This window comes from Mirounga angustirostris, unplaced genomic scaffold (assembly GCF_029215605.1).
Source record: "Mirounga angustirostris isolate CCGP_5_RB_7025 unplaced genomic scaffold, mMirAng1.0.hap1 SCAF_14, whole genome shotgun sequence".
Lineage (NCBI taxonomy): Eukaryota > Metazoa > Chordata > Mammalia > Carnivora > Phocidae > Mirounga > Mirounga angustirostris.
The window spans coordinates 71,154,648-71,669,955 of record NW_026991722.1 but is presented as its reverse complement, the minus strand read 5'-3'; the positions used below and the strand labels follow the sequence as shown (position 1 = coordinate 71,669,955).

Below are 515,308 nucleotides of genomic sequence, written 5' to 3'. Positions count from 1 at the left end.
TCCTTTTCTTGTATTGCTTAGAACACCCTGTGTGAATTGTGTAAAATCATTTGAATGTTACCCCCACATGCGCATATATATATATATATATATATAATTTATTTTTGCATGGAGGAGCCCTCGGAGGCTTGGAAATAGTCCATTCATTCATTTGGATAGGCCTGCAGTTCTCAAAGTGTGGTCTGAGTTCCTCTAGTTACATAAAATACTATTAATAATTAGTCATTTGCATTTTCCACTCTCATTCGGTCACAAGCGTGCAATGGGGTTTTCCAGAGGCTACCAGATAGGGTATTGCAACTGATGAATGGCGACACAGGGATGAGGAGCCAGCAGTCTTTGATTAAGTTAGACATTTGAGATTAGCAGACATGTAGAACAATGCTACTCTTCTCACTGATTTTTTCCCCCAAAGTATAGATATTTTTCATACAATTAGGTTGTTTATGGTAGCGTGCTATGGGTTTATCATTGTTATTTTAATTTTTTAGAATAGGGGAGGGGCAGAGGGAGAGGGAGAGAGAGAATCTCAAGCCAACACCTTGGGCTCGCTCACACCACCCTGACATCATGACCTGAGCTGACACCAAGAATCAGACGCTCAACCGACTGAGCCAGCCAGGCACCCCTATCCTTGTTATTTTTAAATGAAGATATGTATTTTTGGTTTCTCACTTTTTATTTTTAATATCGTAAAATTATTTCTAACTTTACTGTTAATCCTAATTGATAGACATAACCCATGGAAACAAAAGCTTTTGGGATCCTCAGGAAGTTAAAGAATGTAAAAAGCTCTTTGCCTTACTCTCTTTGGGCTTCTATAACAAAAGTACCACAGACTGGGTGACTTAAACAACATTCATTTCTCACAGTTCTGGAGGCTGGGAAGTCCAAGGTCAAGGAGTCAGAGAGTCGGTGCCTGGTGAGGTCCGTTTCCTGGCTCATAGATGACAGTCCTCTCTCCCTGTGTCCTCATGTGGCGGAAGGGGTGAGGGGGTTCTCTGGGGTCTCCTTTATGAGGGCACTAATCCTACTCATGAGGCTCCACCCTCATGACTTCATCACCTCCCAAAGACCCCACCTCCTCATACTATCACACTGGGGGGTAAGGGTTAGGGGCTAGGGTTCTACATATGAATGGGGTGGGGTGACACAGTCTACAGCAGTCCTGAACCACGAAGTTTGAGGCTCACTGGCAAAGGCAAGCAATCACATAGTACACACTTCAGAGGTACAAAAGTGTGTTAAGTGAACCCTGAATCTCCCTCCTGCCTGGACTGCCCACCACCTTTCTGCCTCTAAGGCGACCCCTGTCACCAGTTTCTTATGACTCCTGCTGGGGATATCCAGTGACGACGCAAGCATATATGTATATACCAGTCTTTAACACTAATTATAGCATATTATCTACACTTTTCTGGAACCCGGTATTTTTGCACATACATCTCAGCCAGCGGTCACATTCTTTGTCTAGTATCCCATTTTGTGGCAATGCCATAATTTATTTAGCCATTTCCTTATTGATCAACAGCTGTACTTCCTAAGGTGATTTATTTATGCTAAGCTCCCATGTGTTTCTATGACTTTCATGCAAGTTGTTGTATTTGGTGCAAATCTGATGCTATATAACTTTATTATATAATATAACATATAACAGTATTATAACACAATATAACATTATTATATAATAACACAACATAACATTATTATATATTATTAAATATTTTCGTTTTTTTTTTTCGAAGATTTTATTTATTCACTTGAGACACAGAGAGAGAGAGAGAGAAAGAGAGCATGAGCAGGGAGAGAGGCAGAGGGAGAGGGAGAGGCAGGCTCCCTGCTGGGCCAGGAGCCTGATGTGGAGCTCGATCCCAGAACCCTGGGATCATGATCTGAGCTGAAGGCAGACGCTTAACCGACTGAGCCACCCAGGCACCCCAACATTATTATATATTATTATATAAGACAACATCACATTATTTTGTAACACAATATATTATTATACACGACACAGCATAACTTATAACAATGTAACATTATTATCCAATGTAACAGAATAAACACAATATGACATTAAGAGTTCAGTTTTAGGGGCGCCTGAGTGGCTCAGTTGTTAAGCGTCTGCCTTTGGCTCAGGTCATGATCCCGGTGTCCTGGGATCGAGCCCCGCATCGGGCTCCCTGCTCAGCGGGAAGCCTGCGTCTCTCTCTGCCTCTCCCACTCCCCCTGCTTGTGTTCCCTCTCTCTCTGTCTCTCTGTCAAAAAAATAAATAAAATCTTTAAAACAAAAAAAAGAGTTCAGTTTTACCTCTAGTTTTCTCGGAACTAGGCTGTTAATTTCATTCCATCTTTCCATTAGTGTAGAAAATTTGAAACCAACCTATTGGTGATTGAATGAAAATGTGCATTTACATCATTAGTCTAATGGATAAGCTTTTTTTTTTTTTTTTAAACACCTCCTTTGTCCTGTCTACTTCAGTTGTGACACAGGGAGGGTAGGCATTATAAATCAGAGTGAAATAAGGATGACTGGTAGTATTTCATCCCATGCCTCTCAAGGAGGGCCAGTTTCCTCCGGGCCCTGGGATTTGGGCTATCCTTCAGTAAGATTTTGTGTGCTCTGCGGCAAAGGTGTGTGAGCCCATTCACCCTGAGCCAGCTATGACATCCATGCTTACAGTCGCTAAAAACAATGCCAACTACTTCCAATCCCTGCTGAATTATGTTTTTGGTTTTTTTTTTTAAAGACTTTATTTATTTGACAGAGAGAGAGACAGTGAGAGAGGGAACACAAGCAGGGGGAGTGGGAGAGGGAGAAGCAGGCTTACCGCTGAGCAGGGAGCCCGATGTGGGACTCGATCCCAGGACCCTGGGATCATGAGCTGAGCCGAAGGCACGCGCCTAAAGACTGAGCCCACCCAGGCGCCCCTGAATTATGTTTTTTCATTCTTAAGTCCACACTTGACTTCAATATTAGAAGGCTGCTGTGAACTGGAAATTGATTGAATCACAAAACATACTCATTGGGAAAATGTACATGACAGGGCATGAAATTGAATACTAACAAAATTAGCAAAGGAAACATCTACAAAGAGGTTATCTCATACAAGAATGTGTGATTCACATCCACTTGTCAGCTGGAGTGAAAGGTATAGATAGCTTAAGGGTAGGATGACACAATCACACCTACATTAAGCCTAGATAAGAGTCAGGAAAGCTCCTCCCATCCACGTTGACATGGTATTTTCTTTCTTTTTTTTTTTTTTAAGATTTTATTTATTCATTTGAGACACAGAGATACAGAGAGAGAGAGAGAGAGAGAGAGCATGAGCAGGGAGAGAGGCAGAGGGAGAGGGAGAAGCAGGCTCCCCGCTGAGCCAGGAGCCCGATGTGGGGCTCGATTCCAGGACCCTGGGATCATGACCTGAGCTGAAGGCAGACGCTTAACCATCTGAGCCACCCAGGCGCCCCTGACATGGTATTTTCATCGGCAGTGCTAAGAAAATGCATGCAATTTACGCTGCATTATGACAATAAATTCTGGCCTCTCTTTACATTTATTTTTCTGTGTCAAAGTTTTTCTCCGAGTGTTTTAGTTCAATGACTGCAGGTTCCCGTGGATGGGCTTGGTGAGAAAATAATACCGTCGTTAAAAAAGAGTTGGGGGTGCCTGGGTGGCTCAGTTGGTTAAGCGACTGCCTTTGGCTCAGGTCATGATCCTGGAGTCCCGGGATCGAGTCCCGCATCGGGCTCCCTGCTTGGCGGGGAGTCTGCTTCGCCCTCTCCCACTCCCCGTTTGTGTTCCCTCTCTCTCTGTGTCTTTCTCTGTCAAATAAATAAATAAATAAAATCTTAAAAAAAAAAAAAGAGTTGGTTTTGGGGCTGCCTGGCTGGCTCAGTCAGTGGAGCCTGGGACTCTTGATCTCACGGTTGTAAATTCAAGCCCCACCTTGGGTGTAGAGATTATTTAAAAATAAAATCTTACAAAAATTTTTTTAAAAAAGCTGTTTTTGACAGCTGAGAGTTCATATATGGACTGTGCCTATTCTTCTATCTAGAGTTTTATGTTTAGAAAACACCTAAAAGAACAGAAGGCTGACAACAGCCACAAAGGGGGCTACCCTCCCAGAGCCCGAAGCCGCAAGGTTCGATTATCTTTTCATTTCTATAGTTATCTGATTGGAGCGTCCCATTCATCTCCCACCCTGGTTTAGTGTTTTCAGTCATAGTTAGATATTTTTTATATTTATTTCACTTGGCTCTGGCTCCCACCTTCGCAAAGGATTCAAGTTTGACTTTCATAACTTAGAGATTATGGCGTCCATCAAAAAAGCACGGCCTTACTGAATGCAAACATTTAAAATAAGCATCGAGAGGGCAAGCCAGGCTTCAGAATTTGAGTTATCGGAGGACTCCGTATCGCTTCCTCCCGGCGGGACTCGATGCGGTTCCCGGCGGGACTCGATGCGGTTCCCGTCGATGCCCCCCGTGCACCGAGCCTCGCAGTCGGGCAGCCCAGCATACACATCAGAACACAGACAGGAAAGAAGAGCCATGTCCCAGCCGCTTCGCGGGCCAGCGGAGCTCGAGGCGGTGAGGCGGTGGGGCCAAGGTGGCTGACTACTCGAGGACCCGCGGAAGACAAGCTGCTGGGAGCCACCCGCCCCGCCCCGGGCCTGGCGGGGTTGTCAAGGTGACAGCGGTCGGCCTTCACGGTCGAGGGGTGACCCCGCCCTCCTGCCCAGCCCCGATTGGGCACGCCTTTTTCCGGTTCCCCTTTTGGATTGGCTGAGAGGCGCGGCTCACGCACCGGAGCGTCTTGCGATTGGTTGGTGCTCAGTCCACCCCGCCGCCGCGCGGCCGCCTGGGCTGATGTGAGGCCAGCTCTCAGCCAGCCAATCAGAGTGCGCGCCGAATGTGGTGCGGCCGGGTGGCTCGGATCCTTCCGCCGGGCTGGCAGGCGTGAGCGCCCGGAGGCGGCGCGAGCGTCCGGGGGTTCCCGGGAGGGGTGAGCCGTAGGAGCCAGGGGCGCGCCAAGTCGGGGAGGAGCGAGCAGCTCCCCGCAGCCTTGTCCGCAAGGGGCTTTCCCCGCTTCCCAGGACCCCTCCCGCAGATACACATTCTGGCGTGGCATCCTAAAGAATACATTAAAAAAAAATCAGGGCACCTGGGTGGCTCGGTTGGTTGGGCGACTGCCTTCGGCTCAGGTCATGGTCCTGGAGTCCCGGGATCGAGTCCCGCATCGGGCTCCCTGCTGCTTCTCCCTCTGACCCTCCCCCCTCTCATGCTCTATCTCATTCTCTCTCTCAAATAAATAAAATCTTAAAAAAAAAAAAATCAAAAACCACCAAGAGGAATCAAGAATAGAAGTAAATAAAAGGCTTACATTGCCCAAAATGTACGAAAGAAGTGCGCAAAATAGGCTTGATGACACAGATGAGAGAGACTCCGAATCCTCGGGTTCTTTGGTGTTTCCATGAGTATGCACGGAGCTGCTGGTGCCTCCGGGAAGCAGGTGGCAGGCACCAGGTGCTGTCTGGGAGCTTGCAGGAGCCCCGAGGACGTCATTCGGATGGTGATGAGTGCTCCCCGTGAAAACAGGCTCAGAGCAGGCAGAGTCTGGGCGCTGCTTTGAACTGTACCCCAGGCAATGAGACAGGCTGGCCGGGGCCGTCGGGGAGGGGGAGGTTTCCCAACAAGGAGCAGCCTTCGGCAGGTCTTGTACTACGTGCACGCGAGATGGTATAAAGAGGGAAAGCGAACTGTGTGTGTGTGTGTGTGAGAAAATAAGACTTATTTGCATCTTAAAAGTTTATTTATTTAAGTAGTATCTACGTCCAACATGGAGCTCCGACGCAGGACCCTGAGATTAATAAGAGTCACAGGCTACCTACAGAGCCAGGTGTACCAAGACTTCTTTGCATTTTTTTTTTTTTAAAGATTTACTGATTTGAGAGGGAGAGAGAGCACATAAGCAGGGGAAGGGGCAGCGGAAGAAAGAATCCTCAAGCGGACTCCCTGCTGAGCAAAGAGCCCCATGTGGGACTTGATCCCAAGACCCTGAGATCATGACCTGAGCCAAAACTAAGAGTCTCACTCTTAACCCACCGAGCCATGCAGGGGCCCTGTAGACTTCTTTGCATCTTATTACACCACCCAGCCCCTTCCTTCACCATACGTGCCAGCTGAATCCACTAGGGACTTGGTATTTTTCATGATCCTTTTCTCTGGAAGCCTGGCTTCTCTACTGAGAACTTTACACTTACATAAGAGGAGAAAGAAGCCAAATCAAGCCAGAGGGTGGGCAGTCACCTCATCTGGTCACCTTTCCTTGCCCTGTTAAAAACAAGCCTGAGGGGAAACCATGGCAAGGTAGGATGGCTTGTGTGGCTATCTACATCTCTTTAGCATTAAATGAGGCCTCTGCTGGTGGGAATGTCTGTTTCACCATTAGTACTAGGCTAATAAGGTTTAGCACTGTCTAGAACCCTGTTCATAGTATATCACCGGGTTGTGCGTGATGTTCAGTAGCTCCGTGTCACACAGAAGACAGTAAGAAACTCAGTGGGGAGTCTGCTTCCCCCCCCCTCCGCTCATGCTCTCTCACTTGCTCTCTCTCAAATAAATAAATAAAATCTTAAAAAAAAAAAAAGATTAGGGACACCTGGGTGGCTCAGGTCCTGGGATCAAGTCCCACGTTGGGCTCCTTGCTCAGGGGGAGCCTGCTTCTCCCTCTGCCTGTCGCTCCCCCTGCTTGTGCTCTCTCTCTCTCTCTGACAAATAAATAAAATATTTTAAAAATATGTAAAAAAGTAAACTAATAATCAGGATGATTTAGACTTGCACTGTGAAAGGAGCAAAATGAAATGATGTGCAGAGTTCCTGCAGAGGGTGGGAGGATTGCTTACATAGTTATTGGCTGGCTGGGGAAGGCCTGTTTGAGGGGGTGGCATTTGAACTTGTGACAGATGTCTGTCCCAGGTGATCCCAGCAGAAGTGGTCCAGGGCTTCAAAAACCAATTTGCCAAAAAATCAATTCATTGCATTTGCAGAATTGAGCAGATTTACCAATTTACCAGAAAACGATGTTTTATGACATAAGAGTCTTGAATTAGATTCAGAGAATAAGAATTTAATCTTCTGATTTTTTTCTTGAATATTGAATAGAAAATGTGCCTCATGAATATATTTTTATTCAGTCTCTTCAGGAACATCCTGCTGGAGGACCTTGAGTGTTCATTTCGAGTATTCTCATCTCATTATGAAATGAGATGATGAGCTGGTGAGCTCGGGTGTGTGTGGGGAGGGGGCACACTGTGCTTGCCTTGTACGTTCTTGTAGCCCCTGACCCATTCTGGGTCAAAAACAATTGGTGAATGATCGAGATCCTTGTCCAGACTGAGCCCATGGAAATCTTCCTTTCCAGTCTTAAGGACAGAGAAGGGTTGAAGTGGGAGGCTCTGAGCATGGACCAACATTTGGAAGTACCTGCAGAAACCATGATCCTTCATTTATTGATTCTACAGATCTTTACAGAGCATCCCCTGGGTGACAGGCCCATGGTGCCAGGCTCATGGATTCTAAGGGGGAGCCGGATCATGCACAGGTAAACAAAGAGAGTCTTAAAGTAAACTCTACCCCCAACATGGGGCTCATACTCACAACCCCGAGATCAAGAGTCACATGCTGTACTGACTGAGCCAGCCAGGTTGCCCCCCACCCCCAAAGATCATAAGTTTTAACACTGCAAAGAATAATGGAGTCATTCCTCTTATAAAAAAATGGGGACATGACAGACGAGACTACAGTGTCTGGTCCTCCCTTCCCAGAAGTAACCACTGTTTGCAGCTTAGTGAATATTTGTATTAGTTTCCTTGGGGTTGCTGTAACAAATTACTACAAACGTGGTAGCTGACAACAACAGAAGTTCATTCTGTCGCAGCTCTGGAAGGCGTGGACAGGGCTGGCTCTGAAGTCTCTAGGGCAGATTTCTTCCTTGCCTCGTCCAGCGTCTGGTGGCTGATGGCACTCCTTGGCTCGTGGCTGCGTCCCTCCACTCCCTGTCTCCGTGGTCACAAGACCTCTTCACTTGTGTCTCCTCTGTGTGTCTCTTACGAGGACACTTGCCATTAGATTTAGGGGCTATGTGGGTAATCTAGAATAATCTTATCTCAAGATCCTTGCCTTAATTACATCTGCAAAGATGCTTTTTCCAAATAAGATCGTATTTCCAGGTTCCAGGTGGACATATCTTTTGGAGAGGCCATCACTCAACCCCCCTACAATATCTTTCCTACACATATATTAGTATGTGGAGAATATATATTATATATGCCAAAGAAGAAAATACATATTTTTATTTTATTATATTTTTTAAAATATTTAATTTATTTATTTGATGAGAGAGAGACACAGCGAGAAAGGGAACACAAGCAGGGGGAGTGGGAGAGGGAGAAGCAGGCTTCCCGCTGAGCAGGGAGCCCAACGCAGGGCTCGATCCCAGGACCCTGGGATCATGACCTGAGCCAAAGGCAGACGCTTAACGACTGAGCCACCCAGGCACCCCGAAAATATATTTTTAAACACAAATGGTATTTTACATGTATTTTTCTACAGTTATAGATCTTGTTCTGCAACTTGCTTCCTCCTGAACGATCTCTTTGAGAACTATGCTCTTTGTAGGGCAATCTGACTGTTTTTAACTGATGTGCACAGTATTGCAAGGTCTGGAATGTACTGCACTTTACTAGCCTTTCTCCTATTGACAAATGTGAAGTTTGTGTACAATTTTTCAGTCCAGGCTTGGTGAAGTAAGACAGTCATTGATGTCACCAGATTTTTAATTATTTACTTTTTTCCTCTTTCTTTTCTTTTTTTTTTTTAAGTAGGCTCCATGCCCAGTGTGGAGCTAACCATGGGGCTTGAACTTATGACCATGAGATCAAGACCTGAGCTGAGCTCAAGAGTCAGATGTTCAGGGCGCCTGGGTGGCTCAGTTGGTTAAGCGACTGCCTTCAGCTCAGGTCATGATCCCAGGGTCCTGGGATCAAGTCCCACATCGGGCTCCCGGCTCAGCAGGAAGCCTGCTTCTCCCTCTCCCACTCCCCCTGCTTGTGTTCCTGCTCTCGCTGTCTCTGTCTCTGTCAAAATAAATAAAATCTTTAAAAAAAAAAAAAAAGAGTCAGATGTTCAACTGGCGGAACCACTCAGGGGTCCCTTATTTATTTACTTTTAACTGTGAAAAGTATGAAGCCTACAAAAAGACTGGATATAGTATGTGTGTTCATTTTAAAGACTAATAAACGTGCACTGTGTTCATATGATCCAGTTTAATAGGGCGTGACCAGTATCTTGGAAGCCCCTCCCTAAATTCATTCCCTTTTCCTAGAAGAACCCTGTGCCCTGAATGTTGATACACATTTCTTTGCATTTCTTTGTTTCTCTAACATGTATGTATTCCTAAACCAGATGTTTTTGGGTTTTGCCTGCTTTTTCCCTTTCTGTACAAGTCTGTATGCTTCTGAGGCTTTTTTGCTCAACATTATGTTTTTGAGGTTCATTGTGCTGGCCCATCTATAGAGTGTCCCTTTTGGCGGCTGCATAGTATTCATTGGATGACTATCCCACCACCTATGTATCCCTCTTCTTGGGTTGTGACCACGTTTCCCCCTCTGCTTTCTTTTTTTCTTTTTTTTTTTTTAAAGATTTTATTTATTTATTTGAGAGAGAATGAGATAGAGAGAGCATGAGAGGGGGGAGGTCAGAGGGAGAAGCAGACCCCCCGCTGAGCAGGGAGCCCGATGCGGGACTCGATCCCGGGACTCCAGGATCATGACCTGAGCCGAAGGCAGTCGCCTAACCAACTGAGCCACCCAGGCGCCCCCCCCCTCTGCTTTCTTCTGTGGTTGGAGAGGAGGTGGGGAGGTTGAACTTTGGGCCATCCCTTTAGGCACATCTGGCCCTTGGTAGTTGGCATCCCCTGGATTTCCACAGCCCTGTGCATGGACAGGGAGGGTTGAGGCAACCACACCACAGAGGCTAGAAAAAGAAATCCTCCAACCACCCTTTTGCCTGATGAACCCAGGGAACGTGGCTGAGGCTTTGGGCTCACCCTTCTTCTGGACCAGCCTGAGAGAGCCCCCTGTGTCAGCAACCACAGGAAATGGAAATATGGCAGTGTCTTGCCCCTTCTGGTCTTTTCTCCACCAAGTCCTAAGCATTACTCCTTTGGTTATGACTTGGGGAAAGTCAATTCTACACTAGAAGTTCTTCTCATCTCATCTGGACCCCAAGCATTGCTATCTACTATCTAATCCCGCACTATATCCTTTTGGCCTACTTTCCAAAATATCTCTATGTATAGATAGATATTTAAAGATGTATCTCTATCTAAGCTTATATTCATATACAGGTACATGGATCTCTCTCTTTCTCTCTCCCCTTCTCAATATCTCCCTCCTTTCCAACCCAGTCAAGCCCCATGATACCCTATGTGAACCTCTGCAATATCTCCCTCCATCCTACTCCAAATTCAACCCCACTCACTCTATTACTGCTAGAATAATGCTTTCAAAATATATGTCACATCACTCCCCTACTGAAAGCTTTCCAAATGGCTTCTAATCACACTTTAAATAAAATCCACAGTCCTTACTCTGTGGCCTCCCAAGGTCCTGGATAGCCACTTCCATTTGACTGTGCCAAGCATAACTCAGGGCCTTTGCACTTACTATGTCCTCTCTCTGGAAGGTTCCTCCCAAAGATCAGCACTGGGTTGGATTCTTCACTTTTTTTTTTAGGTGGAGAATCTTCAGACTAGGGATAGCGAGATCCCTAGTTTGGGGATCCGACACACCCTAGTTGTTACTGATGCCTGCCTATCTTCGGATCAGGTGTTCTAGGCCATCCCACGTCAGTGATGAAGGTGCTAAAGTGAACACAAGCCCCTCCAGGGGAGAGTGCAAGTGGGATGACGTTTGGTGATTGTTTCAGTTAGAATGCATTGGGCAGCAAGTTATGCCAATCGGACTCCCTGCGGCTTAAACCACGATGACAGTTACTATTTACTCAGCCAGAAGTCCATGGCTCGTCGCAGGCTTGCTCTGCAGCTCTGCGAGAGGATTCGGCTCTTCCTCCTTGTCTGCTTCGCCACCGTCTGTGTAAAGGCTTTTCTGCGCCGTGCTCCTCCGGGTCGCCAAACACCCATCACAGGCCCCTGCAAGAGGACCTCGTCCCTCCCAGGGGAAACTCAGCGCCAGGCGCCCCCCCCCATACACGCCCCTTCGAGTTCGTTGGCCGGCATTTGGTCACGTGCCGACACACGAGCCAATTGGGCAAAGGAGAAGAAGGAGCGCTGTGATTGGCTTAGACCAGTGGGCACATTGATCCCTGGGGGACAATTTCCAAGGGCCACGTGGATGCACAGCTGCTTTTACACAATTAATTGACAGATAGTCAACGTCATACTTACAGGTGCTTCCGATTGCCGGAGAAAGCATCTATGTTCTCAGTCCTCCTTCACCCACTTGCCAGTCACAGAGGCTTACTATGAACTCATCCCAGTTCCTGCCGTTGTGTCTTGCCCTGGGGTATAACCGGTAACTCCGCTCCCAAACCTCCTTGGATGAGTAAATGCCATTCTTTCACGTCTGGCTTAGACGTGTCTCCTAAGGGTGAAGTTTGGTCTGGGTGGAAATGCGCTGATTTTAGAATAACCAAAGAAGTGAAATTTACCAACACCGATTCACTTTTTACTTTTAGATATTTTTCCCAGTTCTTCTAAATGTCTCAAGATACTTTGAAGAACATCCACGAATACATTTTTAAATGCAATTTCTTTCAGATTTGGTCTCCTTAATCAATAAGATAGATACACATGTATGGTAGTCAGTTATGTCAGAGTGTATTCATTCCAATGAGAGCAGATCCTCATTTTATTTCATTTTAAAACCCTCAGTTTATTTTTTAAATGATTTTATTTATTTGAGAAAGAGTGAGCAAGTAAGGGAGAGAGAGAGCACGAGCAGGGGTAGGAGCAGAGGGAAAGGGACAAGCAAATTCCCCACTGAGCAGGGAATCCGAGTCGGGGCTCGATCCCAGGAGGCTGGGGTCATTTTGGGAGCCAAAGGTAGTCGCTTAACTGACTGAGCCAGCCAGGCGTCCCTAAAACCCTCAGTTTAAAAAAGATGTCCATTTAAGCCTATGATGAAACTTTCGAATGTCAATTTAAGTCAGGATACAATCCCTTGGCTTGGGCACAATCCTCTCAGGAGAGACTCCAAAGTTGGATTTTGTGGCATTCCTAGTAGGTGGGTAGCTCTGAGTCAGCGTGACTTCCCAGCTACATCTTAGCATCATGGCATTTGTTTCTATGTGTACAAAGAAATATCATGCTTTGGGAAGAGAGGAGAAAAATGAGATTCATATTGTCAAAATCATGTGGACTTTCAGATAACCCTGACTCGTACCCCAGCTATGGTGTCACTCCTTTTCCAGACCTTGAGTTTGGGCGTTTTTGGAAAACTCTTCGCTACTTCCAAATACTCATGCTTTTTCCTCTTGAAGCTGCTTTCAACATATTCCAGAGGACCCAATATGTTTTCATCATTTCCTATATTGGTTAATGGTCACTTTATAATAGCAAGAGCTCTGAAAGATGGAAAACCTAACTTAATGCACACCAGGGTGGGAGAAATAAAAAGGAATGTAGGTGAGCTTATACGTGAGGGAGCAACAGGGTGGATTCCAAAGAAATGACTGGGAGGGCAGCCCTCTGATGAAGTGTGAGTGCATCTGGCCTGGCAAATTTCTGTATTCTGTTAAAAGTTTTGAATAGGAGGGGGAGGCACAGATCAGGAGTGTGGTATATTAATAGTACCAATCTAGGGGCTCTCAGTGCCTCAGTCAGTTATATCTCCAACTCTTGATTTCAGCTCAGATCATGATCTCTGGGTCATGGAGCCTGCTTAAGATTCTCTCCCTCTGGGGCTCCTGGGTGGCTCAGTCAGTTGAGTGTCTGCCTACGGCTCAGGTCATGATCTCGGGGTCCTGGGATCAAGTCCCGAGTTGGGCTCTCTGCTCGGTGGACAGTCTGCTTCTCCCTCTCCCTCTGTGCTCTCTCCCTCTTGCTCTCACGCTCTCTCTCAAGTAAATAAATAAAATCTTAAAAAAAAAAGATTCTCTCCCTCTTCATCTGTGCCCCGCTCTCATGCACACACTCTTCCTCTCTCTCTGTCTCTGTCTCTCTCTCAAAAAAAAGTACCAATCTAGATCCTTAAATAAAAAATAAGCAACAGGTACAAAGGGAAAAGGGGAATTGCAGAGACACAAGGAAGGTTGCACATAGACAGCCAGTTTAAGGTTCTTGGTCAGGAAGGGCCCTTCCAGCAATGTTCCCATTTTATTTATTTATTTACTTATTTATTTTTAAGATTTACTTATTTGATAGAGAGAGAGAGAGAGAGAGAACACAAGCAGGGGGAGCGGCAGGCAGAGGGAGGAGAAGCCGACTTCCCACTGAGCAGGGAGCCCGATGTGGGGCTCGATCCCAGGACCCTGGGATCGTGACCTGAGCCGAAGGCAGAAGCTTCACCAACTGAGCCACCCAGGCGCCCCAGTGTTCCCATTTTAAATGGGAAGAACTTTCTTGAATTTCTTTCTCTTTCCCCTCTCTGATATTGTAAAGAAGGATATGGGGCAGCAAGATGAGGCCTGAAAAGGTATTTCCAAAGGTGTGTGTGTGGAAGTGTTGAAGGAGTGATGACCAAGTACCCATTATTTTGGCTATCGCTTACCTCTCCCTTGGGTTCCCCTACAGATGCTGTGCCTGGTTGGGTGGGCCAGGCTGAAGGGATTAAGAATGAATCAAGTGGCCATCAGGCGTATAAACCCAGTCCTCTGCCCGCTTCATGAGAATCAGCCAATCCCTTCGTCAAACTGATTTGCATGGCCCTGGAAGGTGAGGTCTATGCTTTATATAGCAGAACCCCTTTGCCTAGCCCACGGAGGCACACACTAGGCATTTCTGAATGAATGACTCTTTCTTGAGCTTCTACTATGGATCAGGCTTTGGGAACCCTGGTGAACCGGTGAAACAAGGATTTTGCTCCTGTGGAATTTGCATTCCAGTGTCAAAGGAAAAAAAACATGAATCCTTCAAAGATGAATCTCCTTTCAGGTCAAGATGAACTCATGCCTTCACAAAGGTGGTAACTCAAACACAGAGCCAGATGAGATGCTGGCCCTAGGACTTGGAGGTCAGGAAGGGAAGCCAGGTATTCTGGAAGTCATGTTTAAATAGCAAGCATCCTGTTTTAAATTAGAACCTATGTTTATTCGTGGTGATTGAGAGATGGAAGCTGTTTCTGATTTAGTGATGGGGTTGCTTCATAAAACTCCAACACTGCAAAAAAAAAAAAAAGAAAAATGTGCCTGGGAGAAGCTGACTGGGTTATTGTGAGAATAAGTTACAAGGAATATGAGAAGGTCCTTAGCACAGTGCCCCCCACGTACAGTAGGAGTGCAATAAATTAACCTTCAAAATATACCCCAAGTCTCATTTTTCTATTTCCACATCTGCCACCTGGTCCAGCCACCATCATCTCTCTCTCTCTTTTTAAAAGATTTTATTTATTTGACAGAGAGAAAGAGAGCACGAGTAGGGGGAGTGGGAGAGGGAGAAGCAGACTCCCTGCCAAGCAGGAAGCCCCATGTGGGACTCGATTCCAGGACCCTGAGACCATGACCCCAGCCGAAGGCAGACGCCCAACCAGCTGAGCCACCCAGGCGCCCCACCATCATCTCTTTCAACATCATCCTAACTGGTCTCCCTGCTTATATACCTGCTCCCTGAAATCTATTCTCAATTCAGCAGCCAGAGGAATTCCTATTACAGCTACAGTCAGAACATGACCCTATTGTGCTCAAAACCTTCAGCGGTCTCATCTTGCCCATCGTAAAAGCCGGTCTTCATGGTCTCAGGAGCCACTGGTGCGGCCACTCTTCCTTCATTGACTTTATCTTCTACCCCAGGTCTCTCAAGTCAAAGAAAAAGGCTGGACCCTTTACTAGTTCTCTAACCACACCCAACACTCCTGCTCAGGGCCTTAGCACCTGCTGTCATCTCTGCCTGGAAACTTTGCCCCAGATACTGCAGAGCTCATTACTCCTGTCACCTGCTTCAAGTTGATGGTAGACGTCACCTTTTCAATGGAATCTTCCCTGACGACTCTATTTAAATAGGAACATTCCTCCTTCCGTCTTTTCTATCCTTCCCTGCTTTCTTCCCATAGTACTTAATACTTTTTATTATATGAATAACAGTATACGTATTATCTATACGACACTCACTGGTAATACTACATATTTTACCGCACGCATTATACTGTGTGTGACGTATATACGACATCTTCTTCACCCCTTATCCCCTGTTGACACAGGGCAGGAACTTTGCTTCGTTCACTGCTGTATCCACAAAGCCCTGCACCTTGCCCGGTACCCAGCAGGCGCTCCGTCAATAATCCGCAGGAAGAACAAATCAATAGCGAATGAATGAGCACGGGAACGACCCAGCGTCTCCCCGCTTCCCGTGCTGCTTTAACCCCTTGACGCCCCAGGTGAGGATGGGGAGCTCGGGCGCAACGCGCCTGCGCAGCTCCGCCCACCGCCCGCGGGTTCGAGTCCCGGCCGCAGCAGGGCGCGGCGGCGAGCACTCCTTTGCGAGGCTCGGCGGCAAGCACTCCTTTGCGAGGCCCGGCGGCAAGCACTCCTTTGCGAGGCCCGGCACCGGCGGAGGGTTACACGCGGAGGGGCGGGGCCTGGGAGGGGCGGGGCCGGGCGGGGGCGGGGCCGGGCGGGGTTCCCGCAGACGGCGCCCGCGCCGGCGCTCAGTCGCGCTGCCTGCCACGGGTCCGCGCCGCTGGCCCGCCGCCCCGGGACCCTGCCGCCCCGCCGGCCGCCCCCCGCCCGGCCCCGGCCCCGGTCCCGGTCCCAGCGCAGCCCCCGCCGCCCCCCGCCGCAGCCATGTCCAAGCAGCCGCGGGCCGGCCGGGAGGAGATCCTGGAGTGCCAGGTGATGTGGGAGCCTGACAGCAAGAAGAACACGCAGATGGACCGCTTCCGGGCGGCGGTGGGCGCCGCCTGCGGCCTGGCGCTGGGTGAGTGCGGGCACGCGGCCCAGGGGCTCCGCGGCCACCACCGCTCCCCCCGCGCCCCGGGCCGTGGCCTCCAGAAGCCTGGCTCCCCCTCCTGGGGACCGGGGCGCCCCCTTCTCCGGGGCGTTGCTGTCAGGGCCCCTCCTGGTTGTTGGAATAATCCCCTGATTCTCAGTTTCCCCGTTCCGGGGCTTGGAGGAGCCCCTGGAAGTGGGGTCCCCCTCCCCAGGGAGTGGGGCACCCTCTGACGGTGGGGTTTTGCCCCCCTGTCTGTGCAGGACTCCTCCTGACTGTAGCATCTATGTCCCTGGGAGGGGTCTTCGGCCGCCCCCACTCGCCCCCACTCGTTCCCCGGCCTTGGAACCTCTGGGGACTGAGATCCCTTGCTAGTCTTCCTACTTGTGAGGTGAGGTGCTCCTGGGGTCTTGCACTCTGGCCTGGGGGGGCTTCCTCCCAGACATAGGGTCTTTCTGACTTGTAGCTCTTCTCCTATGTTTGTGGGGGTTCCTTGCCAGCCAGTAGTCCCTTGTGTTGTCCCCTCCTAGTCCCCTCATCCTGAGCTTACTAAAGGGCCGCCATGGAATTCAGGCACCTAGGAGAAAGACAGTCAGGTAGAGCCTTTGGGATCGGGGCGAGACTCCTTCCCCTCCTGTTTACACTCCCAGCCCGCTGCAGAACCTAGCCACGGGCCCTCCCTCCAGCCACCACCCTGGCTCTCAGAAACAGCCCGGCCTGGCTGCATGTGGGCTGGGCAGACGAGGCCCTTTTTCTGAGTGAGAAGCACCTGCACGTGCTTCCCTCCGGCTCTGGCTGGCTTGTCCGACTTCCTGCAGGACGTTCCCCACCTTCAGGGGTTTTCAGCTCCTCACGGCCACTTTCCTCCCCTTCGTGGCCCTCGGCTGGCTTCGGGGACTCCTGTGTTCCTGTGGGTGGCATCACCGTTCTCAGTCATCCTCACAGAAGTGGAGACTGGGTCGTCTGCCCTGCATAGGGGAGTCCTCAGCAACACTGCCTTCCTTTTTAATCCCCCCTTTTCGTGGGGGCCCTTGTTCCCTCTACCCCGAACACTGGCTAGTTTTCTGCTTCCTGCTTTTCCTTCCTCCTCCCTTCGGTACACCCTGCTTGCTTTGCTGGAGCACAGGTCTGACTTTGTCACTCCTTGGCTCAGAGGCTCACAATGGCCCCTTGTTGACGTGAAATTGCAGACAGTGCCACCTGGCAGCTTCCAAGCCCTCCACCGTAGGATGGGTGTCGTAGCTTCCACGGAGCCCCTTCCCTTGGCAAACCCAGCTCTCTCGCTCTCCCTCCCTCCTGCTCACTAGACAGGGAGCACCTTGGAGACAGATGTGGCTTATTACTCGGGGGCCCTCCAGGTAGTAGTGGGTAAATTAATGTGTGTCTGGTTGGGGGAGAACAGACCTGATTCCTTCTCCCCCAAGAAGAGCCAGGAGTGGAACATTCGTCTGTGTTACCTCCCCTCGATTCTGTCTCTTTCCCCTGCCAGCATTGTATAATATTCTTCTCCTGTGCTTAACTAGCCTTGGCACTTTAGGAAGTGAATGCACATGAGGTGTGAGGTGGGCGAGACACATCTGACCTGACTACCTGGATTTCGAACTGGCTCCACCACTTCTGTGTGATCAGGAGGAAGTCACCAGATCTTCTCCAGTCTCACTTTCACTGGCTGTAAAAATGGGCATGATGAGAGGACCTGTCAGTAGGTGGTGTGAGGGTGGCAGGAGGCCCTCAGGCCCAGCGGTCACCTGCACCTGGCTGGTCCGTGGGTTGCTGTGTAAACACTACTGAGCACTCCCTGTCGGCCTGCTCGGGGCTGGTGGGCTGGGGGTCCAGGCCCAGACTGGACCTGAAGACTTGGCTCAGGCGGCTCACACACTGGGAGACTGCATAGGGAAAGCAAGATTTCCAACTTACTTTGAAAACCCAAAGGTCTGTGATGCTGGGTCTGTGTCACCGTCTGGTGGCAGTAAGCTGGACTGAGCAGGGTTCTCCTCTTGGTCTGGGGGTGCTTTAGAGCTTGATGTTTGTCTCTCTTTTTTTTTTTTTGAAGATTTTATTTATTTATTTGACAGAGAGAGACACAGCGAGAGACGGAGCACAAGCAGGGGGAGTGGGAGAGGGAGAAGCAAGCTCCCCGCTGAGCAGGGAGCCCGATGCGGGGCTCGATCCCAGGACCCTGGGATCATGACCTGAGCCGAAGGTAGACGCTTAACAGCTGAGCCACCCAGGTGCCCCTTGGTGTTTGTCCTTTACTCCTCTTCCACTCCTGATGGTTGAGCCAGCCTGTGGCTTCCCTCCCTTCCCGAGGCTGGGCCCTGGAGGTTTGGGGCTTTAAGAGCCAACTCACATGCTGCCTTGTTTTTGGTCATTGTCTTTGAATGTTTTCTCCTTTTGTCTGCTCTCCAAATGCATGTAATTTGGACTTTCATTCTGCCTCGCCTTTCCATTAATTTGTGAGTATTCAGTCGCTTCAAGACTGCACCCTTGAACTTGTACCCCCCACCCCCCGGGGTCTTGTGTGTAGTTGGTATGCAGTCTTGAGCAATGCTGTTGCCCGCATGTATAGAGAGAGAGAGCAAGGTACAGACCTTCACGGGTCGCTTCAGTGGTGTTCTGGTCCCGAGGATGGACGGTTGGGGGGCATTCTCCCGCCTGGCCACCTGGCCATGAGCCCGAACCCCCAGACCGAGGTTGGCCGTTCAGGAGCTGCCCGACCTGGGTGGGCTTATTCTCTTTCCTGCTACCAGGGCCGTTGGTTGGTTTATTGTCACTGCTTCTAGCGGAGCTCACCTGAGGACTCCCCGCAAGCCCACGTCGGCCTGGGGGCCCTCAGGACGTGGACCCCCTATGGAGCAGCCCACAGCTGCAGCCCAGCATATGTGCCTGTGGTGGGAGGCCTCTTCCGCAAGACCCCAGGGCGCACGCTGCACGCACCAGCGCCCCCCTTGATTGGGGAGGGACACCCGCTTCGAAGTACCTGCTGGTTTGGTGGCCTGTGCCCAAGCTACAACTCAGTTCAGTGTTAGAGCAGCTGGGACAGCGTTTGCCCACAAATGGAAGGCTTGCTCCCTGTTCTCAAATAGCTCAAGTGCAGCTGGAGGAGAAAGCTCGTGCCGGCCAGCAGTGCGGCGAGCGAGTCGGGCCAGGCGCCAGCGCTCGGGCAGCCTGCTGTCGCCTCCCGGGCGCTCCAGGGCCTGCTGGCTCTGGCAGACAGGATCTTGAGCTGAGACTTGGAGGTGTAGGCTGGTCAAAAATCTCGTAGGTGGAGAGGAAGAAGGGGGTGAAGGGAAAGCAAGACTTGCACATTCAGATGCCTACGGGGACCCAGCAGGGGATGGGGATAATACCAGTCAACTTAGTGGGTGCTTTACACACGCATCCGCCGACTCCATCCTCCGTAACCCGGCCAGGTAGGTGCTTTCACCCCCAGGTGGGAAAATGGAAGCTCAGTCCTGGTTGGGATGTCGCAGCTGTGAGTAGCCCACCTGTAGTCTGTTCCCGGAATCGTTAGTCTGTGCCGCGGTGTGTGGCCTTGGGCATGTGGGTGAGGGTGGGGCGCGGCTGTCACCCAGCTCTGTAGCTGCTTGTCACTACATGGTGGGATGGTGCCTTAGTGATCCGGGAGAGCAAGGCGGGGGCTGCGCTGTTGGGAGCTGGCCACAGAAGTCACCCTTGGTCACTTCCATACTATCCTGTGGGTGACACCGATGAGTCCTGCTCAGTGTGGGGAGGGGACAGCACGGGGAGGTAAGGGTGGAGGTGAGAAACAGGAGCCGGCCACAGCTGTTCTCTTGTCTCAGGAGAAGGCAGCGACACTGAATTTCATTTGAAACCTGACTTTAGTATGTTGACAGCTAGTTCCGGTTCTTCACGAGCAGCGTGCAGACTGAACCACACAGGCCTGTGGCGGGTCATCCGGACTTTGGGGTGCTGCCTGTGAGTGGGGCCAGGAGTGTGTGAGCAGGAGCCGGAAGGGCGTGTCTGAAGAGGGGTCCCCGATGACTTGGCTGGGTCGTCGGTGGTGAAGTCTCTGCACCGAGTCCTTCCATTTCTCTGCTGTCCTCTATGGTCTTTGTGATGTTGGGTTGCTGTCGAGACCGCTCGGTCCCCAGATTGGCAGGCGGGTGGCATCTTCCTCCCTCGCGGATGCTGCTGGTGACTCACTCTTGATGGGCTTTTGCAGTCTTCAGTGGAGGTGCGGGTGTGGAGCCTCTGGTCCATCTATCGTGTGAGCCTGAGGGAGTTTTTGGTGCTGGAACTCTTTGCCCTTTGTGAGGATCAAGGTGATGAAAAACAAACAAAAGCCTGGGAGAGAATGGAGCGTGGGCCTGTTTGCCTAGTGTGGGCAGGGCGGAGGCTCCCTCTCCCGCCCCGCTTCTGGACCCAGAGTCCTGCTCATTAACACTTCCGCATACTTGCACAGCCTGTCTCCAGGCCCTCGCCCACCCCGTCCTGTCTGCTGGCCCGCTGTGGGTCGTGCTTCTGCAAGGTGACCAGCAGGGTTCTAGTGGCTGACACGCCAGGTACTTTCTCTCTGCCAAGCACTGTTCTTGGTGCTTCGTGTGTTTTGACTCTTCCAGTCCTGACAGTGACCCTGTGACAAGTACCATTCTCTTCTTTCATGGAGGAGAAACTGAGGTCCAGAGATGACTGATTACTCATTTGAGCTCACATGGAAAGTGGCAGGATCTGAACCTGGATTGTCGCGCTCCGGAGCCTGTGTCTTTAAGCAACACGCTCTCCTGCTCCTCGGGGTCATTGTTGTTACCCCACCTTGCAGATGACAATGCCCAGGCTCAGAGGTTGGAGCAGCTTGCCCACCATCATTGTGTAGTAAGTGGCGGAGCCGAGATTCTAATGCAGGGCGTCCAGCCCAGCCCTGGGGCGCAGTGTTACCTCTCCACGGTCATGGGCACATCCATGCCCTCCTCCAGTCAATTTCCAGGTGACACAGAGGGAAACTGAGTCCCCGAGGGGCAGACTGGCCTACCTGAGGTTCCCAAGCATGGTCTCTAGAGTCAGGGTTGGCCCCAACCTTCCAGATGCCCGGTCCCTGGTGTTTTTCCCTGCATGCTTGGTTGACCTGCTCTATGGCCCCTGGCTTGAGTAGGTGGGTGGGGCTGGAGGGCGGTTCTCCTGGGGCTTGGAGGAGGTGGCCTGAAGCCCCCGTTCCCTGATCACTGTGCAACCTCTGTCCTGCCTCTCCCCATTTCATCCTGGTGATCCTTCTCCATCCCTGCTGCAGACCCACTCACTCCGGCTCTCTTCAGCTGGGCTGTCCTGACCCTGCCCTTCCTGCCAGGGCCAGCCCCCTCCTCCTGCAGCATGCTCCTGCTCTCAGAGATCTCTCCCTTCCTCTGTGTACTCCCTCCCTGCCCCCCGGACTGGGAACAGGGAGGACCATTAAGTCTTTAGCTGACTGATGGCAGTGAGAGAATTCAGCCCAGCATCATGTTAGGCCATTTTTTTTCTGTTCCTGACACCCTGCTGGTCATCTTCCTGTTGTTACCACATCCTTAGAGCACCAGCATATGAATGGAGAGCCTACCGAAAATATGTGGCGATTAAAAAGGCCCAGTGAGGGGCAGGGACGTTCCCCAGGTCTCAGGATTGGAATCAGGTGGGAAGAAGAGCGAGTTTCCATTTGTGTAAAAACCCCATTTGTGTAAAAGCCGGAGAGAGGGATGTATTTACTCATGCATAAAATCTGGAAGGACACACAAATCTCTTTAATTGGTTACTTCTAGGTAAGAAAAGTTAGATGATTGTGGGGCAAGATGGAAGGGACTTTTCCTGAATGACCTTCTACACTTCTGTTATCTTGAATCTTATTGCTTATTCAAAAATCAAAATAAATACCTGTTCCTCCCTCCCCCAAACATTGTTACTGGCACAAGAAGTCATCAGTAAGCTCCTAGTTTTGCATTTCTGTGTTTTCAAATCTATTGGATATGGCTTTCCTGTTTGTATGGTATAATAATAGCAAGCTTAATGGAGTTCTGATTTGGTCCAAGGCCCTGTTCTGGCATCTGTCTCATGCATGTGCTTATGCTCATTTAAATCCTCCCAATAGCCCTGCCAAGAGGGGGTGCTACTAACCATCTCCATTTCACAGATGGGGAAGCCGAGACACAGTCTGCTCAAGTAACCTCCACAAGGTCGCACAGCTAGTAACTGGCCAGGCCAGGATTTGCAGCCAGGCCTTTGGCTCCAGAGTCCATGTTCTTAGGCATGCTGGTTAGGGTATGGAACCACTGCCCAGCAGTGGTGGGTTTGCTCTGGGGGGTAAGAATTGGGATACCCCACCTGCCCCAGACCATGTCTTGTCAGACACCTTCAAACCGCTCAGACATAACTGTAATTCCTTACGTGTGTCCATGTTCTTATTGGACTGCCGAGACTTTCTTTCTAAGATTGGTTTGAGCCATGTGCCATTTTATTTTGTTTTTAGAAAATTATGATGACTTATACCACTGGTCAGTTGAATCATATCCAGACTTCTGGGCGGAGTTCTGGAAATTCAGTGGAATTGTCTTCTCACGCATGTATGATGAGGTAAGTAGGGATTTTACTTGTGCTTTACCTTTTTATGGTTATGTTCCAAAATAAAGTGTTCGTTTTTGGGAATACTGAATCATATTTTCTTTTGATGCCTCGCATCAGTGGGAAAAAGTCATTGTTCTAGAGAGTTGGCAGAAAATTGTGTTGAGGTCACAGACTCCATGGAGACCAGGCAACCTCTGGACTCTGTGATGTGTGGATCTCGGGCCCTGTCCTGGGAACTTGGGCAATTCTACATGCAGGGCATAGTTGTTTTATTTTTATTTTATCTTAAAAAAATTTTTAATTGTGGTAAAAGACACATAACACAATTTACCATCTTTTTTTTGTTTTTTCACAATTTACCATCTTAACCGTTTTAAAGTGTCCAGTTCCATGGTGTTATTAAATACATTCACGTTATTGTTGTTTTTTAAACTGTCAGTAGTTTTTTTTTTTTAAGATTTTTTTTATTTATTTATTTGAGACAGAGAGAATGAGAGAGAGAGAGCACATGAGAGGGGGGAGGGTCAGAGGCAGAAGCAGGCTCCCTGCCGAGCAGGGAGCCCGATGCGGGACTCGATCCAGGGACTCCAGGATCATGACCTGAGCCGAAGGCAGTCGCTTAACCAACTGAGCCACCCAGGCGCCCTAAACTGTCAGTAGTTTTATTATTTTTTAAACCTGGAGTTCAGGGAATGTTCCGACTCCTCATGCTGTCAGTCAATCTGGGGAAAGTGGGTCTTGTTACTCAAAGTATAACTTAATTGTGTTTTTGTGTGACTGTGGGGTGAACTGTTCTGAGAGGCTCGCCTGTGTATATGCACTTGGGGAAGGATATCAAGGTTCCAGCCCGTGGAGGAAGGAGGCTAGGGGCCCGGCTCCGGCCCTGGGGGGTTGTGGTGGGAGGGGCGGGTGGGTCCTGGAGCTCCGTCTCGCAGATTTCAGCGTGTGTGGTCAGAGCCTGCGGCATTGGGCAGGGGCCACACCTGTCTTACTTACTTTCTGGAACCTGCACCTCTCATAGAGTAGGTGCTTCGTGCAGGTTTGCTGAAAGAGTTCATTTGTGGGGATGCTGTTTTCCTTTGGCATTCATTTCCTTTTTCTTTTCTTTTCTTTTTTTTTTTTTTTAAACCTCATAGGGGAATAATTAGCCATGAAACCGTATATATTTAAAGTGCCCAACATGATGATCTGATATACAGACACACTGTGGGATTAACACACCCATTGCCTCACTTTCCCTGTGGTGAGAACGCTGAAGATCTCCTCCCAGCAACTTGCACATGTGAGATCCTGTCTGATGAACTATAGCACACTGATCTCTTTTCAGTTCCAAGCCCGGAGGCCCATCCAGTGCTCAGTCTATGAAACGATCTAATGAGGCTTTGGGCCAGTGAGTTAGCGGGCTTCCCGGGAAGCAGAGTCACTTGTATTTATTCCTGGTGTAGATCTCATCTGGGTGCGTGTCTTGGTTTGCTGTCGTTCTCCGTAGGTTGTGGACACATCGAAAGGAATCGCAGATGTCCCTGAGTGGTTCAAAGGCAGTCGTCTAAACTACGCGGAAAACCTCCTGCGGCACAAAGAGAATGACCGAGTTGCCCTGTACGCTGCAAGTGAGTCCTCATGGCCCCGGGAGATTTCCCTCTCTCCGCGTCCTGCGCCAGGCTCACGAAGGGCCACGGGGCTGGAGAGGCTCTAAACATCCAGATTGCCATGTGTGTTTTCAAACACTGTTCTGGCACTTTTTTTATTGTAAAAAGTGCGTAACATTAAATGTACCGTCTGGACCATTTTTAAGCGTACAGTTCGGTAGCGTTAGGTGCCTTTCCGTTGCTGTGCATTAGCTCTGCAGAACGGTTCCATCCTCCTCCTGTTTCGGCATGGTGTCCTCAGAGTCCATCCATGTAGTCGTGTGTGATAGGATTTCCTGCCTTTTTGAGGCTGCATGATATTCCCTTGTTCGGATACCCCCCATCGTGTGTGTCTTTTCATCTGTCACGGGGCACCTGGGTCACGTTCACCTCCTGGCTGTTGTGAATAGGCTATGACAAACATGGGTGTGCACATAGCTCCTTGAGGTCCAGCTTTGGATCCTTTTGGATAGATACCCAGAGGTGGATCGTATGGCGAATCTATGTTTAATTTCCCGAGGACCCTCCTCCACACTGTTTTCTGTAACAGCTGCCCTTGGCACCTTTCCGACATCATTAAGACCTCTGTTGACTTTTTCTTATTGCTGGGAAAGGGAGGGGACATTCATGTGATCATGTTTTATGGGAGAAATTGAAACACCAAATATGAAGTAACCAGCTCAGAGTCACCTGGACAGTCAGTGAGGGAACTGCAGCTAGAATCTCTGCCCGTTGACTTCTCCTTTAAAAAAAAAGTTCAAAGAATTTTCTAATTTATGTATTAAGCAGGCTCCGGAAGAGTTGGCATAAAATATTTGAAATAAACGAGGAGTTTTCTTAGTAAGGAGACACTGTGGTTGGCCTCCTAATTAATTAGGTTTTTGGTAAGCCTGAAGTTTTGTAAAAAAGTAACATTGGATTTATATTGTATAGGTTAAGGTTTGAGGTGTTTCACGGTGGATTTTCCAGGTGACTATGTTTTTCTCCTTTGAGTAATAAAGCTTTACTTACTCATTTTAGACACAGCATGTGCTACTATGTTGTGAGGAAATGGGCATCCGCAGGGGAGACTGAACTTCACTGGACCTTTGGTGTTCATGACTCACGGCTTCCAGTTTTGGGATGGTGACAGAATCTAATGCTGTCGAGCTGTCCACGTGTGTGGGATGGTCTGCTCCCTCTTTTGCAAAGGGAGCCCAGGTAGCTGTGCCCCCTGCCGTCACCTGCCCAATTCTTGTCTCTTGCCACCTGCTCTAGTCCTTGCAACCCTCGTCTACGTGACAAGTTACTATTTGTGGTCAGAAGTGGTATTACAAGTCAGATAATTATGCTTGTCCAGGTAGTGCCTGAAATAGGGGTAGATGAGGTCTGGTAGCTGTGTGACCTTGGGTGAGCCCCTTAACCTCTCTGGGTCTGTTTCTACCTCTGTCTAATGGAGAGGAGGAGAGTACCTATTCAGGAATATTGTAGAGCTTAAATGAGCGAATATGTATACACGTGTATACAACAGTTTCCGCCACAGGGGAAATGTGCATAGCTCTCAGTTGAGATTATACCTCTGAAATCCCTGTGTGGCTTTTAAATCCTGGCTGTCCAGTTCCTGTCGTGGCTTCCTAGAGTGCATCTTGCAGGGATGGAGCCCAGGCTCACGTATATTTTTAAAACCCATGGTTGCTTCTGATGCACATTGTTGGTTAAGAACCACAGAGTCTTGTCTTTATGTAGTGTTTGGGCTGTTCGGTATTATTCTGCTCCCTTCCTTGGTTCTTAGCCTGGATGCAGTTTGGGCTGAGCACGTAAGTAAGTAGCCTTGGGGATGGGGACACTACACGAGTCCTGTGTCTCTCCCTTGCTCTTTAAGGAGGTATTTGCATATCCATCCGTCCATTCATTCACTCATTCTCAGATCTGTCTCAAATGTCTCCTCAGTGCAAAGTGTTGGGAACATGGTGTTGAACAGGACGGCTAACATTGTAGTGGGATGAACGATAAATAAGAAAAAACATACAGATGGTCCCCAACTTAGGACTGTTTGACTTTACGATTTTTTTTTTTTTAAGATTTTATTTATTCATTTGAGACAGAGATACAGACAGAGAGAGCATGAGCAGGGAGAGAGGCAGAGGGAGAGGGAGAAGCAGGCTCCTTGCTCAGCCAGGAGCCCGATATGGGGCTCGATCCCAGGACCCTGGGATCATGACCTGAGCCAAAGACAGACGCTTAACCATCTGAGCCACCCAGGAGCCCCTGCCTTTATGATGGTTTAACGCATTCAGTAGAAACCATACTTGGAATTTTGAATCTGGATCTTGTCACGGGCTCACGATCTGCAGTCCCATCCTGTCCCGTGATGCTGGGCAGCGGCCGCCGCTCCCCGTCAGCCACACGATCACGAGGGTCACAGACGCCACGTGCATCGTCTGTCACTGTCAGTGCTGTAGTCAGTGAATTAAATGAGACAGTCGACACTTCCTTATAAAACAGGCTTTGTGGTAGGTGATTTTGCCCAGCGAGAGGCTCACGTCGGTGCTCTGAGCACGTTGAAGGTGGGCCGGGCTGAGCTGCGGTGGCCGCTAGGAGAGGTGTGTGAAATGCAGGCACACTTTGAGCTGGAGCCAGTGGGCTAAGCCTTAGCTTTGTAAAATGAATGGAGGAGCACATTTGCCTGGGATTCCTTACGCCCTTGAAGTCTAATAGGAGTTGGCTTACAGGGTTTCAGTAGTGAGCCGGTGTGTGACGTGGGCATGCCCGCTACGTGACCCTGGTCACAGCAGCTCCCGGCAGGGAACCGGCTGGAGGTGCTCGGCGGCCGCCGCCTCCGGGAGGCATAGAGCGGCGGGAGCTGGGAGAGTGGGCCTCCTTCAAGTGGGATTTCAGCCACGAGAGTCATCCACGCCCTTACACGGTGCATGTCAGTGGTTCTTCGCGTCTTCACAGGGTTGTCAACCACCACCTCTGTCTAGTTCCTGCTGTCTCTGCCACCTCAAAGGGAAACCCCTCTGCAGACCCGGCACCCATCGGTGTCTGTCGTCTCCTTGGGTTTGCCCATGCTGGACGTTTCCTAGAGATGGAATCCCGTGGGGCGCTTGGTGTCTGGCCTCTTGCTTGGCCTCGTGCTTTCAAGGCCCCTCCACGCTGTGGCAACTGTCAGTGCTTCCTTCCTTTTATGTCCCAGTCACGTTCCGGTGTGTGGATCCAGCACGTTCTCTCTGCCCACGAGAGGCCCTTCAAGGGCTGTCCCGCCCCAGGCACTGGGGTCCCTTGGTGAGCACCGCTCCGCGCCTTTATGACCTGAGGGGCGGGAATGCTGGGTCTGTCTTTGATCGTTTTTCCTGCTCCCGTCAGATGTCTCTGCACTTTTACCTCAGGCACCGCACCAGGTCCCAGTTTCTTCCTCGGGAAAGTGGGAAAGGTCAGATGTGAATCTTCTGACAAATAAAACGAGACAAACCCGAAAATCGGTAATGCTAGTGGGAAAACAGACCAGTCTTGTGGGTGGCCGTACGCTCATGCTCTCGCTCTCCCCCTCACATGTATATTGGCTGCACCCAGACCCTCTTTTCCTAAGTCCAGCTGTGTCCTGAGCATGGGTTAGGGAGGGAAGGTGGTCATTTTGGGTGTGTGGTGGCTGTTTCACACTTGTCCCTGTGCACCCTCCCTGCCCAGCCCCGCCGTTCCTTCCCTTCAAGTAGGAGAACCCCTTCTTTTAATGAGCTCCCCTTGTATTTGCAGTGGAAATAAGTGCCCTCAAGCGAGGGATCAAATTTAGTTTACAAATAAGGTACCTTCTTCTTCTTTTTTTAATTTGATTTATTTATTTGATAGAGCGGGACCGAGAGAGAGTGCACAAGCAGGGGGAGCGGCAGGTGGAGGGAGAACCGGGGACCCGATGTGGGGCTCGATCCCAGGACCCTGGGATCATGACTTGAGCCGAAGGCAGACAGTTAACCGACTGAGCCACCCAGGTGCCCCACAAATAGGGTACCTTCTTAGCAGGGTCCTAGATCGGCTGGTTATTGGCTTGGGGACTTGAAGGTCACTCACTGTGTTTTGCTTTCTGTGTGTTTTCCTGATTCGTTCCCACTCTCCTAGCTGAGTGCAGGTGCTCGTGGAGTTCTGCTCTGTGCTCGCTCAGGCATTCTCGGCAGACCCCATCCCTCCTCCATATGATCCCCGGTGAGGCCACGAGGTGCCGCCAAAGGAAAGCGTTCACTGGTGCCTTCATGCTCCAGCGAGCAGAGCAGAAGCAGTATGCGTTAGCCCATCAGTGTGGGAGTTCCAAGAACAGCTGCCTGCATAGCACATTCTGTCTTTGACCAGTGGTTTCAGGTTGCTGGGTATTTTTACAGGATAGGAAATCACGTGGGGAGTGGAAATATGGGAGACGTAATTACGAGGCTACTCAGTAAGGAGAGAAAAGAACCAGGGGTAGGCATACATAACTTTAAGGAAATGGGAAAAACCAGATTTACACCAAAGAGAAATCAGGATGTTTGGAGAAGTGATGCTTCATGTTACAGAATCGAACAGCAGTTAGTAGTCAGGAATAAAATATTTGCATCAAAGACAACAGTCAGAGGAGTAATGTCTTTCCAGTAGAAAGTACGTTCAATAATTTTCCCACACCCATGCAACATTGAGTCTTGGTCGTATTCATTTTCTTTCTTTCTTTTCTTTTTTTTTTTTAAGATTTTATTTATTTTGGAGAGAGAGTATGCAAGCAGGGGGAGGGGGAAAGGGAGAGGGAGAGGCTTAAAATAGTAAACTCTTAGTGTCTCACAGTTTCTGCGGGTTGCATGTTCAGAAATGGCTTAGCTGGGCGGTTCTGGCTTGGGAGCCCCTCATGAAGTTGCAATGAGGATGTTGGCAGGGGCTGCATCATTTGAAGGATTGACCGAGGTGGGCAGTTCCACATCCAAAATGGTACACTCCCATGGAATCCTCAGTTTCTCACCACGTGGCAGCTAGATCCCCCAGAGTGAGCTAGGTGGAAGCTGCCGTGTCTTCTATGACCAAGCATCAGAAGTCACCTGTCTCCAGTGTCATGTTGGTTACCTGGCTTGGGCCCCATCAGTGTGTGCAGACCCACCTGAGAACATGAGCACCAAAGACGGGGTTCGCTGGGGTCGTTGTGGAGGCCAGCTGGCACACCGTCCTGTTCCCTTATTGCCATCTGGTAGGTGGAAATTCGTGTCTCGCTCTTGTCACGTATGTTTCTTCCGATAGGGGGGCTGATCGTTCTAATGTCTTGGGCTGATTTCCACATACACGCCCTTCCCTGGGAAGTTGAGTAAACCCAGGTCTGGGTGATGTTTCTGGGCATCCGTTTCCAACCTGCGTTTAAACCGTGTGAGTTTTCCTCCTTGTCTGTGACTGAGAACCTTTCTTTTAGGGATGTCTCTACCGCCGGTCCCTTTTCTCTTCCCAGGGGAAGGCAAAGAGGAAATTGTGAAGGTGACGTTTGAAGAGCTGCGGCAGCAAGTAGCTTTGTTTGCAGCCGCGATGAGGAAAATGGGCGTGAAACAAGGAGACCGGGTGGTCGGTAAGTGTTTTTGGTTCTGGTTGTGGCTTGCGGGGAGACTGAGGCAGAGTGACCGGCTTGGAAGGTCGAGGCCACTTTTGGACAAGATGGCAGATTACATGCAGCCTCGAAGGACTTCAGCGATCCGCGCTCGGTGGAGGCTAGATGCACAAGGAAGGTCATGGCGCAGGGAGAGGGCAGGGGAGTCCGGGCAGTAGGGACAGCCTGTCAAAGGCCCCGAGGCTCATGGGCGCGGGGCACCTGCAGGGGTGACAGGAGCGTGGTGGGCTGGGTGTGCCTTGCAGGCGGTGGGGTTGGCAGGGTTGACTATCCTTCCGGAAGGAACCAGGGTTGGAATCCTCAGACCTGAAAGGGAGGCCTGGCTCCTTCTCCCTCCCCGAGTCCCCGCCTTCCTTTGTTCTCTCCTAATCGGGTGGTGAGTCATGATTTCCCACCTAGAGCAATTCAGGTTCTTTTTTACAGTTTTCTTCTCACTTTGACTTTTGGAGAAGGTTTAAAGGCCTGTATGTGGACCTGGTCTCCACCACAAGGCACTGTAGTGAATTGAGATGTGGGTGGGTGTGTCCCCAGGGGCAAGCAGCGGGAGATAAGAAGACTTAACGTCCCTGCCCCTGCAGGCCGGGCGGGGTGCAGGCCGGTGGTGGTCGGGGTGCTAGCCCGCCTCCCCCGCCCCCATGGTGGTAGGACCAGGGCCACGGCGCAGGGGTGGCAGTGTGAGAAGCCGCTGCTGGGCCTCTCCCCGGGGAGCTCACAGCAAGTGGGCCTTCAGCGTGTGTTTGCAAGGAGGGTGGCCTTATCATGTGTAAACCGAGGGAAGGGCTGTACCCGTGTCTTGCTGATGGCAGCTGGGCCCCGAGTCCCTGCTCGCATGTTAGTTGACTAGCACCAGGTAGTAGGCGTGCACCAAGTTGCCTCCTGTCTTAGCCCTCGATGGGGCCTTCCCCTGGTTGCTCGCTGCAGGGAGGTTCCAGCGAGCCCACGGAAAACCCACCACCACTCTCTCCCCGCGTCCTGCTTTTGTTCTTTTCTTGTCCTTAGAGACCAACTGAAATCTTGGGATTATTTGTGTGCATGCTTGCGTCTGTCTGTCTGTCCTCCCATACTAGAGGACCAGGCTTGGTCTTCTGTTCACTGCCGTGTCTCCGTCCCCAGGGAGGCGGGCGCACGGTGGGTGTATGATGAACACGGAGTGAGCGAATGTGGGTGCGGGGCCTGTGGTCACAGCAGGCATTGCGTGGTCAAAGCCTCAATATCTGGGGTTCTTCTTCCAATTTAATCTACCCTTTCGAGGTCTAGAAAAGGATTTCAGAAGGTCCTTTTTCCAATTTTCACTTAAAAAAAGATCTCTCTTTGAAGCAAACGTTTTCTGAGAGAAGGAGAAATGGAGAACCGGGTGTGTCGGGGAACATGGCCGAGAGGCCTCCGGGGACACCCGACTCTGCAGAGTCAGGCTGGTACCCGGTGACCCGCCCCCTCGTGAGTGTCGCAGCGTGGACACTAACTTGACCTGTCCATAGTTCCAGGCCCCGGGGGCTGTGTTTCCCTAAGAGGGCGTGAGGGAGTGACTCCCTGGGAGAGGCTTGAGGGGCTCCTGAGACTGAGTTGGGGCTGCTCGTGAGGGGTTCTCTTGTCTGTGATGTGCTCATCTCTTGGCCCTCTGTCAGTCTCCACCAAGTCTGGCTGTGCAGCCTCCCGGGAGTGGGCCCTGTCCTGCCCTGGGGACATCACAGTTTACACAGCAAGCTCAGCAGGCCCCCGTGGGCCTGCCTGTGGCAGATGCTGGACGCAGCCCTGCCCTCGGGGATGCTCCTGGCCCAGCAGGGAGATACAGCGAAGCCAAGGGAACGGGAGTCCTGACTGCTATGGTCACGTAGGCCCCTGAGAACAGAGGGGAGGGAAGCAAGGGGGGAGCCGTGCTCAGGGCCCTGGGTGCCGTGACTGCGGGGCTTCTGTGGTCACTGGGGGGTCGTGATGGGGGGGCACTGGGCCATGGCCCCCCCGCTCCCTGATGACTTGTGCCTGCTCCTTTCCTCTGGAACATTTAGGATGATCTGTTTAATAGACCACAGTCTCTCTGGCCACAAAGATTCTCTGCCTCTGTTGTCATAAAAGCCCAGCCTCCTGCCAGATGGAGGGTCTACACTTCTTCTCCTCCCCTTACAGTCTCGTGACTGTCCTGCTTTCCCCTATTGCCTCTCCTTCCTTCACCATCTATCCACCTGTCTGTCTGTCTTTCCTTCTATCCATCCATCCATCCAGCTGCCAGCCAGCCAGCTCTCTAATATGAAGGCCTTGATATGCAGGGCATGGTAAAAGGCACTTGGTAAAGCAAAGAACAAGACAGGCAAAGTCCCTGCCCTCATGTGAGAACCAGATATAAAATTGCCAGTTATGACTATTAGATGTAGATGATTATTAAGGTTAATTTGGTGAGGGAGAAATAGAGTGTGCTTTGTGGGGACCAGCCAGGGAACCCGAGTTTATCGGGTGACCTTGGAGAAGGCGTCTCTGAGAAAGTCTCATTTGCATTAAGAGCTGAGTGATGTTTGCAGAGTCAGGAAGGCCGGTATGCATGAAAGAGTGGTTAGGCAGAGCAGACAGCCTGTGCAAAGGCCCCGGGGCAGAAGGAGCTTAGAACAACTGGAGAACTGAAAGAAGGTTGTCACTGAGCTCAGAGTGGGAGGTGGAGTGGAGGGAGAGGAGGCTGGGCCGGATCCTGCAAGGGCTGTGGGGATCACTCTGGTTAGGTTGGGTTGGAGGGGGTTACATGGATAGGCTGGCGGTAAGTGGTGGGGCCTTGTGAGTGCGAGATGTCCAGGCCCTGGGGTGAGGTGGGGCTGGCCATGCTCCTCGGACCGGCCAGAGGCAGCCCTTTTCCCCACTCCTGCCCTGGCTCTCAGAAGTACCTTTTGGAGGTCCACCGCGTCCAACATACCCTGAACCCAGGCCTTTCTCCCGGTGCCCAATTACAGGTTATTTACCCAACGGTGTGCACGCCGTGGAGGCCATGCTGGCTGCCGCGAGCATCGGCGCCATCTGGAGCTCCACATCCCCAGACTTCGGTGTGAATGTGAGTTGGGGTCCCCACCGAGTGCCCTGGGGGTGCGGCCACTGCGGCAGAAACCTTCCCGTGTGATTTCCGCAGGGGAGGGCTCTGTCCACCTGACGTCTTGGGTAGGGGCGCGGGTGGCCATGCCGCAGGACTGGCGGGGCTGGAAGGCGACAATGTCACCGTGGCCTCCCATCTCATGGCCGGTGACATTGGAATGATGGGAGAGAAGGAGCCAGAAGGGGCGGAGTCTTGTTTTTCAATCTAAAAACGAATGAGTCTTCCTTCTTTCTTATATTACTAACGTCCCGTCTGTGTGTACGGACTGCGTTAGCGTGTGTTCTGTGTGACAGATGGCTCTTGGAGATCTAGCTGGAGGAGCCTGGTCATCTGTCCGTGGATCCGTGACCATGGAAGATTTTCTGTAGACAGTCGTCTGGGTTTGCTCACCGAGGTTCCCCCGAGGCCTCCCTACCATTTTTGATCTCTTACTTTGGATCTGTGTTCTCTGTGGGGTAGGAGGGTGGGCCTCCTTCTCTCTGTGAACCCCGTAGGGACCCAGGACCTGGGGTGCATCCAGCCCCTGGGGTGACCCAGGCAGAGGCAGGCAGCTCATGCTCAACCCCACCGTGGAGGATGAAGCATCAGCAGAACAGGACTTACCCGGGGCCCCAGGGACCTTTCCTGGTTGCAGAGCCTTGGGGACGGGGGGCTCTCAGGAGCCACGAGGACAGACCCCAGTTAGAGGAGCTGGAGGGCATCCATGACCATCATCCACTCTTTCTGGCATCGGACTGCTCCGCTCTCGTCACGGCCTCTGCTCCGGGCACTGGACCACGTAGCTCAGTGGCTGAAGGTTGGCCTGGACTTGCCGATGATGCGCCCCTGGGCCAGCTGTTTATCCTCACATGCGAAACAGGGGCCGTGGGGAGAGAGAGGGTCGTGAAACGGGCGTAGGAGGCTCAGGCCCGGGATTGGCACACCTCGGCTGCAGGTTCGGCCACTGGCAATGTTGGAGCTCAGCACTCCACGGTCGGTGTGTGTCTTGGCTACAGGGTGGGTTTCTGGGTATGAGCTTGAAGCTCACGTCTGCCTTGGGGCTTGCTGTTCTGGTGAAGGCGGTCCAGGTACGTCACATTTCCCCCACGGCGTGTGAAGGAGGAACAGACGCGCTTCTCTGGCCCAGGGGCCTGGAGAAGTAAGTGAGCGGCTGAGGCTGGGGTGAGGACCTAGCTCTGCTGAGTGCAGGGAGGGGTGGCCACCCCAGACCTCACCGCTTGGCGTGGTTTTCCTCCTGGGGCTTACCAGTGCCTGAGCCTGCTCGCCCCGTTGAGGACCACCCTAGGTCAGCAAGGACTGACCTGAGACCAGAACTCTCCGTGTGGCCTCTCCAGTGCCCCAGGCCGTCCGCGAGCCTGTGTGAGCTGCTTGGGGCCAGCGGCATCCTCATGGGAGGGTCCCTGAAGGCCGGGGCCAGTCCCTGGGCACTGTTCCCTTGGATCCCGCCCTTGAGCTGGGTTGCTCAAGCAGGGCTGGGAAGGCAGTGCGGCGTGGTGGTTCCTGCCCGGGTTCGGGTCTGGCTTTGCTGCTTCTGGCCGAGTCCTCAGTACACACTGGGGAGCTGGTGAGGACTGCAGAATTATTGCTAGTGTGGGGTCGGGGGCAGCACCGGACGCCCCCACCCAGGTCGGTACGTGTTAGCCGTTATCCAGGAGCTGGGTGTTGTTGAGTGACATCGGGGATTTTGAGCCCATTGGGAAGATGTCAGGAGAGCTGTGTGTGGCCCAGGGGGGCAGGCGCGGCCTTCTGGGGCTGGAGCGAAGCCCCTGCCTGAAGACCTCCCTGAGAGCAGAGCTCCTGATGGTCCCGGTGGCACATCGTACCTCCGGGTGCGGGGCGGGGTGTGGGGGGCGCGGGACACAGGCAAGCGTCCAGCCACCTCCCGGCTGTTCTCTCCCGGATCATCATCCTCTCCAGGCTGCTCTGCTGGTGCCCGTGGGCGCTGGATGGCAGCCTGGCTTCGCTCTCTCCGCAGCCTTCAGCACGCCCTGGTCTGGGGAAGGCCAGAGTCTCGGGGGAGAGCGCTCCCTGCGGTCAGAAAACGACAGGCCAGCCGCCTTCCCACTCAGGTGCTTCCCTCCGCCCCGAGTTCCGGGAAGCTTTCCAGAAAGCTGTCATCTGCATCCTGCCTCCGGTGGGCGCAGCTGGGCGTGTGTGCGATCCGGGCTGCCGTGCGCCCCGCCTTCCACCTCTTCCGCTTGTCCTCATTCTCAGCTTGGAGCCCGACACAGTTGGGCGTGGGGGTGTCGCCAGGCGGGGAGAGTGCTGTTTTCTGGGTCCCCAACCTTCCAGCCTCCCCCAGACCTCCAGGTCCTGCGTTTTTTTTTTGGCATTTTGGTTTTTTTCTTTGTTTCACTGTTTTCATTTGAGTCCGGTGGCTCCTCCACAGATGTGCGGGGGGTCCAGCCCCTGACATCCACGCATCCGAGCGCCGCGCCTGCACCCTCACGGCGTTTCCAGGTCTCCGTGCGCACAGAACGGGGCAGCTGTCCCCGCCCGGCTGGCCGGATGCACCAGCCCGGGTGTGCTGTGTCTCTGCCCGATAAAGGCCGCTGCGGCGCGGGCGGCTCTCCTGGACCTGCTCGGAGCTTCACCTGTGCTTCCCCAGCCAGGTGGGCGTCCACCTGGGGCCTCCGAGTCCGTCCACAGCCCGGCCCAGACCTCTGATTCGGAAGCACTGTGGTCTTTGCCGTGTGCGGGCTGTGCCGCCCGAGCCCCAGGCCCCTGGCGGGCCGGGTCCTTTCATCCGAAGTTTGTTGCCACCTGGCGTGGGGAGAGCAGGAGAGGCGCTCGGTGTCACCACGACATCTCTGCTCCCTTCCAGGGCTCCCCCAGGCCCGCTCTGTGCAGCCCCTCCCGGATCCCGAGCCTTGCCCCTGGCGCCCTCTGCCTGCAGACAGCCTCGTTCCCTGGGTTGCTCCGGCCTGAGCTTCCCTCTTCCTCCTCCTGCTTCCGTCTGCCTGGGATCCAGCCCTGTTCTCTGCGGCTGCCCTTTGGTTTCCTGGCCCACGGGCGGGTCTTCCCTAGTGGAGGCGGCCCCACGGTTAAGAGCCCCGGGCTGCAGGCCCAGCTGTGTCACTGGCTAGTTGGGAAGGCTGGGCGACTGACTGGAGCTGGTGCTGCCTCCTCGAGGGGGTTGAGCCGCCCCGGGGGTGTGCAGGCCAAATGTGTGAGTGCCCGTAGCAAGTCGGAGTGGTGCCTGGCACACAGCACTCCGTACGTGGTAAGGGATTTTTAATGGCAAAAAGTTTCTTCCCAGATAAATCAGCAACTCTCAGCCCTTCTTAGAATCCTGAGCTTTAAGAAGACTATCTATTTTGCTATAAAAAGCAAAGTTTGTACATCACCACAGTGCCTTTTATCCACCTAATGGTTTTCCTGGTGAGCCTCAGGAATTTTCTGCGTAGCTCTTCCCCTTGCGCGCACGGACGAGTTGCCCAGGTCTTTACACCTCTCCCTCTGGTTCCCACCTCCCTGCGGTGTTGAAGACTGGGATTTTCTTGGGAAATCATGGCTTCACTGCTTGTGCTCTTGGAGTAACCCGGGTGTTGGTCGTGAACTGCTGGCCTTGGACCGATGCACAAGGGAACGGAAGGGCCGTTCTGGGTGGTGTTTTCCCAGGCACTGTGTTTGTGGATGAAGAGGGCTCTACCCTGGTCTGAACTTGGGGGAGACCTGGCTTTTCCCTGTCACCCCTGGGAGAACACTCAAGCTGTGGGGAGCGTGTCGTGAGGCTACACCTGTCAGTTCCAGAAACAAGGGGTTACCTGCATGGGAGGCATGCCTTCTTGCAGAGAGAGAGGTGTGCTTGGCAGGATGGCGGGTTCCACGTGTGGTATAAACAGACACGTGGCTGTGGTGAGCCTGCCTTTTGTATTTATTTATTTATGAAAAAGATTTATTTATTTATTTTAGAGAGAAAACGTGTATGGGTGTGAGCCGGAGGAGGTGCAGAGAGAGAGAGAGAGAGAGAGAATCCCAAGCAGACTCCTGGCTGAGCGTGGAGCCTGACATGGGGGTTGATCGATCCCATGACCCGTAAGATCATGACCTGAGCTGAAATCACAAGTCGGATGCTCAACCACCTGAGCCACGCAGGCGCCCTGAGTTTGCCTTTTAAATGGAGCTTATTTGTTAGTATACACGTTGATAGGGTTGTGCATTTCATTGGCAAAAAGTACCATTTGGAGGACTCACGTACCTCTTTAATCGAGAATTAGAAGAGAACCAGAATGTGGAAGTGCTTTGCAGTGCGAGTTGCCGTTTTGGAAGGTGAGTCCTGTACGCTAGGGGACCCGTGTTCGAGGCTCTTTCTGCAAAGTGGGGGATCTTTCTGGAAGTGCCGCTACTCGCCCCACGATTTCCCTGTCTTACAAACTTGCGCTTTGCTATTTCAGTGTATGTGCATATGTTCTTTTGGTATTTATGTTGAGGCTTTCCTTGAAGTGACGGTCACGTCTCGGGCGCAAGTTGTGGTTCGCTGGGCTTTCTTCGTTGGCCGCGGCTGACGGGGACACAGGGATGAGGCCATGCCCCAGTTCGAGCTGCTCCTCTCCCTGCTGAAGGTGTTTGCCTTTTGTGTGACTGATGGCGAGCACCCTTTCCTTCCACTTGCAGGGTGTTCTGGACCGCTTTTCTCAAATCCAGCCGAAGCTCATCTTCTCCGTGGAGGCCGTCCTGTATAATGGCAAAGAGTATAGCCACATGGACAAGCTGCAGCAGGTGGTGAAAGGTGTGTGGCTGTCCCGGGTCTGAGCCAGCAGGGCAGGGCGCGGTGCGCAGGAGCCCCCAGCGCCCCGTGTGCCCATCCCTTGGTTGCATTACCCTTTGTAAGAAATTGCACGACTAAATGTCTTGGCCTGCAAACCTGTGCTCCTCCGCTCCCTTCAGGACTTCCAGACTTGAAAAAGGTGGTGCTGATTCCTTACATTGCCTCGAAAGAGAAGATAGACATTTCCAAGATTCCAAATAGGTAAGCCAGCCACACGCTGATCGCTGGTTCTGGGCAGAACCCACAGGAAGTCCCAGTGGGTGGTCGACTCTGTGGATCCTCTCACTGGGGGCCGTAGCATCTTAGAGGTGCGGGAGGTTTTGGTTAAAAACCACAGTTTGTAGATGGGCACCCGAGGCCCCAGAGTGCATCCCTCGAGACCACACAGCCACTTAGCGGTGGAATGGAGAGAGCCCCAGGAGTGCTCTGTCTCTCTGCCTTTGAAGCATCAGGTCAAGCCCAGCTCCCTGATGAAGTGGAAATTACCACGTGCACGTGTGTGCGTGTGTGTGCATGTATGTGCGCATGTAAACACACACATGTATATATATTTCCCTTGTAGAACCTTTTCTTTGTCCTTATTGCTCATTGTATCTTCCTCTGTTTTTCTGACATCAAGTACCAAATAGTATTGTGAGCAGTTTGTTTTCGAATAGGAATTGCGGAAGTGGGTTATGGTTTGGTCACAGCTGAGTTTGTCTCCAAATTCTTGGAGTTCTGCTCTTTTCTCCTTCCTTGAAACCATTGTGGGGGAGGGTTCCAAGGTCAGGTGTGTTTGCTCCCTTTCGCTCTGTGGGGAGGACAGGAAGGAGTTTGCAGGGGTCCCTTCACTGGGGCGGACAACTGACACGTGGCTTGGTGTTTTGTGTAGGTTGCTTCTAGGGGTGCTGAGGAGTTTCAGTTGTGTGGGAGGGATGAGATGCACTTGCCGGGAGGGTGAGCCATGGCCACTGGGCCAGGCAGACACAGCTGGGCTCCTTGGGGCATGGGCTCCGATTCCAGAGGCCACAGGGTGCTGTCAGCACAGGAATTCTTCCCTGGGGGCTGTGGTCTCAAGCCAGGCTGTGCAGGTTCAGATGTCAGCTCTGTGACCCCGTGTGAGGGATTCACCTGTGTGTGCTTGGGGTTCCCTGTCTGTAAAATGGGGATGATCACAGCGCTTTCTTCCAGGTGGGCTATGAGCATTCTGTAAGTGAATGCTGGGCCAAGTGCACTTAGTGTAGCCCCCAGCAGTCCCGTCTGCCATGATGAGTGGGGGACAGCCGCAGGCTGCGGTGGGCTCTGTCCCACAGAGCATCTGGGTCAGGATATGCAGGCCTGGCGCTTGGGTCGTCCCTGAGACTGTGGGAGCCCTGCCAACCTTGATGAATGACAGCCAGATGACGAGCCCTGGTCCCAGTTCCCACTGCGCACACAGCTCCCCTGCCTTTCTCTTGGGGGCCGTAACGCACGGAGGCCGGGAGGAAGACCAGACGGGCTCGCTGGCCCCACAGTGGCCCGGCTTTTATCCTTCTGAATGTGCTCATCAGCAATTTATATGAACCGAGAGCATCCTGTGGAATCACGTTAGCCACTTCATTTAGCTTGATACAATGCAAAAAGCTGCCGCCATCCCAGTCTGGGAATTAGACCTCCTCTGCGCTTCGTCTTTGATTGCTGGATGCTATAGATAAACTAAGAACAAGAACGCGCCCAGGCTTGGAGACCTGGGGTGGGGGGTGGGGGTGCACCCTTTGGGATTTTCATTTTTAGAAGAGCAATGAAAGTAATTGCTATTTACTGTGATTTATAGACCGTTTGGAAGAAAAGGTTTTTCTCTGTGTGAAGTATCTGATTAGATTGGGCAGTTTGTGTAAATGGGAATCGAAGGGGAGGTGGAGGTGGAATGGGGCTTCCATTGGCTGGAAAGTTCCACAGTGAATGACTTTCCTGACCCTCTGGAGCAGAAGGCTTTGTTTGTTTACTGCTCAGAGTTGAATTGTTCTGGATGCATGCCCTTTTTAAACCTCTGCGCCTCCCCCATGAGACATCCTCGTCCTTAAGGATGCTTTCCCATGCAAGATAGCGCAGTTCTTCCCTTTTGTGTGTATGCACTTGTGTTTCAGAGTAATTATCCTCTCCCAAGATGGCTTTGTGGCTTCAGCTGCCCTATTTCTGCTCAGAAAACAAATCTGTTCGTGTTCCTCCTTTGCTGGTTTTTGGCCACATGCACTGACGCTTTATGTCAGTTTTGGGGGCAGATTTCTTAGGTGGTAGTCAGTGGCAGGACTTAATTTTGTTTCTGGACAGAAATTTGTACCTAGCTGTTGTCTTCCTCGTGGTAGCATGTGATGCATTTGCCTAGAAGTGTCTCTGTCATAGAAGCTAGTCTTCAGATCTCGGCCCCACCTTCTCGCTCCGACCTTCCTTGGAGAAGAAGCTCAGGAATCTGGTACCTCCCTTCCCTCCCTGCTCCTCACAGGGTGCAGCACTGCGTTCACAACCTCCTACCCCTGAGTTGCGTACAAACGGGATGTGTTAGTTGTAAGTGATCCTTCTGCACGGTGCTTGTTAAAGCATTCCAGAGATTCTCAGAAGAGACAGCCCTTGGCCCTGTCAGCATGCTAATAAAGCAACTCAGAATCTTCGGTCATTCAGTTCTTTTCCCTTCAATTAGCGTGAATTTGAATTCATAAATATTTGACTTTCCTGCTCCCTCACGGAAAGCTTCCAAACAAGGTTAGTGTTCCCTGGAAATCCTACAAGGTAGCAGTAGAAGGCAGCGAGAGGCCACGTCTAGCCCAGGAAGCCTCGGCAGATGCAGCCCAGCATTCTGGAATGTTCACTGTCTGTCTCTGTGTTTTGCCCCCAGCGTGTTTCTGGATGACTTTCTTGCAACCAGGAAAGGCGAGCAGGCCCCACAGCTGGAGTTCGAGCAGCTGTCCTTCAGCCATCCCCTCTTCATCATGTTTTCGTCAGGCACGACCGGGGCGCCCAAGTGCATGGTGCATTCCGCTGGGGTACGTCTCTTCAGCCTCTGTCTGCTCCCGTGGGGACTCCCAGCTGGTGAAAACAGCCATCTGAGTCTGCCCCCCAAACCCCCGCCCCAGCCAGACCGCACCCCCTCCCCAGAGACTCCGTCATGTAGCCTCTCTTCGGGGGGGTGGGGTGGGTAGCGTGGAGGCCTGAGACTGAGCGCGGGCACTCGGAGCTGCTGTTCCAGGAGCTGCGTCACCACTGCGATGGGTGCAGGGGCCCCGAAGTGCCTCCCAGGCAGGGCATGCCCTGGGTGAGCCCCCGACTCCCACAGTGCGGCCCGGACCCTGTAGGTGCCTGTGAAGGCGGTGGGTGGGCCCCGCCGGCATTGCACAAAGAAGAGAGGAGAGCCGGGAGAACAGCAACCGTGAGCACATGGAGGGTTCGGAGAGGTGCTGGTGTTGTGATGCGTCGTGTTAGAAGGGCGTGCGCGGAGGTGCTCGGACGGAGCTGCCTGGGGGCCGTGGCCGAACCCCGGGAAAGCTCACCAGGCTGCAGTCGTGGGCTCGCGCTGCCGTTGCCGAGCACCACGGGCTGGTGGCTTCACCGAGAGCCATGTGCTCTCACGGCTCCCGGGCTGGGATGGGGGTCGGGGGTTCCACTGGGGCCTCTCTCCTTGGCTTGCAGACGGCTGCCTTCTCCCTGTACCCTCACGCAGTCTTCCCTCAGCGCGCGTCCCTGGGCTCCCGCGTTTTGCCCAAATTCCCTCTTCTTGTGAGGACATCAGTCAGATTGGATTAGGACCCGCCCTCGTGGGCTCTCTGACCTCATCACCTCTTTAAACGTAGCCACATTCTGAGGCCCTGGGCCTCGGCCTCAGCATACGACTTCGGGGACCCCCAGTTCGGCCACGCACTCCTCGTTTCCCTGTATCTCATTACAAGTCCCGCTTCACTGGGGCACCTGAAACGATGCTTCGCTACTAAGCGTGAGGTCTTACCCGTGTCGATTAGTGGCGCTAACCTTTTATGCTTGAAGCGCCTGCGAGCCTGTGGGAAAGCTGCGGGACAGCCCGGTGGGCTTCGGCAGCCTTGGCGCTCTCAGCATCCGTTCCCGAGCTTTCCGAGAAGCCTCTTCTGCGCGGCCTCCGTCCCCGTGTGGACACACGCGCGCACACACACACACATTCTTTTGCTTCTCGCTGACCCCCCGAGAGTGGGTTGCAGGGTGCGGCCCTTCATCCTGAATACTTGAGCGCGCGTCTCCCGGGAACAAGCACGCTCCCTCACAGACCCCTCGTACGGTCGTCGAGTTCGGGAAGATGGGCGTCAACGTGATACCGTGACATGACATGTGGCCCCCGTCCGGGTGCTTCCGCTCCCCCCACGACCTCCCACGCAGCAGCCTGCTTCCCCCCCGCCCCGCCCGGGGTCCGTGCTCCAGAGCAGCTCCTCGGCCTGCCCCCCTCGGACGACAGTGGCATTTTGGGAGTGTGGCTGCCGGTCTTGCAGAATGGCTCCCTGACGCGTTGGATGCGTCCTGCTGCTTAGATCCGGGTGACACCTTCTGGAAGCAATAACGGGTTTTTCTCCGTATGTCTGGTCAGGAGGCAGCCGACGCCCTTTGCTTCGTACTTGTCATCTAACCAGGTCAATCTTCAGAGATACCATTCCTGGGTGCACTTGGTAGTTTTCTACGACCGTGACCCCTCCTGGCCTCCTCATGTCATCCTGGCCTTGATGGGAAAGCTGCCTTCTGACTCGGGCACAGTCCCCGCCTGGCGCTCCGACGTCTCCTGGGCCGGTCCCCTTGCTCCGTGGCCCCCGTGCCCGAGGCGCTCCTTCCGGGTGCCCTGGGCTTCTTGCCTGGCCAGCTCTGCAGCTCTCTCCAGACCCGCTTTCCCACTTCTCCCTCAGTTGGCTTAGCCTGGAGGGAGGAGAAAAACCCACAGGCTCTTGGTCAAACCTTGTCTGCCTTCTCTCCTCCCCCTGCTCAGAAGAAGGGGGTTGTCCGAGAGGAGAAAGCTCCTGTTCCCAAACAGCTTTCTAGCTATTGCTTCATAAGATGGTAGCATTTGAAAATCAAATATGGAATTTCTCTTATTCTAGTTCATTTAGCTTTTACAGATGTTTCCTATGCCTAGAAGCAGTCTGAATCCCTCCCATAAAAAGGGGACATTTACATTTGAATCATTTTAAAGCCTTATACAGCTTTTCACAGAGCGTTTCCATCAGAATGGGGAAAGGACTTAGCGGGGCTCCATTATTACCTGGATTTGGATTCCCCGAAGGTCTGATTGCAGGTTATATACACCAGGAGTCTGTGGGCGACTTCTCAGGAAGCCACAGGGCAGGAGGGAGGGGACGCTTTATTTCTGCAAGTAACACTGGCCAAACCGAGTTGCCTTTTTGTAGGAGTGAGTTGACCTTGTTCAAACCATCCTGTTTTATTAAATCACGTCAGGTGCGTTGAGAGTGTAAGACGTCATTTGCTATGGTTGCTGGAATCACATTTTCCCTGGAGAGGGGAGCTCTAGTCTGCCTGGTCACAGGCCCGTTAACAAGCTATAGAGAGGAGCGTTTTTAGAAACCTTGTAGACAGGGGTGGGGTATGTGTGGCAAAACAACAGACATTTTAGGAAAAAACTGAAATGTCTAACTGCACTTTTATTTTTAGTGCTTCTTGCATAGTGAATGTCACTTTTTTAGGCAAGGAACATAAAAATGTATTAGATATAATGTGGCTTGCTCATAAAATCATCATGCCTGGTATATTTAGAGTATGGACAAGTCAGGAAAAATCATACTTATTCTGTCTTCCCTGGGCTCTTGCATCTCTAGAGAAGTGACTAAGCATCTTGTCTGTTCTGTTCAAGAGTTCCCTCAACAGGAACCTTGGCCACAGCGAGGGATCGGAGGGCCGTCCCCCTGCTTTACTGGGGGTGCTGTTCCTGGTTTGCAGGCTTGTGTTTTCCGAGTTGACAAGAGATCTCAGAAAGCAGCTTCCCTCTTCTTTCTATGAAATTAAATTCCTCTTTTGCTTGAGATGCACAAAGTCATGTTGCTCATACTTCCTTCCCCTTAGACTCAGCCATAAATACTTAAAAATTAAGAGCAAAACTGCTGTGAATTAAGGTTCATTCAGAGAGATTCTTGGGAGAGAAGCAAAGCCAGGCTTGTTTTTGTGCCGCCTCCGAGGAGGGGGAGGAGGCACCAGCGAACAGATGTAGGGTTATGAATAGGCCCGGCTCAAAGCAGACCGCGCTGATGAAGAAACAGGTCTAAACTAAATGACGCTTTTAAGTAAGAACACGGGAGGGGGATTTGCCGTGGGCTCCTGTTGTTAGGGAGCCCCTGGCCCTGGCAGTGGATTTGGCATGTGAACGTTTCATGCTCGCTGAAAGAGTTCCTGAAGCGATTGTTGGCCCCAAGCGGGTTCCCCCACCCCCGCCCGGTTCCGAGGGAGAGTGCTGGGTCGTGCAACTTTGCACCGAAGCTTGCGACCCCCTCGGTGGGGGGCTGTTCCCGACCCCCATGATGCACGCTCCATAAAGCCACCAGAGACCTGGCGTCTGCAGGTGGTCTTGGGGACCCTCAGAAAGGTCCTGGCCCCCCCCCCCCGAAGCTTCTGTGCTGGGGTCTGCCCGGCCCCCGAGCGGCTCTGGTCCCTCCTGCTGCTCGTGGGTCTGGCGACGGCCTTTGTTCTGGACGTGCTCTGGAGTAGGAGACTTTGTTGGGTAGGGTTGTTTCCACTGAGCTTTGAAAGGATCCTCTCTGCCTGCGGGCTTGTTTTTATTTCTCCTGGGTACGAAGAGGATCGGTTGTAAAGGCTGCTTGTGATACATGGGTCCTCGCTTCAGACCCGATAGTCCCGAAACAACGGGGGCCCGTTGCCACCAGCCAGGTGCTCCCATCTGTGGAGCAGACTGAAGTATGGTGGCTGGCCTCTGCAGGGGCCCCCGAAGGGCAGTGCCCCATGTAGCCTCGGGATCATGTATGAGATCCACGCACAGATGGGTGCACCGAGGCCGAGGGACGCTAAGTGGCTGGCGCAGGGCCCCTTGCTCTGCCCTCCGCATGGTGCTCGGAGGTGGGGTGCTCCCCCTCTGCCCTGTGAGCCGCAGACAGACAGGACAAGTTCGGCAGGAGGGGTGTGGGCGGTGGGGTATTACAGAGCTGAAAATAAAACACGAGGGAGCTCTCGGGGCACGGATAAAGAGCTCCAAGGTACGTTACGTGGAAAGAGCAAAGTGCAGGGCAATGTGTGCAGATAAAAAAGTCAGTGTAAATGAATACACGTTGATGGGCCAGGAGTATACCTGGAAACACGCAGGACGTGATGCTCGGCTGCTGGAGAAGGGGGCGGGGGGGGCTTGTCGTGCTGTCCGCTCTGGAGCATCGGGCCATGCGTGGACACTTGCCGTTAAATGTTGAGGTCAAGAGAGAGTAGACGGTGCGTGGGGGCTGGGGTCTGAGTGGGTGTTTGGGCTGAAGGCACGGTGTCGTGTGCGAGGCTCGAAGTGCGCTGCGGAGGCGTGGCGGCTGCGTCCCCCGAGTGCTTCCGGGTCCGCGTGCTGTCGTGCTGTGCTCCCGTCCCTCTGCCCCTGGCCGTGCCTTTGCCTCCCCACGCCTCTGTGCCTGGGGCTGGGGTCCCACGGTGCTCCTGACCTGAGGCAGCTGAGCTCGCAGCTGCTCGGTGACTCTCGGGTCAGGTCGCAGGGTGCCGCGGGAGTCCCGCTCATCCAAGCGAGCGCGCTCAGAAGTCTGCTTCCTCCGGGAAAGGGAAGGCAGGCCGGCTTCTCCCCCGGGGCTTTGCGTCTGGGCCATGCGTGCTCACACTGCTGTCCCGCCTCTCCCCAGGGCACCCTCATCCAGCACCTGAAGGAGCACGTTCTTCACGGCAACATGGGCAGCGGAGACGTCCTGCTGTACTACACCACGGTAGGCGGGCTCCGAGGGCGCCAGGAACCAGGAACCGGGCTGTGTATCGGGGCGGGTGCCCTCCGGTCCGCTGCGCCCCTCCCGTCACTGGCTTTGGTCCCTTCAGGGCCAGTGTGATTGGTCACGGGTTTTGTGACGGGGGCATTCTCTTGCGTGAGCCGGGTGGGCCCACCGGGAGCACACGGGTCCTGGTACGAAGGCGGCGGGAGGGCCAGCGTCAGAGAGGAGCCGGGGCGAGGGAAGCAGAGTTCAGAGTGAGGTGGGGTCACGAGCCAGCGGGCGGGCGTGGCTTCTTGAAGCTGGAGAAGGCAAGGGAAGAGATTCCTCCCGAGAGCTTCCCGAAGGCGCACAGTCCTGCTGACACCTTCACTTTGGACTTCTGGCCTCCAGAACTCTCACATAATGCATTTGTGGTGTTTTAGGCCACTCAGTTTGTGGCAGTTTGTTGGGGTGGAAGTAGGAAAGGTATACAGGTGGTTCTCCCAAGTACTGTGACAGCAGGGGGTCCAGGTGTGGAGGCGGGTTGGGCCTGAGACTGTGCTGGGGACCGGAGCTGCTCCCCATTGCAGGACCAGCCCCGGAGGCCCCGTGTCCCTGCCGTGGGCGTGGGCCTGTGGCTCCGGCTGCCCCCACGCCAAGCCCATGCGTGCGCTGGCTGGTGCTGCCCTCACAGGAGGAGTTGTGGTGGTTGTGTTTTTAAAGACTTAGTTTATTTCTTTTAGAGAGAGAGCGCACGCAAGAGCATGTGAACAGGGGCAGGGTCAGAGGGAGAGGGACAGAGCCCGATGTGGGGCTCGATCCTGCAACCCTGAGATCAGGACCTGAGCTGAAATCAAGAGTCGGGTACTAAACCAGCTGAGCCACCCGGGGCCCCACTCACAGAAGGAGTTCTGTTCTGGCCCGAATCCTTGCCGGTGCACCCGGTGGCCGAGCCCGGGTACCCAGCTGGTCTGCCTGGCCACCTCGCTTCTCACTGGGCTGTTTCACTAGAATCCTGGAAAGGCTGCTGCATTCGCTGAGCAAGGACGGGGGCCCAGGGAAGGCAGATAGCACAGTGGAATACAATGTCCTCCGGGTCAGACGCCACGGGGACGTGGGACGGATGGGACCCTGCCTCCAGCACATTCTCCTGGCTTAGTGTGGGATATGCATCATTAGACCAGAGCCTGCTTCAAGCAGTTGGAGACACTCCTGTCCTTGTTGAACTCTGTAAGATGAACACTTAGGACGAGTTAAAGGAAGTAGTGTTTTATTCCAAAAGAGGAAAACTTGAAGTTGGCTTTTTCCAACTGCAAATATCAAAAGGTTTCAGAGTGATTTAGCTCCGTTTTCTGGATGACAATTCTGTGCTGAGTTTTTAAGGAAACCGAATGTGTTCCCAGCCCGTGAGGTTGATGGCCAGGGCCCTGGCTGTGTCCCTGGGGACAGAGCCCGGGATTCCACGCACTCACTCAGGGAGCACCCCGAATGTGTGGCCACGCGCAGGCTGCCTCGTCACTCGGCATGTCCAGCTGAAAATCAAGGGCTTGGGCCCAGTGATTGGGGTTCCCCTCTGCTGCAGGGATTTATCCCCGACCCTCCTCCCCCCTCCCCCCACACAGGTCAGTGGTGCTGGGCACTGCCAGGCTCTGGGCCCTTTTCACGCAGAAAGCCCAGCAGTGTGATGGAGCGTCTTTTGAGTTGCAGGGAGACCCTGGCAGGTGCAACGATGTTCAACTCAGCTGCCTCCCTGGGACTCACGGTTTAAGATGCCAGGGTTTTACATCGAGGGCAAGAACATAATGAGAAGAACGCAGATCTGGAGCGGTTTTCCCAAAGGCATTTCATTTTTCCTGAAGCATCCTGCTTGGGAGGGATGGGCAGGTGGCTTTTTCTGTGGAGCATGCTGGCGCCCCCATCCTTGGGTGACAGCAGCTGCAGGGGTCCCCGCGGCCCGAGCCAGGCCTGCGCCGTGTCCCTAACTGATGGACTTTAACCGCTTTCTCGGACAGTGAGTTGTCCGGGTCACTGTGTTGCTTGGGCTGCCCAGCGCTGGTTTCTTTTGTTAGGAATAATTCCTCTGAAAGAAACTCACCTAGGGATATTAAAACTTGAGATTTTTGGGTGACCCCAGCACTGGTGTCGCTGAGGGGAAGGACAGGTGGCTTTTCAGGGGCCCACTGGGTTCTTGAGCCCGTCACCCAGGCCGTCGGTGACTGCTTGCTGAGGCTCTGTGCTGGTTGTCTCTTACGTGCCCTCGTCTGGGGGTTCTTAGCCAGGCTGTACTGGTGGGCTGCTTGGGGTGCCTCGTGGGGTGCCCGGCCCCCCTGAGGGACCTGCACAAGGGCATGGGCAGGGCATCCTCCTGGCCCTCCGTGCCTCCCGGGAGGACATTCCTGCTGCCTGCTGGAGCTTTCCTCCAGCTCCCTGGCTCCTTGGTTCCCTTGCTGTGTTGGTTTAGCTCTGCAACCGCCCACAGTTGCCCCTGCATGGATGGGAACACCATTGCCAGTGGGTTTGTGAGCACCTTTTTGCCTTAAAATTTTTCCTAACAAAAAAAAAGGCCTTCTTTGCATACGAAAAACATTCACCCGCTGAGACATCAGGGTCCTCCTGGGCCGGGGGCAGCCGCGTTGGTCGTGCTCACACACGCGTGTGCGTGTTCCCGTGGCACATGTGGACGCCTGCCCGGGTCTCTGGGTTTGTGCACAGCCACGCTTTCCTGCGTGGGGACAGGGTTCTGCTGCACCCCATCTGCTGGCTTGTTTTACACGTAAGCTCAGAGACTGGTCCACGTCCGCACAGGCCTCGTTCCCGTGAACGGCGGCGGTGGGCTGACTCCTGAAGGCTTGCCACGTGCTGTTCTAAATGTCTGATGCGGCTTCACGGATTCGTGTGCGGTGTTCCACAGTAGATGTGCGTGGTGGACTTCTGTGTTGGTGGACGTCTCCTTGCTTTCCATCTCCCAGCAAGGCTGCAGTAAACCTCCTTTGGCCCATCTTAGCGTGCACGTGTGCATGGATCTGTACGGGAAACTTGGCGTGGAGTTGCTGGGGTGAAGCGTCGTGCATCGGAGATGGGCAGTTCTTGCCAACTGTTGGCTCAGTTTCAGGAGGTTTTCTAGGGACGTGAGAAGCTGAGTGACAGAGGCAGGGGCACTTGGCCCAGCGTTCTGTTGACACTGTGTTCCTTCTGTCTGTTCCAGGTCGGCTGGATGATGTGGAACTGGATGGTGTCCGCTCTTGCCACGGGGGCGGCCGTGGTCTTGTACGACGGCTCCCCCCTGGTGCCCACGCCCAGCGTGCTCTGGGACCTGATTGACAGGATAGGGTAGGTGCCCGAGACACATGCTCAGCCACAGAGCCGCCCTGCTGTCCACTGCGCTAGCACTGGAGTCTTCTTGGGAGCGCTTGGCCCCCCAGAAGGCGAGGGAGGGCAAGGGAGGTTGAAGTTGCCGAGGAGGGCGGGAAGGGGCAGGCAGTCCTGACAGGGACTGACCAAGGAGAAGGGGGCCACCCCCAGGGGCCAGGAGTGAGTCTGGAACATCAGGGTACAGGAGAGGGAATGGGATCTTGGGTCTCTAACTCTGGAGCCTTAGAACTGCTGGAAAAGCCCAGGAGAAAGGGAGACAGGGCCAGCGAGGGTTCTGTCTCATGCAGGGCTCCTCCAGCTCCAGGGTGGACTGGGGTGTAAAACAGGCTGCCTGGGGGACAGTGTGGATACGTCCGTGGAGGGCAGGTGCAGAGCCCAGCACTGGGGCATTCACAGGGTCTGGGCGTCCCACCGCCAGCCTTCTGAGCCTCATGGTGAGAGGACAGTCCTGCTTTTGTCAGCTGTCCCTGGAGTGTCCTTGGACCATCACAAGGTTGCTCCAGAATGCTCCTGTAGATGCTGCATGGGGGTGTCTGCCTCCATGCCGTCCTGCTAATGGCTCGCTTCTTGGGTGGGACGAGCTGGGATCCCGAGGAGCAGAGGCCGAGTGTGGGGAAGGATGCTGGGCCCTCCCTCTCCCAGTTCCCCTCCTCATGGTCACTGGTGGAAAGTGTCAGGAGACCGTTCTGTGAGTGCTTTCTTTGCTGATGAATTAATCATAACCGGTGGAAGCGTCCTCCCCCTTGCGGCCCGTGCTCACTGTCGGCTTAATGATCGCGGTTCCGGGGGTGAGAATATAGAAGCAGCAGAGCTCCGGGGGCCTCTGACACGTGCTCATTACTCTAAGTTTGAGTCTGTTCATGGTGGGGAAGCAGAGGAACCAGTAATGTTTATAAATCCTTGGCCATTAATATTTCAAATATAACTTTGCCTGGCCTGGGTAATATTTAAATCCTGACATTTGGCTCACAATATTGGCGAGGAAGGTTATTTCCTAATGAGACTGTTTGCAGCGAAAGGTTAATTGAATCCCTGGGAACGGAGATGACTTTAAGAGCTTTACCCTTAATACCTGTGAGCTAGGCTCCAGGTGGGGACACTTTCTGGTGTGTGTGTGCACGCATGTGTGTGTAACAGGAAGACAGAAAATACGCATTATTGGGGCTCAGTGCTAACGAATTTGAAGGATTAAGGGCCCCAGGAAAGCCAGCTCAGTGTGTGTGTGAGTGTGTGTGAACGAGTGTGTGCGTGCACGCATGTCTGAGCATCCATGGGTATGTGGTCTGGGCCGACGTGGTAGGCACATCCTGAGCATCTGCCTTCCATCAGCCCCGGACGCTGCTGGAGACATGGTCTTGGCCCTCCACAGGGCCCCTCTGGGCCGGCCGCGAGCTTCCCTGCCCGGGTCATGGAGGCTGGCGCAGCTCTGCGGCCAGGCAGGAGCTGGGGGGGGGGGTGCTTGGGAGGACTGCAGGCCTCAAACACCTGCTCCAGCTGCCAACGGCCATTGAAGGAGGGGGTGCAGGTCAGGTGTGGCGGGAGACCTGCATCTGACCTTTACCTGTGCCCGCCTGCTGAAAATGAAAACTGGTCACATAAAATCCTACCTGTGTGTGGCGAGAGGAGCGGCTGTCCCGAGCCGGCCGACAGCAGGGTCCTTGCAGGCCGTTTCAGGGTCTCTGGGTTTTTAAATAACGTTGACTAATGTAGGAAGGAAATCTTTGCCGAAAGACGTGTCGGCTCAGAGACTTACGAACATGTCTGATAACAGAGCATTTATTTTGTAGACACAAACAAGGTTCTTCTAAAAGATGAATTTTCTTTGTCATTGGGGTGTATTTCTGGGCTCTGGGAGTCTGGTTCGAGGAATATTTGGGTTAGAGTTGGGGCCAGAACTCTGGGGTCTTTTGTCCAGGCTTTGTGTGTACCTGGGCCAGCATCAAAGCCACCTGAATTCCCACGTGTCGCCCGTCCCTGGGTAGAAGAGGCCTAGGTGGCGCGTGGTGGGGCCTGACGGACTCATCTGGCAGAGTGGGCTTGCTGGACAGCCGTCTGCAGGGTCATGTCCGCATCCTGCACATCTCTGGGTGTTTGCTCTGCACCAGGTGCCCTGCTGGGCCCTGGGGTATGCACAGCAGTGGTGGAGGCAAGTGGGTCCCTGTCCTCGTGGGGCTGCACCCAAATGGGGGAAGGAGAGAGAAAAAGTGCTGTTGGTGCCCTGAGGTCAGGGATGCTCCCCGGAGGCAAGGCCGCCTTGCCGCCGGGGTCTGAACCTCAGGCCTGGGGAGGGGACGCGAAACATGTTCCAGGCAGAGTGCCCGGCCCTAAGGTGGGACTGGGATAGGTGTGTGCGGGGAGACCCTGTGCTGTGAATGTGAAGGGTGGATGTGGGGCCGCCTAGGGGATGGGGGCAGGAGGCTGGTCCCTCCGGGACTCTCAGGCAGGTGTGCACGGTGGGTGCTTTTCTGCATGAAACGCGACACCACTGGAACGTTTGAAGAAACACAACCCGGTGTTTTTAAAGGCTAAGCGTTGCTCCTGAGTGGAGAATGAATGGGGGGGGGGGGGGGGCGGGGCAAGGGCAGGCGCAGGGAAACTGATGGGTCTTTGGCGGATGGAGTCCCCCAGGCACAGGGTGGGTGGCCTCGGAAGCGCTGTCTGTGAGCTGCCCTCGGGGCGCTGGGGCCAACACCTGTCCAGCCGGGAAGCTGCCTCATGCTTTGTGCAGGGACCCAGCAGTATTCCCTAACAATATGCAGTGCTGAGCACCCACACAAAGCTCCCATGCTTCGTGAGCTGAGTGTGTTTTTACACATCTCCTGCAAGCCCTGGAGATGGATGGGAAGACCTTCCCGTTCTTCAGACAAGCAGGCCTGTGACCCCGGCCCAGCACCTGCTCAGGGTCTCTGTGCATTGCCAAGGTCAGGGTTCACAGGGATATGGAAAGAACCACAGAGAGCCATTGATTTTGGGGATGCGCAGAACAAGGAATGTTGTTTTGGTGTGGTTGGTGGTTGGAGATCTTGGTGCCGGTGGCTGGGGGCGGTCACTGCTCCACCACCAGAGGCTGAAAGCATGCCTTATCTTCTGTGAAAATGTAGCTATTCCTGAAAGGGTGACACCTTAGTCCTTGGAGGTGACCTTGAATTTGTGAACCAGACGGGCTGAGTTAATGCAGTAAACACGGGGGACGTGGGAGGTGCCTGAGGTCTCAGTGGGGAGCTTACTGGTGGCAGGGTGGTGGTAGTGAAGCGAAGAGGGGGGCCGGGAGAGGCTAGCAGCCTCGAGGGGCCCTGCCCGCCCAGCCGCCCCAGTGTCAGATGGCACGTGGCTGTCTCCCTAGAGGGAGACACCACCCAGGGGCTAGGGGATGAGGTTTTTGCTGCCCAGGGGGATGCAGAGGGACCTGGATTTTGCAGCCTCCTTTGGGCCCGAAAGAGAAGGCATTATTTTGTTAGGAAGATGGTCTGCAGGTCAAGGGCTGCCTGGCTGCAAGAACAGCTGGGAGGTAAATGGAACGATAAATCGCGCTCTCCCCCAGAAATACAGTGATTTACGCTCCGCATGGTGTCGTTCTCCGAGTGCGGACGTGGGGGAAAGGACCGTAGACTCTAAACGTTTGAAACGAGAAGAGCTGCGATTTTGTAAGTCATTTAAGAATGGGGGTGGGTCCTGAATGCCCAGGATGGGCCCTGCTCCCACAGAGGGTCCTGCCGCCCTCTCCACCTCGGTGGAAGGGGCTCGCGTGAGGCTGGAACTTGAGGGGTCTCGGTTTTCTGGCCTCCTTTGGCAAAAGGGCAAAAAGGGCAAATACCCTACAGTTGGGAAGATTGTGGGCTGATGTGCGAGTCATTGTCTCTCACACGGAGCCACGTGTTCAGGGGGGCCAGGGCTCCGTGCGTGTTGGAGTTGGGGTGCAGACCTGTCCCTGCTGAACCCCGCAGTCCACACAGGTGTTTGCTGAACACTGGGTATTAATTCAGCCCAGAAAAATGATGTGTCTGGGATTTTGCAAACTTGCCAGAAACGAGTCACTAATTTTAGAAAGCTCTGGAGCGTGGAATGTGCAGGAGCCTTGAGAGTTTCTGTTTTCTTTCCCTCCTGTGCCCTTAGCATCACCATCCTTGGAACAGGTGCCAAGTGGCTGGCCGTCCTTGAAGAGAAAAACATGAAGCCAGGTCAGTACGCCCCTCAGGACGCTTGGCCTACGCCCCGTCTTGCCAGCCAAGGAATCCAGAGGCGCTCTCTTACCTGGTCTCCTGCATGCAAGCCAGAACAGAGGTGTCGGATTTAGTTTTAATCTTTCTGTGATTCTTCGCCCTAGTGGAAACCCACAGTCTCCAGACACTTCATACGATCCTGTCCACCGGCTCCCCTCTGAAAGTCCAAAGCTATGACTACGTCTACAGGTGCATCAAGAGCAGTGTCCTCCTGGGCTCCATCTCAGGTAGGGCTTGCACCGTGGAGAGGGGGTCCGGGAGGAAGCAGGGGAAGTGGGGCACGGCCAGGCTGGCCCCCCCGAAGTGTGCACAGCCTCTGACCCGCCAGGTCCACTGTCTTGAATTCGTCCCAGGTAAACATCAGGACGCACATCTCTGCACGGTTGGCTCTTCTCGTTCATGATAGTTAAGTTCTAGAAAGTCGCTGAGTTAGTGACCGCTGAACCATCGCTCCTGGGGGAGGTACACACACACACACACAAACACACACGTATCTCATCTTACATTCTGGAAACAACCTCATATTATAATCTTATATTCTGAAAACAACCTTTTCTGGTAGATTCTGTTCTCTTCACCTTACAGAAGAGAAAACAAGGTTCAGAAGTGTTAACTGACTTGCTGGAGCAGACCCCCCAACAGGGTGCAGTGCGGCCGGCCCCCGGGCCAGAGCTTCTTGCGCCCCCTGCCCCTCCCCTCGCTGTCCCCCGGTCTTCTCTCAGCGAGAGCTGAAACCAGAGCACGGCACTGTCTTGTTGCCCCGCAGCTGGGGACGTGCGTGGGGGGCATCTCGAGATTTCCACCACTCGGCTCATGCTCTCAGATGACCTTGAAAGCACCCCGAGTGTTGATCCTGAGGTCATACATTTTAGCGAGTAGGAGAATTTGCAAATACAGAATCTGTAAATAATAAGGATTGGCCAGGGATGAGAACAATTGTTGCAAAATCGTTTACGTTCGTTAAAAGCTGGAAATTACCTATATGCCTGGTAGAAGGGGATTCATTGACTAATTTTTGGTTCATCCTTAATTTTTGCGGCTGTTAGGAGGGATACGATGAAAATTCTTATTTAGATGGAAACATATTTATTGATACCGAAAGAGAGTTGTGATACGTTGAGTGAGAGAAGCAGATTGCAGACTACAAGTGTGGTCATTTTTGTAGATCGAGAAAAGGAATATGTGGGGGGGGGGTATACACCCGTGTGTGTGTATATGGGCATTGGGATTTCAAGTGACGTTTTTTTTCTCTTCACTTTTTTCCCCAACATGAAGTTGTATGAAGACAATTTGTGCATGTTGCAAATATTCAGAATCCAAAAAGGAGATAGAGTGGTGTCCACCCCACCGCCCAGCCCGTCCTCCTTCCCCAAGGAAGCCTGTGGTTGTTTCCTGCCGGAGGCATCTGTACGTAGGTGGGGGAGCGTGTGTCGGTGGGGTGAGACCCGTTTAACTTAGGGTTCACGCTGTTCCATGTTTCCCCTTAACAGAGTGACTTGGAGTTAATTCTGTCGTAGCTCATCAGAATCTTTAGATGACTTTATTTTTCTGAAAACACGTCTTTAAAAGATGCCATGTGATGTACTTGAAGCCCGAGCCTGCCCTGCCAGCCCTCCGCCTTCCAGCTGGACCCGTGGCCCGAGGCTGGGGGTCTCAAGCTGTTTTGGCGGGCAGGGAGGGCTGGGGTCCCGCCAGCATCTGAGAGTGGCCTTGGGACATCCCCTTTCCTTCTGAGCCTCAGTTTGCCTGCCTTAAAAGGGATGGATTGTACCATGTGGCCTCCAGGGGCCTTTCCATATGAACGCTGCCCGTCGAGTGGGCGGTCGTGCCGGGGCTCTGGCCATTTATTTAGCAGGGTCATGGGCCTCGTGACAGGTGACATCTATCAATGTTTGCTGCCTGTGTATCACTCTGTGGAATGCTGTGGATCCTGGAAACATGATAGCTCTCCTGTCCTGACACAAAACACTCTTCAAGATACTCCGGGGGGAAAAGCAGGAATAGGGTGGATGAGGTGCTCTGTGTGCATGAGAAGTTGTCTGTGGAGAGGGTCTCCAGCTAGGTGGCAGGGAGGCTCACATCCACTCCTCACCCTCCCAGAGTTCTGGGTCTTGTCTCAAGCGAGAGCCAGACGCATTACCTGTCCAGAATGCTGGTTTGCAGAAGCTTCGGGAAGTAGTCTGAGTGGTACCGCTGGCTGATCCGGTGCTGTCGGACCCTCAGCCCTGGGCTGGTGCTGTGCGCGTCCCACCGTCTTCCGGAGAGCATCCTAAGCCTCGGGGGGCAGCGCTCACACCTCCCCGGGGCCTGGAGCGCTGGTCAGTCCTTGCCAGCCAGTGAGATAAGCGTGGTTCTCATTTTCATGGGGCACACCTGCCATGGCCCGAGGTGTCAGGAGAAGGCAGAGGGGACATCGCACTTCCAGCCTCCGTCCGAGGGAAGAAGTACAATCAGCTTAGAGTCGAGGCCAGGATGAAAGCCTGCTGGTTGCTGGAAGCATCCAGACGTCTTACGTGGCTCTTGAGCGCCCTCCGCCCTGGGTCGTGCGCGCTGGGCACGGTGAAGGAGGGACTGCTGCTTCAGTTACGGGGGCATATTCCCCGGCACACAGACACACACGCGCGCACGCACACGTACGCAGAGGAGTTGCTGGGGTCAGGAAGCTGGCTCTGTGTGCGCCTCCCGCTCACGTCCCCCTCGGGGTCCCTTCCCGCCCCGAGTGCCCAAGCGAGGGGACAGTCGTCGGCAGCAGTGGGTCTAGCTTTGGGGGCTCCTGTCGTTCCTCCCGGTGCCTCTCCGGATCTGATTCCCTTTCGAGCTCCTTCCCGGCATTGGCGTGCTTCCTACCTGAGACCCAGCCTGCACGGAGCCCAGGGGTGCGGCTCGTCTGGCCACAGCAGAGGGCCTCTGTGTGACCCGTCTGCCCAGGCAGTTCCTGTGGGGTAGAGCTTATGGGCGAAGCTTCCATTTTCTGTGAGCCCGAGTCTCGAATTTCATTGTGACCACGAGAGGTCATTTATTTTGTCTCTCATCCAGCAGGAAGACTCAGTCAAAAAATAAAGCACCCAGACATGGGCGGTTTGCTGCAATTCCTAAATCACCTTCCCCATTTCTCCCTGAAAAGAAGCGCTAACCATCTGTGGATTTTTCAGTCTTCACCTGGAGAAAGAGTAGTGATACCTGTGTTTTGGGGTCTTCCTCCTTTGGTGTTCACAGTAAAAAACCAGGCTGTTTGTCTGTCTTCTGAATTTTGGATCTCCTGTTCCTTTGTTTGCAGGTGGCACTGACATCATCTCCTGCTTCATGGGCCAGAATTTTTCTATTCCTGTGTATAAAGGGGAGATTCAGGCCCGGAACCTGGGCATGGCCGTGGAAGCGTGGAACGAGGAAGGTGATGGCTTCACTAACCATCTTTCTTTCTGTGTCTGGGCGTGGCTGGTAGCTCGGAAGCACTCAGATGTGTAACTGCCCCGAGAGAGACGGCCCAGCTCACTTCTAGCCACCCACCGGGCTCCTGTCCCCAGCCCCCTTGGGCCTGCCCGCCTCAGCAGTCAGTGTCGGGTGGGAGCACAGTGGAGAGCTGTGTTCAGGAACTGCAGGGGGGCCGTTGTTCTCCCGGCATCCAAACCCCAGAGACACTGCTCAGGCAGCCCGCTGCCCTGCTGGTCTGACACCTTGACCCGGACCCAGTGAGGGAGCCGGAGGTTGGCCCCTCTGACAGTCTCAGGGCGAGCTTTTGCTCTGTAGCCTCTTAGTGACTATTGGTAAATCAGCAAAGCCTGTTGGTATCTCCAGCACCTAACAGGGCCTGGCCTGGCGTGTGGTGTGTGCACTGTACAAATTTGCCCTGCAGCCACTGTTATTTTAACCGGGCAGAGTGAATGGGGAGTTTGTGTGAGGAAGAGGGAGAGACGTCAGCCCTGGTGGTTCCACCAGGTCAGGGGCTGGAAGCCTGGATAGCACAGGAAGGATCTCTCCTTCCAGTTCACCGAAAATGTTGCCAGAGACCTTTCTGAAAATCAGTTCTTACTTTCAGAAGAGGACTTTTCCCTGGTGCTCACAAAAGTTCTCGGCCCCATATATCTGTTTTCTTCCCCACCGCCTGAACCATTTCTCTTGGTCTCCGTCACTGCTACATTCTGTGGCCTGGTCGGGGGGAGATGCTCCTGGCAGAGAGAAACCAACGGCCGTCTCTTCAGCTTCCAGATGTCTGTCTGTCCTCTATCTCGGGGGTTCTGTGGGGTGGGATGAGCTGGGCCAGGTGAAGGAAATGTGGAAACTCTGGAGCCTCCCGGGACGCACGGTGGGATGGTGACTTCTCAGTGCGAGTCCTGCGGTGCTGTGCTGTGGAAGGTGCTGGATAAACGGGCCCACTCACTGGGAGGGATGCTGTGCTGCCCTCTCTCCTCGGCCTCCCTGGCCTGTGCCGTGCCCGGGGCTGGAGACCGGGCGCCCTTTGGAGCAAGTGGGACTCGGTGCAACTCCCTTAGCCTGCAAGTCGGGAGTAGTGAGTGAAGGTGAAGATAGGCAGGGACGCGGTGGTGCAGGAATTCCACCCCTGGGAGAAGTACTTGCCCATACGAGCAAGGGGAGGCGTGCACGTGTGTTCCTGACAGCACGTGTACAGTAGGGAACAGAGTTGGGAACAGTAGAGCTTCCCCTTCAGGAGGAGTAGATGGCCACAGTCGCACGTGAAGAATTATAAGCAGTGAAAACAGATGAGCCGGAGCGCAGTGCGTAGCTGCTGAGCGAATCACCCCGACCCCACGCTGGGAGAGCAAGGCAGGGTGCTGGACGCACGCAGCGCGATGCCGTCTGCGCAGTTTGGAAACACGCGGGATGACTGTGTTGTTCAGAGACGCGTGTCGATGGAGTGAGCGTATTAATAATACACGTGTGGGAAAAATAAATTCCCTTTGGAGGAGGGGTTTGGGAAGTCGGGCGGGAAGGCCACCGGGGGCCAGTCCCGAGTCGGGTGTGTGGGCGGCGGAGAGCGTGAGCCTGCGCCGCGGTGTGTGGTTGCTGTGTGTGCTCGCGCTAGCTTTTCGTTCTTCCCGGACCAGGAAAGGCAGTCTGGGGAGAGAGCGGCGAGCTGGTATGCACCAAGCCGGTCCCCTGCCAGCCCACGGGCTTCTGGAACGATGAGAACGGGAGCAAGTACAGGACGGCCTATTTCTCCAGATTCCCAGGTAGGCCGGTCGGTCGGTCGGGGATGCAGACAGGGCTGCCCGGACTCCGCCGGGGCCGGGCCTTCGGGGTCTGGTCCTGGACACCCCCCTCCCGCCCCGCTCACAGCTCCTTCCGCCAGCGGGGCGAGAATGGATGTCTCGGGTCAGTATCTTGCCACATTCAGCTTGACGCCATCGTGTGAAACTGGAGTCTGCATTAGTTTCTTCCTTTTTTGAAAGATTTTATTTATTTTTTCGAGAGAGAAAGAGAGCGCACGAGTGGGGGTGGGGAGGGGCAGAGGGAGAGGGAGAAGGAGAGAGAACCTCCAGCACACTCCCTGCTGAGTGTGCAGCCCAATGCCGGAGATCTCAGGACCCTGAGAACACGACCTGAGCAAAACCAAGAGTCAGACGCTCGACCGGCTGAGCCACCCGGGCCCCCGTGGGGCGGTTTATGCTTAACTAGCCTCTGTGCGCAGAGCCCCCGGGCCCCAGGTGCGGCGGTTTGCCCGCGGGAGGGCTGCGGGCCGCACACCCTCCCCGGATTGTGCCTGCCAGTTCAGAGAGAAACGGCGTGTTCAGGAGGAATCCGGCTTGGGACTCTTCCTCTCTGCCCCGCGCGCACCCTCACCCCGTCCTCGCGGGAGCATTGGAGGAGGAGTGCCTCGGCGGTGGGGTGATTTACAACCCGCCTGTCACTCTCACACGGACTGACATGCTCGCGTTTCATCTTCCGAGTGGCGCCTTGCCCCAGAGCAGGGAAGGGTTTTATTTAAAGCTCTGACTCCCGTCTCCCTCTTACCTTCGTTCGTCAGCAAGCTCGAGCTGGTGCAGCCCTACCAGTCACAGTGTAGCAAGCCCTCTGTCCCAGAGCGGTTTTTGCCAGGTGCTTGCTTGCTTCGGTCTCTAGAAAGGTAATTTGATTTTGTGTTGACCGCATGTGGAGGATCAGTGAAGGGCAGGTGGCCGTCGGGGGCAGAATTTGCCGTGGACCCCTCCCGTTTCTCCGCCTGGCTTTGCACGCTTGCACGTCCCACGTAAAAACCACCAAATCTGGCATCGCGCCCCCACGTGGGCGTCGGAGGGGGACCCCAGATGTGGCTTGGTCTCCACTGGGTACCTGCTCACTTAAGCCCCACCTGGGATCCTGCCAGCATGCAGCTGCCCAGACGGCGTGAGGCGGGATAGTGGGAGCTTAGAGAGAGAGAGGAGTGTTCCTCAGATGACCCTGAAGGACAGGGCTGGGGCCCCTGTCTTAGGAAGAGAGTAGAACCTCAGCTGGAGGATTCATCTAAGAAATCCATCTCTTGTCTTCTGCAGTACTGCTCACTGGTCTTTGGAAACTGTCTTTCCTATAACTTGTTATGTATACAGGTTAACATGATAAATGTCTCAGGATTGATTTCAGAGTCTTTCTTTTTTTTGAACTTCTGGTATTCTCTCTTGGAGAAAACAAATATTTTGTGACCTGTTATATTTCCAATTTTCCTTGGCTGCCAGGAAGCTCAGAGTTGAAATCATTGCTTGGTTGTAGCAGTCCTCTACCCCCAGGGCAGGGTTTCTAATTCTCTTTAAAGAATCTCATCCTGTAGTCGGTTTTATAAGTAGTTTCCTCAGATACTTTCTGGGAGTAGGGGGAGATATATGAGCCAGTACAGAAAGAGGAAAGCAGTTAAGATAATGGGACTCTGAAGCTGTTGGTCGTGGATGGGAGGAACACGGGTAGAACCTGACTGTCCATGCCCCAGCACTGGGACATTCTGACACTGTACTGGAATTGGTGATTAAAGGAAACAGCTGGAGGCCAAGGCTGTCGTTTCTGTAGCAGGAAGCAAACTCACAGACATCGACATCATTAGGCCAGGTGAAAATGTAAGCAGGCAGGGATATCCAAGAAATCAGTAAGCGAAAAGAAGAAGTTCAACACAGAGGGAACAGTATCTCTTTTGTGTCAACTTTTAAAAGGAAATGTGTGTGTGTAAGTCTGTGAATAAATGCACAACAAAGGGTTATCTGAGTGGGGGAATTATGAGCTGTCTTGCTTTTCTTTATATGTTATCACTTTTAAAAACCTAGTAAAAATTTAAAGAGAAATTAGAAGCAGACTGAAGAAAGATTTAGACCATTCTGATTCTACAAAGCAATGATTTCAGCTCTGAGTTTCCTGGCAGCCAAGGCAAAAAGGGAAATAAAATGGGTCCAGGTAAGTGCAAGACACAGTCCGCTCGGGAGGCCAGGCCAGCCCACCAACTGTCAAGACTTTGAGCTTGATGGCATGGAGACAACCAAAGTTCCCCTCAGCCCACACCAGCAGAAGAGTTCAAAGCGGGAGGAGGCCCCCAGTTGTAACTGCCGGAGTCCTAGGTCCTACCATAAGAGAAGCATGTGCAGTTTATTCACAATGGCGCATCTACAGACGTGGAAAGCCATGCCATCGTTCTCTCATGCACAAAAACACATGCTCACCGTAGACGATTTCCTCCAGGAGGAAAGCCAGAGCAAGGCTGGGTCTCCCCCGTCGCGCTGGCATGCTGTCGCTGAAAGGGGGTGGAGGGAGTCGGTGTGGTGAGCACGGCTGGAACCATTGGCTGGGGGCACGGAAGCCTGCAGGGAAGCTGCATTTCTCTGCGGCGACCACCTGGCAGCAGAGCCACCCGCCCCGTGTGAATTCTTCCTCCCGACTCTGGATCGTATGAGGTGGAGGTGCTTCATTCACAAATGACAGTTCCTTCAGGATGCATTTGCGTCTTCCGTTTTGTCTCCATTTCCAGGGCCTTGCATTCATGGTCAAACTCCTGGGAGAGCCGGCTCTGCACAACCCAGACTGTGTGGGGGGCGGGCGCCTGGGCCCTGGATGGGAAAGGACTGGGGGGCGGGCGGGCGGGGCGCGCCCTGCGGCCGTGTCTGCAGCCCTGTCTCCCCCCGATGGCATCTGTAAGCCCGGTGTTCGGAGTAGCCGTCAGATGCGCTTCTGCAGAAACTTGGCGTGTTGCTTGCAGTCCTAGGAATGATCTTTTCCCCGTTTGTGTACATGAGTCTTTCTCAAGTCCCAGCAGGAGGAAGGGGTTTCTGTCTTTGGCGTGGGGAGGAGGGGAGAAGGACCTGGAGGCGCACAGCCCTCTTTTGCACCAGAAGAAATGAGCTCAGGAGGCCCTTTGTTCCCAAATGGCCTCCCAGGGACCACACTGCCTGCAGATGGACAGATGGCCTGGCCTTCATCTGGGCAGGAGCCTCAGTCACTGCTCGTGCAGTCTTGCCACAACAGTGAATGGGCAAGGGGATAAAGGCAATATGTGGTCACGGGTGGCGTCTCCTGGGCAGGTGCAAGCGGACGGGGTTTGCACCTCCAGCCAGGAAGTGTCTCCAGGGTTGCAGGGGAGGAGGTGCTCTCAGATGCCCTTTCTGGGCCGCAGGGACTCAGGGCTCATTTCAGGAGGCCAGGCTGCCCCTGGGGAAATGACTTCCAGGTGGCCGAGAGCCGGGGGGATGTGCTCTCAGTCATTCACACCCCTTTGGCCTCCGTTCATGCGGCTGATCAAGGGTCGCTGCCTTTGGCGGCAGGAGGAAGCTTCTGGCTGGTTTAATTGTTCCCTTGGCAATTCCCTTGAGGCGTGACGTCTCTTTCCTGTTCCGTGGGGGTGGAGGATGTGGCCAAGGCTGGGGCTTTGATCCCTGGGGATATTAGCTTTGCTGTATGCCAAGACGAGGGCCTCCCCGGGAATGTCGCCAGCCCAGGCCCCGGCTGCACACCGGGCCACACGGGGATGGTGCAGGTGATTCGTTTCAGGGTCACCTCTGATCCCTGCCCCCCCCCCCCCCCCCCCGCCCATTCCCCTGCCTTCCTTGTCCCCTGGGTTTTACCAGCCAGTTAGCTCTGTGCACGTGGCTTGTGCCTTAGCTCGGGCCTCCGTCAGTAGCCTCCCACTGGTCGTGCTCCTCCTATTATCCCACTCCAAGAGGGGCCCAGCCCCACCAGACCAGCCCCCTCCGCTGTCCCAGACCACCCTGTCTTCCTAAAGCGTGCCTTGTGGCTACCCTTCACTCAGAGGGCCTGCTCCCAAATCTCCCGTTGACCTTCCCTGGCCGCCCCTCGCACCCTCCCTGCTGGGGCTGGTCCCAACCCCGTGAATTCGTGAGGCCCTTGTTGGCGCCTGAAGGAGTGGTGTTCTCTTGCGTGCTGGTGCGTGTCAGAACTGGGCGCACAGGGGCCCCTGCTAGACGCTATGCTCCGGGGGCAGGAATGGTCTGGTCCACTTCTACCCCTGGGCCCCAGCCCCATTCCATACCTGTTTCTGTGCCCCAGCCGTGTCTGTTGACGAGCATCCTGTTGCTGTCCGGCCTGCCATGAGCGTCTGTCCAGGCAGCTGGTCAGGACCCCTTCTCCTCGGGGTGACTGAGCACCTCTGCCTCCCTGCAGGTGTCTGGGCGCATGGCGACTACTGCAGAATCAACCCCAAGACTGGGGGCATCATCATGCTGGGCCGGAGGTGAGGGTCTTTAGAGGGCTTCTCTTCCCTGGAGCCCCCTTTCCCGAGGCATCCAGGCAGGGGCAGGAGGCATCCCGCATGAGCTCCCCGAAGGCCAGTCTGGGCCTGACCACGTTTCTGTGCCCAGAGTGGGGTGGCAGGCTGTGGCAAAGGTGTGTCCGTCCACGGTAGCAACGGCCCTTCCAGAACTGGGAGCGTGTGGGTGTTGGGTGCACAGCATGTCTGTACAGGTGGGAAGGGGCAGGGGGGTGACAGGTGTTTCCACACAGAGGGGACTGCCTTGTTGTCTGGCTTGGAGTTAGAGAGAGAAGGTGACCGGCGGGCATAAGGAGCAGGGGAGGGAGCCTTCGTGACTGGGCCCAGCGTTGCTGTGTGGGAAGGGGGTAACTGCCCCCGCCCCCTGGGTGACGTGCCTCACTCAGGAGCCGCTGTGTGTCCGTGACCTTGTCTCTTTCCAGCGACGGCACGCTCAACCCCAACGGAGTGCGATTCGGCAGTTCGGAAATCTATAACATTGGTACGTATTTTCCCTTTCTCCTCGAATTATTCTCAAGTCATCCAGGAAGGAAGGAGGGTGTGTCCTAGAGGGAGCCCCAGAGCCTGCTTTCCAAAGAGCCCGCCTTTTGGCATAACTCTGGCCCATTTGCCTCAGAGGCTGTGAGAGCATGTCCTTTCTGGAATGTACCTCATCCACATTGCTTGTAGCCGTAAAGCCTCAGAGGCCCATCCCTGTTCCATTACATTTTATCTTCACAGTGAGCAACCTTGGGTTGCTTAATTGTGTCTCGTCCTTTTGGGTGAAAAAGAAGCACAGAGAGGTTGTGTGATTGCTGGAGGTCACACAGCACCACTTGGGACGCCACATACAGACAGTGGGCCTCACAGCTGCACAGTAGAGTCATCTGTGGACCTTTAAAATGCCCCACCCAGGCCCCAAAGTCAGCCTCCCTAGGAGGTGGCTTCCTACAGATGTCATGTCAAGGTTGTTTTTGTAGCCAGGATGGAGAAGTCCTGATCCATCTGCCTCCAGCCTTTGTTCCTCCCACCAGTGGAGTCCCCACCACTGGTACTTGCTGCCTTTTTATTTTTAAATTAATTTATAATTAAGCAAGTAAGGCCTGTGTTTGGCTTCTTACAAACATGTCCACCATTGCAGCTCAAGCTAAAGCTCCGACCTTTGCCAGTGATGGGCATTCTTCTGCTTGTTTGCCCTGAGGGGCTCTTCCCAGGAGGGTGGAGGAGAGGCGGCGGTCCCCATCAGGCTCGGGTGGCCGGCCTCCCCCTCCCTCCTCACTGGCCATGGTGGGTGGGTGCGAGACTGTGGCCCCTTCCTGTCTCTGCAGTGGAGGCCTTCGAGGAGGTGATGGACAGCCTCTGTGTCCCCCAGTACAACAAGGACGGGGAGGAGAGGGTGCTCCTCTTCCTGAAGATGGCTTCCGGCCACACCTTCGGGCCTGAACTGGTGAAGAGCATCCGCAGCGCCATCCGTGTCGGCTTGTCTGCTCGGCATGTGCCCAGCCTCATCCTGGAGACCAAGGGCATCCCGGTAGGTCGGCCGCCGGGCTCGGGCTCCTGTCCCCGGGCAGTGGCAACCAGAGCATCCTCATCCCCCGCCGAGAGCCCCCACACGCAGAGACTCCTCTAGAAGCTTGTTCTGCTTTATATATAGTTTGTTTGCGTTCCTGGCAACCCCATCTTTTTTCCCCCCAACATCTCTTTTTTTTTGTTAACCCTTCCTGAATTCCGTGTAAAGTAACTTCTGCTAAATACCTGTGTTCGGAGGCTAGGCAGTCCCAGCCCTGCGCATCCAAAGGGCTTTTCCCCGGTGTGGTTTTAGTGTGTTCTTAAAATTATTAATGAGAAAAATAATTTTAACTTTTTAAAGAGCCGCTGGGGTGCTGTTGCTCTTGCCTTTTAAAAGTTTTGCCTGTGGAAAGAAGAGTTGAATCTATTTAGAGGCATGTCTCCAGAAAGCTGCTCCCCCTTCTACTTTGTTTAGGTTCTGAGTGGGGGAGGAGGGGCGCCCAGATTGGATCTCAGCTTTAACTTGGACTGCTCACAAGGCGAATGTCAGCTGGGAAGAGGCTGCCGTGTGCACGCGGTGTGCACAGACCAGCCAGGCTGTACGGAAGTCTGCAGAACAGCGATTCTCTGACGGGGACACGGCGCCGAGCCTGCTGACTGGGCCCCACGGGAGCACAGCTCTGATGGTGCCCCGAGCAGGGCCTGTCCACCCGCTTCTTTTAAATTTTGGTTATGCACAGGAAGTGTCTCAAGCTTGGGAGTTCTCTCTGTCTCGGTTGCTGACTCCTGGTGACTCTGGGGACCGTGGCTCTCGCAGGGAGGGAAGGCACTTCTTGAGTCCGTGATACTTACTGCCTTCTGATGAGGGCCTAAGGTTTCCTTCAGTGAACCAGTTCTGTCTGCTTCTGGAACATTCTGGAGCACGAGAGTTTGATTTTCCCCTTGGCTTTCTTTTGTTGAAACAGGACGTGTGTCCTTTGCTGCTGGAAGGGTTATTCCCCAACTGTGCGTGCTCATGAGATTAGTGGCACGGTTTATCCGAGAGATACGGGAAATGGTGGCCCGTCTTTCTGTCCTCAGCGTGGCGCTCGGGTTGCTGTCAGCCCCTGCTCTCCGCAGGTGCTGTCTCCGCTGTCTGGTTGGGTTGGGAAGTCACTCCAGGGTTCCCTGAGATTTTTCAAGGCCCTTGTGTTTTCAGATCCTCCTGATCTGAACTAATGGATTTGGGGTGGCCCCGTGTGTCGTGCGCTGGGGAGGGGGTGGCCCGGCCAAGGAGACTTGGGGCACTTGGGGAATTGCGAGGCCGACAGGCCCCAGGCAGCCACGACTGCCCTGACCCCCGCACATCTTTGTCCCTGCTCACGGTTGAGACGCCTGGCCCATCCCAGCGGGAGGCAGCATGAGGCGCATGCCCCAGGGAGGCCCAAGCAGCGGCCGGTGGGCGTGGGGGTCTCTGCCTCCCCACCACCCTCCCCACCAGAGGAAGCAGTAGCAGGATTTCTTCTGAAACACGGTCTTCTTTCTTCAGCTGATGGAAGATATAAATTATTAGCTCCCCTGAGCCGTTCTTGGAGCTTTTCTGTAAAGCTTACAAGCCCATACAGCGCGTGAGACTCTTGCATTTTGGGGCGAGAGGGGCCAACACCCAAGTGACAGGCAGTCCCTTGGAAGCTAGCGCTTAGATCCTTAATTAGTTCACACTTTGCCTGAGTTTTTCAAATGAATGAATTTTAATTACATCTCAGGTTAAAAAAAAAAAAAATAGTGCCCAAGGAGGAGAGATCAGGGCACCGCCGTTTTACTGAAGGGCTCTGTCCTCGAGTCCCCTGGCCCCCGGACATCCGGCACTGCCTCCAGAAGCATGGGGATCAAAGGCGGAACATGCAGGCCACAGATTTTAGGGGGAGCTTTGAACGTTTGGAAGGAGTCTGGCTGTGAGGAAAGTAATACCCCATCCCGACCCGACGAACGGTTCTGAGGGAAGATTAGGGGGAAGCTTGGTGAGGCTCGTGGACGAGGCTCGCTGGCCAGTTGATGGTGACGAGGTGGCGGGAAGCCAGCCTGCTGCTGACATGATGCTGATGGCCCGATTTTATGATACAGAGAAGGGTAATGAAGTCACTGTAACTGACGAAATAGAAACACAGCCTGACAGTGAGGCACTTGCCAGAGCTGTCAGGGTCTGAGCCCCTGGACTCCTGTCCTCCCGGCAGGGAGAGGCGCTGGGCCCCCCTTCATGCTCGAGGAGGCCAACTGGGCTTTGGGAATCAGCCCACAGTCCCCCAGATGCGGTGGCCCAAGTGCCACGTGCTCACCGGGTGGAAGGCCCCCTCCCCGGCGCACCTGCGTGGCGGGCTCCAGGCCGAGGTCATTCGGTCCGCGGTTTGGTCCTTCGGTCCGTGCTTTGTATGTTCGGTCCGCGGGTCTGTGGTTTGCATGTTTGGTCCATGGTTTGGTCATTTGGTCCACAGTTTGGTCGTTTGGTCTGTGGTTTGGTCATTCGGTCTGCAGTTTGCACTGTCGGTCCGCGGTTTGCATGTTCGGTCCACGGGTTTGCGGTTTGGACGTTCCGTCCATGGTTTGCATGTTCGGTCTGCGGTTTGCACATTCGGTCTGCGGTTTGGTCGTTCGGTACACGGTTTGCACGTTCCGTCTGCGGTTTGGTCCGTTGGTCCGTGGTTTGGTCGTTCGGTAGACGGTTTGCACGTTCCGTCTGCGGTTTGGTCGTTCGGTCCGCAGTTTGCAGTTCAGTCCACGGTTTGGTCGTTCGGTAGACGGTTTGCATGTTCCGTCTGCGGTTTGCACGTTCGGTCTGCGGTTTGGTCCTTCAGTCCGCGGTTTGGTCCTTCAGTCTGCGGTTTGCATGTCCGTCTGCGGTTTGCACGTTCGGTCCTCGGTTTGGTCCTTGGGTCCGCGGTTTGGTCCTTCGGTCTGCGGTTTGCACGTGCGTGGACCCGGGAGCTGAGGGCTCTCTTCCCCTTGAGGTTCAGCCGCTGTGTTTCTTTTGTCCGCCCCCTCCCCGGCAGTACACCCTCAACGGCAAGAAAGTGGAGGTGGCTGTGAAGCAGATCATCGCTGGAAAAGGCGTGGAGCACCGGGGGGCCTTCTCGAACCCCGAGACCCTGGATTTGTACCGGGACATCCCAGAGCTGCAGGACTTCTGAGTCGCACCGGCTCGGCCAGCACCCTGCCAGTCGCATCTGTGCTGTGACTTCCGTGGGCTCAGGATGTTACTTTGGGAAGGCAAGTGTCCACAGGCTTGGAGAAACGTCGTGTCTGTCCCGCACTTGCGTCTGGTGGCTTCCCCACGTCGTCCCGGGCCACGTCCTGACCTTCAGAGGCCGAGAGGGAGCGTTTGGTTGTGTGTGTGGCGAGGCGTGGAGAGTGTGCGTCTTTGCACAAGTGTTCTTGCACGCGCTGCGAGGAGCCGGGGTCACCCGGGCGTGGACGGTTGTGGCCGATGGCCACGGTCACGGCCACGCTTTCCGCACGGGCTGGCGCTCTGGCGGCGGCGGTGCCCCTCTGAGGAGTGAGCTTGCCTTCAGCCTTGGGCCTGTAGTCCCCTTTGCTCTCTTCAGGTGTAAATCTGTGTCTCCCTTTTCCGTGGGTCTCCTGGCTCTGGCTGTCGTCCCTCAGGGCCTGGCCGTCCGCTGTGGCACGTGGACTGGTCCCCGGCGGCCGACCACTCCTGCGGGTCTGGTGCAGCCACGTGTCGTGCCCACCAGACCACGCTGCCTGGCGAGCAGAAGCTCCCGCTTGACAACTCGTGGGTTTCGTGCTTTAACAGGGTCTCCTTATTTCATGGACTTCAAATGGTTTAAAAATGTTGTCACATTCGCTATCCGGTGCGTGTGGGTGCTTGAAAACTGGATGTCCGCCCTGCGGGGTGGAGTTGCTCTCGGGGAAGCGGCCGGCCGCCCGGGCAGCGGTCACGGGTCCTCCTGCGTCGGGGCTGCCTGGCCTCAGGGGACACGGCCTCGCTGCTCCTCCCCCCGCCGGGGGCTCTTGGAACCTCGTGTGGAAGCTGTGTTCTCAGCAGCTGTAAATCGAGTCACGGGTTAGATCACCGGGCAGTTCGTATGTACTCTCAGTTCAGCACGTTAACGAATTCCTGTAATCCTCATGTTCGTTTTGTATTTTTAAAAACTGAGCACAATGAAGACCTTTTTCGAATCCCTTTTCTTCTGGATTATAAAAATACAGGGGGAAAGCACTATGAGGAATTTATGCAATAAACGTCTATATATATACATTTATGTGCACACACCTGCGTGTGTGACGTGCTGGCGTTTTCTCTGGAGGGGTGACTGGATCCGTGTCCGAAGCTGCTTGTGCTGAGGGGCCAGCCGGGGGCTGCGCCCTGGGGGGATGTTTGGCCATGCGGGTGGGACATTCCTGGGCCCCGGGTGACCGAGTGGCCAGTGGGGACTTTTCACCATGAAGCCAGCTTCCCGGAGGACAGGCTCGTCCTTACCCTGGGCTCCCCATGGTTCCAAGCAGCCAGGTACCCGGACCACAACCCCTGTCATCGCAAGAACCGTGTGTCGCTGGGATGGCGTCACAGAATCCAGGCTCGGCCTGGTGGGGGCTACTTTCTCTCCTGTCTCGGAAAGGCGGAGGCAGGCGCATACCCGGGGCCTGGGTCGTGACTGTGGGATGAGCAGTGCCCATCTGCGCTCCGCCATTCCCCGTCTGCGGCCGCCCTGCCTCTCACCTTCCATTGTGTTCCCGGCAGGAAAGAGCAGGAAGTGCCAAGAGGGCTGGGTCAGGGGCAGAAGGCCCCCTCTCTCCGGTCTATCCCTTTTCATCAGCGGAACAGTGGCTTTTCTGGAAACCCCACCCCGTGGGCCTCTGCTAGTACCTATGTGACCCGACATGGGCCACAGGGCCACCTCTAGCAGCAAGGGTGTTTGGACGTTTGAGCGTTTTTATTTTATTTTGTTTTATTTTTTTAAAGATTTTATTCATGAGAGACAGGGAGAGAGAGAGAGAGGCAGAGGCAGAGGGAGAAGCAGGCTCCCCACGGAGCAGGGAGCCCGACGCGGGGCTCGATCCCAGGGCCCCGGGATCATGACCTGAGCTGAAAGCAGACGCTTAACCATCTGAGCCACCCAGGCGCCCTGTCTGAGCGTTTTTAAACAGGACCTGTCACCTTTTTCTCATTTGTTTCTCGTTGCCGCTGTAACAAATTACCACAAACTTAGTGGCTTAAAACACAAATTTGTTGCCGTTCTGGAGGTCAGAAGCCTGATGCAGATCTCCCTGAGCTAAAGTCAGGGTGCGGGCCGGCTGCGTTCCTCCTGGAGGCTCCAGGGGAGAGTCTCTTCCTTGCCTTTTCCAGCTTCCGGAGGTGCCCTCATCCGTGACTGCTGGCTCATCCCTCCATCCTCAGAGCCTGCAGTGCCTCCTGCCCCCCACTTCCACACATAAGACCTCTATGATCACGATGGCCCCACTCCAGGAATCCAGGATCATTCTGCTATTTTAACACCTATTGATTCGCAGGCTCACTTTCATGTGCTGCCTTAAATCTCTTGGCCACAGAACCTAACGTCTTCCTGGGGCGTGTTTGGGGGCCTCCCTCTGCCTCCCTCACTTTGCAAACACGGTCGGGTCCTGCTGCTGAGAAAGACGGGAGAGTGGTCCTCAGGAGCTGTGAGCCCTGTGCTGGAAGAGCTGGGCGGTCAGGACCCCTGGCTGTCGACTGACCCTGGGCTGAGCTCGTCTCCCCCCGTGGGACCGGCCTGCCGGCCTCCCTCCTGGGACTCGGGCCTGACTCCGCGGGAGGCTTGGAGCCCCTGTCACACCGACTTGCCAGAGGCGTTGTTCAGGCTTCACTGCCATGCCCTTTCAGTTCCAGGCAGACCCCCAGGCTGGCCAAGCCCACACATCTGTATTAATAAGCTGCGTGGGACAACTTCATTAACGAGAGCCAGATGATCTGAACAACAGCCCTCGAACGCCCGTGGTGCGGGCTCTCCCGTGATGTGCCTTGGCTCGAGTATTGCCCTGAAAGCACCTGCTGGTCAGCTGCCATCCCTTTGCGATGCCTGCTTTTACCCCCCAGTCTCCTTCCCATCCCCCTGTTTCCCCACCACGCCTGAGTCCCCAGCCTCGCCAGGAGCACGGGGACCTGCAGTGCCGCCCTGCAGGGGGCTGCCGGGCCTCTGAGCAGCTGTCCTCTGGGTCCGTCTTCCCACCTCCAGGAACTTTCTCGGGGGTGCGGGGGACCGCGCCCACCCCCAGCTCCTCGCATGTGCAGGCAATCCTAGGGACCCTGGAGCACTGTGTCTGGGTCACTTGGTCCTTGACACTCAACTCTGCGCCCTCCCTTTGTGCCATGCTTCTCTGCACTGGCTTCAGAACGACCCCTCTTGCTGTGGGCACCTGCTGGCCCCCTCCCTGCATTCCGAGCCCCGGAGGACCCCAGACCTGCTCCCTCATCTGGATCCCCAGCCCCTAGCAAGCCCCTAGCAAATGGCCTGAGCCCCCTGAGGCTCGGGAAGGGTGTCTCCTTGACCTTTTAACCCACTGTCACTGTGGATGTTTGTGGACAGGAGAGACCCTCCCGTTGGGCTTCAGGTGCCCAGGGCAAGGGCTTGTGGGGAATGAGCTCCCTTTGAGGGCCCAGCCACGTCCCCAACTCTGGACTCCGGCCTTCAAAGGGAAAGCCGCACACAGATTTACGGGGTAGGTGCTTGTCATTGGGGTACAGACTCAGCTACTATCATGAGTCCCCCCAGCCTGGCTCAAACGGAAGCCTCAAACGGGGGCGTGCGTGCGTGTGTGCGTAGGAAGGCGATGCTTCCTTGTGTTTGTGTGGCTGCATTTTGAAGGTAAATTGTAAAGTTTATGAGGCAAACTTGTTGGCTTTTATAACATTTTGGCCGTGTGTGTATATGCGTTGTGTGTGAACATGGGCACGTGTGTGCGCGTTGACATTACACACTTGTCCAAACCCAGAAGAACAGGGCAGTGGACACGTCAGGTGTCTGTGTTTTTGGTCAGGGTGAGGGACGCGAGCCCGGCGCCCACGCCCACGCAGCACATGCGGGCCGGCCGGGAGACCTCCCCGTCTCACATTGCCTTGCCCGACTGTAGCTGCTCACGCCTTGGCCCTCAGCCTGGGCCCCGAGCAGCTTCCAGTTTGGGGACACCTTTCTGTGTCCAAGTCAGGCGGCTTTTCCTGGGTATCTGCAGGGCTGGGGACCGGGCACTAACTTACTCTTTCAGCAACGTACCCTGTTTGTCACTGGGGCCAGTGGTCACCGAAGCGTGGTGAACCCCTTGTGCCGTGGAGTGAGCACATCGGGCAAGAAGACAGGCGATCAGCAAGGAAAGGAGAGAAGGTCCGACCAGACACCATGGTTGAGGCCTCTCCAAGGAGACGGCGCTGAGGCCTGGCCTCCGAGGGAAGATGCACCGCGAGAAGGTGGGAGGTGAGCCCGTGGGCAGAGGAGAGCGAGCCAGAGCCGTGGTCCCAAGAAGGGAATGGACTGACCCAGAGGAACAAAGGAGAGAAGAGTACATTGGATTTTGAGAAAGGGTACAGAGCCGAGTGGGGGAGGGGCCGCGGTGCAGAATGTGGAGTGAGGACTGTGTTCCGAGGGCCACCAGGAAGCCACGAGGATTTTGAGTCCAGCAGTGACGTCTGTGGATGCACATTTAGAGGGTGGTGGGGCAGAGGATAGGGCTGGATTGGGAGCTGGGTGGTAAGACGTTCCAGCTTTCTCCTGTCTCCTCGTCCTCTCTCCTCTCACCGTGGCCCCAGCACCCCTTGTGCCCAGAACTCGAGAACCGCTGTGGTTCATCAAGCACATCGGTGTTGAACACACAGCCGGGGCCGGCAGGAACCTGTCGGATTTGGCCAGAAGCCTGAACTGGCTTTGACGAGCTGCGGTTCTTTCTCTCCGGGCCACGCTGCCTTTGCCGTCAGTTCTAAAAGCCTGCTGCCATTTCGTCCCCGTGTCTTCAAGACTGTCATAAGCAAATAAGTACAGGCCTATTAAGATTATGTTTAAGCTTCATTACAAGCCAAGTGCTGGCTCGGCTGTTGCGGTTGATCATGTCGGAGCGCACCCTTGACCATCCCAGCAGTAAGTGGATGGTCTCGTAATTTCATTAGATGCCTTCCAGGGGAGAAGCAGTTGTTCATTAACTCATGTTGGGCGGGATTGGTCTGCAAACCTCTTCATGTTGCTTGGGATGCCCTCCCTCTTCTTCCTGCTCCTGCCTTCTTTCCCTGCCTCAAATGGCTAAGTCATAAGTCAGGGTGGGTTTTAGGGGAGTGAAAAGGTGTGGTTGTCGAGGAGCCGCACATGGCTTGGCCCTAGTTTTAATGTTCCGGGCTCTGAGTTTATCATTCTTGCATTCCTGCTTACCATTCACTTGCTTATGGCGAGGTCCAGTTCTTTGTGGGGCCCACTTCCTTTTTTCAATCACGACTCAGGATTTTGTTGGCTACAAGGAACAGAAACCCCATCCCAAACTGGCTCAAGCAAATAGAAGGATATTATCGGTACATAGGTTTGAAGACTCCAGTGCCAGGATTAGCTTCAGGTGTGGCTGGATCCAGGGGCTCTAATGGCATCAGGGTTCCCTGTCTCCATGTATCAGCTTCACCTTCCTCTGTGTTGACTGCATTCTCAGATGGCTTCTCCTCTCACTCTGCCAACCTGGGTACCTCCCGCTCCAGGATTGTGTCCTCTCAGTGCTGAGAGGGGAGAAGGATTTTCCTCCTGGGGGTTCCATCCCGAGTTCTGGTGTTGAAGGTCTTTGGACCGTTTGGGTCACGTGACCCCTGCCGGAAACCCAGCCATACTCAGTTACAGGGACTGGGATGGGGGTCCTGGAGCAGCATGGGGCTTTCCTTTCAGGAGTAGGGGGCAGCCAGACCCTCTGTTTCTTCTCATCTTTTCACAGGTGCTGGCCCTTTTCCCCTTACCCCCCTTGCTCCTCCTTTCTCTAGGAGAGAGCCTGTCTAACCTCCTCTGTCTCTCTCTGCTCCCCCTTCCCTCCCCAGAATGACAGGTTGCCTGGAAAACAAGCCGGGGCCTGGTGCCTATGAGAATGGATTTCCAGATTAAGAAAATTGGGTGGGGGGAGGGGGAGAGAAAGTGCTCTGTTCTTCTATAACACAAACTCTGGAAAGTAAAGCTGTGAAATCTTATGTCCGGCTTTCAAAAATCTGCGAGACTCTGGATTAATGTTTAGCTGTCCCCCATCCCCTCATCTGAGCCCCCCCACAGGGCCAGGACTGGCTGGTTGGAGGGGCTGTGTGGGCAGGAGGTCTCAGCCCTCCTAGGGGGACACTGCTCCTGCTCCCCCCTTGCCCTTCATTCCCTCTCTCCTCCCTCTTTCTCCATCTCCCCTCCTTCCCCCTCCACTCCTCACCCACTCCTCACCATCAGCCCGTCAGAGATGGGTTCACATCCTTTCTCCCTGGCAAGCCTGTCCTGCTGTACCAATCTGGACTGACTTGTCCCCCTTTGCGGAAGACACATCCTACAGTGTGGTCCCATACTTCCCTCCCTTAGCACCATACTTTTGCGTTACCTTCTCCTCTTGAATGGGGATGGGACCTGTGACCAGCAGAAGATGGCGAAGGTGAAGAGATTTTGCAGATGCAATTAAGGTCCCTAATCGGTCAACTTTGCATTAATCAAAAGGAAGACTATCTTGGTGGGTCTGACCTAATCAGGTGAGTCTTTATAAAAGGCTCTGGGCCTTCCCTGATGTCAGAGACTCCAAGTAGCAGAGACTTCTGGCTTTGAAGAAGCAAGCTACCATGACTTCTACAGCCACAAAGAAATGAATTCTGCCATAAATCTGGGGAAGCTTGGAAGGGGATCCTTCCCGAGTTGGGCCTCCAGATGAGAATGCAGCCTGACCTTCACCCTGAGCTGAGAATGAGCTGAGCCATGCCTGGACTCCTGGTCTACAGAAACCATGAGGTAATACATGAGTGTTGCTTTAAGCTATTATGTTTGTGATAATTCATTATGCAGCAATAGAAAGGGATTATACCTTCTCAATTGTCCAGGCCTCAGCAAATGGGATCACACCCCATAGCACCTTTCTGTGTATGAGTCCTGTCTCCTTGGCCCCACTCGGGTCCTTGAGGATGGGAATCTTCCTCCTTACCTTTTCCCTGTCTCCACCCCTTGGTCCCAACCATAGGTAAGGCTTCATTTCAGTTGAGACTGGCACTGTGACAGGAAGCCATCTCTTATCAATGGCTTCAGGCTCAGCAGGATCCAGGGGCTGGGACAATGGGATCATGACTCAGTATCTCTCATGGAATCTCTAAGCCACTGGAGTGTAGCGGTTAAGATCATAGACTCAGGAATTGGGTTGCCAGATAAAATCTAGGATGTTCAGGGGGTGCCTGGCTGGCTCAGTAGAGCATGCAACTCTTGATCTTTGGGTCATGAGTTTGAGCCCCATGTTGGGTACGGAGCCTACTTAAAATAAAAAAAATAAAATTAAAAGAACATAGGATGTTCAGTTAAATTTGAATTTCAGACAAACGGTGAATAGATCTTTAGTATAAATATATCCCAAATATAACATGGGACATATTTACACCAAAAAATAATCATTGTTTATCTGAAATTCAAACTTAGCTGTCCTATAGTTTTGCTACATCTGGCAACCCTACTCTATATCCAAGGGCTTGGATCTGGAGTATGGTTCCACTTCTGTGTGACCACAGGGAAGTTACTTAACCTCTCTGAGCCTCATTCTCCTCAGCGGGGGTGTGGAAAGAGCTGATGCTGAACTTCAAGCTTAGGGTGCTGCATCCTCCTCTGCGTCACTAGCTCTGCGTGGGGCGGTGACCCCCGGATGAAGCAGGGTGGCCTGAGTGTGTGGGAGGAGAGAGAACCGAAGCTTTGCCTGGGTCTTTGCCTGGAAGAGTTCCCAAACAGAATTCTGAAGAAGAAACTTTTTGCTGGTTCCGAATGTTCACATGTAATGAACACAAGTGAGTCTTCTGGGCACAGACCCCAAATACAAGAATTGGGTTTTGAGGATCAGCCAGATTTCAACCGAAACAGGCCACCCTTTGAGGAGAAGCAACTCATCTGGGATAAATCTCTTTCAAAATTGTGGTTTTCTGGGAGCGAGCATTTCCTCTAGGAGGAGAAGTGCCTGAGGGTTGTGGCAGGTAAAGAAAAGTGGTAGAACATTCTTTGACACTGCTCCTGGCGGGGAGGGGTGTGTCTGGATTCCCTGTCTCCTTGCGTCTGAGTGGGCTGGTGACTGGCTTGATCCTTAGTGTGGGACAGGTGCTGCTCAGTGGTTTATATGCTTGGCCAGGAAAGCCATGGATCTCGACCACGTTCTTTTGGGGCTTGCTCACTCTGGGGAAGCCCACCCCTGTGTAAGAAGTCTGGGCATATACGCAAAGAAAATGAAAACAGGATCTCAAAGGGATACCTGCACTCCTGTGCTCACTGCAGCATTGTTCACAGTTGCCAAGATAGGGAAGCGACTTTCGTGTCCATCAGTGGATGCATGGATAAAGATGTTCTACATATGTCTGTATATGTATGGGGGGGGGTCCTGCCATTTGTGACAATGTGGATGGACCTCGAAGGCATTATGCTAAGTGAGGTAAGTCAGAGAAAGACCGATACCACATGCTCTCACTTATACGTGGCATCTAAAAACGTGGACGTCTTAGAACCAGTGAGCAGAATGGTGGTTACCGGGGCCCGGGGGGTGGGGGAATTGGGGAGATACTGTTTTAGGGTACGGACTTGCACCTAGAAGAGGAATAGGTTCTGGAGACCTAAGACATAGCATAGTGAGTCAAGTCAGCAATACTGTATTAGATCCTTCAAAGTGGCTACAGACTAGATCTTAAATGTGCTCACTATAGAAAAGAAATGGTAATTACCTGATGTGATAGAGAAGGTGGTGATGATCACATTGCAATATATAAGTGTATCAAATCAACACGTTGTACATCTTAAATGTACCCAGTGTTCTATGTAAATTGTATCTGAATTAAAAATCTGAAGATTTCGAGGTCACCAAGCTGGAGAAGTCACATGGGGGCGCTCTGGCCCAGAGTTCCAGCCGTCCCTGCCTGGGCCCCAGGCACTGGAGTGGAGCCGTCTCTGACCCTCCATACCCGTCCTCTGTCAGCTGAATATCGCTGAGTGACCTCAGCTGACACCACATGGAACAGAAGAATTACCCAGTTGAGCTCTGCCTGAATTTCTAACCATGGAAGCCTTGAAATACAATAAAATTATTTTTGTTCTGCGCTACTAAGTTTGGGGTGGTTCTGTGGCAGTAGCCATCAGAACAGGGCTCCTTTACAGCGGGGCCAAACTCGTGGTGTAAGTACTAGAAGAAGGGCGGGCGCAGCCCTGGGAAAGCTGGGGATGCGGGAGCCTGCTTTGTGTCAAGGTGACAGCTGTTATTAGGAAGCTGGCTCTGAAACTGACACTCTGGGGTCAAGTCCTGGCTTGGCCAGCCGGGTCACAGTGGGTGTGTCTCTCCACCACCCAGGGCCTCAGCTTTCCCATCTGTAGAATGGGGTTTCTGTGAACTGCGGATTTGACAATAAGGAGCAGACGTCTCAAGCCAGTGGTTCAAACCTAGCCTGCAAATGTATCTTACTTGACTCTCATGGTTTTATTATTTGGATCCAGTTTAGCAGTTGGGAGATTTCGCAGCTTCTCTTGCAATCACTTGGTCATAACAGCTCACATAGTCTGACACCATTCTCAGGCTTGGCATGCGCGATTCCTCTGACCTCTTGGGTCCTCATGGACGCCACCCCCACCCCCCCCGGCCCCGGCTCTGCCAGAAGTGATCCAGGGAGCAAGGAAGCCGCCTCAGTGTGGACCACAGCAGGAGATGACCATGACAAAATGTTCCCTCCACCCCCTGCTGTGGCAAGACACACCCCCCTTGCCCCCTGATTTAAGCATGGCCCCCTTGGGGAGAGAGGGGGAGCCCCACATGGGATCTTTAGTATGTCCTGTCCCTAGGAGACCGGGGTTCATGGGAGAAGTTCATCTTCGTTATGGAAAAATAAAGTCCATTTCTGCCAACTCGAGCACGTGGGCTGAGCCCTGGCAGAAGCTGCCCGTTGAGCAAACCCTCCCCGGGCGCCCAGGCTGATCAAAGCCCTTGAATCAGCAACTGATTTAATCCTCACAACTCCCCCACAAAGCAGACACTTTAATGATCCCTGTTTCCACAGAATGGTGACTGAGGTGTAGAGGTTAACTCGCCTGGGGTCCTACAGCTAACAAGGGGTGGGATAGAATTGGGGTTAAGGCCCCAGGCAGTCTGGCCGCAGCCCCCCTATGCAGTCCGCAATGCTGCCGGTCGCCTCTTTCCCCACAGTATCTCCTGGCAGAGCCGGGATGGTATCCTCCATGGCACAGACAGGGGTCCCCATGTGGGAGGGGAGCTCCGGGGTGGCCTGGGGCTGGAGTCCTCTGCCTGCAGACAATCAGTGCTTAAGGACCACCCCTGGGAACCAGACACCGAAAAAGCGTTGGTGGGGGGGGGAGGCTGCCCAGCCAGCCTAGGCTGGAAGGGGCTGAGGCAGGTCACCCTGGGGTCCCTGCAGTTTGCGTAATGACTGCCCGGGTCCCCTCTGCGCGCTGACAGCTGAGCCAGGTGCTAGCTACCCATGGGTCAGCCTGGGCTGTCCTTGTAGCTGAGGGCGGTGGCTCCCCCAGGGGGTCTGTTGCACCCTTGTTCTCCAATGCGCAGGCTGAGGACCACAGGCCTCGGGGGCTGGAGCCATTCGTCTGGGCCGCAGGCTGGCTGGGGCTCATAGCTGACATCGCGTGGCACCGACCACACGCCAGGCACTGTTCCAGGGGCACGGGCCTGACTGTCTGCAGGCCTAGCACACAGATGCTGTCATTACCCCCACTTTGCAGATGGGGAACGAGGCACCGGGTTCAAGGCCCTCGCCCAAGTTCGCCAGAGATGGGCCGGCTCTAGATGCTGGCCTTCACCTTCTTGACCCTTTCGGGAAGAGCTCCCAAAAGAACAGAGAGAATCCCCCTTTCGATAAGCCTCATTTTGGGGGGTCATTTTGGGAGGGTTGTTCTCGAATGTCTTGGTTGATTAAAAAAAAAAAATCATCCCCCAGGGAAAAAGATCAATTGCGAGGTATGGTTTCCAAGTCACTTTGGTGCTGTTACAAACCCTCTCATATGTTGGAGCCTCTAATTAGATTCGGAGGGGAATGAATTCATGTGTCATGAAATTTTAAAAGACAACGTTCCATGAATGGAATTTCCCATTATTCTAGCTTGATTGAAATTGCGGGTTTTTAAGAGGATGCTATTTATACTCTTAAAACAATGGAGCTTTCAAAAGGATTCAGTTCCTAGGTCTTCATATGTGATTTCTAGGGAAATGGAAATTTTGAAATTTTCATAATGAATTTGTTTTTGTGGCTTTCCTCCTTTTCTTTCTTTCTTTCTTTTTTTTTTTTTTTTTTGAATAACCTGAATTGGCAGTGTCTCTCTCCCCCTGATGGGAACCTCAGGTTCTTGCCAAAGTATGTATCACATAATTGCTTTCATGTTCAGGCCCGGCAAGAGCATGTTGTAAACGGCTGGGACGCAGATGTGACAATTCTATTAGCCTGCGTTTTTGCATGGTTGACCTTGCAAATTGAATTCGGGGAGGTCAGCCCTTCTGCCTGGCTGCTAGATTTCACGTTCACAGTTTGGGGAGAGGCCTGGGAGGTGCAGGCTGAGATTTCTGTGCTTGGGCATGGACAGCCAGGCAGCCGCTCCGACTCGTCCCACATCCCCCCCCCTTGTGTCCTGGGGTCTTCCTCACCTCCCCAAATGGAAGGCGGCAGCCTGTGATCGATGGGTCCTGCTCGCCATACGTAGCATTATTAGCCACTCTGTCAAGGTGATGTCATTTCTAATATTGCATCTTCAGACCTGAGGTTTATTTTTAGGTTGGGAGTCAGCAGCCTTTCTAGAGAGAGAACCACAAAAAGTTGAGGGCGTGGTGGTGCCTGGGTGGCTCAGTTGGTTGAGTAAGCATGTGCCTTCGGCTCAGGTCGTGATCCCAGGGTCCTGGGATCGAGCCCCACATGGAGCTCCTTGCTCAGCAGGGAGCCTGCCTCTCCCTCTGTCTGCCGCTCCCCCTGCTTGTGTGCGTGCGTGCGTGCTCTCTCTCTGCGACAAATAAATAAATAAAATCTTAAAAAAGAAAAAAAAAGTCAAGGGCACCGTTCCTGACCCTGTGGTGGCTGGGGAGCTTTTCAACAATAACTGTGCCAAGAAGATGCCTTCTGGGGCGCAGGATTGTTCTACATTTTGATCCACCTGGTGGTTACTTGAGCTTATATATGTGTACCAAAAATTGAGCTTTGGTGAGGCTGTGGGCAGATCCAGCCTTTTGCATTGCTGGTGGGAATATGAAATGGTGCAGCCACTGCAGAAATAGTTTGGCAAGGGGCGCCTGGGGGGCTCAGTTGGTTAAGCATCTGCCTTCAGCTCAGGTCATGATGTCAGGGTCCTGGGATCGAGCCCCACGTCGGGCTCCCTGCTCAGCGGGGAGTCTGCTTCTCCCTCTGCCCTCCTCCCTGCTTGTGCTCTCTCAAATAAATAAATAAAATCTTAAAAAAGAAATAGTTCGGCAGTTCCTCAAAAAGTTAAGCGTAGGGTTACCGTCTGACCCCGCAACTCCAATCCTAGGCATATTCCCCCAAAGACTTGAACTCAGGGACTTAAACAGACGTTTGCACACCAGTGTTCCCAGCAGCACTATTCACAACAGCCAGAAGATGGAGACAGCCTGAGTGTCCATCGACACATGACTGCAGAAATAAGATGTGGCCCATCCACACAAGGGAATATTACTCAGCCAGAAAAGGGAATGAAGTTATGACACAGACACACGCTGAAAACATGCTTAGTGAGAGAGGCCAGACCCAAGACATTGTGTGACCTCTATGAGACAGCTTGAGTAGGCAAACTCAGAGACACAAAGTAGAATAGAGGTTATCTGGCGGTTGGGGCAGGGAGAGGGGCATGGGGACTTAGTATTCAGTGGGATGATGGAGAGTTCTGGAGGTGGATGGTGGCCATGGCTGCAGAGCCATGTGGAGGTGCCATGGAATGGAGCACTTATAAATGGTTAAAATGGTAAATTTTGTGTTATGTGTATTTTACCACAATAAACCATCATTGAGATGTACACTTACGATTTGTGTGCTGGCGGGGTGTGGGGGGGGGGGAGGTTGCCTGGGTGGCTCACTTGGTTGAGCATCCAACTCTTGTTTTGGCTCGGGTCGTGATCCCAGGGTCGTGGGGTCAAGTCCTGAGTTGGGCTCCGTTTCCACCACAGAGTCTGCTTGTCCCTCTCCCTCTGCCCCTCCCTCCTCGTGTGCACGCTCTCTCTCTTTCTCAAATAAGTAAATAAATGAATAAAATCTTAAAAAAAAAAGATTAGTGCACAGGGGTGTGTATATGCTGTAAACACTGATTCCCAGGCCCTACTCCTAGAGATTCTGATTTAATGGTTTGTAGAGAAGCCAGAGCATCGATATTCTAAAGAAAACCTAACCATGAGGAATCTGTGATCTGGTTGTAGGTGCAGAGAGGCTCTGGCTTCCCGAGGTAAGGCCTGGGTGGGTAGCAAGCACTCGGAGAGCTGGGAACGCTTTGGCAGCAAGCAACGGAATGCGCAGACAGAAAGGATTTATTTACCGAGTACAGGCATTTTGTGAACTCACGTGAGCACTTTTGTTTCTTGGCTGCCTCCTCGTGGTCACAAAGTGGCTGCCATAGCTTCGGGATCCCATGCTCACACATCTGTGTCAGTGGCAGGACACGGTGGTGCGGGGCGGCCTGGGCAGCAAGAAGTGTCCTTGTGGCCCCCTCTGTGGGGAATGTTTTCCCTGAAAGATCCCCAGCAGACTTTCCCTCTGGTTCATCGAGCAGGGCTGTTTCTCACTGCCGCCCTGAGCTACAAAGGATGCTGGGGAGCAGACACTAGAATTCTCCCCCCACTACCCCCTTATTTCTTGTGACATAATTTCACACTGGAATAAAAGTTGCAAGCGTAGCACAAAAAATACCCAATATCCTTGACTCAAATTTCCTGAATGTTGACATCTGCTTTATGCTTTCCTTTTTCTTGTCCCCTTACATATGTACGCACACACGTACCTATATTCCTTCCGAATTGTTGGAGTTCGTTGCAGACATAATGTCCCTTTATCCCTAAATACTCCATTGTGTATTCCCGAAAAACAAAGGCATTCTCTTACATAACTACAGCACGATGGTTGAAATCAGGGAATTAACATAGAAACAATGCTATTACCCAATCTAACGACCTTTTTCAGATTTCATCAATATTCCCAATAATGTCCTTCAGAGCAGAACAAAAGCCCCAGTCACACACTGCTCTCGGTAGTCTTGTCTCCTAAGCCTGTGTTAATCAGAAGCATTGCCCGAAACTTCCATTGCCTTCCATGACACTGATCTTTTTTTTTTTTTAAAGATTTATTTATTTATTTGAGATAGAGAGAGCAGGGCAGAGGGGCAGAGGGAGAGGGAGAGAGAGAATCTCAAGCAGACTCCCTGCTGAGCGCAGAGCCCATTGCAGGCCTCGATCTCACGACCCCGAGATCATGACCTGAGCCAAAATCAAGAGTCAGATGCTCAACCTACTGCACCAGCTACTGCACCACCCAGGCACCTGACCCTGATCTTTGGAGGAGGACAGGCCAACGACTGCAGTACTGAGTCACCTGATGCTTCCTTCTGTTTGGATTCGGTTGTGAGCTTTGGCAGGACCACATGGAGGTGATGCTCCATGAAGCATCGTCTCTGGGGCCACATGCTGTCGGTTGGTCCCATTTCTGGCTAGGTCAGCTTTGATCGCGCGTGCGGCTGGATCTGCCAGGCTTCTCTACTATGAAATTACTGTCTCAGCATTGGATTTTCTACCTCGAGAGTGGGAATGGGGGTCAGGGTGGCCAGCCCACGAGATGACTATGGTCTTGCATGTCTGAGTTTGTGAACCACCCCCCTGCAGTCATTGCTAATCTTGAGTTGGGGAGGAAGGAGGTCCTCAGGAAGAAGCAGATTCCATTCTCTCTTTTTAGCTACACTTTCTAAGCATCTATTGTGTGCTGGTCTCCTGGGCAAGGCCCCACAGAATACACAGTAGTAGATGACATTGCCTACCCTCATTGACCTTTCTGCCCAAGGGGAAGGAAGAAACTAGTATTTCTTGCACACCTACTATCTGCCACACCTTGGGTCAGGCAGTCACATCCACTGTCTCACTGAAATTAGCATCTTAGGTCTACGAGGCTGGTGCTCAGTAATGATCTGGGGCGGGCGGGGGGCTTGATTCATTTTGAACCAGAGAAACCATTCATAGCTTCTCCCATGTCTGTATCTGCCTCACCTCACTTGAGTTTAGTTTTTTAAAAGAATCTGAAATATTTTCCGTATCAAGTGTTTCAAGGACCTAATTATGAACTTCATTATAATTGTTCGTTAGTTATATTTTGTTCAATTACTTTAACAAGTTGCCGAATGGAACACAAAGCTGGCAGTTAGCATTATATGATTGTAATGAGACACTCAAATTGGGTTATAGAGCGTCGTCTTTGCTTGCATGTTTTTCCCTCAGAAGAAGACAAACTGAAGGTGGCGTCTGGCCGTCTGTCTGCCCACCAGCTCCGTCCAAGCTGTCACGGGTGGGAGCAACCTTTTCCTTCGTACAAAGGTCAAATTTAGAAAAATGGAAATGTTTAGGTATGGTACTAAAAGTATTCCGGGTGACGATTATTATGTTGTTATTGATGGTGATTATTATATTATAGATGATGAGTATTCTATGACTCATTATATGGCAGTCACTGTTTTAGGCATATTGATACTCAACAATTCATTTAATCTTCCTGTCAGGTCCCCGAGATGAGTGCTATCATTTCCCCATTTTACAGATGAAGATATCAAGGTGCAAAGACTGAGTGGGCTGCCCAAGGTCACGGTGGAGCTGGCCTCACACCCACACCCGGGTGGGCCGGCTCCAGGGTCCTACTCTTGACCACTCCTTTTTATTGATTATTGAGTCTCACAGAAAATCATGTATTTTTTAAAAATGTCAATTACCCACTTTACCCAATAGGAGACCACCCATGAGAAAAAAAATGACATTGAATTTTAGCCACTTAATTATTAACATCTGAACATACTTCAGAGGTAGGAATGTGAATGCTACCTTCTAAAATTTGTCCTAGGACCAGATCACCCTCTGTCTCCCGTCGCTGTCCTTGACCCAGGGGCTGTGGTTGAGGGCACAGACCATGCTGACCATGTGAAGATGTTTCAACAGGATTCCAGTAACTAAAAACAATATTCACTTGTCAGACTTCAAGGAGCTGGCTTAACGAAGAATGTTAGATTCTTGGCGAGCGAGAGAAAACACTGAACACATCTGGCTTTAGAAGAGGGGAGATCTCTTGGTTAATATGACTGAGAAGTCTGGGTGTGGATTTCAAGCATGGCTGCATCCAGGGCCTCGGACCGTGTCTTCAGTGCATCCCCTCCATCCCACCAAGGGCACTGCTGCCCTCTGCATGTGAGTCACGGTCCTCGCCGCGTGGCAAGAGACCACCGCAACTCCAGGTGCCCCACCCTGGGGCTGTTGCTGGGCCTCCCTTTGGCGCAGTATCTACTGCTCCCCCTGCAGCAAGGGACGCATCAGCTGGCAGCCTGCAGGGCCTGCCTGTGCCTCTGAGTGCACCCGCCGGGGACGGGGAAGGTGGCGGGCCAGGGCGCAGTCACCTCTAATCAGAGCCTGTGCAGGTACTTTGTACGATCAGGTTCATGTGGGGGTCTTGAAGCTTCTGCCCAGTTCTGCCTCCTCCTCCTGTACCTTCCGCAGGGGTCACCCCAATCAATCTCTTGCTCTCCTAACTCCCTGTCTGCACCTGCTTCCCCCAACTGCCTACTGTGCACCCTGCGTTCCTCCTCATAGAGGAGGAACACCCAGCTTGTCCCACCGTGGCTCAGTCTTCTGGGACTCAGTGTCCACCTCTAGGAAATGGGCATATGGCAAATGGATCCCATTCTGTCTTTCTCTCTCTCTCTGTCTCTCTCTTCCTCTTAGCTGATCTCCGCTCACAACTCTCTCAACAGCATCCATCTGGGCTCCATGCTGTTAGCAAGAGCCTCGTCCAGATGGCCGGATGGGTCTGAGTTGATGGCTTGGTGTGCTAATGACACAGAGTTAATTCTTAATAATGATGAAAGGCAGTAAAACCCGCATCTGGATCAGATTGAGATACCCGAGCAGACCACACACTCTCTGCTGCGGTCCTGGCCACTGTCACCAGGACAAGTGCGATTATTCCAGAACTGGGATTGATCTGCAGCCTTGGCCCCCTCCTGGTAAATTTGGAGTTTGGAAAGCCAGGGTTATCTGAATCCGAGTTTGGAAAGCCAGCGTTATCTGAATCCGAGTTTGGAAAGCCAGGGTTATCTGAATCCGAGTTTGGAAAGCCAGGGTTATCTGAATCTGAGTTTGGGAAGCCAGCGTTATCTGAATGCGAGTTTGGAAAGCCAGGGTTATCTGAATCCGAGTTTGGAAAGCCAGGGTTATCTGAATCCGAGTTTGGAAAGCCAGGGTTATCTGAATCCGAGTTTGGGAAGCCAGCGTTATCTGAATCCGAGTTTGGGAAGCCAGGGTTATCTGAATCCGAGTTTGGGAAGCCAGCGTTATCTGAATCCGAGTTTGGAAAGCCAGCGTTATCTGAATCCGAGTTTGGAAAGCCAGCGTTATCTGAATCCGAGTTTGGAAAGCCAGCGTTATCTGAATCCGAGTTTGGGAAGCCAGCGTTATCTGAATCCGAGTTTGGGAAGCCAGCGTTATCTGAATCCGAGTTTGGGAAGCCAGCGTTATCTGAATCCGAGTTTGGGAAGCCAGCGTTATCTGAATCCAGCACCCGTGAGTTGCAAAGATCAGAATCCCTCTCAAAGATCAAGTCACAAGGGAGCGGGTTTATTGTAAGCACAGCGGCCAGAGAGCGTGGTTCACAAACGCACGTGGCATCTGTCAGGATCCCTGGGTGCGCACATGGCAGATCGAGTCAGTTGCTTCAGGCTGAAAGGACTTTAATGAAATGATACCAGGGGGGCTCGCAGTGCTGTTGAGAAGCTGCAAAAACATGCTCCCACCCTGGGGCACCTGGGTGGCTTGGTCGATTGAGTGTCTGCCTTCAGCCTGGGTCATGGTGCCAGGGTCCTGGGATTGAGTCCACATCAGGCTATTGCTCAGTGAGGAGTCTGCTTCTCCCTCTGCCCCTCCTCCCTGTGGTTTCCTGAAATCTCACTCAACCTTGGGGTACACCTCCCTGCTCCCCAGGACTGCTACTTCGAAATGAAATCTGAATGCCTTTACACAGACTTTACCACAGTCGGCACCGCTCCCTCCTGCCCTGCCCTTGTCCTGTTTTGTCCATTTATGTTGCTTAGCTCCGTTCCCGTGGACATCTGCATTTATGATCCCAGAACCAAGAGCCGGGGGTTTGGGAAGACAAAGCATGACACTTAAAGGCTTTTGTATCTACTTTCATGGACGTTCTCTTCTACCCTGAATGAAACAGCACCAGGGTCTATCATCTGCTAGATGGGGCGGGAAGGATAAAATGAGTACACGGTACCATCCGGCCACCTATGGCCACAGGGGCCTCTCCTGGGGCCAAATGCAGGACATCTAGTGGGAACTGGGCGGTCACTTCCTTCTCCTCGCAGGTAATTCCTTGGGCATGAGCACTGCTGCACTTTTTCTGTTGTGAAATGAGGTGCCACGCTCCACGGCAGTGGGCTTCCCATCTATTTCATTCCCAGGGACACTGGGACGCTTTGTCTCTGTCAAAGGTCCTTGCAGACCAGGGCATTCTGAGCACGGGTATGTCCCGTTGCCCTTTGTGCTGGATGGGCTCCCGCTGCCCCAGCGTTCTGCTCTGGGGTCCTGCACATTTTTAAGACAGGGCCGCTGGGTTCTGGGTTTGTAAATGAATTACAACAGTTGTCTCTTAATCGAAAGCCATAAAATAGAGGTTTACAGTGAAGTTTGGTTTTTCTTTTTGGTTGTTGTTTTTGTTTTAGGCATCCTATTTTCTATCATGGGTTCTTGTCTTTCCGTGTGTCGGACTAGGAATTTGGAAGTCCAGATCTTAGTTCCGAGTTTGAGCCGTCGCCACACAGCTGTGTGAGGCTTGGAGAGTCGCTTGACCTCTCTGAGTCTCAGATGTTTCATCTGACAAATAGGGAAACTGAGGTCTGCCCATCCAAACGCTCAGGGGGGTTGAGATGATGAGATGAGATCATGGTCATGAAATTGCTTTGAGAACGGACAAAACTTTGTTCAGTTTTGTGGAGCTGTCTGTAACCATTATAGCTGGCATATTGGTAGGAAATGATTTTTGCTTGCAGGTAACAGGAAACTTCACTACTGTGGCTTGATAAGCATTTACTCTTCTTATATATATTCCAGAAGTGGTTATCTTTGGGTGATGATAAAGCTGCTTAATGAAGTAAGGGCCAACAATCTCTGTGATTCTCTTGGCCTTCCCTCCATGGTCACAAGACGGCTGCTGCAACTCCAGCCATCACAGCGACATTTAAGGCAGGAGGAAGGTCTAGGGCCCGATCGCCTCCCCTCTTCCATTTCCCGTAGGCAAAGGCACTCCCAGACTATCTCCTGACCTCTTCCATTTTCATCTCACTAGACAGAAGTAGGTCTTCCAAAGGGTCTGGGGAAAGGAGTATTTAGCTTCCTCTTACACAGTGAGGAGGGAAGGGAGGACGAAGCTGGGAAAGGGTGTTGGTTAGATCGCTAACAGCGTTTGGAATCGCTAGCAAGTTCTGAATGGCACAAACAGAAATTGTTCTGTCACGGGGAAAACAACCACTGCAGGATTTTGATTTCCACCCTTGTGATTGCTGCTCCTATTTATCTGAGCCCTTTCCTGGGGCCTGGCTACATTTGAATAGCTAACATTTTCCTTTGGAGGTGGAATTATATTAAAAATCAGATGCTCGTCATTATGCAAATGGCTGTCTCGTTACAGCTTAGGATTTTCGTCTTTTTCTGAATTATTCCTTTTTCACTGCTTTTTCTGTCCTCCTCTCTTGGAAGAAATAAAAACAGCCACTGACTGATCAGAGGAAGTTTCCAATCATTCCGTCAGCGGATGTTTACGGAGAGTCTCCCATGTCCCGGGAGCTGTTTCAGGCTCCGGGAGACAGCAGTGAAAGGCACAGTGTCTGCCCTACTGGAGCTTACGTTCCGGTGGGGGGAGAGAGGCTGCAAGTAAATGAATAGGTGAGATCATTTATGTGAGTGATACATGTGAAGGAGAGACTAAAACATGGTGGGTAAATAGACGTGCAGGTGGGGAGGGCTTCTTTAGGTGGGGTGGCCGTGGGGTGGTGAGGAGGTGATACTGCAGGAGAAACTGGAGAGATGAGGAGGAGCCATAGCACGTGCAAAGGCCCTGAGGTGGGGACAAGCCTGGTGTGTTTGGGGAAGAGGAGGGCGTGTGGGGACCACACCAGGAGAGAGGAAGAGAGCAGGAGGAGATGAGGGTGGAGAGGGCAGGCCAATCCCACAGGGCTTTGGAGTGGCCGTTGGGCTAAAACTTCTGGGAGAAGTGGGCCATCGAAACTTAGCCCGGGGTCCTGGTTCCAGGGCCCCATCTTTCAGGGATGCTGCCATCTGATATTATGTTGGTCGTTTGTTTACTTGCTCACTGTCTATTTCCCTAATTTGAATATAAGCCCCATTCGGGAGGAACCTTATCTGTCCTGCCCATGGCTAGGTCTCCAGCACCTAACAGGGACCAGCACAGAGTAGGTACTCAAAAATATTGAATGAGTGTCCCTTAGTTTTCTATTGCTGCATTATAAATCACCCCAAACTGAACAGCTTCAAACAACGCCCACTTACTCGCTCACAGCTGTGCAGGTCAGGAGCCAGGCACAGTATGGCTGGGTTCTCCGCTCCAGGTCCTGCGGGCTGGGTTCTCATCTGGACCTTGGATCCTCTTCCAAGCTTGAGCGGTCGTGGAGGAGTTCAGTTCAGTGGCGGCAGGACCGAGTGAGATTTGCGTTCCTGGCTGACTGGTACCTGGGGGCTGCTCTTCGCACCCACGGCCCTTCTCGGCAGCCCTGTCCAGGTTCATAGCCAGCTGTGGAGAATCTCTCTTGCTTCAACTAGCTGACTCTGGGAAGAGCCCTGTTCTTTCAAGGGGTCACTTATTATAATCTTCCTTTCTTAAAGTCAGGTGTACCATATAACATAACCTGCCCAGGAATAAAATCCACCATCTTCACAGTCCTGGGATTGTACAGGGTGGGACTCGTAGGCCATCTGAGAATTCTGCCTGCCAAACGATGCGGGACTGAATTGGCTCTCACCTCCATCTCTCCTTCCTCCTCCCACAGAAGCCACTTCCCTGTCCCTGCCGGCCCAGCACAACTGCTTGCTGGAAGCTGCAGGCTTTGCTTTCTGGTTGCTGGAAGCTATTGTCTTCTGGCCATGGAGTTTGCAAAGTTCCCAGTCTGGGCTGTGGGCCTCCATTTATGCCTTTTTTGCCTTTGGTACTATCCAACCCCAGGGCCTTTGCACTTCCTGTTCTTGCTGCATCACCTGTGTGGTTCATTTCCTCACCCTTTCAACTGTTTCCTCAAATGACACCTTTTCAGGGGAGCCTTTTCTGACTCTTTTTTCTTCCACTCTAAAAATACTTTCTTGTTGGGGGGGAGGGCACCTGGGTGGCTCAGTTGGTTAAGCATCTGCCTTCGGCTCAGGTCGTGATCCCAGGGTCCTGGGATCGAGTCCCACATCGGGCTCCCTGCTCGGCGGGAAGCCTGTTTCTCCCTCTCCCTCTGTTGCTCCCCCTGCTTGTGTTCCCTCTCTTTCTGTCAAATAAATAAATAAAATCTTTAAAAAAAAATAAAAATACTTTCTTAGGGCACCTGGCTGGCTCAGTCAGTAGAGCATGCGACTCTTGATCTCAGGGTTGTGAGCTTGAGCCCCATGTTGGGGGTATAGTTTCCTTAAAAAAATAATTAAAAAAACAAAAATAATAGATTTTAAGAAATAAAAATACTTTTGTTTTACTTTTCTCCTTCGCACTGATTTTCTTCTGACCTGCTGTATGTTTTGCCTGTTTCTTTGGTTTATGGTCTTCCCACACTAGAATATCAGCTTTTCATGAGCAGGGAATTTGGTGTGATTCTCTGTCACATCCCCAGCACCTAGAGATATTTATTGAGCCCCTGGCACATACTAGGGGTTCAGTAAACATCTGTGCGAAGAATGAATGAGGGTTAAGGAGGGCAGTTTTAACTTTTTAAAATCTGTTTTTTCCTTTTTTTTTTTTTTTTTGGAAAAACCTGAGCAGGCGCAAGTGTTCCTTCCCCAGGCAGCCTTGTTATATAATCAGGACCTTCGTTCTGGAAGGAGCCGTCAGCACTGTTTCAAGCAGTTATACTTGGTGTTTACAACCTCTCCTTTTAGCTGCATGCGCTCTCCGGAAGAGCCCTGGAAATCGGGCCTCACTTCCATGGTGGGAGAGGGCTCCTGGCACAGCGCAGGGAGGCCCAGGGGCCGGTGGGGCCCTTGTGGGTGGCCAAGCAGGTCAGGGTCAGCCCACGGCTGGTGTCATGCTCTGAGCATCCACGTCTCAGGGTGGAAGGCGAGCTTTGTTCTGTAAATCACAGAGATAGTTGAAGCAGAGGGTGGGAGCAGAAAGAGATGGATGAGGGTTCAAATCTGGGCTCTGCCACTTGCTAGCTGTGTGTCCTTGAGTGTCCCCCAGTGTCCCAATGGCTCTTGGGCATTCAGGCAACGCAGCATCTCAGACAGTCCTCGTGTTTCTGAACCCGCAGCAGACATCAGCAAGGCGGCCCACCCAAACGGTGTCTTGGCGGGAGCTCTCCCGCCCTGCCTGGGGACCAACCCCATGACAAGGGAAGGCCACTGGTCCCAGCCACCCGCCCAGGCCTCAGATCCCAAGGAGTCACGTGTGCGAAGCCTCCTTCCACGGCCGGTTTCTTGGAGGTCTACAGGTCCAGCCTGGTTTGTTGTATTTATTCATTCTTATTATATACTCCCTGTTTTAGGCAATTAATAAAAGAGTCCCACTTCAGGTTAGCTCATTATACATTATGAATTTGTAAATGTCAAGATGATCGCAATGAAATTTTCGGTGGCGTGGTTTTAAGGAGGCGAGACCCAGGGGGGCCTTAACGGCTGCATTTAATCAACTGAGTGGCACCCCTGCCCCAGAGCAGGTGCTGGGCTGCCTGGGGGCCGCCGCCAAGCTCAGCACTTTGGCATCGTTAACACACATGAACTTTCATGGCAGGGATCCGAGAGCTTTCGGCGGTCCCCACTTTCCCAGACAATCAGTTTCTGTCTGTGAGGCCCTCTGATCGGTCCTACCCGCCCGGGTTTTACCCCGCTCTGTCCCAGTCCAGCCCTGGTGGGAGAAGCTGAGCAGTTCTCAGTAGCTAAGAACGGTATGGCCAAGAGGCAGGAGCCCATCCAACAGCAACGTCTCGGGGCGGACGTGACCGACATGGTGCTTTGTCCCTTTGGGAGGCAGCTCTGCGGCATCAGGAATGGCTTTCTGAGGAGGCAGAGGAAGAGCACTGTGGGGGCTCAGAGACGGCTCCTCTAGCTTCAAGCCCCAACTCTGCCACTTGTAGGCGACTTAAAGCAAATGGATTAAACCCCTGAGCCTCAGTTTCCTTATTTGTAAAATGGGGGTGAAAGCCCCCTTCTGATTTTACTGGGATGGTTAAATGGCTCGTCACACCGCAAGGTCTTAATAAACAGTAAGAGAAAGATGCTCACGCTCAGTCAGTCGATCAGATGTTAAGGGGCACCGGAGCCGAGCACCCGAGCTAATGCTGAAGTGCCTTCTCCTCTAAGGGAGGGAAGCACACCGGCAGCACCGAGACATGCGGAGAGTTCATCCAAGACGCTCTGATTTGCGCTTCTCCCTGGGACCACCACTTCTATGTTGAACTAAGCACTGCTACCTTATTTAGAGTTGTCGACGGTGAAAAAAGTTGGGGTACCCCAGCTCTAGGGTCCAAAGTGCAGGACTCGCTCAATGCAAACCTGCTTAAGGAAATGTGACTGCAAGGCGCCTGGGTGGCTCAGTCGGTTAAGCGTCTGCCTTTGGCTCAGGTCATGATCCGGGGTCCTGGGATCGAGCCCCACATCGGGCTCCCTGCTCAGCAGGGAGCCTGCTTCTCCCTCTCCCTCTGTCCTTCCCCCACCACTGCCCGCCCCGCATGTGCGCACTCTCTCTCTCTCAAATAAATAAAATCTTAAAAAAAAAGGAAATGTGACTGCGTAGAAAAAAAAATTTTTTTTAATATTCTTAAAGCCGTAAGCATCATCTCTATCTTCTGCCTGCTGAATGAAATATAAGGGCAAGGAGGGAGGTCCCTCGGCGATGCAGCAGAGTTCTTCCTGGGTCTGTTCTTTGCATTGAACCTGCTTGCGTGGACATCTGCCTGTGGACTCCCCACGTGCCCACCCTCTGGAACTGGACCCTGCTCTCAGGCTGTGTGGTTTGCGCAGGGCTGATGCCTCTCCCAGCTCCGGGGTTGGGCATGGGACTCCAGCCCGGCCAATTAGCATATCCCATCCCCTGGCACAGTGATTAGTTCAGGGATAGGCACATGACCTCAGTGTAGCCAATGATATTTCTTTTCTGCCATTCTTCTGCTGACAGGGAATCCTGAGGACATTGGGTTCCTGGAACCAGCCAAGCCTGAAGCCATGCACACTTTGATTATGTGAACCAATCAATCCCTTCTGCTTTGGCTTTTATCATTATAAAATATAACAGTGTTTTGAGCCCGGTGGTTCTAGACAAGAAGAAATCTCTTGGCCCTTTTTAGCTAAATGCTGTGATTTAACAAGCCCATCAAGTCCAACTTGGGTCCTCCAAGAGAAGAGTGTGGAGGACCACACCCACCGGGCACTGGTCTCATCTGTCCATCAACATTCCCATAATCTCACCCCATCCTGTCGTGTGTTGAATCATTTCCTGTCCCTCCTCTGGAACTCTGGGGCTTTGCAAATGTGGAGAAGCTAACGCACGTTAATCCTGGTGTGGTCCGAAATGCTCTCTAATTTCCCTGCAGGAAGCTCCTCTAAGCAGACTAAAGAATAAATATAATTTGTGAGAGAAATAAAAAATATTTAAACTTGTACACAGGCATGTGCTCCGAAGAAAGAGCTATGCAGACAGGGAAAAGCCCACCCACTTCCCGACAATGGCTCGATATCATCCCTCACCCCCATATTTTACCAGAGGATAGTGGATTGAACAATTATAATAAGTGATGATAAAATTGTAACTAGCGATGATTTCATTGAATTTCTAAATTTCATTGTAACCATCTCCTTGATATTTACAAATTCATAATGTATAATGAACTAACCTAAATGGGAAATCTTTTATTAATTGGATAGACAGAGAGTGTATATTAAAAATGCAAACCAGCACCTCTATGCACTCATGGGAATTTGAATTGGTACAACTTTTCCTCCGAGAGGCACTTGGTGTGAAAATCCCGGAACTGTACCTGCTTTCACTTGACAGTCTGTTCTTTAGGGACATACCCTGAAGGACAGATCATGCCCATGTATGAAGGTGCAGCTGGAACTCACAACCCAGAGATCAAGACTTCACATGCTCTACAGACTGAGGCCGCCCGGTGCCCCATGGGAGCCCATTTTTAATAAATTATATATAGAGTATACCTAGAGGAAGGAATGGAAAAAACATGAATATATTAGAGGTGGTTATCTCTGAGGGGTGGGGCTTATGCCTTTTCAATACTTGTTTCTTTCGTGCCAGGAATGCATATTTTGAAAAAAAAAAAAAAACCCTCACAAAGTCAGTATACAGGAAATAAAATTTTTTATACTTTCTACCATTTTACTTGAGGTCTTTTGTTGAGTGGTAAATACATATCACAGTCCACTGGGGTCTTTTCCTGTACATACATTTATCAGGCTGCTTTTGGCTACAAGTAGTGAATAGCCAAGTAGTTTGTTTAATTCAGTTTATCATCTCAGCAAACAAAGTCTGGACTGGAGGCTGATACCGTGGCTCAAGGATGTTGTCAGGAGCTCTCTGTCTTTCTGTTCTGCCATCTGTAGTGGGCAGGGGTACTGTGGTGCCTCAAGGTCAAAAGAGGCTGCCACAGCCCTCCTATCACACCCTCACTCTATAAGACGGCAAGAGGGAAGGGGTGGAGGGTAAGAAGGGCCCTTTGCCTCTGTCACCTGATCCAGGAAGGCATCGTCCCACAACTACACTTTACATCTCATTGGTCAGCACTGGGTCACAGGCCTCCTCTGGGTCCCTGGCAGGAGGGAATGTGATTGGCTGAGACCCCTAGGACTCCTCCCCCTGCCTTCAGGGCTCCGCCTATGCCACTCAAACCAATCGGGAGCCTATCCTATGGGGGAGGAGTTAAGGCTGCCTCCGAGTTTCTGGGGGTCTTAGGCTGTGCTGAGGCAGTCGTAGGTGGGAGAGCCCCAACCCCTCCATCCTGGGGACTCACAGACCCCGGGGTCAGACTGCCTGGGTCACCTCTGATCCTGCAGCTCCTCGTGGGGTGACAGTGTGGCCACAGGCACATCGCTTAACCTTCCCCGGGGTCAGTTCCCTCAACCATACAATGAACAGATGGTTGTGAGGATCCAATGAATTAAAGTGTGTCAGCCCCAAACCACTGAAAGCAGGTGTTGTGACAAAAATCTGTACCCACCTGTTCATGGCAGCACTACTCACAACGGCCAAAAGGTGCCAACAATCCTAATGTCCAGTAGCAGACGAGTGGAGACACAAATGTGTCCCATCCGCGCGACGGAATATCCTTCAGCTGCAAAGAAGCAATGAGGCGCTGATCCATGCTTCAACAATCGTTGCACTTTGCAAACATGCTGAGGGCAGGAAGCCAGACACAGAAGACCCCATTTATATGAGACGGCCAGCAAAGGCAAATCCCTAGAGGCTGAGAGTAGTTTGGGGGTTGTCAGAGGCTGAGGGGACGGGGGAATGGGAGCAGCTGGGCACAAGGTGTCGCTTTGGGGTGATGGAAAAGTTCTGGAATTGGATATGGGTGATGGGTGCACAGCATCATGAATGTACTCAATGCCACTGAATTGTACACTTTAAAGTGGTTAAAACGGTAATTTTGTGTTATGTGTAATGTACAAAAATAAAAAACCAAACCATGGAAAGCCCTTAGAGAGGTGCCTGCCTGGCATGTGTTAAATGCTATGTCATTACTCCTTCCTAGTGTTTGTTCTGCCCCAGAGCGGTTAAAACTTGTTCCAAAATCCCCCGCAGGAGGCTTTGTCGTCCCCACCCCCACCCCCACGTTGGGGCCAATGCGGGGCCTCCAGGGCTCATTCTACTGCTCCCAGGTCCTGCTGGGAAGCTATGGGAGGCTGGGGGAGGGGAGGGGCACGAGGGTGGGGGTGGGGGTGGGGGCAGGGCAGGGTGCTTTCTGCTTAACCATAACTGGAAGCCGTTCTTCCCCGGGTCTCCCCACCCACTGGGACTCTACCCGAAAGTAGACTCAAGCCCCTTCTGTTCTCAGTTTTCACGGGCTTCCTGCCACCTTCCAAGGGCTCGGCTCTTAATCGAGTGTCCTTTTTCAGTCACTGATTTCACCACTGTTTCTTGGACGTCCCCCTTAGCGCCCAGCACTGCTCCCGTTACGAGCTGTTTGCTGAACAAGACAGGGGCTGATCTCCCCGGGGGGGAGACCGGCAGTGATGAAGTTTCTCTCCCCGTACGCGTGAGGCCAGGGAGTCATAACTGCTATGCAGAAAATAAAAGAGAGAAATGGGAGGGAGAGAGAGAGAGGGACACGGGGTACTTGCAGTCCGGGGTCCCCAGAAACGGGCCTTCCTTCCATCAATTGTCTGTATATCCAGATGTCGCAGTTCTGTCCCTCTTGATTTCCTATCCAAGTGAGCTCAGCTGCTATTTTGAGAGGCTCTCCTCACCCACCATTCCCGGGGTGGTGGAAACGGGAGTCGACTCCGTTCGCTGGAAAGAATGCCCGCTACCATTTCAGCGAAACAGGAATGTTTGCATCGGGAAAGGACAGTCCGTCTTGGCAAAGAACATCTTAACTGGCGGGTCACGATGGGGGTCGCCGCACGTGTGTTGGAAACGTTGGCGGTGCACAGGATACAGGGGTCTTCCAAAGCTGGGGCGGGTTCGGCGGGGGTGGGGAAATCTCTCTGCCCGGTGCCCCCCTTACCCCCTGCCCTGTGCGCACGGTCTTCCTTCCGCGGCTCAGGCCGGACCCGCAGTGCCAGCCATAGCCACGAGATGGCAGTGTCGCTCTACGCCTGTGGCCGGGCGGGCGCGTGGGCTGAGCAGAGCCTCGCTGGGGGCGGGGAAGGGCTCGAGACGGGCCGCGCGGGGGCACCTGCCTGGCGGGTTGGGGGTGCGGCGCCTGGGGGAGCAGAGGGCCTCTGCTTGGATCTGCCTCACTTACCCCATCTGTACACGGGGAGAGTTTGGGCTGTGTAATTCTTATGATCCTACCCCAGGCTATGAGGCCAGTAGGCTGGGGGTGAGATTCTGGGTTTGCTGGGTGGGGGGATGGGGTACGCTTGAGAGGAGGGCTCTGCCTAGCTTCGTGGGGTGTGTGTGTGTGTGGGGGGGCGTCCTCCTAGGTCATAGCTGCCAGCCCCTCCCACCTTCTCTGACCCCTTGGGGATCCAGGAAGGCCTTTCTCCTGCTCAGAATAACGCTGGAAATACCCCCATTATCATCTAAACTCAGGGGCCTGGTTTAATACGCAGGAGTCCTCCCCCAACGGCAGGACCCGCGGGGGCAGGGCTGGAGTTCTCATCTCACATAATGAGCTGAGAGGGGTTCAGGGGCTTGTCCAGAGTCACACAGCGGCGTGGAAAAGCCACCCTCAAAAATGAGCCGGGAAGGGTGTGCCCAGAGAGGGAACACACAAGGGCAGAGTGCAGAGGTGGGAACCGTGAGCCTGAGGAACAGCTAGGACCAGGGTGGGGAGGTGGCGGGTATTTGAGTGCGCTGAGCCAGGGGGAGTGCTGAGGTAGGCAGATGCTGTGCCTATATCCCCAGCCCTGCCCTGGAGAAGCCAGGGGGCTCTGCAGTGTGTGTGTGTGTGTGTGTGTGTGTGTGTGTGTGTGTGGTCCCTTAGGAGGGTAGTCCCTTGGGGGAGGTTGTCTGCCATCACTCCTGACACTGTAAACCCTTGGCTCAGGGACTCACCAGAACTATTCACCCCTTCCCCATGCACCTCCGCCAGAAAATGCCTTGTTATCTTTCGTCACAGACCCCCAGCCCTCACAGACCTGCTGTCTGGTCAAACACGTGGGGCACATTGGCTGGAACCCCCCCAGGTCCTCCTGCTAGGAGCTCCCTGGAGATTAGCTGTGTATGCATTTCCAATTGTGAGACAGAGAATTCCTGGAGGGCAGGCACCTGCATTCCATTCATTTTTTTCTCCCCATCCACCCCCCCCCCCCTTTACAGGCCCTGCACCGAGTAGGTGCTCAGTTCAGCAAACCCTTATGAATGCATGAGTGGGAAAGAGTGGGGAAAGCAGACAGGCTGGGAGGATCCCAGGAAATGCTGACAGCATCTGGGGGGGCATCCTCCTCCCAGCGAGGGGAACAGTCACAGAGAGCAGACAGATGGGTCCTTCACAAGGCCCCCCCCTCCCCACACTTAAGGAGACCACCCGTTGTCCATCCTGATATTTGGTTCTGCAGGCATGGATCACAGGCCTTGCCAGAGAGCCCTAAGTGGGCTTGGCCAGTGCATGGGTTCTTTGAAAAGGAAGCCTATTAGTTGCGATGGGAAAATCCCTTTCTGTCTTGCAATTAACCTGGCCTAGAGACTCGCCACCTGCCCCTAGCTCTTTCTTTCTTCTTTTATCTAAGAAGAGCTGAGCGCTGCTTCTGCTAATGAGCTTGTCTGTTCTAATGAAGCAGGTGCCCTGTCCCCCGCCATCCCCCCCTCACCAGCTGGGAGGGGGGAGGATTGTTCTTCTGATGTGAGCTCTGGGCCCACAGAGGGAGATCAGATACATGATAATAATGACCATAATGATGAGAATGATAATGTCCACGGTGGATCCCTTTAAATGAGCTCTTACTTCATAGGTCAGGGGCTTTATATGCCTTATGTGGGACACCAGGTGGACGCTGCAATGGCTTCCATTTCTCAGATGGGGAAACTGAGGCTGGGGAGCATATATGACTTGGCCCAGGTGGCATAACTCAAGAGTGGCAGGGCCAGGTTCTCAGCCAAGACTTTGAGATTCTGCCTCCCTCCACGCTGCCTTATTGACGTTTCCAAAGAGTTTGCCCCACTTTTTAATGGAAAACCTAGACACTGGAGCCCGTGGCCGGTACATGGGAGCTGGGACAGAGCAAGGACACCCACCTCAGGGTCCCACCTCCCACCCACCCCTCCTCCAGTTGCGGGGGGCAAGTTTCAAGGCATCTGAGGACTGCTGCAGGAGCCCCCACGTGCGCCCAGCATGATTCATTCATTGCGCTGCGCCCCCGTTGCTCCGCCCCGGGTTGGGATGAGGGGAGGCGGGGGAGGGGGTGGATAATAGGGGCTGTGACCCCCCAATGAGGGCCTGTCCCCAGGCTGGAAGAATCCCACCATCCAGTCCCGGTCCCGGCCTCCACTACACCCTGGAGCGGTCGCCCTGGGAGCTCGTCCCTCGTCTCGCGCCCCCTCCGCCTCCAGGGCGTCCTCTTGCTCGGGCAAACAAGGGCCCCCGAGGGGCTCGGCCTCACACCTGGAGAGACACCCCAAGCCGCCTTCGATTTCTTTCAGGACCCCTGACCGCGCCCAGCCAGCGCACCCGTCCTGGTCCCGGTGCTTGGTGGAAACTCCTCAGGTAGCCCCCGACTCCCCGAGGCCACCCCTGCCCTCCCCTCCCCCACAGCACCCCCAAGCCGTGCCAAATTTATCCCAGGACCTCTCGTCTGCGCTCAGCCTTGCAATCCCTGTCCCCTGCGGACACCCCCCCTCCCCAGGCGTCGCTGCCCCATTCCAAGGACCTTCCCCCAGCTCCCCGACCCTGCGACCTTGGGAACTCCCGCCACTTGGCCCGGATACACCCCGATCTGCGTGCTTTTGGCCGGCGGGTGCCCGCTCCGGCGGCCCTGCGCGCGCCCACGCCCCAGACCACCCCCGCGGGTCTCCCCAGGCCTGCGCGGCGCGGCGCCCTCCCCCAGGGACGCCGGGGAGTGGCACGGCCCGCCGCCTATGGCAGGGCGGCCGCCCCGGGCCCGTCTCCGCGCGGGCCCGCCCCCTCCCGGCCCCGCCCTCCCGCCGCCGCCCCGCCCTCCCCCCGGCGCTCGCCGCTCGCTCACTCTCTCGCGGGCTGAGGGGCGGCCGGCAGCTGGCGCGGCAGAGGCGGCGGCGGCGGCGCCACGGCGATGGGACGGGCGCTGGGGCGCAGGAGCCGCGGCGGCGGCGGCGGCGGCGGCGGCGGCGGGGCCCGCGCAACTCGGGCCAAGTGCGGGGCGGCCGGCGCGGGCGCGGGGCGCTGAGCCCCCGCGGCCCCCAGCTCCCCGGCCGCGCACGGCCGAGCCCCGGAGCGCGCGCAGGGGCGAGCGGAGGAAGCGCCGCCAGCGTCTGGGGAAGAGCGGCGCCCCGCGGGCGGGCCATGCCCGGCGCCCGAGCGTAGCCCCCCGGGGCTGTCCCCGGGAGCCGCGGGCCGGGCCGGGCGCGCGACAGGAGCAGCCCCGCGCCGCGCCCACCGCGCGCCGAGGACCATGCCGGCCCCGGGCCGGGCGCCGCCGCTCGGGCTCCTGCTGGCGCTGACTGCGCTCCGGTGCCCAGGTAACGCGTCCCCGGACCCCATCCCCGGCCCCGGCCGCCGCGCACAAAGTTGGCTCCCGCGCGGGCGGCCACCTCCTTCGCAAGTCCCCGGCAGCTCGCATCTGCCGGACCCAGACGGATCTGGGGAGACCCCGGGAAGCCAGGGGTCCCCGGCGCGAGAGCCCGCCGGCCTTCCTCCCCAGAGCCCAGCTCCCCTGCGGATCCCTTCAGGGCGCGCGGGGGCCGCGGACCGGAGGCGCTCAGCCTCTCGGGGCGGGAGGGGGCGCGCCTCCAGGAATCTAGCCCCCTCCCCGCCCCGCCTGGTCCTGGGTCCCGCGGGGTTTTGCTGCGACGGGGCGCCGGTGGACCCCTTCGCCCGGTTTCCTGATGCCCGCGGATGACGCACGGCCGTGCGTTCCCAGGACACCTGCGGGGCCCCAGGCTTGAGGTCGTCTCGGTCGGCGCAGTCTGTCTGGCTTGTCCGCAGCCTCTCCCCGCGCCTCGCCGCACCCTCCTGCTTTTACACCCCCCCCCCGCCTCCCCGAACATGTCCCCTCCCGAAGTGGCCTCCCCTTAGCCAAGGCGCAGCCTGCTGCTCGCTTTCTGGAGACGCGTGCTGCCCCAGCGCCTTGACCCCAAGGCGGCCAGGCAGCCCCGTGCGCGCAGGGCCGCCTGGAACGTGGTGATGCCCAGAGCCATTGCCTGGGTACCATGGAGCCGGGCTTCCTGTTGGCACCGACGCGGCTGTCGCCAAAACCTAGTGAGTGGGAAAGGCAAAATAGTCCTGTATTTTCTCTCCCTGCTGGAGTTTGAAAAGCCTCTACCACCTTGGCGTGGCTACATGTTGGTTCTAGAGGAAGCCTATCTTAAAATGCCAATCCCTCTCCTCCCCTCCCCCCACCCCACACAGTGGAGACGATCCTAAAGGCTCAGATGAACCCGGAACAGTCACGAGCAACATCCGTGTGCATTTGGAGAGCTCAGTTCTCCAAACATTTTAAAATCAGGACCCATGATGTGGGAGCAGATAGCTTTCGCTTTAGAAAAATTCTCATTTCCTTAACAAACAAACGGCACAGATACCCAGGCTGCCGTAGAAAAATACAACTTTAACTTTTCAGCTGTAACTGCTTTAGGGAGGTTGCATTTAGGAACGAGCCTTGTATGCCAACTTAATGTGTGATGTATTTGCATGGAAAAAGTAAATATTGTCTTACTTTGAGATGCCCTTAAGTGACCCAAAATATTTCACAAAACCTTCCACTCGGAGAGAACCTTCTGTCAGAGATATCCATTGGCGTTCAGCTTTGGCTTAATGTGTGGATGAATCTTCAGTTTGCTTGGCTCCTAAGCAGTATCTGTTCTGCTCTCAGCTTTCTTCTGTGGTGCATAAGGAGGGTCAAGGCTGTTTCTTCCTAGCTGAAGCCCTGGGACCTGTTCCCAAAAGTGCAGTCCCTTGGACTTGAAAATTGCAGTTTTGTCTCTATTTTGTTTCTCCACGGGGGTCAGCCTTTGCCTGGATGTGCTCAGGCGAATATTGGAAATCTCTCGGAGAGGCTGCCTGCCTAGTGCTTGTAAGAGAAGATGGGAGAACCCCCACCCCCCCCCCAGCAACGGAAGAGCTTGTGCCTGGCTCTGGGAGGCCAGGTCCTGGCAGGGAAGGTGTGTCACCCCTGAAACCTGCTGCTGGCCCAGCTCCTGGCCGAGCTGCCCTGCTACTTTCCCCCAGAGTCTCAGCTGGGCAGCTCTCTTGGCAAGTGCCGCTAGGACAGAGCCCTCGGTGCCGTCGTCAGGCTCTTGTGAGCACATGTAAGTCTTTCACCGGTCCCTGGGTAAAGAGAGACAGTTTGATAACTCTATATTTAGCACCAGTTAGGAGAGCTAGGAAGAAAAAAAACAAGGCTGAAATTCTTCAAAGATACTTAGCTGCCTACTGTTGGTGGAAAGGTTCAGAGGAATTAGCTAGAGCTTCCTTCAGAGCTGGTTGGATTTTCTGGGTAATTTCTGGCATGATTTACCGACCATGTTTGGCTGAGGCTCTGGGAGAGGGGCTGGAAGGGTTCGAGGGAAGGAAGGACACCCTCTCCCCCATCACACAGGGACTGTCTGCTCTGTGGGCCCCCCCCCCCCCCCCCCCCCGCCGCGTGGGTAGCTGCCATGGTAAAGAGTGTGGTGGGCGTACTTCTTTCAGCCTTGCAAGCGCTTAAACATATGGAACTGTACTTGGTAAGAGTCAGCACAAATCCTCCAGCTTAGCGACTAGGGGGCCCCCATTATTCAAGCCACTTTTGTGCATGCTAGGGCTTTGCAAATTAGCGGCGCTGTTACAGCCCCTGCTGGGGGAAATGGACTCGCCGTGCTTCATTGACCCATTGTGTTCAGGGTCTAGAAAATTGGGGTGGGTGGAGAGCCCCCGACAGAGGGGCCTTGTGAGTGGCAGAGCCTGCTAGTGGGGGGGCGGGTGGCTTTGGCTTCAAAGCAGAGACACTCTTCACCCTGCCAGGCACCTTGGCATGGCCTGTGGTATATTTCTTTCTCATTACAATAGCGATTTGGGAGGGGGGCTTGCTTGTATATGGTGCTGCTCTTCGGAGAGGTGGTGGGGGGTAATATGCAAATGCTGTCACCTCCCCTGAGTGATTTAATGGCAGTACAGTGGAGGTTCCCAGAGTAAATCATTTCGGTTCCCCCCACCGGATGCAGGGAACTTGGGAGGTGTGGGGCTTCTGCATGAGCTGCGGTGCTCGGAGCCAACAATGAGCATGGTGGCTGCCATGATCCAAGAGAGCAAAAGAAACCCCTCGCTTGTTGGTGTGAAGTGCAGGAGGGTGGTCTCTGGGCCGGCAAAGCCCTTCTAGGGGCCTTGTTCCCTGGTGAGCCCCCCAGTTGTACGCGGCTGGGTGGCTCCTTTCTTCTCTCCTGGGTCTCATACTGAATGGGCACAGAGAAGGTACACTTCCCTTTGTAGCTATGTGTTGAGCAAGGGCGTGCTGCCCATCGCCATGGGGAGATGGGGGCGCCCTGGCACTGGAGACAGCATCGTGGGGCGAGAGTGGTACCAGCCGCTGGCTCTTGGAGTAAATGAGTGGTCTTGCAGAGCAAGGAGGCATCTTAGAGCCTCTCTCCCCCGCCCCCCCCCAACAGCCCCCTTTGCAGATGGGAGAAAAGGGACGCAGGCATGGGGAGTGACTTGCTCAGGGTCACACAGTGAATCGGCGTCAGAGCAAGGCTCATGGCTTACACAATTTCTCCTTTTAAAAAATTCTCCACCCAGGCGTTCCTCACTGTACACAGGGGAGTCTTTCTGGTAAAGGAGCTCTACTGTATGGTCCTCGAGGGGACTGTGGCTCTATTCACGGAGCCCAAGGTCATGAGAAAGACAGCTGCTTGGTGAGGTCAGAGTGGCAAGTGTCCGCTCACCAAGGCAGCAGGTCCTCACAGCGGAGCTGCTGGGGACGGGGCCACGGAGCCAAGAGCTGCCGAAGGGGCTCACTGCGTTCCAGGCCCCATCCCAGGCCTTGCCTTGTCTGGACACCATGGAAGCCTCGCCCCAGGGGCAGGCGGACACTCTCACTACTCACGGTTTATAGGTGAGGATATTGAGATCCAGAGATGCTAAGTAACTTGCCTGAGGTCCCACAGTGTCAGGATCCTGGTCCAGGTGCCGATCACCAACCCCCCACCCACCCCCGCCCCACCTCACTCAGCCAGACTCCCCTGCGCGGCCTCACACATCGTGGTGTGGACGGGCTTCTGGATTCCAAGGTGCGGGGTGATGATCGCATCCCTTCCACGGGCCCGCCTTTGCTGGGGGCCTGCGCTTCTTCGCTGTAACAAATACATCTGTTAATGTGAACTGAGGTTTGGAACCATAGAAATCAAACAGATGGGGGTCAACTCTGCAGGCAACTGGGAGTCCTTCAGATTGGGTGCCCTTGAGGGATCAGGTGGTTATGTTAAAGGCCGAGACCTTGGCAGACGGAATAATCCCCCTCCTTTCTATTTGGTCTCCTGTCCCTGGTTCTTCCATTTCAGTGGGCCTCAGAGTCGGAACAACTCAGTGACTAACCCCAATCTACTGCTGACTCTGTGTTCTGAGCCCTTCACAGAGTTTGCTTCATGAGTCCTATACAACCCCATGGGGGTAAGGACTGGTATTCACCCCATTTTACAGATGGGGAAGCTGAGACCCACACAGATGCCATGGCTTATGCAAGGTCACACAGACACAGAGGGAAGGGGGATGCATGTGAACCCACGGTGAGCTTGGCTCGGAGTCTGTGTTCTTTTATTTATTTATTTATTTATTTATTTGACAGAGAGACACAGCGAGAGAGGGAACACAAGCAGGGGGAGTGGGAGAGGGAGAAGCAGGCTCCCCGCAGAGCAGGGAGCCCGATGTGGGGCTCGATCCCAGGATCCTGGGATCATGACCTGAGCCGAAGGCAGACGCTTAACGACTGAGCCACCCAGGCGCCCCGGAGTCTGTGTTCTTAACCTCTGCCTTCTCTGTGAGCATGGACACCGAGTTTTGTGGGCAGTTGACTGGATTTTGAGACTAATTTGGGCTCAGGGGATTCAGGGATGTGTCTTAAGTTGAAGGCAGAGTTGGTTCTTTTTTGAGAAAATCATTTTGGGGGATTTTGGCTGCTCTAGAGTCAGCCCCCTCAGTCAGGAGCCCTGGAGTGCATCGGCAGGGAGGGCTTGGCGTTTGGAGAATTGAGCCTGCGTGGAAGTCCAGTGGGGGAGGGTTGCCCTTGGGCCATGTCTGGCCCCGCAGACTTCTCTCGTTGGTCACGGGCATTTAAAAAGTGGGAGGCTGGGCGCCTGGGTGGCTTGGTCGTTAAGCGTCTGCCTTCGGCTCAGGTCACGGTCCCAGGGTCCTGGGATCGAGCCCCGCATCGGGCTCCCTGCTCGGCAGGAAGCCTGCTTCTCCCTCTCCCACTCCCCCTGCTTGTGTTCCTGCTCTCGCTGTATCTCTCTCTGTCAAATAAATAAATAAAATCTTTAAAAAATAAAAAAATAAAAAAAATAAAAAGTGGGAGCTGTCGGTATCACAGTCCAGGTTGCTGGCTACTCTTGAGAAATCAGGAGATCTTGTCTAACCCTTGACTGCTCTGAGACTCAGTTTCTGCATCTGTAAAATGGGCCCTGTCTTAGTCCACGCAGGCTGCTGTAACAATATACCACAGGCTGGGTGGCTTGTGAACATCAGACCCCTGTTTCTCACGGTCTGGAAACTGGGAAGTCCAGGATCACGGCGCCAGCATGGCCACGTTCTGGTGAGAGCCCACTCCTGGCTCACAGATGCTGTCTTTCTCTGTGTCCTCCCGTGGGGGGAGGGAGGCTCTCTGGGGTCTCTTCTACAAGGGCAGTAATCCCACCCATGACCTCATCACCTTCCAAAGGTCCCACTTCCTGGTAGCATCACATTGGGGGTTAGGTTTCAACATATGAACTTTGGAGGGGCACAAACGCTCAGCCGACAGCAGGCCCTGAACGTACCCCTTGCGGATCTGGTCACAAAGTTGGGCGATACCAAGGGAGTGAGGGGGCTGTCTGCATGGCCTGCGGTTTCTCAGGAAGGAGGACAGGCAAGAAGGGAAGGCCGGGTGGGCTCCTTGCTGAAACGGTCAGAGCTGTGAAGTGAAGGTTAAGGGTGGCTTCTCACTTTGGATTGCCCTGGATTCTTGGGTGACTGCCCAGGGAGAGGTTAGGGGCTCAGTTGTATCCCCAGTGGGGATACTAAGGCTCAGAGGGGCGCAGGGACCCAATCAAGGCAACACTGACTGTGAGTGGCAGGGTGGGGTGTCATCCCCAAAGTGCCCGACTCCTGTCTTTCCTGTCTCTAAGGTACCTTCTTGGCCTGGAGTTTTCCCTCAGTTTCCCTGCCCTCCGGCTTAGGCCACTGTGACCCTGGGGCTTGCATTCTAGGACAGGTTCATGTGATGGAGAGAGAGAGAGAGAGAGAGACAAGGAGCCAACAAATTCACAAACAGGAAAGTCCTCAGCAGTAATTTGTGCTCCTTATATTCAACCCAAGGCAATGTGATGGGGGAGTGACTGGGTAATCCAGGAAGACTTCCTGGAGGAGGTGGTGTTCGCTCTTAATCTGAGACCTGCATGATCAGAAGGAGCCAACCTGGAGAAGGGTGTTCCAGGCAGAAGGAGTGTGAATACTTGCAAGGTACCCTGCACAGTGCCTGGCACGTAGCGAGTGCCAAGAGCTCCCTGCTCCCTCCCTCCCTCCCTCCCTCCCTCCCTCCCTCCCTCCTTCCTTCATTCATCAGACAGATATTAATCAGCTCTGAGCACTGTGGGGGCATAGTATGGAACAAAGGAGACACATCCCGCCATTCTGAGGAGCTGGCATTCTGGTGGAGCAAGACAATAATAAAACAACGGACAGACAGATACATAATGTCAGGCGGTGATAGGTGCCATGGGGAGAGCCAAAGCATGGTCACCCTTTGTTACTTTATTCTCCATCCGGGTGCTTGTTTTGCTACTTGCCACTCAGTGCAGGATGGACCCCTGATGCCCACTGTCTGTCGAGGGAAGGGGAGAAAGAAGCCTAGGTTCTTCGAGTTGAATTCCGACGTCTCCCCCTGCTTGAACCACCTGGGTCCACAGTCAGGGTGTTCCGAACTCCCTTCCCTGACACCTGACTCCTTAACTGGTCAATACCCTCTCCTTACACTTCAGTCCCAAAATAGTTACATAAAAAATCAATAGAGTCCAATTTGATTTGCTGTATTTTATTACTGAGGGTGATGGGAGTGTCTGGAATCGCCTGGTTGCTTCTGAGCCTGGTTGTTTTGCAGTGTTAACCTAAATTAACCCATTGGGGGACCTAACTCATCATGGCTGGGCTTTGGTGCCCAGAATTCAGTGCCCAGGAAGGGTGACTCAGTAAATAACGCATCTGTAATGTCTGCTTTGTGCTCGGAATGCCTCCCACCAGGGCTCTTAATGCATTGGAGCAAATGGCCACGTAAAAATCGTGCTGGGGTTGCAACCAGCGCTTCCGGGGCTGACTCCGTGCGCCTGCTGGAGGGTCCTGTCTTTCCTTCCAGACCTCCGGAGTGGCAGGCTGCCTCTGCCTGGTCTCCCGGCCCTCGGAATCCGTGGCTCCCTTTGTTTGCCTGTGCTCTTCATGTTATGTCCCGTCGACGTATTTATATCCTTGGCTTGGTATTTTTCCCTTCTGCAGTTGGGCCATCTGCTGCTGCAGGTGGCTGGCACTCCTGGGTGCGCTGAGGGGGCCAGACTCCTGGGGATGGGGGGCACCTGGGCAGAGGGATGGGGGCTCTGCAGACGATGAGGCTGCAGGGGGTGGCCAGGTGGGAGGGGACCCTGTTCTCCCCGAGTCTGCGCCAAGCAGAAATACTGGGCAGGGGCAGTGGAAGGGGAGGGACATGGTGTGGATGGAAAATGTCACTTCACCAAAAAAGTTTCCGAGGGTGGCAGTGAATCGGGACATTTCCAGGCCCGTGGAAGCCCCTGGCTGCCTTTGGGCAGTATCTGGCCCGGAGACATGTCTCGTTAGTTGCCAGCATTTAAAAAGTGGACCATGTCAGTATCCAGGATCCCGGCTTCTCTCAAGAAACTGGGAGACCTGGGACACTGCTCTAGCTCCATGACCTCTCTGAGACTCTGTTTCCCCGACTGTAAAATGGGTCTTGAACTCCCCTCCTGCTTCCTTCCTCCTTGTCTGCCTTTGCTTTGAACATATTTTTATTGTGCTCCTGTGCTGTGATGGGCCCTGTTCTCGGGGCTGGTAAAACAGCAAGGACAAGACAGCCAAAGGCCCCTGTCCTCGTGAGGTCAGCATTAAGGTGGAGACAGACAGATACGGACTAAATGAATAACTAAAATGCAGTTTATTGAGGGGTAGTAGGTGCTACAGAGAAGCACAGAGAAGGGCCCCAGAGAGGGAGCGCTGGGGAAGGAAGTTTTGCAATTTTATTTTATTATTAAAAAAAATTTTTTTTATTACATAAACACTATACCCAATGTAGGGCTCAAACTCACAACCCCAAGATCAAGAGTTGCATGCTCCACTGACTGAACCAGCCAGGCACGCCTGCAATTTTAAATAGCAGCATCTGGAAAGGTGACATCTGAGCGAAGACCTAAAGAAGTGAGGGAGTGAGCTGTCTGGTGGCTGGCTTGGGGAAAAGTGTTCCAAGCAGAGGGAACAGCTGTGCAAAGGCCCTGAGGTGGGAAGGTGCTTGGCAGGTTCAAGGACAGAAAGGAGGCCAGTGCGACTGAGTTTGAGTGAGGGAGGGAGAGCAGTAGATGAGGGGACAGGGTCAGGTCTGGTAAGGACCGTGGCTTTTCCTCTGAGCGAGGTGGGAGGGCAATGCTCTGACTCCCAGGAGCAGAAGCAGGGAGAGCCGAGAAGGGCTACTGCACTAGTCCAGGCTTGGATCACAGTGGTGGCTGTCAGGAGGGGTGCCTGGGTGGCTCAGTTGGTTAAGCGACTGCCTTCGGCTCAGGTCATGATCTCAGGGTCCTGGGATCGAGCCCCGCATCAGGGTCCCTGCTCGGCGGGAAGCCTGCTTCTCCCTCTCCCACTCCCCCTGCTTGTGTTCCCTCTCTCGCTGTCTCTCTCTCTGTCAAATAAATAAATAAATCTTAAAAAAAAAAAAAAGGAGGTCACAAGTGGGATTTGGGTGCATTTGGAAGGTTGCTGCACAGGACCGGCTGACTGATAGATTCGTTCAGTAAATATTTACTGGGTGCCAATGCCATGCCTATCACTGTACTTGGAATCGGGGCCAAATCAATATTTGTTAGCGATGAAATTATAAACAGAATGTACATCTGTGAGTTGGGCTTTTGCCTTCCGTAAGTTCTTCCCCCAGCAGCCCCAATGAGAAGGTTGGGGTGGATGAGCCTGTGTTTCTGCATCTCTGGAATGGACCTGGTAACACATCCTTAGGGAGAATATAGTTAAAGGGATCCAAGGATGACCCTCGATGCAAATTGCTTATTAGCACAGTGTAAGTGCTCAGGAAATGGTGGCAGTTGTTAATAACGTTGTTAGGACCGTTAGGAAGCCAGGACTCTGTTACCCTCTTTGCCCCTGGAAGCACAGTGAGTGGAGGTTGAATTTGAACCATGATCTATCAGACTCTGGTGTTCATTGTTCCTGCTGGAACCAGTAATATTAAAAGAAAAAAAGTTGCTGTGCTCATGATGTGATTATTCTGGGACAGTTGATTGCTCTTTGCCAGGATAAGTGTACTCGCTTTATCTAGTAGATGTGTAGGTGAAATGTTGTGTGTCAATCAAATCCTATCTTCTCCATCAACTTCCACAACATTTTGGAGATGTGTAAGTTTCATCCAAACCTGGGCTGGCTTTGGCTCTTGACATGCTGCTTATTAGTTTCTGCGTCCCTTAAACCGGCATCCCCAAACTATGGCCCATGGACTGAATCTGGCTCTCTACCTGTGTTTGTAAATAAAGTTTTATTTCAACACAGCAGCATCCATCTGTTTACATAATCTCTGTGGCTGCTTTCTCCCAACAATGGGAAGTGAGTCATGTCAGAGATGATCTTGCCTGCAAATCCTGAATAAACTACCTAACTACCTAGTGCTTTTAAAGAACAAAGCTTGCCTTAAAGGAAAGTCAAACAAGGAATGCTCTGTAAATGAGTGTTTCTAGCACACATTTGTGGCCAAGAACAAGTATCCCTTTTTAACGTCAAAAAAATTGTCCGGCGCATCTGAATGAGAAGAATTGTGGGTTTGGTATCTCTTGGTTGAAAAAAAAAACCATATTGATTGAAAGTTGCCATCAATTCAATAATGCTTTTGAACGAGTAGGTTTTGGTAATTACAGTAGCATTTATGTAACATTTTAAAAATAGTAGCACATGTGTGTGTGAGATATTTTTACTCTGTAGGCAAAGCTGGTTGGCTTACAGCTCAGAAGACCCCTTGTAGGGATGCTGCCAGAGATAACTAGTATTAAAGGAGCCCACTGGTTGGTTATTTTATACTTGGCATGACTCCGATCAATGGATCTCTTTTATGGCCTTGTGTTTTTTCTTTTTGGGTTGTTTTAAAGATGAACATAGCCTTCTCTATGTTTACTTGTGACACCCAGGTCCGTGATACTTTAAGTTTTCAATGCTAAGATTTCAAGTTCACTTATGGAGATGATGTGCCAAATGCAAAGTGCATATCGCTATATTAATGTGGATTCTTACCATTGCAAGGGACAAAATTGGGAATTTACTGGACTCTGGAGCTAGGAAGTTCAAGGAAGAAACAGCTTCAGGCATGGCTAGATCCAGGGGCTTAACACTCCTAATGGGTGCTTCTGTTCTCTCACTTTGTCTCTTGGTTCTCTTCTCCTCTGTGTTCATTTAATTCTCAGACAGGCTTTCTCCACCTCACGGCAAATCTGGCCACAGTCAGCTCTGGGCTTTGTGCCAAAATCACTCGTCTCTTTTCTAATTATAACAGTGAGAACCCCTGGACTAACCTGGGTGCTGTACTGACCCCTCAACCAGGGACTGGGACTGTGGATGGGATCCCGTATGTGATCAGCCATACTTAAGTCAGAAGCTCATCTCTGGAGTTGGAATTGGAAGCACATTGCCGGAAAGAGACGGGAGATGATTTCCCGGAGGAAAACCTTGGTGCTTACACCAGAAGGAAGACAAAGTTGCTGCAACAGCTTACCAAGTGAGGTGGGGAGAACCCTCCAGGCACGGAGGGCCCTCACTTGTGGGCAGAAGCCTCTGGTGCCCCTTCTCCAAGGAGCCGGAAGACACCCCATCCCATCCTGTGCGCGTTCTTGGCTGCTTCTGAAACCGTGACCTCTGAAGCCCCAGTTTGGGGATTTCACACATATTTTGGTTGCTTTGATTGAAAGCATGGAATATCTGGGATGCAATCTGCTAATATCTATGAAAAGAGAACCTGGTCTTTTTACCCAGCAATCCTACTTCCGGGAAACCTATTTTTTTTTAGAAGCAAAAGCACCACTATACAAGGGTGTCTGTTCAGGGATATTTACAGCAGCATCTTCTATAGTGGTGACAAAGACACGACTGTCCATCCGTGAAGCAGTTCTTAGCTAAGTGGTGGTATTTCCATGTGGACTATCACGTAACTGTTAAAAAGAGCGGCTTGGAGCTATATCCATTCTCCTGAAACAGGATTTATTGTCAAGTGTCTGCACCCCCATATTGAGAGGAGTTGTATGGTAACTGACACCGTACAATGCCATTTTAACAAAAACAATGAACCAAAAGTCCCCTCTGCGTATAAAGTAGCCAATATTTATATAGTGCTTGCTGTATGCCAGTCACAATTGTAAGTACTTTACGTGGTCATCACATCTAATACTTACAACAAGCCTAGGTGGGTGGGTATTATTATATCCCTTTTAAAGAAGGGGAAATTAGAGTTACACGACTTCAGTGAAGGAATGAAGGGGGGTGATGTGGTGGGTGGTGGGAAAGAAGGGGCAGGAATGGGAGGACATCTGGAATGTTTGAGACATTTTAGCCACAATAATGCTGAGTTTTATGAAGAGAGCCCTGCTCTTTCCCTTAGGGTTCCTGGGTCCCTGTTGGGGCTGCTGAGCATGCCTCTGTGGGGATCCTCCAAATTTGCTGCTGTGTTTTGCTGGTGCAGGGGGCTATGGTGCACGGAACTCAGGCGAGCCAGGGGGATGCTGCTTCGTGGTTCCCTGGGGGAAAGGAAGACTGGGTGTGTGGTGTGATGGGCATATCTGGTGAGATTGGTTTCATCAGTAACACAGACTTAAAATGGCGGTGGCTTAAAAAGTAGGAGATTGTTTCTCTTCCAAGTCAGATTCTGGAGCTGTGTAATTCAGGATTTTAGATTAACTCTGTTCCATGAATTTCAGATGGGCCCTTGCTCCCTTCTACCATTTCAAGGTTGTGGTCTTTGTCCTCATGGTCCAAGATGGCAGCTGTGGGTACAGCAATTTCATCTTCATTCCAGACACCAAAATGGGGGTGCAGACAAAGATAGGGTAGAGGATGTGCATCAGTTGTCTTTTATGGGAGAGTCCTGGTGGCCCCATGATGCTTTTACATATATACTTATATCCCATTGGCTGTGACTAAGTCACATGGTCACATCTAGCTGCAAGAGAATCTGGGAAGTGTTTTGTTTTTAGAGAGAGAACGAGAGAGCGAGTGAGTGGGGTGGAGGATGGAGGGAGAGGGAAAGAGAGAATCATAATCGGGTTCCACACCCAGCATGGCGCTCGATCTCACGACCCTGAGATCATGACCTGAGCTGACATTAAGAGTTGGATGCTTAACCGACTGAGCCACCTGGGGCGCCCCCATGGGATGTCTTCATTTTAGATTGCTACAAATCAAGAGTTCTGTTACTGCGGAAGAAGGACAGAATGGAGGCCAGGGGAATAATTAGTACTTGGTGATGCATACCTTAGCAGGGTAACATAGTGTTTGGAGAGAAGGCATGAACCATCAGACCTTTTATTATCGTGTGTGTGTGTGTGTGTGTGTGTGTGATTTTATTCTGCCTCCTAAGGTGGGGCCTGGGGGACATAAGTTTTTATGGGTGCTGAGAGGAAAATGAAAGCAGTCTGGTGAATGATTAACACCATCTTGGGCAAAGATATAAATATGGCTTAAAGAAACATTATAGATAAACCCAAAGTCCCTTTTGAACAATTTCATATCCTTCCCAGAGGTAACCATTTATATCAGTTTGCTGTGTATTTTTCCCTGTAGGAAATACATATATGCTACAACATAGTTTTAGGTTTGTTTTTGGGTACATATACATCTTGTCTCTTCCCCAGTATCCATGTGCATATAGAACTATCTTACTTTTTTGAGTTGCTGCATGGTAGTCCATGGTATGGAAATATCAAAGTGTATTTAGTGGTTTCCCACTACCTCATAAGAAGGGGATTCCCCAAACATAGAAAAGGGGGTTAGAAAGAAGGGGTTCACCCACCAGGAACACTGTGTAGAGATCAGCACACAACCAGGATCCGCAGACATTTGAAATAAGCAGGGGTGGGACCGAGGAAGGAGGAAGAGCTGACACCTGAGGAAGCAGACTTAACCAGAGCAACGGGGACAATGGGGGTCTGGGTCTTAGAGACCTGCCGGGGCTTCCCGAGGTTCTAGTCCTAGTGATTCCCACTGGGTGGACCCCCAAAGGACTTGGAATGCCAGCCCATCTACTCCTTGCATTTCTCCAGATTCTGGGAGCTTCAGTCTTAAAAAAGGGACATCTTCCAGTTCCCCAGTCTCTACCTCTTCAGCCCTTAATGCAAACTCACTTGTTTGTAATGGAAAAGGCTCTTCAGAAAGCACCATGGATTTATGGTGAAATTTTTATTTCCTTATGATATCTTTTTCTCCTTCCACCCACCACCCCCTACGCCCAGCCCGGTTTAAGTGTTTTTCTCTTAAATTTATGGACTGAGCTGTTAAGAGGGTCTGCATATTTCAGGAGGAAAGGTATCGGGGGAGGAGGTGTCAGCCTTGCTGTTCACACCAGCTTCCCTTACACAAGCTCTGAAGTGGCCTCATCTTCTTACTGGAACAATTTGCCTGTCAGCTCAGATCATTTTGTGAAGGTGACTGTGTTCTGCTTCTCTCTCACCATAGCACAGAGACAACATGAGGGAGGAAGGTGTTGCAGTGCTTTTCCCCATATTTCCCACACTTCAAGGGTTCCTTGCTCCTCTCGTTCCACCTCTTCCTTTGTGAAAGTTTTTAATACATGTTTGAGTGAGGGAATGGACCAGCATCACATCGCTCACCGCTGAGTTATGTACTGTTTGCTGCTTCCCCAATTGCTTTATTCTTGTGAACTGTTTCAAGTGCATCACTAAAATTTAGGGCACGAACTCAGGCAGGCAGACTGACTGCCTGGGTTTGAATCCCAGCTCTGCCACTTGCTAGCTCTGTGACTTTGGGCTGGTTACTTAGCCTCTCTGTGCTATAGCATTCTCCTCTGTGACATGGGGAGAGTAGGAGCTCCTACTCCTTGGGCTGCTGTGAAGTTTAAGGGAGATGGGGCATAAAAATTCAACACATGCTTGACTTTGCATGAGTCCTTAATAAATGTTAGCACTGCTTTAATTCTCTTCTCCATTCACTGAATTTTTTTTAAAGATTTATTCATCTATTTTAGAGAGAGAGAGAGAGAGAGAACGTGAGTGGGGAGAGGGCAGAGGGAGAGCCGGAGAGAATCTCAAGTAGACTCCCCACTGAGCGTGGAGCTGGACGCGGGGCTCAAGGCTAGGACTCTGAGATCACGACCTGAGCTGAAACCAGGAGTCAGATGCTCAACCCACTGAGCCCCTCAGGCGCCCCACCCCCCAAATGTTTAATTGAACACATACTATGTGCCCTGGTGCTCATTTTTCTGGTTTTGCTCGTTTCTGCTCCCACATTACTTCATACCCAGATCCTGTCACATGATAGGATCACTTTCTTTTATTAATTCATGTTTTAAAGTGAAGACATAATTGACAGACAATATTAGACTGGTTTCAGGTGTACAGACCAGTGATTCATTATATATGTTATGAAATGATCACCATGATAATTGTAGTCACTGCATGTTACCATACAAAGTTTTTACACTATTATTGACTGTATTTTCTATGCTGTATACTGTATCCCTGTGTCTTATTTATTTTATAACTAGAAGATTGTACCTTGTGATCCCCTTCACCTATTTTGACCACTCCCCTCTCCCCTCCCCCTTTGGCAACCATCAGTCCATTCTCTGTATCTGTGAGTCTGTTTCTGTTTTGTTTTGCCTGTTTGTTTTCCTTTTTTAGATTCCACATATAAGTGAAATCCTATGGTATTTGTCTTTCTCTGTCTGACTTATTTCACTTAGCATCATACCCTTTAGCTCCATCCATGCTGTTGCAAGTGGCAGGATTTCATTCTTTTTTATGGTTGAGTAATATTCAGTACACACACACACACACACACCATGTCCTCTTTATTCATCTATTGATGGACTCTTAGGTTGCATCCACATCTTGGCTATTGTAAATAATGCTACAAAGAACATAGGGGTGCATATGTCTTTTCCAATTAGTGTTTTTGTTTTCTTTGGATAAATACCCAGAAGTGGGATTGTTGGATCATATGGTAACTCTATTTTTAATTTTTAAAGGAATCTTTATAAAGGATTCCTTTATAAGGAATCCTTTTCCATAGTGACTGCACCGATTTACATTCCCAACAATGGGGCACAGGGCTTTTCTTTTCTCCACATCCTCGCCAACATTTATTATTTCTTGTCTTTTTGATAGTAGCCATTCTGACAGATGTGAGGTGATATCTCATTGTGGTTTTGATTTGCATTTCTTTGATGATGAGTGATGTTGAGCATCTTTTCATGTACCTGTTGGCAATCTGGATGTCTTCTTTAGAAGAATGTTCAGATCCTCTGCCCATTTTTTAAATTGGATTGTTTGTTTTTCTGATAATTGAGTTGTAGGAGTTCTTTATATATTTTATTTATATTTAAAAATGTTTTATTTATTCATTTGAGAGAGAGAGCACGAGCGAGGGGGAAGGGTGGAGGGAGAGGGAGAAGCAGACTCCCTACTGAGAAGGAAGCCTGACGTGAGACCCAACCCCAGGACCCTGGGACCATGACCTGAACCGAAGGCTGACACTCAACCAACTGAGCCACCCAGCTGCCCTATATTTTTGGATGTTAACCCCTTATTGGATATATCATTTGCAAATATCTTTTCCCATTCAATAGATTGTCTTTTCATTTCATTGATGGTTTCCTTTGCTGTGCAGGGGCTTTTTATGTTGGTTTAGGCTCAGTAGTTTATATTTGCTTTTGTTATCCTTGCCTGATGAGACAGATCTAAAAAATTATTGCTGAGACCAATATCAAAGAGCTTGTTGCCTATGTTTTCTTCTAGGATTTTTATGGTTTCAGGTCATACCTTTAAGTCTTTAATCCATTTTGAATTTACTTTTGTATATGGTGTAAGGAAGCAGTCCAGTTTCATTCATATGCACATGGCTGTTCAGTTTTCATGGTGCCATTTGTTGAAGAGACTGTCTTTTCCCCATTGTACATTCTTGCCTCTTTTGTTGTAGATTAATTGACCAATAGGTGTGGGTTTGTTTCTGGGCTCTCTGTTCTACCCCATTGATCTCTGTGTCCGTTTATATGCAAGTACCATACTGTTTTGATTACTGTAGTTTGAAGTATAGCTTGAACTCTGGGAACATGATACCCCCGGCTTTGTTCTCATTTCTCAAGATTGCTTTGGCTATTTAGGGTCTTTTGAGGTTCTGTACAAATTTTAGGGTTATGTGAAAAATGGTAGTGGTATTCTGATAGAGATTGCATCGAATCTGTGGATTGCTTTGGGTAGTATGGACATTTTGATCCTATTAATTCTTCTAAATCCATGAGCACAGTATATCTTCCCATTTATTTGTATTGTCTTCAACTTCTTTCATCAGTGTCTTATAGTTTTCAGAGCACAGGTCTTTCTTTGGTTAAACTTATTCCTTGATATTTTATTCTTTTTGATACAATTGTAAATGGAGTTTTCTTAATTTCTCTTTCTGATAGTTCATTTCTAGTGTATAGAAGTGCAACAGATTTCTGTATACTAATTTTGTATCTTGCAACTTTACTGAATTCACTTATTCTAATAGTTTTTTTGGTGGAGCCTTTAGTTTTTTCTATATATATAGTATTCATGTTTTCTGCAAATAGTGACAGTTTTACTTCTTCCTTTCCAATTTGGGTCCCTTTTATTTCTTTTTCTTGCCCAATTGCTGTGCCTAATACTGTGGACTTCTAATACTATGTTGAAAAGAAAGTGGCTGGAGTGGGCATTCTTGTCTTGTTCCTGATTTTAGAGGAAAAATTTTCAGCTTTTCACTGTTGAGTATGATATTAGTTGTGGGTTTGTCATATATGGCCTCTATTATGTTGAGGTATGTATGTTCCCTCCCTACTGACTTTGCTGAGAGTTTTTATCATAAATGAATGTTGAATCTTGTCAATTGCCTTTTCTGCACCTATTGAGATGATCATATGATTTTTGTCCTTTGTTTTGTTAATGCAGTGTGTTATGTTGATTGATTTGCAGATGTTAAGCCATCCTTGCATCTGTGGAATATGTCCCAACTGATTAGGGTATATGATCTTTTTAATGTATTGTTGAATTTGGTTTGCTAGTATTTTGTTGAGGACTTTTGCATCTATGTTCATTGGGAATAGTGACCTGTAATTAATTAGTTAATTAATCGTCCTTCCTTCCTTCCTTTTTTTCTGTCTGTCGGTCTTTTCTGGTTTTGTATCAGGGTAATGCTGACCTTGTAGAAAGAATTTGGAAGTGTTCTTTCCTCTTCAATTTTTTTGGAATAATTTGAGAAGGATAGGTATTAACTGTTCTTTAAATGTTTGGTAGACTAAAAAAACAAAACAAACACGAAGCAGAAACAGACCCATAAATACAGAGAACAAACTGATGGTTGCTGGGGGAATGGGCCGCATGGGTGAAGGGAAGTAGGAGACACAGGCTCCCAGTTGTGGAATGAATAAGTCACAGGGGTGAAAGGTACAGCATAGGGGACATAGTCAATGGTATTGTAATAGCATTGTATGGTGACAGATAGTTACACTTGTGAGCATAGTATAATGTACAGACTTGTTGAATCTTTATGTTGTACATCTGAAATTAATGTAACATTGTGTGTTAACTATACTTCAACAAAAATAAATAAGTAAATAAGTAAATCAATAAATATTTGGTAGAATTTACCTGTGAAGATATCTGGTTCTGGACTTCTGTTTGTCGGGAATTTTATTTTATTTATTAGTTTTTTTAGAGAGAGAGAGAGAGAGTAGGGGGAGGGGCAGAGGGAGAGAGAGACTCTTAAGCAGGCTCCATGCCCAGCATGGAGCCCCATGCAGGGCTCGATCTCACGACCCTGAGATCACGACCCTGAGATCACGACTTGAGCCAAAATCAAGAGTCGGATGCTTAACTGACTGAGCCACCCAGGTGCCCCATTTTTTTTTTTGAGTCTATTTTAATTACTGATTCAATTTCATTCTATTCTAATCAGTCTATTCATATTTTCCATTCCTTCATGATTCAGTCTACAAAGATTGTATGTTTCTAGGAATTTATCCCTTTCTTCTAGGTTGTCCAATTTGTTAGAACACCCTGATTTTCATTCAGGAGACCACAACTTCCCTGCTTTGAGGCCATGTGTTTGGGTGGGTACTGCCAATTTTCTCCTCCTCCTCCATGGGCTGGCTCATGACTTGCTGACCAGTCAGCATCTCAGCAAGGCCTCAAGGATTGGATCACGGTCGGGCATATGACCTAAGCTGGGCCAATGAGGGCCAGCCCTGGGATATTTGTTGCAAGCACCGGGGAGGAGGCCCTTCTTTTCTGTTGCAGTTGCTAAGCTGGTAGGATGTGAGCCTGGAGGTATCCATTAGTATTGCTGTGTAACAAATCACCATAAACTAATGGCTCAAAACAACACACGTTTATTATTGATGAGGACGTTGAGCATGGGTTCTCTTCTGCTTCCAGATCTCTCTCAAAGCTGCAGGCAAAGTGTTAGCCAGGGCTGGGGTCTCATTTGAAAGCTTATCTGGGGAGGGATCTGCTCCTATGTTCACATGGTTGGTGGCAGGTTTCAGGTTTTGTGGGCTCTTGGGCCAAGGGCCAAAGTCTTGTGGAGGCTTCTCAGATTCCCTCAGTTCTTTGCCTTGTGGCCCTCTCTCCATATGGCATTTGGCTTCATCAAAGCCACTATGTGACCGTCTCTTGCAACCTAATCAGGGAAGTGATCTTCCTTCCACACTGAGGTATTCTGTCAGTCAGAAGGAATTTACTCAAGGGGAGAGGACTGTGCAAAGCTGTGAATGCCATCAGGTGGGGAATATTGCAGGCATCTTAGAAGCTGCCTACTGTTCCGGACCCTTCCACCCTGTGGTGGAAGATGAAACCAAGGGATACAGTGGGAAGCTTTTCTGGTGACCGTATTGGAGTACCCAGCAGGAACTACTTCTAATTTTTTTTAAATTTTATTTTCAATATTTAAAAATTTAAAATTTAAAAATTTTATTGTCATGCCCAATGTGGGTTTGATCTCATGACCCCAAGATTGAGTGTGGCATGCTATCCCAACTGAGCCAGCCAGAGCCCCTAGAAGTAGCTGTTTCTGATATGAGCTTGATGTTGAACTTCCCCAGGACCTGACCCAATATACTTTGTTATCTTAAACTACTTTGAGTTGGGTTTCTGTCGCTTGCAACCAGGAGAGTCCTGACAAAGTCTTGTGGAGGCTTCTCAGCTTCCCTCCTCTGGCAGTGACTGCTTCTCCTTGGCTAGCCTTTGGCATTCTGTGTGCTTGACTAAAATCTAGAAAATCTGCTCATACCTCATCTCCCCCTCCAGACTGAGCTCATCGAGGACAGGGTTGTATGGATATTATTTTATCCCCCTTCCTTGCTTTACTTGCAGGGCCTCGAATGCTATCAGACACAGGAGAAGCCATCTGCCAGTAATTACTGGTGTGAGACGCTCTTCCTTGCCCCTCCCCTCCCCTCCCCTCCCCACTGCCAATCAAAAATGTTTCAAAAGTGATCTCAATCTCCTGCACCTGGCTCGGGGTTGGAACGCTGAATGTCAAAGACGAAAACGTCGTTGATGCCACCCTCCAGAGGCAGCAACAACTGCACACACACACTGTGGCAAAAGTGTGGATTTCACCACATTGGGTGGGTCACCCTAACAGAACGACAAGTCACAAGCAACGGACCTGAGCAGAGGTGGTGCTGGCTGATGCCCTCAACATTCTAGATTTTAATCCAGTACTTCTATGACAGCCCTGCCCTTTGCAAGCATTTGCTGATACCAACATATTTATTTTTAGTGATAGGATTTTATAATTTTTTCTAGGCTTAGTAGAGTTTTGTTGTATATCCAGAACATATGTTAAAAAAAAAAAAGAAGTTTTCTCATGAAGCCCCTTTAAGATGCTTTTCGTTCATGCATTCAGTCCATTGCAATGACCTAGCCTCCAAAGCCACTCGGGGTCACTTTCCACTGCATTTTATTCATTAGATGTCAGCCCGTAATCAAGGGAAAGGGAATTTGATGCCCCCTATTGATCAGAGAAGAATTTGCAGACATGTTTTGAAAGTGTTTAAAAGACCTCTGACCTAGGATGGGGAGAGGTGGGGTGGGAGGGAGGAGCTTAACTCCTGGATTCATCAGGAGGGCTGTGAGCAGTGGGATGGAGGGTGGCCAGACCCCAGCTGGGGAATGGTGGTCCAGTGGACCTGGTTTACTTTCCCTTTAGTTTTTTTCCAAATGTAATAAGGTCTTTCTGGTCTTCCTCAGCGGCACCAGTTGCCCCAGGCCCTTTTCTGGTGCCTGGCCTTGGGGGCCTGTGATTGATTGATTGATTGATTGATTGATTTTTTAAAGATTTATTTATTTGACAGAGAGAGACAGCGAGAGAGGGAACACAAGCAGGGGGAGAGGGAACACAAGCAGGGGGAGTGGGAGAGGGAGAAGCAGGCTTCCCGCCGAGCAGGGAGCCCGATGCGGGGCTCGATCCCAGGACCCTGGGATCATGACCTGAGCCGAACGCAGACGCTTAATGACTGAGCCACCCAGGCGCCCCAGGGGGGTCTGTGATTTAAACGTGGACTCTCACAGTCTCTGGCCTGATTCCTGGACAGCAGGTTTGTTGTGGGGTCCTTCTGGCATCTGATCTTGGTGGTGCCTTTGGTACCCAGATATTCCTTCCCTGCAGCCCCCTGCCTCCCTGTCCCTCTTCATTCTTTTGCTCCTTTACTCCCCTTAAAAGGGGTCATTGCAAGTAGTTAGCATTCCAGGACCGTGGCAGTGGCTGCTTTCATGGATGTGAGAGACTTGAATTAGAATATTAATTTCACCTGGGGCTTGGGCACATTGTTTCTGTGCTGAGCTCATATTTAAAAGTGGGAAAATGTAATTGGCTCCTTCCTCCTGTGTCTCTTCTGGAGGCTCCTGGGGGAGCGAGTGGGAAGTTTTAGAGTTTCTGTGACCTGCTTGCTTTGCGGGGTCGTGCGAACCCCTGTCATTTACGCACGTGCGGAAGGAAACTTGGCCACCTGCAACCAGCATCTCATGGCCACCTCCTGCCCTGGGGCCAGCACAGTGCTGTAATAATTTTTGAGCCCGTATTCAAGAGATAGAAGATTTAGTATGAAAATTTGGATGTTCGGCTTGTCCTTGAAGAGCAGGAGGGCTGGTAGCACGGGGCCACCTTCCCAGATAGGGACAACTGGCTGCAGTGCCACGATCTCCAGTTCATTCATAAGCTGTTTAGTGAGCACCCACTATGCGCCAGGCACTGTTCCAGGAACGGGGGATAGAGCCCCTGCCGTCAAGGAGCTTGCATTCCATCTAGAATGCGTCGCTTGTGTAGGTTGCCTGTCTAGCCCTCCAGACCAGCACTGTTCGATAGAACTTCCTCTGATGATGGGGATGTTACCTGTGTGCGCTGTCCAGGATGGTAGCCGCTAGCCACGTGCTACTGTTGAGCACCTGAAATGTGGCCAGTGAAAGGAACTGAATTTATGATTCCGGTTCATTATCATTCACATATATTTAAATTTAAGTTTCATCAGCCCCACACGTGGCTACTAGCTAAGGTATTGCCCAGTGGGGCTCTAGATACTTGAATTTGCATCTCCCACTTGTCAGCTAGCCCAGTGCCTTCATTTAACAGCTGGGGAAACCGAGGTATGTAAATGGTGCAGAGGCAGGATTAGAACTCGGATCTCCTTGATGGCTCGCCTGGGATGTCCAGTGTAACCAATATCAGTTAAGTAGCGAATGGGCCGAAGTGATGTTAGATGTAGCCGGAGTCGTGGACAGGGCTCAGGTTATGCAGGGCCTTGCAGGCTAAGGGAAGGAATTTGGATTAAAACAATTTATTGAGGTGAGATTCACGTACAAATTAGCCATTTTAAAGTGTGCAATTCAGTGGCATTTAGTACATTCACGGTGTTGTACAACCATCACCTCTATCTAGTTCCAGAACGTTTTCATCCTCCCAAAGGAGACCCCATACCCTTTATGCGGCCACTCCCAATTCCTCCCTTCCCCAGCCCCTGGCCACCACTGATTTACTTTCTGCCTATGGGTTTGCCCCTTCAGGACATTTCCTATCAATGGAATCAGACACTGTGTGGTTTTTTGTGTCTGGCTTCTTTCACAGAGCATCATGTTTTTGAGGTTCATCCAGGTTGTAGCAGGTGTCCATGCTTCCTTCCTGTTCATGGCTGAATCGTGGTCTACTGCATGCATAAGGATAATTTGGATCTTATGTAAGAGCAGTGGGGAGCCATGCAGGGTCATTGGCAGGGGCAGTTTCTTTCTGAGCATTGCTGGAAGGAAGGCCCTCTTCTGCAGCCCCATGGTAAAAAGGGTTTCCTCCCCTGGGTTCCACAGAGCTGGTTTTCAGCTTTGTGTGGGGGTCCAGGGCGCAGGGCTGTCCCACCTGCCATCCCAGGTCCTTCCATACCCCTTCATGCCATAACCATGAGCACCCTCCCTGGACCCCCTCTGAGCGAATTCGGCCTTTGGGGGGTCCCCTTCTGCGTGCCTCCTGACACTCGGGTGTCCACCGAGGTGTGGGTCAGCAGTTTACGTGAGGCAAAGAACATTTGGAAATTGATTTGATTTGGAAAGGGAGCCTCCACACTGAAGAGGAGGGCTTGTGCTCCCTTACTTGAGCACAGAGGCAGGTCAGAGCCTGGGGGATTTAGGAGAGGAAATAAGGAAATAAAGAAATAAGCCTGAATAGGCACAAGGGGCATCTATCTCTGGCTCAGCACTGGGCTGGCTAACCCAGGGCGGCACCCATCTCTCAGCAGGGCACAGGCTCGGGGACTGAGTGTCCCTGGGGGTGGCCCCGGGGCCAGCTGGGCTCTTTTGCTCTACTCTGGCGAGGCAGAAGAGTAGCCTGGTCACTGGGACGCTGCTGACCCAGGGCGTAGGGGGCCGTCCTGTTTCTGTCCCTTTGTCACCTCATGCTGTGGGCGGCCCTGGGGAGGGGCATTTACTCAGTTTGCTGGGCTCCGCCCCGGGGTCCAACAGCAGGGCCGGGAGCAGGGATCACCGGCTCCTCTGAAGCCCCTCTTCTCCTGGCCCGCTCCTCCTGGCCACCACCGTGTGGACACGCCTGAGAGCGTGAAGACACTCGTCCCTTGTTTCTCAAGCCCTGTTGGTCATTGGCCTGAACCATTTGGCAGAGCTGAGTCTCAGTGACTCAGACAGACCTCTTTCTTGTGTGGCAGCTCTTCTTTGTTCCAAGAGTTTTCTCTTTTATACTATGGAATACAAAGGCTATTGATTTTATTTAAAAAAATATAATGATGCAAGTTGTACATATATATTCTCTCCTGGTAGAAAACTAAAACGTTCCCCAATACTGAGTTCTCCTCTCCTTCCCCGGAGGTAACTACTCTGAGAATTGTGTGTCTTTCCAGACTTTTTTTTCTGTGAATCTCCTCTGTACCTGCTCAGTTGTTTGAACATCATTTTTTCATTCAACACATACTAATTTATTAAGTATTTTCTCTCCATGTCAGGCACTGTTCTGGATTCTGGGGACATACGAACGAAGGAGGTAGGCAAAAATCTTGGCTCTCTTGTGGGTAGAGATTCTAGTGGCGGAAATGATTGCTATAAAGAAAAATTATGCAGGGAGGGTGTTGGGAAATCCTGGATTGGGGGGACTTCCCTTTGTACAGAGGGTGTTTGTGGTTAGAGGAGAGCTGGTTGAGAAGACAGTGTGGAGCAGAGATCCCAACAACATCAAGGAGCAAATCTCTAGGCTTTCTCTGGGGGAAAGGATGCTGTGGGGGCAGCAAGTGCAAAGGCCCTGGGGTGGGAGCTGCCAGGTGTGTTAATGGAACTACAAAGAGGCCAGTGTGGCCTGAGGGTCCCTAGGGCAGAGGAGATCAGATTGGTGATGAAGCTGGATCACAAAGGGCTCAGTGGGTCAATGCAGTGCTTTTGACTTTTATCCTGAGTAGAGTGGGGACCCCCTGGGGGGGTTGAGCAGTGAGTGGTCTGGACCAATTCCCATTTTAAAAGCTTCACTTCCCTGTGGTGTAGAAGAGAGATCAATGCCTGGTGGGGTAGGGTTGGGGGGGTCACGGTAGAGACCGGAGAGCAGGCCATGGCGATGCTGGCGGCTTGGACCTGGGGTGGCGGTGGAGGTGGGGAGAAGGGAGGGGTCAGAGTCTGGGCCTGAGGTCTTAGAAGAGCTGACTTGCACCACCTCTTGTGGGGTGGTCCAAGGGCAGAGGAGGTGCAGGGGCATGTTTGATTTGCGAAGCTTGCTTTAAGTGGAGGTCTCAGGCGCCTAGCTGGATGTATGGGGCTCTGTTGGGAATTTCAAATGCCCCCTGCTCCAAATATTTGTCCCCCAACCAGCTGTCCACTGTGTTGTCTTCCTGTGCCCTTCCCTTCCCCAAAGACAGCCTCAAACTCTGCAGACTTCCCTGAGCATAGCACTTCCTGCAACCCCACCTGCTCCCTGCAGACCCGTTTCCTCTCGTCTGGGTTTCTGAGCTGTTTCCAGGGCACAGAATATTGGTCCAGGAGCCTGGAGGCTGAGTCCTGCTGGAAGAACTCTGAGGAACAAGATGGGAAACCAGGGCATCCAAAACACAGGAGGGCCCCCAACCGCCTTTCGCCCTCCCTTTGAACTGGCCCTCACGGTTCACCTTCTGAGCGCTCAGCCTGGCTTCCTCTGTCACCAAATATAACAAATGGCTTCTAGCTGGCAGGGATGAGTGAGAGGTGCCCTCTCTCTCCTGTGCCGGCCACCCTGACCCTTTATTTAACCATCTACTCTGGGTATCTGAGCAGGCTGGGCTCCCCTGCAAAGTGAACCCTGGGGGTGGGGGCACCATGATGAAAACGCGGCTGCTTCATTCACGAATGGTCTGTAACGAAGCCACAAAGGAGCCTGCAAATCACTTGCTTGTTGCAACGGGAAACAAATGGATTTGGTGTCATCTCTCTTTTCTCTTGGGGTGGGGGGGAGAGTCCCCGCCCCTAAGCAGTTCTTCCTCCACTATTTTTCTTAAAATTGAGGTGAAATTCACATAACATAAAATTAACCATGTTTAAAGCATACATACAATTCCATGTTTTTTTGTTTTGTACATTCACAATGTTGCGCAAGCACAGCTTCTGTCTAGTTCCAGAACATTTTCATCACCCCGAAAGGGAGACCCCAGAGCTGTTAGCAGTCACTCCCCATTACTGCCCCCCCGCCCCGCCAGCCTCTGGTGACCACTAATCTATGCTCTGTCTCTATGGATTTACCTATTCCAGACATTTCATATAAAGAGAATCCTACACTGTGTAACCTGTTGTGTTTGGCTTCTCTCACTGATACAAGGTTTGCAAGGCTCATCTACATTGTAGCAGGTGTCCCCGCTTCCTTTTCATGGCGGGGAATCACAGTCCAGCCAATGGTAGACCAGTTCATTTATCTATTCATCTGTTGACAGACAACTGGGTCCTTTCCACCTTTAGGCTGTTGTGAATAGTGCCGCCGTGAACGTTCTCGCCTGCAAGTATTTGAGCACCTGATTTCAATTCTTCTGGGTCTGCCTGGGGACCGTTTAAAAGCTCTCAGGTCTGGTTCTCAGTGGCTAGGATTGGGTCATGTGACAATCCCTGACCCAACTACGGTGACTCTGGCTGGCCCAGTCTGGGTCCTGTTCCTTCTCCTGGAATGAGGGAGGGGGTAGAATCAGTCCACTCGGACAGAGTGTGGAGGGGAGTCCTGCAAAGGAAAACAGCGCCACGGTCACCAGAGGAAGGTGTGATTGCTGGTCGGGCCACAACCACAGCTGCCCAGGCTAGCAGTCAGGCTTGAAAGAGCTAAAGAGAGCCGACTGTGTTTCAGAGAGGAGTGTGGGATATTTCTCCGTTGCCCTCCCCCCAGATCCATTCTTCAGCCTTTCTGGTCCTCACAGGCTGCATCCATCACCTGCACCGGTTTGCCCTTCAACTCCTGTCAGATGTGGCCAATGGGAGACCAGGCTGCAGATCCAAGAGCCGGGGGGAGACAGGCTGGAGGTGTCCCTTCCCTGCTCCCCTTGCTCTGTCACCACCTTTCTGCCCGGGGCTTCATCTCCTCCTGTTGCAGTGAGGAAGCTCGCCTCCCAGATGGTGCTGCCACTGGGCTCCAGACGCGGTGTTCTCCCCTCCGGAGGCCCAGCTTCCCATTCTCGCCTGTGTCTCAGGGCCTCTCTGGCCCTGCCCTTCCCCCCAGTCCTACACTGGGAATGCTCTTTCTGCCCGGTCTCTTATGGACATGAGGAGACGTTGGCCACTGTGTTAGTCTAGTTCCCCTGCAACTAGTTAGCACAAACATGGTGGCTTAGAGCAAGATGGATTTCTTATCTGACCATTCTGGAAGTCTGAAGTTCAAATTGGGTCTTGCTGGGATAATGTCAAGGTGTGGGCCGTACTGCGTTCCTTTTGGAGGATCTAGGGGAGCTCCCCCTGCTTCCTCATCTCTTCTGTCTCCACTGGACACCTGCATTCCCTGGCTTGTGGCTCTTTCCTCCACCTTCAGGGCCAGCTGCAGAGCGTGCTCTGTCTTTTCTGACTTCAGCTTCATCCTTACATTTCTACTCTCTGAATGACCTCCTGCCTGCCTCTTAGAAGGACCCTTGTGATCACATTGGGCCACCGGATAGCCGGGAGAATATGCCCATCTCAGGATCCTGAACTTAATCTCAGCTGCAAGTCCCTTTTGCCATATAAGGGTCACACTCCCAGGTTCCAGGGATTAGGGCGTGGACATCTTTGTGGGAGGTCTTCATCCTGCACGCCACGGCCCCTTCGTCCACAGGTGGGTGGTTGAAGCAACAGACATTTAGTACTGGAGGCTGGAAGTCAGAGATCAAGATTTATCAGGACACTAGTCCTGCTGGATTGGGCCCCACCGTCGGGCCCCATCTCACCTCTCACCCGCATAAAGGCACTGTCACCAAATACAGCAACACGGGGGCTTGGGTTTCCGCATTTGGATTGTGGGGACACAAAACTCAGCTCTTAATACCCTTCCCTCTGGTTCTTTCTCTGGCCCTCAGTCTTGACGGGCTCTTTGTGTCTTTGCCAAGAAAACAAGAGCTGAGATCCTTTTCCATCCTGCAGCGCCCCTGAAATTACTCTCTTACCGTGGCCGGATTCTCTCTGCTCTGTGAGTGTGGGCAAATTGACGGGATGTTAAAGGATGTTCTAGAAGAGGTCACCGATTACAGGCCTTTCTTTGATTAGTTCCCGAGAGAAGGAGTCGGTGATTCCTTTTCTGGGCTGGAAAGGAGGCTGCACAGATGTGTGGTCAGGAGGGGCCGGGCTGGGCCACCCCCTAGGCCGCGAGCTGGCGGGGGGCATCGCCTGCCTCCCCTGTCGAGCCCACGGCTGCCGTGGGTGTTGTGGCCACCGGCTGGGATTCCTGCGATTCACAAGCTGCAGTCATGGGTCCCCTGAGCCGCTAGGCCATGCAGATGCCTTCCCTGTCCACTCGGGTTTGTAATTAAAACATGACTTGCCACGCTGATTAGATTGAGCGGTTAAGTTCATCTGGAAGAGTTTTTCATCCTCATTGTGTAATTAGCAACATATGATGCTTGTATTAGCACAATTAAAAGTTATGGTGATTAATATGGGTATCAAAGCAGAACCATAAGTCAACAGATTCTGGGCACTCACAGTTCGCGGGCTGGAAGGCAGAGTGCCAACCATGGCCCGGCCGGCCTGGCTGGGTGGCGTAGGACTTACATGCAGTCTGGTGGGGCCGCAGGCAGTGAATGGAGCCCAGGTTGGGGGTACCAGCCCTTACCTCCCAGATGGTTCTGAGCTTCAGTGCTTGGGATATATTTTGCACATCGAGAATCTCTTTTCCCCACAGACTCTCCATCCTCCTCCCTTAATTCCAAAATGCACTGAAGGTCATTATCTATTAAAATTAATACCATCCAGGCATGCCTGGGTCGCTCAGGTGGTTAGGCGTGACTCCTGATTTCGGCTCAGGTCATGATCTCAGGGTCATGAGATTGAGCCCTGCATTGGGCTTCTTGCTCAGCAGAGTCTGCTGGAGATTCTCTCTCTCCCTCCCCCCTCTGCCTTCCCCCTCCACTCGAGCTCATGTGTTCCCTCTGTCTCTAAAGAAAAAAAAAAAATTAACAGTGTTCATACCTTTGCCCCAGGATCCCATGCTGAGATATTTATCAATTAGTTATATTTCCACACATGCAAAATGTGCCAATTGTTCTAATAGTGATGGCAGCGATTATTCGTTGTAGGAGAATTTTTGGAAAGGGCCTAAAATGATTACATAAATTATAATATATCCAAGCAAGGAACTATTTTGCAGCGGTTAAAAAAAGAAGCAGATCCATGTATAGCGATAAAACCCTAAGGTGTGCTGGTAGGTGGATAAAGAGAAGGGGAACAGTGGGTGTGTGGACAAAATTAAAAAACCCACATATATCTGTTTGCAAATGTGTGGAGTAGCTGGTCAGGGCTTCCTGGGAGACCAGTAGCTCCTCTTGGCCAGTGAAAGTGTTGGCTGGGGGACAGGAGGGGAGGTACCCGTTTGTACCTTTCCAGTTTTGTGCCATGTGCATTTATTATTCATTTAAGTAGTTTAATTTAAAAATATTTTAAAAGAAAAAAAAAGGCAACCCCCCAACCCACCCCCCCTCCCCCACATCGTGAGAAAAAAAGGGCCTGGCATACAAAGTATTGTGCAAGTGATCCTTGTGACTGAGAGCTTTTAGAGTGATTTTCCTTTGCTGTGGTGATGTAGCATTTTGTATCTGGCTTCTAGATTTCTAGTGCAGAAATGAAATCTGAAAATCTCAAGCACCCACGCCGTGGCATTCTAGGCTGGGAGAGAGGCAGCTCTCACCCTGTGTTCCTCCTCTTTGTTGGCTGTGACCCGGATTTGGGCAGAGACCAAGACTGTGATTACAGAAGGGTCATCATCAGCTTTTCCCAGCAAGCCCCTCCAGCTGGGCCACCGAGGACCCCGTGATGAAGCTTGATGGCCCCATATGTTCCCTAATCTTCAAGAGGGACATGCTTAGGATGGGTAGGACAGGAGGAATCCTAATTCTGGTGGAGCTTTTTTTTTTTTTTTAATTAGAATCAGTCAACATTTCCACTTCTAGGTTTATACCCAAGAGAACTGCAAACAGGAGCTTAAACAGAGCCCTGTCTGTAATGTTTATAGCCGCACTATTCAGAGTGGCCAAAGGTGGAAACAATCCCAGTGTCTACAAGTGATGGATGGATAAACAAATTGTGGTCTCTCCATTCAAAGCCATATTACTGAGCCATAAAAAGAATGCAGTACAGACACGTGCTACACCATGGATGAGCCTCAGAAGCATGATGCTGAGCGAAAGAAGCCAGACACAAAAGGCCACATTCTGTAGGAGCTTACTTACATGAAATGTCCAGAACAGGAGAAAATCTATATATATAGAAAGAGGGAGAATGCAGTCTGGTGGTCGCCAGGGCCTGGGGGGAGAAATGGGGGAAGTGACAGCTCATGGGTATGGGGTTTACTTTCGGGCTGATGAAAATGTCCTGGTGATCACACGACACGTGAAGGTACTAAATACCACTGAATTGTTCACTTTAAAATGGTTAATTTTATGTTATGTGGGTTTCATCTCAATTACAAAGCATTAAAACCATCTGTAGCGAGAGGTCACGACCCTCTAGATTATTCATTCATTGTTCAAGAGATCGATATTTGGAATGTTGTGATAAACTGAACTTTTTTTTTTTTTAAATACATAGCCTGAATGGTGAGGTTTTTTTTTTTTTTTAAAGATTTTATTTATTTATTTGGCAGAAAGAGACACAGCAAGAGAGGGAACACAAGTAGGGGGAGTGGGAGAGGGAGAAGCAGGCTTCCCGCGGAGCAGGGAGCCCGACGCGGGGCTCGATCCCAGGACCCTGGGATCATGACCTGAGCCGAAGGCAGACGTTTAACGACTGAGCCACCCAGGCGCCCCTGAACGGTGAGGTTTCCAGCAGCGTCCCAGGGACAGGTGACAGAGATGTGGAAATGCATTATCAGAGTTTGGACAAATATTCTGGATGGCGTCGACAGCACATTATGTTCTTTGCTCTCTGTCATATTATATAGAGGTGCTTGCCTCTTGTGTAGCCCTCTAGCGTTTCTTTATGCACATCCAAATAACTACTAATATATGTTTTTCTTTTCTTTTCTTTTAGGGAAAGCAGTATACTTTATGTATTATGCACTGCTCTGTGTCATGCTTAGCATTGCATCTTGGCAAATGGAGGCTTCTTTTTCATCAAGGTTTAGGAAGGGGGCTCCTTCCTTCCTCAAACCACCTCTTAAGACCGGAGGCCGTTTCTTGCCCTAACCCCAAATCTGTGTGAGCACCAGGGGTGACCCAGCCTCACTGCCTGGAGGTTCAGAAGGAAGTCTATGGGATTCTGTTCACCACAAACCTTTAGCATGCATACAAGATGATGATGTTTGATGGAGGCCCAGCCCTGCTTTCACAAGGGCAGATCAAATCCCTGTGCATTCAGTACTGATTTGGTCTGGGCGTCCTGCCAGTCTTGGAGGAGGCCAAGATGGTGATGCAGGCTCTTCTCTCCTGGCACCTCTAAGAGGTCCGGGAGACAAAGCTGCCCGGGCTTGTTTTCTGACAGTGGGTAGGGGCACCATTGGGCTCCTGGCTTGGATGTTTTCTTGGTTGAGCAATCAGCAGGTTCTGGAGGCTGCAGTGGCCTCCCAATGGGTCTTCAGGCCTTTTTCCTTGTCCTCGTGTCTGTTTTTCAGGATGTAGTAGCTAGAGTGAACCTGTTAAAATGTTAAATCAGCTCTCCTCCCTCCTCAGCTCCAGGCCCTCCCATGGCTCCCAGCTCACTCAGCGTAAAAATCCAAAGTCCCGAGCATGGCCCACAAGGCCTCCTTCCCCTTACTTGCTCTTCACCAGTTACTGGCCTCCTTCCCGTCCCTCAGAGGCCAAGCACACACCTACCCCAGGGGCTTTGCATGTGCTGTTCCATATGCCTGGAATGCTTTTCCTGATGTTTGTATGTCTCACTTCCTCGAAGCAACATGATTCTTGTCATCTGTCCTCACATCAGAGGGCATTTCTGGCCATCCTGCCTATCATAGCACCCAATACCCTTTCTCCCTTTCCGTTTTGTTTTTCCGCATTGCATTCATGGCCACCTCACGTAGGCTATAATTATCCATTTACTTGTGTTTTGCACTAGAATATCAGCATCATGAGAGCAGTAATCTCCTTTGTCTGATTCATGGATGTGTCCCCAGGACCTGGAACAGTGCCTGGCACATAGTAAGTGCTCACTAAATGCTAGTTGGATGAATGTTTAATGAGCATTTAGTCTGTTCTGTACTTGGCACACGGGGATTCAGAGAGAATAAGATATGCCCGCTTCTCTTCAAAAAGCGGAGAGATGAATGAGATCATTTTGTCCATCAGGTTTTGTAGGCACAGTGTTTAGGGCTCATGAGTATATCTGGGATTAAACCTCAATAAAGCTAGGAAAAAAATCTTGCAAAGTAGTTACAATAATCAAGTATGTATTTAAATCTTATCTTTGGTAGACATGTTACTTTGTAATCTACCCTCATTCATTTTAATGAATCAGTGGGCATCAAGGTTGTTTCTCACTTTTTGCTATTCTGTACACAGAGCTGGAAATAAGTGCTTGGAAATAAATTAGAAATAAGAGGGAAAAAAAAGTTTGAGATCTGAAAAAGTTATTAGGTCCCAAATACCGAAAGAAAATGGTAATCCCCAAACTACTATTCAGACAACCACAAAATAAAATATAATGTTGGCCAGCCAACCTCAGTTTGCTTTAACTCTTATAAAATAATTTTATGTCATGTGAGTTATAGGAGCATTTCAATATGTTCAGTACAGTGGAAGCCTATAAAAGGAAGAATGCCAGGGACCTGGGAAGGTCCTAAAACTGCCGTGGAGATAACTGGCCTGCCTGAAACAAGGCAACTCAGCAAAAGGGGGAACAGTAGAAATTCATAGAAGGGAGAGCCATGGGCAGTTGTGGGCAGGCTTCCTGGAGGAGGTGAGACTTAATTTGGGCCTTGAAGGTCTGGTAGAATGTGGAAAACTTGTGGGAGGGGAGATTGGAAGGAGGACTGGGTTTCCTGACTATGGTACCTGGGGCGATCCAATGAGGTTGGGAAAATGGCGCCCTTCTGGAGCACTCTTTGAGTCCAAGGGCTGTGGCTCAGGCTTACAGGACAATGTAGTCTATTGAGGTGAGTGAAACTGTCTTGATGTGGACCCCAATAACATCTTCCCTCTGAACAAGCTGCATAAGAAGAATTGGATTGCTGCCAAGGCCTAACGCTATTATTCTATAACTAGGCATCTGCTATTTCAGGAGGAGGGGGAGAAAACCACCCCACACACCCTTTAGCGGGGTGGGGGTGAAGGGAGCAATGGGTGTTTGTGATTCCAAGGGGGCAATATGTTTCTCTGCCCCATTTGGCTAAATATTAGGTTGAGCTGCTTGTTTTGTTTTTGCTTATTTATCCTGCTTTCCTCCATTGTGGACTCAAGCAGTGTACACAAATAAGATTAAAACAACTGGGGAAAAGGAAACTAGGGGGGCAGCTGGAGAGTTAGTGTCATGGTGGGGTGGGTCTCTATGAGAAACATACACCGAGAGATTGACTGTAAATTTGACTCAGGAATCTTGGCAGCCAGAGCAACTAAGGAAGGCGTCACAGGAACCAGACTTCCCATAAATAGGGACCCAGGACAGCAATCTGGGGATTCCTCAACATGAGAATATTCCTTATCGGAATTACTGCCTGATGTGGCATCTGGGGCATCAAAACTGTCATAACATCAAGTACTTTCCAATGACCCGACCATCTATAAATTTGGTTCCCACCCAACATCCTTGTACGACAGGGTTTCCCAGTCTTGGCAGTGCTGATGTTTTGAGTTGGATGCCTCTTTTTTGTGGGGGTCCATTCTGTGCATTATAGCACGTTCGCAGCATCCCTGGACGCTGTCCTCTAGAGGCCAGTAGTCGCCCCCCCCAACAAGTTGTGACAACTAAAAATGGCTCCAGACATTGACCAATGTTTCATGGGGGGCAAAATTATCCACATTTGAGAACTGCAGGGAAAGGTCACGTTTACCCCCATCCATCCCATTTTATTGATGTTTTCAAAGGATCGGGCAGGAACTGTAGATTCAATAAATTATAATGAACTGTAAATTCAGTGCAGATCATAAAGTGAAATTGCGAGTCTTGCAAGAAATGTAGGATTTCAGGAAGTCGATGAAAGTGATGTTGGCAAACCGCCCGACCCACCACAAAACCATTGACCAATGAGGGACTCTCAAGGGTTAGAGCAGTCAGCACTTGAGGAAAAGGAAATCGACCAAACTGCTAATTTAATAGATGCCTCAAAATAGAATGATTTGAATATCAAAGGATTAAGAGATGACCTTGGGGAAATCAATGATGCCCTGATATATTTTAGCAAAAACGTGCATCTTTATGGTTATGTTACCGAAGTCAAATGCTAAGGAAAGGACATTGCTTCCTGCTCAACAATTTTGTTGGATGAATTACATGATTACTCTCCAGATTTTATTCATTTTATTCATGCTTTAGTCTAAAGATTGGTGTATAGTTGCAGTTATAATTTGCATTTTGTGAACTATAAGAAAGTCTTAGTTGCAAAATTTCTATTTCACTTTTCTAGATAAAGTCCTAGTCATGCCTTCTTTTTTTTTTTTTTTTTTTCGGTGTTAAAATTCACAAGCTCACCATTTAAGTCATTTGAAAGTATACAGTTCAGTGGCATTTAGTATATTTACATTGTTGTGCAACCTCACCTCTGTCTAGTTCCAAAACATTTTCATCACCCCAAAATAAAGCCATACCCATGAACATTCCCCTTCCCTCCAGCCCCTATCAAACACTAATCTACTTTCTGTCCATAGATTTGCCTGTTCTGTATTTCATACAGATGAGATCATACACTCTGTAAGCTTTTGTGACTCGCTTCTTTCACTCAGCATGTTTGCAAGGTTCATCCAAGTTGTAACATGGTTCAGAACTTCATTCCTTTTTATGGCTGAGTAATACTCCATCATATGGATGGACCATATTTTGTTTACCCATTCATCCATTGACAGACCTTTGGGTTGTTTCTACTTTTCAGCTGTCGTGATTAATGTTGCTGTGAACATTTGTGCACAAATTTTTGTTTGAACACCTGTTTTCATTTCTCTTGGGTGTATACCCAGATGTGGGATTGCTGGGTCATATGGCAATTCTATGTTAATTATGTTCTAGGTTAATTGTATCTTTCTTATAATGTGGTGAGTCTACGTCTTTGCACTAAGTGGGTCCACTTTAAGTAGACTTTTCAGGGTGCCAACACTTCTCTGGTATTTAGGGCCTTAGGAAATAGCTGCCTATTTCCTTTCCTCCACCACTGAGTTATATGTCAGACTGTCTTATCAGAGGCAGGACCCTTTGGCTTCCTGAGGGACTGAAGACTTCCCTCCTCCTCCCCTGCAGCCAGACCTCGTCCCTGTCTGTATTGGGGCAGCACTGGAGAACATACTTCCTTCCTCCCAGGGATGCTTCTGAGGTGAGGCCAGGGCAAAGACCAACCGCATCTCTGATGGGTTTCTTTTAGAAAGGCTCTTAAATCTTTCCTGGCTTTTTCTGGCCACTTAAATTTTTTTTTTTCTTAAATTGAAAGCAGGCACATGGTATAAATATGCCAAAAGTATAAAAGAGGTATTTATCAAAAAGTAGGTTCTTTGGGACTCCTGGGTGGCTCAGTCGTTAGGCGTCTGCCTTCGGCTCAGGTCATGATCCCAGTTGGGATCAAGCCCCCGCATTGGGCTCCCTGCTCTGCGGGGAGCCTGCTTCTCCCTCTTCCACTCCCCCTGCTTGTGTTCCCTCTCTTGCTGTGTCTCTCTCTGTCAAAAAATAAATAAAAAAATCTTTAAAAAAAAAAGTAGGTTCTTCATCCTTGACCCCTAGTTTCCCAATGCCTTCTGGCTGTGCTATGCCTTTTTAATATTTTGGATTTCTTTTTTTTTTTTAAGGTTTTATTTATTTATTTGATAGATCGAGCAAGCGAGAGAGAGAGAGAGAACATGCACACAAGCAGGGGGAGTAGCAGAAGGAGAGGGAGAAGCAGACTCCCCAAATGGGGCTTGAATCCAGGACCCTGAGATCATGACCTGAGCCAAAGGCAGATGCTTAACCCACAGAGCCACCCAGGTACCCCGATATTTTGGATTTCTATCATGTTTCTGGGAAGAACTTATTCTATCAGGGCGGGCGTAGTCCGGTAGAACTTGATCTCTTTCCCATGCAAGGGTTCAGTCAGGGTGTGAAGCAAGCCCTCCACGTGGTGATTCAGGGACCCAGGATTATTCATTCCTGAGGCTCATTTACCCCCACCCCAGTCTCTGCCACAGGGAAGAGCGAGCACTTGGGCATCATGTGGGAGTGTTTAATGGGCCACGTGTGGCAGGAGCTCACCTCTCTTCTACTAGCATTCCGCTGGTTGGAATTCAGTCATGTGTCCACACCTAGTTGCAAGGGAGGCTGGGACGTGTACTTCGGCTGTGGGCTCAGCACAAAGGGCAAATGGATTAGGGAACAGGTAGCTTATCTATAGCAAAATTATACTAGCAATATGCACTTCTTTCTCAGGGAATGCCTGCAAATATGGGGTTCCCCTGGTTTTACACCAAACTCAAAGTTAGTACAGCCAATTCTCCATCTCAGGGGAGAAAACAGGGTCTAGGTTTTCCAGTGCATTCTTCTGCTCTTAGCTTGCTATCAGTCCAAAAGTCCCATTTTACCCTGTGATGGACATTTGTGCTGGTTCTAGTCTTTGCCTTATAGGAAAAAAATGTAGTGGTGAGAGTCCTGGTATGTACATCTTTGTGTGCAATTTCAAATATTCCTATTTGGGTTTCATTTTAATGCAGCAGGATCAACTCTCCACACATTCGGTAGTGTGCTCCTAAGGGCGAAGGGTGTCAAAGTTGCCTATGACCACGGAGTCCCAGAGTTGTGTCAGACCAAATAATGGACCCAGCCCTGGGAGTTAGTACCCTGGCGTCCAGACCCAGCTCCGCCTTAGACCAGCTGCTTAACCTCTTCAAGTTTAATGGGATTGATGATAATATGAGTTGACATTTCTTGAGTACCTGCTGTGCCCAGCACTGCTCTAAGCTCTTTCTACACATCGAAACATTTACACACACAGCCACCTCCTGAGGGAGGGACTGTTGTCCTTGCTATTTTGCAGATGGGAAAGCAGACACAGAAAACATCAGCAAATTGCCCAAGATTATGTTGTTAGTAAAAGTGTTCTCTATCTGTTGGGGTGATTGGGAGGGTCCAGTAAGAAGGCTGCATGGGCGCAGTAGAAAGAACCACGCTTCAGAATTAGGTCTGCCCTTCCTTGAGTCTCAGCTTTCTCCTCTGTAGAATGGGGGTAAGGTCTGCCTAGTAGGGTTTATAGGATTGGTCATTTATTTATTTATTTAGCCAGCCCTACACTCCATTTAGCACCGGGGGGTGATGGAGAATCATTCCAGCATGGTCCCGGCTCTCCTGGAGCTCATGGTCTGCAGGATTAGAGTGAATGCATGTTTGATGCGTGACTGTGCCCAGTGCTTTGTAGGCCTTTGGGGACTGGCAGTTATAATAATGGATAATCACATGCATGCATCATAAACTATTAAGTGCTGTACCAGCGTTAGGTAGAAAGGATACTGAAAATCCTACTGTCTCTTAGAGGGTGTTTGCTGGGGCAGTTGATGAGAAACGAATGGGGAGACCCAGGTGAGCTACATTTGTGAAGGGCTGACTTCATGTCAGGTATGAAAGCGCTTTACATATATTAACTCATTTAATCCTCACAAGTCCTCACGAGGAAGGACTATCATGATTCCCGTTTTACAGAAAAAGAAACTAAGGCACAGAAAGGTTGAGTAACTCAGTCAAGGCCACACAACTCCTGAGGGGCAGAGCTGGGATTCAGACCCAGGCGGTCTTGCTCTGGAGCTTGTGGTTTTAACCACTTTGCTCAGTGGGGCTCCTGTGATGGGTCCTGAGTACTGGGGTAGGGTCAGAGGTGCCTGCCAGGCTGCAAAAGGCAAACTCCTTCCAGGCCAGTGCAAGTGCTGTTGCTGGTGCTGCAGGGACCCATCTGGGGTGGGTTCTTCTTGATCCCATGGTGCCTTATCACAGGATCATGCAGAGTCTGCAGCTTGGACACTAAGGCAGATTTGGCAAGTGTGGAAGGCACTTTCATCCCCTGCGGGCACCCCTTGCCATTCCTGTGGGGCCCACCGTCCCCCTGCTGACAACTGGGCCATTTGGAAGCACTGTCCTTGCGTGTAGGGCTGAACAAAAGTGCCAGGAACTAATGAATTCCGGGAGTCCTTGAATTCTCCTTGGGGTGGGATACCTCCCAGTGTTTTCTCCACTGGCTCCCACGGCTGCCGGCAGATGGAACCGGGTGGCCCCCAGCGCTGTGTGCCTCCGCCCTGCTCTCCTTGATAACACAGCCTCTGTGGACTCCTTCCCTGTCTCCTGGCGCCACACCCTGCCTGATGTGTCCTGGGGTCACCTCCCAGATCGATCACCTGCACTCGAATTCTTGTCTCCTATCTGCTTCTGGGGGTCCCCAAATGAAGACAGCAAGAGTAGCTGGGGTGTGCCACCTCATCATCTTGAACTAGTGGCAGCAGAGGCCCAGCTCTGCCTGCTTGTGGTTTGCGAGCCTCAGGATGGGGACTGTGAAGCTTCGTTGCGGTTGGACTGGCCAGACTTGGCACGGCTGTGTCCCGGGCCTGCCGCCTTCATTAGCACCTCGGGGGCTCCTGGGACCAGAACACAGGTGTGCGAACAACTGCAGATGGTCGGCGGCTGAGGAGGGATTTGGCTTTGGATCTTGATTCATGGAGAGCTGGGGAGGTGGGCACCTCCGGGGCGGGAGGGCAGCGGCAACCCTCTGGGCCGTTGACCCCGAAGAGGTCACGATGCCCTCCCGACCTCAGCATTTCGGACATCTCCTGGGTCCCCCGCTGGAACTCACGGGGGAATGGGGCTCAGATGCTTTTAGCAACAGGGCTGTGGTCCGGGCTGAACCTTTTCGAGCTCGGAAGGACCCCTCCCGCGGTCGGAAATCTCCGGTGGGTACGTGGTGCGCGGAGGGAGGGACAGAGCGAATAGTCCCTGCAGCAGCCACGTGGCTTCCTTGCTAGGGAAGCCTTCGTTCCGGAGGGGAGGGGCCCAGCTCCAGCAGTGAGCCCTGATGGGTCGCCGCCGGTGTCAATCAGCTCCCTCTTCGCCAGTGATTAGTTTAGACGTGGCCATGTGACCAGGGTCTAGCCAATGAGGTGGAAGAGGGTTTCTTCGGCCCGCTGTCTCTTTGAGGAGGAGGGAATGTGGCGGAGGGGGTCCTTCTGCTCGGCCTTCTCCGCTGCCTGCGACGCAGTCGCGTGGGGACTCGCTGACGGGTGGTGCGGCGGCGCGGGGAGGGCCCGCCGGCTTGCGGAGGAGGTGGAGCGGAAGGCGGGCGCGCCGCCGGGGCCCCGATGGCGCGAACGTGCTTCCCAGGCGGCCCTGCCGCCGCCCACCCTTCGGCCTCTGCCTCCAGTGAAGGACACGCGTCCCGACGGCTCGAGCCGCTTGCAGGTGGGCTCCTGTTGCTCCAGCCAGACGCCTCCTGTCGGATGAGGTCACCGATTCCGGAAAGTCTGCCCGAGGAATTCCTTAACAGGTTAGCTCTTGAACCGGGACCTGCTTGTGGATTCTGAGGACCTTTCCCCAAATTAGACCTTCCTCCACATTTTTGCTCCTGTGACGTGTGAGTGCGCCGAGTCCTGACCGGGAAGGGTCCTTGATGTCACTTGGTTCATCCCTCTTCAGGTCCCTGCTTCCTGGGAGACAGTATTGAGATGTGTATTAGTCAGGAATCCTGTGGTTGCCATCCAGAGAAACCCAGTTCGAACCAGCTAAGTAAATTGTCTGTCTGTCTGTCTATGAATCACAAGAATTTATTGGCTCTGCAATGGGAAAATGAAGGCACGGATTTTCTGGTCGGGCAGCTTCAGGTATAGCTGCATCCAGGGGCTCAGACGGCAGCTTAGGGAATTCCCTCCCTGGCTGCTCCAGGCTTTCCTGTCCACTGTTGACGATGTCCCTGGGCAGGATTTCCCCATGAGTGTCAGAGAAGCTGCTGGTGCTCCCCCGTCCTCCCAGCTCTGCAATTCTAGGGGAAAGAACTGCTTTTTCTCAATAAGTTCATCATTTTCCCCCGAATTTCATCTAAGGGGCCCAGCAGGTGCCCATCCTGGAACCAGTCACTGCTTGGTTGGGCTGGGTCACCGGTGCTAGGTGTCATCTTTCGCCATGAACCCCATGGGCTAGGAGTGGGGCAAGGAAGGCTCCCACAGGAAAGCCCGGAGAGATGAGCAGAAGGAGGACTGGAGCCCGGGGAGGCAAAAACAACAGATGTCTCCTACACAGTCTAAGGTATTTTGGGAGGAGAGGAGACACTGCAGATTTCTTCAAGTTTCTTTTTTAAATTGTTAGTTGTAGAACCTTTTGTTAAAAAAAAAACACCTTACCTGAGAGGCTAACCTGTGAAGAAGAAGGAAGTGCTGCTTCTCAGGTAGCAGCTTTGGGGAGTGGGTGCCGTGAGCTCGCCTCTGTTTGGAACATGCTTCTTAAAGGGTGGTCCCTGGCCCTGCAGCTTCGGCAGCTGGAGACCTGTTAGAGGTGCAGATTCTCGGGCCCCCACCCCAGACCTGGGTGACCAGAAACTCTGCAGGTGGGGCCCAGGAATCTGTGTGTTAACAAGCCTTCCAGGTGAAGCTGAGCACGCCCAAGTTTGACAGCGATGCAGTAGAGGTTGTTTCCTGCTTGAAGGGTGGAAACCTCTTTTGGTTTAGTTGTTGGTTCGTGGCCTGTGCACATGGTTTTCCTTCTCTCGTCCTTTGGTGAGTGTGTCAGTGTCCTGGGGCCGCCACAGCAAATTACTACAAACCCGGTGTCTTTACAACTGGTGTTCCTTGGCTTGTTGAGACGTCACTCCCATCTCTCCCTCTGTAGTCACATGGCTCTCTCCCCGTGTGTGTCCCCATGTGTCCTCTCCTCTTCTCATGAGGCCACCAGTCATTGGACTCAGGGCCCACGCTCATCCAGGGTGACCTCATCTTCACTTACTGCGTCTGCAAAGACCCTATATCCACACAAGGTCACATTCTGAGGTTCCAGGTAAACATGAATTCTGTGTGTGTGTTGGGGGGTGGGGGCAGAGACACTGTTCATCTTACTCCATGGATAAACCTCAGGGATTCCAGAAATGTGGATTTCAGACCCTATCAATTCCTGAGAGTTGAATAAACAGCCTTCCTTTAGGTCCGTGCTGGAAAACTTGGGCACATTTTTCTCAATAAAAACAATATAAATAACCTTGTGCATTTACATTGCCCTTGTCCCAGTGGTTTTTGGAATGTATTTTTTAGTGGTGGAACTCTTTTATTCCTGCAAGAAATATTGTCCAGGAACATAGGCTATAAAGCACAGCTATTCCGGCTGGAACCAGGTTAGCAGTCCTGCCCACTCCTTGCCGGACATATTTTAAAAATTTTAGGATTCCAGAGAACAGAGTTTGAAAGCAATTGCTTATACATTGTTTCCCTTAAAAAAAGAAAAAAGACTTACAACTCTTGTACCAAGCCCTGTTAATACTTAAAAAAAACCCCACATGTGCTTGGTAAAAATAGTTCAAATAGTACATACAGTTACAAAATGAACTCCCCCAACAAAAATTCAGTCTTTCACTCTAAAGATACCACCTATTTATCATTCCAGAAACATCTTATTCCATATGTGTGTTCTTTTTAACTATGTGAAGGAAGGCATGGTGCACACACTCTTTTGCACTTTGATTTTTTTTATTAAGATTTTATTTATTAGAGAATGTGAGAGAGAGAGCACGAGCAGGGGGAAGGGCAGAGGGAGAGGGAGAAGCAGGTTCCCCGCTGAGCAGGGAGCCCTATTCGGGGCTTGATCCCAGCACCCTGAGATCATGACCCGAGCCGAAGGCAGATGCTTAACCAACTGAGCCACCCAGGCGCTCCTGCTGTTGATTAAAAAAAAAAAACAAATTAGTTCATATTCTAGAGCTCTTCCCACAGATGCATGTGTAGATCTGCCCCATTGTTTGTAATGGCTATGTAATATTCCACGGCCTGCTTATAATTTACTAAAAAAAAAAAATCTTCCTGTTAATGGGTAATTATGTTTCCATTTTGTTTTCCATTATAAACAATGCCAGTGTGAACATCTTTGCCTTTCTCATGCATTATCATCTCCACAGTCCCCTGGCTAGATCCTGTCTTAATTCTTTCTGGAGCTTTAGGTTGTTTCCCTCTTGAAGGGGATGGAAATTTGAAAGTGAGGTGGTAGCCTCAGGTTATAGGCACTTGATTTTTAAAATTTCCTCTTCCAAGAATTTCTTCTCAAAAAATCAACTTGCTTCTTAAACTGTCTAACCTACCTTTTTTTCTAAATGATGCCTGCAGCAGACAACCCCTGGTCATGGAATTTTCCTGATGAATTCCCAGCCAATAAACATCTCCTGATTAGTTGAGTGATAAATTGGCTTTAGGAGAAAGTTTTAGGCACAAATATAGAATTGACACCTGCTTGCCAAGACAGACAGGAGTGTGCTGTAAATATTGGGACAGGGTTAAATGTGCAAAGTCACATTATGCATTTTTTCCCCCTCTCATAAATATATAAATAGCTTCTGTGTTGTTCCTAAGGACCTGAGCTTGACTTCTTTGGGCAATTAATTAATTGAGATGTTCTGTGAAATTGTTTTGTTCTTTTCTATTTTTAGATCTGGCAAAAGTACTATTATGGACTCCTCTAGTTAATGAGCAGATCTTTCTGATGAAAGTTACTTTAGTAGAAGAAGTCCTAGCCTGGAGAAGTTGGGAAATTTTTTTTTCTTTTGAGTCTCAACTTCCTCATCTATCAAATGGATCAGAAAGTCTGTAAGACTTGTCCAATTCCAAAGCTCTTTGAGGGTCATAACAGCTTGTATATGTCTAGTATCACTGACTTTAGGTGGTTTTTGTCTTAGCTGGCTCAGTGTGTTCATCTTGGGAAAGGAGACTTACCCAGGCCAAGCATGGGATTCTTACCTAACCCAAGTGTCCGGTAAAATTGGTTACTTGGCCCTCAGGAGTCATCCAGGATTAAGTCTGGCTATATAGAACAGAGAAAACAAACAAAACGGGGTTAAACAAGATAGAAGTTAATTTTCATCTCACCACTGGTGTGGTGACCCCATGTATCAGAAACACAGCCTCCTCTACTCTCCGCTTTGCCTTCCTCAGCTTGTGACTTCCGTCCTTTTGGTCACCCTGTGGTCCAGGTGGCTCCTGAGCTCTACCTGTCACCTGTATCTTCAGGCAGCGGTGAGGGGAAGCAGTTTCAACTCTTTTTGAGCAGTCTTCTCGGAATTCCCACACTGAGCTGATGAAGTTTCATATTACGGACCCTCCTCATGGAGGCGAGCTCGTATCTCCAGGTCAGGGAACCCATCTTATACAATGGTTTCCCTACAGAATTCGGCGCAGTGCTGGCCAATAGGAGCCATTTAGTAAGCACTTATGATTTGATAATTGAATTATTTGCTAATGTTATAGCGGCTAGGAATTTCTTTTACTGGTATTATTACAGAAGTAGGTAGAAGGGTCTTCTTGCTCACTGGAGACCAAAGGATCTTTGTAGTCAGGGATGGGGACACTTTCCCTGAGAATCCCTTAGCACAGGTTCTGGCCCATAGTCAGTCCTTTGTAAAAACTGATTGGATTAGATTCTGTTTGGGATGAATGATTGTGACCAGGGACAATGCTGGGCCACCTGTGAAGTGGGTGACCTGTCTTGTGTGCCCTCTTGGACCTCAGCCTTTTGGTACCTCCATTCCATTCCTTCTCCTGATCACATGATTCTTTTTTTTTTTTTTTTAAAGATTTTATTTATTTATTTGACAGAGAGAGACACAGCGAGAGAGGGAACACAAGCAGGGGGAGTGGGAGAGGGAGAAGCAGGCTCCCCGCAGAGCAGGGAGCCCGATGCGGGACTCGATCCCAGGACCCTGGGATCATGACCTGAGCTGAAGGCGGTCGCTTAACCAACTGAGCCACCCAGGCGCCCTGATCACATGATTCTTGTTGCTCCAGTTCAACTATCCCATTCTATGTCTTCACTCCAGAGGACCAACACACTGTATTCCCTGGTGCTAGCTCACCAACCCGATTACCTCCTCCATGTGGACGGGAGAAGATATGCCTCTCCCCGCCCTCCAAGCCAGTAGCTTCAGCTTCACCAGCAAACCTATTAGAAATGCAAATTCTTGGGCCCCACCTGCTGAATCAGGAGCTCTGGGCCTGGGACCCAGTGATCAGTGCTCTAAGAAGCCCTTCAGGTGATTCTAGGGCTCCCTCAGGTGTGAGAACTGGATTGCTTCTAGGTCCAGCTTCCACTCTGGGAGCCTGGCTGTGGGAAGTGAGCACCGATGAGCTGTTTAGGACACCCAGTTAGAGTTGAGGGGTTTGGTCAGCAGGCTGGTTTCAACCGATGCTGATCCATGCTCCCCTACCCTGTGTACTCCAGGGCAAGAATTTCTATTGTTCTGTAACATTTGTGATTTGGTGACATTTCTTCCCTTTTGGCTCAGAGCTGAGATTATTTTCATCTTTCTCATTAAACATGTAGATGTATATGATTTGGGTCTTGACTTCTCTGCTGATTCTGGACATTGGGGAGGGACCTTTGTGACCTAGGCCTGTGGTTCTCAAGCTTTGTTGTGTAACAACATCTCGTAGGTGCTTGTTAAATGCAGATTCTGGGGTTCCAAGCATTCTGATTTGGAGAGTTAGGCCAGGGCCCCAGAATCTGTATTTTCAACAAGCAGAGGTGGTTCTGATGCCATGGTTTGGCAGCCAACAGTCAGAGGAACACCTATCCAGGTGATGTCCTTGGTGTTTAGATGGGATCATACAGATCCCTGCAGTGTTCAGGAGAGGGTTCCACAGGTTGCCTGATGCCAGGATATGCCCCAAAGCGGCCCTCCAGACAGACTTCTTCGCTCTGTGGGAGAGAAGGTTCCTCTCCCAGTATTAATGTTACGTATTACTATTATTCCTGCTGCTTTATCATGGGGTGCGGGCAGTTATGGATGGACATATCCTAATTCTGAGCCCCCAAGCTCCAGGGAGGCTGCAGCCGTTTGTCCCCGGCAGCAATAGTGAGTGGCAGCTGGTGGTGCCCCTGGGAGTGGGTACATCGGGTCTGTCACCTGCGCAATAAGGAGTTTGCAGGAAGTTCAACTCAGGGCAGGTGGCACCCAGAGAGAGCCTGGCTAACGCTCACCCTGGGTTCTGCCCAAGTCTGAGGCCTGCCTGCCAGTGCCACGAGGCTCTCAAATGGCCCGTTCGCCCTGTTTCTCTGATGCCAGCCTCACCCAGACCGCCGCCACCTCTGGCCTGGAAGGTTCCTGTACATCCTAGGTCCTGTCCCTGCCTCCCTGCCTCCCTCTTCGACCCAGTGCATTGTCCACCAGCGAGCCAGCAGGGTCCCCCCCTGAGATCCACAGAACATAAGCTGGTAAGCTGAACAGTTCAGTGGCATTTGATTCATGCAGTGTTGTACCACCAGCAGCTCTGTTGAGTTCCAGCCATTCTCATGGCCCCAAAAGGAAACCCCACACCTATTAGCTGTCACTCCCTGTTCCCTCCCCTGAACTTCTGGCAGCCACTGATCTGTTCTCTGTCTCTGTGGATTCGCCTCTTCTGGATGTCTCATATAAGGAGACCTACAAAGAAGTGACCCTTGGTTTCTGGCTTCTTTAAGGTGATGTGTTTTGAGGTTCGTGTTATAGCACGTGTTAGCACTTCATTCTTCCTTTTGGATGAATGATACTCCATGGTGTGGACGGGGCACTTTCTGTTTATCCACCTGTGCATGCACGTCTAGGCCAGCGGAACATCTGAAAGAGTAGCTGGGTCACGTCTCTCCCCTGCTCATGATGCTACCGCAGTGCTCTTCCTCCATCGTCCTGGGCTCTCCCCGAGAAGCCCTGCCCAGCTGGGCCCCGTCTAACACCCAGCACCACCTCGTGCCGGCCCCCGGCTCCCTCCCTGTCCACATCTGTTCTTTCTGTTCTTTGAAAAGCTGAGATCTCAGCCCTCGGGGCCTTCTGATAGGCTGTTCCCTTTTCCATCACCTTTTCATGGCTGCCTGGGTTTGGGTCTCCCCAAAGCAGACTCGAGATGAAGATTTGGGTGCAGGTGGGTCACAGGCAGTGGGGGGACCGGGCAAGGGGGAGAAGCACGGCAATCACAGGCATGTCAGCAAGCAGGTCCTTGGGTCCCACTAGCCCTGAGTGACTGGGTGGATCACCCCTCCCCACAATCCTCCCAGGTGCCAAGAAGCCAGGGTCTCTATCACCACCTGTTGACCCCCTTCTTGGTGGCACTGACTCGCGGCACTGCCAGAGAGAGCTTCGGGCAGAGAGAGAGGTCGGTGTTCTGGGTGTCAGTGTCCAGGAGCCACACTCCAGTGCTGCAGGTGGCCTCCAGGGACACGCGGAGGATGTGGCTTTGCTTTGATGTCCGCACTTCACACAGGCTTTCTCGGACCACCCAGACGTTCTCTCTCTGCGGACCCCGTTCATCCCCTTTATAGGCATGATCTCAGCTCGTTAGTGTATTTAGAGTTGACTTCAACTCCTGGACAGCGAACTTCACGGCTGCGGCGCCCACCGTTAGCTGGTGGTGCTTAGCCAGCATCATGTGCACCACGGATGCGCAGGGGGGAGATCCGCCGTGCCACCTGCCCGCTGCACCCCTCCCTCAGCTCTCCAGCGGGGCTGTGGCTCTAGGAGCAGGTGCCGATGCCCCAAAGGCCCTGTCTTTTTTTTTTTTTTTTTAAAGATTTTATTTATTATTTGAGAAAGAGAATGAGAGAGAGAAAGCACATGAGCGGGGGGAGGGTCAGAGGGAGAAGCAGATTCCCCGCTGAGCAGGGAGCCCGATGCGGGACTTGATCCCGGGACTCCAGGATCATGACCTGAGCTGAAGGCAGTCGCTTAACCGACTGAGCCACCCAGGCGCCCCTCCAAGGGCCCTGTCTTCAGCGCTGTTCACCTGAGAGTGGTACCAAAGGCTGGGATGAAAAGAACATAGAGCAACTGCTCGTATTTAGTTTTCAAAACCAGACTTGATTGTATTTGGATTTTGTTCTTCTTCTTTTTTGTCCTAAAGGGGCTAGCTTCTAAGAGTGAAGACGCTGGGGAATTTCTGGGAGGTTATTACATGTTTTCTCTCACGTGGCCGCCTCTGTTTGTCAAAACAATCTCAAATTCAAGCTTTGCTTTCTCTGCTTCATGCAATTTGGTTTTCTCTCCCTGTTCCTTCTCCTTCAAGCTTCGGGCTGTACTGCTGAAGTTAATTCTCAGGAGCATTAGGTGTTGATTTTGTATTTGTTCATTTATTACAGTGCATTCAAACAGGTATTTTTATGTGTGGTGGTTCTGTTTTCTGGGCTTGATTTTTGAGAAAGATTTTGTTTGGAAAACTCTGAAAGCCGGAGGGAAAGGATGAGGAGAGATGATTGAGCTGGTGAAGGGAGGTGCAGGGTTGGGCTCACATGGGAGTTCTACAGACCAGTATTGATTGGTTTCCTCTCAAAACTCTGGCTACTTGAATTTAAAAGTGCTGAGAGTAATTAGAAAGAAGGGAACCAGGAAGCTGATACGGGAAAGGGGAAGCCAAGCAGATGGCAGACCTGAAGGAGATGCATGAATTCCTTTGTTAAGAAAATATCCGTAGAATCCCACACAGTCCCGGGTGTCCGATTCGGCACTGGGAATGGAAGATGAAAGGTGCAGACCCTCATTCCTGGGAAACTTACATTCTCCACAGGGAGGCTGAGTTTCAGCCCAGTGTGGTATTATGATAGCCCATGCCCAGAGAGAGCATGGGAGGGCAGAATCGAGATGCCTGGCATGGGAAGGTCAGGGAGGGCTTTCTGGAGGAGGTGACAAATGGACACTTCAGTTTAATCCATTTGCGGGAGAGAGAGAGGAAGCTGAAGTGAATTCGCAGGTTTAGAAACTGGAAGGGAAGAGGAGTGTGAGATTTCTAAGGGTTAACGATGTAACCAGGTGAGGGGGTTACCCTCGGACCACCCAGATGTTCTCTCTCTGCGGACCCCGTTCATCCCCTTTATAGGCATGATCTCAGCTCATTAGTGTATTTATTTATTTATTTATTTATTTATTTATTTATTTATTTATTTAAAGATTTTATTTATTTTTATTTATTTGACAGAGAGAGAGAGAGAGAATGAGCACAAGCAGGGAGAGTGGCAGGCAGAGGCAGAGGGAGAAGGAGGCTCCCCACAGAGAAGGGGGATCCCGATGTGGGACTCGAGCCCAGGACTCCGGGATCATGACCTGAGCCGAAGGCAGACGCTTAACCAACTGAGCCACCCAGGCGCCCTCATTAGTGTATTTAGAGTTGAGTTCAACTCCTGGACAGCGAACTTCACGGCTGCGGCGCCCACCGTTAGCTGGTGGTGCTTAGCCAGCATCATGTGCACCACGGATGCGCAGGGGGGAGATCCGTGGCACCAACTGCCTGCTGCGCCCCTCCCTCAGCTCTCCCCCCTCCCTCAGATTTCTGATTTGCTCTGGCCTGTGTCTCCAAGGATAGAGCTAAGGCTCTCTGGCCTTAGGGGTTAGACTGTAGTCATAGTCAGGATTCCCTTGGTCATAGGAAATAGAAACTGAAGTCAAACTGCTTCAAGAAAAAAAATCTTTCCTTTTGTGTGTATGTAAAGGAAAAGTTCAGAGTTTTGGCTTCAGGCATGGTTGGATCCAGGAACTCAGGGCATTCCATTGGAGCTTTTTGTTTTAGTCTCTTGGCTCTGCTTTTCTCTTTGTTCTTCTCACGGTGGCTGGCTGGTTGTCAGTAGTTTGAGCTTGCATCCCTGCCTTTCCACAGGCCGAACAGAACAGCATACCTCTTCCTCAGTGGTGCCAAAGCCCCCAAATTGAGAGTGAGTTTGGAGAGAGATGGAAGGTAGAGGTGAGGCCTGGCCACCCTTGTGCCATTTCTCCAGGCAAGTGCCGTTGCGGAGGTGCTTGGCTTTCCTGGGGCCGAGTCAGCAGATGTCCCGGTGCCTGCTCGTGGCTTTGAGCGGTTGGAGAGGCAGGCCTTGGAGTACCAGCTCTGATGGGGTGGACTGAAGGAGGCATGGTGCCTCAGGGGCAGCGTAGAGATCGTGACTTTTTCTGGATGGCCGTGGCTTTCGTAAGTGCTGGCTTCCAGATGGTGGCAGCCGTGGCGTGATTCTGGAGTGAGCAGCCGTGGTGGCAACGTCCCAGTCCAGCTGGTCGCTTCCTGATCGCACAGGAGACAACCACTCCTTTGTGCCCCGGGTCTGCCATGTGACTTGGAGGTTCCTTTCTGAAATATTAACCTCTAGAGCTCGTTTCTTCAACCTCCCCACTGATCCATAAGGCCTTTGCTTCCCCTTGAGAGTCCCTGTCTGCGTCAGCTAACTGGAGTGGATTCTGTTCTCGGCAAGAAAACCCTGACCAACATGTCTCCGGACTGGGGCTGAGGGAGTGGACTCCAAGCTGGTTTTGGGATAAGTCGCTGTCTTTTCCACGGTGTCAGTGGTAGAACAAGCTTCACAGAAGTGCTGCTCTGATTAGTGGCATGTTTCCCACCTGCCTGCTTCCTTTGACAGAACCTGGTATTAGAGCTGATGTCCTATCAGGGCTCCTGGTGCATTGCAAGTAAGGCTTCATCTGTGGACAGGTGGAAACCCCACATGAATGGAACTTCTGGTCTTGGATGGTCTAGAGTTAGAGGGTAGACAGGAGTCCTTGATACCCTAGCATTGACCTTTTGGGTCCAGTATACTATTTTATTTTTAAATTTTATTTATTTATTTTTAAAATGTCTTTTTTTAAAATTTACTTTTTGTCCTTCTTCCCTCCCTCCCTTCCTTCCTCCCTTTCTCTCTCTCTCTACGCCTAACATGGGGCTTGAACTCATGACCTCAAGATCAAGAGTCACACGCTCTACCGACTGAGCCAGCCAGGCATCCTCAGTAGACTATTTTAAAAAGAACATGCACCTCACTTTTATAAAGACGTGTTCCCAGGAAATTGAATGCAGATCTTTTAGTTCAGATGCCACATCCTGGACTGCCCATCCCTCTCCCAGACTGAATTTCATTTCCATATGACAGTCTCCCTCCCCCCCCCCCCCCCCCCCCGCTTTGTATTCATGCGCTCATTGCAGTTTGTAATCAGGGATCGCATAGTGTCATTACTTGGTCTGCCACTCCCACTGGGCTGGAAGGTCTGAATTGCCAGGACCTTGATGTTGACTTGATACAGAGTCTGTGCTTCCTACACATTTGCTGAATGAGTGATCACATGAGCTCACGGTGGTTATACACCTCGCCAGAGTCCCAGCAGAAGGCAAGTGGTGGTGGGCTGGGATGAGGAGGCACTTCCTTTAAAGCAGGGAGTCTTGACCCATTTTGTGCCATGGGCCCCTTCGGTAGTTAGGCAACGCAGTCCCAGGGAAATCTCTTTAAATGCACACAGTAAAATAGATAGGAACACAAAGGTAACCACTTTTATTGAAATCCAGATCTCGAAATACAAGGAAGAAGAAATTTGGTATCTGGCACTTTGCTTCTCTCACATGTTAAATAAGGAAATACAGTTGTGGATGGAGCAAGTGCTGTGCTTCTGAAGTAGGGGAGATGTAAAGGATGCTTGGGCTCACGGTAACATGATAGCGAAATCCCTGTGATCCTCCCGGGGGCAGGACCTCAGGTCCCGCTAATGCACGTGGGGTTTGTTGCCCAGGTCGTCCTGGACGGCAGCCCTGTCTTTCACTTGGGGCTTCACATGGTGTGAGGCTTCTCTGTCCATGTTCACGGCCCTGAGTTCCATCCGTTCACTGGCCCTGCGCTCCCTGTTTGCAGGAAAGTTGTCTGGAGTTGCCTGATGTGACAGGTGATGGGTGAGTTCCCCTCCCTCTCACTCTCTTTTCGGGGGGCTGTTCCCGGGGCTGCTGGGGAGGCCCAGGTGTGTGTGTGCCTGCCCCTCCCCCAACCAGAGCAGCTCCGCCTTGATCTGTGTGATAAATTGGCGGGGGTTCCTAAGATTTAATACGATGGAAGGATTTTGCTGCTAAACAAAGTGGTTAAAAGTCACTGCTGTGGACCCGGTCAGTACACCCAGGTGTTACACCCATTTCCTGAGTGAGCTTGCTCTTCTGGGTGTCAGCATTCCTACCTGTCGACCTGGGCAGTGGATGGTCTCTGTCCTGGGTTGTCCCCCCAGAATTCATGTCCACCAGGAACCTGTGAACGTGACTTTATTTGGACACATGGTCTTGGCAGATGTGATTGGTTAAGGACTCAGGATGAGGCCATTGCGGAGTAGGGTGGCCATGAATCCCGTGACAAGTGTCCTTATAAGGGTGAGATTTGGACACAGAGACACACGGATGGAAGAAGATGTGGAGACTCAGGGGAGGCCGTGTGAGGACAGAGGCAGAGATTGGAGAGATGCCTACAAGCCCAGGAACCCTGTGCTGGCCACCCTGGGAAGCTTGAGGAGGCCAGACTCCTCCCCTGGAGTCTCCCGAGGGGGCCCGCCCCGCCCTCACCTTGATTTCTGCTCTGACTCAGGAGAGGATGCATTTCTGTTTGGAGTCACCCTGTTTGTGGAAATTTACTGTGGCCGCCCCAGGAGACTAACGTAGGCTCCAAGCCCTTCTGGCATCCGTGTGGATGAACCGAGTTTGATGACTGAGGGGTGCGTGTTTTTTTAAAGCTGCTGTACTTGGGCATATCTGTGGCCTCTCAGTCTCCTTCCTGAAGATGAGACTGAACCAGAAGGCGGACATGAGGAGCATCAGAAGTCAACAAGCTCCAGTGTGAAGTTCTATTTTAACAGGTAGCAGGTCCTCAATATTTGTTGTCCGAGAATATAGTCGCAACAGATGTTTGTTGAGATGCCGTTAGATGCCAAGTCCAGTGCTGGACCACTGTATCAGAATTCCTGCTTTTGAGCCTCATAACAACCCCATCAAGTTGGTTCTATTATTATCGCCACTCGGCTCTTCAGGAGAGGCCCAGAGAGGTTGAGTAATTTGCCCCAATCCACACAGCCAATAAATGGCAGAACTTGGCCTAGTTAGGTCAGCTGCGGAACCTAGCTCGGTTTTGGGGGAGATGTAAATTCTGAGGCCACACTGGAGCTGGGATCTTCCATCTTCCTTCCCCTCTCTGCCGTCACTTTGAGGAAGAACTCCGAGCACGTGAGGGTATTTGTCTGGGGCATCTGCCCAGGACAGCGGAGGCCTCAGGGGGGTCTCCAGCGGGCTTCTTGGTCCTTCAGCATTTCCTGGTAGCTGCCACCCAGAGGCACTTGTCCTCTGTTCCCTGTCCCGGAGGCCTTTCCCATGCTTGACCCTGTCGACCTGCTTTTTAAAAAAAAAAATTGTGGTAAAATAAACATAACACAGACTTCACCATTAGTGACGCTACATTCACTGTTGTGTGATCACCACCACTGGCTCGTTCCAGAATCTCTCATCACCCCAAAAGCCATGAAGCACTCACTCCTCATTCCCCCCGACCCAGCCTCTTGGCAGCCGCTCATCTGCTTGCTGCCTCTGTGGACTGCCTCTTCTGGGCTCTTCCTGCAGGTGGAACGGTACAGCATCGGTCCCTTCTCTCACCGGGCATCATGTTTTCCAGGTGTATGAGTACTTCTTTCCTCTTTGCGGCCGGGTCCTGTTCCCTTGTACTGATGGGCCACATCCTTGATGCATTCATGTGTTGATGGGCGTGCGGCTTGTTTCCGCCTTTTGGCTCCAGTGAGTAAGGCCGCTGTGAACGCGCGCACTCGTCTTTGAATACTTGTTCCAGTTCTGGGTGCGGAATTGCTGGGTCGTGTGGGAACTGCGGGCCGAACTTTCGAGGAGCCCCAGCCTGCCTCTGAGACCAGGACAGCTGGGGGCTGAGATGGCTGTGGTCTCCAGGAGGTGGTAGTGCAGGTCTTCAAAGCGCTGGCCTGCCCCCCCCCCCCAAAACAGAGGTCAGTTCATTCAGGTGTGCGGCGAGACCCGCAGGAAGAACCCATTCCCAGCTGCAGGCACTGCAGGATGGCTCTAAAATGCAGATTCCTGTCCTGGAAGTGAGTGCTGGGTGCAGTTCCTTAACCACTGAAGGAGGCACTTGGGAGTCCAACTGAGACTCGCTCCTAATGCCTGGGTGTCTCCCTCAGTTTCCCCATTTGTGCTGTGAGTGGATTGAGCTAGATCAGCGTTGCCCAGATATCAGCACCAGCTGTCTCTGCCAGTTTTTCATGTAAATATATTTACTTACAACAACAACTCTTTTTTTTTTTTTTTTAAGATTTTTTATTTATTTATTTGACAGAGAGAGACACAGTGAGAGAGGGAACACAAGCAGGGGGAGTGGGAGAGGGAGAAGCAGGCTCCCCGCAGAGCAGGGAGCCCGATGCGGGACTCGATCCCAGGACCCCGGGATCATGACCTGAGCCGAAGGCAGTCGCTTAACCAACTGAGCCACCCAGGCGCCCAACAACAACTCTTTGCCACCAGCACTGATGGAAAACCAGTCTCCCTTGAAATAATTCAGAGGCAGCGACTACACTATTTTTATTGGCTTCCTTTTGTTTCATTGGTTTTCATTTTTCCTCTCATTTTGTTGATTTATTTTCAGAGTCCTATTATGAAAGAACAGTGTTGAAAACTGAGGCCCTGGAGAGTGGGTGCAAACTCTTCCTTATTCCCAGGAGCCCTGTCCCTCCCCATCTGGGCCATGGTGCGGTCGTGGGGGTGGAAGGCTTGCCACCCTCACCTCCCACAGGCCTGCCAGGGAAAGACCCCCTGGAGGAACCCCTGGCCCTTCCTTCCCCCTCACAGGTCGATCCTGGTCACAGAAGGCCGTGGTAAGGCCAGCTGGGGTCCACTGGGGCTCTGACCTGGAAGGCAAGACCTTGCTGCCTGAGGCCAGTCTCTGGAGCCCAGATGGGGGCCTTACCTGGGAGCTGGTGCAGGTCTATGTGACCAGACTTGGAGGGGTGCAACTGTCCCACAGCATGAAGGACCCATGTCTGGCATGTCTGTGATGTTCTTGATGAGTTCAAGTGCCCTGGCTTCCTGATTACCCAGAACGTGCGGGGGACGTGACACTGGGGACAGTTGGGCATTGTGCCCCAGACCAGCTCAGCCCCGGCTTGTTCCACATCATGTCCTTGTAGATGTGTACACCCATCCCGTTGCCCTGCTCCCCAGCTGCACCTCGAGCTCTAGGCTCTGAAGTGGGGTCACCGGCTCCCAGTCCAGGCCTGCCTCGGGGTGCCTGAGTCGACTCACCCAGACATCTCTGCAGCCCGACGCAGGTCGGGGTAACCATGAGAACAGCGATCAAGGTGATACACAATGGGGTGCATGTGTGCCTCTCCAACGAAGCAGGGCATGCATCGCCATTCCACTGACCACAAGCGAGGGTATTGACCGATTGAGGACCCCAGTCCTAATGATGACCAGCGGCATCTCTCCTGTGATCTTTGTGGCTTTCAGCTTAGCGTCCAGTGATAGCTCAGTATCGATTGGAAATTGCCCTGTGCTGAATGGAATGTCAGTCCCATTGGATCACGAAATCTGTGTTGCTGTCAGTATGAGCTTGGGCAGCACCCCGCCCCCCGCCGCCTTCCCCACACAGGGAGTGGGAGCAGTTCGGAGTTAGGGAGTAAGTTGTTCTGTGTAGACAATGCATAGGATTATGGATATGATTAGGGCTCATTAGAGTCACGAGGAAGTCAGCTTCCTGGGCGGCATCTCGAGCCCTGTTTATTAACATGCCACCCCAACTCAGATGCCGTGTTTCAAAACAGCACGCCAGTGTTATGATTGCGATTACTGTTATTGTTTGCGTGGCAGCATTTGGAAGCCCTTATTAAGTGATTCCCATTTGCTTCGGCGTGACTGCACAATATTGGGGACCTAGGGACACATTCAGTGTCTCTAACACACACAGTGTCATATAGAGCGGAAGCCCCAGCTTCCATTCCTCTGTACAAATACTGGTTTTTCCATTTTGGACCCTTTTGTGATATGTTGAAGTGCTTTGATTCTTAAACCAGAGCCGGCTTTCAGGCGAGCTTCATCTCGCCCTTTGTTCGTGGAGAGAAGTGATGGATTTTGCAGTCTGGAGGAATCCATCATTTTGGCTCCATCTGCTTGTTAGGCATCTCCAGTGTCTCTGACGTGGCACTGTTTGGGGTTTTAGCATTTCATCACATCTCCTGCCGGGAGAGCCTGGGTGGATGGCAGGAGGAAGGGGGCAGGATTTTCCACTTGTTTAAAGTTATTACTATCTTGGGCTTGGGATGCTTATTTTTAGGAGACATTAAATCAAGAGAAAGGAATCTGAGAGTGACCCTCCCCTTACGCAGGGATGTTCCTTTTGTGTGCTGTTTGATTGCTCCCAGTGATGAGGCACTCACTACTTAAAAAGGTAACCCATCCCATCAAAGCTCAGATCTGATTGTTGTTTTCTTCTTTCTTTGTGTCCATGATCACCCACCCCTCTGAGCTTTTGGAATTGTTCAGAACAAGTATGCTTACCTATTTGACAAACAAATATCACATCACATCTTCGGGCTAAACATTCTCTGTTTCTTCTGCTTTTAGTTTGATGACGATTTGCCTGGGGCAGTTTCTTTCTTTCCTTTTTTTTTTTTTTTTAAAGATTTTATTTATTTATTTATTTGAGAGAGAGAGAGAGCAGGAGCAGATGGGAGGGGCAGAGGGAGAGGGAGAAGCAGACTCCTGCTGAGCAGGGAGCCCAATGTGGGGCTCGATCCCAGGACCCTGGGATCATGACCTGAGCCAAAGGCAGACGCTTAACCGACTAAGCCACCCAGGCTACCCAACCTGGGTCCTTTTCATACAAAAGTCTCTAACTAGTCCAGACCCTTTTCTTCTGGGGGTTCCTTGTGGATCCTGCCTATGCACAGAACGTGGGATGTGAGCTGGTCATCTGTGCCTCAGCCAGTCCCCTCTTGTCTGCGCTCTGTTAGTAGACATTCCTTTAAGATTTTGCCACAGGGTTGGGTCCCAGCATTGATATGCATGCCCCCTCCCCAGCTATCCTTTTTGGTTCAGGGTCTGCTGGCCTACCTAGCCCCCGAGAGGCATGTGACCAGTCAGAGATAACATGCTGGCCAATCAGGGCACAGCCTCCCTCTGGCCAGTCAGAGCATAGCATCTTCCCCTGCTGCTGCCCTGGGCTTTGCGATGGGCCTGGCCTGTTGGTCCTCATCTCGCAACGTTTGCTGGGATGATGCAGGCCTGTGGTTCCCCACTTCCAGAGGGCATGAAGTAGCACCCTCCCCCCCTTGCCTTCTCATTTCCTTCAACCAAGAAACTTCCTTTTCCTCGTAAGCCATCTTGAGTTGGTTTTCTGAGATTTGCACCTAAGAAACGTCCTGAGACACTTTGTGCCTCAGGGCACATCCTCCAGCGTTACTTTGGATTTGCACATAGATTCTGTGCAGCCAAGATGCGCAGCGGAAAACTTTAAATAAATTCCCAACCAGCATGATTTTTATTCCCAGAAGCACATCTTGCAGATGGTGGCCAGGAAAGGATCTGGAAAGAGAGTTAACTGCACCCACAGGCATGTTGATACCCACTGCTAGTTTAGGGATGGTTCTTCAGTGCTGGGGTCCCTGATCTTATCTTCCTTCAGAGGGAAAATTAGGAGATGGGAGAGACACATCCAAGTAAACAGAGCCCACAGACACCTGAAGCATCTTTATGAGTGTAAACCAGATTAATTCAATCTAACCTTATTTAAATATCTTAAAGTTCAAAACAGGTTTATCTCAGAGGAGAAAAAGAGAATACTCTTTGGAGATTTGTGTTATTGTAATATTTTAGGTAGGTTACCAGGGGGCATCAATTATTACATTGCCATTGGTCTTTTACTGTACTAACTTTATTACCTTTATCTGGATTTATATAGTGTTTGATAGAGTTTATATCACTAGATGCATAAAAAACATTTGAATGTGTTCTTCACTTTGTATCTGAGTGCTCCCCATGGAAGGGCTAATAAATTATAAAGCAGTCTATCACTTCCGCTTAAAGGTATAAACCCAGTTGATTCAGGCTGCTTTATTTATGCTCTGGACTGCTGTTTTTTTGTGGGAAGGAGTGTCGTTGTGGGGAGGGGGCAGAGGTGGGGGAACATCTGCCCAGAAGCTGTTATAGTGAATCGTAGGCTTGTACCACCATTCATCTCTGCCTCTGCCCACTCCTGCTTCCCCTTCCTTCCTTCCATAGCCTGTCAAGGGTGAGTGCCAACGTCCTGCGCTCCCACCTCCATTTCTGTCTCCTTCCCGGGGAACCTGGCCTGGGTCACTTCCCTCTTATTAACTGCTTGCCTGACCCCTAGACCAGTAGCCACTGGTTTAGGGCAAAGGTGCGGTCTGTGTGCTGCTGAGTCCCTTATGAGCTGTGTGGCTTGAGGGTGGGCTCGAGGGAGGGGGTCCATAGCCCCTTGGGGCTTGTTTTCCGGTTTCCCTTTCCCATCCGCAGACCCCAGGATCTGAAAGCGTCTCACAGGTGACGGCTGCGAGGCTTCCCTTAGCTCAGTGGTTCTCCTGCTGGGGGTGCATCAGAGTTACCTGGATGGGGGGCTTGTTAAAACATCTGCTAGGGACCCAGCCTAGAGCTTCTGCCTCAGTAGGTCTGGGGTGGACCTGAGAGTCTGCATTTCTGGCAAGTTCCCAGATGCTGCTGCTGCTGGTTTGGGGACCATCCTTGGAGAAGCACTGAGTTAAACAGAAGGAAAGTCCACACAAGGGCAGGCGTGGTTAGACCTTTCTATGAAACATATTGTTGAGGAACTGTCCAGAATGCTTATCTACTGAATGTGATTAGGTTGGCATGGGACACAGAATGCTCTCCCACCAGCCAGAGGCCACTAGAGGCTGATTTTGCTAGATGATGATGAAGGGGAGGAGGAGGTAATAGTTCCTGTGTCTCTCAGACGTGCGTTTACAAATGTAACTGTCCCCGACATTCTGAAGCAGTTTGACAGCTGTCTTCAAGCCTTGGATGGCTGACTGGATTCGGGGTCTGTGAGACCCTTTCACATCCTGTGGTCTGAAAACGGGAAGAGGTAGGGCAGGTAACATGATCCCCATGTCACAGTTAGAAAAACAGACCAGGGAGGTTGTGTATGACCTCCCAACCCTGGGCCACACAGCTCACAGGGAACGCAGTGGCAGCTAGAGCTCGCCTTTGCCCTAAACCAGTGGTTACCAGTCTGGGGGCCAGGCAGGTGGTGAGTAAGAGGGAGATGTCTTAGCTCGGGGTGCTACTCGAGAATGCCGTCCGCTGGGTGGCTCCAGCAACAAACACGTATTTCTCACCATTCTGGAGGCTGCACGCTCCAGATCAGGGCTCCAGCACGACCAGTTTCTTGGGGAAGGCTCTTTTTCTGGCTGGCACATGGCGCCTTCTCATTGTGTCCTCATAGGATGGAGAGCAGAGAGAGGAAGCCAGCTCTTACATGGATGCTAATCCCATTCGTGAGGGCTCCACCCCATGGTATAATCACCTCCCAAAGGCCCCACTGCCTGATATACTATCACCCTGGGGGTTAGGATGTCAGCATATGAATTTGGGGGACAGATAAACATTCAGTTTGTGAAAACGAGGTGTTGAGGTTGGGTTTCTAGGAAGAAGACTCTGAGGCAGTGCTTAGAGTACAGGATGTCTGGGTTGGGAGTATCTCCCATTGGGCCGAGATGGCTGGGCCTTCATACCCGCAGCCCCAGCAGTCATTGGCCGGGGGTCACCCTGCTAGTGGGCATGACCTTGGGCTCTGCTGCCTAAGGTTGTGTGTGAACCCCACACTCACAGCAGCTGGGGCAACAAGGCCCATCGGAGTGGGGGGATCTGGGTGGTGCATCTCCATGCCTGCCACAGGAGGGGGATCTGGGTGGTAAACCCCCATGTGAGCAGTATAGACGAGGTCTCTGATGAGCAGTCTTGGTATTTCAGAAGCCTGTAGGAAGCTGGCTCATTTGCTTGCAGTAACTCCCCACTGCATAAGGAAAATGTCGAGTCCTTTTGCTTGAGGTGAAAATAGTTAACCTTGAAGTTCTATCCTGTGCTTATCAGACTTTCTCTGGTGCCTCTGATGGCCTGGTCTTGGGCCCTGGTGATCTCCCACCCTCGTCCTGTCCCCTTCCCCTCTCCTGTCCCCGAGTCTGGGGAACGTGTGCAGTCTCCAGGAGGGAAGCTTTGCTCTTGCTCATTACCTATTCCTTCAAATCTTCTGTCTAAACACTGGAGTACTTAGCGCGCCCCAAGAGGCTCAGGCTTTTGAAACTCAAAAGCCGAGCATCCATTCTTTTTTTCAGCTGTCTCTGGGTCCCTCCTTCCCCGAGGCGGTGAACACAGAAGGCCCAGAGGACTGGATGGGAGAGGAGCTGAGAGCAAGGGGGACACACTGGGCCCAGTGAGCACAAATTTACATTTCAAAAACACCATCTCATCTTTTCCTAAGAATGTAGGTGTTGGGTGTGGTGTGGTAACGTGATTGGTGGGGACCTGGGAAGAGGAGACAGGAACAGGACTCAAAAGGAATACATTGAGTATGCTCACAGGCCCCAGAGAGGGGCTCACCACATCCCTTGTGGGGCCATAGGAGAAGCTCCAGGGTGCTCAGGAAGCAGACAGGAGCAAGAAGAAAGACTAGGCCAAGCCTTTAGTAGGTTTCCATGGGAAAGGTAAGATGGCAGAGTAAACCACTTGGCACTGGCTAGTTGGAAGGATTCCTGGGGGCCTCTAGTAGCCTGGCACCTGGTCCTGGGCTTATTTAGGGCAGGGGCAGTATTCCCTGGGTGTGTGGGAGGCAGATGAGGAGGTGGTTGGGGTTATAGACCTGATATTGGTTGGTTTGGGTGTGAAAGGGGTGTTCCTGGGCGGGTTGTGATTCTCTTTAGGAGTCAGCTGGCCCTGGGAAGGGCAGCCTGTCCCTGGGTCTGTAGGACTCCCAAATCCAGAGCATGGACTATATAGAAAACAAGAAACTGTAGTTAATATCAGTGGCCCTGTCATGAGTAGATGCCAAGTAGACAAATACAGTGGTTACCGAGAAAGCACAGTTAAACACATGTGCACTCAGGATCCTGCAGGGCCCTGCCCCGAGGTCTGCTGGGAGAGCGGCCATGGCTGTCCTCACCCTTTACTTCCTGGAAATCTGGGTCTCCATCCATTCCCCTACGAAGACCACAACTTGCCAATAACTCCCAAGGTGAACTTCAGCATTTCCTACTTGAATGCCTCCATCTCCTTATTTGATTTTGTAGCAACATTGAATGAGATTTCACTGTCTGCAAAGAAGAGATCATTCCCAACACCTGCTAATTTAATCCTAAGTGCAGTAGCAATGCTCAGGAGTGAGTGGGGCCCCCTCTGATTTCTGTAATTCCACACTGCGGGTTTCAACCAATTTCAGGAGGGCATAGCCCGGCGGGGCCGTTTCAGGATTCAGTGACCCAGAGGTGGGACTTGCTGTTTCATATGTGGTGCATCTGGCTCAGAAAGTGAAACTAGTTTTGGAAATATCAAAAAGTAGCTTTCCTTTGGGCAGAATCAGGCTAGTTTTAAAATTCAGCATTAAATACTGTGAAAAAGCATTTTAGAAAAGAAGAGCTGGTTGGAAATGTGTTTTGTGATTTGAGATTTTTCATCAGGGATGGGCCTTAAGATGCCGTTGTACCCAGGTCCCTTGCTGGAAGCAGTTATTTGAGCCTTTAAACCGGGGAGTGCAAACAGAGATACCTGCAGGGCTTAGGGAATAAAAGTTTACTGGAGGGAAACAGGCTGTGTGCAAGAAATTTGCTGTACCCTGCTTATCTTTTAATTCTTCTTTTGATGGGAACTTGGGTACAGAGAAACCTAACTATAGGAAAAACAACATTGCAAGCTTGATGAGGCAACTGATACCCAGGCTCAGGGTTGATGGGGCAATAGGGAGTGGAGGGGCCTGTGGCATGCTGACACCTACATGCTGCAGATAAAAGAGATGGCGACAGCTCAGCCCTAGCTGATCGGATTCATGTGGGAATATGGACCCGATGTTGTCAGAGCTGATTTTCCCAGAAAGGCCATACCTTTGGATTTTCATGTGAAACCTCTGGATTTTATAATATTAACAATTCCAATTAAAAAACATAGGTGTGCAAAACAAGAGAACAGGAACAGCAGTTAGAACACATCTGTGCACCATGTTGGATCTGAGGCCTTTATTTGTTTAAGTAATCTCTGTGCCTAATGTAGGGCTTGAATTCAGGACCCCAAGATCAAGAGCTGCATGCTCTCCCGACTGAGCCGGCCAGGTGCCCCCGGTCTAAAGCCTTTATATATTATCTCAAGTTTTCTAAAATTTGGAGCTGGAAGGCTTTCTAAGGCATGCTAAACTCGACCTGCTACCTAATTAGGAGAGTTATTTATGTGGCCTTCTTACAGAGAGGCCTTCTTCTGACCGCTGGTGTACCTACTACCTAATGAGATGGGATTTCCCACTGTTGACTGGCCAGAGTTGGAAGGAATTCTCTTGGGTGGTAAGGAATGGAAACCAAGGCAAGCCAAAATGAGTCTTGGAAAGGCATGGGTTAGAATGCAGCCAGCTGGACCTCAGGAAGGGCCTGGAGTCAGGAAATGGGAAGTCACCAGAATCCCTTGTCTCTTTGCCTTGCTTCTCGCTGCACACTTGCTTTCCTTTTCTCTTCTCTCTAGGGAATGCTTTCCTCCTGTTCTCCAGTCCCCATGGTGGGATATGGTTACCTCATAGCTTCCTCCTTTAGGCACTTCTAGCACGTTCCAGCCCACGACAGAGACCCACACTCTCCATCTCTCCTTAGTGCCACAGGCCCAGGAGAGGGAATCCGACTGGCTCGCCTGGAGTCAGGTGTCCAGCGCTGGTCCCATCAGCTATGGCCAGGGTGCAGGTGGTACAGAACGAGGATGGCTCCTGAGCAGCACTGGGGGACTCCATGCTGGGATTATGTGTGTGGCCCCCAGAACGGCCCAAATAGTTTAAAGCCTCATAGAACTACTTTTCAGAACGGGCAGGAGCCCCAGAAAGTGTCCGTGCAATTCTGTGGAGCTGAACTTTGTTTCAGGGTGATTTTTCTCATCCTGCCTCCCATGGAGGCACACAGAGATGCACCTGTCCGCTGCCGCGGACCCATCTCCCCAGCTGTTTGCCTGCAGGCTCGATGTTTGTATCCCTTCCGCCTGTGTCCCGAACAGTAAGTTCCCAACATCCTCCTGGGCCCTGGGTGCGCCCTCTGGAAGCTTTCATTGGCCAGAATGTTCTTAAAATGTGTTATCTGATTCCATCCCAGTCTCGGGGACGGTTGTACAAACAGCGAGCCACATTCCTAAGAACTCAAAGGGGTTAACCAGAAGATGAAAGCAGCCCCCCGCCCCCAAATCCGCTTGCTCTGTGTCTGGAGCCCCGTGGAGCTAGGAGGGAGCAGCCTGCCTCCCCTGCGAGATGTGAGATGCGAATGGGAGCTGTCTGAGTTTGAAGAATCCATCTGTCATTGCCAAGGAGCTTGGCAGGGAAACGCCCCCCTGGCGGAGGCTGCCTCTGACCCCCTCCTCCCCAGGAGGAATTAAACCTCTGCCTCTGCGCTCCCTCGGCACGGGGCCATCCTCTTAGGATAGCTGTGACCCTGCAGTAGAAGCATGGCCGTTCAGGTTCACAGTTCCGGAGCATGCGCTAGGAGCCCGGCACTGTGCTAAGTCCCTAACAAGGAGTGGCTGGTTTCTGGTCCAAAATGTGCTAATCACGTAACAATAACACCTATTTATTGGACACGGTGCCAAGCACATTTCTTCCATCACTTCATTTTCTCTCCTCATTGTAAGCTCCTGGAGTTGATTATTCTTTCCATTCTAGAGCCCCAGAAAGATCAAAGAATGTGCTCAAGGTCACCCAGCCAAGAAGTGCCGGGACTGGGATCTGGACCTGTTTGCTCGCAACGTGGCTCTCCTGTAACTTCTTGTTCGTCCTTGTTGCCGTGGGTCTCGGCCCACAGGAGGGGCTTGAGGGCAGTTGGTGAAGGAGAGGAGCCAGAGAGCAAGAGGAACTTTGGGAGGAAGGGCAAGACCCCAAACTTGCAGACGATACCAGGGGGCATCTTTGGGAGAATTCCTGAAGGGAGCTCGGACCAGGTTCTGTGCTTAGGTTAGACGGGAGGCCGAGAAGCAGCAAAAGACAAGTTTCCTTGAGGTTTTGCTTGTAAGTGCGTTCATTTTTGTTTGCCAGCCGAGCGAACTGACAGCTTTGCTGGGGGGAGCCTCCTCACCCGTCACTGCGGAGGACTGGTATCAGACGTGGACTTGCAATTTTGTTTACGGGCAATCCCCCCTGTCCTGGGGCTTGGGAATGTGCCCTCACAGCTCTTCCTGAGCCATGGGGACTGTGGCAAGGAATGGACAGGGAGCCCTGGCCCTCCTTGATTTGGTAGAGCGTGCAGAAACGTGGGGAGCAGGCGTGCCAGTGGGGGGTGCAGAATTCCCTGTGCGGCCTAGCCCAGAACCCCGGCGGCGGGGTTGGGGGGGGAGAGGGCCAGCAGCTTGCAGAGCATGCGTTGTGAGTGTGAGTGTGGGGGTGTGTGTGAGTGACTGGGTGTGGGATTGTGAGTGTGTGAGCGTGTGTGTGAAGGCTGTGAAGCCGCGGTTGCCCACGGGGGCGGCAGGGCTGTGCTGTAGGCTTCAGGCAATTATCAGTTCTCTCTCTGATTCTGTTCAAGGTGACTGTCAAAAATCCACGGAAGACTCTCCTAATGAAATGGAAAAGTGTGCAAATTTATCCTCCTGCATACAGATGCCTTTTCTTTTTATCTCCTAATAATTGCTCCCTTAGGTTCAGCTTCATGATATTAAAGGGTCTTTTCTTGTTCGACAGTTAGTGGAAGCAGTCCATCTTGTGTGCTTCCTGGAGTCTGGACCTCGGAGGCTGGCCGGCGGGGCTTGGGGGCCCGGAGTGAGGTGTCCCCCTTCTCCTGCTTTCCCTTTTGGTCTTATTATTATCTTACGCAGTGGTCTGAACACAGGTGAAGTGAGATGTTCTTGAGCATGGATCTGTCTGAGGGAAACATAACATCTTTCAACAAGTAAAGATGAAGAAGATGGTTCTGGAAGCACATGTTCTGGGTGACGTTGACACCGCGACTGATAGTGCATGTGACGAGGCTCTGATGCTGGGGAACAATTAGTAGGTGCACCTGGGGCCCTGTCTTAGGCTTCTGTTGTCAACCTTAATCACTGAGTTTTAAGTCACCCAGTTGTGTGTGTGTGTATGTTTTTTAAAGCTGCATTTGAATTTCTTCTGTCTTGGATTTCACAGAAGTGATTCTGGGTCACTCAGTTCATTCATGTCCTGGCACCTGTCATCGAACCCCGAAGATCTCGCTGCTGAAAAATGATTAGCTTCCTCCTTCCACTGCAAGGAGGCGGAGGCCAGCTTCAGGAATTCACGGCTCTTTTTTTTTCTGACAGCCGTGCTAGGAAACAGGGAGGTGGTTTGAAATCACAATGGAGTTTCAGAAAGAGGGGGTGTGTCAGTCCCCAGGATTCACAGGTATTGAATACAACCTCACTGAAGGAAATGCGAAAGTGTCAGCTGTGCTTTAAGGAAGGTCTGGCATATGGGATGGCCACAAAGCTTGTTTTTTAGGTTTTATTGTCCATTATGTTGGAAGACAAAAACTTTGACTTAGGGCTGAGGTTGGCCAAATCTGACCCCCAGCCTGTTTTTGTAAATAAAGCTTTATTGGAACACAGCCACGCCCATTCATTTACCTATGATCTGCAGTTGCTCCCCAAGCTATCAAGTCAGAGTTGAATATATGTGACATGCAAGGTCTAGAATATTTCCTACCTGGTTCTTTAGAGAAAACTCTTGTCCTCCCTTCTGTTAGGGGATGATATTCTCCAACCTTTCCAAAAGGGGAAAATGCAGAGGGAGCCAGCTAGATTGTGCAGTCAGTCTACGGCTACTGAGAACTGCTCATTTACCTTTGTTTTACCTCTTCTGGGCAACTTGTCTATTCTCCTCAGGGTGAGCAGGAGAGAACTGGGCGCTCTTTTGTGCAGGGATTTCTGCTTGGCAGCAGTTCTGACAAGAGGCTTTTAGGGCAGAAGTTGGAGATCTGTCATCATCAGGCCTGGGGTTAATTAGAAACTACAGTTTTGGTAGGTAAAAAATTGGTCAAATAGCAGCAATTTCACGTGGTTCAACCTTCTACTTGTGCACTTTATATCTAGAGGCTCCCCATTTTGGCCAAAGGTCGGTGGAAGGAGAATCGACTGCCAAGTTGGCTTTTGTCTGCACTATTTAATCTCTGTTCTTGCTTCTCTAAACGTAAAGGGGTTCTGTGTTTCTGGGTTTGGCATCTGCCACCAGGTGGAGTGCTGGCAGACCTGAGGGTGGAAGCTGTGGGTGTGTGGGTGCTCCAGGGGAATGCTGTGTGGCCAGGGGCTGGATCTGCTTTCTTGGGTGCTGTGGTGGGCTGAATAATCCCTCTCCCTCGCAAGATGATTCTCATTCCTGGGACCTATGACTGTTCCTTTACCCAACAAAGACTTTATCGCTGTGATTAAGTTAAAGATTCTGAGATGGGGAGATTATCCTGGGTTGTGCGGGTGGGCCCTCAATCCCATCACAAGTGTTTGTGACCCTGGCAGAGCCTGGAGTGATGTGGCCACAAGCCGAGGAATGTGTGCAGCCATCTGAAGTTGGATGGTTTTCCCCAAGAACCTCTGGAGGGAGTGGAGCCCTGCCAACACCTTGATCTTAGTGCAGTGGTGCTAATTTTGGACTTTTTTGTCCTTTGGAATTAAGAGAATAAACGTGTGTTGTTTTTAGCCACCAAGTTTGTTGTACCACAGTTTGTCTTAGCCGCCACAGGACATTAATTATGGTTTTCAAACTGTGAATGTGCTGGCCATTGTTTCCCTCTTAAGTTGCTCAGGAAATATTTACTGAGAGCCTTGTGTGTGCTGGGCACTGTTGAAGGGGTGTGTACAAGATGTACAGTTCCTGCCGTGTGGAACGTCGCACCTAGTGCACAAGGCAGACCGTCAGCAATTACATGAGATGGTTTCACATGGTGGTAAGTGCTGTATTCCAGGCACTCTTGCTGCATAAGAAATGATCCCCACACTTCGTGCCTTACAGCAGCCACTTCATTATGTTACCAGATTCTGCAGGTTGGGAATTTGGCCAGAGCACAGTGGGGATGACTGTTCTGTCCCACAGTGTCTGTGGCCTCAGCCGAGAAGGCTCAGAGGTTGGGGGTGACTTGATGGCTGGGGGCAGGAGTCACTGACAGCTCCATCACTCACATGTCTAGCCCCAGGGCTGGGATGACCTGAAGACCGGAACTGCTGGTCACAGTATCTTCATGTAGCCTCTGCATGTGATTGGGCTTCCTTTCAACATGGCAGCCTGCAGCCTCCAAGTGTGAGAAGCTGCATGTGTGGCCTTGGAAGACCCTGCCTCCAAAGTCCCAAAGTCTCACTTGTGCTGTACTGTGCTTGTTAAAGCAGACATAAGCCCACCCAGCTGGAAGTTGGAGGGGGGGACATGGACCACCCCCTCGGTGGAAGGAATGACATGGTTACATTGCAGAAGAGCATGCGGGATGGGAAATGGTATTGCTGCCTTCTTTGGAAAACAGTGTGAAGATGATACAACAGGACAGTGGAAAAGATAGTGACTGGGATGTGGGGGCTACTTTAGATTGAATGGTCAGCGTAGGCCTCTCAGGAAGGTGACACTTAACTTGAGTTCTAAATGGGGAGAGGGAGCCAGCCTTGGCAAGACCCAGGAGGAAGACTTGTCCAGGCTGGAGGCCATATTCATATCCTTAACAAACACATGTTGTGGGCATTGACCAATTGGCAGGAACGCCTTGGCCATTTGGAATGATGCCTACTGTGTGCTGTGAGGGGGGCTGCACAAGAGAGAAGACCAAGGGCAAAGTCCCTTGCTTCCCCTCCCTCTGTCACCTCTGGTGTCCTGTTTGATTGCCTTCTTTGCAATCCACTTTCCGAAATTACCCTTTTTAAAAATTTTTTTGTTTTTAAAAATTTTTGTTAATTTATTTTTTTAAGACTTTATTTGTTTGAGAGAGAGAGAGAGTGTGAGAGAGAGCACAAGCAGGGAGGAGGGCCGAGGGAGAGGGAGAAGCAGACTCCCCACCAAGCAGGGAGCCCCACATGGGGCCCCATCCCTAGACCCCAAGATCATGACCTGAGCCAAAGGCAGACGCTTAACCAACTGAGCCACCCAGGCGCCCCTTATTTTTATTTTTATTTATTTTTTTATTTTTTTCTGTACTTTCTGTGTTTTTTATTTTTTTATTCTTACGTTAATCCCCATACATTACATCATTAGTTTTAGATGTAGTGTTCCATGATTCATTGTTTGCATAACACCCAGGGCTCCATGCAGAATGTGCCCTCCTCAATACGCATCACCAGGCTAACCCATCCTCCCACCCCCCTCCCCTCTAGAACCCTCAGTTTGTTTTTCAGAGTCCATCGTCTCTCATGGTTCGTCTACCCCTCCGATTTCCCCCCCTTCATTCTTCCCCTCCTGCTATCTTCTTCTTCTTTTTTTTTTCTTAACATATATTGCATTATTTGTTTCAGAGGTACAGATCTGAGATTCAACAGTCTTGCACAATTCACAGCGCTTACCAGAGCACATACCCTCCCCAGTGTTTATCACCCAGTCACCCCATCCCTCCCACCCCACCCCCCATTCCAGCAACCCTCAGTTTGTTTCCTGAGATTAAGAATTCCTCATATCAGTGAGGTCATATGATACATGTCTTTCTCTGTTTGACTTATTTCGCTCAACATAATACCCTCCAGTTCCATCCACGTCGTTGCAAATGGCAAGATCTCATTCCTTTTGATGGCTGCATAATATTCCATTGTATATATATACCACTTTTTCTTTATCCATTCATCTGTCGATGGACATCTTGGCTCTTTCCACAGTTTGGCTATTGTGGACATTGCTGCTATAAACATCGGGGTGCACATACCCCTTCGGATCCCTACATTTGTATCTTTGGGGTAAATACCCAGTAGTGCAATTGCTGGATCATAGAGTAGCTCTATTTTCAACTTTTTGAGGAACCTCCATACTGTTTTCCAGAGTGGCTGCACCAGCTTGCATTCCCACCAACAGTGTAGGAGGGTTCCCCTTTCTCCACATCCCCGCCAACATCTGTCGTTTCCTGACTTGTTAATTTTAGCCATTCTGAGTGGTGTGAGGTGGTATCTCATTGAGGTTTTGATTTGGATTTCCCTGATGCCGAGCGATATTGAGCACTTTTTCATGTGTCTGTTGGCCATTTGGATGTCTTCTTTGGAAAAATGTCTGTTCATGTCTTCTGCCCATTTCTTGATTGGATTCTTTGTTCTTTGTGTGTTGAGTTTGATGAGTTCTTTATAGATTTTGGATACTAGCCCTTTATCTGACATGTCATTTGCAAATATCTTCTCCCATTCTGTCGGTTGTCTTTTGGTTTTGTTGACTGTTTCCTTTGCTTTGCAAAAGCTTTTTATCTTGATGAAGTCCCAGTAGTTCATTTTTGCCCTTGCTTCCCTTGCCTTTGGCGATGTTTCTAGGAAGAAGTTGCTGCGGCTGAGGTCGAAGAGGTTGCTGCCTGTGTTCTCCTTTAGGATTTTGATGGACTCCTGTCTCACATTGAGGTCTTTCAACCATTTGGAGTCTATTTTTGTGTGTGGTGTAAGGAAATGGTCCAGTTTCATTCTTCTGCATGTGGCTATCCAATTTTCCCAACACCATTTGTTGAAGAGACTATCTTTTTTCCATTGGACATTCTTTCCTGCTTTGTCCAAGATGAGTTGACCATAGAGTTGAGGGTCCATTTCTGGGTTCTCTGTTCTGTTCCATTGATCTATGTGTCTGTTTTTGTGCCAGTACCATACTGTCTTGATGATGACAGCTTTGTAATAGAGCTAGAAGTCCGGAATTGTGATGCCACCAGCTTTTCTTTTCTTTTTCAACATTCCTCTGGCTATGCGGGGTCTTTTCTGGTTCCATACAAATTTTGGGATGATTTGTTCCATTTCTTTGAAAAAAGTGGATGGTATTTTGATGGGGATTGCATTAAATGTGTAGATTGCTCTAGGTAGCATTGACATCTTCACAATATTTGTTCTTCCAATCCATGAGCATGGAACATTTTTCCATTTCTTTGTGTCTTCCTCAATTTCTTTCATGAGTATTTTGTAGTTTTCTGAGTACAGATCCTTTGCCTCTTTGGTTAGATTTATTCCTAGGTATCTTATGGTTTTGGGTGCAATTGTAAATGGGATAGACTCCTTAATTTCTCTTTCTTCTGTCTTGTTATTGGTGTATAGGAATGCCACTGACTTCTGTGCATTGATTTTATATCCTGCCACTTTCCTGAATTCCTGTATGAGTTCTAGCAGTTTTGGGGTGGAGTCTTTTGGGTTTTCCACATAAAGTATTGTATCATCTGCAAAGAGTGAGAGTTTGACTTCTTTGCTGATTTGGATGCCTTTTTTTCCTTTTGTTGTCTGATTGCTGTGGCTAGGACTTCCAATACTATGTTGAATAGCAGTGGTGATAGTGGACATCCCTGCCGCGTTCCTGACCTTAGGGGGAAAGCTCTCAGTTTTTCCCCATTGAGAATGATATTCGCTGTGGGTTTTTCATAGATAGCTTTTATGATATTGAGGTATGTACCCTCTATGCCTATACTCTGAAGAGTTTTGATCAAGAAAGGATGCTGTACTTTGTCAAATGCTTTTTCTGCATCTATTGAGAGGATCATATGATTCTTGTTCTTTCTTTTGTTAATGTATTGTATCACGTTGATTGATTTGTGGATGTTGAACCAACCTTGCAGCCCAGGGATAAATCCCACTTGGTCGTGGTGAATAATCCTTTTAATGTACTGTTGGATCCTATGGGCTAGTATTTTGGTGAGAATTTTTGCATCCATGTTCATCAGGGATATTGGTCTGTAATTCTCCTTTTTGATGGGGTCTTTGTCTGGTTTTGGGATCAAGGTAATGCTGGCCTCATAAAATGAGTTTGGAAGTTTTCCTTCCATTTCTATTTTTTGGAACAGTTTCAGAAGAATAGGTATTAAGTCTTCTTTAAATGTTTGGTAGAATTCCCCTGGGAAGCCATCTGGCCCTGGGCTTTTGTTTTTCGGGAGATTTTTGATGACTGCTTCAATTTCCTTAGTGGTTATAGGTCTGTTCAGGTTTTCTATTTCTTCCTGGTTCAGTTTTGGTAGTTGATACATCTCTAGGAATGCATCCATTTCTTCCAGGTTATCTAATTTGCTGGCATAGAGTTGCTTGTAATATGTTCTTATAATTGTTTGTATTTCTTTGGTGTTGGTTGTGATCTCTCCTCTTTCATTCATGATTTTGTTGATTTGGGTCATTTCTCTTTTCCCTTTGATAAGTCTGGCCAGGGGTTTATCAATCTTGTTAATTCTTTCAAAGAACCAGCTCCTAGTTTCGTTGATCTGTTCTACTGTTCTTTTAGTTTCTGTTTCATTGATTTCTGCTCTGATCTTTATGATTTCTCTTCTCCTGCTGGGTTTAGGCTTTATTTGCTGTTCTTTCTCCAGCTCCTTTAGGTGTAGGGTTAGGTTGTGTACTTGAGACCTTTCTTGTTTCTTGAGAAAGGCTTGTATTGCTATATACTTTCCTCTTAGGACTGCCTTTGCTGCATCCCAAAGATTTTGAACAGTTGTGTTTTCATTTTCATTGGTTTCCATGAATTTGTTAAATTCTTCTTTAATTTCCTGGTTGACCCATTCATTCTTCAGTAGGATGCTCTTTAACCTCCATGTATTTGAGTTCTTTCCGACTTTCCTCTTGTGATTGAGTTCTAGTTTCAAAGCATTGTGGTCTGAAAATAGGCAGGGAATGATCCCAATCTTTTGGTACCGGTTGAGACCTGATTTATGACCTAGGATGTGATCTATTCTGGAGAATGTTCCATGGGCACTAGAGAAGAATGTGTATTCTGTTGCTTTGGGATGGAATGTTCTGAATATGTCTGTGAAGTCCATTTGGTCCAGTGTGTCATTTAAAGTCTTTATTTCCTTGTTGATCTTTTGCTTAGACGATCTGTCCATTTCAGTGAGGGGGGTGTTAAAGTCCCCCACTATTATTGTATTGTTGTTGATGTGTTTCTTTGCTTTTGTTATTAATTGCCTTATATAATTGGCTGCTCCCATGTTAGGGGCATAGATATTTACAATTGTTAGATCTTCTTGTTGGATAGACCCTTTAAGTAGGATATAGTGTCCTTCTATTACAGTCTTTGGTTTAAAATCTAATTTGTCTGATAGAAGGATTGCCACCCCAGCTTTCTTTTGGTGTCCATTAGCATGGTAAATGGTTTTCCACCCCCTCACTTTCAATCTGGGGGTGTCTTTGGTTCTAAAATGAGTCTCTTGCAGTCAGTATATCGATGGGTCTTGTTTTTTAATCCAGTCTGATAGCCTGTGTCTTTTGATTGGGGCATTTAGCCCATTTACATTCAGGGTAACTATTGAAAGATAGGAATTTAGTGCCATTGTATTGCCTGTAAGGTGACTGTTACCGTATATTGTCTGTGTTCCTTTCTGGTCTATGTTGCTTTCAGGGTCTCTCTTTGCTTAGAGGACCCCTTTCAAGATTTCTTGTAGGGCTGGTTTTGTGTTTGCATATTCCTTTAGTTTTTGTTTGTCCTGGAAGCTTTTTATCTCTCCTTCAATTTTCATTGACAGCCTAGCTGGATATAGTATTCTTGGCTGCATATTTTTCTCATTTAGTGCTCTGAATATATCCTGCCAGTCCTTTCTGGGCTGCCAGGTCTCTGTGGATAGGTCTGTTGCCAATCTAATGTTTCTACCATTGTAGGTTACATATCTCTTCTCCCGAGCTGCTTTCAGGATTTTCTCTTTGTCTATGAGACTCGTAAGTTTTACTATTAGATGTCAGGGTGTTGACCTATATTGATTTTGAGAGGGGTTCTCTGTGCTTCCTGGATTTTGATGCCTGTTTCTTTCCCCAAGTTAGGGAAGTTCTCTGCTATAATTTGCTCCATTATACCTTCTGCCCCTCTCTCTCTTTCTTCTTCTTCTGGGATCCCAATTATTCTAATATTGTTTCGTCTGTGGTATCGCTTATCTCTCGAATTCTGCCCTTGTGATCCAGTAGTTGTTTATCTCTCTTTTTCTCAGCTTCTTTATTTCCATCAGTTGGTCTTCTATATCACTGGTTCTCTCTTCTGCCTCATTTATCCTAGCAGTTAGTGCCCCCATATTTGATTGCACCTCATTAATAGCCTTTTTGATTTCTACTTGGTTAGATTTTAGTTCTTTTACTTCTCCAGAAAGGGTTTCTCTAATAACTTCCATGCTTTTCTCAAGCCCAGCTAGTATCTTTAAAGTGATGATTCTGAACTCTAGATCTGACATCGTACTAATGTCCGTATTGAGTAGGTCCCTGGCAGTCAGTACTACCTCTTGTTCTTTTTGTTGAGGTGATTTTTCCCGTCTTGTCATTTTGTGCAGAGGAGAATAGATTAATGAGAGAACAAAATGCTAGCAGAGTAACAACATCCCCAGAAAATATACTCTAAACAAATCAGAAAAGAGCTGATGCAGTGGGAAAAGAAAGGGAAAGAGAGAAAAAAGAAAAAGGAAAAAAAAAAAGATAAAGATAAAAACAAACAAAAACAGAACAAAACAAAACAACAACAACAAAAAAACAGAATGTGATCAAATATGATCAGGCTGGTATATAGATCAGTGCCACACACTAGATTTTCGGTGTATTTTGGTCTGTTAGAAGAAAATGCCTCCCAAAATTTTAAAGAAAGAAAAACTTATATATGTACAAAAATAAGGGTTGATATGATGAAGGCATGGAATATGACTGTAAAGATGGAAATTATAAAAAATTTTATAAAAGGAATTGATAAGTTGTTTGAAAAAAGAAAGAAGAGGATTTAAAAAAAGAAAAAAGAAAAAAAAGGGAGAGAATGTGATCAGGCAGAGGAGTAGAAAAAACCATACACTGGAGATTTAGGGTATATTTTGATCTGTTAGAAGAAACTATCTCAAAATTTTAAAGAGAGAACAACTTATATATATATGCCAAAAATACGGGTAACTACTATGAAGGGATAGAATATGACTCTAAAAATGAAAAATAAAAATGTTTTTTAAAAAAGGGATTGATAAGATGTTGGTTGAAAAAGGGAAAAAGAAAAATTCAAAAAAAAAAAGAAAAAAAGACAGTTAAAAAAATTAACTTTGAAAGACTGAAGAATCATGGTAAAAAAGCCATGAATTCTATGTGCAGTAGTCCCTTAGCGCTGGAGTTCTGCCGTTCTCATTGATCGGTGAACTTGGTCTTGGCTGGCTGTTCTCGCTGATCTTCTGGGGAGGGGCCTGTTGCCGTGGTTCCCAAATGTCTCTGCCGGAGGCGGAATTGCCCCGCCCTTGCCCCCTCCCGGCTAAGTAATCTGCTCGGGTTTGCCCTCCGGGGCTTTTGTTCCCTGTGAGCTTTCCATACAGCCTTGGAGGCGGAGAGTGAAAATGGCGGCCCGCCAATCTCCGCCCCAGAGGACCCGAGAACTCGGGCCCCCGCTCCTCAGTGAGCCCCCAGAGAAAAGCCGTCAGTCACTCCCGTCTCCCCGGTCTCCGGCCGCACCCCGTGCTTGCCCGGCCTGTGACCGCGCGTTTCTATCTCTGGCACCCGACCCCATGTGGAGTCTCCAAACCCAGCAGATCCCTGCGGTGCCCTCCCGCGCGGCTCCTCCCGGGGGAGGAAGGTGAGTCTCCCCGGATCTGCCGCTCGTTGGGTCCCTGCTGGAGGAGCAGGGGCCCGACTGGGCCGCGGATCACGGTCAATGGCAACCCCAAGCTGAGAGCCCGTGCCAGGGCTCCGCCTCTGCAGCCGGCTTCCCTGCTCCGATACCTGGGAGCTCTGCCACACTCAGGCATCCCCGGTCTTTCTGTGACCCCGAGGGTCCTGAGACCACACTGTCCCGTGAGGGTTTCACCCCCCGCTTAGCCACCGGAGTGACGTCCCTCAGCAGAGCTGACTTCTGAAAGTTCCGATTTTGTGCTCTGCGGCTCTACCACTTGCCAGAAGTGGCTGTCGGAGGCCCCCTCCCCCGCCGTCTATCCTCCCGAATATTGCCTTGGATTCACTTCTCCGCACGTCCTACCTTCCAGAAAGTGGTCGCTTTTCTGATGAGAGAGTTGTTGCTCTTCTTTTCTTCGATCTCCTGTTGAGTTTGTAGATGTTCAGAATGGTTTGATCCCTATCCAGCTGAATTCCTGAGACCAGACGAAATCCAGGTCTCCTACTCCTCCGCCATCTTGCTCCGCCCCCCCTTTATCTTGTTTAAGTAGGCTACACACCCAACATGGGGCTTGATCTCAAGACCCTGAAATCAAGAGTCACATGCTCCAGCACTGAGCCAGCCAGGTGTCCCTGAAATTAAAGTTCCATGGGAATGGTTTCCTCATCTGTCTTGGAACCTGAGTGCTCAGAATAAAATAAGGTGTCAGGTAGAAATTTGTTGGGTGAGTGGCGTGTTTCAGAGTGGGCATACCTCCTAGGCATGGGGCTGCCTGGCATGGAGTTTTTCCTTGATTTTGATGTCTGTAGCTGCAGCAGTCGTCTCAAGATTAAGTAATTAGAGAAAAGCCCAAGAATATCATCCACCTTCTGGACAATGGAAATTTGTCACTGGGTCGAATTGGACCCAGTAATGATACTTCTCATATGGGCCATTGGTCTTTTAAATGAAATTCTCTTTCCTTGGTTTGAAAAATACTCCAAGAATCAGGAGTGAACCAAGCCTAAGGAACCCCTCGTAACTGGTTCCTGTAATTAATCCCCTGGGACTCGTCAGCAATGGCATCGTGTCCATTACTTACGCGCAGAAATAAAGATAAATGTGCCTGGGTAATAGCCCTAGGAAGGTATAAATCTCTCTTGTTTATGGGGGAAGGCAGCCCACGAGGACTTGTCACTGTGATCCAGGTTCCGTTCGATTTATGAGCACATGCATACTGGTAGGAGCTGAGATTTAGAATCAGAATGTTACAAGAAAGGACAGGTGTGGCTTTGGGCTGAGTTCTCTGCGGCGCCACTGTCCTCAAGAAGGACTTCGTGGGGCCACAGAAATTACGTTTTGCTTGTGAATGAGCCAGGGATGCAGGTTAATTTGGTAGAAGCAGCTGATACCCATGGAAGACATTGTGTTAACCCGGGTGGAGCTATGACAGAGCTCAGAGTGGATGTCGGTGCCCAGGGACGCGTTTCGTTTGGGCATTTGCCGTCATGCATTTACGCGTTGGTCAGTGTTTACTGAATTCCTGCTGTGTGCGAGCCTCATGCTAGGATCTGCAGCTCTTTCAAAGTGGTCTTGAGGCAGGACACACGCAGGGAGGGGTGTAAGAGCGCCTCGCTCCAGGGGCCCCAAACAGACCAGGGTCGGCCCCTCCTCGCTGACAGAACACTAAGGCAGAGACAGGAGTGGTGGGGAAACAAGAACTGAGTTTATTTCAGCGAGGCCAGCACCGGACGATGGTGGACTAGTGTCTCAAAGACTGTCTCCGAATTGCTGACAACACTTCCAGGTTTATATAAGGAAAATGTGGGACAAAGGTTGGGTGCGCGAAGGTCAAATCAGTCACTGTCTTGGAGTCAGTCATGGGTGTGTGGGGGTCTTGCTGGCTCAGAGCAGTCCTCGTTGCTTGAGGGAGTAGTTTGGGTTTCCATCAGGGGATGCTCTGCCCTCAGGGTCCTCCATCTCAGCCGAGAGGCAAGCTGGAGGGAAGAACCCAACTAAAACATTTGAGGTCAAAATGGAGGCAGCCAGAAGTTCTCTTTCGGTCTCGGAAGCTCCTCCTTACTTGAATTGCATCCAGTGATTCCCAAACTGCTGTTACTTCCCAACCGCCTTGTCACCGCGTGCTGACCCTAGTATGACTTCTTAATATTTACCTTTAAACCGACCTACTTGTTTTGAAACGTAAGTGCCACGTTTAACTGTGTCCTCAGTTGTCAATCTTATTGGTTTGTTCATCCAGTCTGTTATGTCAGTTATATTTCTTCCTAACTCATGTTACAATAAACGTAAGTGTTAAAAATGTCCCTCATTTACCACCTAAAATAATGTTGTGTCCCACCCAGTCGCCTTCCCTATCATGGTCGTTTGCCTAGGTCACTTCAAAAAACAAAACATTCGCTTTGGCTGAACTTCTTACTTTGGCAACTCTGTGAAACTTGGAACTTCTTCCCATTGTTTCCGGGGATGGCAAGTTTTATGTATGTGTCACCTTGACTGAGGCTACGGGATGCCCTGATAGCTGGTAAAGCATTATTTTCGGATGTGTCTGTGAAGGTGTTTCTGGAAGAGATTAACATTTGAACAGGTGAACTGAGTAAAATTACCCTTCCCAGTGTGGGCGGGCATCTTTTAATCCACGAGGGCCTGAATAGGACAAAAGGTGGATAAGGGCGTATTCGCCCTCTCTGCTCCATCTGGAACATCCATCTTTTTCTGCCCTGGGACATCGATGGTTCTCAAGCATTGGGACTCAGACTGGGACTTAGAGCCCAGACCCTTGGGCCTGGACCAGAGCCACACCATTCACTTCCCTGGGCCTCTGGCTTGCTGACGGCGAGTGAGGAGCTTCTCAGGCTCCATAATCACGTGAGCCGATCTCTTGTGATAAATCCCTTTCTGTATATCTGTACGTCTCCTTCCGGTTTTTTCCTCTGGAGAACACTAATACCTATCCCCACTGAGAGGTTTCTGGCCCAGGTGTTTTAGGGCAGATAGGTCTTAAGTTCTAGGACTGTGTTCATTGCCCATTTTCTGTTTCTTTTCCTGCAAAACGATGTAAAGGCAGATACAAGACAGATCTTCTCAGATCACTGTTGATTGACTTCCAGAAAATTCAGAGTGGTTCTCTCCAGAGCGACAGGTCAGTTTTCGTGGATCTGAAACGCACTGTGAAACCTTCCTCCTGCTTCCTGCCTAGTGCCTAGAATGGGACCGTGTACCAGGTGGTCTTTGTTGCTCCAGGAGCATTGTCTGATTAAAGGTCGGGCAGACTTTAATACTGAGCTGAAAGGATAGAAATGCTGCATATTGGTGATATTTGGTGAAGAGGTGAACTCATAGATATATCATGACTCTGTTTTCTAGACCCCCGATATTTTCAGGATGAATTATCTGAATTAATCAGTACGCGATGCCCATGACAGTTGGAAAATCAAATCATCATTAGCAATGTGGTTAACGAATGGATTTTATTGAAAGAATGACATTACATGAAAATACAGTGGTTTTGATTTTATTTATTTATTTATTTAAAGATTTTGTTTATTTATTTGACAGAGAGCACAAACAGGGGGAGTGGCAGGCAGCGGGAGAGGGAGAAGCAGGCTCCCCGCTGAGCAGAGAGCCTGATGATGATGTGGGGCTCGATCCCAGGACCTGGAGATCATGACTCCTGGTTAAGTAGCTGCTTAACCGACTGAGCCACCCAGGTGCCCCAGATAAGACATTTTGTAAACTGAGGGAGACTCGTCTTGCAGAACTGTGTTGTTTTTCCTTCCCTTAGCTTTAGGGCAGCCGGGAGTGCCTGAGAAATGCCACACATGTCTCACCTGGGAGGGGTGGTTTGTGGGGTGTCAGCCTGTGGTTTGTTCTCAGCTTGCCTTCTGCTCCATCATCAGTTTCAGAATATCCAGAATGTATGGAGGCTGAACGGAGAGTTTGTCAAACCAGAGGGAGGCCAGGGAGGGAGGGTCCTATGTGCTCCTAGACACTGGAATTTGTTTCTGTAATCATGACCCTTATTTCTCCCAAGCAGAAGATGCAAAAAGATGCTCCTTGGGCTGAATCTGGCCGACAGTTTGCTTAAGGAGCACGTGGGAAAAATAGGGGCCACCATGAAACATTGGAATGTTGCTCATCAGCATCTAGATTTTTGGTCTGTCTTGAAACAGGTGGCTGGCGGTATTGGCCCTGCATTCCCACCTGGACACAGACTCTGGGAGTTGAGCTGACGAGTGCATGCCCCCTTTAGACTAGACGTGGGCTCACCACTTTGCCACTGGGGCCGTCACCCCCTCTTGTCCATGCGCACCACGGCTGCCAGTTTATAATCCCCCTGGAACTATAGTCTCTCTTATGGTGGACAGTAGTTCTCAGACGCTGTAAAAACTGGGAGATAATCCCAGAGGGTTGTGTGTTTGGACAACAATAGAAGAGAACATTTTCGTAGAAGTGAAGATCATTCCTGTGTACTTAATATGCGAGTAGAGTGCATGGGCCGCCTCTGTTCACTTACTGCTGCAGTCTGGTCCCTGCAGGCATTTGACTTTCTGACCCCTGCATCCAGCTAAGGGGTCAGGGAGGAGCCCTTGGAGGCAGACAGTCTATTGGGAAGCCCCTTGCAGGTGCCCTACCATGCTGCTGTAAACTGGTCTCCTGCGCCCCTTGGAGACTGAGTGGATTGGAGTCTGTTTCATCCTTAATGAGTGAATTGAATAGCTCACAGCAGGGGAAGCTTTTACCCAGCAGTTTCCCACTTAGAACTGTTCTTTCCTTCGCTCCTCAGCTAAACAACTGAGCCTGCTCTTGTGTATTATCCCGTGGTATTGGGGGTAGCAGTTTTACATCTGTAGGGACACCGATCTCCCTGGCTTGAGGTCAGATTTTCCTTGTGTCATGTCTCCGTACCCTCTGCTTCACCTAACACAGAAGGCAGCACACTGCGGAAGGAGAGCCTGATGTGAGCAGGTCCTTTCCTGCCCTACGGTGTTGTACAGCAGCTGGGATGTTGTGCAAGCTGTCCAGCCATTCTGGGCTTCAGTTTCCTCGTTTGTACGGTGGGCATAGTAATGCCGACACTTATCCTCATAAGGTCAGTGGCAAGTTCTTACATGTGAAGTACTTAGTGCCTGGCACTTAGCAAGAGCACTCGTTTGTTCACAGTCCTATGCCTGGCGCTCAGTAGTTTGTTCCTTGTGTAGCTTCAGCACCTAGAACAGTTCCCAACCCTCAGTTCCTGGTCAGAACATCCTTATTGCCAAGAAGGAATGAATGAATGGTTTCAGGGTAGTTTTTGAAGCCAGTGTGCATCTGAGATATGGGTACAAAGACACAGCCTGCAAACCAGAAGTCAGATGTTTGGTATGACCAAAAGGGATGTTGGTGTTCCTTCCAGTTACACGAGGTGGCCTGGGACATGTAGCCTGGATGCAAATTTATGGGTGTATTAATGGTTTATGGGGAGATGGGATGACACATTTCAGGGAATTGTGGGGCAGGTTTGCCCCAGACATGGGCCTGGGTGCCGCTGTTTGGGGACCCTTGTCTCGTGTATTAGTTTTCTATAGCTGCCGTAACTGATTATCGCTAATGTAGTAGCTAAACCAAGTACACGTTCATTGTCTTACAGTCTGGAGGTCAGAAGTCTGAAATGGGTCTTAAGAGTAGAATCAAGGTGTCAGCAGGGCTGCCTTCCTCCTGGAGGCTCTGGGGGAAATCTGTTTTCTTTTCTTTTTCTTTTAAAGTATTTTATATTTTTAAAAATATTTATTTATTTGACAGAGAGAGACAGCGAGAGAGGGAACACAAGCGGGGGGAGTGGGAGAGGGAGAAGCAGGCTTCCCACGGAGCAGGAAGTCTGATGCAGGGCTCGATCCCAGGACCCTGGGATCATGACCTGAGCTGAAGGCAGACGCTTAATGACTGAGCCACCCAGGCGCCCTGGAAATCTGTTTTCTTGCCTTTTCCAGCATTTTCCTGGGCCCATGGCTCATTCCTCCATCTTCAGAGTGCATCTCTCTGACCTCTGCTTCCATCTTCACCTCTCTCTGACTGGATCCTCCTTCCTCCCTTTTAGAAGGACCCTTGTGATTACATTGGGCACTCCTGGATAATCCAGGGTAATCTCCATCTCAAAATCTTTAACTTTAACCACACCTGCAAAATCCCTTTGGTCATGTAAAGTAGCATTCACAGGTTCTGGGGATTAAGATGTGGGCACTTTGGGGGCCATTATTCTGTCTACCAGGCTAGATGGGGCTCTGGGGAGTCAGAGAGGGTATCATGCTCTGGTAGAGCTGTTGTAGCCAGGAGGGGCCCATGCAAAGCAGGGTGGGCCATTCGGGCAGATGGGGTAGCAGGCCCAGGATCCAGGTGTGCCTTCACAAGTGCCTGATGAGGACTCCAGTGGTGGCTGCAGGAGTGGGAGTCGGGAAGCAGCAGCTTTCCCCAGGCTGGGGAATGTCCACACTGCACGAACTGCTCAAGTGAGTGGTGCAGGAGCATTGCAGGGGTGAGCTGACTTGGGCAGGAGGAAGGTTGTCGGTCATTCCCAGCCCAGGTCTGCGGGGGTCTGCGGGGGATCATGACCTGAGCTGAAGGCAAACGCTTAACCGACTGAGCCGCCCAGGCGCCCCTTAAATTTTTTTTGTTGAACTATAATATGTATTCAGAAAAGTGCATGAAACACAAGCACCCAACTCCATAACTTACAAACTGACACATGGGCGTGTCCAGTCCCCCAGAGGCCTCAGCCATTTGCTCCTAACTACTGCAGTGCCCTCTCCCCAACCCTGGGTGACCACTCTTCTGATGTCTAACATCATAGATCACTTTTGCCTGTTTTTGAACTTCATAGACATGGAATCGTGCAGCAGGGCCTCTGTTGCTCAACTTGACGTCTGTAAGGCCCATCCACAGTATTACAGAGCTGTGGCCCATTCATTCTCATTGCTCCAGAGAAGAGGTTGGCAAACTATGACCTCGTGAGCTAAGAATGGTTTTTATTGGGGCACCTGGGTGGCTCAGTTGGTTAAGCGACTGCCTTCGGCTCAGGTCATGATCCTGGAGTCCCTGGATTGAGTCCCGCATCGGGTTCCCTGCTCAGCAGGGAGTCTGCTTCTCCCTCTGACCCTCCCCCCCCATGTTCTCTCTATCTCATTCTCTAAAAAAAAAAAAAGTTTTTATTTTTTTTAAATGTTTGTAAAAAAACTCCAAAAAATAAATATGTAACAAAGACTATATAGCCAACAAATCCTAGGATATAGATTATCTGGGTTTGCTGACTCCTGCTATGGAGTCTTTGCCTTATATGAATATATCACTATTTACCCATTCTGTTGAAGAGCATTAATTTCATTTAAAAATCTATTATAACAGCATAATTGTGACTTAAAAATTCTTTTTTTTTTTTTTAAAGATTTTATTTATTTATTTGACAGAGAGAGCACAAGTAGGCAGAGCAGCAGGCAGAGAGAGAGGGAGAAGCAGGCTCTCCTCTGAGCAGGGAGCCCAATGCGGGACTCGATCCCAGGACCCTGGGATCATGACCTGAGCCGAAGGCAGACGCCCAACCGACTGAGCCACCCAGGCGCCCCGTGACTTAAACAATTTTAAGAGTAATATACACACATGACAAAAATTCAGATGATACACAAGGGCATAAAATAAAAAGCAAATGTCAGTTGCTGAGGCTAGGTCCATTCACAGAGGTCACCACTGCTGACAGCATCTTTTTTTGGAGATTCTTCTGTTTTGACATAGTTGGGGTTGAAGGTTTTTGGGGTTGGGGTGTGAACTTGGGTTGGGTTAAGCAAAATGTCGCCCACGTTTTCTTCTGGTACTTCTGTGATTTCTTCTGAAAATATTTGATACTTGGAATTTATTGTAGTGTTAGGGTGAATTAGATAGTAGGCTCCATATCTAAATCCCAGGAGCTCATCAGTTGTGTCAACATGAATTATCAAATAATTCAACTTTTTCTGTTTTGACGTGAAGTCATTTAATTTGTAATTGAATGTGGATATGGAACTTCGGACTGGGCTACCTGCTGAGGCCCCCACTGACCAGGAAATCAATGAATGGGCTTGGGGATGGATCTACGCTCCACAGCCTCAGGGGCCTGCTGAGCCAGGCAGGTACTGGAAATGGTAAAGCAGGCCGGGTATTTGCATGTTCAATGCTTTGGAATATTCTTCCCGTTGACAAAGAAACATGCTTTCTGTCTTTGGGAATAAGAGGAGTTGCCAAATCATGGAGACTCCAGAGTCCAGTGGCTCAAACAAGAAACAAAAAACAAGAGTTTTTTTCTTTCTCATGTATTCATCCTAATTTAGGCAGTTGCTCTGATCTTCAAGGTCATCTGGGATTGGGGGTTTCCTACCTCTGTACTCTCATCCCCTAGGATGGGGTCTGTATCTCATAGTGGAGTTTGTCTCATCCCCACACATTCCATGTAGAAAGAGGAAATGAAATAGTAAGTGGAGTGTGGGAAATTTCCTTTTCAGAGTTTTATTTATTTAAGTAAGCTTTATACCCCCACGCGGGGCTTGAACTCACAACCTAAGATGAAGAGTCACATGCTCTTCTGACTGAGCGAACCAGGAACCCTGGAAAATTTCCTTTTCAAGGGATATGACTTGGGAGTTGTGCACATTGCTCAGCTTATGCCCCAGAGCCTGGACCTGAGTCTTGTGGTCACAGTTAGCTGCAGGGATACTGGGGAAAGTCATGTTTGGCCTTGTGCACACCCCAAGTTCAGGGTGGGGGGGTTCTATTGCCAAAAAGAAGAAGGTTAGAAAGGAAACTGGGAATTAGCGGTTTTCTGTTACCTTAGCTCTCTTTTTCTTACTTTCTGATAAGTACATGGTTATAGAGGACTTGTTTTTCTACTACAGGGAAAGTTGCACTATGGGTGGGATGATGAGAGGTAACTGAAACTCCTGGTTGGGAACACAATAGGGAGTGGTGGGGATTGTGGCTCCTTGGAGAGCTTGAGCATGGGGTAGGTGCAGGCCACTGCTAATCAGGGACTGCTGCTTATTGCCCTGCAAGGAATGCAAGCTTAGAGTTAACAGGTTTGATTTTTTTTTTTAATGAGAAGTTTTTTTTTTTTCCCCCTAAAGATTTCATTTATTTATTTGACAGAGAGAGACACAGCGAGAGAGGGAACACAAGCAGGGGGAGTGGGAGAGGGAGAAGCAGGCTTCCCACAGAGCAGGGAGCCCAATGCGGGGCTCGATCCCAGGACCCCGGGATCATGACCTGAGCCGAAGGCAGATGCTTAACTGACTGAGCCACCCAGGGGCCCCTGAGAAGTTTTTTTTTTTAATTTAATTTAATTTTATTATGTTAGTCACCATACAATTCATCATTATTTTTTGATGTAGTGATCCACAATTCATTGTTTTCGTATAACACCCAGTTTTTTAATGAGATTGTTTTAAAAAAATGAGTTGTTTGATTTTTCACTCGTGGTTCAATTTAAGAAATGCTGTATTGATGAATCAATATAAGTGTGTGAGGTACCTTTGGCCCATGGACCTCTGATTTATGATTTCTGCCATAACTATGCCTCGTCAAGACCGTACTATCATCTGGCCGGCAGAGCTTGGGGACACCTTAGGACTATCAGCTCCATAAGTGGGGAAGTTGAGACTTTTACACACCAGTGATGACCATTTTGGTTCACTTTCTTAAAAAGGTAATTTGATATATTCTAGCAAAATTAAAAATGTGTACACTCTTTGACCCATCAATTTCACTTCTGGGAACATGTCATTCAGGGAGATTGTGCATATGCACATTAACCTATATTTGAGGTTATTCATTGCAACCCTGCAGTAGTAAATTGCTGGAAGTTATCTGAATGTCCATCAAGAGGGACTGGTTAAATACATTTCGGTGCATTTACCCACTGGAATGATATGCAGCCATAAAAAAGAGTGAAAACATTCTATATTGGCTGTAACTGAAGGATATCTCTAAGTGAAAAACAAAACAAGATGCAGAACAGCATATAGAACGCAGTTATTTATGTTAAAAGAAGGAAAAACACAGGGGACTGGGTGTGCTTGTGCATGCTTTTGTATGTCTAAAATACTTCTGGAAGTTTCCTAAGAAACTGATAACTGGAACTGGTTGCTTCTGGAAATTTGAGTGGCTGTAAGACAATTGTGGAGGGAGATGTTTTACTCGAGAATCTTGTACCTTTTGAAGTTTGAACCATGTAAATGTTTCACCTATTTAATAAGTAAATAGAACTAAGATCACAAAACAAGCAAGATTAGTGAGGCCCAGCGAGGGTGAAAGAGCGTGCCGAGGGTCACACATCACCTCCCAGCACGTGCTTCATCTCCCTGGCAATCTTCCCATGCTGCTGGCTTCTGCTCTTACAGACTGTTCAGAAGAATCTCTACCTGATTAACTAGCAAATGGGAATCTATTTTACCAACTTAGAGCATTCATTTGGTTCTTTGCTGGAGCCGCTGTTTTCTCCGCCTGAAGCAAGACTCTCTTCTGCAGGATCTCGGGCTCCAAGGTACGCCTCTGATATTATCTGCAGCTACTTTGCAGCTCACGGAACAGGGCTGGGCCCGCTTCTCTCTGTTGCCTTCATCGCCTAAGAGTCTGTAACCCTAGCAGCTGGTTAGGGGGTCAGGCAGCACAGAGCGTTAGAATTCCAAGAAGTTGGAGGCTCTCGTGACGCTTCGCCTCCCCCAGTGACACCAGGAAAAAGAGTGATTTCTTGGTTACTGAAAGGGGGGGTGCGGGTGGAGAGACACAAATGCAGGGCCTTTGTGAAGTGAGGCAGGCAGCCTTTCTGGTGCCTGGCAGAGGTGCTGACCTCTTTCTTGAAGATTAGAGAGATGTTGGGAGCTGCAATGGGATTGGAGTCTGGTAATTAGCTCTTTACCTGTGTCCTGAGGATTCTCAACCCAGTTGCTTGTCAGGGGAGCTCGGGAGAGGATATACTGTGTTCTGACCTGAGATGAGTTAGAATGTACTCCTTGTTTAAACAAAATGAGGAATCCGGGTGTCTGAGGATTGTACTGTCACCTTAAATTTCCCTAGTGCAGTAGGATCCAGCGTGGGGCACGACTGATCACTTACATTGTGTGTTAGGTGTTGTACAGGTGTGGCCTCAGTTATCTTAAATAACAACGGTTTAAGCAAGATGGGAGTGTATGTAATAGGGTGTAAATACACATCCAGACCTGGTACAGCAGCTCCACTCTGTAAAACCCTCAAGTTCCCCACCATTCCTAAGGGGTGGGTCTGTCTTCATGGTCCAAGATGGAGCCCCAGCCATCCTTCCTATATTCTAGACAGCCGGACAGGGAAAGGCTAAGGGCAAGAAAGTATACGTCCTTGCTCCTTAAGATCACTTTTTAAAGAAGTTGCTTGTAGAACCTCCCTCATGTCCCATTTCTTGAACTTAGTTATGTTAACTTGGCTTCCCCTTGAAAGCAGAACCTGATAGAAGGACTTAGGAGCAGGTAATTTATTTTGGGAATGGATTCACAGGAAGTGGAATGAGGTGCCTGGGAAGAGGAAATGGGGTAGGAGGGAGAACCGGTTCAGGGCTGCACAGTGCTTACCGATGTGAGCAGCTGGGGCTCAGCCCTGCAGAGATGGCTTCTGGGAGCCGTGTGGGGGATACCTTAGGGTGTTTGCCCGAGATGTGGTAGAGAGGAGTATTCACCCTGTTTGTCGGTCAAGGGCTTCTCCCAGCTCACTAATTCCCTTGCACGTACAGTTTTGCACATGTGCATAAATGGCTGGGAAGAATTTCTTCGGAGACTCTGAGCAGCCAGCAAGGGATCTGCGGTGCCCCCGACATCTGTCGATCCCGGGACTCCAGGAACATGACCTGAGCTGAAAGCAGTCGCTTAACCAACTGAGCCACCGGTGTGCTCCCCTCTGGCTGCAACAACAACCAGAATAAGAAGGATGGGCTGAAAGGGTGCAGGATGGGGTGTTACTTATATGGCCTCCCTTAGCTGCCGAGGAACCTGGGAAATGTAGTTTTTGTTTGTAGTGGTCATGAGCACCCCCTCTTCCCCGGCCAAAACATGGGGGCTGATGATTGTTGAGAGGATGCTGGAGAATAAATGGTGGAAGCAGACACACTATAATCTTTATTTGTCCACGAATTAGGGATTTGTCAGTCTCAGTGGCTGGGAACTCAGTGGAGAGTGTATAAAAAGCCCTCTGAGTGGCCGGTGTAGCCATCCAAGTACTAATGTACATATTCGTAGGCTGGCTTCTCAGACCCCACTTGAGACCTCTTCACTCTTACTTTGGGCACAGTTCTAACACACACAGTGGTCTGTCTTCCCAGTGCCAGCACATAGGATTAGATGGACTGGGGCAAGTTTCTGAGGGTCTGTCCACAGGTTGGACCCTAGCATTTTCTTCCAATTCCACTCTGTCTTTTGTAGATGTTCAGCGTGACTTCTAGAAATGTGGGTGTTCCTTCCTCCCTTAAAACTTGTCGATGCCCTTGGGAGCCGGTCCTACCTTCCTCTCCATTCTCTTCCCTGTGTCCCTTGGAGTCCTAATCCATGCAGGATTTCTTCCAGTGCCGTCTGCAATCATGTGTCCTCTTGTCTAGAGTCTTCTTCCCCATCTTTCCCTTGGCCATTCCTTGTCATCCTTCAGTTTTCTGCTGGGAATTAGATGGGGTAGGGCCTCCCCCCAGAGGCTCTGATGGCACATAGCCAGTCATTTCTTGGTCAGTGGTCTTTCCACGTGACTGGACTGTGCTCTGTGAAGGCAGGGATGAAGTTGTGTCTGCCCAGTTCATCACTGTATTTCCAGGACCCAGCACAGAGTAGATGCCAGTAAGTCTCTGTGGAATGGATGGAAACACACCATATCTCTGATCCCAGGTAGCTTCTTTCCAGTGTGTGCCCTTGATTCCTGGGTGTGAGAGGGTGTTAGAGTTCCTGCCAGGCCCCTCCTACTGTTCTGGTGCCATTCTGAGCTCATGCTTTATTGTTGGGGGGCTGAAAGACCAGCATTGTAGCTTTCTGTTAGAACTCGCTCTTAGGGGTGCCTGGATGGCTCAGTCGGTTGAGCATCTGACTCTTGATTTCAGCCTAGGTCATGATCTCAGGGTGGTGGGATTGAGCCCTGTGTTGGGCTCTGTGCTTGGTGGGGAGTCCGCTGGAGAGTCTCTCTCTTCTTCTCCATCTGCCCCCCCTTCAGATAAATAAATAAAAATCTTAAAAAAAAAACTGCTCTTAGTTGTTGCTGGTACCCAAGGCTCAACACAGATTTACAGAAGAGGGAGCTCAGTGAGTGAATCAATCATCCAACAAGTTAGTCGTATTCAAAGTGGGACATTGCCTCCTACTGCATCTTGGGTATATTGGAGGCCGAGGAACTTGCCATTTGCAAAATTGGTTCTCTTTTCCATTCTTGCTGTTACCCTTTTGCTTTCAATTAAAAATATCCACAAACCTAAGCTATTTCCCCCCAAATATAAAACAAACTCAGGGAATATTAAAGCTGAACTATTCGTCTTCCTGAAAATTCTTAGAAAACATTCTTCCTCCCAACCCTGGTTTTAAAACTAATATTGAAAATTTGGAGAATACAGAAAAATATGAAGAGTACAAATAAAAGTCACCCAGGAAAAGTCACCATTAACTTACTTTCTCGCAATCTTTGTTTTTGTTTTGTTTTATATTGTTTTAATTTAATTTCAATTAATTAACATATAGTATATTATTAGTTTCAGAGTTAGAGTTAAGTGATTCATCAGTTGAACACAACACCCAGTTACCGCATCCCCCACCCCTACTTTCTCCCAATTTTTGTGCAGTGTAGATCCACATGCATGCACACACACATGCTCACATACTGGGAACTGATTATCCTAAATGTAAAGGTTTATACTTTGATATACCTTGATTTTTTTTTTTTTTACTTTTCGTGAGATTTTGAGTATGGTCCTATGTCTTTAAATATTCTTCAGGAATGATTTTTGAAGATTGCGGAGCATTTCTGTGCAGGTGCATACCTTTTAAAATGTAACCAATTGGGCGCCTGGGTGGCTCAGTTGGTTAAGCGACTGCCTTCGACTCAGGTCATGGTCCCGGAGTCCTGGGATCGAGTCCCACATCAGGCTCCCTGCTTGGCAGGGAGCCTGCTTCTCCCCCTGACCCTCTCCCCTCTCATGCTCTTTCTCTCTCTCTCTCTCAAAAAAAAGAAAAATGTAACCAATCTATATTTTTGAGTGGTTAGATTGGTGTGGCTTGTCACTGTCATGGGTTTGTTTTAATGAATTTTCTTGTATCTCTGATAATTTCTTTTTTCTTTTTCTTTTGTTTTTTAAAGATTTTTTATTTATTTGAGAAAGAGAGAATGAGAGACAGAGAGCACGAGAGGGAAGAGGGTCAGAGGGAGAAGCAGACTCCCTGCCGAGCAGGGAGCCCGATGCGGGACTTGATCCTGGGACTCCAGGAACATGACCTGAGCTGAAGGCAGTCACTTAACCAACTGAGCCACCCAGGCGCCCCTCTCTGATGATTTCTTATAGATTATTAGGAATACAGTTCCTAGGTTAAGGGTATCATTATTTTTCAGTCTTTCAGTTCATGTTGCCAAATTAATTTTTAGGTAATTTGTTAATGTCCACCAACAATGTGTTTTTTTCTTCTTTAAAACTGCACCTTCAGCAAAGGTAATTATAATAGTTTATAAAAAGTCAACTTGATAGTCTCCAGATTACCTTCTAAACTTCCAGGATCAGATGGGTTTTTTATGTAGCTTTGATTAGTTGTGAATAAAGCTGCTTTCTCTCCTTATTAAAGTGTTTATATGTCACCTATTTCCAAAACAGGATGTGTAGCAGCCCACAGCAAAAGCACAGAACTCTGGCACGAGACTTAAAAACAGCTGTTTTCACTTCACATTTTATTAGAACATTTTCAAGTGTTAGAAATATTCACATCCATATTGCTGTGGGGGTGACTGAGGCGGGCAGGCGCTCCGTGATTGATTGGTGATGTCTGCCACAGGCGTGGCTGTGTGTGTGTGGGAAAGATTGGGGGCTACCAATCTTTCGGGTCAGAGGCTACCCCTGACCCGTAGCCCTATGCAGCCGCTCACAGCTCATCAGCTCTGAGTGAAGAAAGTTTAGAAAAATGGGTCAGAGCGAAGTGGTAAGAGACCCCTCTGGAGTTGGACTCCGCTTCTCCCGAGCTGTGCTTCTGTTTCCTCATGTCTCTGGCCCTGCTCTGGGTTGTCAGCTGTCTTGAACTGCAGAGCCATGATGCGAACAGCCAGCACGGAGACAGGGAGGAAGGACAGAGGGTGCACTGAAGAGGCCATGTGTCCCAGACATGGGTCTTTGATGTATGACCTTCGTGATTTGTTGTTGTCCCATCTGCGGTGTTCCTGTGCTGTTTTTTTATTTAATATGTAATTTTAAAATGGGCTCGATTTTACTTAAATATGTGTATCTTAAAAGCAGTGTCTATCACTGTCACAAGCCAAGAGGAGCATCACTTGCTGTAAATAGATGAAAACCTTCAAAATAAAGACAATGGAAACAAAACAATGGTCTTAAATTCCAGCTAGATACTGTTGCTTGCCAAAAGCTTTCAGACGGGAAGCGTGCTGTCTCTTGGTTAACAAGGGTGGATAAGCCAAATGTTAGAGATTCATTGGCACAAGACTGAGGCTTTCTTTTGGAGAAGGATTGCAGAATCGGGAAGGGAGTAGCTTTCTAATTGTGGGATTCCCTATTCCTGAAAACATTTGGTAAACAGCCCTCTACACCGGTGGAGGGGCCTAAGGGCTGGTGAGGACAGGTTTGGGAGGATGTTGGATGCCAAGCCAGAAGGGAGTGGTGTGTTGGCGGGCAGTCTTCCTGGATACTTTTGGGGGCTTGTGTGGGGGCACGGGAGAAGTTTGTTTCAAAGCACAGTTATTGATGAGTCAGGCTTCACTGCTCCCCAGTTGGATATTCCCATTCAGGCAAATAGTTCCCTCTTTGGTCCAGTGGTTGGTGAGAGGAAGCCTGCCCAGTGGACCTACGCCTGTCTTTAAACAGGCACCAAATAGCATCCCCGTTCTTCTGGAGGCGTCCCATGTTACTTGAGCTCCCGTGAGTTCTGGCATGAAAAAAATAAAATCGAGCTGGCACCATGTCCCAGTGGCATGTGGTGCGGGTGTGTGCAGTTGGATTATTTTTATTTATGATAGCTGATTCACAATCGTCTCCATGGCGATGGGGGGAGCTGAAGGCTGAGGGAAGAAGTCATTCGTCGCATTATTAAATGACCCAATGAAAGGAAAAAAGCCCTCAAACACATTAAGGATTAATTTAACGTCATGGCCTTGCCTGGCGGGTCATTACCTGTCCCTGCTACAGATGTTGGCATTTCTATTTCCAGAGTGTTCTGAACAGAGTGTGGCTCATCTGTTTGCATTTGAATGTCACTCTTAGCTCAAATACAGCCAGATGCTGAGGGTCAGAAGGGTCACTAACGACTTCATCAGGAGATGCTCTCTGCCATAGAACATTTGGGAAGATGTCGTTCTCGATGCCAGTTTGTGCGTGTGTGTATGTGTGTGTGTATTTCTTTCTTTCTTTCTTTCTTTCTTTCTTTCTTTCTTTCTTTCTTTCTTTCTTTCTTTCTTTATTTATTTATTTATTTATTTATTTATTTTTTTAAGATTTTATTTATTTGAGAGAGAGCACATGAGAGGGGGGAGGGTCAGAGGGAGAAGCAGACTCCCCGCCGAGCAGGGAGCCCGATGCGGGACTCGATCCCGGGACTCGTGTGTGTGTATTTCTTAATACACTTGAATACATATAAAATAATTTTAGGAAATATAACCATACAAAGGACACACGTGTATCTACCACATAGGGTAAATGGGTGACATGCAAAGGATGACAATATGTCTTGACATCCCCAGACAGTCCCAGCTTTTTCTTGTCTTAGCAAAATCCTTAATCATATCCCTTTTCACTCTCAAAACCATGTTCGGGTTTGGATGAGAGATTGTGCGTCTGCTGTCTTTGTAAGCTTCCTTCATGTCGCTTCTCTCACGCTAAGCCTTGCACTTGGGAGACTGAGCCGTGTTGCTGTGCGTGGCGGCAGTCCCTCTGTGTCTATGGCTGTGTACTATTCCACCGCAGTAACGTCACAATTTGTCCATTTTCCTGCCGGCAGACATTTGGATTGTCTCTTGCTTTTCGCTCCGATGAACAATGCTGCTCTGAACATTTTTGTGGGTGCATCCTGATGCACACGTGCGTACCTTCTCTTGGCTCTGTGTCTAGAATTGCTGACTCATGGGTTCAGTGCATCTTCAACTTGACTAGGTGATGCCAGACTCTTTTCCAAAGTGGTTGTACAGGTTTATGCCCCCACTGTCGATGTGGAGGTGTTCTGGTGACTCTGCGTCCTTGGCAACGCTTGGCGCCAGACTGTGCAATTTTTACCAGTCTGATGGGTGTAAAATGGTATGTCATTGTACATTTACATCTCCAGTGTTGTCTGGGGCTGTTGCTAGCTTGCCCAACTCTGGGGTTCAGATGAGGATGTTTGCCTTCCTGTAAATAGGAGACCAGAATTCTCCAATGTTACCTTTATAGTAATGAAGTTATTTGGATCTCTCTTAGCCCTACTTCTTTGTCTTAGTTGGTTGAAAACATGGGTGGGGAAAAAGGGGTTGCACTTAGGGGTGTTGAGAAGGAAGAACTCCCATTTTTGTTTTCCCTCAAACTACTTCCAGAACACTCTGACACCTGATGTGTGGGGCTTTCTTCCATAAACTGACTCTCAGACGCTCGCTGGGTATCCTGCACTTGAACTCCGTTCTGACTGTGTTTACCTGCAGTTAGCATTAGATCCCACAGGTTAAGGGCTCTGTCCCAATAGACTGCCCCCATTTCAGGTCTAGTCACAAGTCCCGGTTGTCCCCTGTGCTTCCAACTAACTGACTGTAGATTGGAGGTTCCCACGACCCCCTCCTTGGATTCTACCATTTGCTTGAATGGCTTGTGGAACTCTGGGAACCAGTGTATTGATTAGTTTACCAGTTATAAAATGATAGCAGCTCAAGAGCAGCCAGATGGGAGAGAAGCAGAGGGCGAGGGCTGTGGGAAGAGGTGCAGAGCTTCCAGGCCCTCTCTGGGTGTGCCACCTCCCCCCCACCCCCCTCGCCCCCGACACCTCCACGATTCATCAGTCTGGAAGCACTCCAACCCTGTCCTTTTGGGTTTTTATGGAGGCTTCATTATGGGAAGCACAGATTAAATCATTGGCTACCGGAGATTAATTCAATCTCCAGCCCCTCTCTCCTCTCTAGGGGTCAGGGGTGAGGCTGGAAGTTCCAACCCTCTGATCACTTGGTTGGTTCCCCTGGCAACCAGCCCCCATCCAGTGGTTGTGCTACTGCTTTCCAAAACCCACCTCATTAACATAAACTCAGGTGTGCCTGAAAGGGGTTTGTCCTGTCTAAGACTCTTGCCTTCATGCTCTTAGCACTCAGGAAATCCCAAGCGCTTTAGGAGCTCTGTGCCAGAAATAGGGACGAAGACCAAATATATATTTCTTATTGTAGATCATGTCGTAGGTGTCCTGAAGACTGCCACACACAACTAATAAGGGAGATAATGCTCTCCCTTATCACTTACAAATTTTCACCCATCCCAGACCTCCCTGACCTAGATCCTCAGCAGGGGTCTTCACTCCTCTCATGGAGCTCCAGCTACCCTGACTCACAAAGTTTACCCTGCACTCTGCATTCGTAGGATTTGTTTGTGGATCCATCCTTTTAAAACCCACCCTTTCAATCCTACTCTGTTAGTCCTTTGTGGGGTGTTCTTGCTTCCTTAATTTGAGATCTTCCTAAGTTTTCCTCATCTTGACACGTCCCTCAGAACCTTGTGCAGTGTTTTGTCGAGGCTCATTCTTCCAGGAAATGTTTGGCAGAGTCCACTGTGTTCCAGGCCTGATGATGGTGGCTAAGTAGTCAAAGAAACCCAAGTCCTTGCCCTTGTCAGGGATGTGCCTTCCAGAAGAAATGGAAGAAATATACCGGAGTAAGGTGATGTGACTTTGGACAGGAGGAATATCCAGATTCTTAAGGAGACTTTCTTTGCCTGGAGAAGTTGGATAAAGTTTCCCAGATGAAGTGGGTTTTGAAGGATGAGTAGGAGTTGAACAGATGGCGAGAGAGCTGCCAGGAATCTGCATTGGTTAAGTCAAGCATGTCCTGCCTCCCTAGCTTTGGGGATTATTGTAGATCTGTTATTTTGTACCCATGAAAACCTTTGGCTGGAAAACTCTTTTAAAGATAAATATTAATGAAAATGAAAAGCTGTCCTTTCAGTATCCATGGGGTCTTGACTCTGGGCATTAATGCAATGGAAATGAGGTAAGAAATCGGTGCTGGTGGTGACTTTTATTCATTCATTCCTTTATTTGAATGCAGAGTTTGCATCTGTTGGATGTTTGAATAAAAGATAAAGGAAAATAGAGGAAACCTCATTCTTAGAAGTGTGACTGCTCCGGCTTCTGTTCTGACCTCGCCGGGGTCAGACTGTCACCACCAAGGTGTGTCCTCCCAGCGTCACACTGTGGGTCTGATCACAGTGGCTGGCTTTGCACTGAGTCCTTTTGGGCATTTGGCTAATTAGAATGAAACCATCAGGTGAAATGGACTACTTGTCCTAGACTTTGTTTTAATGATCATGAGATGGGATCTCTGATGAGCTGGCCCTGGCCTATGCTTGACTCTGGGCATCTCAAGGCTCTTTGGGCGTGTTAGTCAAGGCTGAATGGCTGGGCAGGAGTTGGGAATGAGATGTTTTTCTAAGTGGGGAAACCTTGAGAGAGTGTTTGTATGGGTGTGAGTCCCTCCTGCCTTTGGGGGCTGCCTGTCTGTTAAGCAATGCTTGCTTTGACCTTGGCCTTGACCGACCCTTGGTGCGGCTGTCAGTCAGATGAACAGAAGCATTGGCATCTCCCCTGGCAGCTGGCTCGGGAAAGGCTGTCAGAGCTGTGGGCTGGGGACATTGGCTTGCCTCCCAGAGGGCTCTTGTGCTGTTTAAATCTGGAAAGAGGACTGACCCAGGGATTGGGCTGGTGGGAAGCAGGTGGGGCTGCAGGTCCGATCTGGGCACAACTTTGGGTTCTAATAAAGCCATCTTTCAGCACACTGGCTTACCACGTGGGATTTTCATGCAGAGGCTGCAAACCGGAGGACCTGAGCTGGATTTATGGGCATTGTGGGTTGAATTGTGTCCCCCAAGAAGATATGTCCAAGCCCTAATCCCCGGTGCCTGCTCATGTGACCTTCTTTGGAAATGGGATTTTTGCAGATGTAGTCAGGTTACCATGCACTCATTAGGGTGGCCCTAATCCATATGACTGGGCTCCTTATAAGAAGACGAGAGAGGCTCAGGGAGGAAGTCGTGTGAAGCAGGAGACCGAGATGGACTGGCATGACGTGGCTAGCAGCCAAGGAGCACCAAGGACTGACAACACCAGGGATAAGAGAAAGGCACAGCAGATTCTCCCCTGGAGTCTTCAGAGAGAGAAGGCCCTGCTGACTTCTTGCTTTTGGACTTCCAGAACCGTGAACAAATAAACGATTAGTTTAAGCCACTCAGTTTGTGGTAAACTTTTATGGCCGCCCTAGGAAACTCATACCGTGGTTTAAAAATATTGGACTAATTTGAAAACTGAGATTTCATGTCAAAAAGTGGGATTTCTGGCATCTCTAGAAAAATCAGCTGTGTGCCCATAGAACTGATGTCCTGAGATGGGAACCGTGTGGACACCTTCTGTTCACCCCAGTCACCACCACTCCCAGTTGGCTGCCGACGAGCGGGCTTTGCCTGCTGGGTTTCCCTTCGAGCCCCCGAGGTACCTGACTCTGTGGCCCCCACTTTTGCGACAGTGGCCCGTTGCTGGCTTTCCAGCTTCGGGAGCAGGGCCTGGCGAACTGTGGCCCATGGGTCAAGTCCAGCCGGCTGCCTGTTGGGATGATTTTTTCCCAGAACCCCGCCATGCCGATGTGCACATAGACGGCCCAGCGTTGCGTTCACACGCCGCAGCACGGCTGACTAGCAGTCGCAGAGACCGCGTGGCCTCCGAGGTGGAAGATTTATTCTCTAGCTCTTTACAGAAAGAGGCTGCTGAGCCCTATTCTAGAGAATCAAGAAAAACAGATCTTTATGAGGTTTTCCCCTATTTTTAAGTGAGGGCAACTAATTCATGTTGGCTTTTCTTTATTCTTATTTAAAATTTTATTAAAAAGTGTTTAAAGTTTGAGTCTAGTGGACACACAGGTGCTACATTAGATTCAGGTGTCCAACAGTGATGCGCTACTCTATACTTCATGCTATGCTCCGTATTGGTTTTCAGTTTCAAAACATGTATCTGTCAATCAAGGGCTTCTTTCCATGGCAGCAAATGTGAATCTCTGCCGTTTTTTAAATATACCATGACTTATGGAACCGATTCTTTACTAATGGGTATTTAGGCAGTTCTGCTTTAAATTTATATGAACTAGTCAGGCCTGCCTAAGGAGCCCCACACTTGGGCGTTGAGCTTCGTTTTGGGGTGTGGAGGGAGGGAGGGATTGGGGTTAGTTAGCCAGACTGTAGAGAGCCAGTAGACTCTGCGATCACTCTTGCCGAGTCTCACACTGTGATCCTCCCCGTCCACAGAGGACCACACCAGAGAGGACGGAGCTAACAGCAAAAAGGACTGGTTTGGGTGTAGGGAGGAAGCTTTTGTTGTTAAGGTTGGCAAATCCTAGAAAGAGTAGCTGAAGAACTCCAGAGTGCCCCTCTCTGAAGGCCTTCTAAGAAGTGACAACTCTGCCCAGGTTGGGCTATAGCCCAAGGATGGAAGATGTGTTTGGCCACATCTACTCTGGCATGAATGGCTGCCACCAGCCCAGCACTGGGCAGGTGCCACAGCCTGTCTTGCCCACCAGGAGGAAGAGCCATGCTGGGCAGAGATGCGGGTCATTGGTGGTGGGAATATTTGGGCATCCAGTCACACTTCTGCCATCCTTCAGTTAGAGGGTAAGGGCTAGCTCAGCTGATCCTGTGTCCTTCTGGCCTCCGGGGTCCTCATCTTGGTTGGCTGGCTCCATCCATCTGTACAAGGCTGGTTAGGTCCATTCTAGGCTGTGTGGCTGTGTGCAGAAAAGGGTCAACATTGCAGACCTGAGGCTCTTATCTTTTGAAAGGGCTGCTTGCAAGTTTTCCTGTTGGTTGGTGTCAGGGAACTTGGCACTTGAGCTGTTCCCTAAGTGATGAGTGAGGTTCATGATCCCGTGCAAACAGTGGGAGTTACGGTGGACACTTGCTTTCCTCTGAGCGTCTGGAATTTGGGCACATGCTAGGCAGAGTGCCTACAGGACCAGTTCCCAGCAAAAACCTTGGGTCCTGAGTCTCGAGTCGGCTACCCTGGGCAAAGCATCACACGTATAATGCTGCATTTTTGTGGCTAGAGGAGAGTGAGGTCTGTGTGATGCTCCCGGGAGGGAGAGAGTTTGAGGAAGTGTCTACAGACCCTGCCTGTATCTTTCCCCCTTGCCGATCCTGTCGTGTAATAAACCATCGCCGTAAGTACAACGACATGCTGAGTCCCGTGAGTCCTTCTAGTGAATTACCAACTGTATGAGTGGTCATAGGAAACTCCCAAACAGGATGACTCATTGTCAACTCAAGTTCAGAATTAGAAGAAAATTCAGAGTGCATGCCGTGATGATAATGATAATGATTAAAAGTATCGGTGATGATATTACTAACCAGTCCTCACAACGTGCCAGCGTCTATGCTAGCCACTTGACACAGATGAATTGAATCATCCTCAGATTGTAGATACTCCTCTTCTCCCCAGCTCATAGATGAAAGGTCTGAGGCACGGAGACAGTAAGCAGCTTGCTCTCTGTCACCTAGCTCATAAGTGGCAGAGCTCAGAATGGAACCCCCAGATTGTGACTTGCAGATACTTGGGAGCCTCCTCCTAAAACACAGGACTCTCCTGGGGGCCAGTGCGTTTTGGAAACAAGCTTTAGTCGCAGGATGCCAAATACTGTCTCTACCTTTTTTTGATGAGGGGGTGCATATCGGTGATAACAAGTCATCTCAAAATTTCAGTGGTGTAAAATGACAACGTTTATTCCTTGCTGAGTCTTTGTGTCCGTCCCAGGCTGGCTGGGGACTCCGCTCTGGGACATCCCCATCCAGGGAGCCAGGCTGCTCGAGCAGCCACCATCCTCGCTCACTGCGGGTGCCCTGGCAGAAGGAGGGTCTCGCCTCTGCACCTGGCTGCTCGGGACCAGCAGGGACCGCGGTACCCCATTGGCCAGAGAGGCCCATGAGGCTGCCCACACACGAGGGAGCCAGGAAGTGAATCCCACTGCGGACCCAGAGGCCGAAAGTAGAACTATTTAGTGACAAGAGCACAGGGAATGCTACAGTGGGGATTAGAAAAGAAGACCTTTTCAGCTGACACCAGCTTTGGGGGAAGATTACTCACTGAAGGAAGAGCCAGAGTTGGGAGCCGAGAGGTGGGAGGGAGCTGGTTATTGTCAAAGGCAGAAGTGAGAAAACAGGGGGCCAGATAGTTAAGTCCTTTGAGAGCAAGTGAAAGTAATTTCCATGACAACAATTCAATTAGAGAGCAACATGAAGTTCTCCTCTGTAAGGGAACACTGAGGAATTATCACCACAATGAACCTTGGGGGTGGAGAGGGGAGAGAAAGTGCCCCAGCAGGGCACCCCCAGCAGTTCCTGGATGTGGGGCATGCCCCCTCATCGGTGAGCCAACCCCTTCACCGAGGAGGCCAGCACACACACAGGGAAAAGGGGGGGGGGCGTTTGCCAAAATAAGCAAATGCAAGAGTGGGTGAGAAGGAAGGCAGAGAGGGCAGGGATGGGCAGGCCATGAGGGAGACACCTGGTGTTTTGCTTTCAGTATGGGGTGACATGGGCGTATGGGTTGGCTGGTAGGGTTGCAGAAGAGGTGTTGAAATGCTTCCCGTAGAATTAAAATTCAGACTCAGGGTTGGGGTGGGGGAAGAGAATGAGGCCCCAGGGTGTGGTGAGAAGCATCAGGCTTTGCAATCACACACCCATGGCTTTGAATCCACTTTTTCCATTGCTTTCTGTGGTTTGAACGTAAGCTCCTTGAGCCTAATCCTCCTAAGTAAATATGCCTGTTAGTAGGATGATACTCAGTAATAATGTGGTCTTGTATCTGGCACACAGTAGGTCCTCTCTTTAATGTGCATGTACTTCCCTGTCTTTGATTAGGGGTGATGTAAAAGAGATTCCATCTCCGGTGCAAACTCTGGAGTTTTAGTAATGGGCTCCCTGGAGCCTGTGTTAAGGATTCTGAAGCTCACTGAGAGAGAGTGTAGCAGTTGTTCTTGGTGTCTGTTATGGACATGGGAGGAGGTGTTGTGTGCACTACATAGTTGCCATCCTTGCTTTCCATCTGAGCCTTATTCTTACCACCTCCTTCCATGCATCCTTTGCTCCAAATTGGTTAGTGGTCAACTCACTGCCCCCTAAGCAAGCTGTGTGCTGACTACTTGCCCTGTGCCCTGGTGTCCCTGCCTTCTCAGGCCTGGAGCACTATCTCTGTTCATTCCTCATCTCATCCAGATTTGTCCTATTCTTCAAGGATCAGCTGAGACCCCTCCCCAGGGAAGCTCTTCCCACCCACCACTGCTCTGGTCGTTCCAGGACTAAAGGATGTCATCTTTTGCTGAATTCCCATAACACTCACCACCTCTTCCGTGGTCTGTACGCACATGCCCGAACAGCCTCTCATGTAGGCAATGGTGTTCTTCCTGTGTGAGGGTGGCTGGCTCCCAAGGGTAACCATGTTGTCCGCTACTCCTCCCTTATGGCCTTACCCCCTGCCCACTGACCCCAGCCCTTTCCTATTCTGGATGATTTAGTTGGCAGAGGATGGAAGTGTACTATTTAGGGGCCTGGAGTTGGCAATCAGGGATTCTGGCTAGGATTCTCAGCACTGCCCCTTTAGGGCTGTGTGACCCTAGATAAGTTCCTTGACCTCTCTCAGCCTCAGACTTCTCTTCTAATAATACTGGAGTCATGGGGAGCATGCAGTGGGATACCGTGTGTTCGGTGCTTTCTCAGTTTTGGGCACACAGTAAATGCTTACTATGTGGTATCAGCCATTGCTATTCCTCCTCGTCTCTCTGCCCTTCTTCTGTGCCCTGTTGGAGGACCACCATTTCAATGTGGTCTTTTCATCTTTTATGCCGCTGGTCCTACAAGGATTGATTGGGCGTCACTGGGAGTCCAGCTGGTGCAGGCTGGATGTCATGGAGGGCTTGGTCCAGGAGAAAGGATATTTTGTCGACTCGTGAAAAAAATCTAAGTCCAGGGGAGCCCCTGGCACTATAGTTCCTGACTTTAGGCAGCAGCTGTGTTCTCAGACAACTGTGTGCAATTTCAGTTTGATTAGCTTTACCATGAGTCCCCTTTTAGAAGTCCCAGGGGACTCATCAGTAAAAGACTTGTTTGACATATCCTTTTGTAAAATTCAGAGTCACCAAATTGTTCTTGCTTTGTGATTTTGGATTCATATATATTAGGTTTTCTTAATGCAGGTACTATTTTAGCAGCAAAACCTCCTTATATTCCAGCCAAGTTTTTGAGCTTTCGCAGTCAAAATTAGTATTTATTTCAACTTGTTGAATATGTATTATATTCCAGAAAGATATTTCCAACTCATGAAAATTAAGTGAGAAAACCAGAGTTACCAGGGTTTGTCTTCTGTTCCTGTTATGTACTGACTTTTGGTGGGGCGTTACTGGCAGATGCTCGGCTGTCCTCAATAAAGGAACAGGAGTGATAAAAACGAGGAATATGCTGCGAATGAATAATCTGGCAGAGGAAACACGTAATTACCATGAGTGTCAGTCTCTGTAATGAAGCATTGATAGGGCCAAATCCGAGCCTAAGTTCCCAGCAAAGGGGGAGCAGTCATATGTCGAGTACAACTTAGCCTCTGACTAGCTCCCGACAGCAGACCTGGAATGCGCAGGTGCAGACCTGGAATGCGCAGGTGCAGACCTGGAATGCGCAGGTGCAGACCTGGAATGCGCAGGTGCAGACCTGGAATGCGCAGGTGCAGACCTGGAATGCGCAGGTGCAGACCTGGAATGCGCAGGTGCAGACCTGGAATGCGCAGGTGCAGACCTGGAATGCGCAGGTGCAGACCTGGAATGCGCAGGTGCAGACCTGGAATGCGCAGGTGCAGACCTGGAATGCGCAGGTGCAGACCTGGAATGCGCAGGTGCAGACCTGGAATGCGCAGGTGCAGACCTGGAATGCGCAGGTGCAGACCCAAGCCAGTGCAACACCACCAAGATTCAGAGCTCCCCACCTTCCAGTCAGCTGCCGCAGACTGCTTCTCTGCCTGCCGCCTCCTCCCCAGGGAGATGCTGGAGTTGTAGGACAGACCTTGAGATCCCTGGCTACTCTTCCCATTTTACAGATGAGGAAGCTGAGGCCTAGAGAGGGGTTCGGAATTCCCAAAGTCCTCCGCCAAGTCCACAGCCAGGGTAGGTCCCGAACTACCATCCCTTGACTGTGGCTTGCCTTCCCCACCTGCACTCTCCCAGTGTCCCAAGGATGCAGAGCGGAGACCAAGCTTGGCTAACAACCCTGTTTCCTAGGGGACGTCGATTTCTAGGGAGAGGCGGGATTTTTCCTTCTACGAATAGATGGCATTTTGTCTTGTTATTTACTTAGTTGATTTTTCTGGATAGATGTACGTGGTTCAAAATTCAAAAGGTGTCTGTTGAAAATTAGGTCTCCCTCTCTCGCGTCTCTGTTCCCCAGGCTTCCCGGCCTCCTCCTCAGAGGCAGCAAGTATTATCAGATGTTTTATGGATCCTTTCTGAGACTTGTCTATGCCTATGTGAGGAAACACATGTTTGCTGGTTCATTCACTTATTCAGTTGTTATTTATTGAGCACCTTCTGTGTGCCAGGCTCTGTTGTAGGAACTGAGCTACAGCAGCAAACAGAGACTTTGTTGCCACGGGACTGACACCAGACCTCAAAATATACCCACCTCCTCTCCCTCACTGTGGCATCCTCACACAGACACAGAGTTCTGTGTTTCTATTATTCCATAACCTTCTATCTTTGAGAGTATACCATACCAGTTCATGGAGAGTTGCCTCCCTTTTTTTAACCGTGGTGTTGCATTTCATCGTGTGGATTTACCATAATTTAGTCAGCACCTGATTGAGACATTTAGGTGGCCTCCACTGTGTGTGTGTGTGTGTTTTCTATAATAAACAGTGCTGCAGGGGCCTTGTAAGCGGGTTTCTATTTGCACATTTGGGAGCACATCTGGCAATTTATTGACCAATTTGGCTAAAATGTCCAGAGAGGTTGGTATTAGGGCACAGCTAAATCCAGGTGTGCAGACCACTTGGAACCGATCTCTCAGTCTTACTTTGCTAATGTTGACTTCATTCTCAGAAATAAGAAGCCTTATGAAATTTTTATTCAGTATTATTATTATTATTATTATTTTAAAAAGATTATTAATTTGACAGAGACAGCGAGAGAGGGAACACAAGCAGGGGGACTGGAAGAGGGAGAAGCAGGTTTCCTGCCGAGCAGGGAGCCAGATGTGGGGCTTGATCCCAGGATCCTGGGACCACGACCTGAGCTGAAGGCAGACGCTTAAGGACTGAGCCACCCAGGTGCCCCAATATTCAGTAGTATTAATTGCAAACCTACAATGTACCAGATATTCTAGGTGCTGGAGATACAGCAGGGAAGAAAACACGGAAATCCCAGCCTCATGGCACTAATATTCCCAAGATACTCCACCCCCATCAGTCAAAGGTTTAAATTCTCCCAGGTGGAGGAACAAGAAAACGCCTTCCTTCGAACAGGAAAAGTCTCAGGATCAAATCGCACTGGACCGGTTCGTGTCCTGTGACAGTTTCTGGCCAATCACATTGGCTCGGGGCTGGTGGAACACGATGACTGGCCGGGCCTGGCTCTCGGAGTTAGGGGCTGGAGTTCTGCTCCTGAGAAACCATGTGGGCTGAGCGTAGGGGCACGGTGGGGATGGGGCTGGGGATTCCTTGAAGCAAAAGGGCTCTGTTATCAGAAGAAGGGCGGTACACCCCCCCCCCCCCCGGGGGCACAGATGTTCGCTGCAATGAACTAGAAGAAGGAGCCAGAAGGGGGAGAGGCCTGCTCCGTGTGTCTGCACAGCAGCTCAGACCAGGCCTTCACTGGCTGTTGCAAGGGGCCTAGGGAGGTGGAAGAGGCTTGGTAGGAGGATCCTGGAAGGGGAATGTTGGGGTGCTTACTGCTCCTGAAAACCCTGTGCTTATGGCAAGAGTATTCCGCTCTGCATCTGTTTATTAAACAGCAGTCATGGGGGAAAAACCATGTTAGACGCTGCATTACCTGAAATTAATTATAGTAATGAAACTCACTTTTATCGAGACCATTTTAGTGCCAGAACTTAACAGGTACAAATTCACTTCATTCTCTCCACGGCCTTCTGAGGTGGGTAATTATTACTATGCTCATTTCTGGAGGAGAAAAGAGAGGCACAGAGAGATTAATTAACTTGCCCAAGAGCACACAGCTGGTAAGGGGCAGAGCCAGCATTTGAATCCAGGCAGTCTGGCTCTGGAACCCATACTCTGCATATAGGCTTTTTCTGTCTCTGTTCCAGTCTGGATCAGAGGACTGAGCCCTCGTGCTGGCTGGGATGCCAAGGAGCTGCGTGACTCCCGACGACTCTCTTTTCAATAGTTTGGTGCCTTGGTTTCCACACATGCAGGGTGGGTATCAGGGCGACCCAAGTTTCTTTAAGGATCAAATGAAGTGTTTGGCAGGAGCACCTTTTGGTGGGAAAATAATCTAAGTGCTTTTGCACATGTATTAGTTTTCTGTTGCTACTGCAATGGATGGCCACCAATTTAGGGACTTAACACAAATCTGTTGTCTTACAGTTCTGGGGGTCAGAAGCTTGCAGTCTGTTTCACTGGGCTAAAATCAAGGGGTTGACAGGGCTGGTTCCTTCTGGAGGATCTAGGAGAGAATCCATCCCCTGTCCTTTTCCAGCTTTTCTGTCAGCTGGCGTTCCTTGGCTCACAGGCCCCTTCATCCTCGAGGCCAGCAGGGAGGCATCTTCAAAGCAGGCTTCTGTGCGCATGCTCCCTCCCTCCCGCTACACCCCACCCTCCCCTTCCATCCTCACATCTTCTCTGATTCTGACCCTCCTGCCTCCCTCTCTCAGGGACCCTTGTGATTATACCGTGCCCACAGGATAATCCAGGATAATCTCATCCGAAAACTTTTTTTTTTTTAAAAGATTTTATTTATTTATTTGAGAGAGCACAAGAAGGGGGAGGGTCAGAGGGAGAAGCAGACTCCCTGCCGGGCAAGGAGCCCCAGGCAGGACTTGATCCTGGGACTCCAGGATCCATGACCTGAGCCGAAGGCAGTCACTTAACCAACTGAGCCACCCAGGCACTCCAAAAATTCTTAATTTAACTTAATCACATCTGCAAATCCCACTTTGCCATGAAAAGTCACATATTCTCAGGTTTCAGGGAATTAGGACATGGACGCCTTCGTAGGCATTTTATTCTGTCTGCATGGTAAACTTACTAATCTTAATTATATCATTGTCTAGTACCTATGTAACTATAAGTGAACCATTTTTTAGGCTTTTAAAACACAGGTAGATTGATACTCAGAAGAAAACAAAAAAAGGGCCTTAATCTCCCTGCCCAGATAACCCCGAGGGATAATTTCTCCTGTTTGGACATTTAAACAGAAAATGCAAGTAATATTAGTAGAAGGATAAAGAATGTGAGCGACAGAACCACACAGGCTGCGAAGTAAAGCCGTCCTCCCTCCCTGCACCCTCTTCCCACGGTTAACCAACCCCTCTATAGTTTTAGAGGATTCCTTTTAGGAAAAAATGAAAGTATAAACCAGAATAAGTGCATCTGTATGCACTTTCCCTTCTAAAAAACGGTACAGATTATATTATTCAAATCATTATGTATTTTGCTTTTTTACAAGATTTTCTTCCGTTTAGATCCTTTTGCCCCAGCATGTAGGGCTTCTTTGAAAGAGTTCTCAGCATTTCACTGCAGGGACAGAGCATCATTAATTAATGAATTAATTAATCATATTACTTATTTATTTATTGTTTTTATAACTAATCCCCTATTGCTGGTTACTCTGGTTGTTCCTAGCTTGTTATTACAGATGATGCTGTCTGAGTATCCTTGAATACCACATCTAAGACAAGGTCCCTGACTGTAGTTTTAGCATTTTGGGTTTCTCAGCATCTGGGGCAGGATAATTCTCTGTTGTAGGGGCTGTCCTGGGCATTGGAGGATGTTTAGCAGCATCCCTAGACTCTACCTACCCATCGGAAGCCAGTGACATCCACCTCCTGTATTGTGACAACTGAAGATGTCTCCTGACATTGCCGTTGTCCCCTGAGGGGAAGTTACTCCCTTTGAGAACCGCTGTCTTAGGGGCGGATGTTCCTCGCAGAGGGTGGTAGAGTGAGAGTTAGCTTTATAAAACTGTCCTGAGCTGCTGATGGCAGGTGGCTGGGTGGGCCCTGGTTAGCTCACAGGGCAGGTGGGGCCATTCAGGGTCAGCAGGAAGTTTGCAAGGGAGACTCACTTGGAGTTGGCAGGTGGGCAACACCAAGCATCTTAAACCTTGTTGCCGGGAGTTAGGCAGTTCCCAGCACTTTGCCTGTTCCTGAGAGAATTTGTTCAAATTTTTTCTGGCTTGATCTGGAATGTTCTGTGGGTGATGTTTCCTGCACTCCTGGCTCAGCAGTCTCCACCTTACCTCCACCTGCCCTAGCAGAGCCCCCCACTCTCTGCTCTGAACCTGACGCATTTGTATACTATCTTTGTATAATAAATAACCCCAAAGAAACACGTGACAGCCAGACCCCTTGAGAGGGTTTTTTTCCTCTTTCTGAAATGAGGATAGAACCAATCTCCTAAAAGTAGTGGCACCAGGCACCCTCGTGTGGACTTTCCTTGTATTAATTTATTTAATGCTCACAATCCTGCCCACTGTGATCACCAGCCCCATTTTACAAGGGAGAGTAACTGAGGCTCCAGGGGGCAGGTAACTGGCCCTGGGCCACTTTGAGCCCAAGGAGCCTAGTTCTGGCGTCGGCGCCCTCAACCATTATATGAGGACCGTACTATTTTATAAGGAAACTTGGACGGGAATGACAATAGCCGGCTCTCACACGTGTCCGCCACAGGCCGGCCTCTTCCAGGCTCTGTACACGTGTTCAAGCCAGAGCAGCCCCGCCAAGCAGTTACTTTAATCATCCACATTTTGCAGACAGAGATTCCAAGGCTCAGAGAGATGAAGAAACTTGATTAAGGTCACACAGCTAGGAAGTGCCGAATGTGGATCCAAACCCAATTGGCCGCAGGGTACCTGGGTGCAACCATCAGACTGCACTGCCTCGGGACGGACGAAAGCAGGTTTCTAAAGTTTGTCACCTTGAGAATATCCCGGAGGCTCTTGGAAAAATTTATCTGCTAGTCATGCTGTTGACGTATCTGGGCATTTGTCGATCCCCCCAATTACAATCCATCATGCTTTATGTCCCCCTTAAATCAGGGATGCACTCCACAAAGGATCCACAAAATTGGTATGTTTTAAAACCCAAAACAAATGAAACAAAATGAAAATCGTCTGTGGATCTTGGCCGGCGTTGGGCTGTCATTCTTTCAAGTAGCTCATTACACATCAGAACCCCCAACTGCCCAAGCTTCCGAACGGCAGGCAGCGCGAGAGTTTCGGTTTCAATTTTCTGCTCTTCCTGATTTATGAAACCATACCACCTTAAAAATCAGGAAATCTTCCAGGCATATAGGGAGATACGGAGACTAGTTTAATGAACACCAGGCATGCACCCCCTAACTAGGGGAGTAAAGCACAGCAGTGACGATGGGTGATTTTGCACCCTCCCCCCAGATCTGCTTTCCTTCCCTTTCTCCAGAGGACCTCACTGCCTGAATTTAGCATTTTTCTCCTAAGTTTGCTATCCACATATGTAATGACGAACTATAGACATCACTGTGCATGTTTGTAAACTATATAAACAGCATCTTGGCTACACACATCCTTCTGGAACGTGTTTAGAGGGGTTGTCCGTGAGCATAAACATTGCTGCGGGTCGTTTTCCCTGCTGTGTAGTACTCGCAGTGTGCTCAGCCGTTCTGTGCAGGGGCATTTCGGCTGCTGGCTGTTTTCCGATACGAGGAGCAATTCTGCAACGCGGGTTCCTGTACAAATCCTTGTGGACAAGTGTAAGCATTTGTCTGGAGAATATAGGTGAGATCGGGTTGGCTGGGCTTTAGGGCACGTGTGGTCAACAGAACTGAAGATGGTCTCCAGCATTTCCCACTCCCTGGTGTGGGGCTGTGGATATGAAGGATGTCGTTCCTGAGGTTGGATTATGTTTTATGACCCCGCTGGCTTTACAAAAGGGAGGTTATCCAGGTGGGCATGACCTAAAGAGTGAACTCTTTATTTGTTTATTCATTTATAAGATTTATTTACTTTAGAGAGAGCACTTGCAGCAGGGAGGAGCTGAGGAAGAGGGAGGGAGAGTCTTTTTTTTTTAAGATTTTATTTATTTATTTGACAGAGAGAGACACAGTGAGAGAGGGAATACAAGCAGGGGGAGTGGGAGAGGGAGAAGCAGGCTTCCCGCTGAGCAGGGAGCCCGACGTGGGGCTCGATCCCAGGACCCTGGGATCATGACCCGAGCGCAAGGCAGACCCCTAACAACTGAGCTACCCAGGCGCCCGAGGGAGGGAGAGTCTTAAGCATCACTGAACACGGAGCCCGTTGTGGGGCTCCGCCCCACAACCCTGAGATCATGACCCCACAGCCCCAGATCACAACCCCACAACCCCAAGATCACGACCCCACAGCCCCAGATCATGACCCCACAACCCTGAGATCACGACCTGAGCCAAAACCAAGATTCAGACGCTCAACCAATGGAACCACCCAGGCGCCTCCAAAGAGTGAACCCTTTAAATCAAGGTGTGTGGGTGAGACATTGAGAAGTTTGAGAGATTGGAGCTGTTAGAGGGATTTTCCATGAGGGAGATTCTCCATTGCTGGTCGGAAGGTGGAGGGGGCTGTGGCGAGCAACACAGCTGGTTTCACTCACGGAGCCCAGAGCAGCCCCTGGCTCACTGCCAGCGAGGAAGCAGGGACCAGAGTCCTACAACCTCAAGGAACAGGGCCCTGCCAGCAACCTGAGCGGGTTTGGGAAAGACCCCGGCTTCCAGAAAAGGACAAAGCCAGCTGACATCTCAATTCCATCCTTGTGAGATCCCGAGGAGAGAACCCAGACATGCTGTGACCAGATGTCTGACCCTAGAAACTGTAAAGTAAATTTGCATTTTAAAATTGCGTAACGTGGACCATTTGCAGGTGCAGTTGGAAACATTCACGTGGTTATACAGCCATCATCACTGCCCATCTCCAGAACTTTCTCATCCTCCCAAACTGAAATCCTGGACCTAGGAGAATTTGCATGGTTTTAAGTTGCTATGTTTGTGGAAAATTTGTAAAGTGCAACAGAGAATGAATCCAATCCAAAACCACAGTGTCTTTTACAGAAAGCATCTCACCAGAGTAGAGTCACTGGTTTGCCTATGCTGAGTATTACCGTTCAGGTATTTCCAGGGTGCGTTTATTCTCATTGTATCAAAGAAGAACTAAAATAGCTTCACCTCTATTTCATTCTCCTTTGGAGGTTTCAGCAGGTAGCGACTTCAGGAAGAAATGGAAATAGTTTCCTAACTAGATTAAACCTTTTAATTCTCCTCCCCCTCCTCCATTACCTATATAATTTGTTGCTTAGAAACACTTTTATTCCCCATTTTATTTTTTAAATTTCTGTGATAGAGTATATGGGAAGGAGATGTTAGGTATTAGCTAGAAAGGTTTTATGAACTGGAACAAATGTGAAATGTTTCCATTTCTCTTGTTTTGCAACTGGTGGCCTGCTGCCAGGGAAGATTTGATTTTTTTCCCCTGCATTGGTTGATGTTGGGTATAAGAGCAAAGTGAAGAAAATGACTGTGATGGGACACTCAGTATAGTAGCTAGGACTCTTTCACTGGCAAGTGACAGAGACTCAACTCAAAACTGTCTTAAGAAAAGGAGAACATTGGCTCATAAAACTGTAATATGTGGGAGGAACAGCTTCAGGCACAGCTGGATCCAGGGGCTCAAATGAGGCCATCAGGACTTGGTCTCTCTCTATCGATTGGCTTTCTGTTGGTCTCTTTCTCAGTTGCTCCTTCAAGGAGTGGCCTGCGGCAGTGTCTCATGTCATCCTCACAGCTGGTGATGGGAAGATAGCTTCTATTTTCCACTTATTTTAGCAGAAGTCACAGGACTAACTCTTAATGGATTTTGGGGGGACAGAGTTTGGACAGTGCTGATTGGCCAGGTCTGGGTCCCATGCCCAAGCAAATCAAAAGAAAACTGAGGTATTGTGAATGAATGTATGGGGAGTGGTTGCTGGGGTCGGGGGCAAGGACAGTGGGTATTTAATTCATCCAGGGGTTCTTAAGCCAAGGGCATGGGTTTGATTCTTTTAAGAGCTGGGGAGCTGTGCACTGTGGCCTCCAGCTGGACCCTGGCTGGGTCAGCCTTCTTATGAACACATGTCCCCAGGATGGAGACGGGAGAGAAAGTGAAGGTGGTGGGGAGACTTGATATAGTATCTTCCTCACTGCTGGCCGAATCTGCCAGACTCCCCTGTTCACTCGTGGTTGCTCGTTACGGACAAGAGGCGTTTCCCTTGTATTACTTTATTGAGCCGTTCTACAGTTAAAGGTGTTGCAGCCATTTAAAAACTGGTCACAGGTTTTTGACATTCCTCCCACTGAGGGATGTGGGGTCTGCGTCTCCTCCCCTTGAGTCTGAGCTGACTTGTGACTGCTCTGACCTTCTACAGTGTGGTGGGAAGGACACTGTGACTTCTGAGGCTGGATCCTTAAAGGCCATGCGCTTGGGTCTCATAGAATGTTCCCTTGTGAGATCCTTTCCTCTCCGAGCCTAGACGCCATGCTGTGAGGGAGCCCAAGCCGGGTGGAGAGGCCACACACAGGCACTCTGGATGACCGTCTTCCAGCCATCCACGCCCAGGTGTAGACATGTGAGTGAAAGAGTCTCCAGATGAATCAAGTCCAAGTCTTAGGGTCAGCCCAGCCATTCAAGTCTCCCAGCCAACACCTCCACCTCTGTGGAGCAGATAGCCCATCCCCTCCGTATCTGCTCTGATTTCCTGATCCACAGAACCCATGAGCTATAATAAAATGGTGTCAGTCTGCACCACTAAATGGGGGGTGGTTCCTTACACAGCATGCTTGCATGCTGGCAATATATGTTGGACAAAGCAAGCCAGAGATGGCAGAGATCTGTTACCCATGTACTGTCTGACCCAGTAATTCTGCTGGGAATCTATCAAAAGGAAATAATCTCAAATGTGGAAAATGGATCAAATACTACATACACAGTGCTATTAATAATAGTAAGAAATTTAAAACAACCTATTTTTCCAATGATGGGGATAGGATTCCTTGGCTGCCACTGGGTGTTTGGTATGTGACAGGCTCTGTGGAAGTCGGCTGCCCGTATATCACCTCTTAATCCTTTCCACAATCTTTGAGGTAGGATTATGACCCCAATTTCCCCACCATTCGAAAGTGGAAATTGAGGCTTGGAAAGCTTGTCACTTGCCCGAGTTTGCAAGTAGCCACCCTGCTGAGGCGGAAGCCATGCTGTTCAAAATATACATGATCTGATTTAAGGCAAGAGAATGATCTAGAAAATCTTTGGTAGAGCCATTCAACAGCGTATCAGGTAGTCTTTATACATAACGTGTATCAGGAATTTTTAATCATAAGAGAAAGCGTTTATGCAAAGTTAGGTGGGAGGAAAACGCAGAGCGAAAACTGCATACACAATAAGATGCCAGCTGATTAAAACTGCACAAAAAAAAGCAAGAAGTATGCAAAACGTGAACAGTGGGTGGTAGGACTGTGGATGTACGGGCCACCCCGAGCTTTTCGGCATTTTCAACTTTTCTATGATAAGCCAATGCTACAGAAGAAAAATATACAAAAGGAAAGCGAACCAAAGTTAACCACGGTCAAGCATAATTAATCAATGAAATGACAAAAGAGAGCTAAAGTTTCTTGTTGGTTAAAAAAGAACATAAAAAGCCCATTACTATGACAGTGATCTTGCGCCCATTCTGATAAGTCACCGGGGTGCACTCTTAGTGGGTGGGGGACAGGTTGGGAGGCAGCAGGGCTCCGGCCACTTCCCCCCGGGGTTCTACACCGGAGTGTTTGCTGGCATTGTTAGCCGGGCCTCAGGCGGGGAACCAGCCCATTGGGGTGGGAGCCGGAAGGGAAGATGGAAATGAAAGGGTGGGATAGAAACCCCCATCGTGGACTGCCGGAGGAGAGAACCTGAGGAGGTGTTGGTCACATGGGAAGCCGTCTCCCTTGTGAGCCTCGAGTGTGTACTCGTGCGTGTGTGTGTGTGTTAGAAAGAGACAGACAGACTTGGGTGTCTAGGGCAGGGCTGCTGTACTTGGTTAATGTCTATGTCTCCATAGATTTCTCCACTGAATCAATTCAGGAGTTACTGGTGTGGCCCAAAGGGTAGGAGGCAGGTCTGGGTTATGCTTAAGGCTCAGATTTGAAACCGAGACTTGACCCCACCACAATCAGTGGCTTGGTCTTGGGCAAGATAGAGCTTTAGTTTTGCCTTCTATGAAATGGGAACAAGAATGGTGCTTTCTTCCAGGCTCATCTCTAGGATTGAATCAAACCATGTATCCTACAAGCGGGAGGCACTCAGCACTGTTCCGGACGTCAGCACTAAGAATATCCATGTTCCCGTGGTTGGGGTTGGATACAGTCACCCGGAGCAGAGCCCTCCAATAAAAAAATAACACACCTCCCAAGATCTGCCTGTGTAATTTAATGTTTTTCTGGTAGCCACATTAAAAAAGTAAAAAGAATCAGGTGAAATTTTAATAATATATTTTATTTAACCCAGTCTATCAAAAATGTTATTTTTCCAGCATATAATCAATATAAACATACTATTTATGAGATATTTTACAGACTCAGTCTTTGAACTCTGGTGATATAGAACCTCTCAATTTGTATGTTCAGTTTTCATTCGGAAATGCTTGATCTCTGTTTAGATTTCATAAAATACACAGTTGAAAAAAGTAGATTTGTACTCAATTTGGTCCAGGAACTGAACTGAGTATTTGTTTATGGATTGAGATTAATTAAAATGAGAGCCTGGCTGGCTCCATCGGTAGAGCATGTGACTCTTGATCGTGGGGTCATGAGATCGAGCCCCATGTTGGGGATAGAATTTACTTAAAAACAAATAGGGGCGCCTGGGTGGCTCAGTCGTTAAGCGTCTGCCTTCGGCTCAGGTCATGATCCCAGGGTCATGGGATCGAGCCCCGCATTGGGCTCCCTGCTCAGCGGGAAGCCTGCTTCTCCCTCTCCCACTCGCCCTGCTTGTGTTCCCTCTCTCGCTGTCTCTCTGTCAGATAAATAAATAAAATCTTAAAAAAAAAAAAAAAATAAAAACAAATAAATAAATAAATTGAAATGAAATAAGATTAAACTTTTAGTCCCTTAGCTGCAGCAGCCACATTCCAGGTCTTGTGACCACACACCCCCCATTTGGCTAGTGGGGACTGCGTCTGACAGCACATGGGTGGAGATTACCCCTGAGCCGTGAAACCAGTTTGCTTGGCTTCCTGGTCTTTACCACTTTCCAGCTGTGTGATTGTGGGTGAGTTACTTAACCTCTCTGTGCCTCTGTTTCCTATCTGTCAAATGGGTATTATGACAATAATTCCTGAACGTCAGCCCTCAGAGTGGGTTGCATCTGACACCTGATGTAATCAGTAAATGTTTCAGGTTAGCCATGCTGCACCAGGATATTGCAAAATATGGGTCAAATTGAATTCTAGCCTTGATTAATTTTTTAATACCAAAAAGAGGCAGTGCTAATAGAGCTACAAACAGTAGACCTAAACTTTCAGCGTTCAGATCCCTGCTTTGCTACTTAATAGTTGTGTGACTCTGGGAAGATAATCTCTGGTCGTCATCTTCTTCATTTGTAAAATGGAGTTAATTGGTTGTGGACGATTTAAAGGAATATACATGTCAGTACCTGGTACCTAGTGGATTTTGTGTATACTTTTGCTTTATTTGTTATATTATTTTCAAAAGTCATTCTCTCGGCCTATTACTATTTGGTAACTCAGCCGTGAAACCCTTTAGAACCACAGCAATCTTTGGGGCCTTTAGAACAGAAGTTGCAATGGGTGGGAATGTGCCTAATCCCGCCTGTGGATGTGATTTGTTTGGCTTGCTTACTGTTTGGCCCACAGAGAATTAGAAATGGAGCTGGTTGCCAAACTTTAAAAATAAGAGAGCTATCAAATACAAATCCAGATTTCTAGGATTTCTCTTGAAATATCACAAGTGTGAGCCACCTTGGGCTGGTCTTTCCACTTGGCAACAATGGGCTGGAGCTAAGAGCTGCCCCACCTTAAGGGGGAGTGAGTTCTGCTGTTAGCCACAGTCCCTGCCACTCCCTTTTGCCTCACTCCTGGCCTGCTTCACTGTTGTGCCTTCCCTGCCTGACCCCAGGCAGAATTTGAGTTTGGGAGTCCTGGAGCCCTTGTTTTGATCTGAAGGTAGATACAAAAGCAAATGTAAGCTCCAATGTAACGGTGCATATGTATTCACACCTGGCTTTTGCAGGATTAACTCGGGGCCTTTGGAGCCAAAGCCATGTGCCTGGGTCTGTGTTGAAGCCCATAGGATTGTCTGAGACAGGACAGGCTCCCTGGCCTGCAGTCCATCCCAGACATGCTCATCTCAGTTGGTGCCAATTTTTTTTTTTTAAAAGATTTTATTTATTTATTTGAGAGAGAGAATGAGATAGAGCATGAGAGAGGGGAGGGTCAGAGGGAGAAGCAGACTCCCTGCTGAGCAGGGAGCCCGATGTGGGACTCGATCCCGGGACTCCAGGATCATGACCTGAGCCGAAGGCAGTTGCTTAACCAACTGAGCCACCCAGGCGCCCAGTTGGTGCCAATTCTATTCTCCAGAGCTGTGCAGTCATCTCCGACTTCTCCTGGTCTTTCATCCCACATCCTCTTGGCTGTACCTTCAAAATCTGTCCAGAATCAATTTATTTCTACCCCAACTGCCTCCTACCTCCTGCTTCCTCTGTTGCCCCTGGTCTGTTTTCTAGCGGGCAGCCAGAGGGATACTTTGTAAAAGAAATGAACAGACTTAAATATTTTTAGGGCCGTTTTATGTTTACAGAATAATGAGCAGAAAGCCAGAGAATTCCCATATACCCTCTCCCCTATTATTTTAAAATTTGTTTTTAAAAGATTTATTTATTAGAGAGCACGCACATGTGTGGTGTGCGCATGCAAGTGCGTAGGAGCAGGGGGAAGGGCAGAAGGAGAGAAGCTCAAGCAGACTCCTTGCTGAGCGTGGAGCCCTACTCAGCCGGGATCCCACAACCCTGAGATCATGACCTGAGCTGAAATCACCAGTCAGAGTGCCCCACCCCCTCCCCTATTATTAACATCTGGCATTTGTAGAACATTTGTTACAACTGATGAACCAATGGTGAAACATTATTGTTAACTAAAGCCCTAGTTTACAGCAGGGTTTGCTCTTTGTGTTATGCATTTTATGGGTTTTGGCAAATGCATAATGTCATGTATCTACCTGACAGTGTCCTACAGAATAGCTTCTTGCCCTAAAGATCCTCTGTGCTCTGCCTACTCATACCTCCTTCTCGCCAAACTGCTGGCAGCCACTGATCTTTTTACTATCTCCATCGTTTTTGCATTTTTAGGATGTCATACAGTATGTAGCCTTTTTGGATTGGCTTCTTTCACTTTGCAGTGTGCATTTACATTTCCTCCGTGTCTTCATGGCTTGACAGATCATTTTTATTGACGAATAATATTGCATTATCTGGGTGGACCACCATTTGTTTAGCATTCACCTTTTGAAGGGCATCTTGGTTGCTTCCAAGTGTTGGTAATATCTTCCATATTTGTTACCAGTTCTGTTGGTTGCCTTGTTTTCTTTTTGTTTATTTTGGTCTTCCACTCTTTTCTGCTTCTTTTGTTTTAGTTGAACATTTTATATAACTCCAGTTTTTCCCCTCTTTTAGTATCAATTATACTTTTTTTTTTTTAACTTTATTTAGTGGTTGTCCTTGAGTTTGCTGTATGATTTATAGCTATTCCAACTCAGGGAGGCTTTTAATGCCTAAGTCAGATCATCTCCTTCTCCTGCTCAGAACTCCACAAGGACTACTCATCACACTCAGATAAAAGTCCTTATGGTGGGCTCCATTCCTTACCATCTGGCCCTGGTCCTCTCTGAGTCCATCTCCTCCCTTTGCCCTCTTGCTGCAGTCACACTGGCCTTTTTGCTTTTCTTCAAAACCACAAGGCAACTCCCACCTCCAAGCCTTTGCTCTAGCTGTTCCCTCCACCAGGAGTGCTCTTCCCAGATATTTGTTTTGGCCAATTCCCTCACTCCCTTCCAGTCTTTGCTCAGATCCTGCCACCCCAGTATGGCCTTTGATGACCTCTCTCTTCACATGGTCACACAACCTGCCCCTTAGCTGCACTGATCCTTCTTGATCCTACCCTGTTTTCTCCCTTGCTCATGTCACCTTCTGACAACTTACCTAATTTACTTGCCGTGTGTGCTATGTGGTTTGTTGTCCATCTCCCCCCATGAGAATGTCTGCCTCACAAGGCAGAGACCATGTGGGTCTTGTTCTCTGCTGTGTCCTGAGTGCCTGGCACAGAGCCTGACCCATAGCAGGCGCTCATAACTGTTTGTCAAATGAATGAGTACACAGGTGAGTATTGGCTGCAAAATGTCTTTGCAAACAAATCCTTTTAGTCTTATGCCAAGAATCATAGAATCAGGACCAGGCTGTTTGGAGGACACCAAGACTCACCCGGGTCCTTGTGCTAAGTCAGGGATCAGAGTAAAAGGAGCCAAGGAAAGCTGTTAGGCTGGCATTCCGGGCTGGGAACCTCTGAACTGTGCACAGGAGGCGCACAGATTACCAGCTGCGGTGGAGAATGTGTGCGTGGCCCTAATTGGTCCTTGTGAGCAGCCTGACTGTTGATCAGCTCTTCTGGGGGCAAGGAGCAGGAGCAGTGGGAGAAATGGCCTTGCTTGGTCTCTGTGCTGTCGACCAACTTGAGGGGTCAAAGAGGGGGTGATGGGGCTGGAAGTCACTGTGCTGGAAACAAGTTAGAACACTTGGGTCACCTCCTCAGTCCTGCCTGGGTCAGTGTCGGATGGCTTTCCTCAGCCAAGGGAGCAAGCATCCTTACACCACAGGGTGGCTGGGAGGAGGGACCCGCCTCCCCTTGGAAGAGGATTAGGATTAGCTCATGTCTTGAGGCAGGTATGCAGGGGGCATTGCTGTTTCAGGCTTCCTGCCACAGATGTAGACCTGACATGTGCCAAGGGGTTGATGAGGTCCCTCCTCTGAGTACTTCCCTTGGCCACTGTCACTAGGTGGCCTTCTGCTGGGGTCCTCTGCATGCAGAGCCCTGGGCTGGGGGAACGGCCAGCCTTCTGGCTTGCCCTGCGCCAACTCTGTCTATCCTCCACATCTTAAGAAGTAGAGCAGGACCTCTCGGTGGTCACCTGTGCTGGCCATGCATGGCATCAACGTGTGTGAACACCTGCTGTGCACCGTGCATTGTGCCCAGCCTGGGGTTTACAAGATGGTGCGGTGGTTGTTTCTGCCCTCATTTATGTGTAGCCAGATTGGTGGAATCAAGAATCGCGATGCTCAAAGGTGATGTCCAAAATGTTTAGCAACCAGTTCAGCACGGACACTAGGTGATCAGAATGATGGTGCCTTAAAGCACCAGTGTGATTTCAGGAATGCAAGCCTGGGAAGGGAGAGGGATGAGGTCTTCCAGGGGCTGACTCGCAAATGCAGTGAGAGGTCCAGAAGGCTCACGCGTTGGCTCCCGTCTCCTCCCATGTTACCCTGTGATTTTTGTCATTAGTTCTTTCTCCTGTGTTGTTGATTCCTAGCAGCAGACATGCTCCGTTTTAAAGAAATACCCTAGACCACCGGCTCCCATCAGCTACTGCCCGAATTTCTGTATGCCATGTCCTAAGAGACGTCCCACGAAAATGTTGACTGTACTCATGGCCCTCATTTCTTTGATCTCGTTCTATCTTGAACCCACTTTAGTCTCACTTTATCCCCTGCCACTCTATGGAACCACTCCTGTCAAGGTCACCTGAAGCTTTCCGTTGCCATCTCTCTAACATTTGACTAGATCACCAGCTCCCTGCCTCTTGGTCACGTTCTTCCCTTGGCTGCCCCTCCCCAGGCTCTTTGCAACTCTCCGTTCATCTCCCGACCCCTGGAAATGGGAGCAGCCCTGGACTTGGTTCTCGGGTCTGCCTTGTCGGTACTCCCACCCGAGGCGATGTCTTCCAGCCCACGGCGCTCGAGCCCCGCTCTGCACGGGTGATGCGGGCTCCTCCCCGGGGCCCTTGCTCTTCCCTGACCTGTGGACCCATGTATCCAGCGGCCGCTCAGCAGCCCCTCGGAGACCTCCTGGAGCCATCTTGAACTCTCTGCCACCAGCTCGTCCTTTGGTCTTCCCCATCTCAGAAGATGGCACCTTCACCCCCAGAGGCACAGACACCAGACCTTGGCGTCATTCCCTTTTTTAAAAAAATTTTTTATTGTTATGTTAATCACCATACATTACATCATTAGTTTTAGATGAAGTGTTCCATGATTCATTGTTTGCGCATAACACCCAGTGCTCCATGCAGAATGTGCCCTCCTCAATACCCACCACCAGGCCAACCCATCCTCCCACCCCCCTCCCCTCTAGAACCCTGTTTGTTTTTCAGAGTCCATCGTCTCTCATGGTTCGTCTACCCCTCCGATTTGCCCCCCTTCATTCTTCCCCTCCAGCTATCTTCTTCTTCTTCTTTTTTTTTCCTTAACATATATTGCATTATTTGTTTCAGAGGTACAGATCTGAGATTCAACAGTCTTGCACAATTCACAGCACTTACCAGAGCACATACCCTCCCCAGTGTCTATCACTCAGTCACCCCATCCCTCCCACCCCACCCCCCACTCCAGCAACCCTCAGTTTGTTTCCTGAGATTAAGAATTCCTCGTATCAGTGAGGTCATATGATACATGTCTTTCTCTGATTGACTTATTTCGCTCAGCATAACACCCTCCAGTTCCATCCACGTCGTTGCAAATGGCAAGATCTCATTCCTTTTGATGGCTGCATAATATTCCATTGTATATATATATACCACATCTTCCTTATCCATTCATCTGTCGATGGACATCTTGGCTCTTTCCACAATTTGGCTATTGTGGACATTGCTGCTATAAACATCGGGGTGCACATACCCCTTCGGATCCCTACATTTGTATGTTCGGGGTAAATACCCAGTAGTGCAATTGCTGGATTGTATGGTAGCTCTGTTTTCAGCTTTTTGAGGACCCTCCCTACTGTTTTCCAGAGTGGCTGCACCAGCTTGCATTTTGGGGTCATTCTTGATGTCTCTTCCTAAACCCATGTCACTACTCCAGTCTCAGTAGCACATGCCCTGTGCAGCCCGCCAGTGGATGTGCTGGCTCTGCTCCCAAACTCCACGCCGAGGCAGCCTCTTCTCACCTGGGCGACCCCTCCCACTCCAGGACAATGCCAGTAGACTCTCAAGGGGATAGTGTCTTGTTACTTGTCAATCAGATCATGTTGGTGCCCTGTTCCCACTCCTTGCTGGCTTCTGGTCTCACTCAGAGCAAAAAGCCGTGGTCAAGGCCCTTGAGTTCCCGCAGGATCTGGCCTCCTGCCTGCCCGTGCCTGCAACATAACAGGCATGTTCCCAACTTGGGGTCTGCACTCACTGTTCCTCTGCCTGGGACGTCCTTCCTCCGGATGTTGGCATGACACCTTCCCTCTCTTCTTTCCCATCGTGGCTCAAATGTCACCTTCTCAGAGTGGCCTTCATGGACCAGACCCTCCCTCCCCAAGGAGCCCTGCTTCCTATCCCAGCCACACCCCACCCCCTTATAGCCTGCTGTGCTTTCTTTGTATCCCTTGTCACAGACCAATGGCCTGAAACCCTGCCAGAGCGAGGAGCTGTGGGGAAGATGAGTCAGCCCCCAGCTGGTATTGGATAGCACCTCAACCCCCATATAGGGTCCAAGAGGAGTGACCCAGAGATACCATCACTGCCTCCCTATCCACATCCTGTGAGATGCTGAGGCTCTATACAACTCAGGGAAAAATCTCTGTAATCACAACAGTATGCGTACTAACTACAATTTATGGAGTGATTAGTGTACATCGCGACTTGTTCCAAGGACGTCAGGCGAATTAACTCATTAAATCCTCGCAGCAGCTCCATGAGCTAGGAGGAGCTGTCGTTAACCAGTTTTATGGACGAGGACACTAGGACACAGAGGTGACAGTACTTGCTCAAGGTGACACAGCTGGGGAGGGGCCAGGCTGGGATCTGAACCCCAGCCTTGTGGCCAGAGCTGAATCCTTGGCATAGCATTGAAGAGCTTGGCTCTGAGTGTTGGGGTGTCCATCCTGGGACCTAGGAGCTTGGCTCTGAGTGTTGGAGTGTCTATCCTGGGACCTAGGGGTTGAAGGCAGTGACATGGAGGGAAGTTCACCAAGATCACAGCATCAGCCTGTGGTCCTGGCTGTGTAGTGGGAATATATTTCTCTTCTAGCTGTGATGTGCCAGGTCCTACCTCTTTGTTCTGCTCTGTTCATCATTCCGCTCCAGGAGTAGAGGTGCTGCTGTGAGCATTCTCCTGACCTGTCTGATGGGTCTTCCTGTCTTTCAAAGGCTCCTTCTCTCGATGCCTACAGTTCTCATTGCTTTCTGCATCTTTCTTGTGGTTGAGGAAGTAATTTGTTAAACCAAATGATAGCCGACTTTAAGAAACTTACTTAGTGTATTTGCATCTTTAACAGGCTTCAGAGGGCAATGCTAAACACAACAGAGTCTGATGGTAAGGTCTGAGCACTATGCCTTGGGAAAGTAGGAGATATTTGGGAGTGGGGGATTTCTCTGCACCCCCAAAACATCCAGTAAACTATTGTTGTATCCTACCTCCATGATGTCTGCTTTATCCAAATATTACGTGTCCTATGATTTATGTAGTGCTGTCATGAGATTTCCTCATTGCTCTGTGCTCTGTTCACACAGAGATAAGACCTGGTGTGGAATATCAGCCTAGCTACAGCATCATTCTGGAATGACCTAAAAATGCAGGCAGTTTCTTTCTATTTAAAAGTTAGAGTAACCCTGATATCTAGGAATGTTTTAAGAAAACTTCCAACTCCTAAAAGTGCAGTATTTTCGGGTCATATTTTTGTTGATCCCAAAGTTGACATTTATGGCAGCTTTTTGGAATCCTCCTACTGAAGGATGGCTTTCCCACATCGTGCTAAGTGAACCCGGGACACTACACTTGTTATCTGGGGCAGTCTTTTCTCTATATTTCTTTACATTGACTCAACTCACTTTTTAATAAGCCAATCCTTCTCCATCCTAAGCAGTCATATCTGTAAAATCATGAGTTCAGTTAGATTATAGGTTGCCTGCAGTCAGAGAGGCATCATCCCAAATAACTCTACTGTTATGGTGGCTTAAATAAGTAGAGGCACTTAATTCTTTCTTGCATAAGAGTTTGGGGGAAGCAGTCCAGGGTTGGTATACAGCCGGGGACCCGTGCTCTGATCTTGTTCTACCATCCCTGGGTAATACCCTCAGCCACATGGTCCAAGATGGCCCACCTCCATGTCCACATTCCAGCCAATGGGAAGGCACAGAGAGGATGTGGGGACACACCCCCTTCTTGACATCACTTCTCAAATTCTATTGGCCAGAACTCAATCACATGGCCATACCTAGCTGCAAGGGAAGCAGGGATATGTAGTCTCTTCTGGGAGGTTAAATTTTGGGGATTCTATTGATATCCAAGAAGGGGAGAGAGGGAAGATATTAGGTAACTTCTACCACCTTAGGGTGGTTATATATTTTTCAATGCTAAAAAATCTGTTAAAGTTCATTCATGTCTCCCCTACAGTCATTTGGTACGTGTATCACACTTGAGAAAACAATCTTGTAAGTCAGCATCCTCTGTGACCACCACCCTATTGGACTCCTCACCTTATTGGAAGTAGGGCATAGGTTTTGCTGTTGTAGGATGTGGGACCTGTTGCTTTTTACTGGTCCCTCCGGGAGAGGTGGGACACCCGTCTTCATGGAGTGGAGAGGTCCTCAGCTGCAGTGACTATGTCGATGTGCTTCCAAAGCCTTACAAGGTCACTTGCCCACTTTGCAGTCCATCCTCTGACCTTGTGCAGCGGCTGCTCGCCAGGGTGGTCAGGCATGGGCAGGACACGGGGGTGCCATGTCAGTTCTTCGAGGCCCCTGCCAACGGACATCACCGCCTCAACTCAGTGTGCCTCCTAAGGCTGGGATTTGTCTTAGCGTGGGGACGCGTGAGCTGGAGCCATCACGAGTCCTGACGGGAAGCAGGAGTCCCATCTTAATGACTTACCAGCACGGTGTTTGATGGCAGCCACATGTCCCAAAGCTGAGGGAAGCTTGTCTGTTAAAAGTTAATGATCTAGGAAGTCCTGACATAAAGTAAAATCTTGAGTGAAATTCCATGGTGTTGCGGACAGTTAATTCTTTATTAGGTTTTCCTAAGACTGAGATAAAAAGCATTTTATCCTTTTAAAGGTTTGCGTTAACATGTCATTGTGTTTTATGGATACATTGATCTCCATTTGGCTAATCTGGGACAGGTAATGGAGATCTCTGTGCTGTGGAATGGCAGACCACTTCCTAACACTTTGCCAGCCTGTTACTTTTGCTTTGGTGGGGATCGCAAGTCTCATAGAGGAGGCAATCTGGATGAGGCCCACGAGGACCGGTCGGGCTGTTTGTGTTTATTCGTAGCTGGCTGGAGCAGAGTCTCTGTCCTCCTCTGCGGTATTTAACAGCTCCACCTATGGTAGAGATCATGCTAGGCTGTTTTGCCTGCAGGAGCCTTGTGATGGGCTTTGGGGAGAGAGAAGGAGAAAAAGGCAAAAGTTCCAGGCTTCACTAGCTTTGTGTCACAGCATTTGCCTACGTGGGGAATCATTTTTCAGAGTCTGGTGCCTGGCACATAAACTCGGCCACCTGCCAGGAGCCCCGGCCGGTGGGGGCAGACACTGCTCATTGCCACACAGGAATGGGGGTCCAGAGTGCCAGATCTTCCAATTTTTTCAACCAAGACTGGAAATCTGGACTCTTAGGAGAGATGTAGGAAATAAATCTAAATTAAGAAATACTATGCAGGCTTACCAAAACACACCTGTAGGCCACATTAGCTATTAGAAGCTTAGGTTTTAGCAGATGGTGCATGAGGCTTATTCATTCGACCTCCAGCCAGGACTTCTCCCCTGAGCTCGAGACTTCTCTGATGGTCTACCCGACATCTCTCTCTGGATGTCCCTGGGGCATCTCCTACTTACCTGTCTGTGCCCTGAACCCCTTCCTCTTGCAGCCTTCCCTATTTCTGTCGATGGCAACTCCATTTTTCCAGCTCCTCAGGTGGAAGAGCCTGGAGCCCTCCATAATTCCTCCGTTTCTATCCTACCTAAGCCATCAGCAAATCTTGAGGCCCTACCTTCCATGTCTCTGCAGGCTCTGGCCCCTATGCACCTCTACTGCTCTATTGTGCTTCCAGCTGCCACTGTTCTTGCCTGGACTATTGCAGTAGCCTCCTCCCAGTCTCCCTGCTTCCTGCCCGCACGTCTCCCCAATCCTTTCTGCCCACAGCAACCAAAGCAGCCCTGTTAAAGGTCAATTGGACCACCTCCCTCCTCTGCTCAAATTGTTTCACTGGCTATGAAGCCTTCTCATTCCAAGTAAAAGCCAATGCTCTTAAAATGAGCCAGAAAGTCCTAAACAACCAGGCTTCCCATTACCTCTGTGACCTCCTGTCTTCAGTGGCCCCACTCCTGCTGCCCCTGGCACTTTCAGGCACGCTCCTGCCTCAGGACATTTGCACCTGCTATTCCCCGTCCCTGGAACTTCTTCCCTTCTGTGTCTCTCACCTCCTCAGACTTTTATCCCAGTGCCTCTTTTTTTCTTTCTCTTTTTTAAGATTTTATTTATTAGAAAGAGAGAGTGCTTGCAGAAGCTGGGGGAGCAGCAGAGGGAGGAGAAGCAGGCTCCCCGATGTGCAGGGAGCCCAACATGGGGCTCAGTCCCAGGACCCTGGGATCATGACCTGAGCTGAAAGCAGACGCTTAACGACTGAGCCACCCAGGCGCCCCAAGGGAGGACTCATTTTTAAACAAGTGAATGAAGAGTGTAGATTCAGGAAGGTTTTTGTGCATTACTATTACAAACCCATGGATGTATATGTAGTTCATATGTTTCGGTTATTGTTACTCTTTTTGGTTCAGGTAAGCTTCTTAAACTCTGTGCTTTGGGATTCTTCCTGTAAAATGGGGATGATGATGGCACCCAGCTCCGTAGGGCTGTTGTTGGACTCAGTGGGCTAACATATGAAAAGCACTTAGAACAATGTCTGGCATATAGGAAGCACTATAGAGTAAAGTCTGTATTATGATTATTGCTACTACTATTATTTATCTGAAAATTAAAATATTACCAATAGGGCTAACATCTGTTGTGATCCACACCCCCAACCACGCTTCTCCCCACTTTTCTCCTCAGAAGTAAACCACCATTATTAGCCTCTTTTCTGTATTTCAGGTCTTTTCTATGCAGTTAAGTATAAATATATGGACCCGTAGAAAAAATATAGGTACTGGGGCGCCTGGGTGGCTCAGTTGGTTAAGCGACTGCCTTCGGCTCAGGTCATGATCCTGGAGTCCCGGGATCGAGTCCCGCATCGGGCTCCCTGCTCCGCAGGGGGTCTGCTTCTCCCTCTGACCCTCTTCCCTCTCGCGCTGTCTCTCATTCTCTCTCTCAAATAAATAAATAAAATCTTAAAAAAAAAAAAAAAAAGAAAAATATAGGTACTTAAAAAAATACTATACATCTTTTTTTTTTTTTTGAGGTGCTTGTTTTTCCCTCTCTCTCAGCAATGCATCACAGACATGGCTGACTTCAGTCTTCCCCGCCGCCGTATATGGTTCCAGGCTGTGGAAACGGCTCCAGGTTGTGTGACCGTTCCCCACTGGGGGACATTTAAGCTGTTCCCAAGTTTCTGCTACTAACGAGCAGCGCTCACCTAGTCCCCTGGTGAGTCCCCTCAGTCTGCCCTGTGAGCGCTGACGCCCTTCTGCAGGGTTGTCACCAGGGCACGAGGTGGTATCCAAGGGTTTACACACTTGCCATTTTGATAAATACCACACATTGCCCTCTCAAATGCTGTTGCCACTTACCGTTCTCGTCCTCGCCAGCAGGAGGCAAAAAGCCTCTTCTTTCTTTTTTAATTGTAATTTTTATTTTGAGAAATGAAAAAAAAATAGGAAAAGTACAAAGTGTAACATCACAAACATCAGTGTACTTAGCACCTAGAAATGTCAGCTGTTAACATTTTGTTCCATTTGCCACAAGTCTTTTATAATTTTACTTAACAAATACGTGACCGTTACAGAAAAAGTTCTCTTTTGCACAAGTTCATCTCCCTCCCTGGAGGCAATCACTGTTATGAATGTATCATGCACCCTTGCAAACCATCTTTATATTTTACTTATATGTAGAACCATGAACAATATATTGTTTTTGTGCATTTCAAAGTTTTTGTTGTTGTTGTTGACCATAGGATTCTGTAACTTGCATTTTTTCAGCCAACAACATATTTTGTAGACCTACCTCAGTCTTTTTACCTGCTGTGTAGTATTCCATTGTGTCTTGGTTTATCTGTCTCTTCTCCAAGCAATGGGCATTTCGGCTGAATTCCAGTGATACTGTTGGAGCTGGTACTGAGATGAACATCCTATAGGAAACATTCTGATTCTTTTTACATATTTTTATAACATTTCAGTTTTGTATACTCTACAGGATAGGGAGTCACCTTTTCACAGACACAGAAACAGCCTTGAAAAGAAAAACATAATTTTACCTTTTTTTTTTTCCTACCTGTCAGACGACTGTTCTTTCAAGGATAGAAGACTAGGCTATTTGCAGCTTGCTTTTATGAGTTTGGTTGTTGTTACTAAATGCACCTCAAGATGGAAAATATCTACACTCTGGGATCTTAATTATGTGACTCTTTTTGTATTGGGTGTTCTTATTCATTCACCTGGTGTTTGCCGAGTGCCTCCGAGTGCCAGGCACCGGTCTCGGCAGGGACACCTCCGATGTGGTCCTTGTCATCGTGATTTCCATTCTGGGGGGAGCGGATAATGTACCAGGCACAAATCAGCATCTTCTCTTCCCCTCCCAGAATTCATTACTGATGAGCAAATGGAGACGTGTTTCCTTGGCAAGTCTGTTCCCTGGCTGAGGGGATGTATGGCGAGCAGTTTCCGTGGGACTAAATCTACCGTTTCCGAGAGTTGTGTTGTGATTATCGGTTGGTGCATTAACAAACCACCCCAAAACATAGTAGCTTCAAACAGTGATCCATTTATTTTGCTCGCTAATCTACAGTTGGGGCAAGGCTCGGCAGGGCCAGCTGTCTCTGCGGCAGTGGACATCATCGGGCAGCTTGAAGGAATCATCTGAAGACTCACTCACTCATGTGTCTGGTGGTTGATGCTGGCTGTCGGTGGGACCTCAGCTGCCCTCTGGCCGGGATGTCTCCCTGTGGCCTTCGGTGCGCCTGCCTGCCTCCTTACAATAGGGTGGCGGTTTGCAAGCCTGAGCCTCCCGGGAGGACCAGTCAGGAACTGCATCACCTTTGAAGACTTAGTCTCCAAAGTCATGCAGAGTCACTTCTGCTGTAGTCTCGCACTGAGTAGACTCCAGGGCAGGGGACCCTCCTGTCCGTGAAGGTGTGCAATGTCCCCTGTAAGAAGGGCATGTGGGATGGACATATCTGTGCAGTGGGCAGTAGCATCTGCAAGAGCTGTGCAGAGCCATCCTTAGTCCTGTACACGTGGTCAGCCCGATCTTCCCGTGGGCCGTGGCTTGTGTGAGACCTGCATGGAGGCAGCCCTGTGGACAGTGGCTGGGACCGTAGCAGAGTCTTTGAGGGCTACTGGATGCGTCCAGACATTGCATTGTCTCCTTAATGCCCTACAATATCCCTTGTCCCTCTCATTTCACAGATAAGGAAACTGAGGCTCAGAACCTTTGAGTCCGCTCCAGCATCCACACAGTTAATAAGCAGGGAGGCTTGGGTTGGAACCCAGACACCTGTTAGACTCCCTGCCTCTGTCAACATAACTACCCCTTCCTCCCGGGAGGTAAGGCTTCTGTTTTGCTCTGAAAGCGCCCAGTCGTGGGACTCCATGGGGCTGTCTCTGAGTGGCCACTTGGTCTGGCAGGCCTCTGGTTACCATGGTGACAGTGGCCAGCCACACAGAGAGACACTTTTGACCTTTTTTCCTCCCCCTCTCCCCGCCCGCACACTCATAGGTTCTGGCTCTTACTGAACAGAGAGGCACAGTGCATTTAGAGGCTTCTGAAGGGCACCGCCTGTCCGTCTGCTAATGGGCTTGTTGATTTGAGAAATGGTCTTAGGATGTCTCCTTGACTCAAGGCACGGGCTGGGCAATTATAAAAATGAAATATGATGTCATGTCAGGCAGCCCATCACCGAGTTCTGGTGTCTGAGACTGCTCAATTATCTTCACCTGTTTCCAGGGCTTCCAAACCCTTCAATAAAAGACCTTTCAGGGTGGAATTTTTCCTGCTTGGTCACTCGCCCTTCTGGGCTATTTTGGGACAATGGGATAGGACATATTCACATTTTCTTTGACATAATTGCACATCAAAGGTGCCGTATGTTGGTGTTTGTGGCCAGTGGCCCTTTGAATGGGAAGTTCTCACACGAGGATGCTCCTGGCTCTTTGCACTTGCCCTGTGTGACATCTCTGTGAATAAGTCCTAGGGGATCTGGGCCACCGTTGTAGAGGGGAGACCGTTCTAACCTTGGGTTAGGAGGGGAGGCACCTGCCGCTTAGGAATATTGGTTTAAAATCAAAGTTAATGGGGATTTAAATTAAATAGACATGAAAATTTTATATTCACAGAACATGCGCGTGTGGCATCTACTGGGGCAAGTCCGTCCTTCCAGTTTGCTCAGGTGGTAGTGAGTCAGGCCACACTGTGGTGTCAAACACCCGGGGTCTGACCGTGGCTTCCCCCCAACCCTATCCAAACCCCATCACGACCTGTCTGGAATCTGCCTCTTCACGTCTTACTGCTTTCATGCTGTTCTTTACCATCTATCCTTATCAAGGAGCCTTTAAAATGTGAGTCAAATCATGCTGCCCCTCTCAAAACCCCAAACAAATAGGGCAGAGAGTGGCAGGTCAGAGGGCAGGTGGCGAGGGCTGGGAAGTTGGATGAGGAATAGGGTGCATCTTTTTAGCAGCCTGACGTTTTCATCCTGGCCAGGGGCTTCGTGAGAAGCAGCTTAGCAAAGCTGGAGTAGTATCTCCTTTCACTGCTTGGGCCAGATCTGCCTTCCAAGGACTGCCAGATGAGGAACGTGCCAGATCAGAAGGACATTTCAGACTGAAGTGACAGGCACATGGTGTAAAGGATAAAGTAGGTGCTTCTATGGAAACAAACGGGCCCCTGGCACTCTGTCCTATGTCAGGTAATAGGGAGTGATGGGGACTGTAGCAAGAGGAGAACGTGTGCCCTACCTGTAAGAGATAGTCTAGCACCAGCCAGTTGGGGTCCTAGGAGAATGCAGGTCTAACGCTGCCAGATCTGTCAGGTTTTCAAGAGAAGCCAGCAGGCCAGCCTTGTGGCCACTCCCTGTTTTTGTTTCTGAGTATCGCTATGAACTCATGGGTTTTAACATACTTGATGTGTTTCATCTGTTGAGTCATTCACTGTTTGGATGCTCTAAATCATCCCGGATTTGCAGCTTTGGCCAGCAAGCACGCCTTCAGGCTGGCTCATGTGTCCCTTTGACACGTCCCCGTCAGTTTTGGAGTGCCTTCCTGTTTCCTGGCATGAACTACTCCAGGTTCATCTGGTACATTTCCTGCTCCAGACGTGGAACCAACCATATCTCCAAGAAGCTTGGATTTGAGCTCTGTTTTTAAAGGTTGGCACTAAACCCACGTTCAGAATGGAAGCTTGGCTGTAGCCGGATCTGTTCCTGGGGTGGCCCCCTGGGGCCCCCGGGTCGCAGTTTCAGCACCATGGGGAGAGCCCCAGGCTGAATGCCGTCATCTCTGGAGAGATTGGCTTCTGCTCCCGGGGCCTGCTGGGCTGATGAAGAGCCCAGCTAATGTGTCTGGACGGTTGCATTCCACTCGGGACAGCCGCCCAAAAAGTAAGTGTCTGAAATGCACTTTCCCCGAGAGCTGCTCTTGCAGGCTCCGTCTCACAGAAATCTGTCAAGACTCAGGTGTGGATTCGGAGACGAGGTAGCAGCCTCTGCGGACCGTGTGGACTCCCATCCATTGTCCGTCATCATGGAGTTATGCACCTGGAATGGGTCATCCCCGAGGCACAGACCTGATGCTGATGGAGACATCTTCCTTTCAACCTTCTGCCTCTCCTGGCAGCCACTGCCCACGCCTCTGTTGCGTGGGCCACTGCTGCATCCTGTGTTTATTCAGAAGCATCTAGAACGCTGCCAAGTGGACTCTGGGTATGGCTTCTCTCTCGCACCTGCAGCGAGAGCTCGGGCTCAGACCGCGGGCAGATCTCAGATCCGGTCCTGGCTTGGCGATGCGCCCGATTCAGAAGCTTGGACGAAGCTGCCTACCCTTCCTGTACCCCGGATTCCTTATCTTGAAGTCGGAGACGGTGCAGAGATCTACCTCAGAGCGTCGTGCCGACGAGTCCACGAGCTAATACATGTAAATCCCTTACAACAGCGGCTGAAACACAGCGAGGCTCAGTACACATTGACATTTATGATTATCGGAATCTCTGTGTCTAGGCAGGCATTAACAATCCCTGGATTGCGAGTTGCATGGGCCAGTCCATTTCTTTTCTCCTTTTCCTTTTTTCTTGGCTTTCCTCTCTTTCTTGGCCCCCTCCCCCCACCCCTCCCGTTGGTTAGAAGTATTTTCCTGCCATATGGAGCCTGGGCTGGCTTCATGGACGTGGGACCCATGCAGTCCCGTGGGCGCCACACTCGGGAGGGGCCTGCGTTTTGTTTAATGCCCTGTTGTCACCGTCTTGAAATTCTTCATTTTTGAACAAGGGCTCCTGTGTGTGCGCTTTGCACTTGTCCCCGCGAATCGCGCAGTGGGTGCTCTGTGTCACCAGGGCGGTGCTGGCTGCTGGGGCGTCTCTCGGCGTCCCCATCTCCTGGCACATGATGGACTTTCAGTAAATGCCGAAGACATGGGATTCTTACCCACCAAGACCTGCGCATCATCCAGCACCTGCCTAGGCAGTGTGGGAACTTGCGTGTGACGGTGCGCTGAAGACTGTGGCCGAGCCCGTTCCTCTGAAAGTCTCACTCCAATTCCTGGCCTTCAGCCCTTTGTGAACCAGCCTAGGTGTGCCAGGTGGGCGTCTGAAAGCAGGACCGGGGGCTTTCTTTCTTGGGACATGGATATATATATATATATATTTTTTAAAAGATTTTATTTATTTGACAGAGAGAGACACAGCGAGAGAGGGAACACAAGCAGGGGGAGTGGAAGAGGGAGAAGCAGGCTTCCCACGAGCAGGGAGCCCGATGTGGGGCTCGATCCCAGGACCCTGGGATCATGACCTGAGCCGAAGTCAGACGCTCAACACCTGAGCCACCCAGGCGCCCCTGGGACATGGGTATTTTGACAGGAATCAGTGGTTTTGGTACCACTGGAAGGCTTTGCTGACATCTGTACCCACCCTAGACAGCCGGGGACAGGCCCCCTCCTCCCTCCTCAGACGAAGGTCCTGTGTAGACCTTGCCTTCTGCCCCTGCTTCCAGGGCAGGACCAGGGCCCAGGTGGGCTGGGCTGCCCACACTTCCTGGGGACGTCTTGCTCTGCACTGAGTAGGCGCCTCCTACACACAGGCTCATGGGGGGCTCATACTCTTACTGTGGGTGCCTGAGCCAGCAAATTCTCGAAGCTGGGAACAGCGAGGTCGCGAACCCTTGTAAGGGAGGCACAAAGATCTTTTCTTCCAGTCCAAATTAATGAAATTGCCAGAGGCTGTTGTCATTTTTCAGCTAAGTCCGAGGGGTTAGGAGTTGGGACGAACTTTTCTTTCTTTGGTGCTAATGACTAGGTCGCCTGCCTGTTCTTTCATTGGATTAGAATCCAGATGAACTGAGAAACATCTTTGTGTGAAGTGGCTGTCCTCGGCTCTGCTTCTGGTCGGGAGGTCTGCAGAGCCCCTGCAGGGGAGAGAGGTGACACGGGGGGAGGAGGCGTGGGTGGGCGCCGTATTTGCAGGTGGGGTTGGTACCCTGGCCTCTACCAACACCCTCCTCGTTTCTCCCCACTCGCTTCACTCTGTACTGCCTGCCTGGCCACTCCCGCTTGGGTTGGTGGTCCCTGCTTCCCAGTTATTCCTGGTGTTTTCTCAAGGGTGAGTCCCGGACGAGGCTCTCAAACCACATCTCAGAGAGGCCAGTAGAAGCCAAGGGTGTGCAACCTGCACCTGCCTGGGTTCGAATTCTGGCTCCACCCCTGCCAGCTGTGTGGCCTTGAGCAAGTGCCTTCACCTCTCTGGGCCCGCGTTTTCTCACACGTAGGAGCTGGTCATGGTACCTCCAGTTGCAGGGAGGATGAATGCAGGTTAATACGCATCCCGTGCTTGGCATGGCTTCTGGCAGAGAGTGAGCACCAGGTAAATATTAAATGCTGATACTCAGATTCTTCTAGAACGCTTCACCGTCTCACATACACCTGCACAGAAGCAGGCTCCCTACCTCCTCCTCCTCTTGAGAGTCGTTGATGTGCAAAAGCACTCATGGGGCTTGCCAGCTGGGCGGAACCAAGCGGGTAACCTTCTCTCTCGGCCCTTGCCCTCGCCCTTCTTGGGCTGAGAGCAGGACATTGGGTTTTGGTCCTGGTCCTGCCATTTCTGAGATGGGTGGATGTTGCCTATCACCTCACCTGCTGGCCGTGCACCCAGAGCCTTCACCTGTGGGGCTGCCGAGCGGGGTGGGTGGGCATGACTGCATGCCCCAGGTCCACCGTGGCTGATCTAGAGAGCTCTTACCCCTAAGAGCTCTCTTCGTTGGCTTTCCCTGTGAGGAAGTTGTTCTTTCCTTAAACAACCCAGACACACCACTTCTAGGAAGTGGAAATGCAAAGGTAAACAAGGAGACCTATATAAGAATTGTTTCTTAAAACATTGTATATCGTCACAGAAACTTGGAATCAACCTAAATATCCAGCAGGAGAATGGCTCCATATGGTATTTCCATACAATGGAATAGTGTGTAGTAACGGAGGGAGTGGGTGACAGCAACGTGCATCAGTAGATGTGAATTTCACGAATAGATTGTTGTGTGGAAAGTGCAAACGGCAGAGGAGTAGAGTATGATATTATTTACACAAAGTTTAAAACTGTAGATGTGGTACAACATCTCGTGGCATAAGTAGACATTATATTCTTTTGTTTTTAAGGATTTTATTTATTCATGAGAGAGAGAGAGAGATTAAGAATGGCAGGCAGAGGGAGAGGGAGAAGCAGACTCCCCGCAGAGCAGGGACCCTGAAGCGGGGCTCGATCCCAGGACCCTGAGATCATGACCTGAGCCGAAGGCAGACGCTTAATGGACTGAGCCACCCAGGTGCCCAATGAACTCCCAAGTTCAGGAAAGGGGTGGCTTCTGGGGTCAAGAAGGGAATGTGGTCAGGAGGGGTGTAGGGGCCTTCAGCTGTATTCAGGTGACGTATTTCTTCAATTGGGTGGCGATACATATGCATTCATTGCGTCAAAACCCTTTTGTAAATCTTAAATATCATGTAATAATACATTTAAGACCATTTTGTCTGAATAAAAGGTTAGAGAGCTAAAATGGGACTGGACTGAGCATCCTTGACTTCTTCCCCAGCACTGATGCTCCAGGGTCCCCTTCCCCAGAGGCCATCAGTGACCTTGGTTTTCCAGGCAGTCCGGGAGGTGCACAGGTTAGAGCATCTGGTGGCCTTGGACAAGAGCCAGCTCCTCAGTTTCCTCATCTGTCAGCTGGGGAGAGTTTAGTTCCTGTAATTGAACCTCACGGGGTTGATGCGGGCAGAGCACGGGGCTCAGCTGGGCGCGTGGGGACTGCGGCTCACGGCAGGCGCTGTTAGTGATGGTGATGCACAGCGGTTTCATTCACCAAGTGAGAGAGATGGTGGAGGGAAGGAAACGGGGAAGTAAAGAGGCCCCCCCAACAGAGACCACTCTTTTCTTAGTTCCTAACACTTCCCTTATTAAAGAGGCTATGGTCTCAAGTTCAAAGCCCCATGAGGACAGTTGGTTCTGAATCACACTGTGTCCAAGTCTTCTGTTCTGGTCACACATACAGTTTCTTTTCTCTTGGCCACAGGCTGACCTTGACCCACCACCGATCCCACAGCTAATGGTGACCTCAGACTAACCTCTCCTCTGGCCAGGACAGCACTGACCCTGTGGCCCTCAGGGTGGGGCTGGGCTGCCCTCCGTCCTCTTTGGCACAGAGGGCTGGGGCAGCCTGTCCACATCTGCCTGTGGGTGCGCTTTCTCTCCGAAGGTGGGGAGGCTGGACCCTGAGCTCGGGAGCTCTATTGAAAGCAAGAAGGAGCAGGAGGGCGGGCTTGCTATCCATTGGAGCAGGCCGGGCCTGAGATGCCCCGGAGGAATGGGTCCTGTGGAGGGATGTGCGGGTTCCTGGCCAGCACAAGGTGTGGATTTTGCATCGCATGGAGGGACGCTGCCCAGGCTCCCTACATTTTCACAGGGCGGGTCAGAGAAGGTAGCCTTGTTAGTGGGGCACTGTCAGGCTGTTCGGTACCAGGCAGGACGGCCTTAGAGTGCCAGTTGTTTATCAGAACTGTCTGAGAATGCCAACAGCTCACACCCGGGAAGCTTGGGCTCCCTCCTGTGGGGAGAGCAAGGCCCCCCTGTCCTGTGGGAAGTTGGGCTTACTATCTAGGGAACCCTGAATGCATACCCACAGTCTCAGTTGGACAGCCATGCTCCCTGGACCACCCTCTTGCTTTCTCGTTTGCCTGGGACCTAGATCTGGGGTACTGTGTCATGGTAGGTGAAATCCCATTTCCCTCAGCCCTCTGAGGATGCACAGAGAGCCCCCTTTATTATCACAGAGAGCCCAGTTTAATGATGGGCTCATTCTACTATGAAATACTGAGAAGTGATTATATCAGTAAGGACATTTTTGGTTTCAGGACACAGAAACCATTAAGCAGGGGCAATAGGAATGCATTGGCTCATATAGTTGAGAAGCAGAGGGATAAAGCTTCAGGTACGGCTTGATCCAGCCATTCAAACAAATAGTGTTACCAAGACCTAATATCTCTCCTTGTCTTGGATTTCCTCTGAGGATGGGCTTTATTCTGTGCATCCTTTGGGCACGAGATGTCCTCTCAGTCAAGCCCAGAATGAAAAAAGGAGTTCTTGCCAAATTTTTAAAACAGAAGCCCTGTGCCTCGTGATCACTGGCTTGCACTGGGTCTCTAACTGGTCAGGCTTGGGTCAAACACCAAGAGAGTGGAATTGCCACTCCCTGAAGTATGGAGCAGGGAAGGGGTAGTTTCCAAAGCAAAACTGGAGTGCAGTTATGAGATGCGGGATGGATGCCGAGTGGCTACATAATCCCACATGTCCACAGTGGGCCAGAAGGGAGCTACTGGTCTTGGGGCAGCATGGCTCATTGTTTCAGACAAGGACCCAGCCTCTCTTCATAATGTCCTAGTTCTGAACTCAGCCTCCAGAACCTGGGTCCTGGCCTTCCTCCAGGAGCCCCATGCTGGAACCGTATCACCAGCGGCCCAGCCGGTGAGGGGCCTAACCCTGAGGCCTCATTCATACAGGCGCCAGGGAGGAAATAGGAGCAGAGAAATTGCTGGCCTGTGTTAAATTTAGATTTATTCTGTTGAGCTAATTGTAATCTTTATTTGGTCCCAAGTGATTCATTCTTATCGTTCTTATTATAGCTGAGAAAATTAATTTTTATTCTACCATAAAGGTGGCTGTAATAATCTGGGTTCAGGGAGGGGGATTACTTTAATAAGATTTGCCAGTAGGCTTTGAAACAGTCAGCTTTTATTAGTGCACGGAGCCGCCTGTGGTGCTGGTTAGGATGTGAGGGGGTCCGGCTGGGATTGCCGGGGTGAGCTCAGCCAGGGAGGGGGACAGGTGTGTTTGCTGTGTCAGGAGTTCGGAGGGGCGCCTGGGTGGCTCAGTTGGTTAAGCAACTGCCTTCAGCTCAGGTCATGATCCTGGAGTCCCAGGATCGAGTCCCGCATCGGGATCCCTGCTCGGCGGGGGGTCTGCTTCTCCCTCTCCCGCTCCCCCCTCTTGTGCTCTGTCTCTAAAATAAATAAATAAAATCTTAAAAAAAAAAAAAAAGAGTTCGGGCGTGTTCTCCTTCCTGTCTTTAAGTTGGGGGAATGCTCCGACTGGGGGGATGCTGAGCGGATCTCAGCATCTTTGACTGAATTAATGGAAATAGATGCATGGACATGAATCACAGTCTCCTTGTGCAACACAGCAGGGGGGACGCGGGAAGACCCCTTTGGAGATCAGGCTGGCAGCTACATGGGGACCCAGGGATTGGAAGGCATGCCCCTTCTGGAGAGGGGGCAGGTTTCAGACCCATCAGTTCTTATTTGCAATTCCAAATCCTGAAAGCTCTGTAGACTGAAATGTTTTGGGTAAATTTTCAGCAGACTCATTTGGGGGTAGAACTTATCTGAACTCATTTATAACTTTATTCCATTAAGGGTGAATGTTCATATCTTTGACTTTAGAACCACGATATGTTTGATTAAAGGATGCTGTTCCAGACCCCACTAAGGATGTTACTCCTAGACAGTGTATGCATTGTATTGCCTTTCTAAGTCAGGAGAGTTAGAAACCAGGGGTTCTGGAAGAGAGGTGTTGGATCTGCATGGAATGCTGACCCACTATTGTCAGATTTTTCTGATTTGGGGGAGAGAAACCAGAGTTCCTGATTTTTATGTGAGATTTCTCAATTTCTTCTTTTTTAAAAAAGATTGTATTTTTTTTAAAGATTTTATTTATTTATTTGAGAGAGAGAATGAGAGAGCACATGAGAGGGGGGAGGGTCAGAGGGAGAAGCAGACTCCCTGCCGAGCAGGGAGCCCGATGCGGGACTTGATCCAGGGACTCCAGGATCATGACCTGAGCCGAAGGCAGTCGCTTAACCAACTGAGCCACCCAGGTGCCCCTAAAAAAGGTTTTATTTTTAAGTAATCTCTACATCCAACATGGGGCTTGAACTCACAACCCCAAGATCAAGAGTCACATGCTCTACCAATTGAGCCAGCCGGGCGCCCCTGATTCCTCAATTTCTGCATGTTAGTTTCGGGTTCAAACTTCTGAAGTTAATTTTTTGATGGCAGAAAATACTCTCAACATGATTAGTCATTAGGGAAATACAAATTAAAGCCATAGTGAGATACAATTACACAAGCAATGGAATGGCTAAAATAATAATAAAAAAAAAAAGGTTGATGACGCCAGCTGTTGGCGCAGATGTGGAGACTGGAACCTGCTTACGTTGCTGGAGGAGGTGTACCACAGGGCAGTAGCTTTGGGAAACAGTGTGGCAGTTTCTTAAAAAGTGAAACATACACCTACCTTATGACCCAGCTATTCCGGCCTTAGGTATCTACCTAAAATAAACAAAAGACTGTTTATAAATGTTCATCACAGCTTTATTCATCATTGACCCAAACGGGAAACAGTCCAAATGTTCATCAACTAGTGAGTGCAAGAACACGCTGTGGCAAGTCTAGACAGTAGGATAAAAAAGAAGGCGGTGCCCAAACATCAGTGACATGGCTGACTTTCCTATGATGCTGAGTGAAGAAGCTAGACACAGAAGTCTACGGACTATATGACTGACTACGTATTTGTATTCATTTCTAGAACAGGCAAAACTCTAGAGACAGACTGCAGATCGGTAGTTGCTTGGGGCTGTGGGTGGGAATGGGGATTGCCTGCCAACAAGCACAGGGAACTTTTTGGGGGTAATGAAAGCATTCTAAAAGTGGATGGCAGGGACGGTTGCACAACCGTGTAAATTCACATTGAATTGTACACTTAAGATGGTTGCATTTTAGGGTATGCAAAATGTGCCTCAATAAGACTGTTAAAATATTTGGAGACAAAATACATTCTAAAAATGATTCTAATGTAAAAAAAAGTGATTTTGATGGTTATAATAAAAAAAATCCTGGGGCACCTGGGTGGCTCAATCAGTTAAGCATCTGCCTTCAGCTCAGGTCGTGATCTCAGGGTCCTGGGATTGAGTCCCGTGTAGGGCTTCCTGCTCAGCAGGGAGTCTGCTTCTCCGTCTCCCTCTGCCCCCACCCTGCTCTTATCTCAAATAAATAAATAAAATCTTAAAAAAAAATCCTGCCCTGCCTTCCAGCAATCCAGTTTCCTTTTATGTAGGCAACCCATATTATTAGCTTTCCTCCCATGCCTCAGGTGTTCAGAGATACTTCATACATGGAAAAGCGTGTAATTATATTTTTCTATATGCAAAAAAGTGCTATATACAGTTGGCTCTTCCCTCCCAAATAGTAGTAGACCACCAATACTGTTTTGCACTTTGTTATTTTTCGTGGAACACGGGGTACGTCTTGGAGATCTTTCTCGAACATAAGGAGCCGTGGCTCTCCCGGGCTGTCGTTTCACATTCCATCATCTGGTGGCTCACGACTGAGCTGGCCACTCTTCTACTGATGGACACCTGGCTTGGTTCCAGGCTTTGGCCACTACAGACAAGCTTGGCCAGACTACTGAACCTCACCGTACCTCTCAGTTCTCTAGTCTTTCAGCGAAGCTCATGGTACTATGCCTACTTCATATATTATTGAGACTATGCAATGAGCTAGCGTACAGAAAGTGCTTGAAGATTTTTTTTTTAATTTATAGAGAAAGCGAGGGAAGGGGCAGAGGGAGAAGGAGAGAATCTCAGGCAGACTCTGCGCTGAGCACGGAGACCGATGCGGGGCTCGATCTCACAACTCTGAGATCATGGCCTGAGCCGAAGTCAAGAGGCAGACGCTAACTGACAGAGCCACCCAGGTGCCCCAGCACACGGAAGGTGCTTAAGCTGTCACATAGAAACTGTGTAAACTGTTAGCTGGTATGATAGCCTCCGAGAAGGATGTTGTACCTGTCATTTCACACGTGTGCAGGTGTATTAGTAGGATAAATTCTGAGAAGTGGAGTTACTCAATCAAAGGGTATGTGCAGATTAATTTTGGATGGGTTTGCAAAATTATCCATTTTAATTCCTTCCGGTGATGAATGACGTTGTGTCCTCATAGCCTCATCAAACCACACCAGACTCTAAAGTCTGGTCTTTTGGACTTTTGTCAAAAGTAAAGATGTGGGAAAAAGTAAGATGTGGGATCTCCTAATTTTGGGGAAAAAACAATCCCAAGTTCAATGGGATTTGAACAAAACTCCTTTGGGCCACTTCTTGTTCTGGGCTCATTGGCACAGAAAGTTTTCTTCCTGAAATTCAAGACAGAGGTCACGTGTGGGGTCCTTTCCCTGGAGGCAGCTGGTCACGAGGGGAGGGAGATGTCAAGCCTGGGGCATTCTATCACATTTACAATGTTTGCAAATTGAATCAGGAGTGCAAACAATTTCTCAGGACACATCTGCCAGTTGCTTACATCTTTCTTGTCCTGGCAACATACGGGTAAGGTAAAAACACAAACATCTGAAACCCAAAGAAATGCACAACATCCCAGCTGACAAGAAGCCTTTTGAGTTCTCATCAAAACGTGAGCATTCCGATGCACCGTAAAATGAGGGACTGTGTGAGAAGCATCTCAAACCGGGCCGGAGCAGGTCGACATTAAAAGCACCTGCTTTGGGGCGCCTGGGTGGCTCAGTTGGTTAAGCGACTGCCTTCAGCTCAGGTCATGATCCCAGGGTCCTGGGATCGAGCCCCGCATCGGGCTCCCTGCTCTGTGGGGAGCCTGCTTCTCCCTTTCCCACTCCCCCTGCTTGTGTTCCCTCTCTCGCTGTGTCTCTCTCTGTCAAATAAATAAATAAAAATCTTTAAAAAAAAAAAAAAAAAAAGCACCTGCTTTACGGAAACTGGGGCGATTTTTCCAGTACAGACCGGCTTGGTTTGGGTCTGTTTTTGGAAGAAGTGGCAGCATTGGAGAAATGATTAGAAAGTAATCTGTTTGTCAATGTATTTATTCATTAAGTATTCAAAGAATGATTATTTGAATGCATGGGTTGTGGCATTTGAAAGTCATTGATCAGGGATTTGACATTTTTGCTAAGAATTCCAGAAACATGGGACCTCTCTTATCTGATGTGAAGCTGGCTGAGCACCCTGAAGAGGGGGTTCATTTCTTGTGTTTTGCCCCTTACCCTTTGTGGTTTCGTAAGGACCTTTATGTATCTTTTTCCAGCTTTTGGCTCCCTGTCTTCTGGGTGGGAGTTTCTCTGTATACACAAGTCATGGAGCCTCATGGGCTGCCATGGGCTCTTCTTTGACGTGCCTCACGGAATGAGTCATGTGTGTACAAGGATTCCCCATGTAGGAGGTGGCAGCTCCATCGCAGCTCAGACTGTATCTCTAAGGGCCTGGTTTCTCGCTGGCTTCCAGCTTCTCTCCCTGGTGTTGGCTCCAGCTTGTGGCCCCATGCGGCTCTGGGCCCCGCTCAGTGTGGTGATATCCTTTGGCAGTTCTGGGCTCGCGTCCCCACATCACACTATCCCTGAGACGAAGGGAGGGCTCTTTTGGGAGCCTCTACACACGTCAGAATGTTTCTGTCTTCCTTAATGCCCTGTGTTGGGTTGTGTGACCATCGATGACCAAATAACTCAAGTTTTCCCCAAAGGGAGAAGAGAAATAGATGCTGGGAAGGCAACGAAAAAATACCTAATAATAAGAACAAGACTCCTAAGGGTCTGGCACTTGGCCTATCCCTGTGCCTTTGACCTTCAGAAGAACTGATTTGAGATCTGTTCATTATTTTGGGGGAGAAGAATTAGTCTTTCCTTGAGTGATTGGTCTTGGGCTCAACGTTCTCTGTTTCAGTATTTCAGATTCTGCTGGAAAAGCTACCTGCCCTCCTCATTGACCTGTTTTCAGTAAAGACCGTATGAGCTCAAAATGGAGCACACTCTGACATTCCGTTGTCATAGCAACCTGAGTGGTAAACATCAGCTTGATGCTGTTTGAAGGGGGTGGCAGGAGTTAGGGATTGGGAGGTTGGAGGAAAGCCAGAGATTTAGGGCCCTAGGCTTTGCCCCAGATTCTGCAGGGGATGCTCCGTGGAAGGTCCAGGAAGGACACCACTTCTGTCTCCACCAGGGATATCAGAAGGGAATGAGCTGGAGTGAGCGGGAGGGGTTTGGGTCCAGACCCTCTAACTCCTCTTTGGACCCTCTCTTTACAGCCTCAGTTCTGGGAAGAGCTGTCTGTTCCGTGTACTTCCCTTCCTCGTGTTCTGCTGGCCCTTGCCACCACCACTGTGTGAGCACCTCTCCGCTGAAACTGTCCCCCTCCCCCAGGTCCTCAGAGCTACTTCTCAGGGACAGCTCCCTCCTCCCAGAGCCTGCCCCGCATTGCATGGCCCTTCTGACTATGCTACCTCCCCCCTATTCCGGGATGCCCCTCTAAGCCTTCTTGCAGGCTCCTGGGCACCTGCCAGGCCCGTGCGCAGTGGGGCCCCTCCTCCTGGGTTCCTCTTCCTTGCAGGTCCCTCGCCCCTTCTTCCAATGACCAAGTCACCACCTCCCTCTGACGACACCCCCACTTCTGTGCTTAGAGCTCTGTCCTGAGCTTCAGCCTCTCCCTCACGTCCTCAGGGGCATGGGGGCTCCCACCCCACGTGTCTCGAAATCACTACCCCAAGCAGAGCTCTCAGCTTCCCTGAGCCTTCTCCCCGCTCAGTGACTGGCCCGGCCTCACCCCTGCCCAAAGCCAGCGACACCCTTACTCCCTCCTCTCTCGCGTCCACTCCATCTCTGGCATCTTCTCTCCATCCTGAAAGCCTTTCTGCAGAATAGATGGTGGTGAGATTGGGGATATCAGAGCTGCTGAAACAGAAATATCTGACCATGGGATGGCAGCAACCACGAGCTTTGTTTGGGCAGCACTCGGACAGGTTGCATGTTCGGGGAGTCCCCTACTGGAGGAGACTCTTTCAGAAACAGAGGCCCCCCTGCCCAGGTGGAAAGAGAGGATGAGCGCTTCCTGGGGAGGAGGGAACTGGGCAGGGGGCTCGTGTTTGAGTGCCGTCCCTCAGCACCTGGTGGGAGCTGCCAGGTCAGGGGGCTCCACAGGGCAGCAGCGGCTGGGGGGGTCTCTTGTAGTCCAGCGATTTTCTTATTCATGGGGAGCAGATGTTGGTGCAGTTTCACGGGGGATGCAAAGCAGGCAGGCTCTAAGTGGCTAAAAATATGCCAATTTGGGCTATATTTAAAGCAATTGGATGTGTAAAAAATTGAGTTTGGCACCAGCGATCTTTGAAGTAATGGTCCTAGCCTCCTCTGAAGAAGTAAAGAATTTGGGGGGCCAAGATTCGGGGGCCATCTTTGGCTCATTTATATAACAAAGATCACCACCCTCTATAACCAGGACCTTTGAATCCATTTCTGTCCTGGTCATTCCTGCTTCTAGTCCATCCTTCATCATTCCAGGGTGAGGGTTTGCCGAATTGCATCGAATGGTGCCATGTTCCCATGATGTAAGCCACTTCAGTGGCTTCCCTTTGCCCCTGGGATCAAGTGGCCTCCAGCCGGCCCTGCATGGCCTGGACCCTTCTTCCTCTCCAGCCCGGTCTGGAGCTCTTTCTCCCTTTCCCCCAAGACCTGCTGCAGCCTCACTGCCCCCTGTGGTCCTCGGCAGGCCTCCATGTTCCGCCATCTCTGCCCTTTGCCCCTGCTGTTTTTCTCTGCCCAGAACCCTCTTTCCCACCTCTTGGCCTGGTTAATTTTGTTTGTCCTTTGGGCTCTGTGTTAGATTCCTGGGGCTGCTGCAACAGATGACCATAAACGGAGGGGCTTAAAATAACACTAACGTATTGTCCCACAGTTCTGGAGGCCAGAATTCCAAATATGGTGCCGGCAGGGTTCATTCCTGTTGGAGACACTGAGGTGGAGCCTATCCCATGCCTCTGTCCCAGCTCCTGGGGGCCCCTGTCATTCCTTGGCTTGTGGACATAATCAGTCCGATCTCTGCCTCCATGTTCACGTGGCCGTCTTCTCTGTATCTGTGATAATCCCTCTCCTTTCTCTTAAAAATACACCAATTATTGGATTTAATCCAACATGACCTAATTTCATCTGCAAAGACCCTGTTTCCAACTAAGGTCACATTCTGAGGTTGCAGGTGGACGGGAGTTTTGGCAGACACTATCCAACCTTGTCTGTAGGTCCTACCGTTCTCGGTTCCATCAAGTGGCATGATGTACCCCTCCTCGGTGCCCCCACTGTCACACCCTTGCTTTTCTTTATGGAATGGCTCATTTAGGTTCATGCCCCGCTGAGGCTGAGCTCTGCCAGGGCGAGGCTGCATTGGTCCGTTGTGCACCTGAGCCCTCAGCGAGTGCCTGATGGGTGAATGGCGGCATGCCCTTGTGTTACGTGCCCCCCAGAATTTGTAAATTGAAGCCCTGACCTCCAGTGTGATGCTATGAGGAGGTGGGAGCCTTTGGGGGGTCATTAGGGTCAAATGAGGTCATGATGGTAGGACCCCCACGACAGGATCGGTGCCCTTACAAGGTGTGGAGGAGACACCAGAGCTTCCTTTGTCTGCCATGTGCGGACATGGGGAGAAGCTGGCCAACTCCAAGCAAGGAAGCGGGCTCTCACTGGGTGCTGAATTGGCCAGCACCTTGATCTTGGACTCCTTGGCCTGCAGGAGTGTGAGGAGGTAACAGTCTGTGGTTCAAACCACCCTGTCTGGCATTTGGTGTAGCAGCCAGAGTGGACTAAGGCAGATGGGCATGCCTCACCCAGCCCAGCGGAGACCCACAAAACCCGAGGAGGGAGAGCGTATTCCTGCCTCCTCGTCTCACGTGTTCCTCGTGGGGCCGAGGTACTCACCGTGGTGGCCAGCCGGCCCAGAGGTGGCCTGATATTCCAGCCACGGTCGCCTGCTCTGGTGGCCTGTGAGAGGGGGTAGCAGGGGAGTTTGGCCTGAGAGAGCGAGGATTTCCTCCTGGAGCGAATGCATATGAATAAGGGAAGGAAAGGCCCTTTCGTAAAGCAGCCAGATTTCCCGGGAAGGATGCCACTGAGCCATTTCCCCTGCTCTGTGGGATTCCTCAGGGGAAAGGCGCAGGGTGCGGGCAAGGTCGTGCGGGTCCTCTCCGCGGGGTGCACGTTCACCTCCTCCCAGGGCTCGGTGGCGGAGGGCCTCCTGGAGGAGGGGACACGCTTCTCCCCGAAGCCGTCTGTGCTGGGCTTTCTGTGACTCGCCAACCGGAGTCCCGGGACGTTCAGTCATCGTGCTTGTTAAGGGCGCTCTGTCGGAAAGCAGCAGTGTGCCTTGGCGCGCATCCCCAGATCGCCCCAGGTCCGGGTTTCGGCTCCGGAACCGGGCAGCCGACCACCTGCTGGCGCACAGCCGCGGCACCCTCGGCCACTAGGTGGCGGTGTCGCCGCACACGCGGCCCCGGTCTCCCCGGGCAGGGCGGAGGGGTCGGGGTCGGGGTCGGGGGCAGACGGGCGGGGCGCAGGCACCCGCGGCGCCCCTGCACCTGCCTCCGCCTCGTGGAGCGCTGTCCTCTGTGCCCCTCCCTTCCCAGGCTGACTGCCCGGCGCTGAATTAAGCCCGAGAAAAGAGGAGCTGAGAGTTTTTCGTTTTTGTGTCGTCCCCCCCGGGACCCCCGCCCGGAGCTCCTGTTGAGAAGCGAGTTTACCTTGGACAGAAGCTCCTTGCATAGCCCCCCGGGCCAGTGTGGGAGGAAGCTTCCATTCCTTTCTGTGGGTTTCACCCTGCAGACTTTTGGGCTGTATATATATATATATATATATATATATTTTTTTTTTAAGATTTTATTTATTTATTAGAGAGAGAGAGAGAGAGAATGAGAGACAGAGAGCACGAGAGGGAGGAGGGTCAGAGGGAGAAGCAGACCCCCTGCCGAGCAAGGAGCCTGATGTGGGACTCGATCCCGGGACTCCGGGATCATGACCTGAGTCGAAGGCAGTCGCTTAACCAACTGAGCCACCCAGGCGCCCCGGCATTTTTTTTTTTTTTTTAAGATTTTATTTATTTGCGAGAGAGAGAATGAGAGACAGAGAGCATGAGAGGGAGGAGGGTCAGAGGGAGAAGCAGACTCCCCGCCGAACAGGGAGCCTGATGCAGGACTCGATCCCGGGACTCCAGGATCATGACCTGAGCCGAAGGCAGTCGCTCAACCAACTGAGCCACCCAGGCGCCCCTTTTGGGCTATATCATCAGTCAAAAGCTATAATGGAGCCCTTACTTGCTTTGGGAAACAGGTGACGGAGTCTGGACCTTTGCAGCCCGGCAGCCGAACAGAGGGAAACCAGCAGAAGCATTGTGGGTCCCAGGAGCCTACAGAGAGAACAGCCGGTAGAGCCCGGGCCCCACCCTTTACGTGCTGTTGGACCATAGGCAGGTTTCTTGACATCTCTGTGCCTTCCTTTTTTAACCTATAAAATGGAAACAGCACTCAAATTGCTTAATTATATTAAAAATAAAACAATGTGAGAATAATACCCTATCTCACAGACTCACGTGAAGAATAAACACGTAAGGAGCTAATACACGTGAAGCAGGTTAACAGCGCCTGGGCCACTGTGGACACAGGAGACTTCCCTGTTACTGCTGTTCTTACTCTTGCTACCAATATTCACTGGATGCTACTAAAGGGAAACTTGGGATAATTTCCCAACCAGTCTCGATCTATTCTTTCTCTGAGGTTTGGCAACACATATAACCTGTATCAGGCACCTTAACAATACACATTTTACTTTTATTGTTACCAATGTTTTAAAGATTTTTTTTTTTAAATTTATTTGACAGAGAGAGAGACAGCGAGAGAGGGAACACAAGCAGCGGGAGTGGGAGAGGGAGAAGCAGGCTTCCCGCAGAGAAGGGAGCCCGATGCAGGGCTTGATCCCAGGACCCTGGGACCGTGACCCGAGCGGAAGGCAGGCGCTTAACGACTGAGCCACCCAGGTGCCCCGTTACCAATATTTTAAATGTAGATTTGTCTTCCCTTCTCAATTAAAATACTAAGTTCCTCAAAGGCAGGCCTGGCTCTCTGCTTGTCTTTTCATCACTGCTCTGCATTCCCTTCATCCCCAGGCTCCTTTACTTGCTTGATTGTTGCGAGAAATTAATGCAGACCGGAAATGGGCTTAAGTTGTTGTTGTTGTTGTTGTTTTTATAGTAAGTGAAATGGGGTTTTCAAGCAACCAGATAGTCAATAGGATTGTGGGAGAGATGTTTAAGGACCCCGAGATCACGGTGTTTAAACTCTTAACCCTTAAAAAATTATTTAAAATTAAAAAAATTTTTTTAGAGGGGCGCCTGGGTGGCTCAGTCATTAAGCGTCTGCCTTCAGCTCAGGTCATGATCCTAGGGTCCTGGGATCAAGCCCCGCATCGGGCTCTCTGCTCCGCGGGAAGCCTGCTTCTCCCTCTCCCACTCCCCCTGCTTGTGTTCCCTCTCTCGCTGTGTCTCTCTCTGTCAAATAAATAAATAAAATCTTTAAAAAAATAAAATTTTTTTTTAGAGAGAGAGAGTGAGTGTGTGCATGAGCTGGGGGGAGGGACAGAGGGAGAGAGAGAATCCTAATCAGGCACCACACTCAGCATGGAGCCCTTTGTGGGGCTCAAGCTCATGACCCTGAGATCATCACCTGAGCTGAAATCGAGTCGGACGCTCGACTGACTGAGTCACCCAGGTGCCACTCCCCCTTAAAAAACAATCTTAAAGATTCATTAAAGCAGATTTTCTAGGGATCAGCCACAAAGACAAGGTGTGTGTTTCCTTTCCTTTAGTTACTCTGCATGTTTGAAAAGAGTAGACTGTATTGAAAAAATGAAGAAAGAGAAGGAAAGGTATTCCATGAATGATTTTGGACTGACCCGGGCTAGCCTGGGTTAGCGGTGTTTCACTGCACTTGTCCAATGCTTTTTCTGCATCTCTTGAGGTGGTCACAGGATTTTTATCTTTCATTCTGTTAATGTGGTGTCCCGTTCATTTTTTGATTGCACAATACCAGGTGTAAATGCAAACAGAAGAGCAATTAACCCAAATGCAGAATCCGCAAATGACACCAGTCGTATTTCGTATTTCGTAGCTCAGAAGTGCATATGCATTTTGTTCTTCCCACAACCATGGAAATGCGGTGCAGAACCACCTCAGCTGTGTCTACTGTGCTTGATTGGCACGCACTCTGTAGCACTCTGCTGTCGTCCCTGCTTATGCGTCTCAGTTGCAGGACGCTCATCAGTGCTTGCTTTGGGTCTCGCTGACCTCCCCCGTGTCATGGGTCCACTGGAAATCTGGGCTCCTGGGGCATCCAGAATGCAGGGTGCAAACAGAGCAGCAAGGCCCAGCAGACGAGCATAGTGTGAGCAACTGGTGTGTCTGCTTCCTTGTCCCATTATTCTTCACGCACAAAGCACAAGTTCAAAGACAAGCTCTTAAGAATTTCAGAGGTGTGGAGTGTGACAGCAGAACATTAAACCCACAACCATGGGCCCTTCTGAGCTTGGGGCAAGGTGTCTAGTTGTCTTACCACTGCCTGCTGAGATCACTTTGGAGACTCAATATTCTAAAGTAAACATATCAGCCCTGCAGTGGATGTTGGTTTTTTGCGTGCGGGTCCTGGGTTCAAGTGATCCAACTTGTGTTTCAAGCGGAGTGTGTCAGACTCCAAAGGTTAAACTCATTTGTTCCACGTAATTGCTAAGATGTCTGGTTTGTGACTGCAGTGTATTCCTGATTTCTTTTTTTTCAACACCCTTGTTGTTGAGAGTAGTACTAGCAGTAAAGAAATTAGCCTTGATCTGGTGGAAATTGTTCCATTTGGGTAACTGAGTGGATTTTTGTGTTGCTTCCTACAAAGAACATCTTGTCGTCTTGTCAAATGGTACCCTGATGATGCTTTGGGGGACCCCCCTCCACCAGCACGTCATACTTCAGCTGGAGCTCATCTACCTCCAGGCTCCTGGGGAGAGACACGGGACTTTGGCTGAGCCAATCAGAACAGGCCATTCCTCTGGCCGCAGTGATTGGCTCAGGGATGGGCTGTGACCCGTCAGAGACAAGGAGATGCCCTGCCGGCTTCTTCCTTGCGATGTGGTCTTGTTGGACGTGAAGGAAGGAAATTGTGAGGCTGGGTGATGCTAATGGTTCTGTGACGTGCGTATTGATAATGAAACCAGCTCCATGGAAGAGAGCAGAGTGACGGATAAAAATGCATCTTAAAAAACAACTTTTAAAATATACTTTCAGTAAAATTTGCTCTTTCTGGCATATAGTTCTATGAGTTTTTGACTCATGCAAAGTTTTGTGTAAGCACCTCCCCAGCCAGGATCCAGGACAGTTCCATCACCCCAACCTTAAGGTTTTTTTTTTTTTTTTGTAGTCAGACCCTCTCCAGCCCATAATTCCTAGCAGTCTGTGACCTGTTCTCCATCCCTCTAGTTGAGATTTTTCTAGAACGTCGTGTAAGTGGAATTATACAGTAGGTAGCTCTTTGTGGTTGCTTTCTTTCATTCAGGAGAATGTATTTGAAATTTATCCATGTGTATCCATCCTTTGCTCTCCTTTATTGCTGAGTTCTATTCCATTCAGTGGTATACCATTCGTTTACCCATTCTCCAGTTGAAGACATTTGTGAAAACCCTTATCGATGACATTGTTTAGATGCTGAATCCAGCCAGGCCTGACACTAGCCCGCTCCTAGACTCCCCAGCTCTGACTGCCATTAAATTCCAATTTTGTTTAGACTTAGTATGGGTTCTGTGTGATCTGAAAGAATCACACTTTTTTTCTTTCTTTCTTTTTTTTTTTTTGAGAGGGGGAGAGTATGTGCAAGCGAGAGCAGGGGGAGGGGCAGAGGGAGAGGGAGAGAGAATCTCAAGCAGACTCCACACTCAGTGTGGAGCCCAACAAGGGGCTCGATCCCACGACCCTGAGATCACGACCTGAGCCAAAATCAGGAGTCCGATGCTTAACCTACTGAGCCATCCAGGCGCCTCCAAGAATTATGTTTGATATCAACAATGACTGGAAGTCAGGTCTGAACAAGTGAGAAGTCCAAAGCAAATGGGCTCCACGTATGACATTCCTGTAAATGGGTTTATAGGAATAAGTTGCATGCTGGGTTTCCCTCATGGTGTCAGGGAGGGTGGCAGGAGGTGACACCCCCTTTGACACAGAGGGAAATTGAATCTCAGAGGGGTGAAGTGACTTGTCTGGGTACATCAGTTGAGCTGGTGGCAGGCCTGGGGGTCTAGCCCAGTTGTCCCTTTGCCTCTAGTGAGCCGCAGAGGCCCCCCCTGCAGACGGGGGCTGAGCTGTCAGCATCCCTTAGTGAATTTCCCTTTTTTATTTAAACAGTCTCCGAGGTGTCCAATTTAGAGTAAATATAAATGGAAATTCGAACAAGGTCATCAACATTTCCTACTGTTTAACAGCTGATGGTGCCTATAGGAGGTCAAAATTACTGTCACTAAGATCTTATATAATTGGTTTAATAATGCTCTTTCTGCATCTGGTGCCCACGGAAATCTCTCTTATTGGCTTGAGGGCTCCTCACTCCGTATCTCTGAACATCTTTCTCCTCGTGCTAACAAAAGCCCAGTTTACACGAAGGAAGAGGTGTGTGATTTGTTTTAAGTTTTTGGTCAGGCGGGATCACAGCTGTCTGAACTGTTAGCTCAGATGGTATGGTCTCGGTGCGGTGTCACCAGCTGCTGTCACGCATGCACGTCACCGTGGCTTAGCGCGCTAGGTGGTTCCTCGCTCACATCCAGTGTGGGTGTTCACGTTTGGCAGGCTCTCCTCCAGGCAGAGACGCGGGCTCCTTCCAGGGCCCGGGCTCCTTCCAGCTCATGGCTCTGCCACGACCTGGGGCCTCAGACTCTTCCTCTTCTCCCTGCTGGAAGGTAAAAGATAAAAATTTTGGCTTCAGAGTAATATGTAACACTTATATTTCATTGGCCAGCCCTAGTGCCAAGGCCCCTGGATGCAGGAGAGCCTGGGCAAGTTCCTGGCTGGGCGGCCATATGCAATACTACGGACAGGACGGCTTTTTTTTCTTGGCAGGTAGCCATCTCTCCCACAGATGCGATGCCTCATTGTCTAGACTAAAGCTGCTCTCCCCTCGCTCCCCTGCTCCAATTTCCAACACTGTTCAATGCTGCCCTCCCCTGCTTGGCTAGTTTCGGGTTCGAACAGACAAAGCCTGCTCATCATCATAGCCCTGAGTGCATATGGGGAAAATAAAATGATACGGCATAACTTCCATCCCTCTGTGTCTTTGATCTCCTTCCCCAAAGCCAGCCGTGGCCAGCCATTTCTGCCTTCAGTTCTGCTGCTGATTGTTTGAATAACTCTACCTGCTACTCTACTTTCACCCCTTGCGTTAACATGTTTAGACAGTAATGCTGTCTGTATAAGAGAGGAGGACCAAGCTAATGTACACACCTTCCTATTCTGTTTTCTTAGCAGTTAACATTGTATTTGGCTGCAGGTGACAGAAATCTCTGGCCACAGGGGCTTAAGCAAGTAGCAGCTTATTTTATTTTGTTTATTTTATCTCATGTTGTGGCTAGCTCCTTCTGACTTCCCACATTAACTTTCTCTGTGTGTAACTTTGGTCCCCGTGGTTGCATGGTGGCTGTCCCACCTGCGTCCCCTTTCAAGATGAGAGCGCCAGCACCCACTACACTTGGATGTCTGACATTTTTCTTGGGCGTTAATGCCATCTCCTCAGAGAAGGGTTGAGCTTTGACTGGAGATAAGTATTCTGCCTTTACTCAGGGAGGGGACAGTGGGTGGAGTCTGCCTGGAGTGGGTGTCCCATCGACAGAATTTAGTTACTCCCCTGGTTTTCAGCCCCTCTCCCCCCGTCCTTGCTGTGTGTGCCAACGTTGAGTCTAGGTCCCTGTGGGCATAGTAGCCCGGAGCCCCTCTGTGGCACTCACAGAATGTTCTAGCCCAAGGATTCCTCTGCCATCTTGCCCATCAATACACTCTCATCCACTTGTTGTCTTCCAGAGACTTGTTGAAATATTTTATCTTCAGATGGCCTTCCTTCATTTCTCTAGATAATAGGTTTATTCCTTCTTTGCACTTTTATGTTTTTACTTCTGCGGGGTTTCTGTGGAGATGTGGGGAAATGTGTTCAGTCTACCACTTAAAATCAAATTCTGTATCTTTCTTTCTAAAGGAAAAATACCAATATTTCCCTTAGCTTGAATAAGCACGACATGTTTGTTCTATGAGAGTTGAAAACACAGAAAAATATATCAGAAATTTGAAAGGCATTCATAACCCCCATATGCAGAGCCTCGCCTCTAGGTAAGAGTCTGCTTGAGTTCTGGCATGGGAGTTGACAAAATGATGTTACAGTTAGCGTGGAAGGCAAAAAATAGGCAAGCCTAGCTAGTAGAAATTTGATTTAAATAGTAACCCTGGTGTGAGCTTGCTAGGGCTGCCATAACAAAGTACCACAGACCGAGGGGCTTAAACAACAGGAATTTATTTCCTTACAACTCTGGAGGCCAGATGCCCAAGATCATGGCGTCAGCAGGTTGATTTCTTCTGGGGCTTCTCTGCTCGCTTTGTAGACAGCTCCTGCGTCCTCATGTGTATGCACACGGGCGCGCAACTCCTTATGAAGACACCACTCATGCTGGATTAGGCCCCGCCCTTGTGACCTCATTTTAACTTATTACTTCTTTAACGACTTCATCACCAAGTTTTCCGATAACTCCCCTCCCCCACTAAACTGTGAAGTCAAATAAAATCAGTGCCCTGGCTGATTCAGTGCATATAGTTTGTGCTACTCCCACCAGATTCTGCTTTCACATTATCCACCTAGAGACTTCAGGTGGATTCATGATTTAAATGTAGTACCTGAAATCCACAAAAAGGGGACATCTATAATCTCACTACCAAAAAAAGAAAAAAGAGAAAAAATCAAGGTAATTCACATACCCATCACCCTCTGAGATGAATTAGCTTAATTGTGGTGATTATTTCACAAAGTATATATGTGTATCAAATCATCAAAGTGTACATCTTAAATATACACAATTTTTGTCAAAGATTCCTCAATAAAAAAGAATTAAATGTAAAAATGTGGACACACACATGGCATCTACATACACCCACTCACAGAAAACTAGGTGAAAGTATCCGTGACCGTGTATTTGATCTTGGGACATGGCGAGGGCTTTCTCGGCATGAAGGCAGTGGTGAATGTCATGAATCAAAAGATTGATACTCTCCCTTATGTTTTAAATATTGTGCATTGGCCTTTGATTGTCTCTGTAGAACATTTGTACCCCCAGATTTTGCCTGAGGACATGATAATCTCCAATGTCCTGTCCCCTACCTCTTTCTAAGCCCTTGGCTGGTTTGGGAAGGAAGCCTGTTCAAGGAGGGGGATGTGAAGGGTAGGATTTTTTTTTGTAAGGTGCTGTGTTACCCCCCAGGGGCCCTTCAGGAGCGCCCCACAGAGGAATCTCTCTCAGAGCCAGGAAAAGCTTTGCTTCTTGCTTTCATGTTATGGACAGCGTCCAACTAGTGACCTCATCCTGTGCTTTGAGAGCTGGGCAGTTCGGAGGCACATTGGCAGTTCTTCTGAGTCATGGCTCGAGCTCTTACAGGGTAGATGTTGCTTGCTGAGCTTTCCTGTGGCAGCAGAACATGGTGACTGGGACTGTGAGCTCTGCTCTAGAGCTGGCCTGCTTGCACGGAATCCCGCCTCTGCTGCTTACAAGCTGTGTGATCTCAGGCAGGTCACAGAAACCCCCGTGCTTCCGTTTCTCCATCTATGAGTGGGGAAAATAATCAAATCCTCCTAACCAAAAGATTGGAAAGATGAGGAGTCAGTCCCTGTATGATGCTGCATCGTAAGGATTATGTAAATGGTGATGTCCACGACGATTGCGTTGGCCCTGATTTCTCTGTATTTTATCTTTTCCTATCACTGTAATTTATAGTCCTATCTAATGCTTAATGAACTTGTTGGCATATGACCCAAGACTTGCCACCAAGGCAATGAATGACTTAGTTTTTGAGTAGACACAAGGCACCTACTGCCTACTCCGTGGTGTCAGTGCTGTTCAGGGGAGTCATCTAGGGAACACAGAAACAATCGGGCCCCGCCTGAGACCATCTAAATCAAACTGGTGGGCAGGCCCAGGGATGACTGATGTGTTTCCTACCCTGTGTAGGAAAGAGTTGAGAATTATCAGCTGTTAGTCAGGGCCACACTTTGACAGATCAGTGAGGAATGTGTCTTGCTGGTGTTTTTTAAAGACTTGGCCGCCTGGCCCACTGGAAGGAGAGCCTCCTACACTTGGCTGTCCGGGCCTGACTTGTCTTGCGTGAATTAGAAAAAGACATTCAGCTGCAGAAATGTCACAAGCCGTTGCTGTTCAGTGGGTGACCAGTAGCCACAAGATTGATAACTAGCTACCAGGTTGGGCTGGCGATGTTAGTGAACTCCACCAGGACCTGTGCCCTGTGGATTGCTTCATTCTGAGGTTCCGAGCCTGCCAAAGCTGCAGAGCATTCCTCCAGCACACCTTGTGCTCTCGGTGAACCTGAGCTTGATTCTCTTTCTGGCTCATAAGGAGCACAGTGATGAGCCCTGTTCATCTGGGCCTCCTAAGACTCCCTCATGTCATGCTTTCAGTTCCCACCTCCTCCGGACGGGTGGTGAGGAGCCCTCTAGGATATCAGCAGACTGGTCTACCTGCCAGTGGGAAAAACAATGGTGCCACTGTATGACGTTTGGGGATCAGAGGGACGGGTGATAGCTTCTCAGGCCGTGGATATATTTCTCAGCACAGAGTCCCATGGCTTTATAAAATACTCCTAAATTCAGATATCATATTTTGTTGCAACCTGGTTTGAGGATGAAATGAGGTCCTGGCAGCTGATGTTTATGGCTTTCCATATAAGCTCTCAAACAAAATTTGTACTGCATTTTGCTTGAGTTATGGTGGGGCAGGATTGTAAACCTCACACTGTGAGGTTTCAGATAAAATGCAGGCGTTGACCACAATAAACAAGAGAGGAGGCACAGCTTTAAATTTCTTGCAAATCAATTTTTGAGAGGTATAAAATATTGACAGAAATGATAAGAAAAATAAACCAATCCACAATGAAAACAGAGCATATTAAACTTGGCATATATTTTAATTTCCTCTTTTCCACATTTATAAATAAGTCAGAATTTAAACCTTGCCTTGGGCTTCCCCTACATTTTATGAGAAGGTGAAATTTGGACCCACCTCTTACTTCCCAAGTCTGGTCGGCTGGGCGTCCACTTTGCTCCGCTGAAGGGTGCTGTCATTGCTGCTCAATGCAGATGTTCCCTTGTTGCCATTTATTTCATGGTCAGATTCACCTAGAATTTAAACTCCTGGTTTGGAGAGGGGAAATAAACCAACAAAAAGCTAATTTAAATTTCCTATGGAAGGGCACTTCTGCATCGCTTGACATTGTCAAAATACAGATTGCCCCTTGGTGGTGGCAGTAGATGAGGCTAATTCTTCAAAGTAATTTCTACACCCCCCCACCCCATGTTCCACCCAAATCCTAGGCAATCCATAGGATACATTCTGGAGGAAACACGTGTCTGTATGATGAAAGTCAATATATGGTGTGCATGTTTATGGGTGTATTTCTTATGTGTTCTATATAACATTATGTGCATATATATATATATTTTAAACACAATTGGGATAATTTAAATAGAGTTTTGATGTCTGCTCTTTCACTTAACATGTCATAAGTGTTTTCTCATGACGCTTCATATTTGTTAAAGTCGTGGTGCTGATAACCACTCAATGTCATACACACACAGTATGGCTTTCATCATTTACTTAGTCATTTCCCTCGTGATGGGTTTATAGGTTGCTTCCGGCATGTTGCCGTGATAAATCATGCTTGTGACGAACCTACTTGCAGGTGGGGAATTGCTGGGATGGGCCTTTTTTAAGGGTGTTAATGCTCGGTTCCCTAATTGCTTCATGTATGTTAGATGTGCCAGCTCCTTGGGGCAGAAATCACATCTGTCTTGTCTCTGTGATAGCCCCACATGCCACAGTGCTGGATAGAAGATGGATGAGTAGTAGAGATAGATAGATAATCAGAGGAGTGGATGGGTAATAACCCTGCTTCTCCAGTAATTAATCTGACAAAGACTGGCCATATTGATGACACTTGAAAAGATCCATCCTCCCTCCTTCCCTCCTTGAGATATCATGACATATAAAAAGTATATATATTTAAGGTGTACAGTTTGAGGTTTTGATAGAAGTACTCATGTATACATAATCACAACCAAGCTAATTAACATATTCATTACCTCTACATAGCTACCGTGTGTGTGTGTGTGTGTGTTCAGATTTAATTTAAAATCTATCCTTTTAGGGGCGCCTGGGTGGCTCAGTCATTAAGTGTCTGCCTTTGGCTCAGGTCATGATCCCAGGGTCCTGGGATCGAGCCCCACATCGGGCTCCCTTCTCAGCCGGGAAGCCTGCTTCTCCCTCTCCCACTCCCCCTGCTTGTGTTCCCTCTCTTGCTGTCTCTTTCTCTGTCAAATAAATAAATAAGAAAAAATCTTAAAAAAAAAAACTATCCTCTTAGCAAATTACAGCATACAGTACAGGATTGTTAACTATGTCACATGCTCTGCATTAGATCTCCAGAGATTATTTATCTTGCAAGATTAAAACTTTGTACCCTTGGACCAACACTTCCCCACTTCCCCTCCCCAAATCCAGCCCCTGGCAATCACCATCCTACTCTCTGCTTCTGTGAATCTGACTATTTTAGGTTCCACATGCTAGTGAGATCATGCAGTATTTTGTGGAGAACTTGCTTTCTGAACACCTTCTTGCAAAAAGGATGCATCAGCCCCTACATGGTTGTATCTTTTCCCCAATCCCTAATTACAATTTTGTCATCCTCTTGGCAAGGAAAGCTCACCAAGGAGAGCCTTGAAAAGGGGCCCCAAAATTAAATCAATGGAAAGGTATATTTTGCAGAATTTGTAATGGCTGCAGAAAAAAAGTTACCAGGAGTTAGAGTCTGTGGAGTGGTATTTATTTGCCTTTTATCCTCTAGCAATGCTACATTTCAAAGACTGCTGCCTGGTTGCATTTCTTCTTGCACTGGCTCTAGGGTTGGAGATTTATTATTTCTGGGCAGGGAAGAAGCCCTGTCTGTTCTTGGCCTGATTTGCCAACCCTGGTTCCTGGTGGACTCTCTTTAGTTTGAAAAAGCTTGTTGGGTCTGTGTTTTCCCACTTGAAAGAAACAATCACACATAGCTATATATGTATACAAACACACATATACATGTTTATGTATATATTTTAATTAACAAAATAATACATAGTTGTAACAAATTTAAAGAAAGTAGAAACCTAGATGTCAAAAAGTGAAAACCTTGTTCTTTGGTTCTATAGACACACAAACATAATTATATGTACATTTATATATATATATACCACACATAAATATGGAACCTTAAAAAATCTAAGTAGGATCATATAGGATACATTTATAATTTTTTATACTTAGTGAGTGACATATTGTGGACATTTTTTCAAGTATGTCCATGTAGCTCTACCTCATTTTTCTTTTTTAAATTTTTTTTTAAAGATTTTATTTATTTATTTGAGACAGAGAGAATGAGAGACAGAGAGCATGAGAGGGAGGAGGGTGAGAGGGAGAAGCAGACTCCCTGCTGAGCAGGGAGCCCGATGCGGGACTCGATCCCGGGACTCCAGGATCATGACCTGAGCCGAAGGCAGTCGCTTAACCAACTGAGCCACCCAGGCACCCTATTACAGTTATTTTATAAGCATTTTATCCCCCCCTTGTACACAGCTTAAAAATTCCAAAGCTGTATTTAACATACATTTTATAACTTTTATTTTTTTTATTTTTATTTATTTTTTTAAAGATTTTATTTATTTATTTGAGAGAGAGAGAGTGAGAGAGCATGAGAGAGGAGAGGGCCAGAGGGAGAAGCAGACTCCCCGCCGAGCAGGGAGCCCGATGCGGGACTCGATCCCGGGACTCCAGGATCATGACCTGAGCCGAAGGCAGTCGCTTAACCGACTGAGCCACCCAGGCGCCCCTCTACCTCATTTTTCTTACGGTTGCCTATTACCCCACTGTAAAAATGTGTAGTTTATCTAGTCTCCTACTGATAAACCTTTAGAATGGTTTAAACTAATTAACAGTAAAATAGTAACAATAGCATGACTGATTGAGATTTATGTGTGTCAGCACTGTTCTGAGCACTTCATATTTGCTAACTCGTTACTCTTTACGATGACCCAATAAGGCGGGACTTACATTTACATCCTGCTCTGCGAGGGCATTCGAAGCACAGAGAGGGGAAAGCAACCTGCGAAATGGCTCAGTTAGGAAGCAGCAGAGCCGGGATTCTGGCTCCGGCACACGCACTCCTGAGTTTGTGTGCAATGCAAAATGATGCCGAGTGGACATCCCTGTAGATAAATCAACCTGTATGCATTCCCACTAGGATTTCAGAAGGCAAGCGTTCTACAAGTAGGAACGCTGAGCCATAGCTTCACCCTCATTTCAGTCAGAATCACTGAGCGGTCTGAATGTCCATGTAGATGCCGCGTCTGGGAGGGATGGGAAGAAGCGCAACTATCAAACGATGAAGCCGTAGCAAGTCCTATACAATGGCACGCTGCTGGCTCGGGTGGGCTCTGCAGGTGCACAGCCTCCTCTCTGTGGGGCGACCTAACAAAGAGGGCCGTGATCCTCTGCACTTGTCTTTAGAGAGCTGGAGGAGGCGATGTTTTCTCTTGGGTGAGGTGGGGGGTGGGACTGTGCAGCCACAGACTGTTGGGTCAGTGGTACATGAGCTCCTTCCCGCTCAACACTGGCTGGTTTGGAAGATTCCTGAAGAACCCTGTGCTGAGTCCAGGGGCGGCCCAGCGTGGCCGGGGGCGGATTGCTGGGCCGGTGGGTGCAGACTTCACTGTGTTGGTTTCCTGGCTTCTCAGGGCCTGGCCTTTATTCTTCCTTTGCCTTCCTTTCTCACACAGAGATGGAGAGCCGGGGGATCGTGGATAGCCTGCAGAGGTTTTCCTCCCTCCCTGCCTATCTACCCACAAGCTTCCACATCGCCGATGCGGAGCAGGCCTTCTTCCTTAAGGAAGCCAACCAGGACGTCACGAGGAACTCCAGTCTGCAGGCGCGGGTGGAGTCTTTCTTTGTCTACCGGGCCAGGACCCCCCCGGCCATCAATGCCAGCTATGGCCCATTTTCAGCAGAGAAGACAATCCCGCGGGAGCTCTTGTTGACTTCCCCGGCCTTTGGAAACATGGAGAAGTTTCCCTTCAACTGGAAGCTGAAATCCCACATCCTCGACAGCTCCATCTACTCCAACAGACCCAAAGTGCAGACCTTATTTTACATCACTGGGATGGACTGGAATGACAGCGACCCAGAGGAAGATCTACCATGCGTCAAGATGTTCGCCTTCCCCGAGGCCAGGGAAGTGGCGGCCAGCTGTCGGCTGCAAGGGGACCCGGGGCTGTGTGTGGCCGAGCTGGAGCTGCTGCCTGAGTGGTTCAGCTCTGGGCTGGACCTGGAGCCCGAGGAGGAAATCCCGGCTCTGCTGGGGGGCACTGCGATGGAGCTCTTCTTCACACTGTACCCGGCTGACCAGGCTGGCCAATGTCCACTGGAGGAGGATGGCAAGTGGGAGAACAACATCCACTCTGGCCAGGACAGCCCCCAGCAGGTGCCTCCAGCCCGGGAGAGGATCGGGAGTGTGGTGGTCTACCCAACTCAAGACGATCTGAAGTGGTCCCTGGTGAGCCTGGACGAGAACGTCGTCATCTCAGTACCCCTGAACCTCGTCCGGGAAGGGGACACGGCCACCTTTTTGGTCTCTCTGACCAGCAGCTCTGTGGCAGACCACTTCACTCTGAGGTAAGTGGCTTTGCTGGGTTGGACAGAATGGAAATCGACTTTTGGTCATCGATGAATTGTCAGTTAATAGTGGTGTTGCTCATCTGCTGAGTATCCCGTGTAGTGAGGAAACTGACAAACGCGGAATAGAGACCCATGCAAGACAGCAAAGTAAAGCAGGGTATTTGGGCGTGGGCCCTGGGCATCTACGTTCTCTAAAAGCTCCCCAAGTCATTCTGTTGTGAAGCCAGGACTGAAAACAAGTAGGCTGGCAGGTAAGCTCTCTGGTGATGCTCCGAATCTGTCACTGCTGGCCTGGACTTGCTGCCCTAAGTGGCAACTTGGTAAATGAATTCCGCTTTCCAACTACAGGGAAGAGCTTTCCAAGACAATGTGTCCGACCTCTCAGGTTTTCATCAAGTGAAGAATCAGTAAAGAATCCTTTGGTAAAGCAAATAAGCAGTCTCTGTATGATGAAGATGCAGTTTTAGGATTGGAAAAAGTGGGCTACTTCTCTGTGTTGGGGGGGCAAACCTGTCTTTAGCTTATTGTGCTCACAAAGCTTCGTGGATGGCAGTGGCCCTGCCCCTGCTGGCTGTGTGTCCCGGGGCAAATCGTCTAACCTCTCTGGGCTTCTGTTCCCTCGCTGGTGATGGGGATTATGATGGGCTGGACGTCTCGGGAGTGCTGTGAGGATCAGTCAGGTTAGGGAAGGTCTTGGAACAGCGTCCTCACCGAGTGTTAGCCGGTGGTGGTTTCCCCGGTGCTCAGATGCCGAGGTGGTGCCATGTCAATGAGGCCTGTTTTTCTGGTTGCAGGTGAGAAGTGGGATGCGTCGTAAGCCCAGTGTAGTCCCTTTGCTTCTGAGGGAGGCGACACAGATCACACCTGTTTGGAGGTGTGGATGCTGAGGCTCCGGCAGATCCCAGGCGGGTTTCCTAGGCTGCAGGAAGCCCAGTTCCTGTTGGAAGCCTCTTGAGTTAGTTTTGGTGATAACGGAGTCAGAACTTGGCTTGGACCCGCCCTGTGGTAGTCACTCCAGTGGTCGGGCTGCGGTGGTCTAAGCCCAGTTCTTGCTCTGCAGAGATTCCTTCCTGCAAAGCAGCATCAGATGCTTGCTCTACACCAAGAACGGCAAAGGTATGGATTCTGCACTTGTGCGGATGAGCGTACCTTCTGCCCGGACAGACACTGCTAGTCGATTGCGGCGCTTCGGCTGTCCCTCTGCATGGCAGACGTTGTTAGTGGACTCTGGTGCTTCAGCTCTCCCTCTGCCACGCCAGACATTGTTAATCAGTTTTAGCACTGAGTCCAGGACTCCTGGCAGCCCCTACATGTCCATGTGAGGTGGAGTGGTTGACACTTAACTTCTTTGCCATCCTTGGTGTAGCGAGAACATTGTTTGGTGAGAAGTTTGAGGAAAGGGAGAACAGATGGTCTGGTGGTCAGGGAAGCGTTGGAGCCTGGTTGGAAAAGGCATTTCAGGCCAGGGAAATGGCATAAATGGTACTAACTAACTTTCATTGAGGACCGAGAATCGTCCAGGCCACATTCTGAGTTGTTCACATGCATCAACTCACTGGGTTCTAACAATGAACAACCCAGGGAGGTGAGTACTGCTAATACCCCTATTTTTCGGAGCACGGAGAGGTTAAGTAGCTTGCCCAGGGTCACACAGCTAGGGAGTGGTGGGTGTGCACCCAGACGGTCGGGCTCTGGAAAGGCTCTAGGTGCCCTTCATTCCCTCGCAGCCCCCTTCCTGGCTGGAAGACAGGGGCGGGGGCAGCTGCCGCACCCAGGCTGTGTGCGCCCAACAGCCGTGCCAGAGCTGGGGGCTAGTTTAGGGAGGGGCAGGCTAGTGGGGCTGGAAGAGGACCCCACATGGAGACTGGGGAGGGCCCCGAGTGTCACCGTGGTGAGGGGCAGAAACCCCCAAGCTTCTTTCTCCCCCGCAGAAGCTGATGTGAGAGCTGAAACGGGCTCTCCCTCGGACTCCGCCTGGGGAGGTCAAGCACGAACTGTCAACCCCGGGGAAGAGCAGCCACGGGGCCTTTTGGTTTCAGCGCCGTCAGGGCGTCCTCCTCTGCAGAGCCCTCTGGGGCTTTCCCTCTCCCTTGGGCTCTGATGCTGCGGGGGCGGGAGATGGAGAGGGATGAAGAGGAGGCGGGTCAACCCAAGGAATGTCCCACACCCTTGTTTAAACTGCGCTTGTGGAGCCTTGGTGCTGCCCCGGAGAAAAAGCTCCTAGCCTAGAGTTTGCAAACTGTCGGCCACAGTGAGATCGAGGCCGCGTGCGCGCGTGGGTGCGCGTTGGCGCATTTGGCCTTCCCCGGTGTAAGAGCGCGGCCGAGCTCTGTCGCTGGGGGATTTCACTTAGTTTTCTCGGTGGTCTTGAGGCTCTGGCACCCCGGCCTCGGTTGGCTGCAGTGAGGCGTGCGTCGTGCCCTGCCTGGTTCCCCACCGCCCCCCGGCCTCCCCGGGGTCTCACGCCTGCCCTCTTCTCCCCCTTGGGTCATCTCTCCGGCTCCTGCGGGCGCTTGCATTGGGAGTCTCCTCAAGTACTGTTGGAAAAAAGGGAGCTGCAATGCTAAAAGGGGCTGGATTCTAATCTCTGCAGGCGGATGTCACCACCTCATTCACTGTGTGTGTCGGGTGCGTCCGCGTGACCGGCAGGTGCATCCCAGCCGGTGAGACGAGAGCCGAAGAGCGCCTGGGACACTGGGTGTTCAGCAGGGGCGAACTGATGCGGTTATTCACTATGGTTGATGCTATTACGGTGCTGTGATATATGAATTGATACTATTAATGCATACTTTACTTTTTTAAAAAGAATGTATTTGTCTGTTTTAGAGAGAGTGGGCAGCAGTAGGGGTGGGGAGGGGCAGAGGGAGAGAGAGAATCTTCAGTAGGCACCATGCTCAGCGCGGGGCTCAGGCTCACAACCCTGAGATCACGACCTGAGTGGAAATCAGGAGTCCGGTCCTTGAAGGGCTGAGTCACCCAGGAGCCCCTCACGCTTTACGTTTTTATGTGTCCGTGTGCCAGGCTCTGTGTTAACCCTTTATTTATATGCACTTTCTTACAGTATTATCACGGGCACCATACAAAGTATTATTCATGTCCATTCTGTGGATGCGGAAACAGACTTGGAAAGGTTAGGGGTTGCTTGCTGAAGTTGTGCAGCGGGGAGGCACTGGTTTTGGGGCCCGGGTCTGCATTCATGAATCAGGAGCTCTCATTTGAAACTACTCTCCTGGGCTGTTCTGCATGTCTAGGTGGGGACCAGTCTCTACCTATTGAACCTTTCTGGGTCAACATCTAGTTTCTTACCTTCATGCCTTCCTAGAAGGGACTGCTCCTTATTACGCTTTATTTCACGGCCACAGAAAAATGCACTGAAATTGTGGATCACCCGAACGAGAGCAAAGGCTATTTAGACAGAGCTTGCTACGCCCAGGGAGTCCGTCACCATCACTTGCGTTTGGCGGAGACTCAAGGGCAAGCAGGAGTTGGGGAGCTTATAGTGGAAAGCAGGGAAGGCTCAGGTCTGCTTGGGTCAGAGGTTGCTGGCATGGGGAGGCCAGAGGCAGGTTAACAAGAAGGGAGCATCTTACATGATGGCTTTTCCTGCTTGGCCCTGAGTTGGAAGCAGAGGCGATAAAAAGGGACGCTGGCAGTCCTGCACCAAGTTCAGACCTTTCTGGGCTGATGACCGCGAGGCCATGGTCTGGCTCTTTGTCCTGATTGCTGCAAGGTGGTGGGTCGGAGTTTTATTATTACATTTGGTCTGGTTGTTGTCCATCTGTATATACCATCTCTCAAAATAAAACACTGTTTTTAGGCCTAGGGAAATGTGTGATTTCCCAACATAACGGATTGTCTGTTTTAATGATGTCTCTTATGAATGAAATGTGACATATTTCATTCTGGCTCAGATGGAGCCCTGGATCAAAGTGTGAACATGCACAAGATTTGCTGAGATCGAATTTCAGAGCTGAAAACGTATGGAAGGGGAGATGTGTGTGTTTTCATGTGTCACGTTGCTATTTCAGACTGCATATTGTATTGGGGCCAATTTGAACAAAGTTGGGTTGATTATTCTCTAATGCCGGAATAGTTTCTCTTAAACATTAGTATCTAAGCCTGACCATGCATTGAAAAGCCTTTTGGCAAAGGGGTGGTAAAGTAGTTTGGAGGGGTTGAGGGCTGTTGGCAAGGCAATGCTGGGCTGGACTCAGGTAGATCTTTGTTATACTTCCAAGAAAGTTCAAAGTACTATGAAATTTTCCCTACTCCAAATATAATGTCCCTGAGGCTCAGAGAGATCCTGGAAAACTTTATGTCTGATTTATTAAAATAGCTCTCTCTCAGCTCACACAGAGAGCCTCTTGGGCTGACCTCCCATCCTGTTAAGCAGTGGAGCCCAGGGGTTAAGCTCATGGACTCTGGAGCCAGTCTGCGTGTTCGAATCCTGCTTCTGCCACATACCAACTGTGTGACCTTGGGAAAGTTACTTTATCTCTCTGTGCCATAGCTTCCCTGTGTACACACGGGGACAGTGGATGCTTTAAGTGACTATGAAGCGTCACCTTTGTGCTCAGACGATTCTTCCATTTCTTTCTTCCTTCCATTTCTTCCTCCCTCCCTCCCTCCCTCCCTCCCTCCCTCCCTCCCTCCCTCCCTTCTTTCCTTCCTTCCTTCCTTCCTTCCTTTTTAGAGAGGGATGGGGGCAGAGAGAGAGAGAGAGAGAGGGAGAGAGAATCTTATGTAGGTTCCATGCCCAGCATGGAGCCCGATGTGGGGCTCGATCTCACAACCCTGAGATCATGACCTGAACCAAAAGAGTCGGACCCTTGACCAACTGAGCCACCCAGGTGCCCCATTCTATTTCATTTGGTAGCCAGCCCATCATTCTGGTTGTTCAGGTCAAACACCTAGTAACTGTGATTGGCTTTTCTCATTCTCTGATACCCTACATATGAATGACAGCAGATGCTGGGGCTCTTCCTTTCAAATATCCAGAATCAAACTTCCTCCATTGCTGTGACCCAGGTACAAGCCAGGGTTCTCTCTGGGCTGGACACCTACAAGAGCCTCACCACCTCCTCCCTTGCCCCCTGAAGTCTCTTTTTGAGCAAAAGCCTGAGTCCTTCCACTGGCCCGCAGGCCCTGCATGATCTGGCTCTGTCGTCTCCTCGAGCTCTTCTGTTAGGACTCTCCCACTCACTCCATCAGCAACAGTCACCGGTGTTCTAAAGGACCCAACCCCCTCCCCATTTAAGACTGGACCCCCATCCCACTACCCCCTGCCCTGCTCTGATTTCTGAACGTACCACTTTTGTCAATGATGTGATATATCATTATTAACGGTTCACCTCTTCTTGCTAGAATGTGAGGCAGGGACTTTTGTCTCCTTTGATGTGTCCTAAGGACCTAGAACAGTGCCTGGCGCATAGTAAGTGCTCAGGAAACATTTGTTGGAGGAATGAATGAATCTGGAGGTACTGCAAGATGTTCTTCAACAAAGGGTATAAATTGTCAGGACTGTATGAATTCATGATGTAAATACATAAGAGTTTCATAAGTATTGAAGGTCTGGATGCTTTGAGGCTCCAATTCTGGCAAGAGTGTCCTGTTGCGTATAATGTGAGAACTGACTCACTTCTAGTTCTACATGGGCTGTGTCGGTATGTCCTGGACTTCAGTAATTCACACACCACCTTTGTGATCTTCTTGTCGTGTTCGCTACCACCACCTTCTCCCTTCATAAGTCAAGTCATATCTGGGTGCCTTCTTGCACTTTGTTTTGTTTTGTTTCTAAAGATTTTATTTATTTATTTGAGATAGAGCGAGAGAGCGTGAGCATGAGTTGGGGGGGCAAAGGGAGAGGGAGAAGCAGACTCCCCGCTGAGCAGGGAGCCCGATGTGGGACTCGATTCCAGGGCCCTGGGACCATGACTTGAGCCAAAGGCGACGCTTAACGACTGAGCCACCCAGGCCCCCCCTTCTTGCACTTTTTATTTACTATTTTTCTTTAAATCAAGTCACTTTGTAAAATATATACAAATACATTGAAGAAGGAAAGCTAACATTTGCCACCATAAATAGAAACCAGTGTAACTTTCTCGCGTGAAAGGGTCTGACAAAAATCAATTACAGTAACAACAACAGCAAGACAATACTAAGTTCTAAGTGCGTATCCTACATCTGCAGCCTAGTCTCTATTTCCAAGCGGGTTGAGCACGTGCTGCAGAGAGTGGGTTCACACTCCCTCAAGTTCAAATTCAAGTTCACATTCTCAATGGAGGGAGACAATAAACAAGCAAATGAGCAAAATCATACACAATTGAAACCTGTGCTAAGTGCTATGATGGAAACAATGCAGTACATTTAAATTTTATTTCATTTATTTTTAAAACCTTTTGTCTTGGAGTAATTTTAGACTTAGGGAAAAGTAACAAAAACTGCAGTTTCCCCTAATGCTAACATCACACACAGTCACAGCAGGAATTTAAAAACCAGGAAATTAACATTGGTATAAATTATGAACCAACCTACAGGCATTATTAAAGACTTCCGGTTGTTCCCATAATGTCCGTTTTCTGCTCCAGGATCCAGTGAAGGGCCCCACATTGCATAGAGGGGTCATATCACCTTAGTCTGCTGAATTCTGCTCCCTGGTCTTTTTTTTTTTTTTTTTTTTTTGCCCTCTTTCATGACCTTGATACTTTTTTTTTTTTAATTCTTATGTTAATCCCCATACATTACATCATTAGTTTTAGATAAAGTGTTCCATGATTCATTGTCTGTGCATAACACCCAGTGCTCCATGCAGAATGTGCCCTCCTCAATACCCACCACCAGGCCAACCCATCCTCCCACCCCCCTCCCCTCCAGAACCCTGTTTGTTTCTCAGAGTCCATCGTCTCTCATGGTTCGCATGACCTTGATACTTTTGAAGCATGCTGGCCAGTTATTTTTGAGAGTGTTCCTCAGCTTGGGATTGTCTGAGACTTTCTCACGATTAGGTTGAGAATGTGCCTGTTTGGCAGGAAAGCCGACGAAATGCTATGTCCTCAGTGTGTCATCGTGGGAGGCGTGTGGTATCGCGGTGTCTTATTCCCAGGGATGCTGACTTTGGTTACTTAGCTGAAGTGGCGTTTTTCCAGTTTCTTCACTGGAAATTTGCTTTCCCACCCTTGTAATTAGGAATCATAACATCTGGGAAGATACTTTGAGACTATGCAAATATCCTTCCTGACATTATATTTTCACTCATAAATTTCAGTGTCCATCAGTGGTGCTTGCTTAGAATGTGGTAATTTTTGTAAAAATTTATTTATTCATTTATTTTTTAAGTAAAAGCTCTGTGCCCAGCATGGGACTCCAACTCATGCCTCCAAGATGAAGAGTCGCATGTTTTAGCGACTGAGCCAGCCAGGCGCCCTGAATGTGGTAATTTTTAAATAAATCAATTAGAAATGAATATTACGGAAGAATCTTGGCTCTCCTGATCACTTCGCATTTGAATGTACATGAAGAAGTAGGCCAATAGCAGTTAGTCACCAAAGAAGTCATTAGGCTTTTTCTGCCAGGTTCTGAAACTAAGGAAGATTGTCTGTGCCCTCAGGGGATCTAGAAGGCTTTGAGGGGGCTGACGTTTTGACTTGCAGCATCACCTAGAAACACAAGGTACAGGGTAAGTCCTCGAGGAAGCGGTACGGACAGGAAGTGACACCAGAGAAGGGAGACCAGTGGAGTCCATGGGAGTCAACCAGGGCAGGCTTCCCGGAGGAGAGTGCAGAGGATGGGCAGCTTTTGACTAATTAAAAGAAAACAAGAGGATGTATGTATGTGGGTAGGACAGTGGAGGCAAGTTTTGGAAGTAGTTAGAATTAGTGAGGCTAGTGGTCAGGTTTCAGCTCCTCCTACTGGCTCTATGACCTCGTACAAGTGACTTCACCTCTCTGAGCCTTGCCTTCCTCTAGTATAAGAGAACTGGTAATAGCATCTGTCTTTCAGGATGACCGTGAAGAGTAAACAAGATAATGCAGGAGGGCACTTGGCAGCAGTTTTGCCTGGGATGCTTGGTGCTGCTGTGAGCAGCATCTAAGTGGATTCTGGAAGCTTCCTCCAGTACCCACTGTGGGGGACCTGATACCCATCACATCTACTTAATGAGCACCTGTCACGTGCCAGGCTTCCCATTAGATTCTCTCTGTGTTGTCTCGGCTCATCCTCATGACAGCTCTGGAACTTACCTGTTTCCGCAACTTAGAGATCAAGGAACAGGCTCAGAAACACTAGGTCACCTGCCCGACGGTCACATAGCCAGGAAGTGACAGAGCCAGGCCTCCAACCAGGCCTGCCTCCTTCAATGCCCATACCCGTCTCATGGTGCCCTGTTTCAAATGTTCATAATCTCAATGCTTACCTTCACACTTAAATAAATAGCGGCCTGTTTGGTGAATGTGACTTAGGTGGTACCCAAAATCCAGGCTTTATTAATTTTTTCCCCAAGTGAAAGTCAGATTTCCCTTGAGGAATCTGTGCATAGTCACAGGTGCTCTGACGTCTGCAGTCCTGAAGCCCAGATCAAGTCTCGAGCTTGGAGCTAAGATCTCAGTGGTGCTCGGAAAGGAAGGCAGGTGATTATATCCCAAACAGATCGTGACTTGTGCACCTTGTTTAGCTCGTTCCACATGTTATCTGCTGCATTTAGTGAGCCTGTTTCCATTAGTTAGTACATGACGCTTAGCCCCACCTCTGCCTCGTTTTCCCTCCCAGACTCCCTCTGCACTGGAGTCTGGGAGCTCTGACAGAGGATGGCAGGAATGGGTGTCAATTTCAGAGGCTTGAGGATTTTGGCTACAAAAGGGGATTTCGATTTGTGCAGAGAGCTTTATATCAGGTCACAATTTTGGAAAATTGGAGTATGCCTAGATTTTGGTGGCGGCTGAAATTTAGTGAATGCTTAGCTTGGGCCAAGCTACTCTTTGACGTTTCATGATTTGACCCTGGAGGTCATGGAGGGGTCAAAGCTAGGAGGTTGGAATGATTATCTTCAGGGCTCTCATACAGACAAGGAAACCCAGTATTGCTTCTGAGCCTCCGCTCTTCGGGATGTTCTCCTGCCCATAGGCATAGTGGAGTACCAGCAAGAACAGTGGCTCCTCCCTTGTTCCAGGTGTTTGTCTGCAGGTGGCTGGTGCGGGACTATGCCTGACCATGGCACCCAGACTCACAACCCTCTTTCTTCTCCCTGCTTAGGGTTGCCTTGTCCCTGAGGGCCATCTCCCCTATTGAAATGTTTGTAGGGCATGGCTCCACTGCATCCACGGATGGGTCTGGCACATCAGCACCAGGCTGTCAGCCCAAACATCATTGGATGATTATTTCTGTGCGTGTGTGTGTGTGCATGTGTGTGTCTCTGTCATCTGGTTTTGTTTGACCAATGGTAGGCATTGGCCAGAGACTAGACAGTTCAAAGAGAGAAAGGATAAGATGGCTAGTCTCCTTCTTCCCTTCCTGCTGAGCCTCAGAAAGACACATGACTTCCTCAAGGTTGGGAAGCCATGAAGTCAGGATTTGAACCTGGGTCTTTCCGTTCCCAGAATCTGAGTGCCTTGCTGCCATCCTCTGCTCAAAGAGGCTGCATCTTGAGATGGTTTTGCTGAAACATCCATCAGAGAGAATGGATAAATAAATAGCTAAATATTTATACAAAGACTTCATGTCACAATTGTTGGATACAGCTCTAAAATCTAAGGCTAAGGGGAAGAACAAAGCAAATTATCGGCTCATACCTACAGCAGGGTACAGTTCAGAACATGTGATACAATTCTGTTGGTTGCGTATAAATGCATTTATATGTAGTCAGAGGCCTAAAACATGTATGGGCATCATAACCTCCAGCATCGGGGGAGGTGGGCTGAAGGCATCCAGGGAACTTCAGCCATATCTGCATGTTTTATTTGTTAATCCTGTTGGTGGGAGATGTGGGTGCTCATTTGTTCATTTTATTATTCTCCATAGTCTTTTGGATGTTGGAAATATTTCATAATTATAATTTTCCCAGAATTTTATTATGAAAAATTTCAGACAGGGCAAAGTTGAAAGAGATTTATAGTGAGAATCCTTATGCCCCCCTCTTAGATTCTGCCATTAATATTTTAATATTTTACTGTTCTTGCCTTACTACTTATCTTTCCATCCAAAAATCCATCTTATTTTTTGATGCATTTGAAAGTAAACTGCAGATATTCATTCACTTTCCCCTAAGTAGTTCAGTGAGCACATCATTAGCTAGGATTCAGTATTCGTGTGATTCACATATAGACCAATTTATGGAGAATTGCCATCTTAACGATACTGAATCTTTCAGTACACAAGTAAGGCTTCTTTCTCCATTTATTTACATCTTTAATTTTCTTCAGAAATACTTTGTAGTTTTTTTTATTAAGTGTATTCTTTAGTATTTTAGTTTTTAATGATTATAAATGGCGTTGCTGATTTTATTTTCATTTCTCTAATTTTTCACTGCTAGTGTATACAAATACAGCTGGCTTTTAGGTAGTGAGTCTGTATCCTGTAGCCTTACCAAATCCACCTGTCTTTTTGTCTTTATGCTTAAAGTGTGTCTCTTGTAGATGGTATATACTTGCATCTTGTATTTTTATCTATTTGACAATGTCCGTCTTTTAGTTAGAGAGATTAATCCATTAATATTTAATGTAATTACTGATGTGGTTAGACTTGGGGGGTCACCAGTTTATTATTTATTTTCTGTTTCCTTCTTTTGTTGTTTCTCTGTTCTTTCTTTTGTGCCTTTTTGGGGATAATTTGAATGTTTTAAAGAACACAAGTTTAACTTTTCTATAGGCTTTTTAGCTGCACTTTCTTGAGTTGTATTTTCAGTGGTTGCTTCAGGGATTGCAGTATATACACTTAACTTTCACATTCTACTTTGAGTTATCACTTTCTGCAAAATGTAGATAGTAGGCCCATTTAACCACCCCTTTTATGCTTAAGTTATTTTATGTAGTTATGTAGACATTTTAAAATCCTTAGAAGACAATATTATAATTTTTGCTTTAAGTAGTTTCATGTATTAAAAGGGAATTAAGAAGAAAAAGCAAAAAAACCAAAATAGTTCTTTTGTATTCATCCAGACTTTTGCCATTTCTGGTGCTCTTCATTCCTTTCTGGGGGTCCCTGTCTTCATTTGGTGCCATTTTTCTGCAGTATGAAGGATTTCTCTTGGCAATATTTTTGGAATGCATATTTCTCTTTGTCAGTGAATTCTCTTTGTTTTCTTTTATCTGAAAATGTCTTTATTTTATCCTCATTCTAGAAGCATCTCTTTGCTATTTATGGAATTCTGGATTGGAAAGTTTTTTTTTCTTTTAGCACTTTAAAGATGTTGTTCCATTCTCTTTTGGTCTCCATAGTTTGTAGCAAGAAGACGGATAGTTAATGGAATTGTTCACCTGTAGGTAATGTGTTGTTTTTCTTTTGCTGCTTTGCTTATTGTCTTTGCCTTTCAACAGTTTGACTGTGATGTGCAGAAGCAGGTCTTTTTCATATTTATCTTGCCTTGGGTTTGCTGTGTACTTGATTTTGTACCTTTATGTCTTTCATCCACTTTTGGAAACCTTTCAAGCCATTATATATTAAATTTTTTTTTTCTGTCTCATTTTCTTGCTCCTCTGCATGTCAATTGTAGGACATCATTTAGATCATTTGCTATTATGTAATAGTTCTCTGTGGCTCTGTTCATTTTTTTTTCCCTGTTTTTTTTTTTTTAAAGATTTTATTTATTTATTTAATTGACAGAGAGAGACACACACAGCGAGAGAGGGAACACAAGCAGGGGGAGTGGGAGAGGGAGAAGCAGGCTTCCCGCCGAGCAGGGAGCCCAATGCGGGGCTCAATCCCAGGACCCTGGGATCATGACCTGAGCCGAAGACAGTCGCTTAACCAACTGAGCCACTCAGGTGCCCCTTTTTTCCCTGTTTTTATGTTTGCTCTTTTTACACTGGATAACTTTTACTGACTTATCTCCAAGTTCACTGAATCTTTCCTTTGTTATCTCTATTTGCCTATTAAGTTTATCCAGTGAAATTTTATTTATAGATATTGTAGTCTTTAGTTATAGATTTTCAATTTTGTTCTTTTACTGTAATTTTTATTTCTCTGCTGAGATTTCCTGGCTTTTCATTCATTGAGAGCATGCTCTTTTTATGTCACTGAGGATAGTTATAAATCAGTTTTATAAATCCTTTTCTGGTCATTTTAACATCTAGGTGAATCCAGGGTTGGTCTCAGTTGATGGTCTTTTCACTCTTGAATGAGACTTATTTTTTTAAATCTTCATATTTCGAGCAATGTTGTATTGTATCTTAGCTATTAGGAATGTCATGTTGTGGAGACTCTGGATTTTGTTATTCTCCACTGAATGAGGTCTCTTTTGTCTCAGACAGTTTGGAAGGACTGGAACTGGGAATCTCTTGGGTCACAACTCTAGTTTCCGCATAGATCTTATGTCTTTATTGAGATATTTTGAGGCTGATCTGCATATACACTGTTCAGGGTTCAGCCAGATATTGGCAGGTGTAATTTGGGCATGACCTCTCCTGCTCTTGCCCTTCCGTGATTCCCTTATCTCTCTTTAGCTGCCTCAGCTACTCTGGACTCAGTCCTGTGCTCCCCCAGCAGCACCCCCCACCCCCGCAAAAAATACCCCTTCTGCATCCCCTCTATGGGTGGTGCTTCCCCTGCCTCCCACAAGGATGACTGCACTGTCTTTCAGGCTAAATGCGGCAAAAATGGGGCAGTCCTTTCTTAGAGCTGTCCTCCTTCTCTAAGTGTGCACTTCCCACCATGATCTGTTCCTGTTCTCTCTCTAGTGCCTTCAGGTAGCTGCTTTTTACCTTATACCTAGGGTTGGCAGCTGCTGTCGGCAGGTGAGTGGCATCTTCCTCAGTCATTACCTGAAGTCAGTGTAGCCTGTTTATATTTAATGTAATTACTGATAGGATTGAAGTCTGCTGTTTTGCCATTTGTTTTTTATTTGTCTCATCTTATTTCTGCCCTTCTCTTCCTTCTTTCTTGATTTCCTTTGTGTTAATCAAATGTATTTTATTATTCCATTTTAATTAATCTGTTGGGCTTTTTAAAGCTATATCTTTTTGCATTTTAAGTGGTTGTTGTAGGGATTTAGTATGCATCTTTAACCTTATCAGGATCTAATTGGAGTTGACATTTTATTACAGTTGGTAAAATATAGTTACTTTGGAGCGGTATTGTGTCATTCTCACCTTCCTTTGTGCTATTATTGTGTATGTTGTATAGATATATATTATATTTTGACACTTTTAAGATTCCAGTTATTTTGTAGGATGTAGAATGTCTCTCAGTTTGGATTGTCTGATGTTTCCTCATGCTTAGATTCAGGTTATGCATCTTTTGCACGAATGCCACAAATGTGATGCTCAGCTCTCACTGCATCCTATTAGATGGTGCATGATTTTAATTTGCTCTGTTGCTGGTGATGTTCATTTTGTTCACCTAATTAAGGCGGTACCTGCCAGTGTTTTCCACTATGAATATACTGTTTTGCTGTTTGTAATTAATAGGGTTTTGTGGGGACTTATTATGACTCTATAAACATCTCATTCCTCATCAAACTTCCAATTTATCATTTGTTAATTTACATTTGCACGGAATTATGATTTCCTCTCATTGAATGGCTTTGCCCAGTGGAGGCAGTAGTGAGAGACTGCGGGGTGGGCAGGAGTAGAGAAACTAGGGTAATTATATTCCTCTTGTTCTTCTTCCTGATACGACTCTGGCAGAGGCTGCTTGCCCCCCCTCTGGCTTCACCTTCTGTAGGACACGTGCTCTCCTCCAGTTGACCCTGCCAGGATTTTAGTCCCCAATGATGGCCACAGTCCTGGGATTTTAGGTGACACCCCTCCCTCCCCGTATCTCTCTAGAATAGGGGGTGGAGTTGCTTCTTGCTGTTGCTAAAGCATGGGTTGCTTCACCATTCCCTGGTGGGTTCTTACTTTTCTGCCATATAGAACCAATTCTCTGTATTAAACTCCCTCTGTTGAGTTATAAAGAGTTGCTTCTGTTTTCCTAGCTGGACCTAGCAGGGTCTGCCACATAGAACCAATTCTCTGTATTAAATTCCCTCTGTTGAGTTATAAAGAGTTGCTTCTGTTTTCCTAGCTGGACCTAGCAGGGTCATCCTTTCACTTTGGGACATTGAGTTTGAGGTGCCTTTGGGACATTTAGATGGAAAGGTGGGAAGGCCTGTTAGATATATGTGTGTCCGAGGCTCAAAATTGATGTCTTTCCTGGAGACACATATTTAGGTATTCCTGGCAGTTTGATCATAAAAATTGAAGCCTTGGGAAGGATGAGATTTTCTGAGAAAAAATCATGAGAAGAAATGATAAAGGTGAGCCTTCAGAAGAACCACCAGGGAAGGAGCAGGAAAACCGGGGGAACGTGACATCACACGAGCCAAGAGAAGTGATGGGAAAGAAGGGTGGGTCAACAGAGTTGAATGCTGCCGGGAGGTCGGGCAGGAAGCGAAAATGATCCTTTGCATTTTACATGTGGAGGCCACTGGTGACTTTAATAAGATGCTCAGTGGATTCATGTGAATAAAAGCCAGATTGGAGGGCTTTGGGGGTACAGTTCTGACTTCAGTTATAATGCATGGGGTTCTGCTGGAGCGGACTGGCTGCTCCTCTCATAGGGGCACACAGTCTCTTGTTTATCACAGTCCTCTCTGCTCCCCACTCCTCCCCAAAACTGGGTAAAAATTCTGGGCCTAATTCCAATGTGTGTGTGTGTTGATGGGGGGAAGTCCCCCTCACCAAGCAACCCTCTGATAGCAACTCAACTCTGACACTCTCCACCCTGAGAGTGTATTAATCAGATCCTACAGGCTAAGGGCTCGGTCCCACAAGACTGCCCCTCCCCACTTCAGACGGCATTTGTGAGTCCAGGTGGTCACCCATGCTTTTGGCCAATTGGCCATACACTGCAGGTTCTCACAGCCCTCTCCATGGGTTTGGCTAATTTGCTAGAGTGGCTCACAGAATTCAGGGAATCAGTTTACTCACTAGATGACTGGATTATTGCAAAGGATATTAAAGGGTACGAATCAACAGCCAGATGAAGAGATACATAGGACAAGGTCTTGAACAAAGGAGCTTCTGTCCTCATGGAGTTTGGGGCCCAGTATGGCGGCATGTAGGTGCATTCTGGTTCAGCATCCTGGAAGCTCTCCAAACCCCATCCTTTTGGGTTTTTGTGGAGACTTCATTACACAGGCATGATTGATTAAATCATTGGTGATTGAACTCAGTCTCTAGCTTCTCTCCCTTCCCTGGAGGATGGGGGTGGGACTGAAAGGTCCAACCTTCTAATCACATGTTTCTCCTGGTAACCAGCTCCCGTCCTTAGATGTTGCCCAAAAGTCACCTCATTAACACAAGCTCAGATATGTTTGAAACAGGCCTGTTATGAATTATCAAGATACCTTTATCACTCTCGCCATTTAGGAAATTCTAAAGGTTTCAGGGGCTCTGTGACAGAAATGGGGACAAAGACCAAATATATATTTCTTTTTCTCCCTAAATATGTATTTCTTACTATAAGTCATGCTATCACAAAGGGCAAGTGATCTCTAAGGTGTATTAGTTAGGGATTCAGGTCAGCAACACGAAGAAACCCCAAAGAGCAGTGTTCTTACCCTCAAGACAGGGACAGATTTGGGGAAAGGCAGGAATGTGTGTAGATAGGTATCAGTGGATCAAGGATGTCAGGGCATTAACGATTGTACGATTCTCTTGACCTTTACCTCATTGCCACAAGATGGCTGCCACAGTTGTAGTCATAACATCTACATCTCACAGAGAAGGAAGGAAGAAGAGTGGGGTGGGGGGGATCATGTGGGCCTGAGTCTGCCCCTCTTTAAGGAGGCTTCCCAGAAGCATCAACCAACATCTTCTGACTAATGCTCAGTGGCCAGAATCATTCTCATGATCAAGCCTGTCCAACATGAGTAGGGAATTGCAGGTGTTTAACTGGGCATATAGCCAGTCCGCTTGCCCCAGATCAGGGGTTTCTTGATAAGGAAGCAATGGAGGATGGGTATTTTCTGCCACACATGATTTGGTGGATACAGGGAGGGCAGTATCTTCCAGCATCATTCCCAACATTTGTTTGGGAATAGGAGGGTGGGGTGGAGAGTGAACTGGGGACTTGGGGTGTCAGGGGGGATTCTTTCCCCTAAAGCTGAGAGAAGCTCCAAGTCCTGGTGGTAACATGGGACTGACTGATTTCCAGGGGCCTGAAGGAGCTCTTCAGTGTACCTTGTCAATTTCCGAGACACAGTTGGGCAGCCGTCTTACTTTTTAATAGAGTGGTAGAGAATTTTACTTAAAAGAGAAAGAATAAGTAATTCTGTGCATGGTAGATCCGCTCCTGGTAATTAATTTGGAGCTGGTGTAATTTGCTCTTTCAGCATCTTGTAGTTGTCTGCCAATGACTTGGGCAGTAAATAATTTTAGAGAAATTCAAAAGCGCAGTACTAATCAGAGACTCAAGCTACGCTTTATGATCTTTTCATTCTGATTGGTGGGGTATTGTTTGGTGCCAATTTCACTGGATTTCCAGTAAGAGTGCAGTGTCCTATTCATCTCTCTGTTGGCTCCTTTATTTTTTTTATATAAAGATTTTTATTTATTTATTTATTTGAGACAGAGAGAATGAGAGAGAGAGAGAGCACATGAGAGGGGGGAGGGTCAGAGGCAGAAGCAGGCTCCCTGCCGAGCAGGGAGCCCGATGCGGGACTCGATCCAGGGACTCCAGGATCATGACCTGAGCCGAAGGCAGTCGCTTAACCAACTGAGCCACCCAGGCGCCCCTCCTTTATTATTTTTTTAAAGATTTATTTATTTTTATTTTAGAGAGAGGGAGAGGGAGGGAGGGAGAGAGTGAGCAGGGGTAGGGGTTGAGGGAAGGGGAGAGAATCTTCAAGCAGAAGCCCCCTACCCCTGCTGAGCACAGAGCCTGATGTGGGGCTAGTTCTCACAACCCTGAGATCACGACCTGAGCTTAAACCAGGAGTCAGACGCTTAACTGACTGTGCCACCCAGGTGCCCCTCTCTGTTGGTTCCTTTATTTTTTTTTTTAAAGATTTTATTTATTTGACAGAGTGAGATACACAGTAAGAGAGAGAACACAAGCAGGGGGAGTGGGAGAGGGAGAAGCAGGCCTCCTGCAGAGCAGGAAGCCCGATGCGGGGCTCGATCCCAGGACCCTGGGATCATGACCTGAGCCGAAGGCAGACGCTTAACGACTGAGCCACCCAGGTGCCACCGAGGTTCCTTTAAAAGAAAAATACATCTCTACCTCCAGCGTGTTAAGATTGATTATCACTCACTGTCCTTTATTTTTTTAATTTTTAATTTTTAAAAAGATTTTATTTATTTATTTGACACAGAGAGAGACAGCTAGAGAGGGAACACAAGCAGGGGAAGTGGGAGAGGGAGAAGCAGGCTTCCTGCAGAGCAGGGAGCCCGATGCGGGGCTCATTCCCAGGACCCTGGGATCATGACCTGAGCCGAAGGCAGATGCTTAATGACTGAGCCAGCCAGGCACCCCTCACTCACTGTCCTTTAGTTAGAATTCATAAAATCTAGAGGAAGATCATGAATTGTGTAATGGTGTAACCTCTAATCTATAATGGTAAGGTTAGATATAATTTTTAATTGCATTTCTTTCTGTCTGGGTGGTCTACATCTATAGAACTTTTTGCAAGAAATTCAATACTCATGCCTCTTGGTGCTTGGAGTATTTTATTCAAACTTCTGGTCCATCGTTTAACCCAGCCCATTACAATTAACTGAATTTGTGTCAGTCTCTTTGATTAGAGCTTCATAACATGGGGACTGCTGATATGGCAGTCTGTGTCTCCAGCCAGGACTGTCAGCCTGTTAGAGCGCATGAAGTGTCCCTTGAGTTGAATTAAATTTGAAATCCAGAATGAGAAAAGTTGCCAGTTACCTCCAGGGCCCCAAGTAATGATTTTTCCTCACTTATGGCAACATAGTTGCACCTGCTACTTAATGAATCCATTGGCGGTTTCCCTCTAAATGGGAAATCAAAATCTTTCCCAGTTCTTGTGCCCTGTTGGGTAAGAAGGAGCTTTCTGCCTGCCCTTGGAGTTGGGATGTCAAGATTGATGTTTGGAGATGTTTTTCCAGAGGGAAGGAGTAGAAATGAAGACGTCCATTTTGCATTGGTTAGGATCTCAACTGGGGATACTTGACACGCAGTATTTTGAAATTCTGGTTGGGTTAAAAGTAGAAAGACAGGTGGAGGTCAAAGGCCCCTCTGTTGTTGCAAATGTGCAGCAATTGATTGAGACCTAAGGGAGCAGGGTGCAATAGGAGAAGGCCCAGCTGGATGTTCATAAGGCACTAGCCTGCCTGTCCTACCTCATCTCCCACCACACGCCTCTTTGCTCACCTTGTTCCAACTGCATGCACCTCTCAGTTCCTAGAAACCACCAAGTTCAGTCCCATCTCGGGCATTTTCTTTGTTCTTTCTGCTCCCCCATGGTGAGCAGGGCTGGCCCCTCCTCACCATTTCACTTCATACCTGGAATACCCCTTTCAGAGAGGCCTTCCCCACCATCCCTAAGTGGTCCCCGAGGCCAGCCATGCTTCCGTGAGCCTGCTGCGTTCTTTATGGCACTCATCACTACCTGAAATTAACTAAGCTATTTATTCATTTGCTTATTTACCGTCTGGCTCCCCCTCACCCGAATGTCAGCTCCATGCAGGCAGGGACACGTGTCTCCCGTGCTAAGAACTATGTCTGGACTGGCTGTTGGAACTCAGTTAACTCATGTGGGTTAATGCCGGTTATGGGCTGAATTGTGTCTTCTCCCAGATCCGTATGTTGAATTCTTTTTTTTTTTTTTAAAGATTTTATTTATTTATTTGACAGAGAGAGACACAGCAACAGAGGGAACACAAGTGGGGGGAGTGGGAGAGGGAGAAGCAGGCTTCCCGCCGAGCAGGGAGCCCGACGCGGGGCTCGATCCCAGGACCCTGGGATCATGACCCGAGCCGAAGGCAGACGCTTAACCGACTGAGCCACCCAGGCGCCCCCATATGTTGAATTCTTCACTGCGGCTCCCCCCGCCCCCAAACAGGGTCTTTAACGAGGTAAAATGAGGTCAGTAGCATGGGCCCTAATCCAATACGACTGGTGTCTCCACAAGAAGAGGAGCTGAGGAGGACACACTTGGAGGAAGACATCCATGTAGGGACACAGAGAGGTGGCAGTTGGCAGGCTGAGAGAAGAAACCAGCCCTGCAGGCATCTTGACCTTGGGCTCCCAGCCGCCAGGGCTGTGAGGAAATACACTGCCCTTGTTGAAGCCTCCCAGCATGTGGTACTTCACTAGGGCAGCCCGGACATGCTTTTGTGGCGCCCTGGGATGGACAGGGGTGGGATAGCTCTTAATACAGTCAGCCGCTAATTCGCTGGTTTCTCGCCCTCCCTAACCTGTGTCCTTTCCTCCATGAGTCCTTTGTTTCCCATTCTGTTTCATTTTTCGTGTGAGACTTCCGGGAGCACAGGTTTTTATTTCTGGGATGGATTGATTGGGGCCACTGCTTGGCAGATGTGTGATCCCCAAGGATCTTGCTCTGGACTTTGGGTTTGGAGAACATCGTCAGTGCAAAGGGAGAAGTTTTACTAACGTCTTCTTACTGAAGTCCTCTCCCCGGAGTCTCCTATTTCCTACATCTGAGATGACTTTTCCACTTAAATTCTCCTGGGGCATAGGGACATCTCCGGTGTTCTTCAGATTCTCATGAGAGTTTGTGGAGACACACAGACCTCACTCAGCTCACCCACAAGCACCTTGCTTTCCTTGTTCAGATATAGAAGGTGGCTGTTTTAACTAGCAATTAGTCAGTCCCTGGAGTCCTAGATGTTTCCTGCCAGGGTTCAGCTTGAACTAGGCAGACATGTGGAAGGAGACCTCCTTTGGGGCTTACCTGGGGTTTCAGCCAAGCCCTCCAAATGCACTTTCCATTGCAGGAACCCCCCCTCCCACCTCAATGCTTCTCTTTCTTCCTTGCATGTCTAGGAGCCTTTACTCATGCTTGGCAATCTTGTACCCCTTGGTGCTCACTAGTTAATTGCAATTATGTGCTCTTAAAGAGAATGGAGAGAGAAAAGAGACCGTTTGTGGCTTGAATGAGAAATGAGGAAGGGGGGATATTTCCAATGCTGCATACAGAAAAACAACCCCTCAATTTTGGTGGCTTCGTGTTGCAGAAATATGTTGAGAGTTAAATTTCATTTTGTAGCAGGGCTGGATTGCACAGCTGAAATCCGTAAGATCAGATATAACATTTCCATCACTGAGCAGGTTAATAAAGCCCCTAATAGGATTTGCTGACCATAAGAACCACAGACCAAGCGGCAGGAAGATTTTATTTATTTGCCATCTGTATGTAAATTTTGCTATTATGGAAATTGTGTCAGAAATTGGACTGCAAGTAGATAGCACACAATGTACTATAATATTTGAGCTAAGATACAAAAAAAAAAAAAGCCACCTCTGTGTGTGTATGTGCACATGAATAATTCAGCTCATTGTGGCTTTCTGTAAGAAACTCAGTCTCAGACTCCAGATCTCACCTGTGATCACAGTGGACGGGCTCATTTAAATATGCAGCCGTCACTCAAAGACTAGGAGATGGGGGCTGAGTTTTCCTGGGAAAAGAAGTGTCCATGGTTGGTGGCATTATTAGCTCTCAGAATCCAGTGCCGATCCATCTTTTAGTGGCTCCCGGGGTAGCAGAGGGAGTGGCTCAGTGCATCACACTCTGTCACACCTGCTTACAAAGTCGGCCCTGCCACTGCTTCCTGTTTCCATAGCAACGCAACTGCAGTCCAGAGAAAGTGGACGACTCACTCTGGTGAGAGCTGCACGTGAATTAAGTCACCTTCTGTGTTCCCCTGAGTTCTGAATTTCCTTCCTCCCCCAAAGTTTCTAGGGGTCTAGAATGACTTTTGCCTTTAAATTCATATTAGGTGCCACCGAACAGTAGCCTGCACCTTGTACTTTGGGGACCAGCAGTAGCGGGGACAGTCATTTCGGGTGATACCCAAGATGCATGTGAGGCGTTCCGGTGCCAGAGACAGTGGTGTGGGTAACGCTGAATTACCCAGTGGGAGTACGTTCCTTCTGCATCATCTTCTGTCCTGGTTACGTCAGGGAGACAGGTGTTTGATGCCCAGCGCCTCTTGTATCCTCTGCTTGCTTGTCTGTGACTTTGTTTTCATCCTGAGCAATGCGAGCCCACGCCCCAGGCTGGGAGCCTCTGGCATGCAGCTGCATCTGGCTAGAACCGAATAACATGGTTTTGTTTTTATTGTACTTATTTTAGGGATTTCTTATCTTTATGGAAAGTGATACTGCTTTTTTTTCATTTAAAGTGCTGATCTGTTACTTCCTCCCCAGATAAATTTATGTGAACCCAGGGAGCAGATTTAAAAGAAAATATGAAGTAAGTAAGAATACAGATGGTCCCCAGGGGAGAGCATGTGAGAGTGTGATGTGGTACAGTGATACGTGTGGACCGGGGGAGCTCGGCAGGGGCAGATGCCCCATTCAGTGGGGCTCTTGGGCTCCTCTCTTTAGGAGCAGCTGGGGATGGTTGGCTAGGACGCACACATCCTTCTCTCAGCAGCTCCCTGAAGGGGCTATCTGACTTCTCCCTGTTCCAGCTCTCTCTAACTCTCAGACGGGACCATCCCCCCTCCCGGAGGCCATGCGGCGAGTCGAGAGGGAGTCCCCTGCAGGGGTGAATCACCCAGGTTGAGGGAGGTGTTCAAAGAGGGCAAGTTTATCCCCTCCTCCCTCTGAGAGCTGAGGCTACTTGAGGACATCTGTCACGCCACGGGGAAGCCGAGTGGTCCAGGCAGGGACCCGCACAGCCTCCAGCAAGCTGAGCTGACGCCCACGGGGACACCTGTGCATAAAGTGCCGGCATCAGAAAGCTCTGGAAGCAAAATTCATGTAAAATAAATGCCTGTTCTGCTCTGGGGAGGGGAGAAGAACCCGAGTGACCCGCTTCCCAGGGCATCCCAACCCTCTCTCCAGGTTTCTCCGAGTGCACTCTGGGGGCCTCTGGCGGTGGAATCCCTTGGGGGAGGCGGTTAAAACGCAGATCCTGGGCCGCATCCAGAGCCACTGAGTGGGAATCACTGTGGGTGGGGCCAGCAGCCTGTCATTCCAAGTGCTGCTGGGCACTCATGCCCCCTGTGCCCACTGCGCACTTTGAGGGGATGCCCTGTGCGGTGTGCGGGTGGGAACATGTGGTTGTGCTTCTTGAGGGTGTGTCTACTTCAGGCTGATGGGAGCTGTCCCCGGGGGTGTAAAATGGAGAAGGTTCTCACAGGTGGGCTGATCCGGGAGGGGACTTATCCCGAAGGTTGGGGAGCAGCTGAACCAAAGGGAGACTCTGGGTGGAAGCCCAGGTCAGAGTCAGGAGAACTCACACGCTGGGTTAAACCGGGAGAGAATAGCAGAGGTGGAGCACAGGTTCGGTAGGGCGGCCTTAGCTAAGGAGGCCTTGGGAACAGAGTGAGGTCACGTCTCATGTGCACTCAGTTTCCCTTCTGTAAAATGGGGAGAATGAAGCACCTACTTCAGACCACTCTGGTGAGGAATATACAGATTTATATTTATGTGTATCGGGGCATGACTGGTAGCTTTCATTATGATTCTTTTCCTTGTTATTTTAATTCTTTTCCACCTGTGCAGACCCTGGTGTATCTCGTGGTACATGGGGGACATCCTCACAGGACCCTCGCTGGGATGGACAGACCCCTCAGGGAAGGGGGAGACAGCATTTTCTTTAAGGAGCACCTCCTTGGCGTATGCCTGTAACTCTAGCTCCTTGCCCTGGGTTTCAATCAACAACCATTTACTGGGCACTCACTCAGTTACCAAGAAGTCTTGGATGGGGTGTTCACCTGCGAAAATCTTAAAAATTCTTTTGGGGATGGAGTGCACAAATACAGACAGAGGAACGACAGGGCAAAGCTTGATGCAGTGGGTGTTTCGGGAATGTTTTGAAATGTGGGTATTTAGGGAGGCTGGAAAAGAGGAGATGTCCCTTGATCTTGGCTGGTAAAGGTTGGATGAATGAGGGTATGAGAATAGGAGGGGAGAAGGCATTCCGGATCTGGCAGAGACGGCAACACTGAGTACGGAGTGCTGAGTGACCCAGCTGGGAGGGGTGTTGGTGTTGTGGTCAGGAGGCTGATGAGATTTATAACCTGTGGACACAGGGGTGGATCCCTTCCTTCAGCTTGCTGCTCATGTCCATGGAAAAAGCATGGACAATGAAGCAAGGAAGAATGGTTGAAAGCCCTATTTAGAAGGAAGGCAGCTCCAGTGACATCTTGATTTTAGCCCATTTTGGGTTTCTGACTTCCAGAATGATGAGACGGTCGTGTTGTTTGAAGGCACTTAATTTGTGGTGCAGCAATTGGAAATGAGTACAGTGCCTTAATCAATTGCCTGAGAAATTGGAGGTGGGGGATGGCTTTGCCAGTGATTGGAGATACTGTGCACGTGGCCACCGAGATATTATTTACCATGTTCAGTGAGTGTTCCTGGCTCCAGAGATGACCTGCCATCGTGAATGAAACAAAGACGCTCCTCAGGGGCTGCCAGTGCAGGGGGAAGCGCGTGGAATTTGGGGTTTCGACACACGAGGGCTTTTCAGATTATAATTCTAGATAAAAGGCAAAGCCTTTGAGCTCCTAGTTGGTTCCCATCTTCCTGATTGAGGATTTACATTCAGTTTGGAAGGAGAGAATGCTGTGGTACAGGAAGAAGAGCGGAGAATGGGTGCATTCATACAGCTTCCCACCTGTTGGGGTCCAAGGCCCCATCCTCCTCTGCAAGATACTGTACCGTGCACAAGTACATGCAGGAAGGGCGTGTGGGCCCAAAGCAGATCCCGAGACAGGGGTTTGGGGCACAGGTAGTTTATCTGGGAGGTGATGCGAGAAAGCAGAAGTGTGAGGGTGGGGATAGAGGGTCAGTGTTAGGGAAAAGGGCACTGATGAGTCCTTGGGGCTTGGTGCACTGGGGTTCCCCCTCGGAAGTGTGGAGAAGGCATCTCAGAACTGTTCCACTGGAAGACCAGGCAGCTGGAGGGTTTATCTACTGACTTGCATCCCAGGTGGTTGCAGGTTGCCCCCGGGGGAGGTAAAACAGGGAGAAAACTCCAGAGAAGCCAGAACACTTGAGTGCCGGCCACTGGTCAAGGCTCATGGAAATGTCCACCGCAGCTGTGCTGAAATTGCTGGGCCGAGGGCGGTGGTGGGGAGCTGCTTCTCAAGTGCACGCCACTGTCCGTGGCGTGTGTGTGTTTGTGTCCGCGTGCATGGTTCACACAGGGACTGAATTGGGCACACATGCAGCTTCCTGCTGCTGGCTGCTCCATGGGTGGTATGCCTCTGCTGTGGAGGTCCGTTCTCTCGGGATGCCAGTGGGAAGTGCAATTATGATAGATCCCAGGCATCTGGTGATGCTGATCAGGTGGTCTCTGTGGGAGTCCTGCCGGTCACCCACCCTGGATCTTGGCCTCTTGCTGGCGTTGGGTTTCCGGCCTTCCCCTTCCTTCTATGAGATGCCCTGTATCTCTCCTATAAATCCCTTTCTCATATGCTAACCAGAACGGGTTTCTATTGTGTGCAAACAAAGAATTCTAATGCCACCTTTCCTTGAGTGTTTGATTTTTTAGGTTATTATCACATGATTTTATATTAAATATAAGTAATTTCCATTGTGCACCCAGTATCTTTAGACTCCTAAAGCACAGACACAAGTAGGCTAGGGCTCATCCTTTCTTCTATGACCATTGTGGTTTCTCAGTGCAGTCAGATAGCATCTCTTTCTCATCGAGGTCACCTGATTTTGTCTTCTTCATTCCAAGAGATGGTCCCAGGACACTGAATCACTCTGAACAGGAAGTTTTGTGGAAGAACATGCAGGAGATGCTTTGCTGCACTTCCTAATGAACCGTGACACAGGGTGATGGGAAGAAAGGACACGTGGCAGTTGGATGTCTGGGTTCTGGTCCTGGCTCTTTAGAACCTTTCTTGGGTCCCTTCACTTCTCTGACTCTCAGTTCCTTAATCATAAAGCCAGTAAATCAACTGAGATGTAACCAACTGCAGAGGCCCTTGAAAGAGTTGAGAAGTCTGTGAGAGATGGGTGATTTGATTATTGTAATCGGATGCCAGAAAATTACATGAGGCTCAGCTCCAGAACATTGTTCTTGAAATGTGTTTCAGGGTTGAGCCCCTCATCAAATTATTCTAGCTCAGTCTAAATTTGTGAAAGTTGTGGGTGTTTTGCTTTATAAAAATCTGTTTTCCTTGCCTTCTCTTTGCTTGAAATTTCTTTCTGTCTGTGGCTTCCCATTCTCAGTGGTTCTGCGAGCCACCAGCAGTGGAGACACGGCGACGTGGGCAGGTGGAGGTGGGGGGCCATGTGTTCTACAGCAGAGGGTTTTTTGACAACTGAAGGTAAACTCCCGAGCTCTTTCTCAGCAGCTTGATTCCTCCTCCAGATGTGTTTTTTCCTTTCATCTGAGCTGTTGGACAAACCCAACCTGGAGCGGAATTCTCAGATTGAGGCACCAACTGCTTTGTTGAACGGAGCTGGATAGAGACACCTCTTGTGGTGGAAAATTGCTTCTTTGATTCGCGGCTTAAAGACCCCCAGGGTGCAGCTGCTGGGGTTTGGTGCAGGGGGAGGCTGCCCCTGGGAGCTGGGCCGGGTCAGCCCCGGACCTGGCATTTCTGAGTCCCAGTGTTTGTACACCACTTTTCCCTTCCTAGTTTCATTGCAACTGATACACACTTTTTTTTTTGGCAATACATTTATCTTAAAAGAAAATTTTATATCACTCCCTTAAGGTAGAAGATCGATCTCTTGTTTTTCTGGCTTTAGTTTTTCCTACTACACATTAAAGTAAATGTGTAGCTACGACGATAATGAATTTATCACCTCAACCCATCTCACCCTGGAAGCCGTGACCTCAGGGGCTGAGCGGTGGGCGCGGTCTCTCTACCACCGGTTTTCATTAATTTGTCCGTGTGTACACATCCCCAGTGCAACTGTTCAATTCATATTTTCTTTACATCAGCTGATATTTTTACTAAATTCAATCACCTATGACAGAAACTTTATTTCTCTTCTATAAATGGAAAGCCTGTATCATTGCTGTAAATAGAAGGCAACTGTTAAAGTGGTTACACACAGAGGCCACTGTTAGAGCATTCAGCTTCATAGCTGAAGGCTCCAGAACGCCTGGATTTTGAGGCTCATTAGTTCTGTCTGTTAAAGGTGGAGATTTGCGAGCGTTGGAGAAGGTTAAAGACGGTAATGCTCAACTCCAGTGTTCCCACTTGATTTAGCCAGAAGGGTTGATAAAGATTAGAGGCTCTCTTTTTCCAACTTAATGTTATTTAATATTATGTCCTTGTCATGCCCCCTAAAATTTTCTCATGCATCCTCAGGGATAGGGGTGTCTGCCACAGTCTGAGAACACTGCTTGCTCCCTATTTGTTAAAAAAAATTTTTTTTAACATTTAATTTCAAGCATATAAAAAATTGAATGAGTTGCCAGCATTTTATTTTTATTTATTTATTATTTTTTTTTTTAGAGGAGCGGGGAGGGGCAGAGGGAGAGAGAGAGAATCTCAAGCAGGCTCTATGCCCAACGTGGAGCCTGATGTGGCGCTCAGTCTCACGACCCTGAGATCGTGACCTGAGCCGAAACCCAAGAGTCGGACACTTAACCGACTGAACCACCTGGGCTCCCCCCCCCCCTCTTTTTTTATGAGTTGCTAGCATTTTAAAATTTGGTGAGATGAAAGTTTGGTGTTTTATTTATCTCTTTTTCTTCCTGATAACATCTGGTGTGATAATAACAACTGTGTGGCCTCTGGAGACTTGCCTGTCCAGGGTGGAGGGGACTGGGCCCTAGCTCTGGCCTCTGGAGGGCAGCTCTGCTGAGCCCCCGCTTGGCTGTTTTTTTCCTGTCCTGCAAAGGGGCTCAGCAGCTGGAGGCTCCCCCATGGATTTTATTGTTGGAAATGGTGGATGCACCTTGGGCTTCCGTCCAGAGGGAGCCTTTTCAGGGACAGGGAAGCAGAATGTTCTAGGTCACATGACAACAGATGCTGATGAGCTTTGTGTTGGGCACAGACCTAATGTGACTTTCAGGCTACGGTTTCCCAGGGGAAAATGGCTTTATATTTGTGACTTCCCTATACTTTATAGTAGTTTTGGCAACTGAAAGAAATACGACCAATTGATTTAAATGAGACTCCAAGGAGTACCATATTTTTAATTTAACCCATGAGAGGCAGATCAGTGTTAGATAAATTTTTCTTATGGGAGATTCATTAATTTATTAATTTAGCAAATCTTTGAGTGTCTTTCATTTGCCAGGCACTGGTTTTTGCACTGACTCTTTAGTGGGGAAGGGTATGGTTCTCTGATCTCCTGAAGCTATATTCTAGTAGGGGAGGCATAGAGAAATTCTTAATGTTTTGGTGTTTATGGTGCCCATATTCTCTGAACCAAACAGGTACGTACTGGCGTACTTGTTGATTTTGAATGGAGCAAAGTCTAGATGGAGCCATGGTTAGTAGGCAGTGAGGTCAGTGGGCTGGCGAGGAGAAACAATGTCTGGCCAAGTGTAGTCTGGACGTGGGTCAGCACCGGGGCCATTTATGTCTTTTAAATTGGGGAGTGGTGAATTGAAAGTGAGTTTTGTAGCACTGCCAGCTAATGAAATAAATGTCCATCACAGAGGAGTGAATTACTAGATTCTGCTTGCTTTTGCATTTTCGTTCTTTATGTAGAGGCTTGTTGCATTTTTGTTTTCTGCTTAATGATTTGCTTGTTGCAATTTAAAATGCCCGTGGAAGTAAGACAAGGGGAATGGGCTGAGACTAGGGGAATATCCAATGAGTGAGCAGGCTGAATAAAGTTGGACAGGCACAGCAAAAGCGCTATAGGAGAGTGGGAGAGGGACAGTCAGTGTGAGGATGCTGAGGTGGGAATAACTCAGCTTTTGGGGAAACAGAAAGGAGGTGGTTTTTCTGGGATCCAATAATATCCGGTTGTGTTTCTGGGTCTGCAAAGATAAGAACAGGTCACCAAATGATGTGGCCCAGGGAGGCATCTCACACCCACCCCCCAGTGTCGTGACCTGGCCAGTGTCATATGGGAGCTCCTAGCCACGTTTGAAGTAAACCTCCAGCTCTCCAAGACCTGGGGCTTCTGGGACTTCTGTTCCTCTGGAAGTATATATTTATATGTCTCTGAAGACGGTTTCTGAAGTGATACCACACAGTTCAGGAGTCTGAGGTGTGGGGGAGACTTTGCCTCAGAAAGATAGCTCTGAGCATCCGTGGCTTCGGATGTCCCGGACAGAAATCTACTCTCTGTATGCCACTTACCTTTTCTTCCCCCCAGGTTGCATTTACACCCCATTACATAGGAAGTCTCTCTTCAGAAAGAAGGATTAAGGAATATTTCTGCTTCTCCTTTTCCAAGTCTCTGTGTATAACATTGGAACTTACATCACAAACACAGCGAGAACTATTGGATCCTGAACACAGGAACCCAGATGGGTGCTCTGGTTATTTACTCAGTAAGGAACAGAGAGTCTCTGGTCAGTGTGGAGAGGACAGAATTTTCCGTTGCAGGAAGGTGAAGCAAGGCGGTGTCACCTGGAGTCTGGTCTCCTTGGTCTTTTGTGTGTGTCCCTCACAGTTACCTCAGTAGGTAACTGACGCCTTACCCCTCCTTCTTTCCAATCACAGGACCTGCACTCGTGAGCCTTTGTTTTTGTTTTTCACAGCACGGAAGTGTACTAGAGTGCTGTGTGTGTTTGCGCACATGCATGTATGTATGTGACACGTTTACTGTGTCAAGTGTAGTCTTGGAAGACTATTTTCTTGGAGTGAGGAAATGGAGCAAAATTGTCAGGATGGGGAGAAAGTAGAAACTCATCCAAGAATGCCTCCCCCTGGGTAGCCTTGGGGTCTCAGAGCTGTTGCAACTAAGTCACTCTGAAGTCACATTGCATACTGTTCGAACTACATGGGTGGAGGGTCTTGTCACTGGAGGGCTGCTTCTGTGGGTGGAGGACACAGGTTGCTCATGGGGCATCCCGTGAAACTGAGGCGTGTGAGTATTAGGGACCAGTTTACTGTAGTCTCTATCTGCTCAGCTGTTCACCTTTATGTTACCTGCCTGGTCCCTGGGGACACTTGGGCTGGCCATGGTTAGAAGGACAGCAGTGACACGCATTTGCTATATATGCTAGGCATTGTGCTGCGTGAAGTAAATACCTTCATTCATTTAATACTCAAGGCTACCATCCACGTGGACACTATTGTCCCCACTTTATAGATAAGGAGGCTGAGGTCCAAAGAGGCTAAAATAATTGGTGTTAGGTTATACAGGTAGAAAATGGTGGCACTTGGCTTTGAACCCAGGCATTGGGGGGTGTGGAGATAATGCTCTTCGCTTCTCTGTTACATTGTCTTTTTTTTTTTTTTTTAATTTTTTTATTCTTATGTTAATCCCCTTACATTACAACATTAGTTTTAGATGAAGTGTTCCATGATTCATTGTTTGTGCACAACACCCAGTGCTCCATGCAGAATGTGCCCTCCTCAATACCCACCACCAGGCTAACCCATCCTCCCACCCCCCTCCCCTCTAGAACCCTCAGTTTGTTTTTCAGAGTCCATCGTCTCTCATGGTTCGTCTACCCCTCCGATTTCCCCCGCTTCATTCTTCCCCTCCTGCTACCTTCTTCTTCTTTTTTTTTCTTAACATATATTGCATTATTTGTTTCAGAGGTACAGATCTGAGATTCAACAGTCTTGCACAATTCACAGCGCTTACCAGAGCACATACACTCCCCAGTGTCTATCACCCAGTCCCCCCATCCCTCCCACCCCACCCCCCACTCCAACAACACTCAGTTTGTTTCCTGCGATTAAGAATTCCTCATATCAGTGAGATCATATGATACATGTTACATTGTCTTTTAAGGCACTTTCCAAGCTGGATGAAAGAGACACTGGAGAGGAGAGGCTTGGGCACTTCCTCTGACAGTCAGGATCTTCCCCAGGCAAGAGGAGGCAAAGCCCGCGTGGGCAGGGCTGGCTCGCCTCCACCTGGGAGGACCCGTGGGCTGGGACCCATGACCACGGGGGTCCAGCTCTCTTCTGCATCTCCCCACTTGTGCGATCGTGGGCGTGTGAATAATTCCTCTGCAGCAGGTCACAGGTTTTCACGAGGAACAAATAGGATAATACGTGTGAAGGCACCTGGTAAGTATTTGCCAGTATCTGGATGTGAGATGCCGTTTCTGCTGCTACTACCGAGTGACAGCTGAGGTTGGGCCCAGTGCCGCACTGGGGCCTCGAAACCCACGCCGGCTTCCTGCCACTCAGCCTGCCTCTAGGGCCCGAGTCTGCTGCACAGCCTCTGATACAAAGTTTGGCCAGGGAGCATTCGTAAGTAGCTGCTTGTCAGGGACCGAGACATGGCAGGTGTCCACATCTTCCGAAAACATCTCTCTCAGGTTGAGAAGCCACCCGAGTGGCTTCGTTTTTGATGTCAGTTTGCATTGTTTCTGCCTGCATTGGATAAAGCCTGGTCATGTCCACAGCAGGGACCTGCCATGTTTCACTGTTGGATTGTACGATTAATTCGACAAGTGCGCTTTGAGCACCAAGCGTGTGCAAAGCATCGTTTGAAGATGGGGATATAATAAAAACAAGTGAGATGTGCTCAAAAAAACTGACCTGGTCCTGTGCACCTGGGAAGGCTTCTCTGAGGAGGTGTGGATTAAGTTGAGTCGAAAGTGGATGGGAGTGATCCAGATAACTGGAGGTGGGGGGGTGGTGTGTGAGGGATAAGGCTTCAGGCGCAGCGAACCATCTGTGCAAAGGCCTGAACCAGTCAGGGTTTGGGTGGGAAAGAGCGGGCACAGCCTGAAGAGAACCTGAGGAAGGGGGCTTCTGACCAAGGTGGGGGCAGGGCGAAGGGAGCCAGCCAGGGGTGGTGAAGCACCCAGGACCGATGACAGGGCTAAGCAGTTACCACCCTGGCCCAGGGGGCGAGGGACGGGGGGGATTTGCAGGGACCTAGGAAAGCATTAGTTGGAGGCAACAAGGCTTGTCCACAGGAGCTGTGTTCACAGGGCGAGGAGCTCAGCTGCCCTCACCAGCAGGGAGAAGCCAGGGCTATAAAAACCGCAGCCTCTTCTCTCACCCTCTCATCTCCTGCTGTGCGTTCTGTTGGTTGATCCCACCTGGAAGCCAGCAGGAGGCCAGAGGGGCACAAGGGAGCCTCTTGGGATGCTGTTCACTGCTTGCCCCCCAGCAGTATGGGTAAGAGGAGGAGGCTAGGAAACAGATCCATAGGAGAAACAGAAGAACCAGTAGAGCGAGGTGGGAAAAAAGCCCCGGGCTTCTGAGGAGGTGAGAAGGACCAGTAGGGAAGCATGAAGCCAGGAGCCTAGAGCGATAATTAAGATACCACCTACTAAGTGCTCACAGTTCAGTCCTCATATGACACCTATAAGATGGCTACTGTGAGCTCTGGTGAGTCCATTTTACAGATGAGGAGACTGAGGCTCAGAGTGGTGATGTAGCAGCTAAACGGTAGAGCCAGGACTGGAATCCAGGCAGCCTGGTTCCAGAGTCTGTGCTGTCAGCCACCGAGTCATTAGCTTCGCCCCTTCCTCCAACAGGCAGCTTCGTGATCTCTTAATTGTGGTCCAGACCACACAGGGCCTTGTGGGAATTCGGATGTGTCCGAACACTGGTGTAACCAGTGAGCTTTAGGCTTGGAACTTGGATGGCTCCAGATTTTGAGCAGGCACCCCCACGGCCATACGGCTTGTAGCAAGCATTGTCCATGCTTATTGAAGTGACACACGTGAGAATGACAGAGGGGTGTGGAGAGAGGCATGGGGAGGCGGTCATGGAAAGGGGGGTATCAAGGCTGATCTCCAGGTTTCTGGCTTGAGCACTTCGCTGGATGGTGGTTGCTATGGACTGGGCACTCCCCCCGCCTCACTGGTATGTAGACACCCTATTCCCCAAAGTAATGGTATTTGGATATGGACCTTTGGGAGGTACATGAGTCACAAGGCTGGGGCCCTCATGATGGTGTTCGTGCCTTTTTAAGGAGAGACAGGGCAGAGCTTGCTGCTTCTCTCTGCTCTCCATAATATGAGCAGGAAGGCAGCGGGCTGCAAACCAGGCGGAGAGTCCTCACCAGGAGCAGAACCCTCCAGCGCCTGAACCATGGACTTTCCAGGCTCCAGAACTGTGAGAAATACATTTCTGCTGTTTAAGGCGCCCCCTACCCTCCTGACCCACCCCACCCCAGTTGATGGTATCTTGTTATAGCATGTCCCAAACAGACTAAGACAGTGGTCCTTTCCCAAAGATGACAAGAGAAGCAAGATGGTTTTGTTTCTGATTTTTGGGTGGGCTGATCGTGAGTTCAGTTCTGAGTATGTTGAGTTTGATTTTCCTTTGAGACTTCTAAAAGGTGATTTCAAAGTGTTCACTCAGCCATGTAGCTGAGACTCAGGAGAAAGTTCTGTATTGCAAAAATAACTCTGGGTCATCACGCTGTAGATGGTAGATGAAGTTGTGAATATGGATGTGTCTGTGTGTATTTTGTGGTGGCCTGAGTACCCACCCAGTTACTGGCAAGTGTTCACAGACAGAATATCCAGGGTGTCAGGGTGAGCCCTCGATCGTGTCTGGGCAGAGAGGAAAACATGAAAAAAACTCACTGTGGCTCACAAAATGCTTTAAATTACTAGACAAAATGATTCTTTATCAGGCATTTGAGAATTTATATCACCAAACATTGTACAAACAGCAGATTTGACAGAAAATGAGTTTAATTCCAGAAAAGGTCAGGTTATTTTTGAGTTATGAATTGAGTTTTTTTATACCTTAGCTTTGTTTATTAACATTTATTACTGCAGTGATGGGTATGACAAAGAGAGAGGATCTTGGATTGTTTCCATAGATTCCTTTTGTTTAATATTTGTTCTCGGTACTCACAAGGATGGTTGAAATACTGAACATGCTTCCACCATCTGTTCTCTTGTCCTTGGATTACAGGCTAACTTTGTATGTGTATCTTCTGTGAACTTTGGGATTTTATTTTGTCCTCTGAGTGGCAGAAATGTCAGAGCCTGACTCTTTTTGTCTGCACTATTTTTTTTTTTAAGATTTTATTTATTTGACAGAGAGAGCGAGAGAGCACAAGCAGGAGGAACAGTAGAGGGAGAGGGAGAAGCAGGCCCCCCCCCCCCCATGGAGCAGGGAGCCCGATGTGGGGCTCGATCCCAGGACCCTGGGATCATGACCCGAGCCGAAGGCAGACGCTTAACCGACTGAGCCACCCAGGCATCCCTGTCAGTGCACTTTCACTTGCAGATAGAAGAAACCCAACTCAAAGAAGCTTAAAGGGAATTTCCTGGCTCTTATAACTGAAAAGTGCCAAGACAGCCTCAGGTCTGGCTGAATTCAGATGCTCAGACAATGTGGTGGGAAGCCATCTCTTTCCCACCTGTTGGTTTCATTCTCAGGCAGGTGGTGGAGTCTTGCCACGCTTGCTGCTTTGTGAACAGAGAGCTAGGCTCAACTCTCCCCAACAAATTCTGGGTCCTAGTCTATTTGTGAGCCCATCTACTGTGGCCAGGGGATGGGATATTTCTGATTGGTGTGGCTGGATCATGTGGTTTCTCCTCGGATCAATCACTCTCCAGGAGGACATGATACTTTGATTGACCACCCACATACCGATTCCTGAAGCTGAGTGTGGAGTCCGTTCAAGTGGAACTCCTGGTCTGAGCATGCATTGCTCCCAGTGGGAAGTCCAAGTGCTATATCAAGAGAGGAGGCTGGATGCTGGGCCCACCTCACTAGTCTGCCTGGTCTTCTTTGGGTGAGGTGACCAAGGCTGGGAGCTTGTTGGATGGCTCCCCCAACAGCTTTTCTGTACTTCTCAGTCTGTCCCTGAAGCATTTTAGCAACAAGGGATGAATCTTCGGAATGTCAGCATTTGGGGGGCAGGCTGCTTTAGGAAGGGGACATACCTGGGCACTCCTGTCACCACCACCTGCATGACGAATGCTGTGTGGTCCTTATTATATGCCAAGCTCTGCTCTAAGCATTTCGTACATACTGTCTCCATTCAACCCTTGCTGTGAGGTGGGTACTATTATTAACAGTTCCATTTTCCAGATGGGGAGACTGAGGAACTCAGTGACTTTCCCAAGGTCACGCAGCTGGGGTCTGGTTTTCAAGCCAGAAATGTAGCTTCCAGTCTGTGGTAACTTCACTATTCTGTCTGTCTGTCTCCTAGGACTGTCCATTTGTCCCACACGGAGCAGCTCGTTAACACCTGATATGTAACAGGTACTCAGTGAATAGACCTTAAATTAAACACAATACCCCACAGTAGCATTTTGAACCCAACCCCCTGAGACTGTATCTACTTTCCAAATCCCTTTCATTTCAGAAACATTTCTGGTTCTTAATTACCCTGCATTTATTAATCCTCGCTTCCCATTAAACAGTATTACCTCGCTAATTGAACCATGAGAAGCCATTTATACGGCCCCGAGAAAATCTCCATCTCCCTGCCCCTGCCAAGTGTGCTCATGGTGTGTGTGTGGCATTTTATTGCTTTCCCGTCGTCTGTTGGTTAGAAGCAAGTCACAGGTCCTACAGGCACTCACAGGGAAGGGATTAGACAAAGTTGTGATCACTGGGAGTTGGGAGATCAGAGTGGCCACCCTGGAGTTTATCCACCTCGCCCAGTACGGACCAGCACTGAGACGCGCTGGTCCCCCGACGTGCTCTGGGCTCTCCCCTCAGGCACCTGGTGCTTCCGAGAAGTGAAACCTTTGCTGTCCCCTCACCTCACCTTCTTTATTTTGGCCTTTGTGCCTGTAGAGAATGTGTCAGGTCCCCCAGATTCCTGCTCACCTGTAACCTTAGGATGGGACCTTATTTGGAAATAGGATCATGGCTGATGCAATTAGTTGGGATTAGTGCGGGCCCTCAGTCCAGTGACCCGGTCCTTGTAAGGAGAGGAGAGACACAGATATACGGAGGGGAGGCCGTGTGAAGACAGACGCCGAGAGTGGAGAGAGGCATCTAGGAGCCGAGGGTTGCTGGCAACCACCAGATGCTGGGGAAGAGGCATGGACCGGACTCCCTGAGAAGGAGCCCACCCAGCCAGCACCCTGCTTGTAGACTTCCGGCCTCCAGAACCGAGGCTGTTGATTTAAGCCCCGCTTCCCCAGTTTGTGGTCATTTGGAGACTCATACAGCCAGCACGGAGCAGGGGAGATCCAGCAGGAACTTTGGGGGCAATCCTGTTCTGTTGGATTACCTGTGGAAGGCACTGTGATTTGAGATTGGCCAAGTGTCTGTAAAGCCGAGTCAGGGAAGAAATGATTGTATTGTAGAAGCCATCGTTTGGTTGGGGAAACAACATGATTACAGTCTCAATGAGGCACAGGAGAACCGGCTTCTCAGGCTGAGTGGAGTTTCCTGCAGGGGTGAGCCCACTGGCATTTCCACACTCAGAGCTGCCTTGGCCAGAGTGGAAAATAAATTTCTAGAATTGTAGTAGAAATCGCTGCAAGCTCATGCTTATGTATCATTCTTTCTTGCTGTGGGGGACCCCACTGCTTTGCAAATGGGCTTTGCTGATATCTAGCTATCTCCCAAGGGGTGGGCAAACAAACAAACAAAATGACAAGATCAAGGCACCTCTTGTGATAGGAACATTGCGATAATTAAAACCATTCTTTTGCTTGTAAAAACGTTAAATTTCTGATTTGTCAAAAGCTATACAAAGAGTTTGCTTAGACTCTGACTTTCCTAGATAAAAGCTAGAATTGAACAGGGAGACGAGAGAGGGGAGATAGCCCCAAGGAGTCAGCAGGCATTGCTTGGGGAAAGTTCTCTTGTGCATCGAGATCCCTCTTAGCGTGTTCCTATGCTCAGAGCTGAAATTCCGATGTCTTCCAACACTCTGCTCGGAAGGACTATGTGTTTTTCTAGCTCGCGTTGTCTGTTTGTCCTTCAGGATGATTCCTGGTCTCTTTCATACTCAGAAGACCGAAAAGATCTATTCTCAGTATCCTGGTTTTCAGCCACTTGGAGAGGAGAGAACCCCCGACCTGTCTTGCGGCCATCTTGGCCGGTCCAGTGTGGTGGGCTCCCTCCCAGACTCTTTTCCCTATCCTACAGTCTTTTCCGAGTTTAAATCATGGTCTGAAATGAGCTCTCAGCAGAGCCTGACTTTGCCAGCCTCCAGGTGCCTAGTGGGAGATGCATACATCTCTCTCTGGTTGATTGATCACACAGAAAGTGGTTTGCTGGGAGGATCCAAATTAAAAGTATCTTTACAGTTTTCTTGAATCACACCCTGAAAATGCTCCAGTGCCCAGAGCTGGGCTTATCTCAGAGAGTGTGTCGAACACCAGATGTTCCCTGGCATTCCTCTCCTTGACGGCATGTGATCTTCTGGAACGTGTCCCAAACGCTGTTACCCAGTGTTCTGAGGACCACACGTGTCCTCATGGCAGCTTGTTCACTGTTGGGTCCTGCCCCAGACCTAGTGAATTACAGTCTCTGGAGGTTGGGTCTAGATATTTGTAACTAGCAGCAGGTGATTCTGCTGTGCTTGAAAGTTCAAAAACCTCTGGTCCAGCGGGTTCCAATGCCTGTACCTCCTCCCCTGTCCTTGGTGGCTTTTTTTCTTTAATGGGCATCTTCAATCTTCAAAGTCATATTTGTGGGGTATCCAGAGACAGATGACACCTTAGATAGAGACCCTCCGTTCTGCCAATATTTATTAAGTGCCTCCCATCTGCCAGGCCTGGTTCTCAGAACCATGGATAAAGTAGGGAGTAAAACTCATAAAAACACCTGTTTTCCCGAGCTTTCCTCCAGTGGGGGAGATAGCTAATAAGAACGGGAAGCCAAGAGTTTGGGTATTAGTGTTCTGTTTCAGATAACTATGAAAGGCTTACTGAGAAGGTGACATTTGCCCAAACCTGAAGATTAGGGAGAAGTTCCTGCAGGGGTCGGAAGGCACTCGCTGTTCTAGGAACCAGAAGGGAGTAGGTTCCCCACCAATACAGAATGTTCGCGTATTTTTACACACATCAAACATGCTTTTTTAAAGAGCATTGCCATTCCAAGCTACAAGAGTGTTAGGAGTTTTTCTTTAATTTGAGAATATTTGGCCAATTGAAAGGAATCTACTGAAACGGGAGCATAAAGTGTCACAGACAATAGTGAGCAAAAGGAACCTTGATGGGGATTCTCTTTTCTTCCTTGAGAAATGAAATAAAAATTATGACAGGTTTATTTTATCTCATATTAAACAAAATTTAGGTTCAGCAATTCCCACTCTGTGCCACTTAGAACAAAGCACGCATTGCCTGTTGACAATTTGTTATTTTCCTCCAATTTTCTACGACTGTGCAATATCGCGTTTTTCATTTCACACCTGACATTGTCGGTAGGATCACAGAGAGGATCAATTTAGCAGACCTATTCGAGGGCTTCCCCAATTTCCTCAAGAGCTTCATGATGCTTTGCTATTCGAACTGTTCTCTTTTGAAGAAAGGGTCCTTCTTGTTGATTTTTTTCCCGTTCACTTGTTAACGGTCAATACAGATCTGTTGCGCGGCCGTTGGTGGACCCCCTCCTGGAATCTCTTTCTCTGTAGCTTTGCTGGCAGTTGGCAATCCTCCAGGTCCACAAGATTTGCAATTTCACTCTGCAGTAGATTTGCACTGCATTTGCACTGTGTTTGTAACTGACAACCGGCAGCACCGGACCAACCCGAAAGGCAGGGATGAGGGAATAGTGGGTGGGCACAGATGTGCTGTCACCCAAGGGCATATGTGAGTGGGGACCGATCATCTGAGGGGTCAGTTCATCAGCAAGTAGTTTCTCATTCTTCCAATGTATTCTTCTCAGTGGAATCCTGTAACTACAAGAATTCAGATAAATATTTGTATAATGAAGACCCTATGGAAATATAAATGTACGTTTTTTTTTTTTTTTTGTGAATATCAGAAAGTAGTTGTTATATAAGTGAGCCAGAGATGGTCCCTGTATATTGGCCCCTGTGTTGTTTATTTCTTCACAGCAGACTGGGACTTGTTAGCTCAAAATCCTGCCAGCACCAAACTCAAATCTTTACACATCTGATTGTTATAAATATATCCCAAATAAGCATATTTTTAGCCATTTGGACCTGCCTGCTTTGCATACCCTGCAAAAACCCTGCGTACCCAACGTCTGTTAGCCGTAAACTGGTTATAAGACCCTGGTTATAAGTCGGCTCCGATCCGCAGACTTGCCCATGTGTTGCTCAGTGACGTCAGGTAGACACATAACCCCCCTCTGATCCTCCTGTTCCCTGGAGCTCCCTTGCCCTCCTCCCCTTCAGGTGGTGGTGGTGCCATATCCTTTGGAAGATCTTACACTGTGAGGGACTCCATAGCATGCAAGCCTGTCCAAGTGTTGCCCCATAAATCTTGCTGTGTCCTCCTGCCACCTTGTGGTCATACCTTTTACTTGGCCCCCAGATCCCCGAAGCTCATTATAGCACTTAGACCATTAATAGTTTTCATATAGTTTTAGATATTGTTGTTGTTATACATAACAAGTGTTAAGAATATCATCAAGCCTAAAAACATTTCTCTAAAACACACTTAATGAATATTCAAGACATGGGTTTTCCTGGGCTTAAATTATTCTAACAAATATAATCTAAAATTGGGAAGGGTTTGGGCTAAGAACTGGAATTCAGGAACAGTTTTAGGAGAGGGGTAGAACCTCAGTAATTTGCCTTTAGGCTTGTGTTTTTGATACCCGGCATTCATTTCTTCTCTTGACTTGAATTTCTTTTTAGGGACCACTTCTTGTGGTTACTGCAATGTGATTCAGATGGGCTTAACTTTATTCTTACTGCAGGGGTGGTAGTTGACTGGCTAAACCAGTTAGCATTGTTAGGCCACCTAGTTCTTTGTCTAAGGTGAAATCCTCAATCTAATTCAGCCAGTGAAAACCTAGCTCCAGGATTTTGTTCTGAGGGAGAGAAGCATGCTTTTTGTGGATGAGGATGTGAGATGTGGAGCCGGTGCAGCCACACTGACCATAAGAGGAGAGTCTGTCAGTGCAGAGGATTAATCCTTTACTGCACATCCACTGTGTAAGCAACCAAACAGCCAAAATTCCTGCCTAGAGTTGAGTATTTAATTCTAAAGTGGATGGCCTAAGTATAAGACAGAAAGAGTCGGTTGCACTCATCAAGCAAGTTTTCTTGTGCCCTGCTAGGTGGTAGATATGGTGGGCTGAAAAGATATAGGGGGAATGAAATGGAGAAGCTGTGGGCCTTTGCCCTGTCTCTAGTCCCTGCTGGGTAGAGACTGGCCTGGAGTCTAAATGTCTTTCTCATTGCTTACCCACAGCAGCTGGAATGTCATTGGTCCCTGGTCCAACCAGCAGGGGTGCTCATCTGGATTCTAAGACCCTTCCCCATCATAGACAAGGTCAAAGTTTCAGATTATTCTCTGCTCCTCAGAACAAAGGTGGGGACCTCAAGGGGTGGTGGCAGCTGCAGGGAGAAGCCCCTCTGTGTGTCCAGGGTGGTGGTGGTCTCACTCATCCTGAGGCCTCCCACTGAGCTTGAGCAGCGGGGAGGTCACATCCAGTGGTAGGTGTTGCCCTGGCTGCAACTTGGCGTCCCTGTTACAGACAGGAGCTTTGTTGTGAACTCTATACGGAACTAGAACAGATGTCCAGAAAAGTACACACGAGTGAGCACAGCCTGATGAATTCTCGAAACCCACCGTGCAGTCACATCCAGAAGGAGAAACAGAACATGGCTGGGGCCGCAGAAGCCCCCCTGGGGGCCCCGTCCAGTTACTTCCCCAAAGCGTAACCACAACGCTGACTTCAACCTCAGAGTCTGTTTGCCTGACTTTCTGTAAATGGGATTTTGCAGTGTGCCCTTTCTTGCCCAAGAGCATCACTGTACATTCATGATGTTGCTTTGGGTGGTGGTAGACGGCTCATTCTTGTTTCTGTTGCACGTATTCACTGGTATCTGTTCTGTTCTCAGTGAGCAGTTTAGGCTGTTTCCATTAGGGGCTTCATAGGATGGTGCTGCCATGAACTCTCTTGTGCTCTTCTGGGGAACACATGCATGCATTTCTCTTGGGCATATGCCTGGTAGTGGAAGTGCTGGGCTATAGATCTACAGAAGTTCAGCTTAGGAGACATTGCCAGATAGTATTCCAAAGAAATGGAACCACGTTCACACATTCCAGCAATGCGCACGAGTAGGTCAACACTTGCTATGTTCTCTTTCTGTCGCAGCCCTTCTGATGGGCAAGTGTCTGTTTTTTGTGCTGTACAAGGAGGCTTGCGAGAGTGCATTGCTACCTATAATAATAACTGAGAATAAAAGCTAAGACAAACCCCGCGATGCCGTGCATCTGTCCTGTGTGGCTCCCAGCCCTAACGGAGACAGTTAGTGTGTGACTGTTGAGCTCACAGTTCCTGTCCTTAGTGGGCATGAAAGCTGACTGTCTTTATGGAAGTTTTGGAAGGTATTTAGCAGCTTGAAAGTCTACTTTCTGGGGGAGGGATGGGCCCTAGGAAGCCTGGAAGGGGGCGAGTAGGTGTCTGTTTTCTTGAGACTTCCTCTTGGCCTCGAAATTAACCACCCTGAAGTTTCTGGCTCTCTTGTGCTCCAGATCACTGGTGCAGCCTGGTGAGCCTCTCAGGTCTGACTTGGCTGCAGCTCGGGGGAGCTACCAGAACCAAAGGAGACCAGCAGTGCGGGAAGGCGTTAGGGCAGAAACGTTCGTGGCATGCTCTGGGTCAGGCAGGAGGTCCCAGTCCTTCTAGGTGGCTTGGGAGGAGGATGGGGATAGAGGAGAAAAGTAATTGTGTCTGGAGCCCTAATGCCAAGCACAGTGCTCGGGTGTGGATGGTGGAGTAGAAATTGAGAGCCAGTGACCCTGCAGGGGAGAACACAGAGATGCCCCTGCTGATGGCCAAACCTGGAGGGCTACCCGAGGCTGGCTGCCCTAGGGAGGGAAGCAGATGGGTGGCTACTGCGATGGGCTCTCATCTGGGCTCCAGGTAAGCAGGAAAAGGTGAAGAAGTCAGACGTCCTCTCGAGAGCATTGCAGCATGTAGAAAAGCATCTGTGGTGCCCCAGGGCCAATAATCCCATCTGAAGGAAACCGTGGGAGGCCACCTTGGTCTGCTCTCTGCCTCTGTTCTCATGCACAGCCCTAGGCACTGGTGTGACCCTGCTGGGTGACCTCCGTTAGTTACAGGTCACCGTCCCAAGTCTGCCTCCCGGCCTCCCCCGTGATCTCTTTAGGACCAGCAAGGACAGTGACAATGGTGAGCACAGTGGCTGGCCTCCAGAGCTGCTCAGACTCTGTCCCTGCTGTTGGTACTTGTGGTCGCCCCTGGTTGGAGGCCTGCTTCTCAACACTCCCAGGGAGAGTTTGCCCATTGCAATGGCCTCTGTCTCGAAAAACAAAAAAGACCACAAAGGAGGGCAGTGGGGAGGCCGTGGCATCCAGTCGCATGAATCTGTTCAGAGATGCTGAGTCCCTGACGACGAGGGACCTGTGCCTTGTTTTTGGATCAGAATCAAAGAAAATAAACGAAAAACCCCAAGGAGAATCTTCAGTGGACATGTTGTGCTCCAGGACTGAAGGAGCGAGAGGGGCCGTTAGGGCTCAGTTAGGAGCTGGAGTGCAGGTCATGGGTCCCCTGGGTCATTTGCCGGCAGTGCGTGGGGCGCGCGGCTCATGGGGGATACCACGTGCACGGGGGCAGGTTTCTAATCCTGGCTCTGCCATCGCCCGGCTCCATGACCTCCAGCTGGCTGCTTGGTCTGGGGGCAGGAGGGTGGACATGTGTTCATCTGGACTTTGAGGACAGTAGTAATAATGCGGCCCATGGGGCTGTCTGATGAAAGAGCTCCGTGGGCAGTCGTGCACATGTGACAGAACGTGATAACTGTTACAATAGCAAGTGCCATCAGAGAGGAGACGCGAGTTCTGGAACATTCTCTCCAACTGCCCGTTTGGCAGCAGCATGGAATGGCTGGAAGTGCGGACAGAACAGGACGCCTCTATTCACGGTTCGCATAAACGAATCCCGGCAACATCACAGTGGTGAGAAAGAAGGCTTGGAGGAGGTAGCAGCCTTCATCCGTGGGCGGGGCAGGAGGGGAGTCGGTCGGAGCCGGGAGGGGAGTCTGCGGCTCTGGGGACTTCTCAGGGTGCGCCGGACGGAGGACCTGCACGAGGAGAATAAGGGAAGCAGAAGCCTTTCTTCTCTGTTTAACTCTCTCTGCAGGTATTTAAAGCCCCCGATTCCACCCCCCGGGCTCCCCACAGTAGGCAGCAAAGCCAGCGGTTAGGACAGCCCTTGAGTCCAGAATGCTCCCTCCTGTTCCTGGAAATTTCTGCCTTTATAAGCTCCCTTCTTTGGGTCTTGGAGATTTTTTTTGTGTGTGTTGATAAATGCTTTTTTATTTTTATTATTTTTTTTAAGTTTCAACCTCTCCTGGGAGGGGCTATTCATTTGTTTCTACACCCTTTTCTTTTTTTTTTATTGAGGCAAAATCAGGTAACATACAGTTGGCCGTTTCCCAGGGACCAGTTCAGTGGCATTTATTAGCACATTCGCGGTGCCGTGTATCCCGATCAAGTCTGTTAGTCTAGCGGTTAGTCTAATGGTTACTGCCCCTTCTCCCCCAGTGTCCCCGGCCCCTGGCAACCACCAGCCTGCTCTGTGTCCCTATGGATTTGCCTCTTCCGGACTTTTTACATAAATGGAATCACACGATACACGGACTTTTGTGTCTGGCTTCTTCCATGTTGACTGATGTTGTCGAGGTTCATCTACATTGTAGTGGGTGTCAGTGCTTCATTCCTTTTTATGACTGAATCGTGTTCCTTTTCTTTTTTTTACGATTTTATATTTATTTGAGAGAGAGTGAGCCAGCAAGGGAAAAATCGAGAGAGAGAGCACAAGCGGGGAGTGGGGCAGAGTGAGAGGGAGAAGCAGACTCCCCGCCAAGCAGGGAGCCCCACATGGGGTCGGGACTCCATCCCAGGACCCCAAGATCATGACCTGAGCTGAAGGCAGATGCTTCACCGACTGAGCCCCCCAGGCATTCCTATCACGTTCCTTTTGATGTACCTGTGGTAAAGGGTGCCCAGGGCCTCACGGGGCAGTGCTTGGGGGCCCACAGGCCTCTGGGAAGCAGAGGGACGTCATGCCTCCTCCCAGCCAAGCACCTGCCAACCCTGTGCTGTATTTGTTCCTGGGCTCAGAAGTCCAAGCACGTCCTCTTGCTCTTACGTCTACCTGGTTAAGGCACGGCGAGCAGAGGGTGCTCCATGGCTCTGTCTTCCTCCTGATTGTTCCCCGGACATGCCCCCAGCTCAGGCAAGTCCCAAGGCTGCTATCCCAGAACTTGAATGATGCTCCGAAATCCTCTGTTACAGAGCAGGAGACGCGCTCTGGTTAGTCGCAGCAGAGGGTCATTTGAGGAGCAGGGAACACATGGAAAACAACCAGGCTGTGAGTTGGCCTTTTCTCAGTGCCGGAGTGCCTGGGTCCTTGGGTTCTTCCTTGGGGAACTGTGTTCTGCCAGCGCCATACCAGGCATTCCCTGGCTACACTATCCTGCCTGGATGCTGTATTTTTCTCCTGACGACGGTATGCCCCATCGTTCCCTTCTCCCTGTGTGGTCAGGGCCGCCCCTTCCTCCTCGGTCCCCTGGGCTTCCCCTGCCCCCCGGGCGTGTGTGCTCCCTCCACCTCATGGGGACCCCTCTCCATCCCTAGGTGAAGAGCAGGGCAAACGGATTCCATCCACGCCCGCCCAGACACACCTGCCTCATTTCCATCACTCGCGGCCCCCGAAGCAGACAGTGATCTGGTTCCCAGCGCATTGATGCAACAGAAGACTAACGCGCTTGGCAAAACGCCGGGGCTCCTACTTCGGGGCGCTTGTCAAAATAACAGGACACTTAGTTTGCAAAGGAAAGCCATTTACCGCCTCTCTCCCCTGCGTCTCCCAGAGGAGAGGTTCCGTCTTTTTTACCACTTGTCTTGAGCTGTACGTCTTTTTCCTACCCCACAGAATTAAGGCCGCAGCTGGTGTGAGAATATTGGCCGTGCGCGTCAGCCGCGAGCAGCAGTGGGCAGTCCAGGAGGACATCGACAGCAGCCGCGAGCAGACAACGGCCACCCTCACCTGTGTGGGCCACCACCCGGACACGCAGAGCAGGTGAGCGCCCATGTCCCCGGGTGCGGCCGTGGCTGGGGTGGGGCTGGGGTAATGTGCGCATAAATGGGGTGATGCCTCTGCCTTTAATGGGCCGTGTGTTCCTCTCGCTCGTCAGCACTGCTCAGCCGTTTGGCTTCCGAAGGGCTCCATGATGGGGCTGCGCCGCCGGAGGGGGCTTTTATTCTTTGCGCTCTCTATATACCTGTGGCCCAATTAGGTGAGCAGTCTCAGAAAATTACCTGAACTCGCATATGCACGGGGTTTGAGAACCGTACTTTAGGAATTTATTATTATTATTGTTATTGTTTGCACTGAAGACTGAAGAATGAAATGAGGACCATAGAAAGGATCTAAGAGGCGAGGGGGAAATGTACCTTTTTATGAGCAAGCAGAGGGCGGCTAGAGCAGCTGAGTAATTGTGTCTTCGGGCTTAAAGCAATCATTTTGCAGACATCACACGTGGGTATTGGTGCATGGAGTCGGAGTGGGAGGTCAGGTGAACTTGGTGTTGCCGGCATACGCTTGTCCTCTCCAGCTCAGACCCTGGCCTTGGGTTTCATGGGGCTGTGGAGGGAGGTCATTGCTAGTCACCATGCATCAGGACCCCAAAAAGGCGAAGGAGCTGTCTCCACTGTGGTAACAGCTTTTTCTCTCAAGGAGTTGGGCCAAAATGAGCCACTGGACAAGTCACCCCAGCCCCCGCCTTAAAACCACAGTGGCTCCCACTTCAGCCAGGATGAGACTCCAAGGCCTCAGCTTGGCAGGTGAGCCCCTTGCAGATCTCTGCCATCGTCATATCCTGTTCTCTTTCCTCTTCCCTCTAGTATTTAAACTCCACAGTGTTAGGCCCCCGGGGGGTACTCTGTGATCGCACCGGGGTATGGGCGGGTGGCTGGGCTCCTGAGGCTCAGGGAGGTTGGGTGGAGCTTGCCTCCTCCAGGGGAGTCCTGCGCCGAGTGCTCCCTGCCTCGGTGACTCCCGCCAACCTCGGCTAGGACCATGTCCTCCCTGCTTCCAAGAGCTCTTTCAAAGGGAAGGTAGTGAGAGGTCACGAGCCTCCTGTTAGGAATATTGACTACTCCAAGCTCAACATTCTGATTATCCTGCTTTCCCTCCCTCGAAAGGGCTTTTCATCTGCAACCTTGTGTGGCCCATGGTTTCCCTGGAAATCTGTCCGCCCGCTGAGCGTTCCCACACCCTGAACTATCAGTATACGGAGAGAGCCTAGGATTCTTATATTGGCTCAGGTGCTTTCATTCGCAAGTACTAGGATACCCACCGAACGTGGCCCCTACAACACGGTTTTACCATCTCACCTGGCAAGAAACTTAAGGGCGGGTGGTTGGCGGCTGGAAATCCAGCAGCACAGATGGTGTCACCCAAGTGTGTCCTGTCTTCCGCTCTGTTGTGCCTGGCTCACTGGCTGTCATCCTCCCTCTAGTTTGCTCATGGTCACAAGGTGGCTGCAGCAGTTCCAGGCATCACCAGCTCACCCAGTTGTTCATGAACATGGGCAGGGAGCCGCTTCTCCTGCGTATCTCTTTTTTATCAGGAAAGAAGACCCGGAAGTTGTCTCTTCAGATCTCAGGGGGAAGCGGTGGGCCCCTGCCTTTGCCCAGGAAGCGGTCTGGGAAAGTGAACACCCGGCACTATTTTGGGGAGGTGTCCTGGGGGGTGGTCTTTGTTATAAAGGAAGAAGGGCAGGAGGATGGTGGTCAGCTAGCGCAACTGGCCACACTCTTCAAACCTGGCGCCTACCAAGGGTTGTGGCTTCCTCTGTTTTGCGCTTGGGCCCAGGCTCCCTCTGGGTTGCTGGGGGTGTTGGTCAGCTGGGCTTTATTGTTGGGTGCCGCACTGATGAAGCCCAAGCATGAAGGGGTGTTGGGTTCCTCATGCTGATGGAGACTCGCAGGGGGGCTGCTACCAGGGACGACGTCTGGATCCAGGGGCCCAAGTGGCATCCTTAGTGACCTGTCCCCTGTCTTTCCTCTGGCTTGGCAGCATCTCTAGCAGGATCTTCCGTCCTGGTGGCAGGTCAGCCACCAGCAGCTCCCAGTGTCCATCCTGCTGGCGTGGTCACTTTAGGGAGGACGCCACTCTTCCCCGTCAGGTCCATGGCTCTGTTTGGATCAGTCTGGATCATGGGCCCACCAGATCAGTCACTGTGGCCAGCCCACCTGAATGACATGGCTTAGAGGATGGGAGGTGTTCTGGGGGATGGATGCTGGGGGTGGGGGCAGAAACAAGAGGGGGCCTTGCGGTTACCACAGTCCTGCTGTGCTGGAGGGGCCTGAGTGGGATGCCTCGACGTACACCCTCTGAAATCACCACTTGGGTATACATCTTGGGTATAGATCCTCCTTGACTCATAACAGGGTGACCTCCAGATAGACCCATCATAAATTGAAAATATCATGAGTCAAAGATGCATTTCACACACCTCACCTAGCGGCCACCACAGCTCAGCCCGGCCCACCTTCAACGTGCTCAGAGCACCGACGTGAGCCTCCCGCTGGACAAAATCACCTGACTAGGCACTGACGGTGACAGATGATGCACGTGGCGTCTGTGACCCTCGCGATCGCGTGGCTGACGGGGAGCGGCGGCCGCTGCCCAGGATCACAGACAGGACAGGATGGGACCGCGGATCTTAAGCCCGCGACAAGGTCTAGATTCAAAATTCCAAGTATGGTTTCTACTGAAAGCATTAATCGCTTTCACACCATCGTCCAGTCGAGCAGTTGCATGCCTGTCAAACTGTCCTGAGTTAGAAGGGTCTGTGTGAGGGCAGAATCCGTGGTCTATGGGTAGGAAATTGACTTCTTGAAATATTTGATCAAGTCGTGCTCTCTTACACTGAAGAAAAAACGTAGGCTGTGGTGATCACTTTTGGCTCTATGAGAATCAATTTTGCATTCTCTTTAGGAGAGAGAAAAAAATTGCGGGAGAAGACAAGTCGTTACATAAGCAGAGTTACATAATTATGAGACGCTCTCCTGTCTAGCATCCTCCTTTTCGTCCTTCACTTTAGTGTTTGACCTCCCCGGGGCTGGATGAAGGACAGGGATTGATGCTTTGGTATGACAATTTATACTTATCTAATATCCGTCTAAAATTCATTCCATAATCTAAATAAATAATTGCTTCTCTTTGTACTTTTCTAATGAATTGTGATGTCAAATGAGGTGTGAAATACAAGCTCATGGACCGTGGTTGCCGGCTAACAAAGTGAATATATGAATATATCCCTAACAAAACATCCCTCAGAAAGCTGTAATCTCTGAATTGTGACAACCTTGGGTGGAATAGAGTTTTTAATAGAATATAATGTACAAACTGCCTGGAATTCTGTGATAAGAATTAAAAATGTGTCGTATGGGAAGACCCAACGCGCTCAGTGAGAAAGGCAGTAAAGGTCCTAATTTAAAATATTTTAATGAACGCTCATTGTGAGGAAATGTGAGTAATAAAGATGAAAACCACAAGATAAAGAGTAGTGTTACCAAAGGAGGAGAGAAGAGATTAGAAAAATAAGCAGATTTGAAAGTGTTTGGAACAGGTAACAGGGCAGCAATGGAAACGGAAGGTAGCTGGCAGGTGGTTTGCATGGGGGCCAGGTGGGGTCAGAGACCTTGAGACAGGGTTGCTCCTTGAATGGTTTCTGTCTGGTCATTGGGAGCCAAACCTCAGCGAAAATAAGCTACAACTTTTTCTGTGCTCAGAAACCACAGTACAGAGTTCATTCTCACCTAAACATTGGAGAAGAGCTTGGGGGTGCACACGGGAAAGGGGAGTTTGTGCCTCTCCATAGGACAGAAAAGCAAAAACCCCCAGATAGATTTCTTTAAAGAAATCAACACACCCCATGTTGTTGTAAACCCAGTTCAAGGTGAAATCAAGATCAAAGTCAGATGTTTACTGTGGAGTGTTACCTTGTTGGAAAATCTGGAACCAATCTTCCAGGAGTTTTCCTTTGCCTGCTCTCATCCAGAAAATACTGGGCAAACAAAGGGATCGCCCTTCTGAATAACCTAACTCATTGCTTTTTCTGAAATTCGGCTGTTAAACGTGAAGCAATGGTGTTAGTATGAGTCACTGTGTCAAGTATCATTACGTGGATTCAGGAAACACAAACCAGGATAAATAGTTCACTGCACTTCAGGATTCTTATTTATTTTTTGTTGGAAGAAAGACAAAGACAGTTCAGAGGTAGCTGCAGCCTCCTCTGTCTCCAAGTATGAGCAGTGTTTCCTACCTGACTCCGTTTATGTTGGTTTCTTTCCTTCTCTAGAAGTTTTCATGACAGGTAAAGATAGAACACACAGAACATTTTAGTGTGTCTTTGAGGACAATTTTCTGTGATTCTGTTGTCCATTGCTTAGTTTATTTTAAAAGATGGATTGAAAAACCCTACTTATTAGGTGCCAGATGTCATTGTGAGTCTTTTAGGAAAAGTATCTTTTAAGAGTCGGCAACATTAGAGCCCCATGAGGCAGATAACTGGCATGATTGCTGCTTAACAGATGTGTAAGCTGACCAGTTTAGATGACTTCCCAAGCTCTCTGGGCCAGTAAGTAGCCAAAAACAGTCGGACCTTAGAGTCCACGCACTTATCTGAGCCCCTGGCTGTGCCTGCCTGCGGGTTCTTCCTTCGCCCTCATTCAGCGTTCTTGTCCAATCAAACTGAGAACTCGGTGACAGCTTGCCCATGGGCCCGGCAGGCCATCTGGCCGGTGGCTTGAATGGTAGCCCCTCAAAAGATGTGCACACATCCTCACCACAGAACGTGTGAATGTTTATTTGGGAAAAAGGATCTTGGCAGAGGTAATTGAAGAATCTTGAGATGAGGAGATTATCCTGGATTGTCTGGGTGGGCTCTCAATCCAATGACAAGTGTTCTCGTAAGACAGACATGGAGGAGAAGGCCATGGAGATGGATGCAGAGATTGGGGTGAAGCGGCCACAAGCCAAGGAAGCCAAACAATGCCTGGAGCCCCGAGAAACTGGAAAAGGCAATGAACAGATTTCCCCCTAGAGCCTTAGGTGGGAGCGCGACCCTGCTGACACCTTGATTTTGGAGCTCTCGCTTCCAGAACTGTGAGAGAATAAATTGCTGTTGCTGTAGGCTATTAAGTTCATGGTAATTTGTTACAGCAGCTATAGGAAACTAATACAGGGGCCTAATGATTGCTTGCTGCATGGATAGATCAAGACTTCTCAATCCTGGAGGCATGTCAAAATAGCCTGGAGGTCCTTAGTAAGCACACATTCCTTAGACCTGACACCTCGGTGGGTCACAGGCATTGATACCGTAAAGACTCTTTAGGTGATTTTTTAAAAAAAGATTTATTTATTTGAGAGAGAGAGAGTGAGAGCGCATGCAAGAGAGAGCATGCACAGCAGGATGGGCAGAGGGATAGGGAGAGAGAATCTGAAGCAGACTCCACGCTGAGCGTGGAGCTCGACACAGGGCTCCTTCTCAGGACCCTGAGATCATGACCTGAGCCGAAACCAAGAGTCGGATGCTCAACCGACTGAGCCACCAGGTGCCCCTCCAGGTGATCTTAATGTGTAGTCAGAGTTGGGAATTAGGAATGAATGGGATGTAGGAATGAATGAAATAGTAATGAATTCAAACACCATAGGATTTGAATTTTAGGATTTGAAAATAGTAGATTTAGAAACACACAATTGTTAGGTTTACAATAAAATTTGCCACTGGACACCTCTCAGTACCAGCTGCCAGGATAGTTCAAAACCAGGATTTAGGTATAGAAACATACCATGCCCTGGATCTGTCTGTAATTCATGCTACAAAGTGGTAACAGGGTTTGCCTACGGGAAATGAAGGGCTCCTCCCCCACTTCCAAAAAGAGATCAGGCTAACCAAAGAAAAGAAAAAGAGAAATATTTTAGAAACGCCACCTCTTTTCCCAGCCAGTGTGAAACTCTTTGTGAATTTATGGTGCTGGCCAGTTTTGGCATTGATCTTCTTATGTCAAAAGTAATAGATGTTCAATTAAAATTTAGAAGATACACTGAATGAGATGTAGAAGATAAAAACCATCCCTGAACCTATGTATGATTTTGATGAGTATATTCCTGTGTATGTGTTTGCATGTATGTGGCTATACACAAATATGATATTTTTGTCAATACTAGAGTTTGTTTAGCATTGAAAGCAGTTTTTGTAACAATGTAGATTAAATATATGGCAACATCTCAGGTTGTTAAATATTTGAAACAATAATTATTAGCCCCTTTGAAAACCTAATGAAAGGGGTGGACTCTCTTTCTCCCAAAATACAAATACACATAAACAACTTTTTCCCAACAATTTAAAGATTCACGGAGCCTTTCAATGAACCTGTAGTTTTAAGTGTAATATTTAGTAGCGGTATAATATTCTATTGATATTATAGATCCTCTATTTATTTACCATGTTTCATTTTTTCCCCCCTTTTCAACATTCCTTTTCAACATTCTTTAAAAATGTAAAATGTCTTTTGAGTACTTCGGTGGTCAGTCTTCAGGAGAGAGTGCTAGAAGTGAATGGGTCACAAGACATGGCGAAGTTTTAAATTTTTGATGATTTGGTGAAATTTTTCTGCTGGTTGGCACCGACAGCTCTGTGTGGGAGTGCCCTGTTCTTGGTTCTTTTGCCAGCACTGGGCAGTCATTGCCTCAAAAGGATAATTTGATAGCTGGAATATGGCTGTGTTCTTGTAGGCTTAATTTCCAATCACCTGATTTTTGGTGAAATTTGAGTTTTTCCCCATGTTTGTCTGCAAGCGTCTTTCCCTACTTTGTTGTGCTTCCTTTTTATTACTATATTGTCACTCTAGCAATGTTTTAGGTTTTGTGTGGTCTAATGTAGTCATTATTGTTATTCAAGTGAAGGACTCCCGCCTGGAGGAGGGGGTGGCCTGGGGTGGAGCAGGATGCCTGAAAACCCACCCATCAGCCTCGCCTCTGAGTGATGTCAGAGGAGACCAGAGCCAGCCCCCAGCACAAGTGGTAAAGATAGATTTCATCTGGAAACCGTTGCAAGAAAGGGAAAAGAGACCTCTGCGTAACCCATAGAGACATGGGAATTTATAGCCTAGGAACAGAGTGGGGGTGGGGTGGGGTCAGTAGATGGTGCAGGACTGAGAGGAGTCATCCTGGGAAAGGGGGCCATCCTGGCCAGACCAAACCAGATTCTTGCTGAGGTCAGGCCACAGTGATCAGACAGCAAGGGTGGGGATAAGGAATTGGGTTAGAATATAGAGAATGAGCAGATATCAGGAGAGGGGGTATATTCTGTCTAAACTGACTCAGCAGGATCCTTGCTATAATTGGGCTCTAAAGGTGTGGCAGGGACATGGAGGGAGTGCTCAGAGGAGCCCACCCACAGTCTGGTTAAGGAGAGAGTCTGTCCATGACTGTGTGCAGCAGAGCCCCCTCCTGACCTGGCAAATCCAGGTAGTGTGAGTGACCGCTGAACCTTTGTCATCTTAGGCCATTGAAGTTTGGGCTTCAGTTGTTACCAGGCATAACGAAGTCTATGCTGACTGATACAAAGAGCTTTCAAGTACACATTTCACACATAGTAAGACTTATCTGAGCACTTGTAGGTTACAGAGCAATTGAGCAGAAATTATAGGGAATTCTCAGCTTTCCCCATTATTAACATCCCCATTAGTGTGGTACATTTGTTTCAATTGATCAGTTAATACTAATACATTCTTTTCTAAAAAGGATTTTATTTATTTATTTATTTATTTATTTATTTATTTATTTATTTATTTATGAGTGCGAGCAGGGAGTGGGGCAGAGGGAGAGGGGGAGAGCGAATCCTAAGCAGGCTCCCCGCTGAGTATGGAGCCCGATGCCAGGCTCAATCTCACGACCCCGAGAGCATGACCTGAGCCGAAATCAAGAGTCAGATGCTTAACCAACGGGGCCACCCAGGTGCCCTCTGATATATTCTTTTTAACTAAAGTATGTGGTATATAGTAGGATTCACTCTTGGTGTTGTGCATTCTGTGGGTTTAGACAAATATATGATGTGTGATTTGTGATAACTACCATTCCAGTATCAAAAACAATAGTTCCATTGCCCTAAAAACCCTCTGTGCTGCACCTATTTATCTCTTTCTCCCTCCTCCAGAATCCCTGGCAACATTGATCTGTTTACCGTCTCCATTACTGTGTTTTTTCCAGAATGTCATGTAGTTGGGAGTCATACAGCCTGTAGCCTTTCCAGACTAGCTTCTTTCACTAAGTAATATGCATTTAAGGTTACTTTGAGTCTTTTCATGGTTTGATCACTCATTTATTTTCAGCACTGAATAATATTCCATTGTCTGGATCTACCACAGTTTATTTATCCATCACCTACTGAAGGACATCTTTGTTGCTTCCAAGTTTGGGCAATTGTGAATAACGCTGCTATAAACATCCGTGTGCTAGTTTTGTGCAGACATAAGTTTTGAGCTCTTTTGAGTAAATACCAAGGAGTGTGATTGTTGGATTGTATGTAAGAGTACATTGAGTTTTGCATGAAGCTGCCAAACTGTCTTGCAAAGTAGCCTGCCACTGTGCATTCTCGTCAGTCGTGAACAAGAGTCCACTGTTCCGCGTCCTCATTAACACTTGGTGCTGCTGTGTTCTGGATATTGGCCATTCTCATAGGTGTGCAGTGGTATCTTATTATTGTTTTAATTTTCAATCCCCTAATAACATGCGGTGTTTAATATCTTCTCATAGGCTTATTTTCCATCTGTATATCTTCTTTGGTGTGTGTTCAGATTTTTTTGCCCATTTATAAATTGGGTTGTTTGTTCTCTTACCGTTGTGTGTTAAGAGATCTTTGTATATTTTAGATACCACTCCATTATTGGTTATGTGCTTTGCAAATACCCTCTTCCAGTCTGCGGTTTCTCTTTTCATCCTCTTATTCAAATAAACATTTTGCGTAGTGATCCCATCCATGTCTGCAATAATTTCCTAGGTTTCAAGGTGACTATATTTAGGTGACTCAGAAGTTCCCCTAATTCTCAAGATGGCTGGTTTGGGGCAGAAAAATCCATATTTGGGTGTTCTGATGTGGTTGGAAAAAAACCCCATGTCTTACTTTGACTCTGAGTCTTCCTACTGACCAGGAGGGCCTCTCTGGTTGAGGATGTCATCCCTGGCAATGTACAGGCTCACATAGCTCATTCCTAGAGTGCCCCTGTGGCCACCTGTGGCCTCTCCCCACTAATCCATTCTGCCACCAGCTGCCAGACTAATCTTAAAACACCATTTTCTTCCAGACTTCATGGCTCCCTATTGCCTATTGCCTGTCTCAGCAAGTGTTTGCAATTGGCTAGCTTTTACAGTCCTTTTTAGAAGCAGGGCTCTGTCAGGATGCTCAGAACTCTGCAAGAGTGGATGCTGAGACAGCCAGGAGGGGCCCTCTGCACCGTAATAGGACAGGAGACCAAGGGCAGTGGAATAAAGAAGAGGACACAATGGATTCTATAGGGAGGGATCCTGGAAGTCATGTCAGAGGCGGTGACATTGGAACTGGTCCTTAAAGGATGAGAAAGTGTTTAAAAATAAACATTTCTGGAAAGGTGACCTATTACGCCATTCTTTATATAATATTAACACTGTATTGTGTTAGACTTCCAGAATTGTCTTTAATGCAACAATTTGATAGTGGTTGGATAGTCTTAGGGTATGGAGCTTCTGTGTTGGGTGGACCTGGATGGGATACTTTGAGTAGTCTAGGAGAGGTGCCAATGTGGGAAGCATTTTTGGGGGTTATTGGAAGCAGATCCTACCAAATACAATGCCTATGCTATATACTACCGCCCTTAAATATCAGAATATCCCCGTGAAGAAGATAGCACTATTAGCCCCACTTCCAGAGGGGGAGAGTGAGGCTCAGAGTATTAAGGGCCTACAGTTGCATAGCTGTGACTGGTGGGCCTGGGATTTGCACCCAGACTTCAAGATTCTAGAACAGTGCCTGCCACACGTTCGGCACTCAGCTGATAAATGTCAATAATTCTAAGCTCAGGGGTCCTTTCTCAGCACCAGAGTTACCTCCAAAAGAGAAGGGGATGGTGCCAAAGAAAAACACTGCCCAAGATTTTGGTGCCTTCTCCAGATCCCCAATTTAAGCTACTTCGTTCAAGGCTATGGGAAGCTCAGCCTTAATTGCCACATTGCCGGTTTCATGCATTGTAGGTCCTTTGTGAAATAGGAATGGAGAAGAGAGTTTCTCTTAGAAATTCCAAGTGTCGTTTAGGTTCTGACATGCCCTTTCTTACTGAGTACAGATTTTATTTCTGTTGTGAGATTTAGCTTTTGTAGTTCGCTTATGCAGGGAGAAATGGAGCCAGAGGAAATTGGAGGTTTTCTTTACAAAGGTCTGCCAGCATGGTGGTTTTAAACCGGAGCCCTGACACCAGATTTCTGATGGGCAGTTGATGAAACCAACCAAGTGGATTTAGACAGTTCACCCAGGGCACCAACAAGAAGGACAGGCCAGCTCCAGGATCCAGGACTGCGGAGAAACTTTCAACATCTCTCCCTTGTGAAGTCTACATTCTAGTGGGATGAAACAGACAACGATAAATGTTTACTCTTAGGTGGAGGGAAGTCCTAGGTAGCTGAGGTCATAATGGAGTGGGTGGGCCCTCATCCAGTACGACCAGTGTCCTTACAGAAGGGGGAAGTGCGGACATAGACACACACACAGGAGGAGTGCCATGTGGCAGAGAAGGCAGGGATCAGGGTGATGCTTCTGGAAGCCAAGGAACACCGAAGATTGTTAGCAGACCACCAGATCTAAGGGAGAGGCAAGGAACAGATTCTGCTTCCAGCTCTCCGGAGGAACCAACCGTGTTGCCGCCTTGATCTTGGGAGCCTCCAGGACTGGGAGGGGATCACTTTCTGTTGCTTAAACCACTTGGGTTTTGGTGCTTTGTTATTGCAGCCCTGGCTCACGAAGGCACTTGCCTGCTTTGTCCTCTCTCGGGCATGCAGATCTGTGGCTGAACTCTTCATGGTCAACTGGCTGGTTGGTTCCAGGGCATCTTCTCCTCTGTGTCTCAGAATGATCTCCCCAGGAGAAGATGCCATCTCCAAGTCTATTCTGCCATCTGTGAGGTTTTCTCAGATTCAAGCGTGGCTGGCTCATCTGCAGAAACAGATGTGTGCAGGTGGATAATTCTGGTGGATGCAGTATTCAGGGGTTCATGCCACACACTCACTTGGCCAATAGGTATTGGACTAAAAGCATCAGTGGAGGAAGAAGGCCAACACCTTAAGTGCCATGCAGACCACTCTGTCCTGGAGGGAGCACGGCCAGGGTGGGACAACTTACACACGTGTTTTCAGTTCTTTTGGGCACATACCTAGGAGCGGAATTGCTGGCTCACACGGTCATTCTGTGTACAACTTACCGAGGAGCCGCCAGACTCTTTTCCACCGTGGCTGGCTCGTTTCCATTTTAGTTTCCCAGCAGCTGTGTGTGAGGGTTCTAATTTCTCCATATCCTTGGATGGCTAAAGAAAATGTGGTCTCTCCACACAGTGGACTGTGATTCAGCCAGGAAGAGGAAGGAAGTGTTGACACCTGCTATAACCTGGTTGCCCCTCTGTGAGCATGGCGCTCCGTGAGGAGCCAGACGCAAAATACTACAGAGTGTGTGGTTCTGTTTATATGAAGCGTCTCCAGTAGGCGCATCCACACAGACAGAAAGTGGATGACTGCTTGCCAGGGGCCGGGGGGGAAGTGGGTGTGAGGAGTGGCTGCTGCTGGGTCTGGGGTTCTTTGTTAGTCTGAGGCAAAATATCTGGAAGTAGGTGGCATGATATTTGTACACCTTTGTGAATGTGCTTACTGCCACCTAGTTGTAGGCTTTAAAATGGTAAATTTTATGGTATGGCCACAATAAAAAGCAAAACAACAAAAAAGAGATCTTTTCTCTGCAAAAGTCACCCGTAATGTGCTTTCTGGCCAGCTTAAGAGACGTTCCAAGGCTATTTCTGCCATGTAATTTTTACCTTCCATGTGGTCTTTTTCATAAATCCTTACATAAGAGTGAACTCTCTACTCCAGCAAGAGTTTCAAGAATTAAACACATTTTGAAGAATTTGAAGCTAATGGTATCCGGGCTCATGGTTGCCGTGGGTAGGTGCTGTGTCAGGGAAGACCCTAACAAGGTTTTGTGGAGGTCAGCAACAGCTCCGGGTTCAGTCTTCGAGGGCGGTGACTCTTAAACCACGGAGCTAAAACACCGCTTGCTGAGGAGCAAAAGCCAAACCGGGAACAAACGGATGAAGGGGGGCCCCGCAGTCTGCCAGGCTCTGTGCGCAGGTGTGAGGGTGAAGCAGCAAGGAAGAAGCTGGCTGCCCCCCTTGTCCATGCAGACATGTAGTTTTCCTTCCCCTAACTCATGAATGATTTCAAGCATACTTTAAAATCTAGAGGATGTTGTAACAAACGTCCATCTATTTACCACATAGCTTTATCCCAGTGGGATGCTTTCCCAACGTGGTGCCTGCAGAGCTTAAAAAAAAAAACAAAAGAAAACCAAACCAACACAACTCTCCCTTTTTCACTCGCCCTACTCCCTCCTTAGAGGGAACCACTCTCCTGAATTACATGTACATCCCTTTATGAATGCTTATGTAATTTTACTCCGTAGGTAACTGCTGTGGTCACAATGTTGGTGTCTCTTCAAAAATTCACATATTGAAATCCCAACCTCAAGATGACAGTGTTAGGGTGTCGTTGGGAGGTAATGAGGTCATGAGGGTGGAGCCCCCCATACATGGGATTAGTGTCCTCATCAAAGAGACCCCAGAGAGCTGGCTTGCTCCTCCCACCACGTGAGGACACAGTATGAAGGGGCCAAGGGGCCGTCTGTGAGCCAGGAGGTAAGTCCTCACAAGACACTGAATCTGTGGGCACCTTGATCTTGGATTTCCAGCCTCCAGGACCAAAAGAAATAAATTCCTGTTGTTTATAAGCCACCCTGTCTGTGGTCTTTTGTTATAGCAGCCTGAATGGTCTAAGACAGATACCTTTCCATAGATAGTGTGTTGTGTTTTTGAACTTTATATAAATGGCCTTGTGCTATAGGAATCATTTTGCAACTTGCCTTTTTTGCTTAGCGCAACATTTCCTGAATTAAACCCTGTAGAGGCACGTGGCTACAGCTCTTTCTCGCCCTACTCTATAATAGTCCATAATATAGATATTCCATAATTTATTTACTTGTTCTCCTGTTGATGGATGACTGTTATTTAAACTTCTCCTCATATCGATCTTAGTGCCCATTGTTGTATGTACTTTATTAAATATTTGCACTAGATCCTCTGGGATAGTGGTTTTTTAATTGGGGGGCAAAAAGGGGGTGTTGTAACACATTCATGAGTCATGACAAGCATTAAAAAAAGAAATTGAATAGATTAGCACAGAATAGAAAACATCAGAGTCCCTAGCATGTAATAAGGGAAGTATTTCATGAAATTTCAGTGTCCTTTTTGTGTCTGATTTTCCTGAGTCGCCGTGCCAGATCTACTCTTTGCTGGAGGCTGGAGTGAAAAACGCAGGCTCCGCACGCAGCTGCAGAACTGTAGCCTGCTTGGGGGTGTGCATCTTCAGCTTTTTACCTGTTCCCACATTGCTCTCCAAAGTAGTAGTACCCATTGACAAGTTGTGTGTGAGGTTAGAAGGCTTCTCAACTTTCTGAAATGAGAGGCTTTTCCCAGAAGCTAGCTCTTGAATGTCTTATTTCAGGTTGATAATTCTTCTGGCTTGATTATGTGGATCTGCTGGTGGTGGTTTGTCGGAGAGACACTCATATTAAAGACACACCATTTAATTTCCCTGCTGTCAAGAGGCAGAATTAAGTCATTCCTCTTTTTAAAAGAATGATTTAAGTAGGAAATAATGAATGCAAAATGCTGTAGTTAAACATCAGCAGATACACTGATGGATCGGTTGTCACTTGGGTCTTGCGATAAAGGGAAAGAAAGTGATATTTAATCATTTTCAAAAAACAAAAACAGCGATGATGAATTTGATGCATTTGGACGCTGCGCCACTCATTAGGGCACACTATTATTTTCCAGTTAATAAAGGAACCTCGCATCTCCCCTGTGATTAAGCCGTTGCAAAGCAAAGAAGTCTTTGTTTTCAGGAACGCGCTAGGTCTCCCGAACCGCGTGAACATATGAGATCTGGCACTGGCTCAATTGGAGTCTCTGAAATCCAGGCGGCAAGTTGGGAGTCCAAGTTTGACCTGCCGAGTGTTTTTCTGGCTTTTTTTTTTCCCCTTCAGTTTGGGCCAATGCTAAAAAAATTGGGAGGTTTAACTAAAAACACACATTTGAGGCATCTCTGGAGAAAGTACAGGTCTGGACAGATGAGATCTGGCTGAGATTGAACGGCCACAACTTGACAGAGCTGACCGGCTGCTCAGTTCAGAAGGCGTCCACGCTAGCTCATTTATCGCAGTCCCCTCCACTCCCCACTGTCCCCCCAAACCCAGTAAAAGCTCTCAACCCAATTTCAGTGTGTGTGTGTTGGGGGGTTCCCCTCCCCACCAAGCAACGCTCCAACCCCAGCTGGGTGTCTTACAGTTCAGCTCACTGCTGATGCTGTCCACGTGGAGGGAGGCATCAGGTTGAGGACTCCATCCCAAAGACGGCTGTCACCCTGCTTCAGATATCAGTTGCAAGTCCAGATTGTCGCCTGTCCTTCAGACCAACGCGCTTTCGTTGGGCAGGTTCCCACGACCCCCTCCTTGGGTTTGATTAACTTGCTAAAGTGGCTCACAGATCTCAGAGAAACATGTTACTCAATAGGTTACTGGTTTCCTCCAAAGGGACAGAACCCAGGACCGGCCAGGTAGAAGAGAAGCCGCAGGTGTGGGGAAAGGGCATGGGGCTTCCCACCAACCCAAAGCTCTCTGAATCCTTTTTTTTTTTTTTTTTTTTCTGGAGGCCTCATTACAGAGATACGATTGATTAAATCATGTCCACTGGTGATCAGTTCAGTCTCCAGCCCCTCTGCTCTCCCTGGTGCTCAGGGGGGTGGGACTGAGTCCCCCTGACCAGCAGCCCCCATCCTTGGGTGTGTTCCCAAAGTCTCCTCATTAACATGAGAAAAGACACCTTTATTGCTCTCTTTGCTTAGGAAATTCCAAGGGTTTTAGGAGCCCTGTGCCAGGAACAGGACAAAGACGAAATACACGCAGGTGTCCCCCCTTACCCGCAGTTTCAGTTACTCGTGGTCAGCCGTGGTGCAGAAGCAGGTGATCCTCCTGACGAGCTGTCACAATGCCTGTGTCATTCCCATTACCACACCATTGCCTCACACATTTTCTCTCTCATCTTATCACAGGAGAGAGGAAGGAGGGCGAGTACAGTATAACGTTCTGAGAGTGGGCGAGAGCACACATCCACATAACAGTATATTGTTATGATTGTCCTATTTCATTATTGTTGATTATTATTACCGATAAACTTTATCATGGGGATGTGTGTATAGGAAAAGCTTAGTACATATACCATTCAGTACTGTTGGGGTTTCAGGCATCCACTGGGGGTCCTGGAATGTAACACCTGTGGACAAGGAGGGGACTCCTATATTTCTTGCTATAAATCACAATGTCACGCTGGGTTTGGTTGGCTCTTTGTTGGCATTTACCCATTAAGCACACGGTGGTGTTTTCTTTTAGGAAAGAAGTATCTCTCTCTTTTTTTTTTTTTTTTTTTTAGATTTTATTTATTTGCGAGACAGAGAATGAGAGACAGAGAGCATGAGAGGGAGGAGGGTCAGAGGGAGAAGCAGACTCCCCACTGAGCAGGGAGCCCGATGTGGGACTCGATCCCGGGACTCCAGGATCATGACCTGAGCCGAAGGCAGTCGCTTAACCAACTGAGCCACCCAGGCGCCCGAAAGAAGTATCTCTTGATGTCACTACTTACTAACTTTGTGACCTTGAACAAGTTCTTTAAACTCCCACCTTCATTTCACCCACTTTAGAATGAGGACAGTTTTGGTATTTGGTATTTACCTGATAGAGGATTAAACTCTTTTATCTGTGTAACGTGCCTACCCCCCAGCTTGGCGCCTCGTAAGTGACCTGTAAGGATTGCCCGAATTAATATTATTAGTATCCACTTCTGTCTCAAGACAGAGAGATGTGTTTTAAGATGAATGAGAAAGCATATTCCTTTGTAACAAAGAAGAATATCCCTATATGATTAATCTGGCAACAAAAGATTCCCATGTTGAGAGAGACAGTGTAAAGTCCCCATTGGAAATAAACCTTAGTACAACTCTGTGATAAATACACAGAAAAGGTGTATGATGAAAAACGTAATGAACTGTTAAGAGGGCTTAGATTTTAACACGGTTTCTTTCTAAATGCAAAAGAGCTGAGTGTTGCTTTTGTGAACCAATCAGGTGTGACCTGCTCGTGCTCTGTCACTGGTGGAGGGGACAGATCGGTCCCTTCAGGTGTTTGAGACCCCACATGCCCTAACCCCACACTGGACTGCAGTCCCGTGTGATCTGGGAAGAATCCCTCCGATCCAGGGAAAGGAATCACTCTGATCTTGCTTTTTCAGCAGGGATCTGGGTTCTGGGGTGCCTCCTCCATCTGATGACACCCCCCCATCGGAACCTTTTCCGGAAAGTGAGCATTCTCCTGTAGGCTCACCATGGGCTCACATGGCATACACTATAAAGAACAACCCAAACTTTGCAGACATTCTCCTAATAATTTCTTCCCTGCACGGAAATTCACCCCAAAGACTTGAATCCCAGTGCAGTGTTTTGGAAGATTTTTTCCCTCTAAAACTGATGGTCTTCACCCAAACCGCACACAATTAGGTGAATGAAAATGGACTCTTAAAGAGAATTTCCAGGTACATTTCTTGTCCCCAGAAACTCTTTTGGATTCCACTTTCACCTGTTTTGAAGACAGCAGCAGCTCTGCCAGAGGACCAGACCGTGACTGACTTCGGGACAGAAGGCTGCTGTGAGATCTGGCGCCCCTGGGCCGCTGCCGCCTCTGGGCGCTGAGCTGGGGGGTCTGATGGAGAAGCAGCGGGTCGGCTGAATTCCACGCCCCCCAATGCTCCGAGGATTGGGACTTTGAATATTACCTCTGAGTTGGGGATGTTTTTGTCATTTGCCTGAATCCTCTCCAGGGAGATAAATACCACATCATTAACAATTACGTGGTCAAATTTGGGGTCAGACTTGGTGGTTTCCTAGCCGTGTGACCTCAGACAGCTGACTCAGTCCCTCCATCCCTCCGTTTCTCATCCATGACCTGGGCAAGAGAGTAATACCTACCCACGGGTTTGCTGTGGGAACGAGATGAGATAGTTCAGCTGAAGTGTTCAGTGCAGTGCTGGGGACAAAGAAGCCCTCAGTGAACGATCTCCTCAGCAAGAGAAAGGATGTGGGGCATCTGGGTGGCTCAGTCGGTTAAGCGTCTGACTCTTGGTTTCAGCTCAGGTTGTGATCTCAGGGTCGTGAGATGGAGCCCCGCACGTGGGGTTCTGCACTCAGTGGGGAGTTTGCTTGGGATTCTTTCCCCCTCCCTCTCCCTCTGCTCCTACCCCTGTTTGCTCTCTCTCAAGTAAATAAATAAATAAGTAAATAAATAAATAAAATCCTTAAAAAAAGAGAAAAATAGGTGTTTTGGACACACAGGAATACATCTTTGTATGACATCTACAGAAATTAACTTAGGTTTTGACAGATGTTGAGGGGACCAAGCAAGGATGATCCACGGGTCAGAGTTGGCCCCTGGTCTCCAGTTGCCAACTCTCAGGCACTGGCCAGTCCCTCTGAGTGGTGAGAAAGTAGACCAAGTGATGGGTGTGACTCTCCAGTTTCTCTTATCCTGGGATACAAGCAGATTTTCACTTATCATTATTTTTTTTTAAAGATTTTATTTATGTATCTGAGAGAGAGAGGGAGCAGGAGAAAGTGAGAGCGGCGGGTGGGGGATGGGTGAGGCAGCAGAGGGAGAGGGAGAAGCAGACTCCATGCTGAGCGGGGAGCCTGACGTGGGGCTCAACCCCAGGACCCCGGGATCATGACCCGAACCGAAGGCAGACGCATAACAATCTGAGCCACTTAGGTGCCCCCAGATTTTCACTTATGATGGTGATTCTCTTTCACACTGATCAGCACCTTGTGCCACAGGTGACCATTCTTGCTGAGGGTGAGAGGTCATGTAGGGAACCAGAGTCTGAGCAGCTTCTCAGGGAGCTGTGTCTGCCTTGGGTGATGCCCCCCGAGTTCCTTCTTCAAGGTAGAGAGTGGGCCTCTGCTGGTTTTCCTTTTCCCTGTCCATGGCAGGAGACCCAGGTGTGCGGTGGAGGATGGAGCCCGTGCTTCAGGAAGAGCCCACCGTCGTCCAGCTGGTGGGGAGAAGGGGCTGGTTGTGATGTCTGGGTCTGCGAGGGAAACATTCTTGAGCCTCTGTGGCTGTAAACTTCCTTTATTTGGTGCCGGGAGGGACTGGAGGTGTCCTCTCCCTCTGCGGACTCCAGTGGAGCCAGAGAGCTTCACGAGGCCGGGGCGGGGACACTGATGTGACCTCCTCTGTGACTCCATGTTGTCCCTGAAAGACTCTTAAGTGGCAGTTCTGGGACCCCTGCCGGGAAGACCCGCCTGGATTCTCTGCTTTAAGAGAGTTTCAGTGAGCTGAGTAATGATCATTGCTGTGGATATTTTTCTGTTTTCTGTAACAGTTCTTAAGATAGAAGGTGAAGTTATCTTAAATTGAAATGGAAACATTATAATTAAACATTTACAACCAAAGTGGATTTATAGCTATGGTGGTTACATTTTTCATTGTCAGCAGATGCCATTGAAGCTAAATAACCCATTGAAATTGTAAGAAAAATGTTTTTTATTTTTTTTTTTAAACGTCTGTTAACAATGGTAGTCTTTACTCTATTTGTTTTCTCTGGTGCCTTAGTGACAATAAAATAGAAGGCAGTCGTGCACCGTGAAATTGAGCTGAATCGGGAAGGGCAATGCTGGTGAAGTGTATTTTTTTTCCCTGTGGTAATTTGTTACGGTTGCCTGCACAATGGTTGGGAGACGTATATCTATTCAGGGTGGCTGCTGGGTTGAAGGAGGTGTCATTTTTTAATTCTCATTTCTTTTTTCTAAAGATGAGGATAGGTCATCACCCTCATTTGCATACAGGACTCAGGGTCTGTAACGGGATAAAATGCTCCTAATTACTGGAATGACATCTCACTCTAATATGTGCCTCATAGTTTGTGGGGCATGTTCTTCTTTACTTCACTCCATGTAATTTTAAAAGTAATGCAAGGTCATTGTCCAAAATTGAAAAACAGAAAACATAAAGAGCTGCTGTTAACGTATTTTTCTAGTTCTACTCAGCACTCCTATGCTCTGAATTTATTACATTCTGTATAAACAATTTTCTCTCCTGCCTTTTTTTTTTTTTTTTTGGCTTTGTATTTTATCACAGGCATTTACAAACGTAATTGCAAACTTTTTGTAAACCTTTTTTTTTTTAAGATTTTATTTATTTATTTGTCAGAGAGACAGAGCACAAGCAAGGGGAGCGGCAGGCAGAGAGAGGGAGAAGCAGGCTCCCCCGCTGAACTAGGACCCTGATGCGGGGCTTGATCCCAGGACTCTGGAATCATGACCTGAGCTGAAGGCAGACGCTTAACGACTGAGCTACCCGGGCATCCCAAGCATCTGACTCTTGATCTTAGCTCAGGGACCAGTGAACTTTCAGATGCTTATTGACCATTTGTACTTCTACTTTTGGTAATTGTCTTTTCCCATCTTTGCTGGGTGAGGCACGGTGGTTGAGAAGGCCAGATGTGTGACTGTATGTGCAGCCTGCCTCTGTCATTTACTAGTGACTTTGATCACCTCAGTTTCTTCGTTTGTAAAATGGGTTTACTGATAGTACCTCCCTTTGCCAGTTAGAAATGTTTTTCCTCTCTGCCCCCAGTGCACTCTTTAACACCTGCTCAGAGATCATGGGATGGACACTAACATGTCTCCTTTGCAGTGAGCATGATTTAAGCTTTGTCAGTAGAGAGTGCTGGAGGGAATGCAGGAGGAAGGGCTTTCTCCTTGGGCATCTGGAGTGCTGTTGATTTGTCTTCTAAGGTGGTGTATGTGGAGGACTCGGAGTGTCACATCACTCTAGATACGGACCTGAGCGTGCAATCACTCCCTGAGCGCACAGCCCCAGCCTGGTCTGGGGACCACTTTGCTGGGGCCTTCCCAAGTTGGACACTGTGCCCCCCAGATCTTGTGCCACCCTGCCAGGTAGTGGATGCCCAGTGCCCCCTGTATGCCCACGTGCTAGCCTTGGCCTTCCTTTGGCCCCTGGTGTAGACATCTTGCACCCCAGGCTTTGTGCCACCCTGCTGGTGAGTAGGCTCCTGACACTGATCAACTCTGTGTGCCTGCCCACCAGCATCAGTCCTCCTGCGTGGAAGTGTTCCCTGCTGGTCTGGTGACTGTGGGCCAGCTCTGGGCTGGGCAACCCGATGCACTTCTCTACATCCTGGGGGCTGCAACCTTGTCTCTCCAACAAAGTCTGAATCTCAGCCTTATGAAGGCCTCCTCCAACCCCTGTCAGGTTGTCCCACTTTCCATCAGCTCTAGGGTTTCTTTTGAGGTTTTTTTTTTTAATTATTATGTTGATAACTTCTTCCCTATCGTAGTTAATAATTATTTGTATTAAAATTTTCTTATTCAAATTACTGATTGGACTCTGGCTGTTACCTTACATCACATAATTGCTGTGAAGATTTTATGAGATAATTTTATGTCACTGGGTCTGTAAATTGTCAGTGCTCAATGAATGTTAGTCCATATTACTTTAGGCATTTTCTTATTGATTTCTGTGAGCTACTTATATGTTAAGGATGTGAACTTTAAAAAAGGACTTTAGAAAGGTAATATAACAGAGTGGCCTGTGGAATATCTAGCCAGAAGGTCTGATTTTATATTCATTAAGAAGTAACCAGACTTAAGTGCAACCTTCTAGTAAAAGAGATTTGGATTTGAATTTTGGCTCTGTAATTTGCTCTCTTTGGGAAAATCACTGAGCCTCTTCAGGCCTTTTGTTTCTCACTTGTTGAAAAGTGAATACAAAACATAACTACCTTATTGGGTTGCTGGGAAGATTACATAAAAGAATAATACAGCCTCTAGTATATTTTTTCCTACATGGTATGCCCTTCATAAATTACTCCTTCTTTCCCCTGCCCAGTTCAAGTCATCCAATTTCACTGGTAATGAAGTGTGTCATTTGGCATTCATAATCAACCTTATGAAGTCATCAGTTTAGGTATTATTTCTTATCTAGTTTTGCAGATGAATGAAAACAAAGGAATAAAGTCATTGAACCGTTTAGCATGACAGCCTGTTGGTGGAAAGAAAGAACCATAGTGTTGCATTTGGGACTTGATTTTACCCTACTTACAGTTTAATTAGTTAAGCCATACTCTGTGGATTCTTGGTGAATTGGACCTTTTGTCACTTTGAAGTTACCCTCTTTATATCTTTTTTGTGCTTTTTGTCTTAAAATCTACTTTGATATAATATTATTATATCTGTTTTCTCCTGGTTACTGTTCACATGGCATATTTCTCAAACTTTTAACCTCAACCCATATTTAAAATATTTTGGTTGGGTCTCTTGTGTTTTTATTTTGATATTTTTTGGCCAGTGTGTCCTTGTTTATTGATTGGCATATTTTGTTCATTTACATTTAATGCAATCCTTGATACTGTTTGTGTTTTAATCCATGATGTTACTACCTGTTTTCTCTTTATCATTCCTGTTCTATATTCCTTTTTTTTCTTTCTTTTGGATTGATTAAGGGAAAGGATGGAATAATAAAAAAAGTTCTCAATTAGCTGTGAATCTGCACACTTTTATTGTTTTCGTGGATACTCTAGAGAATTCAACATGTTGCGTTTGTTTATCAACATCTAATATTATTTGGTAATGTTGCCATATTTCCAAACAACTCCTTATAGTACTTTAATTCCATTTGTCATGTTCCCTAATTGTATTTTATTATTGTGTTGGTCAATACACTATTAGCGTTATTTTTTATAGTCAATATTCACTTATATTACCCATGTATTTGCCATTTTCTTTGCTTTTTTCCTTGCTTCCTGCATCTCTATTCTACTGTCTGGGCCCACTTTTTCTTCTGCTTTCTTCAGCATTTTATTTAGTAGTATCTGCTATCAGTAAAATGTTATCAGTTTTTGTTGGTATGAAAATGCCTCACTTCATTTTTGTTGTAGAAGAATATCTTCCCTGGTTATAGAAATCTAGGTTGGCAGTTATTTTCTTTCAGCACTTTGAATACATCATTATATTGTCTTCTAGCTTACATTTTTTGTGTTGAGAAGTTACTGTCAGTCTAACTAGTTTTACTTTCAAGGTAATAATCTTTCTTCTTTCTGTGTCTGTTTTTTAAAAAATAAAAAATTCTTGAGGTATAATTTAGATACAATAAAACATATCCGTTTTAAATGTAGATTTTGATGAGTTTTGACAAATGTATTCACTTTACTAGTCAATACCACTAGCGAGATGCAGAATATTGCCATGACAACTGATGATTTCCTTGTGCATTACCTCAGTCAGCCTCCCCCACCCTTGTTCCCAGGCAACCACTGACCTGCTTTCCATCTCCATAGATTAGATTGGCCATCTCTAGAGTTTGATATAGATATAAAGACGGCTCTGGTATCTTTTGCTCAGCATGATGTTTTGAGATTTATCCATGATGTTGAGTGTATCAGACTCTGTTCCTTCTCCTTTTTCCAGTGGAAGTTGATGGCATAGATGCTACTTGTTATCTATTTGCCTATTCACAGACATTTACATATTTTCCAGTTTTATGCTAATATGAATAAAACTCCCATGGACATTCATAGACAGATCTTTCTGTGGACATATGTTTATATTTCACGTGGTTAAATCCCCAGGATTAGGATCACTGAATCATATTGTAAGTGCATGTTTAATTTTGTAAAAAACTGCCAAATTCCTTTTCAAAGTGACTATATCATTTATACTTCCTACAGCAGTGTAAGAGTTTCAGTTGCTCCTCATCCTTGTCAACATTTGATATTGTCAGTCTTTAATTTTAACCACTCTTGCATCTATATAGAGTATCTCAGTGTGGTTTTATTTGCATTTCTTTAATAACTACATATTTTGAGCATCTTTTCTTGTACTTATTAGGCATTCATGTTTCTTTTTGTTGAAATGTCTGTTCAAATCTTTTGTCCATTAAAAAAACCCAGGTTGACTGTTTTCTAATTATTAAGTTGTAAGAGTTGTTTTTATATTTTGGATACTGGTCTCTTATTACATACATATTTTGCAAACATTTTCTACTAGTGTGTGCTTTCCTTTTTATTTTCTTACCAATGTCTTTTGAAGGACAAAAGTTTTAGATTTTAATGAAGTGTAGTATATCAACTTTTGATTTTATGGGTCATGGTCTTTATGTCCTATCAATTTTTTACCTTACCTGAAGTCTTAAGGATTTTATACTACATTTCCTTGTATGGGTTTTGTAGTACAATTTTAATGCTTAGGCCTAGAATTCATCAGAGTTTATTTTTGCAAATGGCTAGAAGTAAGGGTCCAGGTTCTTTCTTTTCTTTTCTTTTCTTTTCTTTGTTCTCTCTTCTCTGTCTAGACTTACTTTTCCCTTATTTCCTACCATTTTTTTTTTTTTTGCCATTTGTTGAAAAAATTCTTTCCTTGTTGAAGTACCTTGATACCTTTGTTGAAAATCAACTGACTGTATATTTTTTCAAGTCTATTTGTGGACTCTCTATTTCGTGCCATGTAGCTACATGTCTGTTTGTCCACATTATTTTAATTATCTTGAATTCAGCTCTTCAGTTTCATCTTCTGTTTCAAAATTGTTCTGCTGATCGAAGTCTTTTGAATTTCAATATAAGTTTTGGAATTAGTTTATCAATTTATACCAAAAAGCCTGGTGGGATTTTTCACTGAGATTACTTTGAATCTATAGCTCAATTTGGGGAAGAATTAACATACATTTTAATAATTTTTTTTTTTTAAGATTTTATTTATTTATTCATGAGAGATAGAGAGAGAGAGGCAGAGGCAGAGGGAGAAGCAGGCTCCCCGTGGAGCAGGGAGCCCGATGCGGGACTCGATCCCAGGACCCTGGGATCATGACCTGAGCTGAAGGCAGACGCTTAACCGACTGAGCCACCCAGGCGTCCCCACATTTTAATAATATTGAGTGTTATGCTATATGAATAGGTTACAGCTATCCATTTATTTAGGTCTTATATATTTTTTTTCTCAGAAAATGTTTCATAGTTTTTAGCATGCAGATATTGCAAATATTTTGTTGCATTTATTCCTAAGTATTTTTTCTTTTTTTAATTTTTAAAGTTTTTTATTGTTATGTTAATCACCATACATTACATCATTAGTTTTTGATGTAGTGTTCCATGATTCATTGTTTGTGCATAACACCCAGTGCTCCATTCAGAACGTGCCCTCTTTAATACCCATCACCAGGCTAACCCATCCTTTTTAATGCTACTGCAAATGGTACTCTTGTTTAGAATTTTGATTTAGAAATGCAGTTGTCTTTTTATATTGATGTTATATTGTGACTTTACTAATCTCACTTTGTTGTTCTAATAACTTTTTTGATAGTTTTCTTAAAACTTTCTATATAGATGACCATCAATTATGTCACCTGTTAATAAAGGCAGTTTACCTCTTTTCTAATTTGAATACCTGTTATTTCTTTTTCTTACCTTATTATTGAGAACACCAATACAATGTTGTATAGAAGTGGTGATGTTGGACAACCTTCCCTTTTTCCTGATCTTATGGAGAAAGCACTCAATCTTTCACCATTAAATACATTGTTAGCTGCAGTTTTTTTGGTGTGTGTGTGGATCTGTTTTATGAGATTGAGGGAGTTTTTGTTCTATTTCTACTTTGCTGAGAGGATAAATTGTGTTGAATTGTGTCAAACTTTATTTCTTCATTTGTTGAAATCACCATGTTTTCTTTTTAAACTTATTACTAAGGTGAAGTACATTGATTTTCATATGTTAAATCAGAGAGAGGGAGAGAGACAGAGAATACACATGTTCAAGGGTGAGTGAGCAACAATGTAAATGATAAATAGGATAAAATATTAATAGGCAAATCTGGGTGTTCTTCATAATATTCTTATTCTTGCAGCTTTTCTGTAAATTTGAAATTATTTCCAAATAAAATGTTAAAATATTTAAAAAGAAATCTAAGACTGTGCCTGAAAACTGCAATATCACATTCCCCTGTGGGTGCATTTTTGTAGTCTGTTCTTTTAAATATTCATGTTTTGACAGTTCATATTGCCTTGTCTCCCTGTGTGTCTGGTTATTTTTTGTTATGTACCAGACATTGTGTTTTTGGAACTGTTTGTGGAAATTCTTGGGAGTCCTTAGATGAGGTTACTTGTCTCCAAGAGGGTTTATGTTTGCTTTTGCAGGTGCCTAGGAGCTCTAGCATTCTAGGTTATCAGAGAAAACTCCGATCATCTTGATACACTTTCAGGGACTGACATGATTTCAAATAAAAATGAGTGGCAGCCCATTTTTGGCTCACTTTCATTCCCACGATATGGCCCTGGGGGTTCCCAAACAAATTTAAGTGTCTGTGTGGGGGTGTGTCTTCACTAGGCCTCTGCCACTTTGAGGGCTCTGGACTTCATTATGTGTCTGTAGCTCTGTGAGGTGTCAAAAGCTATCATCCCTTCAGCTTCCCCCTCTGATATTGACAAATGTCCATGGAGGGAATGAAACCTCCAATCCCAGGCTCTTCTCCCCTGGCCTCTGTCATCTTCTGCTTTCTGGTTCAGTACTTCATGATTTTGTTTCTTCATTTTTTTTGGCTTCCTTCAGTAAATCACCCTTATATTTTGATCAGTTTTTCTTGTTGTCCTCTGCAGAATTGCTGATTAGGATTATCCAGGCAATCATTCCTGAAAGCAGTGGTCTCCCATCTTGATTGTTTTAACTGCTGTTAAAGAGCCAATGATAGGGATAGATGAGGGCTTAGTTAGCCTTTCCTGTATCAATGGACATTTAATTTGTTTATATATTTTTACTGTTTCCAATAATGGTGGGTTAATTGTGTTTGCATTTGTCTCTTGTGAACTTTTGTAAGTGCTTTTCTAGCAAAGGTTCCAGGAACTGGAAATACCAAGTCATGGGATTTGCATATTTGGAATATTTTGAAACAGCCAATTGTTTTCCAGAATGGCTATACTAATCGATACCCTACCAGCAATGTGTGAGAGTTTTCATTTCCCTGCATTCTTTTCAGTGCTTGATATTATAAAATCTTTTAATTATAGTCAGTTTGTTGAATGACAATAATAACTTTTTTTTTGACAATAATATCTTCATATTCTGAAGTGAATATAGTGACTGCTAGCGATGTCAAACATCTTTTCATATGTTTATTGGACATTTGCACTTCCTTTTCTGTGAAATCCCTTTTCATATCATGTGGCTATGGGCTCATCTCTATTGATTTATAGGTGTCCATTATGTATTTTGGATATTAGGTCTTTACTTGTGTACCGGATATTGTTCCTAATTTGTCATATCCATTCAGTTTTTATGGAGTCTTTTGTCTTATATATGTTTAAAATTTTATAGTAGTCACACTATCAATCTTATGTTCTATGACTGCCACCATTGTATGTCTCTCACCAAAATCTTAAACCTTGTCTCCTATAATTTTCCTAATAATCCTGTTTATTTTTTGCATGTCAGTGACTTATAACCCAACATTAAACGTTTTTTGTTGTTCACTCATATATTTTGAGTTCTTGCTGCTTGCATTTTACTTCCAGATTTCATGATACCACTTTTAAATAAGAGCATTTGGTGACCTTTTCAGAGACTATGAAAGTTGTTGCGTTTCCCCATCACACTTCTTTTTTCTAGTTTTTTTTTTTTTCTTTTTCCTAATGATGACAAGAAGCTTCAGCATAAAATGATGCAGAAGCCTGGGTCGAGCATCAGGGGAAAACAGATCGGAATTTTGGCTGCCACCCAGCTTTCTGTGTGTCTGTCCAGACACAAACATTTTGTCCCTTGAGCCTCAGTTTCTTCTGTCTCAAAATGAGAGCATGAATCTGCAAACTCCAAATTCTTTTCTGGCTCTCATAGATTTATAATTCTATCTTGATGAAATTTAATCTTTTAAAAGATTGGTATTGGTGTTGCTTAAGACCTTTGACCTGAAAGTAAACTATACATTGAAAACCACGGGGCGGAAAAGTCATTGAAAACCTTCTCTTGCAGACTTATTCCCCCAACGTCATATACAGTATATTAGTCTGTTTAGAGGCCTTCCATAAAACAACATAAAAGGTGGGTGACCAAATACATTTGGAAAATACTTCTTATTGCTTACTGAATTCATATTCTACTCTTGGAGATTCCAAATGCACATTAGTTCATAAACTGCCAGTTCATGAGGGCAGGTGACTGGCACCAAACCCCAGAGAAGGCAGGAATTCTCAGCCCGTGTGTGCCAGCCCCGCTTGTCTCTGTGCCACGGCCAATCACGCTGCCCTTTTGGGTTGTCCCTGTCTTGTTAATTACTGTTTGGGCAGCTGGTCCTAATCCCCTACCCTAGGAACAGGGCCAGGCCCAACAGAAGACATCTCTTGTCTTTGCTGAATTTACCATTGTTTTGCTTCTGCACATGGCTCTGGAGCACTGAATGGAGCTTTCAAGTAGGGCTCGTTTGAACAGAGATTCGGGGGTTCTGGCTTAGACCCACCTACGCCGAGGGTGCCCTGGCGTGAATGCCAGACTTCCGTTTTCAGAAACAGGCGAGTGTTATCATCATGGCAACTTCACAGCCGAAAAGGGCTACAGCCTGACTTTGATCTGGCATCTGAAATAAAATAATAAGTGTGAAACAGGAGGCTGGCATTGGATTCATGACCTCTTTTCTCAATTTCCCATCGCGAACCTGCTCTCGGCAGCAGATTGCGGCAGGTGCCTGCATGGGGGGAGCGTCCGTGTCGGGGGGCGAGGGGGTCTCTGGTGATTCCCAGCAACCGGCCACGTGCGAAGGTGATGCGGTGAGCACTCCGTTCAAAACCAGGTGCCAGCAGTTCGCTTGGCCTCTCCAGTGATTTGAGGTCTTCCAGATAGGCATTTCCCAAGATGGAGCTGTGATAGCAAACATCTTGCCTAAAGCTTAAAAGAGAAAACATTTCTGTCATCCAGAAATCTGCTTATTTATCTCTTAGGAAAACATTTATAAATAGAGTTTTAAGGAGACAGAAACCATTCCGTTCTGGGTGATCTTGTTAAACTCCTCCGTTTGTTTACTTTGCATTTGAACACTTTCCTATTGCTTTTGCTGCCACTTCTCTTGAGCGAGCGCGTGTGGTGTCTTCTTTGATGCTTCTTCTCAATCACAACAGCAGCCGAAATCTCTCTAGGTGAAATGGTGAAATGGTGAAATGGTGAAACTTGACATGCGAGGCACCGATACTTTTTATTTTTCCCTCTGTGAAGCTAATAAGAAAACTTTAAATGTAGACCTTAAAATGAGTCTACACTGAATCGGACTCATTAAAAACTTAAAATACACCTCACCATCCAAGGCCCTCCAGCGATTTGAACAGAAGGTGCTCTATGTATTAAAAGAAGAAATAAGCAGTTCGAGTTTAATAGAACGCAACAAACAGCCATTGATGAGTCAAGGGGACTCTGGAGGGATTCCTAATTGGGGGTGGGGGAGGGGAGTCTGCAGCACATTTCATGAGTGGGGACGGTGGGGTGGGAGGATACAGAAGGGATGGGAGGAGAGGGAATATAGACCCCTCCGGGGGGAGGGGAGGGGGGCAGGCGAGGAAGAGAGGAGCCAGCAAACACAAGTGGTGACCGCTCCCTTGGGAACTGAGGGACTGAGTTCAAAGGCGGGAACAGCGCTGACAAGGATAAAGCCTGTCACTTTGGGACATTTGTGGGCATCCCCACTTGCACTTAGAAACTCAAGTAAATCAGATTTGAAATTCTGCCCAGCCTGGGAAGGCACAGAGGACTCGCCTGAAGGGTTTGGGAGAAATTTGCAAGGATATGTTGGCGCCTGGAGGTTTGAATAAGAAAAAATACTGATCAGAGAAAGAAGTGTGTGTTTGTGTGTGTGTGATTTTTTTTTTTTTTTTTTTTGAGAGGTGTCCTTAATCTTTCTTGACTATTTTCTGAGTTTCCTGAAAATGATTGCTTCCACACATCGTTCTCCTGGGATGGGTTGTTTTTCAAGGGGTTGCAGAATTCTTTAAAAAAAAAAAAAAAGAATCTAAAGGTGCGTCTGGTCACCGTGAAGCTCATCAGAAATCTGACTGCACCCCAGCCCGGTGGTGGTTGGGTGGGGCCACGCGAAGATCTCAGGCTGGTGAGCCGTGACTGGAAGTCGCAGGTGATTCCCATGCAATTTCAGGCCAGAGCATTTAGTCACTGCTGCAGAACTTTCTGGAAGTCTTCCCCAGGACGAACATGGCTGTGTTTCAGGAGCCCTTGGTTGTAAGAACAGGTGGCAGGCCCCGTTTGGCTGCCTGTGGAGCAGGGCACCCAGGTGATCTCTGCTGGTCATGCAATGTGACATTTTTTAAGCCACTCTCAGTGCTCGGGTGGTTTGTCGCCTCAGCCTACCCAGCCTATTTGACTGATTGAAGGCAAAACGGGACCATATCTGGCTTATAAAAATGAGACAGCTTTCCCAAGAAAATAAAGGATAAATACCCCAGACCACATCAGCTAAATGTGCATTTATTGACCACCAGCCATGTGCTCCTAACTGCACTTTTCTGATGCTCTAAAACTGTTCCCAGGGAGCAGTCTAAAAATGTCTCCTTGCGGGAACCCTCCTACACTGTTGGTGGGAATGCAAGCTGGTGCAGCCACTCTGGAAAACAGTGTGGAGGGTCCTCAAAAAGTTGAAAACCCTACAGCCCAGCAATTGCACTCCTGGGTATTTACCCCAAAGATACAAATGTAGTGACCCAAAGGGGCACTTGCACCTCAGTGTTTATAGCAGCAATGTCCACAGTAGCCAAACTATGGAAAGAGCCAAGATGTCCATCAACAGATGAATGGATAAAGCAGATGTGGTATATATATACAATGGAATATTATGCAGCCATCAAAAGGAATGAGATCTTGCCATTTGCAATGACGTGGGTGGAACTAGAGTGTATTATGCTAAGCGAAATAAGTCAATCAGAGAAAGATAATTATCACATGATCTCACTGATAGGTGGAATTTGAGAAATAAGACAAGAGGATCACAGGGGAAGGGAGGGAAAAATGAAACAAGATGAAACCAGAGAGGGAGACAAACCATAAGAGACTCAATCTCAGGAAACAAACTGAGGGTTGCTGGGGTGGAGGGTGGTGGGAGGGATGGGGTGGCTGGGCGATGGACATTGGGGAGGGTATGTGCTATGGTGAGAGCGCTGTGAATTGTGTAAGACTGATGAATCACAGACCTGTACCCCTGAAACAAGTAATACATTATATGTTAATTAAAAAAAAAAAGTAAAAAAAAAAAAAGTCTCCTTGTGGGAAGGATCCAAGAGCTGGGGCCTTAAAAGGGCTGCGGAGGACACATCTGATTAGCGGGAACTGGTCTCTGGGAGCCAGTGGCTGTGGGGGTGGGTGCTGTTCCTGCCCCCACCCCTGCTGTGGAGCCATCGGCTGTAAGGGGAAGATGGAGGTAAAGACTTTTGTTTTACCGGCTACCTCATTAACGCTCCTCTGCACACCCCCTCACCCTGAGTCTCGCGCCTGGTTCAGCCACGCTGACCCTACACTGCATCACCGCCCTTATTCATGGGTCTCTCCCCTAAAATCACTCTGCGCTCCTCCAAGGAAAGGACTGGTCCTTACTCATCCCGTGTCCTCGGAGGCTAGCACGTGGCAGGTGCTTCGGAAATTCCTGTGGACCTTCAAATCCTATGTCTGGACTTGCTGGATTTTGTTTATCATTTCTGGAGCAAAATACACATTTTCTAATTCCTGCTCCAAATCTCTGCTCTCTCAGCCAGAGAACCCCTCTCTGAAGCCCAGTCTATCACACTTCCCTTGCAGTTGGCTCTTCCTCCCGCTGGAGACACCCAAGCCATCTGCCCTCAGCCTCCCTGCAGGGGGCTCTGGGCTGGGGGTCCTTGTAGCCCTTCTGAAGTTCATGCGCATTTTGTGTCTCAGAGGGGACTTCATGCTCTCACTTGGTAATGAAGCTGCATATACAGCAAGTGACAGAAAGCTGATCCATGGGACCGGAGGCTGCGAAATGGGTCTTCAGCTCCTACTTTCTCCCCTTCATGTTCTCACAGATTCATTAGTTCCTCCCTCAAGACTGCCTTTTTTCCTCCTGATTTTGCTTGGCTTGAACATTTTTCCCCCCTAACTTGTGTTTGCCAATTTAGTTCTGCCACTTTGGGTTTGAATCGGGGTAGAGGATGAATTGGTCTCCTGTGCTCGAGCTGGAACAGGGGTCCCTGCTTTCTTTATTAATTACTGCCAGCTCTTCCTGCTCACCGCAACGTCATTCGGTTTGGCCGGTTGTGAGCATGCAGTCTGCGTGCGACCCTGGCAGGAGCAGGGGGAGGGGGTGGGGGTGGGGGGTTGAGCGGATAAAATGCGGCTCCTGTCCTCTGGGTGTTCACAACTGGCAGCCACTCAAGGTGTATGCAAGGGAGGACAAGAGCGAGGAGGAACAGTGGCTTTGTGCAGAGGATCATGCAGGTGACATTGAAGGTGTCTGGGGCTCTCCTAGGACAAGGCTGGAAGAAGAGTATCCTGGGGCAGAGGAAAAGGCAGAGCAAAGGCCCATAGGTGTGCATGTCCAGGTGAGCATGGTGCAAAGGCACACAGGTGTGCACATGCAGGTAAGCATGATTCAAAGGCCCATAGGTGTGCATGTCCAGGTGAGCATGGTACAAAGACCACAGGTAACACATGCAGGCATGTGCAACGGGAATAGCAGGAACTGGGCCAGACAGGCAGGTGTGGACGAGGTGACCCGGGTGCTCTCCTAATGTAGTGCAGAGCCTGCTTTGTGCATGGGATGGGGGTGGGGGTTGGAACAGAGCCATGGAGACTGGGTGTGTGTCTCAGGACAAACTCTGGAGGGGGGGTGTGAAGAAGGGGGCGAAGGCCTGTCATGAGGCAATTTCAGTAAGATTCGATGAGTGGGAGAGGAGGACAGAGATTCAAGAGAGGAGTCTGGCTGGAACCAGCAGGATTTGGGGACAGATTCTATGTGGGAGACAAGAACGGGGTAGGAGGCAGAGGTGTCCCTGAGGCTTAAAATGTGGGCCGTGGGCCGGGGCTGAAATAAAAGCCCTAGTTCACGTGTATTTATTGTAAAGTATAGCTCACGGCAATGTGCCCGCAATGGTATCACTGGCTGGACGTGCCCTCCCTCCGCAAACAGAGAAAACTGGGCAGAAGACAGAAAATAGGGGCCACAAACCATGGTCCCAAGGGAAGGAAGTGAAGGAGGCTGTACCCCCAGGAGGCCAGCAAGGGCCATCCGATTTGGATGGGACCTTCAGGGACTGGGGAGCTGTGAGCTGCAGAACCCCCAGAGCTCCTGCAGGGACCAGCTGGGTGGGAACTGGGGCCCGCGCTGAGCCTTGAGGCCGACCCGCGGGCACGAGACCTGTGGGCAAGGGCTCAACCGTCTCTGGGGCCCACCTCTGAGGATGGCTGGGGCAGGGAGTCTGGACAGACATGGGTCCTGCCCTTGCACCCTGGGCAGCAGCTGCAGGGTGACCGAGGTGGACCTGGGACTCAGAGGCCAAACAAGAAGAGAGGAAGGGGGAGACCTGTTCCGAAAAGCCACCCCAGTGGGAGAACAAGCCCTATCCTTGCTCACCTGATTGTCTTGATTTCCTTTCCATGACACCCCTAATGGCGCAGATGAGGCAGTGAGAATTTGTGAGCACTTCGATTTTCTGAGTGCCCGAAGGCCACATCAGCGAGACATGACAGTGTGGCCAAACAGCTCCTGGTCCTCTTGGCATGTGATTGACATCTGCTCAGGACCTCCCCGTTTGGCCGCTGCACAGCCCCTTCTGGAACACCCCCCCCAGTCCCGTGCCTGTGTGGAGCCAGCTCAGTCTCCCCAGGCTCTGTGCTAGGTACCCCTTTCCATGGCACCACACAGATCGATACAGACATGGTTTCGTTAACAGGGCGAGAGGGCTGAAACCTGAGCAACCAGGGAGGCTGCTTCCTAGTTCCAGCAGAGGGACCCCCATCTACACTTGGCAAAACACCCACTTGTGTTCTTGGCTCAGGTCCCTCTAGGGGCCACTTCTGTGGCCTCCTACTGTGATCCTCTCTGCTTGTCCCAGGGTCTTCCTGACCAAGGCACATCTTTCTAAAGCTTCTGAAAATGCATCTGAATTTTTCTCGTTAAACCAAATACATCATCTCTCCTCCAGTTCAGTCCATTTTCCTCTTGGACGGTATTGCTCAGCTATTTGAGTATCACATCAAGTGCTTCTCTCTTTCTGAGCAGGGGGATATTGCATTGTTTCAGCCCGTAGCCCAGGGTCATGTGATTACATAGAACCGAGTACCTCTGAGATCACTGGGCCAGCATCGTCGGTGCCTGTCATTGGTGCTGGCTTTGAAGAGAAACCACTTTTTGGGGGACTAGCACCTGCCTGCTTACTCACAAGGAAGGAGCTAGAAAATTTTCACAAAATCTAATGTTGGCCATTTTTTTATTTTCTTAAGATTTTATTTATTTATTTGAGAGAGAGAGAGAGCGAGCACGAGCCGGGGGAAGGGCAAAGGGAGAGGGAGAAGCAGACTCCCCCACTGAGCAGGAAGCCCGACGCGTGGCTCGATCCCAGGACCGTGGGATCACGACCTGAGCCAAAGGCCGATGCTTAACCAACTGAGCCACCCAGGTGCCCCTAATGTTGGCCGTTACTCGTAATTTTTTAATTCTGCTCTTTTTGAAGATGATGGAACATCATGTTAGTTGTTTTTCATTTAGAAAGTTTGACAAAGCTCTTTAAAATTCTGTGTCTCTCAGAAAGTTATTTTTGTCTTCATATTTTTCCACATCCCCTGTGTTTTCCATTAATGAAACAAAGGGAAGGGGCATGGGTCTCTCCCCAGTAGAACAATCTGTGTTATGAATCTGCTTATTGCAAAGAGCTTCCTTAGTCGTTTGAATAATAAAGGCGACCAGGAAGGTGATCTTCGTGAGAAATAATATCAAAGTTAGATCAGAACACCCAAGATGGGGAACATGGGATCTTCCTTAAATGGGGCTGTGGGTTCTCCGAATTCAGACACACACGGAGCCCATGAGTTGGATAGCAGGAGGAGGTTCCTCTCCGTGAGGGTCACTCAAGTCCATGCTCACGTGGCCAGGCTGAGGACGTGAGGCCAGAAGTGGGCCATGTGACACAGTGGGGAGGAACGAGGGGCTACAGGCATGTGCCCCATCTCCCTGGGAGGTGCTGTCTGTGTTAGCCCATGGTTGACACGTAGGAATTGGGGGCCCAGGGCCATACGATCTCCTGTTGGTTGTTTCAAATCCAGATGTCTGGAGTTGATGTAAAGTATTTCAATTTTCAACTGTGGGCACTTAAAAAACCCCACAAAAGGCAGCATATCTTCATACGAGTCTGCAAGCTTTGCCCTGAGAATTGCTTATGAGTGGCCCTCTCCCATCATCTACTGAAGGGGCTTTTGACCCTATGGTGCTTTTTCTGTCTGGAGCCTCCAGTCTCATCCTATGTCCTGTATCCAGGGCATTTTCTTGCTGTTCTGCTGTGCACCCCACGCCTTATTCCCTCGGTCTCCTCCCTGAGTTGGGCAAGTGCTCCTTCCTCAGGCCTGGATCCCATGCTTTTCTCTATGCTGTCCTCCTGGCTTCCAGCAAGGCCTCCTCCTCTGCCTGCCCTTCTGGACCTCACCCACCTTCGGGGCCTAGCCCAGTTCCATCCTCCTCCGAGAAATCCTCTTTGACTGGATTTTACACTCACTTTGCCCTTCTTGTGCACATGAGGTGGTTTGATTGAAAATACACCGGTCTCTCGGTCTCTAGCTTTGCTGATATTTTACTCAAAACTCTCCTCAGACAGCAGACACTGGCTCAATTGGCTTAATCCATAAAGGAAATTAATTAGCTTGCATAATAAAATCCAAGGGGACATCTGACCTCAGGCACAACTGGATTTAGGTGCTCTAGTAATATCCTCAAGAATCTGTTTCTCCATCTTTCAGTTTTGTGTTGCCTATGGTAACTTCCTTTGGGGTGACAAGACGGTCCTCAGCAGCTCTCAGTCTTTACCCTATCAGTTGGGCAGTCTACTCAGAGTCCTTTTCTTTCCCAGTGATCCCAACAAAAATTGCCACTTGCCCTTCACTGGTCAGCCTGAGTCATGTGCCCATCTCTGTACCAATCTCTGGGACCAATGGAGTAGAATACATTGATTGGCCTGGCCTGGGTCACGTGACAACCCTGGAATTGCCAATAATATGAGCTCCATCCTAACCACATGGAGTAAAGGTGTGCAATGGGTTTTTCTGCCAAAGAAAACTGGTCTGTTGTTACCAGAAAAAAGGAAACAGATACTAGGTTAGCTAAAATCATACATGTTCACTGTCCTTAGATCTCCAAATAAATTAGAAAATTTAGCATTTAGAATTTGTAAACCAGAACTCTTAACCCATTTTATTCTTAAATAGATATTCATCTCTTTATTCAAATAAATCAATACATAAATAATTTTGTTTGTAGTCATTGTATGATGTGCTGGGGTGTGGGGTACTATGCTGAACAGAGAGAATAAGACAGTTTCTCATGAGTCTGGCAGTGAGGCTGGATCTGAAGGAATTACCCAAGTAACTATAATTATGAGAAGTGATGTGAAGGAGAAATATTAGGACATTTGTGTGTGAAACAGGGAGGTCTGGTAGTCTGGGAGGTCAGACATGACTTTCCTGAAGAGTGACACCAAACCAGGACCTAAACGCTAAGTAGGTGTCACCCAAGGAAGGGTGGTTGGGTTTGGGGATCTGGGTATTATATCCACATGCTCATTAAACTCACATTGGATGCTGGCATTTGTACCAGCATGGATCGAGTTTCTTTTCTTTCTTTTTTTTTTTTTTTAAGATTTTATTAATTTATTTGAGAGAGAGAGTGAGGGAGGGAGCACAAGCGGGGGGAAGGGCAGAGGGAGAGGGAGAAGCAGGCTCCCTGCAGGCTTGATTCCCAGAACTCTGGGATCATGACCTGAACCGTAGATAGATGCTTAACAGACTGAGCCACCCAGATGCCCCAGCATGGATTGAGTTTCTATAAAGACTTCTTAATAAAAAATTTCTGTGAATTTCCTGGGGATGATCACCACCAAGGAAATTTGGTGCTTTTTTTCTGGAAGGAGACTCGGCTGATCCACAGTTGGCGACCTGTGCATTTTTGGTCTACACGTTTATGTTGGTATTTGTTGTTGGTAAGCATCCACAAAGCCTCATGCCCAAGACCCAAAGGCCCATGTTAATGAGCTGACTAGCTAAGCATAGGGATGGATTTTGGGACACAGAATGCAGCTTCCGTTTAGGACTCTAATTGGTCCCATGATGCTGAGACTTGCAATCAGTCTTCATGGAATCATGTTCCAGCTATTCCACCTGCCTTATAGATTGCAGGGTAAGAGTCAGTTTCCTAAATATTAAGTACAGTAAAGGCAATTGAACTCCTTCCTCTGAGCTAAATAAAGCTTATACTTGATGATACTTCCAATTCTCTCCTGACCCAGACTACTTTACTCAAATCCTACTTGTAAGGCTAATGGGTTTTCATTAGCGGCAGGATATTTTTAAAGTGCAATATTCATAATCCTCTGCTGGCTGGGCCTCCCTTGAGATTGGAGTGGGAACCCAGGCTGTGGTCCAAACCACTACGTCCTTTTATTGCGGCAGTAGGGCTGGATGGGAATGGGATGTGTTCAGAGTGTGATGTGCACTTCAGAATTAATTTCTTTCTTCCTTTTCTAAGATAAACACTGTTCGTTATTTATAGATTTCCCTCTCTTCGTGCTGCTCTTCTCACATTTTCAATTTGCAAAATCAATTTTATTTTGGTCCATTTTCTCTATTTTATGATTGTGATTGCCTGAACTGATTGTCTTTGGAAATCCATAACTGTGCATTTGAGGAAAACCCAGTCACTTCACAGTAGAGTCCTTGAAGTCTCAACTCTCCTTGGTTTGAAAGGAAGTTCTGGAGTGACAGCTCACCTCCGGCTTCTCTTGGCCAGGGGAATAGAATCAGGGGATGGTCATGGAGAACATTGTTCTCCCTCCTTCCATGGTCCAGGAAAGTCATGGTTAATATCTGTCCATTTAAAAGACTGACCTGATGCTAATGGTAAAAAATGTTAACTTGAAACCTGCCAAAGTCCTTCTCAGCTGGGGTCACCTCTGCTGGGAGCAGGACATCAGTGAGTCTCCAGCAGCTATCAGGTGAGAGGTGACTGCTTGGACTCTGTAGGCTTCTCTGACTTGGTCCAGACTGTCAAATGTCCGCTTGGGACAAGGCCACCTGTCTCTTTGGCTTTCGGACTGGGGGATGGGCAGAAAGTAGCCATGGTTCCCCTTTCTGCAGTTCATAAGTGAAACCACTCTGAGCATTGATTAGCCATCATTTGCCCTGTGTGGTCTGAGGTGCACTGGGCAACTCTGGTGTTTGCTATAATTGCTGAATGTAAGTTAACTGAGTTGCCCTGAGCATGAGTCCTGGAATTGATTTCCGGACCAGACTGCAGGAGTATTAGCCCAATACTGAAATTAGCAGTCAGTCAGCTTCAAGGGCACAGGCTAATTATTTATTTTGCTAGATAACGCAGGCACGCTCTGGCTTAATTACAGTGATTTTGCTGTGAAAAAGAATTGTGTCTCTATGTCACCGTGGCTCATTAATGAAACTTTGCTCACTTTTATTGGCTACACTCTGCAGTGCCCTTTGGTTTGAAATGATTTTCCAGTTTGCTAGTGTCATTTATGAGAGAGGAACATTTCCAAACCATCTTTTGTAGGTGAAACGCTTGTGTTTCGGAAAAGCCTTAATGTTAATCTCTTCCTGGCTTTCAAGACCTGACTGTGTAAAAATAGATCATCTTTGTCATCTTCGTGTGTCTCCAAGTCAGCATTCAGTTGAATCCCAGCATCAGGGATCCCAAGTGCCAGGACCCTGTCCAGGAGTCCTGAAGATCGAACCCACCAACTGTGAAGAGTCTGAGCTCTGCCACTAGGTAGCTGGGTGGCCTTGGACAAGTTACCTAACATCTGTGGGACTCCATTTACATAGTTAAAATAAGTGGATTCATTCTTTTTTTTAAGGTTTTATTTTTATTTATTAGAGAGAAAGCACAAGGGAGTGGGAGAGGCAGAGGGAGAGGAAGAAGCAGACTACCCACTGAGCAGGGAGCCCGACCTGGGACTCAAACCCAGGACCCCAGGACCGTGACCTGAGCCGAAGGCAGACGCTTAACCGACTGGGCCACCCAGGTGCCCCTGAGTGGGTTAATTCTTTTATTTATTTATTTATTTATTTATTTATTTGATGTAGTGTTCCATGATTCATTGTTTGCGTATAACACCCAGTGCTCCATTCAATACCTGCCCTCTTTAATACCCATCACCGGGCTAACCCATCCCCCCCCCCCCGAACCCTCAGTTTGTTTCTCAGAGTCCACAGTCTCTCATGGTTCGTCTCCCCCTTCGATTTCCCCCGTTCATTTTTCTAAGTGGGTTAATTCTTGTATTCAAATATTGCCTGAGTGGCTTCTTGTGCTAGGGCCTGTCGTAGGTACTAGGAATAGAACCAAAAACAGGGTTAGACAGGATTCCTCAGCACTAGGAAAAGACAGGGGAAAAGACAGACAATAAACACATAAGTGAATAAATGAGATCTTTTAAGGGAATGATAATCCTATGACACAAAACGTAACTGAGGCAGTTGGGGGTAGGGCAGGCTACTTGAGGGAGGGGCACCAGGGACCTCCTCTCTGAAAGGGGTGACCTTCGAAAACGGTGATGTCAGAAAGCTAAAGAAAGAAAAGGAGCCAGATCTGCAGAATTTGGAGGAAGAGCTATTCGGGCAAAGGCAAGAGCCAGTTTATCGCCCTGCGTGTGGGTCCCTTAAAATGTCATCCGGCTCTTCAGTTCAGAGAGTCAAGTGCCAGGCATTTCAAATTGTGTCCTACAGTTTTTCCACGGTGGCTTGTGTCATCTCTGTTATTGGTTTTTGTTAGATTTTTGTGTCCTTATGGAAGGTTAGCATTTGTCGTCACTGCCTTCCTATTCATTATGTGTGAAACCTCCCTCCTCTCCAGGCCCTTTGCTTCACGGACTGTGTCCTCACCAAGTGAAATTCCATCTGGGGATCACCCTGTATTATCCCTGCTGGTTTCATGCTATTACTGGCCAGTTGATAGGAATGGAGCAGAGGAATGAGAAAATTCTTCTGCAGAAACCTCTTGGAGAGTCACATGTCTTACTCCTCTCCCGATGATCAGAAATCGTCTGAAAATAATATGCAATTTAAGATTGTAATTTACCTGTTGTTTTCAGCAAGGTCCCATGATGAGAAGTGCTGGCACTTTCAACTAGTGTTGATATTATTCTAATTGATGAAGTCAATTAAGAGAACAAGGCAGCTACCAAATAATGCCTTCAGCAGGTAAGGCACTGACTCTTCTAATATAAATATATGACACCTTTGTAGATCTAGCTGGTATCTAGACAGCGTCTCAGCGTCTCGTGCAACTTGATAAATTGCTCAAGAGCTAGCAGGAAAGTCTGAGAGTCTGGGTCACATCATTCCAGGCAGGCCTAGATCTGGCTCCCCATCACTTCAGGCCCTGATGGGAGGGAGTCCCACCTGGATGGACAGACTCTGGCTCCTAGTCTCATTCTGGTGAGCACCACCTTCCATATATTATTATAATTTTGTCAGGCCAGTTACTCAATGGTCCATCTGGTTAATCCAGCCTCCTAGAGGGGCATCTAGTCAACCCACTAATCGGGATACCTGGTCAACCATCGTCTCCATATTTATCTTGATTATTATGTGTTCTTGGTGCCCCCTTAAATTGTATGCCCTAATCCTGGCCCTGACTTCAGGCTTCAGTGCCAGCTGAAGGGCTCCTTCTTCCTGTTGGCCTATGTTCCATGAAAATGTGCTGTCACTACCAGGGCCACAGTGTGGCCTCAGTCTACTTGTTTGGTCATGCCAATGTTTGTCTGGTCTCTAAAAATTGCTCACAGGATCCATGTATAGATATATGTGACTAGACATCAGATAGCACTAGCCCCTCTCATCCTGGCTTCCACTTACTAGTCTTCTGATCTTGGGCAACTCCTTTCCTTCCTCCCTCCCTCCCTCCCTTCCTTCCTTCCTTCCTTCCTTCCTTCCTTCCTTCCTTCCTTCCTTCCTTCCTTCCTTTCTTCCTTCCTTCCTTCCTTCCTTCCTTCCTTCCTTCCTTCCTTCCTTCCTTTCTCCCTCCCTCCCTCCCTCCCTCCCTCCCTCCCTCCCTTCCTTCCTTCCTTCCTTCCTTCCTTTGACTGAGCAGAGTCTCCACCTGAGATATGGCATAATGATATCAACTTTAATAATATATGATGGAATAGTAATATAATCCTATCTGGACTCTGCAGATCTTTGCATGGCTGGCCCCTTATGGTCATTCAGGTCTCTGCTCAAATGTCACCTCCAGAAAGAGACCTTTCTTGACCACAAATCCACAGTTGTCCTCTCTGCCAGTCATTATCCCATCAGTCTGTTTTCCTTCCTCTGTAGCAATTAGATTTTGAAATTATGTTCTGATGTATTTGTCACTTGTGTCTCTGTTCTAGAACGTGAACTCCATAGGGACAGGGACCTTGTTGGCTCTTTGACTCCTGTGGTATCCCCAGCACCTAGAAAACAGTCTGGAGCACCATAGATGCCCTTCCAATATCTGCTGAATGAGTGAATCCACCTCAGAGGGTCAGTGCGAGGGTCAAGTGCCCCACCAGTGTTTGTGAAAGTGTTTTGTTCCTTCTCATGCTCTGTATATCAGTGAAGGGCAGGAACTTGGAGAACTTGCACATGACAGTCTTTGGGGAAAGCAGTGTCAGCTCTCAGAATCTTTGTTCTGTCGTCTTTAAGTGGGAATAATAAGAGTGTGTGTTTCAGGACCGTTGTGAGCGCCAGTGTCATAAGAATCACCTTATTGGTGCTTAGCGTGGGACTCAGTGTTCAGCCACTGGGGCACGAAGAGTTCACAGCACCAGCCTCCATCTTCAGCGAAGTCATAGAATCACCCAGAGTTTCACTGATATCCCACGAGGGATTTTTTTTTCATTATTGACCCAGGCCTTTTAAACCTATTGCAGTGTGAATTAATTTTCATAGTGGTTAGTTTTCTGAGTTTACTCTTTGGTTGTTGGATTGGATCTTTCAGAAATTCACAAATCTCCAGGTGTGATCTCAGCTTTCAGGGGACTCCTCCTAGGTCTGGAGCCTTGTCCTCTGCTAGCGTGTCTCTTTCTTTTGTGTGCTCTTCATGGATTTGTGCCTTCAGTAATTTTTTATTGAGCACCTACTTGGTGCCAGGATCTGTTCTTACGGCTGAGGATACGGTGGAGTGCAAGGTTGACAAGGTCTGTGTTGTCCATTCTGTTGCTGGAGAAGTAACATATATATGCACGCACAAATGTACACACACACCCACACATACATGCAAACTGTGTTAGGGGTATAAGTGCCATGAAGAAAAATAAGAGTACAACAGAAGAGGAATGTGCGTGGGGGTGGGTGTGAGTGGGGGCGGGTGGATGACTATTTTAAATAAGGTGGCAGAGAAGACCTCCCTGAAAAGGGGCACTGAAGGAAGTGGGAGGATCAGGCATGTGGTTAACTCCAGAAAGAGCATCTAAGGCAGAGGGAGGTTCCGTTGGAGAGGCCCTGACACTGGGCTGTGCTTGGTGTGTTGAAGGGTGTGACATGACCTGGCTTATAGTTTCTTTTTTTTTTTTTTTTTTAAGATTTTGTTTATTTATTCATGAGAGACACAGAGAAAGAGAGAGAGAGGCAGAGGGAGAAGCAGGCTCCCAAGGAGCAGGGAACCCGATGCAGGGCTCGATCCCAGGATCCCGGGATCATGACCTGAGCCGAAGGCAGACGCTTAACCATCTGAGCCACCCAGGCGCCCCCTGGCTTACAGTTTCAAAGGACATCTTTGGCTGCCTCTGGGGGATCACTTGTGGGGAGGAGGCAGGAGCAGGGAGATGGGTGAAGAGGCTGCCCCATGGGTCCAGGTGAGAAATGCTTCTGGCTTGGGTTAGAGTGCCATAGGGGAGGCAGTGAGGGATGCTCAGAATGTTTTGACAGTGGAACCGATAGGCTTTGCTGATATTTTGTGGCCGCTGTGTTTGAAAGAGAGAGAGAAACCAAGAAAGGTCATGGCTGACACAGAATTTTACCTGAGGGGCTGGAAGATGGAGTGCCAAACATGGGCATGAGGAGAAATGCAGGGAGGGCCAGGCCTGGGAACCGCATGGAGTCCCATGACCAGCTCTGGCCACAGCAGGTGTGAGATGCCCAGTAGGCATCCATGTGGCAGGTGGGCAGGGGTCTGGAGTTCACAGGAGAGGTCCAGACAGAGCTCTGGGAGCTGCCTGTGTGGAGAGGGTGTTTCACTCTTCCTTAGAGTTTCACCATCGCTCCCCTAACTCCGACTTTTCCCACACTGGCTGGCCACCCATTGGCTCCTCCTCCTTCATTCCCACTGCTTGTGGGGGTGAGGCCAGGCCCCACTCAGGGCAGTGGCAGTCACAGCAGCTAAGGGCAAGCTGCTTAGTGGGTTGAGGGGCCACTGGCATGAGGAAGGTTGCCGTGTCCCTGGGTATCAGTGGGGAGGGGAGAATGGAACCCGGTCTTTGATGGGCCAGTCTCGTCAAGACAACCTGAGCATGAAAGACTCACACCGGGCAGCCACCCCCGTGACCAGCCTAGAGTTTCTGAGCTCTGAATATTGCATGAGCTTGTGGCTGGCAGTAGAAAAAGAGGTTCTTTTAACTGGGGGGAAAGAAAGTGCTGGAGTATGAGAACCTGCACATTGACGCTGCGGGCCATCCGGATCAGGGGCCTGAGCAGGGGCCGCGCCTTCCCCAGGGCCGTGCAGATGCTGTGCACCAACTTCTGTTGGCAGTGAGTCGTGAGGGCGCAGTCTGGGTAGCGAGTGGCGGGGGACATGGTCCCTGCCCTTAGGAGCTCAGGGTCGTACAGGTAAACAAACAGATGAAGTTGAAGTGCACAGTGACAGTCTAAGGAGGGACCGATGACCCTTTCCTGCTGGATCACAGAAGAAATCTCAGAGGCCAACCCGGCACCTGCCTGTGGTGTGTGACGCAGGGATGGGCATGCATTCCAGCTCTGCCCAGGACCACTGGCAGCAAGACTTCTCTGTTACTGCTGGGAAAGAAAACAGCCCCCACCCCGCCAAAAATTGCTATGTGGATATATGTTTTCATTTCTCCTGGGTATATACTGAGGAGTGCGGTTGCTGGATCGTGTGGTGATTCTCTGTTTAACTGTTTGAGGAAGCGCCAAATCATTTCCCACAGCAGGTGCACCATTTTACGTTCCCAGCAGCAAGACTTGTCCACATCCAGCACTTCTTCTTCTCCTTCCTGTTTCTTATCTTTTTTTTATTTTTAATTATTTTTAATTTTTATTAAAGCCATCCTAGTGGGTGTGAATGTCTGTGCTTTAAGCATTTTAGCTCTATCTTCAATTCCTTGCCCTGAAGAGCTTTATTTGGTGCATCTTGGAAGGATGAAAATAATTAGGGAAAATAATTTCAGACAGGAGGAACAGCATGAGCAATGGCTCGGAGGCAGGAAAGCCCGATGCACGTTCCAGGCAGAGTTGTTTGGAGTACGATGTGTGAGGGATAATGATGGGCATCTTGCCTGTCGGGCTGAGGAGGAGCCAACAAACATAGTGGATTTACGGACTGATGGATTTCCTTCACTGCAGTTAGTTTCTAACCAACCACTGGTTAAAGCTGATGGAAAGCAGCTGATAGAAAAAAAAAAAACCCAAACACAAACTAAGAATGATGATAAATGCCGTGGGAAGGCCTGCTTGTCTCTTTCTCTGGTTTCAGGCTCTACTCCATTAACGGGGGAGTTGTGTGTGTCTTGGATATTGTTGTCTTCTTTCTGTAATGATGAAATGATTTCTCTTTTAGTTATACAACAGTATAATCAAACCAAACAGCTAAATAGCACAGAAGAAGTAGACCTACAGTCCTGTCTTTCTAGACAGCGAACTTTCTTTCTTTTTTTTTTAATTTTTTAAAAAGATTTTATTTATTTATTTGACAGAGAGAGAGAGAGCACAAGTAGGCAGAGAGAGAGAGGGAGAAGCAGACTCTCCAATGAGCAGGGAGCCCGACACGGGGCTCGATCCCAGGACCCTGGGATCATGACCTGAGCCGAAGGCAGCCGCTTAACTGACTGAGCCACCCAGGCGCCCCAGTGAACTTTCTTTCTTGTTCACGTTCTTAGAACGAGGCAGCACGTGCAGCGTAGCTCGCACAGGGCCCGGAGCATGGTAGGTAACCCGCAGGTCACGCGACCACCTCTTCCAGTCCATACCTGCCTGTGCACACACGTATTTTTACATAAAACAGTGTGCTTTTATATTCTACCTTTTCACTTGCTATTCTATCCTAAGAAATTTCTGTGTTGTCACAGTGTCCAGATACCTCTTTAGTTGCTGTGAATGTCGGTCCAGGGAGCTACCATAATGTAACTCCTTCTTTTCTGCTGGACATTTAGGGTTAAGATCAAGCACAGGGTTGACTGCTTTTACCCTGTTCAGCATCTAGCCTTTATTTTTCTGGCATTTGCACCCCTACTGTGTTATGGGAACCACTCACCCCACTCTCAGTCTGTATGGTTGGGGGTGGGATCACACCTTTCCTGGTCCCTGGTGTGGCCACATGTCCTGGGGCTGGACACGCAGATGACTTCATTCCTCTAGACATGGTGTGGTTAAGGCTTGGCCATGTCCCCTGGGTCTAGGGAGCCTAGATGCTCAAGCATGGGGCTTTTGTGTGAACAGCTTGGAGAAAGGGGTTCTCTTTCCATTGAGGCTGCCAGTGGGAGTATGATGAGGTCGGGACCCAACTCCCAAACCCCACCGCATGAAGAGATGCTGTTTGAATGTGGGGTCCACTTGAAGAGACAGAGAGAGAGAGAGAGACTGTCCTGATAATACTGTTCGAGCCCAAGATCCAGTCTGCCCACCTGGGAATATTCTGTCATATGAGCCAATACATTCCCTTGAGTTCCTTTTTATATTATGGTAAAAAACTCATAAAATTTGTGATGTTAACCATTTTTAAACTTTTTTTTTTTTTTTTAAGATTTATTTGTCAGAGAGAGAGAGCACAAGCAGAGGGAGTGGTAGAGGGAGAAGCAGGCTTCCTGTGGAGCAGGGAGCCTGATACGGGGCTCGATCCCAGGACCCTGGGATCACGACCTGAGCCGAAGGCAGACGCTTAACGACGGAGCCACCCAGGCGTCCCGATGTTAACCATTTTTAAGCGTACAGCACAGTAGTGTTAGTTGCATATACTTTGTGTAACAGATTTCTGTAACTTTTTCATCTTGGAAAACTGAAACTCTTTACCCATTGTACATGCATCAGGACTTCCTTCTTTTTGAAGGCTGAATAGTAGTCCATCGTGTTTCTACACCACACTGTCCTTATCCATTCATCCATCTATGCACACTTGGGTTGCTTCCACCTCTTGGCGAATTTAAAAAAGGCTGCAGCGAACATGAATGTACCAATAATCTCTCTGAGATGCTACTTTCACTTCTTTTGGGCATATACCCAGAAGTGGAATTGCTGGATCACACGGTAATTCTACTTTTGACTTTTTGAGGAACCTCCACACTGTCTTCCACATCAGCTGTGCCATCTTATACCCAAGCAGCAGTGCACAGGGGTTCCAACTTCCCCACATCCTCGCCAGTGCTTCTTATTTCCTGTGATCGTTTTGGGGTTTGTGATTCGGATCGTGGCCTTCCTCATGGGCATGTGGTGACATCTTGTTATGGTTTTGATTTGGCTCTTCCTGATGACTAGTGACACGGAACATCTTTTCATGTGCTTCTTGGCCATGGGTGTGTCTTCTTTGGAGAAATGTTGATTCAAGGCCTCTGCCCGTTTTTTAATTGAATTATAATTTTGTTGTTGTTGAGTTGTGGGAATTCTTGCTACATTCTGGTTATTAACTCCTTGTCAGATACATGTTTTGCAGATACTTTCTTCCACTCCAGAGGCTGCCTTTTCACTCTGTGGGTTGTTTACTGGGCTGCACAGAAATTTTAAAGTTTGATGTTTAAAAGTATAGTTTTAAAGTGCGGTGTCCACTGGAACTCAGGTCTGCCAGCTTCCAGCCCAGTGGTGAATTGCTGGGTTTTAGTTCATGTCATTTCAGGAGAAATCCTTCAACCGAGACTGCTTATGGAAACATCTGCCGGGTAGTTGGGGCAGGATGCTCAGTTGTAAAATTAAAGCCGTTTTCCTCTGAATTGCACGAGAGAATTGTGTGTGGTGTTGTGGAATCGAGATGCATGCACCATGGCCTGGGCCTTAGAGGGAGAGCCTTCATCCCTGTCCCCCAGAAGGCTCTCTGGTGTGTCGTGAAGACAGATTGCTCTCGGAAATGTGGTCCAGCAGCGGGCCGTAGCCAAGGCAGGGGTGCAGTGTAACTCTCAGCATTAAATTGGATTTGTTTTGTTTTTCGGTAACCATTTTCAAAAGGTCTGTGTTGCTCGAACACCCCATTTGCTGGGTATAGCTGGCATCTGTGGAAGACTGGATTCCTGTGCGGCGGACTGTACTCAGGTTGGTGACAGCATGGGGGGCTGCTCCATCCCCCTTCGGGGGACCGCATGCTCTTTGCTGTGAGGAGAGCAGTGTGTGGCAGCCACCAGCTGTTACCAGCCCCAGGGTCCCCCTCAGCTGCCAAGCTCAGGTGAGGCCACTCTTCCCAGGCAGCCCCCCAGCCATTGGCCGTGGACGGCGGGGATTCTGGGGCCTGGTGTCCCTGCCCGACATGGGACTTGTCTACCAGGCGGTCTCTGCTCCAGAGTTCCTGTAAGAGCCGTGTCTCAGCAGCATCTGCAGCTACTTCTCATGATGGGAGGAAAAGAAGAGCAAAGGCAGGTTGCAAAGAAAAGTTCCAAGTTGGTGTCAGCTTTGCAAATGAGGGTGAGGAGCAAACCCGGACAGCATGGGCCATACGTGGGATCTGCTCGCAGGTCATACATGGGATCTGCTCAGGGGTCAGAGCAGGAAGTGGTTTGATCCCTTGGCGAGCTGGAGTCTGCATTTCTCTCTGGAAGCTGGTCCCCTGCTTCAGTCATCTGGGGTCCCTGAGCTTCTGAGTTTCTCCTCACCCACCAGCCTCAGGGGGAAGGCAGTCCTGGTGGGCTCTGCCAAGCTGGTGGGCACCCCTCCCTGCCCGCAGCCTGCCCTGGGTGTGCCTGAGGTGCGGCCAGCCTGCCGGGACCTGGGAGTCCCCAGGATGGGAGTGGCTGCTCCATGACCATGGTGCTGGCCGTCACCCCTGCTTGCAAGTGAAGATGGGGCACATCAGCGTGCGCTGGTCTCATCATTCTGGCCAGCCGGCTGTGCTCCTTTTGGAAGACGTTGCCAAGTGGAACATCTCTCCGTGTGGCAGGGCTAGAGTCCTACCCAGTGTGGGGGCTGCAGCCTGCCGTGGTGGGCACTGAAGATCTGAGTGAAGACTCTGGTCTTTCCCAGAATTACAAGACTGCCATGGAACCCTCCAGCCAAGCCGATGGACGCCAAGAATTCACCGGTTCAGGGCCATGGCATATAATACACCCCTGGTCCTTTCTAGCAGTAAGGTTGGATGGCCCCTTCTACCTCGGAGGCCTGGGTGACCTGGGTTGGGGACTGTCAAAGCCTTTCTCTCTCTCTCTTTTTAATTATGTTATGTTAGTCACCATACATTACATCATTAGTTTTTGATGTAGTGTTCCATGATTCATTGTTTTGCATAACACCCAGTGCTCCATGCAGAACGTGCCCTCCTCAATACCCATCACCAGGCTAACCCATCCCCCCACCCCCCTCCCCTCTAGAACCCTCAGTTTGTTTTTCAGAGTCCATAGTCTCTCATGGTTTGTCTCTCCCTCCGATTTCCCCCCCTTCAATTTTCCCTTCCTTCTCCTAATGTCTTCCTTTGAAGAACCGCGGATGGCAGTCCCGAGAGTGGATGTGTCCCCGTGCTGAGGGCGTTGCAAGGTGGCCCCTTTAACCCTCACAACGATCTGTTGAGGCTGGTGTTGTTAGGGCCCCCTGCCTCTTATGGGGACATGGAGGCCTGGGGAGGCTCTGTGACCGGGGTCTCCCAGGCAGGGGAGGGTCTAGGCAGGATTCCCTTCTGGGTCTGAGAGCATGGCTCATTCTCTTTCCCTCCGCTCTACAGTGCCTCCGGGCCAGGGGCCTGTCTCCTTCGTCCTCGTGGTCTCAGGCCTAGCAGAGCCTCCGACACATAGGAGGTCCTCAGTAAGTGCTTGTTGGCTCTCCAGGCATCCTGGCCCTGAGGTTCTCAGGCAACGAGCAGACAGGGCAGCGGTTTCGGCGTTCTCCTGTTGGAAGGCAAATTGAGGCCGAAATAAGGTCTTGTGGAGGGGTGAATTATTTAGATAACTAGAGAAACTCTGTGGTTTACTTGCTGTGTAGACGTAGCCTCAGCAGCAGCGTGGGGCTGATTTCCCAGCATCTGGGGGTGTACAGCCAGGAAGCTCCTGCTCACAGACGTTAGTAGGTAGCTTGTCGTCCGGGGCAGATATGAATCCTTTACAACCTCGTTCCGGGACCCACGTTAGAAGAACTTCTCTGTGAGTGAGCGTGTTACTTCAAGCTGCAGCGAATGTGGTGTGTGTAGCACCCCCACCCCACCCCTGACCCCCTTACTCCTCATGCTCCACACACAGTGGTCTTTGCCCCTGGGGCCCTTCAAGCTCGGCTCATCCCCTCTTCAGGGCCTTTGCACTTGCTCTTCCCCTGCGTGGGATGCTTTCCCTCCCCTCCTTACCTCATCCTGTTGGTCTCAGCTCCAGACCCACCCCTCCTCCTCCCGTTCATGTTTCCAAGGTATGCTGTTATGGGACCACCACAGCATTTGCTATAGCATCATTTGTAAGTATATATTTGTGAGCATGCACATTATATACTATTGGAAGTATACGTTATTTACTTTTCTCTCAGGAAATTCTGTTAGCTCCATGAAGGTAGGAAATAATTTGTTATCCATTGAATTCCCAGCAACTATCAAAGTGTCTGGCCTATAACAGGTAACTAATGAATATGGAATAACCTAAGGAATTGGTCTTTATGCATTGGGATTGCATAAATTGCACAAATTGTATAAATTTGCATTCCATAATGTTGATTGAGTCAGCATCTCTTCCGTGAGAACCTACTATGGACCTTCCAGTGTCATTGTCCACATCCAGGCTTCCAGCAAAACACATCTTCACGTGCTCCATCAGTATCTGCAAGACTGGGCACTCTCAAGGGACCTGTTTGAGTAAGGAGACCCTGGACACATGAGATGGGGTTATCTATAGCCTTCTGGTAAAGAATTTTTTTCTGTAAGTCCCTAAAAGACTCCTTTGCCTTAGCACAGAGGGCTAAACAGATTGCTCTTCCTTGTAACCCTCAGGAACTTAAAGAGAAACGCAGGTTCCTTATTCTGACGATTATTAAAACAAAACAAAATGAAGCAAAAATTAGATCTTTTTGAAACAAATTCCAAGATTGAGCACTTGATTTATTGAAAGAGGTATTCACTACTTCTTTGGTTAATCTCTAGTGTTTCCATCTGGATTCTTTTCAGGGTAACAGAAAACTTAATTGAAACCGACCTCAGCACAAGGGGAAGTGACTGTCCCCTTTAACTGACAAGTGCAGGGCAGGGCTGGCTTCAGGAACAGCTGGATCTGGAGAGACCCACTGCTGCTGTTAGGACACATCCTCTTCCAGACTCTGGGTGCTCTTGATCCTGGGTTGGTGCCCTCTGCAGGTGGGCTCTCCTCCCGGGTGTGGTAGAGGGCTGTTGTCAGCTCCATCCTCACCTCCTGGCTTTGGACAACCACCCTGGGAAAGGTGCCTGTTCCCAGGACCCCCAGGTAGAGTCCCGGAAATGGGCTCTGATTTGCTACACCTGGGTGGAGCTGGGGCCGAGTCAGCCCCACATGAGCCTTGTGGACAGAGCTCGGGAAAAGTCAATCCCTGAAGGAGGCTGGGTCTCTTACCTAGGGGGAGGTGGGGATGACAGGCAGATAGCACCTCACCTGGATGACATGTTCAGAGGGAAGTCTGAATGAGTACAAGTGTGTGTGCGTGCGTGTGCGTGTGCATGTGCGTGCACGCATCCAGGGGGGACACCAGCACAGCTCATGACTCATAATTAATCCATAAAGGTAGTAGTTCTGGTTAGTATCATTAGTGTTGTCATCATCATTATTGTATCTTGTTTTATCTTCTTATTTTATGTAACAAAATGTATCGAGATATATATTCCCTTTAAATAGTTGCCGGACTGAGAAGATAGGCAGAAGAAATAGGCTAATTCTCCGTCTGCCTTCCCTTGTGATGGTAAGAAAGAAAAGTCTTGTTTCCTGTTTCTAGAACATCCAGGAAACATTTGAAACACGGATTAAGCTTTTCTGTCGTGTAACTGCAGTTCTTATAAATCTTGAGTATAAATGTGGCTGGGAAATTTTATGTTGATGTTGGTTGGACCTGTCACCTTTTTACCTACTTTTGTCCATTATAGTGAAAACACTGTGTTTGAGTTTGAGTTTGGAGACTGGGGGCGGCCGAAAAGTGTTAAAAGAAGACATTTGATAATATGAGCCTATATATTGTAAAAATGGAAAGGATTGATTTTTTTTTTGGTAAGGCAAATGATTTTTTCTTTTTTAATTGAGGTGAAATTCACATAACAAAATTAGCCATCTTAAAGTGAACAGCTCTGGCATTTAGCGCGTTCGCAATGTTGTGCCACCACCATCTCTGTCTGGTTCCAGAACATTTTAAACATGTGCTCCCTAATTCTCCACCCCTGCTCTTGGGAACCAGCAATATGCTTCTCATCTCTGTGGATTTACGTGTTGTGGACATTTCGTGAACCTGGAATCAGGCACCTTCTGTGCCTGGCTCCTTCCGCTCAGCGGGGCATTCTCGAGGGGTCAGCACCTTTATGGCTGAAGCCTATTCTGTTGAGTGGATACACCACTCGATTGGTTTATCGGCCCCTTTGTTGGTGGACATGTGGACTGCTGTAAAGAATGCTTTTTTTTTTTTAAGATTTTATTTATTTATTTGAGAGAGAGAGAATGAGATAGAGAAAGAGAGCATGAGAGGGGGGAGGGTGAGAGGGAGAAGCAGACTCCCCGCCGAGCAGGGAGCCCGATGCGGGACTCGATCCCAGGACTCCGGGATCATGACCTGAGCCGAAGGCAGTCGCTCAACCGACTGAGCCCCCCAGGCGCCCGTAAAGAATGCTTTTGTGAACATCTGCCTGCAAGGATCTATTGGAGCACCTCTTTTCAGGACGCAGGGGGCATACACCTCGGAGAAGAATTGCTAGCTCATATCGTAATTCTGTGCTTAAACTTTTGAGGAAAGCCAAAGTGTTTCCAGAATTGACTTTTGAAACTAGTAATAACATATACCTTAATTCTCAGACTTGAACACCAACTGGGACGGGTCTTCCAGGAAGCAGACTTGTCTAGAGCTAACCTTTCTCAGACAGGTTGCTCAGAACGGAGTCCTGAGGTTCATCCTCATCGTGGAGGTGAGACATGGTAAAGTGGGGTCTTCCTCTCCATTCAAGTCTGTAGCTGCTAATGCCCAGCAGCCTGCTGTAAATGGAGTCACGAGAATACTTCTGGAAAAGATGTCTGGGTGTGCAGGAATCAGGCGCAGGAAAGCGTTGGTCCGGTCCGGATGGAACACCAGCTCTGTTAGCACCAGGGGTCCTCATCAACTCCACGCAAATGATACTTTATGTCTTCATTGGCCACTCACTTCACTTCTCACTCAGTTCCGAATTGAACCTGGGTGTACATCCCGCTTTTAGAGTACAGTATATTTTCACTTTCACTTAGAGGTGTCTGAATGGATTACAAAAAGATTCAAACTCAAAACCGATCTTACCATAATTTAAAAAAATTATCAGGAGAAGATTGAGCCACGAAGACAGCCAAGTAATGCAATTATTCTGATTTACGATGTATATTCTCTCTGTCTTGCTCAATCCACCCTTTTCCTTATGAGAGAGAATTCTGAAGAACCGTTTAGCTAAGGTAGTTAACTCTTCCTTTACTGGATTCTTCTTTCTCAAGAAAATCCCTTTATTTTTTTCCCCAAGAAACCTAATCGTTTTTCTCTTCCCACTCTGAGGCAAAATTATGGTATTTTTGGTCCTGGGACTCTTCTGTTCTTACAACTTTAATCGATATTGATCAGCTGTTGAGGTCTTGGGGGGTAAAGTTCAAATGTTCTTATCTGGGCATTTTAGAGTTTTAATCTGCTTTCTCTTAAAGTGTTGGTAAAAGCATTTTGGTTTTGCTTGTTGATTGGGTGTTTTTTTTTGCAAAGAGAAACACCAGGTGTTTTGGTAAGTGTCTTCTGATAGCTGAGGTCTGGTGAAATTTTTATCTTGGGCTAGACAGAGATTATTGCTTTGGGAAGGAGAGAACCCAGGCATGAACAAAAAGGGGAGTTTCTCAGGAGGATACTGGATGAGCTCATGAAATTCAGAGGGCAACCGAATGACCGGGCCTCAGGAAGGTCAAACAAGGGTATTTCCAAAGCCCTCTGAGGAAGGAATTCCTTGAAACTCATTTCATTTTGAGGGGTTCTGCCCTCAACATTGTCTAGTCTCTCAGTCTTACTTTCTGGATCTCTAAACGTCATTTATCAAAAAAGATCTGATTGGCTGTTTGCTAGTCCCTGGGCTGGCTTTCCGTGGGCCAGACGTAGCTCTGGTCCAATCAGGTGTGGGTGAGGGGAAGGGACACCCAGCACAGACATAGCTGCCGGAGTCCAAACCTTTGAAGAGTCTTTTTCAGGGAAGTGGGCTCTGAGCTGAGCAGACAGCCCCCGCACAGAAGTGTTCTCTCACAGCCCATGTCTCTTGTTGGGCAATATCTAAATAACTGAATCTCTTCTACCTTCTGCATGCTCAGCCTGCATTAGGTTTGGGCTACTGGGCCCTGTTTCTTTAGGAGCATCGACTTGATTTCCTTCTGGGGGCTTCCTTTCTCTTCTCATGAGCATCATGTGTAGGGACATGATATCCTGCCCTGGACTGACCATCGGGTGGGGATATGACCAGTGGTCAGTCAACCAGGTGCTCTCTCTGGGACTTTGAATCTTGAGTGCACATGCTGCAAGGTTGGAGAAGACACACCGTCGTGTGAGTGTATTCATTTTTTCTGTACAACTGATGAGCCTGTTAATTCCTTTTGCTACCCACACCCACATTCTGCAAAAATTATTCAGAGTAAGTGTCTGTTGCTTACAACCAAAAATCCCTAATTGATTCACTGTGGAAAGTCAGGGTCATGGCTCTGACACCTTGTGTGTGGGGATCCTTTGTCAGAAAAGGAAGCACGAGTTCAAGGTCACTAGACTGTTTCTACTAAGGCCAGTCCAGAAATTATTCATAAAAAAGAAAAAAATAGGCTTTAAGAAATCCCCGCTTAAATCAATCTGGGTATCTCCTACTTGAGTACTCTGATTAACTAAGGATCTATCAAATTGTCTTCTCTCTTAACTGCATGTTCATAGTTTTGACTTGCAAGGTGAGAAGCTGCCTCAGTCTGTTTTCCTCTTGACAAAGGTCCCCTTGACCTACACTCCCATTTTCACGCTGCATCCCCCTGCCAGCCACACTCACTACTGAGTTTTCTGTGCTACCATGACCAAAATACGAGCACACTGCAGTAAACTTGGCTGGGACCAGTTCCTCCAGTGTCTTAGTGACCGTCCTGAGTGCCAGACCTGGGTCTCATTTCTCTTCTTACCTGTTAGGCCAACCCCAGTCCTGGGCACTTCCTGGTACTCCACAAACCTCTGTCAAATTGAACTACGCTACTACTCCTGAGCCCCCATTTTAGAGTTCTTTGAAGTTACTGTAGACCCATCCATTGAGTGAGTTCAGAGCTTGGGGTCTCTTCACTGGGACAGTTCTGGAATCAGAATCTTACGCATGAGATGTGGTGAGCTTAGGCAAGCTGGTCAGTAAAGAGCCCACCCACCTCCCTGTGGCTTCTTGGCTCAGTCTACTCCCTGCAAATGGAACTGCTCTATGCTTGTTTCTCTCCGTCTTCGATTCTGAGAACCAGTTACGGCCCAGACTTAGCCTTGTTCTCATCCTTTTTTTTTTTTCTTTTTTTTTCTTAGTAGATTTCAACTGAAGAATCTGCTTGTCATTCAGTGTAGGTATTGGCAAGAATACTGGAATTGCCTGGGACCAGGACAACAATGTGTGCACGCGTGTGCGTGTGTGCATGCGTGTGCGCACACGCACGTGCATATTAAGACAGATATGAGCAGAAGAGTGGTGGTACAGGGAATCATAGAATTACCCCTGGAAGGAATAGAATTGATAGCTAGGTTATGCCATATTCCTCTAAGTGCTGAGACCTGCCTGTTAAAAAAAATTTTTTCTGAGCAAGGAGAAGCTGGTCAGGAGACCGCTAGGATGGTTTCTCAGTGAGGAGCGCGTGGGTGTGAGATCAGGTGTGACCCTTGCTTCATTATAGCGTGTTATTGCATTGTATTGTGTTATTAGTGTGTCCATAGTACTAGTGTATTACGTTTTTAGGGTATTGTTATATTATAGTGTATTTATTATGGGAGAGCATAATGCTGGTGCTCAGCTGCTCGGGAGTCAGATCTTGACCCTGCCATTTGCCGTGGGTGACTTTGGGTAAGTCAGGATGGTTTGACCAAGAAACATATTTTTGAGGTTTTATTAGAATGGAGTAGTGAGTCTTTTTTTTTTTTTATTTTTTTTATTTTTTTAGATTTTATTTATTTATTTATTTGAGAGAGAGAGAATGAGAGACAGAGAGCATGAGAGGGAGGAGGGTCAGAGGGAGAAGCAGACTCCCTGCCGAGCAGGGAGCCCGATGCGGGACTCGATCCCGGGACTCCAGGATCATGACCTGAGCCGAAGGCAGTCGCTTAACCAACTGAGCCACCCAGGCGCCCTGGAGTAGTGAGTCTTAACATCGGTCTGCTGCCGATGCAAGCAATTCTGGGCCTTTAGGATCATGGCACGCATTGCGGGGTTGTGTTAGAAGGCCTCGAGAGTCGCTGTCAGGGGCCTGACTGGCTGTGACCTAGCCTCTGGAGACTCTGCACCCCCAGGGTGTTGCTTTGCCATTGAGTAAACTGTCTTCTAAATGGGCAGCTTTCAGGCACTGTGCGAATCCTCTGAGGGTGTGGTCACTGTTAAATTTCTATTTCCTGGTATCAGGAGACAAGTGTGCATAATTACTGACTGTCCTGATTTTTTTCTTTTTATAGACTTATTATCTTCATTGGAAGTAATTACTCTCTTCCTTTGAGAGGGGTCAGTTTGATGGGGCTTGCTTGCATTATTCTGCTAGCTGAAGGTGGGGGATTGGGTGAAAACCTGGACGATCTGAAGATCCCTCAAGGAAGGTGTAGGACCCCGAGTAGCATTGTGCTAGTTTCCCTTACTGGATTGTTGCTGTTGTTTTAAAATTTGTGTTGAAAATTTGAGTCTGGATTCTGGTACCAAGAGCCGCCGCCTTTCTAGTCTGCCTGGGAACAGAAATCTTCCGTCTGTTCCCTACCTTTCATTTTGAAAATACTATTTAGCATATGTTTCGTGACCCCATTTTTCAGCAGCCTTGGTGGAAGTAGGTTTATTACAAGTGCATTACGCTTCCCAGGAAATGCAATAAGGTTCTTTCTTCCTGAGCTCCAGAAATGAAGGTGTCTCTGAAAATAGGAAGTCAAAGGCCAGAATTACAGGCCAGTGGGTCTAGCTCAGAGTAGCTGGTCACTGAGGAATTCACTGGGATATTCAAGTTATGGATTCTTTGAACTCTGCCCTTTGTAGCTCTTTGCATTAGTGAGGATAATTAATGTTAGCTGTTGTAACAAATAACCTCATATCTCAGTGGCTTGACGTAGTCTGGCGAGGCCTGGATGGAGTTTCTGAGCTACATCCAAGTAGCTGCATCCAAGTTCAGGTAGTGGTCAGGGACCTTGGGCTTCTGTCCTATGCCTTTCTGGAAACTTTGTTTGTGGCCATGCCACCCTTGAAGTTTCCATGGAAACTCTGGAAGATCTTATAGGATGTTTTCAAAGGCCGGGCCTGGATGTGGCTTATGTTACCTCTACCCACATTTCATAGTCCGTATGTGGAGACATAACTTCAAGGCAGCCTGGAAAGCATAGCTTGCCTCTGAGCCCCAGAGGAAGCAGTGGCGAGCTGAATGTGCAGGTTTGCTCTCATGCTCTTACCAAGCATATTTGCCATCTACTTCCCTTGTGCTGTGTCTTCATCTCTTGCTTTGCTCTCACCAAAATACTTGTTTCCCATCATCTATTTTCTTTAAAAAAAAAAAAACAAACCCAAGTTCATATTCTCCTCTGAACTTCTACTGAACCTGAGCTCATGCCTTCTGTATTCATCATTTGAGCATGTGCGGTCCTGCATTATTACGTAAGTCCTTTCTGTTGTGTAGGTCTTGTCTCCTCCGTTGTTAGCTGTTCAATATGTTCCTGAAGTGGTCTCTTAGAAGAAGTTTCCTGTTTGTCTGGAAAGGGCTGCTTAGCGCGTACAGAATGAGAGCAGTTTCTATTTTAGCTCATAATTTATGCCAAAACTCTTAGCAGAGCAGACATAGGAAGGAACTTTGCTCACTTGATAGACAGTATCTTCCAGAGCTCTAAAATAAACATTTTATTAAATAGGAAATCCAGGTTAGGAAGGGGGGGGTGTGTGCTCGTATGGCTAGTATCCTCTCACTGACACTGCACTGACTGTCAGTTTCTGCTGTAGAACAAATCACCCTACTGTGAAGTTGCCTGAGATAACAGCCGTGTGCTTCCTGCGTAATTGCCTGTGTCTGCCATTTTGGTCGGGCTCAGCCGGGCAGTTCTTTCTCTGGGCCTTGCCCGCACCCACGGCCAGCTGCTGGACCGTCCATTTGGCATGCTTCACGACACAGAAGCCTAACTGCTACGACTGGAAGAGAAGGACGCGCTCTCCTTACTTGCAGGTGGAACCCTAGTCTACTAAGAAGTTAGCATCAGGAATGAGACTGAAGTGAAGAAATGAGGTTTATCACATTTCAGCATGTATTTATAGATACCAATCCGCATTTTTTTTCTGGATATTGGTTCTGAGAGACTTTTGTCCTAAAGTGACTCATCTACAATCTCCGTTTGCCTAGGCAGACATCCCTTTACTTGTGTCTGGGTTTGTCTGCATGAGCCTTCTGGTTACCCACTTAGCAAGCATGTAGCCAAAAATCTGTGCTGTCAGTATAAATACTAATACCACATTGGACGTGTGTATTTTTGGTGCCTGGGTCAATGCTCCTATAATATCATACTCACAGTTTTCTGACTTACTTCTGTTAAAAAGGGAGGCAGCCAGTTTGAATGGTCCTAGGTGGCAGAGGGCTGAAGTATGACCCTCAATTACCTCTGACATCCTTTTTTTCTTTTAAAGATTTTATTTTATTTATTTGAGAGAGAGAGCGCGCACAAGAGGGGTAGGGTCAGAGGGAGAAGCAGACGCCCTGCCAAGCAGGGAGCCCGATATGGGACTCGATCCTGGGACTCCAGGATCATGACCTGAGCCGAAGGCAGTCGCCCAACCAACTGAGCCACACAGGCGCCCTACTTCTGACATCTTTTGATGGCAGAACCCACCTGTGAACTTCTATGAAATTTGGACATTGATTGTGTCATAGTGCAACTCAGAGCATCTGAGACATCAGTGACCCTATGTCATGTTATTTTTAGGGCACTATTTAAAACTTCCCAGTTATAAATGTAAAAGAATTATTATTTAGTTACATAAATCCATCTATGATGTTTTAGTTATGTTATAGTGGGGGTCACACCAGAGATTAAGTATGCAAAGAGTGCCAAATGATTCTCCTTTACCCCTCATAGTAATTAAGATATTAATCATGATGAATTGAATTCTTTCTATGCACCAGGCGCTATGGTGGATATTTTGCATATAGTATCTAATTAGATTCTCACAATAACTAGGCAATATAGATATTGTTGTCCTCATTTGCTGATGAGGAACTTGGGGTGTGAAGAGGTTAAACCCAGGTAAGTAAATTACATAAGGCTGATGCGAACTCAAGTATGTCTAACCTCAAAGTTCTGGGTTCGACTCTTGTTGATGCTTGCTCAGGAGGCCTGTAGGTAGTTTTAAAATAGGTATACACATTCTTGTGATACTCCTCTCATGAAGAGGTGGAGCTTAATTTCTCTCCCCTTAAGTGTGGATGGGACTTAGCGACTCACTTTGAAGAACTGCACTATGGTGGGAGTATTGGTTTGTGACTTCAGAAAGTAGGTCACAGAAGGCATCACCCTTCCCTCCTTGTTGTCGCTTGGATCTTGCATGCTGGGGGAAGCCACCCTCCATGTCATGAGGACACTCAAGCAGCTCTCTGGAAAAGGCTGCTGATGAGGAACTGAGGCCTCCCACCAACAGCCGTGTGAGTCTGCCATCTTGAAAGTAGATCCTCCAGCCCCAGCCAAGCCTTCAGATGATTCAGCCCCAGCTGACATCCTCACTGCAACCTCACAAAAGACTGACGCAGAACCACTCAGCTCAGCTGCTCCCTAGTTTCTGACCCAAAGGAACTGTGAAATAACGTTTATTGTTTAATCTGCCAAAATTGGGGATAATTTGTCGTGTGGCAGTAAATAACTAAACATACATCCCTTCCAGGGTAAAGATGAACCCAGGTGGGCTTGTCTGAGTGATCACCAGTCCTGAGCTCGTAGGTCTGCATCAGTCATGTTCCCTTTGAAGCCGTGACTCACTGAGGCCAGTTTGGCTTTGCCCCTCATCCTACAGTTCACTGCACATTCCGACAAGGCTACTCATGTGCCGCTGGTACCCCCGTCTCAGAATGCTTCTCTAAGAGTTGAGAGCCCTGTGTCTTCCCTCCCACCCTCCCCGGTGTGGCTAGTAGTGGTGTGGGGTGTTCTGTGGGTGGCCCCTGGCCTGCGTGAACCTAATCGAGCTCAGTCCATTCCCCAGGTGCTGTACGGCCCACTGAGTCGGCGGGTCAGGAGGTGTCTGATTCAACTGTAGGGGCCTGACACCGGTGGAAAATGCAGCCAGTTTTCTCCCTACATCAAAGACCAAGAGATTCCTTTTTTGCTCTTACCTTAGGCCACCTTGGAAGAAGTATTTAAAATAGACCATGTTTAATGAGCAGGAATTGAAAAGTCAGTCTCTCTCTCTGAGAAGCAGGGTCGGGGTAAAAGGGAGTGTGGAAAGCCAGCTGTCAGAATAATTAAACCGAAGTAATAAATTGGATTTCAGGAAAATTATGGGAAAGGAGGAGAATCGAATCAAGGCGGACCAATAACCCTTTGGTGTGAAAGTGGCCGGCAGTCTCAGGGATCTGGTGTCTGTGGGTTTCTGAGAGTGCCCCGCCTCCCCCTCTGGGGGCCCTCATCCGTGCCTGACGTGACTACTGGGTAGCCTCATGTTGTCCTTGCAGTGTCCTCCCCATACTGCTTCCTATTGTGTATGCAGCTAACTGCGCGCGTCCGGCATCTGGCACCAGCAGCGTGGACGTGTCTCCTGAAACCCGAGGGGAAGGGAGGGGCATTGGGGGGCTGCTGCTTTTCCTGCACCACATTACTGGGCATCTTGGGCCCCCACATCCCCCGGCCTTTCCAGATTGCCCCCGAGGCGGCCCCTTGCAGCTCCACGTGCCACGATGGGGCCATGGCTGGGACTTGGTGGGTGAGGCAGAGAGAGGACTGTGATGTGCAGTATGAAGGGGAAGCACAGGGCGCTCTGAGAGCGTGAAGCGTGGGAGGCCCATCTCTGCAGGTGGACATCTGTGATTACAGCTTCTAGGTGCTCCACACGTTGGCCTGTTTAATCCTCGCCACAGCGCCGAGAGGTCTCCTCTTCTCAGACTGCTGGAAGCGTTGTGTCGGGCATTCCTGGGTCAGTGACTGCTCAGGTGAAGGCAGGAAAGAGCTCGGGGAGGACATTTGCCACAGGGAAGACTTGCAATGGGTCAGTATTGCCATATATCTCCCTTCTGTCCCCCAACTTCCCCCAGAACCTCTCGCTGGAAACGTGCGTGAAAGAGATGGCTGGGGAGTGTAGGTCAGCAAGTCTACACAGCAGGGCACAGGAGATAAATCTGGAAGGTAGCTTGGGGTCACACCAACGCGAACCCCAGATACTGGGCATGCTACTTCTCTGTTGGCCCCACTTCCCACTCTTCTCTGCTGTGCACTTTGGGGGGTTCATGCCAACGGGTCGCTTCACCTGGGCTCCCTTGCTGGCTTCTGACTGGGCTAAGCCTGTGCCGGGCTAGCCCCTCAAACGCGGGTAGTTCCCCGCTAGTTCCCCGCTAGCCCCTCAAACGCGGGTAGTCACAGCTCTGCACTGCTGCTCATCTCTGAGTTCCCTAACATCCCTTCTCAGCTCTGTTGACCCTGCCTGTGGCTCTGCACCTCAGATGTTCCCTCTGTCTGGTGCTTTTCTGCTGAACCAGTGGGAACGGAGTCCTGCTTCCTGCGCGGACCGCGGGTGGCCCACCGGGCTTCGGTGCTCGGGCTCCGCTGTGTGAGCCACAGCAGAAACGTCTGGGTTTGCTCATCTCTCCCGGGACCAAGGCCCCTGTCGAGGACACTGGACAGAATGGGGAGACCTTCCCCCCCATGTCACGTGTGTGCTGATGTTACTAGGTTTTGAGTAAGGCTGGGGTGAGAAGGGTGAGAAGGGTGTCGAGCTTTCCTTGGTGCAGTTCACGGCTGTGTCTTGGACTTTTCATACAAGGTCCTTTAAAAAATGTAATACTTTGCCGCACTTGCTGAAGAGACTTCTCCGAACACTTAAAGTGCAAGAGGGCCGAGAGGCTGCCGGAGGCAGTTGGAACAACACGGTGTCCTGCCCTCCCGAAACCGCATCGTCTTCGCCTGTAGGCTCTCCGCTTGTTTGCACGATGGTGGGATGCTAGCCACTCGGCTCTGGATTTTGAAACAGAAGAAAAGAATGGGAAAATGGTCTCGCTGGATTTTTCAAGACGGGCTTGTAGCATGGGGTTGGCAGATGGGTCATGGTAAGTGGTTGTCACTTAGGTGTTTTAGGGAGAGTTCACACTGGCACTGGGTCTTTTCTTCTGGAAACATCGGGCTGCGCACAGAAGAAGGCACTGGGCGTTAAGGAGAGAGGCTTCTCTGGCAGTCAATACTGATTCATGGCTCTGCTGGTCTCTCCCCATCTATCAGCTGAAATATGCTTAAATGCCCGTGAAAGTCACCACAGTGGAAATGGTGAGGCAAGTAAAATCATACCACTATGGGTCATAAAACACCACATCTCCTCTTCATGAGAGACTTTAGTGCTGTCAGATGACATCAGTGTTTTAGTTGCAAGCAGAAGGAAGCTTAAATAAGCTTCACCCACTATCCGAGGGAATGCTTTGGCTCCAGCACTGGGCCATCCAGGGGCAAATCGGGGGCACTGGCCAGGTCCGGGACCACCCCACGTTCCATCTCCCTTGCTCCCTGCTCATCAGCCCTTTCCTGTCCTCTTTTGTCTCCTTCCTCAGACAGGTGCTCTTTATGTGCGGAGAGCTTCATTCTGCCAGCTCAGAGTCCCTTCCACACCGAGCACAAGTGTTCAGTGCCCTTGACCCCTGTTTCTTTCTGTGCTTATAAAGACCCTTCTCCGTGTAGGAGCAAGGACTCTTTAGGGTGTGAACACTATAATTGATTAGTTCTCTGCTCTTTTCATAAAAGGCATTTTCTAGTCATGACTGTGGAGGCAGATCTCTACCACTTCCTCAGTGTGACCCTGCAAGCAAGTGACTCCACATTGCTGAAGTCCTCTTATGTGTCACTTGGCAGTGACATCGCCTGCACCAGAGGGCCGTGGTAAAGTCCCCTGCTCCCCAGAGGGGCACCGCTAGAGAGCACCCAGGCTCGGGGCCTTGGCTTGCAGAGAAAGTTAACCAGGCTGTGGGACTGTGATACCTCTTATTTCTCTGCTTGTCTCAGTGCTTGGGACGTTTTTCTTTTAATTTATGCTAATAGGGAACCGGATGGGGTTAGGTCTCTATAGCCAGGGGTGGGGGGGGGTCCACATTGCAGCCAGTCTCTGGAGAGTTCTGCCCCTTGCTGGGACGTTGAGGTTTTGTGCAAAGGGCCTGCATCACTGATGACTGTCTCTCCGGGATGGGGGATGGAGGCTGGCCCCTGGAAGCGTCTGCAGGTGGACCACAGGGCGGCAGCCCAGTCCCCCTCTGCCTCCTGCTCGTCACTCTGGCCATGAGTTTGTGCTAGTGTGTGTGTGTGTGTGTGTGTGTGTGAGTTCATATGCCTGTGCAGGGGTGCATGTGAGTGTGTGCATAAGTGCACGTGTGCAGGACGTGTGTGCTTAACCGTGGCAAGCCTTTTACCACCTCAGAGCCTCTGCCCTTGCTGTTCCCCTTGTCTGGAACACTGATCCTTGTCCTCCACTGAAATCCCAGCTCTCAGATACCTCTTCTCAGAGAGGGCTCCTTTCATGGCTCTATCTGACGGACCCCCGCCCCCTGCCACTTTATTGCGTTTTGTCCTCATCTCTGCCTCAGTCAGGACAGGCTGGTGGATGCTGTGAAAACACACCACCCCCAGTCCCGGTGGTTTAAAACAACAGAGGTTCGTTTCTCATTCAAACCATTTTCCCACTGAAGTTCGGCCGGGGGAATCTGACCGTCAGTCTCTCAAGCTGCTGGTGGAGGTGGCAGTGGGCAGCAGAGACTTGTGCTTTTGCGTGGAAGGGACACACAGAATGTGCTGGTCACAGCCGGTCACTTGGCTCCACCCAGTGTCACGTGAGCCAGAAATGCAGTCCTCTCCTATGTCCAGAAAACGGGGAGCTGGAAATATTTAGGGAAGGTCATTAATGACAGCTACTCTCATTATTTAATACTTGCCTCATTTGTTTTCTTACTAGCCTGTTAATTGTTTCCCTCCACGAGAATATAAACTCCAGGAGAGCACGAACCTCCCCTGCCTTGTCCACCACTGAGCCCCGGTGCCGAAAACAGAGCTTGGCATGCATAGATGCTCAAATACATTTAATTGAACGTTTGAATGAATGAGTTATAGTCCAGAACTTAGAGACCCAGACAGAGAGTGTAAGTTTGTGAAACTCTGGCAGAATTAGGGACTGGGTATAGACAACAGCTTCTTTTTATGTCTTCCTAGGTGTGCTGACTCTGACATTCTGAGACAGTCCCAATTTTATTATTTTTAAAAAAATTTTTTTATTGTTATGTTAATCACCATACATCACATCATTAGTTTTTGATGTAGTGTTCCATGATTCATCGTTTGTGCATAACACCCAGTGCTCAATGCAGAATGTGCCCTCTTTAATACCCATCACCAGGCTAACCCATCCTCCCACCTCCCTCCCCTCTAGAACCCTCAGTTTGTTTTTCAGAGTCCATCGTCTCTCATGGTTCGTCTCCCCCTCCAATTTCCCCCCCTTCATCCTTCCCCTCCTGCTATCTTCTTCTTTTTTTTTTCTTAATATATATTGCATTATTTGTTTCAGAGGTACAGATCTGTGATTCAACAGTCTTGCACAATTCACAGCGCTCACCATAGCACATACCCTTCCCAGTGTCTATCACCCAGCCACCCCATCCCTCCCACCCCCCACCACTCCAGCAACCCTCAGTTTGTTTCCTGAGATTAAGAATTCCTCATATCAGTGAGGTCATATGATACATGTCTTTCTCTGATTGACTTATTTCGCTCAGCATAACACCCTCCAGTTCCATCCACGTCATTGCAAATGGCAAGATCTCATTCCTTTTAATGGCTGCATAATATTCCATTGTATATATATACCACATCTTCTTTATCCATTCATCTGTTGATGGACATCTGGGCTCTTTCCACAGTTTTGCTATTGTGGACATTGCTGCTATAAACATCGGGGTGCATGTACCCCTTAGGATCCCTACATTTGTATGTTCGGGGTAAATACCCAGTAGTGCAATTGCTGGATCGTATGGTAGCTCTATTTTCAACTTTTTGAGGAACCTCCATACTGTTTTCCAGAGTGGTTGCACCAGCTTGCATTCCCACCAACAGTGTAGGAGGGTTCCCCTTTCTCCGCATCCTAGCCAACATCTGTCATTTCCTGACTTGTTAATTTTAGCCATTCTGACTGGTGTGAGGTGCTATCTCATTGAGGTTTTGATTTGGATTTCCCTGATGCCGAGCGATGTTGAGCACTTTTTCATGTGTCTATTGGCCATTTGGATGTCTTCTTTGGAAACATGTCTGCTCATGTCTTCTGCCCATTTCTTGATTGGATTCTTTGTTCTTTGGGTGTTGAGTTTGATAAGTTCTTTATAGATTTTGGATACTAGCCCTTTATCTGACATGTCATTTGCAAATATCTTCTCCCATTCTGTCGGTTGTCTTTTGGTTTTGTTGACTGTTTCTTTTGCTGTGCAAAAGCTTTTTATCTTGATGAAGTCCCAATAGTTCATTTTTCCCCTTGCTTCCCTTGCCTTTGGCGATGTTTCTAGGAAGAAGTTGCTGCGGTTGAGGTCGAAGAGGTTGCTGCCTGTGTTCTCCTTTAGGATTTTGATGGACTCTTGTCTCACATTGAGGTCTTTCAACCATTTGGAGTCTATTTTTGTGTGTGGTGTAAGGAAATGGTCCAGTTTCATTCTTCTGCATGTGGCTATCCAATTTTCCCAACACCATTTGTTGAAGAGACTGTCTTTTTTCCATTGGACATTCTTTCCTGCTTTGTCAAAGATGAGTTGACCATAGAGTTGAGGGTCCATTTCTGGGCTCTCTATTCTGTTCCATTGATCTATGTGTCTGTTTTTGTGCCAGTACCATACTGTCTTGAAGATGACAGCTTTGTAATAGAGCTGGAAGTCCAGAATTGTGATGCCGCCAGCTTTGCTTTTCTTTTTCAACATTCCTCTGGCTATGCGGGGTCTTTTCTGGTTCCATACAAATTTTAGGATTATTTGTTCCATTTCTTTGAAAAAAGTGGATGGTATTTTGATGGGGATTGCATTGAATGTGTAGATTGCTCTAGGTAGCATTGACATCTTCACAATATTTGTTCTTCCAATCCATGAGCATGGAACGTTTTTCCATTTCTTTGTGTCTTCCTCAATTTCTTTCATGAGTATTTTATAGTTTTCTGAGTACAGATCCTTTGCCTCTTTGGTTAGATTTATTCCTAGGTATCTTATGGTTTTGGGTGCAATTGTAAATGGGATCGACTCCTTAATTTCTCTTTCTTCTGTCTTGTTGGTGTATAGGAATGCCACTGATTTCTGTGCATTGATTTTATATCCTGCCACTTTACTGAATTCCTGTATGAGTTCTGGCAGTTTTGGGGTGGAGTCTTTTGGGTTTTCCACATAAAGTATCATATCATTACAAAGAGTGAGAATTTGGATAGTCCCAACTTTAAATGTTTGGTTCCCATTAGAAGCTCACATATTTCCAATAATGTGCTCTCCTTCTGTATTCAGAAAGTGTGGTCCCAGACTCCTAGCATCTCTCACGAGGGTGAATCAGCCAGGCTGCATCAGAGGAAGCAGACAAATTGTTCCCTTAAGACGGAATGGAGTTTTCAAAGAAACTGGCTTTGCAGGCACTGACCTTGAAGGTTCGGAGCTGCAGTAAGGATTTCTCTTTGCTTGGATGTCAGGCCCGAGTCCCCACCTGTGCTCGGTCTCTCAGGATGCTCGCGCCCTCCCTCCCCAATGGTGCTGGGTGTGCTGGGGGCCGTTCTCATGGTGCCACAGGTCAGCTAACTGAACAGCCACCACACAGCCACTGAGCCCCTCATTAGTGCAGCCGCCAGAACAGACGTCACCTTTCCTTCTATTGTTTTAAGCCAATTAATGGTCGCTTTCCTCCAAGGGTCTGACCTGGTGCTGACTCACTTCGGATATCATCATTATCTGGAATCATTTTCGTTCCTTGAGGACATGCACAGTGGACCCGTTTGTGAGGTTGAGATTGATGTGGGGTGAGTGCTGGGCAGGTTCAAAGTGCTGGTACATGTGAACCCCGTGTTCCCTCCCCCAGCACCTGGACAGGGAGGTGTTTCTCTGTCCTGAACCATCTTATGTGTGCATCCTATAACTGGGTGGACGAACCGCCTGGTGGGGCAAACAAATCCAGCTTTTTACCACTGTTCCCTGTTATTTCATGCCTGATTCTGGTTCATACTTGCTCCTCTGGACCACATTAGTCTCTTCATCAAAGTATGGCAGGACAGGTGTAGTCTAGTTCCATGTAAAGAATTTCAGGGGTGTAATCAGCAAAGGGAAAAGTCAGAGAAGTTACATGCACATAATCCTTCCTAATTGTGGTTGACTTAAGACTGAGACGTAATTACTATAGAGTAATTGGTCTGTAAGAAAGGTTTTGAAGCTGTTGTCATTAATACAATGGGCCAAGTAAGGGATGGCACGGGATCATTGGATTTTAATTAATTGGTGATGGGAGAATTCCTGTTTCCTGAAGGAGAGCTCCTCATTTAGGGAGATTTACACACTTCAGGATTACAGGAGCCTGCAAATCACTTCCATTGAATTTCTGCCCAGCTGACATTTATTGAAAAGCTGCCAGGTAAATTGAAAGTTACAAGAAGTCTAATCTGATTTTTGACCCAAGTGGTGTTCAGAATGTCAATGTATTTGTGGGCTTCTCTTAACTCTACTCAATTTCAAGGTTAATGAGGTTAGAGACTCTGTTTGGGTTTTTTTTTTTTTTTAATGCCCCAGGGCATTATGTATGTCTGTTTGTCTGTCTCCCTTGTCTTTAATTTTTTTTGTTTCCTCTTGTGGTGTTGAAAGGTGCCATGAACTTTGGGAATGTCTGAATCAAGGGTGAATATTTTACTTTCTTGGAGAAAGCTGATAATCTTTATCATTTGTGATACTCCTTGGAAAAATGGTTCTTGACTCCTTACTTATTATTGAGCCCATCTTAATAGTGCCTGCCTTCGAAACATTAGCACTGGATGCAAGATGAATATATTCTAGAGGTCTACTCTACAACACCGCGCTTGGAGTTAACAATACTACATTGTGCACTTGAAATTTGCTAGAGGTAGATCTCATGTTAAATGTTCTTACCATAATGAGAAAAATTAGCATCGATGAGTCCCAGCCCAGTGATGGCTTAGGAGTCACTGTCGTGTTAATACTCTTACAGTGGACAGCTACAGACTGGAGATAATGCAGAAAGAGCTGTCTAAAGGATGCAGAGAGTGACCTAAAGAAGCAGACACTTGGAAACAGGGAAGAGCATTGTAGGAATTTCCCATTTCATGACTTAGAGACTGATGGAAGTCCCCGTGCAGGGAAGCTGACTCTCAGACAGTCCCGCCTTTCCCCATGCTGTTATGGAAGACAAAGAAGATGCCACAGGTGAACATCCACATTGAAAAGAGGAGTGGGAAATGGGTGGATAGGCCTAGCCAGGGATGGACAGGAGTAACCTCATACACAAGGATCATAATGTACATACACGTGTGCTCATACACGTACCGTCTGAGGATGCCATAGAAATACGGTGTTGAAGCATGAACTCTGAGGTTCACAGCTCACTCATTCATTCGTTCGTGACATATTTATAGAGGGCCTCCTATGAGCCAGGTACTGTTCTACGTCTTGGAGGTATTGCAGGGAACATAAAGAAAAATCCCTGCCCCCACTGAGTTTACAATCTAGGAGACCGAAACAGCCCATAGACAAGGCTAGTAAATAAAATATAGTAAGTTTGTGGTGTTAAGTGCTATGCAGAAAAAGCAGGGGAGGGTGACAGGGATTGCCAGTGTGGGAGATGGGTCTTTCCGCGGGGCCACCAAAGAGGACCTTGCTCAGAAGGTGACATTTAAAGTAGGTCCTGAGGGTGAGGGGTGTGGGTACAGATATCACGGGTTGGAGTGGCCCAGGGAGAAGGGGGAGCCATGCAGCCTCGTGCCTGGTGCAGCAGGGGCCGGTGCGGCTCGGGCAGAGTGAACAAGGGGACAGCAGAGTGTCAGGGAGGTGGCAGGTGCTAGGGTGAGAGTTCTGGGCTGTGTAGGGCCTTATGGATCTTTGTAAGGACCTACGCTTTTATGGGAACGAGACAAGCATTCCTGGAGGATTTTGACTGGGAGAGTGAAAATAGCTGGCTTCTGTTTGAACAGAAGAGCCCTGGCTGCTGCGTTGGGCAGTATGGTGGTGGGGCCGTGTGGAAGGAGTGGACACGGGAGGATGAAGGCATTAAAGATGTTTGTGTCCCAGGTAGAACTGGCGGGCTTTCCGGACAGACTGGTTGTGGGCTACTGAGGAAGGAGGAGTTCAGGATGAACGAGGTTTCGGTCTGAGCAACCGGGAGGGTGGAAGGGGGAGAGCACACGGGGGGAGGGTGGGGGTGGTGAGGGGCAGGAGTTCGGCATCAAGTCTGAGATGTCTGTTGGACACACGACTGGAGCTGTCCATTAGGCAGTTGGATGAAAGTCTCGAATTTGGGAGAAAAGTTCAAGCTGTAAGGGCGCCTGGGTGGCTCAGTCAGTTGGGCGACTGCCTTCGGCTCGGGTCATGATCCTGGAGTCCCGGGATCGAGTCCCGCATCGAGCTCCCTGCTCGGCAGGGAGTCTGCTTCTCCCTCTGACCCTCCCCCTTCTCATGCTCTCTCTCTCTCTCATTCTCTCTCTCAAATAAATAAAATCTTTAAAAAAAAAAAAAAAGTTCAAGCTGTAGGTAAAACTTCATGATTCTTATACCTTAAAACCCCACCCCTTGGTCTGCGGGCAGTGAATTCCCCTGGCGCTTACAGTCAGATGTCTGTGGCCTTTAAATACTGCTCTTGGTGAATGTGAGCATTCCTCTGATTGGCCCAGCGCCGGCCTGATCTTTGCTAGGTCACCACAAACACAGCCCTGGTCAGCTAATTGTTGCGGTCCCTGTAACGGAGAGCCAGGAGTAATCCTTTGTGCAGGATGTTGCTCCCGTATCTCAGCAGGGAAAACACCAGGACCAGGAATAAATTGGTGCTGGTTTTGGCTGCCAGCTGGCCCCTGGTAACCAGGATGGCCTGCAGGGTGCCCGATTTGTAGATGCCCTTCATGGCCACCTGGAAGAACCCAGCTAACCAGCATGTATAGGGCATGACCCCGGGACCCTGGCCTCATTAGTAGCTGCTCTCACTTGGAGGAGCCAGCCCACCCATTAGGCAAGCAAGAATCCCCATTTAATGAGGCCCTTCCCGGTACACATGCATAATAATCCTGGGCCACACGACAGGAGGAATGTTTCCACTCAGAAGCAGACTCTTTGAAAGGTAACTGGATTTTCTTTTTTCTTTCTTTCTTTTTTTTTTTTTTGTAACTAGATTTTCTGAGTGTGATTCTGCTCTTCACTTCCCCACTGTAAGCGTGACTGGGCCTGGCATCGAGCTGGGGACGTTGTCATCTCTCAGTGATGTGTAGGCACAGAGAACTGACTCATTACACTTAGCGTCTCGGGCATGGACTCTGGAGGCAGACCATGGCCAGTCCAGGAGGCTCTCCACCCGTCCCACCATGTGATCTGCTTCAGCCGGGTTTTCCCTGTGCTAGCACCAGGAATACGGCCACCGCATCCCTTCTGGGCATGTGGGCGGATTGCCCTTGCTGGCTGGTCCCCGTGGCCGGATGGTGGCTGGATGGTGGCCGGTTCTGGCCTCACTTTCTGGCGGGGCTTCCATTGTCAGGGAGGAGAAATGCCAGATCTCTCACTTCCCTTTGGGTCAGAGAGCAGCGCTCTAGGGGCAGAACAGAGGGGTGAGTGTGCACCATGTGTGTAAGAGTGAGGCAGAGCCTTGCACCTGTTCACGCTTGCAGACCCACAGCCATCTCTGGGGGGCCAGTAAGAAAACAAACAATAACTGGTTGGCAGAGGGGAGAGGGGCTGGGGGTCTGGAGGGCAGCAGTGGAAGGAGGACGTTTCACTGTCGTCTTCTTTGTATTTTCAGAATTTGGAATCCCAGGAATGTATTATTTATTCAAAATTAACATGTTTATTAATAATGTTAATTTTGAATAAATAATGCCTAATAATATTATGGGGGGCACCTGGGTGGCTCAGTCGGTTAAGCATCCGACTCTTGATTTCGGCTGAGGTCATGATATCAGGGTTGTGGGTTCGGGCCCCACATTGGGCTCCATGCTAGGCTTGGAGCCTACTTAAAAAAAAAAAATAATGATGATAAATTAGCATTATGATTCCCAACTCCATATTTCGGTGCAGCTGAGAACATCTTGGGAACGCAGAGGAGAGCTAACACGACCCAAAGCCAGGCCCCGTGCACAGGCCAGAGCCCCCTGGTGCTCTCTCTCACGCCAGTCAGCGTGGCTTTGCCTCTCCTCTTTGGGGGGACCTAATGGCAGTGGATTCCATAAGTCATTTTCTATAACAAGAATTTCCCTCAAGGTTGGCGATAGGAGGGAACAGAGGGGCTGACTTGGAAAAGTTGTATCTCGGAAGTCGGTGTGAGAGATGGTTTCTGGGTCGGCATTTCCTGAAAGGGTTTGGGGGATGTTGTCAGCAAGATAGAGGCAGAGGGAAGAAAAAAAGTAATTGTGGCAATTGTCTTAGCTGTCTTCGGGCTTGTCATGGTACTGCTGATAAAATCAAATAAGCTGGAAGTGAGGGTGAGTGTTGGTGGCAGAAGTAGTCCTGGGTTTGCTGGCTGAGAAAGTGGGGGTGCCTGAGTGTTCCCTCGTTCTGGGATTTATTGCTTCCAACTCTGGGGAAATGCTGGTAAGCAAAACTCGGCTCACTCATACCAGCCTGCGAGGGACTTTAAAATATTTAAAAAGAAAAAAAGATTATATAGTTTCCTTTTCCTGGGGTTGGGAAGTGGGGCCACAGGTTGGCCACCTTCTCGCGAGCTGATTTAGGAGGCAGATGGAGAGTGTCTTGGCTGGCTGCCAGCAGGAATGTGGATTTGAGAGTCAAAAGGAAAAGAAACCAAACAAGAGAGAGAGAGAGAGAGAGAGAGAGAGAGAGTTGAGGATGGTAGCTTTCTATTTTTAAACAAATGTTTATTTTTAAATAAAGTGTTCCTTGATTAGATGATTTGGATTAGACATATGGACAACACTATAACACACCCTCATTGTCCCATCCCCAGCTTCTTTTTTTCTTACTACCTAGCTTTATTTTCATCACATTTTAAAAGAACTAAATATTACATATCTAATTGGAGTCTTTTTTTTTTTTTAAGATTTTATTTATTTATTTGACAGACTCAGCGAGAGAGGAAACACAAGCAGGGGGAGTGGGAGAGGGAGAAGCAGACTCTCTGCAGAGCAGGGAGCCTGATGCGGGGCTCGATCCCAGGACCCTGGGATCATGACCTGAGCCGAAGGCAGACGCTTAACGACTGAGCCACCCAGGCGCCCCTCTAATTGGAGTCTTAACATGCCTCCTGCTGGTTTCATTCTCTCTCTTCTCTGAGGTGGACATTATCCTCACCATGCATGTTTTTATGGTTTTTAATATAAACTATATAGAGAATGGCTGCCCATGTGCTTACCATTTTTATACAAAGTACTAGGCCATACGGATCCTTTCACAACTTGATTTTTTCCTTTTTTTTTTACTTAAGAAAATTAAGATATAATTAACATACTATAAAATGCATCCTTTAAAAGTATACAATCCAGTGGTTTTTTAGTAGATTCATAAACTTGTGGAATCCTCCCTACTACCTAATTTCAGAACATTTTCATCAGCCCCAAAAGAAGCTCTGTACCCACCGGCCATCAGCTTCCATTGGACAGTTGGATTGTTTTCACTTTTTGGCTGTTCTGGAAAATGCTACAATGAACATTTGTGTACAACTTGTTTGTGGATACTGTGAGCTTTTTCTGTGCCAAGTTGGGAATTTTCTAGAAGGATTTCACATTGCTAGGAAGCGCTCCTCACCCCGTTGAGGTCAGAGTTCACCACTGAGTCCAGAGCCATGGCTAAGGGCTGGGTGTCAGGATAATACCACGGCAGGCGGGCGGGGGAGACACGTTCCCAGGAGGAGGAGGAATTGTGGGTGAGCGGGAAACACAGCTCATCAGGTGTTTACTAGAAGGTCAGGAACAAAATGTGTTTTCTCAGAGATCACAAATATCTACAGGGACCTGAGGGATACCGTAACTGAATAAAGTGGTCTGTTGGAGAGTTTCAGCCCCATGGGTGGGGACGGCATTCTGTGGCTGAGTGTTGCCACATGGGCATGTGGGGTGGTCGTGCCTGGTCTCCCCATTTTCCCGAAGAAGCCAGAAATCCCATGTCTTTGGGGGAGTGTATGTGTGGATTCTCTGCGTTTAAAAATATTGACAGCTAGTTCAAATTTTGTAAAAACACGGTAGTGGGGGGCAGTTAATGAAGTATGGCTCTGGCCACGTGCAGCCCAGTGGACCACGCTGTAACCTCTGGGTTTTCTACTGAGCTTTTCCTGGTCAACCAGAAAAGTAATAAAGGAACCTCGACTCTTGGACTGTTCCCATTTGACATCGTCTCAGAAATTTTTTCCAAGTTCTATATAAAAATTTGATGATGGGAAGTCAGGAAATGAAACCAATGAGGAAACAATGTTTTGAGTCCGAAAGATTATAAGTCCCTGCTCGAGACTCGTGGCTGTTAAATATTTTTAGACCTTTGACTGCCAACCACTGCCCAACTCATGAACCTGAAACGTTCTTCCCACAGCAAGCTCAGGCAGTGCTGCCTTTGACGAAACAGAAATGAGGAGGTAGTGCCTGGATTTTTTGGAATTGCAGAAGGAGATGATTTATTCATGCCAGATTCTGAGAGCTGGCCATTAGATCATGATGAAAAGAGCTGCGTGACAGGCAGAGAGACGGACTACAGAGCCTCTGCCCTGTTGATGGGACTGATGAGCAGTGATTGCTTCTTTCCTCCCTGGGAGGACTGATGTGGGGGCCGTCACGGAGTGGGAAGCATGTCCGGAGGGGAAAGGGTGTGATGAGCGACCCCAAGCAGTGGGGCTGAAGCAGTTGCTCGTCTAATTAGCCTGTTGTTCAAAGATCAGCCTGAGTCCAGCCTCCTCCAGGAAGCCTTCCCTGACTTGCCAATCTGTCTTCTCCCAACATCTGGTCTCGGCGTTCACTAAGCACGTGTTCCTCTGAGATCTTGTTCCAACTGTTGCTGGATATTCACTGATACTCAATGAGCAACAACTATGTCCCAGGCAGGGTTCTGAGTGCTGGGGACACAATAATGAGCAAAGCAGGCAAAGATCCCACATTCATAGGAGTGTGTATGTGTGCATGTGCGAGAGAGAGAGAGAGAAAGAGCTGGCTAACGGGGTCAAAACTGTAAGCACGGGGCATGGAGCTTTAGATGGTGTGGTCAGAACAGGCTTTACTGAGCAGGTGGTATTTGAACAAAGACTGAATGGTTGTTCTTTTGCATTTAGCACCTTGTGTTCATGCTGAATGGTTTCGGATAAACTTTTCCCATGATTTTTTAAAAAGCTTAAAATAGATTTACTCATTTATTCAGCAAACATTTGCTGAAGATCTGTTTGGCTTCTATTCGTCCTTTGGGTCTCAGCTCAAATGTCAGTTCCTTACAGGGGCAGGCCCTGAACACCTTTCATTGTCTCCTTTTGTAATATATATTCTAGTTTAAAATGAAAATGGACTATTTAAAAATTGTATTTACAATTTTTTAATTGAAAAAATTTATTTAGACTTTTAAAAAGAAATTTAATTCTATTTAATTTTTAGGATAGCATCTTTCATGACCAGGACTTACCTTATTTATTTACCTGATTAGCAAGACAGGGATCTTATCTATTTTGTCTACCAATGAATTCTTAGTGCCTCACACATAATATGTGCTTAATAAATGTCACTCCACAAATGAATGTACTAGGGACCACAGTGACTGTAGTGTTATAATAGGCTTGGCCTTTGAAGAATTAGGTTCATACCATCCAGCAGTCATGTTCCTTGGTATTTTGCTCAAAGGAGTTGAAAGCTTATGTCCACCAAGATGTCCTTCAGCAGGTGAGGGATTAAATAAACTGTGGTCCATCAGACAATGGAATGTTATTTGGCACTAAAAAGGAATAAGCTGTCAAGCCAAAAAAGACCTGGAAGAACCTCAAATACATATTACTAAGTGAAAGAGGCCAGTCTGAAGAGGCTGCACACCACACCATAGGATTCCAGTGATAGGATATTCTGGAAAAGGCAAAACTTTGGAGACAGTAAAAGATTGGTTGCCAGGGATTGGGCAGAGAAGGGATGGATAGGCAGAGCAGAGAGGATTTTTTGGATGGCGAGAATACTCTATAGGGCACCATAATGGTGGAATCCATGTCATCGTGCCTCTTCGGGGGCATTTGCTCAATGTGATCATGGATCTGTATGTACCTTGCCTTTTGGTCGTTTAAAAACATAATGCCAGAGAAGGGCTCTTAAGACAGAGACCCTGACAGAGGTCAGCCTCTCTCGCTCCATTTCTAGAAAAGCTCATGTGGGGAAAGCTTCAGCATCTCAGCCTGGTAGCGCAGAACCATCTAGAAGTTTGTGGGGGTTGGTGGGTAATAGTCGATGTAAATGGCACAACTTGCTGGAGAAGAGTTCAAAGTTTTGAACCCCCTCTCTCCCCCCTTCTCTTATTTCTCCCTCCCTTCCTCCTCCCCTCTCCCTGTCTCCTCCCTCCCTCCCCCAAACAGCTATTATTGTCATCATGGGTTATATGCTGATAAATGGCTGGATGTGGCTCTTGGGGACAGGCTGCTGGGTTGGGTGCCCCATACCCCTCCTCTGCCCCCATCTCTCCTTTTCCTCCCTGCTGGCCTGTCTGAGCTGCAACCACACTGTGCATTCAAAAGCTGCCTCAGCTCCACCCCAGGGGTCCCAGGGTCCCAGGGAAGAGGCTCCCAGGTTTACTAAAGGGGAAGCTTCCATGGAAAACAGGGCTTTGGGAACCAAGTCCTTCTGGGAGGGTGCTGTGTGCTCAGCCTCGGGGGGAGAAGCAGCCAAGCAGCGTTTCCTGCCTGACCCCTCCGAACACATGCACACGCATGCACACATACATGCACATGCACACACACAATCACACACATGTGCGAACCCACATACATGCACACACATGCACACGCACACACACAGACATACATGCTCACATGCACACACACATTTCTCCACCCCAGGGAAAAATATCTAATGAATATCTCACGGGTGGACTACTGATCCAGATTCCTCAAAGGCAGTTGGTAATTATTAAATTGAGAGGATCATGAAAGCACTTTCCTAAATTTGAAAGGCTTATCAAGGATAGATCAGGAACAGGTAAAATTAATAATTAGAAGCCCATTTCCATAGAAATGGACTTACTTGCAAGCATATCAGCTGCCTGAAATAAAAGACCCCCTTCCTCCGGTTTGAGGGAAATGACTTAGAATAAACACTTGTGCATAAAAGTGACTCACAGTTGAGCATTATTCTGTTTGTAGTTGGACTTGGGCAGATTCCTGTCGCTGGTCCAGCTCATGGGCTGGACAGTCAGAGAGGAGCAGGAAGGGCTCAGGAAGGGAGAAGGGGGCTGGCCCTCTCACACAGACCCTGCCCCCTTTGCCCAAAGACTGGCTGCTTCTGTACGCCAAGACCAGAGTGCAGATTTAGCAGGATTAAATTGCTGAGAACACAGACAGTTATGCTCCTTTTCTTCTCCTGCTGGGGGCGTCTCACTTTCTTGGCATTTGCCTTGCTGAGGTCTACTGAATGCTGAGAACCCAAGAGGTATTAGAAGCAGCTCCCAAGTCATGGTTCCAAGCACGGTGCAGCCCAAAGAGTAATTGAAGATCTGGTCCAATAGGACTGAGTGTCTCCTGACTCAACAGATGGAGAAGTGAGGACTTGCTGTGGACCAGAGAGGAGACTTCAGGCTGGGAGAGGAATGAGGGTGGCTGAAGCGAGGGCCTCAGTCCCTAAGACCCTGAAATCCCTTCGGCAACTCAGAATCAGCCATTAGCCTCCCCTTGCTCTGCCTTCTCGCTAAAGATGCCCAGGTATACTGGAGTCCCCTGGTGGGGGTTCTCCTCTGTGCCCACTGTCGTCCTTCTCATGAAGCAAGGGATTTTTATGCCGTACACACTGTCTTCCCTGTGCAGAACACCGTGACGAGTAGATACTTGAGGACTCAGAGCTCCCATGTCCCACACCCAGCTTAAGCTCAGCTGGGACACCCGGCTGTGTCATTTTAATACATTTATGTTTCAATTTGGATAGCTATTTCTGGCTAGTGGGCACAGTATCGGACAGAGCAACATCAGAGAGTTTCTTAACACCTTGGCCACATGGAAAAGGGTTGGACACGACCAATTCTATATGGAGTCTAGTGTGGCTCTGATTTGGGTGGAATTCTGTATTGAGCAAGTCATTTCTGTCAATACTGTTACTACGTCTGAAGCTTGCCTCTGGTACCTGTTGGTTGCTTCTAACCATCCAGGTGTGGTTTTCAACCTCTTCTTAAGTCAGCAGGTGGGAAGGGAGCTGTCCATGGTAGGAGATTTCTGGTGGGCAAGCAGCAAGACCAGGTTCATTTTCAAAACTCTTTCTGCACAACCTGCCCACACCCTGAAAGACAGGCCAGAGGCTTCCAAGCCCATTTTGGTCCAGGCAGACCCACCGGCAGGAAAGGAATAGGTTGGTTGGTATGACTCAGGCCTTGGGGAACCATGAATTGGTCACTCTGCTGTCAGATTCCTTGGCTGGGGATAAAGCTAGCATCAGGGTGATGGAAAAGGCTACAGAACAGAGTCCTTCACAAACCCTGTGCTGCATGGCTTCTGTTTTAACTCTCTGTTCAGCAACTTCTGCTGTTGGTACAATAGTCGGCCTACAATTTACAACATCCCTGTCAATGACAAGATACTCCCTGTGTACAAAAATACTGAGAATGATGCTAGTTTTTTTCACGTTTATGTGTCCCATCCACCTTCTTCCCCTCTTCCAAACACATAGGCAGTGCTGCCACTCCATGAATTAAGGCTGGTGGATTCTTACATCTCATCCCATTTCAGGGTCATGAAATGAGGAATCACTGTAGCATTTTATGTGTCACTCATAGTTTTGTAGTGAGCCAGCGAGTTACGGAGTCCTTCCCATGCTTGGTCTCATGATGCTCCCGCCAGCCTGTGAGGTCACCACTGTTCTCCCCAAATCCTAAAACTCAGAGTTTGAACCACGGGTCCATAGACACACAGCTAAGTAAATATGGAGGTAGTCAGAGTCCAGGATGTGCCTCAGGAATGGAGTGATGGTAGCACCAGACAAGAGGCTCAGGGCCACTTGCCGTGTGCACAAGTGGGAGTGGGGAGAGCTGTCTGACCTGCTCATTCGAGGGAGAGCGGTCTGCTTCCCACTGAGCCCTGCAGATGGACTGCCCACCCATTTGGAGTTGTGGGTCACTGACGGACAGCCCACGAGTTAGGCTCTGTCGGCACTGCCATGTACTCTGTTGAAGTTGGCAATCACTCTTTCCATCGGCAAGGAGGAATGTGGCAATTTATCTCAGACTACTGAGTCTCAGGTTTTAAATTACACTTCAATATGTGTTTGTTTTCCAGGGCAAATGGCTCCTTCTATGAGATCTTGCAAGTGGACTTCGGGATCGACAACAGCAGTGGCCTGGCCGGGGCCCAGCCCATCACCTGGCAGGTGGAGTATCCAGTGGAGGACTCCATGAGCGAGCTGGCCGTCTCTGAGATCTTCGTCAGCCAGACATCCTTTGTGGGCATCGTCCCTCTTGCGATGGTGAGAAATTTGAGCTTCAGAAGAGGGTCACCAAGAGGTTTTTTGGAGTGCTTTTAATGTTCAAAGAAACATGATGTGTTTTATAATCTGTTATTTTTTATGCACTTGAGAATGTTTAAGCAAGGGAAATACACTCAGATTACTTTTTATTTACCTGCTTTCTATAATGCCTTTTTGGAAACTATTTGGGGTCTACAGCAAATCTCTTCTCCTTTGTGGATATTGGTGAACATTTCCTGGGGGCTCCTGTTCTTCATGGTCTGAATCTGGGCCCACATCAGGACCAAGTGCTGTGCTGGGTGGAATGCACCAGGCATATGTGTGGGGACAACGCTCTGCACGCTTCACCGGGCAGTTCCCAGGTAGCGTGGGGATGGGCAAGCTGAAAAATGCGATGGACTGAAGCAGCCTTGTTGGGAACTGACCAGGTCCCAGAGTCCATGAACCACTTCCGTTTCTGTTCCTGGCCTGGAGGTGACCAGATTTTTCCTCTGAGCTTGGTTGAAGCTCCATTCACGACCAGGCTCAGGGGCCACATCTGAGAACAGCGTTATGCTTGAGGTTCCAGAATGTAAAAAGGACAGTGCTGGTGATCCATAGGGATTATCAATCCCTGGGAGCACCACGTTCCTAATACCTTTCCCACACTGGAAATGTTCAGTGGAACAGGAAATATTCTGCATTACTTCGGCCTTCCTGTCTGGGAGCAAAGTGTAGGGGTCAGCACCCAGATATTCTAGGGAAGTGTGTGGATATTTCTATCATCCATACTCAAGTTGGATACCAGAGTTAAGATCCTTGCAAACGAAACCCCACACCTAACAATGAAGTCTGCAATTCACATATCTGTGTTCTTACTCTTGTCTGTGCCCAAAACACACTTTCCCCATGTATCTGCATGCCTGGCTCCTCCCTTCACCTTGACTGTTAAGAGATGCACCCTCCCCTGGCCACGTTGGCCAGAACTGGCTCTCTGCCTGCCCCCCTCTCTGTGCATGCCACCACCCTGTTTCATCTTTCGTAGATGTTATTGGTGTTGGAGGTGCAGGGCTCACCATCCATCTCCTCCCTACAAGGTGAGATCCGTGAGGGTAGGATTCTGGTCATTTGTGTCCACATCTGTGATCCCAGCACCTAGAACAATGCCTGGGACAGTTACTATATGCTGTGAATGAATGTCAGCGAATGAGTGAACCCCTTGCTTTAACCGGAGCTACTGGGCTCATCTAATTCTTGAAAGTTAGCCTGACGGAGTTTACCCACATCAGCAGCGATCTGCATTTTGGTTTTCGTGCAGCGACAATCAGCAGGAAATGGCCCTGTCAAAGGGCAGAGATGGATGGATGTGGATTTTAAGGCAGAAAGAGACTGTTCTGATTCTCCAGATCAACCTTGATCTGGCTGAGATTGGCTTGCGTCTTTACTCTGAGTCCTTACACTGTTGCTCTGAGCTTAGTGCGCAGCACCCGATTCACTGGGGATTCTGTCACCCCCTGTCGCTTCTGAGGCCGGAATTCCAAGGGAGAAGGTCAGGCCCTCCTTGGATGGGCAGGTGCCGGTTCTGGGAGGAGCAGGAAAGGAGGCAGAACCGGGACAGGGGTGCCAAGCGCAGCACCCCGAGGACTAACTCCAGCCCGCTGGATCACACACAGCCGTGGCCGTGGTCACGGATTGGCTATGCTGCTTTAACTCTGTCATGGCGTACTCCGTGTCCGCAACTGTGTGGCCTTGGCCCTGCTTCAGTTTTAGCGTCTCGCCCGCCCTAAGTCCCCTTCTGAGGAGAGCGCCTGGCAGTGGGGACAGTCATTCGGCTGTCACTGGGCTTCAGGGGCGTGCTGGTCGTCTTGTCTCTTGGGATCCCCTTTCCTGATGAGACCTGTCCTACGGACACACAAATGCCCTGGTCATGGTGACATCCTCTCTCACGGCCCCAGGCTGAGTGGGCTGTCCCTCCCAGGGTCAGGGCTCTTAGTGGGGACAGCACAGAGTCGGGGGGAGGGTTAGGAAGGAAGAGCCTGGCAGAGCAGGGAAAGCAGGCATTTGGAATGTGGTCCTAGATCAGGGGTTGGCTTGGACGGTCTCTGCGGGGGCCGGTGCTTCCCGGTGGGGCATCCGTGCTCCTGTGTCTTACTGACAGGTGCCAGGGCACAGCGTGGGGTGTGGAGTCCCGTGGGTGCTGGCGTGCTCACCACATCCGGAGGCTTCTCTGTTGCCCTCCCTCAACCACCGCCACTCCCTCCCCTCGGGGGCCGTGCCTTGCCGCTCCAGGGAGGCTGGGTCTACGGGGTGCACGCGGCATGTCTCTGACTATTGACGCCGCCCAGTGCTCCCCATCTGGCTGATCTTTACCTAGGGATGGTTTCCCGCATTGGGCTTTAATTCCTCTTGGCAGCAGAGCGCCGGGGTTGGATGGTTGAGTGGTGTGTGTCACCATCTATCTCTTGGATCATTGTGAAGAGTGGCTCTGAAGTAACCCCCGGGGACCAGAGCTATTCTGTGAAGTTTGCTGTGGGATCAGTTGTTTCAGCTGCGCTCCCTGGACCCACAGCTGCCAAGGGGAGAGTTTTGCCTGCTGTGCCTAGCAGGGAGTACCTGCTAGGTGCTTCTTCCTTTTCCCTCCCCCTTCCCGCTCCTCCTTTCCCCTTCTCCTCCCCTTCCTCCTTCCCTCCCCCTTCTCCCTCCCCAATCCCTCCCTCCTTGTCTCCTCCTCCCCTTCTCCACCTCCTTTCTTCCTTCTCAGTGGCAACTGACTCTGGACGACTTCGCATGATGTAAGGGTGCTCCATGACTTGTGCACAGAACATCCACAGATGGGCTTGTTGTTGTATGTTTGTACCCAGAAGCAGAAACCACTTTAGTAGTGAGAGCAGAGTGATGTAAGCCCAAGCATGCAGCTACGCAGGAGTTAGAATGAATGAGAAGCCAGACACAACAGAAGAGTCGGGAAGTGGGGCTTCCCGTTGTGCAATAAAACTCTTGTTCTGGCCAGAATAAGAGTCCACTGGACTCGGGGCTGGGGCAGGAGGAAGTGTTCCTGGGAACCAGGGCTGGGTCACCTGAGCAGCCAGAACCCAGCAGGGAGTGCAAATGAAGCCACACGGGCTCTGGTTGATGCCATTGTCTTGCTGGTTTTATTGCCCAACACGACTCTGATGTCCCAAAGTGTGGCTTGTTCTTCAGAACCCTGTGCATTCAGAGCACAGCCACGCTGAGTCCCGGGCCTGCCCAGAATGGTCCACTTGTCTGGTTTCTGGTCTCTTTTCACCTTAAAAGTCAACGCGAGAGAACTCTCTTGGCCATTCAGGCCAAATTAGTTCTGTCCTCCTTATATTCTTGCTCACTTGCCTCTTGTAGATCATACCACTGTTTGCAATTCATGCTTATTTATGTGATTGTGCATGTCTGTCTCAGTCTGGCTCCAGTCATGAGAAAGCATTGAAACAGAGAAAGTTTAATATAAAGGGTTATTAATTATAACAGAGACTGGAATAACGAGGGATTGCTTAGTAAGAAGTCAAGAGAACTCTGAAGAATGTCCAAATGGCAGCCATCAGGAGCATCCACTGCCCCAGGGCTGAGCTAGAGTGCTCAAGGAACAGCATCCCCCCCCACCCCCAGATCCAGCCCTTGTTGGAGAGGGTGTGGTCCCAGCTCATCGAACGTGGAGAAGTTGCCGACGTAGCATGCTGGCAGAACTTACTAGAATTCTGAAGACTGCTCTTTACAGAGAGGTGTCTCATCAGAGGCATCGGAAGCACCAAACCACTCAAGGTGGCAGCTGGGTAGAGCTGCCGGGTGCTGGGTGCTGCGGGAGCTGGACCTGAGGGGGGCTACTGGTGCTGCGGAAGTCACGGCTCGTGCACGGCGGCAGCCTGCAGACAGAGTGCACCAGAGTCCCAAGGCAAGCCCTTTCCCTCAGAAACGTCTCTCTGACATCCCTACCGACAAAGCTCAACACCTTGCCTTTTGGCAAAGGAAAAATATATTAAGGGCTCAGATCCATTTTCATAGAGCAGGTAATGAGGGGTGAATTTGGAGCTGGGCAGCAATAGATTGATAAGCAGAAACTGGATCGCAAGCCCCTGGATGGGAGGGACCATGTTTGCTCTGACCACTGGGGGCTTTCTCAGCACCTTTCATGGTGCCGAGTGTACAGTGTTTGCTCAACAAATGAATGGATGGTTATATTTACCATCAAAACCCAAGTCCACTGGCTGGAGCTCTCATTTGCTGTGTTAATCTCCTTTTGCCACAGTAACAAATCACTACAAACTCAGTGGCATAAAGCAACAGAAAGTCATCATCTTACAATCTGGAGGCCAGAGCCTGAAATGGGTCTCACTGGACTAAAATGAAGAACTGCATCCTTCCGGAGGATGGGAAGGAGAATCCGTTTGTTGCCTTTTCCAGCTCCTGGGGGCCTCCTGCATCCCTTGGCCCCTGGCTCCGTGTCACTCAGACCTCTGCTTCTGTCATTACGTCTCCTCTCTGACCCTCCTGCCTCCCTCGGTCCCTTATAAAGACCCTTGCTATGGCATGGGGGCCACTTGGATATTAGCTAGAAAAATCTCCCCATCTCAAGAGTCTTCACTTTCCCTCTTGCCATGCAAAAGTAACATATCCATAGATTCTGGGGATTATGATGTGGACATCCTAGAGGAGCCATTATTTCCCCCCCACCTGCCTTGTGCAGGACCCCAATCTCCCCTTTCTGCTCTTCCTCAGGCTGTTTACCCAGAACTCTCCATCCCTCTTCCCATGATCTGTTCTTTTGTTGCCTCCCCAGGCTATTGCCTGAGGAGCTTTCTGGACCTCAGTGTCATCCCCAGCCAACCTACCACCTCTGATGTCTCTAGGCTCCCGGAGACACTGCCCTCCTGGGAAGAACTCTGCACTCTGCTCTTCCAGAAGATCCCACAGCAGAGCCCCCACAGGCACGGTGATCACAAGCCTCTTCGTTTACACAGACAGCCTTTCATCCTGGAAGTTAGGGGCCCCCACGGGGCTGGGGCTAAGGAAGCTCCTGTGATAGTTCCACATCCTTCTCCTCCAGCTCCGGGAGCTGGGAAGAGGAGACCTGAGGGCAGAGCCCACCTGGCTTCTCATTCTCCATGTAGCCTTAGAGGGGTCACCTAACTTCTCTTTGCTTTAGTTTCTCATTGTGAGTTTCCAAGTAAGAACACTGGTCCTGTCTCCTGCGCAGTGGTGTCATATGGACTAAGTGAGATACTACAAATATGAACATGCTTACACTATCCAGGCAAGTATAAAGGTCGTGTATGTAGTGGAAAGCACCCCAGGTAGATTCAAGCAGATTCAACCATTGTGTAGAATTAACGACCTTCTCTACCGTATTAGTTTTGTTATCCTGTTGATTTCCTGAGGTGAGGTACATACTGGGAAAATTCCAGTCATTTTCACCTTTGAGGCAGTTGGCAAAGAAACATTTTGGTCAAGAGTACAGCCTATTGGGTCAACCTGTTTAGACTGAAATTTGAACTTTAATGTTTACTAGCTTTGTTATCGTGGGCACATCACTTTACTTCTCTGAAACTCAGTTTCCTTGTCTGTAAACTGTAGAAATGAGGTTTCCTGTCTTACAAAGTTTTGTGAGGACTCAGTGGGACACTGCAGGGAAGGTGTCAGTGTTGTTGGCCGGCACATTGTCAGCACTCAGTCAGATTTAGTCATCATTCTTTTCATCATGGCTGCCATTTTCTCTGGCCACATGCAGGCACATCTGTCAGACTTTGGGTGAAGGCCAAGCAGAAGTTCAATCTCAGGGTGGGTGGTGGGTTCTCGTGTGGAAAGAAAAGAGTTTTGATTTGATGAAAAAAACAAGAGATAGCCATGGTGCAGAGGTGGGGAGATGAGATCTGGCATTTGGGGACTCAGCTGTGACAGGGTGGAGAGGAGGGGAGACTGTTGGGTGGGCTGTCAGCTGTGACTCCTGCCCTTGGAATATCTCATTCAGTCTCACTGCATCTTCTGAGGAGGCACTATTACCCTGGGAGGCAACCCCAGGCTTATGATTTAGAACTTTGCTACCACAGTTATGTGATCCTGGGTAGCGTTGGATACTGTTGGCACCTTTTGGGTAGTGAAGCAATCTCTACTTCATGAAGGTAAATATGCAGCTTTGGGGTAATGTCTGATAGGACTAGGGAGAGACCCCAGGACTGGAAGCCAGGGCAGGGGCTGATGCAATGGTCCAGGCAGGAAGGCTTGCAAAAGAACAGGGGCAGTGGTGATGTACTCATCCATCTGTCTTTCCATCCATCTGTCTGTCCATCTGTCCATTCATCTATCCATCTGTCCATCCATCCATCTATCCTTCCATCCATCCATTCGTTTATCCAACTATCCATCTTTCCATCCATCATTCCATCCATTCATCTGTCTGTCTACTCATCTGCCCATCCGTCTGTCCATATGTTTGTCCATCCATCCATCTGTTCTTCCATTCATCTGTTCCTTCATCTATCCATGTATCCATTTGTCTATCTGTTTGTCCACCCATCCATCTGTCCTTCTATCCATCTATTCATTCATCCAGCTATCCATCTTTCCATCCATCCTTCCATCCATTCTTATGTCTGTCTACTCATCCATCTGTCCTTCCATCCATCCATCCACCCACCCATCCACCCACCCATCCACCCATTCATCTATTTGTTCATCTATCCATCTGTCCCCTCCTTACTTCCTTCTTTCATTCCTTCTTTCTTTCCCTCCATCTAGTCAATTACTATACAACAGACATTTATTTAGTATGTGGTGGATTCATTATTTTTTGTACGTGGGGAGGGGGAAAGTGGAGTTGATGGAAATTTTGGAGTTGGAAACGATTTGGGTCTGATAATTCCATTTCTAGCAGAACAGCACAGATGGTCAAAACCTTCAAAAATCCCATCTTAAAAAGGGCAGTCAAAAAAGAGGAGTGTCATAACCCAGGGTAATAATGATGTTTTCTGCATCATCTTTAAAATCTAAAACTTGAAAATAGTCTTTTTGCTGTCCCCTCCATGCCTGGGAAATGCTAACTTGGTGCCTGTTTCTTTTCTTTATGAAAGCATAAGTTTTCTTTCTTTTCCCTTCCACTGTGTCCTTTCATTCCCCCTCACTTCTCTTCAGTTTTCTGTCCAGTTACTGAGCTTTGAGCTTAGAGATTTATTTCCAAGGGTGGTGTCGAGAGCAGGCCTGGAGTCTGCTATCCAACTACAGTTCTTAAAACTAAAAAGCCCAGCTCTGCACATGCAGATAAAAACACATTATCTTTCAACAAGATTGGAATAAAAAAAGTGAACACATTTGGTGAGTTTCTAGGCAACTGGGTACACAGGCTCCACATGGAAAAAAACAAGAGATGATCAGATTTGTCTTTAGCTGTAGTGGCCTGAGACTTTACGAGACCTGGGCACATGTACTTCTTTCCTTCCACCGATGCCCGTGTGCCTCCTGTGTGTCCTAGTAGATGCTGATGCAGGGGCACAGAGCCCCCAGCTCGCGTGCTGCTCACACGCCAGGACAGTCCGTTCCGTTATCTCAGGTGCCGAGAACTCGTGCTGGAAGCAGAACAGAGAGGCTGGGAAGGGGGTGGGCAGTGTCAGAGCGATCAGGAAGACATCCTTCCAAGGGTCCAGGGTCTGCCCTGAGACCTAACCCAGGAGGACGAGCCAGCTGTAGACGGCTGTGGAGGAAGAGCATTCCAGCAGAGGGAGCAGTGCACAACTGCAGGCGGGGCGAGGCTTGGTGTGTTTGAGGACCTCAGAGAGGGCTGCTGGCTAGAGTGGGCAGAGGACCTCAGGGCTGCTGGCTAGAGTGGGCAGAGGACCTCAGAGAGGGCTGCTGGCTAGAGTGGGCAGAGGACCTCAGGGCTGACGGCTAGAGTGGACAGAGGACCTCAGAGAGGGCTGCTGGCTAGAGTGGGCAGAGGACCTCAGAGAGGGCTGACGGCTAGAGTGGACAGAGGACCTCAGAGAGGGCTGCTGGCTAGAGTGGGCAGAGGACCTCAGAGAGGGCTGACGGCTAGAGTGGACAGAGGACCTCAGAGAGGGCTGCTGGCTAGAGTGGGCAGAGGACCTCAGAGAGGGCTGACGGCTAGAGTGGACAGAGGACCTCAGAGAGGGCTGCTGGCTAGAGTGGGCAGAGGACCTCAGAGAGGGCTGACGGCTAGAGTGGACAGAGGACCTCAGAGAGGGCTGCTGGCTAGAGTGGGCAGAGGACCTCAGAGAGGGCTGCTGGCTAGAGTGGGCAGAGGACCTCAGAGAGGGCTGCTGGCTAGAGTGGGCAGAGGACCTCAGAGAGGGCTGCTGGCTAGAGTGGGCAGAGCGGGGAGGGGGGGACCTCAGAGAGGGCTGCTGGCTAGAGTGGGCAGAGGACCTCAGAGAGGGCTGACAGCTAGAGTGGACAGAGGACCTCAGAGAGGGCTGATGGCTAGAGTGGGCAGAGCGGGGAGGGGGGGACCTCAGGGCTGACGGCTAGAGTGGACAGAGGACCTCAGAGAGGGCTGATGGCTAGAGTGGGCAGAGCGGGGAGGGGGGGACCTCAGAGAGGGCTGATGGCTAGAGTGGGCAGAGCGGGGAGGGGTGGGGAAGAGCTGGGAGTGGGGGGCAAGGCAGCGCAGCTTCTGCAGGCCTGGGCGGTAACAGCTAAAGGTGCACAGGCCTCCTGGTGCTCAGGTACCGTGCTCGGCATCTGCATCCCTCTCCCGTAGCTGCTAGGCAAATTACCACAACCATCGTGACTTTCGACAGCACAGATTTATCTTACAATTCCGGAAGTCCGAAGTCTGGGATGGGTCTACGTGGCAAAAGTCAAGGTGTCAGCAGGACTGTGTTCCAATTGGAGGCACTGGGGGAAAATTGGACCCTCACCCATTTCCAGCTTCTAGAGGCCACCACATTTCTTGTCTGTGGCCCCACATCACTCTGACGTCCACTTGCATTACCATGTCCCCTTTCTTGGACTGTGACCCTCCTGCCCCCCTCTTTCACTTACAAGGACACTGTGGTGACACTGGGCCACCGGGATGATCCAGGACAACCCCCCATCTCAGGATCCTTCACTGCATCACATCTGAGACCCCTTTGCCGTGGAAGGTTCTGTAGTCCCAGGCTCTGAGCAGAGTCAGAGCAGAGTCATATTTGGGGTTATCTGTCCATAGCTCCACCCCACCCCACGAGACTGGGCGGTCCTGGAGGGCAGAGACCAGCCCTGTTGTTCACCAGCTTTGTCACGCAGCGTGCAGCCCACCATCCAATGGAGAGTGCCCAGTAGGTGTTTGTCGAAGGGCACACTCTACAGCCTGAGCTTTGTGGTATTTCATGGGTGTCTTTTGCAACACAAATCAGACCATGTTGCTTCTTCCTACTCATCCCACTTAAAACCACCCAGTGGCTTCCCATTGTACACACAATAAAATCCAGCAGGTTTCCTAACCTGGGGTCTGTAGAATTCAGGGGTTCATGAAATTGGATGGGAAAAGATAACCACACACCCCCACTTACATAGTCATGCACACAAATACACACACACACACACTGAGTGCTGGTCTCTGCCCTCCGGGAGCCCACAGCTTGGGGGTGGGGTGGGGGTACACACAGACAAGCTCAGTACAGTGTGCTGAGGGCAGGGATGGACCCCCTCTCACCGTCTCCTCTGAGACCCCACCGCCAGCTCCCACCTCAAGCCTCCCCACTGTCAGCTCGCTCTTGGGTGGCTGGTTCAGCCTCTGCCTCCACCCTCGATGCCCTGCAATCTCCGTGTACACACAGAGCTCTCTGCTTAAACACACATCCAATGCTGCAGACTCCCCGCCCGAAGCCCTGGGACGGCCGCCCAGTCCTCCCGCTGTGCGATTCTCCCTCCTCATCGGCCTGTCCAATGCGCAGCCCGTCTGGTTCCTGCTCCCCTCAGACCTCGCTTCGCCCACTCCAAACCCCTTTCTACCCCAGGACCTTTGCCTGGGCTCCTCCTCCCCCTGGAACCCTCTTCCCGCAGCTCTTGACGTGTCTGTCACTTGTTCATTCAAATCTCAGCTCAGGTATGGGGAAATCCTCTCTGGGGAGATGGTGGTGGCTTTTTTTTTTTTTTTTTGGTCTTCTATAAATAGACCTCCTCTCAGTCATTCTACACGTTTGGGAGTGGAGTGGGGGAGGGTGGGGTGCATTTGAAGGTAGGAAGAAGGGGGCAGAGAGAGAGAGAGGTTCCGCTGCCTGGAATGAGGATCTGTGGTCTCTAGAGTGGGGGGCACCTACCTTCAACTCTCTGCCTGTTCCGCTGGGGCCATGAAAAAATCTCATAGGGAAGAGGCTGCTTCTCATCCCTAGAGAGATGGGACCCTGGGTACAGGGTTCCCAGCCTTTGAAATGACTCCCCAGACTCTGTGCCTATCTTGGATCTGGACCAGGAGAGATCAGCGACAGTCACACCGCGCGTGGAGTTTGGGCCACTTCTTTTCTTCAGCGATAACCCAGACTTCCTGATTCTTGTTTGACAAGCAGCAAAGTTTCAAAATGATCTGAGTTGATGGCAAACTCAGATCCCTAAGGGACGCTCAGTGTAAGCCTGTGCAGTCTCTGGAGCTGTGTTCAAATCCTGGCTCGTACACTTAGCGGCCGCCAGACCTTGGGCGAATGGTTTACCTGCCCTGGGACTCAGTTCCCCATGTGTGAAATCAGCCCAGGATTGTGGTGAAGTCACGTGTGAGAATTGTCCAGGGTAGAGCCTGGGTGAGATTGCCTGTCAAAAATAGGAGTTTGGAACAGGGGCATACATGGTAGAGAATGCAAGGGACTTCTGGCGTGGTGGTTTTCTGAGGTCATCGGATTGGACGAGGCACAGGTATGATGTGTAGAGATGTTATCACAGCCGAGAGGGACCATAGCAGGTGCTCCTGACCCCAGCTTCTGCGAAGCCCACTTTCCTTTGCCTTTCTGCTCCTTCGTACTTGAGGAAGCTGGTTCTCCCTCCCACGGGAGGGAGGACACAGGCTGCCTCTCGCCCCAGGGCCAAGCCCTGTGCAACTGTTCTTATCCGGTCTGTTGGCACACAGCTACCAAGCTACCCACTCGCTGTGAGCGTCCAGGTGGCCGGGCCAGTGGCTGTGATTCACTCTGCTTGCCCCATTGAAGCTTCAGGCACCCTGGAAGCTACTTTATTTTCTTGGGATAATTGTGCCCGATGGCACCCCCAAAACTGGGGACTTAAATCTTGTGGAGCCCCTGCTTCCTGTCATGGAGCATCTCTCTCCCTCCCTGGCTGTCGGTATTTGTGCTTTGCCCACCTGCCCTGCATGTGGCTGGGCTTCAGAGGGTCAGCTTGCCCTCGGAGCCCCCAGCCCCAAGCCAGCTCTGAGCAGGGTCGTTCTGGCCCCCAGGATGGTCCAGCGGGCATCTGCCGCCTGTCGGGGTCTGCCATAGCTTTGGGAGGTCTTAGGTGGGAGGGCAGTTCAGAAAGTTTTAAAGGCTTGTGAATGAATCTTTTTCTTTCCCTTTGTCTTTTGTTTTGTTTAAAACTTAAAATCTAATAGTGCTTGAATACATCCTCCTAAAACATTTTAGCAAGACTTACGTGTTTGCGGGCTAGCCCACAATTCCAGTCCCCTTCCCCAAGTCAACTACGGTTTATCTTTTTATGCTTCTCATCCAGAACTATGTATCTACCTTCGGGCACACATCTGTGGCTGCAGAAAATACACTGGATTGTTTCAGGTGTGCGTGCGCGTGCGCATGGCTGTGTTTTAAAACGAAGGGCGTTGTGCTGCCCTTCGTAAGAATGCTATCACATTCTTAACAGTCAGCAATATGTCTTGGAGGCTGTTTCATGCCCATGTGAACAGAGTCGCCTCATCCATTTTTTAAAAACCTGCTCTGTAGGATTCTGTGGTGGGCTATTCCATAGTTTATTTCCCTACTGATGAATATTTACGTGGTTCCCATTTCTTTTCTTCCCCTTTTTTGTTACTATGATGCACCCTGTAAAACGCCATCTGGTTTGGGGGTGGAACGTGGGAATGTATCCTGTGCCAAATGGTGGCTCGCCAGAGCGTGGCTGTGCAGGAGTGTGTCTTGGGCGCTCCGTTCTTTCCTGGGGCCGCCATCGTGAATGAGCACCAACCTGATGGCTGAGAGCAACAGCACTTCTTCTCTCAGTTCTGGAGGCCAGAGCTCCAAAGCAAGGGGTCAGCAGAGCCACGCTCCCTCTGAAGGCTCGGGGGCTCTAGGTCCTTCCTTGCCTGTTCGGCTTCTGCTGGCTCCAGGCATTCCTTAGCTTGTGGCCACCTCACTCCAGTCTCCGCCTCTGCCACCAGAGGGCTGGCTGTGTGTATTCGCCTATGTCCTCTTCTTATGAGGACCCCAGTCATTGGACTCAGGGCCCACCCTCATCTAGTATGACCTCACCTTAACTAATGACAAAGACCCTCTTTCCAAATAAGGCCCCACCCGGAGATTCCAGTGGGCATGAATGGGGGGGGCACTAACCCATTACAGGTGTAGAAAAGGGGGGGACACTAACCCATTACAGGTGTAGAAAAGGGGGGGACACTAACCCATTACAGGTGTAGAAAAGGGGGGGCACTAACCCATTACAGGTGTAGAAAAGGGGGGCACTAACCCATTACAGGTGTAGAAAGGGGGGGGACACTAACCTATTACAGGTGTAGAAAAGGGGGGCACTAACCCATTACAGGTATAGAAAAGGGGAGCACTAACCCATTACAGGTGTAGAAAAGGAGGGGCACTAACCCATTACAGGTGTAGAAAAGGAGGGGCACTAACTCATTACAGGTGTAGAAGAGGCAAGTGGTTATATATATGCCATGGACTTGCCAACTTAGATCTGGATGGCGTTCAGGGGCAGCCCAGCCCCACACCATGCATGTGGCTGACAAGAACAGACGTCCTGCATGGTGATTTACAGGACTGGTAGGTCTTCAGTCATCGACTGAGCTGTGCACATTCAAAATCAGTCCTGCTGGCTAGACTCTCTTTACCAGGACAAGCACGGGATCCCAGGGCCGCCGAAAAGCATTTTTGTTGCGTCCTGCCTTTGCACGTCCATCCAGAAGGCCCAAGCGCCTCTCCTTCCACCAGAACAAATTTGTTAATATCCTCACCTGTTGCAGACAGCACGCAACCGTTGGCAGTGGGTATCTGGAATAAACCTAATGCGGTTCTGCCTGGTAGGTTCTCTCATATACAAGAAAGAGCAAGATATTCTGCAAATAGCTGTTAGCTTGGCAGTCTATATACACACAGTTTCACCTGATTGATCCAACCCGGTCACAGCTGAAAAGAACAATTTTAAGTTGTCAAGGAGAATGTGTGTCCGGTGGGAACACTTTACAAATGACAAGAAATAACCGGCTTTGTCGGATGAGATTCAAGCCGTGCACTTTGTAAGCGCTGTTGTATGCACACCTCTAATGTGCCAGACGCAGCTCACCAGCCCGCCGCTCGCATTATTCCCGCGCTCGGCACCAGGCACGTAGTCAATAGACCTGTCACCGCGGTGGCCCCGTCGCTGGATTCACATGTTACGTCATTTCCTAACTTACATTCAAAAAATAACAGTATAAAAAGGATTGCTCTTGGAGAGTGACCTGGAGTCAGCTAAGTGGAAAAGGAGAAGGAAGAAAAACCCATTAAGATGTTTAGTTCAGTTGACCGTCTTTTTGGCAAACCTTTGCTGATGGATAATTTCTGAAGGTGAACGGGAAAAACAGACCCAGTAAGCAAGTCCGGGAAAGAAACTGGTGGCTATCAGTCAGAGGAACAAAGAATTCTGGGTGCTTCTGTTGCCACAGGAATGTGACGGGACACATTTTTAAGGCTCTGTCAATACCATTAATATTTATGACCTATCTCACGAAAACATCTGCCAAGCAGCACATCCATCAACCACGTCTGCTCTGGAATTGTTCTCTTTTGCTGGGTGATGAGCCCCGAATGACAAAATCGAGAGCAATTATGTGAAGGGTTTTATTTGCTTCTGTTTTACACACACCCTTAAAGGTGGTAAAATCATCAGGAGGCTGCACTCTGAGAAAATAATTTTCTCTTTGAAAAGAGAAATCTCCTTTACTGTTGATGTGTGAACTGGTAATTTATCACCCCGTGGAGCTATGGATTTGCAAGTTGTCCAGGAGCGCTGAGGCTTCCAGGTGCCTCCTCGAAGACGGAGACTCCTGTTTGGAAATGACACTCCAGAGGCCCTACGGATGCAGGGACTTGGCCCACCGCTGCGCTGCTCAGTAGGGGGAGAGCCTCCTCACCATAACCCAGAAACAGGTGCGCTTAAGGAATGTCAGGCTGCGTCAGATCAGACCCAGCCCACCACTCGCTTAAGCTCTGGGGTCTTTGGCACAGCCTGTCTTCATGAACGTCGGTCATCCCACCTGTAAAACGACGATATAATTTCCCCTGGGGTAGCCTCATCAAGGTTTTGGAAGGATGAACAGCGAGGCAACGACACATGCCCAGTATTTGTCCCATAACATGCGCCCGATAAACGTTAACAGCTCCTGCTCATCGGCATGCCAGCATGCTTAAAGGGGAGACGCTTGAGAGTAGTGGTGACGGGCACCTGGGTGGCTCAGCCGGTTCAGCGTCTGCCTTCTGCTCAGGTCATTGTCCCGGAGTCCCGGGATGGAGTGCCGTGTCGGGCTCCCTGCTCGGCGGGGAGCCTGCTTACCCTCTCCCTGGGCTCGCTCGCTCTCAATAAATAAAATCTTAAAAAATTAAAAAAAAAATAGTGGTGAGATTGAAAATACTTCGTAACCAGGTGGTGTGGTCACTGACCAATTGGATTAGATGCAGCTGGTAAATAATCGTGCCGCCCCCCCCGCCCCGCCCCGCCGGAGAGAACTGGCAGGACGTGTGACAATGCACCTTTTTTTTTTTTTTGCATAGCTTAGTGCAGAGCCCAGCACGCCTTTTCCTAAGCGGCCCTAATTTTGCAAACTGCGATTCTGATTGGCTTGAGCTTCTCCTCCTGCGGAGGCACCAGGGGCGGCGGTCCCCGGGGCGCCCACTAGATGGCGCGCGCAGACCAGCTGTGGCCACACCTGCCCCGCGCTCCCCTCCCCCGAAGGCCCCTGCACACCTGCCCCTGCCCAGTCTTAAGCCCCGCGCTCCCCTACCCCCCCGAAGGCCCCTGCACACCTGCCCCTGCCCAGTCTTAAGCCCCGCGCTCCCCTCCCCCGGAGGCCCCTGCACACCTGCCCCTGCCCAGTCTTAAGCCCCGCGCTCCCCTCCCCCGGAGGCCCCTGCACACCTGCCCCTGCCCAGTCTTAAGCCCCGCGCTCCCCTGCCCCGGAGGCCCCTGCACACCTGCCCCTGCCCAGTCTTAAGCCCCGCGCTCCCCTCCCCCGGAGGTCCCTGCACACCTGCCCCTGCCCAGTCTTAAGCCCCGCGCTCCCCTCCCCCCCGGAGGCCCCTGCACACCTGCCCCTGCCCAGTCTTAAGCCCCGCGCTCCCCTCCCCCCCCGGAGGTCCCTGCACACCTGCCCCTGCCCAGGCTTAAGCCCCGCGCTCCCCTCCCCCGGAGGCCCCTGCACACCTGCCCCTGCCCAGTCTTAAGCCCCGCGCTCCCCTGCCCCGGAGGCCCCTGCACACCTGCCCCTGCCCAGTCTTAACCCCCGTTTGCCTAACTGCCTCCTCAAGCCCTCGGTTCCCCGGGGAGCCCCGATTTCCCCAGGTGTGAGGAACGAAGCGCCCTCCGGCAGCCCACCCAGCGCTCAGCGCGGCCCCGGCGCAGCCTGGAAAGGTGTCGCCTCCCGCCGGCCCTGCAGCTGGTGGACACCCGTGTGGGGCTTTTTTTCCTGGAAAGGCCTCACTGTTTTATGTAGAAGGATGCACGCTCATGATAAACATTCCAAACCCCATAAGGAGAAGCCAGAATGCCGCACCCCCGACAGGGCCACGGCGGTTACAGGCCCGCTGCTCCACGCATCTAAGCCCACGGTCGCGCACAGAGCAGTGGACAGCAGGTGACCTCGTCCTTTATAACAACGAGGTCAGACTCGCGTGCTGCTGGTTTTTCAAGCGCCCAATTCTCCTCCTTACTCGTGCTTAACAGAAGGCAAAGAATCTAATGTGACATTTCTGAGCTTCAAAAACCAATCCCTACAAGAGATGCCGATCATTGAAACACGTGCTGTGACCGGGGGGCAAGTTTCAGGTGGAACAAGTAATGAGTGGAGCCCATCTTCTTTCTCTTATAGTTCTGACCGCAGTCCCCCTCCGCCACCTCGTTGCTCTCACGCTTTGAGAGGCCAGCGTTTAATTCCCATGCAGCAGGTTTTCTTTTCGTCTCAAGTTTTTATGTATGTTTTTATTTAAAAATACTGTTTTCAGCTTTATTGGGGTATCAGTGACAAATAGAAGTTGTGTGTAAACTAGCCAACATCACCTCACATAGCCACCGTTTTACAGGTGCGTGTTGGGCAGAACACGTCAGCTCTACTCTCTTAGCGACTTTCAAGAACGCGACACGGTCTTGCCAACTGTACTCCCCATGCCGACCGTTGGATCCCCAGAACGTGTCCGTCTTACTTACAGCTGGAACTTGTACCCTTGACCAACATCTCCCCATTTCCTCCAGCCTCCACCCCCCAGCAACCACCGTGTGCTTAATAACCATTTCTGCTTCTGTGCGTTCGGCATGTAAATGAGACCACACGGTATTTGTCTTTCTGTGTCTGGCTTATTTCACTGGCTGTGATGTCCTCTGGATTCATCCATGTTGTCACAGGATTTCCTTCCTTTTTTAGGGATGAATAACTTCCGTGTGTATATATATTCCTATAGGTCACACCTTACTTCTCCACTCATCCATCGACCATTTAGGTGGTTTTCTTACCCCGTGAGTAATGCTGCCGTGAACACGCGTGTGCAGATTCCGCTCTGAGAGACCACGGCAGCTGAGCCATCCAATATGGCGGCCGTCGGTTACATGTGACTATTTAAATTAAAATTGGTTGAACATTAAATACCATTAAAATTCAGTTCTGCAGTTGCACTAGCCACATTTCAAGTGCCCAGCAGCTGTGTGTGGCCGGTGGTGACTTTGTTCGCACGGACACAGAATATTCTGTCACTGAAGGCAGACCCTCTTCTCTGACAGATGAGTGAACAGCACCCTTGGACTTCTTCCCACTTCCTCTGCTTAGATATTTATTAGTTTTACATATATTTTTACGCTTTTGAATTTCATCACATTTGTGTTCCGTTACAGAACCTGATGTCTCACTTTGACATTCGTCCATTCTTCACATCCTCCGTGAAGCACCCCGCTTACTTCATCAGTCCCCACCACGGTTCCAGAAAGGACTGGTCTGATCTTTGATCACCAAAGGCCCCTTTTTGTTGAAGGCTTTCCACTTTTTTATTCCTTTAGTCTCATTTTAATGAGGTCCCCGGGGAGGGGGGAGAAGTGAGATAAACCAAGTGGTCAGCCTCTGTGTTGGACTGGAAGTCCCGAAATGCTTGGTGGGCTGTGGAAGGCCGTTACATCTCAGGGACAGGTGGCCCATCATTCTTTCCACACACCTGACAGAGGGCCTGCGTGCCAGTCTCCAGGGTGGGAGCCAGGACGGATGAGGGAGCCTCAGTTCTAGGCATCAGTGATGGCAATAGGGGCTTCCACCCAGGGACAGAATTCTCCTGCTTTTGGGGGACGTTTCTTTAGTGGAGGAAGAAATATCCTGTCCTACAATTAGAGACCAAGTAAAACCACTGACATCCTGGGGCGGAGTAGTCATGCCTTCATTTCTTTATCGAGACCCAGCTGGAGAAGCTGCTGGTTCTTTCCTGAGAGAAGGAGCCAGGCCTTTAGAGAAGAGCCAGGGATGGGGCGCTGTGGGCCTCACAGGGGATCTGCCACCTCACTCCTTTTCCCCCTTGAACTCCCGCCCTCCCCGCATGGAGAGCTTCCGTATGAGCGCTGCCCTTGCCGTGTGATTGGGTTTAAGCCTGTTGTGTAATAATGTTTTTATCTGAAAGAAAGACCCTGGCATCAGGGGATAAGGTGTTAGTGATGGAGCCCAGAAAGGAAAAATTCCAGTAGGGCAAACAGAAACCTAAAACAGGATCTCAAGGAGAGATCTGCCCTCCCACATTCATTACGGCATTATTCACAAGAACCAAGATTGGGAACAACCTAGATGTCCCTCCACAGATGAATAGGTGTAGAAAATCTGATCTGATTTATGCTTCAGAAATACCTGGGAAGCCTGGCTGCTGTGTGGGAAACGGATTGAGGACCGAGGATGGCAAGATCGGGAGTTACTGCAAAGGTCCAGGCAGGATGGGCCAGGGGTCAGGGCAGGAAGCAGGCTGTGGCAGTACCCGGTGGAAGTGGCGGGGTCCCTCGTGACGGGGAGCCCCCAGCCAGTTCCTTGGGCTGCCCCGAGAGAAAAGAATTGGGGGGTCCCGATTTCATTATGAATTAGGAAGAAAGTATGGATCATCAGCTACAATTATTGCCACCAGAAACCCCCTTTGAAAGTTGCCTTCAGGCAACAGGAGATGGTTGGCCCTGAGGAAGCTTCTAAGAACAAATGACTGGATACCATCTCCCTTTGCAAATGTCCTGGCATAAGACAGACGTTATCAGCACTTGTGAAGTATTGTTTATCATCGCGGAGCTAAATTATGCTTGTTGAGATGGCAAGCCGTGGGTTGGAGCAGCTGCCCGGCATTTATCAGGTTGATCACCTGGATTTCATGAAGGCCAAGATTCTCGGTGGGTCCGCCTCGCCGGCTCTGTGGGCCCCACTCCCACTCTGAGGTCCAGGGAAGCACCGTCCCTCTCAGACCCTGCTGTGGAGTCAGGGGGCTGGTGGGGAGGCTGCTTATCCACAGCAGAGGCACAGAGGGTGGGAGCTAATTGTCCTCGTTCTGCGGGTTGGGGGGAGAAGGTGGGAAAGGCGCCCGCCAAATCCCCTCCTTGACAATGAATTTCAGCTCTCTCTGCTCGAAGGGGATACAGCTTCTGATCATCCTTCACGCACACGGGAAGCAGGTAGGATGCAAGGTCTTCAGCACTGGCCCGGGAGACACATCGTATTTACCATATTTCCAGGTTCGTTCCTATTTTGCTGTGTGATGTTACGCACATTACTTCACTCCTCTGTTTTCACTTCCTGTTTTTTGAAAATTCAGATTCTGCAAAAATAAACTGTTTTAACTACTTGACAATGCTTTTCAGATAGGTTAGTGGTTCAGTACTCCTGGACTGAGAACACCCAGCGTAGGGAGAGAATACTGGGAATGGTGTCGTAGGGCACGAAGGGACGTTCTCGGACCGTCAGGAACATTGAATGAGCACTGTGCCCGTTGTCTGCTTGTTACAACTCCGCCCTTCTGTCCCCGCTTTGTGACCTTGGAGCTGGACCCTGCAAACCTCTCTCCTCTGTCAGCCCGTGGGAGGAGGGGCTCTCCGTGGGGGCTGCTGGGTGGACAGGGCAAGGCACCCCCCTCCTCAGTGAATGAGGGAATAATTTCCTTCAAGCTCGTTAGGAAACTACATGTACTTCAGAGTGGTAACACCATCTCTTTGGGAACTCTTGAGAATTCAGACTGGAAGTTCCCAGGCTCGCTTTAGAATCTCTAGGGGGATTCTTAGGCCTCACACCCAGATGCTGAGTTATTCTGATTTCACATCATTAAATGGCCTCTCTGTACATATTTTGAACACGTAGCCCTTAAAACAAATCTTTAAGTGCCTAGACCTCCTTTCACTGCTCTGTGGCTCAGAGAGGTGTCCTGTGGGCAGATTGGGGGTGGGGGCGGGGGCTCTTGATCCCAGATGGCGCTTCCTTCCCACCAAACTGCTTTTCTAGCATCAAATGAAACCTCTTCTGTTTCTCCCGTACAAGTGGTGAGGAAATTGAGTCAGGCAAATAATTTCATTTTTCATATATTTTTTCCCATTGTAGAAAATTTGTGAAACACATTTATAAAGAAGAAAATAAAAATCGTCTTTCCTTCCACTGCCTAGAGACACATTTTGACACATCTATTTCCACTTTCTTTGCTCCACATCGATCTTGTTTTTAACAAGACGTTGATCATATTTTACTTCTGCCCTTTTCATTTTATAGTTGGGTTGGTTTGCTACCGGTGCATAATAACGCATCCTAGAATTCAGTGGCCGGAAACAGCCGATGTTTGTGGTCACTCATGCGGCGACCGGGCAGCCAGGGCGGCTGGGCCAGGGGCCTTCATCCCGGGCGGTCGGCTGGGACGCCTCAGGGCCCGGAGTGCAGCCCTGCGTGTCCTTGGCATAGCCGTGATGGGGACGCGAGAGGAAAAGCAGGAACGCGTGCAGCCTGGGCGGAGAGCAGGAACAGTGTTTCTCTTCCCTACTTGCCACAAGAGGACAAAGGCTTTCTTTCTTGCCTCTTTCAAAGAAGAAATAATCTCTCAATTTCTCCTGAACTCCCGTCACCCTGCACTATATGCGAATGCTCAAGCTCATTTAAGACACCTTCCGATAACATAACCTCTGCAATTTTTTCCGCAGATGACTATAAGGAGAAAATTAGGACTACGTGATTAGATCATGGGACTGTATTGGATGCTTTAGCTTCCCCCAGAAAGGGAAGAGAATAGGGCTCGTGTTCTTTCCCGGGGTTGATGTGGACATGGTGTCCCTGCAGGACGCTGCCCTCTGGTGATTGGCTGGATTTCTTCTCAGCAGAGCCAGAGAGGGGGGACCTCTGCTGAGGCTGGGTGAGGGCAAAGGCTGCACTGTGCTTTGCCTTGCTCTGTTTTTTTTTTTTTTTAACTGCTTCGCGTGGTAGCATGTTTGAGAGCCATACTCCAGACGAAATAAGGCAGTTGAGACCCAGAGAATTCTTGTGTGAGGTAATCGCATGGAAGGAGGACACTCCTGGACCACCTCCTCACTCTCCCAGGCCCCCCGGGCTCCCTCCCTTTTCTCAAAATGCCACTGCTTGATTCTCTGGAATATTCCTTGTGTCTGGTTTTTGGACTATGGCTTAACCTCACAGTATGCATAAACATCTAGATCAGTAGTTTTGTTGCTTTATTATTTTCTTAATTTAACAATTTAAAAACTTTATTTGAATCCCTTTCTTTCTGTGGTTTCAGAGTCTGAAATGTATCCGTAGATGAAGCCACTCTGGACAGTGCATGGGGGATGAGGGGTACACGATATTCTAGGCCAGCTACAGTGGAGGATTCAGGCTCCACTCCCCCAAGCAGCCACCCAGTTTAAGCATGTCTGGACACACTCGAGACACACTCGAGACTGCTGGGTAAGGCTGTGCAGGATGTGCATGCACATGGGCACGCCCACGGCGATATCATTCATAGCCTAGACACTGTAGATCGGGGAACTTAGTAGGACCGTCGTATAGTAGATGGCAATCAAGTGCCTTATTCTAACCAATTATGACATATTGGCATATTATGATAATTTTCTGGGGGATGGAGGAGGCACTGTCTTCTCATTTGCATAGGGCTCCCTGTGGACTAATGATAGCCGTTTGGCGGGAACATTTTTAGGGAATGTATTATTTCCTGCAGTATTCCAGAGTAGTAATTCATTCAACAACACTCCACAAGTACATGATGAGTGCTGATTATAGGCCAGACTCAAGGCTAGGCCCGTGGGAGAGCAAGAGGACCAAGGAGCTACATTCAAACAGGGAAGACCAACATGGAGCAATCAAGGACACACATGGTTATGTTGTTGCCATCGCAGCAGGTGCTCTAATGGGCAAGAGGGGGTGTCATGAAAGCATACAGTGGGGGCGTGAGCAGATCTGCTGTAGGCCCAAGGGAGGCTCTGCCGGGGACCGTGGTGGCCGGCGAGGGCAGACAGTGCGCGAGGTAGAGTCTGTAGGAGAAGAGAGAGCCAAGAAGGCTGAGGGTGTCCAGGGTGCAGGAGACAGATCCCACACGCATGATGAGTTTACACAGGGCACAAAACTGTGTTAAATAAAACTGAATTACGTAAAGAGAAAATTACTTCCTTTTAATTCTCTTTCCACCTTTTTGATTAGGTCAAGAACAGAGTCTCACTTGGATTCTACTGTCTTTTTTAACAACTCTCTAGTATTTGCTAATTTCCATTTTTAATAGAGAAATAGTGGGCCTTTTGTCAAAGCCTTGGACAGGCGACAGTCTCCAAATGTAATTTAATAATCCTGCTTTGTTTGAATTACAATCAACCCTCGCTTTGCATGGCAGCGTGGGGTCACAGCAACGACTGGGAGCTGAAACCCGGCAAAACCCAGGCTGAAAGTCCAAATAATCAGTGGGGAAAATTGTGCTTGTTCTGTGAACTTCAAAAGGTTTTGTCTGAACGTTAAAAACTCTCTTACTGTTGATGATAAATGTATGAGGGAATGAAAAAACTTGTAAATTCAATATTTATTTAGAACATTGTAGCCTAAACATTAGCAACACTGAGAGCTGCAGTGTTTTATTTCTTGGTGGGAAACTTACCAGCCATTGTGTGAACAGTGTGCACCTTCTTACTGTGTAACTCACTAGATGTTCTATACACGTGGAGTCCATTCCCACCTTTTATTATTCTTCGTACCTTCAGTGCAGTGAGATTTCTCCAAGGATTCCTTTCGTGTGATGTTGTTTGGCTGGAGTCACTTCCTCTGGGACACCTCTGATCTCTCCATCATGACCACTTGCCCCCTGTGTGTTGATCAGTCCCCGCTGATGCAGCAAGGGTCTCCTGATCTGTGGTGTCCCATAGTGTCGGCAGCTCCTCGGTCAGCTGGTTCTCGAACAACTCCATCCACATTTAATCCTCATTTTGCTTCCAGCATCATCACTTGTCATTTCTTTCTGCATTTTCAGCTCTGCTGGCCAGCTCCCACTGTTGATGATCCGTTGTTACCAGGCGGTTTTATCCCTGGGAGACAAAGGGACAACACGATTCCACACTTTGCTGAGTATGAACTGAATAGTAGAACACAGTTATCCGCCACCGACAGATGGGGAAGTCATTGATGTGATTGGTCACTCAGCATGATGTGCATCTGTTGATTTATGCACTAATTTGTGGGCTGAAGAGCTAGCTGGAAATTTGTACTTGACGCACTTACAGATAACACGGTATACCTTGGTGACTGAAAATTGAACCCTGTTGTAGGGAGATCGGTATTATTTAACTAAATGGTGGTAAGTGAAATCTGTTCAGAATGGAGCCTTGCAAAGGGAGGACTGCCTATATGTTTAGTTTTAGGGTTCCTTTTATTTGTGGTGAGTAATACCCTTCCATTTATGTTATGGAAAATTTCTTTTAAAAAATATGTAGGGGTGCCTTGGTGGCTCAGTCGGTTAAGCGTCTGCCTTTGGCTCAGGTCCTGATCCCAGGGTCTTAGGATTGAGTCCCACATCGGGCTCCTTGCTCTGGAGGGAGCCTGCTTCTCCCTCTCCCTCTGCCCCAAACCCCAAGCTTGTGCTCTCTCTTTCTCTGTCTCTCAAATAAATAAAATCTTGAAAAAATATATATTTAAGCAGCTAAGTAAAATCCTACAAAATGTGAATTGATTCAAAGAAATAATCAATTATGGCAGCAATTTCGAGAACTGTGTATGACTGCAGCTGGGGAAATGTTGCTTGGGAACCAGCTCCTGACCACAGGGGGGGTTGTGTTCCTAAAGGTAATGTCTGCTTGTGAAATACAGATGACTCTCTCTGAGTTCTTCCCAAAGTATCACTGCAGGGCTGTGCCAGCCAAGTCTAGTACTGGTTTCCAACATCCCTTCCTCCAAGTTGCATGAACTCAGGACAGAGCTGCATGGGGACAGGCAGGAGTATTCTGTGCACATTTCTTTGTAACATCGTGACATATCTCTAGGTCAATGTGTATGTAGACCCAAAACATTTTTCCTTAATAGCCATATAATATTTCATAGTAATCAATTCTCTTCTGTTAGCCATTTAGATTGTTTCCTTTTTTTGTTTCTTTCTCTCTTCCTTTCATTTTTTGCACTATAAACACTAAGGCAACAAATAAACTATAGAGATTGGTTAGTATAATTGTTAAAACTGTATTGTATAATTGAAATTTGCTAAGAGATTAGAATTCAAATGTTTCCATCAAAAAAAACCCCCACACCTGAGTATGTAATTAACTTATTGGGGTGAAACCTACCACAATGTGTATGTATATCAAACAATTACTTTTACACTTTAAATATCTTACAGTTTTTTCAGTTCTATCTCCTCAGTGCTGAAAAAAGAAAGAGAAAAACATTAAAAAATACAGAATGGTTATATTTACATCAGAATGATGTGTTAATAGGTCAAAGAATGTTAGCAGTGATTATAAAATACAATTTATAATGATAAAGGAGTCAGTTCATCAAGAAAACATAACAGTCCTGAATCTGTACACACTCAATAACAAAGCTTCAAAATACAAGAAGCAAAAATTTACATAACTGAAAGGAGAAATAAATACAAATTGACAGTTGTAGTTGGAGGTTTACACTCTTCTCCCTCAGTAACTGATAGAACAAACAAGTCAGCAGAAATTTGGTAAGTTGGGTCTTTGAGAAACTAAGTCATTTACCCAAGTCCACTCCGTGAGTGGGAGATCCAGGATTCTGGATCAAGAATGACCCCAAAGTGCCCCCTGCACTACACTGCAGGTATGGTGTCTGAAAACAAAGGGCATAAATTCTTATTAAAATAAGTAATAGCAAAAATGTCCCAGTAAAAATACCTCCCTAAAGGTAGAAGACATGGGTTCTTGCCCAGGGAAGATTTCGTGACCAGCTCTGAGACCTCGGGCAGGCCAAGTACCCTCTCTTGAGTCTGTCTTCCTCCTCTGCATGATGGTAATTGTCGTACCTTCCCTGATTACCTGCCAGGGATGTTGAGAATCTCCTGATGAAAGGTGTGAATGGCATGGTGTGCTATGGAAGTGAAGTCACGTGACTTGGTTACTTGCAGAGGAGAGAGGAGAGTGGCAGGTGTGATGAGGAGAAGATTGGTTGGAGCCCATTGTGCACACCGTGAGGTGGCCTCAGGGCTCTGCTAAGCACAGGAGCGTTAGTTTGGTCTATAATTGAGACTGATGATTCCTCTCTAAATTAGACAGTAGCTGGATTTGGCCCAGTACTCACTAAGAGTGTGTCTGAGTCTACCTGAAGATCAGATGAGAGATGGAAGCATGTGGTTGGTTCCGGCTAGCCACTGAAAATGACCCGGGGCTAGCCAGTCCTAAGTGGGGATACCAGCCCTGCCAGCTTCTTTTTTTGGGGGGCTGGGGAGGAGGGGGAGAGAGAGAATCTTAAGCAGGCTCCATGCCCAGTGCAGAGCCCAATGTGGGGCTTGATCTCACAACCCTGAGATCATGACCTGAGCCTAAATCAAGAGTCAGATGCTTAATCAACTGAGCCACCCAAGCGCCCTAGCCCTGCCAGCTTCTTAACCACCATATGAGAAAGTCAGTCCCAAGGCAGAGGCACTTGGTGAGGGTTAGCACTGAGTCTGGATCAGCTGGGAGGCCATGGTTTGCAAGTTACAGAAAGCCCAATCTGATTGGATCAGCTGGGAGTACCTGCCAGCCATATAACCGGTCACGGGTCTGAGGGATGCCCGACGCTGACTGGCTGTAGGCTTGGGTGGCAGCATGCATCTCTGGAGCTGGGGATGGGGTCAGCTTTTGCGGGAAGAGCCTGGTTTGAGGGAGTCAGGGGTCAAGTTCCCCAGGGCTAGAGAGAATCTGAGCAGATTTGGGGCCAGACTAAAGGAGTCCAGGCATGGGCAGTGTCCTTCGTTCTCAAGTAGTAAGTAACTCTGTTCTCTCACTTTTTGGGGTTTTGATGACCCTTCAAAAATAATCTCCAAACCCACCATGACATATAAATGTAGAATTAGGTTAACTCGGGGCATCAGGGCACATTACACCATCTAAATTACTGGGTTCAGTGACTGTCTCTTTGTTTCAGTTATGCTTCACCTGTCTTCCCAGCATCAAAAACATCTCCTAACTGAAGTTATCACATGAAGGCATAGATACTTTTTTTCTTTGCTAGTAATAGGATTGATTAGCTCAAACTAAATATCCAGAACTGCTTACCTGGGACCCACCCCCATTTCAAAAAGGGTTGAGAGGAGTGTATGTCTGGTAGCAGCAAACCTGAAGGAAATTGCTCCTGTGTAGCCCCAAGTATCTTCATTTTCCTTCTCCTGAGGAGGCTGGCAGAGCGGAGCCACCAGGCCCCCCATCATCCCCGCTACTCACGCATGGCCCGACCTGGGGGTTATTCAGCAGCTGTCTCATAGACCTTGTGTCCCAGCCCGTGGCATCGCTGGAGAGGAGAGAAGGACTTTTTGAGGACAGAGAGGTTAACACTTCGTGTCTTTTGGAAATGGCCAAGCATTGCTTTCTGGTCATTTCATCAATCTCATATTCAGTTCATCATTCTTTGAAAGAAAAATGGAAACCTTATGATCTTCCAGACGGTATAGATTACAGAATATGATGATTTCTATTTCTATTAGGTAAGGAAGTCCAGACAGTAGGCAATTGCTTGTTTTGCAACGTGAATTTATTATGAAAACGGAAAAAAAAAACCCATCCCCACTGGTTTCTCCAAAGTGGTGAGGGATTTGTTTGTTAAAGAATAGAAGGGTCAAACTTTTCTCTCAATATAGGTGAGAGCCATAGGGTTTTGTTGTTGTTTGTTTTGTTTTGTTTTCTGATGACATAGGTCAGGACTGGTCCCTTTGTGCCTTCCTTTATACAATCTTAGAAAATAAGCTCTCTAGTGGGTTGAATAGCACCCCCCCCCCCCGCCAATATGTCACAGGTTCTAATCCTAGTGTCTGTGAATGTGACCTTGTTTGGAAATAGGTCCTTTGCAGATGTAATTAAGTTAAGGATCTTAAGAAGAAAACATCCTGGATTTCTGGTGGCCCCTAAGTCCAGTAACTAGTGTCTTTATGAGAAGAAAAGAGAGGGAGATTTAAGACACACAGACACTGAGGAGAAGGCCATGTGATGATGGAGGCAGGGATAGCCTGGAGCCCCCGGAGCTGGAAGATGTGAGGAAGGATCCTCCTCTAGAGCCTCTGGAAGGAGTGTGACCCACTGACACCCTGATTGCAGGTTTCTGACCACGAAATCTGTGAGAGAATAGAGCTCTGCTCTTTGCGGTCATTTGTTTTGGTGGCTCTGGAAACCTAGTAAGTCCCCTGTGTGCTTAAAGATTCAGGCAAGGAAAGGAGGCAGTTGGATTTGATGTAACAGAGCTGGGAAGACAAAAAGAGACTTGCAGGCAGTGGTCTCATTGCTTTGAATCCTGAGACACCATTCAAAAATGCTGGAGTGACACCACAGAGTTACTCTGAATTACAATAATGGTACTAGATAAACTGCTCACTTTATAATCTTAACGCTGAGGCACGTTAAGGAAAAGATGGTGAATAATTTATCGGGCAGATTGGAAGGATGGCCTCAGCGTGACCTCACGCCTTTCCTCTTGGCAGGGTCAGTGGATAAAGTAGAGAGTAGGATGTGGTCTTCACAGAGTTCTGCTTCTGGCTGCCTTCTTCCAGCCGCTCCTAAGATAGAAACTCTAAAATGCTTTGAGGGAGAAAAGTGTCATTTTTGGTCAGGTTTGCCTGTGGGGACACACAGCCACCTTTTCTTTGCAGATAAACTTTCTGAGAGTTTCTTCATCAGAAAGCTGTTGTGCGGTGAGTTTTCATTCTTGAGGGAAATACGATAGGCTCAGGATCAAAGGCTCCACATGACCTTTCGGATTTAGTCTTTCCAAGGATGTGACTTCCTGCTCTGCCCTCCCCGAGTCACCTGCCCTTGATACCACGCCGTGTAGACTATGTGAGTTGCGGTACACACCAGATATATGGGTATTTACTCATCTCTTCAGACCCCCTAATGACTCCAGGTGTGTGCTAGACTCCGAGCATTCCATAGCCCATCCGAGAAGTGGCGTGTGAGCTCTGATGCCATGTGCTAGAAGGAGGCATTTAGAAAGCCCCATGGGGACATATGTGAGGAAGCCGTTAATTCTGACTAGAGACGTCATCTGGGAAGGCTTCACGTAGGCGAGAACACTTTAGTAGAATCTTGAAGGATGCGTGGAGGTTTTCCACGAAACAAATGTGGGAGCAGTGAAACTGGTAAGAGACCTTTATTGAGCACCTACTATGGGCCGGGCAGTGATCCCATGCTTTCAATGCCTCACCTTAGTTAAGCCTCGTGACTTCTTTATGAGGCAGATGTGCCGTTATTGACCATCTCTGACAGGTAAGGAACCTGAATCAGAGTGCGTTTCAGTGACCTTCCCGAGTGACACAGGGACGATGGGGACCGGGGGATCTGGCCCCTGAGCCTGGCCCTGCACCCCCCCACCACACACCACACTCTGGCTCCTCTCGGTGGCAGGAGCATCGGAAGGAGAGAGAGACATTTGTAGCCCATGAGCAGGTAAGGAAAGTGCAGGCATCTCATCCCCCCCAAGCAATATGTGATGCTTCTGAACTTCGGTTTCTTCTCAAAGTAGGATCAGTAGTGGACCTGTCATTGGTGACGTACCCACCTGTACCCCTCTGTCCTTCCTTCTCTGCCGCTTCATCCTTTCATGGCGTCCCTCTCCTCTCCTTTTCTTCTGACCCAATATTTACTGAATGGAAGACTCAGGGGTGCAGGAATAGGAACGATCAGAAATGGGGTCTTGTTTTGCGCTATGTTTACTGAGGTATAATTGACACGCCATAAAATTCACCTGTTTTGCAGTTTGATGAGATATATGGGGAGTTCCCTCACCAGCACCACCACAATAAAGAGATGGCACATTTCCATCATCCCCACAAGTTCCTTCTTGCCTCTGCTTAGCCAGTCCTTTCTCCCCTGCCAACCTCTGACAACTACTCATCTAATCTTTGTCACACTCATTCTGCCTTTTGTAGAATCTCACACTAGTGGACTCATACAGTATGTGCTCCAGCTTCTTTCACTGAGCATAACTGCTTTTGGGTTCATCCAAGTGTTTACAAATTATGAGTAGTTTGCTGAATGATACCTCATTGTGTGGGCATGCCGTACTTTGTTTATTCATTCACCAGTGGCCGTGTGGATTATTTCCAGTGTTTGGCTAGTATGAGTAAACATTCTGGGTCCTTATCTGGCCATTTGTTTTCATTTCTTTGGGGTGAGCACATAGGAATCATTCTGTTGTCTTTTAGACTGAATATTTCCTGTCTAGACATATTTTTTCCCCCTTTACACACAACTCCATCATCTGTAGCATTTCTGGGTCTGTTTCTATTGCTTGATTTTTCTCCTGGTTACCCGGTCATGTCAGATTGGCTCCTGTCCATTGTGAATTTTATCTTGTTGAGTGCCAGGTTTTGCTGTATTCTTCTAATCAGTGTTGACTTTGTTCTGGCTTGTGGATCAGTGTGATTCTTTTGAGGTGGCCTTTAAGCTTCTTCAGGGCAGGTCCAGAGCAGCCTTTATTGGAGCTAATTTAGTTCCACTATTATGGCAACCCTCTGAGCATTCTGTCCAGCGTCCCTCATCTTGCAACATTTCTCCAGTCTGGCTAATTGGAACACAGACTCTGTCCAGCCCTGGGTGCATTCCAGAATCGTTCAGCTTTACTGCTTCTGGAGATTCTCTCCTCGGCCTTGCACGCACAGCTGAGTACTGAGTCAGAGACCCCAGAGGACCCTCTGCTTTTGGGTTAGGATACTTTCCCCACACATCACTCCTTTCTCTCAGATAAACTATCTCCAAATTCTAGCGGCCTTCACCTCCCTGAACCCTGACCTCCATCGTCTGATCTTAACAAGAGGGTGGAGTTTTATTTGAATTTACTCTTCCTATAGTAACCAAGGGACTCACCTTCATGTTTATTTCTACCTGTTTTCATTGTGTCTGAAAATAATTGTTTCATGTATTTTTTCTGATTTTTCTAGTTACAGCAGGTGGGACATTTCTGGGTAATGAATGGAAGGAGAAGTCCAAGCATTAATTTTTGGTGGGTGAGGCTGATCAAAAGCAAGTAAATAAGTTAGGTAATTTCCAAATTGTGGTGATTTCTATGACATAAAATAGGGTAGTGTGTAAAAATAGTACAGGAATGAGACTAGTCAAAAAAGACCCTCCCTCTGGGGATTAATGAGAGAACCTAGAAAGGGCTTAGTGTTCTATCTGGCACAGAGTGTTTTGTGATTTTCATGTATTGATGTTATATTCTTCTTAACAAGCAGAATAGCATGGTGACTATGGGCACAGACTCTGGAGTAAGACTTTCTGGGTTTTAGTTCTGGATCCAGCATTCAGTAATAAAATCCTGGGTGAGTTTTTGTGCCTCCATTTTCTCATCTGTAAAATGGGGATGACTAGGGTTTCTCCTCATAGATTTATTATGAGAATTGTATGAATAAAAACACGAAGGTATAGGGGCGCCTGGGTGGCTCAGTTGGTTAAGCGACTGCCTTCGGCTCAGGTCATGATCCTGGAGTCCCGGGATCGAGTCCCACATCGGGCTCCCTGCTCGGGGGGGGGGGTCTGCTTCCCCCTCTGCCCTCTTCCCTCTCGTGCTCTCTGTCTCTCATTCTCTCTCTCTCAAATAAATAAATAAAATCTTTAAAAAACAAACAAACAAACAAAAAACACGAAGGTATAAACAGTGCCCACATATCATAACTATGCCATAGAATCTTCTGGGTTTTGTTATTTTTCCCCTTACTTGTACGCCCAGCCATGCCCCGAGCAGGTGCCGAACAAATGATTTTGCTCTACTGGGTTCCATAGGGAAGTCCCCAGGGACATGACCATGTTGAGAATCCCTGGCAGGCACACCCCACTTTCAGGGGCGCTTTGCCAGGGTCCTGGTGTGTGAGGGTGATCCTCGGTGCCGCGGCTGAGCCCCGTGGCCTCAGCTACAGGCACAGGCTACAAGAGGCAGGGCTGGACCAGGACAGGCGAGCCCCGTGGCCAACAGAGGCACTGGTTGTACAGAAAGCCCTGTGGCTTGGATGTGAGGTCTGGGGGCTTCCTGTTCTCTTTGTTGCTGGCTCTGCCATCTTCCTGCTGATCACAGTCTGCCTTGATTTCACTGGCTCGCTAGCTCCCTGTCTTTCTCTGCTTGTCTCCGTCATTTGTCTCTGTCCCTCTGCCCCTTCCCACTCTGCCTAGGTTGGTCTGTCTTTGTATATCTCCCTGTCTGTCTGTTTGTCCCCCTCTCTCTTTAGGACTGGATGTTCTCAGTCCTTCTGTCTACCTTTTTCTTTCTCTTTTGGACCCTAAGTTCTTCCTCCCTCCCATCCCCTCTCTTCCGCCCCTCCCCTGCTCCTGTCCTTGTCCCTCCCTCCCTCCCTCCTTCTCCATCCATCCTCACTTGGAAGGAGCCTTATTGAGGGACTGAGAATCAGCCCAAGCCTGCAGCCCAGGCTCCGCAGCTCACTGCAGTCACGGGGGCACCAGCCAGTCCACGGTAACTGTACAGGGAAGGGGGGGGCTTGTTTAGGTTAGAACCGAGTTCTCCTTGTGGGTTCAGGTTTTAGAGGTGCTAAGCTTAACCTCAGGATCATTTCTCTCCGAGGCGCCATCGGATCTGGTTTAGCTTTTCATTGAACCGATGTCATCTGCTTGCTGGTCCTCTGGCAGCCAAAGTTGTGTTAAATTTCGACTCGCGCTGGTTCTTCCCCCCCAGGCAACAAAGAAGCACTGCATACAGGTTATAGTTGTACGGAGGAAGTGCTAATCGTGAAGCAGAGGAAGGACGTAAGAGAAAACACGTGTAATTGTCATCCAGAGCCGGGATGCAGGAGCACAGGACCCGCCCGAGCTGGGGGTGGCCCACCCGTAACCCTGCGGGTGTTCGGAGTGTGTCCCTGTGACTCGCACATGGTGTCTGCGACGCCGCCTTTCTCTTCCCTGAGCTTCGGGGTGTACCTTCCTCTCTGCCCCCGCGTTTGCTGCATCTGTCTAGCTTTTTGAAAACGCCTGTGTCTTTTTCTCTCTGTCTCTCTGTGTTTGACTTAAGCTTGTGTGTTGTCTGTGAGTCTCTCTAGCTTTCAGTCTGGCCCTTATGTCACCGTGGGACGCTTCGGCTGCGGTCAACAGCTGAGACGTTGACAACCCCCCACCCCAGGCAGGGCGGGAGGCAGTGGTCCCTGTCTCCACGGAGCTTCCAGGCTCCTGGCCATCACTGGCTCCGATCCACCCCTTGCAGACCTTCGGGATGCACAGAGAGGTGTCAGGACTCAGCCGTGTGCATCCTGCTGTGTGCGGTGGACAGAAATGTGGCTGTGAGGCCCACTGGGCAACTACCTTCCCAGTGTGTGACCCCTAACCTCATCCGTTAGGTGGCTCTTACCACCTCGCTGCTCCTAGTCACTGGTGTAGGTGAGCTTGCCGGCACCCTGAGGGGCCGCTGGTCACACGTCCTTCCACACGGCTTTGGTCTTTTCCCTCCATGCTGCCACCCAGGAGATAACTGGACCAAACTTCCATGGAGACACATCGTATCAGCTCCTTCTGAGAGCCATCCTGTTCAAAATAACTTTCTCCATGTTATTCGGGGACTCGTAAAGAGCTGAATTTTGAAATCACTTACTGCTTTGTGGATAATAAATTATTAGAATCCCAAAATAACTATCACGTGGAGGGAACTAGGCTGATTTCAGAGTTATATAATACACAACAGTGGGATTGAAAATCATTGTTTCAGTTCGAGCCGGCGTCCTTGTTTATCTCTGAGTGAAGCTTACATCTGTCTTGCAGCTTTAGAAATCAGAAGTCGGGGTGTCTGAGATCAAAACAGGGTCAGAGTTAGATTCCCATTCAGGGGCTGACAGCCCTGGGCCTTGCGGACTGTGGTCCGGACCCTCCCACACTGGGGGAGGGGCTGGAATGGAACCTGCTAGAAGCCACATGTGGTCATGGCGTGGGGCTTCAGGGCTACTTGGCTGTTTCTACTAAACCTTAAGTTTTGCATTTGTAAACTATCTTCTTACAAGGTGTTAAAATCAAAGCTTGTACAGTTCTGTCTTTTATCCTTACAGCTTTTGAGTTAGGCAAAGAAATGGAGTGTTGGCTTTGTTTTACAGGTGGGGAGCTGAGAGGAGAAGTAGGGTGGCCAGGATGATGGGCTTTGGCGTCTGTGTGCTTTTGTTCACATCCTGCTTGGCTGCTTAGCAGAAGTGGGATTCTGGCCAATTAAAGGACCCTTTTCAGCCCTGGTTCCCTCATTTGCACAATGAGGATGAAAATAGTAATCCTTCAGTAGGGACATTTGAGGATTGAGTCAGATATTAATATGACTGGTTAATGTTTATCGAGTACTTATGATGTAGCAGGCTGTTCTTTAATGTGATTTTTACTTTTAGATGTCAATACATATTATACTGTATTATAAATATGCATCATTATTGGCAGATAATGCACGTATATCACTTAGCATAGTGCCTGGCACTTACCTAAATGTTTAAGGAAAGTTAGTTGTCATTAATGATGCTCATTAGGCATTAACCATGTCCTGTATCTTTATGCATTTATTCACTGATTTGATTCTTCATATTATTTTAAAATTTCCTAAGAGTCTGAATAAATGCATTTCCCAAATACCTTCAGCAAAATTCCCCAGAGGGCAACATCCTCTCTCTCTCTCTCTCTCTCTCTCCACAAACACACAGTATTGCTGTTTTTATGAAATGTTTGAGTCCCACCCAAGATGATCCTTTATCTGCAGATGCTTCACTGTGAATTTCCCCAACACTCTTGCACAGGTAGAGTGAGATTATCAAAATCTGGATGTTAATAATTGATACAAAGATTTACCTTGGCCCCAGACCTTACTCAGATTTCTTTGAGTGTCCCACTTGCACTCATTATAGCAAAAGAAACATACCTCTTTTTCTGTTGGAGGAGCTGGTCTGGGATCACGCATACATTTCTTATGTCTGTCTGTCCTCTTCAGTCTGGATGTTTTTCAGTCTTTGAGTTTCAGACTGTGATGCCTTTGAAAGGTACAGGCTAGTTATTTCATAAAATGTGCCCCAAAATGTGACTTTGAGGTTTCCTCATTGTCAGATTCACTCTTTTTGGAAATGCTTCAGAAATGATGTTAAGTCCTTTTTCAGGACTTCGGATGTCGGGTTTATCCTGCTAAGTGGTGTTATCTTTGATCACGTGGATGACGCAATGTATGCTGGGTTTTGGTGCCATGTAGTTACTGCTTTTCTCTTTGAAGTTAATAGGTCTTGTGCGCAGAGATACATTGGCACTATATGAATATCCTGTTTCTGATCATACTTTTAATTACTAGTAGTGTTCATGCTGACTCTTGCCTGAAACAGTTATGGTAATAAAGGGTGGTTGCCAGATGGTGGTATTTCAATTTCATCATTAGTTTTTTCATTTGTTAGTTGGAATTCTACCCTAAGGATGTTTCCTTTCTCCCCTGTCTGTTTATATCACTATGGACTCAGAAGCTTTTATATATTATATATGTTATGTAATATGTTATATTATTATAATTACCTATTACAGTTATTTATAGTGTGGTAAGATTGTCCCCGGATTGGCCAGGGGGAGTCCTTTCAAGCCGTCTCCTGGGTCCTTTTGACATTTGTTCGAGCACTCACTCTGTTCCCTTCTGGCTCTACAGAGTATTGTAGGCTCATTATCTTGTGCTTTCTGTCCTTCAGCCCTAGAATCAACCGTTTCTCTGAGGACCTCTGTTTCCCTTTTCTTGGAGAAGATATTTAGAACTAAAATCTGGGTCTAGGTGTGCTGATTGCTGAAGTGTAATTGCATCAAAGCCTGCTGAGTGAAGAGAACTAGGGAAAATGATATAAATCCACACCTGTATTTGCACACCCACAAAGACACACACACACACGTGTCATCCCCCATGAGTTCATGGCTATACCCCTACTTCCAATTCATGACCAGAGCTCACTCTTACCCTTTCTTTTTTCCATTAAAAAATTTATTTATTTTAGAGACAGAAAGAGAGAAAACATGAGTGGGAGGGGCAGAGGGAGAGCGAGAATCCCAAGCAGACTCTGCACTGAGTGTAGAGCCCGACCTGGGGCTCGACACGGGGCTCCATCTCACAACCTTGAGATCACGACCTGAGCCGAAACCAAGAGTCGAACGCCTAACTGACTGCGCCACCCAGTTGCCCCTCTTTTTTCCATTTTAAATTCACTTCTCTAGCGGTGAGATACCTGGCTCTCATTACTGCCAACCTATCTTATTTGCTCAGTCCTGGAATGCCCTAAAGTAGTTTTGGAATTGCTAACCCATATTGTTGTGGAAAACACACCTAACTAGAATTCAGTATATGTTTACACATATTTTTTTCTTTGACCCGAGAGCATATAGTCAAAATAGCATGCTGAAAGTTATATGCAACTCCTAGATTTTCATAGCTTAAAACAACGATGGTTTATTCTTGCTCACACTGCAGGTCCGACACACATCAGCTGGGGGCTTTGCACTGCATTATCCTTTCTCTGGACCCAGGTTGACAGAGGAACAACCCAATGTCCATCATCTAATGAATGGGTAAATAAAATGTGGGTCTGTGCATACAATGGAATATTACTCAGCCACAAAAAGGAAGGAAGTGCTGACACAGACTACAAATAGCCTTGAAAACATCACCCTTTGTAAATTAAGCCAGACACAAAAGGGCATGTATAATATGATTCCATTTATATGAAACGTGCAGAGTAAGCAAATGCAGATGGGTGGTTGTGAGGGGCTGGGAGGGTAAGGAGAGGTGGGGGGTGACTAGCACATGCACGTGGTGTAAAATATTATGCAGCAGGTCAAACAATGAATTGGATCCATATATTGGTTAACAATTGTGTGGTATGCTTCAGTTTCCTTACCTGTAAAATGAGAATTTTTTCAAAGGATTTAAAAGGATGACAGACAGGGGCCCCTGGGTGGCTCAGTCAGTCAAGCATCCGGCTCTTGGTTTTGGCTCAGGTCATGATCTCAGGTTCATGAGATCGAGCCCTACATCGGCCTCTGCACTCAGCATGGAGTCTGCTGGAGATTCTCTCTCTCTGCCCCTCTGGCCCTCTGTGCATTTGTGAGTGTGCATTCTCTCTCTCACTCTCAAATAAATAAATAAATAAATAAATAAATAAAATCTTTTAAAAAAAGAAAAAAAGGGATGAGAGACAAATAAGACATGCCCACCAGTTCTCTTTTTGGACACTTTGGCTGGATTTCACTGTCTACTTGAACATAGGTATGGGCAATGAAACTTGTGTGGAATGATGAGCTCAGGTCCAGTCAGAAGCTCTAAGAACACAAGACCCCTTGCTCTTTCTTTCTCTGTCCCAGCAACAGTGCCTATTCTGTCACCCTGGTCCAGAGTAAGGTAATGCCATGCAGAGTCATGAAGATTTACACCTATGTCTTATTCTAAGAGTTTTATAGCTCTTTTTTTTTTTTTTAAAGATTTTATTATTGTTTGACAGAGAGAGAGAGTGAGAGCAGGAACACAAGCAGGGGGAGTGGGAGAGGGAGAAGCAGGCTTCCCACGGAGCAGGGAGCCCGATGTGGGGCTCAATCCCAGGACCCTGAGATCATGACCTGAGCCGAAGGCAGATGCTTAACGACTGAGCCACCCAGGCGCCCCGAGTTTTATAGCTCTTACATTTGTGTTTTTGATCGATTTTTAGTTAATTTTTGTACACGGTGTGAGGTAGGGGTCCAGTTTTTTTTTTTTTTTTCATGTGGATATTCAGTTATTCCAGCATCTTTTGTTGAAAAGTCTGTTCTTTGAAACCTTTGAATTGTCTTGGCACCCTTGTCAAAAATCAATTGGCTGGAAATGGAAAATGTGAAGCTTTGTTTCTGGAAAGTCAATTATATTCAGAAAAGGGTGAGTCCTCCAGCTTTGTTCTTTTTAAAGATCATTTTGAGTATTGGAGCCCTTCACTTCCATGTGGATTTTGAAATCAATTTGTCAATTTCTGTAAAAAAGCAGCTGGAAATTTCATGGTGATTGCGTCAACTACATAAATCACTTTGAGGAGTATTGTCATCTTAACATTATTAAGTATTTCAATCTATGAACCGAAGACATTTTTGCATTTATTTAGGTATTCTTTAGTTCCTTGCAATGATATTTTGTAGTGTTCAGTGTACATTCTTACACTTTGGTTAAATTTATTTTAAGTAATTTATTATTGTTGCTATTGTACACAATAACTTACTTTTGCTTTAATTTCACTGATTTCTTATATTGTTTTATCTTCCTTCCATTATTCTTTTCCACTCTAGTCTTCATTTGTAAAATTCTGTCACAGATGCTATCATAAACCAACAATACACTGAGAAAGAATTTTTCCAAGAAACAATTTTAGTGGCTCTAATACACAAAGAACTCTAAGAAATTCATTTAAAAAATACAAACAGGCAAATAGATGAAAGAATAATTAGAAAAATAACATAACCAAACAATTCACAGGAAAGCAGAGGCAAATAGACAATAAAAGTATGAAACAAATGTTCAACTTCCTTTTGAGTTCAGAGAAATATTAAAGTAGCAACAAAATGCCATTTTTTTTTTTACCTTTCAATACTGACAAAAATTAAACAGATTGATCCCATAAAATGGTGGCAAGGATATGGAGCCACAGTCTCATGTATTACTGATAGATGTAGAAACTGCTATTATATTACTGAAAAACAATCTGGCAGTACTTATTAAAATGAAAAATGTGCATGCCCTCTGGGGTTTTGTTTTTGTTTTAAAAGTTTATGCATTATGGTATGTTTACCGCAAGTAGAGCTACCTTCTGTCATGGTCTGTTGCTATTACAGCATCACAGAACTCTTCCTTATGCTGTGCCTTTTATTCCTGTGACGTCTTCATCCACTCTATTCTTTATTCCTTTCTTCTTTCTGCTTCTTTTGGGTTTAGTTTGCTTTTCTTTTTCAAGTCTTTAAGGTGGAAGCCTAGGTTATTGGTTTGAGATTTTTTTTTTCTTTTTTATAAGGCAGGCATTTATAGCCATAAATTTATCTCTAAGTACTACTTTCCCTGCATCTGATAAGTTTTGGTATGTTGTGTTTTTGTTTTCACTCATCTCAAAGCATTTTTCCAACTTCCCTTGTGATTTCTTTGTTTAAAGGAGACTGTTTAATTTCCACATGTTTGTGGATTTTCCACATTTTGTCCTCTTTTCCTATTCTACTTTTACTCCATTCCTATAGGAGAACACACTACTGAATTTTCCGTTTGCATTATTGTACTTTTCAACTCCAGGATTTCCATTTGGTTCTTTTGGTCATAATTATTCATAATTTATATTTCTTTACTGGCATTCACTCATTGGTGAGACTTCTTTTTCAAACTTTCCTTTGGTTCTTTAGACATGTTTTTTGTTTTTGTTTTTGTTTTGTTTTTTAGTTCTTTGAATGTATTTGAAATAGCTGGTTTAAGATATTTGCGTCTTTGTCTAGTAAGTCCAACATCTGGGCTTCCTCAAGGACAGCTCTTCTTGATTGCTTTTTGTCCTGTGACTGTGCCATACTTTTTTGTTTGTTGGCATGTCTCCTGATTTTGTTCTTGTTGTTGAGAAGAGGAAATTTGAAATAATATAAGGTAGCAACTCTGAAATGAGGTTATCTTTTTTTTCCTGGGTTTATATTTATTGTTGTTTGTTGCAGTAGTTTGTTTAGTGACTTTTATGAACAATTCTGTTAAGTCTCTATTCTTTGTTGTGTGTGGTTGCTGAAGTCTTTGTTTGGCCCGTGTGGTAGTCAGTCAATTATTGGACAGAGATTTTCCTAGACACTTGGAATCAGTAAGTGTCCCAGTCTTTACCAAAAGCCTTATTGTGTGTGTTGGGACATACTTTCAATACTAGCCAGGCATTTGACAGCTCTACCTTAACTTTCACTTCCTGCTTTCATAGAACCTCAAAGTCAACAAGAGGTGAGAACTTAGAGCCTTCTCAGGTCTTTTTTGAGTATGAACACAGTCCTGGGCATGCACACAGCTCTAAGTTAAGCATGGTCTTATAGATTCCCCAGGTATTAGCTTTTCAAAGCACCTCTGCGTATCTCATTCATCATCTTTTCCTTTTAAGCTTTTGGGTTGGTCTGTTTTTTTTTGCACCAAACTTTATTCACCACCCACAGGAAGCTATGAAGTTAAACAATTGCCTACAATTGCTTTTAACAAATACCTCTAGGGTAAAAGCTTTTCACACTGGGTGAACTCAGAGTCCAGTCAAATACTGACAGCCTTGCAAGTGGGAATCTTCCAGGGAGCTATCAGACAAGTCAAGTAATGGAAGTTCTTTGGGAGTTAGAGTCTGAAAGCTCTCCAGCCCTGATCTGCTCTCTCCAGTGGCTTTTGTACTGCAAATCCAGTGGTTTTGACTGTGAACGTGGGCTATAATTTTTTAAAGCTACTGTGGGGCTGAGAAGTAGGGGATGGGAATAAATCAAGTTAAAATGCCACAAAGTTCTCTTTTTTTTTAAACCAAGATTCAGCCATTTTTCTTGAATAAATGCTCTCCTGGTTGCATAAGACTTTCTTTTATTTCCAGAGTTCTTTTTTTTTTTTTTAAGATTTTATTTATTTATTTGACAGAGAGAGACACAGTGAGAGAGGGAACACAAGCAGGGGGAGTGGGAGAGGGAGAAACAGGCTTCCCACAGAGCAGGGAGCCCGGTGCAGGGCTCGATCCCAGGACCCTGGGATTATGACCTGAGCTGAAGGCAGACACTTAACAACTGAGCCCCCCAGGTGCCCCTATTTCCAGAGTTCTAAAAAAGTTGATTTTGAATTTTTCTTTTTCAGTTTTCTCATTGCTTTTATGGAGAGAATTTTCGGATGTCCTTACTCTGCCATTTTCACTGATGCTGCTCTAGTGTGCAACATTAATGGAAACTCATCTTCATAAAGGAATATAAATATGCTTTCAAGACATAAAATCTAGAGCTTTCACAAATAGGAGCAGAATAAAAGACTTGTATTTTGATAGATGGTGAATTTTTAGCAGTCTGTGGCATCAGGGAATGATTTAAATGTAATATTTAACAGGATAAACTGCTTTCTCATTGTGTCAGAGGCAGGTAGGATTGCCTTTGGGATTTGGGGGAGGCCATTAATGGACACTGGAAAACATCGTTGCAAAAATCTCAGTCACATAGGCAAAAACTAAAGGAAGAAACATAGCTGCAGAGGTATTTGAGATAAAATCACAAGCTTGGTTCAGCTATGATTGGTTGTTATGAGAAATAAAGTCACCTCCCTTGAAACTCAGTTAGGCAAAATTATTGTGGTGTCTTCCTTGAAGGCTGTGAGCTTCTATAGGGTAGAGATTGGTGTTCATTTTAGAGCCTAGCATGTTGCCTATTCTCACGTGTATTTGTCAAGACTTTCAGTTTAAGTTGGCTTACAATTAAAAAAGTGGCTTAAGTAAAACAGTTTACTTTATATATCGAAATTTCTAAAGATAGCAGACACAGATATAGCTGGATTCAGAAACTCAGAAATCTTTCCCAAGAATCTGTCTTATCCTACTCTTGTCTCTTTGATTTCCTTTGTTTGCATTTCACTTGAATCAGTTTTTGAGGACATGACACTGGCATACCTCAATGGGCCATATTTGGTTTGTGGGCTCATCTGTGAAGCCTGACTTTGTGGTCTGAGATCAGCACCATCTAAGCCACATTCATTGGTAGCAGAGTAGGATGATACCCAAAGGAAAATAAAATGTCATTACAAACAGAAGGTTGGATGAACGTTCCGCATCCATGAATGCTCATCAGGCAGAATTAATGCCTGCCCATTACATACAGCAGACATCCATATAGATTTTTTTCAGTTGCATTATGAGTAGAATTTAGCCATTTGTTCTGGAATCATGATATAGTCTCTGTTCTTTGTATACATTGTAATCATACCCACACCCACACCACTATCCCACCTTTGGTGAGTTCTCATCTCAACTTCTGCAGTGCTTCCTGCTTCCTGTCCTTGCTGTACCTCTTAAATATAAAGGTACCTTAAATATAAAGGTACATATAGTTCACGTCCCTGGTGGGAATGGGATACTCAGGAACATGGACTAGAGTTATATGCTTTTGGACTTAACTCCTTGAGAGTCCATACAGAGGAGAGGACATATGTGTAAAAAATCCCAACTTATTTTTTCATCTTTCTCAGACTGGGTTGGCATTGTTTACAACTGTTCATTACAAAGTTGATGTTTTTTATTGACAAGTAGATATTATTTTTCAGGTTTACTATCAATGAATAATAAATCTATTACTATAATACTAGGAATTATATTGGGAGGGTCGTTGAGTAAACTGAATGAGCAATTAATTACATGTACTTAGTACACTGCCTATGATCATCATTATTATCACTCATTGACTCCATCTCTTACCCATCTTCAGGCTTAAGGTGGATAATGAGGGGCTGATTTAGAAAATTGAATGTGGGACCCACTTAGTGCTTGAGCTGAGGCTAGGGGCTCCAAGAGTGAAAGGAGCACTTGAAATAATAATCCATTGGGTTGATTCTGGTGGAGCCGACTGTTGAGTGTTTGGAGGATCTCACTGCTGAGCCACATTGCTCAGTTCCCCACTGGCTTCTCCAGTTAGCTCTTTCTCTTCAGACAAGTATGAGCATCTTCAGCAGAGTCCCTTTGTGAACCTACCCAGTGGTTCTTTAATTCATTCATGGAGCCAATCTTTCATAGCATCTACTGCAATACCTGTATGTATTGAGCTCTTGTTGCTCATTTTATGCCAATTCCGTTCTAAGCAGATCGCTTCATTAAACCTTCATGAGGTCACCACACGGTACATATTTTATTATCCCCATATTCCAGATCAGGGAACTCAGGCACAGGGAGAGGTAAGTAACTTGTGGCGGACCTGGTAATGGACTATAAAAAGCCATTTACACACCGCTATCCCCTCCAGCTCCGCTATAGACGCCCACTTTCCCAGCCTCTTCTGCAGGTGGGCTGGCTATATATGACAAGCTTTGGACTTCCTGATGAAAGGGGCAGGTGCAGCAGGTGCACTCCCTCCCCATCCCACCTTCTCCCTGGTGAGACAGTGGACATATGGCTGATGTGATGGGCACCATCTTGTTTCCTTGAGGGAGTGGCCAAGAGAACTGCAGAGAAGTAGCCCTGGCCTCGTAGAGTCACTGGACCAGAGGCAGCAGCCATGATCCTCCAGACTCTGGTTATGTGAGAGGCGTCATTAAACCCGTGTTGGGTTATTTCCCTTGAGTCGGGTTTTCCATGAATGCAGATCCACTGAAACAGAGGCTGAGCCAGTTTCAAACCCAGGCAGTCCAGGTCCAGAATCCGTGCCTGTGACCTCTGTTCTGCACTGCTTCTCACACACCAGATACCGTCCCTGGTTCTGTGGATGCAAGGCAGGTCAGAACAAAGGTGGCTGAGACCCTTGGGGAGTTTAGAGTCTGATGAATAGTTAGAGATGGAAACATAAACACAAGATAAACATAAGGGGAGCATCGGTGGCTATTCCCATGCAGGGCAAACTTGGTGGTGCTCATTCACACTGTGGAGGGCAGAAAAGTCCTGTTCCTCTGAAGAAGTGGGCCCGGAGGCTGGGATGGGAGGGTGGCAGGAGCAGAGGCAGGTGTGGTAGAGGCTCTGCATGGGGAAGAGCAGGAGGCACGCTGAACATGCACTGCAGTGAGAGAGAAGTAGGAGAAGTCTGTGAGGCTCCCCATGGGGAAGGACAGTGGGAAGGGCAAGAGAGCCAGAGGGTGGGCCAGAGTCAGATCACCACTGGTGGGGAGCATGGACTCTATCTTAAGAACAAAGAGGAAGACACTTTCAAAGAGTTTCAGTCTAGGGGAGAGATGATCTGAATTCTGTTGAGATGAAAAAGATTCTCTTCAGCTGTCGTGGGGAGAGTGGACACAGGAGATGGGTTGGGGGCCGCTGTGGCTGTCCCAGTGAGAACAGTCTCTCTGTGGGGGGTGGTCATGGAGATGGCAAGAATGTGACAGGCAGGACATAAGTCATGAAGGCGGACCCTACAGGACCCCAGGAATCGGCAGAGGAAGTGAGAAAAGAACACAAAGCCAGAGCTCACAGATCCCTGAGCTTGGAGGGGATCTGGGGGCCCTTGGAGGCTTGGGGGAGAGGAAGGGTGCCGGCGGTGGGCTCAGGAGTACAGAGGCTGATATTCTAGGACTAGTTCTCTTCTGTTATTTGTGCTGTTATTTGTCTTCTTTTTTTATTTTTAAGATTTTATTTATTTATTAGAGAGCGAGTGAGCAGGGGGAGGGGTTGGGTGGGGGGAGTGGAGGGAGAGGGACAAGCAGACTCCATGCTGAGTGCAGAGCCCACGCAAGGCTCAATCCCATGCAGGGCTCGATCCCACGACCTTGAGATCATGACCTGAGCTGAAATCCAGAGTTGGCCACTTAACTGACGGAGCCACCCAGGCGCCCTGTTATTTGTCTTCTTCATGTGAAACAACACTGAGGGCCATGTTCATTGTGTTAAAAACTCTGAGCATAGGCAGTCACTTACCAAGTGACCTTGAGTGGAGATCTGGTGAATGTTGGAAGGCACCCCGTGAGGTGTGTGAGCCCCTCTGCAGGCTGGTGTGTGGGTGGTGATGGGAGGGGCCCTGGGGGGATGTGACCCTGCCCTGCCCCTGCCCCTGGCGGTGGAGAAGGAGGTCTAGCGGTCAGGCTTCCTGAGCTCAGTCTGGGATGGAACGCTTCTGACTCCAGAATTTTTGTGTTGCGAGGCCTGGGGAGTTGGTCCACGCAGATGGGAGTTTTAGTGGCAGGACGTGAGCTAAAGTGTAGCTAGTCAGGCCAGTGACCCCTGCCTGCTGGCGGGCTTTCTTGTGTGTGACCTGCGCCCTCTGTTCTCCTGTGCAGGATACGGAGGTGCTGAACACGGCCGTCCTCACCGGGAAGCCTGTCTCGGTTCCCGTCAAGGTCGTGGGCATTCAGGAGGACGGCTCCGTGGTGGACGTGTTGGAGGCTGTGGAGTGCAGGTCTGCGGATGAAGACGTCGTGAAGGTACAAGGGGCCTTACCACCGATCCTGCCAGGGGTCCGGTCCTCTGGGGGGCCATCCCTCTGTCCCAGGGTCTTGTGGGGCTGGAGCCAGGGTGACCACACTGAGGAGTGGGGGACTGACCCCTCCAGAGGAGACCTGTTTCCCTCCCCGGAGTGGGGAACCCTGGTGTCTTAAGCAGAAATAATTTTCTTCCCCTCCTTTTGGTCACAGGACAATATTTCCCTAATTTTAGCAATGCGCATGTCATCTCAATGTTTGCCAGCTTCCTTTGTAAATAATATTATTTACTCAACAGATTTTCTTTAGATGCGTCACTTTTTCAAACTTAATACTAATTTAGCTTCTGAAGGGAAGGAAAAATTCTTCTTCAACCCTTCATGTTCTTCCAGCTGGACTAAGAATTAAATTGACATGAGACAGATTAACAGGAGAAAAATCCCAAAGTTTTATGACGTGTGCACAGAGGGCCAGTCATGAAACTGAGACCTAAAGAAATGACCATGGCAGGCAGTTTTGCACTTTTTAGACAGAGACAATGAATCTGGGAGGACTTGACAGGGGAAAGAAAACTTCACTTTGGGGGCTCCAATTAGTAAGGAATTCTATCAGACAGGCACTCTGACTGACTCAGCTAAGGCACACACCTAGTAAGGAATTCTAGAAAGAATGTGGGCTGGGGTAGTAAATTAGTAAAAAGTAACAAGGGATGTTTATACAGCTTTCTTGTCTTTCTTACCACTTTCTCTAAATTTCCAAGCTCAGTGATGAGGATGTTTCTTTACTTCTGGGCACTAGGGGGGCATCTTTCACATGGGAAATTTTGGGGTGCAGAGGGGAGGGGCTGAATGTCCTTGCACAGGTTATAAGTCTTTTATTTAAAATAACCCATATGCCCCTATGCCTCATTATAACGACATTACAGTCCATGGTCTTGATGTGCTAATTTTTTCTTAATATACATTAAAATAGATGACTGTTGAAATAAAAGTCCCTCCATGTGCCTCCTAACTTAATTTGAGTACCAGTGGGATTCAGCTCATGGTTTGGGTAATCTGGCCATGGGGGCATTTCCTCTGGGTTCTTCGTTTTAAGTAGCTGTATTTATGAGTCCAAATTCAGCCAGGAATCAGCCCATGGATTATTTCATGTTCTTTGCAGGGATCTGTGTGAACCACCTAATTTAGAGTTTCTGCCCGTGTTTTCTTGGCACACTGCTTGGCCATTTCCTTTTGCAGGAGACACCTCATAGAGAAAGGACTTGAAGCTTCCCAACTGCCCTTTCTCCCTCAAGTTGCTAAGCGAGCCCCCGGGGCCCATCCATTCATTCAAGAACAAGGCAGTAGGCTCTGTCTTCCCTCACATTCCAGGGGTTCTTGTTTAGAGGGTAAATCAAACTTGGTCCCAGGCGGAAGAACTTCGTGGTAGACAGAAAAGCCTCTAGGGTTCTCCTTGTGGTAGAAAAGATTTGGGAAGGGCCGATTCTTCTCGTGGTGACCTACAGGAGGCTCTGCCTTCAGCCAGAGATGGTTTTGATAAAGAAGAACTGATGTGTCTGTGGGGCCTAATTAAAGAAAAGAAGTTAATGCTTAGGAAACCCAGACTTGGCACAGCCTGCTTCCTGGGCTTGGAACGCTACTTCTCCCTGGAGACACAAGGGGGATTGGCTTCAGATCGCAGGCAGCCCTGCCCTGCGGCCCCTAGTGGGCCTTGTACTCTGTGGGCAGCTTGCATTAAACAGATCGAAAGCCTGCTGTATTCAGAGTTTAGGAAGATCTGAGCCAAGTCATACAAACCCCTCCCCACAGAAGGAGAAATACTGATGGTGCATCGTCCTTGATTGCCTTTGACAGTGCACGTTATTTACGGTCCCCATGCCATTCCAGAGGGAGACATGGGGGGTGACATATGGAGATGGCATCTGGGGGATGCGGCCCAAACAAATGGCCTACATCTGCAGCCCCCTACACCTGTGCTCCCTCCCGAGAGCCTAGGGGAGCCCCCCAGAGCGAGGGGCCCCCCCTGTGCTGCCCTGGAAAGATTTGCCCTCCCATACTGCCTTATACTTGCTCGTTTCCCCTGCAGAGACGTGAACTAGAAATATCCTCCACCCAGCCTGATAGATACATTGCTTTGGAAGACAATAGTTTTGGGGTTTTTTATTTTTGTTTTTGACTTAACTGTCACTTTTGTGGCCTCACGAAGATGGAACTTTCTTCGAGCAAATTATGACCTGATCTTCAGAACAAACTGGAGTGAGCAGACCATCAAGCTCAGAGCTGCTTCTCAGACTTTTCTAGGGGATCCCAGGCTCTATTGCAAATCCTGGGGCCCAAGTCAAGGGAGGGGTGTTAATTAATTGGCCGTGGTGCATTTGCCATGGTTTTAGTGTCAATATTTGTAGTAAATGTCACCTCCACTTTGAGACAAACAGCATCACCCGCAGAGCTGCACCCTGGCCTCGGCATCCTCCCAGGGGCATTTCCAACCATGGGGGACATTTGTTAGCACCCCACGGGGAGACCTCCTTAGCCTGCACAGGTGTCATTCAGTTACTCCTTCACGATTGCAGAAAACACTGTGTGCTCCCCAGGGAGAATCTTGCAAGGTTCACCAAAGATCTTTGTGCCTTGGAAGTTCTATGCATTGGGACTGTGGTTTAGGTAAGGGAATAAGTATGAATTTAGGAAGATGTAAATTGTAAACGGATTGGCTTCTTTGACTTGGGATTGAATGACTTTGGGAGTACACAATCTGAGGACACACATAATTTCAAAAGGCTGGAAGTTTGGCCTAATCTGGCAAGATTGGGAAGGATAAGTTTTAAGTTTTAACTTCTATGTAAAAAACCACATACCCAGTAGAAGATGCATCTTAACAGTAGTGTGTGTGTGTGTGTGTGTGTGTGTTTCTCTGTGTGTCTATTATTTAATTTTTTGCCACCCTATAAAAATTGTCAAATTCACATAGAAATCTGGGTTTCCAGCTTCTTATGAAAATCACAAGGTCAGGTTGCTTCCTGAGACCCTCACCTGGAGCTGCCTGGAGGACACCCCTGTGCATAATGCCTGGGCCCTCCAAATCACCTCACTTCCCACCACTCCCTCTCGCCCCCCCACGGAGGCTTGTGGGACATTTGTCACTTCTCGTCGCACTCCTGATGATGGTTTTCTGATAGTAGATTTCAGAGGAAAGTGAGGCATGTCTTGTACCCTGGTTTCTGTTAAAAATCAGCCACATATGCTGGCTCTCCCTCAGCCACCCTGACCGAGAATTCTATGTCTTTCTAGGCATGGGAGCAACACTGTCCGGGGGGGCAGAGGGCCCTTGACGTCAGTCACAGAGAGATGGTTGGAGGACGCGTGAGCGTGTAGCCTGGTGATGAGAAGAAAAGGCCTAGGGGTGAGATGGAGAGGGGGAGACAGGACAGCTCTCTGTAAGCCTTCAGGGGCCATCGCTCAGGAGATAGAGAAGATCTGTGCTATTTAAATCCCCAGAGTGGAAATTAAAAGGGAGCCCCTCCAGCTCACTATAAAGAAAGAGAACGCAGAGGTAGTGAATCCCTTTGGTTAAGATTTCAGAAGGTCAACATCGACTCAAATCCTGACTCCGCCTCCATCTCTATTTGACCTTGGACAAATCACTTAACCTCCCTGAGCCCCATTTGTTATCTGTAAAACAGGGATGATAATGACACAGTGTGGAACCTTCCATAGGGCAAGTCAGTGTATACGGCAGAGGCAGAACTAACAGTAATCAAAGTAATCCTTGAAAATCCCTGAGACAACACCTGGGTTCAAAAAGTTAAAAAGACAGTTGATATTTAAAAAAAAAAAAATTTGTCTCCTTGCATTTGAGCTGTGGCCAAATCTCCTGGGGCATTGTCGGTCAAGGCTAGTTTGAAAGGGAACGCTCGGGGTATCTCTGTAAGTTAGACTGGACCAGAGTTGGTGGTGAGATACATGCCCATCTGTTATCCTTCTCTCTTACAACTTCTGCTGGACAGACAGCAACCCCCAGTCATTGCAAGCACATGTAACTGAATTTTTGCTTGTCAAATCTGCACATGACAGAATCCCAAGATGGAGCTTTGGGGATGATTAAGTAAGCTTATATCTAAAGGAAGCCACATGGTGCTGGATCTATAATAGATCAATAAACATTATATCTACATATCAATATCCATATTCATATCTGTGTATCTTAACCTCGACTTGATTGCAAGGTCTACAGAGTCTATGACTTTATTAACGATGCTCTCCCAGTCCTAAGCAGAATCTGGAACACAGTGGGGGCTCAGTAAATATTTGTGGAATCTACTAACAAATGAATGATGAATGAATGCTAGAGCTTCCTGGAGATAACAGGCCAAGAGTGGCTGCCTGGTCTTTACTGGAACATCTCCAGTGGTTTCCTGTTACTGGAAGTCTTCAAAGAGCGGGGAGAGGGACATGGCATTGGGTAAAGACCTGGCTCTGGCACTATGATCCAAGGCTGCTTCTCTTCTTGGGGGGGGGGGGTCTTGTTCCACAAATACTTCCAATGATGGACGTGTGGGGGCAACGTATCAGGAGCTTTGGGAGCTACAGAGGTGGAACAGTATGAATTCTGTCATTGGGAACTGACAGCTGAGCTAATGGGTGTTCATAGTTAACATTTGTTGAGAACATAGTAGGTGACAGGTACTATTATAATGAGGACGTTAGAAATAGTGACCCATCTTGTCTTCACAACAAGCCTTCAAGGTAGGTGAGCCTACTATCGCGAAGTTTGTACACGAGGAACGGGCACGTAGACAGGTGAGTAAGTCCCTGGGGTGGTGAATGTGGGGACGGAGTTCCCACGCAATGGCTCCTGGTCATCTGGAATTGTCACCCTCTGACCCCCCTGTGAGCCAGGAGCAGAGCATCGTTCTATGGCTTTCTCATCCAGAAGTCTGTGATGTTTGTCAAAGATTTTTGTCTTCCTCTTCATCACCTGGAAGGTGGTGTATTAGTTTCTTCTTGCTGCTGTTAACAAATTGCTGTCAACCTAGTAGCTTACACCAAAGCACATTCGTTATCTTACATACTGGGGTCAGGAGTTTAAAGCAGGTCCATGGGGCTGCATTCCTGTGTCCTTGCATTTTCCAGCTTCTAGAGGCACCTGCATTGCTGGCCGTGGCCCCTCCACCATCTTCAGGTCGGCACTGTGGCCTCTTTCAACCCCTCTCTCACCTCTGCTTCTGTCACTGTGTTTCCGACTCCGTCCTCCTGCCTCTCTTTACCAAGAACCTTGGTGATTACATTAGGCCCACTTGGATAACCCAGGCTAATCCTTTCATCTCACATCTTTATCTCAATCAGCTTTCCTGCGTGTATTAGTTTTCTAGAGCCGCCATAATAAGTTCCCACAAACTCAGTAGCTTAAAACAACATACATTTATTTTCTCCCAGATCTGGAGGCCAGAAGTCTGAAATCAAGATATTGACAGGACTGTACTCCCTCCAGAAGCTCTAGGGGAGGATCCTTCCTGCCTCTTCCAGCTTCTGGTGGCTCTAGGTGTCCTTGGCCTATGGCCGTTGTCCCTCCTGTCTCTGCCTCTGTCTTCACTGGGTCTTGCCCTTGTGTCTCCATATGGCCTTCTCTTATAAGAGCACACTTGTCAGTGGATTTAGGAGCCACCCTAACTCAGAATGATCTTATCTCATGATCCTTCATTACATCTTCAAAGACCCTGTTTCCAGAGAAGATCACGTTCCCAGGTAGCAGGGGCTAGAACTTGGACATAGCACTTTGGGGCCACAGGTGAACCCGCTACACCACCCTGTAAGGTAACACATTCCCAGGTGCTGGGGATTAGGGCATGGACATCTTGGGGAAGGGTCTTTATGCTGCCCCCCCGATGTATTTTCTTGTCTTTGCTAAGTTTCTTCAAAGGCCTTCAGAGGAAGAAAGACAATTGCAATTTCCACGTTGTAATTATGATTTAATCTCTGACTATCTACCATTCTGACTCAGTGATGGCTTCATGTTCTCATGTGTCGCTAATTGCACTATTTATCAGTGAACTGTGGTTTCTAGAACCACAGCAGCCAGCCACACCTTGTCAGCAGGGGAGGAACTCATTCACACTTGGAGAGAAATAAATGTAAGCTCATGCTGGTCTTGAAGATGGTGCCCTCCATCTTTTGGCTGCCATAATTAAGTTCCCAGCCTTCTGGTGTCAGCTGGACTTCCAGTAATGAGATGCTAAAGGCCTCATAAAAGGGCATTAACATTTTAAAGCCTTCTCTGCCCCAGGGAAGGATCTTGTTTCCAGAGTTGGTCTGTGAGGGGTAAGGGAAGGCAGTAGAAGTGCTGTAAAATACAGAGTTTTCTGCTACTTGCTGAGCAGTGTGTTGGGAGCTGGTCACTAAAGGGAACCCGATGTCCCCTCAGGAGGACATCAGCTTTGATAGAGCAGCTCCTTTACTGGCTTTGGCAGCACCTACAAAAGGCCATGTGAGCCCATTTTCCTTGAGTGCTTGGATTTGTAGAGGATGCGGTGGAAGGTTGGTGTGCCCTGGGCATAGTCCTTGGAGAAGCACGTTGGAGCTGGCCTCACCGAGCAAGGTGGAGGGGCTTGGATGGGGGTGTTGGCAATGGCTAGTGGGCAGGTAGTGGTGACATTCTGCGTTGGTTGAGTTTTGTTTTGTTTTGTTTTCTTTTGGTTGCAGGTCATAGAAACCCAAATCCACTGTCTTAAGCCAACAAAGGGGCAGTGTATTGAGTTGTGCAACTAAAAGAGCCGGGGTGACTTCAGGCAAAGTTGGATCCAGGGGCTCATCTGGACCTGGCCTCTCTCCTCAAATTCTGCCTTCCTCTCTGGGGTTCTGCACATCTTCTTCCTGCGTTCATGCTGTTTCCTGTGCCCAGCACCCCTCCCCTGTCCCCCGCACCTGTGGACATCCTGCTGTCCTCTGGTCTTTGCTCAGGGCACCCCCTCTGTGTAGTCACCTTGTTCCTGCCATTGTGCACCCCGCAGGTCCTCCCCTCCGTGGGTCCCTAGGTAGGTACACGTATTAGGGACTCGTCACGTGGCACATCTGCCCCATGAGGGCAGGGCCCATGTCCCACAGGTGGTCCTGTCCCCAGGGTCTATCCGAGTGAGCAGTCTCAGCAGCACGCAGCTAACACACCCAGCGACACCACATCAGACTCCGTTCTGCTGGTTTCGGACCCGGCACAGCCATCGGCCCGCGCGGCCCCATGAGGTGGGCGTGAGTGTCACCGCGTCCTACGGCTCAGGAACCCGAGTCGCTGTGCTCAGTGTGTTTTGAGTAAACATGAGTCCACTGCATGTCCAAATTCATCGCACCAGAAAGTGCAGTTCTTCCTATTTCTTCGCTCATTTTATAGACAGACTTTATAAAGACAGATGTTTCTGGAAATCCAGAATTTTGTGTAAGAGTTTTGACTGTTAAATGGTGGCAAGTCCTTCGGTTGAAAGAGCTCTGCAAGCACATCTTGCCTGGGGCTGCCGGTCTGACCTTCCCGTCCTGGGAAACAGGACATGAAACAGAAGATGCTCCCCGGGGGGCAGATGGAGGTGGGACAGGGGATGTGGTCAGGACCCCACAGGTGTCGATGAAGAGGAGGCAGGGGAGGGGGCTCACAAGGGTCTCTGCCCTGACTTCTCTCGAAAGGGTCCTTGTCGGCGCTGGGCTACGACAGGCTTCCAAGAAGCTCTCAGACTGATCCTAATTTTATTTAGAAGGAGACAGAGAGAAATCCAAAGGGGGCTTAAGGCGATTTCTTTCTCTCTTAGCAATGCTTGGCAGAAATTCCTACAGAGAACACTGTTACTCTATTTCTGGGCATGAATTTCCTTCCCTTTGCCCACCACCAGGAGCCAGGCGGCTAAGAATAAGTTGTCAGGCAGCTTGGCTGTTATTGCCCAATTTTGTCCTTCTCTATGCTGGCGATTTGGACTTTTATTGTTCCTTCCTAATTGGGGACGGAGCATGCATTTCCTGTTGGCCGAGGGATGGGTACGGCCACCTTCCCAGCATTTCTTCCCATCAGCACCACTGTGATTTCAATATGAATTAGCTCTTTTGTTCCTTTCTGTCTTTGGCATCTCCAATTAAGAGCTGATATTCTGGAATTGCTTCTGCGTAATGCAGAGAAATCTTGGAATGAGCCAGAGGAGGCCCGCGAGCCTCCCTGCCTCGGTCAACATGGCCATGTGCTCCTACCCCCCTCTCCTGGTGCCTCCCGTCCGCTCTTCTCCATCTTGCCCTGCTCAGGTCCAAGGTCGGGGGTGGGAGGGCGTGCTAGAGTCATGAGCCTGTGAACGTGTCTCGGATATCAGGCAGGGCCTGGGTCCCCTGGAAACATATTTGTGTTCAGTGGGAGGGAAAGGGACCCTCGATGTTGTGGCGCTTGGTTCACAATTGGAACTCCCGCCAGGCAGCTCTGATGATGAGCAGAGTGTATCCGCTCCATAATCAAATTCACTGGGTTTCCCGAAGAACTCAAATAATTTGCACAAACTTCAGTAGTTAACAGGGTCACTTACCTGCACGCGGTAGGCACAGGTGTGAGTGGATTTAGGTACGAAGGTGATGTGTGGAGGCTGCTATCACATGTGACCGTTTTCTAACCACTTTTAGAGGTATAATGGATAGACAGCAAACTGCACATATTTCAAGTATACAGATTTGATGTTCCAAGTCATACATCACCAAATTCAAGACAGTGAACATATCTTCAACCCCCAAACTTTCTTCATGCCCCTTTGTAACACGCTGCTCCTGCCCCTCCCCAGTCGTCCCCAGGCAAACACTCATCTTCTCTCTGTTCCTGAAGAAGGACTGTCATTTTCTGGAGTTTCATATAAATGGGATCATAGAAAGTGTGTGCTCTTCCTACGTCTGGCTTCTTTTACCCACACAGTTAATTTGAGATTCACGCATGTGGTTGTGCATATCAGGAGCCACTCCCTCTCACTGCTGAGTGGCATTCCACTGTATGCACGTACCATAGATCATGCATCCATTGGTGGACATTTGGCCTGTTTCTAGTTTCTGGCTTTCACCACTATTGCTGCTATGAACATTCATATAGGTTTTTGTCTGGACATAAGCTTTTGGATTAGAAAAGTTGAATCATATGGTAAGTGTATATTTAACTTTTTAAGAACCTGCCAGACTGTTTCTAAAGCGGTTGCGCCATTTTACACTCCTGTCATCAGAGTTTGAGAGTGCTAGTTCTTCCATATCCTTGTCAACACTTGGTATGCTCTGTCTTTTTAGTTTTAGCCAGTCTACTGGGTATGTGCATGTATGCCATTTTAGTTTTAACTTGTACTTCCTTAAGATTAATGATGTAGGACAGTTTTCATGTGAAATTTGCCATCCACTGATCTTTGGTGAAATGGCTGTTCATTTTGCCCGATTTTTTTTTATTATGTTATGTTAATCACCATACATTACATCATTAGTGTTTGATGTAGTGTTCCATGATTCATTGTTTGTGCATAACACCCAGTGCTCCATGCAGAATGTGCCCTCCTCAATACCCACCACCAGGCCAACCCATCCTCCCACCCCCCTCCCCTCTAGAACCCTGTTTGTTTTTCAGAGTCCATCGTCTCTCATGGTTCGTCTACCCCTCCGATTTCCCCCGCTTCATTCTTCCCCTCCCGCTACCTTCTTCTTCTTTTTTTTTTCTTAACATATATTGCATTATTTGTTTCAGAGGTACAGATCTGAGATTCAACAGTCTTGCACAATTCACAGCGCTCACCATAACACATACCCTCCCAATATCTATCGCCCAGCCACCCCATCCCTCCCACCCCCACCACTCCAGCAACCCTCAGTTTGTTTCCTGAGATTAAGAATTCCTCATATCAGTGAGGTCATATGATACATGTCTTTCTCTGATTGACTTATTTCACTCAGCATAACACCCTCCAGTTCCATCCACATCGTTGCAAATGGCAAGATTTCATTCCTTTTGATGGCTGCATAATATTCCATTGTATATATGTACCACATCTTCTTTATCCATTCATCTGTTGATGGACATCTTGGCTCTTTCCACAGTTTGGCTATTGTGGACACTGCTGCTATAAACATCGGGGTGCATGTACCCCTTCGGATCCCTACATTTGTATCTTTGGGGTAAATACCCAGTCTTTTGCTCGTTTTTTTATTGGCTTGTTTGTTATATATTATTAAGTGTTGAGAATTCTTCTTTTGGTTACAGGTCCTTTATCCCTTATGGTATTTGAAAATCTTTTCTTCTAGTCTGTGGTTTGTCTTTTTCATGACCACTAGGGTCTTTTTTCTTTTTTTAATGATAGGGTCTTTGGAAGAGTGTAAGTTTTCGTTTGGATGAGGACCAATTTATCCTTTTTTTTTTTCCCTTTAACAGATTATACTTTTGCTGTTGTATCTAAGAAATAATTGCCTAGCCCAAGTTCACAAAAATTTTCTCATATGTTTTCTTCTCAAAGTTTTATAGTTTTAATTCTTATATTTAGGTTTATGATCCATTTTGAGTTAATGTCTGTGTATCACAGGAGCTAAGTACATAAATTCATCTGTTTTGCATATGGCCATCCGGTTGTTCTGGCACCATTTGTGGAAAAGACTGTTCTTTCCCCATTGAATTGTCTTGGCATCCCTTTTTGAAAATAAATTGATCATATATGTAAGATTTAATTTATGCATTCTCAATTCTATTCCAATGAACGATAAGTCTCTCCTTATGATAGTACCACATTCTCTTGATTACCATTGCTTCCTAATAAGTTTTATAATTGGGATTAGTGAACCCTCAAGCTTTGTTATTCTTTTTTGCGATTGTTTTGACTATGCTGGGTCCCTTTACTTTCCGTATGCCTTTCTGGATCAGCTTGTCAGTTTCTGCTGAAAGGGCAGTTGGAATTTGGGAATTTTGATAGGTTTCACATTAAATCCATAGATTGGTTTGGGGAGTATTGCCATCTTAACGTTAAGTCTTCTGATCATGGACATGGGATGTCTTCACATTTGTATGGTCTTTAATTTCTCACGACAATATTTTAAATTTTCAGAGTGTAAGTTTTGCACTTCTTTTTTTGTGTTTGTCCCTAAGTATCGTATTCTTTTGGTGCTGTTGTAAATGGAATTATTTAGTGATTTTTATTTTCAAGTTGTCCGCTGCTAGTGTGGAGACACTTGATTTTTGCATATTGATCCTCTACCCTGTAAATTTGCTGGGATCGTTTATTAGTTTTAACAGTTTTTTAAGTGGATTCCTTAGGATTTGCTATATACAAGATCATGTCACCTATAAAGAACAATAGTTTATTTCTTCCCTTCCAATCCGGAAGTCTCTTATTTCACTTTCTTGCCTAATTGCCCTGGCTAGAATCTCAGTAAAATGTTGAATAGAGGGGCACCTGTGTGGCCCTAGTCGGTTAAGCATCCAACTCTTGATTTTGGCTCAGGTCATGATCTCAGGGTCCGAGGATCGAGACCCATGTTGGGCTGTTGGACTCAGTGGGGAGTCTCCTGGAGATTCTTACTTTGCCCCTCCCCCTGCTTACGCATTCTCTCCCTCTCTCTCAAATAAATAAATCTTTAAAAAATCTTGAATCAAAGTAGTGAGAATGGAGTTTTTGTCATTTCTCTGATCTTAGGGAGAAAGCACTTTGTCTCCATTAGGTATAATGTTAGCTGCGGGGTTTTTTTTTCTTTTCTTCTTTTGGACATGCCTTTTATCATGTTGAGGAATTCTCTTCTATTCCTAGTTTGTTGAGTGTTTTAGCATGAAGGAGTGGTGGGTTTTGTCAAATGCTTTTTATTTGCCTACTGATCGTGTGGCTCTGCGTTTCCAGCAGTACAGTGTTCTAACACTATTTCTGTGGAAGAGGAAAGGTTTGGAATATCTTGAAACTCCCAGTGCTTCATAGGTTGGGAGGTAATAGCATTCTGGGCCATGTCTGTTGGGTTTTTGTTTTTGTGTTTAAACCTAGGTTTGTAACTTCATGCTGCTCAATTGTTTCTCATCTCCAAAACAGATGGGGAAAATTGTAGCAGCAGAACTTTGTCTTAGACTCAAGAATAAGCTAGTTGCTGTCCGTGCCTTATGAATTCAGAGTCTCAAGCAGAGTGGGTAGAGGAAGGATTCTAGTTTGAAGCATTTGTTGTATAAACATGAGCCAGGTTTAGGGATGGACTTTCTGGAATGCCAGCTATCTGGGGTGGAAATGCTAATCAGGGCAGGAAACTTGATCTGATTTGGCTCCTCCTGAGGAGTGTCCAGTCCCCTTGACACTGAGCTTGATTTTAGAAGCCGAAGCCCCTGATGTTCTTAGACGTTTGTTTAGGCAGGGGCGCATAGGCTGGTTTTGTGTGTGTCCTATATAGTGAAGTGAACCTGAGTATAAAAGTGTTTTTCCCAATACAGCAAGAAATCGTGTTATTAGTCATGGACATCCCTCCTTCCATGAGCCAGGTCCCTGGTGTTTGCACACAGCCTGTGAGGGGCATCACAGACAAGGGAGCTGGGCCAAGTTACGTTATGTCATCTGCTCTGGGAGCTTCTTACTCCACTAAGTTTCTGTGCTTTTTGTTAAATCCATGGGGGCCTTTATCTTAGGAATGGATGTGTCTGGCACCCCTCTTCTGTCCTGATGTAACACGGCTGCTAAGCAGGTCAGAGGAGGGAACATCAGAGATCGGGTGCCAGTCAGGGACGGCGCCCGCGTGACCTATATGTAAACAACGGACACACTCGTCTTTAAACCTTCTGGGTTGGCCGCTCCAGGAGGGCAGGGCATTTTGTCTATCTTGCTCCATCTGTGCACTGTGGGCCCTCAGCAAATACTTGTTGAATGTATGAACTTCAAAAACCTCTAAAAATAATGTCCTAAAGGAACAAATACCACTATGTGGTCACTTCCTTGAGCCTCACGTCTGGTTTGAGAGAAGAGAAGAAATGGCTGGACCCTCAGAGCTGTGTCTGGCCCCGGGGGCCACGCTGAGGTGAGCACAGCTCATCGGGGGATCAGGCTGCCTGCCCAAGCTTTTCACTGTTAATCTGAGAGTGGATTTGCTTCGGAGAACATGGCAGGGGTAACTCCTGTTCTCCAGATCCTTCTCGGGGAGTTGGGGGTCTGGGCACCAGCATGAGGGTGCCAGTCTGCATGTTTCCACTGTGGCCGAATCTGGATCTTCTTCAGTGAGTTAACGGTGATAGTATAAGAAGACGTTTTTGTGATGGTTATCTGGGAGAGACAGATGGGCTCCCTGTCCTTATGTCCCAGCTCCAGCCCCTCTCGCGGTCTGGAGCTCATTCTCAGCAATCGTCAGCCATCAGCAGGAGCAGAGTGGGTGACCCCTTCCCCTGTGGCCAAAGGGAAGGCGCAGCAGGACCTCCGTGTGGGCCCGTCTTCCCTTAGATTCAACATCTTCCCACTCACGTCTCTTCCACATGCACTGCCTGAGCGAACACTGTTGCGGGGTGCTGCTTTGGGTGTCAAGGGTGGGGTGTTATAACATGTCAGTTTCTTGGTTCGTTCCTCTGTCCTCACCCTCAAGCTGGCAGCTCCATGACGGGGTGGGACCTGGATGTTGCCTGCGGCGCATCCCCATCACCCCGTCACCCCGTGCTTGGCCCTAGAGAGCAGGAGCTCTCTGAGTGGACGGCGAATGCAGTTTCGTGGGGCGAGGGGCTCATTGGTGCCAGAGATGAGGCCGCCGCTCATGGATGAGGGGCAGGCTTGGGGTGTGGCGGGCCTGGGTTCTAATCCTGCCCCAGCTATCACTCGGGGGAATCTTGGGAATCTGCTTTTCAAAACGAACCTCAGAGACCGATTTTGTGTATGGCAATAACTAGCACTTATCAAGCACTTCTTATGCAGTGACGTCTGAGATCTTCATGTATATCAATTCATGTAGGCTTTCCCCTCCCCAGATGATCTGTAAATTGACTTATTTTAAGCATATCCTGAGATTAAGGTTATTGTCTCCCAATGATATAAATGTGTCTTCTTTTTCTCTTAAACATTTCAAATGTCTGAAGAGAAATTCACTCATGTCAGGGGCTAATGAACATAAAAAGAAGCACCACAAAGTAGAGCTAGAACGCCTTTTGCAGCTGAGAGTTACAGAGACCCATGAGACATGACAGCCATAGATGAAAGGAGTCACCTGAGAAGCTCACAGATTTTCCCCAAATATGCAGGGAATTCAGCATGAGCAATTTATCGGTGTCCTATTGCTGTGTATTGCCAGGTCAATATAGACTTTCAGAGAATAATGCTGCCTTTTGCAGCTGCTGGAAGTATATATTGTGTCTCAGCTAAAAACAAGGGGACAGGATTTCTCAGAGTGGACGGAGTGGCTCATGCAGCCGCCTGTTACACAAATGGACTCTTATCTCTTCCATTTTCAAGAAGGATGGGTTTCCAGCAGTAAAAGATCATTTATATTCATACAGTCAATTTATTCATTCTTTACTGATTACATCTTCTAAACTGCTCTTGGATTAATTTGCCATGGAGACATTTAAGGTTGAACTTGAAATGCTAAAAGAAAATCTCAGAATTCAGAACACTTCTGTTGACTTCTGTTCCCCCTGCGGCATTGGGTTAGCCTTCTAAAGAGCCCCCATCCCAAATGTGCTGTATATATTTGACCACTTCTAGAGCTCAGTGTAATAGGCTCTTTTTAAAAATTAAAGACCTCAGCCCCAAGTGATTGCCCTAATAAAGTCATCCCTTCGTGCTCTGGACAGTTGAGCACTTTCCATCATCAAGAGTTTCAAGCGTATCACTCCCCAGGGTGTATGTTCCCAAGAAGAGAGAGGGGAATATATCAACGAATTCCTGACATCCTTTGTGTCCAACATTTAATAAATGTTTGGGTTACACTCCGACTTCTTTCCCTTCAAGCACAGTTAGGCAAAGATGAGTAGACGGCCGTGTGCGGAGACAGTCTGTGCATCTGAAAGTCACTCCTGGGGATGGCTGGTTTCTCATGTGCCTTCCTTGACAGCCTCCTTGAGTGACAAAACAATACTGGGATTCTTGCAGGATTCTCCAGCTCTGATTTCAGTGCTTGCACTTGGCCCTGGTTGGGGCAGAAAGGACTTTGGTCAAGCACACTGGGCAAATGAATTTTGGCTTCATAAGTATGGTGTAAATAATACAGAATAAGTAAAACATGTGCTGGGAGAACACATCCTAGCCTGTGCCTATGGAGGCATCACTAATCAATCCCAGCACGCCTTCCGGTTAGAGCCCAGGTTCCTTCCCAAGACAGAGCTCCCTAGGGCAGCCGCTGTGAGCCGATTTGCATTGGCAAGTGAGATGAAGCTGTTTCCTGTTTCTGGCAGAGTCTGGGGAGCTGAGAACGGGTTTAGTAAGCAGTCTGGTGCTATTAAGTCCATGCGTGGACCTCAACGTTCAACGTGTTGCATGGAAAACAAAACAGAATCAAACCCTTCTGTGCTGCAGGACTGACATCCTATCCTATTCCGCTGACCCCTGAACAACACAGGGGTTGGGGCAACAAGTGCCCTCATCCCCCCACAGCCAAAAATCCATGTATAATTCTGACCCCCCCAAAACTTATCTGCTAATAGCCTACTGTTGACGGGAAGCCTTACTGATGATGTAAATGGTCGATGAACACGTATTTTCTATGTATTCTATACTGTATTCTCACAATAAAATATGCCAGAGAAAATAAGATGTTATTAAGAAAATCATAAGGAAGAGAAAATACAGTCACAGTACATACTGTATTTATGGGAAAAAATCCACATGTAGGTGGATCCACACAGTTCAAACCTGTATTGTTCAAGGGTCAACTGTCTATCAGGATGTCCTTAGGCCAGAGGCCATAAAACGACAGGCTTTGAGGCACATATAGGCCTCAAGACATGCTCTGTTGGCCCAGGAAAGTACTTTATAAAATATATATACTTAGATGCCAACATTCAAAAATTAGTCAATTTCACCAAAACCCTGGATTTCCCGTTTCTCTCGCAAAGTTGGATCTCTGGACGCAGCCCCAGCATTCCTGCGTGGCAGTGGGAGGCCAGTGAGCAGAGCTGTCCCCTTTGCATGGGGCTCAGGGGTCTCCGTCGAGTTTGCCACAGTCCCCAACAGCAGACCCCTCTTCCTCGTTTGGGTCACCTCCCTAGTACGGGAGGGGTTTGGTTATTGAGCCAATACCCTGAAGCTCTATCCCAGGCCAATTATACGGGAAAAATATGGCTGAACTGTATGGGTAAACTGAATTCTATTAGAAATACATTAGGTCAGTTAGCTGTATTAGGTGAGAAATAGTAGAACAATATACTAGGTGCAATTACATTTATGTGCTGCAGATATTAAGTAGGGGGTTCCACAAAGCTGAGTCATTCAATGTAAGAACTGCTATAATTTCACCACGGGGCTACTTCTCAGTCTGGGCAGAGCAGAGTTTTGATACCCAGAATCTCACGTAGCCCAGGCCATGCTGGGACGGACGCAGAGGCCATTGGGGAGCATCCGGGGACTCCGTGCGGCGAGGCACTGCTTGCTAACCCCTGTGACTGACAGCCAGGCTAACCCCTGTGACTGACAGCCAATCCCTGGAGCTGGTCACTGGGAGTACGACTCGGGATGCCCAGCCCTGTCCTGGCAGCCGAGAGCACATCTGGTCTCTGCCAGTGCTTCCCAGCTTGGGCCTTCACAACCCTCTCTTATACGTTCTGGTTTTGTAGCAACTGGTGGCTAGGACCATCATCTGCATTTATGTTTTCTCTTTGCCTGGAGTCTCAGAGATGAAATCTCTCAGCTGCCGGTTTGTATGCCCAGAGTTCATAATTCACAGTGTTCTTTGATAGAAAAGTTCCTGCTCTAAAAAAATTTTCATAAGTAAGTGCTTTCAAAGTAAGTTGGAAAGCATGAACCCTCTCTTTCCCCTGCGAATATGCTTATCCTGCCAAAATGCTCTACTGTTATGCGACTAATTTATGTGCAAACCCCGAACACCTAAGCCTGTGGCTCTGGCATCTGCACCAATGGAACCTAATTACCGGCGCCGCTCTCCAGCAGGCTCAGCGAGTGCGGTCGGAGCGGGTGCGGGAGGCTGGGCAGGGCCATATGCTGGGCTTTCACCAGATAAACAGCTCCTAATCCCTTCTGCGGCACCGTTTGATGAATACGAAGTGTTTGGATCTTTTCCTAAGCTAACAAGCGTTGGTGGTGCTTTTAAAATCTCCCAGTGTCAAGGGATGAGATGTGAACATGAAAACATTCCGTAGATAAGCGTATGCTAAACTTTACAACAAATCTCCCAATGATATCAATGTGTCCTCTTTTTCTTGGGCCTAATTTGCTGGTGTAGTTTAGTTTAAGGGGCAAAGAAAGTTTTGGAAGCACTTGTTTGTGAGGGTGGGCTCATACCTTGCTGAATATGACTTGGACAGAGATTTTTTTCTCCTAGTGCGGAAGAGCCAGAATTCTTTTATTTCTGCACAGACGTGGCCCAGCAAGCAGAATGCGGGAATTGTGCTCTGTGCTAGAGTCATCCATTGAGTGGGAGATGAAGCTGGACAAGAGGGAGTGTCAGGGGGCCGTCCTGTGCAGGAGGTGTCCTGGGCTCCTCGGCTGCACGTGACCAGCAGCCCGTCCTTGTAGCTCAAGTGGACTGAAGCCAGGGAGGCCTGACCATCCTGTAGGTGATTGTTGGACCAACCACGGCCTCCTCCAGGGCTGCGACCCTTGGATTCATTTTGTGCCCTCGCAGTCCTGCCCAGAACCTGCCGGATGTCATCACTGGCCCCTCGCTGGGCCTGAGTTTGAACCCCAGACTCGTGAGAACTCTCTCTGCCTTTAAGACGGACTTGTCCCATGCTCCCCCCCGCCCCCCGGGCTACACCTCTGTGTAGTGTGGGGCGTCATCAGTTTTTATCTCCCAGGTCTCTTTCAGCACCAGGACCTCAAGGTTCTGAAATGAAGGCGTGTGTTAGATGGGAAAGGACAGAAGCACAGTGGCCTCCGTTCTGCCCACACCGGCCCCCGAGGTGTGCACTTGCCGAGGGGCCTAGAGAGCCAGGCAGGTACAGGCTGGCTCTGGAATCACCACTTCAGAGAGATGAAGAAAGGGCACCTCCCAGGCGTGGTCCAGCTCGGGAAGCCAGACCGGTCTGCATGAGAAGGAACAGACGAAAAGAAATGTGACCGAGTGCAAAGTTGTGGTCAGGCCTGGAAAGGCGGACTCGGGGAGTCTCCTGAGGGTGGGGGCCTTGGCAGGACCAGCAGAGCTGCTGAGGCCTCGTTGGCTGGGGGGTGCGGAGGGGCTCACAGACGGGCAGCCTCCAGCTGCACAAACCTAAGCAGCCCACTCGGCCTGTCTCACGGCCTCTGCACAGTTCTTGTGTGTCCACAAGGCCCCAGGCCCCAGGCCATGACCCTGGCTGCAGAAAATCAAATAACGCAACATGCTTGTCCTCAGAAGACTTGCCTTACAATTTAGGAGGGGCAAAGAAGTAAGCGTGAATAGGGTAAGTCTTAGCATATGAAGATAAAAAGAGGTGGATACAAGGTTCCTGTAGCCAGAGTCCATGGACGTTTTCTCCTAGAGCGCTCTAGGAGAATTATTTGACTTTGCATATTTATTTTTTATGATAGTCTAAAGTAACATTGGTGGTAGATGCAGACATTGCTACTTGATTTCGGTTCTGATGTTGGCATTTGTCTTCATGACCATACCAGAGACCCAAAGGGCTTGGAGCTCTATCACATGATTATTTAACTCTTGACAGTTCAACTATGTGCATTTGGCCCAAATATCGTGTATTCACATTGACATATATACATATACATGTATATGGTACGAATGATGCATCTGATCATTTGGCTCTGTGCCACTCTGCCTGGTGGTGTAAGTCGGTACCTGTCAGCACAATGTGCGTCTGCCCACCATTGTCAAAGACTCCTGGGGCATAGTTCTGGGGACCGGGCAAGTGGGTTGTGATGGCTTCGTTGACCTCTTCCCCTTCAGGAGGACACTGAAGAATGTATGGAGGCCACAGAGCAACCCTGGACCCATGAAATGTTGGGGGGACTGGAAGGTCTTTACAGAAGGCATAGGCAGTGACAGCAGCTGGAAGGGCCGACACACTGGAGTAATGGAATGACTTGCAGATAGCACGCATCTCTGCAGCTGTGTGCTGCATGTCAATTATACATATTACTCACATACATACATGTTATTGTGCATACTTTTGTATTAAAAATCATAAATGCTATGCCTTATAAAGGAAAACAGAGATCTTCTTGTATAATATTGGTTGGGTGCAACTTTACCTCCTTTAACTTCAGAACCCAACTGCCATTTGCATGGGTCATTGAGAAAAGAAAGGTATATTTTATAGGCAAATGCTAGGTTTGTGCCGTGAGGCCAAATGACATTGCAGAAGAGGGAGCTAAGACTCAGGTTATGCTTCTCACAGTCACACAGTATTATGGAGCATAACTCATAATGTTCTAGATGACCAAGGTGGCGTGTTAATGCTTATTTACCGAAGGGAAGGGATAGACGATTATGTCAGGGAGGTGAATGCATCTGATTCATGATAACCTAGCATCATCTGAGGACCCACTGGGGACAGGTGCATGTTAGGTCCTGGAGATTCTTACTGTATACATTTTGAACATTGTATACATCTGAGCACATGGCTGTCCGCCAGAATAATGCAGGACTTTTTAATGAAGCAGCTTAAATTGAATGCAAACTGCTTCCTTTAGATGCAGTGGATTCCACTAGTATGCAAAGTGGCAGTGTTATCATGCTTCTTCCTGAACAGAAGAGCCTTGTTGGTAGGACACTGTGCAGAGTGGCCCCCGAGGGAAGCTGTCTCCGGCCATTCTCCCATCTTCCATCCCAAGTGCCTGGTGGGACTCAGAGCTCACAGGGGATACAGACTCTCCTACATTTACAGACCCAAGGGCCTTCCCCTCCGCTCGCAGCAGCCCGTACTTGGTCTTTGGCAAGTCCGTAAAAATTTTCACCCGGATTCCTTTTACTGGCTTATGTGGCATCCAGCAGTATCTGCCCCAGGGAAGTGCATGCTCAGTCTCCCTTTCTCCCTGTGGGCATGTGTCTTTCTCCAGATTCCAGGGTTGTCTGGAGCCCCACAGCTCAGTTCTGTGCTGGGTTTAGACGCTTTAACTCTGCAAGTTTGATAAGAGTGGGAGGAATGCTCTTTGCTGCCTTCTACATCTCTGGATTGAAACTGGGACCTGGCTGACTTGATTCTGTCTCTGATTTTTATTCAGCAGGGAATAACCCAGGCCTCTTATTTTAAGAATACTTTAAGTGAAAACCAAGAACAAACTAAATAGAGAGAGAGGATCAGAGGTTAGCACAGCCACTATTTAACCAATAAAACAGGAGACTACTGGGGCAGTACACAGCTTGGAACGCTGGCTCTCCCTCTCCACGACTAACCTGGTGACCTAAGCCTTAGTTTCCTCATCTGTAAAATGGGATAAAGAGTAACTTTCCCACAATGCTCAAGTGCAGGGTTTTTCAAATTAAGGGCCACTTTTTATGGGCTCTCACCAGCATTTTGTAAAAAGTGATGGCATGGGATGGCTCAGAGTGGATTGGCATTGAGAGAAGTGAATAGAATTGGATGGAGCAGAAAAGGATAGAAAATTCAGAGTGACTTGGTGACGTGGTGAGGGTAAGTAGTTTTTCATGAAACTTTAGCTTCTGTCCGTACTTTCTGTCCATACTTCTTGTGTGTTGATCATAATGTAAGCTAAATGTATTTTCTACAGTGGGTGTTATTCACAATACATCATCATTGAGTACATCAGTTAGTTATTCCTACGTAACAAACAGCCCCCATATCTCAATTGCAGCCCACCACAAGCAGTTTGTTATTATTTGTGGGTCTTCCGGTCTGCTGGGGTTTAGCTCATCAGGGTTGCAAACACCAAGAGGGCAAAGGATAAGAGTACAGTGCTGGGAACAGTCTTGAAATCTGCCACACGTGACAACTGAGAATCTCAGATGCCATAGTGTTTTATACATTGTAAAATGCAGTATTGTTAGGTTTCATCTTTAAAGAAGTACCACCCCTGCTTCCCCCTGCTTTTCCTGTCTTCCTCCCTCCTATCTACCCACCATGCAGCTGGGGGGGCGAGAGAGGTCATACATGTGTAAGGGAAGTCCTCACGGATCCCCACCTCCCGACTGGGAAACTACTCTTTTTTCTTCCAAAAAAGGCTTTGCTCTGTGTTGCCACCCGTTGGCCAACTATTAACTTGTACTTCTGTCTGTGATTTTGTCCTGTTTCCTATTTGGGTGACTGGATTGAAAAACCTCCCTGACGAGGTCTTGTTTTCTTCTTGCTACACGACAGGTACTAGTCAGGGGTACGGGAGCCTTACGACAATGCAGTGTTCTATCAGCAACTTATATTTGGTGCTCACTCGGGACATGTTGATTCTGTTTGCTTGTTTTTAGCCGTGAGCTCCAGGTGGTCAGGCAATGAATTTCTTCTCTGACCTCAGTATCCACACTCATAGTGGGTATTTGGTAGGTTTGGTGTGGGGCTGAGGGGCTGTTCAGTTCAAGCTGGGAATGCTGGGAAAACTGGCCATCTGAGCGGGACAGACGGTCGGGACTCACAGACACTCGCTGTCTGACCGCTGTGCCAGTCTGCAGCCAACTCGCCATCAGACCTGGTGAAGTTCAGTGTGGCAGCTGTATTTACTTACTCTTACCACTACTGTTAGTGAAATTAAGATGACTTGTGTTATTTTTGAGCACCCACCATGTGCCAGGCTAAGTGAATTTTGTGGTTCATCATATATCACACTTAGAACAGGTGTTCTCATCCATTGTCCGCCCCCTATGGCAGACCTCCTTTAAAAAGCTTTCTGTAGTCCCTTCCCCCAATCCCATTCTGTCTTGAGCCCACCCCCATCAGGTGTTTGCCTCTTCGGCTCCCTAGCGCCCCATGTCAAGGTCTCCAGGTTGTCCTGCGTGGCTGATGCCAGAGGTCAGACTTCTGTCCACGCCTCACTTGACTTCCCGGCAGCACCGATAATCAGTCACATTCTCTTCTCCAAGTACCTCCGTCACTTACCAGCTGAGACCCCTTCTCTCCTGTGCCTTTCCTTCGTCACGAACTGGCCCCGTGTGTTCAGTGTCCTTTACTTGGTCGTTTTATTTGTGACCCCTAAGTGTTGGCATGCTCAAGGCTTCCATGTGTGGTATTACTCAGTCTCCTGGCTCTGAATACTGTGATTTCTGCATCCTGGATCTCTCATGAGCTCTAAACTCGGGTCTCCAACTTCTCACTTTGCATCTTCATCTGAATGTCTAATAAGCATTTCAGATTTAATATTTTCAAATCAGACCCCCGGATCCTTTCTCTCTTCCCAGGTCTGCCTCTCCTACAGCCTTCCCTCATCTCGGGGATGGCAGTGCCATTCATCTGGGCTCTCAGACCAAAACCCATGGCTTCTCTGTCTCTCTTGCATCCAGCCTCGTTTCCAGTAGCCGATCCTGCCCAGGGCTACCTGCAGAATACATCCTGAATCGGGCCACTTCTCACTGCCTCCCTCCCTCCCACCCTGACCAGTACCACCCTTGTGTGACTGTCGGACCAGCTCAGTGGACCCCACATGGTACCACTTCTTGCGATCCTGCCCGAGCTTTCCTGTTAACTCTGTCCAAACGTGCCATGTCCTTGCTCCAGACTCCTCAGCTTCTCATTGTCCTCACGTATGGGGTAAAATCCATTCCCCCAGCTACCCTTGTGCCCACCTGCCCTCTTTCTTTGGTCCCTGAATATGGCAAGAATGTCTTGGGGCCTTTGCACTCTGTTTCGTCCACTTTCAGAGATATGTGTGTCCTCGTGACTCACTCCTCACCTCATTTAGGTCTCTGCTCAGATACTACCTGTCCAGGGGGGGCCCTCCCTGCACGTTCTGAGAGGGCCCCTCCATCACCACTGCCTGTGCTCACACCTGCTCTAGCTTCCTCTCAAACCCACCTAGCAACTTGATGTGCCCTCTCTGCATGGTGCTCAGCTTGTCCGTCTCTCCCTCCCAGCACCCAGGACAGTTCTTGGGTCTCAAATGACATTAACGAAACACTTGTTAAATGAATGGATGACTTATTCTTATTTTACAGATGAGGGATCTCAGGCAGAGAAAAGTTATGTTACATCAGAATACACCACGGCCCTGAGCTTGTCTCTGTGTTCCCTAAATGACAGAGCAGTGACTGTCTGAGCTGGAAGGCTTAGTGCCCCTTGGTCACAGGTGCAGAGTCTGGCCCCGCAGGATGGGGAGTGATGTTCAAACATCATGAGGGAAGCTTTTGATCGAGGACCCTGGTCTCTGGACCCCAGTCTGGGACACCAAGTGTTACTCTTGTTCCCTGTCCCTGGCCTTGAGGACAAAGGATCAATCCATACCTAATGCTTAGTGATGCAGAGCGCATCCATGGTACCTGACGCAGGGGCAGGGGGAGCAGTGGACAAAAAGAGGCGCAAGGGGTCTTCTGGGACGATGGGAATGTCCTGTGTCTGAGTGTGGTCGTGGTTTCACGGGTGTGTGCACTGCAGACTCCACCAAGTGTGCGTTCACACAGACACAGAACATAAAGTAGACCTCAGTAAGGTGGATACAAAATCCCGGCGTGTGTATTTAGGTCTTGCTTTTCCCAGTCAAGTCCTTTGGGGGCAGGAGTGTGTCTCTCCTTGTGCAGGTTGCACTGAAGTGATGACACTCAGTTCTGAGAAGCCCCCTGATTCAGAGGGGCCGAGTGCGAACCCCTGCCCTGCCCTTCACCAGCTCTGATCCCTGGACAAGCAGCCTCTCCTGGGCCTCCATTTCCCCATCCATCCTATGGGGACAAAACACCTAACATGGAGCATTTGGAGGATTTAATGGGTATACTTCTATATATAGTTTTAAAACAATGCATGGTAAATGCATAGTAAGCACATGATAGTTGTTACTCCTTTTGTATTTCTTGGAAGTGTTCAAACTCAAGGCAAAATAAACATTTTGTGAGAACCCACTGCTCACACACAGTGCATTTTGCTAAACATGGTGATAAATACAAATTGTTTGATCTGGATGACAGTCAAATATCAAAGGTTTTTTCTTAGTTTCTTTCACTGATCTTAATATGGGACTTCATCATTTGTGTGTGTGTGTGTGTGTGAGAATTGTGGGAAACACACTACCTGACCATGTAGTTTTTTCCTTTCTAGCACTTTCTTGGGGTGGGGCAGGGGTCTCAAGAGGAGCCTTACGTGCAGTCCACTTTCTCTCGGGACAGACAGACGAATCATGGGCATGGCAAACTCAGAGGGCAGCTGATACACAGACTCAATTCTTCTTTTTTAAACAGAAAATGAAGTAAATGATTTATCTTACAGGACCCCCAAGGAAACTTTTGTTTTCATCTGGAGAGCCTGTATTTTCCTCTATTATAAGTATAATTTTTTTTTTTAAAGATTTTATTTATTTATTTGAGAGAGAATGAGAGAGAGAGAGCACGAGAGGGAAGAAGGCAGAGGGAGAAGCAGCCCCCCCACCGAGCAGGGAGCCCGATGCGGGACTTGATCCCGGGACTCCAGGATCATGACCTGAGCCGAAGGCAGTCGCTTAACCGACTGAGCCACCCAGGCGCCCTATAAGTATAATTTGACGGTGAAACATTAACCTCTGAAGGCAAGCTTCCCAAGGTGACACTTACAAGCCGTCTCGCACATGCTCACACGCTAACATGGCAGGGGTCGTCTGCTTCCAACGTCCACGTTCCTGACCTGGGCTATTCTCATATTAGGATTCACAGCATTTCGTGTTCAGTGCTCCTTTTGGGGCTCAGAGAGCCCTGAAGGTGTCACTTAGATGAGAGGTGGGCGGCTGACTGATCTTTTCTTTGCCGTCGGTCTTCCTGTCCCCTCCAAACACACACACACACACACACACACACACACACACGTGTGACATGACACGGAGATCTCAGTTCCTAGCCAAAAGGCCACATTCATACTACGAATCCAATGTATCCGCTCTTTGGCCTGTGACTTCCTGAGCTTTGCTCTTTGTTTCTCCTCCCGGTCTGTCTCCTCTTTTGTCTGAATGCTGTTGACATGATGACCTTGTCTAAGGCTCCCCCTCCCCTTCTTGCCCAGGCGTGCTTCTCGTAGGGGCACCCAGAGGAAACCGTTGAGACCTCTTCCCACGGAGTGTCTATCTGTTGAACACCTCAGGGGGCCATGTGCCCCGCTGGATGTGGAGACCCAGCAGTTAAGAGGGGACAGGTCCGTGTTGTCCTTCCAGACGGGGGAAGAGATAAGAACAGGAAAGCAAGCAGGGGCAGTCAGGTGGTGCCAAGTAATGAAAGGTAAATGGTGTAGCGTTGCATAGGTAGAGTGGTCCGGTGTAATCAATACGGGGTAAGCCATGTGACCCGCGCGACAGCCATGTTGTACGTGATACGCCGTAGACCATGCGGACATGTTGTGAACATAGTCTGCACAGGAGCACACCCAGTGCGCCGAAGGTGCAGACTGACCAGGTGAGGGAGTGCCAAGCGTACGTTAGAGATGACTCAGGCAACGCCTTCGGCGGAGTGACGCCCCGGCTGTCCTGTGAGATTTACGCTGCTCTGGGTGGCACGTCACAGAAGACCATGGACCAAACGGCGGTAACAACGAGAGAAAGTACATCACCCGGATGAGAAGGCGGGCGGCTGGCTGGTTACAGGTGGGCTGGTCCTGTGGTCCATCCCGGCCCGGGGATGTGGTTGCTTCTGCCCTTCTGTGCTTCCAGGCTCGCAGCGTCAGCCTGGTCCGTGGCCAGCTCCCGCACGGCTCTGAGGTCACTGCTGCAGTCCCTCGTGTCATCTGTGGGTGACAACATCCAGTAGGCGAAGGAAGGCAGCTTCCTGTGCATCTCGGAGCAAGGAGACCCTTCCAGGCGTCCCCGTGAGCTGCTCACACCTCATTGGCCGGAATTGGGTCACACGGTCTTCCCTAAGCCAGTCACTGGCAAGGAGAGCGGGGTAGGCTGAACCTCATTGGCCGGAACTGAGTCACACGGTCTTCCCTAAGCCAGTCACTGGCAAGGAGAGCGGGGTAGGCTGAACCTCATTGGCCGGAACTGAGTCACACGGTCTTCCCTAAGCCAGTCACTGGCAAGGAGAGCGGGGTAGGCTGAACCTCATTGGCCGGAACTGGGTCACACGGTCTTCCCTGGCAAGGAGAGCGGGGTAGGCTGAACCTCATTGGCCGGAACTGAGTCACACGGTCTTCCCTAAGCCAGTCACTGGCAAGGAGAGCGGGGTAGGCTGAACCTCATTGGCCGGAACGGAGTCACACGGTCTTCCCTAAGCCAGTCACTGGCAAGGAGAGCGGGGTAGGCTGAACCTCATTGGCCGGAACTGGGTCACACGGTCTTCCCTGGCAAGGAGAGCGGGGTAGGCTGAACCTCATTGGCCGGAACTGGGTCACACGGTCTTCCCTAAGCCAGTCACTGGCAAGGAGAGCGGGGTAGGCTGAACCTCATTGGCCGGAACTGAGTCACACGGTCTTCCCTAAGCCAGTCACTGGCAAGGAGAGCGGGGTAGAATGACTGGCTTGGCGGGGCCCATGGGGGATGGGGGGCCGTGGGTTTTCCGAGTTAAATCTTAGTCCTCCTGGAGAGGGAGAGGGTGTGCGTATGTCGGGGCAGAAGCGCTGGCGTGTGGTTGGACGGCCAGTAGGCAGCCAGATAGCGTTTCCCAGACCTGGACGAGAGGCAGGTCTCAGGCATGGGCAGGTCCGGGCAGGGCCCTGGGAGGGGGACGAGGCCAGGAGAGCTCCGGGGAGAGAAGGAGGACCCCGAGGCCGGCGCCTGTGCCGGGGGCGGGATGTCCCGGATGGAGAAGGAGGAGGTCCGGGTCGTGAGGCCTGCACGCCCTATCGGGAGTTTGGATTTTACCCAGTGTGGACAGGAAGTGGCCGGAGAGGCCCGACGTGAGCAGGAGGATGAGGGAGCCCTGGGCCGGGGGCGCACATCCTTGCACACAGACCCCAGAGCCCCGGGCAAGTGGAAGTCTTTTCTGCCCTGGATTTGGTGCACCATGGGGCTCCGCACTCACGACCCTACGGTCCCATCTCCAGATACACTGGGGATAGGGTTTCAACATAAAAATTTCCGGGGGACACACACATACAGTCCATATATCTGATATAAGTTGTGTACAATGTGGTGCACCTCAGGGCTTAGCATTCAACAGGACTGACCTCATTTGAGGTGTTTCGGTCGAATTAGTTAAGGAAGGCAACATGTACTTTCTTTCAAGGATATACATGTCCCAGGAGAAAGAAATGAAGTGAATTTCTAAGGCCTCCGACTTTGTTCCATTCTTAATTTAAGTTTTTCCACTTCGGCCATCCCTCATCGCCTGAAAGATGAGGTGGGTTTCAGTCTGCACAAGCTCCGAAATTTCCTACGCACAGAAAGGGCCTCGCGGTTTCCAAAACAGGTGTGTTCCTGCTGGTGGGATGTGTTTGAAGGTGATTTAAAGCGGGAGTGTGTGGGGAGGTAGCAATAAACAAGGAGAAACCAGGATTTTCCATAAATGCAGGAGAGTTGAGGTCTGTACTGCAGGAGGTGGGATCAGGAACGTTCTAGGGCCGGTGCAGACCAGCTGAGCCGGGGAGAAGGCAGCATGGCCGTCGGTGAGGAGCCCCGTTCTCTTGAGGGAGGTCTGCAGTTGCCGCTGAGCCCAGCGGCAGTCAGGGGTCTTAGGGTCTGTCTCCCAGTGAGCGCTCCAGCGGGGCTCCCACCCCTTTCCGAGTACCTGAAGGAAGGGCAGCTGGGCCCGACACCATGTCAGCATCACAGGATTTTAAAATAAGAACGTGGTCCCCTATTCCATTTCTGCTCTAATTGAAGATTTTGTTCTGATTGCTCTCTTCACAATTCTGGGCACAATCATGTAGACTTATATTCCTCGGGCACACCCCGGAAGACAGCTGATTTGCTTGGTTCATCGTGTTTCTTCTCCCTGTTGCTGAAGGGCACAGACTGCAGGTGGCTCAGTCCTCACAGGATGGGCCGGGGGCCCCATGCATGGAGCCAGCCCGACGCGGTCGCCCTCCAGCACCCTGTTCATTGCTCTGAGGCCCTGGGTTACCCAGTCAGTGTCACTGGGATTTCAGCCCATGTTCCTGTTAGTGACCTTGGTCAGTTCTACTTAAAGATGCCTGAAGACATGGGGACATGAACAGGTGGATGTGGCCAGAGGCCTGGAGGCTCGAGGAGAGGGCTCAGCATCCTGCTGCTCATTTTCCTCTTGGTCTTCGATTTCCCTCTAAGTGAACTGGGCGCATCTCTTCCTTCTCCTCCTGGGGGCACATTCATGCTCAAGGACTCTTTTTCTCAGGTTGAGTGCTGGGGTGGGGTGGTGGGGGATGATAATTTGTCTCAAACAACAAGGAGGTTTGCTCTTGGAGTTTGGAAGTTGGCATTTCTGATCTTGCTCTGGACGTGAGCGTCTGGGGCTCGTAGGGGAGGCCTGGGCTGTGGGTACCAATCCTGGCGAGGAAGAGATCAAGAGTAAGTCCTCGTTTGTGGCTTGCATCCCTAAAAGCAGTGTGGGACCTGAGCCCCTTTTGTCACATCGCTGGTCCCTGGCTCTTCACCTGGACTATGAGGTCGTGGGCCCCTGACAGTTGTGATTCAGTGATGAACTGTTGGTTGGTGCATCCTCTGCACCCAAAGTGACCCTCGTCCCCTCCCCCTCCCCCGTACCTAAATGACACTTTTCTGATGGCCCAGGAGAGACGTCACCCACATTTTACTGGTTTATCCAGAAGAGGGAAGCTAGATGGAGGCTGGAATTGTGTGATGCATAGCCTGCTAACACGGGCATGTTAAAGGGCAGCCCCGCGTGCTGAGCCAAAACCCCGTAACAACATGCTCCCTCTGGAATTCCAGCACAGATAATTATATGCATATTTTGTGAGTATTTTCCTACAAAGATTTGCATCTAGTGCAAAGCTTCCTTGGTTTTTTGGAAAAGGTCCTCTTTATGGCTTGAATAAAGTGGGTTTTTTTAAGCAACATATGGCTACCTTTTATGCATCTTCAAATATGGTGCAAGAGTGAAATATGTTCCACCTGGGGTTTGATTAGTGGCAGTTTGAGTACATAAAAAAGGTGAGGTAAAGAAAAAAACACACAAAAGAGGCAACAAAGGTTATAGAACTCCATTAAATTATGTTTATGGTTTTGCTTGTCAGTATTTTGTAATACGAAATGGTTTTCCTGGAGTCTGTTTATCAGTGTTTGTCACTAATTAGTGCCTACAAATTACCTTTTGTTCAGGTCATGTTCTTCTGGTTGTCTTGGTGTCTAATAAATCAGAGTTCACGAACTTTCACTGCTCCTTGTGTCCCGTGTTTTCCTGCTGATGCATCTTGAGATTCTGCCTCTCCCAAAGGTCTCCAACCACTGCGATTCCATTTTTGTGAACGGGAAGGAAATGAAGAGCAAAGTGGACACGACCGTGAACTTCACGCACCAGCACTTCACCTCCCAGCTAGAGGTCACCGTCTGGGCGCCCAGACTCCCCCTGCAGATTGAGATCTCAGACACAGAGCTGAGCCAGATCAAGGGCTGGAGGATCCCCGTGGCCTCCAACAGAAGGTGAGGAGCCGAGGGAGGGGTGAGTCCCGCAGAGGGCCGGGGGGTCTCAGGCTCCAGGGACCAGGGTCACTGTGGGAGGCAGACGGCCCTTCGGGGCCCAGGCCCCAGGGAAGCAGCTTCCGCAGTGGGTCACAGTGGTCTGGGTTTGGGGTTCAGATGGATCTGACTTGGGTACTTACTAGCCTTTTGACAAGGAAATCATCCTGGACCTGTGAATACTATCCACCTCAGGGAGTAGTTGCTGGAATTCAGGATTATGTTGCACTGCATAAGAAGCACCTAGCATGGGGTACAGTTATTTTTTTATTCCCTATTTCCCCGTTGTTCCTCCCTGTGTTGTTCGTTCTCAGGTCCCTGCTTGTAAATGTCAGCCTTCACCTGTGGAGCGTGGCATGGTGGTTAAGTTGTGGGCTCTAGAATGAAGCCAGAGTTTTTACCCTGGCTTCCCCATATAGAGCTGTGTGACCTCGGCCAGTTGATGAACCTCTCTGTTCCTCAGTGTCTTCATCTGTAAATGGAGATGATAATATTACTGAAGAGAGCTGTCCTGAGTATGAAGTGACACGTTGTGGAGTAGACAGAATTCTAAAGATGACACCCCACAAGATTCCTATCTCCTGATTATTCATTCAGACCCTGATCTGTTACTTCTGGGATTTTACAGGTGTAACTAAACTTCTAAATCCATCAATCTTAAGATGTGGGATTATCCAGGTGGGCCTGACCCGTCAGTTGACCCCTTGAAAACAGAGTTTTCTCTACCTGGTGGCTGTCCTGTACGATGTGTAACCTTTTAAAATGGACATGTTTTTAGCCAGCATAAATCCCCTGAGATCCACCGCTGTTGTTGGCTGTATGGAGAGTTCCTGTATCTGTAGTGTTGCATGGTAATCCGTGGTGTGTCCTCTCTCAGTGTGATGAATCAGCTGTCTGCGGGAGGCCACTCCTGCTGTGTCCAGCTGGGCACGCTCACGGGCAGAGCTGCTGCGACAAGTTTCCGTGTGCACATGGGTCTTCTGGGGAAAGTGCCCAAGACTGTAATTGTTGGGTCGTATGAATAGGGCATTAGTTTTAAAAGAAACTCCTGAACTATTCTCCAGAGAGGTTGTCCCATTTCACGCTCCCAGCAGCGATGAATGGGTCACCTAGTGACTCCACACCCTTGTCAGCATTTTCAGAGCTTACATCCTGTATGGTCCCTTTTACAGAGATGTGGAAAAGGGACAACAGACTGGTGGTTGCCATGGGTTCGGGATGGTGTGGAGTATGAAGGAGGAATCCCCGGGCACCCCTGTGCGGACGGACAAGTTCTGTGCCTTGACTGTTGTGATGGTTACATGAGTCCTCAGGTGACAGAATTGCATAGAAACACACGCACACACATGCACACACATGTGCACGCACACACGTGTCCTGGTTAAACTGTTGAAATCTGAATAAACTCTGTGGTTTGTACCAGCATCCGCTTCTGGATCTTGGCATTGGACTGTGATTATGGGAGATGTTAACTCAAGAGGAGCGGTGCAGAGCTTTCGGGGCCTCCCTGTATGTTGTTTTCTAACTTACTGTGAATTTCTAATTCAGAATTTAAAGTTTTTTTTTTTAAATAATAGAATGCTGTCCTAAAAGAACAGAACTGTTTCATTAATATGGTATTTCTGTAACTTCATTTATTCATTCACCACGTTTATGATACTGCCCCTTCTGTAATATATACTTAATTTTGCTCTTTTTTCAGTGTTATTCCTGTAATTAAGGGACATTTCACCTTGCTTTCAAAACTGGCCGACTGGTAAAAACTAATGCAAAGAAAAGAAAGCGTCAGGATTACATTCTGTGTAGATACTGCTGTTTGTCCATGTGAGCTGGTCTCTAGTAAGTCGACTAGCAGGTGTCAGATAAGCGTTAGAGACCCCCCAGCACCAGAGACCTTCATTCCCTGTGATGTAATCAGAAGGACTGAAAAGTAAACGGGAATAACTTTTCCGAATGTCATTCCAAGGTTTTGATCCTATGTCCCTTCAGCACACAAAACCATCCTGCCTACCGCAGAGATATTCACCCCTCACTTTGGGAAACCCAAAATGCTTCCTATTATTTTCCCAATGGGACCTTTCAGGGAGGCAGAAGGATCTATTTTAAAGAAAGTGGGTTTCAGAAGTCAAATGGAAGTCTGTAAATTCACTGCTCTGCAGCTGTCTAGACCACGTACTAACCAGAATGAGCCCCGGCATCTTCATGGAGAAATAGGGACATGTTTCGTGGCTGTTTTGAAGATGAACAGAGTTTGCTATAAAGAGGAAGAGGCACGGAGGGGCATAGTGGCCTGGGTGTGGATCCCGCCTTTAGATGGCTAGCTGGGTGGCTGGGGCTGAGTGGCCTCTCCTCTCTGTGCCTTGGCTTCCCACTGTAAGATCAGGATAGTAAAACACCCTCCCTCCTTGGGGTGGTGATTAAAGGAGTCAAATGTATGTGGTTGGCGTGTGGGATGCGGTCCATGTGTGTCAGCTCTCGTGGTCACATGAGTGCGTCGAGCTGGACCCAGCACATAGTAGGTGTGACTTGGGGTGTGAATCTCTGCACTGTCGCTCCTGACACCTGATGGTTGTCGACTGGTCACCAAACAAGGTCCTCTCACAGAACACTCAGGACAGGTTCATCTTGAGGGGAAGGTTCTGGAATAGCAGAGCCTGTGAGGGTTTCTCCGGGGGGCTGTGCACAGGCCGGTTGAGAGGAGGGGCTGGGCCCGCGGGAGGAGGGGAGAGGCAGGCGAGGACCCGTGGGCCAGGGGGCCCCCGACTCCTGCAGGACTCCACAGCTGCTCTGTGCTGAGCACTGCGGAACTGGGTGGTGGGAGGTGGGAAAGGGCCCCCCGGGCTCTGAGAGCTCAGAGGAAGCCACCCTGTCCGGAGCAGAGGGCCTTGGCCAGCCCAGAGCCAGTGCCAAGGTGTCCCACGCCAGTGGGTCATGACGGTCTTCCCGTCCCCCAGGGGCTGTCCTTGCCTGCTCGCACCTTGACCACGGTGACCCTCACGCACACCTGGAGGGAGCAGAGGGGCAGCATTCGGGGGGTCACCCCCGAAGGAGATATGCCCAGGCCTGTGCGGGGCTGGAGGAGTGTGCAAAGCCCTTATCAACCATGACGCTCGCTCTGGTTTGTGTGTGCCCCAGGCCCACCCGAGAGAGCGAGGACGAGGAGGACGAGGAGAAGAGGGGCAGGGGCTGCTCCCTGCAGTACCAGCACGCCACGGTGCGCGTCCTCACCCAGTTCGTGGCCGAGGCGCCCGACGTGGGTCAGCTGAGCTACATGCTGGGCCCCGACTGGCAGTTCGACATCACCGGCCTCGTGGCCGATTTCATGACGGTGGAGGAGCCGAGGATCGCGCAGCTCCAGGGCGGCAGGACGCTGGTGGGCCGGGAGCCGGGGATAACCACCGTGCAGGTACGTGCGGGGCATGCGCGCCGCGCCGCGCCCCGCCCCGCCCCCGCCGCGCCCGCCCCGCCCCCGCCGCCCCCGCCGCGCCCGCCCCGCCCCCGCCGCCCCCGCCGCGCCCGCCCCGCCCCCGCCGCGCCCGCCCCGCCCCCGCCGCGCCCGCCGCGCCCGCCCCGCCCCCGCCGCGCCCGCCCCGCCCCCGCCCCGCCCCCGCCCCGCCCCGCCGCGCCCCGCCCCGCCCCGCCGCGCCGCGCCCCGCCCCGCCCCGCCCCCGGTCTGTGCCGAAGCGCGTGAGGCTGTGCGCGTGCGCGCGTGAATAAGAGGCTCCGGAGCCGCAGAGAGAATTCATCGGTTCTAGGAATCCAAGGGAGATTAAGTTTTGCATTTTGGGGAGGGCTGAGAAAAAAACACCTCATTTCTTCCACCAGTCAAAGCTAAAGTAAATGCACAGTGGAAGCAGCCTTCCCCCCACGTAATTTACTCCTCGTACATCACTGACAGAAGGTGGTCAAACCCGAGAGGACTAGTTTTATTTTCCCGCCTTGAGGGTTAACCACTGAGCTATATATTACACTTTGAACAGTGGAGAAAATTTCTAAGTAGCCTGTATTTGTACTAAAAATAAATTTTTTTTTAAAGATTTTATTTATTTGAGAGAGAGCATGAGAGGGGGGAGGGTCGGAGGGAGAAGCAGACCCCCCGCCGAGCAGGGAGCCCGATGCGGGACTCGATCCCGGGACTCCAGGATCGTGACCTGAGCCGAAGGCAGTCGCCCAACCGACTGAGCCACCCAGGCGCCCTGTACTAAAAATAATTTTTAAATCCACTAATTACATGCTCTGTGTTTTATTAGAACAATGGTAAAGCTATTTTTCTGGTCAGTTTTAATGGAATAATTATGCAGAAATGCTGCAGCATGTTTTTTAGTAAAAAATGTAAAGCATTGCCGCTGATAGTTAATTAAGTCGTATTTTAGGTGGTGCCCAAGCCGATTTTGATGGAGCTGGATTGAACATGCTCTATTTCGTATGACTTCTCTGTTGCCGTGTAGCACCTCCTCACAGACTGAGCCGCGAAAACCAGCACCAGTGTAGTGATTCCCTTCTGTAGGTCAGGAGTCCACGGGAGCTGGGCTGCGCTCTGCCCTCGGGGCATCGCAAGGCCGAGATGAAGGTGGTGGCCGGGCGGGGCTCACGCGGGGGCGTGGGGGAAAGGGTCCCTTCCCGGCTCATTCAGGCTGTTGGCAGAACGCACTTCCTCACGGGTGTGGGACCGAGCGGTCTGTTTCCTCGTGGACTGTCGACTAGGGCCAGTCACTCTCCCCTGGGAGGACACCTGCGCCACTTCTCATGTGACGGCTGGGTCAAGTCCCTCTCCCACTTTGAGTCTCTGTGACTTTTCCTTCTGCCACCAGCCAGGGAAAGCTCTCTGCTTTTACGGGCTTCACGTGATGCCACTGGCCCCACCTGCGTGATCCAGGATAAGCGAACCCGCCGTGTAAACGTGACATTGTCCCAAGTGATTTCTCATCACATTCCCAGGCTTGAGAGATTAGTGGAGGACATCCTTGGGAGGAGGGGGGACAGTTTTAGAAATTGTGCCAACTGGATATTCCTCTCCATTTGTTAGTCTCCCCTGGTTGCAAACTAGAAGGTAACTTGCTTACGTGGTCTCTCCAGCGTGACACAGCAGCCCACGCCGTTGTCGCTGCTGTCCCGTGGTGAACAGCTCACTGCCCCCTGGAAGGATAGCGGCAGGAGAAGGTGGCAGAGCCCTGTAGGCGCTTTCCCACAGTCCTGCCACTTTCACATCTAAATATTAGTGGCTGGGAGACGGTCGCCCTCTGAATGCCTGGTGCCAAGGTGGGCAATCTTTAGTTATTGGCTCGCAGTTAAATTGCACTCTTCCTGGGAAATACACTAGTATTGTCATGGCCTGAATCAGAGGAAAGGAGATGGACCAGCGTGGTAAGTGTCATACTCCTCCTTCAATGGCGAGTGTGCCATTGGATCACAGCATACCACGTACCCACGCGGTTCCCACGGGTGCACGCCTCCAGCAGAGACCTGAGGGAACGCACTGGTGGAAATGTGAGTTAGGAGGTTCCCACACTTGTGTGCAGCAGAGACTGGAGCTTGCTCGCTTCCTTTGAAGGTGCTCTCACCTCTGTCCGACTCCATCCTGGCTGAGAAGACAGTGATCGTGTTGGACGACCGCGTCACCATCGCCGACCTGGGCGTGCAGCTGGTGGCCGGCTTGTCTCTTGCCCTGCAGCCTCACAGAGCGGACAAGAGGGCTATTGTCTCCACGGTGTCTGCCCAGGACGTCCTCCAGGCCCCACAGCAGGTGGGATTCCAGAGTCCTTTTGTCCCCAGTCAGTTGAGACCACTTCCTTCCCTCTCACGTCTTTGGAGGAGATCAGTAGGGCACTCTTAGCTAGGTCAGGGGGCTCCTTGAAGCTTCTTTCTGCTTCTTATCTGGGCCACCCTGTCTCTTTTTGAGAAAAATACCAGTGGCTTAGATACATGTCGCTCATTTATGCTTTTATACACCGACCACGTGTCCGTATACCATTTGCTTTACCTCAGCCTTGCCTGCGCTCGGCACACCCCGCTAGATCATGACCAGAGGATCCCATGTGGTCATTCTGCCAAAGCAGGTGGTGTTTGATACCTGGACATTCCATTTCAGCTGCTTGAACAAGCATGGCTAATGGACACCAAATTGCTACTGTTTATAGTCCTTGACAACTCTAAAGTTCCTCTCCATCTTTAAACTCATGCGGAGGTTCGCCGAGGTACCGGGGCTCGGTGCCTTTCCAGTGAGCTTGTCTTGTAAGGCATTGTCCCCCAGGCCCCTCAGCCCATGCGTGTTCTGCCTCACCAGCCCTGGCTTCCTAATAAAGGATGTTTAAAGTGATATTATCGGGAGGAGTAGCCTGATTAGTGGCACCTGATCTTGATTCAGATAAATTGCCTGATCTTTCAAAATGTTTTTTAGAAAGGTCAAAGTCAATGCAATAAATTAATATGCACTTTAATGCATTCATTAAAGTATATCATTTGCTCCTCACATCGGTGGGGCAGTAGGATGTTATGGATGCCAGTTCAAGGCATGCCAGGAACTATTCAAGATTATAAAACATAGAAGTTTATTTTTCTCAGTCTGTATATTTAAATAATATTCTATAGGAAATCATATTTATGTTTGCATTTGAAGGAACCTGATTGTAATATAATGCTCTGGTTTCATTTTTCTTAGGAAGCAATAGTCAGTTCTTGGATTTTGTTCAGTGATGGTTCGGTGACACCCTTAGACATTTATGATCCCAAGGATTTTTCAGTTACTGTGTCATCATTGGATGAAATGGTGGTGTCTGTCCAAGCAAACCTTCAGTCCAGATGGCCGGTTGTGGTCGCACAGGGTGAAGGGCAAGGGCCCTTGATTAAATTAGAAATGATGATTAGTGAGCCCTGTCAGAAGACCAAGAGGAAGAGTGTTCTTGCCGTGGGTAAAGGGAATGTCAAGGTCAGATTTGAACCAAATATTTATGAGCACCAAGGAGGCACCAACAATATTGAGGGCATCAGTCGGGAATACAAGGACCACCTCAGTAATTCCATAGAGCGTGAAGGAAACCGGGAGAGAGCAGGTCAGGAGTGGTTCCAACATGGCGCCTCGGTTGGCCAAGAGGAACGTAGCAACAAAAGCACAACCCCACAGTCTCCCCAGGAAGGAAAGGATAAGAAGTCACTCAAGAGTGGCGGTCCAGACGCGTTCACAAGTTTCCCCACTCAAGGGAAGTTACCGGAACCCAATAATCCCAGTGACCTGACAGTGACCTCCAGGGGGTTAAGTGACTTGGAGATCGGCATGTACGCTCTGCTCTGCGTCTTCTGCCTGGCCATTTTGGTCTTCTTGATCAACTGTGTGGCCTTTGCTTGGAAATACAGACACAAAAGATTTGCCGTGAGCGAGCAAGGCAACATCCCCCATTCCCATGACTGGGTCTGGCTTGGGAATGAAGTAGAACTTCTGGAGAACCCCGTGGACATCACCCTCCCGTCGGAGGAGTGCACGACCATGATAGACAGGGGACTGCAGTTCGAGGAGAGGAACTTCCTTCTCAATGGCGGTTCCCAGAAGACTTTCCATAGTCAACTGCTCAGACCCTCTGACTATGTCTATGAGAAAGACCTTAAAAGTGAGCCTATAAATCCATCGGGCCCAAAGCGGAAGCGAGTCAAGTTTACTTCCTACACCACCATCCTCCCGGAGGACGGCGGCCCATACACCAACTCCATCCTGTTTGACAGTGAGGACAACATCAAGTGGGTCTGTCAGGACACGGGGCTGGGGGGTCCCCGGGACCTTAGAGACTATATGGAAAGCCTGCAAGACCACATGTGAACTCCTTTCTTACGTTTGTATTCACCTTTATGCCTTCTGTTTTTTGAACGGTGGAGCAGTGAGTTTGTTCAGCAATAGGGGATGATTTAACAAAGCTTCATTTGGGGCGGTCTGGGGCGGGGAATCCCTTTCTGAGCAGGTGTCAGAGGCCTGGAGAGCTATAGCAGCTGGGTTATAAGCCGGGAAATGTCTCGAAAGCAGCCGCCTGTAGATCCTGGAGAAATTCTAAGACGACAGTTCTATCTGCTACCTGGTACTAGCTCAGTTCAAACATACTAAACCTGACCCCACAGACATTGTTAGTCATCTCGCAACAAATGGCCACATGGAATTAGAAAAGGCTCGGGTGTTGATTTTTCTATTCCTAGAACTTTTAAAGCACAGTGGACATTCCTTGCCCTTGGCCTGAGATTGGATGTACGTGAAAGATGCTGAATGTAGCCGCCCTTATTTGTTACGAGGCTGCTCATTATTTTTATACACATTTGCACCTGCACCTGGTTCATTTGGCCTCTGGAATTCTTTTTGAAACATGAAGAAGAGCAATCGCGGTCTCCTCTCTCTGAGATGTTTGATTTTCACATGAGTTTTAGTCGCTGACGTTCGCCACATCCGTGCCGGACGGCAGGTGCTCTCCGTTGCCCACGTTCCTTACCTAAGGGGCAATGTCTGAGAAGCTTATCCTCACGCTGTCCTCCCTTCTCTTTGTTGTGGAACTTCCTTGTATCAGACTGGGACATGGGATTTTACATAAAATATTAATATACTGCAAGGGAGGGCCATCTTTACAGTTTTCTATACAGCGCTTACAGACTTTGGTGACCACTTGTCAGCCACATTTGTTTTTATCTTCTGCTTGTGGAACATTCGTGGGGGACTCCTGGAGTGTATTTCTGAGGGCAGAAAGACCCTGAGAGAGTCGTATTTAAACTGGTGCTTTCCGGTCAACACAATTTGTTATCCAAGCTGAAATCAAAATTTTAAATTACAATTCACAGAAAGGAAATTGCGTAGGAGATATGTTCAGGTGGTACTTCCATTTTACCAGAGCAAAAAAAAAAAAAAAAAATTGAAAGTAAGTAGAATGATGTTTCAACTTAGCAATATGTAAAAATCCATCCATATAATGACATCCCCCCCAAAAAAAAATCATCAGTCATGACTCTGGCAGAGCTCCAACCGACGCAGGGTATGCACTGATGGAGAAAAGAATGGGTTTGCTCCCAAGTTTCATAAAACAAATGACTGTTGGAGAGTTTCAGAAGCAGGTAGGTAGAAAAACCATAGCTGTTGGAAAGTCAGAGTGGCAACAGGAAAAAAACATAAGCGTGACCCCCCCTGCATAATTTTTTAATAAAAAATGTCTTTCAAAGAATAGTAGGAATGGTTTTAAGCAGAGCAAGAATTTCAGATTAGCAGAGCAGAACAACATTTGATTACGGTGGGTTCGCTGGGAAAACGGGCACGGGACTAGCCCACCTATTCCAGGATTTCTGGTGCCATCTGCATCGCTGAGAAGTAGAAATGTGAAGGCCAGAGTTGCGAAGACCTGCAGGAGGGGCAAGGAAGGGGTCGGCTGACTCCACACGGTGGAGGAGCGAGCTGTTGGAACAAGAGGTTGTTGTGAGCTTTCTGTGCGCGGGAGCACGACCACCCGCCTCCTCCAACGGACGGCGTCCTACCCGTGTCTCTCGCCCACGGGACTGCAGCGGGTTTGTAAACAGTGCATAAATCCGCAGCCTTGTGGGCCTGATCTCTAGAGGCCAGTGTCCAGCCGATCTTGTGTCTCAGATGGGGGTTAAGGGCTGAAGCCGGTGAAGTTTCAAAACTCTTCCAACCTGATGGGTGAAGGAAGCCAGGAGACCCGGGCCTTGGCTTCGGAGGGAGTTTGCACAGAGAAGGCTGATGCCTGGCAGCAAGAGCACCCTGGGCACCCAGCGCAGGCTGAGGCCGCTCACCGAGGGTTCGGTGCAGAGGGAGCTCGGCCCGCCGGGGAGGCCCTGGGGAAGTTCACACGCTAATGCCACGTAGCTCTCCTGTCGAGTCCCACTCCTGTGCCGTGTTCTCAATGTTCTCTGCCTTTGGATCTTCAGCATTCCAACATAACGGGAACTTCGAGTCTGAAACTGAGGAAGCTCAGCTGGTATGGGGGTGAGTCTCTCACACACGCACACGGACAGCAGGCTGCCCCCGCTGCTACAGTGAGGCCCTGGGTCAGGGGGTGATCTGGGAAGGGACAAGGGACGTTACCATTGCCGTGGGGAGCATTACTGAGAAGCTTGCAAATCAGAGCCTTTCCTGGGGTCTGAGCACTTGCTGGGGGCAGAGCGCAGACTAGGCAGCATCAGAAGGGAGAACGTGCCGCTGGGTTCTCAGGAGCGGGAAACTGACCGCTGTCCTGAAGATGCCTCCCGGGGGGTGAGCCACAGTCCCCCAGTGTGATCTGGGCTCTGTACGGTCACCTTTGCTGGCTTCTGTTCAAACTAAGTTCACTATGAGTCACGTGGAAGGTCACGGGGCGGGGGGTCCCTTTTACCACACAGGGCACACTCACACGGATGCACACATGTATGCACGTGAGTGTGTGAATAGTGAGGAGCCAGGGAATACAGTATTTAGTGGAATCGGCACCGTGGCTCGCTCCCCGACTTGGCGTGGGCACTGTTCCCAGCTCCCCAGGATTTCAGTGAGGTTCTTTCTGTTCTAAATGTTTCCCGCTCACCAGCAACCATGGATTATATCCACTTGTTTTTCAACTAGATCATTTAAAACGAATAGGAACCCCTCAATATCTAAACTAGAATGGGGAAAAGATGTAACTTAGGAAACCTTGAAATCCGTTCCCTGGCAGCCTGCACTCACCTGGAGTTTCCAGGTTTTTACAGCTGGATCGGTGTGATTCGTCACCCGAACAGAACAACAGTGATAAAGCCCTGTCCTTTCCCTAAGAAGGGAATACTTAGGCACCGCCCTCCCCCCAAGGCCAGCACCAGCCAGCCTCCTGAGGGGCCACAGGCTGGGAGCTGTGCGGGTCCCACGGAGGGTAGCTCAGGCGCCCACAGGGACCAGGCCACCTAGAACGGGGAGGGAGAGAGCGGTGTCCCCCACGGCCAGATGTGCTCCCTCCCAGGCCGGGGCGCGGGGCGCCACATGACGGAGGTAGAGCTTAAATGCACAGAGTCGCATCTTCAGGAAAGCCAGAAGACCCTGCCAATGTCCCCGAAGAACGCCCCCCAGCAAGCCTCGGGCCGCCCCGTGCGCACGGACAGAGGACTGACTGACCTCCCAGCTATTTTGTGTTGCACCCTGGCCAGGGTCAGCTCCCAGACTTCAACTCCAGGCAGAGGGTGTCTGTGTGCACACGTTAGTGCAGGGAAAACATGGATTACTTTTTGTCCCATTTGCCACATCCATAGACGAGCACTTTGTACTTCGTTCATTTTTAAGTTTTAGGAAGTCTGCCTTTGTGCATTTTGATCCCTTGCATCCTTTCTTCACCCTTTTGGAAAGGCATCTTCCCGGTGTTGGGGTGTTGGGACTGGTCAAGGCTCTGTGTCTGAGAACTAGCCAGCCCGCCTTCAACAACCACGCAGAGCGGTTGCACCTGCTTCCTACATGGCTCCGGGATCATTGTCTTTTCTACTCGAATCATCTCAGAAATGGCTTCAGTTCTCCATCCTCGTCTCTGTAAGTGACACGATGGATAGTTTATAGACTCAGCAACCATCTCCCCCATCGGAATTCTACACGTGTGATGTACCGCGTATCACCTGTGAGTGAAGGGACAGGACGGGTGGTGGAGGTTACGGGAGGATGCGGCTCGCAGATATTTTTGTATGTAACATACGCAATACCCCGAGGCACCGAGAGGTGTGCTGGAATAAATACATTTTACAGTAAAAGCATGCAATGCTGTAGCTTTTAAATGTACAGACCTCCTGCTCAAAAATATCTAAACCCATGGTGGGGGAAACACTGGGTAGGAACGCGGCCTGGAGAGGGCGCGGCTCGTTGGCGGCATCACTGATGGAACCTGCCAGAATATTTTGATCTTACTCTTCATTGCTTTTGGATTTTTTTTCCTCTTTTTTTTTTTCCTGGAAATATTTCAGAAATAAAGTGACTACATTTCCCAGCATAAAGGTATATTCTAACCACAGGGTAACTCATCATTTTTAACATGAAAATAAACATTTAAACACTCTTCCGTGGTTTCATTATTTTACGCACACAGTCCCTTTTCAACTTTGGCCTCTGTATGATTTTGCTAGGTATCTATTTTTTTCTTCTTAGCCAGAGATTTTTAATACCTCTGATACAGCAATAAATGGAAATCAAAAGAAAATGTTGCTTAAAAGTTGCCAACAACTTGCACCTTGGAAAGCTTCTCATTTGCTTCCCCAGCTGGGGGACACTTATTCTGGGATGTGTCAGAAGGAGGGCTCGTGGCACCCAGTCCCTGGCCAGGGTCACACCGTCTTGGACTCAGCGCTGACATGCAGGATGCAGTGGCCCCTGACCTCGGTCTCCTTTCTGGTCTTTCCTTATGGATGGCTCACTCAAGTATGTATTTGGGGCATGGGCGTGGGTGCTGAGGACCAGGACAGGCAGAGCTGTGGAGACATAAGAAAAACACAAGAGCGCCGGGCTCCTGCCTGGGAGGCTGATGGAAGTGTTTCAGCTGACGGCCGGCCAGGCGCTGCTGAGCCCCCACAGGTCCTCTGTTGGCATGAGTGTCCTCCCCAAAACTGCCAGTATCACCTTTGGCATCTTGGCAAAGGCCGCCCCTTGCTTTCAGGAAGAGGCAGTAACTTGAGCTAAGTGGGCTCTGCAGACCTCATTTGAGGCAGCGGGTGTAAACGCGGGGGCTTGGGTTTGGCTTGTGGAATCAGATCTGCAGAGTAGCAGGCTGCAGATGAGCCCCCGTGCTCTCCCAGGCGTGGAGGATTTCCCACTGACCCCCTCCCCCTCCTCCTCCTTGTCCTCGGAACATAGGAGGACGGAGCCACGGCCCCTGCACGCTCTCCCCAGGCCCCAGGGTGCACACATGTAGTCAGTGAAGTTGGTTTCTAAAAGAGAAAGGAAAAAGAAGCTTGAAAAAAGGTTTGTAAAAGAATGAACCCTTGTTATATTTAGTTTTTGAGTGTGTGCAAAGTGCAAACCCCCACATTTCCAATTTGGGGGGGTATTGATTCCTTCATGCCTTTAGTTTCTCTATGGTTTCACACAGCTTAGAATGGCAATGGAGGATTTTTTGTTGTTGTTTGCTTTTAGAAATTGTAAAGAATATGAGAAAGGGCAGGGACATTGTACCCTGGGTCTTCTAGGAGTCTAGGGTGAGCAGGACGCTGTCATTCTCCAGAGGGGAAATAACGGTCCAAGTCCAATAGGGCCTTCCTGCCCCAGTCCAAGAAAGTAATCATGTCATCAAAACTGGACAATCTTCATGTTCCATGAGATGCCTTTATGATTTCTTTGGCTTTAATTATTGCCCTTGGTCAGTTCAAGATGAAACCTTTTCATTTGATCTTAAGGATTGAAATCTCGTTAGACACTGCAGAAGCCAAGAGGACAGGCGGTCTTTTTAATGCATCTACCCTGCCTGTTGGAAGAACGCACTTTACAAACAGTGGGATGGATGTTGCTCTGGAATTTGGGGTCCATGTGATATCGACCTCTCGACCCATTTGAAAATAGTACTTCTCTAGGCTTAAGTCACTGTTGACCTGACCCTTCTTTCTTTTCTTCCTTTGGCCAAAGAGCATGTAACGCTTTCTGGTTCCCATGATAAGGCTGCAGCCAAAAGAATCGCTGCTTGATGATGACCTCCTTTGTAGGAATTTGACTCGCTGAATGAAATAACACCAACACCAGCGTAGACACTGCCCGGGTAGTGTAGTTTCTTCACTTAGAGATGCTTCCTTGGAGAGTGTGCCTTGTTCTCTTTGTCCTAACCACATAGGATCTCTGTTTTATCTGGGTAAGTTCCCACTTGAGGCAAACACGCTCTAATCCCATGGGTATTGTAGGCTGACAAGGGGCACCCACGAGGCATTGATAAAGCACACCCTCCCAGGTTCTCAGCCCCCGTGTTCCACTCTCCGGGTTGTGCGTCTCTCCTGGGTACAGCTGTAAACTTGTGTGGGGCCTTTTACTGTCTCAGTGGCCCTGCCGCTGTAAATCGCTTACACCTGCCAGTTCCCATCCCCAGAGACGCCAAGACTGGCCACAGGAGGGACCAACGTGCTTCCTCTGGGCACACAGACCACCGAGCAAGTGACCTTTCCTTAGTTGTCCTCCACGGGGAGCCTTATTTTGAACATCAATTTAAAATTCAATGCAGATTCCAGGAATGAATCTGTTGCCCGACGCCCCATGACAATGATGTTCCAGGCATGGTTGTGGGTTTAAGCCAAAGCCCAAAGTATAGAAGGCAGGAGCCGGAGAGTAGAGAATTACGTAACAAGTGAACAACAATGGGTACCACACAGCAGATCCATCTCTCGGTGGGGGGCCACACGTGTCTCCCCGTGGCCAACGATTCTTACGATGCTGCTTATCTATATAACACGTGTCTGAAGAGCATGCCGTGTGCTCACAGTTTAAATCTGTCAGGTTCCCTGGCTCTTCTCAGGCAGGTGGATCTGATCTGGGCTGCCGAGCGCAGTGAACGGCCAAATCCACACAGCCCACTTCCGGCTGGCTTCTGGGCAACAGTGGGGCATCTTTGGCCTGGCATTTGGAAAAAAAACAAAGGTGTTATCCGCTACTTTCTACTTTTCTGAGTTGGGTTCTTGTTGCCTGGTACTCGCCCGATATTATAAACAGAGCATGCTGTGATAACATTGTGCTTCTATATCCTTTTTCGGTTGTATAACGTCTTTCTCATATTACCCACGGTTTTCAGTATGATCTGTTGTATATGTTCCTCGGTATATTTAACATATCTGTAAAGGCACTTCCAAACATTTTGAAAATGAAGAAATAAAACGTGTTGGACGATTCCTTGTTATAGTAAAACAGTCAATTGGTAGGTTCCAGGAAATGACCTCATCTTCAAATACGTGTTCAAAGGAGGATATTAAGAAGAACTTAGGTCCGGCATAGAGGCAGTTGGCCGTGTCTTCAGAGTCTTGAGGACAGTTATTGGCCGAGACCTTGGGAATTAGAGAAAAGAATGGTTTCCTTAAATATGAGAGCAAGATTCCAAGGGAACGAGGGGAATACTCAGGGGAAGTATTCTGGCTAAACAACCGGTTGAACTATCTAGGTTAGGAAGGTGCCTTCCAGAAAGAGGACGGTGGTGGTCCATGCATTTCTGTAGGTAAGACATGCAAATTCGGTTCTTGGAGAAAGCCAAGAAAAGTCCATCTTTCCTTAAAGCTTACAAAGTTGAATTTTAATGAAAGAAAAATCTTTATTGAGATCCGTCCCTGCCAGCCAGGGGCAAGTCATTGTCAAATTGGAGCCCAGGAAAACCCATTCAGGCACCAAAAATTCTAGTTCAGATTCATCGTCTTGGGATGTATTGCATTTAACTCCAGAACTGCTAAAGCATTTCAATACATTGGGTCTCCACCATTCTGCAAAGTGTAAACAGGAAAGGGACCCATCACACCACACCCACACACCCTACAGACAGCAGGCTCCAGGGGCTGGGTTCCCTGAACTGAAGTCTGCTGGGCTGACCACTCCTCTGTCAAAATGCAGCTTTAGAAAAGCAAGCTCCCTCCCCAGAGCAGTGTCAGGTTGGCTGTCTCAGGCATCTGGGACGACCCTGAGCCAACCAGCCACGCTCCCAGTTCACCGTGATCGTTACAGGGGTCGATTGCGGCTTCATAACCAGGGGTGTGATCAGCACGACTCTAGACGCACAGAGGTCTCCGCAATACTTCCTCCCCTTTCTGCAAAAGGCAGTAGCTATAAAGAGAGAACAGTTGGCGACACACACACTTTCTGAGCCTTGACTCTCCTTCAAACAACGAGGTGGACCAGAACTTAAGAAGGCAGCATCACCAAGACCTTGGAAGCCACTTTGAGGTGAGCTCAGTCTGCATGAAGGGACAACAGGTGAGTTTCCAGGGCGGATTGGACAGACCTGCACAGGAAGAAGCCTGCTCAGTGTCACAGGTCATTAGGGGTCAGGGCTGGTGAAAGTGGGTATTTTTGTATTCTGTTTTTTTCATGCCCTAAAAATAGTTCACATGACCTTGAACACTGTGTATCCAGATATTCTTGCTTTTAACTGCAAGATTAATAATGGATGGTATTGGAGTTGGCACCCCTTAATAGCATTATTTTTTCATAAAACATACAGGGGAGCTTGTAGTTCCAATTTTTCTTAATCTACCAAAACGTTAAGACCATCTTTGACCTAGGAGCTTTCCAGTGGCCCTTACGGCAGGAATCCGAATGTGTGTTTGGATCGTCCAGGTTGTGAGTGGGCAACGTTCCTGTGCACCCTGGGAAGGCGGTCGGGGTGGCCAGTGAGGGCGGGGGCAGGGAGCAGGATCCCTGTTCGCTGTTTCTCCATGTGGGTCAGGATGGCGGGGGGGCTCCTTCCTGCTCAGTTGGGAAATGCCAGCCCTTGAAGCTCCTTTGAGAAACACAAGTAAGTTCTAAACATGAAGGTGTGATACATCAGGGATCTCTGAGTTAATGAGATCTTTGTCCTGACCTTTCCCTTCTTCTCAGGGAGGCTCTGCCCTTCCTGCCCTTCCTTCTGCAACCTGAAATCCGGGTCTGACCTGGGGACACCTGCACCAGCCCTGGGGCAGCCTTAGCTCCATACATACCCAGACTCTAAAATGCAAAAAGGAAACCACCAAACCCAAAACGGCTACAGAAATACAGTATTATGTCAGCTTTGTTCACTGTTAAGTTTAGAAGCCATAACATTTTCATGGCTTTTGGAAACAATTCACAGATGAGACTTTCTAACTTATCAAGAATTGCCGAATGAATGCATACTGTGATTCCCAAGAGATTGTCTCCAATTATAAATAATGAGTTAGGGAAAGCTAGATATTTTCAGAGGCGAAAGAATTCTATTTCATATTTACATGTGTTGTACTTTAAATGTTCGATATGCCTTGAAGTATGACCTCTAGTTGGAAGGGCATCTGGGGGTCTACAGAGGCCTTGAGAGAGCCCTGATTCCAGGGACCGTCTGGAATTTTCCTCATCCTGGTGATGAGGTGTGTGCCTGGAGAAGGCATGAACCACAGGAGACCTATTAGTAAATTATGGAAACACTGATAATATTCACCTTACATGTTATTTGGCTTTTTGTAATCCTGAACCTGTGTTGGAAAATTATGAACTACTTTTCAAAAGCTTCTGTGACCTTAGCTTGCAATGTTCTAGATACTGAAACCATTTAATATGTTTTATTGGACATTAACATAAAATGGTAGAACAAAGCAGGAAGCCTCCAGGTTGATTCTCACATCGAAAAGAATATTTCTGTTCGTGGGAGATGACAGAGAGACGAAGTGACCACTAACTTCATTAATGTGACAATAAAGGGTCAAACACATCAGCTTTGTCACCAGGTTCATGGATCTGGCAAAAGGGATTATAAAACCCCACATGTGCAGGTCCTGAAGATCCCAGGGAGGGAGAAGGCTGGCAACAGTGACTGGGGGGGGGGGGGGGGTGTCTTGATGGGCAGGTAAAATCAAGAGTGTTCCAGATCGAGGGAACAGAACATGCCAAGGCAGGAATTTCCGTGTGCTTGAAAAGTCCCATTAGAGCCTGGCTTGGGGTGAGGTGGGGACTATGACATGGGGCGGGGTTGGTGTCCTCCAGCAGAAAAGAGATATGACCTGAGATACAATTTTTTTTCGTAGGAAGAGAGAGAGAGGGTGTGTGAACGGGGGTGGGGAGGGGCAGAGGCAGAGGGAGAGAGAGTCCCCGGCAGGCTCCATGCTCAGCACTCATCCTGGAGCCAGACATGGGGCTTGGTCTCATGACCCTGACATCCCTCAGCCAAAATCGAAAGTCAGATGCTCAACCGACTGAGCCACCCAGGTGCCCCCCAGAGGTGCATTTTTAAAATAAGCCAAAGGCACACCAACCACACAGGGCTCTGCACTTGGGACCGGGTGCTGCGATACTCCGTGCTCCAGAGTGTCCACCGTCGTGTAGGAGGTGGGGAGCCTGGGCAAACACGGCAAATCCTGGTAAGTCCCAAGCAACAGAAAGTGTTTAGAAAGTGGTGCTGGAGGACTTGGGCTAAGCAGGGTACATTCGAGGGCATGTTTGGGTCGCACGGTGGTAGCCTGTCTAGCATGACATTTCTCCAAGTGTGGTATGAGCAGGAAACGTGGCCAGCTCCCTTGGTGAGAAAAACAAAAACAAACAAACCCCTGAAAAGGCATTCCGGGAACGCATCCTGCTGTGCGCAATGGTTTTTAATCTTCCCCTTTGAAGGTTTCAGACCGCATTTAAGGGTTTGAGAAGTCTGCCTATAATGAACATTTCAAGCGTTCCTTAACGGCATGTTCCGTGTTATCTAGTTTTCCTTTTTTTTTCTATTTTAATTAATTATGAATTTATTAGTTGCCTACTTTTGCCGAAAACCTATTAGAACCCTAACGGGCTGCACCACACATGTTGAGAACTGCTGCTTTATTTTTTTATTTTTTATTTTTTTAAATTTTATTTATTTATTTGTCAGAGAGCGAGCGAGCGAGCGTGCATGGGAGGGGGGAGCGGCAGGCAGAGGGAGAAGCAGGCTCCCCGCCGGGCAAGGAACCCGACATGGGACTCGATCCCAGGACCCTGGGATCATGACCGAGCCGAAGGCAGACGCCCAACGACTGAGCGAACTGCCGCTTTAGAGGATTCTCTCAGTACTGCTGGAACGCGGGTTCTGCTCTGCTTTCACCACTGCTGGTGTTTGTGGGAAATAATGGGGATGGGGGCGCTGGGACACAGGAGGAGTCGGCTGACTGACTTTAGGGCGGCAGCCCCCCTTGGGACCTCGGTGATTCCTTACCGCGCTTGAAATCAGGTCTGGGACAGTAAAGCTTTGGGATCTCAGAGAAATCACAAAACCCATCCCAAAGGGAGGGAAGGCAGCCGCTGCTCAGCCCGAGAAGCTCTGGGTCCTGCTCCAGGTAAGCGAAGGAAACCAGGTAAACTCTCATAAAAATCCGTCTTATTAGAACAAATCTGTTTCCAGCGGCCCAAACACTAAGAAGACATTCACGCGCGAAGAAGCTGAAACCAGCTTACCTTTCTGTGTTCAAAAGCATGTTCGTTTATAAAAACCTGTTTAGAGAGAAAATTCACATACCACACAATTCACCCATTTAAAGTGCACAAGTCAGTAGCTTTTAGTATTATTCACACCTTCACCATGATCAGTTTTAGAACAAACTCATCACGCCTTTCAGAAACCCCACCCTCATTTCTGGGTCACTCTCCATTTCTCCCAACCTAACAGCCTAGGAAACTGCTAATCTACTTTACATATGCAGAGTTTTGCCTGCCTGCCTTCCTCTTTCTTTCTTCTTCCTTTTTCTTTTCTTCTTTCTTTCTTTCTTCTTTCTCTTTCTCCTTCCTTCCTCTTTTTCTTTCTTTCTTTCTTTCTTTCTTCTTTCTTTCAATCTTCTTTCTTTTTTGGATATTTCATATAAATGGAATCATTTATCATGGTTTTTGTGACTGGTTTCTTTCACTTAGCATAATGATTTCAAGGTTGAGATGCATCGGTGACCTGAGTGTAAAAACCCAAGTTTACAACTTTTGAAGGAAGCACAGGAGAATATTTTCCTTTCATCTTTGGGGTAAGCAAACATTCCTGAATCAAGACACACAATCAGTTACACACAAGCAAAAAATTAATAAATTACAATTTATCAAAACCCTCGGTTCTTCACAAGACACCATTATGAAAATAAATAGGCAATCCACAGAGTGGGAGAAAGTGTTCTCCATGCAAAAGACGCATATCCAGAATGTAGAAAGAACCACTGCGAGTTAATAAAAAGACACACGGCACAACTGAAAATGGGTAGAAGGTCTGAATCAAAGTTTCCCAAAGGAAGAGCCGTGAACAGCACAAGAATGAGTGCCTTCCATCATTTGTCATCAGGGAGATGAAAGCCTCAATGATAAGGAAGCGCTCTTACCTTCTGCCCATCGTGGCTGATATCAGAAAGACCAGAACACCCACTGTCCGCAAAGATATGGAGAAGGCAACACTGCCAGACACTGTTGGTGGGACTGTGAAATAATATCCCCACTTTGGAAAACATTGTATCAGTTTCTGGTTAAGTGAAACGTACACGTAACATATTAGCTAAGAATGGCATTCTTTGGTATTTACCCCAGAGCAGTAAGAACACAATTCCACCCGAACAAGGATGTTCATAGCGGTTTCATCCGTAATAGACGAAAACCGGAAACAACACAAACAGCCATCCCCAGGAGAGTGGATGAACAATAGTCTCTTTTTCAAACAGCGGGGTGTGGCTGAGAAATAAAAAGGAATATGCTACTGATTTACTTCTCGCACCTTATTAATGTAATGCACTGGTTTTTGAAATGTAGTTTATGTATTTAGTGAAATAAAAGACACAAAATCCAAGAGGACACACTATATGATCCCATTAACATGAAATTCAAGAATAGCCCCCCCCCCCCCAAAAATCTGGGAATAGAAATCAGGGCAGTGTTTGCCTTCATTGGGAGTGTGTATTGACTGGAAAGGGACATTGACTTGGGTGATGGAAATGTTCTTTGTCTTGACCAAGAACTGCATTACAGTTAACAGAACTAGACACTTAAGACCTGTCCGTTTCTTTGTAGGTAAATTATACCTAAGGAATGTCATGAAAATCCCCAAGAATCTCCAAACCCAAAACAAAGAAACCCAAATATTCTCATAGGGATCGTTTTTGCTTCTGTCCCTGCACTGGTGGGCAGATTTTCCCCAATCTTGGGATTGGCACACCTCTCCCTCCCTCAAAAAAGAAGAAAACTGAACAGGAAAACTTGGAGATTTTTGTCAGCTTTATAGGCAGGATGGGGGTTCAGGGCTGCTGAAGAAAGAGTTTAAATGAAGAAAGGAAGGAGCAGCTGATGGGACCATGGCACATGCACCTCCCATTGCAGAGGGTCTCACCTTGAGTCCTTGAACTGCAGGTGCAGAGAATGGGCGACTGGCTCCATTTTGATCCTCTTAGTTTTCTGTGGGACCTGTTGTGGTCTGGAGTAGCCAGAGTCACAGGCTGGTCACCTCCAGCTTCGAGCACCCTTACTCATTGCCACCTTATGCTACACAAATGCCTTCATCACCTGTGTGCCTTGACAGATAAAGGTCTGCCCTGCACCCTCAGCCTCCAGGATGGTCTTCCCCGGTGGCCCTGTTCAGGTTCTAAGCAGAGCATCCGACACTCCACGGGGTTCCATGTGGCCTGTTGTGGCTCAGCAGGGCCTGGCAACCAGAGGCGGATCTGCAGGGTCTTTCTGTGCCGACCACCACACCATACCAATCCTAACTCGTCCTGGGGCAGCTGCATAGGACCTGGATGGTGTTGTCTGAAGGCTTGAGACCGGGGTCTGCTTGGGGCTTCCTTGGAGTGTGGTGGCCAATGCTGTTGATTACCTTACTGTAAATACACAAATGATTTTAAGAAGGAAAAAAAATGGTAGCCCAAAGATGTTCTGCACAAATCTGAAAATACTGTATCACAAAATTCTTGATAAGCTTTGCTTGATTACACAGCTTATGGAGACCTCAAGTCACCTTCAGCTGGGGCTATCACCTTGAACAAGTTTGGCAGCAAGCAATAAAAACCTGAAAAGTCTGTTTCTTTGGGGATGAAAGAAATGGAAAAGGAGCCCAGTAAACTTTCCTTCTAACTGTTTATGGCTCATATTCAAGGACAGCTATCATCCCTAGACAAAAACACTCTCCAATCTCAAGGGACTGAAGCCAAAAAAATACTCAAAAGCCCTCTTAGAAGACCTGCAACAACTTCCAATGTCACCAATGGATGGTTTGGGTGATTTTGAAAAATCCAATTCTCGTAGTTTTTAAATGCCTGTGTATTCTGTTCTTGCCAGAACAGCGGACGCTGTTGCACAAAACTGAGTCAACTGTTATTTCACGTCTTGGTATGCACACATTCTGCTAATGTCTCTACCTCTGGCTTGCTGATGACTTAGGGAGGGCTGAATGGTTCTATTTCCCCCTTTACATCTATGCCTCCTTTTCAGTATAACTGGATGGCTAAGATAGGAGAGTAACAGTCAAAATGCATGCAATAGGGTTCTTGGGCTATTCATGCTTCTTAGGATGCAACTTTCTTTTGCATTCAAAGCAAGTTCTGGTTCAAAAGGAGAGTGAGGGAGAAAGATGCCTTCACCACCCCTGCCTTTCTGTTGAAGGCAGAGCCGCTTACCCTGCACTCACATGGAGTCTCCCAGACACTCAGGCATCCTAGAGCCTCCCGCGGTATCGTGGACGCCATCGGTGGAGGGGTGGTAAGGAATGGCAGGTGTGCGTGGTGCATGGATATCCCTCTGCTCACATGCATGGTCTGTTGTACCATCTGACTTCTCTTAAAACACAAGCACAAATTGTTAAGAATTTCAAGACGGTGACAGCAAAGCATTAAACCAGCCCCCAGGAGGGAAAGGCACATGCTGACTATGGGATCAGAAAAACGGAACCGTTAACCCAGACGTGGTCACATAAATGGTGCAGAATGTTTGGACGAGTGACCTAATCTCCCTGATCTGTTTCTCCATCTGTAAAATGGAGAGAGTGGTACCTACCTTGTAGCGTATGGTTGAGAATTAAATGAAATAAGAAAAGAAGGCTGATACTTCACATGTGTTATCTTCCTCCTGTACACAATGCCTTGCTGGTAGTTGAGCTCAACACAGAACCATTCCATGATCAAGTTAAGCCTGTCCCATTCTGGAAGGCATGGGCTGGAGATGCACCGCATCGATGCTGTCCTCCTGGTGGGACGCTGGGGCCAGGTCAGGTGTCAGAACACCCTTCACCTCTGGCTGCCTATCCCATCCGGCCACATGTTTATGGATATTTCAAGCTTTGTCTGAACATTTGAAGGAAGAAGGAAATTCGGAAGAAATATATTAATCATCCTAAGAGCCGTCAGTCACTGACTTAATTTCATGCTCCCTGCAAAGTTAGATTCTACTTAGCTCCCCATCTTGCAGTTGAGAATATTGAGGCTTACACCCTAAAACCAACGGACAGAGCTGGGATTTGCATCCAGGCAGCCTAACTCCTACCCTTCACACAGACTGTGCGGTTCTCCAGTTTCAGGAAAACCCACATATCTCAGAGTATGTCAGAGAGGGGGGTAACTTGGGTGCTAGCCGCCTCGCCCGACAACTGCACCAGAGCGTGATTGCACAGAGGGATCTTTTTAAAAGCCGTGGAGAAGAGACACTTTAAACTGAATTGTCAGGCACCTCCACCCATTGAATGCCAAGGAGACACGAAAATAAAAGTACTTGGAAGTCCAAGTGATATCTGCTAGAAAATGTGGCCCATTCTGGCAGTTTCCCCACCAGACTGCCTTGGAGATCACCCGTTTTATCAAGAGAAGCCCACATCTGCGTTTTGTGTCCTGGTTCAATCTATTAAGAAATGGATGTCCCGTCATCTCTTCCCCTGACCGTCCCCCCCTCCCCTTGTCACATTGCTGGGCACCTCCTCTGAGCTAGCTGCATGTGGTCAGTTACTCAGCCTTGTGGTAAAATGTGAGACACCAAATAGACCAGAAATAAGAGATGAAGATACAAACATGCCCCACCCCCCAAAAAATCCATTAGCTTTAACAAACTGACAATTGTGTTTTCCTTGGAGAAAATGCAAGCCTGCAATAAATTACCCAGTAATTTTTGAAATAGAAAACATGGTCATTACCCCAGAATATCAGGGTACAAACATTTGTAGGAAATTTGCAGTCTCATTAATTCTCCATATGGCATGTTTGGCCTCAAAATGGAGTGAAACGTGAAGTGAATTTCGCTGTCTCACTCTAAACTCAATACTACAGGACTAGATGTTCGATTTCATCTGTGATTGATTATGTAATGTGTGTCTATTAGGGGACATTTATTTCATCTGCCTTGGGGTGATTCGTTTTCTATGTAGGGAAGATGTACTACAGTGGGCGCATCGTGGTTGTCCTCACAAACTGTCATTCATCTCAGCGTGTTCACCAACACACTCACACACTCACACACACACGTGAGTTTATATCTGTCTTGCATCCATGTACAAAATCAAACTGTCACCATCTTCCCCGTCATGGTAATTCCTTATGGCACCTCTGCTCATGAGCTTGATGGAGGGGACTGTCCCGACACATCTCTGTTTCTGCTTCAGTGGTTCCTATGATGACTTCCATCTAAGAATGATGAAGAGGACAATGATGCACAATGACGATGATGACGATGAAGAGGAGGAGGACGATAATGATGTACAATGATGAGGATGATGATGGTCATGATGATGATGATGGGGGTGAAGATGATAGTGATGCTGATGATATACAATGAGGATGAGGATGATGATGGTGATGATGGGGATGAAGATGATGATGGTGATGGTGATGATGTACAATGAGGATGAAGATGATGATGGTCATGCACAACAGTGATGATGATGAAGATAGCAATGATGTACAACAAGGATGGGGATGATGATGGTGATGATGTTGATGATGGGGATGAAGATGATGATGGTGATGGTGATGATGTACAATGAGGATGAGGACGATGATGGTCATGTACAACAATGATGATGATGGTGATGAAGACACTGGTGATGATTGGTGGTGGTGGCTGCCAAGGTGGGTTGGAGCATTGGCTCCCTTCCATCAGGCAGCATACACAATCCACTCTGTTGCCTTTCAATTTGGTCATGTGATCTGCTTCAACCCAAGGCATGGCAGCGGAAACGAGGAAGGGCTAATTCCAAGAGGATTCGTTAGGATGCATGGTGGGATTCTGTCTGCAGCCCATGGGTGCCCTACACCAGGAAAACAGCAGCCCCCAGACTGTTCTCTTCTTTGGGAATGAGGGACCTGTGGAGCTGAGCCAGGTACAAGAGAGCCAGCGGAGATGCTGGGGACCCGTCGCCACACGTTACATGGGCAAGAACGTCACATTGTCACGGGCCACTGAGATCTGGCCCTACTGTTGGGGGAGTACACACTGAGTGATATGGCTGATAATCTCCACCGAGGCCCGGCCGCGGGTCAGGCCCCGCGCTCAACTCCGGGCAGGGACTCTGTGTCCAATCCTCATGAAAGCTCACTGGAGTAGACGCTATTATTGTCTGCTTTAAAAATAGGGAAACTGAGCCACAGAGAGGCCATGTAATTGGTCAAGGGTCACCAGCTGGTATGTGGGAGCAGCAGGTAGGATAGGGTGCATGGGAAGGGTCAGCCATGACACTGGAACAGGTTCTTCTCCGTCAGTCTCGGGATGCAGGTGGGACAGAGGTTCCCTCCATGGTGCTGAAGAGGGAACAGGTTCAGAGAACATTAGCTCATCAACTTTACCTGTAACTACAGCTCTGCCCACCTCCTCCTCCTCTACCCCCGAGTCTGTTGTCAGTGGAGCAGGAATGACCCTATTAAAGCTTAAACAGGATCATATCTGCCTTCCAAACTTCCATGGCTCCCATCTCTCAGAATAAAAACCAAAGTTCTCCCTGTGACCCACCAGGACTTCCATGTTCCAGCCCCCTCCACAATCTGACCTTATTTGCTGCTCCTCACTAGCTGCTCCAGGCACACGAACCTCCCCGCCCCCACCCCTGCCATGTGACCCTCAAACGCCAGAATCTTTCCTGCCTCAGGGCCTTTGCACTTGTTCTCTCTGCCTGCAATAATCTACCTGCAGGGAATTGCGTGACTCCCTTCCTCCCCTCCCAGAGGTAAGGCTCAGCTCCCTGCTTCACCTTTTGGAGGCAGTGCGGCCCCCCTCCTGGAGACCATCGCTCTCATCCCTTGTACCCCCACTTCACCCTGCATCTCTCCCCCGGTCTACATGTCTCCAGAGTGCGCATTTCCCCCTCACTTGCCATTCCGTGCTTTACATGTTTATTCTCAATCTCCCCCTTCTAGAGTCTCAACCTCACGAGGGCAGGTACTTGTCTTAGTCATCGCTGTGTCCCCAGCATCTGTGGACAGTGCCTGGCTCCCAGAAGGGCTCAGTCATGTTTGCTGAGTGGGTGGACGGAGGCAAGAGCCAGCAGACCCGCACTGTGGGCTCAGCGCTCTCTGTTCTCAACGCGGCTGGCCAGCAATCCGTGCTCAGAAGGCACCTACCGGCAGACCTGGTCCCATCCTCAGTAGGCACTTGGGCTGCTGAGATTGGCACCAAAGAGCAGGAGCGATGGGAACGGTCATCTACCGAACATCACCACCTGTCAGTCACTGTGTCAGACTCGAGCAATTTGCAAATTAAGTCAGCGGTGCTGACGACCAGCTGCAAACTGGCTTTATCACGCCCACGTATAGACGAGGAAATGGAAGTGGCCAGAGGTCGGGTCTCTGCGGCGAGGCCGCTCAGTGGTGCGGCCAGCATGGAGGACGCCTCACGCTGTCACACTGGAGGTCAGGACCTGCGCTCGGAGGGCAAGACCCGCCAGCTGCCGCCTCCTTGTTAGCACCACGATGGGTCCTGTTCACGCAGGAGCCTCTCTGTGTTGGCCTCTGAGCTGGGACTGGAAGAGGGGAGAAGGTGGGGTCAGGATGTAGGTGGCCTGCATTTATTTATAGACTTCAAGACATAATGGCTAACACGTGAACAATCAGGTTCTGCATTCAAAACATCGAATTCCCTGCTTCTCAACTTGGCGGAATCAGATCTGGGGAGAGAAGGGGAGGCCAGACCGCCAGCTGGGCTGAGCGTTGGGTTTGTGTGATGGGCATTTATGCACCCTTCCTTCCTTCCTTCCTTCCTCCCTTCCTTCCTTCCTTCCTTCCTTCCTTCCTTCCTTCCTTCCTTCCTTCCTTCCTTCCAGTGCACGCTTACTGAGCACCTACTATGCGACCGTCATTGTTCTAAGCACTGGGGCTGCGATGGTAAACAGCACAGAAATTTCTAAGGCAGGAGACAGGTAACAGACAAATACATAAATGCAGAGTAGGTCAGGTGGGGTAAAGAGCTGGGGAGAACAGTGAAGCAGGGCGGGGACCCAGCTGGGGCCGGGGAGGGGGGCGGCGGAGACAGGAGCGGAAAAGGGGACAATGAGCAAAGCGCCATCAACACCCCCTGGGATAGTGGGCGGACAGGAGTGTGCCAGAGAGAGGAACAGCAGTGGCAAAGGCCCCCAGCTGGGGAGCGCATGTGATATGTTGGAGGGACAGCAAGAGGACCAGGGGGAAGTGATGGGTGATGAGGTCAGGAATGCTGACGGAGGGGCTCCCGATCATGCGGGGTCGAGGAGCCTTGGTGGCTCCGACCTACTGGAAGTGGTAGGCAACCCACCATGGATTTCCTATGCTCGGAGGGGGCATCCCTTCTGTTCTAGCCCATTGGGCCCTCGGGGCTCATCATACGGCCCCCCTCAAGTGAGGGGTGGAAGGTTATTGTCCTATCCTGTTCGTGGTAGATGAGCAGCCTGGAAATATTTTTGCTGCTTAGTGAGTACTCTGTTATGGATGTGAGCACAAACCCTATTACTAATAAAAGTGCACACGCAAAACGACTTGGAAGAACCGATGTGGTATTCCAACCAGAGCATTTTACACTCAGGTCATAATCTCCAGCGTTGCTGCTGTGATTGGTGTTGAACTTTGGGGAGTTCTGAAGTGACTTTATCCTATGGACTGACTTGGCATCGGTGAAGTCATAAAACCACACAGGGATCAAGAATGCATCACCAGGGATGGATGTGACATTCCCACCTTGTCTGGTGGCCCTCTGGTTCTCTGCGCCGCGTGGGTCTCCAACAGCGAGCAAGTTTCGATGCAGAAACATGTAGTACCATTGCTCTCCCCATAACTGGACGCACTCAGATTCAGAAGTCTAAGCCACCACCATTTCTGCCACAGAGAAACGACAATAGTGGATTCTTCCCACATGCAAATACATTCTGAGTGATGCTTTAGATTTATAAGATGCTACAAGATAATGAAATTGATATTTTAAATATCATGCCCTATTTAAGTGACAGTTCAACTTTTGGGAGGATCATTCTGCTGGGTAAATACTCATCAGGCTGTGAAGACACCCCGTAATTAGTGCTTGGGGTGGGGGGAAACTAGGTTTCCTTTGCCACCTGTAGCTCTGTCTGGCTCCTGGTAACCTTGAGGCCAACGGGAAGGAACCCTTCCACTACAGCAGGTAGGCTCCCTGCTGTAGCCAGGAAGGTTTTAGGAGCAGCTGACAACATGCCTGCTTATCTCCTCAGGGTTAAAAGCTAATTCTAGACCCGGAAAATCGGATTAACAGCCAGATCTAATCACCAACAAATAGTGGGATGAGGTTCAGGCCGATTAGCTGTGCGAAGCCATTCTTTGGTTTAATGGAAAGTGCAGAGTTCTTATCATGAGCAGGGTCTGTTCACAGAGCTGGGTGTGTTTACTCACCTGTGTGTGTACGTGTGCCCCAGAGGTTCTGTGGGCCACCTGCAGGCTCTCCTTTAATTCTTGCCCCACCTGTGTGAGCTGGGCATGCTGATCCCCATTTTAGGGGTGGAGGGGACTGAGATTCAGAGGGAATTCTCTGTCCAAGGTGGCACAGTGAAGGAAAGAGCCGAGATTCAAATTCAGGGATACTTGCCTCCTAGACATCCTGAGGGGTGGTCTTGCAAAGACCGTGGGCCAATGGCAACCCTCTTTCCAACCACCCCCCGCCCCCCGCCCGGAGCCCAAAGCTAGAGGTGCCTTCAGGATTTATGAGGCAGGGCTTCTGTCCTGGGTGCACAGGGAAAACCTCCCTCTAGCCCCACCCAGCAGCCCCAGCCCCGCAGGTCCGAGCTCTGCTCGTCTGGGGTCCCTCCCGCCCGCCGTCATAGCGCCCCCTGCCGGCCCCCTGGAGGCTGGGGTCGGGGCGCCGGGAGGGCGGGCATGAGCGCTTATGTGCCCCCTGCACTGGGATGCCTCAGAGGGTTTCTGATCACAGCAGATGTGTGGTTGCACCTGCCCGCACAGCAGCCCCTGAAGGAGGAGTGATGATTGACTCCCTTTCTTGGGGGAGGGGAGGAGCATCGGGGATGCAGTGACAAGCCCCAGGGGCACGAGGACTTGTGCCCAGGATGTCAGGAGTAACCCCTGGGCTATCCCGATTCTGCAGGAGGAACACAGAAGAAAACGGGGCATCAGGATGAAGAATGAAGGGGCACACGGTGCGGGAACAGCCGAAGGCTGGCCAGAGTGCAGATTTCCCACCTGGGCCCCAATGTCGGTGAGATTCGAAGATTCTTTTGATGGCGGGACACAATGCAGTGACACTTGGAGAGGTCAAAGGCAGCGCTCCTTGCTGTTTACAGTGTCGGGCGGGGCCGCTGTGGGGCTCAGAACAGGTAGCATAAGCTGGGACTGCAGGGAGTAGCTCATGGACAGCGGAGAAGGGGGAGGGTAGCTAGGCTCTGTGGGCTCCCTGTGGACTGGCAATGTGAATAATTTCTTGGGCTCTGGGGCATAGGGCCTGTCTCAAGGGACTCGGCGCGTGGCCCCGGGGACTTAGGGAGGCCCTTTGTGGCTTGCAGCCCCATATAGGAGGGGGTTGGGGGGAAAATTTCATCAGCTACGTAGGAAAAGGAAGGGACCCTCCTGTAATCAAGGCCTCAAGACTAGGTCAGGATGGCGTTAAAAAAAAAAACAAGCAAACGGGCTGTATTACACCACCCACTACCTGGGCGAACCATAGATGGGAAAGCTGCCCACACCTTCCAGAGCAGCTCCCCGGGACGTCTGTGTCCCGTGGGACCCGCTGAGCCAGAGCACAGATCACCTCCTCTATGCCCCAGTGGAGGAGGGTGAGGCACGCAGCTGGAAGGCCTGGGAGGAAGACGCGCAGGGAGCCAGGCCAGCCCAGACCCGTGTCCTCTCTCCCACCTCCTTGGCGGGGGGCGCGGGGGGCAGAGCCGTCGTTCTAGTTAGCTCTCCTGCCGCAGGATGGCTGGCCAGGCGTTCCGCCGGTGTTGTTCCTGCCCCGACGTGAGGAGTACGGGAAGCAGCTGTTGTTGAACGCAGCTCTGTGGGCACAGCCGTGCCTGACTGGCTTCTATTAATTCCATTCATAAATCACGGATTAGAGTGGCTGGTGGTCAGAGGAAGGTGGCAGGGCTTGGGCACAGCCATCGTAATGGCCATGGAGGGAAGTGGCTGGAACGTCGTCCATCTCCCCGTTGGCTGCTCCGATTTCCGTTTCAGGGTTCAGATCTGCTCCGTGCTTTGAGGCTCTTGCCCAACCGGCTCCCTCCCAACCCCTGCATCTGTTCCAGCTCCCCCCTCCCAAAGCTCTTGCTTCCCACTTCCTGAAGGACCGAGCAGACTCAGAGGGGCTCTGTCATTATCCTCCTGCTGAGGCTCCGAGTCAGGAACAGGCCGGGAGGTGCCAGGCCTGGCCTCGGGGCTCTGCACCGGAGTCTTTGTGCGGCTCGGCTGAGGGCGACCTCGAGCCATCGGGCCCGGGGACGGGAGGGGGAGAATCATGCACTGTCTTGGTGCACCCTCTAAGCTCCTAGGCCCAGGGGCTACTGTTGTGTTGGTGCTTGCAGTTGGAGAGAGAGACAGAGACAGAGAGACAGAGAGAGAGAGGCCTCCGTCGCTGACACCTTTCAGACCCTCCCCACATCTTGGGTCTCGTGCAGGGTGGCTCTGTCACCCTCACTCATATTTCCTGAAGGATGAGCTACATCAGCTTTCTTTCTTTCTTTCTTTCTTTCTTTCTTTCTTTCTTTCTTTCTTTCTTTCTTTCTTTCTTTCTTTCTTTCTTTCTTTCTTTTTTTTAAGATTTTATTTATTTGAAAGAGAGAGAGAGAGCACAAGCAGGGGGAGCGGCGGGCAGAGGGAGAGGGAGAAACAGGCTCCTCGCTGAGTAGGGAGCCCGATGCGGGGCTCGATCCCAGGACCCCGGGATCATGGCCTGAGCTGAAGGCAGATGCTTAACGGCTGAGCCACCCCAGCACCCCTGCATCAGCTTCTGCGAGCTGCTTCCTCCCGTTTACTCAGCGCAGTCTAGGCAGGTCCCGGGAAGACCTTGTGACATTTTGGGGAGCAATGATGCCCATGCCTCTGCCCCCCTATGAGTGGAGCTGAGCTTCTCTGTCAGCCCAGGGCGGCCTGCACTGCATAAGGAGTCGCTCTGGTGAGGGACAGCACCTGGGGCTCTGGGGGCCCTTAGCGGGGGAGACCCGGGGAAGCCCACAGCCACAATGGGGAGGGCGCCCTGTTAGGGACCGGGTTTTGCCACCGCTCCAGCCAGGAAACTGAATTTAGCAGCAGGTACATGGCCAGCCCATCCTGGGAGGTGACTGTGTCACCCGATATTCGGATCGGGAATGTTGGTTCCTCCATTTGCTCTTGAAAAATGCAAGCTTGGCTTGAGGAAAATACACTTCTTCTCACATAATTCCAATTCCACCAGTGGCATTTTCGGCTCATGGGATTGAATGCTGTGTAAATTGTTCACCCCACTGCACCATTCAGGAACATTCTTCCGTAATGAGGCATTTAACGATGAGCACAATAGAGATTCCAGTGTTTTTCTCTAGCTACGGTGTCTGTCAGTAAATAACCAGAATAATCATAATGAGCATTTTATCGGCAGGTCTCGGGGTCAACTCTGACCGTGTAGACGTGCCCTGCATCACGCTCTGGGCTTCCTAATGCCGCCTCCCAACTGTGCCGGGCGGAGGAGGCCGCAAAATTCCTGGTCTGGGCGCTGCGGCCGGTTTGCTGTGCATCGAGGGAGCCCGCGAGCCTCTCTGAGCTTGGCTTCATCACCCGGGAAAGGTGGGGCTTAGTCCAAATCGGTGGCTTTGAACCCAGCCATTCATGAGCTGAACGTGTTGCTTTTGAATCAGACATTTTCCCCTTTCTTAGGGACATTTCAGGTCTCAGCACACTATGATTTCAAAGGCTGAATAAAATGGGACAATGGCGTGGAGAGCATGGTGGGACCTTGTGTCTGGGATGATCAGGGACCATCTCGTTGGGGCGAGGCGGGGTCAGCACATGAAGGGCCTGGGCACTGAAGTGGGGACAGATGCGGTATATTTGAGGGACAGAGGGAAGCCCCCTCAGGAGAGGGGAGAAGGACACAGGGTCGGGCTCCGTCTCTGAGACGATGCTCTAACTATGTGACAGAGATAGGGTTCATGGTCTAACTTGACCATAGATATTCTATTATGTAACCGAAAGCAGGAAAGTCATAGGATCTGCTGGAGTTTCCACCAGGGGCAGGGGAAGAGGCTCAGTTCATAAATTTGAAAGGGGCAGGTGGAGACAAAGTAACATGGTGTTTTGATCCCCTGCTCCAAGCTCTACCTTCAACGCATCAGATCCCCGTGAAACTGGGAGGTGAGAGGAGGAGATGTGGGGTGGTTACAAAGCTCTCATCTGCGTCGCCTCCTCGGTCCCACCCGCCCTGTGTCTGTCCGGGCGAGGCTGCAGCGCTGAGCAGCTGGGCTCTGTCTCCTCCAGGACCTCCCAGCGCCAGGGTCGCGAGCACTGGACGAGGAGCTCTCGGAGGGCAGGCATGCTGCCTTTCCGTGCAAGATGCTTCTTACTGTTCACAGGGCTTCACCCTCCTCACTCCCCTTGGTTTTGCAAGACCCTTAGGGCAGGCAGGACATCACCTGTTCTTTACAGCTGGGGCGATCAAGCAGGTGTAGCTGCTACGACAACACTGAATTGGTGGGATGTCTGGGGCGGGACTTGCTCCTCCTCCAGGACTCACATGAGGAGCCGTCACAGCACCCGGTACAGGAGAGCGAGGCTGCACAGCTTGCTGCGAAGGGCAGTGGATGACCCAGTACCACCCCCTGAGCTGTTCATGCTTGGGCTGGAGGAAGGCTGGGCTGTTGGCAAGGTTGCAAATCAGAGAAAACCTCAAGGTCCCGTGAGTTAAGACTTGTCCTGGGCAGCCCTGCCTGAAAGCCCGTGCAAAACCCATCAGTTCCAGCCCAGCGAGGAGGAGGGGAAGACGCACTGGGGTCGGGAGGGGGGATGATGGTCTTTCATGTGGTCCTGAAACCACAGGGTCAAACCACAGTCCAGCTCCAATAAACGCTCATCCATCAGCACCGTTGGATGCGGTGCGGTTAGGGTGACATCACGAGCGGGAGGAAGAAGGGCTCAGAGAGTTCGCTCCCGGGAGTGGGCTCGGGCTCAGAAAGTTTGGGAACGTGTCCTGAATTGATTAGCATCTCATTTGCATAATGTGCACACACTATTTATTTTACTGTTGCACTTCCCAGAGATAAGCAACAAGGCTCCCCCCTGCGGAATGCCTGGTGGCGGTGGGCAGGCTGGCTGATCCTCACCGGGAGGAACAAGTGAGTTATTTTTAACTCACCGTTCCTGGAGGAAACACACACATCTGAAATGCTGTGGGGGTGAAGCTCAGCTGTTTGGCTGAGAAATAGCCTGGGGTCGGTCGTGCCTCATTTTCCAACTATTTTGATCCTGGTCATTGCTGTAAACACTATGGGCATCTAAAATCCAGCCCATTTCGGCTCCCTAAATTATGTCCTCGCAGTCTGCCCTGGAGCGATTGTTTAATGAAATCTACTTTTATCGGGCAGTGAGACCAAGGCAGATGGCATTCTGATGGGGGCATCAGCCCTCTGTGGCTGCAGCAGGGGGCCGGGGGAGGGGCCCGAACTCAGAGACTGGGCTTGATGTCAGCCTGGTCCTGAGAAAGGAGGGCTATTTCTGAACTGGAAAGCAATTATTTGTATTCACAGTTGGCTAATGGGGCTTGGAGGTTTTTGTGGGGTTACTTACCAGACTGACGAAAGGAAGTTTCATTGCATATTTTCCTTATGAATTTCTGGCTGATGGTGGTAGAGGACTGTCGCACCTCTCACATGGAATGGAAAGAAGTTGGCCAGATTCCTGGGCACCTATAATTAAATTCCACACACCATTCTTTGTCTGCATCCCGGAGTCTTATTTTATTGCAACTATCCATCCCATAAATCTAGGTCAGAGCTCTGAACTGTGAGTAAATGCTTCAGAGGTGTCCATCCACTTTGGCGAGTGTGTTAGGAGAACACACACCAGCACCGGCTAGACTCACAGAGGCGCGGAAAGCATTTGGAAATTGTGCTGGAAAAGACAAGGCAGTTGTGTGCCAGTTAATTTCATACTCAAGTGACATAAGCAGTGTTATACATTTTGTGTTGTTGTGACTTTGGGGAAGGATACACCCAATCCCAGAAAATATTCTTCATATATTTATCATGGGTCTTAGATTTTCACAGAGAATCTTAGTTTCTTTGCATTCCAAGTCTACCTTGTACTAGTACTAAGTACTTGTACTTGTACTTGTACTACCTTGTACTAGTGCTAAGTAACAGAATGTTCACCTAGAGGAGTTTAAAACAAGAGAGGTTATTATCTCAGACACCAACAATCCTAAAGTTGGGCAGCTTTAGGGTTGGCTTGGGAGTTCTCCCAATGTTTCCAAGGACCCAGACTCTTTCTGTCCTCCTGCACTTTCCTCAGCCTACCTGTGGTTTTTAGGCCTGTCTCCTCCTGATCACAAGACGGCTGTCAGTGCTCCTACCATCACATCTTTATCCATTCACACCCAAAGGCAGGAAGAAGGCAAGTTTTGTGTGTTTGTATTTGGGGGGGAGGGGCTACAGAGGTGAACCATCTTGTTTGTGTGTCTCTTTTTTTTTAGAAAGGAACTTTATAGAAACCCCATCTTGGGTCACAGGTCATCAATAAACATCCCGAGAAAGTGAATCAGTATTCAGCTGCTATTATGGGATGGGGCTGTCAGCAATGAGGAAGGGGGAGGGGGCAGTGCAGCGCCGATCCTGGGACCCTGTGAGGTGGGCTCCGTTGTCACTCCCACCGTGTAGACGAGAACACAGGAGCAGGAAGCCGAGTCACCTCCCCAGGTCACCTACCAGGCAGGAGGATCTGGGGCTGCTCTCCTGTGGTTCTCTGTGCATGGACTTTCTCCCAATTAATACGTAGGCTGATGAGTCTGAGGAGAGTTCCCACATGGGCCTGAGGTCTGCACGATGGAAGGCAGGGCCAGTCGGCATTGTTAGGGACTGGCCAGATGGGAGGCTGACTGACGGCTTCCATGCTGGCTGAGAATCCAGACACGGGCTTGGCTTCTGGCCCCGGACGGGCGGGTGGCACGGCGTGATGCTGGGGGGGCGGGGGGGCTTGGTGGCCCAGAGCTCTCCCCGGGACCGTGCAGGGACCTCGATGGGTCTGGGAGGCGGTGCTGATGTGTGAGGGAGCACTGCTCTGTCGTGCCCTCATCCAGAGGACGCCCAGCCGTGCGGGGGCTCAGAGTGCTTTCTGCCTCCCGGTGGGATGAGCAGGGGGCCACGTTGGCAGCGGTCTGGGCTCAGGGCTCCGGACACAGCAGGGGCTCGGGAAAGGTGGCCCGAGCGCTGGCTACGCTCCTCTTAGGATACAACATAGAAAATCCCCTCGTGATCGTCCTTCAGGGTAGCTCAGCTGTCGTCGGAGAATTCCACAAAGCCCCCAGTCCGGATGCTCTTCGCTTGAAAGTCCTAATAACTGGAACACGGCGGGTGGAAAGTTCATCAAGAAAAGAAGTGATGAGCAAAGGAAAGGCACCCAGGTTCACAACATCCGTGCGGCTGACGAGCAGGTTATTACACACGCTGGAAGGAAAAGCGACAGCAACAGTCTCGGGCCCAGGCCCCAGGTGCCCCGGCAAGGGATGGCCAGCCCACTGTTCTCTGGGGAAGCCGCCTGAGGCCTGAGGCTCGTCGGCCTTACTTAGACCCCCTTCCATGTGCCTCTGAAAGTAACAACCCTGAATTTCTCTGTCATGTTTGTAATCCCTGCCAATTTCACTAGCGTAGACTCGACGTTCCCTCCGGAAGTCCGGGTGCGAGAGGTGCCGGTGGACCTCTCCTCTGAGTCCTCAACAGAGTTTGCTTTGAGAAAGAGAAGACAAATAGTCCCAAAGCAGGAGATCGGAGCTTGTTCTCACTCGCCGGCACTGGTCACGGTCTGCTTTCTTCCGGAAGAATCCGTCTTGACTCTTCTGCCGTGCTCTGCAGGCTGGCTTCGCCGCCCCTTCCATGCTCGCACACCCGCGGCCAAGGTGAAGGCCAAGTGTTGCCCAGAGCTTCCCCTCGGCCCTGGGCTTCTGCCCCGGCCGGCTCCTCGCCCCGCCGGAGTTTCCCGGACACGCGTCCCAGATGCTCGTCATTCAGGTGTCATCCCCGGACCGGTCCGAGCCCCCTCGCGCCGCACGCCCTCTCACGCCGCCTTTGCACAAATCAGCAATTTTCTTTCACTCGATGCACCGCTTTCCCTGGAAAACACCCTCTGAAGAGAAACCACCCAGTCCTGACATCATCATAGCAGCTCGAGGCTGCTTCGGTCATGATCGTTCTCAAGGTCAGGGCAAAAGCCAATGCGTCTCGACCCTCCACCTTGCACGCGTTGCTGGTTCCCAGAAACACGTGGAACCATGGCAGCAATTGGCAAGACAGGCCGCCGTGGCATTTGGCGGGTGACCAAGGAAGCCCATGTCTGTCCCTGTAGCCATCACAGCCGCCCAGGACCTGTGGTCGGGGGGCTCCCTGACGTGGGGAGGGGACAGCATCCGAGGGACAGAAGGCCTGACATGCCTTGCGTTTTGGTTGATTTTGCCTTCAATTCATGTACATGCAGGTCCAGGTTCCGCTACCGGGTCCTAAGTGGTGCTGAAGGCTTTCGGCCCCCGGGAGTCCCCGCTGCTCCCTCACCTTTGTGTCCGAGCTGCTGTGCCCCGTGCCTGTGACTTACTTAACATTTTTCTTTTGAAATAATTTTTTTTAAGATTTTATTTATTTATTCATGAGAGACAGAGAGAGAGAGAGAGGCAGAGGGAGAAGCAGGCTCCCAAGGAGCAGGGAGCCCGATGCGGGACTCGATCCCGGGACTCCAGGATCATGACCTGGGCCGAAGGCAGTCGCTTAACCAACTGAGCCACCCAGGCGCCCACTTAACATTTTTCTTTTAAAATATGTTCCTGAAATAACGATGTTTTTTAAATGGAAACAACATGAACACGGTGAATGGAAGCCGGTATCATTTGCCCGAAATACAAGATGATTGTGGAAATAAATAAAATGGAAGGAAAGCCGTACACGGGATGCCTGCTTGCTGGTCACTAACAAGGGCGACGGGGACGATTATCTTGAGAGGAGCCCGGCATAGCTGTGGGGAGCAGAGCAGGAAGCAGATTCTTCCCCACGAGGTGCTAGAATCCCCCAAGAGAGCTGCAAGGGGCACTACTTCTTCACCACGAGTTTGATGTTATTAAGCTCTAGTTAAGTAAAAATAAAAATACTAATAAGATTGAAAACAGTCTCCCTGGGTGCCTGGGTGGCTCAGTGGTTAAGCGACTGCCTTCGGCTCAGGTCATGACCCCGGGGTCTTGGGATCGAGCCCCGCATCGGGCTCCCTGCTCGGCGGAGAGCCTGTTTCTCCCTCTCCCTCTGCTGCTCCCCCTACTTGGGCTCTCTCTCTCTCTGTCAAATGAATAAATAAAATCTTTAAATAAAAAAATACAACATCTCGGATGTGGAGAAAGGGGAACCCTCCTACACTGTTGGTGGGAATGCAAGCTGGTGCAGCCACTCTGGAAAACAGTGTGGAGGGTCCTCAAAAAGTTGAAAACCCTACAGCCCAGCAATTGCACTCCTGGGTATTTACCCCAAAGATACAAATGTAGTGACCCAAAGGGGCACATGCACCTCAGTGTTTATAGCAGCAATGTCCACAGTAGTCAAACTATGGAAAGAACCAAGATGTCCATCGACAGATGAATGGATAAAGAAGATGTGGTCTATATATACAATGGAATATTATGCAGCCATCAAGAGGAATGAGATCTTGCCATTTGCAATGACGTGGATGGAACTGGAGGGTGTTATGCTGAGCGAAATAAGTCAATCAGAGAAAGACATGTATCATATGATCTCACTGATATGAGGAATTCTTAATCTCAGGAAACAAACTGAGGGTTGCTGGAGTGGTGGGGGTGGGAGGGATGGGGAGGCTGGATGATAGACATTGGGGAGGGTATGTGCTATGGTGAGTGCTGTGAATTGTGCAAGACTATTGAATCACAGACCTGTAGCTCTGAAACAAATAATACATTATATGTTAAAAAAACCCCAAAGCACAACAGTCTCCTTGTCACCTAAAATCCCTTCCTCCACCATCACTAGCTTGTGCCCTGCACTTTGTCGCGGATGGCATCGGGCGTCCACCCGGTTTTGGGCAGGTGGCAAGTGGTGGTGTTTTGCCTGCCCCCTTGGCCAGGGTGCGGGCCACGAATGTGGCAGCCCGTCACGGTTGCTCTGTCCCTCTGTGCCCGTCGCTGCTGTGAGGATGCAACGTGACCGTCGGACACGCGCCGAGGTGTCTTCTGACATCTGAGAAGAATTTTCCTCTGTGATCAGAGCAGCGGCGATGCTGAAAGTCCCCTCTCCGTTGCTCGGCCTCCTGTCCCAACTGGGGTGACACCCCAGGGTGTGGCGCCTGAATTGTGACGGCCACCGCCTTACTCCTCGGCACCAGATTCCACGCCAACGCCGATATGCTGAGGGTGGCGGTGGGGTCTGCAGCCCCGACGCTATTGCTGAGCTCTTTCCTGCGAAGTAAGTAATACCTAGCCTTTTGGATTCAGGAATTAATACCCGAGCTCTCCGTCACCTGCAAGGGAGCACTCTCCTGTTCCTGCTTACTCCCCTCCCGGGCCGCAGCGACTCCCAGACTGTAGCTCTTCCTCAGCCAGTCCCTGCTCCCCTTGCCCTCCCTGCCCTTGACCTTGATAATGGGTACATTATCCCAGCCATGTTCTTCCAGGTCCCGCTCGATACTCAGCTCCGAGACATTGACGTCAGAGCAGACTCCCGGGGGTTACAATCTTCTTGGAGGTGACCCTCGTTAAATAGTGAAAACATATGAGTAACAATAGCGACACAATTATTTAGGAGACCAAAAAACGAGGGAAAGCAAAATAAATTTGAAATGATTCTACTTTCCTTTTTTTTTTTTTTTCCTGCATTTCTTCATCTGTTAAATATTTAGCAATCACCTGGTGAATGCCTGGCCCTCTCAGGCACGGGCTATAATACACAGGACGCGGACACTGGCTCGTTTTTGTTACTGCGATGGTCGACGTGGCTGCAGCTTCTTTGAGCACTATGTCTCACCGCCCAGAGTATCTTTCCTTCCACGGGGGCCACATGGTGCTCAGGTCCTGTGATAGCTATTTTGTACGATTCAAATGCAAAATGCCGTCTGGCTTTGGGCTGGTGGGGGAGTCTCGGGGCAGGTGGCATGAGGGACAGTAAGAAGATGGATGTGTCTTTCTTCCTTATTCTTGTTAGTTCAATGTGTAACCAACTACCTCTTTCCTAGAAATTAGTCTTCAGTGGCATCGATTCTGTCCTTACATCAGGATGCCTCACAAAACGACACTGGGATTGGGTGGGGATGGATAAAACAGTTTTGAGATTCCGGCTCCTTCCTTTGTCCCTCTGGTTCCTGGAGAGAACTCGAGGATGGTTATTTTTCCTCCTAAGCATCTGGTATTTCTCTGTCTGAAGCCAGCAGAACACTCATTTGGCGCAAGCCGGGGCGCCTGTGAGTCCGAGGAAGGAAGCGGCTCTGGGGTCACCCCGGAGAACATGTTGACCGCACCTCAGTGATGCTGAGGGGGGACGTGAGGTCTTCCCATGCGCCCTGGGACCCTCCCCACCCTGGGATTGGGGCCAAGGTCTGACTCGGCTGTGACACCATCAGAATCACCAAAACCATCTCTCTGCACCAAATCCAGTCACTAGCAGGCAAACCAAAAAATGTCGTAAACACAAAGGAGGTTATTCAATTCTAGCTGGTGCGTAGACTCTGAGCTTGAGGCCTGTTTTCTCTTGGGTAAAAGGAAGATTTTCAAGCAAACTACTGGCATGGAAGTAAGATTCTCTCAGTGTCATCAGAAGACTTGGAAGAGAGTCAAAAAGAAAATCTTTATGGAATCCATGTCTTCATCAAAAGTAAGGAAACGAAAGCTTGACGAAGAAGGCCAGCTATTTCCAGAAAGTGGGCAGCTCATATTTGCTTGCCAATGTCAAGAGCATTCCTCTTTGTTAAAGAGACTGGAAAATGTGGCCCCGAGGAAATGTTCCAGCACGAATCAATCCGCCATATTAGTTTGTGGCCCCTGCAGGCCCTCGAGATGGAGACCCCGGCCCCACGTTGGCTAAGTCTGCAGAACAGACTCCTGATATGGGCTCCGTCCCAGACAGAGCAGGGGCTCTTTGCAACTAGCCCCTGAGTGCAGGCGTGGGGCCTGGATGGAGGGGTGTCCACAAGGTCAGATCAAGGTCAACAGCTCCTTTTCTCCCTGCTCTTCGAAGCCTGGATGAACAAAACCAAAGGTTGTTTTGGGGATACCACTGTCCTTGAATGCAATGTTGGAATCTCATTCGGCCCCTGAGCAAATTGGAAATGGTAGCTGCAGTGTCCTCTGTCTAAACTCAGCAGATTCTCCCAAGTGGAAACTTGCAAAATTGCCTTATTTGTCTGAAGTCTTTACTCCATACGATCTATTGATGAACATAAAAGGGAAAATAAAATTAAGGTTGTGTGAAAGATTAAAGCCGTCTTGCACTAATGAGAGACATCTGTTTATTCCTGTTTTGTAAATGTGCATTCACCCACTAGACAGGATTTTTTTAAAGTTAGACATAAAAGTTAAAAAAAAAAAGAAGTAAAAACAAATCAAAGATGGTTGCCGGTACTCTGGGAAAATTGACAGACTCAAGGCCAAATTTAGTTAGAAAAGCCGTGTTTAGAGAGAAAGGATCTGGAGTGTTATTTCACAGTTTCTGACACACATGTTTGAAATTCAATCTTGCAAATGCTCAGTCTCGTGCTCGCCCAGACTGTCCGTCATTTATCTATTCGACAGGAATTAATGGCATGTCTTCCCATGAACTGGATATTTCTAGTGCTGGGGATGAATTAGCGAATAAGCCAGACATGGGTCCTGCCCTCAGGAGTCTGGGACATGTCGGACGAGGCAAATGGGGATCGGTAACAGTGGTTAATAGTTACCTGGCCTTTACTGAGTGAGAGACGCTTTCCTAAGGGCTTTTCCAACGTATTTATTTATTTATTTTTAAGCAAACTCCATGCTGGGCTTGAACCCACAACCCTGAAATCAAGACCTGAGCTGAGATCAAGAATCAGATGCCTAACCGAATGAGCCACCCAGACACCCAATGTATTTACTTTTTAAAAGCTTTGATAATTCTGAGAGGTAGCAGCTCCTATTAGTTTTGTCCCCATAACGTGGATGGGCAAAATGAGGTGCAGAGAGGTTAGGAAACCAGCCTGAGATCACACAGTAGCTGTCAGGAAGAAGCAAGTGCCACGAATCCTCAAGCAGGACAAGACAACAGCATGTGAATGATGAGGCGGACCCTATTTCAAATAGGGGGGCTGGGATGGCCTCTCCATGTGTTCCTGCTTGAGCAGAGTCTATACCAGGGGTCAGCAGGCTACATCCCATGGGATTTGGACCACAGCCTGTTTTTCTATTATCTTCGAGCTTCTTTATTGTTAAATTTTTGAAAATTCTTTCTTTATTATTATTTATATATAATTAAAGTCTTTATTATTATTTATATATTTATATATTATTATTATTTGAAAATTCTTTATTGTTAAATTTTTGAAAAAAATCAAAAGAAGACTATTCTATGCTATGTAAAAGTGATTTAAAATTCAGAGTTCAGTGTCCCTAAAGTCCTATCACAACACAGCTCATTTGTCCGTGGCTGCTTTGTGGGAATAGCTGAGCTGAGGCCGTGGGGCTTATGGAGAATATCTCCCATGGAGCATTTACTGAAAATGCTTGCTGACCTTGTGTGTAAAAGGGGAACAAAACATAGGGAAATCTGGGCAAAGGATGTGAAGGGCAGAGTGTGGGTGTCCTGATACCTTGTGTGGTGGGTTTGAGGAAGAGAGAGGGGCTGGGTGGGTGGAGGGTGTTGGAGAGGAGGAGGGTGGTGGGAGATGAGGTCTAAAGACCGTGGCCTTTGAACACCAAGGTGAGAAATCAAGAACTGTCCTCGCTAGGGTGAGAGCATGGGGGCAATTACAAGGAGGGCACGTCAGGTGCTTCCTGCTCCCCCAAGCCCCTCAGCTGCTGTGGGGAGACAGGAAGGTGGCTCTGAGAGGGGTCAGAGGAGGAGGACACGCCCTGGCCCGGAGGTGCAACTGCAGGTGTGAGAGTAGTCATGGGGCGGTTCAGACCTGGATGTAGGTGAGGGCGATGAGGTGGAGGATCGGGCTCCACTTTGCAGGTAGTGCTCACAGGACTTGTAGATGGTACACGAGGAAGAGGACAAGAGGATGACTACCCGGTTAATGGATGGTGATGTCAGTTACTGAGAGGAGGCGGTTTGGGCAAGGAGCAGGTTTGAGGAAGAACTCAAGATTCCAGCTTTAGGAAGTCACTGGCCTAGAAACTTGTGTCTCTGAATGTTAGAGGCAACTTTGATATTGAAATACTATACTTGCAGGAAGGCCAGGAATGCAGATATTAATATTTTCTGGAAAATTATGATGGTAATGATGGTGGTGATGGTGATGGTGCTGATGATGATGGTGATGATGGTGATAATGATGGTCATGATGTCATGTTGATGGTGATGAAGATGATGGTGATGGTGGTGATGGTGATGATGATGGTGATGTCATGATGGTCATGATGATGGTGATGAAGATGATGGTGATGATGAGGATGATGTGATGATGTGATAATGATGATGATGGTGATGGTGGTGATGAGGGTGGTTGTGATGGTAATGATGGTGATGATGATGATGAAGATGATGGTGATGGTGAGGATGATGTGATGATGTGATAATGATGATGATGATGATGGTGGTGATGAAGATGATGGTGATGATGAGGATGATGGTGATGGTGGTGGTGATGATGGTGATGATGGTGATGGTCATGATGGTCATGATGATGATGATGAAGATGATGGTGATGGTGGTAATGATGATGATGATGGTGATGAAGATGATGGTGATGGTGGTGGTGATGATGGTGATGATGGTGATGGTCATGATGGTCATGATATGATCATGAAGATGATGATGATGATGAAGATGATGGTGATGGTGAGGATGATGGTGATGGTGGTGATGGTGGTGGTGATGATGGTGATGATGGTGATGGTGGTGATGGTGGTGGTGGTGATGGTGGTGGTGATAGCTAACACTTAACACCGCTTATCCTGTGACTGGTTGTACTCCAAGCCCCTTACATATATGAACTCATTTAATCCTCACAACAAATTCATGAAGTAGATACTGTCATGATGCCCACCTGACAGATGAAGACATTTGAGTACAGAGCGGGCAAGCATGATGCTCATGGTCACACAGCCAGCAGGGGGCTGCAGGCAGAATCGGAACCCAAGGCTGGGGCACAAGCAACCATGTTTATTTACCACCCATAAATAGTTCCTCCAGGACAGCTGGTTTGGGGTAAAACATTTTGTTCAAAGGAGGCAAAAGGCCATTTTTAATAAGTTTCTGAAAAATCTGAATTATAGGAGATACAAAAAGAAATATGCATTCAGGATTTCAGATATCCACCCGGAACTGCTGACCTGAACACTTAAGTGCCTCTAAGGAGAGGGCTCGTGATGAGCAGGATCATGAGAACTTACGTAGGCAGAACATGATCCATTTTTTGTCTAACTATATTCTAGCTAAACAAGGAATGCACAAATACAATCTAATGTAAAAACTGAAAACATTTCACTTCCTTGACACCTGTCTCCTCCTCCATCCTAGTGCCCAGCTCGAGGTAATCTCTGCTTTGGGGTGAACCATCCCTGACCTTGGGTGTCTTCACACATGTGTGTGGGCCTGTGGGGAGCACGGAGACTTGCTGTTTCCATAGTATTCACAGAGCCCCTCAATGCTTCCTGCAGGCTGGGTTGGCGTGGTCAGGAAAGCCGTTTGCATTCTCTTTGTGGCGGGTTCCTGCTCTTGGTTCATTATCCTTTCCGGCTCAGCCTTTGTGCTGGGGGGCAAGTATCCGAGGTATGCTCTTCAGTCGTGCTCCCATCTTCAGTGCTGGGCAGGGGGCGGGGGCGGGGTGGATCAGGCTGGAATAGGCAGGTGGACACACGGTGAGTAGACTGTGGGCTTACAGGGCTTCCTTACACCTGCCGATTCTTCCCACCACCAAAACCCCCAGGCTGAATGAGAAATAATAATAATAATGCCCATGACGAGCACAACAATGGCCCCGCAGATGTCCACTTCCTATTCCCTGGAACCTACGACTCTGATACCTTACATGGCCAAAGGGATTTTGCAGATGTGATTAAGTGAAGGATCTTAGGATGAGAGGTGAGCCTGGCTTATCCAGGTGGACCCAATGTTACCCCAAGTGTCTCTATAAAAGAGAGGAAGGTGTCCAGAGTCCAGAAGGACGTGATGCCATAAACAGGGGTCACAGTGATGCTGGGCTGCAGACCAGGGAACGCAGGCGACATCCGGAAGCCAAATGGAAGAAAACGAGAGTCTCCCTGTGAGCCTCTGGAAGGCAAGCAGCCCTGCCTGCCGACTCATTGCAGACCCTCCAACATCGTAACCGTGAGATGATAAATCTGTGTTGTTTGAAAGCCACTGAGTTTATATTAACCTGTTACAGTTGCTGCAAGGAGTGGAGACACTGCCCATCGATGGTTGGGGACCACATTCTTGTGACATTTCCCAGCGCATCCCCTGCCTCGAGGGGGCCATGCAGGTGCCCACATACCTAGATTCTGCCTTTTCCCGTTGTCATTCACCTCGGGAGCCTGTTCCTGGGTCGCCCTCCTGAGTTCGGACCTGGACGCTTCTGTGTTGCCACTAGGTCTGAGGGGTAGCCTCGGGTCGGGCCGGCTGTTTCTCAACCATTGCCTAAAAATCTTGCCTGTGTGCACCAGGACATTTGCACCTGTGGTGGGGGGGGACACGTGTGCATGGGATGGAATGGGGTGGGGGGAGTGGGGGCAAGAGATGAGGTGGTCGGGGACCCAAGGCTGTTCCTCAGCACATCAACTCTGTCCAATTGCTGGTGTAGAACTTGAAGTTAAAACATTTTAATCCAAACTTGGCTTTTTAAAAAACTTGTTTATACGAGTTAAAGGAGGAGGCTAGACACACAGCTGGTTGTCTTGGTTCATAAGGTTTCATTGGCCGGGCATACGTTACATGGGGCTGACCCCCAGCAGCTGCAGTTGGGACCTTATTTGGAAAGAGGGTCTTTGCAGAGGCAATCAGCATGCGATGAGGTCCTACTGGAGTAGCGTGGGCCGGAGGCCAGTGCCTGGTGTCCTTAGAAGTCCGTGTGACAACACAGACACACAGAGGGAAGACAGCCGCGTGAAGACGGAGGCAGGGATGGGAGCCATGTGCCCACAAGCCAAGGAACGCCAGGGACCGAGGCAGCCACCAGAGGCTGGACAGGCAAGACAGGTTTCCTCCCTAGAGTCAGAGGGAACGTGGTTCTGCCCACACCCTGACTTCGGACCTCTGGCTTCCAGAGCTGGGAGAGAGCGCCCTGCTGTTCTTTCTAAGGCCCCCTCTGTTTGTGCCTTGTTAGGGCAGCTCCAGGAAACGAATCCCGTCCCCATCCGTGCCTTCTGGGCCTTCACAGAGCCCACAGCCCACGGCCCAGGGGAGGAAATGGCCGCACAGACAAGCCCGCGGTTGGGTCTTTGTGGACGGCTGTCCAGCTTGCCAGCTTACATTGTGCATCTCCTAGATGGTGCATTTGGGTGAGACTGCAGCCCCCCAAACCGAGCTAGCCTGGACGTGAGCAGCTCTGGTCAATTCACGGCAGGCTGCCCGCCGAGGCCACTGCCATCGGCGTCTCCCAGGGCCTTGACGTTGACCACAATTAATTACGGCTCTTTCCCGAGGGAATCCACTCCAGAAGGGGAAAAAAAAATGAGGCTTTCATGTTGCGTTCTGTTTACGGGAGGTTTTCCTCCTTCATTTCCCTCCATGGGTGGTTGCCTCCTGAGAACTCCGTGTGGATCTTTGTGTGCAAAATTCTAATTACTGCTTCTGGGATGGGCAGGCCTCTTTTTCTTCTTGTGTTTTATTTCTTGGTTATCTTTCATTAGGCCCAGAGAAAGGCCAGGGCTGCTGAAGGGGGTGTCTAGAGCGCAGGGTGACTTTTAAGGGCAAAGGTGCGTCTGCAAGGGGAGGGGGAGAGCAGAGCACGTGTGGGAGCCCGAGCGCAGCCGACTCTGGACGGGCTTCCTGGCAGGTGCTCGGTGTTGAGGGTGGGGGAAAAGCCTGGGCTTGCTTTCCTGTGATGGGGGCTTGGACCGAGTGCAGGAGTCCCGTGCGAGGAGGAGCTCCCCAGAGGCTCAGCGTGGCTCCTTGCTGGGAGAATTAGCATGATCCTAACTATACCTTTTTTTTTTTTTCCAAAATTTAAAAAATATTTTATTTTTAAGTAATCTCTACACCCAATGTCAGGCTTGAACTCACAACCCTGAGATCAAGAGTCGCGCGCTCTACCGACTGAGCCAGCCAGGTGTCCCCCAACGACACCTTTTTAAAAGTGAGGCGGTGGGCGCCTGGGTGGCTCAGTCGGTTAAGTGACTGCCTTCGGCTCAGGTCATGATCCTGGAGTCCCGGGATCGAGTCCCGCGTCGGGCTCCCTGCTCTGCGGGGAGCCTGCTTCTCCCTCTCCCCCTCCCCCTGCTTGTGTTCCCTCTCTTGCTGTGTCTCTCTCTGTCAAATAAATAAATAAAATCTTTAAAAAAAAAAAATAAAAGTGAGGCGGTGAGCCTTCTCCGACTCTGCTCCCCGAGCAAGAGCTTGGGAACCTTCTCCCCTCCAGAACCACTACTTCCGTTCCTGCGAGCAAGAGTGTGGGTGAGTTTGGAGATTCCGTGCTGTGCAGCCTCCTTCTTCAGGGACGTGCCTCTGGGACAACCAAAGCCGATCCCCAGTCTTGACACCCTTCTGAGAAGCCTTGGAAGCAGCATCTTATTTTTTAAGTGACTCACAACAGGATATGAAAGCAATAAAGAAGCCTGTTTAAATTGGCCAAACTCGTTCACCGTTCGTGCCTTTCTCCTCATCCGTTTAAGTCTCGCTGGAACTGGAACTGAAAGGAGCCTCAGAAAATAACCCACAGCGCACTTATTTAAACGGACATTCGTGTTAGGTGCGCATTTCCCCAGGTCCCTTCTGGGGCTCCCCCTTCATGCCGTTCCCCCTCCCAGCACACTTGCGCTACCAAGACTTCTTGTACAGACGGGAACCTTCTAACGGGGTTTCCTCTCACCCCCTCCCAGCCCCTCAAATCCATTCTCCGCACCATAGCCAGTGGGATCCTCTTCAGTGGGGATGTCCTCCCATGCCCATTCCTACCTCCTCCTCTGCCCCGTTCTTGGAAGAATCCCACACATTCACAATCTTTCCACCAAAGCCAGGCCCCCTCCAGCCGGGACGCCCCTCCAGCCTTCCACGCCAGGCTCCCCTGCTCTCCCCGCCCCCTGCACTGGCCTTCCCTCCCACCTCCTTTCCCTCTGCCCCCAGCATGCTCCACCTGCTTTACCTGGCTGGTTCCTCTTCGCCTTGCAGGGGTCTGGCACACACCATGCACTCTCTTAGGGAAGCCTGCTCTGAGTCTGCAAAACTGGGTCGAACCATTCTACTTTGCATTCTTAGGCCACCAGGCAGATTTCTCCTGGAGCTCTTGATCACACTGTCTTCTGTGATAATGGGAACTCACAGAGCTGCATTTGGCCCGAGGTCATCTTACCTACCTTCTCCCGAAGACCTGGTTCGTGTTTGCTCCCCCGCCGGAGCTGTGACCTCTAGGGATGGGCTGGGTCTGCTCTCCCCGATGTTACATTCCCTGTTTCTCTCACGGGCAGGCATTGCAGGCTTGTGTTGAATGTATGAATGGATGAGTTCATGACTATGCTGGGCTCTGTACTGAGCACTAGAGTAGAAGGATGGAGAAGACATGATCACCGCCCTCAAGAAGATTAACAATCTTAATTGTAGGAAACAAACTGAGGGTTGCTGGAGTGGGGGGTGGGGTGGGAGGGATGGGGTGACTGGGTGATAGACACTGGGGAGGGAATGTGCTCTGGTAAGCGCTGTGAATTGTGCAAGACTGTTGAATCTCAGATCTGTACCTCTGAAACAAATAATGCAATATATGTTAAGAAAAAAAAAAAGAAGAAGGTAGCGGGAGGGGAAGAATGAAGCGGGGGAAATCGGAGGGGTAGACGAACCATGAGAGACGATGGACTCTGAAAAACAAACTGAGGGTTCTAGAGGGGAGGGGGGTGGGGGGATGGGTTAGCCTGGTGGTGGGTATTGAGGAGGGCACATTCTGCATGGAGCACTGGGTGTTATGCACAAACAATGAATCATGGAACACTACATCTAAAACTAATGATGTAATGTATGGGGATTAACATAAGAATAAAAAAAAATATGAAAAATTAAAAAAAAAAAGAAGATTAACAATTAAAGTGTATTTTGACAGATAATGTGTACAAAATGGGACTGTATCCCAGACAAGCGTGGAGACTCTGGGGAGGAGAAAAGAGGGCAATCTTCCTGCTGGTGGCCTCCTCCGAGTTCAGCAGGGAGGACTGACCAGTGCTATGCTTTATCTGTTTGTTGGTTTACGTGGGTAGCTTCTCTTCCTGCTTTTCCTGGTAGCAACTCAATTTTCATTCCTAGTCTATGTAGTTACAGTGAGGCAGACCCAAGGTCCCAGATGGATCGTGCACGCCTGTTTCTGGGGTCAGGTCCAGAGGAGGACGTCCACTGTGCCATGCCTCCGTTTCTTCCATGTGTCCAAAGTGGAGGAAGCCTGGGATAGAACATCCACCCTCCTGAGTGGGGAGGTCCTGCAGGCTCACCCCGCAAGATGTAGCCTCCTGAGGAAACTTCGAAGCAACACAATCCCACCCCAAAAAAGGGGAGATAAAGTATCCCCCAGAGTCCGGGATGCTCCTGCTTTGGGAGAATCAAAGTTGGTAATCTGTAAGATCTCTTCCCAGTTCTACGATTCTGTAAGTTAAACCAGGTTTTGAACAAGAATCTTCAGGGGGACGTTTGACAAGCCATGTGAGTTTTCAGAGAAAGATGAACTTTACTGAGTCACAGCAAGACCATTTTCGGCCTGGTTTTAGTTTCACTGACTGGCCCCATCAGGTGGTAGGACTCAGAACCACTGGGTACCTGGGTAAGGCAGGTGTCTTGGGCTGTACGGAACAGAATTCTCCAGGAGCTGGCTTGCATTAAACTGGATATCTATTAAAAGGAATGCGAAATGTCTCATGGAAAGCAAGAGGTGTTTTGCACTTGGGTGTCAGAAACCAGGACCTGGGGGGACCCCGGGGCTGGTGGGTGCCCTTTCTCCTTGCTTCCCATCCCTCTCCAGATGGCGTTTGGTAATATCCACATCCACCTGTCTTAGTTCTGGCTGGGTCAGACCTCACTGTGCAAATCCACGCTATATTTAATGTTTTTATTGGTTGCAATGAAGACATACTAACCACAAAATAGCTTCCAGTTTTGAAGTATAAAGATGTCCTCTGTGTGGAGGCAAGAGTTCTCCGTTATTTAGGTGCTGGGCTAGTGCCCAGGACCCTCTGGGACCCACAGTTCTATTCTAAAGGTCTGCAAATTAGGGATCAAATGATACTTATTAATGGTTATAACAGAATTTTTATAATAACTAAAGCGATGCTCTTTTATTTTCTGCCAAATTGAAACTAACACCTCTATTACGGGACTCCGTGTTGAAGCCTAGGATGTATGATGGACTTGACCACTTCTGACCCAGGAAGGAGAGAGGGAGCTATTTTCAATCTGTTCTCCATCTATTTATGCCACAAGTTAGACTCTTCTCCATGAGGAAGTGAAGAGCGCTGTCTCTTAAAAACAGATTATGTTCTGATGGAGAAGACGCAAACCTCTGTTTTGTTCTACAGTGCATCCACTCAAACAGAACACTTTTTTAAAAAAAAGAGTATTATGGAGGTCATTTAAATTAAAGTGCCTTACAAAAGTGTCCCAAATGGTTTGCATTATTTTCTTGGTGATTACTGAAAGGAACCAGATGCTGGGTGAAAAAAACCCCTGCAACATAGATTCAGGTTTTTTGGGGGTGTTTGTGTGTGGGTGTGCATGCGTGCGGGCACATGTGTGTTGGGAATAGTGAGTCTTGCCCTGCGGTGGGTGCTTACCTCCAATTTTCATATATTCTGGGTGGGAGCTAAGTGCTTCCTGACATGGGGAGGAAATGGTGAGCCGAAAGTGTGTATGATCACCGTCCAGTTACCCCAGTAAAGGATGCACATTTGTATGAGCTTTCAGGGATGGTCACAAAGGACTGCAATTTGAGTCTGATGAACTCCAGGAAGGACAATGTGGTGCAGAGGAACAGTGAGAAAGGGAGGGGTGGAGGGGAGTGAGAGACGGGGGAGAGGAATTTGGGGATTCATGGAGTAAGATATTTTAAAGGCACAGTAAGTGAATTGCTGGTGAGAGATGGATTCTGCCAGAGAAAGTTTCTTAGCACAGGCTCACGGATGGAGAGAAGTGATCACCTGGATCCTAGGAAAACAGGGCAACGTGGATATGTGACCCACCCCAGAAGCAGCCTTTGTCCTCTGCCAGGGTCCTGGGTGTCCCGGGGAGTTCCCAGGCTAGGGAGGCTGGAGGGTGCCATGGGGGGATGGTCCCTGTTTTATCCAAAAGCAGGACAGACACCCTCTGGTTTCCGCTTCTGTCTCCCGTGTGTGGGCCAGAGTAGGAAAACCCTTTATCCTTTCTCCCCATCCCTCATTTTCTCCTGTGGAGCCACCTGACTGTGCTCCTTAGTATCAGAAGGAGATAAAACCATTCCCGGATAAGCCATGGGCAGAAGCGTGTCTCTGTCGATCCCCAAATCCAGATAAACATCTGAACTTCCGGACCCTTCTGGAACAGAATCGTACTGGCGATGCTCCGCGGCATCATCTATCATCACATCTAACTTCATAAACCCGAGACCATTATCTTTCCGGTCCAGGCTTCCTGTAATGGCTGCACAATGATTTTTGTTTCTGCATGGCACTGGGAGAGAGAGACTTTTGAGCAGGCATTATTAAAAGGCTTTTAATCCATGAAAGCCTAACCAGCTCAAATGGGTTGAAAGCACCATCCTTTCTTTATCGAGGATGCACGAGGCATCTTTATCTGATATCCACCATTTGCAGTAATAAAGATTTTGGATCAAAACTAATGAATCAAAATGTGTTTTTTAAGATCCGTTTTTGCCAACAGCTATAGACATTCATAACGTCTTTTATTGCTTCCCCCCCCTTTGAGAACCGAGGGAAGGATGTTGTGTTACCTCCAAAGTCCCTCCAGCATCAGAGCTCAATTCCCTTCTTTTTCCCTCCACCTGTAAGAATACCTATAGCATCATTCTGGGGAAAGGTTTAGGGGTTTGTGGGAAACAGGTTCTGAGTTCCATTGTGTGTTTGGAAGAAGACTCTCCAAGGGAAGCTGCCTTTTCACACGGTACATTTTTTTTTTTAATCCATTTGTATCTGGAAATACGGTATCAAACAATTTTGCACCCATTTTTATTTTCAGGAGAAACCCCTGAAAATGGGTTGATCTCACTCCTGGCTCACTGGCTTCCCAGGAAAGGGGTCCTCTGCACGTCGTCTGAGGAAAGGACCTACTAATAAGGAGAAGAGTGACAGCAGATGCTTGTTGGCCAGCTGGCCTTGCGCCGACAGTTTGCAAATGTTTCCTGATCTCTCCGATTTGTGGCTCGTCCTGCTGAGATGATGAAGCAGACCCAGAGCAGAGGGCTGCTCCCGCCTTCTGAGCGAGGTTACAGGTGAGGCAGGTGGAGGTCCAGCACTGCGAGCCCAGCACTCCGGGCCCTTCCTCGACGGCCAAGGACACGTCGTAGATCAGATTTAGCAACTGAGGTCTCCAAGGGAGGCATTTTTGTGCGAGTGTGAGTCCTCCAGAAAGCATGTGCCCAAAGGGATTCCATGCAGTGGGTTTAATGGGGGAGAGGCCCTCGAGGTGCGAGGAGGCAGGGAATGGCTGTGGTCTGCGGGGCCCGTCTGGGTCCGGGAAAGCTGGTGGGGATGGGAGAGTGGGGCAGGCAGAGACTCCAGCTATGCCGCGGTCCTGGGGAAGTTCTCGGCCGGGCCATCAGCACAGCTCTGAGCCCGGGACGCCCATCAGAGGAAGCCCCACCAGACAGGAATGTACAGTCCGGCCCCGTGCCGCACCCCCAGGGACAGGGGGCGGTCTGGGGGAGGCAGGGCCTCAGATGAAGGCCACAGCGGGGCCCCAGGGGCCACAGGGGGAGCATGCCCGCAGCTCTGTCCCACACGGCAGCGTCCTCAGCGGGGAGACATGAGTAGGGCATCTGCGTGGCCACCAAATACATGGTCATGATTGGTCACAAAAGGTGGTGTTATCATTCAACAGTTATGTGACTTACGAGTCACTTTTCAAGGAGCCGTGTCTCATAAATCTGTAGATTCCAGATAAACTTACCATATGCGCTGCTAGACAGAGCAGGTATGTTATGCTAATAGATAAGATTTCTTGCCAAATTTCCTGATAAGATGGCCAGATTTAACAAACACAAACATAAGATGCCTAGCTAAGGTTTTGTTTCAGATAAACACTTTTTAAAAAGTATACATTTGTACCATACAATATTTGGGACATAGTTATACTAAAACAAACGTTGGGGCGCCTGGCTGGCTCAGTTGGTAGAGCACGTGACTCTTGATCTCGGGCTTGTGAGTTCGAGCCCCACGTTGGGCGTAGAGATGACTTAAAAATAAAATCTTTTAAAAATGGTGTTCACCCCCAAATCAAACATACCCAGGCACCTTGTGTTTGTATTTGTTCAATCTGACAATACATCCTGTTTTCACCTGGCAGCACTCTCCTCTAACAGGAGGCTTTGTGGGCTTCTCTCTCTCTCCCCATTATCCGCGCTCCTCCTGCCCGCTGCTAACACACGTAGACTGGGGAGTCTCTGCGGCTGCAGCACATGCAGGGAGAGCATTGAGTGTGGGAGGGGGCTCTCTGGGAAGGAATAAAGCAGGACACCCCAGGAGCGGCCGCCATGGGAGGCCACGTCACATTGTCTCGTGCTGAAGGTCTGCCATGCCCTTGGGCTCCCTTTCCACTATTATCTCTTTGCAAAACTTATATTTTGCTTTGATTTCATGCTCTTCGCGTTTGTCCTCTCTTTGCAGGAAGAGCCCTTCACAACCTGACATGAACAGAAAACGCACATCAGTTCTGTGAGAAGGCCTGTGGCCATCCATCGCAAGAGTCCGAGCCTTTCCGAAGGGCCAGGTGCTGTTGGAAGGGGCCTACAGGGGTTAGGTTATTGCCGTTACACCTGGCGTGAATACCTCCTCAGTCCGACTCAGAAATGAAAAGGAAAGCAGGGTGGCCTCCGGGCGGGTTTCGATCAGAGTCTTACTTGATTTCTTGAAACTCTGAGCTGCATTTCTCTTAACTTGACCCTCCTCCTGTTACCTTCATCTTCGGAGTTGCTATTTCCCGGGGTGCCAGACCGCGGCAGGGAAAAGGGGGAGCCTGGGGGTCTTCCCAGACCGTCTGCATCCAGAACCTCAGCTCAAAACCCGCAGGCTGGACCCCGGCTTCGTCCCCCGTGTGGTGTCCATCAAGAGCCACTGCCCTCCACAGAGAAGGTATTCGAACAACCTCTCCTGGAGACGGGAGCAGAGAAACACTTTGGCTTGCAGTTACAGGAAAAAATATATTTGAGACTCATGCATATTTATATTAAATCACATATAAGAGTAAATGTCAGATCAATTTTTCCCTTGTTGGCGTAATACACAATAAAATAAATGGCCCATAAAGGAGAAAGAAAGGGTTTCTTTTAACAAGAGAAGGTTTAAATATGCAAACATTTTGATAGCCTACAGGGCAGGTAATAAAAATTGTTTGATGCATTTTCTTCATCGAGGGTTTACAAGGTTTTATAAGAATTTTTGTTAGTGCTTCTATTTAATTTTTATTCTATTACCTTCTGTGACCAGATTGTCTGGTCATCCCCACTATATTAATATTAATGTGCTTATAAATATTAGAGGGTGTTGTGATTAAGAATGAGCACCAGGAACTTTTAAATCTCTTAATGACTGGAAGTTGGAGATAATGGAATTATCCTTTTAATAATTTCTGCCGTTTTTTATTATTTAAAAAATTTTACAGGTAGAAGCTGAATTTCATATTGAAGGCATATTGCTTCTTCAGGGAATATCTCTATCTATTATTCAGGGCTGCCCTGTATCCGTTAAATTAATGCTAGCTTCAGCAACAGATAACCTCCAAATCTTAGCGGCTTGGCCCAATAGATGTGTAGGTTAGTGAAGTTTGCTTCTCACGCAAGTCAAGTGCAATCAGCCAGGGGTCAGAGGAAGGCAGAGGCCGCTACTCAGGGACCCAGGCTCTTTCCATCTGGAGGCCCCTAAGGATGGAGTCCTCTGCTAGCCTCGGCCAGTAGATGGATGAAGAGAGCCAGTGAAGGGCACGAGGTAGGTTTCACAGGTCATCTTGCTGACCCGTGGCAAAATCTGCTAGAGCTCACCCGTATCTGTCTTCCCCTTCTTCTTGGGTGCACTACTCTCCTCCCTTGCAATCTGCTGGGACCGTGAGACTATTTCCTGCACAAGAAGTGAGAGCAGAAGTGACATGTGTCACCTCCAGAGGATGCAGCCTGAGCAGACCCGCCTTAGCCATGGTTTTCCCCTTCTTTCTTCCCTTAGCTTGGCTGCGGAGAAGGACGAGGTTTAAGTGGATAGCTGAGCAAGAAGACGGCGGGAGCTTGGATCTTGGAATGATCCACAGAGGACAAGCGCCCCACACCGTACCTTAGCAGATGGCTTGCTCTCTAAGTTTAAAAGCCCGCAGGTGCAGGGGATTTTTGCCCCAGGTAGGCCATGCCTCAATTCCCGCCCTTCGCTGATTTAGACACAGTTTGGCACTGAGTGTTGCTGTTGGGATTGTCTACTTGGCCTGTGGAAGGACATACATTTTGGACTCTTAGGACCTGAACTGTGTCCCTCCCCCCCAAGATATGAAGTCCTAACCCCCAGTGCCTCAGAATGTGACTGTATTAGTCAGAGTTCTCCAGAGACATGATAATATAAATATTGGTGTAATTATAAATATGTACTTATATACATTAGCTCTTGTGACCATGGAGGCTGAGAAGTCCCTCTGTCTGCTGTCTACAAGCTGGAGGATCCGGAAAGCTGGTCAAGTACTCAAGTCTGAGTCCAAAGGCTGAGAAGCAGGAACTGGATATCTAAGGGCAAGAGGAGAAGGATGTCCCAGATCAAGCAAATTCACCTTTTCGTTCCATTTGGGGCCACGACAGACCAGATGGTGCCCACCCACATGGGTAAGGGCATCTTCTTAGTGCACCGATTCAAATGCTCATCTCTTCCGGAGACACCTGCATGGATGCACCGGAAATCATGTCTCCTGTTACCTGGGTCCCCCCTCGCCCAGCCAAGGTGACACAAATGGACCCTCACAGTGACCTCGTCTGGACATAGGGTCGTTGGGGAGGTAGCTGGTTAAGATGAGGTCACACGGAAGCAGGGTGGGCCCCAGCTCCCAGGTGACTATTTCCCTTAAAAGAAGTCTGCTCTGTGAGGGCAGCAACATGGGAGCAGAAGTGGGGATAAAGGCGGGGACCGGTGTCCTGCAGCCGGAGGCCCGAGCCTGCCCCAAATTGCTGGGAAATTCTGGAAGCTAGAAAGGGGCAAGGAAAGGTTTCCCTACAGGTTTCAGAAGGAGTGAGGCCCCGCCAACACCTGGATTGAGGGCTTCTGGCCTCCAGGACTGTGGTCTGGTGGCCCCATCGAAACCAACACAGAATTCTTTCGGATGGTGCCAGAGATTGTGTGAGGGCAGAAGTACAATCGGACCAGAAAGTACAATCGGACCAGAAGTACAATCGGACCCTACACAGGCTGGTCCCCCGAGGGGGTCCCTTCAGCAAGCCAGTCTCATCATAAATTCAGAATCCCAATAGGAGCCGACATTGAGGACTCCAAAAATTTCATGTAAAAATCCGAATCTTTGGGACACCTGGGTGGCTCAGTCGGTGAAGCGTCTGCCTTCGGCTCAGGTCGTGATCCCGGGGTCCTGGGATCGAGCCCGGCGTCGGGCTCCCTGCTCGGCGGGAAGCCTGCTTCTCCCTCTGCCACTCCCCCTGCTTGTGTTCCCTCTCTCGCTGACAAATAAATAAATAAAATCTTTAAAAAAAAAATCTGAGTCTTTGGTATTTCTTGAAAAATCTGGCGAAGGGTGAGAGCCATCTCACCCCGGTACAGAAATTACCGGCATCTAAGCAGGAGGTGCTTAACACGGGGAAGTGATGACCTGATACACTTACAAACAGTGCCTGACCTCCTTTCCAGATCGGGTATCGAGTATCAGCCTCTTCAAAAGCGAAGGACACCTCACGTTCCGGATGGCAAAACCTAAGTTTTGTCTTTGCGGGGTCCTACGCCCGCTGGTCTACTTTTTGCTGTGTGACCAGAAGGAAACAATGTTCCAGGACCACGAAAGAACCTTTTCCTTAACATAATTATCCGTAACATTTCAGCAGCTGGTTTTTCCTCTGCAGGTACGGGAGGTTTCAGGCTCTAGATCGAGCTGTTTATTTGGTTTGGGTTTGTGTGTTCCTGTCTATGCCGTACTTGCCCGTTTCTCAGGAAAAGGGACCTCTGGAGGCTTCACTCATGTGGCTTTTCTAGATCTCCAAAGCCCAGCAAAGACAAGTTTTCAGAGGGAGGCTGGAGCCATCATCCTGGTCTTCTGGGTTTATCTGGGGAGAGTTATCAATATCCTCCAGCTGGGTCCCAAATGAGGCTGCAGGCATGTCATCTAATTCAGTATTAATTGTTTTAGGAATGGTTTTTCTCGTGTATCAGTTTAGAACAGGTTTGTTTATCAAAGTCCACTGGTCTGTGTAACTCACCATCCAACCAAAATTACTGAAATCACTTTCTTTCAAAATAGTACCATTTTTAAAGGTGGTTATTTATTCAGAAAGCACCCACAGGAGAGACACATAAGCCAAATAGAGCATTTTATTTCGTGGGTAATACCATGTGGGACACACCACCACAATTCCTTTGTGGAGACTATGAAATCACCAAGTTATACCCTTCCTATTTGTCAGGAAGCTTCCCCCCTCCTGCCCTCCCTCCGGCGTCCACTATGTTCTAGATGTTATTCTACAAAGTAGGAAGACCAAGATTAGCCATACTCGGTCTTAAATTTATGAAATTTATCAGTTTGGCCTCCTGTACAAATAACAGAAAATCCAATTTAAATTGGCTTAAACAAACAAAAAAGTTACATTTTATGTAGCCAAGTAAGTATTCAGGGGTTGGTGGGGCTGCAGGTCCAGCTAGATCCAGGAACTCATCAGAATACAGTTCCTCTTAACCTCATTTCTTACTTTCTTCTGTGTGTGTTCTATTGTCAGAAAGGATCTTTCCTCGTGGAGGCAGCACGGACTGCCTGCAGCCTGGGAGGCAGGGAGGATCTTGGCATTGAGCTGATGGCTTCCGTCCACAGAATGGACATAGCATGTCATTGCAAAGCAGCTGGGGGATGTGATGTCCAGTCATCACCGCATTATCTGTGGACAGTGGGTGGGATGGCATTGCTAATGGGATAACAAATGATGATAGATCCAGGCAAGTTCTCCGGCTGATGACCGTGCTTCGTAAATGCATCAGGTCACCGTTTCAGGGTTGTAGAATGATGTCATTGGGGAAATAAGAAGTCAGTGCACCCTACTCACCAAATGGATGGACCTCAGCATGCAGAGGCAGACATCCCACCAAACCCCCCAGCCGTGGCTATCCTTCCCGTGGCCATCCCTGTGCAAAGCTCTGGCCGCGGGTTGGCTTCTGCATCATTCACATGATCGTTGACTTCAGGGCTGTGTCTAAAAAGGCGCTTGTGCAGATACTCTTTGCTTCCTCCGAGACACGTGCTCCCTGGTGTGGTTTAAATAAGCTGTGAAAAGCTTTACACTGTTTGTATGACTGTTTTTATAGTAGCTTCTCCAGAGCATTTTCCAGCATGGGAGGAGACCCTTCCCCTTCGTCTTCCATTTGAATCATTTCTGATCATGTTTTTTAAAGCTCAGCTGTTTTAGAATATTGCGTCCCCAAACCGCTTCGAAGCATCTTGTTTGTCCAAATTACCGTACACTTCTTTGAGAACTGACCTGAATCCTTCCCTTTCTGGGCAATTCATCTCGTATCGCGATGGGACAACGTGATGTTTTCGCATTTGCACCCGATGTGTGGTTGGGTTTTCGGTCACACTGTCATGCTGTCTGCAGATGCCTTAGAGCTCCCTGGGTGATGATCCTTACCTTGCATTCGCTCACGTTACCCACCTGAGCAGAGCAGCAGGTCACAGGAAGACCATGGCTTACGCAGTGGGGTCTCACGCCACGCCTGGCTCAGGGGGTCAGGCAGATGGTTTGCCACTCTGTTCTAGAAGACCCTTTTCAGACCGTGGTTTGTTTTGGTCGGGTCAGGTGCTTCCCTTGGGTTTTGCTGCGTCGGCCGGACTAGGAGGACAAACCCTTCAAACAAAGATGACCACATCCCTCCTCCCAGGGCTGCTTCTCGTCTCTGCTTGCTTCACTCCTCTTAAAATTCCTTGAGTGCTAGCCTGTTTCACTGGCAACGTTCCCCTCCATTTAAATATGTCCACATCAGGAAGGCCAAGTTGCTCTCCCCGCACGCCCCCAACTAACAGATGCACATGTTACCCCCTGGGGCATTTGTTTAACAACTCCAAGTACGTGCTGACTGACGTTCACGTCCATCTACCCTCAACGTCACGGCTTTTTTTTTTTTCTTTTCACATTTTAGGGAGGAAGTTGAGAGGCAAATTTTATAATTCTGTTCATTTCAGTGGAAAAAGAAATTCACCTTTCCTGTTGTTAGTAGTATGATGAGACTGACCCACGTCATCCACAGCCTAGCTACCTGATAAAAACGGTCGTGTTTCCACTGCTAGAAGGAAGGCTGTCTTAACACATTCTCGCCTACATCAAATCCCATTGTTTCTTTTGTTCAATGTGATTTTGCAACTTTAGAGATCTTTTATTCTTTTATTTTTTTCAACTTGACAGACAGCATTTTTATTTTTATTTATTTATTTTTAGAGATCTTTTAAAACTATTAAGGTGTTGAAGATTCCCCAAATGTCCCCTGGTTCCCCCCCACACCGGCCCAAATCTTTGTCCTTCTGGAAATGTGGAGTAACCATCTCAAAAAAGCACTATTATCAAAGGCCTCTGATTATATGTTTCCACCAAAGGATTCTGCTTTTTGTCTTTTCCTATCGGAATTTCATTTTTGGAGACTGGAAAGATCAAACCCTGCCTCAGAATGTCAGGGCTTTTATTTATTTATTTATTTAGAATAGAATGTCAGGGCTTTTTTAAAAAAAAATATGTTCCCCGACTCGTAAATTCCAAGTTTTCAAAACTGGCATTTATGAAAGGAGGTGAATACGATTTTGCGTCAGGCGTTTGGACATGACGCATGTCCTTGGCGGTTTGATTCCTCGCACCTCAGCTCTCGAAGGGGAATAAAATCGATGCGGTCGGGAATTACTTGAAATATTTCCTCCCGCACCTCACTTTTCTATCAGTCGAGACTTGTGACGATGGAGAAGGGCATGGAGTTAGGTGGGAAGAAGTACTCGGACCCTGCAGACGCCCCTCCTAGAAAGCAGAGGAGAGTGCTGCTGAGTAGAAAGATCAGATTTACCAGATTAAAGTGCAAGGCCCCAGTTACATTTACACTTGAGATAAACAATCACTTTGATACGAGGATATCCATAGCAAGATGTGGGACATACTTATTCTAAAAACTCATCCTGTGTGTGACATTCAGGCTGAGTTGCTGGCCCCCTGTCCCCCAGCAGCCCTGGCTATGAGGGGCTGACGGTGAGGACAACGTAAGGGAAAGATAAGAAGGAGTTGGCATCCTTCACATCTACAGGGACTCACCAGATGGTGCAAGGAGCACAAAATAGCTTTGTGAGAAGTGAGAATAAGGGGACTATGAAAAAAATAGGGACAGGGAAAATAAAGGAATTAATGTCTCGGGGTGATGGCATTTTCATCCCTGCCTCACCCTTTCTTCCTTGGGACTGTCTCAGAGAGCCTGAGGTTCATGCACATGCCCAGGGGCGCCTACCTTGCCTGGGATACGAGCCGGCAGGTGGCAAGGTACAGAAGGAGGAGGTGTGTTCAGACTCAGGGCTCGGGCTCGTCCTCGCTGGTGCCGGCTGCGTGCCCTAACTTGTTGGACCTCAGTAGTCATGCTTGGAAATGGCAGCCAGGACCCCTGTCTTGCCTCCTTCCTGGCAACGTTGTAGCAATTAGGCAGCGTGATGGATGGGATGAAAGACTATTTCTGTCTTTTACACCGTAAGCTCTAGAGGATCGGAGACTAGATCTGTCCTGTTTGATGTGGGACACAAAGACAGAAGAGAAAAGATTAAATTTCCTTCCTACCTACAGCCCATCGACGAGTCCTTGAAACAGGCAGAGTGACTTTCCTCTAGGGACTCAGCTGCCTTGATGTTCATACTTTGCTAAGGGCAAAAGGCAGTCTTAGCCCAAATCCTAGGATCCTGTAAGTCTACTTTAACATGTAAAAATTCCTCTGGAAACTTCCTTTATCTCTAAACCCCCAAGATATGTGTTGGCAATCACCGCCCAAGCATATGACCCACTGATACACAACTGGAGGGTCTCACGACTCAGGTTTTATTAGGAGGTAATAAATGACCTTTTCCCAACAACAGCTAGCCCCCTCAAGGTCCTGGAAACCTCGCTTCCAAAATTCCTTAGTGACTTATGCTCTCCCTAACCCCCTCCCAACTTGAAAGTATATAATGGGCCACTCCTCAACCATCAGTCTTGCACAAACTGAAGGAATTTTAACCCCTTTGTGCTGTTGATGATCACACTGGCATTTCTTGTATACATGTAAACATTCCTATACCTCGATTTAGCTCAAAGCATGAAAATGACTGGCACGTAATTCATTACCTTTCGTCCTGGGACGAAACCTCCACGAGTGGGTCGGTTGTTCGCAAGGGCTGAACATTTCTTTTAATAAAAAAGTGACAAATTCGAGCCTCGTCAAAGCCTGAATGCCCAAATTAAGCCTTTAATTTTCGATCTTCTAGCCTTTCCAGCATGAGTGTTCCCTGCTGCAAACAACCTGGGCACAGAGGGAGAGTTGGAGGACTAACAGGGACCATAAACCCCACCAGGGCTGCACATTTTTTTTTTTTTAAGATTTTTATGTATTTGTTTAACATAGAGAGAGAGAGCACAAGTAGGCAGAGCAGCAGAGAGAGGGAGAGGGAGAAGCAGGCTCTCCGCTGAGCAGGGAGCCCGATGCAAGGCTCGATCCCAGGACCCTGGGACCACGACCTGAGCCGAAGGCAGACGCTTAACGACTGAGCCACCCAGGTGCCCCAGGGCTGCACATTTAAGCTGAATGCCTGAGCTGGAAAAATATATATGATTTTGTTCAGTAGGCTTTGTCATGAAGAATAAAGCCCAGAACATGTGCACTTTCCCCTTCTCCATATGGGGTCATTTCACTGTGCATCGGCTTTTTTATCTCCATTTTTAAAAAATTCCAATGTACTCACTTTAAAAACGTTCACACACTTTCTCCCATCACAAAGGAAACTACTCCTTCATTGCAAACGATTTTAATCTCTCAGGGTTTTATGTTCTGTTTCCCGGCACCCATGGCAGGTGCAGGGGATCGTTGGGGCTGGACCCACGTCCTGGAATCATCTGTACTTCTCGGGCTGTTTTGTATACCTGCGGTGGGTGCACTCAGGCTGGGGCTCGGACCACATCTGCTCTGCGCACCGTAAGTTTTAACATGAAGAAGCACGATCAAGTCACGGTTGTTTGCGACGTCCCTGGCTTCCTCCATCCGTGTCACTTGACTTACCCTTGTTATTTGCCTCCTGGCTTTTGTTGTCTCCTTTCCTGTTCGGATACAAAGAATCATTATCTGGAACTGGGCTATTATGCTGGCCTCCTCTCGGAATGTCTCGCCTTCATTTTTTACCTGCCCCAATTCGCCTTATACTTGCCAGTAAATTAATTTCCCATCCTATGAGACATATATCCAGTTCCAGGATCTTTGCATCATCCCGTCCTGAAACTCCGTGCCCATTAGACAATAACTCCCCAGGCGTTGAGACCCACAGCCGACTGAGACGGAGAGGCGTTACTGTAACCCCTGGGAATGAATCACAATCGACTGTGAGTCACAGACGTTGGGATGAAAACTCTTTAACTTATCCGCTCCTTGGACACGGCGTGCTGGTTCCCAAATGGCACCCGGTGGTTGCCTTGAATCACCTGACGTCTGAGAATTAACACATGTTGGGTCCTTAGCATTTGGGTCCTATTTACCCCAGGCCCCTCTCACATTTCATGCATCTCCCATGCCCTGATGAGGGGGGAAGGAGAGGAGGTTGGAGGCCAAGGGTTCATGCTTCAGCTTCATTAGAATCACCTTGCGGGGCTGGTAGGCCACTGGCCCTTGTCTCTCGGATCGCCTTGCGATCCCTGGCGTTCTTTGAAAATTATGGACTCCTGGTTTCCACCCCAGACAACGTGCTTTAATTGCTCTGTGGCAAGACCTGTGCATGAGAGAGAGAGACAGTGGAGGAGAATAGGGAAGCATTTTAGGTGAAAATAAAAAAATTATCATTTTCCAGTTCTGCAGTAAGCCAAAGCTACTGCATTAGGTTAGTGTGGGGTGGGAGTGTACTTAAATTCTTGGGTATATTTTGACGAGAGAAGTATGAGAATGTTTTTTGGTTTTGCCAGGTTACTATTTTTTTTTTTAAAGATTTTGTTTTTAAGTAATCTCTACCCCCAACGTGGGGCTTGACCTCATGACCCCCAGATCAAGAGTCACAGGCTTTACTGACTGAGCCAGCCACGTGCTCCTCAG

At 49.1% G+C, this 515,308-nt stretch overlaps 2 protein-coding genes and 1 non-coding gene across 8 annotated transcripts; 2 read left to right on the top strand and 1 right to left on the bottom strand.

Moving 5' to 3' along the window:
* Positions 1–15,880: 15,880 nt before the first annotated feature.
* Positions 15,881–68,675, top strand: AACS (acetoacetyl-CoA synthetase). 6 transcript variants are annotated; one of them, XM_064578206.1, is made up of 18 exons: positions 15,881–16,153; positions 22,620–22,723; positions 24,204–24,324; positions 29,735–29,884; positions 32,857–32,954; positions 37,611–37,725; positions 37,884–37,965; positions 40,616–40,763; positions 45,579–45,659; positions 48,844–48,968; positions 53,124–53,188; positions 53,335–53,457; positions 56,508–56,621; positions 58,294–58,419; positions 62,702–62,885; positions 63,344–63,402; positions 64,229–64,431; positions 67,436–68,675. In XM_064578206.1, the coding sequence occupies exons 1-18, from the start codon at positions 16,021–16,023 to the stop codon at positions 67,571–67,573; spliced, it is 2,169 nt and encodes a 722-aa protein (XP_064434276.1). In that variant the 5' UTR covers positions 15,881–16,020; the 3' UTR covers positions 67,574–68,675. The 6 variants fall into 6 exon arrangements, with proteins under 6 accessions (XP_064434276.1, XP_054366553.1, XP_064434277.1 ...); XM_064578207.1 differs by having other exon boundaries at positions 15,882–16,153; positions 29,771–29,884; XM_064578208.1 differs by having other exon boundaries at positions 15,882–16,153; positions 62,816–62,885.
* A 69,262-nt stretch (positions 68,676–137,937) lies between these two features.
* On the top strand, positions 137,938–466,890 carry LOC123841535 (transmembrane protein 132B). The gene is made up of 9 exons (XM_064578205.1): positions 137,938–138,295; positions 254,477–255,368; positions 299,780–299,926; positions 378,118–378,304; positions 422,235–422,378; positions 451,865–452,070; positions 455,242–455,512; positions 457,658–457,849; positions 458,765–466,890. Exons 2-9 carry the CDS (start codon positions 254,479–254,481, stop codon positions 459,911–459,913), a joined length of 3,186 nt encoding a protein of 1,061 aa, XP_064434275.1. The 5' UTR covers positions 137,938–138,295; positions 254,477–254,478; the 3' UTR covers positions 459,914–466,890.
* On the bottom strand, positions 148,643–148,715 carry TRNAK-CUU (transfer RNA lysine (anticodon CUU)). Its single transcript has one exon. It is a non-coding gene; the product is annotated as a tRNA-Lys (tRNA).
* Positions 466,891–515,308: the final 48,418 nt, after the last annotated feature.

What these genes read in the sequence shown, in the direction of transcription:
- AACS (XM_064578206.1), top strand. Translation starts at nt 16,021, where the DNA reads ATGTCCAAGCAGCCGCGGGCCGGCCGGGAGGAGATCCTGGAGTGCCAG. An exon ending in CCCCAGACTTCGGTGTGAAT is followed by an intron (nt 32,955 to 37,610) that starts GTGAGTTGGGGT and finishes TTCCACTTGCAG; the next exon opens with GGTGTTCTGGACCGCTTTTC. An exon ending in GGAAGCGTGGAACGAGGAAG is followed by an intron (nt 56,622 to 58,293) that starts GTGATGGCTTCA and finishes TTCCCGGACCAG; the next exon opens with GAAAGGCAGTCTGGGGAGAG.
- LOC123841535 (XM_064578205.1), top strand. Translation starts at nt 254,479, where the DNA reads ATGGAGAGCCGGGGGATCGTGGATAGCCTGCAGAGGTTTTCCTCCCTC. An exon ending in CACCCGGACACGCAGAGCAG is followed by an intron (nt 299,927 to 378,117) that starts GTGAGCGCCCAT and finishes TTTGTTTTCCAG; the next exon opens with GGCAAATGGCTCCTTCTATG. An exon ending in TCCTCCAGGCCCCACAGCAG is followed by an intron (nt 457,850 to 458,764) that starts GTGGGATTCCAG and finishes CATTTTTCTTAG; the next exon opens with GAAGCAATAGTCAGTTCTTG.